This window comes from Schistocerca cancellata, chromosome 9 (assembly GCF_023864275.1).
Source record: "Schistocerca cancellata isolate TAMUIC-IGC-003103 chromosome 9, iqSchCanc2.1, whole genome shotgun sequence".
Taxonomy (NCBI): Eukaryota; Metazoa; Arthropoda; class Insecta; order Orthoptera; family Acrididae; genus Schistocerca; species Schistocerca cancellata.
This window is the reverse complement of record NC_064634.1, coordinates 478871709-479415559: the sequence shown is the minus strand read 5'-3', so window position 1 is coordinate 479415559 and position 543851 is coordinate 478871709. Positions and strand designations below refer to the sequence as shown.

General features: G+C 43.9%; 2 protein-coding genes and 1 non-coding gene across 4 annotated transcripts; 2 read left to right on the top strand and 1 right to left on the bottom strand.

The window, feature by feature from the left end:
* Nucleotides 1–80809: 80809 nt before the first annotated feature.
* LOC126100173 (ruvB-like 2) lies at nt 80810–163741 on the top strand. Of its 2 annotated transcripts, none has more exons than XM_049910722.1 (11): nt 80810–80911; nt 81389–81502; nt 102832–102952; nt 103516–103666; nt 103740–103902; nt 113150–113378; nt 123136–123248; nt 130166–130386; nt 141203–141341; nt 141687–141792; nt 163611–163741. In XM_049910722.1, the coding sequence occupies exons 3-11, from the start codon at nt 102844–102846 to the stop codon at nt 163640–163642; spliced, it is 1263 nt and encodes a 420-aa protein (XP_049766679.1). In that variant the 5' UTR covers nt 80810–80911; nt 81389–81502; nt 102832–102843; the 3' UTR covers nt 163643–163741. The 2 variants fall into 2 exon arrangements, with proteins under 2 accessions (XP_049766679.1, XP_049766678.1); XM_049910721.1 differs by lacking the exon at nt 80810–80911 and adding an exon at nt 81138–81213.
* Nucleotides 163742–202472: 38731 nt separating this feature from the next.
* Nucleotides 202473–543535, bottom strand: LOC126101508 (uncharacterized). The gene is made up of 5 exons (XM_049912152.1): nt 543443–543535; nt 537776–537961; nt 406795–407131; nt 206293–206415; nt 202473–202822 (listed from the first exon to the last, which is right to left on the bottom strand). Exons 1-5 carry the CDS (start codon nt 543533–543535, stop codon nt 202770–202772), a joined length of 792 nt encoding a protein of 263 aa, XP_049768109.1. The 3' UTR covers nt 202473–202769.
* Trnat-ugu (transfer RNA threonine (anticodon UGU)) lies at nt 347661–347734 on the top strand. The gene has a single exon. It is a non-coding gene; the product is annotated as a tRNA-Thr (tRNA).
* Nucleotides 543536–543851: the final 316 nt, after the last annotated feature.

Sequence of the window (543851 nt, the reverse complement as noted above, 5' to 3'; positions counted from 1 at the left end):
AGCTGAGACTTTCCTTGGCGATCGCCACCCTGCACAGGCGCCTCCTCAACGGTTTCGGAGAGGCTTTCCTCTGACCCAACCTGGCGTGCCCCAGCGCCCTCCCGATCGAACCGCGGGCAGCGCATTTGGGAGAAATTTCCGTCGTCTATTTTCGGCCGGCAAGGGCGCAAGACCTGGCGGTGCATAGTTCCTGCACGCCAGCGTTCTCGGATTAAATCCCACACGTATGTCATGCACTGAGGATTGGCTAGCACTGTCGGAGAGGAACCGTACATTCGACACTAACCAACCACTACACGAACTTTTAAGAAATTATGAATGCCAGAAGATATTAGAAATTGTCACTAATACCACGTCCTGACTTGAAAGAGACAAACTTCCCTGGGTACGACAGGTACAAAATCACTGCCACTACGCACAGCGTGAATGTAAACAATGAAGAGTTGCGTTACACAACGTGCGTGTGGAGGCACGGGGGTTTCAGGGGGTTTCTTTTAGGGCGCAAACACAACAGAGGTCATAAGCGCCCATGTCAGAGCCTTATAACAATAATAAGTAAAATATGTTAAAATTATTGCAGCCAAATAGCCACATACAGCTACTTTGCTTAACACTTTACATTTTTGCATATTCATATACAGATTTCACTCTTTAACTGCACAGTTCTGTGTGATATCGTTCACAGGCTTCGTTACAAAGTTCACACACACATGTTGTGGTAGGGTCGTGATATTTTTTGCTTTTGCAGATTAGATGATGAAAGCCGTGAATAGGTAATCTAGTTACGACATGTCGCAGTTCGAAGTTTGGTGCTCTCCATGAGCAGTTCGTCATTGCTTCGGTGCCATAGAACTCCGGCCATACTTTTTCTCGTTTATCCTCCATGATCTTCACTTGATTTCTGGAAGCCTTGGTGTGTGGCATCATATATCGAAGTTTGATGTCTTCAGTTAGGAATGTCCCTCTCGCTAGCAGGTTCGCTAGTCTAGATCTTGTTGTCTTTGAGAGACCTAGTGCTCTTTTTAGATAAGCCGATTTTACCTTTTCTAGTGTTTGTAGATTTTTTTCTGTCATTTGGTCCCATATAACCTCCATCCCGTATGCCAGGATTGGCAAGATTAATTTCACGGCCGTTTCTAGACTGACTAGGCGGATGTTTTTGAGGTCTGCATTGCTATCATTGCTTGGGCTGCACGTTCTGTTGTATGTTTTGTGAAGCATTTGGCTGTTGGTTGCAATGTCACCCCTAGGTATTTAAGGTATGATGAGATTTTTATTTTTTGTCCTCTGATGTAGAATTCCGCATTCTTGTGTGTTTTACCTCCTTTCCTGAAAAATCACTATTTCGGTCTTTGTTATGCTTATGTGTAGTTTGTGTTCACTGCACCATTTATCTATTTTCTCAATGATTTTCTGCAGCTTCTGTATATCTGCTGAACCTACGGCTATATCGTCAGCCTATGCATATATGTGAACATCATTTTCTCCAATTCGCGGTACTTCTTCAGTGGCAAGAATGTACAGCAAAGGGCTCACAGGGTCACCCTGTAAGACTCCGTTCGATTGAAAAATGAGGTTGGAAAAAGAGAGGGTGTCTGATATTGTGATTAAGTTGTATTCGAGGATTGACTTGATCAATCTTGCCCATACGCTACCTTCTCCCATTGTGTTCCAGAGTTTCCGGACTATGAGATCTCTTTCCAGTAGATCAAAGGCTTTGACAAAGTCTTTGAACACTGTGTAGAACATCTGTTTCTTTTGTAGCGCTTCATCGATGTTGTTTAGAAGAAGCCTGACAGCCGTAAGTGTGATCTGAAGCCAATTTGTGGTCCTGGGAGGTGACTGTTCACACAGGCTTTGATTTTTTGTGTAATTATCTTTGAAAAGATCTTGAACCGAGTATTTTATAGGGCTATGCCTCTATACTTGTTTGTGTCCGGAGGCATAGTCCTAGAAAACAGATGTTAAAAGCAACTATACATTACGCCAAATCGGCGGAATGAAAGAGAGCTAAATACAAGGACTTTCCCTTGGAAAAAGGCCCACGAAATAACCCATAGAGAACGCGGAGGCCCTGAACCGAAGATTAAATGTCGTTCGCCATACTGCTAGGACGGATAAAATGTAAAACGCGGTAGGGAGCCCACGCATCATTCGCTAAAACGGCCGATAAATCAATCAAAAAACATACACGGGATCGTAAGCGGTTACATCCAAATCTATATGAATACTCTGCAAATCACACTTACGTGCCTGACAGAGGGTTTCATCGAACCACTTTCACTATAATTCTCTATTATTCTAATCTCGAACTGCGCGCGGAAGAAACAAACACCTCCTACATCTTTCCGTGCGGCTCTGATTTCGCTTACTTTATCATGATGATCGTTTCTGCCTATGTAGGTCGGCGTCAACAAAATATTTTCGCATTTGCAGGAGCAAGTTGGTGATTGAAACTTCGTGAGAAGATTCCGCCGCAACGAAAAACGACTTCGTTTTAACGATGTCAACTCCAAATCTGGTATCATTCCAGTTACTCTCTCTCCTCTATTTCGCGATAATACAAAACGTGCTACTCTTCTTTGAACTTTCTCGATATACTCCGTTAATCCTATCTGGTAAGGATCCCATACCGCACAGCAGTGCTCCAAAAGAGGGCAACAAGCGTAATGCTGGCAGTCTCTTTAGTGGATTTGTTACATTTTCAAAGTGTTCTGCCAGTAAAACAATCCCTTTGGTTTTCCTTCCCCACATTTTCTGTGTGTTCTTTTTAATTTCAGTTGTTCGTAATTTTAATTCCTAGGTGTTTAGCTGAATTTACGCCCTTTAGATTTAACTGATTTATCGTGTAACCGAAGTTTAGCACTCATGTGGATGACCTCACACTTTCCATTATTTATGGTCGGTTGCCAATTTTCGCATTAGACATCTTTTCTAAATCGCTTAGCAATTTGTTTTGATCTTCTAATGACTTTACAAGGCGATAAACGACAGCGTAATCTGCAGACAACCTATGACTGCTGCTCAGGTTATCTCCTAAATCGTTTATAAAGATTAGGAACTGCAGAGGCCCTATAACAACACCTTGAGCATTACCAGAAATCACTTGCGTTTAACTCGATGATCTTCCGTCAATTACTACGAACTTCGACTTCTCTGACAGGAAATCACGAATCCAGCCACATAACGGAGACGATATTCCATAAGCACCCAATTTCCCAACAAGCCGCTGGTGTGGTACAGTGTCACAAGTGTTTTGGAAATCTAGAAATACAGAATCAATTTAAAATCCCTTGTCAGTAGCACTTAACACTTCGTATGAGTAAAGAGCTAGTTGTGTTTCACAAGAACGATGTTTTCTAAATCCGTGCTGACTGTGTGTCAATAGACCGTTCTCTTAGAGGTAATTCATAATTTTCGAATACAATATTATATGTTCAAAATCATGCTGCATGTCTACATTAATGATATCGGCCTGCAATTGTTTGAATTTCTCCTTCTACCTTTCCTGAACATTGGTGTGACCTGTGCAACTTTCCTCTCTTTGGGTACGGATCTTTCGTCGAACGAGGGATTGTACATGATTGTTAAGTAAGGAGCTATTGCATCGCCATACTCTGAAAGGAACCTAATTGGTATACAATCCCGACCGGAAGACTTACTTTTATTAAGTGATTTACGTTGCTTAACTACTGCGATGATATCTACCTCTAAGTTACTTATGTTGGCCGCTGTTCTTGATTCCAATTCTGGAGTATTCACTTCGTCTTCGGATGGCTGTATTTAGTAATTCTGCTTTCGCAGCACTGTCGTCGATAGTATTTACATTTCTATCGCGCAGAGAAGGCGTAGATTGTCTTGTAGGTACAATACTTTACATACGACCAGAATATCTTTGGATTTTCTGCAGGTTTTGAAACAAAGTTTCGTCTCGTAACTATTACAAGTATCTTGCATTGAAGTCCGTGCTAAATCCCGAGGTTCTGTAAAAGATTGCCAGGTGGAGATTTTGCGTTCGTTTACATTTGGCATTTGCGTTTTGACCCTTTTTGTCTACCTAGGGGGACCAGCTCCGTCGTTTTTTTAATTTATTTGGTGTAAATCTCTCAATTGCTGTCGATACTGTTTCTTTGAATTCAAGCCGCATCTGGTCTACACTTCCATTGTTAATTTGGAAGCAGGAAGCAATGGAGATTGTCCTTCAGGAAGGTGTTACGTGAATTTTTATCTGCATTTTTGAACAGGTATATTTTTCGTTTATTTTTGGAGAATTTGGGAGTTACAATATTCAATCTCGCTACGACAACCCTGTGTTCACTAATCCCTGTATCCGTTTTGATACGCCATATTAGCTCAGGATTATTTGTTACTAAGAGGTCAAGTGTGTTTTCACAACCAGTTACTATTATGATGGTTCATGAACTGCTCAAAGTATTTTTTTTAAAAAAAGGGCTTTCGGTCAGGAAACCGGATTAGTGTAAAAGACGGCAGTGTCCACTTAACAAATGGCAATGACCAAAAAGACAGTGTCCAATACGCACCCTTGCTAAAATGATCTCCTAGTGACGAGAGGGCCGAGAGGAGGTTGACCAAGACGTTGGAAGAAGTTTCATTCCCTGGAGCTCGTACCTGTGAAGAAAGGACAAGTGGTCCAAAGTGACACCGTCTGCCGACAGACGGCAACACAGAGGTCATCTGAAGGAGTGAAGAGCGAACAGGCTGAGCTACGAGAACAGCAGCCTTGACAATAGCGTCAGCAGCCTTACTTCCTGTCAGATCGAAATGATCAGGAACCCACATGAACATCACAGAGGCTCCCTCAACAGTGAGGAAGTGGAATCGTTCTTGGACCCATTGCACTAATGGATGGACTGTGTATAGCACATAGAGGCTCTGAAGGGCACTGAGATAATAGGAGCATATGAAACAATTAAAAAGCCTATGGTGCCAGGTGTACTGGGTGGCCTGATGAGAGAGCGAAGGCCTCTGCTGTAAAAATCGAGCAGTGTTCTGGAAGACGATACCGAAAAAGGTCCGTGCCAATGACGAAGTTACACCAAACACCACAGTCAGCCTTAGAGGCATCGGTGTACACGAAGGTGCTATCATTTAGAATCTTGCAAGAATAGATCGAATCGGGAGTGGTTTCCTTAGGAAGTGAATGAAGTCCAAGATGAACATGGACCATCGCACGAAGCCAAGGTGGTGAAGGATTCACATCCATCACGAACGTGGCAGGTAGTGTGAAGATGCTGGAGCAGCAGCCGAAAGCGAACTGCGGCAGGTAAGAGAGAAGAAGGGTGCGTCCCACACTGGCGGTCAAGCGAGTCATCGAAAAAGAGGGCCTAGGATGGGTGGCTGGGCATGGCAGACAAATGGCATGCATACTCGCTGAGAAGATGAACGCCGGTACGACAGTTATAGTTTGGCAGCTTCTGTGTAGAGACTCTCAACTAAGCTACTTAAAAGGCGCCAATGGCCAAACATTTTCCACGATGGTGGATTGTGTGAAGACGGCATAAGATGGCATAAGATAAGATGCACGGACGAGCAGAGAAATAAATAAAACACCAATAGTCTAATTTTGAATGGACAATGGATCGGTACCAATGGAGGAGGATGGTCCAATCCATTGCCCAGGAACTACCACGTAGGACACTGAGAGACGAGGCACAGTGGGTGGCCAGGTAAGACATGCGGGAGGCCCAAGAAAGTTTCCTATCAAGCATGAGCCCCCGGAATTTCATAGTTTCAACGGACGGACGAGCAACAGGCCCAATATGTAAAAACGATGGAAGAAACTCATAGCGCCGCCAAAAATTCATACCAACGGTTCTGTCAGTGGAAAAACGATAGCCATTGTCGATGCTCCATGAGTAAAGACGATAGAGACATCGCTGAAGACGCCGATCAAGGAGACAAGTCGTTGACGAAAAGGGAGCTGGTGTTGGCTGGTGGGAGGCAACCCATAATACGGTTAATGGCTATAGGAAAGAGGACGACGCTCAGGATGGAGATTTGAGGCACCCTGTTCTCCTGGATAAAGGTGTCCAACAAGACCGAACACACGTACCTTGTAACCTGTCTTTTAGAAATTCTTGAAGGAAATGGGGCAGGTGGCCTCGCACGCTCCACATGTATAGAGCACAGAGGATATCAGTCCTGCAGCAAGTGTCTTACGCCTTCTCCAAATCAAGAAACACGGCCGCAGTAAGTAATTTCCGCAGAAAACCGTCCATGACGTAGTTAATAGGGTGTGAGATTCGAGCCACCATACCAGCCGGCCATTAATCATATGTTCCGTCATCTTGTAAACATAGTTGGTGAGAGAAACGAGGCAGTAGCTAGAAGGAAGGTGTTTGCCCTTGCCAGGGTTATGTATGGGTATGACAGTGGCTTCACGTCAGCGTCTGGGAAACATGCCATCTGCCCAAATGCGACTGTACGTACCAAAGAGAAAATACTTGCCCACAATTGGAAGGTGCTGCAAAATATAAATGAATATGCCCGTAGCTCGTGCTCTAGTGGCTAGCGTCGCTACCTCTGGATCACAGGGTCCCAGGTTCGGTTTCCGGCAGCATTGGGGATTTTCTCCGCCCGGGGACTGGGTGTTTGTGTTGACCTCATCATATCGTCTTCATCATTATGAAATTGGTGAGATTGGACTGAGTAAAGATTGGGAATTTGTACGGGCGCTGATAAACGCGCAGTTGAGCGCCCCACAAACCAAACATCACCATCATCAAAATGTGAATGAGAACATCATCTGGCCCTGGGGGCAGAAGATCGGGTTGAGGTGAGAGCTGGTCTAGCTCGTAGTAAGGGCGGCATCATAGCATTCACGATTCTGAGAGAAGGATGTCACCTGAACCTCCTCTATTCGTTTCCAAGGGACGAAGGCGAGGTGACAGTGGATGGAGCTCGAAATCTCCGCTAAATAGTGCCCCAAATTGTCGGATATAGGAACAGGGTCCTCAATGACTTCATCTGCGATCGTCAGGACGGAAATAGGAGAACGGATCTTGTTCTCAGAGAGCCGACGGAGGTTGCCCCCACGCGACAGAAGCGGGAGTGAAACTGTCAAAAGAATTAGTAAATGAAATTCAGCTATCTTCACTATTCTGAAGAATGCACAACGACATTGCACACGCAACTGTTTATAATAACGAATACAGTTCGCCATCGTAGGATGACGGTTAAAAACGCAGAGAGCACGTCTCTGCGCTTGAATCGCTTTGCCGCATGCCTCAGCCCACCAAGGGACCGGACACACAGTAAAGATAAAGTACGAGGTACAGACGTTCTGTGGCGGTAAGGATAACGCTTTTGAGATACTCTACCTGGTCATCACAGCTGGGGAAATATTGTTCGTCGGTCACCAGCGAGGAGTACAGCCTCCTGTCAGCTCAGAAATTTGGTTTACACGCTGGTGAATAGGAGTCGGCAAACGGACAGCACACAGGGAATGATCGCTCGAGTACGCGTCAGAGAGAACGGAACACTCGAGCCAATGGACAAGCTTAGCAGTGCAGAATGAGAGGTCCAAATGGGAATTGATGGAACGGAACGGAACACAAGTGCTTCAGTGTTAAGACAGATGGCGTTGAGTTGATTGAGGTCAGCCAAGAGCTCTTGGACAGGTTCTCGAAGAGTGCCAAAGGGGATGGTGGGCGGTAAGCAGCAAAAAGGTGAGGGAACTACCGCGCGACCGCTACGGTCGCAGGTTCGAATCCTGCCTCGGACATGGATGTGTGTGATGTCCTTAGGTTAGTTAGGTTTAAGTAGTTCTAAGTTCTAGGGGACTGATGACCTCAGATGTTAAGTCCCATAGTGCTCAGAGCCATTTGAACCTTTTTTTGTGAGGGAACTGACCTATAAGCTGGAGTAAGTCTGACCTGGTGACAGTGAATGACGGAGGGATGTACAGATTACTAAGAGAAAAGGTGAAATGAGGATAAGAAATGCGGACTGTAACAGCTTACAGCCATGTGTTCAATGAGATGGTTTAGCTATGAACATCAGCCCAGACGAGCAGCATGACATGAGTTGGATGCCGTCCTCGGGGAAGAAAGCGGACTGGAAGGAAAAGTGAGAAGTCAAAGCAGTCGCGAGGACTCAATTTTGTTTCTTGGAAGCACAAAAAAAGCGGACGCTGCAACCTCCTCCTTGGATCTACTGCCACGAATGTTCCATTGGAGAAGTGTCATAACTGGAATGGGAAAGAGGCAGTAAATGGAGGTTAGTCACTCGGTGCCTGTTGAGTGCCACTCTTCAAACACTCACTACTACAGGAAGCAGGATTCTGTTCCATGAGATCCACAGAGGCGTTGGCATTCTCCCAGAGTCGGCCTGCGGATTCAAAGTCAGAAAAACGGTAGGCAGTGCGCACGGGTGAAATGGAGATCAGTCGGCTGAGGGTATCACTTGGCGACACCGCTGAAGAGAATCTCCAAGTCGGGGAGGGAGAAGACTCTTTGCCTTTGTTTGATTTCTCTGAGCCTTTATGGTTGGCAGGCGAAACCTCAATAGTTTGTTGGCTGAAGGGACGGAGAAAATCTTCATGGCATCTTTCTGGCGTGCCAGTTGCGTAGCACGTGATTTCGCTGGTGGTGGGCAAAGATCTGGTGGTTTGTTGTGCACCTGTACAAGACTGGGATGGCACCGTGATATTGGGCGATTTCAAAACTGCAGTACTGAACTGGAAGTGGCAAGTCTACCTGGCCATGTCCTTCATAGAGCAAGGCATAGCAAGAACAGTACTATAAGTGACGGATGATAAAATGGAAAGCTATCCAATAGCCAACAATTCGCGAACGGCACGATAGTATACTTTTTCTTTCACCCGGATCTCCTGGACAGTCTGCTCTTCGAGGTACACGGGACACTCATGGGATGCGGCGGCAAGGTCGCCATTTCAAATTGATACAGCAGGGAGAAGGAGGCGGGCAATTACCCCCGTGAGCATCACTACCACAAGTAACAAATTTGACCGTGTTTGGTGGGACACACGAGTGTCGTTATAATGTTGACACTGGCAGCAACGCATCGGATTTGGAATGTAAGGTTGGAACATGATGATTTCAAAGCCTGCCTTAATCTTCGATGGAAGCACCACTCAATCAAATGTGAGAGAAAGAGTGTATGTCAGCACTAAGTTTGAATCAACGTTTTTCATTACCCAATGGGCCGCAATGACGCCCTAATCAGAGATTTCTCCCTAAATCAGACCATGAAGCAGCTGAGTGTAAATAATACCACACAAAGAATTCAGAATTCGATGGGCCTCGACACAAATGGGATAGCTGTCGAGGAGAGAAGCTGCAAGCAGTTTTTGGGCTTGAAAATCACAATTGGTCTCCAGAAGGCACATTCCATTACGTAAGCAAGAGCAGGATTACACAAGGCAGCGACACCTTTCTGAATAATAAACGGATTAATTGTAGCAAAGGACTGACCTCCTTCGTTACACGATAAAATGAGGAACCGAGGTGCTGCAGGGAGAGTCTCTGATTCTTTGGCCTCATTCCATTTACGTTTAGTAGACGCACACTGAGATGGTGATGGGCTCATTGCGAAAAAATCCCAAATGACTTCCAGGGTCTCCAATGGCGCTCTCCTTCCAACTGGGGACCATGACTCAGATGGTGGCTCATCTACCTTATGTGACCGTTCACACCTCAAGTCACACCACCTTAATTCCTGGTAGAAGAGCCAATTGGCATTTGGGAGAGGTAACATCTCAGGCAGTCACCCCTCCTGGGCCTGGCCTGTACCAAAGGTATGTGCGAACACTAACTGTCGACCCAGGACTGGGAATTATGCATTACCCAGTCACCTGAACGCATGGGACGGTCTTCTGGACCACATAGGGAGGAAGAGAAAACGAACAGGAACGTCAAACGCCGAAGCAGAGGAAGGGGAAAACGTGAAGAATGAAGAAAGGAAAAACAGATGAGGGACTGTTCCGATACTGGGCTATCAAAACTTCGAAACGCATTCCCGGAACTATCCAAGACGTGTTCCCCAGGCGGGAAAACAAATAGGAGGAGGATAGATATGCAGCACGGAAAGGGAAGAGATGCAGCAAAGACTGGGTCGCAAGCACCAATCCACCAAAGGGTGGTGAGCCCCTTGTGGGAGTGTGGACCTAAGATCGCAAAGCTGCACGACGCAGAATACCAGTATCGCATCAGCTCCGCCTCAACACAGTATGCAGGTCCTGCCTCGGCGAAGGTGACGAGCTGCATGTTGGAAGATGGTGCGTAACTCATCAAGTGTAATCTAATCTTCTTTCTTCTACTTCCTCTTTCTCCTGGAGATTACACTGTCTAGTCCGGGGTCAGTTTCTTCAGGATTTGGGAAAACATATTTTACGATTTAAATTTGTGGCTGGTTCCCCTTACTTAGTCTAAGCGAGGGAAACTCTTTGCCATCTGTCTACTATCGTGTTAACTTTGTTCTGTGTATCATTGTTCCGTACCTCTCATAACAAATCAAGTGTAATACAGGGCGGTAAACAGACCCGAATGCACCATCGGCGGATATGTAAATGTATACAGAGTTGCAATTCTCTGAGAGAGGCAGAATGGTCACCAGAGCGTATTAGCGTTGATCGTGTAGAATCGCGCAGCATAAAGATTAGCGAGGCATTCGGACGTGAAAGTGCCTACATGCTGGAAGGCAGGGGATCATTAGGGCAGCCATATTCGTCGTCAAGGTTCCCGTCGAAGGAGTGCAGTATTGTGCACCGAGAGCAACATAACGCCGTGATGTCTGCGCCTGCCATCCGAGGACAAGTAGTGCATTTCTTGCAACTTCATCGGTCGGAGTCTAGCAGCAGCCAGAGTATCGAGTGTGTAGGCCACCGTCTGGACTTTGCTGTAACTGGGGAACACGGGCCGCCGATCACTGGCGCCGTACTCTGCCAGAGATGAATCGCGGTTCTCTATCGTCGACGAGCGTGGCGGCGAACTGGGGACTCCCCAGGCACAGCGGTGTTACTCTTGACGTCGTGGCTGGTAGTGACTGAGCGAACTACGACGGCACAGCTGTACGTCGCACACATGCTCCGTTCCAGGGTGTTATCTCTCAAGTGACAGTATAGTTGTGCCATTCTTCAACAGGGCAGGACTTGTTCACGCACGGCACCTGTTTTTATGAAGTGTCTGCATGATGTTTATGTACACCAGTGGTCCGCATATCGTGCTGGCTCATATTGCAGCGTTCTTCGTACACTTGACTCTACTTTGTGATCACCGAAGTAACATCACACGCCTACCTTCTCAACTCCTGCAGTTCCATTTTGTTTTCTCCTCTGCTCCTAGGTGGATCTTCAGACAGTATACATATACTAAAAGAAGGTACTCCTCTCTATCCTTAGTCTTCTTATAAAGAACCAAATGTAAAATGTCTCAAGTCTTGTCTGTATAATATTAATTCTTCTTTATAAACTTCAATTTTTACTCAATAGATATGCAGATATTCTCTCAACTAACACTGCTACTGATAGACAGAATTTGTCACCGTTGGATAACCATTACACTGCTACTACTACTACTACTACTACTATCATCATCCTCCTCAGACAACTTTTTAATCATTTACAACATGTGATTATTGATTGGCGACTCCATGTTGTCTTGTGCACTACGACCAGATAACAGGTATACTTGAAAAAAGAGACAGCATTGGTCGTATATTTTTCACTATCGATAGTAAAAAGTATACGACCAATGCTGTCTCTTTTTTCAAGTAAACATGTGATTACTTCGAGCAAATGCTAAAACCACCATCTATTATGCAAATTAGCGTTACGCAATTAGTTTTTTGTTTGTTTGCAGGTGGGCGTTTGTTGTTATCTCCACATTGCAAAGTGAGCACCACAGTACTGCAGTACGCCGCCAAAAGAACCGGTCAAAATGGTACAATAGATTTATTAAGTGGAGCACCGTACGATAATTACTTTCCTGCCGCCAAAAGGTAACGACGCTGCAATTGTGTAGAAGTAAAGTAACGGTGCATCATCTCGAGCTCGTTCAGTAGCCTTTATTGTTATCATCATCAGCATTTATCTTGTTTTGTACAAAATGTGGCAAAACCAGAGAATGAATAAAGCTATGCTCAAATGAAAGACACCATTTTTTTTTCTCCTGTAATTCTGTGTCTACTTGATATGTCACCTGATCCCCTTCCCATCTGAAAATTACAAATTACATGCTTGATGGTGGTTTCCAAACCGCCATGCTGATAATAGAGCCGCGCACGGGGAACGACCTACATAAACGACACAGACCACAGACATACATTATTAGACAACACTTCGCTCTCGCAGCCACATAACGATTCAAAAGGACGTGTAGAAAACAGTTTGCGTGCTACGAAAACAGTCATAAACCATGCGGAGAAGCGGATATAACTAGGACAACTTTAGAGTTTTGACGTAATAGTTAATACAAGCGTCATGTTTGGCTGCTAATTCTTCGTACAGGAGATGGATGGTACAAGGAACGGAACGTGTCTCAAATCCATGCTGAAGCAGGAACATCTTATGTATATTTGCTTTTGTACCATATGAAAGCACAAATAATGTCCGCCCCCGGTAGCTGAGTCGTGCCGGTACGGTAGCTCAGCGTGTTCGGACAGAGTGTTTAGCTACCCTCTGTAACAAAGAAACTGAGTGAACGAATCAACGAAGAACCTGAACAGGCGTCATCGGACGTCCGCCACGAACAAATTCAACGAACAATCTAGAACAAAATGAGATCAACCTTTAAAAAAAGTGTGGTTAGCGCGACAGGTTGTCAATCCTAAGGGCCCAGGTTCGATCCCCGGCTGGGTCGGAGATTTTCTCCGCTCTGGGACTGCGTCTCGTGTTGTCCTAATTATCATCATTTCATCCCCATCGGCGTGCAAGTCGCCGAAGTGGCGTCAAATCGAAGGACTTGCACCCGGCGAACGGTCTACCCCATGGGAGGCCCTAGTCACACTACATTTTATTAGCACAAATAATTGCATTACAGTATGTCTTACTTGAAGTACCACCGGGATTTAAATAATTTATGTACACATGGCATTAAAATTGCTGCACCACGAAGATGACGTGCAACAAACGCGAAATTTAACCGCCAGGAAGAAGTTTGCTGTAATATGCAAATGATTAGCTTTTCAGAGCATTCACACAAGGTTGGCGCCGGTGGCGACACCTATAACGTGCTGACACGAGGAAAGTTTCCAACCGATTTCTCATACACTAACAGCACTTGACCGGCGTTGCCTGGTGAAACGTTGTTGTGATGCCTCGTGTAAGGAGGAGAAATGCCTTCCATCACATTTCCGACTTTGATAAAGGTCGGATTGTAGTCTATCGCGATTGCGGTTTATCCTACCACGACATTGCTGCTCGCATTGGTCGAGATCCAATACCTGTTAGCAGAATATGGAATCGGTGGGTTCAGTAGGGTAATACGGAACGCCGTGTTGGATCCCAATGGCCTCGTATCACTAGCGGTCGAGATGACAGGCATCTTATCTGCATGGCTGTAACGGGTCGTGCAGCCACGTCTCGATCCCTGAGCTAACAGATGGGGTCGTTTGCAAGACAACAACCATCTGCACGAACAGTTCGACGACGTTTGCAGCAGCATGTACCATCAGCTCGGAGACCATGGCTGCGGTTACCCTTGACGCTGCATCATAGACAGAAGCCTGCGATGGTGTACTCAACGACGAACCTGGGTGCACGAATGGCAAAACGTCATTTTTTCGGATGAACCCAGATTCTGTTTAAAGCCTCATGATGGTCGCATCCGTGTTTGGCGACATCGCGGTGGACGCACATTGGAAGCGATATTCTTCATCGCCATACTGGCATATCACCCGGCGTGATGTTTTGATGGTAAGGGGTACCATTGGTTACACGTCTCGGTCACCTCTTGTTCGCACTGACGGCACTTTGAACAGTGGACGTTACATTTCAGATGTGTTACGACCCGTGGCTCTACCCTTCATTCGATCGCTGCGAAACCCTACATGTCAGCAGGATAATGCACGACCGCATCTTGCAGGTCCTGTACGGGCCTTTCTGGAACAGAAAATGTTCGACTGCTGCCCTGGCCAGCACATTCTCCAGATCTCTCACCAATTGAAAACGTCCGGTCAATAGTGGCCGAGCAACTAGCTCGTCACAATACGCCAGTCACTACTCTTGATGAACTGTGGTATCGTGTTGAAGCTGCATGGGCAGTTTTACCTGTACACGCCATCCAAGCTCTGTTTGACTCAATGGCCAGGTGTATCAAGGCCGTTACTACGGCCACACGTGGTTGTTCTGGGTACTGATTTCTCAGGATCCATGCACCAAAATTGCGTGAAAATGTAATCACATGTCAGTTCTAGTATAATATATTTGTCCAATGAATACTCGTTTATCATCTACATTTCTTCTTGGTGTAGCAATTTTAATGGCAAGTAGCGCATATTTTTACGGGTTTTAACAAACTGATGTGGTTTTATCTAATGAGGCAGTCACCTTGCTCTTAGTTATTATTGTTTCTCATCTCATAATTATTACGAAATTTGTGATTCCCGAAAGAAAAAAATCTAAGGGAAGGCTAAGCACTTCGCGTGTAGAACTGGGCACCTAGAAATGCTTCAGGCGTTTGTGCCCGGCACTTTCGTGGAGAAGACGTGGATTTAGCTTTAGACTCGATAAGGTGCTATTCCGTTTGTATTTTCTTCGTATCCACCGTATTTTCAGAAACGGTCAGCTCATGGAAGCCTCCTGTTTGTGTAGTCGCTGGTGATGCAGCTGCAAGGTTGTTATTAAAGTTCATCGTCAAGTCGTGATGAGCCTCCCATTAGATCCGTCACCACACAAAAGGAAACTAACGAAAGAGTTGAGGGAAAAACACACAGAGTTAGCGAGCGCAAAGAGAACAATAAAAGTGCTACAGCGGAAGGTTAGGCGAAATGAGATGAGAATGCAGACGTGCAGGGAAATTATTGAGTGGTGTACTTCTCAAAGATAAAGAGCTGAAATTAAAAAAAAAAAATTCGCCTAAACTTTCACTTTTCTTGGCATAGTATGCTCGTTACAGAAGTGCACGTGTAAGTGGAACGGGCTATTTGTCGTTGATAGCAAGTGTCCTTATTCATTTGAGTGTTCTTCAGAGAATTACAGTCTGCTTCAAACGTGTGTATATGTATCTTTCCATAATACAATTCTACAATGTACACGTTAAACAACACTTGCTTAAACCACCTCCTAAGGCTTACAACGTCATTTCGTTTCAGAAAATCGTAGTTGTACCACACACGAAGTTCTTGGCGTTTGCTGAGGGAAGGTGACTGCGTCAGGTTTCAATAACAGATGCGCCTTTGAAGTATGTTAATGTATGAATGTATGTATGTGACAGACTGGCCATGTCGTCTCCATATTTCAAATCACTTGGACACTCGGCCGCCATGTATTGCAACATCAACGGCCTGTTACGGAATCATATGTTTAACATTTCTGCCGCCAGTCACGATTTTTCTGTATATCCTACACGATGCGTTTAGGGAAATAATTCCCATTATGAAGCGCATTTGTCATCTTAGTTGCTGCGTTATTCTGGTGAATTTACTACAGTGTAAACAAGCTTATTTTTGTAATCAGCGATGTGTCTTTCTTCACAGATTCAAGCGAATTTGTTTATAACTTTTACTTACGGTTATCCTACCTTCGACTGAAATGACGTTTCACGCTTGGAAATACTGCCTTACATTTGTATCAGAGGTACATTTCTGCAGGTCTTTGGTATTTATTGGGAAATCAAACATTTTAAAAAGTGAATCAAAGGCTTAATTATCGTAGCCATTGAGAAGAATTAAAAACATGTACGCTAGACGTATATTGTTCTGGCATTATGTTGCTTGTGTCATACTGCGCTAGAATAATAAATAATTTAGAAAAAACGATTACCAGATTTTTTAACATCAATACATTTAAATTGAACACTGATACAGTTGTGTAGCCGGCTGCATGATTCACCATCTTACAAGACACAGCAAATCTGATGCAAACCAGCTGCTGTCGCTGTATAAAAAAATGGTTCAAATGCCTTTAAGCACTATGGGACTTAACATCTGAGGTCATCTGTCCCCTAGACTTAGAACTACTTACACCTAAGTAACCTAAGGACATCACACACATCCATGCCCGAGACAGGATTCGAACCTGTGACCGTAGCAGCAGCGCGGTTCCGGACTGAAGCGCAAAGAACCGTTCGGCCACAGCGGCCGGCCACTGTATAAAACCAAATGTTACTGTTAACAAGCAAAAGCATTGTTTTACAGTCGCAGGCTGTCAAGAATCATCTGATGATGGATTAAACTGAGTCGTATTATTTTAACACTGTACACTGAGCTAGAAAAACAAATCTCTACGGACAACCTAATATTTCCGTTGTAAAACGTAAAGGAATAAAGAATAAATGAAATAAAAGATGTTTGCGGTACACACAAATTGACATCTTTAACAATAAAAAGTGTTCAGTTATCTAGAAGTGCTGTTATTAGATACTAAAACGTAGCTGAAACTATTTCTGTATGAAACAGGCCAATTTGCAAAGAAGGTTCATCATTGTCCTTCAAACAAAATTAACTTTGTGTACATTTGTTTAACCTGTTTCCCCACGTCTTCCATTGATTTAGTTTTGCACAAATGATGTAACCTACAAGTGAATTAATATTTTAGCCTTGTCAGAATACGGCAACAAGATTCCTCCCGACATTAAAAGACAACCAGTAAATAACCTCTACGTCCCAACATTCTGAGTATATTAAGATGTAATCTTTAGAGAAAATTCTGCTTCCCCATTAAGATTATACAATCCCTAAATACCATTTATGGCCCTCAGAATAATTTTATTATATATTATTATTTTAGAGGCAGTCTTACTGTGGTTAATCCGACACCCCCTGGATAACAAGGCCGCCCAGCAGTGTTAGTGACATCACACTAAGCGGCCCATAGCCGACGCAGCAGTCCACGGACACCTCCGTACAGACGAGCCTGATGCTAACGATCTTCTGTCCGTCATACAGAAAGGAGCGAACTATAATTCGAACCAAAGACCAAATTATATATATTCTTGTAAACAGCATAAAGGTTCATAACGAAATACCGATTACATATACGGGCAGGAATAGGTTCTAGAACTCCTCTGAAAAGTGTTTATCGTAGTACCAGAATCAACATCAAATTGTCAGGTTTTCTAAATAGAAAAGCACTTTGTTAGTAACAGACAGCAATAATGAGACTTGCAGTTGGTGATTTCTACGTGGAAAAGGAAATGGTAAGTAAAGAGAGCCTCAGCCTTTTGCTCACATTCTTACACGTAATGCACTTAGTTGTTTTTCATTTCCTTACCTTTCATAACATTTTTAATATTGTTTCAAGAAGTGTATCTTCAATAGCAGAGTGAACTTCAAACTGTAGGCTTTTCTTAAAGGAAAGAGCAGTCCCTCAGTATCACAGTGCAAGACAGAATCTTGTGTTCAGTGATGTCTATGTTAAAAGGAGAATATTTGATATCTATCTTTTGTTTCCATTCTTTATTACTGGGGATACACTTGTGAAAATTCTTGAAAAGAGCTGTCGCCATGAACATATGAGTAAATTCACAATAGCCATGTGTTTTATGAGATAAAGCGAACTCTTGTTACCTTATTGTAAACGAAAGTTGTGAGGGTTTTGCTATGTGTTTACGATAATTTACTTTCAGTGTAATAGCTTGAAAATGTTAAGTCCTGCTGTCAGTTGGCATTTGTCACCACCTGTATGCGAGTTTTAAAGCTAAATAGTGTTCTGACAATTATAAAATAGTGGCAAAGTTCCTCAATCGATTAAACTTATTCCTGCCCGTATATGCAATCGGTATTTCGTTATGAACCTTTATGCTGTTTACAAGAATATATATAATTTGGTCTTTGGTTCGCTCCTTTCTGTATGACGGACAGAAGATCGTTAGCATCAGGCGCGTCTGTACGGAGGTGTCCGTGGACTGCTGCGTCGGCTATGGGCCGCTTAATGTGACGTCACTAACACTGCTGGGCGGCCTTGTTATCCCGGGGGTGTCGGTTAATCCCGGTTTTCTAAGTGCCTTGAATCATTCTTCTCGTTCATATAAATCTGCGTACAGGAGAATAATTCATTACATGCAGTTCAGCCAGTTCATTAAGAGATTCAAAACAATGCCACATACAAGCATTTTCCTCACTGACAGTAAACTAGATTATCATCACGTAGCTTTAAATTCATAAAACGCTGTGTCCATTTTTTATGGTGGTATAAATTGTTCTTTTATTACTCTAAACACTACACATTGCCACAACTGTATGCTGAAGTAACACTGGGCATGCATTATGACTAAGAAAAATTATTATACCTTAGATCTCAACCACAAAGCAAAGTGTCATTTACGTCTACACAACACATGTTAACTCAGACTGCTTGAACTTACAAAATATTGCGGCCAGTGTGCTTGCCGCTGCCACGCAGAGCCCTATATTTCATAGATAGCGTCTCTATGTCGATTACTCACTTCTTTGCTCACAAGTTTTCTCCTTCTCCTGTCTCATATTACTGAACTTTAACCCTAGAAGTCACACGAACTGCATACAACGGTCACAGTGATCCTCAACTGTTTGCTGGTGAAACCGCCTGTATATAGAACATCTTATAATGAAATTGGACTACATATAATAAAAGCATTTTACTTCGCCTCTGTCATGTACTTTTTCACCTAATATTAGTCTTAATGCATACAAAATTCCTGACTACGTAAAAAATGTCGTTGGAGGTTTTCAATTTTTACACTTGAAAGTGATGCGGATTTAAAAACTTTACTTGCAGTTTAATTACAAGATGATGCTATTAATTTAATGAAATGTAAACATTACACGAATGTTTTGAGGTGTTCTCAATTATTCATAAATCCATTCACTCATCATTTTCACACTCTTGGAATATGGACAACAATGTTGCTGGCTACTAGTCGGCCTTCTCTATTAGGGATAGCTATATTCCAACAACGCCCATTCTTATCATGAACGACTGTTTTCTTCATCGCATCTGAAGATTCGGCAGACTGATCAGTTGCGCCGTTGTCCATAACTGCTGCACGAGAATCAGCTTCACAACCACTTTCATAAGGGAAGTTACTTACGTCACTTTCAAGACTGAGCTCTTCTGACAATGTTTACCGTGCAGCATCTTCAATTAGTAAAATTTCATTTCTATGTGCCATTTTCACATAAATATACGTCACTCACAGCAACAGAACAGTTGCGTAATACATACCCCTGGGTCACAGTGACCCTTCAAAAAATATTCACGTCACATTAATTATGAAACAATGTCCCTCAATTTTTTACGTCCGTCCTCTACTAGGTCTTACCAAACGCTGATTTTATTACAAGATGCCAAAATACGTAAATTAGTTGCAAACTATGGCGTGCACACACCTTACTCAACGCGTAAACGTCACTATAGGTATTCGGATTTTGGTTACGACATGTTCGATATGCCTGCCATTATTCGAGGATGTGCCGCAGACGAATAGCGAAATTCTGCACGACCCCCTGAAGTGTCGGAACATCGATGACCTTCTGAATCACTACTTTCAGCTCATCAATGGTTTTTGGGTTATTTCTGTATACTTTGTCTTTAATACAGCCCCACAAAAAGGAGTCGCATGTGTTTAGATCCGGAGAGTATGGCGGCCAATCGAGGCCCATGCCAGTGGCCTCTGGATACCCCAGAGCCACAATGCGGTCCCCAAAGTGCTCCTCCAGGACATGAAATACTCTCCTGCTTCGATGGAGTCGAGCTCCGTTTTGCATGAACCACATCTTACGGAAATCAGGGTGGATAATGTAGATGATATCATCTTCCAAAACCTTCACGTAGCGTTCGATAGTCACCGTGACATCAAGGAATATCACACCGATTATTCCGTGACTGGACACTGCACACCACACAGTCACCCGTTGAGGATGGAGAGCCGCGCGGGGTGGCCGGGCGGTTTGAGGTGCAATGTCACGGATTGCGCGGCCCCTCCCGCTGGAGGTTCAAGTCCTCCCTCGGGCATGCGTGGGTGTGTTCTTCTTAGCATAAGTTAGTTAAAGTACTGTGTAAGTCTAGGGACCGATGACCGTATCAGTTTTGTCCCTTTTGAAATCACCCCCCCCCCCCCCCCACACACACACACACAAAAAAACGCGCGCGAGAGGGTGAAGAGACTTCTCTATCGCGAAATGCGGATTCTCCGTCCCTCAAATGCGCCAATTTTTATTATTGACGAACCCAGCCAAATTAAAGTGGGCTTCGTCGCTGAACCAAACCATGCACACGCATACTAATTCCCCCGTCATGTCCCGCAGCCAACAGTGCAGTTTGAATGTCCTAACGCAAACCGTTCAGAAGTTGTAACGATTTTATTTCTTATAATTCAATAATTGTCACCCTGTACATTGTGGCAGCAGGCATGTGTATGTGCCGTGGCGCATGCGCAGTAACAAACAATGAACTCCAGGGTAACACTGACCATTGTGTCCATTTCTAGGGTTAAATTGCTTTTTATCCACATGATTTTATTTTAGAAGGGTTATTCAGCACCTACGTCTTTTGTAGAAGACACTTCGTAAAAGCTTTGTCGGTGTACTGGGGTGTCTTGGTGATATCTTTGATCAAAGTTGGGAGAGTGGTCACAGACTTTGTACGAGATGTGTGAAAGATGTTTGACAAGTAACGCGGGTCTGAGCACGGAAGTGGAAACACGGCAAGCCGCGAACGCAACGGAGACACGTGCTGTGCAGCACAGACTGGTCCTGCTGAAAACTGTCTTCCACTAACCTGCTGCAATGTTGCACAGCCCCTGGAAACTGCGCTACACGCCTTGTGTGGAAATCCCAGTCAGCCTCCATCTTTCGCAACGTCTCTCATTTCCTCGCAGCACGCCACTTATCAGTTTCTAGAAACTCTCTAAATGGTCTCGCAACTTTCTTTGCCAACACCGTCACGTGGCACAGATTCACCTTCTCAAGATATTAGCTGCACAAACTCTTACATGGGGGACGGTACGAATTTCCCCACACCGATTTTATTCATATTGACACTGTGCGCAGAGCACGATTAGTACTGTAAAGTACATAAACAGCAACGCGTAACTCTGAAACGTTTCTGAGAAAATCGAGATAGAAAATTTTAGGCGTACTTATACACACTTTGCACTGTCACTAATAATCAGGGAGTCCACAACCTAGCGAGTACGCACTCAAGTTACATAAACTCGATGTCTCGGGATCGAATTTCGCTGCTGGAACGTTTTTTCATTCACACATAAATCTTAATTCAAAGAACTGATTTATTATGACTGTGCAACAATCCATATCTGATGGAATCTTGTGTGATGATTCATTATTATTTTATAATCTGTACCGTGAAATACGCATATTTTTTTTTGATAATGAGATTGGAAATAAAAAAAAGCACGAAAACTTCCAATCATATCAGTAAAGATATTTAATTTACTGGTACATTGTTATATCTGCATTTGTGATACGTATAATGTCATCTGTGGATCACTGCACGAAACACGATGACGCTGATTGCAGAAATATGGAAAACAATAATTACTGCGCCATACCGAGCGAGGTGGCGCAGCGGTTAGCACACTGGATTCGCATTCATGAGAACGACGTTTCAAACCCTCGTCCGGCCATCCAGCTTTAGGTTTTCCGTGATTTCCCTAAATCACTTAAGGCAAATACCGGGATGGTTCCTTTGAAAGGGCACGGTCGGTTTCCTTCCCTATTCCTATCGGACTGATGATCTCGCTGTTTGGTCCCTTCCCCCAAATCAATCAAGCACTCAATCAATTGCGCCATACAGCACATGTAATGAATGCCGAATTTTTGCATGTGCACGGTTTTCTCAATGTGTCTATTGCGAAACATACTTTGTTAACATACATAAACGGTGGTTTGGGGTCAGTGAAATACACGCTACAGGGCCTCTAGCTGAAGTGATCGATTTGCAACAGTTCGCTGTGTCACTGCGTTGCCAAATGCTGCCCAAATTGCTGCTGCAGATGCAGTGCGATGCGCCAGAGCCGTACGCCGAACACGACGGTCTTCCCCCTCGGGGTAGTACCACGGCGTGTCCGCCCGGAGCCCGGGCTCCTTCAAACCGTACATTCCCGTAACCACCGCTACCAGCAATCATGCACGGTGAGGCGTCCTTATCGCCTTAAATACATTCTTGACTAACAAAAAGTCACCACGTCCAATCTCAAAGGTAACTAATGCTCACAACCGTTATAGCGTGTATTTAAAGAAAATTTGAATTGCATCCTCATAGTGGTATTTACAGGGTGTTTCAAAAATGACCGGTATATTTGAAACGGCAATAAAAACTAAACGAGCAGCGATAGAAATACACCGTTTGTTGCAATATGCTTGGGACAACAGTACATTTTCAGGCGGACAAACTTTCGAAATTACAATAGTTACAATTTTCAACAACAGATGGCGCTGCAAGTGATGTGAAAGATATAGAAGACAACGCAGTCCGTGGGTGCGCCATTCTGTACGTCGTCTTTCTGCTGTAAGCGTGTGCTGTTCACAACGTGCAAGTGTGCTGTGGACAACATGGTTTATTCCTTAGAACAGAGGATTTTTCTGGTGTTGGAATTCCACCGCCTAGAACACAGTGTTGTTGCAACAAGACGAAGTTTTCAACGGAGGTTTAATGTAACCAAAGGACCGAAAAGCGATACAATAAAGGATCTGTTTGAAAAATTTCAGCGGACTGGGAACGTGACGGATGAACGTGCCGGAAAGGTAGGGCGACCGTGTACGGCAACCCCAGAGGGCAACGCGCAGCTAGTGCAGCAGGTGATCCGACAGCGGCCTCGTGTTTCCGTTCGCCGTGTTGCAGCTGCGGTCCAAATGACGCCAACGTCCACGTATCGTCTCATGCGCCAGAGTTTACACCTCTATCCGTACAAAATTCAAACGCGGCAACCCCTCAGCGCCGCTACCATTACTGCACGAGAGACATTCGCTAACGATATAGTGCACAGGATTGATCACGGCGATATGCATGTGGGCAGCATTTGGTTTACTGACGAAGCTTATTTTTACCTGGACGGCTTCGTCAATAAACAGAACTGGCGCATATGGGGAACCGAAAAGCCCCATGTTGCAGTCCCATCGTCCCTGCATCCTCAAAAAGTACTGGTCTGGGCCGCCATTTCTTCCAAAGGAATCATTGGCCCATTTTTCAGATCCGAAACGATTACTGCATCACGCTATCTCGACATTCTTCGTGAATTTGTGGCGGTACAAACTACCTTAGACGACACTGCGAACACCTCGTGGTTTATGCAATATGGTGCCCGGCCACATCGCACGGCCGACGTCTTTAATTTCCTGAATGAATATTTCGATCATCGTGTGATTGCTTTGGGCTATCCGAAACATACAGGAGGCGGCGTGGATTGTCCTCCCTATTCGCCAGACATGAACCCCTGTGACTTCTTTCTGTGGGGACACGTGAAAGACCAGGAGTACCGCCAGAATCCAGAAACAATTGAACAGCTGAAGCAGTACATTTCATCTGCATGTGAAGCCATTCCGCCAGACACGTTGTCAAAGGTTTCGGGTAATTTCATTCAGAGACTACGCCATATTATTGCTACGCATGGTGGATATGTGGAAAATATCGTACTATAGAGTTTCCCAGACCGCAGCGCCATCTGTTGTTGAAAATTGTAACTACTGTAATTTCGAAAGTTTGTCTGCCTGAAAATGTACTGTTGTCCCAAGCATATTGCAACAAACGGTGTATTTCTATCGCTGCTCGTTTAGTTTTTATTGCCGTTTCAAATATACCGGTCATTTTTGAAACACCCTGTATCTCCTCCTGCGATTTTGTTCCCGTCCGTATACACATCCCACCATTTCACCCCCATCGCAGCACAAGGCGACTTGCCACTGACTGACATCAATGTGGAGACTGGACGGTCAGTGTTACTGCACGTGCTATATTTTGTCTGGCCCGAAATTCTGAGCTATCAAGACGCTGCTATTTCTTCTGCTACTGTGGGAATTTTTCTACCAAAACGAAGAAAGGTGGATGAACTCCCGATATAATTTTCCATCCATCTGGTTGGAGATTTGAGGGACTTAGAGCGTTCACTTACGTAATAAAATGGAACACTTGCTCCTTGAGCCTTCCCTGCGATGTCATTTATTATATGGCTAATAGTTTCCGTGGTCCAGTACACCATCAGACCTTAACTGACGCTGAGAAGTTTAACTCAAATCGCATGCACGATTCCATCAGTGGCCAACATATAAGAAATGGTTTTCGCGGACTACCTATAACAACGATGTGTCTCCAACCTTCAACTACCAACAAAGTGTATACGAGTTGAATTACCCTCTCAGCGTCAGTTAACGCCTGAAGACATCTACATCTACGTGGAAGCTCTGCAAAATCACATTTAAGTGTCTGGCAGACGGTTCATCGAACCACCTTAAAAATTCTCTATTGTTAAACAAAATGGTTCAAATGCTTTCAGCACTATGGGACTTAACATCTTAGGTCATCAGTCCCCAAGAACTTAGAACTACTTAAACCTAACTAACCTAAGGACAGCACACACATCCATGCCCGAGGCAGGATTCGAACCTGCGACCGTAGCGGTCTCGCGGTTCCAGACTGTAGCGCCTAGAACCGCTCGGCCACAACGGCCGGCTCTATTGTTCAAATCTCGTGCAGCGCGCGGAAAGAACGAAAACCATTATCTTCCTTTACATGCTCTGATTTCCCTTATTTTATCGTGGTGATCGTTTCTCCCTATGTAGGTCGGTGTCAACAAATTATTTTCGCATTCAGAGGAGAAAATTGTTGCTTGAAATTTCGTGAGAGATTCCACCGCAACGAAAACCGCCTTTGTTTTAATGACGTCCACCCCAGTCCTGCATCATTTCATCGACATTCTCCCCCCTATTTCGCGATAATATAAAACGTGCTGCCCTTCTTGGAACATTTTCGATGTACTCCGTCAATGCTATCCGATAAGGATCCCACACCGCGCAGCAGTATTCTATAAGAGAACGGACGAGCGTAGTGTAGGCAGTCTCCTTAGTATAACTGTTACATTTTCCAAGTGACCTGCCAATAAAACGCAGTCTATGGTTAGCCTTCCCCACATTTTCTATGTGTTCTTTCCAATTTAAGTAGTTCGTAATTGTAATTCCTAGATATTTAGTTGAATTTACGGCCTTTAGATTTGACTGATTTGTCGTGTAACCGAAGTTTAACGGATTCCTTTTGGCACTCATGTGGATGACTAGGGTCGGTTGCCAACTTTCGTACCACTTGTTTTGATCTTCTGATGACTTTATTAGTCGATAAACGACAGCGTCATCTGCAAACAACCTAAAACGGCTGCTCAGATTGTCTCCCAAATCGTTTATATAAATAAGGAACAGCAAAGGGCCTATAAAACTACCTTGGAGAACGCCAGAAATCACTTCTGTTTTACTCGATGACTTTCCGTCAATTACTACAAACTGTGTAAAAATTTCTCGGTGTACATGCCGCGTCAAATCAGGATAAATCTCCGAGCTTTCGACCACTGCCTCCATGGTCTTCGTCAGGGCTAAAACTGACTGTCGTGAACTAGCGAGGTTCCCACTTTTATATGCCAATGACGGCTTCTTATTGGCTGGAATACGTCAGCGATATGGCGCGTAGCGAGGTGGTGCCCCCTACTTCCATAGATGTAGTTGCTATCCCGCGTTGCTTGCAGCGCCATCCCTTAAATCAGGAGGTAAAGTGCGAGAAGTTTTTCTCTGCGATTTTTCTTTATCCAGTGCACTCTTCCAAGTGTTGCTGAGTGCATAGCCGTTGTCTCTGTTAAAGTTATTATCGCTAAGTCTAATTTCGACTGCTTCTCGGATCACAGAGTCCCAGTAATTCGATGTGTGGGCTATTACTCTGGTTTCTTCAAATAAAATCTTATGCTTGTTAAGCAGGCTATGTTCAGCCACCGCTGATTTTTCCAAATACCTGTATTTCAGGTGGCGTTGGTGCTCGATGCAGCGGTCGGCAACGGTTCTTACAGACTGGCCCACGTAATTCTTGCCGCATTCGCAAGGAATAGTATAAATTCCCGGCACTCTTAAGCCGAGACTGTCTTTGACTGGTCTCAACATTTCCTTAATTTTCATAGGTGGTCGGAAAACTGGTTTTATTCCTTGCCTCTTCAGGACTCTGGCTACCTTGCTCGTTGTAGCACCGCAAAAAGGAAGCCGCGCTATGTGTTGGTCCTCTTCTTGTATGTGGCCGGCATCGTGTCTTACTTTCTTGGACAATACTGATTTAATTTCACCGGCAGAATAACCATTCCTCTTGAAAACAGTCGTCAAATGGTTGATCTCGGGACCGAGGTGGTCCTTGTCGGAAATAGTCCTGGCTCTGTGTACTAAAGTATTCAGCATAGCTCTCTTCTGAGACGGATGATGGAAGCTATGGCTATGCAGATATAAGTCTGTATGGGTTGGCTTCCTGTACACAGAATGGCCCAGTCGTCCATCCGGCTTTCGCTCTACCAACACATCTAAAAAAGGTAACTTCCCTTCCTTCTCTAACTCCAATGTGAATTTTATGTTTGGATGTACACCATTCAAATGTTCGACGAACTGCTGCAGCGTGTCACTGCCGTGTGGCCAGATTAAAAAAGTATCGTCGACGTATCTGTAGAAGCATGATGGGCGGAGGTGAGCACTGCTCAGGGCTCGTTCTTCAAAGTCCTCCATGAAAAAATTCGCTATTGCTGGTGACAGTGGCGAACCCATGGCTGTTCCATCCGTCATTTCATAATAATTTCCACTGTATAAAAAATAAGTGGTCGTCAAGGTATGCCGGAACAACTTCAAAATTTCTGAGGAGAAATGAGCAGACAACAGTTGTAATGTGTCATCCACAGGTACTTTGGTGAACAGAGAAACCACGTCGAGGCTGACCATGATATCACTTGGGCCTATCTTCATCTGTTTTATGATATCAACAAACATTTTTGAATTTTTAATATGATGTGGGCAGTGACCAACTATAGGCGCCAACAATTTAGTTAAGTGCTTTGCAAGCTTGTACGTAGGAGAGCCAATAGCGCTAACAATCGGTCTCAACGGGACGTTCTCCTTATGAACCTTTGGCAAACCGTACAGTCTTGGTGGCCTAGGTGCTCTCGGCCGTAAGTTCTTCACCAGTTCGTCGGAGAGGCCAGAGTTTTTTAGTAGCTCCCTTGTCTTCCTGCTGAGCGCCGATGAGGGATCCCGTCTGAGAACCCGGTATGTGCTGTCCTCCAGTAATAATCCAACTTTCTTATGGTAATCTGTAGCATTGAGGATTACCGTGGCGTTCCCCTTGTCAGCAGGTAAAACAACTAGATCTTCATCCTTCTGCAACAATTTCAGTCCTTGTCTCTCCTCTCTGCTGATGTTTGACTTAGGCGGCTTGGATGTCGCTAAAATCCGGCTAGTAGCAAGCCTTACGTCATCCGCTGCTTCTTGAGGAAGATGACGAACTGCTTGTTCCACTCCACTAATGATCTCAACTACCGGTAACTTACGTGGAGCTGGGGCAAAGTTCAATCCTTTACTGAGAGCCGAGATGGTAGCTTCATCAAGTTCCTTGTCAGAGAAGTTGATAACAGTGCGGTGAATGCCGTTGGACCCAGTAGTTCCTTGATCGCGGTTAAGCCGCTCAAATTTATCGGCCTGTTTCGCCGTAGTCCTGCTTAAATTGGCTCGTTGGTGTGCCGCCAAAGTCATATCCACCCATTCCCAGTCCAATGGTGAGAGGACTTCGGCCAGAAATAAATGGCAACTAAATAACAGGCGAGCGTTCATGTCTAGTTCATACCTAGTATGACGTATCCTCTCCTTCACAATAGCATGGCTGGTCTTTCGTAAAATTCTGTATACTGCAGCGCTTCTGATGTGGTGTTTGACGACTGCAAACTTCGGTACTACCTCCTTGTCACGACAGCGTTGTAAAAAAGCCAGATTGCTCAGCAACTGAGACTGTTTCAGGCGCAGCTTCTCCAGGTGACGAACGCTGCGCGCTATGTCCTCCCCGTAGAGGAAACTAATGTGGCTACGAAGTCTTTCGCGACGTATTTCCTGAGTAAAAATTTTTTCGGTGTACATGCCGCGTCAAATCAGGATAAATCTCCGAGCTTTCGACCACTGCCTCCATGGTCTTCGTCAGGGCTAAAACTGACTGTCGTGAACTAGCGAGGTTCCCACTTTTATATGCCAATGACGGCTTCTTATTGGCTGGAATACGTCAGCGATATGGCGCGTAGCGAGGTGGTGCCCCCTACTTCCATAGATGTAGTTGCTATCCCGCGTTGCTTGCAGCGCCATCCCTTAAATCAGGAGGTAAAGTGCGAGAAGTTTTTCTCTGCGATTTTTCTTTATCCAGTGCACTCTTCCAAGTGTTGCTGAGTGCATAGCCGTTGTCTCTGTTAAAGTTATTATCGCTAAGTCTAATTTCGACTGCTTCTCGGATCACAGAGTCCCAGTAATTCGATGTGTGGGCTATTACTCTGGTTTCTTCAAATAAAATCTTATGCTTGTTAAGCAGGCTATGTTCAGCCACCGCTGATTTTTCCAAATACCTGTATTTCAGGTGGCGTTGGTGCTCGATGCAGCGGTCGGCAACGGTTCTTACAGACTGGCCCACGTAATTCTTGCCGCATTCGCAAGGAATAGTATAAATTCCCGGCACTCTTAAGCCGAGACTGTCTTTGACTGGTCTCAACATTTCCTTAATTTTCATAGGTGGTCGGAAAACTGGTTTTATTCCTTGCCTCTTCAGGACTCTGGCTACCTTGCTCGTTGTAGCACCGCAAAAAGGAAGCCGCGCTATGTGTTGGTCCTCTTCTTGTATGTGGCCGGCATCGTGTCTTACTTTCTTGGACAATACTGATTTAATTTCACCGGCAGAATAACCATTCCTCTTGAAAACAGTCGTCAAATGGTTGATCTCGGGACCGAGGTGGTCCTTGTCGGAAATAGTCCTGGCTCTGTGTACTAAAGTATTCAGCATAGCTCTCTTCTGAGACGGATGATGGAAGCTATGGCTATGCAGATATAAGTCTGTATGGGTTGGCTTCCTGTACACAGAATGGCCCAGTCGTCCATCCGGCTTTCGCTCTACCAACACATCTAAAAAAGGTAACTTCCCTTCCTTCTCTAACTCCAATGTGAATTTTATGTTTGGATGTACACCATTCAAATGTTCGACGAACTGCTGCAGCGTGTCACTGCCGTGTGGCCAGATTAAAAAAGTATCGTCGACGTATCTGTAGAAGCATGATGGGCGGAGGTGAGCACTGCTCAGGGCTCGTTCTTCAAAGTCCTCCATGAAAAAATTCGCTATTGCTGGTGACAGTGGCGAACCCATGGCTGTTCCATCCGTCATTTCATAATAATTTCCACTGTATAAAAAATAAGTGGTCGTCAAGGTATGCCGGAACAACTTCAAAATTTCTGAGGAGAAATGAGCAGACAACAGTTGTAATGTGTCATCCACAGGTACTTTGGTGAACAGAGAAACCACGTCGAGGCTGACCATGATATCACTTGGGCCTATCTTCATCTGTTTTATGATATCAACAAACATTTTTGAATTTTTAATATGATGTGGGCAGTGACCAACTATAGGCGCCAACAATTTAGTTAAGTGCTTTGCAAGCTTGTACGTAGGAGAGCCAATAGCGCTAACAATCGGTCTCAACGGGACGTTCTCCTTATGAACCTTTGGCAAACCGTACAGTCTTGGTGGCCTAGGTGCTCTCGGCCGTAAGTTCTTCACCAGTTCGTCGGAGAGGCCAGAGTTTTTTAGTAGCTCCCTTGTCTTCCTGCTGAGCGCCGATGAGGGATCCCGTCTGAGAACCCGGTATGTGCTGTCCTCCAGTAATAATCCAACTTTCTTATGGTAATCTGTAGCATTGAGGATTACCGTGGCGTTCCCCTTGTCAGCAGGTAAAACAACTAGATCTTCATCCTTCTGCAACAATTTCAGTCCTTGTCTCTCCTCTCTGCTGATGTTTGACTTAGGCGGCTTGGATGTCGCTAAAATCCGGCTAGTAGCAAGCCTTACGTCATCCGCTGCTTCTTGAGGAAGATGACGAACTGCTTGTTCCACTCCACTAATGATCTCAACTACCGGTAACTTACGTGGAGCTGGGGCAAAGTTCAATCCTTTACTGAGAGCCGAGATGGTAGCTTCATCAAGTTCCTTGTCAGAGAAGTTGATAACAGTGCGGTGAATGCCGTTGGACCCAGTAGTTCCTTGATCGCGGTTAAGCCGCTCAAATTTATCGGCCTGTTTCGCCGTAGTCCTGCTTAAATTGGCTCGTTGGTGTGCCGCCAAAGTCATATCCACCCATTCCCAGTCCAATGGTGAGAGGACTTCGGCCAGAAATAAATGGCAACTAAATAACAGGCGAGCGTTCATGTCTAGTTCATACCTAGTATGACGTATCCTCTCCTTCACAATAGCATGGCTGGTCTTTCGTAAAATTCTGTATACTGCAGCGCTTCTGATGTGGTGTTTGACGACTGCAAACTTCGGTACTACCTCCTTGTCACGACAGCGTTGTAAAAAAGCCAGATTGCTCAGCAACTGAGACTGTTTCAGGCGCAGCTTCTCCAGGTGACGAACGCTGCGCGCTATGTCCTCCCCGTAGAGGAAACTAATGTGGCTACGAAGTCTTTCGCGACGTATTTCCTGAGTAAAAATTTCTCGGTGTACATGCCGCGTCAAATCAGGATAAATCTCCGAGCTTTCGACCACTGCCTCCATGGTCTTCGTCAGGGCTAAAACTGACTGTCGTGAACTAGCGAGGTTCCCACTTTTATATGCCAATGACGGCTTCTTATTGGCTGGAATACGTCAGCGATATGGCGCGTAGCGAGGTGGTGCCCCCTACTTCCATAGATGTAGTTGCTATCCCGCGTTGCTTGCAGCGCCATCCCTTAAATCAGGAGGTAAAGTGCGAGAAGTTTTTCTTCTCACAAACTGTGACCTCTCTGACAGTAAATCACGGCATTCACTGAGAAGATATTCTATAAGCAAGCAATTTCAATACAAGTCGCTTGTGTGATACGGTGTCAAAAGCCGTCCGGGCACCCAGCACCGAAACTGGTAGCCATATAATAAATATCATCGCAAGGACGGCTGTAGATGTTCCATTTTATTACACTCGATATAATAGGCGTAAAAGTTCACTTACGAAAACTGAGAAAAGTAAGGCTGGATGAGATACATGTTTATCAGATTTCTTTACCTTTTCATAGCCCAAATTTGATAAATCACTGGAATTAGTTGCCCTATTATGTTGATAATTAGTACTTTGAATCCGTCTCATTACAACTGAATAAAACCTTTTTCTCGTGCTGTATGCCCTTCTTCTTTATTGTTTACGTGGCATCTGCAGTGGCCAAAAACATATAGATATTTGTATTTATATAAACTTTTGTTTTATTGGGCATCATACACTGAGGTTATAAATACTTCTGGCAGTTTCTGCTTTCGTAATGATCGTTTAAATTTCTGCTTGCAAATATCGTAAATGCTGCTCCTCTGCTTACTTTCACACAAAACTTCGTTTGCACAGCTCTGAAAAATGAACACTCATTTACTTGATGTTCTTGGCAACTGCTGAATGTTGTTGCTTGCTATTCAATGTGTGTCTGTGATATCAGTGATTTGTCTCCGTGTGCCAGAACTGTTTATAACCTAAATGTATAATGTCGAATATGCAAAACAATGTAGTATAAATACGAGTACGTACATATTTTAGGCCTCTGGTATATATTTTAGGCCACTGAAGGAGTCTTGCAAACAATAAAAACAAAACGCGTAAGGCACGAAATGAAAATTGTTTTGTTCAGTTGTAGTTGAGACGGATCTAAACTAACAATTATCAGCACATTATACGGAACAGAGGACGACAGGGGAAGCAAAGTAAAAGAGGTTGCCCCTATGTTCGTTCTCTGTATTTGTTGACTAACAACTCAAATAAGAACCTTTTTTAATTTTCCAGATGGCTATAAAAATAGTCATCTGCCCTAACATCCCATAATGACGAAAACGATTTGTACATTTCGAAGCATTCTAATACGAGTGTTCTTTCTTTCTGTTTTGAACTCATTGTAGTACATACACACGACAGTGAACACTAAGAAGCCTAGAGCTTCATGCCCACTGACGGCACAACACTTCTCCGGTAGCGCAGGCCATGTCAGAAGTTTCTGTTCTCTTCAATACTACAGCGCAACCTCACAATTTAATCCTCACGCTTCAATATTACTGCACAACCAGACATACTGAGTAACGCCAATGATGCCTGGAATCAGCTTAAACTGCTTTGTCGCGAACTACAGAGCGGGGACGAGACATTACACGACTTTTGAACTTTGAAACAAACGTTGCGGTAGAAGTCAAGCGGAACACGTGGCCATCTCGAATACTGTTCAGTTCATCGTAATTGTATTTTCAGTAAAGGTATCTTTATACCGAGCTGCAGCGTTTGTTTGCCCCGAAAGATGTACGGAAGGAAGCAGTACTGTATTTCGCAATTAAGGTAGTTTCAAATAAAAAAAAAATGCGAACACGTTTTTTCAGTGAATTTACAAGCTAACGCTAGAGACTGATATCCTTAAAAAATGTTACCGCGTATACGAGATTATTTATTTTTGAATTAATATCATGTTTGCCACGAGTTTCCTCAAGTGAAATTCTCTGATTTCCAGACAAGTTTTAGTATTTTTCCCGGACAAACTTTTGAGATCTCAAGGGTAAATAAAGACATAATTTGCAAAAAAAGGTAAGAACTTCTGTATTTCTCCCCTGTGGTGGCAAAAATCTCAAGTACTAACATCAACATCTTTTGTAATAAACCGGTTTTAGATGGATGATGATAATGTTTGGTTTGGGGGGCGCTCAACTGCGCGGTTATCAGCGACCGTACAAATTCCCAACATTTGCTCAGCCCAATTTCGCCACTTTCATGAATGAGGATGAAATGATGAGGGCAACATAAACACCTAGTCATCTCGAGGCAGGTGAAAAATCCCTGACCCCGCCGTGGATCGAACCCGGGACCCCGTGCTCGGGAAGCGAGAACGCGACCGAGAGTCCACGAGCTGCGGACGTTTTAGATGGAGAAAGCAAGCCAAATGGTATGTGTGTTTCATTAAGACCGGTATTGTTATTTTATTTCAATACAACGAAACACATTTGCATTTCCTTCGAGTCGCAAAGATTTAAAATCCCTTCACTGATTTCAGAAATAACCTCAGAAAAATGTAGGCTTCTTGAAATAAGTGTACAAGGCAGGGAAGAGTTGTGAAAACCAACACTGTATGTGACCGCCAATAAAATGTTGGTTCTGCTATGTTCGTTATTGTCGATTATTACCCAATGTTTTTTGTCTATTATTTTAAAGGAATTGAGTGATTTTTCTTTCGTGTAATATAGACACATCAAAAAGTGTTTTGCATCACCCCGGTTCGCAGAACTCCTGAAGACAGACGTTGACTGTGGATATTGTGTCACAGACATAGTCCCTTTGACTGTTCAGAGATGGCACTAAACCGCATGAAAACGTAAACAATCATGGATGAGCAGTGCCTATTAGACGGAGCGGGTCCGACAGCCGATCAGTTCCAGTCATTCCACCAGGAAGGAGGTAGACGGTTCGTGTTGTGTAGTTCAACCATGCCTAGAAGGTCAATACCGCGGTCCGATCGCGTCCGCATTATTACTTTGCGACAGGAAGGGCTCTCAACAAGGGAAGTGTCCAGGCGCCTCGTAGTGAACCAAAGCGATGTTGTTCGGACATGGAGGGGATACAGATAGACAAGAACTGTCGATGACCTGCCTCGCTCAGGTCGCCCATGGCTACTACTGCAGTGGATGACCGCTACCTACGGATTATGGCTCGGAGGAACCCTGACAGCCACGCCACCATGTGGAATAATGCTTTTTGTGCAGCCACAGGACGTCGTGTTACGACTCAAAATGTAAGCAATAGGCTGCATGATGCGCAACTTCACTCCCGACGTCTATCGCGACACCGTGCTGCGCGATACAGATGGGCCCAACAACATGCCGAATGGACCGCTCAGGATTTGCATCCCGTTCTCTTCACCAATGGGTGTCGCATATGCCTTCAACCGGACAATTGTCGGAGACGTGTTTAGAGGCAGCCCGGTCAGACTGAACGCTTTAGACACACTGCCCAGCGAGTGCAGCAAGGTGGAGGTTCCCTGCTGTTTCGGAGCGGCATTATGTGGGGCTGAAGTACGCCGCTGGTGGTCATGGAAGGCGCCGAAACGTCTGTACGATAAGTGAATGCCATCCTCCGACAGACAGTACAACCATATCGACAGCATGTTGGCGAGACATTCGTCCTCATGGACGACAATTCGCGTCCCCATCCTGCACATTTTTGTGAATGACTTGTTTCAGCGACATCCTCCGACTAGAGTGGCCAGGATGCTCTCCAGACATGAACCCTATCGAACGTGCCTGGGATAGATTGAAAAGGGCTGTTTATGGACGACGTGGCCCACCAACCACTATGAGGGATCTAGGCCAAATCGCCGTTGAGGAGTGGAACAATCTAGACCAACAGTGCCTTGATGAACTTGTGGATACTATGTCACGACGAATACAGGCATGCAGCAGTGCACGAGGACGTGCTACTGGGTATTAGAGGTAACGGTGTGTACAGCAAACTGGACAACCACCTCTAAAGGTATCGCTGTATGGTGGTCCAACATGCAATGTGTGGTTTTCATGAGCAATAACAAGGGCGGAAATGATGTTTTATGTTGGTCTCTATTCCAATTTTCTGTAGAGGTTCCGGAACTCTCGGAACCGATGTGATGCAAAACTTTTTTTTTATGTGTGTATGAGTACACAGTGTATAAAACGCCAGCGACAGCCACAAATTTCCTTTTTCTTATCGTCCATACTATATACTTTTTGAGGTGACAAAATGTGCTAGAGTAAATCAAATGCCTATAAAATGTCGCCCTGTACAATGTACTTTCTAGCCTCTGTTCTGCCGAGGAGCACTGCAGGCCTAGGTCCACAGGTAAAGCACAAAAATCCGCCCTATTATGCCACACACGAACACACTCTGCCTGCCGGTAGATCAGTGAGACCAGATAGGATGGGCACGCCCTACACATTAGAGGGAAACGATGGGCTTCAGATCGGCAGGCCCGATCCATTAGAGATACTCACAGAAATGACTTGCGATTTTGGTCCGTCGTGGAAGTCCACTCATGTGGCCAGCTATTCACATGTCACAAATGAGATCGCAGTGATCAATCCATGCAACAGATAACTTGCGCAAGCACTCAGTACTAACGACGACAGGTAGCAGCTCACTGTGAAGATGATCGCCGAGCCACAGGCACGCATACAGAAAACACAACCACACCCTCACAACCAAATTTTCGGTCGCAGCCTTTGTCAGAAAAATCACTCGAGACACAACTCGTGCACACATGGCCCGCCATCTCCGGTCGCTGCATCAACACTCTTGAGAATCATATCCAAACAAGCCACTCCTCACGGATCGCTGCCTCTCATCGGCAGCTGCTAGGCTAGCGGCAAGAAGTGGTGGCAGCACTGACTTGCAAGCTTGGGGGGGGGGGGGGGGGGGCGGTTGGAAGGGGATGAGGCGCACGAACTCAGCTGCACCCAGCCAGCGACGATGCACCACAAACCATTGCATCTACTGAGACAAAAACGGGATTTTTCCAGTTTTTTTTTTTTAATTTCCCTGACACGTTTATAATTACCTGATTTCCAGAACTTGCGGCAGCCCTTAACCCTAGGACGCCCAAGCCTTTTTCTATAACTTGGATCCGTAAGGGGGAGGGGTTCGGCGAGCCCACAGGTATTAAATATGTTTACTGACGAAAAATTACAACTTTCAAAATGATTTATTATTTTAATTAAGGCATCTGTTTATAAATGTTGTTAATTGTTATAAATATTGGATTGAATGAATAAAAAATTGACATATTTCAATGCAAAATACAGATGTGTTCATATAAAATAGACTACTCTGAGTCTCAACTTCCAGGCAAGAGACACACTTCACAATTTTTTCTGAATGTGTGTTACACACATGTTTATGACACTGTCCACAATACTGTTTTGGTTTACTTAGATTTTTGTACTTCTGCTTCTTTGTTTTAGCTTCTTTTACACAAATATGGCACCGACCTTTCCCTGCAGGAAGCTGACGTGCTTCTGTTGTCACTTCTTTGATTTTATTTTGTAGAATAGTCTCCATTGATTGAACAATTTGGTGAGATAACCCTCTTGCTTTGGCACTTCTATCTGCAATTTCACTAGTTCCATCCCTGCTTGCAGAAGATAAAGTTTCCGTTTGTTGTGTTTCTTCTCATTCCATCTTGGATGTTGCTGGATGAATATGGTGGTTGCATTGATAGCACAAATGTCGATGAGAGAGTAAAATACACATAGAGGCCATCACTCTGTTCCCCTCTTGCAGGTGTACATATGCGCCATTTGATCAATAATATCAATTCCACCTTTAGTTGAATTATAATATGCATTTATCTCGGTTTTGTTCTTCTCTCCTCCAACAGTGCCTTTATCTTGGTGCATTGTTGACAACATCAGTAAGTTCTTACTTGGTTTCGATTCTGCTATGTAGGACATCAAAGTTACTGGAGGCCTAGCTGTTGATGGGTCTGTGAACAAGAACATTGATGAATATACCTCTCGATTTGACGTGCTCTTCATGATGTCTGGAATATGCTTCCTGTTTGACTGGAGAGTTCCTACTGTAGTAACTTTGTAGTTTTGGTATAACTCTTCCGCCAAATACACCGGTGTGTAGTATCGGTCTGTAGTAATGTTTCGACCAGTACTTTTCACAGGTGCTACCAGACGTTTGACGACAGCTCCTTAACCCCGTTCTTCTTTCGACAAATTCTGAACATTACCTGCATAGGGTTCCATATTCAAGACGTATCTGTCAACCGCATCGGACATCATATCATGCTTATGAGGATGCCATACTTGCCCGGTTTATCCTTCATAAATACTTTGAAGGGGCAGCGCCCTCTAAATAAACTGAGCATCTCATCAATGGTGAGGTGGACCCCTGGTTTATACAGTAGTGGAAACCTATCATTCACTTTGTTGAAAACATCACGGATTGCTGTGAACTTGTGTGCTTCCCTTCTTAGCTGGCGGGTACTTTTGTCATCAAACCTTATGATTGCAATAAGCTCCTTGAAACGTTCTCTTGCTATGACCCATTAGGTCTGACCAAAGATTGTGTACACTGACAGAATTCTCCTTATTTGTCCCCATAAGTATCACGATTCCTATAAAGGCATACAATTCTTTCTCATTAGTCAAAGTAACATTTCGACTATCTGTCTCTTCATTTGAATGTTTTACTATAACATGATGTCAGGCGTAAGAAGTAGCTTCAAGGCTTCTCCACGTGAATGACAAACACCAGCTGGAGTTACTCCTGCCTGCTCTCTTACTATATTAGCAACAGACCTCTGAGGAATTCTAGGCTGTGTGGTTACGTACCTTCTTCCAGACTTGGCCACAATAACATCCTGATGGTCACTGCCTGAAGCTGCGCTATCTTCATCTTCTCTAACATCCACATCACTTTCCCGATCTGAATCACACTCCATAACACCATATTCATATTCACTTTCACTCCCCGAGTCAGAATCTTCATCTAAAATTTCATTCAGAACTCTTTCTAAAGACGAGTCATGTATTCTTTTAGTCATTTCTAAGTCTGGGTGTGAACAGTAGGGAACTGCACTAACTCACTGCAAGTTTACAAGATAAATAACAGCTGACTGACATCAACAATCACTTCCTCTGAAAGTAAACCGATTGTTGCCAATATCAAGAATACCAACCAACATAAAACTAACTTGCATTGTTGTAGAGATGAGAAATACGAAATCCTACTAAGGGAAATTTTCTATAGCATGGAAGCCTAAAGGGGGGGGGGGGGGGGGCGTTGCTGGACCCATAATAAGTTTATTTAATTTTTCTTACAAAGCAGGAATTTTCTATAAAATATATTGACACTAACGTGTCATAAAATAGCCAATAACTCAAAGGGAATGTGTAGTATGAAAGTTACTCGGGCAAAAGCAGGGGACATAAAAAAATTGTGGGTTCAACGAACCGCCCCCCTTAGGTGTCCTAGGGGCAGGCGAGCCTGCTCAGAGAAGTGCAGCAAACATTTTTCGTTTGAATGTTTTGACACTGAGGCGTTTGGTATCGGAAGGAAACTTAAGTCAGACGTGCCATCAATTTTTGATTTTCCTCCGCACTAAGCGCCTAAAGAGAAAACCACAAAACTAGATTCTTCCCGCCAGACAGACAGTTTGTCTTCTACTCCTGTGGGAGCGGTGAACTACCCAGATTCGTTCATAGTGCAACGAGGGCGTGTATTCACTGAGGAACTGTGGTTCTGCAGTTTGTAAAAGAAAGAAGCACGTTTTGAACTGTTTATTACCCTTTAGCCTGGTCAAATCTAAAAACGATAATTAAACATCCTATTTGGAACTTCGGCGTAATACGTTTAACAGTAATAGTACTTTCCGCACTTCGTCATGTGACTTAGATGTTTGCTTCAAACCTTAACAACGGCCCGCATCTCGTGGTCGTGCGGTAGCGTTCTCGCTTCCCACGCCCGGGTTCCCGGGTTCGATTCCCGGCGGGGTCAGGGATTTTCTCTGTCCTTAGGTTAGTTAGGTTTAAGTAGTTCTAAGTTCTAGGGGACTTATGACCACAGCAGTTGAGTCCCATAGTGCTCAGAGCCATTTGAACCTTAACAACGGCAGAGAGAGGTCCGTAGCGCGGTCGATATGGTTTAACCGTAGGCGCCATTCGACCTGTTGACGTCATCGTCCTTGTCGCCCCGTTGCGGAAAACGTGCATTTCTTCAGTACCGGAAGCCAGATAACCGCTGAGCTCGACTCCTTCCTTACGATTAAAGCTACCGGCGTGCTTTCCAATCTCCGCCGCCGCTCTATCAACCTACCGTAGTTAACTGGTCGCAGCTGCCAGGACTCAAATAAATTATGTCCTCCTGGATGCAAAGCGTGTTCCACCGCAGCTGATTTATGTTTCCCCTCTGCGATAACTGCCTTTATATGCTCCATTCTTTTCTCTACCGTTCTCTTCGTGGCACACACGTGCACATCGACGAGCCGTGTGCTCTGGACCGTTGTCGCAGCAACCCGCCCCTATGGAAACGCTGTGCTATTTAACAGATCCCAGAACATCACGGCATAATGCTCCGGGCAGGTTTAATAATTTTAAATTACTTTTATATACAGGGTTTACATTAAGTCTGGAAACACTTTCAATTATTTGCACAAGAACTAAACATTGTACAGATGTCATACATACTGCATTTTGAAGAGAAACCTCTTTTTTTTTATATACAAACATTCGATATGCGAGCCATGAGTGATCCGGAAGACGTCAATACGGTAATCGAATTCTAGCCATAACCGTCCCAGCATGGCATCGTCGACTGTGGCAGTCACTTCCCGTATTCTCTCTCGGAGCTCTGCCACATCACGTAGTAGAGGCGGTACATACACCAGACCAGATCTTTAATCGTCCCCACAGAAAAAAAGTCACACGGAGAGAGATCTGGTGATCGGGGAGGCCATTTCATGAAACACCTGTTCCCTTCTGTAGCACGGCCGATCCATCGATGCGGTAGCTCCGTGTTCAGGTACCCACGAACTTCACGGTGAAAGATAAACGGAGATTCCGACTGCATTTGAGGCATCAGCCATTGCTGCAACATGTCCCAGTAGGAATATCCAGTGACAGTGCTCTCGGTGAAGAAGAATGGCCCGTACAGTTTTCGACGTCCCCTTTTCTTACCGGGCACAAGCAACCGGTCGTAACGAATTTGTTGTGCTAGTGGTAAATGGCATTCCTTGTTGGTGGCTTCTCACCGTACTTAGTTCTAAACATCCGTTGAACAGCTGTAGCACACTTGTTTTTGTCGATCTCCCAACACAGAGAACGCTCGCTCCGCACATGAATTTGCCATGTTTCCGACTAGCGCTGACTACCGGCAAATTACCAAACTACGCTGTGGCGGTAAAAAAACACTAACTTTCAGGGTTCCTCTTCAAAATGACATATTATGATATCTACACAATGTTTGTTTCTTGTGCAATAAATATTTGAAAGTGTTCCCGGAAGCTAACGAATGTGCACATCAAAACACGATTGTGGTTACACATTGATGTGTAGTGTAGTCCGAGGTCTACGTTCGCCATTTCAATCACCTACGTACTTAAGAGTTTCACTTGAGTTTCTCATTTCCTAATTTGCCGCAGTTTCCGAGTATGTCGTTAACTTGGGACAATAGCACAAGATAGTGGCTATCTTCATTTACGGAGGAAAGGAAACTATGAAAAAGCTGTGTAGTTAGTTACCCACGTCCGATTCATGTTTCGCCACGTTCACTTCCCAAGATCCATCGCGCGAACCGTCCGCCTACATAGCTGAGCTGTCAGCGTCATCGACTGCCACACAGGGGGCCCGGTTCGATTACCGGCCCGCAGAGAAATTTTATGCACTCGGGGACTGGGTGTCGTGTTGTCCTCCTCATTACTTCATCATTATCCACGCGCATGTCGGCCAAGTGGCACCAAATAAAAGACTTGTACTGGGTGACCGAACAACTCCAGATGGGGGTCTCCCCGACAATAACGCCATGCGATCATTTCATTTCATTACGCGAACCGTTTCCGGCATTAGCACACAACGGAAGACCTGCGGTCACAAAGCTCTTTCGCCGGAATCTCTGTATACGAAACATCACATTTGAACGAATCGTTTTCTTAAATTTGAACAGTACAGTTCGCGGTAGCGGCGTTACGTCTAATGCCGGAGAAATGTGGGTACCGCATGTGGCAGGAATTTTCACTCGGGCCTCTCTCGAGCTGGCGATACACGCAAATCTCCGTTTTCAAGACCGCGCATCCACATCTTTCCCGACACTACCAGTACATAAGGGGCCTCCATGCTTGTATTTATTAACAATACTGTATTATTAGTCGTTTAATATACTGAGACCACCATCTATAGTTATGTCAGATTTTTATTTGGAAACGCAAGAAGCCAAGATCTCTAAGAACGATCGAGAATTTGTTGCTACTTCGTTAACTATGACTGTCAAAAACAATAACAAAAGAAAAAAATAGATCACGGGAATGGTCGAGAAAAAAGAACGACATGCTTCCTCAATGTTAAATTGCTCTTTGATATCCGATGTCTCTCGCGGCTCCTGAAAGATCATCATTGATGAGGTCATGGGACATAACAAAGAAAGAAGACACAGTAATTACAGAGGGAACTGTAGTCCGAAAAAAAAGGAAGAGGTTTGGAGTAACTGAAATTTCCGGTGACAGGAACGTCATTTGTGTGACGCTTAGTGTTGCAATATCATAATTATTATTTCATCTGGCATGAATGTACAATAATATGCAAATATAAAAAAGGATAACAGTGTTAAACATATACTGATTCAGATTTTTATAAGCACGTAATTAAGTGTTGCTACTGCTAGATATCCAGATTGCTTAATCATCTGTGATAATTTCGGAAGACTACGAGTTATTGTATGAATGTTCGAAGCGGAAGAAGTTTCCCGAAGCCGCTATGTGAAATACTACTGTGATTTAAGTCCACAAGCTAAAATTTGTGTTTTAATATTTAAAATGAAAACAGTGTCACAGAGGATAATTTATAAACCGCGTTTCGAAGAGCTGAATATAATTATTATTACCAAAACTTATGCTACCTAAGGATTTTTTTTAAAAATACTATTTTCTTTTTTTTAAATCAGACTGAGGAACATAGTCTTCGTTTCGGTTTAAATGTGTAGTACGAAGACACGCATGGATGCATATACTGCTATTTCAGTCTATTCTGAGAAACAGGGATTTGTTTTTGTACTAGCGCCAAGTTCAAGCAGCTCACCGCAAGAGAAGGGAGGGGGGGGGGGGGGGCAAAGCAGGGCGCCTATCCTTTCGGACCAGGTACACCCTTCCATAAACCGGTTATTTCCGCAGACCATCTTATCAGCATATCTCCGGACATCCGTTAGGCCATGCCTTCCAAATCAACCGTTCCCTGGATTGTGCTATTCCAACTTACTGGAAAACTGGGCGTCCGCGCGGAGAAATTGGAGACGAACAAATGGTAGCTGAGGCTATTAAGTCTGTGCGAAAGTTCAGGTATCCGTATTTATAAAGGCGGTGGATGGCTCGCGAAAAGGGGCAGACCGTGTTCGAATTATCTGGCATAAATTTCCAATGATCACACTAAAATCGTCACAACGCATTTTCAGCGTTAAGGAACTCCTATTTGAATAGTACACTATTTCCAATATAGTTTTAGACTTGGAGATGAATATACGCAGAATCTCGTGTGCCTTACTCTTGCAGATTTTTTTTCATCCAAAATTCCTACTCCATTTCACCAATATAGTTAAAAAGTCAGTACAACATGTTCCTGTCCGACGTCTCTGATGTTACTGGACATGTCGCTTATGTTTAGACTGAATAATGTGTCTACTTGTGTTTTGTTGTCGATTTATTTCTACCACCGGTCGTCAAACTGCGTCTGGAATCAAATATTCGTGTGGTCCAAAGCGCTCAACCGTATTTTATTACATACTGAATCACCAAAGATTTTGTTATAGGCATGCACAGTCAAAACAGAGATATGTAAACAGAATACGGCGCTGCGGTCGCCAACGTCTATATAAGACTAGTGCCCGGCGCAGTTGTTAGATCGCTTTTTGCTTCTACAATGACATGTTATCAAGATTTAAGTGAGTTTGAACGTGGTGTTATAGTCGGCGCACGAGCGATGAGACACGGCATCTTCGAGGTAGTTATGCAGTGGGGATTTTCCCGTACGACCATTTTACGAGTGTACCGCGAATATCAGGGATCGGGTAAAACATCAAATCACCGACATCGCTGTGGCCAGAAAAAGATCCTGCAAGAACGGGACCTACGATGACTGAAGAGAATCGCTCTATGTGACGGAAGTGCAACACTTCCGCAAATTGCTGCACGTTTCAATGCTGGGCCATCAATGTCAGCTTGCGAACCATTCAACGAAACATCATAGATATGCGCTTTCGGAGCCGAAGGCCCACTCGTGTATCCTCGATGACTTCACGACACAAAGCTTTACGCCTCGCCTGGGGTCGTCAATACATACATTGGACTGTCGATGACTGGAAGCATGTTGCCTGATCGAACGAGTGTAGTTTCAAATTGTATCGAGCGGATGGATGTGTACGGGTATGGAATCAACCTCATCAATCCATGGACCCTGCATGTCAGCAGGGCACTGTTCAAGGTGATGGAAACTATGTAATCGTGCGGGGGGTGTGCAGGTGGAGTGATATGAGATCCCTGATACGTCTAGATACGACTCTGGCAGTTGACACGTGCGTAACATTCATGCATGTCCATTGTGCATTCCGGAGGACTTCGGAAATTCACAACGACCATGCGACATCTTGCATGTCCAGAATTGCTAAGGATTGGTTCCAGAAACACAATTCTCAGTCTTAACAATTCCGCTGGCCACCAGACTCCCCAGACCTGAACATCATTGAGCATTATCTGTGATACCTTGCAACGTGCTGTTCAGAAGAGATCTCCACCCGCGTGTCCTAACGGATTTATGGGCAGCCCTGCAGGATTCATGGTGTCAGTTCCCTCCAGCACTAATTCAGATATTAGTCGAGTCCATGCCACGTCGTGTTGCGGCACTTCTGCGTGCTAGCGAGGACCCTACACGACATCAGGCAGGCGTACCAGTTTCTTTGGCTCTTCAGTGTAATACGCGTTTAGGAACTAACAGTCGAATCCCAAGATACCTAACGTTAAGAGCTTCTCAAGAGTGTCGTTCTACTGTTTGGTCACAAACAAAAATACTTACTGAGACTGATACACTCCTGGAAATGGAAAAAAGAACACATTGACACCGGTGTGTCAGACCCACCATACTTGCTCCGGACACTGCGAGAGGGCTGTACAAGCAATGATCACACGCACGGCACAGCGGACACACCAGGAACCGCGGTGTTGGCCGTCGAATGGCGCTAGCTGCGCAGCATTTCTGCACCGCCGCCGTCAGTGTCAGCCAGTTTGCCGTGGCATACGGAGCTCCATCGCAGTCTTTAACACTGGTAGCATGCCGCGACAGCGTGGACGTGAACCGTATGTGCAGTTGACGGACTTTGAGCGAGGGCGTATAGTGGGCATGCGGGAGGCCGGGTGGACGTACCGCCGAATTGCTCAACACGTGGGGCGTGAGGTCTCCACAGTACACCGATGCTGTCGCCAGTGGTCGGCGGAAGGTGCACGTGCCCGTCGACCTGGGACCGGACCGCAGCGACGCACGGATGCACGCCAAGACCGTAGGATCCTACGCAGTGCCGTAGGGGACCGCACCGCCACTTCCCAGCAAATTAGGCACACTGTTGCTCCTGGGGTATCGGCGAGGACCATTCGCAACCGTCTCCATGAAGCTGGGCTACGGTCCCGCACACCGTTAGGCCGTCTTCCGCTCACGCCCCAACATCGTGCAGCCCGCCTCCAGTGGTGTCGCGACAGGCGTGAATGGAGGGACGAATGGAGACGTGTCGTCTTCAGCGATGAGAGTCGCTTCTGCCTTGGTGCCAATGATGGTCGTATGCGTGTTTGGCGCCGCGCAGGTGAGCGCCACAATCAGGACTGCATACGACCGAGGCACACAGGGCCAACACCCGGCATCATGGTGTGGGGAGCGATCTCCTACACTGGCCGTACACCACTGGTGATCGTCGAGGGGACACTGAATAGTGCACGGTACATCCAAACCGTCATCGAACCCATCGTTCTACCATTCCTAGACCGGCAAGGGAACTTGCTGTTCTAACAGGACAATGCACGTCCGCATGTATCCCGTGCCACCCAACGTGCTCTAGAAGGTGTAAGTCAACTACCCTGGCCAGCAAGATCTCCGGATCTGTCCCCCATTGAGCATTTTTGGGATTGGATGAAGCGTCGTCTCACGCGGTCTGCACGTCCACAGGACTACATCCAGCATCTCTACTATCGTCTCCATGAGAGAATAGGAGCCTGCATTGCTGCGAAAGGTAGATATACACTGTACTAATGCCGACATTGTGCATGCTCTGTTGCCTGTGTCTATGTGCCTGTGGTTCTGTCAGTGTGATCATGTGATGTATCTGACCCCAGGAATGTGTCAATAAAGTTTCCCCTTCCTGGGACAATGAATTCACTGTGTTCTTATTTCAATTTCCAGGAGTGTATTTTAAGGTGCGCTTAATTTTAAGTGACTTTGGTGAATTCTGCCTGACAGCTTACCTCAGCGCAGAGTGGTAAATTAGCGAGGGCGCTGCGGGATTGGTGGGTGTGAAATGGACAATGTTATACTGGTGTCTCCCAGTGCTGACACTCACGGGCGTGCACGACTCGTACCGATCAGCTGCTATGGTACCAATTTTGACAAGGAAGTAATACAGATTCCTGAAACTCATTACAAAGGTGGTTGTCTTCAAAGGTGGTACTTACACCGTTCTCTAAAACTTCAGGACCGATAATAAAGTGGGCAGCTGTACGAACGCGAAACGACAAGTGTGGGTCTATCAGCGGGCTGTTACGATGCGCTGTGGTGGTGATCTTCATTACAAGACAGCCCGCAGGCAATATCTGGATGACTTCACACAGGGAAGACTCATCGGGAAACTGGAAGGAGGACGAAGTGTGACGACTGTAACCTCGGAGCCGGCCGTGGTAGCCAAGCGGTTAAAGGCGCTACAGTCTGGAACCGCGCGGCCGCTACGGTCGCAGGTTCGAATCCTGCCTCGGGCATGGATGTGTGTGATGTCCTTAGGTTAGTTAGGTTTAAGTAGTTCTAAGTTCTAGGGGACTGATGACCTTCGAAGTTAAGTCCCATAGTGCTCAGAGCCATTTGAACCATTTTGTAACCTCGGAGTTTGGTATTGCTCACAGCCGTGCATGGGGAGCGTTCCGAACCACTGGCACTGCTGCTCGAAGGGAAGGAGGTGATCGACCGAGGTCAACAGCAGCACGAGATGGCCTCTACATTGTGCAACAGGCAAGAAGACATCCACGTCAAACAGCTGGTGCACCTGCGACCACATTCGACAGGACTGCAAGCCACGCAACCTGACGCGAATGCAAGGGGCGGTGTCTTTGCCTGACGAGCAGCGAGTCGTGTTCCGTGACACGCGAACATCGGCGGCAGCGTTTGCGACGGTGCCAAGAACATAGGGGCTGAACGATCGAGAAGTGGCACCGCGTGCTCTTTTCGGATGAGAGCAGTTTCAGTCTGAGGAGTGATTCTGGACGTATCCTCACATATGGTGGGAGATGGGAACACGTAATGCACGCAGCAACATTTTCCAACATGATCGTTTCGGTAGTCCACGTGTTATGGTGGGAGAAGGCGTAATGTTCGATGGGCGTATTGACCTCAGAATCTTCGAACAAGGCACACTCGTCGGTCAGTGTTATTGTGACGCTGTACTCCTTCGTCACGTGCCTCTTTTCTGGGGTGCAATCGGCCTTGACTTCATTCTTATGAATGTCAGTGCGCTACCGCATAGATCAGCGAATTGGGAGGAGATCTTGGAATGAAAAGAGTATTCGGCGAGGAACTAGGCTGCCCGCTCCCCCATACTTAAATCCCCTCAAGAATGCGTGGGTTGCGTTGGGGAGAGAAGCTGCTACCGTGCTATGCACTGACAACCATCCGGCAGTCGTCGCCTTAGGAAACCCTTACCAGCCTTGTAGTGAACACAAGAGCACGTTGCAGATGACGCAGTCCCGTCTGAGGTGATCGCACACTCTTCTAACAATTCCTATGTTTCTCCTTTTGTAATGTCCAGGGTGTCCGCCCCGATAGCTGAGTGGTCAGCGCGATGGAATGCCGTGCAAAGAGGTCCGGTTTCGATTCCCGGCTGGGCCGGAGATTTCCTCCGGTCAGGGACTGGGTGTTGTGTTGTCTTCATCATCTCATCCCCATCGACGCGCAAGTCGCCGAAATGGCGTCAACACAAAAGACCTGCACCAGGCGACCAGTCTACCCGACGGGCGGTCCTAGCCACACATTTCATTTCATGTCCAGGGTGTCATCATATTTGCTGTGACATCAGTGTAATTATTGTCTTTGAATAAAAACGTAATCTCTGTTCGTGTCATCGCACATTTTTTTTTTCAATTAGCTTCTGGGCTATACTGTAGCAGTACTCTCTATGCATGGTGGAAGTTCTATCGAGTTACGTCGATCAGAAGTGACACGTCATTTGAAAGTTGTAGTATTACTCTTAATATATCGACAACTGCCGCTGTGGTCTTCAGGCCAAAAACTGCTGGTCTGAAAAATTTACACTATAGCTCTGCACTTTTTCTATTCTGTACAAGTTTCTTCATAACTACTACATACATTTGAACCTGCTTACTGTATTGGACACTTCGCCTACCTGTAAAATTATTATTCCCTACATTTGCTTCCATTACCAGATTGACGATTCCTTGATGCAACAGAAAAAGTCCTATCAACCGATACCTTTCATTTAGTCACATTGTGCCACAAATTCCTTTTTACCTAATTCGATTCGGTGCCTCCTCATTAGTTATTCCCTTTTGCGCCTAATTTTCAGCATTCTCCGTTTCACTTCCGTAAAAGGCTACAAAAAAACTTCCAAACATTTAAATTTACAGTCGATATTAACAAATATCGCTCAGAAACTCTCTTCTTGCGATTACCAACCTGCATTAATAAACTGTCGTCAATGGAAAATGATGTGAACCACTGAAGTGCGAGTACTGACTGCAGCTTATCGCTTTTCCGGTTCGGAAGTGCTAACTATCGTAAAAGGCGAGTTTTTATGACTTTCAAAATCCACAGTCTTTACTGGATTTTTACACTGCTTTTTAATCTTGCTCAGTAAATTTGAATCCAACCGAAAGTTCGAGGAAGTACGCTCACATTCTCTTCACATACAGGGTTTCCAGGAGGAGTGGTCAGTATCCAGATATATGACAGGGCCAATCATTCGAAGCAAAGAAGTATAGTAGACATGGGCTCTAAACTACATACCGCAAGAGTTACGAGCACTTCATCTTCGACACTAATGCAGTCTCTTTGCTCTCCATATTTTGGGAGGAGGCAGTGTGGACCAAAACAAGAAAGAAATATCTAGCAAACGTGGGCTCTAAAGTGCATACCTTAAGAGTTATCGGTGCAAGTCTTTTTAGTCGACGCAACTTGGGCGACTTGAATGTCGATGAGGATGAAATGATGATGAAGACAACACCCAGTCCCCTCGCATGACATTTCGCCGCGCTCGACAATTAGCTATCGAGGCAGACAGTACAACAGATGATTTTTAGAGTAGCGAAGATTAATGGATGCTCACAGCTGTTAGGATATGCATTTTAGAGCCCGTGCTTACTACACCTTTTTTATTTTTTTTTTTCGAATGATCGTTCCTGTCATGTCCCCGAATACTGGCCAGTCCTCTTCGGACACACTGTATAATACCCCACTCTGAGCTCATGTCCTTTCCTTCACTGTCTGTGCAATGTTTCTCTACCGATCAGTTGCTTAATCCTTGAAATGGCAGAGGTCAACAGCAGCTGGGCTACGACACTTCGTACTATCCGTTTCGCTCGGACATATCGTGGCGAGTTGCAATCACAGGTATATTTTGATGATTTTCCTTTACGTTGTTGGCTGCACAGCCGGAGCGACGTGAAATTTACTCGTCACACAACGGGGGATTTTGACCTGAAAGCTGGCCAGAAGTCCACTTTTCAAACGCGAGTAATTCCAGGAATAAGTGTTTTCCTACGTCAGCCTGATAGATGGGGCATTGCCAGTGTGCGATTTGCAGGGGGGGATGGGGGGGGGATTTCCCCCCCTCTGCAGCAGACCATCCCCTCCTCTGGTTTTAGTTTATGCATCCCAACCTGGGATGTTTATTTTCCACGCACTGGAGTAAAACTTGAGATATAATGTAAATTTGTGGAGCCGAACACAAAGTTTTTAATAAGTATTACTATTAACACTATTAATATGTTTCAGTTTTCTATCATCAGAATAAGTACAACTTTTCACAAATGTGCCTCTAAATGCCACGGTCCAAGCTAGTAACATATATAATTCTACTAACCCCTTAAGACATCCCCCCCCCCCCCCCCCACTGGTAGAAGCACAAATAGCACCCTGGGCATTGCTGAGGTAGTGAGTGGTATGCTAATGATGCATTAATAAGCGGTAGATGTAGTATTTATTCACGTCTCGCTTGCAGGGCACCTGAAGCTTCTCTACTGGCTTGATATCACTCTGCACCTGTCAATGTATTGAAGTGTGTTTTTACTTGAAGTGTGGTGAAAAGTAATATAGGCTCCAAGGATTCGGGTATGTGCCATGATTTATAATAAATTTCATTCGTATTACTTGCTACTTTTATTAGTATACCTTCTTTTTCTTGTCGTTCAGGGCGCTTCCCTGCGTGTTTGTTAATACAACGTGAAAGAAAAATTATTCCTCTACTGAAAATTTAAAAAAAGTAGCTGCTGAATAACGCAATTTGTTTTTATCCTAGGACCTTCGAAAGTCAAAATTATGAGAAGAAATGGTTGCTACGACCTTATTAAGAGATGTTCTGAAAAAGTTTGTAAAAAGATTGGGTTTTATGGAATATATTGGGGGTGAAGCTGACTCCTGCACGTGGTGCCCCTGCATAGGTACTGGACTAGATTCTCCAGTACTGAACTGAACGTCAGCATTCCAAAAGCATTGCATTATAGGTTTCACTATGAATGGAAACCAAAGGTCTTTATCAAGACCTCACCTTGTGATCGTATCAATCAACATAGAAGGATTGTCTGTTGCCAAAGAAGAACTCCTGCAACATATTGCCAAGGAACCTAGGTGTGATATTTTATGTATACAAGAAACCCATCGAGATGACACCATGAGAAGACCAAAAATCCTTGGGATGAAACTGGCAGTTGAGCGACCCCATAGACAATATGGCAGTGCTATCTTTGTGAGGAACGATATAGCTGTTCTCTCTACCTCACTTACAGAATTCAACAATATTGAAATACTGTCTGTAGAACTGAATGGTTGTATTGTGTCGTCAATTTACAAACCCCCAGGAGCAGATTTCCAATTTTCACCTACAGACAACTACACCAATCAACAAGCTCACTTTATTGTTGGAGATTTCAATAGTCATAGCAGTGTTTGGGGTTATGTTGAGGACGACAGTAATGGTGAAGCAGTTTTGACTTGGGCTGATACCAACCATCTTAATCTTGTCCATGATAATAAACTCCCACCATCTTTTAACAGTGGGCGTTGGAAACGTGGGTATAACCCCGACTTAATTTTTGTTAGCGAGAACATAGCTCACCAATGCAGAAAAACTGTTCTAAATCCGATACCAAATACTCAACACCGCCCCATAGGCTGCCAAGTGTTTGCAGCCATTACTCCTAGAATCACATCATTCCGAAGGCGATACAATTTCAAGAAAGCAGACTGGCAGAAGTTTGCTGACCTCCTTGACTCAGAAGTTTCACGCATAGAACCCTCAGTTTCCAACTATGATGAGTTTGTAGAAGCCGTGAAAAGATGCTCAAGACTCTCAACTCCCAGAGGCTGTCGAGTTAACTACATACCTGGCTTGACAGAAGAATCCGTGAAGCATCTACATAACTATATCCAACTTTTCAATGATAATCCTTACAGCATTGAAACCTTAACTGCTGGCCAAAATTTATCCTCAGCCTTAGCCAAATCCAAAAAAGAACGATGGATAGAGTTACTCGAGAACCTTGATATGTCTAAAAGCAGTCAGAAAGCCTGGCAGTTGCTGCGACGCCTGAACAACGACCCTGTCCACAATCATGGCCATGCAAACATTGCACCAGATCAAATTGCTCATCATCTAGTTCAGAATGGAAGGGTCAATTGTTCTAAAGATAGAACAAAACTCAAAAGAGAACCTGAACGTGAAAACAACCATCTATCAAATGACTTCATCTTACAAGAACTCAGAACCGCAATTCAGAAATGCAAAAATGGTAAAGCGCCTGGTCTAGACGACCTAATGATTGAGCAAATTAAACATTTTGGTCCCATCACGGAAAGATGGCTTCTGCAATTCTATAATGGTTGTCTGAAGCGGAAACAGATCCCTGCCATCTGGAGGAAAACTAAAGTTATTCCCTTACTAAAACCTGGAAAGGGTGCAGCTGATCCCAAGAACTACCGACCGATTTCGCTCCTTTGCCATTTGTATAAAATCTATGAAAGAATGTTGCTAAATAGACTCACTCCCATTGTTGAAAAACAACTCATACCTCAACAAGCAGGTTTCCGACCTGGAAAGAATTGTACAGCACAAGTCCTTAATCTGACTGAACATATTGAAGAGGGATATGAAAAAGGATACATTTCCGGGGCTGTCTTCGTGGATCTCACAGCAGCATATGACACCATTCAACATCGACAATTATTGCACAAAGTCTACTACATCACTAGAGACATTAATTTCACCAGAACTGTGCAGACACTTTTGGAAAACCGGCGATTCTATGTGGAGTTCCAAGGAAGAAAGAGTAGATGGAGAAGTCAAAGGAATGGCTTGCCTCAGGGTAGTGTCCTTTCCCCCATATTGTTCAACATATTTACAAATGACCAGCCTCAACCTTCTCTTACAAAGAGTTTCATCTATGCAGATGATCTTGCCTTAGTCACACAAGCCAGAGATTTTGACACAGTAGAAAACCAGCTTACTGTTGCTCTCAAGGACCTATCTGAGTACTACAGAGTCAATAACTTAAGACCGAACCCTGCTAAAACTCAAGTTTGTGCTTTCCACCTACGCAATCGAGAGGCCTATAGAAAACTTACAGTGGTTTGGGAAGATCAAGAGCTTGAACATTGTTTCTACCCCAAATATCTGGGTGTCACCTTAGATCGAACGTTGACCTACAGAAAACACTGCACTAACACTAAGCAGAAAGTTGCTGCTCGTAACAACATCCTGCGGAAGCTCACTGGCAGCGTTTGGGGTGCAGATCCCAAACTACTAAGAACATCAGCCTTGGCCTTGTGCTATTCCGCAGCTGAATACGCATGTCCTGTATGGTACAAGTCATCTCATGCAAAGCAGGTTGATGTGGCCCTGAACGAAACCTGCAGGACAGTAACGGGATGCCTCAAAGCTACACCTATTGATAAACTCCATAAACTAGCAGGTATTGCTCCTCCAGACATAAGGCGTGAAGTCGCAGCCAAACTTGAGAGACATAAAGCAGATCATAACACCGATCACCTGCTACATGGATACCAGCCACCAATTAGTAGACTCAAATCTAGGAGGAGCTTCATGAGAACTACTACACCCCTCACCGGTCGGACTGGAGCAGCCAGACTATCTCAGTGGACAGCAAAATCTGACAGTAATGACTGGATGACTCCTTCTGAGACCCTTCCTCCTGGTGGAAATCAAGTCTGGACAGTGTGGAAGTCTCTAAATCGGCTCAGGAGTGGCGTCGGACGAACTAAGGACAATCTGTTTAAATGGGGCTTCATGAAGGAATCTTCCACCTTGTGTGACTGCGGAGAAGAACAGACAACCAAACATTTAATTAACTGTCCTAGATGTCCTGTATCATGTTCCACACAAGAGCTTGTTGATGTTTCAGACAATGCTGCTGCCGTTGCACAATTTTGGGCTAATACCGTTTAGTTTGTTCTTTTATGATTTGACCTGATTTGTTATATTGTATATATTGTAAATATTGTTGTAATGTTTTTGACTCGAAATAAATAAATGGAATATATTTTCAGATCTTACATTCCCTGATGAAGAAAAGAAATATTTTAAACATATACTGTCACAGTTAAAGAAACGATGGATTGCTTCACACAAAGTCGAAAATATCTTCCTAAAAAAAATAACCATAATTGGCTGCAAAGTACCGTTAAAATTCTATGTTGCAAAACTCGAGTTGGTAGGCCAGAAAGTCATTCGTAGAGTTAAGAGAACGCAAGAAAAGGCGTAAGACACAGCTACTGACGAACAATTTTGGAACCACAGAATTAACGTACGCCAGCCCATGAAGCGCCGGAAAAAAAGTTTCCACATTTCCAGCTCTTGTTAACCTTTGTGGAAGCGTCGCTGACAAGGAAACAATAAGAAATAATCCGAACAGCTGATAACATCTACCTGTGTTACAGTATCCTTCAAGAGGCTAAAAAGCTATCCTGTGACTGAATCATATCAGATGACTGCCACATCTACGGAGATTCAGCTTAACGCCTTGCTTAATCGTACATGTCAGCTATTAACATTATACAGGGTGATTCAAAAAGAATACCACAACTTTAGGAATTTAAAACTCTGCAACGACAAAAGGCAGAGCTAAGCACTATCTGTCGGCGAATTAAGGGAGCTATAAAGTTTCATTTAGTTGTACATTTGTTCGCTTGAGGCGCTGTCCGTAACTACCTGAACGTCAACTACCCGAGGCGATGGATCGGCCGCCAGGCAGCCCGTGACAGAGCACTTCATCACTGGTCTCCAAGAAGCCCTGATCTTACCCCCTGATATTTTTTCTTATGGGGGTATGTTAAGGATATGGTGTTTCGGCCACCTCTCCCAGCCACCATTGATGATTTGAAACGAGAAATAACAGAAGCTATCCAAACTGTTACGCCTGATATGCTACAGAGAGTGTGGAACGAGTTGGAGTTTCGGGTTGATATTGCTCGAGTGTCTGGAGGGGGCCATATTGAACATCTCTGAACTTGTTTTTGAGTGAAAAAAACCTTTTTAAATACTCTTTGTAATGATGTATAACAGAAGGTTATATTATGTTTCTTTCATTAAATACACATTTTTACAGTTGTGGTATTCTTTTTGAATCACCCTGTATTACGAACGTATCTATAAATGGGGTGGTGGTGACTCGCACAAAATTCTGTTTAAACAAAAACTTGAAAACACCTATGATTCTGATACGAACATATTTCAGTAATCTTTACTGCCTCTCCAACTTATTAGTCGTAAGAATAAAGATGAGGCCGGCCGGAGTGGCCGAGCGGATCTTGGCGCTACAGTCTGGAATCGCGCGACTGCTACGGTCGCAGGTTCGAATCCTGCCTCGGGCATGGATGTGTGTGATGTCCTTAGGTTAGTCAGGTTTAAGTAGTTCTAAGTTCTAGGGGACTGATGACCACAGCAGGAAAGTCCCGTAGTGCTCAGAGCCATTTGAATAAAGATCTAATTGTTTGACAAAATCCTACACCGACATCTCCTCGCTACTGCATACCGATACGAATCAGATTTATTCATGAAACGGCTATTAGTTACTAATGAAAAAAATTGGTTAAATCAACCGGAAAATTGAGACATTACAAGAAACAAAAATTGTAAGAACAGCCGCTGATTTATGCATACAATACACACTGCTGATGACTACGGTAGCATGCCTGCAGTTAAGCAACACAGACAGCATCGACAACGAGATGCTACATTTGCAAGGCCACCTCGGAAGACTTCAATGACTTGCCAAAAACCGAATACAGAAGCTTTTCAGTTTGGGCTGACTACACTCCTAGCCCGAATTACATTTTTCGAATTTTTGTTGCATTTGTCATATAAAATAAACAACAAGATGTTCAGATCTGTTCAAAAGAGGAAAAGAAACTGGTTCAACGGAGTAATAAAGTCACACAAGAAATTTTTATAAATCCATTGGGATTAATTGTGTACGTTCCCAACCAAGGCTACGATACCAATGATGAAAACAACAGTAGAATATTTTTTGCAGATGCTGAAGCACCAGCAGAATTAACAGGTGTAGATGCAACACATCTATCGACTTAGGGTTATTCTAGAAGCTATTTTCAGTCAACATAAAATACACAGACAAATTGTCTGCCTGTACTGTTGAAACAGCAAGACTGTATGCTGATTTATACCGATGGCATCGTAAGTCTCCCATAGTACACAAGAATTAGGTGCGTGGCCATCTGTCATTGAAAATACCCTCTTACCCACAGGCAATTTCTGAGAAGAAGTAGCCGAGGACCGCAATAGGCGCTTTCGTCTTTAAAGACAAACATTTGCCAGGAAACTCTCCCGGAAAGAATGGAATCTGGACATACTAAACATGTTGTTACTGACATCTGATCCCTTAATAACAGGTACGAGATTGAAAACTAGCAAACTTTTCTTAAAAGAAACATTACGTTTACTACTCACAAGCACAGGATCCTCAAGCTGGAAATGACGATGAAGAAGAGTCCCCAATAGCAACAGGCAGACGAACAAGACTTGGAGGCATCATCTGAATAATACATAATATTGTGGCTAAGAAGTAAAAAATCTAACAAAAATATCATTATTTTGTATTATTTCATGTTATGAAGTATGTAAATGTAAATAAATTATTATCCTACAAATGTGTTCAGTGGGGTCTCACAATACAAAAAATTCCGAATACTAATTTTGGCCAACTTTTTGCATGAAATACCCCTATGTTCGCCATACTTCCCACGTGGCTCTCTGCTTTCCCTGCTTCGTCCAGCGGCAACAGTCCGCTTATCGCGAGGGTACAGCACTTAGCAACGCTGCTGACTCTCCAAATTCCAACACCGTGGAGTGTCCGCCTAGGTAACTGCGTGGTCAGCGCAGCAGTTTGCTAGCCGAAAGGGACCAGGTTCGATTCCCGGTCGGGTCGACGATTTTCTCAGCTCGGAGACTGTCCTTACGTTCGTATCATCGTATCTGACGAGATAAACATCTCCAATACGCTGTCGTTTCGTCTTTCCATTAGTGAGACGGCTGAATGGCTCGAGCCGAAAACCAATGAAGTGAAACTTAAGGAGTCATGAAACAAACGTCAAAGTGCCACTAAGTGCCCTACATGAGTGGAATTGCTGTGGATGAGCATTTCAGCGCTACCGCACAAAGTACCAGTAGGGAGGAGTGACGCCATCTTATGTCTGCACGCGAGGGAAGACTGCGAAGTGACTTTCTCGTCCAGAAAAAAACATAGGAACGTTTTTTGTTTGCGAGAAGATCGTGTAAAAAGCATAAACGTCTGCCACCACGTGTCGACATTTGACAGGGACCGCCTACCTAGCGTGGACAACCGAGGTTTATCGTTCCGCCTCTCGCATTAGTCTGAATCCTACTCCATCTACATAACTACTCTGCGATTCGTAATGAAATAACTCGCAGAGGGTTCATCGAACCACTGTCACACTATTTCTCTACCATTCCACTCTAGAAATGCGCGTGTGAAAAACGAACACTTAAATCTTTCCGCGCGAGTTCTGATTTCGCTTGTTTTATTACGATGATCAGCTGTCCCAACATAAGTGGACTGAACACAACATTTTTGCATTCGGCGGGCAAAATTGGTGAGTCAAATTTCGTGAAAGATCTCGCCACAACGAAAAGCGCCTTTGTTTTAATGTTTGCCACACCAATTCGCTTATCGTATCCGTGGCACTCTCTCCCATAGTTAGCGATGACACAAAACGCGCTACCCTTCTCTACTCTTTTCGATGTCCTCCTGAGGATGCCAGTACACCTCAGCAGTGATCTAGCAGAGGATGGACACGCGAGTCTGCGCCGTCTTTAGTAGCCCGTTGCATCTTGTAAGTGCTCTGCTAATTAAACGCACTCTTTGGTTCGCTTTCCCAAGAACATGATCGTTCCAAATTTCGTTATTCGTAACTGTAATCTCTAGGTATTTAGTTGAACTGACAGCCTTTAGATTTGTGATTTATCGCGTAATCGCAATTTAACGTTTTTTAGTATTCATGAGGAGACCCTAACACTTTTTGTTAATGACCATCAATCGCCCCTTTTCTCATCATGCATATACACTGAAGAGCCAAAGAAACTGGTACACCTGCATAATATCGTGAAGGGCCCCAGTGAGCACGTACAAGTGCCGCAATACGACGTGGCATGGACACGACTAATGTCTGGAGGGAACTGACACCATGAATCCTGCAGGGTGTCCATAAATCCGGAAGAGTACGAAGGGGTGGAACTCAGCACGTTGCAAGGCGTCCCCGATATGCTCACTAATGATCATGTCTGGCGAATTTGGTGGCCAGCCGAAATGTTTAACCCAGATAACCCTGACGTCCTTCTGGAAGGACGACGTCACTCACTGTTGAAATTACTTATTATTGCGAATAACGCATTGTTGTAACGGACTGTGACACATTGTTATATGAAGTACGCAGAGTCAGTTGCGCGCTGCGAGAGTCAATTTGACGCTGTCGTTCATAGTGAGTGAGAAACTGTGTCTTGAAAATAGGGCCGATTTTACCATGGACAAACTGACTGACCTTGTCATCGATGGGTGTGTATATTTTATTCCATATTGCGTCAATAATTCTGAAACTTGTCATATAATATCTTAAAGAATTAACTTATATTATTTATGGATTCATATTACGACTGAAAGTTTTCGTCAGTTGTAATTCAATAATGTTTTCAACCGTCCTTCCAGAAGGACGTCAGGGTAATATGTTGTCATTTCGTATTCACAGAAAACGATGTACACTTATGGAACTTTAGGACATGCTAGAATCAAAAGATGAGGAAATACCTAATACGGGTGTGAATGTAACATTACACCTCCTCTAAATTAAACTGATGACGTAGCAGGTGAAGATTTGGGTGCTGAAGAAAATCCAAGTGTAGATAAATTACCAGCAAGTCAGCTCAATGCTACTGCGCTACATGACCTAAAAGAGAGGGGTGTGGAAGCAACAGGAACAATAAGAGGAAACAGAGTTAAGAATTGTACTCTATCATCTGTAGATAAAATGATAAAAGAAAATAGAGGATCATATGAAATTTGTTCTGACTCAGCATCTGGGATTTCCATTATACGTTGGAATAACAACAATGTTGTTACTGTAGCCACCAACTTTGACTGAGTGCAACCACTACGCTCTGTAGCAAGATTTTCCAGGGAACGAAAGAAAAGGAATAGCGTGCTTCCACCTAACTTATTACACTCCTACAATACTCATATGGGAGGCATAGATCGAGCTGACGCTGATGCTCCATAAGAGGGAAAAAGTGGTATTTCCCGATCATTGCACATTTTATAGACATTGCAGAGCAAAATGCCTGGGATCTTTACAAGCAAAACGAAGAACCCATAGATCTGACATTTCGTCGTCGAATTGTCACTGCAAATCTTGAAAGTAACAAAAGAGTCACTACCAGCAGAGGACGTCCTAGTACGAGGGCAAAACTAGATTCTAGATTTGATGGAAGAAAACATTACGTTGCTGAATTACCAACGGATGAGATAACAAAAAAGAAGAAGCAGCTGAAATGTCGAAGTTGCCACAAAAAAACTACTACTATGTGCGTAAAATGTGACAACCACTTCACGTTTGTTGCTTTTTGTCTTATCATACTAGTGCATAAAATATGTGTATAGGTTATTTTCTTTGTTTTTTGTATTTATTAGCTGTTTTAGCCCATAATTCAAATTAATTATGTTTATTTGAAAGTATAAAAACCAAAACAAGTTAATTGTGCAATGTCATATACTTTAAAAAAATGTTCCCTTATTGTCCTGACGTCCTTCTGGAAGGACGCCCATTTTTGGAAATACTAAATAAAAATAAATATTCAAAAATGTTTTTACGTTCTTCCTTACAACCTTGTGAACGACTGTAGATAAGATATAAATCAATTTTGAAAAACAAGTAATTCAGGACTATCTGAGTTAAACTCAGAAGATTGTTCCTGGAGCCACTTTGTAGCAATTCTGGACATGTGGGGTGTCGCATTGTCCTGCTGGAATTTCCGAAGTCCGTCGGAATGCACAATGGACATGAATGGATGAAGGTGATCAGACAAGATGCTTACGCAGGTGTCACCTGTCAAGAGTCGTATCTAGCGGTATCAGGGGTCCCATATCACTCCAACAGCACACGCCCCACATCATTGCCTCCACCAGCTTGAACAGTCCCCCCCCCCCCCCCCTGCTGACATGCAGGGTCCATGAATTCATGACGTTGTCTCCATACCCGTACAAGTCCATCCGCTCGATACAATTTGAAACGAGAATGGTCTGAACAGGCTGCATGTTTCCAGTCATCAACAGTCTAATGTCGGTGTTGATCGGCCCAGGCGAGGCATAAAGCATTGTGTTGTGCAGTCATCAAGGATACACGAGTGGGCCTTCGGCTCCGAAAGCCCATATCGATGACGTTTCGTTGAATGGTTCGCACGCTGACACTTGTTGATGGCCCAGCACTGAAATCTGCAGGAATCTGCGGTAGGATTGCACTCCCGTCACGCTCTTCAGGTCGTCGTCGGTCCCGTTCTTGCAGGATCTTTTTCCGGATGCAGCGATGTCGGAGATTTGATGTTTTATCGAATTCATTATATTTACGGTACACTCGTGAAATGGTCGTACGGGAAAATCCCTACTTCATTGCTACCTCGGAGATGCTATGCTCCATCGCTCGTTGCCGACTGAAACACCACGTTCAAACTCGCTTAAATCTTGATAACCTGCCACTATAGCAGCAGTAACCGATCTAACAACTGCGACAGACACTTGTCTTGTATAGGCGATGCCAATCGCTGCGCCGTACTCTGCCAGTTCACGTATCTCTGTATTTGAATACGCATGGCTATACCAGTTTGTTTGGCGCTTCAGTGTATCTTGTGTACACATTTCATAATTCGTATTTATCAACTGAAGATTTTACAAGAGGGTGAACGTCAGCACCGGTCGAAAAAAAAAATCTATGTTTTAGTCGCTGCTTTCCATCAATTACCACAAACTGTAGCCTTTCTGACAGGGACCCACGAATCTAGTCGCACAACTGAGACAGTAGCACATAGGCACGCAATTTGATTAGAAGGCGCGTAATGGGGCCCCTTAGGGATATGGCAGCAAGGGAGGGGAAGAAAACCAAAGTGCACTCCGTGTGCATACCGGGGGGAGTCATTCCAGATGTGGAAAGGGTCCTTCCGGATGCCATGAAGGGTACAGGGTGTACCCATCTGCAGGTGGTCGCTCATGTCGGCACCAATGATGTGTGTCGCTATGGATCGGAGGAAATCCTCTCTGGCTTCCGGCGGCTATCTGATTTGGTGAAGACTGCCAGTCTCGCTAGCGGGATGAAAGCAGAGCTCACCATCTGCAGCATCGTCGACAGGACTGACTGCGGACCTTTGGTACAGAGCCGAGTGGAGGGTCTGAATCAGAGGCTGAGACGGTTCTGCGACCGTGTGGGCTGCAGATTCCTCGACTTGCGCCACAGGGTGGTGGGGTTTCGGGTTCCGCTGGATAGGTCAGGAGTCCACTACACGCAACAAGCGGCTACACGGGTAGCAGGGGTTGTGTGGCGTGGGCTGGGCGGTTTTTTAGGTTAGATGGCCTCGGGCAAGTGCAGAAAGGGCAACAGCCTCAACGGGTGCGGGGCAAAGTCAGGACATGCGGGGACCAAGCAGCAATCGGTATTGTAATTGTAAACTGTCGAAGCTGCGTTGGTAAAGTACCGGAACTTCAAGCGCTGATAGAAAGCACCAAAGCTGAAATCGTTATAGGTACAGAAAGCTGGCTGAAGCCAGAGATAAATTCTGCCGAAATTTTTACAAAGGCACAGACGGTGTTTAGAAAGGATAGATTGCATGCAACCGGTGGTGGAGTGTTCGTCGCTGTTAGTAGTAGTTTATCCTGTAGTGAAGTAGAAGTGGATAGTTCCTGTGAATTATTATGGGTGGAGGTTAAACTCAACAACCGAGCTAGGTTAATAATTGGCTCCTTTTACCGACCCCCCGACTCAGCAGCATTAATGGCAGAACAACTGAGAGAAAATTTGGAATACATTTCACATAAATTTTCTCAGCATGTTATGGTCTTAGGTGGAGATTTCAGTTTACCAGATATAGACTGGGACACTCAGATGTTTAGGACGGGTGGTAGGGACAGAGCAACGAGTGACATTATACTGAGTGCACTATCCGAAAATTACCTCGAGCAATTAAACAGAGAACCGACTCGTGGAGATAACATCTTGGACCTACTGATAACAAACAGACCCGAACTTTTCGACTCTGTAAGTGCAGAACAGGGAATCAGTGATCATAAGGCCGTTGCAGCATCCCTGAATATGGAAGTTAATAGGAATATAAAAAAAGGGAGGAAGGTTTATCTGTTTAGCAAGAGTAATAGAAGGCAGATTTCAGACTACCTAACAGATCAAAACGAAAATTTCTGTTCCGACACTGACAATGTTGAGTGTTTATGGAAAAAGTTCAAGGCAATCGTAAAATGCGTTTTAGACAGGTACGTGCCGAGTAAAACTGTGAGGGATGGGAAAAACCCACCGTGGTACAACAACAAAGTTAGGAAACTATTGCGAAAGCAAAGAGAGCTTCACTCCAAGTTTAAACGCAGCCAAAACCTCTCAGACAAACAGAAGCTAAACGATGTCAAAGTTAGCGTAAGGAGGGCTATGCGTGAAGCGTTTAGTGAATTCGAAAGTAAAATACTAGGTACCGACTTGACAGAAAATCCTAGGAAGTTCTGGTCTTACGTTAAATCAGTAAGTGGCTCGAAACATCATGTCCAGACACTCCGGGATGATGATGGCATTGAAACAGAGGATGACAAGCGTAAAGCTGAAATACTAAACACCTTTTTCCAAAGCTGTTTCACAGAGGAAGACCGCACTACAGTTCCTTCTCTAAATCCTAGCACCAACGTAAAAATGGCTGACATCGAAATAAGTGTCCAAGGAATAGAAAAGCAACTGGAATCACTCAACAGAGGAAAGTCCACTGGACCTGACGGGATACACAGAGTACGCGAAAGAACTTGCCCCCCTTCTAACAGCCGTGTACCGCAAGTCTCTAGAGGAACAGAAGGTTCCAAATGATTGGAAAAGAGCACAGGTAGTCCCAGTCTTCAAGAAGGGTCGTCGAGCAGATGCGCAAAACTATAGACCTATATCTCTGACGTCGATCTGTTGTAGAATTTTAGAACATGTGTTTTGCTCGAGTATCATGTCGTTTTTGGAAACTCAGAATCTACTATGTAGGAATCAACATGGATTCCGGAAACAGCGATCATGTGAAACCCAACTCGCTTTATTTGTTCATGAGACCCAGAAAATATTAGATACAGGCTCCCAGGTAGATGCTATTTTTCTTGACTTCCGGAAGGCGTTCGATACAGTTCCGCACTGTCGCCTGATAAACAAAGTAAGAGCCTACGGAATATCAGACCAGCTGTGTGGCTGGATTGAAGAGTTTTTAGCAAACAGAACACAGCATGTTGTTATCAACGGAGAGGCGTCTACAGACATTAAAGTAACCTCTGGCGTGCCACAGGGGAGTGTTATGGGACCATTGCTTTTCACAATATATATAAATGACCTAGTAGATAGTGTCGGAAGTGCCATGCGGCTTTTCGCGGATGATGCTGTAGTATACAGAGAATTTGCAGCATTAGAAAATTGTAGCGAAATGCAGGAAGATCTGCAGCGGATAGGCACTTGGTGCAGGGAGTGGCAACTGACTCTTAACATAGACAAATGTAATGTATTGCGAATACATAGAAAGAAGGATCCTTTATTGTATGATTATATGATAGCGGAACAAACACTGGTAGCAGTTACTTCTGTAAAATATCTGGGAGTATGCGTGCGGAACGATTTGAAGTGGAATGATCATATAAAATTAATTGTTGGTAAGGCGGGTACCAGGTTGAGATTCATTGGGAGAGTCCTTAGAAAATGTAGTGCATCAACAAAGGAGCTGGCTTACAAAACAGTCGTTCGACCTATACTTGAGTATTGCTCATCAGTGTGGGATCCGTACCAGAACGGGTTGACGGAGGAGATAGAGAAGATCCAAAGAAGAGCGGCGCGTTTCGTCACAGGGTTATTTGGTAAGCGTGATAGCGTTACGGAGATGTTTAACAAACTCAAGTGGCAGACTCTGCAAGAGAGGCGCTCTGCATCGCGGTGTAGCTTGCTCGCCAGGTTTCGAGAGGGTGCGTTTCTGGATGAGGTATCGAATATATTGCTTCCCCCTACTTATACCTCCCGAGGAGATCACAAATGTAAAATTAGAGAGATTAGAGCGCGCACAGAGGCTTTCAGACAGTCGTTCTTCCCGCGAACCATACGCGACTGGAACAGGAAAGGGAGATAATGACAGTGGCACGTAAAGTGCCCTCCGCCACACACCGTTGGGTGGCTTGCGGAGTATAAATGTAGATGTAGATGTAGAAGTCGCTTGCGATTAGCCGCATCATAAGCCTTCTGGAAATCTCAAAAGCTGTTCTAGGCGCTTCAGTCCAAAATCGCGCTGCTGCTACGGTCGCAGGTTCGAATTCTGCCTCGGGCATGAATGTGTGTGATGTCCTTAGGTTAGTTGGGTTTAAGTAGTTCTAAGTCTAGGGGACTGATGACCTCAGATAGTGCTTAGAGCCGTTTGACATCTCAAAATACTGAATCAACTAGACATCCTCTGTCTATACCACTCATTGCTCCCTGCGAATAAAGAGCTACTTGTTTTGCACAATAACAATGACTACTGTTATCCGAATGCGGAATCGGTGGTTTCGGAAGGCAGCATTCAGTGCAATGCAGGACTCCAGAGGCCTTGCGCGACATGCGCTCGACATGACGGATTTTGATCGTTCGCGCAGGATTGCTCAGTCACGTCACAAACCTTGGGTCCCGAAGTGGGCTGGCTGTTAGCAGCAAGAGAAGTATCAACACCAACAGTGCGGCGACGCCTGCTACATCACGGACTGTGAGGCCAGTGGGGGGACCGTTGTTATGGCTTCCGTTAACGTTACAGCAGAGAGAGGCGCTGCACACAGATCACAGCATGCTGTAACAGTCGGGTCCCAATTCCGCGCACATCATCACGATGAATGTATCAACGAGTAGAGGGTGCGCATCGTCATACGCTCCAAGCACTTGACGTCATGGGCTGTGGCGTCTTTGGTTATAGGCCTACAACACGTTCACCCTCGTTTCGCATAGCCGGTAAATTGGGCACCAGCCGTTACATTTCCGACGTTTTAAACCCGGTGGCTGCGCCCTACCTACGAGGTCTCCGTGACGTTATCATTCAACAAGATAACGCCAAGACCGCACGTTGTCCGCGCTGTGTCTTGTCATACGATCTCAGACTCTATTCGTAACGGGCCTGGAGTCTGCTGCGAACGGTGCAACCTGTGTGTGCTAAATTTCGCCCCCTGTACACCGCTAAATCACCAAAGCATTTAATCGTGTTTTCTTTCTACTATCCTGTATACAGACGACCAAGTAGAATTTTCTCGTGACCTACAGTTGCAAACTAACCTCACGACTGAGCACGAAACTTCCTGTTGTTGCAGTTCAAATTGGCCAACAGTCCATAGTGGTACATACCTCGCCTCGAAATTGTCAGTAGGTCTTTTAATGACTCTGCTCGTTCTGGGATCGTTTGGGTGGAGCTCGTAGCAAGGAATCACTATGCTCTTATACCTGCATTACACAGTAAAAAAATGAGCCAAGTGCGAATAAGACTCGCGCACTGAATATTCCGTACGAACTTAATCACGTATATACATAGTTCATTCACCCTGGGAATCGAGAATCTCAGAGATTTTTGCTGACAAGATATAGGTCCCGGGAATTCGGATTGTATCAAAATCTCTACAATAGTTCCTCAGAGTAGCACTGACATACGGAAAGAAGTGAGCAGGGGACTTCAGTTTATATATGAAGATGTAAAAGATTTAATAAAATATTTTTCATTTACTTACTGAAACATTTATGTCTTATGTTTGTATGCAGCAATGTTCGTCTATTATGCTTTTGACAGATGATGAATGTAATATATGATCTAATGGCAAAAAGATTTTTTGTGTGATATAATTTAACAATTTTCAGATCTTTTTACTTCATTTGTACTCCACAACCTCGCTTCTTCCAAAACTTCATGATCCTACATCCACGGGAAGCCCTATGAGTGCGTTTGCGTGTATCGAAATATGTGACATAACATAAATGGCCAAATATTTTGATTGCGCTGACATAGAAGCATAAAATTTCTAAACCGCCAAGGAACCATCGACGTTGATATTTGAACTTGATATGTCTACTCATTTCTGTGAAAAACTGTTCTTAAGAGTCGGACTGTCAGACAAACGAACAAAACGATCCTTACTGGTTCTGCTTTTACGAAACACGAGCAGGGAACCTGAAAACGTGTGTTGATTACCATATCACAACGATGTGAGAAAAACTTATCTTTCTCTATCCCTGAGCGACTTTCCTGAACAAGATATGAAACTGTCTTGTATGCCTGGATTGTCAGCTGTTTCAGTTTTTTGTGTTCAGTTGTATCCATTTTTCTCTCCCCATGCACGTAATTTTAACCTGATGACAACATTGCACTAACATAAAAGAGAAAAGAAAACAATTAAAGAAATAAGTAGTTTTGTTGTACAAAACACAAAAGTTGAATAATTTTTTTCTCAATAAGATTCATTAGTGCGCCTGAAATTGAATGTAGATCTGCAGTTACTGCCGAAGGTATCTCAAACTGACAAAGACTCCTGACAATAAAAAGCTAACCATTACGACTAATAACCCAGAAAACATAAAATTATTAGCATGTGTTAATGCAGAGCAGAAAGGTCTAAGTGATTTCGGAAAGAATAGATAACGGTTTTCATCCGATATAACAGGACTGGCATTCAAAATTAGATGGAAATACAATGGCATTCTTTTTCAATAAGAAAACATTGCTGTCAAAACAGCATCTGTGTATTCACTTCTTCCTGAAGGTATTGCTACTCATGAACTGAAAGTCATCTCATTTGTTTTCTTTGAAAAATTTTGGGTCTTGAAGGCCTTTTCTTAAAAAAAATCAACCACTGGAAAAATGGCAGAATACTAGTCAAAATCAGAGTGAAGACAGTACAATACACTGCGGAAGAACGGTGAGTGCATCGATTCTGCATTTTGTCAAAGAGGTCCAATAGAAGAACAATACTGGTGAAAAATATCTGAGCATTTAAAAGGAGTTATTAAGCTCTTATCAGTATGTGGACTAATGTCAGGAGGAAACTTCTGATTCTCTGTGAAATGGTAATTACCTGGACTTCCACAACTAAATACCAAATCCAACTTTCCTTATCACAACATATCAGCACTTATGTAAATGAAGGAAAAATATCACATCCAAAGTAGTAATATAAATATACTGAATGAAATAAGATTAAAATTTTAGAGAATGTGTAAATATTTTTCAACCCCATTACATTAAACACTGTATTTAGCAAACACTGACCAACTCATTTTAATTACACAATATCTTTTTACATTCTAGCCTGCTGAAAGATTTATCTTATTTCTAGACACGGGTGGGGGCAATTTTTTACAATCTGCTCAGAGTAATCAAGAGTTTTAAAAATAAATATATAGATATCGACATAAAAGATTGTAGAGGTTAAAGTTACAATAAAATTATACCAGTAACACGGGTCCATTACCAAATAAGAGTGCCACTATACTGGATACAGAAAGTATTTGCACAATCTTTGACTGTGCAGGATAATGAGCAGTCGAATGTTGTTTAGAACCTGTCGGTATGCGAAAACAAAAGAACATAGCATCTATGACGGCTCAGATAAGTGAACAAAATTTTCTTAAACACTGCCTTCACACGTAGTACAGAAGTAAAGTAATATTTTTAGTAAATATATGAGAAAATATTGGTGAACAGTGACCCCCACAGTTCATCAACCCTACAGGCCCAGTGCGACTTTAACCAAGGGGCAGAAGTTTTATAGAAGAGAGACAGTTGGAAGAAACTCAGCACAGTTTCTTACATATTATTTTCAAACTATGAAAGGCTCTTTATTGGTCACTGAACACATTACTGCGACTACTTCACAATACCTACCTGCCTACCACCTTCAATGTATGTAACAGAGTAAAGGTTGAATAGAATTTGTACATACTGTTCTGCTGCTAGGAAGGAAAAGTTAAGATAAAAGTGACACTTCCTGTATTCATGTATTTATTACATTACCTGGTAACCTGAGAAGAAACACTGTCAACTGATGATACAAGGATACTGGAAGTTCTCAGAAATTTTCAGTTAAAACTAGAAGTGGATTGATGCCTGCAGGCAGAATATTTTTATGATCCCCTCAGCCTGCTTCCAATACATGATATGCTATAAATTATAGAAACATTTATTTTATTAAGTAAAAAGACATATTCAATCTCTCTCTCTCTCTCTCTCTCTCACACACACACACACACACACACACACACACACACACACACACACACACACACACATAATTAAATCATAATGTAAAAAGAAAGTTATATATATATATTTGTACAAACATATCATTCAATATAAGTGACGTCTTTATTTTGGTGGAAATTTGTTGTCCATGAAGCTATGTAGTAAACCGATTGTCATGTGAAATCGCAGTGCACAGCTGAAAATGGCACCGTCAGTGTCATTTGCACCACAAAGCGGAACTGTCTATGGTGAAAGTGGCGGCAGAACAGGGTGACCAGAAATTTTCTATGGTACATACCAAGGGAATACCAGGCAATACCATCAATCTGTGTAGAGATGGTGTGTGTGTATTTCCATCCACTTGAAAAGTACTGTGATCTTGAAGCCACATTAGGTTCCATGTATGGTGTATCTGGTGAATGTCTAAGTATAATTTTGTATTTCTGTAATCCATCAAGTAACAGTGATGGTGCAAAACTTTTGTAATTCGGTGACAGAGAGATGAAATATCATAAAAGATATATGCTAGTGGTGGAGTTTCTTTATAAACAGACAGGATGTGTGTTTGGTTTGTGAAGCTCATTTTCTTTTTTCTTCTGGGCAGCAAGGGAGGGGTTTGCTGCCCTCCCATGCTCCTCATTTTGTTTCTTACTCTCTTTCAAATACCTTCTGTTGTGTCATCCTTTCGCCCCTCTCCCCACTAACCTTTTGGAATACAGCACTGTGATTCCCATGTCCATATATAATAAATTCACCAGCTATACACAGGGCTCACCTCAGTTTAATTTTTATTTCTAACCTGTTCAGGCTCTTTGTTCCCTAAAAACTGATGATTCTTATCATTATCTTCCCAGCAGACAAAGAATCTACCACTGGTGTACTTGACCACAAGCCTTCAGCCTCTGGTTCGGTTTTAGATACATTCCTCTGTTATGGTTCCATTTTCGTTAGTCACAATTACATCACTTCCTTAACCAATGTGTTTGCTTTCCTCTGTCTACTAATAATTCATGACACAGAGCTCTCCACTGATTACTGAACAACCCACACTTTTTATGACTTTTTTTACATATAAAGTCAATTACATACTGCCATTTGTTGTAACTGACTATACACACAGACTGCAGACTTCTCTTTTCAGACAAATCAGAAGCATAGTTTTGTAAACCCTATTTAATTTAATGAACAGAACAGCACACCATTTTCACTCTTCTGTTAATTTCTTTTCCTGTTCATCCAGTTAAACAGAAGCTAGAACAAGTAGCATAGATGAAGCAGGCTTGGTTGATGAAAGATATGAATCATCATCCCCAGGATTTTACTCTGTTAAGGAAGAAACTGGTATTTCTTTCGTGTCATTTGGAGCAACCATGAAAAATCTAAATCAAAATAGAAAGACCGGAATTTTAACCCTGACCCTGAGGGATGCCAGCCCAGTTTCCTAACCATTGCCATCCCACACTTTCATAACATACTACTACTACTACTAAACACTGCTACAAAATTTGAAACATTGCATTAAATACTACATGTAAATTAATCACCAACCAAACCACTGATTTTTATGAAATTCTTTCTTCGGCATGCTACTATCGGAAGTGATATATGCCCTTGTTTTCCTTCAATATGTGGACCAATTCGCCCAAACTTATGGGAAAAAGGGGGCAGAGTCAAGTATTGAATTCAAACAACAGCCATCATTGGCATTTTTCATACGCACAAAACATTACTAGCAGTGGCAATTTGATAAACTACCACAAATATCCTAACTCCCATAGATTAGAATTTGTAGTCTGATGTTTATTTACTAAAACACTGAGACAGATGGCATGATGCATAAATGTAACAAAAATGTAAATAGGACAACAGTTCCAATATGATTATGCACATTTATCATCATGACAGTGAGAGAGGTGTAATGGACAGAGAAATCCATGGCAAGTTTTCACTCTGCTGTTGATGTCAAATGGACCACTCACCCTTTCATGAATGTTTAAATCATTACAGATTAAGCACTAACCCAGCTGAACCAAAATTAGGATTGGCATTTAAACGTCTTTATTGAAGGAATAACCTTCAATGAACCTGGACTGACCTGAAGAAGATTTGAAAGCAATCGCTTCTGAATCTTGTATAGTTGTTATGCAATATTATTACTATTACAGAAATGTAAACGCAACCCATTTGTAGAAACTACATTTAAAAAGAAAAAAATCCAGTCCGTCTTTATAAGATTAGAACTGTCCCTTGTTATTCTCCTACAGCCCATTAAAACTCCTCATTATGGCACAGTTCACAGAGACAACATTTCAAAGCCCACACACCTGACGAAAGGTAAGTCACGCGTTCCTCTAAAATATAGTAGAACAAAAAGAGAAACAAATTCACATGTTAGACTGAAAATGTGACAAACTAAATGCACACTAAGACTAAGTATTTTGGTAATTTCTACATCAACATCTACATGATTACTCTGCAATTCACATGTAAGTGCTTAGCAGAGGGTTCATCGAACCACAATCATACTACCTCTCTACCATTCCACTCCCGAACAGCACGCGGGAAGAACGAACACCTAAATCTTTCTGTTCGAGCTCTGATTTCTATTTTATTTTGATGATCATTCCTACCTATGTAGGTTGGGCTCAACAAAATATTTTCGCATTCAGAAGAGAAAGTTGGTGACTGAAATTTCGTAAATAGGTCTCATCGCGACAAAAAAGTCTTTGTTTTAATGACTTCCATCCCAACTCGCATATCATATCTGACACACTCTCTCCCCTATTACGTGATAATACAAAACGAACTGCCCTTCTTCGCACCCTTTTGATGTCCTCCGTCAATCTCACCTGGTAAGGATCCCACACTGTGCAGCAATATTCTAACAGAGGACGAACGAGTGCAGTGTAAGCTGTCTCTTTAGTGGACTTGTTGCATCTTCTAAGTGTCCTGCCAATGAAACGCAACCTTTGGCTCGCCTTCCCCACAATATTATCAACGTGGTCTTTCCAACTGAAGTTGTTCGTAATTTTAACACCCAGGTATTTAGTTGAATTGACAGCCTTGAGAATTGTACTATTTATCGAGTAATTGAATTCCAACGGATTTCTTTTGGAACTCATGTGGATCACTCACACTTTTCGTTATTTAGTGTCAACTGCCACCCGCTACACCATACAGCAATCTTTTCTAAATCACTTTGCAACTGATACTGGTCTTCAGACGACCTTACTAGACGGTAAATTACAGCACCATCTGCGAACAACCTAAGAGAACCCAGGTCATTTATATAGATCAGGAACAGCAGAGGTTCCAGGACGCTTCTCTGGGGAACACCTGATATCACGTCAGTTTTACTTGATGATTTGCCGTCTATTACTACGAACTGTGACCTTCCTGACAGGAAATCATGAATCCAGTCGCACAACTGAGACGATACCCCACAGGCCGCAGCTTGATTAGAAGTCGCTTGTGAGGAATGGTGCCAATTTATAACATATTTTCTTCAAATTCTTAAAACTTCTTCCAAACTTCCATTAGCTTACTTTAGAAATATGTATTTCCTTTTTTATAGATTTCTTCTTTGATTCTCTCTCAGACTGAATCTGTGGCTGGCTCAATACATCACTTCAAAACTTCGAGAATGAGAGAACACACCATACTGGGAGAGGAGACAGGAGCAAGGGGCAGTGCACACCACTTCTGGCTTTCCAATTAGCTGGTATTGTGTCCTTCTAGTAGTTTAAAAATAAAGAAGTGAGTAAAATTAGTAAAAAAGGGAAAAAAAGGAAGTTCTGGGCCTCTGTGAAATTTATACATGTGGAATAATTTTTGTGAGATAATCATAAACAAAAGCAAAGCAGGAGAATGGAATGTAGTTAAACTGAAGCAGGTTATGTTGAAGGATGTAGAATAGGAGATAAGATGCTAACAATGCTACATGAGTTTTGTCTTTGGGCAGCAAAATCACCTATGATGACCAGAGGAGAGGGGATATAAAATGCAGACTGATAATACTAAAGATGCTTTCCATATGCTAAGCTTGAATTTCACAGGTGCAATTGAGGTACTGGTTACTTGTACTGCTTCAAAAAATGCAAAGCCCTTGGCTCATATTCCTAATTTATCATTCACTGAGGGAGTGTTCCCCTACAGATCAGGAATTTCAAAGTGAAGGGAGTTTAAAATTACTTAACTGTATCACTCCTCTCCAAATTCTCTAAAATATTTGAGACATTAATGAAAGATCAACTCAGCAAGTACTTAAAACAACCACAAGCTGCTGAATAGCGATCAACATGGCTTTTTAACAGGTGAAAGTATAGGAACAACAATAATGGTTTACACAGATGAATTATTTAGAAACCTAGAAAACAACAAAAGTGTTGTAGGAGATGTATTTGATTGTTTAAAAACTTTTGATACTGTCACATTTTTTAGATAAATTGTAAAGAAGGAGGATAAATGGTATAGAAAACAAATAGAAGATTTCATGGCTGAAATATGCTGAGAAAACCTGTAATCACATATGGCTTCAATCATATTTGCAAAGCAATACACTATACATAATTTATAGGAATGTGTGTTGATCCAGATCTAAACTGGAAAGACCATGTAATAAAACTCTCATAGAGATTCACGTCAACATGTTACTCTAGTACCCAACTCAGAAGGAAATAGAATGTATTGCTTTGGTTACCTTCAGTCCCTTGCAGCTTATGGAGTAGCTTTTTGGGATAGAGCTAATGGTCATTTACATGAAAAGGCAAATCACCATGGATCATTCTTTAGCCATTTTCACTGAATACACATTCGAGCTAATCCTTATTGTGAAAGTTATGGAATAACAGTAGGGGGTGTCACTTACATTTTTGCATAATGTAAACTGAAGGCAAACCAGCAAATAGATTTCACAAAACCATTAATCAGACCTCATCATCATTACCAACTAACATAACAATGCTCCTTCATCAAATTAGTACATTAATTTTAAAACTAATGAGGACATTTTTAGATAAATGTAACTTTAATCTGATATTGAGAGATGGCTGCACGATCTCAAGGGCCAAAAGTAGCAAATAATAATAATAATAATAATAATAAAGGAAACAAAAGTAAATTTTGGAGTAGGAATTAAAATTCAGGGAGAAGAAATAAAAACTCTGAGCTTTGGTGATGGCAATGTAATTCTGTCAGTGACAGAAGAGCAGTTGAATGGAAGGAGTGTACTGTGTAAGACAAACATCAACAAAAGCAGAACAAGGACAATGGATTGTAGACGAATTAAATTAAGTGATGCTGAGAGAATCACATTAGGAAAATTGACACTTGAAGTAGTAGATAAGTTTTGTTATTTGGGCAGCAAAATAATTGATGATGGCCGAAGTAGAGAGGATATAAAAAGTAGACTGGGAATGGCATGAAAAAGCATTTCCAAAGAAAAGACGTTTGTTAACATTGAATACTGATTTAAGCATAACAAAGTCTTTTCTGAAAGTATTTGTATGGAGTGTAGCATGTGCGGAAGCAAAATATGGACGATTAAGAGTTCAGACAAGATGACAATTGAAGCTTTTGAAATGTGGTGCAACAGAAGACTGCTGAAGATTAGGTGGTAATCACAGGCACTGAATAGAATTGGGATACTTCACAACTGTGAAGGTTATGACTTGTCCTCTAAGACATGTGAGCTCTCTGGTGTAATTCTTTACAATGCATTACTAACATACATCAAGAGGTTGGACAAAGAAATGGCTTTTAAAGAGTTAAAAACATTGTTGAGGAGCGTTTCTACAATGTAAGTGAACATGTTACCTTTCAGAAATACTAGTCCCTCATTTATTGTTGAGTGCTTTTTAATTTGTTAACAGATGTAAGATATATGCAGTCTTTTTCTCTGTGCAAGAATGTTGCTGCAGTTGGTTTCCTGTTTTACCTGTTTCTAATGTGATTCTATAAACTTCCTCACAGAAGGGAATGTGTTACAATAAATCTGGGATGGATGTAGAGTTGGCAGGCTTTTTCTGCTTATATTTTTCAGGCATTTTAAACAATGTGTTCATGTGTTTACATGTTTTTTCAGAAGTGTAACAGAACAAAGCTTCATGTTCTAATTATACTTCTTGTGCATGATAACCTGTTTGCAGAGTAGGTACATGTGGTTTTCTTTCAAAGTCATGCACAGAGCGAGGTGGCTAAGCCAGTATTCATTTGAGCAGAACAAAAATTAGTACACCAACCGGTCATCCTGACTCGAGTTTTTGATGGTTACCTTGAATTGCTACAATAAATGTTGCAATGGTTCCACTGATAAAGCCCTGGCCAATTTGCTGCCCAATCCTTGTCTAATCCTATCCTACTGTGGATGATGATGATTATAATGTCCCATACTCCGAAAAGTGTAGGGGATGATGCGGCAAGGTCCTAGCGGAGGTGGTTTGCCATTGCCTTCCTCCGATCGTAATGGGGATGAATGATGATGATGATGATGATGATGATGATGATGATGATGAAGATGACACAACACCTAGTCTCGAGGTAGGGAAAAGCCCTGACCCTGCCGGGAATCGAACCCAGGAATCCGTGCGCGGGAAGCGAGAACGCTCTGCAAGACCACGAGCTGCGGACCCTACTATGTACACATTCCCTATAACCATAGATTACTTCTGTAATGTATCTGACACATCTATACTGTTGTGTCAAATGCTCAATGATGAACAAATAAATAAATACTCATGAAAAGTAATTCTGAAAAAAAAAAGAGATAAACTGCTAACATCTGATGTAAATTTAAATATTAGGAAGTCTTTTCTGAAGGCATCTGTAGGGTGTGTAACCTTGCATGGAAGTGAAATGCGGACAAGAAGCAGTTTAGCCAAAAAGAGAACAGAATCTTTTGAAATGTGGTGCTAAATCTTTTGAAACGTGGTGCTACAAACTAATGCTGAAAATTAGATGGGTAGAGCGAATAACTAATGAAGAGATACTTAAGTGAATTGGAGGTAAAAAAATTATTGCATAGCTTGACTAACATAAGTGGTTGATAGAACATATTGTGAGGTACCAATGAATCAAAAATTTTATAACAGAGGAAAGTAAAACCTGTAGAGGGAGACCAAGGAATGGATACACTAAACGGGTTTAAAAAGACGTGTGTTGCAGAAGTTATTCAGAAATGAAGGAACTTGTACAGAATAGATTTGTGTGGGGAGCTGCATCAAACTAGCAACAACAAGAACAGAATTTACATTCGGTAGTTTTGCTCGATGTTATAATTCCTAAATTGTGAGGGCATTTGTCTTCAATACAGAGTTTACCACCAGGACATTTAAAACATCTAACAATTTATGGAAACATGATACGGCATATAACTGTGCCTCTAGCCATGTAATGGATAAAACCAATCTACAGTGAATCGAAAACAATGTTGACAACAGAACGGCTTAATATTTTAAAGTCTGAAATGAGGAACTGTGTGATAAAGTCTATTGTTTGTAAAAGATAATGTTCACCAAGAGTGCAACAAAAGCAGTATTAAGAAAAAGTAAATTAACACAGAATAAAATGTAGTGCAGGGACAAACACGATACTGGCAGAAAGAAAGAGAGAGGGGAGAACAGAAAAATAAAATCGGGAGTCAAAGATTTGAATTTCAGAGAAAGCTGAAAGTTCTTAGTAACTATGCAGCAGTAAAACCTAAGCTTCTTCCACACTGTACTGTACTTGCATTGAAAGAACACACCAGTGACAGATAAATGAAAACATCTGCAAGTGAAACTTTCAGGCAGACAAACTAGATGCTGCACCTAAACTCTAACCCAAGTTTAGTCTCAATCTATAAGACAGTTTTAAATCTGTTAGTTAGTTTCAGAACAGCACATACTATGCTGTTGAGTGACACATTCACTCTGCAATCCCACGAGTATTAAGTAACATGAAGAGAGTATAAATTGGAATGCAGTGTGACACAAACAGATGTTACTGATCGTGACTATTAAAAACGAAGTAGTTCAACAATAAATTCAAAAAACGATAAAAAATGACTGGTTGTGCCAAATAAAACTGTACCAGCACAGGTCATAGAAAGTGGAGACAAAAAACAGAGTCCTGGGAGCACACCTGAAGGAAACATATTACTGCAGGAGCAGTTAAGTGATGAAGCACATTTTCTCTGACACAGCTGCAGCTGGCTAATGGATGCCAATGATGACAACTCCAGAGGAGAAGCCATATTGCGCCGTTCTTCCAGAATTCTAGGAATGATATAAAGTTCTCTTAATTAGGTATGTTGTTGATCTGGTGTACACTATTCTTATAAAGATGGAACATTACAAGGTTGTGTTTTGCATCTTACCAACCAGCCTCAGGTGTCCAAGATTATGTGACAAAGATGTCTCAGTACTCTAGCTGGAAATGTTTTGTGAGTATGTGTTGTTATTAGTTGAAATTAATCATGTATTCCCTTAACAGTTAATATGCTGTCAGCACATCAGACAGATCCCTACGTAATACAACATTTGTTTAGAAAAACGAAGATTAAGGTTTAATGTCACGTTTGCATAGAGACAGCGCAAAATACAAAATTATTCAAATGAAACCTGACTTCAAAGACTTTTTCAGAGGCACAATGAGCATTCACGGGCTGTCTAACAAATAGTGCCAAGAAGTTTAAATTGCACGTTGCTGTTCTGTGAAATGAAAATTATTCAGCCATCAACATTCCAACCTGCTTTGTTGTATCTCAATTAAAACAGTTTGTTTTACCAAGCACAATACAATGCCATTAACAGCTGATATTGATTACTCAACATTAACAATTTATTCTCTTCATGCAATGGAAAAACCATTACTGTACATGATACATTACTAACATTTAATTTCTGTTTTAATTCTATGCTCTGACTTTTCCACAAATTTGTCTGGAAAATCCACATCAACATCTCATATACTGCCATTTCATTGACAACCACTAAGACAGAAAGGCATGGATGTGACTGGCAGAATCTTAAAAACTAATGCAAATGCTCAGTGCAATATTTATGTGACCAAGGAATACAAAGAAGAGGACATAAAACCATAAAGTGTTCAAATGAGTGTTTGGCACTTCAAAAATAAAAATGTTGCTTTATACTGCATAAACATACAACTACGGGGTCTCTTACATGTCTGAGTGATTTGTATTGTAGAAATTCTCAACTTGATTGTTATAGTAACCCCCCCCCCCCCTCCAATCTAGACTAGACACTGGTGACAAAATTGTAGTGCAGCCTGTATCACAAAGAATCTATCATTCCCAATATTAACTCGATATTTAACAAGATTTTTGGATTAACAGAAGCACTCAGTACTGCCAACCTAACACAGAACTCGGGCTATCACTACTCAGTGTGGCACCACATCATAAATTCCATATTTGATTCACTTGGTTTGCCAACTTGCAACCAAACTGCCATCTTCAAACCCATCCTTAACCTTGGGTTGTGCTATGGATTGGTCTGTTACCACAACCTAAAAACCAAAAACAAATACAGATTCAAAAGAAATATTATCAGTGTTCTTTTCTCCTTCTATTTCTATGACGTCATGAATAAATTATGCACTGAAGGTTGAAGCCGCATCCGGTATTGATACATTCAGTTATCACTATTTGTTTTTTTTCTTTTTTCATTTATGTTTATTCATTCATACAGTTTCTTGGACCACATGAAGATGGACAACCTTCAGGGACGACCAAGAAGTCAATTTAACCTTTTTAAAAAAAAAAAAAAAAAAAAAAAAAAAAAAAAAAAAAAAAAAAAAAAAGAGAGAGAGAGAGAGAGAGAGAGAGAGAGAGAGAGAGAGAGAGAGAGAGAGAGAAAGGGGAAAAGCAACTTAGCCTGTATACTATATTAACACTGAACTGTTACTATAGGTTCTACTGCTTCATGCTTCTTGTCCTTATACAAGCCAAACATAACTAGCTATACTAAAAGAAAGCTGCTAGCCTCGAAAAAGGGTACAAGAATAATTTAACAATGTGGAATAACTCAAATGTGATGAGAGGTGAGGTTACTGTCAGTTATTTTTCCTGACCACAATTACGTACAAACAGTAATATTTACCTGTCCATTTCTATCCTTCCATTGGGGAGAAAAACTGGGGAATATTGCATACCTTGAATCTAAATTAAAAAATAAAATAAAAAAAAGCTTGTAGTACAACAAAACAGCGTACAGTTTTTAATAAATTAGAAACACTGTTAATTCCATAGACTCATAATTTACAGCTAGACTGCTCATGATTCTACTGACAGCTGCTCTTCTGTACTGCCTTATGAATCAACCACACAACACTGAGGCTGTGCCATTATAGAATTATGATTTACTTAGTACGACTACTGCTGGAAGGAATGTTGATGATCATCACATATCCAGTGTTCATAGATTTCTCTTCATATTGCCTCATAGGCAACAGTCAGCCAGTCAGAACAGACCCAAGGCTAAGAACGTGTTTTGATTTGAATACAAGAGTTGTACTGTAAAAACAGAGAATGACTTTTGTCGAGCAAATTACAATAACAATGAGTACAGCAATGTGAGTAAAAACGAAATCACCTGACACATCCTGATAGTGTGCATCATTTAATGTACATATATGTTAAGGCATTCTTTGCCGAATAGTATAATATAGTAGTAGGATTATTTTTAGAAGGATGTGATACTTATCATAATGACGGAGACTGTCAGAGAATTGAACACAGACAGTAGGAGATAACATTGTTTGTGTTTACAAGTTCTGAAATACACATTGGTGCATTATACTGCATATGATACAAGACAAGACAGTACATCTTATATGTGCATATGCCTTGGTATAATTTATTTTTTTGGTTGCATCACAGTATTTGCCATAAACATAATGTCATTGCATGACTTCACGGAAATACTAAAAACTTATTATATATCAGTGTACAACAATGCTTGCTATTACTGGAACGAGTGATGCTGGGGGAAAAAAAAAGGTAGCGTTGTTTTAGGAAATACATTAGGTTCTATGTTAATAAAGTATTTAACACAGAAAATTTAAGACGCAAGTATACTTCGATAAGAATTAATGTAGTGTCACCTTACACGGCAATAAAAGTAATCATGGCATCGTATTCAAAAACCGTGAATATGGTTCAGGCCTGTATGACACTACTGCGGTTTGGGTACTAGCGTAATCATTCATTTCCGAAAATCCTTCTGTTTATTACGCCCTTACAGAGTCCATGACAATCCAACTACCATGCTTTTTCTTTATGAAATATACATAATGTTTACTCACTGTAAACCAAATTCTTAATTAACATTTGAATGTATTTAATATACGACGGAACATAGAAACAGAAATAGCTTCTACCTACTATATCATCTATACTTAAAATATCCAGACTGCCATGAACTCCAACAAAAGTAAGTTCATCATAAGTGACAAGTAACACAATTAATTACTTTGTGTCAAAATAGAAATAATAAACGCGTTAATAGTTTTCATGGTGACATGAAACGTAAAGACATTTAAAATTAATCCGCTAAAATGGCAAAAGCTTGCAACAAAACTAAAATAACGTTTTCGTTGACGTGGGAAACCCTATCATAACAACGACAATTTTCCACCATGTGGTGCGACTGTTCAGATACATGTAAACAGTAACCCATGACAACACACACACAAAAAATTGTAAACAACTGTAATTCGAATGCCGAAACACACTTGAAAAAACACCAAATATTCAACAAACTGACGTTGATTGACCCGATCATTTAAATAACAATCGCTATAACTCACCTACATAAAGTAGTTCTCTGGCGGTGAAATCTTTTCTTGGTCTCCTGTTCTTTCATCGAATTCAGGTACTTCCCCACCTAAAATTTCAAACTAGTACATTCGGGTATTCACCGCCATGCGCATGCGCGCTGGCTAGGTCAAAAACAAGCGCTCGAAGTATACGTCAGACAGCGAAATCTGCATGCAGTGGCTTCCCGACGAAACAATCTCGCTTGTAGAGTTTAGAGGATCACTGAGGTCAAAAATAAAACACAAGAATGTCGCAAATCTTAACCTTTAAGGCTCCTGGAGCAGACGTTCTTTCAACAGTCCAGTACTAAACTTTCACACTGTGTGGGTAATGACGTCAGTCAGTACTACCAAAAGTGAAATACGTAAACATGTGGAGTGATGTCTACCAAACAATTCAACGTCTTGCAAGTTCCTATCGAACTGCTTGTTACATTCTCTTTCAATGACAAAATATCACTCTAGTACGTTTTTTGTGTTTAATAATAGAAACAAGTTTATACGGTACATTAAAGACACTGCTGCTGTGATTGGAAATAACTACAAAGTAGAATTATTACGTTTTAAAAATGTTGATGGCACAAATCTATGTTTTCTTTGAAAAATATGCACTGAAGGTCAATTAAATGGCTTCTGCAAATCAGCTGTTCTGCTCTTGCCAGTATCACTCTCTACCGTCATACCTTTATCAAGGTATTTAAAGCTTTAGTCTTATCATTTCTACTAAGTAAGCATCAGCCATTTCTTAGGAACAAATTTAGTTTTCTGATAAGTTGCTTTTTATCTTCGCTATGCTTCAAGGCACTGATAAGAAATAAGAAAGTGCTACCAATATACTCTCAATCGATACATTTTATCTGCCGAAGCGCCAATGTAAATTTTCGGTACGGCATTGAACTAATCGTATTATGAATATAAGAAAGAAAAACGAAGAAGCAAATGCATTTAGGATTTGGCATGGTTTCGTCGTAATTTGGGTTGGGTATTCTTCATTTGCGAGTTTAAGTCTTGCTGACCCTAACCAAAGCTATGCATTTATGTTTAATATTTTACATTTCGCAAGTGAGTGTCAACATATATAGTTTACCTTCCAATTTCACTTAATATAAAGAAATCAGAATATAAGAAAAATATTATAAAATTGCCGAATCTAATAATTGCAACCATGTGTCCATTAATGAATGAAATTCAGAATCGCACTACGAAAAGGGTAAGGTAATTCTTGCTTAATGGTTCCTCCTTGTTCCCTTTTTTTTGTTATTTTTAGCTGCATTTTAAACCTCTGGCAAACATGTCATGAACATGCTGTTACAATTTGGGTTGGTATGACTGACACTCGCATCCTACCTTGCTTGGAAGTTCTTCGGAATGGCTGTGCTTAAATTACACATTATCACGTCATAATGAGAAATAAAATTTGTTACAAGATTGAGTGAAATTTCCATCGCTTCTGTGCTGAAGTATTTATACCTCCGATTTATCACGGTTTTAATGTGATAATATGAATATTATATTATTCTGTGTTTTTTTTACATGTATAACGAAGAATAGATTTAATTATGACAATTGAAAATAATATTGTTGCTATTAATATTTTTGCTACAACGACGAAACTAACACTTATGATTTTATTAAATTTTTTCATTCACTCAATTTTATCTCTGAGAAACGCTTGTCATGTTGCATATAATCTCAGGTTGTTACTAGGTAAACAGCGGTAAATACTGTTTGAAGCACGTTGAGATTTCTGTAGGAAATGGCGGTATGTATTTTATAATATGTAGGGAAAATGTCGGTCTGGCCTTGTTTTACCAGTTGAGTTATAGTACTGAGATATAGTCATTTCAGATTTATAGAGGTAGCTTAATAATACATTTTACGTGTGCTACGATTCAGTGTGGCTGTTTGTAAGATATTGTTTTTGTTTGACAATATAGGCAGTAGCAGCAGCCAAAGTACAAGAAGTTAGAGAAATCACTAGGATTGAGAGAATTGGAGCTCATTCACACATACGAGGATTGGGACTCGATGACACCCTCGAACCAAGACATGTAAGTCATTCGTGAACCTAAGTCATTCGTAAGGGCGCAAAACGGTGGAGAAATAATGAAACAGAAGTAATTGAAATGTGAGGTATTATGGGTGATTTCCGACCTATGTTGTAGCACAGATCTCAACGGAAATCCCATAGCCATACCTACCAAGACCATAATTGACTTTCATTGGTCCTGTGTAACTATTCATACCTACAGTTAAGGGACAGTTATGTCCAAGTTGTTTGAATTAGTTAATGAAATATCTGCCTCTGTACTGGTACCTGTAATTACAAACAGTTCGTTTCCAAAGACAGTTGCTTAAATGGTTTTAATTTATCTTCAGAAATTAAATTTTGCTTCATCAAGAAAGTCACTGTCTGAATGCCTTTCAAAATATTGATGACCATTGCTGTGCCACACTATTCCCTCTTCTCACAGATTCACATGGGGTAAACCCTCATTGAATGTAATGTGTTCTGTACTCCATTGATTCAGGATATACATTTAAGTCAAGTCTTGTTTAGTACTCTTGACTCCATTAGGCATATGTAGCAAATTATTTTTCTTGTCTTGTCAACACTAGGATGCCTAATTTTTGTGTGTGTGTGTGTGTGTGTGTGTGTGTGTGTGTGTGGACATTTTCCCTTTATTGTTTCTTGAATATGGCGTGAAACTTAAGTGTCGAAAATTTTATAGGAAAAAAAAAAAATGAAACTTTCAACGAACTGTCCCTTAGCTTTGTGCTTTACAAAATATTATTGTATGTAAAATTTATTTCCCAACTTTGCAACAATACATGGCTGTATTTCTTGTTGGAGACGTTTTGTTGTTCTCAACAGCCAGTTTATTTTTAAAGCAAGTAGGCCTAGTAGTTGACGACACTTGGTTATTATTTGTGTACTTCCTGTGAGTTAGTTCAGTTCCCTGCTGTTCACATTGAGACTCAGAAATGGCTAAAAGAACGCACCAATCATTTTTAGAAAGAGTTCTTAATAAAATTGTAGGTGTAGATTCTAATTTAGGCAGTGAAAGTAAATATGAGGATGGTATTATGGATTACGATTCAGTCGGAAAAGTGATTTTATTTCGACGATAATGTAGCTTCAGATAATGATGATCAGGATGTGAATGTGCTTCATGAAAGTGATACGTGATCACACAGCCTAGAATACCTAGGAGCTCTCTTGCAAATATAATAAGGGACCAAGCTGGTGTAATTCCAGCCATGTTTCACCTTGAGAAACCGTGATGTTGCTTTTTACACATGACATGGATGTAACAGTAAAACATTCAAATGAAGAGGTATTTAGCCTAAATGTTACTTCTTGTAATGAGAAAGAATTATATGCCTTTGTAGGAATACTGATACTTGTGGGTGCAAATAAGGACATTTCTGTCAGTGTACACAATCTCTGCGCAGACCTAATGGGTTGGTCTGTTTACAACAGCATTATGGCAAGAAAATGTTTCAAGAAACTTTCTAGAATTGTTAGATTTGATTACAAAACTATTCGCCAGTGAAGAAGAAGAACAACACCTGTGAAAAACACTGCTCAAAATATTACTACAGACCAATACTACAAATTGGTGAGTTTGGTGGAACAGGCATACCAAGACTACAGAGTTCCTACAGTAGGAACTCTCCAGTCAAACAGGAAGCATATTCCAGGCATAATGAAGATCATGACAGACTGAGAGCTATATTTAAGTGTGCTTGCTCACACGCTCTTTAACAACCCTACCACAACAAAGGTCAAAATTTAATGATTGTGGTGTTGCTCACGCTGCTAAATACTGCATTTTCGGGCAACAACAAAGTTATTATGTGGCAGGTGTCATTAGAGCACAGTTAATAAAGTCATTTCATGTAATAGTGAATAAACTAGGCACTCGTCTTTTCGTGTTTCCCACGCTGGTCTCGTTGTAAAATCATGGCTCAGTCGCCGAAAATCTAGGTGGTGATAATTCCAAGCTCGGATTCAAAAAGGCCTAGGTTTTATTCTGCTATATTCAAGTTTTGTAGATGCGCTTCACAAACCATTCTTGAAGATTAAACCTTTCAAAGTTAGCACAATGGTGATGTAAAAAAAATAATCAGCACTCCGAATTTAAGTTACACTTCTTTTTTATTGCTTTTGTTGCAATGGCATGTAACACACAAAACATCACTTCACAATACAAAACATACTTGAAAACATCTTCCTCGCTGTTGAAGTTCACATTTTATGAGCTGGCTACAATATGCGTCTTTCCAACATGACGTCCAGCACTTGACTTTTTCAAGGTCCGACTCTCTAACAACTAACTAATAATCGCTTGCGTTCCCAAAAATCAAGAGTTAAAAGTACGTCAAAGATCATATTGACAAAAGAAGGAATACACATAAGAATAATATCATTGCAACATATCGATGCATCAAAGTATCTCTACATTAGTGAATCAAATCTGAATGTTGTCTCGGAAATATGTCAACTACTTTACAGAAACACAATAGAATATTGCTGGTATTGAGAGGTTGAGTTGAGGTGCCATAATGGTTGCGTAATTGAAGTACCATTACAACACACACACACACACACACACACACACACACACACTCATGTAGGCTGCCAGTTACTATGATATCCCCTGTATTAAAAACAAAACCAAATATAAATTGATTTTATCAGCATTGCATCAAGATGAAGACACTGAAGGGGTGTGAGAACAAGAAATTCCACATAAATACATAGGCCCCTATTATAATTTCGCTAAAGGTGAAATTGATACCATTGATCATATGATACCCCTGCAAGAGGGAAACAGAGAGATGGCCTCTGTCAGTATTTTATTCTTTGTGGTATCTGTGCTGTCAGTACAACCACCATATTATGCAGCAACATCCGAGATGGAATGAGAAGAAACACAATTATAGCAAGAGGGTTAGCTTATAAAAAAGTTCAATCAATGGAAAGTGTTCTAGAAAAAAAAATCAAAGAAATGATAAAATTTGCAGGTCAGCCTCCTGTTAGGAAAAGTCAGGGCTGTGTTTGAGTAAAAGCTAAAACAAAGAAGCAGAAGTACAATACTGTAAGTAAACCAAAACACTATTGCGTACAGTGTCATAATCCTGCAATAACACACACTCGGAAAGAATTGTGAAGTTTGTCTCCAGCCTTGAAGTAGTTTGTGTGATGTATCAACAGGTGTTGTATGTAATATGTCTACTTGTATGTTTTTGAAACTTGTAATTTTCAATTGGTAGACAGTTTTAATACCAGTGGCGAACACCCTCTCCTGTGCCCCTTCGGCTTCCATGTTCTTTTAAAAAAAAACCTTAGATGTCCTCACGTTTAGAGGAACTAGGTTTGCACATTGAGACCCAGTAAAAGTGCACTTATAATGGCGGCAGCTTTTGTGTTGGCCGCTGCAGCTGTCAGTTCTTTGCACTCTGAATGATTAGATAGGTTGGCTGAACCATTGAGAAAAATAGTGCTTGATAAACTTTGTCATGATGTGGAGTGCAAGCATTTATGTTATGATATAATGGACTGTGTTGTACAACATGTTCTCACTTGCAACAAAATATTTCATAAAATTTTAACTGTACTTGTAGGTTCATGTGTAACAACCACCTTGGAAATCAGGACATTTGAATCTACCACAGAAAAGTTTGGAAATGATCATTGGGCTGTACTACAGATCAGTCTGTCCTCACAGCCAATTTTCCTCCAGTCACATGTCTTTGCGAACTTGTAAGCAAATTATATCATTGGACTATAAAATACAAGAAATGCTGCCGTATTATTGGAAACATACAGTACAAGAAATACATATAGAAATGAGTAACCAAGTTTGTAATGCATAATAGTCGTATCAGTAATCATCAAAAACAAATATAATAAATTCGTATCTTCTACTAAAACAAGTCATTAGCAGTGATTGTCATTGGAAGTAAAAGTGTGGTTAGGGTGTACTTGGCTCTTCTGTTTTGTGCTGCAGTTGGTAAGTGCATTATGAACAATGGGAAGCAAACACGATACTAATCGTCAGAACATGGGCTGCACTACCGACTTTTTTACCTGGAACAAATATTTATGACCGTTAAATTTATTGCACCTGGTATATTAACTTACTTTAAAAAATAACAGTTACAAGTAAGACAGAAAATGATTCCAGTTTGCTTATTTATTCATTCACCCTTCCAGATATCATCTTATGATTCAGGATTTCTTGTCGAAATACAATGAAAATAAATAGCTCAGAAACATACGTACACATTGAATATATAGGAGCTGTGGCCTTGAAGTATTTTCATGAATAAAGACTAGATATTATTACAATTTGGCCACCAATGCACCCAGTCTTCTCTCCTTTTCCACTACCTGCTCCCCCTCTTCCCCCCCCCCCCTCCCTTTGTAACCTCTGGACTCCATTTAGCTGCCTCACCCTCTCTTCACCTCTTCCCCCACTCCATCCCTACTGTGCTATCCCTCCCACTCCTCACCTCGGTCCCTCCTTACCCTCCACCCGGTTGTCTTTCCCGTCATGCACTGCTGATGCTGCTGCTGCTTGTATTCTGGCTTCAGTTGCCAGAGATTGTGGTGTGTGTGCGTGTGCACACGCGTGTGCGTGTGCATGCTTTCTATTTCTAACAAAGGCCTTGTTGGCCGAAAGCTTATTTTATGACAATCTTTTTTAGTTATGTCTATCTGCGACTCAGCATCTCCCCTATATGGTGAGTAGCAACTATCCTTTTCATAATATTGTTACATGCATTCTGGGTTTTCCATCTAATTGAGATTAAAGTAATATAAAAGTGAGAGATTTTAAGCAATCTAAATAAAAAGCTAAAATGTTCATAGGGCAATTGAGAGACTATATTTCATTTTTTAACTTTTGTATTTACTGTTTTATTCAATGTGAGACCTTTTGGTGCAAAAGTGACATGTCAGACACATTACAGAAAGAATATATTCACATACATAAAACATATGCAAAGGAAGATAGGAATAGGCGAGTATAAGGCAGGAAGTTGGCCATGGCCTTATCAATAGAACCATTTACGTTAAAAAGTTTGGAAAACCATTAAAAAACCAAGTGAAGATGGCTCAATGGGGTGGACCCTGTTATTTCTGAATGAGACTGCAGAGCATGAACAATGGCTTAGCCACCTTCCTCTGTAAGTGATTAGGAAAGGATACCACCTGCACCTAGACTACAAGCAACTCACATCGTGCACTAGAAGTATGATCAGTGATACAACTAGAACATTAAACTTTGTTGTATTACACTTCTGAAAAATGTACACACATGAACATATGAGATAACACACACACTTGCCACTACTGTCATACCTGTACTTGTGACACATTCCCTTCTCTGAGCAGGTGTATTGCACTGAGTCAGAAAGAGAGATAATTGGAAACAGACAGCAGAAACATTCTTGTGCAAAGACAAAACATAGCCTGGATGGTGCACCTGTTAACAGAGTACTCAACAATAATTGAGGGGCTAATATTTGTGTAAGCTAACAGATTCATTTACATATAAAAACAAATGGTTCTGATTTCGTGTAGAGGCCATTACCTTCTCCAACCTGATTGTCTGATAGCAGGGCATTATAAAGAACTATTGAATCTGGCAATGCTTTGCAGTTGCTAAAACTGTATGAGAATTGTCAGTCAGTCCTAATTTCCTCTTCTCCCTTATCTCTGTCGATCATCTCCTTACCCCTCTTCTTGTCCATCTTCTTCTCACCACTCTCTTGTCATCTTCCCCTGCCCCCCCCCTCTCCCTCTGTCCATCCCCTCCTCCACCACTCTGTCCTTTTCCTCCCCACCTCTGAGTCTGTCCTGTGCCAAGATTTGAACAGCTCTTTTCTGTAATATAGAAATTTTATTTAACACATTAACTGCCAGGAGCCCAGCAGTGGACACAGCAGAGGTTCATGCGTAATGCCGTGTGCACACTGGTAGCCACATGCTCCACTATGTTTATTACAGTATACAGTGCTGTACGTATTTCGGGACTGAGCTGAGTACGGTGTACAGAAAATAAGGTAAAATGCTGCACTAAACAGAGTGAAGCATGTGGGCACCGACATTCATGTGGCATCAGTTGTGAACCTTTGCTGTGTCCCGTGGTGACTTCATGACAGTCAATATGTTAACCTACTATTAGTTATCCAGGGACATGAAAAAATCTTTACATCTTAGGTCGAAATTTGGTGTTATCTTTTGCCAACTTTGGCATTATTTTTTCTAATTCAATGTTATTTTGCTACTGTTTTTTCCAGTTTTGATGTTAAGTTTTCCTCTTTTCGGTGTTAATTTTTTTTCCAAATTCAGTGTTATTTTGTTGCCAAATTCGATATCATTTTTTGCCAAATTTAGTATCAGTTTCTGCCAGATTTGGTGCTGTTTCTTGCCAAATTTTGTGCTGCTCTTTTTTTTTAATTCAGGTTTTTAAAAATGTGTGAAGTGAACTTACACGTGAACCTTAGTATGGATGAAAAAGAAGGCCGAGTGCAGTTTCAGCATTCAATAATTACTAGTTACAAATGTTGGTAAACTGTTGTCCTTGGATTTATGACATTTTTTCCAGGGAACACGACAAATTGCACAATATGTTGCAAAAAATCATTGATTTCATTACGAACTGCCAGTTTCACCTTTTTTTCCCCAAATTTTCCCAAAAAGTCATTCTAGTACACCATTGTGAAATTTATACTGGAAAAAAGATTCTCAGAGCAAAACATGCGGAACTGAGTCACTGGGAGAGGTTTGTTTACATGGTCTTTACAGTTTGTCAACATGGTTTCCTGAGAGTTTTGTGCATCAAACCCTCCTAAGTCATTTTTACCCAGTACCAATTGGAGATCTAAGTACTGATACATTTTTCCAAGTTGAATGTAATTTTTCTTAACATTAAGGCTCAAAATTTTGGCATGGAACTGTGATTGCGACTTGATGACGTGATCTGTTGTTATAGACAGAAATTCCTCAACATCACTTGCTATCGGTCTAGTGTTATCTGCAAACAACATGATTTTAGCTGTAGTTTCTGAGGACTGTATGTCATTTGTATAAATAAGTGCTGAAGTGCACTTACAGTATGGCGGCTCTTCCGTTACATGCTACTATTGGTACTTCATTACCCAATTGGGTGACATGTTTTGCTGGAGGATACGAATTGACTAATTTTGTTTTTGACATGGAGAGTTCAAGATTCATGGTTATTGATCTGGCTGCTATGGATTATAAGGTTGGTTACTGGTTTTCATATTTATGTCTTGTACTGTATGTGCCTCAGAATAAGACTGGATGTCTTGTGATATTTTTTGTATTCCAATGTTATATGCTTATGGGTTGGCAAAGACAATGAATGTGGTGACATACAGATGTATAGCATAACCCGATGATTGTTTCAAAACTTTGTGCTTTATTTTCGGAATGACCTGATTTCCAAGGTGGTGGTTAGGCAGGAATCTAAGCTTGCAGTTTAAATTTTACAGAATATTCTCTTTTATATCACAGCATTTGTGCAATAAATACCATCTTGTCGAATCATGTGACTCGTAATTTGTCATGTTTACTCCCCAGTGTTCATTTTGCAAATAGTTACCAACTGCAGCATGCAGCAGAAATTGATTTTATGATTAAGAATGTGCTGAAGCGACTGTAAGTCAAATTCTTCACGATGTGTGACCACATTGTCAATATGTAAAATTCTTAGATATTTCAGCCGCTGTTGTTGCAAACAGCCTTCCCCTGTGTGTTTTGCTTGCTGATGACTGAGAAAAGCATAAGTTCTTAAATATTTGTGGAAGAAGCTGTTTTTATGATCTGTTAGACTATTCTGGATGTGGAGTAGGGATGTTGGACATCCTTGATTGGTGATTTCTTTATTTATTGCCATTGGTGAAAATAAGCAAGTGAGAAATGGGCGACAGTTGTGACAGTGTTGTTTACTTGGTGCCTAGTGGTGGCTGGGATGTGCCAGTACTCTGTGTACCTGTGGCCGGTGTGGTCTGCCACGTGCCTCTGTGGGCTTCTTTGCGAGAGGTGTCGTTCTGCAGTGCTGTTATTTCTGGTAACCAAGATGCTGGAAGTCTATACCTGTCATCTCTATTCATGTTGGCAGGTAGATTTGCTATTTCTATCACCTCTGTAACCTTCCTCATCAGGTAAATGGCTGTTTGGCTAGGAAGCCATCTTCTCAAAATATTATCAGTTTGCCGCACTCTTCTTGGCGTTCTGCCACTGCTTAACTGCTTACTTTGTTGTCTTAAATGTTCAGATACTCTTATGCTAATTAGTCACCCCATCGTGTCTGCATACACTGATCCACACTTGCAGCTGATTTTGTAGACTCCTGTGGTATTAGGTTATTGACTGTATCTTTCATTGAGCCCAGAACATCTAATACTTCGGCCTGATACCTGCTCGGCAAGAATTTTCCCTACACGTTCAGTGACCACTTTTACATGTGGTAACAGGATGATGTGTTGTGTTGCCTTCTGCTCTTCCTTATTGCTTTCATTCTTTATTGCCACTGTTTTGTCAATCATCTTCATTCCATAATCATTGGCTCCAAATATAGATGAAGGGTTTTGGAGTTATGCTTTCACATGTCCACCTGTGGGTGCTCTTGGGTACAATGTGTAGGGTGGATTTCTTATGTGTAGTGTGATGGTGTGTGAAGGCACATACGTGCCTATCTGTGCTGGTTGGTTTTCTATATAGCATGCTCTCTGACCAAGCTTACCATCATGCTTTCAGTAAGCTTCCACATTCTTTTCTATTTCTGTTGTATATTGGCTTTTGCTGTGCTGCTGATTGAGGTGTCGGTGGAAGTTCTGTAGCTCCTCTTTTCCATATGGCTGGATAATAAAGCTTTTGTCAACATACCAGAACCATTATTCTGGATGTAATGGGGTGGACTGGAAAGCAGTTTCTTCAATTGCTTCTGCGAAGATGTCTGCTGCTGCTGTAGGCAAGAGAGAGGAACTTGTAGATACATCATGTGACTATTCATAGTGTTCCCCTTTCTAACTGAAGTAGGGGGTCATTACATGGTGACGTACTACCTTGCACACAACAGGTGTCACACATTGCTGTAAGATGTTCGTGTGTCTGACACTGATATATTTGTAAATAACCAGAGGAAGACCATTTGCGACAGGAGCTGAAAAGTTGGAGAATTTTATATATTGACAGTGCAGCCACTTTCCCTGACAAATTTTGTTGATAGAGACAATGTGATGATATTTAGCAAATATGATTGAAACAAGTTGTTTCCTATCCCATTTATCCATATTCTTTCCAAGCTGCCTAAAAGGATTCCATTATTAATAGTATCAAAAGCTTTAGAAAGTAGACCTATAATCATTTCATGTGTGTAATCCGTTATTGCTGTTTCTGTACTTCTGCTTGCTCAAAAAAAGAGTTGATTGCTGTTCAGTAGCTTGGCGTTGTTCAAGTACTTGTCGACTTATTGTTTCATTAATATCTGAGATACATCAGAGAATACTGAGAGACGTGATGGGGCCAATAATTGTCAAATTTACGTCTGCTACCACTCTTGAATAAAGATATAGCTTTTCAAATTTTTAATCAATGAGGGAACACTCTATTAGTCAAGATAAATTAGCAATGTGCATAAAGGTCTTTAAATTTTTTGAATCAGTAAGAGTTGTAAGTGACACTGATACTTCATCTACACTTGCATTTGAAGCTTTTAATCACCTTTACTTACACCTACATAAGTTTATCCTGATCTATGAAATTTAAGCTTAGTGTTTGGGAAGAAAATAGTGGCATTTGATGATATGGAGGACAACTTGGCTGCGTATGGCACATTTGACAAACCATTGACACAGCACCACCACCACCACCACCACCACCACCACCACCACCACCACCACCACCACATTCTGCCCAAAAATGGACCCGCAAAATTGTGTACCCTGTCCCAAAGGTGCTTCAGGATTGGCCAAGAACAAAATTGGTGTGGTGGCACAAACTGGTTCTGCACACAGGTGCCACAGGCCTGCACCAGATGTTCACTGGCACAGTTGTTTGCCAGCCAGTAGAGGTGACATTGTGCCAATGCCTTCATATGAGTCACATCCCAGTGCAATGCATACAATAGCTGGAGTATGCGGCGATGCAACACTGAGAGACGACCATTTGACAGTGTTGCTCCTCCTGTGGCAAACATGAGGACCTCCTGGACAACGATGAGTCGATCGTCTGGGAGAAAAAAACGTGCCACACCGAATGCTCACCCAAAGAAACGCTCTCCAGCCAAGCCATCTGGACAGCTGAAACAATTTTCCAGAAGAGTGGATTGGCAGTAATGGTGGTTGCAACCTTTTGTGCTGTCAATACAAAATACGGAAACTTTTCCTGAAGGTATCATCCAGCACAAAACGAGAGTCTCCTGCCGATCAAACTCCAGATCGGGCCCCTCTGGTAGCTGCGATAGTGTGTCAGCATTGGTATGCTGGGCAGTGGAGTGGTGGCGAATGCCATAGCAATAATTACTGAGAAAGTGGGCCCACTTCTGCAATTGGTGGGCAATCCTATATGTAGCTCGGAACGAGGACTAAGTAAGGAAGCCACAGATATGTGGTCAGTGAAGAGGAGGAATTGTGCCCTATACAAGAAATCATGAAACTTTGTAATTTTGAAAACAATAGCCAATGCTCCTTTTTAACATGTGAATAATTATGCTGCCCTGAAGAGAGTGTCTTTGATGCTGACACAGTGGGCGGTATGCTGCCATCTGAGCTAGGGAGCTCTTTCAGTTTCTTGGACTCTGGCAAATTGGTGGTGGCTTTGATGTGTTTGTCCTTAGGAATGAAGTCATGTTTGCTAAACACGTGTCCCAAAAAGTACACGTTTTGGGAGGAAAAAGATGCACTTTTTCAGCTTGCAGTGAAGGCCATTCTTCAGAAGGTGTTCAAAAAAACCATCTGTATGTCACATGCATGTACCTCTTGTCTGGAGCCCATAACCCTGATGTCATCGAGATAGTTTTCACCACAGAGAATGTCATGAATCAACTGTTCCAAATATCATTGACGGATTCCTGACCTAATGAGATTCCAAAAGGCAAGTGATTAAACTGGTGAAGCCCAAAGGGGGTTGTGAGGGCTAAGAAAGCCTGAGAAGCTGCATCCAATGGAAACTGCTGTTATGTATCACACAAGTTGATGCATGAAAAATACTGTGCCTCGTCCCACAACTACTTCACCAACAACTCATCCTGCTGCAGAATTAGATATGAATCAGCGACACATTGTGCGTCGACTGGCTGTTTAAAATTGTCGCTAAGACGCATCTTGCTGTCAGGCTTCTAAATCACCACCAAGGGGGGTGGTCCACTGAATTGATGAAATGGGAGAAAGGACACCCTGACCCTGCCAACACTGTTGCTCAGCCTTTACCTTGTCGTGCATGGAGAAGGGAATAGGGCAGGGGCAACAAAGTTTAGTGACCACCGACGGCTAAACAGAAACACTTGCCTCGAAATTTTTTGCCTGCCTCAAAGTCGACTTGAACAGCTTGTTGTATAACTGTAGTAGGGAGCCCAAATCCTGAAAAGGAATCAGCTGAGACACCATCTGTCAACTATCTGGAAGCCAAAAACAGAAAAACATTAAACTCAAAAGTATTTTGCAGCAGTGGGGAATTGACCGCTAACATTGTAAGTCGCCGTTCTACTGTTTTATAATATGCAGGGATGGAGAATTGCCTCTCTCAAAGAAGTATACTGTTTACTATAAGACGGAATTTGATGTAATGGCTGTTGCAATACCGGGGAGCCCAAGAGCCTGTATATATCTAAGAGACTGACCATCGCTCCCGAGTCTACTTGAAATTCAACCGTCACCTGTCCACAATCAATGTGAGCAACATATGTGGGAGATAGCTGCTGAGACCATTGAAAACACGAGTGTGTCGGCTCACTGACTGTTGGGCCATTCCGCGTCAAATAGTCTAGTTTCGGGAAAGGCTCTGGTTGACAATCACGGATTTTGTGTGAACATTTGCACATGTTCCCAAAGAACATTGGTAAAGTTTTACTTTTGCCAGTATAATACTTTGAGATATACAGGATGTTTGTAATTAAATTTCCAATTTCAAAACACTGTAGAAAGAGAACCACTGCTCAGGATGACATCAAATCTGAATAGCATGAATCACAAGATGAAGGCTGTGGTTTCAGTTGCAAATTACCCATCAGTAATGTTCAATGTATGTGACAGCACAGGCTCAGCAATCAACAGCTGTGGCCTGTTAGTTGGGTAAGTGCATCCATCAGGCAAGGTTGTACCATATCAGATGGAAAAGTCGGTTTGTAATTGCCCTGAGGCCAAAAGTTGCATAGAAAGCAAAATTACACCAGTTTCTAATCATTATGAGACTGGTGCAAGACATGTTTAATATGGTGTCCTTTGTTTTGTGCACAAGCTCAAATGGAGAAACAGCATGTTTCACAGCAGATAGGAGTATCAGGCGTCCTGTTCGGAAAGCGTTGTGCAATGTGTGTTCCTTCAATTTAGCTAAGTTCGTAATTGGAGCACTGAACACATTTTTCATTTAAATCCACAGCCAGAAGTCGCACAAGTTAATATTGGGTGATCTTGGACAATCATGCTGTAGGAAAATGGCAACTGATAATTCTAGTATGTCCAGAACACCTCTGCAGCAGCCACTTCACTGGCTTTTCAATGTGCGGAGACACCTCATCTTGGATAAAAATAACTGTTGCCACACATCCATGCTGTTGAAGAATTGAAATGACATTGCTGCACAAAAGACCCATAGTGTTTACCAATGACACTACAAGTAGCAGGACTCGCAGAGCTCATCTCTGCGAAAAAAATATGGTCCTGTGATAAACAATGCCATCAACCTGCACCACACTGCCACCTTTGGAGAATGAAGTGGTACCAGTTGATGTGATTGCGGATTTTTCATTGCCCATATTCTGCCATTCCATGCGTTGACATGTCCTTGGAGATGGAATTGAGCTTTATCTCCCACAGAATGTTCTATTACCATTCATTGTCCCTTTCCACGCAAGCAAGAAATTTCACAACTGACATTTGTCATATTGTTAGGTCAGCAGGAAGCAACTCCAAAACATGGGTGATTTTATATGGATTGCAATGTGAGTTGTTTGTAAGATTTTATGCACCATGCTCACAGTGACGTCCAATGTTTCGGGAAATTCAACAACATTCTATTCAAATTTGGCATCGTTCTGAGTAGTGTTTCTCTTTCCACAATGTTTTGAAATGAGAACTTCAATTATAGACACACAGTGGTAATACATTATATCCTGTAGCACAACTATTGAATGTGCGGTCCTGAGTTTTCGGCAAGTCTAAGATCTGGCAATATTTTCTTGAAAGAAACAAAACTGTCGTCTTGTGCAACTTCCTGTGCTCTCTTAAGCAAAATAAAAAATTCTTGAAAATTTTTCGCAAGGTTAATTTGAATCAGTCAGGAGAAAAAATACACGCTTGAACAAATGTGATGTTTTCTCCAAAGGTGGCTGTGTGGTGCAGGTTGATGGCATTGTTTATCATAGGACCATATTTTTTCGAAGAGATGAGTTCTGCGAGTCCTGCTACTTATAGTGTCATAGGTAAACACTATGGAAAGATAGAATATAAAAATTTCATGTTATTACTGCCTTTTAATAGGTTACAAAGTGAGGGCAAGGTTGACAATATTTGTAGAAATGCCGAAATTGGTATTTTTAGCCCACTTTTCCAAAAACAAGTCTTCTGCAAACTATCTTTGACTATTTTCATTAGAAATATCATAATTTAAATCACCCATAAAACTAGATTTGATTTTGCAATGTGAACATGTAAGGCCCTAAAAAGTGGTGATAAGGTGGAGATGCATTAAAAAATAAGCCCATATTCCATTGGTAATGAAATTAAATGTGACATCTTGTACTACATTCTACAGTTGTTTAGTACTCTGTGGGGTAGGTAATACTGAATGTCCTGATGACTAGGAAGTAAGATGGAGCCAAAACAACTTGAAAAACTGTTTAAAAGAAAGGGATGTCACTTGTCATGACTCGGCTGTGAAATATTTCAGCCCGATTTTTAATATGAAGCATGTTTTTTAAGTAAGTACCATTTTGAAATTAAAAAAAGATGTGCTAAGATATCTCAATAATTTTATTTTTTTCTGCGAAAGCCTATACCTTAATCTACTTTTCTGCATAATTTCCGTCAATATTGAGGCACTTGTCGTAACGTTGTTCCAGTTTTTGGATACCCTCCTCATAGAAGTCTGCCGCCTGACTTGTTAACCACTGCATCACCACTGTTTTGACTTCATCATCATCTTGAAGACGCTGACCGTCCAGGTGTTTCTTCAAGTGCAGGAACAGATGGTAGTCACTGAGTGAAAGATTGGGGCTGTATGGAGGATGATCTAGAGTTTCCCATCGAAAAGATGTGAAGAGATCTTTGGTCAAATTCGCTACATGCGGACGGGCATTGTCTTGCAGCAAAACGATGCCCTTGCTCAACTTTCATGGACTGTTGCTTTGATTCTGGTGTGACGTAGGCCACCCATGTTTCATCGCCCGTAACAAATTGGCTTAAGAAATCATCACCGTCATTGTGGTAGCACTCAAGGGAATTCAATGCACTGTCTAAACATTTGGTTTTGTGCACATCCGTCAACATTTTCGGTACCCAACGTGCACACAATTTTCGGTAATTCAAGTGCTCAGTCACAGTGCGATACAAAACACTACGAGAAACATTAGGAAAGTCATCCCGCAAGGATGAAATCGTAAAGCGTTTGTTTCGTCTCACCTTATTGTCCTCATCCTGCACCAAACTTTCATTAACGACCGATTGACGCCCACTCCATTGTTCACCATGCACATTTGCGCGGCCATCTTTAAATGCTCTTACCATTCCATCACTCATAATGTTTCCTCCATAAACTGAACAGATCTCAAGACGAATATCGATCGCTTTTAGGCCATTAGCACTAAGAAATCTTATAACAGCCCATACTTCACAGTCGGTGGGACTCACGATTATCGGAGGCATCTTAAACACTCAGTACACAATGTAAAACAAGGAAGAATCAGACTGTAATGGCGTCAGTGCGTAGATTAAGGTACAGGCTTTCATGTAAAAATTAAATTATTGAGATATCTTAGCATGTCTTTTTTAAATTTCAAAACGGTACTTACTTAAAAAAACGTGCCTCGTATGATAACTACAGAATCAAACTGGCAATAAACTTAATATTATGAAAATGATAGATTGCCACTCACCACATAGCAGAGATGCTGATTTGGAGATTGGCACTACAAAAGAGCTATCAGACAAGTAAGCTTTTAGTGAAAAAGGTGTTGAGCAGAAATAAGACAGAGTGCAAGTACACGCACACACATAACCACAGTCTCTGGCTGCCGAGGCCAGACTGTGACCAGCAGCACCTAATGGGAGAAGCAATTTGGGTATTGGGGATAAGGAGGCGTAGGTGAGGTGATGAGAGTGAGAGATAGCAGGGTAGGGGTGGAGGACAGAAAAGTGCTGCTTGTGGGAGCATAGAGGGATGAGATGGGAGAGAGGTTAGGTCAGCTGGGCCATTCGGAAAGTTAGATGGTGGGCACAATGGAGGCGAGGTGGGCAGTGGAAAAGGAGAATAGTAAGAAGACTGTGGGTCCATTAGGGGAATAGAGCTCTGTGTAGTGCTGAGGTGGGAACAAGAGAGTGGGTACTTGGGTGTAGAAAGTAACTAATGAACGTTGAGGCCAGGAGGGTTACGGGAACATAGGATGTATTGCAGGGAGACTTCCCAGCTGCGCAATTCAGAAAAGCTGATGTTGGTAGGAAGGATCCAGATGGCACTGTGAAGCAGCCATTGATGGGTAGCCCACACAGCAGTTGGGTGCTCCAGCTTTTTCTTGGCCACAGTTTGTTGGTGGCCATTCATGCGGACAGACAGCTCGTTGATTGTCACACCCACATAGAACACAGCAAAGAGGTTGCAGCATAGCGTGTAAATGATGACTGGTTTCACATGTAGTTTTGCCTTTGATGGGTTAGGTGGTGATTGTGATCAGCCTGGAGTAGATGATGGTAGGGGAGGATGTATGGGATAGGTCTTGCTTCTAGGTCTGTTAAGAGATATGAGCCTAAAGGCAAGGGGTTGGGAGCAGGGGTGGAGTAGAGATGTATGAGCATTTTGTTTAAGTTCGCTGAGTGACAGAATACCTGCCCACTAGCCTTCCCACCCATCCCATAGTGGTATTCTGCTGCCTACAGAATGTACACAATACCCTCATCCATTCCTACTCCATCGCTGCTCCCAGCCCCTTGCCTCATGGCTCATATCCCTTTAATAGACCTATAGTCTATTCACCGAGAGCTGGGACAAAACATAAACAGAGTCACGTGAACGACTACGCTCGTTTGTCAGAGAAAGCATTTGGTGTCCACGTGATACGTAGGGGTGTGGAAAATCCTTGGCGCACTCTTTGCAGCTGGCGGCGTTCGGCTGGCTGCCGAGCTGTCACAGCGAACTGTTAGAAACCTGGGCAAAAATTGTATCAAATAAATTTAACAATAATGTTAAACTGAGTTCATTCTGTCGAAGCAGATTTATTTTCATTCAGGTTGCTAACAAAACACTCCATTCAAACACAATTAATTGTTAATTTTAATAACAATACCAGTAATGATAATGATAAAGGACAAAACAAGGTTCACTCTGTCGAACTTAGTCCGCAGCTCGTGGTCATGCGGTAGCATTCTCGCTTCTCGCGCCCGGGTTCCTGGGTTTGATTCCCGGCGGGATCAGGGATTTTCTCTACCTCGTGATGACTGGGTGTTGTGTGCTGTCCTTAGGTTAGTTAGGTTTAAGTAGTTCTAAGTTCTAGGGGACTGATGACCATAGATGTTAAGTCCCATAGTGCTCAGAGCCATTTGAACCAATCTGTCGAACTTGAACTGTTTTCATTGAGGTTTATAACAAACCGCTCCTCTCTCTCCTCTATAATGCAGTCTGATTTCCACATTTGAGCTTCCACTTTTTCTACATGGAGGACACACTTGTTCCAATCCTCTGCAGTCACTTCTTACTGCTTCTTCTAGCAGTACTTTAACTTCCAGCATTTTGTATGTTTTGTTTTTCGCTGCAGCATAGCCTTTGATTCTGGCCCACTCTATCTCGATGACGTTTAATTCACAGTGGTTCGGAGGAATTCTGAGAACAGTTTTCCCTGCATTCTTCGCCATTTCATCTATTACGTATTCGTTGTGCGCTATTCTATGATTTTTAACTATATCAAAAAGTTCTTTCTTCAACATACCGTCTTCGAAATCGATGTTTTTAGATTTTAGCCACTCTGATATTTTGTGCTTATTGGAATTCTCATTGGGAACTTTTTCTTTTCTCCGAGAATGGTATGGTGCGTTATCAAGAACAATAACTGCATTTTCCTGAAGCCGAGGAAGAACATCTTGAAACCACTTCTTGGAGGTTTCGGCGCACATCTCCTCATGATAATCTCCACTTTTCTTGGATTCGAAAGTCCACAAACATCCTTCAACGAACCCTGCTTTGCTGCCAATGTGTGCGATAATCAGACGTTTCCCTTTACCTGATGGTCCCTTGCTTCCGGTGGATAATCCGGACAGAAATGCTTGGTGCATGATAGTGACCTACAACATTATGCACATCAAATTGTATGTGACATAGATCACAGTTATTTCAAGTGAAGTAGTGGATGGTGGTGTAACTTCAAACAATGCTACAGAATTGGAAGACTTGAGGTAACGAAATTTCCAACAAAGCGTCAAGTGGACAATGCACCACAAACTGCGAACTCTGCCAGGAAATTTGTAAAGGAGATAAACAAACTTATCTCGTCATTCAGTAAGGAATTGTTTTTAACTCTGACCAGTCAGGATTTGAAGAGGTAACACACATCAAATGAACCCTGGAAATTAAAGTACCAAGAGAGTTATATTAAGGTCAACAAACATCAATGCCTTAACTCATTTGTACACAATTAGGCCAGCTGTTAACCTGGATGCTAAATTGGCTGGAAAGTTATTTGTTGTGCTGCATGAAGTTGGAGGTCCTCTGCCCCCTATGATTTTCTCATGAGCATGATCTTGCAAGGACAGTAGGGAATATTTATTCACAACAAGCAAGAGTGGGGAAAATGGACATAAGATAACGACAACTATGAGATGAGCACTGCTTTTGACCAATAGTTGGTCAGAATAACTTGCTTTCGCTTGATTCCTGGTTTACATATAAAAATCATACTCCTTTAGAGCAAACTACTACTGAAAAGTACGTAACATTGCAACTCATACCACCTGGAATCACTGGACTAAAGACTAGTTTCAGTGTTTTGTTTCAATTAATTTCAGATGCCCCCCCATGAACAATGGACCTTGCCGTTGTTGGGGAGGCTTGCGTGCCTCAGCGATACAGATAGCCATACCGTAGGTACAACCACAACGGAGGGGTATCTGTTGGGAGGCCAGACAAACGTGTGGTTCCTGAAGAGGGGCAGCAGCCTTTTCAGTAGTTGCAGGGGGAACAGTCTGGATGATTGACTGATCTGGCCTTGTAACAATAACCAAAATGGCCTTGCTGTGCTGGTACTGCGAACGGCTGAAAGCAAGGGGAAACTACAGCCGTAATTTTTCCCGAGGGCATGCAGCTTTACTGTATGATTAGATGATGATGGCGTCCTCTTGGGTAAAATATTCCGGAGGTAAAATAGTCCCCCATTCGGATCTCCGGGCGGGGACTACTCAAGAGGATGTCGTTATCAGGAGAAAGAAAACTGGCATTCTACGGATCGGAGCGTGGAATGTCAGATACCTTAATCGGGCAGGTAGGTTAGAAAATTTAAAAAGGGAAATGGATAGGTTAAAGTTAGATATAGTGGGAATTAGTGAAGTTCGGTGGCAGGAGGAACAAGACTTCTGGTCAGGTGACTACAGGGTTATAAACACAAAGTCAAATAGGGGTAATGCAGGAGTAGGTTTAATAATGAATAGGAAAATAGGAATGCGGGTAAGCTACTACAAACAGCATAGTGAACGCATTATTGTGGCCAAGATAGATACGAAGCCCACACCTACTACAGTAGTACAAGTTTATATGCCAACTAGCTCTGCAGATGACGAAGAAATTGAAGAAATGTATGATGAAATAAAAGAAATTATTCAGATAGTGAAGGGAGATGAAAATTTAATAGTCATGGGTGATTGGAATTCGAGTGTAGGAAAAGGGAGAGAAGGAAACATAGTAGGTGAATATGGATTGGGGCTAAGAAATGAAAGAATTTTGCACAGAGCACAACATAATCATAGCTAACACTTGGTTTAAGAATCATGAAAGAAGGTTGTATACATGGAAGAACCCTGGAGATACTAAAAGGTATCACATAGATTATATAATAGTAAGACACAGATTTAGGAACCAGGTTTTAAATTGTAAGACATTTCCAGGGGCAGATGTGGACTCTGACCACAATCTATTGGTTATGACCTGTAGATTAAAACTGAAGAAACAGCAAAAAGGTGGGAATTTAAGGAGACGGGACCTGGATAAACTGAAAGAACCAGAGGTTGTACAGAGTTTCAGGGAGAGCATAAGGGAACAATTGACAGGAATGGGGGAAAGAAATACAGTAGAAGAAGAATGGGTAGCTTTGAGGGATGAAGTAGTGAAGGCAGCAGAGGATCAAGTAGGTAAAAAGACGAGGGCTAGTAGAAATCCTTGGGTAACAGAAGAAATATTGAATTTAATTGATGAAAAGAGAAAATATAAAATGAGACACTTAAAGTAGTAAAGGAGTTTTGCTATTTGGGGAGCAAAATAACTGATGATGGTCGAAGTAGAGAGGATATAAAATGTAGACTGGCAATGGCAAGGAAAGCATTTCTGAAGAAGAGAAATTTGTTAACATCGAGTATAGATTTAAGTGTCAGGAAGTCATTTCTGAAAGTATTTGTATGGAGTGTAGCCATGTATGGAAGTGAAACATGGACGATAAATAGTTTGGACAAGAAGAGAATAGAAGCTTTTGAAATGTGGTGCTACAGAAGAATGTTGAAGATTAGGTGGGTAGATCACATAACTAATGAGGAAGTATTGAATAGGATTGGGGAGAAGAGAAGTTTGTGGCACAACTTGACCAGAAGAAGGGATCGGTTGGTAGGACATGTTCTGAGGCATCAAGGGATCACCAATTTAGTATTGGAGGGCAGCGTGGAGGGTAAAAATCGTAGAGGGAGACCAAGAGATGAATACACTAAGCAGATTCAGAAGGATGTTGGGTGCAGTAGGTACTGGGAGATGAAGAAGCTTGCACATGATAGAGTAGCATAGAGAGCTGCATCAAACCAGTCTCAGGACTGAAGACCACAACAACAACAACAATTTCAGATGATCATTTTCATTACCTTGTATATACAGCATTAACAAAAATGTAATGCCACAATAAAGAAACAATAGGGAGAGAACACTTCGAGAATATTAGCATCTCAAAAACCATAGAAAAGTGTAATTTAAGTTGCTTTGTTTTGAATCCGGACATTCATATGCATCCTATAATGCATACTATGCTGTTTACTATGATTTATGAATTTCTGGTTTTCTTCCAATATTCTCTTACGTTCCATTTTTGTATTACATAATGTACAATCTGTGAAATGAAATGCTATAGTTGTATGAACGTTAGTATGTGTCTATTTGAAACTAACTAAGCAGGTGAAATTAGCCAATATTTTGGAATTAAACATTTCTTTCACAAGATATTTCAATGTCTGTGCAATTACTTCTGTAGCACTCACATTATTTCTCTATTAGTGTCAGTTTTTTGTTAAATTTACAGAATGTCATTGTTTGGAAACTATGGATTGGTAATATATACTGTTTTATCATAATACATTTTCTATGTATGTTGTGTAAGATTTATGATGCAGGACATTTACTATATAATTACCTACTTCATGTTTATCTAGTCATTAATACTCACTAGCAAAAGAATGACAAAACTTTCGAAGACAGCTCTACAAAATAGACTGACATCCTGTAGGAATGGCGAAAATTTAGCAAGGTAGCCGGTTACTTCAACATGCGTGCAAATCTCAAACCCACTTTTTTTACATGTAGAATCACTACTCAGATCATTATATCTTGCGAAAAGTATTTCATGGCATATTTTCACATTTCAGTTTCATGACTAGAAAGCAATCACAACTGTGGAAGCACAGATATTAGTCATCCCTTTGAACCACCAATTCAAGATTTTACATTGTATTTCAGGTCTCTCAGGGAATGGTGGGACAGCTATCAGCTCGGCGAGCTGCTGGTGTTGTCCTTGAGATGATAAAAGAGGGCAAGATTGCAGGGAGAGCTGTCCTGTTTGCAGGACAACCAGGAACAGGTAAAATCAGGTTCAGTGAAAGATACCCAATGTGTATAGCTACATACGTCTGTAGTAATAATGTAATAATCAGTATGAATGAGTCTTTCATGTATTTTATTCTGCCAGTGCTTGGTGTATAGATATTTTACCTGTCCATGTTATATTTAGTAGTAATGTGTACCTATCCATATTACATTTAGTGACAGTGTGTTATACATCTTGTGAAGAGGAAGTAATGTAGGATGGATCATGGGTGACAGCAGTGAAAAGATAATAGTGCCATTGACCTTCAGATTATCTAGTTCATTTTTCAGAGTTTGGGACTTCAGGAACAGAGTAGCCATATGCGTAGTTAAGGAAGATTTTTTTTTTCCTGGTGTTTCACCTTGTAGTAATGGTTGGTATATAGACATTTAATGTAGCTGCCAAGTATTTACCGTCTTTTCTCCTTACATGTCTCTTTGTGTAGTAGTTTAATGATGTAAATAGTGGCATAAAATTGTCAGTCAGTTAAGAGTACTGTAAAATTTCATTTATATTGGGCATTGTTGCATATTATAAATGTGTAATTAATTTTATAGGTAAAACTGCAATTGCCATGGGACTGGCACAAGCGTTAGGTCAAGACACACCTTTCACAAGTATGGCTGGTTCTGAAATATACAGTTTGGAGATGAGTAAGACAGAAGCTTTGACACAGGCTATCAGAAAGTCCATTGGAGTGCGGATCAAGTAAGTTTGAAAATCCCTGAGCCTATAATCAGTTGTTTGCAATAGTTTCTTATATTATAATTTAATCTTGCAGAGAGGAAACTGAAATTATTGAGGGAGAAGTGGTTGAAGTACAAGTTGACAGGCCTGCAACTGGCGTTGGTACAAAAGTCGGGAAGCTTACTCTGAAGACAACTGAAATGGAAACTATTTATGATTTGGGTAGCAAGATGATTGAATCACTCATGAAAGAAAAGGTAAGTTCATTTTAAGTAGATTTAAAACAAATGTTAAACGGAGTTTCTTTGAAACTACCTGGCAGATTAAAACTGTGTGCTGGACCAAGACTCGAACTCGGGACTGGCAGAATTAAAGCTGTGAGGATGGGGCGTGAGTTGTGCTTGGGTAGCTCAGTTGGTAGAGCTCTTGCCCACGAAAGGCAAAGGTGCCGAGTTCGAGTCTCGGACTGGCACACAGTTTTAATATGCCAGGAAGTTTCATATCGGCGCACACTCCGCTGCAGAGTGAAAATTTCATTCTGGAGTTTCTTTGGTTTCTGGCATCCACACACATTCCCAATTGTGACCGTACAGGCTCTTCTAAAGTGGCATAAGGCCATTGCATTGAATGGAGATTATGTTGAAAATAGTTTTGTACTCAAAAGAATGGGCAATAATAGGGTGTAAAGGAGTTTTGAATAAAAGCAACCTGTTTTCAGAAAAAAAGTTGCATTATTTGAGTGCCCCTCATATGATCATTACCAACTTTTCTACTCTGTTCAAAATGACTATCATTTGAATAATGAGCAAACAAATGTTTCTGACTTAATAGCGCAGGGTGGCGATTCTTCTGGAAAACCTGGAATTCTCAGGGAATTACATTTTACTTAGAAAAATCAGAGAAATCTTGGTGAATTTCATCTCAGGGAATTCTTTGTTTTTAACTTAAACTCAATAAAATGAAATTTAAATATTAATGGATCACAAATTTTAAAATACTTAATATTTCAGAGTGTGTTAATTACATGAGTGTTATTCGATATGAAGCACCGATGTTTTAAAAACTGCAGTTAAACTACTGCTTATGACTAATATATCTCAGCTGAGAGCAAAAAGTCATTATTATGGTATGCCATCCCCCACCCTCACCCCCTCCTCTCACCATTAATTTACCAGCAGCTTCTTGACACAGTATTCCTCCTCACACCTGGAATTCTCAATTTTTTTATCGCCCTACAGGTTTGAGTAGCCGCTTTGTATAGTCAGCAACAACGGAGGGAAAATGTTTTTTAGATGTGCCTGGAGGCACTGGCAAGACTTTTTAATTAATCTAATACTGTAAACGTTAGATCTGATGAAACCTTGCTGTGACATCATCTGACATTGCTGCCGCACTATTAGTAGGCAGTTGAACTGATCATTTTACTTTCCAAGTTTCCTCTGAAATGTTATGGTCACACCACCTACAGCACCTGTAATGTTTCTAAGCGAAGTAATAGTGATACATTTGAAAAGGTTCAGCTGGATAAAATTATGTCTTCTAGTCCTGCAGTACACTCTGCCACTTTATTCTTCTGAGTGCAAATGTTATTTTGCCACTAAAGCTTACTTCAGTGAGTAGCTGAGGACTTCAATATTACAAGCAGATTTATTGTCATATTGAGATACATAGACCTTTTCAGTGTAAAGGATCTCCAACAACTGAGTTTCTCTCCAAACCAAAAACAATTCATTTTTCTGCTGTTTTGTCAAAAACTGACATTTTGAGCCCGTGGCTGTGTACAAAATATAGTTTGACTCTTACACAGGTAATAGCAACCAGCCATGTTTTATAATGCTATTTGTTTATTTAAACAGCACCATTACCGGTTTGAAACTGACCAGTTTATCCTCAGACAGCTAGTTCATGTTATACATTAGATTTCGCCTTTTATTTACCCACCTGACAAAACTTCCTTGGGCTGGTGCTGCCCTGCAACCAAAAGATGATGTGAGACAATGTCTTTTTAACTGTAATTGTGCCTCATAACGATTTTAAGTGATTTAAACAAATTATTGTTATGAAAGGGAGGATGTTTTTGGTACTTACAATGAAGAATCTGCACCATTATGTTCCAGTGTGGGTTGCTCATCAATCTTGGAGCAGCGAAAACTGTATAATGCACTTTTTTGTGTATATATTTGCACATAATGTAAAGCACCACTCACACACTCAGAAATTTCATCGCGTGGCGGTATGTATACAAAGATGACGGCATTACAACCATAACAATACCAAAAACATCAACGCTGAGAGATATTTCGTTAAATACATGTATGTGACAGTAGAAATTTACAAATTGCTAATGTTACATTATTTATTATTTATATTGACAGAAATCTGATTAAAATTAAGATAAACAAATAAAGCAGTCGGTTATAAAGCATTACTGCAATTATATTAACGTAATTATAATGGTATACATTGGGACAAGAGTAAATGACAAGGGCCAGATGTACATAAATAAATATTACAACTATGGATGTGTTATGGCATACATCGAGAGCACAGTAAATGGTTTGGGATGGATGTGCATATATAAATATTGCAACAGAGGATTTTTTTTTAAGTTGGAAAGCAGGTGAATGAAATTTTGGAGAAAGGATGCATTGGTTAACTTGGTTTGTTCATTGAGGAGATTTTGTGGTGATTTGCTTTTATGTACATTTATTTCAATCTCCTTGTGCAAATTGATAAGGCTACATTTCTCAGCATGGTGCAATACTTTATACATGGTCTTCAGTGGAAGACTCATGCCTGTTTTAAATAATCTGTCATGAACTAAGGGATCTGTTCACCTATCACTGCGATTGAAACTGTGTATCAAACCCAGAGAGTGGAAAATTCAGCATAATGACCCCTAAGCTGTTTACGTTATTTAGTAGCTTAGGCTGATTGCAGCTCTCCCCCTGCATCAGTGCATCCCAACAAAGTGAAGAAGTCTGAGAGAATGGTCATTTGGCACTGCACAGCAGGGCCACGGAGGTAATTAACTCAGAGAATGGTGAGGAGGAATTATTTAAGAGGTAAATTGACATACATGTGTTGTAGGTGACAGATCGTGCGTGTGAAGTACACAACAGTACGAAATAACACCACAAAATACTTAAAAATCAGTAAAATAAATAATAATGTCTCCGCTTTAGTGCCATACATCTCAGAATTAATTGGCAAAATTATATCCTGATATCCACAGCGTGTTAACTAAGGCACTTGATCGATTTTAGAAAAATGCTATATTGTCACCTTCAGATGAACCCATCAGTAAAGTAAATAACTTCATTCTGTCCAAGTTTGAGGACCCATCACAAATTTGTTATTCTTTTGACATGGTATTAGTGAGAGAGAAAGCAATGCATTACCTTACTGGTTTTCTTTCTTTCTTTCTTTCCTCCAATTCATTAAATGTCACCTTTCCCTCACAGGAGACTCATAACTCTTTTTTGAGTATGTGCAGGCTATCCTTCCACTATCCCTTTCTCTGTTGGCCTCTCCATTGTGAGGTTTTCTTGGTGCCGACCCTGCTTGGACCTGGTTTATGAATGGGCCTCAAGTTTCCACTCCCGGCATATTTACAACTTTTCATTAAATAAACACATGGTCCCCACATTGGGTTTGACCTGCCACCAATTTTCAAAACACTACAGAAGTGTGGATAGTGCAGGGAAGAACACCCAATGCAGTGTGTGCTCCACTTTTGTGCCTTCCTATCTGTGCACCTTTCCCTTGAATCCAAAACCTTGCACAGTAGCCATGCCATTGTGCAGGTGGGGGGGTCAAAGGTGGTAGCCCCCAGACCATGCAGGGATCGTACTGTCGGTGCCCAAGCTGAAAACTCGCCACTCGTGCTAAGGAGTTTGTACTCTTCGTGTCTGGGGAATGGGGCGTTGAGCAATATATTACTGGTCAGGTGGTGCCCGTGGGGAGAGCCCCCATTCAGAGTGGGTTCTACCATGGCAGATAAATGGCAAATGAAGCAGATGAATTTATCTCTTGCTGGTGGCCATATGGCCCCTAGAGTGTCTGTGAAAGAATAGCCCTCTTTCAATGCTGAGAGATATGACCCTAAAGTGTTTCCCTGGCTACACCTTGGGAGGAACATCGGATTAAGTGGCAATCAGAGCAGTGTTCGCCACAATACTTGGTCTGTTCAAGGACTGATGGTGATTTGTTCTTAGCCACAAAGCCATTATTCAGGCCATCTCTAAAACGAAAAGTGGGTCAGTTCTGAACAAAATTACATCTGCCCAGTCACATACACTGCTCGCTGGGTGACATACCAGTGACTGTCACTCCCCGTAAAGTCTAAATTTAGTTTCGAGCATCATTTTCTACAGATACCTGCTCTTATAATGTGATGATGAGATGTGTGCCAACTTGGAGCAAAGAGGTGTACACTTTGCCCACTTTGTCTATAGGGGGCCAGAGAACAATAGGGTTGCTACCAGTGCCTTCATTTTGCCTTTAAGAGGCGATTCATTGACTGAGAAGGTCAAGGTGATGGTATACCGATGAGATGTCGAACTATGCTCAGACATCGCAGAGGCCATTAGAGATCATAGGTTGACTCTCCAATGCCATAAGTGGCACCCATCAGTGGAGCACATCATTGCTTTTAAGTGGCTCCGTGCCTGGGTGTGTCACCTAATAAAAAGACGGTAGCAAGAATGCTGGGAATGGTGTATTTCAACCATCAGGCTGTGTTCCTCTCCTTCGGAGGTTTCGGCTAAGATCAGATGTATCTATGGATACCAGACACCTGTAGGTGTACCTGGTGTCACCTTGAATAAATGGCGCTGTCTGAGCTTTATCAACCTGTCTTTCATGTCCTAAAACAGCAGTTGGAGCAAAAGCAATTATCTTTTACTACACACCCCCTAGAACCATATAATGACCCATTCAATGATTGGGAATTCGTCAGTGTCCTTGCCCACTCTTCTGTTACAGCCCTAGGGCCAAACCACATCCACAACCAAATGTTCAAGCACCTACGAGTGGATTGATTGTCAGCATCATATCATTGCCATCTGTAACCGCACCTGGAGCAGGGGCCAGTTCCCATTGCAATAGTGAGAAAGCATCATTGCCGCAGTACTGAAACCAGTTAAGCACCTTCCAGAGATGGACAGTTATCGCCCAATAAATCTCGCTGGTGTTCTCTGAATGCCTGGTGAGCTGGTGGCTGTGTTGGCTCCACGAGTCTGTGTCTTCTGGCTCTGTTCCAGGGTGGTTTTCACAAAGGTTGTTCCACTACTGAGAATCTGGTTTACCTGGAGTCTGCCATCCAAACAGCTTTTGCCCGATGTCAGCATATTATTTGTAGCTGTCTTCTTTGACCTCCAAAAGGCTTATAACATCACGTGGCGACACCACATCCTTGTTGCCTTACATGAATGGGGTCTCTGGAGCCTGCTCCCAATTTTCACCCACAACTTCCTGTTGTCAGCACTGTACATTCCGGGTTCAAGTGGATGCTGCAGCTGTGCAGTTCTCAGTATCGCCCTCCTAGTATACGAACAACTTTTGCCTCTACTTTTCCTCATCTCGTAAGAGTGTCACTGAACGTTGACTGCAAGCTGCCACGGGAAAGATGCTGGCATGGGCCCCCATCCATGGCTTTCAATTTTCCGCCACCAAGATTTGAGTTGTGCTCTTCTGTCGACGTCATATTGTTCATCCACAACCAGAAATTAACCTTACAACCAATTACACAATGTAGCGGAGATTTAACGCTTTTTAGGACTGGTCTTCGAATCTTGGTTGACATGGATTCCCCATCTTCACCAGATTAAGGGAAAGTGCTGGCTGCACCTTAATACACTTCATTGCCTTAGTAACACCAGCTGGTGTGCAGATTGCACTGTTCTTCTGCAGCAGCTTTGTCTTGACGTATCACGCGGTCCAGAAGACTCAGTTCATCCAAGGGCCCTCTGCTACCAATTTTTCTCCATCCTCGGTGCATCCCAGGGTTCAGAAGTCATCTACACTGTGGCTCAATTGTTACTGGTCGTGTATGCTTTGCTTATACTCATGCAAGACATACTAAACTGCTCTCCTTGGTGGATGGCTGTAGTGTTTTCACTGCAGAGTTGGTAGCCATCTCTCCTGCTCCTGAGCGGATCCATTCCTGCATTGGTGGGTCTTTCCTCATCTGCAGTGACTCCTTGAGCAGTTTGCCAGCTCTCGACCATTGCTACTCTCGCCATCCTGTGGAAATTGCTGCTATGCAGGGTTCCCTGTACATCCTTGAACAGTGTGGCCACTCAGTGACCTTGATCTGGATTGTGGACCTCATCAGGATCCTGCGGAAGGAACTTGCTTAGAGTCTGGGCAAACAGGCTACCAGTAAACTGACTCTTGAGATTGGTATTCCTTATACAAGCCTCCAATCAGTATTACACTCTCAGGTTTGAGGTGTCTGGAATACGGAATGGCTCACTCTGACTTTACCGAACAAACTGTGAGTGATAAAGGAACCTACAAATCTGAGGTGGACCTCCATGCTGGCTTTGCATTGGCAATACTTGGCTGAGTCTTGGTCATCTGCTCCATAGTGAGGACATGCCCCACTGCATTGTGGAGCCTGTTTGACAGTGATCCACATTTTGCTGGATTGTCCCAACCTAGCCGTCCTGTGGTGGACTCTTAAATTTCCCTGACTTGCTGTCCCTGGTGTTAAGAGACGATGCCCCAGCAGCTGACTTAGTTTTACATTTTATTTGTGAAGCGGGCTTTTACCACTCTCTTCAAGTGAGGACCACTGAACCTTATTGGCCTATTGAGAGGCTGGCAGTACACACTGTTGACTCTTCAGCCCAGACCAAACTGCAGTTGTCTGGGTGTGGTGGTCCAGCCCAGTCATCTCCTATTTGCTCTTTTACTCTTCTTCTCCCCCTCTCGTGTAGTCTGTTAGACTTGTTCGTCTTTTGTCTCTCTGCACTTCTCTCGCCCTGTCTGTGTTTGTAGTCTTTCCAAAGCAACTCGGAATAGAGTACCTCTGGTAAGCGGTGGAGGCTGCTTTCAGGGACTTCCAGCTGCTCCCTAGATGGGGCAGCTTTCTTGCCTTTCTTCCTCTGTCCCCCTGTCTTCTTTTGTCCCTTTGCTCAGCTTCTCTGGCAGTGGTAGACCTTGAGGTTTCCTTCCTCTGGGTTTTGCACAGTAGGGTCTATCTGATCTACAGTCAGATAGACCTGTCTGTTCGAGGGTGAAGGGATTGATGACCTAGTAGTTTGGTTCCTTTAAACATCCAGCCAATTCCACTTTTAACTCCACCGCATAAATTTTTATTAAAAGTAGATGTACTTATTATTTTATTGAGGAATTCAGACACACACCAATTTTGCAATGGAACAAGACAATGAGTACCCAATCTCAAAAAGATTTTGGTCAGGTGTACAATTGTAACTGGCTGTAGAACTGGAATAACTGTTTTGATAACGTGAGTACCAATGATACTCAAGGACTTACCTTCCCAGTTCAAATGGCTCCAGCTACGCATTAAAATCGCCTTTGGTACGACAGTTAATAAACACATGGTCAGACACTTTGAACTTTGCTGGAACTGAACTAAGCATGCAGTGTCTTTTACTTGTTCAGTTGCATAGAGCCCTGGCAATTGTGGCATCAAAATATAATATGTTGATCTCGACACCTAATCCTGAAGAGCTTATTGATGTAGAAGGTAAAGAAATATTTCGAATACATAGAAAATATCTGATGGTCTACAGTTAAAACATAAACATTAATCTTTTAAGGGCTTCTTCTGGAAGCTAAATGCAACAAATTTTGTTCCACTTTCTATGCAAATAGGACCATTACCAGAATTTGGAGGTTACCCAACATTGTTCTCTGATTTTAATCATTACTCTACAAAGTGGCCCATAAATAAAATTGTAGCATCAGACAAATCCTTCGTGCTAACCATGCGAAGCTAGGCTGGGTCACTAGGAAGAATCTAATTTTATTATCTGAATAATTAATTTTGATGTGTAGAGTTTCTTTTATGTTTTAATGATTTTCCTTAAGATAGCACAGGATTTATTGTAATAGTATTTACTCGCTTCTGTAATTTAGGCTTTTTAAATGTCTTATTAATGCCATACTTTGTTCTTTTGTTGCTTGGGGAAGCACATTTTAAATATTGATTGAGATCAATCTATGAATGCAAGATAATTCTGTGATGATGATATGAACTTTCAGGGATGATGGAGAAGGGTAAATGTGCCAATTTGAGGTAAGGGACCCCAGTCCGCAAATGACCAGATTTGAATGTTACAAGCAGAAAATCATTCTGATACTCTGTCAGTGCACCTCTTCTACTGCAGACTATTTGTTTACCATGTTTTGAGAGGAAGTAGTATGCCAAGGAAAGAGCTTGCAGTAGTAGTAGTCCACTGATAAGAGTTATCAGAATGATTTTCGCTTATAAGTTTCAACTCGGTCATTTCTGGACCAGGATCCCTTACCTCAAATTGATGGATGAACAGTAACTTTCTGACAGCCTTTTCATTGTGCCTTTCTGCAACTTGGCATCTCTGCTATGTGGTGAGTAGCAACAACTCTTTTCGTTGTATTGTTACCCCAGATGGATACATTTATTCTTCTCCATCAGCCCTGAAACATTTTAACATCATCACAAAGTCACCCTGCATATAAATTTGGAAGTGTGTGAATGGAAGGGGGGGAGTGGGGTTCATTTAGCTCTGAAGGAAGCTTAGCAATTTTTCAGTATAGTTTATGTGCAGATTGGTGACTGAATGCTTCACTATATGATGAGTTGTTACCATTAGTCCTTCCATTATTCGTATTCCACCAAGGACTTCTCTATCATTTCTTTGTCTTACACTATTGAATGCTGCCTGAACAGAAACAGGTGTTAGGTGACTTAGTGACAGGAAACAGTGTATTGAAGTTATCAGTCTGACAAAAGCATGATTTGGAAGTCAGCTATGTCATCAATAATAAAGAAAGCTATATCTGGTCAGCTGCAATGTTAAGTTTGGAGTAATTTACATTAATAGCCTGTTCCAAGGTTATCAACATGGTTCTACTGTGTCCATTGCATAAAAACCAGTTTTGTATCAGTTTGGAGATCTGAGCTGAACAGACATTGTGAAAATGCCTGTGCTTTGTGTGAACATCCTAATAATATATGGCCACATGTTCCCAATAGTATTATCCAGTATTTCACGAAAAAATTGTGTTGTGGTTTTGGCATACCATACTAGTAGGATCTTGGTCGTCTTTCATCCACAGTCATTTTCGTAGATAGCATCCTGAATCATCACAGGCCAATCTGAGAAAAGTAGTTCTCTAACCAGACAGCTGCTGTTACGTGGACATTTTCACAGTAATGGGTTAAGTGTTGTGGTAAACTTCAGTTCCATTTGACATTAAGCAGAAACTCTTAACTATTACAGCTGTTAAAGACTGACATTAAGGTACATCAAAGACTTCTTATTCTAGGTCCAAGCTGGTGATGTGGTGACCATTGACAAAGCTACTGGTAAGATAAGCAGGCTGGGCCGCTCTTTCACACGGGCACGTGACTATGACGCCACAGGACCTCAGACGAGATTTGTGCAGTGTCCAGAGGGAGAGCTGCAGAAACGGAAGGAGGTTGTCCACACTGTGACCTTGCACGAAGTGGATGTCATAAACAGTCGCACACACGGCTTCCTCGCACTGTTCTCAGGTAAACTGTGCTTAATTTTCCATATGCTGTAACTTCCGTGTACATGTGCTTCATAGAATGAGAGGATTTTGAAATGAGATGAATGTAGGTAGGTCCAGTTGTGAAGAAGTAAATAAACGTATGCAGTGTTAAACATGTAAGGTCAGTGTGTTCTTCTGTGACTGCCATTCTCTCAGAAAACATATTAATTACAATAGTTGTGGGAAAGAGTGAATATTTGCTTGAGCTGATTTGACAGCATCACATTTAGTTACATAGTTGGTTACACTGTTGGTGTTGGTCAAAATCAACTGTACCATGGAAGTAGGAAGCAGATTTCACTTAATCCCGCATCCGGCCATCTTGATTTAGGTTTTCCGTGATTTCCCTAAATCGCTCCAGGCAAATGCCGGGATGGTTCCTTCCAAAGGGCACGGCCGACTTCCTTCCCCGTCCTTCCCTAATCCGATGAGACCGATGACCTCGCTGTCTGGTCTCCTTCCCCAAACAACCAACCAACCAGATTTCACTTCTGTTGGGAACTCGGGTGATCTGTTATAAGAATTGGAGGTGAGGGGAGGGGGAAGCACGTTGAAATTAGAGAAGAGTTTTGACTGCTGATGTAACAGAGTGCGTGCGCACACACGCACGCGCACACGCGCGCGCACACACACACACACACACACACACACACACCAGTAAAAATAACAAGTGTAGGTTTAAAAACTGTAGATTCCTTACTGTGGGAGTAGGTGCGTGCAGAACTGTAGATTCCTTACTATGGGGGAAAGAGGTACACGTTGAGCCAAGATTACAAACAAGGGGCAGTTCCCACTGCAGGTTGTGAGGAACTCATCTCTTGTGAGTACAAAGGGAGATGAAGACGGAAGGGGAGAAGTCACAGAGTTGATGTCAAAGGTAGTATACCAGTAAGCACAGTCAGCATCAGTCAAGGGATGATTGAAGTACAGAATGAGAAGGAAAAAAGAATCAAGAGGAAGAGAAATGGGAAGGCAAATGAGCAGTTAATTAAGAAGCAGGAAGAAAATGGAAAATCCAAGGTGATAGGTGCGGGAGTGGGGGAAGTGAGGCATGGAGATAAATTACTAAAATAAATAATTAGGTAATTGTTGGGGGTTTGTAACTGAATATTAAAAATTTAGTGTAGCTAAACATCTGCAGTAACAGGAAGCTACCTCCCTACTATAGTTTCCAAAGAGATGATAGTGCACACACACGCACACACATACACACAATTAGCTTTCACATTGTGGATCTAGGACATAAATGTGACAACCTGATGTAAACCTCGAACATCCCCACCAGTGGACATGGAGGTGGAGGCAGATGAGCTGGCCTCTGTTGCACTATGGGGTACTGTGGAAACCTGCCATGGAGGGCACATGCAGCACTTAGCAAGAGGACAGACCTGCTGATGGAGGTGTTTATTTGTGGGCGGCATTAAGCCAAGCAGGCCAGTGCTTATGCTGAGTGTAACTACTGTGTACCTCACCTTGTGCATTGTGCCAAGTGTGGTTGCTGGGGGCTCAGTCTACAGCTGCCTGCCCGCAACATCCGCATGCTAAGTTATCACTGTACATGTCTCTGTGAGGGTTCAGACTTTCTGCTTCCTGTAGATTCACTCGCATGGCGAGTTTTGTTCTCACAGCATTCAGTTCCCCAGTTATTGTGAGTCCTCCATCGGCCTGCGAAGTACTGACAGTCTAGCGTAGCTGTATTGTCATGCCAATGCAGATACTAAAAAACAATAAGTATGATTTATTTACACAGAATGTACAGTGTATATACTTAACTTTTGTGATAGCTTGATGTGTGGCACTTAGAGTTCTATACTTAACATAACTGATAAGAACTATCTGAAACATTTTGTAGTCTTTGCTGCCTCTGACAGTTTGTAATTAAGTCGCAATAATGGTTTTTAACTGGGATTAACATTTGGCATCAGTTCATTCCACTATCACTCCATACCTAGCAGCTGTTAAGATGTTAATTGTTCATGTCCATTGGCAGCTGGTGCAGGCAATGGCTACACGAATGTAGACGAACTGCACAGAGCTTGTGGAACTAGCTGGCAGGTTGGCAAAGGATACCGCTGTATGCGTGGTATGCTTGCCACTATAGTCTCATATTTGTCCAAAAATAGATGTCTTGTGCTTTATCTCTATAATCAACAAGCACTTCTTGCACATACAAGTCACAGTTGAGGCACTATTGTCAGTCAGGACATCTACGATTGGGACAACTGAAAACTTTCTTCCTAGGATTTTAACCCTCTCTCACCATGAACTGCAGTGGAAAAATGATAAACAGTATTGTTGGATGGATATGATGCATCGACTGTCTTGTGGCAGAAGCAGAATTTGGATGTGTAATATGACTGTTATCTCGAGGTGACTGGTCAGAACTGGGAGGCACCTGGTGTGTAGTAGAGATCAGACGTGCAGCAAGCATTAATCTAATGTTAGCGTTCCGTGCTTCACAAATCAACGTGCCATTGTTACATCAGTGCTAATAGGCTTCCATTGTTCCCACTGCAGTTTCACTGGTATGACGAGTCTGAGAACTGTGGCACTGCAATCGCTTCATACGCGTTCACTTGTTCCCATATACTCAAGCATGCAGGAGTGTAAGGCTAGTAGTGGCTTAGTACGGACAATGAGTACACAATCTTGCTACTGTAAAGTACTGACAAGGTGAAATGACTGACTGTAGGGGTCAGATGGCCTTTAATCAAACTGTGTTTTGTGAGACAGTGAGTGTGTAAGACAAAAATTAGTTGATGGCAAGTATACAATTACAAATCTGTTTCATTAGAGGATGAGTGATATCTGGAATGAGTTTCATGCTATTGTCCGTGCTTCAGAAAAAACATACAAATTTTGTCCAATGCAAACAAAATGTCTTTATTCTTGTTTGCTCCACCTCTACTACAAGAAAGTGTGTGCTGGCTCATAAAAAATAACTTGGCATAGAGCAATGTATCTGTTATATCCCAGCTGCAAAAGAGCACACCTGGCTATAGCAGCTTGTGTTTATGGGCTAACAGTGAATTGTCTAGCTTATCATTCATCATTCATTTCTGTAATTTATTATAGTAATTAATCACCATTTGAAGCTTGCACTTCAGCTTTGTCATAGTTTCTATTACTATCGTTCCACACTTGGTAACACCTCGTGTGTGTGTGTGTGTGTGTGTGTGTGTGTGTGTGTGTGTGTGAACGTAATTGTTAGACAGTCTCTGAATATACATTAAATATTAGAATAAATTTAGAGCAGCCTTCAGAAAAGTTTTACCTACATAACTCCACGTATAAACAGAACAATATTCATAGCCAACTGATCAGTCATTATATTGGTAAATAACTTATTCCTTTCGTTAAGTCAGGCTGGACATTTAGTGGTGTTTCAGCTTGCATTTGAGAATCACTATAAAGCCAAAATCATGATCATGTGTAATAAATGAATTTTTCAAAATGGTCATCATGTGTGTAGTGGGAATCACGAGAGTCTGCGGCTATACTTGCGAACTTGTGTACTCACTCTCCTTTTCTGAGTGAGCCAAGTTCAGTTGTACCTGACAACAGATGCAAGTGACTAGCGGGCTATGGGGGAGACTCAAAAGAGTCAAATATACGGGCACACAGAGACATTGAGTTTTAAGATGACATCATAGGACTCTCTGGGGAATTGAAAGCGAGTATACGGAGCTCATTTCTGATTTGTAGCATGTAGTGTGCTTGGATGGTGGTGTCCTCTTGTTGTATGGCTGTGTACCATCTGGCTATGTACAATACAGTAAATAAACAAATATCAGCCCTCAAAATAAAATGGATATGCTATTTATGGAAGGTGGCATAATGCGAGGATAATTTTTTTCTACTTTTGTGTATCTATTGGCAGTACTTAGAATTTCATCTCCTGGAAATGTGTGTGTTCTGGGTAGCCATTCTGCCTCCTTCCAGTTTATACATATTTTAAAGTGAATTTTCCTTTTGAAACAGTTAAATTATTAGAAATGTGGGGGCAAGTGCAAAAAAACAGGGCTTTGTGGGAATGGATGGTATCGTGCAAGAAGAGTTGGTAAGTGTTGGATGGGGCAGAAGGGGGTAAGAGGTTCTGCAGGTGGCACTGGATGTGAAGCACTTGTTGAGGACAACATGTTGAGTGGCACTTCACACAACTGGGTGATCAAAGTTGGCTCTTAGCCAAAGTTGTGCAGTTGTGTTCATCTGAGTGGACTGTTTGTGCAAGTTCATACTCATGTAGAATACTGTGCAGTGTGTGCAGCAGAGTTGGGGTGTGATATGGCTGTTTTCATAATGCAATGCCTTTTGAGATTTCGGAAATGACAGATTGTGGACAAAAAATGTCTTAGGCAGAGGAATTGCACGATTATTGCTTCTTGCATGGGAATTTGGTGGAAAGGGAAATACCACTTTAGAATAATGGTAGCAAAGATATTTGTCACTACAGGATGGGATGGAGCTAGTTAAAACCCTTGTGCACATCCAAATGCAGGTGATTGTGTCAAAGGAGTAGAAATCATAGGTGGGATTATAATTAGCCACAGAAACCAGGTAGGCTGCTATGGTGCCAGGAGTTGGGAGAATTAGTGTTGATTAGTGACGAAACGATGTGCATTTGGGATGTCGGTGTAGAGGGAGGTGGCATTAATAGTGGCAGAGTGTTTGTTGCTAAAGGAATAGAAACTTCTGAGAGCCAGGTATTCAGTTGGAACACAGTAACCAGCCACAGTGGTACACTCCAGATATTTTGGCTTGTGGATCTTAGAAAACATGTAGGAAGTAAGTGTTCGGTGAGTCGTGGCAGTGAGAAAGGGACAAAGGAAATATATTTTAGGTTGGGCATGTATGTTTGAGAAATGGTGGAGATCACACCAAACTCCTCGAGAATGGGATGATTACAGCAGAACCTGTATATACGTGATGGCAGGCAGAGGCCATCAAGCAGGTAGTTAATCTATCCTTCGTCTGCTTTGAGAACGATAAGATCAGGATCTGCTTTATGATGGTGTATGGAAGTTCCTTCCGCATAGAGGTTTTGCTGTGGTGATTGATGTTGTAATCTATTTGCCCTACATAACTATAAGAGAGTGAATTTTGAGGAGGATTAACTGCCACTGTAAAACAAAAAAATTGAGAGTTACACGCCATAAAATGAAATTGATGTCATAAACATGTATTAACAAAGCTAAAGTGCCTTGTAACATGTAATAGGTGTGTCACAAGAACTCAGCACAGACTATTAAGACTTCTGTTTAGCATACTTGTCACCAACTGTATGTAACTTCCATACTGTAATTAAAATAAATTTGTGATAGAACTTTCAGTGAATCGACCAGTGGGGGTTGGGGTCAGCTGAACACTGCCCTTTCTCAAGCTTCACATGCTCGCTGTGTCGCATATTCTTTAGATGCATACAGAGCTTTGGAAGGCAAGACTTATTGCTTGGAGAATCAAACCCTGAGTGATTCATATTGATTGTATCAGAACATGTGTGTGCCCATACTAACTGATAATACTGGCTCCTCTCCCACTGTTGGTGACAACTATCAATCACGAAGTTGTTTTGTTAGAGCAGTAAACAGTTACTCACCAAGTTGAGGCATAATGGCTAACATAAATGGCTTTAATGCATTTTTCAGTTGAAAGAATTTCTTAACACCAAATAGGACTTTTTGCACAGTTTCTGTTACTTAGCTTTCAATAGCTTTAGAATTTGGGAACTACAACTGAAAGGCAACATACATTGTGGATCTGAGACACAGGAACAGTTTACATGTTGCCGTCATAAATTATCATCTGTTCAACATCTTTGATGCAGTGCTTAGCACATTGGACTCGCATTCGGGAGGACAACGGTTCAAACTTGCGTCCAGCCATCCTGATTTAGGTTTTCCGTGATTTCCCTAAACCGCTTCAGTCAAATTCTGGGATGCGTCCTTTGAAAGGGCACGGCCGACATCCTTCGGTATTCCGATGGGACTGATGACCCTGTTTGATCCACTCCCCCCCCCCCCCCCCCCAAACCAAACAACAACTATCAACATGTTTACATAGACACAATTCATTATCAGTTTGCTCAGACTAGTTGATGGTGTGGTTGAGTGGGGAAACATATAGTTGTGAAGATGTATCTCAATTTGGGATGCTGTTAATTCAGGCCATTTGCAACTACCGTATTTACTCAAATCTAAGCTGCACTCGAATCTAAGCCGCACCTGAAAAATGAGACTCGAAATAAAGGAAAAAAAAAATTCCCGAATCTAAGCCGCACGTGAAATTTGAGACTCGAAATTCAAGGGGGGAGAGAAGCTTTAGGCCGCACCTCCAAATCGAAACAAAGTTGGTCCATTGTAATACGAGACACAATTAGGTCGAATGAATGACGATGCAGCTACAGTAGTTTGGTTCGAGTCGTAAGCTTAGCAGTTAAGCTTTACCAGGTAGCTATTGCTATGCGTCAGGCGCTCCGTCCATATTTATACGGGTACCCTTCCTTTCTCACATGCTTCGTCTGGTTTGAATCAATTTCTTATTTTGCTTTGATCTGATAAGTGCCGTTTTCTTTGTTATAGGTGTTTACGTCACTCTAAGCTGAAAATGCATTACTGTACTGTGTCATACATTGTTTGTCGCATTCTGATAGTGCGTGTTTACGGCCTGTCGCCGCTCGCGGCATGGCTTGCTTTTGTGCGCGCTATCGCCGCTTACAATTTAAAAAAAAGGAAGAAGAAGAGAGGAATCGTCTCATAGCGAAACAATGGCAAGAGACTGCTATTTGTTGTTACTTACACTGCTGCTTTCTTTGATAATGATTAACAAGAACCAAATAATAGACTGCGTATGATAGAACATGTTCTGAACGAGAGTTAGGCGAAAATTATTCTCCGTTTGAAAATCTATGCGGCCGCTTCTTTAGTGCATCAAATTCTGCACAGAAATTAAGAGTCATCTTAGATTTAAAAATCTAGTCAGTTGCCGTGCTTCATTTCTGACTGTATCACTATTAGGCATAAGAATAATACAAATATAAACATGACACGATATGTATATTCTTCCGCGTTTGCTGTTGTCTCACTCTAGTTTCGTAGTTTATTAGGCAGACAGGATTTAAATGAGATAGCAGCAAACACGGAAGAATACATGGCAAAATGTTTATATCCGTATTCTTTCTGATGGGGAAGAGAATACTGCATGTGATTCACATTTCGTCAGGTTCCTATTAGCAACCATCTCTTCTCACAGCTAGGAAAAAATTCAGACCGTAGAGTTGGCCATATTGACAAACATCCCAAACAGTCTTGCCTGTCTGATTTTCGTAGTACATTAAAATTCTGCTACATTCGAAGATGAACAATACGGAATTTGTATTTACTTCGTTGGATAATGTATGAAAATGCAGTGGTCAAAACTCAGGGCGGAGAAAAAAAAGCACGTCTTCCACCCTTTTTTTATATATATATATATATATATATATATATATATATATATATATATATATATATATATATATATATATTTAAAAAGAAAGATGATGAGACTTACCAAACAAAAGCGCTGGCAGGTCGATAGACACACAGACAAACACAAACATACACACAAAATCTAGCTTTCGCAACCAATGGTTGCCTCGTCAGGAAAGAGGGAAGGAGAGGGAAAGACAAAAGGATTTGGGTTTTAAGGGAGAGGGTAAGGAGTCATTCCAATCCCGGGAGCGGAAAGACTTACCTTAGGGGGAAAAAAGGAGGGAAAAAAGGACAGGTATACACTCGCGCACACACACACATATCCATCCTCATATACACAGACACAAGCAGACATTTGTAAAGGCAAAGAGTTTGGGCAGAGATGTCAGTCGGGGCGGATGTACAAAGGCAAAGATGATGTTGAAAGACAGGTGAGGTACGAGCGGCGGCAAATTGAAATTAGAAATTAGCGGAGATTGAGGCCTGGCGGATAGCGAGAAGAGAGGATATGCTGAAGGGCAAGTTCCCATCTCCGGAGTTCTGACAGGTTGGTGTTAGTGGGAAGTATCCAGATAACCCGGACGGTGTAACACTGTGCCAAGATGTGCTGGCCGTGCACCAAGGCATGTTTAGCCACAGGGTGATCCTCATTACCAACAAACACTGTCTGCCTGTGTCCATTCATGCGAATGGACAGTTTGTTGCTGGTCATTCCCACATAGAACGCTTCACAGTGTAGGCAGGTCAGTTGGTAAATCACGTGGGTGCTTTCACACGTGGCTCTGCCTTTGATCGTGTACACCTTCCGGGTTACAGGACTGGAGTAGGTGGTGGTGGGAGGGTGCATGGGACAGGTTTTACACCGGGGGCGGTTACAGGGGTAGGAGCCAGAGGGTAGGGAAGACTTACCTTCTATGTGGGAATGACCAGCAACAAACTGTCCATTCGCATGAATGGACACAGGCAGACAGTGTTTGTTGGTAATGAGGATCACCCTGTGGCTAAACATGCCTTGGTGCACGGCCAGCACATCTTGGCACAGTGTTACACCGTCCGGGTTATCTGGATACTTCCCACTAACACCAACCTGTCAGAACTCCGGAGATGGGAACTTGCCCTTCAGCATATCCTCTCTTCTCGCTATCCGCCAGGCCTCAATCTCCGCTAATTTCTAATTTCAATTTGCCGCCGCTCGTACCTCACCTGTCTTTCAACATCATCTTTGCCTTTGTACATCCGCCCCGACTGACATCTCTGCCCAAACTCTTTGCCTTTACAAATGTCTGCTTGTGTCTGTGTATATGAGGATGGATATGTGTGTGTGTGCGAGTGTATACCTGTCCTTTTTTCCCTCCTTTTTTCCCCCTAAGGTAAGTCTTTCCGCTCCCGGGATTGGAATGACTCCTTACCCTCTCCCTTAAAACCCAAATCCTTTTGTCTTTCCCTCTCCTTCCCTCTTTCCTGACGAGGCAACCATTGGTTGCGAAAGCTAGATTTTGTGTGTATGTTTGTGTTTGTCTGTGTGTCTATCGACCTGCCAGCGCTTTTGTTTGGTAAGTCTCATCATCTTTCTTTTTAAATATATTTTTTTCCCACGTGGAACGTTTCCCTCTATTATATTCATATATATATATATATATACACTGACGCAGAGGTTTTGGCGCCAGTATTTATCTTTGTGCCTACAAAGCATGCCTGTGTAGCGCTACATATATTCGACGACAGAAGTTAGTTGCGGCGGCACCTACCAACATTTTTTTAGAACTTCCGCTTGCTTTGTACTCGATTCTAAGCCGCAGGCGGTTTTTTGGATTACAAAAACCGGAAAAAAGTGCGGCTTAGATTCGAGTAAATACGGTATTTACCCTTTAAATATTTGTAACATTCTTAGATGTCTGGCTGCCAACCTACCCTAATTGTACGTCATGCTACTTATGTACTAAACTGTATTTGCTGTGAATTTATGGAATAAAATGGAACTATTGACTGTTGGTAACCTTCAAAAGTTAGATTGGGCCCCAATAGTGATAAACAGTGAGAGACTGACAGCAACTTGGGTACTGGGGCTTAAATTTTGTTAGAATCTCATTAAGGGTGTAGGTTAGTGGTTTATTTTGCCATAAGACTTTCTTTTAGGTAGCCTTATACAAAGAGATCTCCATTGTTTTTTATTCTCTGAAAAGCACCACATGGTATCTCTGTTGATATTATGTATACTTTGACATTATTCAAATTACTAATATTGGCACTGGCTTCTTCATATTTTAGGTGATACTGGTGAAATAAAGTTTGAAGTGCGAGAACAAATTGATATGAAAGTTGCTGAATGGAGAGAAGAAGGCAAAGCAGAAATTGTTCCTGGTGTATTATTTATTGATGAGGTAACACTTTACATACATGTGTGTTTTAACTAAAGCCATTTTTCATATACTTCCTGTCTTTAATTGTTCTGTTCTAATGTATTTAATGGATTCTTGAGTTCATGTCTTGGGGCGTTTGTCTTGTAGTACTTGTTGTTAATGGTACATAAAATCAGTGTGAACTGCTTGCATATGTAACTTGAGGAAGCTGGGATAATAGGAACAGTAGACAGAATGCTTTTGAAGAGTATTCTCACAAATTATTTTTTATGGCCGTATAGACAAGTGTCGAAATGATACCAATGTTCTACTAGGTTTTTATAGCTCTAAAATACACTATCTGATCAAAAGTATCCCGACATGTGTCATGTGGAAATAAAATGATTGTACGGTTGGTCAGTTGCCTGGTGCAAGTCTTTCTATTTGACTCCACTTTGGGGACTTGAGCATTGATGAAGATGAGATGAAATGATCAGAAGAACACAAACATCCAGTCCCCAAGTGAAGAACATCTCTGACTTGTTCGGGGATCAAACCTCAGACATCATGATGTAAAGCCAGCAACACTAACCACTATACCTTGAGCTGTGGACTATGACCGATAGATGTCACAAGAGGCAGTGAGTATTATGTTGCCGGCAACAGCAGCAGCGGGTCAATTAGGAAAGGTCAGTTACTTCGAACGTGACCTAGTCATTGGATGTCATTAATCAGGGACATTTCAGCCCTTGTAAAGTTATCAAAGTCAGCTGTTAGTGTCGTAATTGTGACGTGGAAATGTGAAGGCACAGTCACAGCTAAACAAAGTGCAGGCAGATCTCGTGTACTGACGGAGAGGGATTATCGAGCATTGCAAAAAGTGGCTGTAAGTAATCGTGTAAAATCAATGGAAGAAAGGGATTTGGCCTGACTAATCTCTGCATACCTTGTGGTGATGCGGTGGAATGGTTTCGGTTTAGTGAATGACTGGAGAACGTCATCTGCTCTCATGTAGTGTTAACAGTGAAGTATAGAGGAGATGGTGTTGTGATACAGGGGTGTTTCTTTTGTGTTTAGAGTATGGTCCCCTTATCACACTAAATGTGGAATGGTATGCACACATTTTACAGCATTGTGTGTCATGTACAGTAGAGTTAAGATATGACACTTGGTCGTATCAGCACGACAATGCACAATGTCATAAAGCAGCGTCTGTGAGAAAATGGTTTGTGGAGAACAGCATTCCGGAAATTGACTTGCTTGTCCAGAGTCCTAACCTAAACAGAGTGCAACCCCTTTGGGTTGAGTAACTGAATTCATTCCAGGCATCTTGTGTGCAGCATCACTGTCTTCTTCGGTTTTGGCCCTGGAGAAAGAAGGGCTGCCATTCCTCCTCAGGCGTTCAGATACCTCATTGTAAGTGACCCCAGAAGAATTCAAATTATCATAGATGCGAATGTGGACACACCCTCGTTAATGTCCACTAACAGGTGTCTGGGTACTTTTGTTCAAATACTGTGTTAATATGTCAGCATTTCATAGTTGCTTCTTATCAGACAACAGCTATTAGTCAAATGTAGTTATTCATAACTACGGTGCTGACTTTATCTTGAGCCTCCACTTTGTTGCAGTTTTTGAGTCCCTATAGCTGTTGCATATGTTCCTGACTCAAAAATGATATTGAATTTAAGGTGACATTCCTTCCTCTTCTTCTTTTTCTTTTCTTCTTTTAAAAAAAGCTTAAGAAATTTTTATTTTTAACGTGTTCTGACTAATTTACAGACATTTTTATCAATATAAGTATCTTAAAGGTGCCTCAAAAATTTAACACTGTCAACTGTAAACAGTTGTTGAGTTATGTGAGATAGAGAACATGATGCTGATGCACAAGTAGTTCTTTTTTTGTCAGTTGCCACAGGATGTCACTAAACTAGTGTTGTTCTGAATCATAACATGAGCTGGACCCTCTTCGTCATTGTCCCACGCTAGCTTGTACTTGCTTTGAATTCCGTGATGTGGGCAATTGGAAAATTCGTGTTTATCTTCGGCACCTTCATTTGGATAATTTTTCGAGTAATTTGAAAGCATTAATTGCATTTCTTATACACATACTGAACACCTGCTGCTCCAGTTTGTAAAACCTTCTGTGCCTTGGTCCCTCACAAGTTTTTTTTGTGTAGATCTGGCAATCTGTAATTTATTCTTTTCCCGATGCCACCTAGGAACATTCAGTTTTGTGACATCAAATTTTCTTTCTTCCGTGCTGCTGTTTGTGGTGTTTGCTTCATGAATAAGCATTAACTTAAATTTAGTGTCTTATTGTCTGCGTGATCCAATTTTGATCTGCAAACTCTTAGATCCATGTTACTTGATAGTCACAGCTGTGCTTTGTATCCATCATCATCCACTACAGGTGACTGTTCTTACAGCATTTAGCAAACTGAATATCGACACTATGTCATCCTCTCAGCTCCTAGTGCTGATTTGGCAGAAGTCGGACAACTTCAGGTTAACAACATACACCTTGAAAATAAACAGTTCTGTCAAGCAGTAGACATGCCATTACGTATGTATACACCACAAGAGGTACTGTGGCTGTGATCCTTTCAAAGATATTCTTTTGCTTTCTTGAAGGCATTGATACATGTCTGTGTTGACAATTTATTGTCGTGACTGTGGTAGCCATTCTAGGAAACAAATTAAAGCAGAAGCTCGTTATATATGTTCAACTGGTTCATTCATTGCAAATTTTGGAAACTATTTCTGTCTTCTTTCTTTGTAAGTGAGAACCTATCCACTTTATACTCGTTATTTACATAGCAAAATGTAGTATGAAAATTGCTTAAGAAGCTCCCCCAATGTTAAATAAATGTGGTGGTTGTGTGAAGCGTGTTTTGACTTGTGCAATAAATTATGGTTCACTGCCAGGAAAGTAAACATCCTCCTTTGCTCTTGACAGTAACTGAAACAAAGCCTGCTACTGCAGAATTGTCTGCAGCAATAAAACACAAACGAGAGAAAAAAATGCCGTAATAAAACTTAAGATGCAAAGAAAATGAACCATTTACAACAGCAAAACAATGTGTGCACAGTAGCCTCTGCTGAGAACAAAATGTGTCAAAGACTGAAGGATGAAGATTGTGCAATAATTCGTAAGAAGAAACTGCTTTCGATGAGAATGACATTACAGCTGTTTAAATTTGGTTCATTTGAGCACTTGCCAATAGGCTCGTGTGCGCACAGAACTGAAGTCACATATGAACAGTCTTCTCCTGCTGGTTACTTGGGAGTATGGAGTAGCATCAAGCAGCCAGATGATACCCAGAAAAACTTTCCTGGCACACGAAGCTGCCAGATTCACTCAGGCGCAGAACAATTGGAATTGGAATGGGGGTTGGTAGTTTCCACATGATCCATATTTCGTGATTTTGCTATTTTCGTTCACAGCTCTTGTTTCAAATGAAAACAAAACAGGTTTCTGTGGCTGGCAGCCATCAAGTGAAGTAAGATACATTCACATAATTATGAAAGATTAAAACATGTTATTAGTTCCGGTTTTTATTTCCATGTTATTGACAATCAAGCCTTAATTGCTTTACAGAACAGGAAGTTATTTTTACCAGTTTGCTGAAGACATTTGGCTTTCATTAATCTTTTCCGCAGAGACAGTCAATTTATTTAAAACAAAGTTGTTCATTCCACACTGTTAGCTAATTTCAGCTGTTTCCTGAAAACCTCACTCAAACGCTTAATGCCAGGTAGGTACCTACTTTATTGTAAATCTTGACATACACATGTGCAATTATGCATTAGAGTAAGATTTATGAAATTCCGATGCTCATGGAGTGTTTTCTGGTCTCTGGTGTTCTGTTTATTTTATGACATAATGTAAGATCTCTTAATGCTGTATACATATGTAAATCTTCACTTCAGTATAAATAAGCAGGCAAATTTCATCAGTGGTATTGAATAAAATGTTTTGTTTAAAATATATTGACAGCTTTAGCTGAGTTGTATGTGTCTGCCTTCCATGAAAGACAAGATTTTTTTATCACAAGACATGTTTCAGCAATTGCCTGGTACCTTCTCTAGGCTTTACATTGTTTCTTAATTTGTGTTGTTTACCTCTTAAATTTACAGAATGCTATCCTTCAACAAATTACACACTGGCAGTGCACCTTGATTTTATCATTGTGACTCCCCACAAGGCTTTATATTTACTCCTGGAGTAGGGCATAACCTGCCAATTATACACTTTCTTGGCTACACAAATAACCTTGTAATATTTTATACAGTTTGAAAAAGTAATGAAAAACTTAAGTGTTCGTAGTTCTGGAGGATACAAAAAAATTTTATTTTCGCAAGAATTTGTATTCCTTCTTACTAGCTTTATGGAGTGCTGTGTGTTGTAAACCTGATTGGAAATGCTATGTAACAGTATTGCAGAGCAAGAATAAGAAAAACCTGTTAAAATTACCACATAGTAATATGAGAGTACTTTGAGCTGTAGAGACTAGTTTGAAAATGAGTATTATGCTATGGACTGCTTTCTTATTTTGTGTTCCTTATGTGGATAGGATCTGATACAACTTTTGCCCTAAGTGCAATAACTCCATGTGTCTCCTCAGAACAACATGCCGTAGTGCTAAACATAGTCCAAACAGAAATGCAGTGAAAGGCATATGAGCGTAGCAAACACAAAGCATAAGCTTCTCACATGCTCGTAGGTGTGCATGTGCAGTAACGGTAGTTTCCTGGCTCTATCTGGCAAATGTTCAAATGAACCTAACAGATTGTGAATGATGGTGTGAGAAGTGTTACTTTCGATGTAAATTTATTTTTATGCAAGATATCATTGAAAACTTATCACTTTTGAGGACCAGCCAGTTAGAAAAATTTTAGGTCCAGAACATCAGACATTCATGACATTATTTGAAATTTTACTGGCACGTTTCTGTTTGATATATCTTAAAGGGTAACACATGCACAAAAGGCATATATTATATGTGAAAGCTTAACTTCTCTTATAGCTACACCCTTTGTGTTAGTTTAAACAATTGACTTTCCCTATTTGTGTGATCTTACTACAATTTTGTGATGTTGCTATTGGCTGACTACATCAGGTGTCCCATACTCTGAATATTTGCTGTCATTGGTTGGCGAGATCACGTGACATGAACTATGATTGGTTGACAAAAACGCATCACAATATCTATACCAATGCTTTGGATAATAATGTGCTGTGTTTATTGGAATTTGTATTTATACTTTCATAATACAAAGATATGCAATGTACATGTTTTTCTGCACCAAAGATTTTTCCAAAACGTATTGTTTTATTTGCTGGGTTTTGTTTGCTAAAGTGCTGGGAAGCTCTACGTTGGTGTATAAAACCTTTACAATTCAAAGGATTGATAAGTTTTATGATCCCAAGGAAAAGTATACTGTCATTTAACACAGAAACATGTATTTTCAATCGGGAAAAAATGTATTAACCGGAAAATCTGGGAAAATCCAGGAACTGTTTTTCCTTTTCCACGTATACAACTTGAATGTGCGTTTTTTATGGGTATTTTTACATTTGTAAAGTCAGTTCAGTTTAGATTCAGGGCAGCTGTACTCATCAAACTCTGACTGCAGTTACTGCCAAATTTACTATTGCAACTCCACATAAGGTATATTAAGTGTAACTTTTCAAAATTATAAAATATTGCTTTGTGGTGACACTAAAATTTTCTGAAAATTGCATTTGATTTTACATGTTGAATAGTCTTGTTTGTCTCGCTGAAACATGTGGCAACAAAAATTGTCTTTGTGCAGCTTACTTTACGTGTAGAACTTGGGAATCCTTGTATACATAGATTTTCCTAATTTATCATTTCCCTGAAATTGTAAGTTTAATATCCAATTTGATTTTTCTCTTTGTAAACTAAATTTAGAAGTTCGTGTCCAGTATGTTACAGAAAAAATATGAAATTCATACACACCTGAAAAAAAGTTTTGCATCACCTCGGTTCCGGAACCTACAGTGTTGTTGGTAAGGCATTTAGCCTGACCGGGTTGTCTCCAAACATGTCTCCGACGATTGTCTGGTTGAAGGCATATGTGATACTCATCGGTGAAGAGAACATGATGCCAATCCTGAGTGGTCGATTCGGCATTGTTGGGCCCATCTGTACTGCGCTCCATGGTGTCGTGGTTGCAAAGATGGACCTCGCCTTGGATGTCAGGTGTGAAGTTGCGCATCATGCAGCCTATTGTGCACAGTTTGAGTTGTAACACAACATCCTGTGGCTGCACGAAAAGCATTATTCAGCATGGTGGCATTACTGTCAGGGTTGCTCCGAGCCGTAATCCGTAGGTAAAAATCACCCACTGCAATAGTAGCCCTTGAGCAGCCTGGGCGAGGCATGTCATCGACAGTTCCTGTATCTCCTCCATGTCCGAACATCACTTTGGTTCACTCAGAGATGCCTGTACACTTCTCTTGTTGAGAGCCCTTCCTGGCACAAAGTAACAATGCGGACACGATCAAACCGCGGTATTGACCGTGTAGGCATGGTTGAACTACAAAGAACATGAGCCGTGAACCTCCTTCCTGGTGGAATGGCTGGAACTGATTGGCTTTCGGCTGTCTAATAGGCGCTGCTCATGCAGTTCTGGGAATAGGAATGATACAAAACTTTTTTTGATGTGTATATTTGAACTGTATAAATTTGTAATGAAACAATAGAAATGTCCACTGTTGAATTTGTAATGAGTAAGATGTATGTCTGATTATGAGAGAGTGCTGCCCATAATCTAGTTTGAGTCTTGCATGATTCTTATTTACAGAATTATTAGGGTTAAGTACATAATGTAGTCCACAATTTCTCAGAAATTAGCTGTAGCACCGTTTATGCTTCAATTTTAAGATTGCCTGTCTTTATTGACTAATATATTGTCATTGTCTACACTAGGTCCATATGTTAGACATTGAGTGCTTTTCATTCCTGAATCGTGCTTTAGAGAATGAGATGGCTCCAGTTGTTATTATGGCCACCAATCGTGGCATAACTCGGATAAGAGGCACCAATTACCGATCACCTCATGGAATTCCTCTTGACCTTCTGGACCGTATGATAATTGTGTCTACGTCACCATACCAGGAAAAGGAGTTGAAAGAGATTTTAAAAATTAGGTGGAGTATTCATTTATCTAAATATTTAGATGAAAGATTGTTTGAAGAGTGCATGCTACCATTAAAACAATTAAGTTTCGAATGTGTAGTGTCTCTCTCTCTCTCTCTCTCTCTCTCTCTCTCTCTCTCTCTCTCTCTCACACACACACACACACACACACACACACACCTAACTGGCAGCACAGAGACACTTTTCTCTTCTGCTTTACCCCTTCTCCTTACTTACTCCTACATCACGTTTCTTATTCTTTAGTCGGTCTTTATCGAGTTTACATTATATGAATTTATCCATACGGAAAGGGCCAGAGTCAAAATTTTTAGGATCTCCGACCAGTATTAATGTTTCATCACCCACTCTAGGCTAATGTTTGAACATCAGCTCGTATTACACATACTTAAGACACATTATAATGGATTACACTCTTTCTTACTTTTTTTAATTGTTCAAAAGCCATTGAACTGGATATAGGCCCTTCCAGTACAGACCAATTCATATATGGATATCTTACTTTGCAGAGCTAGTTTGTAAACAAACTGCTTTCACTCTTGGCAACATTAATCCCAAAGAATACATTTTCGTTGATATAGCAAGATGTTACACAAAAATTGGGAAAGTTTAATATGAAATATCAGAAAACTTACTTTTACACAGCAATTTCTGCATTTATCAAAAAATACTCACACTGGCTTGTATGTTACAATTTAAGTATAGACACTTCCTCTCCTCCCTTTTCCTTCTTGGAAGCAGTAAGGAAGTTTGTGGTGGCTTTACCGTGATGTGATTGCTTCTTGCTCTCTGTGTTGGAGTTAAAATGACGTGCAAAGGTAAAAGATACATATATCTGCTCGGGCAAGTGATGTGCTCGTGTCTGTTCGTTCAGTAAATGTAACCAACAGAATATCATATCCATCTTATTCTTCCATGTCCCCAAATCTAAGGAAGGATATGTCATTCTGTGAGGAAAATATTATATTAGAAGACGTGGGAGAGAGTACACGTGGTTGCCAGGAAATGTGCAGCATCAGCATGAGAAAGAGTTGTCTTTATGAATTCTGTGAGAGTAGATTGTCATCTGTTAGTGGGGGATGAGCAGTGGCGCATAAGAGAAAAGAACAATCTGCAGAATAAACTGCTTGCTTGTTGGACTTCCTGCTGCTTCTGACAGAAATTTCAAGCCCCAGTATACCATGGATTTTCAATTGTCACTACATATTTAGAATAAGTTACTTTGTAACCCACCTCTGTATGGGGTATTGCCCTGTGACACAACTATCTTGAAGACCAAGTGGTGCTTTTTTTGTTTACTGTGTTCTGTGTACAGCAGTTTGCCACAGGCATTACTTTCTCAGACAAGAAAACTTATATTGCGTTGTGTGTTAACCTACAGTGGGCTATCCACTTGCATCAATGACTATTTTGGAATAACACGTATTGCTAATAAAGCGAACTGTAGATCTGTCTGTTGCAGGAGCTAGCACAGTAGAGTGGCTAGGCACAGCCATGTTCTAGTTTACTGTAGTGTATACTTTCACCTCAGAAAATGCCTCCATGGGCAGGTGTGATCGGGTAGCGTTAATATGAAATGTGTTCAAATTGCGAATATGGACATCCGTCAGCTGTATAATGGAATGACGACATTGAAAATATTTGTCAATAAGTGGGAAGTCTGTGTTTGAGCCCCAGTCCAGCACACATTTTCATTGTCGTCATTTCATTACACAAGTGATAGTGTTCCTATTCACAATTACGAATACGTTTAATGTATTTCATGAAGGCTGTAATCGCCGCAGTTCCCTCCAAACACGGCAATATCGCATTTACTGTTAACGTCGTTAAGCAATATTATGAACAACCAAAAAAGTACCAACACTGCAATAACTTCAAAGCCTTTATCACACAGGACTGATAGTTAGGAGACTGAGTAAAAACTGTTCTGTCCGTAGCATTCAATTTAAGTTCGCTAGAATGAACAAGGACTTACGTGAGAATGAAACTTCATTGTTTTAAAAAAGGCACACTACATTACATTTTTAAGAAAAAATTAAACATTGGGACTAAAGTGGCCAGTGGTCTATTGCGACCAAATGCTTATTTGTACATATTACTCTGTGAGTGAATTAAACTTCTTGTTGAAGCATCTGGCCATGTGTGCTTTCAAATATACAGGGTGTCTCAAACCTTTTGGGTCAAATTGAAACAGGTGACGGTGGATCCACAACTGATTCTATAGAGACCGGGAACCAATAGTCAGAAATGCATATTTAGTATATTCGGGGCACATACAGTGTATGCCGCATAACAACAATGTAGCACATAGTAATTGCTCGAAGCAATGACTGCCATTCTGAATGCGTGTATTTCAATGGTGCATGCAGTTCTGCCACACTCGCACAAAAATCCTGGGTGTCTGTTCTACACCTGAACAGGCAGCAGGTGATAAACAGCTTACACCCATGACCACGAAACAGACATATTGTACAAGACTTAACTTACAGCACATGTGTCATGCGATGGCCCCATGAACTGCACCAGTGTATTAAACTGCGCTGTATACATAACACTACCCCTGGTGTCAGGTGTCCTTTGCTTCAAACGGCTCCTGATGTGTCCATGTGTTGGGTATTACTGTGTACAGTACATGATGCACAGATCGAACATTATTCGGCATGAGAGTTGACACATGCATTTAACGTACGGGGCAGCAGGATGTAATTTCTGTAAAACATACAGAGAAAGCTTTACCAACAGATGTCGTTCTAATTGGAAGAAGTTTATCTCTAGGGATACCAACTTATGAAAGATGGAGTCATTCATGAAAGATGGAGTCATTCATGCCACAGTATGTCATCCTAGTTTCCCACCAAAGACATGTCCGAACACCACACTTTGAGTAGGTGGTGTTGGATCACGTGGCCAACTACCCACCAATAAGCATCCATCAACTTGCAGTGAAATGCAGACTTTGAACAATACAGAGTGGCAAGTTCTGTTGGAACAGGTATTACATCCCTATCATAAAGAATGTGTGCAAGCTCTGTAACCAACAGTGTTTGAGCCCTGCCTTTACTTCTATCAATTGATTATTCACCACAGTCCTGTAGTGCTGAATTTTGTACAGTTCACAGATGAGGCCTCATTCACCTGTGATCGTGTTTTCAACAGCTGCAACGGCCATGTCTGGAGTGAGGACAATGCCTATACCACCAACATTGGTGGCCATCAGGAACTATTTTCTGACAGTGTATGGTCATGCATTGTCCAATGTCACCTAATAGGACTGTATTTGCTGCCTCCTCATTTGACCCCCCCCCCCTCATTTCGTCCGGCGAGTCCAGCGTGGCCCCAAAGACCGTTGCATCGACAGCGGGGCCTTTATCCTCGCCTTCGAGGGGGACGTTCTCCCAGAGAAGGTAAAGGTGATGTGCTACCGGTGCGACGTGCGACCTTATGCCCGCCTCCTATGCGCTGCTTTCGGTGTTTGCGCTTTGGGCACATGTCGTCATGGTGTGGGGCTGAGCCCCTTTGTGGCGATTGTGGACGTCCTCTTCGTGAAGAACATACATGCACCCCACCACCTCGGTGCGTCAATTGTCCTGGCATCCACTCGCCTAGATCTTTAGACTGCCCCGCGTATCAGATGGAGAAGAAGATTCAAGAATTAAAAACTTTGGATCGTCTCTCTTATTCTGAGGCCAGGAAGAAGTATTACCGCCTCCATCCCGTGACGTTGACAACTTCGTTTGCCTCAGTCGTGTCCACTCCTTCCACAGTATCCTCACCCCTATCCTGTCCCCACTCCACCTCCTCCCCCCATCCGGGGTCTATGCCTCCGCCTCCCAAATCCCTCCCTTCCGAATCCTCCTCCCTCGCAGCCCCTGCCCCTCTGCCCCAGAGGCCACCCTTCCTCCTCCTCCTCCTCCTCCTCCTCCGCCACCTGAGAAGCGATCCTCTTCTCAGGCGTCCATCGGGGAAACGTTCCGAACCCCGGCTTCCGAGGTCCGGCGTTCCAAAACGGACCCTGCGCGTGAGGACCTTCTTCGGGTCCAGCCCACCATCCCCGTGCCTCATCGGACTTCCAAGGCCTCCAAGAAGAAGTCTTTATCCCCCTCTCCACGCCGGCGCGTTTCGTCTGACGCTCCATCTGTGAGTTGCTGCTCCTGGCCGTCCTCAGTTTCGCCGGGACGCTCTGCTGCCAGGCGTTCAGCCGGCCTCTCGTCGGCGAATGATGCTGCCCCTCCTACGCAACCCGGGAAAGCAGCCGCAGCTGGCGACGACTCGATGGAACAAGATCCGCCTCCCACCGGTTGTAGCGTTGTTCCCTCGAAACCTGGCCCTCCGCGGCCGTCGAGGTGACCAGCCCTTCACTCGTTTCGTTCCCCCTTTTTTCTGACTAGCGATGGCTTTGTTACATTGGAACATAAGAGGTATTCGATCTAATCGGGAGGAATTACAACTGCTCCTCTGCCTGCACCGTCTGCTCGTCCTTGGTCTCCAGGAAACCAAGTTGCGCACAACTGACCGTATTGCCTTTACCCTCTATACCTCGGAGCGGTCTGAGCTCACCCCTGTGGACGGTATTCCAGCTCATGGTGGGGTCATGTTGCTCGTTCGGGACGATGTCTATTACCATCCCATCCCATCCCATTGACCACCCCACTCCAAGCAATAGCTGTCCATATTACTCTTTCTGCCTTTACTTTTTCTGTTTGTACCGTCTACACTCCATCGTCATCCCCAGTTAGTCGGGCTGACATGACGCACCTGATTGTTCAGCTTCCTCTGCCGTTTTTATTGTTTGGCGACTTCAGTGCCCATCATCCCCTTTGGGGCTCGCCTGCATCCTGTCAGAGAGGCTTCCTCTTGGCGGATGTCTTCAACCATCTCAATCTTGTCTGCCTCAATACTGGCGCCCCGACTTTCCTCTCGGACTCTACTCATACCTACTCCCACTTGGACCTCTCGATCTGTTCTACCACTCTTGCCCATCGGTTCGAGTGGTATGTCCTTTCTGACACCTATTCGAGCGACCACTTCCCCTGTGTCGTTCGTCTCCTGCACCACACCCCATCCCCACGTCCTTCGATCTGAAACATACCAGAAGCTGACTGTGGACTTTACTCCTCCCTGGTGACCTTTCCGGACCACAATTTTCTCAGTTGTGACAGTCAGGTCGAATACCTCACGGCTGTTATCATCAATGCTGCCGAACGTTCCATTCCTCGTACTACCTCTTCTTCACGTCGCGTTTCCGTCCCCTGGTGGAATGAGGCTTGTAGAGACGCTATCCGTGCTCGACGACGTGCTTTACGCACCTTTCGCTGTCCTCCTACGTTGGCGAATTGTATTGGATACAAACGACTCAGAGCGCAATGCCGTAGAGTCATCAAAGACAGCAAAAAAGCTTGTTGGGCCTCTTTCACCAGCTCCTTTAACAGTTTTACTCCCTCTTCTGTCGTCTGGGGTGGCCTGTGCCGGCTGTCGGGCATTAAGGCCCACTCCTCGGTACCTGGCCTAACTTCGGGTAATGGGGTCCTTGTTGATCCTGTGGATGTCACCAATGCCTTCGGCCGCTTTTTTGCGGAGGTTTCCAGCTCCGCCCATTACCATCCTGCCTTCCTTCCCAGGAAAGAGGCAGAAGAGGCTCGGCGACCTTCCTTCCACTCGCTGAATCTGGAAACCTATAATGCCCCCTTTACTATGCGGGAACTCGAACGTGCGCTTGCACTGTCCCGGTCCTCTGCTCCGGGGCCGGATGACATTCACGTTCAGATGCTGGCACACCTTTCTCCGGCGGGCAAAAGCTTCCTTCTCCGTACCTACAATCGCGTCTGGACCGAAGGTCAAGTCCCCATGCGTTGGCGTGACGCCGTCATTGTTCCTATACCCAAACCCGGGAAGGATAGACACCTTCCTTCTAGTTACCACCCCATTTCTCTTACAAGCTGTGTCTGTAAGGTGATGGAGCGCATAGTTAACGCTCGGTTAGTTTGGATTCTTGAATCTCGACGGCTACTTACCAAGTTCAATGCGGCTTTCGTCGCCGCCGCTCCGCTGTTGACCACCTTGTGACCTTGTCGACATTCATCATGGAAAACTTTTTGCGAAAGCACCAAACGGTAGCCATGTTCTTCGATTTGGAGAAGGCTTATGATACCTGTTGGGGAGGAGGTATCCTCCGCACTATGCACAGGTGGGGTCTACGCGGTCGCCTGCCCCTTTTTATTGATTCCTTTTTAACAGATCGAAAGTTTAGGGTACGTGTGGGTTCCGTATTGTCCGACGTCTTCCTCCAGGAGAACGGAGTGCCTCAGGGCTCCGTCTTGAGCGTAGCCCTTTTTGCCATAGCGATCAATCCAATTGTGGATTGCATTCCACCTAATGTCTCAGGCTCTCTTTTTGTCGATGACTTCGCGATCTACTGCAGTGCCCAGAGAACATGCCTCCTGGAGCGCTGCCTTCAGCGTTGTCTCGACAGCCTATACTCATGGAGTGTGGAAAATGGCTTCCGGTTCTCTGAAGAGAAGACGGTTTGTATCAACTTTTGGCGATATAAAGCGTTCCTTCCGCCATCCTTACATCTCGGTCCCGTTGTTCTCCCATTCGTGGAAACAACTAAGTTTCTAGGGCTCACACTGGACAGGAAACTTTGTTGGTCTCCGCACGTCTCTTATTTGGCTGCCTGTTGTACACGTTCCCTTAATGTCCTCCGAGTTCTTAGTGGTTCATCTTGGGGAGCGGATCGCACTGTCCTGCTTCACTTGTATTGGTCCATAGTCCGATCAAAGCTGGATTATGGGAGCCTCGTCTACTCGTCTGCTCAGCCATCCCTCTTACGCCGTCTCAACTCCATCCACCATCGGGGGTTATGTCTTGCGACCGGAGCATTCTACACTAGTCCCGTCGAGAGTCTTTATGCTGAAGCTGTCGAATTACCATTGACCTACCGGCGCGACATGCTGCTTTGTCGGTATGCATGCCGGCTGTTGTCAATGCCCGACCACCCCTCTTATCAGTCCTTCTTCGCCGATTCTCTCGACCGTCAGTATGGGTTGTATGTGTCTGCCCTGCTGCCCCCTGGCGTCCGCTTTCGTCACCTGCTTCGACAATTGGATTTTGCCCTCCCTACCACCTTCAGAGAGGGTGCGAGCCCGACACCACCTTGGCTCCAGGCTCCGGTTCATATTTATCTTGACCTCAGCTCGCTCCTGAAGGAGAGTACTCCGGCTGCAGTGTATCGCTCACAGTTTGTCGAACTTCGTGCGCGACTTGCCAGTCACACCTTTATTTACACTGATGGCTCCAAAACTGACGATGGTGTCGGCTGTGCCTTTGTCGTCGGAGCCGTCACCTTTAAATACCGGCTCCTCGACCAGTGTTCCAGCTTTATGGCCGAGCTTTTTGCTCTCCCATCAGGCCGTTCAGTATGCCCGCCGCCACCGCCATTCATCGTATGTACGCTGCTCTGATTCACTCAGTGCTCTTCAGAGCCTTGGAGCTCCATATCTGGTCCATCCCTTGGTGCAACGGATCCAGCAGTCCCTCCATTCTTTTGCAAATGATGGCTCTCCTGTCAGCTTTCTGTTGGTTCCCGGCCATGTAGGAGTGCCTGGGAATGAGGCTGCAGCCAAGGCTGCAGTCCTCCTGCCTCGGCCAGCCTCCCATTGTGTCCCGTCATCTGACGTTAGTGGGGTTGTTTGTAAGAGGCTTGTTTCCTTGTGGTGGGATACTTGGTCATCACTTCAAGGAAACAAGCTCCGGGCAGTAAAAGTGTTCCCAACTGCTTGGACAACCTCCTCCCGACCATCTCGGCAAGAAGAGGTCCTTCTGACCGGGTTGCGGATTGGGCATTGCCGGTTTAGCCACCGCTACCTGCTCTCCGGTGACCCAGCCCCGCAGTGCCCTTGTGGTCATGCATTAACAGTGCGCCATGTTTTATTGTCGTGTCCCCCGTTTTAGTCAACCTCGTTTTGTACTGTCTCTGCCATCTACTTTACAGGATATTTTAGCTGATGACGCTCGAGCAGCTGCCGCCGCCCCCCCCCCCCCCCCCCCTCCCCCCCCCCCGCCTCCGAGTTTTACTAGCTTCTTTGTGCTCTAACAATTGTGACTGGGCGCTAATGACCTCAGTAGTTGAGCGCCCTTAAACCCCAAACAAAAAAAAAAAAAAATCCTCATTTGACTGGTAAAGTGTTCCTGTCAGATGTGCTGCTACAGTTCTTGGAGATGTAATACTTGTTCTATGTGAAAGGATGTGGTTACAACATGATGGTGCACAAGTGTACTTCAATGTTAATGTCTGTGAGCGCCAGAACAACACACGCACTCATCGTTGAACTGGAAAGGAGGACTCACCCGTGGCCAGCATGATCGCAGAATCCCGCACCTCTGGTGTTTTTCCTCTGGGATTAGGTGAAGACATTGTTGTATGAAACCCCCATTGGAACGGACGAAGATCTGCTTGCTAGCATCCAAGCTGCGTGTCTCCTAGTACAACAGAGAGTGCTGGAGAACTTCATGTGTCATTCTCATTGAAACTGCATCATCACTTTGAGCAGTTACCATGAGCTACATTGCTGTTATGCAGTGTATGCTGTGTGTGTCTATAACATAGTAAGTATGCATTTCCGACCACTGGTTTCCTATCGCAGCGTAATCTCGTATCTCACTATCACCTATTTCATTTCTGTTATGCAGTACAAGGTTAATTAGAAAGTAGGGTCCGAGGCTCCTTAGCAAATCAAATGTCCCGCAGGCATTGAAATGGGCATGTGCACCAACTGCTGGCATGCCTTGCTCTTCAAATGGCTTGATTTGCATTGATATTGTCGCAGTGTGCTGTTTACAGTGAGTTTGAAATATTTAAAACAATTGATTAACTTACTGACTGTGAAATAAGGTCAGTGATTTGGTTTTTCATGGCAAGGAATGTTGCAGCAGCTTAAATTCATAGACAGATAAGCGAGTTGTAGGAGTGACAGCCAAGTGTGTGAGTGAGTGATAGCTTTCAAGGAAATGCAGGAAAATCTCCATGATGAACTGCATTTGGGCCGACGGTCAGTGATCTCAGATGATATGGTCAAAGCCTTGGACAAAAAGGTTTATAGACTGGTGATTCATAGCTTCAGCTTTAGCTTTGGCATGAATTTCCGAATGTGGGTAGAACAACTTTGCACCAAATTCTCTCTGAAAAGTAGCAATTTTGCAAATTGTGTGCACATTGTGTTCCCAGGACGGTTACTGAGAAACGCAAAATGGAAAGAATGGCTTGTGTTATTGATTTTTTACCAATATCATGAGGAAGATGATCAATTTTAGAGAACATTGTCACAGGGGACGAGATGTAGGTTTCTCACAGGACCCCAGAGTTTAAATGTTGGTTAATGGAATGATGTCACATGATTTCACCAGTCAAAGTAGAGGCCAAGCAGACAGTCTCGATACGTAGGGTTATGGTAACCGTGTTTTGGGATAGACTTGGAGTATTGTTAGGTAAGTTTATGCAGCAAGGGACAACAATAAATGCAGCCGTTTATTGCGCTACACTGACTCAACTTCGACATGCAATACAGAATAAGCATAATAGATTCCTGACGTCTGGAGTTCTGTTGCTGCATGACAATGCTAGACCACGTTCTGCCATCCACATTCAAAATCTGATCAGATGTTTTGGATGGGAACAGATAGTTCACCTACCATACAATCCAGGCTTGGCGGCGAGAAATTTTCTGTGTTTTTCACTACCTGAAGGAGTTTCTCAGCAGCAAGTGCTTTGCAACTGATGATGTGAGAGATGCAGTTAAGGTCTGGTTATTCTCACAGGTGGCAGACATCTGTGACTTAAGGGGTGCAAAAGCTTGTAGATTTTTATGACATGTGTAAACAGGTAGGGAAACTATGTAGAAAAATAGAGAAACATGTAAAGTTTTAAATAAAACAGTTTAATAAGAAATCGGACCTTGCTCCCCGAATAACCTTCATACCTACAAAATTAGAAGATATTGTATTCATTAAAAATTCTGAGAATGTGCAAGTGTGCTTTAAATATTCAACAGGGCATTGAAAAAGCCCAAAAAGTGAGATTCGACATTCTCAGAACTGTATGGACGGTAGCTCTGCTTTTCTTAATATGACACCTGTGTATGGAATTACAAGGTTACTTTACTGTACAGCACTCATTCAGACATCAGTCTTGCAGCTCTCTTACATAGTTCCAGTCCCAGGAGACCTCATTATCCACACCTGTTAATCAATAATTTATTGATCGTTTTGTAGACCTATGATTTTTCCTATTCCTCCTCACTCTTTATTTCGCTTATAAATCCTCCTGCAGAGCTCTCAGGTTTACTCTCAATTTTCATTTATAATATCATTTATTTCATTTTCCTTGTACTGCTATAGCATGCTAGAAAAATCCCCTGGTAATTTCATATCTTTGTGTGTAGGATTGTTACTATGCTGAATTTTATGTTACTTGCTGCTCATGCTGTTAGCACTTAGATGAAGACCTCACTTCAAAAATCTTTTTAACAGTCTCTGCTTTTCAGCTTCCTTCATGTTTGGTGCATTGGTGACTATTGTCAAATGTTTATCTTAATTGTTAATTGCAGTTTTCAGTTTCTAAATTCCTGTGTGACTTTGTTACATTTAATAAGTACGATGAAATTTCGCTTAAGTTGGTTACTACAATAATTCAATATGTGAGCTTCATCAGATGTTTCCTTTTGTTTCTGTAGAGCACAAAATTTGGTATTTAGTTCTCTTATAATACTTTGTGAAGTTTCTAGATGAATGACATTTTCTCATCACTAATTTAAGGTGTGAAGAAGAGGACTGTGAAATGACAGATGATGCTCTGACAGTTTTGACGAGAATTGCACTGGAGACATCATTGCGATATGCGATTCAGCTCATCACTACTGCCAGCCTTGTTGCTCGTCGTCGGAAGAGCACTGAGGTATGTGTCTGAAGTACAGTAACTCCCTATTTTATGTTAAACTAAAATGTGTTAATAATTTTATGTGCTAAATAATAGCAAAGGTGCTCTTTCAGAACAGCCCAAGTAGTTGATTGTACTGGTTGTCAGGCCAGGAACCATTTGTGGCAATAATGGTCAATGTAAAAGTGGCAGAGCTTATTTTAGTCAGTCTCTCTCTCTCTCTCTCTCTCTCTCTCTCTCTCTCTCTCTGATGTGTGTGTGTTGCCCACACACAAAAATTGGTAAGAGAGAGGGTTATGCAAATTGCAAAGCTTAAAGCTTATTTTTATTTATTTATTTATTTACTTACTTACTTTAATACAGGTTGGCATTGAAGATGTGAAAAAAGTGTACTCCCTCTTCTTTGATGAAAATAGATCTGCACAGTTCCTAAAGGAATATCAGGATGAATTTATGTTTAATGAGATGGGTAAGTGTCTGTTTGTAATATTTATTTTTGCATCCAGAATTTTGAAAAGCTTATTCTTTTCATTATTCTTTGTTTAATAGTAAACAGTAGAAATATTCTTAAGTGACTCTTCCTAAAATCTCATTTATCCAGATGAGGTGAGACTGTAGCTCATCCAGGTTATCAAAAATCTGGGTAAGCTGAAAAGTCAGGGAAAATATAATGACTTTGGTTATACACATTATATTTATTTTCACGTGACACAAATTATGCATTTTTTACATGCATTTTAGGCTTTGAAATAATCAGTAAATTTGTTTTGATCCAGATTTGCATGCAGTTTATGTGCTGCAAAATCGTGCGGGTATTTCACTTTTATCAGTTCAGTAGATGATGTTGCTGCCTAATGTTTCAAGTAATTATTTTGTATAACTGTGTTGTTGCCTGTTAATATGTTATAATGTCTTCAGATTTAACTCTATCTTCATCAGCTAAGCCATCGTTGCTGTTGTTACTGTAGGTGAATAAATAATAATTGTCATTAGAAGTAAAACCATTTCAAATATTATCATTTTGCAGCCAGTTGTTACATCATGAACTCCTGTATCTGAGCATGTCTCTATAAACTTCAGCTAGATGACATTTTTGCAAGTTTCAGTGTGTAAATCCTATCAGTGGTCTCATAAATGACTGGACATACACCTATTCTTTGAGTCTGAAATTGTTGAATGGGATATTGATTTTCTGGAAACTGTCTTAAATGGTTAATTATGTCACTTTGTGCTCCTAACATGCTGTTTTCCTCTTGAATTTAAATATTTGTTTATAATAAGTGAGAAGAATTTCAAATACTTTGAGAGCCCGCTGATACACTCTATTTGAGTCATGTGATGCCTATGATGTCATTAGCTAAGCTCGCTGGTCCTACTGTCATAATGCTAATTCACAGTGCTGTCTTGTTTTGGAATTAGTTTTGGAAAACGAGTTCCATATGGTGTGTAGTACTATGCTGTACAGCTACATCTGTCAAAACTCCTGAAAAGTCGTTTTTGAGTGTTCCAGAGAATGACCAGCAAATTGCCACCACATCAATGCACAAGTTCACTAATTTGATTAAAAATGTTTTGCACTGTGAAGTTAATATTAATTTACCTCCGAAATATGCTTTCCCACTGTTGCCATGAAGGATAGCGTCATTCAACGAAACTAAACAGTTAATGAAAATTGTTGTTTTACCCAATTGTACATAAATTATTCAATAGCTTAGTTGTTAGTGTGGTAGACTGTCAAATTTTATATTATGATATCCACAGATTGGTGATTTGAATGTAACCCAAAAATATACTTTAACTCATTTTTAAAACGACTCGACATCTGCTCATATGAAAACCAAATTACAATTACAAACTACACCACACTGATCAGGAACAGAATGTTACTGTGTTTTCCTTGCTGTTTACACGTGCTTACATTTGCAATCGCTCTTCACACACGTCACATTCAGAAAGATATTTTCTGGTTAATGTGAACACACACTTTTTGCTTTTATTAGAGACAATGTTGTTCTATTTATTTATTTTTTATCTTCCTTATTGTTTAAACTTGAAGTTTCATTGTCTTGTACGAGGTGCATTCAAGTTCTAAGGCCTCCGATTTTTTTTCTTCGGATTGGAAAGAGGTAGAAACATGCGCATTGTTTTAAGATGAGGCCGCGTTCATTATCAATACGTCCCAGAGATGGCAGCACCGTACGGCAGATGGAATTTTACTGCCAGCGGCGAGAATGAGAATGTTTTAAATACTTAAAATGGCGACGTTTTACTTACTTGAACAGTGTCCAGTCATTCGTTTTCTGAATTTGCGTCATGTGAAACCAATTGAAATTCATCGACAGTTAAAGGAGACATGTGGTGATGGAGTTATGGATGTGTCGAAAGTGCGTTTGTGGGTGCGACAGTTTAATGAAGGCAGAACATCGTGTGACAACAAACCGAAACAACCTCAGGCTCGCACAAGCCGGTCTGACGACATGATCGAGAAAGTGGAGAGAATTGTTTTGGGGGATCGCCGAATGACTGTTGAACAGATCGCCTCCAGAGTTGACATTTCTGTGGGTTCTGTGCACACAATCCTGCATGATGACCTGAAAATACGAGAAGTGTCATCCAGGTGGGTGCCACGAATGCTGACGGACGACCACATGGCTGCCCGTGTGGCATGTTGCCAAGCAATGTTGACGCACAACGACAGCATGAATGGGACTTTCTTTTTGTTGGTTGTGACAATGGATGAGACGTGGATGCCATTTTTCAATCCAGAAACAAAGCGCCAGTCAGCTCAATGGAAGCACGCAGATTCACCGCCACCAAAAAAATTTCGGGTAACCGCCAGTGCTGAAAAAATGATGGTGTCCATGTTCTGGGACAGCGAGGGCGTAATCCTTACCCATTGCGTTCCAAAGGGCACTACGGTAACAGGTGCATCCTACGAAAATGTTTTGAAGAACAAATTCCTTCCTGCACTGCAACAAAAACGTCCGGGAAGGGCTGCGCGTGTGCTGTTTCACCAAGACAACGCACCCGCACATCGAGCTAAGGTTACGCAACAGTTTCTTCGTGATAACAACTTTGAAGTGATTCCTCATGCTCCCTACTCACCTGACCTGGCTCCTAGTGACTTTTGGCTTTTTCCAACAATGAGACACACTCCGTGGCCGCACATTCACCAGCCGTGCTGCTATTGCCTAAGCGATTTTCCAGTGGTCAAAACAGACTCCTAAAGAAGCCTTCGCCGCTGCCATGGAATCATGGCATCAGCGTTGTGAAAAATCGGTACGTCTGAAGGGCGATTACGTTGAGAAGTAATGCCAGTTTCATCGATTTCGGGTGAGTTTGAGTCTCACAAGCGGCCCTTACATTTGTGTTACCTGCATGTTTACCATGCTTTATATTTCTCCATATAGAAAACCACCTCATCCTATACCTCTTCGTACTGCGGGCATATGTTGATAACTTCTTCACTACTAGTAGTGCTTCCCAAAAAAGTGAATTGTTTGTTCGCAAAGTAAATGCATGTATTCTCTGTTATCCATTTCTCAGACTAAGAGTAATGTGAAGTTTTATATAATACATTACACTATCAAAACTACTGCTAGAATTCATATTGTTGAGGAAGAAACCTTGTTTCACAAAGCGCCTAGCATCCAGCACACGTTGGTCTATCGATTATTCGTATGACTTTGAAATGTGTCTGTGTCGGTTTTTGAACATTGTCGAACACATTCTAAGTTGATTTCTGAATGAATCATAAGTTGATTTGTGAATGCGTGCATGGTGTACGTGATGTCTCTTCTGTCTGTGGAATCCTCGTCACATCTAGAAATAAACTTTCCTGCAGACAAAAGGGGCTATACGAGCTGAGCAGAGTATAGCCGAATGAAAGAAAGACAACCACTGTCTGATTATGTGGTTGATTGGGTTTGCGAATGATGAGTGTTGTTATGATTACCAGTGAAATCCGTAGACTCAGGCTACCAGAGCGCGAATAAATGACTAACAGGAATAACAGGTAAGAAAGATTACGTATTATCTTCTTGGCGTATCTAAGAAAATGAAATTTTGACAGAAAAGTTTTGGCCAGATCGCTACACCAGCAAGGGCCAGTTGTACAGTCTCCAGCTAGCAGCCGCTTTAAGGTCTATTCTGGAAGTAGCACGGAAAACGGGTTGTACGAACACGTAACAGTGCCTAACTGGAGAATAATTGCGGGATAACTAAGCTGGTGATTCTGGCAGAGTTAGTGAAGTTAACGGGGAATAAGCTTTGACATTGGCAGGAGTAGATACAGAATTAGTGAAGACAACATTGTTTGTTTGAACGAGGAAGGAGAAGAAACGGTGACATCACTTAAATTATCGAAGAATATGACGATTCCAAATTTATATCAAAATTTCGCACTACTACTTTTTGATCTTATGCTTGAGAAACTGGAGCGTATGAATGAACTGTAAAACTACTTCCTAATATTAAGCTTTTTGCTTGTTGTAGACCTAATTTGATATTGGTACTTTATGAATTATATTCTGCTGTGTTATAAAAATGACCATTTCTGCCAAAACAGTCTCGTTTATTTGGCGTGTGTTACAATTGCTGCAGTATTATAAAGGCCTATTTTGTTTTATCTCGCAGACAGTGACAAAATACCGGTAATCAGGTCGAGAAGCCACACCAGTCTTGGGCCTATTTGTAATTACAGCTTTCTCAGTATTAGACAACATCATTTCGATTTTTCATGTAGCAAAATGTTGACCAACTTTGATGAGGTAACAGATCCTTTCGCAGAAAGGAAAGCAAGATAGAGAGAAAAAAATTATAGGAGCTAGGATTGAAGGAATGTGCACTGTCTTGCTCGTCTCTTCTCTTTGCTTGTTTTATGTATCCTATATTTAATTTTATGTCACACAAAGCAGCAAGTTGTTAGCTAATCGGGAATAAAGAGCGAAAATTTACTGATTTTTTTTTTAAAAAAAAAAATGAGGGGCAGGATGTCAACATGGCTGACTAGAAGCAGGAGAGGCACCATAGGACATTTTAATTTCCATTGTCCTGAATATAGTGTGATGGCATCCAGTACAAAATATACACCTTTCAATTCCACAGACCGAAATACAGTGACGTGCTGTGTGAAGAGGTGTGGCGCTGCACTTTGCCACACTTAAGATCAAATAACATGTCTTACAATTCCTCGGACACATATGTCTTATGTATTGGACTCTTCAGAAAGATGTGCGCTACAAAATGAACATATTTTTGAATATATATATATTTAAAAGAAAGATGATGAGACTTACCAAACAAAAGCGCTGGCAGGTCGATAGACACACAAACAAACACAAACATACACACAAAATTCAAGCTTTCGTAACAAACTGTTGCCTCATCAGGAAAGAGGGAAGGAGAGGGAAAGACGAAAGGATGTGGGTTTTAAGGGAGAGGGCAAGGAGTCATTCCAGTCCCGGGAGCGGAAAGACTTCCTTTGGGGGAAAAAAGGACGGGTATACACTCGCGCGCGCACACACACACACACACACATATCCATCCGCATATACACAGACACAAGCAGACATTTTTGCCTTTACAAATGTCTGCTTGTGTCTGTGTATATGCGGATGGATATATGTGTGTGTGTGCGAGTGTATACCTGTCCTTTTTTCCTCCTAAGGTAAGTCTTTCCGCTCCCGGGATTGGAATGACTCCTTACCCTCTCCCTTAAAACCCATATCCTTTTGTCTTTCCCTCTCCTTCCCTCTTTCCTGACGAGGCAACCGTTGGTTGCGAAAGCTAGAATTTTGTGTGTGTGTTTGTGTTTGTTTGTGTGTCTATCGACCTGCCAGCGCTTTTGTTTGGTAAGTCTCATCATCTTTCTTTTTACATATATTTTTCCCACGTGGAATGTTTCCCTCTATTATATCCATATATATATAAACGAAGATGATGTGACTTACCAAATGAAAGTGCTGGCAGGTCCTTAGACACACACAAACGAACACAAACATACACACAAAATTCAAGCTTTCGCAACAAACTGTTGCCTCATCAGGAAAGAGGGAAGGAGAGGGAAAGACAAAAGGATTTGGGTTTTAAGGGAGAGGGTAAGGAGTCATTTCAGTTCCGGGAGCGGAAAGACTTACCTTAGGGGGAAAAAAGGACGGGTATACACTCGCGCGCGCGCGCACACACACACACACATATACAGACACAAGCAGACATATTTAAAGACAAAGAGTTTGGGCAGAGATGTCAATCGAGGCAGAAGTGCAGAGGCAAAGATGTTGTTGAATGACAGGTGAGGTATGAGTGGCGGCAACTTGAAATTAGCGGAGATTGAGGCCTGGTGGATAACGGGAAGAGAGGATATATTGAAGAGCAAGTTCCCATCTCCGGAGTTCGGATAGGTTGGTGTTAGTAGGAAGTATCCAGATAACCCGGACGGTGTAACACTGCGCCAAGATGTGCTGGTCGTGCACCAAGGCATGTTTAGCCACAGGGTGATCCTCATTACCAACAAACACTGTCTGCCTGTGTCCATTCATGCGAATGGACAGTTTGTTGCTGGTCATTCCCACATAGAATGCCTCACAGTGTAGGCAGGTCAGTTGGTAGATCACGTGGGTGCTTTCACACGTGGCTCTGCCTTTGATTGTGTACCCCTTCCGGGTTACAGGACTGGAATAGGTGGTGGTGGGAGGGTGCATGGGACAGGTTTTACACCGGGGGCGGTTACAAGGGTAGGAGCCAGAGGGTAGGGAAGGTGGTTTGGGGATTTCATAGGGATGAACTAAGAGGTTACGAAGCGTAGGTGGACGGCGGAAAGACACTCTTGGTGGAGTGGGGAGGATTTCATGAAGGATGGATCTCATTTGAGGGCAGGATTTGAGGAAGTCGTATCCCTGCTGGAGAGCCACATTCAGAATCTGATCCAGTCCCGGAAAGTATCCTGTCACAAGTGGGGGCACTTTTGGGGTTCTTCTGTGGAAGCTTCCGGGTTTGAGGAGATGAGGAAGTGGCTCTGGTTATTTGCTTCTGTACCAGGTCGGGAGGGTAGTTACGGGATGCAAAAGCTGTTTTCAGGTTGTTGGTGTAATGGTTCAAGGATTCCGGACTGGGGCAGATTCGTTTGCCACGAAGACCTAGGCTGTAGGGAAGGGACCGTTTGATGTGGAATGGGTGGCAGCTGTCATAATGGAGGTACTGTTGCTTGTTGGTGGGTTTGATGTGGACGGACGTGTAAAGCTGGCCATTGGACAGGTGGAGGTCAACGTCAAGGAAAGTGGCATGGGATTTAGAGTAGGACCAGGTGAATCTGATGGAACCAAAGGAGTTGAGGTTGGAGAGGAAATTGTGGAGTTCTTCTTCACTGTGAGTCCAGATCATGAAAATGTCATCAATAAATCTGTACCAAACTTTGGGTTGGCAGGCTTGGGTAACCAAGAAGGCTTCCTCTAAGCGACCCATGAATAGGTTGGCGTATGAGTAGGCCATCCTGGTACCCATGGCTGTTCCCTTTAATTGTTGGTATGTCTGGCCTTCAAAAGTGAAGAAGTTGTGGGTCAGGATGAAGCTGGCTAAGGTAATGAGGAAAGAGGTTTTAGGTGGAGCGGCAGGTGATCGGCGTGAATGGAAGTGCTCCATCGCAGCGAGGCCCTGGACATGCGGAATATTTGTGTATAAGGAAGTGGCATCAATGGTTACAAGGATGGTTTCCGGGGGTAACAGACTGGGTAGGGATTCCAGGCGTTCGAGAAAGTGGTTGGTGTCTCTGATGAAGGATGGGAGACTGCATGTAATGGGTTGAAGGTGTTGATCTACGTAGGCGGAGGTGCGTTCTGTGGGGGCTTGGTAACCAGCTACAAGGGGACGGCCGGGATGATTGGGTTTGTGAATTTTGGGAAGAAGGTAGAAGGTAGGGGTGCGGGGTGTTGGTGGGGTCAGTAGGTTGATGGAGTCAGGTGAAAGGTTTTGTAGGGGGCCTAAGGTTCTGAGGATTCCTTGAAGCTCCGCCTGGACATCAGGAATGGGATTACCTTGGCAAACTTTGTAAGTAGTGTTGTCTGAAAGCTGACGCAGTCCCTCAGCCACATACTCCCGACGATCAAGTACCACAGTCGTGGAACCCTTGTCCGCTGGAAGAAAGACGATGGATTGGTCAGCCTTCAGATCACGGATGGCCTGGGCTTCAGTGGTGGTGATGTTGGGAGTAGGATTAAGGTTTTTTAAGAAGGATTGAGAGGCAAGGCTGGAAGTCAGAAATTCCTGGAAGGTTAGGAGAGGGTGATTTTGAGGAAGAGGAGGTGGGTCCCGCTGTGACGGAGGACGGAACTGTTCCAGGCATGGTTCAATTTGGATAGTGTCTTGGGGAGTTGGATCATTAGGGGTAGGATTAGGATCATTTTTCCTCATGGCAAAGTGATATTTCCAGCAGAGAGTACGGGTGTAGGACAGTAAATCTTTGACGAGGGCTGTTTAGTTAAATCTGGGAGTGGGGCTGAAGGTGAGGCCTTTGGATAGGACAGAGGTTTCGGATTGGGAGAGAGGTTTGGAGGAAAGATTAACTACTGAATTGGGGTGTTGTGGTTCCAGATTGTGTTGGTCGGAATTTTGAGGTTTTGGAGGGAGTGGAGCTGGAAGTGGGAGATTGAGTAGATGGGAGAGACTGGGTTTGTGTGCAATGAGAGGAGGTTGAGGTTTGCTGGAAAGGTTGTGAAGGGTGAGTGAGTTGCCTTTCCGGAGGTGGGAAACCAAGAGATTGGATAGTTTTTTAAGGTGGAGGGTGGCATGCTGTTCTAATTTGCGGTTGGCCTGTAGGAGGATGCTCTGAACAACCGGTGTGGATGTGGGAGAGGAAAGATTGAGGACTTTTATTAAGGATAGGAGTTGATGGGTGTGTTGATTGGCTGAGTGGATGTGTAGGTGAAGGATTAGGTGGGTGAGGGCAATGGATTGTTCGGTTTGGAACTGGTATAGGGACTGATGGAAAGAAGGGTTGCAGCCAGAGATGGGAACTTTAAGTGTGAGGCCTTTGGGGGTGATGCCAAATGTCAGACAAGCCTGAGAAAATAAAATATGGGAGTGTAATCTGGCTAGGGCGAAGGCATGCTTGCGGAGGGAATGTAAATAAAACTTAATGGGGTCGTTGTGGAGGTGTTGAGCATGACATGGTACTAGAAGGTGGAAAGTGGAACACGAGGCTGAAATGAAAATAAATATAAAAATATATGGGGAGAGATAAAGGTAAAACTAGAAAGCAAATGGAGGTCTGGTGTGAAAAAAGGTGAAAAAGGGTTGGTTAGAGCTGGGCTATGTTGATCCTGTGGTGAACTTGTGTAGGTAGATAATGATGTGCATAAAGGTTAGGTGGTTGTGTTGCCGCCAAAACACGTTAAAGGGTGGAGAAATACGGGAAAATTTCGAAAAAACTACATGAGGATGCACTCGCTGGTGCATCACATTGTAACCACACAAGGACCACCAGTTCACACACGGCCTTGTAGTCTACCTTCAGGCTAACTAGAGATGGCAAAGAAAGAGTTCCATTACATGTTGCCCTTCAAATAATAACTGGGCCTCCATATTGTCCATAAGAAGAGAAACAATTGGAGTCCTTATGGCAACTATTATCAGCTTAATGCGAGAACGATATGTGCTCACTACCCTGTGCCATATATTGAAGCATTGGCTATGCACATTCATGGAAAGACATTTTCTGCCTGATAGACATTGTCTGTGCTTTTAATTGTATACCCGCTGTGTCAGCAGATATACCCAAAACAGCTGTTTGCTTTCCATTTGGACTCCAGAATTTCTGCAGACGCCATTTGGACTGTGCAATGCCTCCCAGACTTCCAGTACATTGTCAGTGAAGTAACTACAGACTTAGTTCTGTTGTGTCTAATGTTGTCAAACAAGGCAAAGCAGTTATAGTCTGTTCACCATAAGAATAAACCTGATGTAAAGAAACACAAACACGGTGAGGTTCTGCAGCAATAGCACACGTACACTGGTGATGTTATACTCTTGGAGGTAGGTCCGACTTTGATACATCAGATATTGTATTAATAAGTTATGTTCAATGAAACTTTAAGATATTCTAATGTATTAACAGCGATTAACATTTTTCTGAATCATGCTTTAGCTATGTAGTTTTTATTTAAAAAATCATGTACAGTCACAGTCTCTGTTGCATTCTGATTGTCACACTGTTAACACGCAGTATGTAAATGGTTGAGCTGTTTCTTGCTACGTAGTGAAACGCGTGTGAAACACGGTTAAAAACTGCTGAGAAATAGGCTGTGCTTAATGATTTCACAAATTTACAGAAAAAAATCGACTTTTACGTTTTCTATGGACTATATTTGATTCATTTAAGATACAAGCACCCACAGGATGTATAGTGGACTTGGTAGCATAGTAGGTTGATAATCTGGTGCAGTTCATGAATTGCTGATTCAAGTTCCCCCTCAGTCTTCTTTTTTCTTTTTTTGAAATACCTACATGTCATATTTGTAAAATTCATCATTTTTTATGAATAATGCATGTCTTCTTGTTTCTAATTACGTGTACATGTGAAATTCCTGTTTCCATTTCACATATAAATTCTTAGTTATTGATATTTTATGCAAGAGTGCTTAAATTAAGAAAACATAAAAGTTCAATTTTTAGGACAAAAAGGAAAAATCCAATACTCTTTACTTGGACTAGGTTCATTGTTTTATACCACACATGTAGTCTCTGATGAACCAGAGTGATAGGTGGTGTAGAAACGTGAAAAACAATCTGGAACTAATGCACACATTTTTATCACATGTCACTGCCAAACACTGGTGGGATATAGAATGGCATATTGTAAAAGATGATAACGCAGTGCCTGGGTGGCTTTGTATATTCTGTTGTTGATCGACTCATTATAAACGTAGCAGATGACAGTTCCAGAGCTTAGCAGATTACAATTCCAGAACGGAAATGTAGTTCTCATATTTGGATAAGGAAGGATTTAAGAGATTGCCAGATGACTCACTATAATTAATACCTTCAGTGGCTACAGTATTCAACCATATGGTGAGATCCCTGCAGTATGCTTCTGCATCACGCAGCTTGCTCAGAAAAATCATACAGTTTATGTTAAGAATTTTCATCACTCTTCTTTGTAATTAAAAATCTATATTAGGTGAGAACGAGAGCATTTTATGCTTTCTGTCTGGTCACCTAAGAAGTGTGCGATAGTGCTGGTGTTTTGCCAGACTTTTCATTCTCATTAAAAATTAAATGACATTCAAAATTTTTTTCACGTTTCAACTGCAACTTCTCACATCGTTGCAGGTGATTTGGACCAGCTGGCTGGCCAGTGCTGTTCAAGTTAAATGTGCTGGTAGAGCTGTTGTCCCGTATTATCGCTCAGTCTGTGTGCGTATAACGCAGTGTAGAACATGTCCTTATGATCGTACTTGACTGTACTGGACACAGCTTGGCTTCTGCTCCATGTGAAACGAAATCCAATGTGATTCAAGCAGACGTGAAAGAATATATGGTGTAACGTTTACATCAGGTTTATTCTTATGATGAACACAGTATATCACATCTACAGCAATTGTCCTCTAGAACATAGCTTAGTGATTAACGTAAAAAATAGTGTCTTTGGAATGACTGAAGTAAAATTCTTAGTGTACCTTACCAGTTCAGAATGAATCCTACCATCTCAAGAGAAAGCGGAAACTCTTTCTCAGTTTCCACAGCCCACTGAAATACTGGGTGGTTATAATTAAACTTTTCCTATTTGACACATTATAACAAGGAAACTAATTATGGTACAAGAACCAAACTTGGTAGCATTAATGTCAAGGACATGAGGAAGAGAAACAATGCAGAAGCAATTCAAGTGAAACACTTTTAATGTGTTGCTACGGTACATCATATGATTACATACCGGTACCATTATTGCTGAAAAAGAGGGGGTCAATATGGTGCCCATCAGTGTTCAGAAGAGTCTGAAAGCACAGGATAGCATTCTGCACAGCAGAACGAAGCATGTCCTTAGGTATGCTGGCTACCATTTCATGATGTGCTGCACTTCAGATCAGCACATTTGAATGTTCCCGTGGGAAACCCTGACCTTCAGGTAGCCCCACAACCAGAAATCACAGGGAGTGAGGTCAGGTGATCATGCCGGCCAAGCATTTGGAAACGATCGGCTGATAATTCAATCGTTTCCAAATGTGTTTCAGTGAAGCAGGTGAACTTCACGAGCGATGTGCGATGGTCCCCCATCTTGATTGAAAACTGTAGAGTTCAATTTCTCTCTCTCTCATGTAGAGCGGGTATGACATGCTGGCGAAGCACATTGCAGTAACGCTGGCCAGTCACACTGCACGTCTTTGGTCCTGGAGTGCCAGCCTGTTCAGAAAAGAATGGGCCAGTGATGAATGCAGCCCTGAAGGTGACATGTTGACCATACAGAGGAGCTTCATGCATAGTGACAGGAGGTGAAGATCCCTGCACTTGACAATTCACCTCACCCATCAGAGTAAAATGAGCTTCACCTGTCCATAGGATGGTCCAGGGTCAGCCCTTGTCAACTTCAATCCTTGCGGGGAAAGTGTAGAGCGAAGTCAACATGTCATGCGTCCTGTGGTGCAAACTACTGGATCTTTCATGGATATCATTTCAGAATGGTTTGAAGGACCTTCCGTACAGTGGACCACGGGATGTTCAACAGTCGTGACACAGCAAGTGCACTGCCTGACGATTGGGAATTGCACGCAGCGTTGTCCGCCACAGCAACAGCGATTTCATCCACTGCCTGTGGTGCAACTAGTCATCGGCCTCATTCCGGAGCGACACCCAGTTCTCCAATTGATTCGAACTTCTTCATGCTCGGCATAACAGGTGGACAAAGAAAACCCTTCCATAGTCCTTTCAGCCCGTAATATTCTTGAAGTGCAGCTGCAGCATTACTATTGTTTAGATAAGAGTTTCACCAATAATGCCTTGCTCCTTTCGTCCAAGCTCACGTTGACATGTCCACAAGTGCACTGTGACTGCTCCGGTGTGTTAGCCTATGAATGACAGTGACTGATACAGCACCTGGTGGCCATAGTTGGAACTGGTTGTTGCTGCTGCGACGCATGGAAATCTTGCACCATTACTCTTGGACATTAATGCTACCAAGTTTGGTATTTGTACAGTAATTATAACCACCTGGTACATGAATTACACCATTTCTTGGGCTCCACAAATTTTTGTCAACTTTTTGGGAGCAGTTGTGCATTATTGGCAGAGCCTTTCAATGTAATGCTAAAAGGCTTGCTTAAACCTGGAGACATGCTGCAGTGGACTGACAAAAAGAAATATACTTTGCCAGAGTGAAAGTTGCTAATTCAGAAGCCACATTGTTAGCTCATCCTTTTCCTGATGGTCCTCTCACAATTATGGTGAATGCATCAAATATCATCAGAGCTGTATCACATCATCATTTACAACATGACTGGCACCTATGATCGTCAACTTGATGCAGCGTATGCCTCAGTCAAAAAGTTTAGGCACAACCTTGAATTCAGATATTTGCCATTCAGACTATAAGCCACTTGTCTTTGTCTTCTGTCAGAAGCCAGGCAAGGCATCACAGTGTGAGGTGTGGCACTTAGACTAGACTACATTGCACAGTTTACAGTGGATATTCGACAAGTTGATGGTGAGCAGAATGGGCCTTCAAATGCGCTACCTCACACGAACTCTATTGCAAAAGAACTCTACATCATAGCACTTGCCGATACTCAGGGGTCAATGAACTGAAGGCATTCCTCTAAACTCCAACAGGCTTCCAAGTCTTACGAATTCGTATATCGTGCTGGAGTGCAGTACTATTCTGCAATGTATCAATGCCGCAAGCGCAACTGTTACAGCCAATTTCTGCCGTAGGCAATGTCCTCTCAACGCTACCCCTTCTCTTCCAGGAGTACAAGCTACTGTAAGACTAGTGAAAAAGTGATTTCTTTGATCAAATATCGAGAAGGATTGCAAGGCATTTGTCTGCCAGTGCAATGCTTGGCTATGCAATAAAATAACTTGACACATTACAGTCCCATTGGAACCTTCAGCCTATCGAGGCAACGATTTGAGCGTATCCGCATTGACATTATTGGACCCTCACTGCTGTCAAAAAGATGTCAGTACTGCCCAATAGTGATTGACTGTTTCTCTTGTTGGCTTGAAGGGTACCCAATGAAAGATGCTACTGTAGCCATGACCTCCTTTTGTGAGTGGATTCCATGTTTTGGTGTTCCCCACCACATCACTACCGATCAGGGCCAATAGTTAGTCACACCTCTTTAAAGCACTTTCCACATTGCGTGGCACCTGTGAATTGAAACCTGTGCCTACCACACTTGTGTCAGTACTCGGATGCCATAGAGTATTGGACTAGTAGCCTACCTGTTGTCCTGCTAGACCTTCCTACAACTTTCAGAGAAGACCTTAATGCAACTGTGGTTGAATTAGTGTATGGACAAACACACTTTCACTAATGTATCAATGTTGTTGAATGGTAGATGGAGCTAGATGCAAGGGACATTCCATTTCGGAAGTTATAAGGGAATTCAGTATTCAGAGAGCCACAGTGTCAAGAGTTTACAGAGAATATCATATTTCAGACATTTCCTCTCACCATAAACAACGCAGTGGCCACTGTCAGATAAGCAATAATGCATGAAATAACCGCAGAAATCAATGTGGGACATGCAATGGATGTATCGGTTACAACAGCGTGGTAAAATTTTGCATTAATGGGCTATGGTAGCAGATGACCGACGTGAATGCCTTTGCTAATAGCAAATCATCGGCTGCTGTGCCACTCATAGGCTCGTGACTATATCAGTTGGACCCTAGACGATTGGACAACTGTGGCCTGGTCAGACGAGTCGTGATTTCACTTGGTAAGGGCAGATGGGTTCGAGTGTGGTGCAGACACCACAGAGTACCCAAGTTGTCAACAAAGGACTGTGCAAGCTAGTGGTGGCTCCATAATGGTGTAGGCTTTGTTTACTTGAAGTGGACTGGGTCGAGCCGGCCGGAGTGGCCGTGCGGTTCTGGGCGCTACAGTCTGGAGCCGAGCGACTGCTCCGGTCGCAGGTTCGAATTCTGCCTCGAGCATGGATGTGTGTGATGTCCTTAGGTTAGTTAGGTTTAATTAGTTCTAAGTTCTAGGTGACTGATGACCTCAGCAGTTAAGTCACATAGTGCTCAGAGCCATTTGGACTGGGTCGTCTGGTCCAACTGAATCAGTCATTGATGGGAAATGGTTATGCTCAGGTACTTGGAGATATTTTCAGCCATTCGTGGACTTAATGTTCCCATACAAATGTGGATTTAATTTTTATAAATGACAGTGCGCCATGTCACTGAACCACAATTGTTCACAATTGGCTTGCAGAACATTCTGGACATTCAGGCAAATAATTTGGCTTATCCAGATAGCCCAACATGAATCAAATTGAACATTTATGGTACATAATTGAGAGGTCAGTTAGTGCACAAAATTGTGTACCGACAACACTTTCACAATTATGGACAGCTATAGAAGAATGATGGCTCAGTATTTCTGCAGATGTCTTCCAACCACTTGTCTAGTTGCTGTACCTGTATTATGCTGGGCAAAAGGTGGTTTTACAGGGTGCTACCTGGTGCTACTGATAGAAGATTTTTAACGTACTGCCGTTATCATCCTATCTGCTAACAAAAGCTCCCCCTCTGTTGTTGCAAGGATTACCCTGCAGAAGCACTCAGTCATCTGTCAGATTCATCCCCCTATAAATCATGCCACAATGATTCCATTCCAGCAGGATCTCCAGCCTCTTCTCAAATCCTTATTCCCATCCCAGAACTCTCCCCAGAGTCCATTTCTCTCCTCACCCCTTCCACTCCCTGAACTCTTAACTTCATCATGCTTCCTGAAGTCCATAAACCAAACCATCCAAGATGTCCCATTGCAACCAGTTACTGTGCCCGTACTGAGAGAATCTCTGCTGTCGTGGGACCAACACCTTTAGTCTATTACCTACAATCTCCCTTCCTGTATTAAAGATGCCAACCCATTCCTTTCACTAATTCTCCATAGTTCCTGTTCCTTTACCACATGCTGCCCTGCTCGTTACTATTGACGCCACCTCCCTTCACACCAACATCCCCTAATGCCCATGGCCTAGCTGCTATTGAACACTACCTTTCCCAATGCCCAACAAGTTCCAAACCTAAAACCTCGTTCCTGGCCACCGGGACCAACTACATCATAACCCACAGTTACTTCTCCTTTAAAGGCATCACCTACAGACAAATACGGGGCATGACAGTGGGCATGGCACCATCCTATGCCATCCCATTCGTGGGTCATCTAGAGGAATTCTTCCTAACTACCCGGGATATCAAAGCTCTCAAATGGTTCAGATTCATTGATGACATCTTCGTGATTTGGATTTAGGGTGAGGATACCCTACCCACACTCCTCCAGAGCCTCAACATCTTCTCCTCCATTTGCTTCACCTGGTGCTCCTCAATCCAACAAGCCACTTTCCTCAAAGTTGACCTCCACCTCAAAGATGGCTATAACAGTACCTCCATCCATACGAAACCTAATGACTGCCACCAGTATCCCAACTCAGACAGCAGCCACCCATTCCATACCAAGAAGTCCCTTCTGTACAGCTTAGCCACCCATGGCCATCACATCTGTAGTGACAAGCAGTCCTTTTTGAGATATACCATGGGTCTCACAGACCGAGGCCTTCAGAGACCGTAATTACTCTCCCAACATTGTACAGAAACAATCTCCCACTCCTTACCTCCCCATCACTGTCAACCTCCCACAATCCCACCGTCTGTCCACGGAGGAGCATTCCCCTCATGACTCAGTACCACTGGGGACTGGAGCAGCTGACTTGCATTCTCTGCCAGTGTTTAGACTACCTCTCGTCGTACACTGAAATGAGGAATGTCCTACCCACTATCCTCCACATCCTCCCATAGTGGTAGTCTACCACCCACTGAATGTACACAGTATCCTCATTCATCCCTACACAACTCCTGCTCCCAATTGCTTGCCTCATGGCTCATATCCCTTTAATAGACATTGCAAGACATGCCCCATACATCCTCCCGTGATTACATAATCCACTCCAGTCACAAGCATGACCTGTTCTATCAAAGGCAGGGCTAGCTACAAAATCAGTCATGTGATCTAAAAGCTAAGCAGCAACCACTGTGCTTTGATCTACGTGAGCTTGACTACCAGCAAACTGTCTGTCCACATGAATGGCCACTGACGAAATGTGGCCAAGAAACAGTAGGACCACTCAGTTGCTGAGCAGTATCCAACACAACATCCTCCATTTCAGTGACTGCTTCACAGCCTGTGCCATCTGGATTCTTTCTAACACCACCAGCTTTTTGGAACTGTGCAGGTGGGAACTCTCTCTGCAATGTATACTATGTTCCCATAACCCTCTTAGCCTCAACTTTCGTTTGTCATTGTTCTTCACTCACCTATCCCGTTCCCTGTTCTCACTCCACAGCCTTCTATTCCATAAGTGCAACCCACAGTCTGTTTACTTTTCTCCTTTTCTGCTCCTCCCCCCTCCAATTCCTCACCCCACTCCCTCAGTCTAACTTCCCAACTGCATCTAGCTGCCCGACCTTCTCTCCACCTCATTTTGTACACTCCCACAAACAGCACTTTACTATCCCCCACAGGTACCCTGCTCTTTCTCTCCCTCCCTATCTCAGCCTTCTCTTTAACCCACCCATACTGCTTCTTCCATCATGCACAGTTGATTACAGTCTGGTGTCAGCAGACAGACAGCGGTGGTGTAAGAGATCTGTGTGTGTGCGTGTGGGTATTTTGTCTATTGCAGAAGGTAGTCTTCTTGCTGAAAGCTTACATGTGTAGTAGTCTTTTTGTTGTGTCTGTGTGTGACTCAACCTCTCTGTTGCAATCTATCCTTTCCGTAACCTTTGTTAGTATTCCATCCTGAATTTTCCATTGTTTGATTTTGCCTGACAGCTTTCCTTCCACTGTGTAACCCAGTGCTGTTTTCCTTTGTTATTATTTTCTAACCCTACTGTACTCTGTACCCATCCTTTTGTTTCTCTTTCCTATTTTCTACGGTTACCTTCCAAACTGCACCACACACCTCGCTGATTGATATTAGTGCATCATCTCAAGTCCCACATTACACTCACTGATGTAATTAATCCCATACTATCAGATTGATCTCTCTTCTCATATCACTGTCGCGTATTTTCATATGTTGTTTTCAATTTCTTCCTGTGCCCCACAAACTTGTACACCCCCCCCCACCCCCACCCCCTTCTTTCTGCTCTCACTAATCTCATTTCATCTAGACACATCTGCTGTCCCCCTTCTTCATACCAATCCACCCACTGAACTTCAATCCACATTATAATCTTTTTATTTATTTTCATCCTTGATCTCATTGTGTTTTCTCATTAATTTTAGTTTATTATTGCCTTTTCCTATCGGCCTTCTCCTTTAGGTTTCATCAAGTTTCCCCATACTTCATCCATTCTGTCCTCTTTGTGATTTTTCCCATATATTTTGGCGTATTTTGCAAATTTTTTTTGCTCATATTTCCACATTATTTACAATTTTTTATGCATTTTTGTCCTCCACTGTGAATCCTTGCTCCTTCCACCTGTGCCAATACAGAAGAGTTTCCTTATCCCTAGCCAGAATCCAGTCCCAAATGTTGTTTGTGTATTGTTTCTTGGCTCATGGCATCCCCACAAATGAACTTACCATCAAATTACCCATCTCCGGCTGCAACCCCTCCTTCTACGATGACCTCCACCTGTTAAAATTCCACCATTCCTTAACCATCATAAACGTAATCCAGTAAAACCACGAGATTCCACCAGTCCTTAACCCTCATCAACATAATCCAGCAAAACCACGTGTATCTGGCCAAAGCCACCTTGCAGTACCTGCTCTCCATCTTTAAAATTCGCTTGTTGCGCCATCTGCAATTCCTGGATCCCATCTCACACATAGAAACTCTTGCCCTCCAGTAACTAGAGCAGCATGCACATCATCACCTCAAAAAGCTCTCCACAACCTGTTAACATCCTGCTCTCACCTTGGACTACCACTATCCACCACCTCTGCAACAGCCTCCAAACCTCCCCCACATCTCCTCATAGCTGACAAACCCTTCATTGTGGATCTACTACATTTACTGCACCCTCAAAAACTTCCTCCCACTCCCACACAGAATCCAGAGCCTAAACAGACCTGAAACATGATTATGAACCTTTGCTTCAAAAGTCTTAGCCCCACAGAAGTATCAGTCCTCTCCAAAGGTCTTACCTTTTGCCCCACTCCCAAATTAGTCCATACTGGACTTGTTAAACACCTTCTCTCTCTCTTGGCGGGTCCCTACAGTGGAAACACTTTTTTGCCACAAACTCCACCTTAGTCCATCTGAGACAAACATTGAATCCTGCTGGATTCAGTTCAGTCCTTCCACCTATTATCCACACCCAAATCATCCCCGGTTAACTTTCCAAAATTTGTAACTTCAAACCTTGCTTAATTAACATTCCCCAAATCCATGAGCAGGCAAGTTAACCTTACAACTGCAGAAAGAACCGCAGTCCACCACCTAAAATCTAATCCCGACATCATCATCCTACTTGCTGACAAAGGTTCAACCACTGTTTTGAACTGCTCGAAGTGTGGCAGGAGTCCACCAGCTGTCAGATTCATCCAACTACAAACCTTGCTTCAGTGGCCCTATTCCAGAAATCTAGCAGAATCCCCAGTATCTCCTCAAATGCTTTAGGCATTCTTTCTTTGCACTCCTACCTTCTACACACCTCCTCAAGTCCATAAACACAACCACCAAGGACACGCCATTATGACCAGTTACTATGCTTCCACATGAGAATCTCTGCTCTAGTAGACCAGCACCTTCAGTCTATTACCAGCAACATACCATCCTGCCCATCATAACATTCTTCACTTTAATGAGTGTTTCACAGCCTGTGCCATCTGGATCCTTCCTACTAACATGAGCTTTTCTGAATTGCACAGGTGGGAACCCTCCCTGCAATATATCCTACGTTCCCGTAACCCTCCTGGCCTCATTTTCATTACTCATTGTCCTTCTCTGTTACCATTCCACAGCCCTCTACTCCAAAAGTACAACCCAGTTTTTTTACCTCGAGAAACTACCTAAAATCTGACACAAATGTGGGCATGTAAAGCTATGATTGATAATGAAAAGGAATATTGGCTTGTTACATGTGGCTCAGCTGTCTGTGCCCAGACTTTCCTAAACTGCTGTGAGGCAAGTTTATGACATCTTTTGAAAGTAAAATCGCGTCAACAGTGCCATTTCATCCCTAAGGTGCTGCTAGTGGCACTGTTCCATCATTGCAGATTTCAAATCACTGTGACTCCAAATGTTAGAAGAAATTATTTGTGTTCTGCTGATCGTTTCTTACTATTCTTGTAACTTCCCTTGCACACTTTTTGGTTTTTTAGTGGATACTGGAGCGAGGAACAGATGTGGTCAGAGAATTCAGATATTTAATTATTCTAATTAATATATAATAAGATATTAATATATAATAAGATATTTAATTATTCTACGTCTAATATCAAATAGTAAAAGTAAACATAACTTTGTTTTGTATAGTTGAAGTGTGAGTTGCTAACAGTAGATTTGAATGTTGAAATGCATACAGGTGCAAAGGTGTAGAATTAAGTCAGTCTTCAGTGTGATGACTATTCCATAGATGACGAGCCCCGACAGCTACGAAAGTCTGTAAGTGAATGCAAACAATGGAAAATCCAGGATGGAATGTAACAATACCAGAGAAGGAAAGTTCCTATTCACCAAATAGTGGAGATGCTGAGTAGCGATAGGCACAACAAAAAGATTCACACAATTATAGCTTTTGGCCATTAAGGCCTTTGTCAGCAGTACACACACACACACACACACACACACACACACACACACACACACACACACGTAAATGCAACTTGCACACATGTCTGCAGTCGTAGAGAACTGAAACCACACTGACAAAGGTTTTAATGGCCGAAAGCTATAATTGTGTGAATCTTTTTGTTGTGCCTATCGCGACTCAGCATCTTCGCTATATGGTGAGTAGCAACTTTCCTTCCCTGGTATTGTTAAAGTCTGTAAATGTTATGAAATAGCAAACACAGAAAATGGGGCTCCCTGCATCAATGTTTGAACTAATTATTTAATTGGATAGATAAAGAATCTACTCACCAAGTGGCGCCAGAACACACACGTAAAAGACTTATGTGACTGGCAAGCTTTCAGAACGAGTGGCTCCTTCTTCAGGCAGAAGGGTTGAAGGGGAAGGAAGAAGGGTAAAGGAAAAGGACTTGGAGAGGTCTAGGAAAAGGGATAGGTTTTGGGTAAGTCACCCAGAACTGCAAGTCAAAGGAGACTTAGCGTACGGGATGAGGAGGAATCTCTCTCATCCGGTATGGTAAGTCTCCCATGACCTGTGGTTCGTGGTGATCTTCCCGAAATCGACCCCTTTTCCTAGATCTCTCCAGTCCTTTTCCTTCACCCTTCTTTCTTCCCCTTCAATCCTTCTGCTTGAAAAGGAGGAGCCAGGGGCTCCAAATGCTTGTAAATCACAACAGTCGTTTATGTGTGTGTTCTGCGACTGCTTGGTGAATAGGTTTTTTATCTATCCAATTAAATAATTTTATCAGTGATTGAATGTTTGAACTAAAGTAGATCTGCTGCTGGAGCTGTGGAGAGGGGATGCTTGCATATCACTGGCAGCGACGTAAGTGTTCGTGGTAGCACACTTGTGCTAAGGTGGTGCCTTTAGGAAACATGGCAGCGTGACTGCCAGCACGTGTGTTTTAAAGTGCAGCCAACCGGGTGGCAGCCTATACAGCAACTATGGTCTTTTAGGCATAGTTTTTTTCCATGTGATAATCACTGGTTTTGAGAGTTTCGTGTGGAATTCACATGTTGAATTTCTTGTACAATGTGTTATTGCAGAGAGGTGTCTTCATGTATATCCAGGAGTTTAAATTATAACTTCTCCATACATTATTGTAAAAGTAAGCGTTCCTCTTATTACAATCTCATATACACTGTTGATGAATAACTCTGTGACTGACACCTGGTGTAAGTAATTTTGGTCTTTGCTAAACATGTATATTCTCTATAGTGCTTTTTTCTCATACAAGTAGTTACGTATCTCCTTTTTTTGTTACAGAAGAAGAAAAAATGGATGTCTCCTCAGCATAACCAGAGAATGACCCACCAGTATGCTTGAAGCTGTAAATTGTTTGTTGATGTGAATTGCATCTTTTACTGTATATATGACAATAAAAATAATTATAAGTAGTGTGTTTCTTTCTTATTTTCTGTAGTCACGTTTTGTTCTCACGGAGTCAGGTAATGTTCTCAGGCTAGCAATCATTGTTGCTAATAGTCTGTGAACATGGCTTGTCTCTTTTGCTGTTCTCTTGTCCGAGTCTCATCAGTTCAGAATATTATAATATTAGCTGGGATATAATTAAGTAAAGCAGTAGTGCCATCATGTTATTGTAAATTATATTCTGATAGTAGTGTTCACATTACTTCCTTTCAGCTTTTCCATTCGTGTTTGGACTCGTCTGGGCTAAGTCAGCAATTTGAAACATAATCTTTTGAATTATGATGATTTTGTTTGCAGCATTCATTTACTATGCAAGTTCAATACATACTCTTCAGTTCAGAAATTATGCAGGTGACTTGTAACATGTCTCTTGTTATGAAACTAATATTTAAATTAAATAATAAATTAATGAATTTGAAAGAGAGCAAACAATATGGGAAATTAACGACAGTATTTTCTACTGTGACTGTGCTGAAATTACGTTAAAAGTAGAATGACTTCTTAGCTCACCCTCCTGATACACAGTTCAAAGGTAATCAGTGGCTAAAGTATTAATTATTTTTTATTATTATAAGGTAACAATGACAGTCACAGGGCCATTAACCTTTATTTTTAATTCTGATTCATCTAACAAATACTCAGTGGCTACTCCATTACTACATGCATAATTCCTTTTGCTGACAATACTGCTTGCAGTCAGTTTTTAGTTTGGCGGAATGTTAGTTTACTATCGTATTGATTATCTATGGCAACATTCCAAGGATCTTGATATGGATTTTTATAAACTGTTGATATGGAATAATTCCAAAGGTGTAGGGTGCGTGGAGCAAGTGCCAAAGGCCCAAAAGAGCAGAATAATGCTCTCAGCATTTGTAGCATTTCTAATCGACATGTGGATCCCATTCTCGGCATATTGATTGATGTGAAATAGCGACGTCAGAAAATGTAGTCAGCTATTGCCAGATTTTGGTTTGACAGGGTTTCTAAACCTGAGAACTGTAAGTGCCACAAGCCTCCTTTTACAGTAAACCAACTTCGTACAGGTTGAGTCTAAAAAAGAATAAAAAAAACCACAAGCCACTGTTGATAATGTTGTTTATTTATGCAAATAGCATCGTTACTAGTTTTAGACAGGTACATTCATCTTCAGACAGCGGCTACAGCCAAACCTCGATACAACGAATCTCTAGAGGAGACAACATTCGTGTGATATGTCTAGCTTTCTGGGGAAAGGAATGTAGTTTACAACCCACAATTTTTTTATTACTGCACTGTGATTTTTTGTGTTATGTAGGGCTATGTTTAGTTTCGGGTATATAAGAAAAGAAGCGAAACAATGGAAACTCTAGGTAGGAATATCAACTATGTAGGAAAAGATAAATTCCTACTTACTGTAGAGATGACTCGCTAAGGTGCAGACACACACAATTAAGACACATTGAAAAAAAGATAGATACACAAACTATTCATTCACAGAAGCAAGCACACCTCACACACACGACTGCCAACTCTGGCAGCTTGGGCTAGAATCCAGCCATCATGTGGGATTAAGTAGCAATCCAGAGGGGGTGGGGAAGGGGAAGGGATAGCAGTGTATGGATGGGGGAAGAGAGGAGCGTGGTCTGGCAGTGTGTGCAGGAACTAGAATGCTAACAGGTGCAGCATCAGGAGGTTTTGGGGCAGGGAGATGTTGAAAACAGAGTGAAAAAGGAGAGGAGGGGGAAAGATGGGTGGTGCGTTGGCAAAGGGTGGGAGACGAGAATGATGGGGAGGAAGTGATAGGACAGAGGAGTTGGAAACTGTTTGGTGGAGTGTATGGAGACAGTATATTACCGTAGGTTGAGGCTGGTATAATTGTGGGAGTGGAGAATATTTTTTACGGATAACTCGCATCTGTGCAGTTCAGAAGCACTGCTGCTGGAGGAGGGGATCCGTACGGCTCGGGTAGTGAAGCAGCCATCGATGACGAGCATGTTACGTTCAGCTGCAAGTGGATCCTCAGGCTGGTCTACTTTGTTCTTGGCCACAGTTTGGCAGTGGCTGTTCATCCTGGTGGACAGCTAAAGGTGTTAAGGTGACGCCTTTGGATAGAACTGAAACTTGTGAGTTCGATAGTCGTCGTGTCGTCATCTTCAGTGTTGTGGACTGGCATTTGGACCACTTCATACCTGTATTTTTCTTTAGTGTTCTTCAGTATTCTTTGATCTAAGAGCTGCAATTTTGTTGTGGTGTTAGATGAGAAAAATGGTACCGTCACAGATTTTTATGTAGGGATAGCATTGTGCGCACTGCCCTTGTCCACAAACACCACTACTTTTCGATTTGTAACGGAACTGAAATGATGGTGGGCTGACAGTAATTTGGAGCCTGCGCGTTGGAAACGGGCGCGCTTGTGTGAGACTGCCAGGGAGTGCACCCTGATGCCATCTATTGGCGAAACTGGGAATTAGCGCTGCCTGTCAGACAATGCACTAAGCTCTCGGAGTCAAATGTATTCTTTTTCTTGGTAATTATAAGTTATTACTGTATAATTTAATGTTGTAAAGCGCTAGTAGTAAATTATTATGACTGGTATGAACTCCAGGGTAGTAAATATAAATATTCTTAAATACTAAATGATTTCGGTAAAAAGGTGGTAGGGGAACGCCCCCACTCTTGGTGATACGAGCGTAGCTAGGGGTAGCTGGAGACACAGGGACTGAACAATGGAATGGCCTGGGGAGTGTTGACGTGATCGGACGTGCGTAACTGTGCTCATGCAAAAGTGATTGTGCAACAGCGAAGAGGCGAATATCGTCGCCGTTTTTGGAGTAAAACGCGACGAATGGTTGTTGAAGCCGCCTTTATGCCACTGGGGCTGATTGTAAGAGTTCCTGTGCCCAGATTTTATGGCAGACGTGCAGTAGCTTATACGAGTGCTACAGCTCATAGTTCCAGCCGCCATTAAGGGCATGAGGCGTGAAGAGCTGCGTTAGCCACATGCATCTCACCACCAGCACCGACACGTCTACCCAAGGCAAGACTGCTTGCAATTGTTAAGTCGAACTTTGTATACATGTAAAAGGAGAATACCAGTTTTCTTTTATGCAAGTGCAGAGGACAGAATATAGTAATGAGTAAAATTACGACGCATGTTGTTCATTGTAAAGTGTAGTAACCTCAAACATAGTATAGTGAAATCAGACTGAGGCCACCATCGCCTCTTTCATTTACAATTCTTTTGGTTGTAGAATACTTTAGCGTATAAGAATGTTGAAAAGAGCAATGGTCACACCAGAATGAGTCGCCTATTTACAGTTACTTAAATTTTTCTGAGCAACCTTTCAAGTAAAGTCACTTAACTAATTCTGTACCAATGGTCCAAAGAGTAATATCCAAAATCATTAAATAAGTTGAAGGATAGAATTTTGTTAACCGAAGTTGCATAAACTGTCTTGGTAGTAATTACCAAGCCAACTCACAGAAATTGAGAGAGTATTTGCTTTGTAGAATCATCTAGAATGATCAGAAATAGTAATATTCAGAATTAAGTTTAAATTCAACTCAAGCCATTTCACTTTGAAACGAGCCCAAAAATTGATTTATTCTTTTGCCCCTTCAGAGCTGGCGACCGTAGTTATAAGTATTTTCAGGAGGATTCGACGGTAAGTCTGCTGCTCTCGTCGTGCTGATAGGATTATCCACTGCTGCTAGCAGTGGTGATTGGATACATAAGCTCACTACCAAGTTAAGTGGGTCAGGTAGGCAGTGCTACCGTGTGAACTGTAGGCCGTGGATCGAACCCGTTCAATCATCACAGCTCTTAGGGAAATAGTCCGGTTAGGAGTGTACTAATCATTAGGTAAATACTGGCGAGTAACGGTCAAAAATGTATACACAAGTGAATTTAGCAAGGTCCACGTAGCACCTAGTTAATGTGGTGCAATGGCGAGGGTAGGAGTGGAGTAAAAGTGAGCTGAGCTTGTGGCAGCTGTGCTGGATTCAAATATTAACTACGTGAATTCACTACTGCCTCTTACCATTGGGACTGAGCTATTTACAGTTAAAATACGTAGCAGTAAGCGCAAAGGCGTGACAGCTACAAGTCCGTATTGGTTTTATACATACGGAATTGGGAAGTGGGTCATTCCGTCAGTGGAGGGGGTTAAAACAACAGAGTCAGTGGAGAACATACCCCATTTACTGATGGAAAGATTCAGCGGTTCGGTCGCAGATTTTCATCAGTCAGTTTCCTATCAAAGTACTTTAACAGTTGGAAAACTCTTCTGAAGTTATCCATGCTTTCTTGCTTGCTGTGTACTCCACAGGAAACGACTTACACCTGGAAAAACATTGTGGTTTCTTTGGTTTTCCAATCATAAGTGGCTTAAATTTTTGTGTGTCTGTCATATTTCCTGCTAACAGAACGGTAGCACAATTTTTGCTTAGCTTGCTGCTGCGACATTTTTCTTCTCAGAAAGTGAGACATTTATAAAAAAGTCAAAGTTCGTTTGTGTTAAAAACCTGATCCGATTTGTAATCTTAAAGGATCCTTCGCAATTCCAACTTCACTCATCACAGATTTTGTTGTCTACACTGGCACTTTTCCCACTTTTCGGAAAACAATACTGTATCTTTTCCTAAAAGTTTCTAACCACCTGTTACTAGCATGAAATGTATTGTATCCCAATACTGTTGCAAGATAATCTGGCTTTTCTTTCCAAACAAGTTCCCCATTGTTCACATTATTGTTCCTCTGTTGTCGGAACACTCTTCCTACATCTAGGAAATCAGTCTTTTGTTGTCATTTCTGACGTGTCCCTTCATCTGTGGTAATCACGTGGTCTTCATTCTTGATTATTGTCAACAGTGTGTTTGCCAAAATCCCAAACACTTTCTTTTTCTTCACTCCTGCTTTCACTTCGTCATTTAACTTTTGCTTTTCAGTGGTTATCAGTCATTTCCGCTTAGAGCCAATAGGTGAGATGGGCGGCTCACATCTGATCAAAACAAACACTGTCTCAGATTGCACCTGCATGTAAAGCGTGGGAACTGCAACTCGACACAGATCTCACTGACACATTGATGCAGGGAGACAAGGGAATGGGATTCCCATATTTGCATGCACTTTGATATGTGAGGCACCATACAAAAAGACTTTGTCATATAGAGGTGACTTTGATATAGTGTGTTTTTGTCCACCGAACCTTGATATACAGGGGTAAAAATCTGCCATTCTCGAGCCTTCGAAAAACTTCAATATAATGGGTTTTCTTCGAAATGTCAAGATTGATATAGACAGGTCTTCGATATATCGAGGTTTGAGTACACACACTTGCTTACATTTACATTATTTTCCTGGTTCTTATGATGAAAGCTCCGTGGGGCAGTGGTGCCCTATAGCTAGAAAATACCTATTTAAATGTAAGTATCCCAAATAACAATTGAACACAATGTAAACAAATCTTTAAGGTCGAGTGGTTGGAGTTAGTTCACTTGCGTCGAAAATCTCATGTTTTTCTGTCGCGTTGTTGTTTGCTCGTGTTAATGAAATGCTGAAGAGTATATGAAGCACTTTATTTGATGTATATATATTCACCTAGTGTAAAGTATTAGACCTGTGCATGTACACACCGGAAAGTTTTTGTCACGTGAGAAAATGTATACAAAGACGATGATATCACAAATATGTCAATGCCGAAGAATTTTTGAGTATGAACTTTGATATGGCAGTAGAAAATTTACAAAGTATAACATGTCTTTACAAGCAATTTACGTTCAGTGAGCACTAATTACAAATAAAGTAAACAAATGTAGAAACCAGTTTGTTAGAAAATGCTACATAAATATTATTATTTTGTAAATTTTGTGGTGTACACAGGGAAGAAAACAAATTGAGAGAGATAAGCGTATATAATCAGACAGACATTAAGACAGTGGATTTTATATTAACATATGATGACTAGTTGAAAGTAAGTAAAGTAAATTATTTTATTAATGTGTGACAGAGTAGTCTTTTATATGTTAGTGTAGTGTTTCATGTTCTTATTGTCAAAGGGAGCAGTGTTTGTTCATTTGTGTTTCAAATTGGGAATTAAATGAATGGAATTTTGTAGAAAGACTGCATTGACTAACTGTTCATTAAGGTCGTCTTCATCAAAATAGCAATAAGAATACCTCACCAGGTACTGATAAATGTTCACGCTTTTAAAAGGAGCGAAAGAAACGTAACAAACACTAATCTCAACATCGATTCTGATAAGCAATGCCTATCAGCCCATGTAACTCCAAACTATATAAAAGTTAATATCAAAGTTCGTTATGGCACCACTACAATAGTTAAAGCAAAATGTGAAGTCATGCGGATTAAGACAGAGATAAAAATGCAGTACAAAAGGAAAGACCAACTTAACAAACAGCTGTACAGTTTACATATACAACAAGCAAATTGCCTTTCCAACTTAGTTATATATAAGGCCTACAATGCATTGAGGACATCATTCAGAAAACCATCATAACAAATAACTTGGACTTACCAAACAAAAGCGCTGGCAGGTTGATAGACACACAAACAAACACACACATGCACGCAAGATTCAAGCTTTCGCAACCAACCATTATGACAGCTGCCACCCATTCCACATCAAACGGTCCCTTCCCTACAGCCTAGGTCTTCGTGGCAAACGAATCTGCTCCAGTCCGGAACCTACCTACCTGCCAACCAACCAACCAACAAACCACTGGTCCAACCGCCCACTCGCCCAACGATAGACATTCGATTATTAAAACTATATTAGAAGAAGATATGAATATAATGGAGGGAAAAATTCCACGTGGGAAAAAAATATATATAAAAAACAAAGATACACACACACACATTCAAGCTTCATCAGGAAAGAGGGAAGGAGAGGGAAAGACGAAAGGATGTGGGTTTTAAGGGAGAGGGTAAGGATCATTCCAATCCTGGGAGCAGAAAGACTTACCTTAGGGGGGAAAACAGGACAGGCACGCGCACGCGCTTGTTGAATGACAGGTGAGGTACGAGGGGTGGCAAATTAGCGGTAGTTGAGGCCTGGTGGGTAACAAGAAGAGAGAATATAATGAAGTGCAAGTTCCCATCTCTGGAGTTCTGATAGTTTGGTGTCAGTGGGAAGTATCCAGATAACCTGGACGGTGTAACACTGTGCCAAGATGTGCTGGCCGTGCAACAAGTCATGTTTACCCACAGGGTGACCCTCATTACCAACAAACACTGTCTGCCTGTGTCCGTTCGTGCGAATGGACAGTTTGTTGCTGGTCATTCCCACATGGAAGGCTTCACAGTGTAGGCATGTCAGTTGGTAAATCACGTGGGTGCTTTTGCATGTGGCTCTGCCTTTGACCGTGTACACCTTCTGGGTTACAGGACTGGAGTAGGTGGTGGTGAGAGGGTGCATGGGACAGGTTTTACACCAGGGGCGGTTACAAGGGTAGGAGCCAGAGGGTAGGGAAGGTGGTTTGGGGATTTCATAGGGATGAACCAAGAGGTTACGAAGGATAGGTGGACGGCGGAAAGACACTCTTGGTGGAGTGGGGAGGATTTCATGAAGGATGGATCTCATTTGAGGGCAGGATCTGAGGAAGTTGTATCCCTGCTGGAGAGCCACATTCAGAATCTGATCCAGTCCCGGAAAGTTCCTGTCACAAGTGGGGCACTTTTGGGGTTCTTCTGTGGGAGGTTCTGCGTTTGAGGGGATGAGGAAGTAGCTCTAGCTATTTGCTTCTGTAGCAGGTCGGGAGGGTAGTTGCGGGATGCGAAAGCTGTTTTCAGGTTATTGGTGTAATGGTTCAGGGATTCCGGACTGGAGCAGATTTGTTTGCCACGAAGACCTAAGCTATAGGGAAGGGACCGTTTGATATGGAGGGGGTGGCAGCTGTCATAATGGAGGTACTGTTGCTTGTTAGTGGGTTTGATGTGGACGGATGTGTGAAGCTGGCCATTGGACAGATGGAGCTGAACATCGAGGAAAGTGGCATGAGATTTGGAGTAGGACCAGGTGAACCTGATGGAACCAAAGGAGTTGAGGTTGGAGGGGAAATTCTGGAGTTTTTCTTCACTGTGAGTCCAGATCATGAAGATATCATCAATAAATCTGTACCAAACTTTGGGTTGGCAGGCTTGGGTAACCAAGAAGGCTTCCTCTAAGTGACCCATAAATAGGTTGGCGTATGAGGAGGCCATCCTGGTACCCATGGTTGTTCCCTTTAATTGTTGGTATGTCTGGCCTTAAAAAGTGAAGAAGTTGTGGGTTAGGATGAAGCTGGCTAAGGTAATGAGGAAGGAGGTTTTAGGTAGGGTAGTAGGTGATCGGCGTGAAAGGAAGTGCTCCATCGCAGCAAGGCCCTGGACGTGCGGGATATTTGTGTATAAGGAAGTGGCATCAATGGTTTCAAGGATGGTTTCCGGGGGTAACAGATTGGGTAAGGATTCCAGGCGTTCGAGAAAGTGGTTGGTGTCTTTGATGAAGGATGGGAGACTGCATGTAATGGGTTGAAGGTGTTGATCTATGTAGACAGAGATACATTCTGTGGGGCCTTGGTAACCAGCTACAATGGGGCAGTCGGGATGTTTGGGTTTGTGAATTGTAGGAAGTAGGTAGAAGGTAGGGGTGCGGGGTGTTGGTGGGGTCAGGACGTTGATGGAGTCAGGTGAAAGGTTTTGTAGGGGGCCTAAGGTTCTGAGGATTCCTTGAAGCTCTGCCTGGACATCAGGAATGGGATTACCTTGGCAAACTTTGTATGTTGTCTGAAAGCTGACGCAGTCCCTCAGCCACATACTCCCGACGATCAAGTGCCACGGTCATGGAACCTTTGTCAGCCAGAAGAATGACGATGGATCGGTCACCCTTTCAATCTTTCTTGAAAAACCGTAATCCTCCTCCCAACATCATCACAGCTGAAGCCCAGGCTATCCGTGATCTGAAGGCTGACCAATTCATTGTCATTCTTCCGGCTGACAAGGGTGTGGGAATGACCAGCAACAAACTATCCATTCGCATGAACGGACACAGGCAGACAGTGTTTGTTGGTAATGAGGATCACCCTGTGGGTGAACATGCCTTGGTGCATGGCCAGCACATCTTGGCACAGTGTTACACCGTCCGGGTTATCTGGATACTTCCCACTGACACCAACCTATCAGAACTCCGGAGATGGGAACTTGCCCTTAATTATATTCTCTCTTCCCGTTACCCACCGGGCCTCAACCTCCACTAATTTCAAGTTGTCGCCCCTCGTACCTCACCTGTCATTCAACAACTGTGTGTGTGTGTGTGTGTGTGTGTGTGTGTGTGTGTGTGTGCGTGCGCGCGCGCCCCCCTTTTTTTCCCCCTAAGGTAAGTCTTTCCGCTCCCAAGATAAAACCCACATCCTTTCGTCTTTCCCTCTCCTTCCCTCTTTCCTGATGAAGCAACCTTGGGTTGCGAAAGCTTGAATATTTGCGTGTGTGTGTTTGTGTGTTTTTTATTGTATCATCAAGATACCAGCGCTTTCTTGTTTGGTAAGTTACAGCACCTTTGTTTTTTACATATACCGGGTGATCAAAAAGTCAGTATAAATTTGAAATCTGAATAAATCATGGAATAATGTGGATAGGTACAAATTGACACACATGCTTGGAATGACATGGGGTTTTATTAGAACCCAAAAAATACAAAAGTTCAAAAAATGTCCGACAGATTGCACTTCATCTGATCAGAATAGCAATAATTAGCATAACAAAGTAAGACAAAGCAAAGATGATGTTCTTTACAGGAAATGCTCAATATGTCCACCATCATTCCTCAACAATAGCTGTAGTCGAGGAATAATGTTGTGAACAACACTGTAAAGCATGTCCGGAGTTATGGTGAGGCATTGGTGTCGGATGTTGTCTTTCAGCATCCCTAGAGATGTCGGTCGATCACGATACACTTGCGACTTCAGGTAACCCCAAAGCCAATAATTGCACGGACTGAGGTCTGGGGACCTGGGAGGGCAAGCATGACGATTGTCATGCAGTCACTGACGTTTTGCTGTCCAGTGCCATCTGTCAGACATTTTGTGAACTTTTTTTTTTTTTTTCTTTTCTCCTAATAAAGCTCCATGTCAATCCAAGCATGTGTGCCAATTTTTACCTCTCTATCTACATTATTCCGTGGTTTATTAAGTTTTCAAATTTATACTGACTTTTTGATCACCCGTTATATTAGAAGAAGAGTTTTATACATCGAAATATACATTACTGAGTCTGGCTGTGTCACATCTTATTGTGGTTTGGATGATAAGATGAACTGTAAGTGCATACGTCAATCGCTGCTTTCTATAAATGATTTTAATGTTTCTTGCTGGAGATTTTTACATTTAAGAAGTTGATGATGTTATTGGTATCATGTTCAACAGAATTTAATATTTTTGTACATGCTGCTCGGGTTTGTTGCTAATGTGTAAAGATACTCATTGGTGTCATCATAAAGATAAGTGTATCACTCAAATACATTTTATAGTAGACAATTTTGCTGCTGATGTGACTGGTAGCTACGAAAAGTGTTTGCTGTAAATTGTTTAGGATTTATCTGCTAACATCCTGGCTAGGTAGCCAATCAATCTTTCTGTTTGTATACTCTGTTATTACAAATAAAGTTATTGTATGGCTGTACCAATGTAACAGTATTATGAAAAGGGAAGTTGCTACTCACCAAGTAGCAGAGATGCTGTGTCGCTTATTTGTTGTGACTATCTGCAACTCAGCATCTCTGCTCTAGGGTGAGTAGCAACTTTCTTTTTCCTAATATTGTTGCATTCCATCGCGAATTTTCCATTGTTTGTACCAATGTAAGTAGCTCAATGGGCTCATAGATCTCTGCCATGCTTAGTACCTTATGTTTAACCATAAAAGTTGATTAATGAGCCTGTCTACGTCACACACCCCGATGATCCCCCCTGCGGGTCCGGGGATTAGAATAGGCCCGAGGTATTCCTGCCTGTCGTAAGAGGCGACTAAAAGGAGTCCATCCCCCTCACGGGGGTAGTTAGCGCCTGCGTCCGGAGACGGACGATTTCACGACCTATAATCGTGGTCTTTTTGGTTTTAAACTTCTCGTTTCTTCCTTCCTTTTGTTGGTCCCTTTCTTTGCTCTTCTCCACCTCACTGTCTTCCTTACTCTTTCCCTTGACTTCTCCTTGCCTTCTCATTGCCTTTTTCTCCTTGCCTTCTCATTGCCTTTTTCTCCTTGCCTTCTCATTGCCTTTTTCTCCTTGCCTTCTCATTGCCTTTTTCTCCTTGCCTTCTCATTGCCTTTTTCTCCTTGCCTTCTCATTGCCTTTTTCTCCTTGCCTTCTCATTGCCTTTTTCTCCTTGCCTTCTCATTGCCTTTTTCTCCTTGCCTTTTTCTCCTTGCCTTCTCATTGCCTTCTTCTCCTTGCCTTCTCTGGTCTCCGCCTCGGCGTTTGAGACAGTCTGTCCTCTTTCTCCCTCTCTTTCTCCCTCTCTCTCTTCTTTTTCCTCTTCTTCCTTCCTCCCTGTGCGTGTCTGAAGGCCGACCCACGCATTCGCACGCGTAGCCGGTGACGGGGTAACGCGTAAGTCCCCGCCCTGGGTAGACATGTAAGGCACGCGCGTACCCCCTGGTAAAGGCCAGGCCCGGGGAGGGGTGATTGCCTGAGCTGATACCTTCTGACCATGCCGATTGGTCCCTCCGTCTGTTTCTCGGGAGGTGTGACCTGAGGTGTAAACATTCACCTAAGGCGGGAGTGCCCTCTGAGAGGGTCCCCACAAGGAAGGAGCGCGCCATCGGAGACGCTGGCAATCATGGGGGATTCCTCCGCAATGGATTCTACTCCATCGCTTTCGACTTCGACCCAAAAACGGAAACGTGACCAGCCAACAGTGACAAAAGTACTACCGCCTGCCCCACAGTTCCTCGTAGTTTCTCGCACTGAGGACGGAAAGGATTTTTCCTCTGTCAACCCTTTTGTTATTCAGAAGGGCGTTGATGCCATAGCCGCATCTGTCAAATCTTGTACCAGGTTGCGTAACGGCACCTTATTACTAGAAACTGAGAATGCCTTTCAGGCACAAAAACTGCTTCGGGCCACCCTCCTGTACACGTTCCCTGTCCGGGTGGAGGCCCACCGAACTTTGAATTCGTCTCGTGGTGTAGTGTATACTAGCTCCCTCGACGGATTGACTGACGAGGAGCTTCAATCTTTCCTCGCTGAGCAGGGCGTGACGGCTGTCCATCGGGTCATGAAAAAGGTCAACAACGACCTTGTACCGACCCGGACACTCTTCTTGACCTTCGATAGTGTTAAGCTGCCATCACGCATCAAGGCGGGCTACGAGGTTATTTCTGTTCGCCCCTATGTCCCGACACCTACGCGCTGCTACCAGTGTCAGCGTTTCAATCACACTCGACAGTCTTGTTCCAATGCGGCTAAATGTGTCACTTGTGGCAGGGATGCCCATGAGGGTGACTGTCCACCTCCGTCTCCTCATTGTGTGAACTGTCAGGGTGACCATGCCGCATCCTCCCGCGACTGTCCTGTCTATAAGGACGAACGTTGCATCCAAGAAATTCGTGTCAAAGAGAAAGTGTCCACCTTGGCTGCTCGCAAGCTATTGGCAAGTAGGAAGCCCACGCTGCTCCCAGCGGGGAAATATAGTACTGTCCTCGCCTCTCCTCGGACTACCCGGGAGGTCGCAACCCAGACATGCGATCTGGCCTTCAGCACCACGGTCGTCCGTTCGGCCAGTGCTAAGATCGCGCGGTCGACGTCTCCTCTTCCTCCCATCACACCGCAGACACCAGCCACTTCCTCAGCTTCTGCTAAGTCGAAGACACCGAAGTCAGATGCACGGTCCTTCAAGAAGGAACCATCCCGTGCAGACTTCCTCCGTCCCTCGACCTCCCAGCCTTCGACCGATACTTCCACCAAACGTCCTTCCAAAAAGGCGCATAGGAAGCACAGTTCTCCTTCTCCGCCACGGCGCATCTCTTCTCCTGCGCCACCCAGCGGTTGCCGCCCCAGGCCGTCATCCGTTTCGCCTGGCCGCACCGCCGGTAGCCGTACATCTGGCCGTTCACCGGCGGAGGAAGCTCCCCCTCCCGGCCATCCTCCCGAGATGGCCGATGACCCTATAGACCCCATGGACGATGACTGTCCGCCTACTGATAGCGGCGGCAGTGCTCGCTCGAAGCCAGGCCCTAAGCGGCCTTCGAGGTGACCCCTTCTCTCATTTTCCTTTTCTTACGATGGCACTTATTCACTGGAATATTCGCAGCATTCGCTCCAACCGAGAGGACTTGAAGTTGCTGCTCCGCTTGCATCGTCCGCTCGTCGTAGCCCTCCAGGAAACGAAGCTACGCCCATGCGATCACATTGCCTTGGCACGCTACACCTCTGTGCGTTTTGACCTACCCCCTATGGTAGGAATCCCAGCTCATGGAGGGGTTATGTTGCTGGTCCGGGATGATATTTACTACGATCCCATCACATTGCACACCGGCCTGCAGGCAGTCGCCATCCGCATTACTCTCCCCACTTTTACGTTTTCCTTTTGTACCGTTTACACTCCCTCGTCATCTGCCGTTACCAGGGCAGACATGATGCAACTTATTGTTCAGCTACCTGCACCGTTTTTGTTAACTGGCGACTTCAATGCCCACCATCCCCTTTGGGGTTCTCCAGCCTCCTGCCCGAGGGGTTCCTTGTTAGCAGACCTTTTCAACCAGCTCAATCTTGTCTGCCTTAATACTGGCGCCCCTACTTTTCTTTCGGACACATCTCATACCTATTCCCATTTAGACCTCTCTATCTGTACTCCCCAACTTGCACGCCGGTTTGAGTGGTATGCACTTGCTGATACATATTCGAGCGACCACTTCCTGTGTGTTATCCATCTCCTGCAGCATACTCCCTCTCCGTGCTCCTCTAGTTGGACCATCTCCAAGGCAGACTGGGGGCTCTTTTCTTCCAGGGCGACCTTTCAGGATCAAACCTTCACAAGCTGCGATCGTCAGGTCGCACACCTCACGGAAGTCATTCTCGCTGCTGCTGAATATTCCATCCCTCACCCTACTTCTTCTCCACGTCGCGTACCGGTCCCCTGGTGGACCGCAGCATGTAGAGACGCTTTATGTGCTCGTCGACGTGCTTTACGCACCTTTAAACGCCACCCTACAGTGGCGAATTGTATTAATTATAAACGATTACGTGCTCAGTGTCGTCGTATTATTAACGAAAGCAAGAAAGCCAGCTGGGCTGCTTTCACAAGCACCTTCAACAGTTTTACTCCTTCTTCTGTTGTCTGGGGTAGCCTGCGCCGGCTATCTGGCACTAAGGTCCACTCCCCAGTTTCTGGCTTGAAGGTCGCGAATGAAGTCCTTGTGGCCCCTGAGGCTGTCTCCAATGCCTTCGGCCGCTTTTTCGCCGAGGTTTCGAGCTCCGCTCATTACCACCCTGCCTTCCTCCCCCGCAAACAGGCAGAGGAGGCTAGGCCACCTGACTTTTGCTCCTCGAATTGTGAAAGTTATAATGCCCCATTCACCATGCGGGAACTCGAAACCGCACTTGGCCGATCACGGTCCTCCGCTCCAGGGCCTGATTCTATTCATATTCAGATGCTGAAGAACCTTTCTCCTGCGGGTAAAGGTTTTCTTCTTCGTACATACAATCGCATCTGGATTGAGGGACATGTTCCCGCATGCTGGCGCGAGTCTATTGTTGTCCCGATTCCTAAGCCGGGGAAGGACAAGCACTTGCCTTCCAGTTATCGACCTATCTCACTTACCAGCTGTGTCTGTAAAGTGATGGAGCGAATGGTTAACTCTCGATTGGTTTGGCTGCTTGAGTCTCGACGCCTACTTACAAATGTACAATGTGGATTTCGTAGGCGCCGCTCTGCTGTTGACCATCTGGTTACCTTGTCGACCTTCATTATGAATAACTTCTTGCGGAAGCGCCCGACCGCGGCTGTGTTCTTTGATTTGGAGAAGGCTTACGACACCTGTTGGAGGGCGGGCATTCTCCGCACCATGCATACATGGGGCCTTCGCGGTCACCTCCCTCTTTTTATTCGTTCCTTTTTAATGGATCGACAGTTCAGGGTACGTGTGGGTTCTGTCCTGTCCGACACCTTTCGCCAGGAGAATGGGGTGCCACAGGGCTCAGTTTTGAGCGTCGCTCTCTTCGCCATCGCGATCAATCCAATAATGGATTGCCTCCCAGCTGATGTATCAGGCTCCCTTTTCGTGGACGATTTTACCATCTATTGCAGCGCGCAGTGTACACGTGTCCTGGAGCGCTGTCTTCAGCGTTCTCTTGACCGTCTTTACTCCTGGAGTGTCGCCAATGGCTTCCGTTTTTCTGCCGAGAAGACGGTCTGTATTAACTTCTTGCGCTACAAAGAGTTTCTCCCACCGTCCTTACGACTCGGTCCCGTTGCTCTCCCAATCGTGGAGACAACCAAATTTTTAGGCCTTACCTTTGACAGGAAACTTAGCTGGTCTCCACATGTGTCATATTTGGCCGCCCGTTGTACCCGTTCTTTAAATGTCCTCCGTGTTCTCAGTGGTATGTCGTGGGGAGCGGATCGAACCGTCCTACTTCGTCTATATCGGTCGATCGTCCGCTCCAAGCTGGATTATGGGAGCTTCGTATACTCCTCTGCACGGCCATCCATCTTACGCCGCCTCAACTCCATACAACATCGGGGTTTACGACTTGCGATCGGAGCATTTTATACCAGTCCCGTAGAGAGTCTTCATGCTGACGCTGGCGAATTGCCGCTCCCTTACCGGCGCGATATACTGCTTTGTCGGTATGCCTGTCGGCTACTGTCAATGCCCGACCATCCGTCTTATCGTTCCTTTTTTGACGACTCTCTCGACCGTCAATACGGGTTGTATGTCTCTGCCCTGCTACCCCCTGGAGTTCGCTTTCGTCGCCTCCTTCAACACCTTAATTTTTCACTCCCTGCAACCTTTCGAGTGGGCGAGAGCCACACGCCACCTTGGCTCCAGGCTCAGGTCCTCGTTCACCTTGACCTCAGCTCGCTCCCAAAAGAGGTCACCCCCAGTTCGGTCTACCACTCCCGTTTTTTGGAACTTCGTTCGAAGTTCATCAACATGACTTTCATTTATACAGATGGCTCTAAGACCAATGACGGGGTCGGGTGTTCCTTTATAGTCGGGGCACAAAGTTTCCAATACCGGCTCCATGATCATTGTTCGGTCTTCACAGCTGAGCTCTTTGCCCTCTACCAGGCTGTTCTTTACATCTGCCGCCACCGACATTCTGCTTATATCATCTGCTCAGATTCCCTGAGCGCCATCCAGAGCCTCAGTGATCCGTACCCGGTTCACCCTTTCGTACACCGGATCCAACGCTCTCTTCAGCGGCTGGTGGACGTCAGTCCGCCAGTTAGCTTTATGTGGGTTCCTGGCCATGTCGGTATCCCTGGGAACGAAGCTGCAGATGCCGCGGCCAAGGCTGCGGTCCTCCAGCCTCGGACAGCTTCTTGTTGTGTCCCTTCGTCCGATTTTAGCAGGGTCATTTGTCGGCGCGTTGTGTCGCTGTGGCATGCCGATTGGGCTGCACTTACCGACAACAAGCTTCGGGCCTTAAAACCTCTTCCCGTGGCTTGGACGTCGTCCTCACGCCCTTCTCGGCGGGAGGAGGTCGTTTTAGCAAGGTTAAGGATTGGACACTGCCGGTTCAGCCATCGCCATCTGCTGACGGCTGCGCCGGCGCCGTTCTGCCCATGTGGGCACTTGCTGACGGTTAGACACATTTTAATGTCCTGTCCCGATCTTAACCAACTGCGCCTCGATCTTAACCTGCCTAATACTTTCGATGCCGTTTTAGCGGATGACCCACGAGCAGCTGCTCGTGTTCTTTGTTTTATCAATTTGACAAACCTCGCTAAGGACATTTGATGTTGTTTTTTAATCCTATGCCTGTCAGTCTCTTTTAGCGTGTTTCCCCTTTTAGTTGTTGTCAACTTGTGCCTCGCGGTGCATTTTTAGAGTAGTCAGGGCGCTAATGACCATTGAAGTTGTGCGCCCTAAAACCACAAAAAAAAAAAAAATAAAAAAAAAAAAAAAACACCCCATGATCCGTGGACCTTGCTGTCGGTGCAGGGCTTGCATGCCTCAGCGACACAAATAGCTGTACCATAGGTGCAATCACAATGGAGGGGTATCTGTTGAGATGCCAGATAAATGTGCGGTTCGTGAAGAGGGGCAGCAGCCTTAGATGCAGAGACCTGAAGACGTTGGAAAATTCAGATTGATTTCATAATTGTAAGTCGGAGATTTCAGAACCAGATTTTTAATTGAAAGACATTTCTAGGGACAGATATGGACTCTGATCACAATTTGTTCGTTATGAACTTTAGATTAGAAACTAAAGAAATCACAGAAATATAGCAAATAAGATGATGGAACTTGGATAAGATGAAAGAACCAGAGTGTTCCAGAGGGAGGATTAGGCAACAGTTCACTAGAACAAGGAAAAGGAATACAGGAGAAGCTGAATGGATAGCTTAAAGAGATGAAATATGGAAGGCAGCAAAGGATTAAATAGGTAGAAAGACAAGGCGCAATATAAATCCTTGGATAACACAGAAGATATCGAATTTCTTTGGAGAAAGGAGAAAAGATAAAAATGCAGCAAATGAAGAAGGTGAAAGAGAATACAAATGTCTAAAATATGAGACTGACAGAAAGTGCAAAATGGCTAAGCAGGAATGGTTAGAAGGCAAATGTGAGGATTTAAAATTATGTTTCGCTACGGGAAATATAGATAACGCCTACAGGAAAATTAAGGAGGCCTTTGGAAAAAAGAGAAGCAGCTGTATAAATATCACAAGCTTAGAAGGAAAACCAGCCCTTGTAATGAAAGGAATGGTGAAAGGTGGAAGGAGTCTATGGAGGTCCATATAACAGAGATGAACTTGAAGACAGTGTGATAAATATGGAAGAGGATGTAGATGAAGATGAGATGGGAGGTACAATACTGCAAGAAGAATTTGACAGGGCACTGAAAGATCTAACTCAAAACATGGCCCCAAGAGTAGATGAAATTCTGTTAGAACCACTGGTAGCCTTGGGAGAGCAAGATATATGAAACGTGAAATATTCACAGACTTGTAAAAGAATATAACAGTTCCAGTTCCAAAGGAAGCAGGTGCTGACACGTGTGATTATTACTGAACTATTACCTTAATAAGTTCTGGCTGCAAAATACTAATATGAATTCTTTACAGAAGAATGAAAAATCTGGCAGAAGCCAACCTCAGGGAAGATCAGTATGGACCCTAGAAAAATGTAGGAACATGCGAGGCAATATTGACCTAGGGACTTATCTTAGAAGATATGTTAAGGAAAGGCAAACTTACATTTATAGCATTTACAGACTTGGAGAAAGTTTCTGGCAGTGTTTTCTGGAACAGTCTCGTTGAAATTCTGGAGGTATCAGGGGTAAAATACATGGAGTGAAAGACTTATCTACACCTTTTACAGAAACCAGATGGTAGCTATAAAGACTCAAGGGGCGTGAAAGGAAGGTAGTGGTTGAGGAGGGAGTGAGACAGGGTTGTAGCCATTCCCCGATGTTATTCAATGTGTTCATTGAGCAAGCAGTAAAAATTTGGAGTAGGAAGAAGAAGGCAGAAAAGCTTCTGTAGATGACTAATTAATTTTTCAAAACCAGTAAAGGATAATGAAATTTATTTTGCAACTGGTGATTGAAATTTATTGTAAAAAAATAATACTAAGTTGCTGAAAATCACAGCCATGAATAAAATAAGAAATAGAAACATTGAGGTTGCTGACAACATTGTAATTCTGTTAGAAACAGCAAAGAACTTGAAAGAGCAGTTGAACGGAATGGACACGATCTTGAAAGGAAAATGTAAGATAAACATCAACAAAAGCAAATCAAGGATAATGGAATGTAGTTGAATTTAATCAGGTGATGCTGAGGGAATTGGATTAGGAAGTGATACACTTAAATTAGTACATCGGTTTTGCTATTTGGGCAAAGTAGAGAGCATATAAAATGTGACTGGCAAGGGCAAGAAGAGCATTTTCTAAAGAAGAGAAATTTGTTAACATTGATGCGTTAAGTGTTAGGAAAGTCTTTTCTGAAAGCATTTGTCTGGAGTGTAGCCATGTGTGGAAGTGAGAGATGGATGATAAAGAGTTTAGACAAGAAGAGAATATAAACTTTCGAAATTTGGTGTGACAGAAGAATGCTGAATATCACATAACTAATGAAGAGTTACTGAATAGAATTGGAGAGACAAGAAATTTGGGGCACAACTTTACTAAAAGAAGGGATCATTTGACAGGACATATCTGTGACATCCAGGGCTCACCTATTTAGTGCTTGCTGCTTGCTACAGGGAAGTGGGGGAGGGGGGGGGGGGGGTGGAGGTAAAAATCACAAGGGGAGACAAGAAATGAATAAAGTAGATGGATTCAGAAGGATGTAGATTGCAAAAATCATCCGGAGATGAAGAGGCTTACATGTGAATGAGTAGCATGGAGATGTGCATAAGACCAGTCTTTGGACTGAAGACCACAACATAACACACTGCATCATTTAGTTAAGCAGTTAGCTCTCCATCCACATTCTAAACACTGAGGTCTAAGATAATGCTCTGCAAGATGTATTTAAATGCTCAACAATGAATTTAGTTGAGTAACTGCCTGCCTGCCTGCCTGCCTACCTACCTACCTACCTACCAACCAACCACAAACCCACCCACCCTCCCAGTGATATATATTCAGTTACCATATCTGGATTAGAACCAGAGCTATAGTGACTTATCTTGAAATGCGATTTTAAATTTTACACGTTTTAGACTTTATATTCCACAGACTTCTCATAGACACCTGCAGACCGATGGTATTTCACATCTTACCAGGACTGTCAAATGTGGAAAATATGAAAGAAATCAGAAATGATAAAATAGCAAATGTTTAAAAATTGTACAGTCCAGGTGAGTTTTGAACTCACGACCCTCCATGCAACAGTTTATTATCATAACCACTACACCACAGTGCTACTGAGCTGCTTCTGCGACATTGCTCCCTCCTTAAGAGAACAGCGTCTTGGTGTTACGTCCTCCTAGTCCGGGAACAAGTCATCGGTCCCACATACTCCGACTCCTGATGACTGATTCTCGCCCTGGCAGTGATCTTCTTAGAAATTCTTTTGCCGCTACGCTCTTCGTCACCTTTCCACTTGTTGCCTATTGCTGCAGCTTTGAATGTACCCCGGGTTGCAGGATCCTTATAGGGCTTCATTCGAAGGACGTGGACCGTATCTCTGATCTTTTGTCATCTTGTGTCGGTGGCGAAATCTTCAACTTCATAAGTAACATCAGATAACAACCTTATAATGTCCAAAGTAGCATCTGAGGAGCTTCTCAGAGAGACCAACCTTCTGAACAGGAGTGAAGATCCAGATCACCAGGCTGGTAGACAACAGGGTGGTGGCTCGCGTCATTCCTTTGGCGATCATTTTCTTGAACCTGCAGTGTGTGGAGTCAAACTAACTGCCGAGCTTCCTCAGCTCTGGTTAACACCTGGCTGATGTAGTCGTCGTCCATGTCATCAGAATGTAACGGAAACACAATGTCCATCGTCGTCGTCGCCTCGTGCCCATATACCAGAAAAAATGGCGTAAATCCCGTGATGTCTTGTTTGGCGGTGTTGTAGGCAAACGTCATGAAAGGTAGCACCTCATCCCAGTTGCTGTGCTCAACATTGACTAACATTGACAGCATGCTGGCCAAGGTCTTATTAAGGCGTTCAGTAAGCCCATTAGTTTGCGGATGGTAGGCAGTCATGTAATGACGAGTAATGTTGCACTGAAGGTTTCTCTCTGTCACAAGATTTGATTGAAAAACTTTCCCTCGATCCGTAATTAACGAGCATGGGGCACCATGTTTTTCCATGATGAATTTGGCTACTTGGGATGCTTCAGGTGTTTTCACACCTTTTGTAATGGTATAGCATAGCATAGCATGTCAGATAATCAGTGCAAACAACAAACCATCTATTGCTACTAGCAGACGTTGGTATTGGTCCAATTAGGTCAATTCCAACATGATGGAATTGGTATGAGTCGGCCAGGTGGTTTCTGAAGAACTGCATTTCTCCTCTGGCACTCTCGACAGTGCGACACATAGTGACGGAGACTCCTAAATAAACCTGGCCGGAAAAATCTGTTGCGGATTGTATCATATGTCTTAATAAATCCTAAATGTCCGACCTCAGGTGTGTCAGGAATTTCTGTAGGACATCTAAGCGATTGTGTTTAGGAATAACTGGTAGCCACCTCTTTCCAAACGAATCAAAGTTTTTCTTGTGAAGTAATCCATTAACTACCTTAAATTGTCCTTTCACAGCCTCTGACTGATTTTAGGCAAGCATAATTTGAGATATCTTGGCGTCCTCCTTCTGCTCAGCAGAGAGATCCTGGAGTGCAGCGAGACAGTCACTATCTTCATCAAAGTTTTGATGGTATTGCACAGGGTTTCTTGAGAGACAGTCAGCATCTTGGTGTTTTCTTCCATTTTTGTGTACTATGGTAATATCATACTCTTGAAGATCTAGTGCCCACCGGGCGAGTCATCCTGTTAGATCCTTAAGACCTGTCAACTAACAAAGTGAATGATGGTCTGTAACAACTGTGAATGGGCATCCATACTGTCAAAATTTGCACATGGCCCAAGTCACAGCAAGACATTATCTTTCTGTAGTTGAGTAGTTTCTCTCGGCTTTTGTGTCTTAGAAGCATAGGCTATAATCTTCTCTTTTCCATTCGAAATTTGCACCAGAACAGCACCAATCACATATCCGCTTGCATCTGTGTATAGTTCTGTAGGTGCTTTCTCATCATACAGACCAAGGACAGGGTCAGTTGTCAGTTTTTCGCAGCACGTCGAAAGAATCTTGTTGAGCACCACCGCAGATAAATTTAGCATCGGCTTTTAACAACTCTTGGAGTGGCCTGGCTTTGATACAAAAGTCTTTGATAAAATGATGGTAATAAGAACATAATCCGAGGAAGCTTCTCACATTTCTAATACTTTTAGGAACAGGATATTCCGTTATAGATCACACCTTTTCTGGGTCTAACCACACACCTTCGTTTGACACAAGGTTTCCAAGTATTTTGATTTATTTTGCTCCAAAGAGACACTTTCTTGGATTAAGTTTCAGTCCGCCTTGTTGGAGACACTTAAGAATGGCTCTCAGTCTTTTTATATGTTCATCAGATGTCTCTGAAAACACTATAATGTCATATAAATAACAAAGGCACATAGTCCACTTCAGGTGCCTTAGAAGATTATCCATCATCAGTTCAAAAGTTGCTGGTGCATTAGACAAACCAAACAGCATTACCTTAAACTCATACAGGCCCTCACGGGTGATAAATGCAGTTTTCTCACAATCAGCCTCATCTACTTCGATTTGCCAGTATCCCAAATACATGTCCATGGTTGAGAAAAACTTAGCCCCCTTCAGACAATCAAGTGTATTGTCAATTCGTGGAAGAGGGTAAATGTCCTGTTTTGTTATCTTATTAAGCTTTACGTAAACAACACAAAAGCGCCACCTGCCATCCTCCTTCCTGACGACCATGGGCTCTGTGAATGCTGAATGATGTCATTCTTCATCATTTTCTCTACCTCGTCGCAAATTATTTGACGTTCCTTTGCTGACACACGGTATGCTCTCTGGCTTATTGGTTGATGGCCTCCAGTGCTAATCTGGTGCTTCACTGTCTGTTTGTCTAATTTGCTCTTCACCTGTGGACTGAAGAATGGCAAGTAGCATCTTCTGTTGTTCCTTGGTGAGATCTGGTTATAGTCGTGCTAGAAGATCTTGTCTCATAGTGGTAGCACTAATTTCGCCTACAGACTCAGCATGGGAGGTTTCTATGATTCTCAGCTGTTCTTCAATTAATGGCTCAGTGTTTGCTATGCACATGCGTCTTGGAAGGATCTGCGGTTCTCGGCGACAGTTAACTATCCACAATTCATCGAATCTGTTCTTAAACGAGACAACAGAGGCTGGGATGACCAATTTATTCTTCAGTGGTATGCTTCTCTTACATTCCACTACAAGATCCATGGGTTGATGCCTGGCATGACACTTGACAGTTACCTTTCTAGTGCTGACTGCAGGCATGATCACTTCATCCAGCACACATAGTCTCCTCACACTCGAATGCGCATCACAGTATCTCATCTCATCTAGCTCAATCTTCGAGTGACCACAATCTATAATTGCCTGTGAAGCTTCCAAAAAGTCCCATCCGAGAACGATGTCATGACTACACTCTTGTAAGGTGATGAATTCTAAGGGCTGTGAATGGCCACTTACACCCACACGAACGGTACATCTTCTTGTAGGTTTTACATATTTCCCATCAGTCACCATCAGCAGAGATGTTTTGTTGTCAACAAATATGGTTTTCTGCAAATGGTGACGGTACTTCTCCTAAATGACTGACTATGATGCTCCAGAGTCCACAAGAGCTTGGGCTGGTCGGCCGTCCATGAGGATATCGACATAGTTTCCCATCATTTTTGTAGTGGTCGATGGTGGAGGATTTTTCTCTTCTGCGGCCTCACCTCCAAGGAAGGTCGCACCCTTTAGGTTTCCAGGTTGTGGCGACTAGGTGGTGGGCTGGAGCTTCTTAACAGCGATGGAGACCTCGATTGGCATGTTGGAGCATTCTCTCCGGCAGCTAGCTTGCGGTGATGGTGACCTGCGTCGTCCTGCACCCACATCTTCTTGTTCATCTTCATCCTCCTGGAGTTGGCATTGGCTAAGATCAGTCTGCTGTCCTTTGGCGCAGGCATCATTAAATATCCACTGCCTTTCTTGACAATAGTGCACCACATGTCCCAGTCGTCCACAGTGGAAACATACCGGTTGGTTATCCTGAGTCCTCCAGATGTCAGTCTTCCTTGGTGCCCAAACAGGTTCCACATGCAGCATTGTAGGAACATAACTCCACCTTGGTCTCGACTTTTTCACTGTTTTAAAGGGAAATGAAGGACAAAAGATTGGGTTCAATGTCTGTTCCACTTCCTCCCTTATGACCTCTCTCACTATCTGATGAAGAACACTTTTGAAATCAGTTGCTTCCTCCATCACAGACATCGATACAACATTTGGAAGCCGTTCAAACTTGTTGCGTGTTATTCTTTTTTGATGCATTGTCTCGATATACTGGCACCATTTTATGAAGGTGTCTGCTGTTGAAACCTCCTTCAGGAGTAGGGCTTGATACATGTCCTCAGCAACAGAGATGTGCAACCTTATCTTCCTCCTTCATTCTAGGACCCACTAGTTTGCACAGCTCCAAGACATCTTGAATGTAGGATGCTGTAGTTTCTCATTTACGCTGTGCCCTGCACCTTAATTTATCTTCAGCCTTGCACTTCTGTCGTCGTGTGTTGCCAAAATACTTGTGCAGTTCCACCTGGAATACTTCCCAGCTTGTAAACTTCTCCTCGTTGTTCTCGTACCATTGCTTGGTAGTGCCCTCCAAGTAGAAAAATACATTAGGCAAACACACGGTGTCATCCCATTTGTCAAATTTGGCTATACGCTCTCATATCTTCAGCCACTTGTTTGGATCTTGGCCATCATCACTAGAGGAACCGGAAGGATGTCTCATGTGGTGGCACACAGTTGCTGTCATCGTAACCTCCTCCTCTTCTTCTTTCTCTGATAGATTGCGATCTGTTGAATATGGCTCGAACCGGTTTTCTCGCCACGTAAAAGGCGGCTCTGTTGTGGCCTGATGGGAGCCACTGTGTCATCGAAAAAGTGCGCTATCACAAGTTCCAATACCCAGCATCTCCACCAGAATAATGTCACGTAGATGAAGCTGTAATTAGATGAATGACGAACACTAACTTCACTTGAAGGTTTATTCAGCACTTGCACATACAAGAGCACGGAGCGAACTGCCTCTGCTACGGAACATTCCATTACGTGATTCTTGACATTTGTGGATACTTCTAGAATGTACTCGAACTGAATAGAAAAATTAAAATTGTACAGTCCAGGTGAGTTTTGAACTCATAACCCTCCATGCAACAGTTTAGTATCATAACCACTACTCCGAGGTGCTACTCAGCTTCTTCTGCAACAATTTAGCAAAGAAATCTTATGTTGATATATATATCAAAAAATTCATCTCCTATTGAGTAGAAGAATTTGTCATTCAGAAATTCTTTTAATTTGTTTTTAAATGCCAGTTGGCTATCTGTCAGACTTTTAATGCTTTTTGGTAAATAACCAAAGATTTTTGTGGCAGCACAACTCACTCTGTTCAGAGTTAATCCAGAATATTGAAGAGCATTCTTTCTTCTAGTGTCATAGCTATGCCCTTTGCTGTTATTTTTGAATTGGGATGATAGCAAAATGCATAGCTACAACACTAGAAGAAAGGATGATCTACACTACTCATGGATAAATCTGACTTTGGCACAGAAAGGTGTGTATTATGCTGTCACAAAAATCTTTGGTCATTTACTAAATTAATGTATTTTTGTTCATCAGAAAATTTAGCATTCATCCCCCCCCCCCCCCAATCTAAGTCTCTGGCCTATGATAATTCTCTACATGCTTTATAAAAATGCATAACCAATGAAGCAAGCAACCAACCAACCAACCAAGTGATAGACATTTCATTACCTGGACCGAGCGAGGTGGCGCAGTGGTTAGACACTGGACTCGCATTCGGGAGGACAACGGTTCAATCCTGCGTCCGGCCATCCCGATTTAGGTTTTCCGTGATTTCCCTAAATCACTCCAGGCCAATGCTGGGATGGTTCCTTTCAAAGGGCACGGCCGACTTCCTTCCCCGTCCTTCCCTAATCCGATGAGACCAATGACCTCGCTGTCTGGTCTCTTTCCCCAAACAAACAAACAAACCAACCAACCAACCAACCATTACCTGGATTAGAACAATAGGAATAGTAATTTATCTTGAAATGCGTGGTTAAATTTAATAGTAGTCACACTTGGTAGGCCAATAATTTCCTATAGACATGTCATAAACATCTGCAGACTGGTGGCTACATATCTTAACAGGATTTTTGAATGCAGAAAATAAGAAATAAATCTAAGATGATTCAGGTGAAAATGTTAAGTTTTGTATGGCTTACTTAGAAAAATACAATAATGGGTTTGTGTTCACCACATAATTAAGAAATTAGCCCTTTCTCCTCTCTTCTAAACCCTCAAGCCTACAACATGCTTTAACATGCTGCATGCTTTAAAAAATGCATAACCAAACAATCAACCAGAAAACAAGCCAGTGACAGACTATCCATTACTCATTTACCTTGAAATGTGTGGTTAAATTTCACAATATTCGGGCTTTGTAGAACAGTAATTTCTCATAAACATGTCACGTATATCTGCAGACTGATGATCTTTCATATCCTGCTAGCATTGTCAAACATAAAAAATGTGAAAGGAATCAAAGATGATTAAGTTTTAAATGTTTATCTTTTGTATAGAAAACAAAATAATTTGTGTTACCAACTGATACACAGCATTGCAGTACATGGTTTAGAACAAGTATTATAGTTATTTATCTTGAAATGTATGTTTATGTTTAACAGTTTTCAACTTTTGAGAGCGAGTAATCCCCCATGGACTTATCACATTCATCTACATACTGATGGTCATTTGTATCTTACAGGATTGAAATATGAAGGAAGTCAGAGTTTCTCAAGTTGAAAAAATTTATCATTTGTAATGTTTACATAGCTACATAACTACCTACGTACCATCCAGACAGCCAACAAACCAACCAAATAATAGACGTTCCAAGGTGCAAACTGAATTAGAACTGGACCTACAGTCATTTATCTTTAAATATGATTTTATATCTCACAGATTTCAAAGTTTGCAACTCAGGAATTTCCCACAGACTTGTCATATTCACATGCAGAACAGTGGTCATTTTTATCTTACCAGGAATGTCGAATGTAGAGAATCTGATACAAATGAGAGTTGCTGCAGTTAAAAATGTTCATATTTTGTATTGTTTACCTGCTGACCAGTTTGGATTCCGTAGAAATATTGGAACACGTGAGGCAATACTGACCCTACGACTTATCTTAGAAGCTAGATTAAGGAAAGGCAAACCTACGTTTCTAGCATTTGTAGACTTAGAGAAAGCTTTTGACAATGTTGACTTGAATACTCTCTTTCAAATTCTGAAGGTGGCGGGGGTAAAATACAGGGAGCGAAAGGCTATTTACAATTTGTATAGAAACAAGATGGCAGTTATAAGAGTTGAGGGGCATGCAAGGGATGCAGTGGTTGGGAAGGGAATGAGACAGGGTTGTATCCTATCCCCGATGTTATTCAATCTGTATATTGAGCAAGCAGTAAAGGAAACAAAAGAAAAATTCGGAGTAGGTATTAAAATCCATGGAGAACAAATAAAAACTTTGAGGTTCGCCGATGACATTGTAATTCTGTCAGAGACAGCAAAGGACTTCGAAGAGCAGTTGAACGGAATGGATAGTGTCTTGAAAGGAGGATATAAGATGAACATCAACAAAAGCAAAACGAGGATAATGGAATGTAGTCGAATTAAGTCGGGTGATGCTGAGGGTATTAGATTAGGAAATGAGACACTTAAAGTAGTAAAGGAGTTTTGCTATTTAGGGAGCAAAATAACTGATGATGGTCAAAGTAGAGAGGATATAAAATTTTGACTGGCATTGGCAAGGAAAGCATTTCTGAAGAAGAGAAATTTGTTAACATCGAGTATAGATTTAAGTGTCAGGAAGTCGTTTCTGAAAGTATTTGTATGGAGTGTAGCCATGTATGGAATTGAAACATGGACAATGAATAGTTTAGACAAGAAGAGAATAGAAGCTTTCGAAATGTGGTGCTACAGAAGAATGCTGAAGATTAGATGGGTAGATCACATAACTAATGAGGAGGTATTGAATAGAATTAGGGAGAAGAGAAATTTGTGGCACAACTTGACTAGAAGAAGGGATCAATTGGTAGGACATGTTCTGAGGCATCAAGGGATCACCAATTTAGCGTGGAGGGTAAAGAGAGATGAATACACTAAGCAGATTCAGAAGGATGTAGGTTGCAGTAGGTACTGGGAGATGAAGAAGCTTGCACAGGATAGAGTAGCATGGAGAGCTGCATCAAACCAGTCTCAGGACTGAAGACAACAACAACAACAACAACAACAACAACCTGCTTACCTACCTACCTACCAACCAAACAACGTGACATCCAGCCAACCAACCGAGTGACAAACATACCATTGCAGTACCTGAATTAGAACCAGAAATGTAGTCATTTATCTTGAAATCTGTGTTGAGAATTCACAGTCTTCAAACTATGCAGGTGAGTAATTTCCTACAGACTTGTCATATTCACCTGCAGATTGGTGGTCATTCTCATCTTACCACAATAGTCAAATGAAGAAGATTTGAAAGGAAAGTTGAAAATGTTCATCTGTTTTATCATTTACATACCTATTTACCTACCCACTGAAATGTTTCCTCCTTTGGGCAAGCATCAAATACTGAATGTGAATTATCTGCTTTGTAGAGCTGATTTGTTGCTGTTGCTGTAGAAAAGAAGTAAGTTGAACTCCTGGTATAACCAAGACTGGCCAGGTGGGTAGTAATGCCCACATTAATTTGTGCCACACCTGATCTTGAGCTTAAATGTAGTTTATTTCTGTGATGAAGTCATTCGAGCAACAATAAAAGCCATGGTACAAATGTACAAAGTTGGCACTGTGTGTGCCTTTTCAGAGTTGATTGTTGTTTTCAGTATGAAGACTGGTTTGGTGCAGCTCACTGTGCTACTCTATCCTGTGCAAGCCTTTTCATCTCCCAGTAACTACTGCAAACTACATCCTTCTGAATCTGCTTACTGTATTCATCTCTCGTCTCCCTCTACTATTTTTACACCCCTCCTCACCACCCACTTCCCTCCAATAGTAAACTGATGATCCCCTGATGTCTCAGAATATGTCCTAACAGCTGATCCCTTCTTCTAGTCAGGTTGTGCCACATATTTCTTTGCTCCCCAGTTCTGTTCAGTACATCCTTATTAGTTATGTGATCTACCCATATGATCTTCAGCATTGTTCTGCAGCACACATTTCAAAACTTCTATTTTCTTCTTGTGTAAGCTGTTTATCTTCCGTTTTTCCTTCCGTACATGGCTACACTCCATTAGATACTTTCAGAAAAGACTTCCTGACACTTAAATCAATACTTGATGTCAACAAATTTTCGTTTTTCAGAAACACTTTTCTTACCATTGCCAATCTACATTTTGTATCCACTTTACTTTGGCCATCAGTTTTTTGCATAAAGAACGAAACTCATCTACTGTAAGTGTCTTGTTTCCTAATCCACATTCCATTATCCATATTTTGTTTTTGTTGATGTTCACCTTATATCCTCCTTTTAGAAACCTGTCCATTCCATTTGACTGCACTTTCAAGTCCTTTTGGATGTTAATTCCTACTCCAATTTTTTGTTTTGTTCCCTTCACTGCTTGCTCAATGTACAGATTGAATAACATCGGTGATTGGCTACAACCCTGTCTCACTTCCTTTTCAACCACTGCCTCCCTTTTATGCCTCTTGACTCTTTATAACCACCATCTGGTTTCAGTACAAGTTGTAGTTAGCCTTTTGCTCCCTTCAGAATTTCACAGAAAGTGTTACAGTCAGTGCTGTCAAAAGCTTTCATGAAGTCCAAAAATACAGATTTGTCTTTCATTAACCTATCTTCTAAGATAAGTCGTAGGGTCAGTATTGTCTCATGTATTCCTACATTTCTCTGGAATCCAAACTGATCTTCCTCAAGGTCAGCTTCTGTCAGTTTTTCCAATCTTCTATAAAGAATTCATGTTAGTATTTCACAACCATGACTTATTAAGGTATTAGTTCATTAATATTCACACGTGTCAGCACCTGCTTCCTTTGGAACTGGGATTGTTATATTCTTTTAGAAGTCTGTGAGTACTTCACCTATTTCATATATCTTGCTCTCCCAAGGCTACCAGTAGTTCTAATAGAATGTAGTCTACTCTTGGGGCTATGTTTTGAGTTAGATCTTTCAGTTCCCTGTCAAATTCTTCTCGCAGTATTGTATCTCCCATCTCATCTTCATCTACATCCTGTTCCATATCTATCACATTGCCGTCAAGTTCATCTCCTTTATGTGAACCTCTATGTACTTCTTCCACCTTTCATCTTTCATTTCTTTACTTAGGATTGGTTTTCCTTCTGAGCTTGTGATATTTATACAGCTGCTTCTCTTTCCTCCAAAGGCCTCCTTAATTTTCCTGTAGGCCGTGTCTATCTTTCCAGTGGTGGAACATGCTTTTAAATCCTTACATTTGCCCCCTAACCATTCCTGCTTAGCCATTTTGCTCTTTCTGTCAATCTTATTTTTTAGATGTTTGTATTCCCTTTTGCCTGCTTCATTTGCTGCATTTTTATATTTTATCCTTTCATCGTTTAAATTCAGTATCTCTTACGGTATCCAAGGGTTTCTATTATGCCTTGTCTTTTTACCTATTTAATCCTCTGCTGTCTTCACTGTTTCACCTCTTAAAGTTACTCATTAATCTGCTATTGTATTCCTTTCCCCTGTCCTAGTAAACTGTTGCCTCTTGCTCCCTCTGAAATTCTCATCAACTTCTGGTTCTTTCAGCTTATCCAGGCCCCACCTCTTCAGTTTCCTACTTTTTTTGCAATTTCTTTAGTATATAATCTACAGTTCATAACTAATAAATTGTGGTCAGAGTCCATGTCTGCCCCTGGAGATATCTTGCAATTTAAATTCTGGTTCTGAAATCTCTGACTTACAATTATATGATCTATCTGAAATTTTCCAGTGTCTCCAGGCCTCTTCTATGTATACAACCTTCTTTCATGATATGTCTTGTATTTTTCCTTCTCTTCCTTTTCCTATTACCAAATTCCAGTCCTCCATCATTATTACAGTTTCATCTCCCTTAACTATCTGAATAATTCTTTTATCTCATTGTACATTTCTTCAATCTCTTCATCATGTGCAGAGCTAGATGGCATATAAACTTGTACTACTGTGGCGGGTGTGGGAGTTGTTTCTTATCTTTTGTACAATAAAGCATTCACTATGCTGTTCACAGTAGCTTACCCACTTTCCTATTTTCTCATACATTATTAAAGGTATGTCTGTATTACCCCTATTTGGTTTTGTATTTACAACCCAGTATTCACCTGATCAGTAGTCCTGCTGCTCCTGCCACCGAACTTTACTAATTCACACTATATCCAACTTCAATCTATCCATTTCCCTTTTTAAATTTTCCAACTCATCTGCTCAATTGAGGGATCTAACATTCCACACTCAGATTCATAGGATGTCAGTTTTGTTTCTCCTTATAATGACATTCTCCTGAACAGCCCTTGTCTGGAGATCCGAATGAGGTACTATTTCAACTGTGGAATGTTTTACCCAAGAGGATGCCATCATCATTCAGCCATATAGTAGAGCTGCACACCCTTGGGAAAAATTACAACTGTAGTTTCCCTCACTGTTAGCTATTTGTAGTACCAGCACAGAAGGCCATTTTGGCTGATGTTACAAGGCAAGATTGGTCAATCATCCAGACTGTTGCCCTTACAACTGCCGTAAAGGCTGCTGCCCCCTTCAGGAGCAACAAACTTGTCTGGCATCTCAACAAATACCCCTCTGTTGTGGTTGCACCTATGGTACAGCTATCTGTATAGCCAAAGCATGCAAGTCGCTCCACCAATGGCGATGTCCATGGTTCATGGGGGCAGAATAGTTTACATATTTACAAAGGAGACTGGCACAGAAACTTCGAGAAAAATGCCCTCCCCCCCCCCCCCCCCCTCCCCCCAACAGTGGTTTCTCATGGGCCTTATATACATTTTTCTGCAATGACATGACTGTTAAGAACAGAAAATTAAAGAAATACCATGAATTTTGATGGATATCAGAACAGTAAATGATGATATATGAAGTGTAAAATAAAATAGTGTTACTCAATATATGAGTCTTGCTTCAGATCAGTCTCATTCACAATGCAAGTAGCAAGAGATACAAATATACAACACAAATTACATTTTAGTGGATTGTTCGTAAAATATCAAATATAATTTCTGCCTGGTTGGTTTCCTAGTTTTAACAAAATATATTTTATTTCAGTGGTAACAGTCTTTTGAAAATGGCCTTGGCAGACACGATAATGCTTTGCAGTTACATACTAAGACTCATATTTTAATATAATTCTGTTTTTTTACTTTCAAATAATATCGGACTAAAAATATGTTATGTTTCACATCTCCCCCCCCCCCCCCTTTTTCCCCAAAAAGTTTGTTCAACCAAAGGCTGGACAATACTTTTGAAGCCTGTTGAAGTAATAGCAAGTAGGTACAGTTTTACATTTTTGTAAAATACAGGTGAAAATGACAATATAAGTCTTCTGCTGTGTATGAGTGATACAAATGTACATAATCAGAATACCACTGGCATGAAACTTAACTGTTTGAACAAAAGATGGATCGCATATTTCTAACTTGGCACAAAATTACAGGACTTACAGGTGTATAAAACATTAAGTATCACATCAGTGGAATCATTCTTAACTGATTCTGGTGATTAGGTATGAGTCTTAATACTTCAAGACAAAATTAAATAAACTGTTACATTTTCAATATACTAATATGATACAAAATTGTAAGAAATAATGACAACATTTAACTCAAAGTAAATACTTAAATATGATTACCAGTGCTGCTGTGTGTATACAGGTTTATTGTTAATAATTCAATATATCTATAAGTAACAAGTCATGGATTTTACAAAATAATATTACACATGCAGTTCCTTCATTGCTAATTAGATTTCAGGCAACACATGCCACTGTAGTTCAGGTGACAAGACATTTTAATATGCCAATAAGCACAAATGTTAAGTGTAAAATAAATAATCCACAGTAAATCAGTTTACACAATATGACACAGGTAATAACTCTTTACATATAAATGTCAGAGGCAGCTGAATTCCTGCAGCAATAAGTCTTTTTCTTTTTGCTTGCTCAAGAGGCAGGTTCAGCAATCCCCCTTACAAGTATTTTACTCTCCGTATACATTTTACCAAAATTCACAACACAGTGCATGGTAATAGAAACCTACCTTTCACTATCTCAAGGAAGATCCAATTTCAAGAATCATTTACCTTCTTTTTACATCACAATAATGAAGTATCTGGCAATAAAGTGTCTAAATCATTAGTCTAATTACAATGAAGTGTTAATGAAACTGGTGGAGCCATGAAATTTCTGGTGCAGTTGTTAGATTGGTTACTGCTGCTACAATGACAGGTTATCAAGATTTAAGTGAGTTTGAACATGGTATTATAGTCTCCGAGGTAATGATGAAGTGGAAATTTTCCCATGCAACCATTTCACAAGTATACCATGAATATCAGGAATCCAGTAAAACACAAAATCTCCGACATCACTGTGGCCAAAAAAAAGATCGTGCAAGAATGGGACCAACAATGACTGAAGAGAATTATTCAATGTGACAGAAGTGCAACATTCTGCAAATTGTTGCATATTTCAGTGCTGGGCCATAAACAAGTGTCAGTGTGCAAACCATTCAACGAAACTTCATCAATATGGGCTTTCGGAGCCAAAGCCCACTCGTGTACCCTTGATGACTGCACGACACGAAACTTTATGCCTCGCCTGGGCCTGTCAACACCAACATTGGACTATTGATGACTCAAAACATGTCTGTTAACTCCTGTCTATACATTAGGTCAATGCAATGTGTAAAGCATAATTTCCAGTGTATGTACTGGTGCAATAAGATGAGAAACTGCCTGAACACAATATGTAAAAGTAAAAGCAAAATGCAAATGTTCATAAATTCTTATACGTAATGGGGAAGCAAAAGTTCATTCATATATTCATATAGGTAATTAAAATTCCACATAAGCACAAGTTTATATAATTTAAGTAAATTTTAATGCATCGTGACAAATGTACGTTTATGTAACTAAGTTTTAATTAACAGACTGATACTAAGCAAAGCCACAAGTGTAATTCATAATTATAATCCAAGTGACAAAAGTAGGTCTAACCAATCGCGTATGTTATTAACTAAGGGACAAGAGCAAGTTTTTATAAGCATAAGAATAATAAGGCAATTGCTATTGAATTCATATAATCGTGTGTGTGTGGGGAAAAAAAAGTGCCAAATGTTGGTTTAAATAGACACATGTGAGCAATAAGCATGGTAGTATAGAATCCATTCAATCATCTGTGTAATAAATTGATAAGCAAAGTAACAAGTGTTGGTTTATACAGACAAGTGTGAACAATAAGCAATGTAGTACACAATTCAATCGTTTGTATGTAATAAATTGAGTGGCAATAAGCAAGGTGACAGGTGTAAATTTATATAAGCATGTGAGCAATAAATGTGCATATACCTTACCAGATATTCAGATAGATGAGTATAGATGATTGATTATCAGTTTTCTCTTGTTTAAAAGAATGGTTGTTAGGAATTGTTTTCATCCTCGACACAAGAAGCGTACAGGCAGTTTATGTCCAAAAGGAATAAGTATTTTGGTGTAATAAACAGGTTGATAGCATGTGTGCAAAATGAATGGTAGGAGTTTCAAATGGGTATATGCATGATAAAATTGTACTTATATGCGAATCATATATTGCAAGTTTTCTGTGAGTATGTGTTCTGTTGAGTGTGCATAGAAAGATTATAAGAAAAGGAAAAGACTGGAATATGACATAAGAAACTGTGTTTGATGTTGGAGAAATGTCACATGGCTAGGACCCTGTGCTTGTCACACACAAAATGCATAAAGAGTGTGCATTCCCCGGAGGGTTGTAATGATCATATGTGTCTGAAGAAGATTCCAAATTGGTATAAAAATTTCTGAATAAACAAACTGGTGTGTAAAATGTGTTAGCTTAGTCAGAATGCATGTGTGGTTTCAATTGAGTTACATTTCGGAGTCCATAAAGTTTCTTGGATTTTGGATAAATGAGCCTGTAAGCAGGAGAGTGTGGGTTTTGATAAATTTCAAAAGATTGTATGTAAATATCAAAAAAATTTTAATTTCCCTATTTACTGCTTTAGATTTTGTATAAATTTTTGCTAGAACTGAACCTCAAATTTTAAATTGTTTGCGTCTTACTTTCCTATCGTGTCTCAGCATTCTCTTGTTGTAATGCTGTTTCATAGTTTGTCTAAAAACATCCTCTCTCTCAGTGACAGATATGCTTTTGGAAGCTGGTAATTCAGCAAGTTCGCTAATGAGATAAGTGGGTTTCTTGTTATACAAAATTTCATGGAGTCAGAATCCTGTTGTGGTGTGTTGTAACCTATTTACTACATCTTCAAGACTACTTGTATATTCTAACCAATCTGAATGATATTTAATCCAATAGGTTCTACATAAACAGTTTATCTTTCTTGTGTATTGTTTAGTCATGTTACAGCTTTGTGAGATAGTGGAAATAAGTATATATATCTTATGTTGTAGATTTTGTTAAATTGTTTCCATACTTTTGATGTGAACTGACTTTCACTATGAGATAAAATTGCTTTTAGTATGCCTACTCTGTGAAAATAGTCCTTTGTGATTTTAGTAATGACTTTCTTGTGGATTGCTTTCTTCAAAGCGTATAGTTTTACATATTTTCAGAACAAATCTACCATGACAAATATGTACTGAAAGCCACTTTTTGCTGTTGGCAATTTGCCAAACAGGTATAACTCTTTGTAAATAGCCTCTACTCTTTTTGTTACGCTTTGACATCTGTCACAACTAGCAACAAACCTTCTGACTCTTCTGGCAGCGTTGTGAAAACATTTTTTCCTGAATTTTTTGAATACACTTCAGTGTCCAAAACTTACTTGAGTATTTCTTATAAAGCGTGTCAACATATTGGTTTGGCCAACTAACTTTCTCGAATCACTGTCAGAACTGTGTCTATAAAATAAAATATCTTTGTACATTTGATTGTAAAGTTGTTCTTTTTTATATCCCATCTTTCCTGTATAGCTTTTTACAAGTTTCCAATTATCATCATTGTTTTGATTTCTACTGAACTGATTACAAATTGCCCTAATTTCCTTTCATACCTTACTGCTTTCAGCTACATAGGCTGCTTTTGAAATTTTCCCCTACAGTTTCAGTCTCATATCCATCTTCACCCCAGCTGGTAACCTAGATAATGCATGTGCAATTAAATTTTCCTTTCCTTTAGTATACTGAACTGCATAGTCAACTGGTTGTAAGTGAATTCCATGGTAATTCTTCCATGATATATAGCTGAAACTCTTGAATATAGAATGTAATTGGATAGGTAAAATACCTACTTACCAAGTGGCAGCAGAACATTGTTGTTGTTGTTCTGGTCTTCAGTCCAGAGACTGGTTTGATGCAGCTCTCCGTGCTACTCTATCCTGTGCAAGGCTCTTCATCTCTAAATAACTATTGCAACCTACATCTTTCTGAATCTGCTTAGCGTGTTCATCTCTTGGTCTTCCTCTACGATTTTTACCCTCCATGCTTCCCTCCTACTAAATTGGTAATCCCTTGATGCCTCAGAACATGTCCTACCAACCGAGCCCCTATTCTAATCAAGTTGTGCCACAAATTTCTCTTCTCCCCAGTTCTGTTCAGTATCTCCTCACTAGTTACATGATATACCCATCTAATCTTCAGCTTTCTTCTGTGGCACCACATTTCAAAATCTTCTATTCTCTTCTTGTCGTCCCTGTTTCACTTCCCTACATGGCTACACTCCATACAAATACTTTCAGAAAAACTTCCTGCCACTTTACTCTATACTCGATGTTAACAAATTTCTCTTCTTCAGAAACACTTTTCTTGCCATAGCCAGTCTACATTTTGTATCCTCTCTACTTTGACCATCATCAGTTATTTTGGTCCCCAAATAACAAAATTCATTTACTGCTTTAATTGTCTAATTTCCTGACCGAATTCCATTTTATTCCATTATCCTTATTTTGCTTTTTTTGATGTTCATCTTATATACTTTTTTCAAGACACAGTCCATTCTGTTCAGCTCCTCTTTCAGGTTCTTTGTTGTCTTCAACAGAATTACAATGTCATCGGCAAACCTCAAAGTTTTTATTTCTTCTCTATGGATTTTTAATTCCTACTCCAAATTTTTCTTTTGTTTCCTTTACTGCTTGCTCGATAAACAGACTGAATAATGCCAAGGATAGGCTGCAACACTGTCTCAGTCCCTTCTCAACCACTGATTCCCTTTCATGTCCTTTGACTCTTATTACTGCCATCTGGTTTCTGTACAAACTGTAAATAGCCTTTCACTCCCTGTATTTTACCCCTACCACTGTAATATCCATGAATTTCGAGGGAATATCTCCCTGCAAGCAACAACTCTTGCAAGACATGTGCCACACACTAAGCACTGTGATGTTCTACGTGTTCAAGAAATACATAGGGATACCCAGCAGAGTCGTCCTTCTGTTTCTGTAATGAAACTGGTTGCTGAAAGACCACATGCACAGTATGGAAGCGCCATCTTTATAAGACCCGACCTTGAAGTCTGTAGTCTTTTTCAGTCAGACAATAACAATACTGAAATTATTACTGTTGAGTTAAGTAACTGTACAGTCACATCAGTATATAAACCTCCAGCAACAGATTTTTCCTTCACTCCACCTGAAAATTTTATTCACCTCTAGGTTATTTCAACAGTCAGAGCCATGTTTGGGGGTACACTCAAGAGGATCAAAATGGTGTGGATGTGCGGACTGTGACAAGATGCCTCAGACTGCGCGACTACCCCACGCGGCTGTTAGTAGTATACACACCACTGCCAGCAGAATTTGTCTCGAAATTAATATATTATCTTTGTTCTATATAGCAAGAGTGCTCTTCCAGCTAAGTATTTTGGTAATACTGTGAGAATTTGATAGACTAAGAGACTTTGCCCAATAGTAAATAAGAAAATGATATTTTTTGGAGAAACCGTTATATTGTTACTTTCTAGCAACAAATAATAGCAGTTGTATTTCTGAAGGTTAAGAGGAAGGAGCTCAAGGTATGTAAAAATGAAATACCAAAGAATTCTTGCATTATGTTTATTTCACATTATTTACAAAAATATATTCAAATGTTTTTGATACCGATAGAATTATGTTTAAGTTCCACTTGTATAACCTAACGAAATACATATTAAGTAGCATTGTACATACAGTAATTTTTTTATACATGACATATACTTCCTTTTTGCTTCCAACTGATAATGTTCATTAAAATATATTTACATGAAACACCTTGTAGTTTGAAAAACAACATTAGAATTTTTATTGCACAACACTTATCAATTTGTATATATGTCTGTACAACCTTAAAACTGTATTCTGTTTTGAAATTTTGTGTCAAACAGAGTAACTAAATAAAATTAACTTGTGTATATAAGCCTGGGCTTTCTTAATATTTACATTAGTTTTTACATTATTTGTAATATATTAAGCAAAGCATTTTATTTTCCTAACACATTAATTTCACTTATCAATATTATTATCATCTAGATAGGGTGATATATTGACTTATTACACATTCTTGTTAATACTGTTACAAAATGGGGGTTACAGTAAGAGAACATTTAAGTTATAATTGTTTGCAGTTATAGATGTACTTGGATGCCATTCTTACATTAGTTTAGCATTAACATGAGTTCAGCCTGGTAACAGTTACATGAAAGTCTTCATATTTAGTGCTGAGTGGTTGCTGACTACTTCTGGTTCACTGGTGAAGAAAATATACCACAAAATATTCCCCAGAGAAAGGTTTTTAATGCTGTGTGGGAAAATTAAATGATGTTACTTGCTTTATTCACCAGTGTTGCCCTCAACTTTTTTGACACTTGTCTTCTTTTTTGTAGCTGAAACAGATATTTCAGACATTTTCAAAGTACAATAATGAACCATGTATGTGCAAACTTTTTGGAAGTCAGTATGTATCATCTATTCTGTCCATTAAGTCTATTTTTGTGGTGACATTCATAATTAAACTGGATAATGTGTCACACTCATTTTTAGTTCAAAACCTGATGCACAACTTTAGTATGTATATAAAGTGATAGACATATGTCACATGTACAATGCTCAAAATCAAAATCTCACTGCTTGTTATAAGCAGATAATTTTTATTGAGTACACATATCCCTAAGTCTATAAGGGTTTTGAGAACTGTGCCTGCATACAAATAATGCCTTTTTGCCAGAATTTTGCATGTTTTCTCTGTTATTTATGTATTTCATTGTTTATATCTCACTTAGATTATGAACTATTGTTGTTTGAGTGAATGCTACTGTACTGATTATGATGATTTTATGCAATATTTGATTTACATGAGTAATAATACGATGTTAAATTTCATAGTACTGTGAGAAAAATGGAAACTTTTGAAGTTGGCTCATGGAATCAAGTGCAGTTTTAAGAATGGTTCCTCCAATTCAAAAATAGTCATTTGTCCACTAAAGATGGTCATCAATGACAGATGCTTTTGACTTTAGCTGGTACTGCTCACATTCAGAAACTCAATGGTTTGGCGCAAATTAATTGTTGCTAAACTGTCAGGGAACTTCCAGAAGGGGTTGGAATCTCAGCTGGATTTGTCACGAGATTTTAACTGAAAAATTGTATGTGCATTGGATTGTGACAAACTGTGATTCTTGTCTGATGATGACCAAAGAATAGAAGGAACATCAGTTGAATGTTCTGAAGATTCACCCCTTATTTCTGTCCAAGTAGCCATATTTGGTCGCTAATCTGCTGCAAATTCAGATATCATCCTGCCAGATCATGTCTAATCTGATTGATCCATCTCTTCTTTGGGCATTCTCTTGGTCTCTTGAAATAAGTTCTTTCCCAAACCATGCTCTACCTAGTTTTTGTGGGCCCATTTTTTTGAGACGATCAAACACTGTGAGATTTTTAGCTCAAAATCACTGCTGAAAGGCTGCTGTTTTTATACAATTAATGAAATTAAAGAGAATTTGTCATGTGAACTGGACATAACCAGGTATAGCACTTGGTTTCCACACTGGGAAAGGCTGCAGCATTTGTTGGGCTATACTACACATCACTCTGTCACAACAACCAATATTTCAGAGGGAGGGAGGGGAGGGGGTGGGCATTCACACTTTATCCAGAACTTTACATATTCTATCTTCTTTCTGTTTCATAATCAGATAATAAACAATACCAAAATGTAATTTCAAGACAAAATCTAGAGGTAGCATATTTATCTACTGAAGTCACATTTCCCGACACTTTACTGCAACAAACTGTACTAAAAGACATGATTTGGAAAGACATTTATGTATGTTAGCTTCACTGCTGCTTAATAGTTTTCATGTTTTCAGTTCTAAACAGGAGATGTTTAATGTTCGTTTGTTCAATCCACGGCATTAATGAGTTTGTGCGAAATCCACGGAATTTATGAGTTTGTGTGATGAAAGAGTGATGCTTCTGGTACATCACAGGTCTTGTGCTGTGTTTGTGATTTTTGGATGACAAAATAAATGCTGAACTGTGATCAAATCAGGCAGTGACATAGAAAATAGTCTTTGTTGGCTCATATTGTCTAGCATGTTTGCATAATGTAATGAAGACCCCCCTGAGAAATAAAGCTCTTATGCATAAATGAATCTAATATTACAGAACACACTTCTATTAAATTAATGAGAAAGTTTTAAGATCTTTTGCCAATGGCCTTGCCGCAATGGATACACAGGTTCCCGTCAGATCACCGAAGTTAAGCGCTTTCGGGCGTGGCCGGCACTTGGATGGGTGACCATTTGGGCTGCCATGTGCTGTTGCCTTTTTTCGGGGTGCACTCAGCCTTGTGATGCCAATTGAGGAGCTACTCGACTGAACAGTAGCGGCTCCAGTCAAAGAAAACCATCATAACGACCAGGAGAGAGTTGTGTTGACCACACGCCCCTCCTATCCGCATCCTCACCTGAGGATGACAAGGTGGTTGGTTGGTCCTACTTGGCCACTTGTGGCCTGAAGACAGAGTACTTAAGATCTTTTAGAAAACACAGAGGTGAATGAAAAGACTTCTGGAATTTTAACTGCTACACTACCATGATCTTGCAAGTTTTGGTATCTCACATTGTCTGATACCCTAATTGCCAATATGTCATTAACTGCCATTTAATTATATTAAATTGTGCCAAGAATTGCCATTGCTTTGAAGCAGAACCCTTTCCTAACACTTGAGTTGTAATATCAAAACAACAAAAATTCTTTAACCACAAATAGGACATTTCCCACATTTTCTTAATACAAATTGTACCAATAACAATGCGTTTTTGAGAGATCCTCAGTGTGGTAGTGCTTTGAAACACCATTTGTTCATTGGATGTAAGCTATAATATAGAACCATGCATTAAACCCACTAGATATTTGCTCAACCAAACCTAATGTGGCATCTTCCTAGTTCTGCTTGTGACATGTACGTGATGGAGGAGAGCTAAGATAAAGCAACTTATCCTTCAGGAGGTCCATGAGAGCCTTACTCAGTAGCAACCTTGCTACACAGAGTTGACCAGTATTTCAAGACACAGCCTAGACTGCTGTCTGTTCGAAAAATGCCATTCAGTGTTAACAGTTCAAAAAATTTTGACTGTCATTACGTGAATTCATGTGGTATATATTTGAAATGTGTTCTGATAATTCATGTTCTGTAATCCGTTACTGAGAAATGTATTTTAATATACATTTTGTGTGGCTCTGCCTCAGAGTGTTTAACTATGAGCCACAACTACACAAGCCAAAAGAAAATTTTAAGAATGGAAAGTGGAGTGGAAACATCACTGGGGCAAGTGCGCATTTATATCCTTACTTTCAGCTGCTACTGCTTCTAAGATATTACATGAAGGCTACTTTACAATGGAAAAGAGAACAAGTTTAAATAGTTTGATAGTGTGAAGAAATGTTACACCACTAAAGAAGGTGTGCTGTTCCTTCTGTAGTTCCTTCTGCTGCCATATTTACTCAAAGATGTAAAGAGCAGAATAGTGAGATCAGTGATTCACTGTGTAATTTATTATAATTATTTAAAGAAATTTAACTGTATCTTTAAACTGTGTTTCATTTTCTCAGAGAGGTCATTGTAAATTATGCAGTAGGCTGTCTGAGCTGCTTGAAATTTTACATATCAAACAGAGAGCAAACAAATAAAGTATATTTTGTTTATTTTCTTAGTTCTCTTTTTTCTTTATGTAATACAACAAGTAAGTATTAACTGATTACATCTTTAATGTAATTATTTCTGTTGTACAGTCTAAAAAAATTAATTGTGCTGATTTTGATAATTGTAGGGAACCACAAAAACTCTTACCTGTAATTAGCTTTATAGGCTCATCAGGCTTGTGGTTCTTGTAGTCTTTTCCTCCAAACTCCACTCCTGAACTAACTTGGTAGATTGGCAAGGGAATCACTGTTGAAGATACTGGAACCATTACTGTGAACAGAAAAAAAGTATTCATTCAGTACATATGTGGAAATCTTAATTAATTAAGGAAAAGAACAGTCTCTGTAAATAATTAAATGATGCGTGTGACTGACAGCTCTTAAAAATAACTGAATTTTTAGTTCTATAAAGACAATTCCTTTTTCCAGAAAGTAAAAAGTGTCCATAAAAAAAGAAAGCAACAGAAGGATTTGGTTTGTTGAAAGCAAAAGAGGGATCATGAGAGATCTGTGAAGTAAGTGAGATGCATTACTTAGTATCAGTACCGTACACAGAATGAATCTTTTTCTCTAATGTGAAGTATGTGGTCTTTTGAAATATTCTGACAGATTAAGATTGTGTGCTGGACCAGGTCTCAAACCCAGTTTCTTGCCTCTTATGTTCAATAATCATATGAACTAAGCTATTCAGGGATGATCCTTTATCCACTTTTCTGAATATACTACTGCTGTGGGTAGTAAATCAAATGTCATGTGCAGTGTAGACTCTTTGATTATCCATGTTATCTCTGAATTTCGAGAAAATGAATGATATTTAGATTTTCTTTGTAGTTTATCATTACAAGATGTAAATATCCATTGTATGTTGAGTCAGATAAATTGTATTCTCACTTGACACTGGTCTTGAAGTCCTAGAGGACAGTACTTCCAGGTCTGAACACGTTCCAGCTCATAGTTTTAATCTGTCAGGAACTTCCACACAATGGGTACTGCACAGCACTGTACATGCAAACTAAGTTGACACTCAGTGTGATGGCTGATGGGAGTGACTGTAAATGGGAAATGCCTTTACGGTCGCTCCTACCAAATATCGAGCTGAGTGTCAGCTCCGTATCTACATATAGCAGTGGTTCCCAACATGGGGGTAGTTACCAGCTGAGGGGTAGAATGAAATTTTCTGAGGGGTGAAAACTAAATGATTTGATTCTGTTTCAATCACAAAACTAAATTGTTTTTAAAAAAGCATTACTATTATCACAGTTTTGTAAGACTCTAATAATTTTTATATATATATATATATATATATATACCTAAAAACAAAGATGATGTGACTTACCAAATGAAAGTGCTGGCAGGTCGACAGACACACAAACGAACACAAACATACACACAAAATTCAAGCTTTCGCAACAAACTGTTGCCTCATCAGGAAAGAGGGAAGGAGAGGGAAAGACGAAAGGATGTGGGTTTTAAGGGAGAGGGTAAGGAGTCATTCCAGTCCCGGGAGCGGAAAGACTTACCTTAGGGGGAAAAAAGGACGGGTATACACTCGCACACACACACATATCCATCCACACATATACAGACACAAGCAGACATATTTAAAGACAAAGAGTTTGGGCAGAGATGTCAGTCGAGGCAGAAGTGCAGAGGCAAAGATGTTGATGAATGACAGGTGAGGTATGAGTGGCGGAAATTTGAAATTAGCGGAGATTGAGGCCTGGTGGATAACGGGAAGAGAGGATATATTGAAGAACAAGTCTGATGTCCAGGCAGAGCTTCAAGGAATCCTCAGAACCTTAGGCCCCCTACAAAACCTTTCACCTGACTCCATCAACCTCCTGACCCCACCGACACCCCGCACCCCTACCTTCTACCTTCTTCCTAAAATTCACAAACCCAATCATCCCGGCCGCCCCATTGTAGCTGGTTACCAAGCCCCCACAGAACGTATCTCTGCCTACGTAGATCAACACCTTCAACCCATTACATGCAGTCTCCCATCCTTCATCAAAGACACCAACCACTTTCTCGAACGCCTGGAATCCCTACCCAGTCTGTTACCCCCGGAAACCATCCTTGTAACCATTGATGCCACTTCCTTATACACAAATATTCCGCATGTCCAGGGCCTCGCTGCGATGGAGCACTTCCTTTCACGCCGATCACCTGCCGCCCCACCTAAAACCTCTTTCCTCATTACCTTAGCCAGCTTCATCCTGACCCACAACTTCTTCACTTTTGAAAACCAGACATACCAACAATTAAAGGGAACAGCCATGGGTACCAGGATGGCCCCCTCGTACGCCAACCTATTCATGGGTCACTTAGAGGAAGCCTTCTTGGTTACCCAGGCCTGCCAACCCAAAGTTTGGTACAGATTTATTGATGACATCTTCATGATCTGGACTCACAGTGAAGAAGAACTCCAGAATTTCCTCTCCAACCTCAACTCCTTTGGTTCCATCAGATTCACCTGGTCCTACTCCAAGTCCCATGCCACTTTCCTTGATGTTGACCTTCACCTGTCCAATGGCCAGCTTCACACGTCCATCCACATCAAACCCACCAACAAGCAACAGTACCTCCATTACGACAGCTGCCACCCATTCCACATCAAACGGTCCCTTCCCTACAGCCTAGGTCTTCGTGGCAAACGAATCTGCTCCAGTCTGGAATCCCTGAAGCATTACACCAACAACCTGACAACAGCTTTCGCATCCCCCAACCACCCTCCCGACCTGGTACAGAAGCAAATAACCAGAGCCACTTCCTCATCCTCTCAAACCCAGAACCTCTCACAGAAGAACCACAAAAGTGCCCCACTTGTGACAGGATACTTTCCGGGACTGGATCAGATTCTGAATGTGGCTCTCCAGCAGGGATACGACTTCCTCAAATCCTGCCCTCAAATGAGATCCATCCTTCATGAAATCCTCCCCACTCCACCAAGAGTGTCTTTCCGCCGTCCACCTAACCTTCGTAACCTCTTAGTTCATCCCTATGAAATCCCCAAACCACCTTCCCTACCCTCTGGCTCCTACCCTTGTAACCGCCCCCGGTGTAAAACCTGTCCCATGCACCCTCCCACCACCACCTACTCCAGTTCTGTAACCTGGAAGGTGTACACAATCAAAGGCAGAGCCACGTGTGAAAGCACCCACGTGATCTACCAACTGACCTGCCTACACTGTGATGCATTCTATGTGAGAATGACCAGCAACAAACTGTCCATTCGCATGAATGGACACAGGCAGACAGTGTTTGTTGGTAATGAGGATCACCCTGTGGCTAAACATGCCTTGGTGCACGACCAGCACATCTTGGCGCAGTGTTACACCGTCCGGGTTATCTGGATACTTCCTACTAACACCAACCTATCCGAACTCCGGAGATGGGAACTTGCTCTTCAATATATCCTCTCTTCCCGTTATCCACCAGGCCTCAATCTCCGCTAATTTCAAATTTCCGCCACTCATACCTCACCTGTCATTCATCAACATCTTTGCCTCTGCACTTCTGCCTCGACTGACATCTCTGCCCAAACTCTTTGTCTTTAAATATGTCTGCTTGTGTCTGTATATGTGTGGATGGATATGTGTGTGTGTGCGAGTGTATACCCGTCCTTTTTTCCCCCTAAGGTAAGTCTTTCCGCTCCCGGGACTGGAATGACTCCTTACCCTCTCCCTTAAAACCCACATCCTTTCGTCTTTCCCTCTCCTTCCCTCTTTCCTGATGAGGCAACAGTTTGTTGCGAAAGCTTGAATTTTGTGTGTATGTTTGTGTTCGTTTGTGTGTCTGTCGACCTGCCAGCACTTTCATTTGGTAAGTCACATCATCTTTGTTTTTAGGTATATTTTTCCTTCGTGGAATGTTTCCTTGTATTATATATATATATATATATATATTATATATATATATATATATGTTTGTGTTTTGCTAAAGGTGGACCCAATCCAAAAACATATGTATTGTTAAATTAAACACAGACAACAGAGCTTCAACCTCAAGATGAATATTTATATAATTACATTTCAATTATTACCATTACCATTAATGTGGCAGAGGTTAAAGGTTTTTCACAACGGCCACACACATGTTGTGCTTTGTCCCATACATTGCTAATGATAAAAGTAGGGTATATATGTAACAAATGCTAAATATCTCAAGAAAATGTCTTCTCCAAGTTGTGGATAGTACTTACAAAAGTCCAGAAAATTCTCATTACTCGCTTTGAAACAGGAAAATGAATTAATTTACAGCATGACACAAGAGTAACTACATAAGACCAACTGTAGTGCTGTACACAGTAATTATTATCATTTTATTACTATTGGTATTAGTGGCTGTTGTCAAATACAAAACATTAACAGCCTGAAGTTTACCAGTTTCACCAGTTCAGAAGAACGGAGGGCGGCAATCAAGTGATTTATGAACAGTAAGTATAGTGCACACATTTTAACTTGGTTGATTTTAAATGGGGGTGCAGTCTGCAGGTCAAGCAAGTGCCCCAATGGAGAGGAGTAATGCAGGGGAAGTATGTTTTGTAACAAGTGTCTACCCTTTCCACTTTCTTATCGGAAAAGGAGTTATGGGTAGCACTTGCAATGCACCATGAATACCTTTGTTGTTCATTCTAAAACACACACACACACACACACACACACACACACACACACACACACACAAATATCATTCATCTTTCATAATTTTAAAAATAAAAGTGTTCCATGAAAAGTCTTTCATTCTACAGTTTAGATAGGTGCTAAAGTTGGTGATAATGTGGGGGAGGTGTGACAGATGTTTTTTTTTTTTTGGGGGGGGGGGGGGAGGGGGGTACTAGCTTATGTCCAATTGCTCTCAGGAGTAATGATCTAAGAAAGGTTGGGAACCACTGACATATCGTAAGCAATCAACTGTGAACCGAGGAGAAGAAAAATACACATTTCAGTGATAGCTGTTGTTCAAAAACGTACATAATAAATAAATAAATAAAGTTATTAATCAGTGCTTCACACTCAGTTTTGTGTAATATGTGCTATTTTGTCATAAAATGATTTTCATTTTTCCAAGGGTTCAGTGGCTGAAAAATAAAATCTTTTGCTGAAAACGTCATGTGTTCAGTTATATTGAATAACATCAAAAGGGTTTTAATTACTCAGCTATTGTAAGTTAATTATTTTATCTTGCGCATGAGTTTCCATGGATGTGTGACCAGGAGCATTAAATAGATAAAAGAACTCTCTCATCAAATTTGCATCAATAATTGTCAAGCCCATGAGGTTTTGAATATGTGAAATGTCTTTTCCTGTAGCCAGAACACAGGATGTTAACATGCATTATATAAATTCTGTCAACAACAGCCATTTCTGATGAAAATAATATGAATTATAGCTGTGAATAATTTTAAACTTATGGGACAGAAAATTTGTGCATTTGGTGGAATCTACCAATAAAATTTATCATATTATTGATGCAATAAACAAACCCACAGAAGAAAATATTGAAAAATACTGGAAAAACAAATTTAATTACAGAATGGAAGATTTTGTAAAGGAGAAAAAGTAGCAGATATTAAGAGCTCTCTCTCTGTGTGTGTGTGTGTGTGTGTGTGTGTGTGTGTGTGTGTGTGTGAGCTTTTAATAATATTTAAAATTATGGAAGCAATCATGGAAAATACTTGAAAAGAGAATGTTATAACAGTGTGGAAGTATTTAAGAAACAGGAAGAAATGTAACATTTACTTGTCTTTTTATTTTATAGTGCACATGCATGTGCTTTTTTTTAATGTATGTGTTTGTTGTTTTCATATACACCCATACAATTTATTCATTGATGAGTCACCAGTATTTCAGTCATATGATTGTATAGCAGATGCCATGTGACAGTAAAGATTGCATTGTATTCCATTCTGTTTAACAGGAGGTAGCTTGACGAAAACCATAAGTATCCAAATATGCAGAGAGAGAGAGAGAGAGAGAGAGAGAGAGAGAGAGAGAGAGAGAGAGACAGAAAGAGGCCACAAAATTGCTGTTGAATTGTAATTTATTTGTTGCAGGATGATAAAGGATTTATATGTTATTTTTTAAAATCTTGTCTTTGATTCATACTACAAGTAATCACCAGAAATAATATACGCAAAATATTTGACAGTAGCAATTTCTCCTTGAAGCAGATGTACCAGATTGTTTCTGACATATTAGTCCAAAATCTACGAAAACCTTTAACATTCTATATTTGACAGTTTTATTTAAATGTGTACCAGCATTTTTTATTAGTTTTGTGTCATGACATTATGCCAATATCCTAATATATGGATTTATAACCTGTTCCATTTTGACAATAACAGAAGTTCCTGGATGGAGCATTTCTTAAAATAAGAGAAATTCTTGCCATGGCCATGGGAGTGTACATTTGGATGTCTGTATGGTTGTGAGTGTGAATGTGTGTACTTTTGATAGAAAAAGAGCTAGTGCTCAAAAGTTAGTGTGAATGCTTTTTCCTGTTACATGTCTCTGTGCTCCATCTGTCTATCCCTTATTGTACATATGGTTCCATTTTGAGAATTTCTGAAAAGTGATAGGCAGCAGTTATGAAGCAATAACTGATTTTACATCATGCCCAACTTGCACTGTTGTTTTCTTCATGTCATTAATAAAGCACTCTGACCAATTACAGTTTTGATCACAAGGGACTGAAAGCAGAATATATTGTCTTTTCCTCATTGGTAGCAGCTGCCATTCTGAATTTCAGTTTTGAATTTGTTCCTCTTACTGGGTTAAGGTTAGCAGTAGCATAACAGTGTGGAACATAACACGGCAATGAGTGATGTGATGAACATTTCTCCGATTAAATGAAAAGAAAAGGAAGGAGGATTAGATTTTAATGTCTCATCAACGGGAATTCATTAGAGATAGTTAAATAAAAGTCTTGTGATAAGGTGAGACACTTCTTGTACTGTTCCTAGTCTCTCCTCACAGTTGATAGGAGCTCACAGTTGTGAAGATACACAGTGTTAACACTAAGTAAATGGAGGAATGCAGTGAGTATGAACATAATACAAATAATGTTCTCGCACATGCAAAGTTGATAGGAAATTACAGTTGGTAAGTAAAAGATGTCAGGGAAATAGCTCTATTAGCTGCAGAAAACAATACCATAAGCCCCTAAGAGCAGAAACTAATCCATGGACTGTAACTGAGTAATTGTTGCCATATCCTATTTTTATTTCCATCAAGTAATTTGTTCAACTGATGAAGGAGCAAATGGGCAGGCTAGTATAAGGAGCAGCCAATAAGCAATGCAACACATGTTCTTCTGAAAGTAGCTGGGTTTTATTTAGGATTCCACTGCACCATATTATTCCCCACCGTTCTGGCGACAGAACCCTGTTTTTCAATGTAATCTCCGTTCAATTTGACAGCCTTACACTCCTTACAAGAAGGGCCTGTATGCCCTCATGGCACCACACTACTGGTTGACATCAGAGCCAACATCTTGCTGCATCAATGACCTCCCCATCATGAATGTACTGCTTCACACAGAGTGCATCCTTCATTGGGCCAAACAGACAGAAGTCAGGAGATGCAAAATCTGTGCTGTAGTGAGGATGACGAAGAACAGCCCAGTGAAGTTTTTTCTCTCAGGTGCACAGACTTCTACATCTACATGAATACTCTGCAAATCAGAAGTACCTGGCAGAGCATTCATAGAACCACTAGTGTTAGGTCTTTTGTTGTCATGGAGAAAGAGAAGTTCGTTTGCATTTTTGTGGTAATGAACACACTGAAGTCATTTCTTCAGTTTCCTGAGGATACCACAATACACTTTAGAGTTGATCATTGGACATGAGGGATGACATCAAACAGAAAAACCCTTCAGAATCCCAGAATACTGTCACAGTGACTTTACTGCCTGAGGGTACACCTTTGAACATTTTTTTCAGAGGAGGGGTGGTGTAACACCACTTCACGTACTGCCATTTTGTTTCCGGTTCAAAGTGATGAAGCCATGTTGCAACTGTTTGACCAAAAATTGTCTCAATCAGCTTAGTAATGCACTAACAATTCCACACAGATACCCCCTTGTTGCTCTCTATGGTCTTATGTTAGGCGATAAGGAACCCAGCAGTCCAACTGGTTGACATGTGTCAGCACTACCAACAGAAGCATCCAGTTATGTAGTGAAGCATTTGATTGTGACATGTTGATAACCTCAAATGAGAATGTCCACATGTTGCAACATTGCAGGAATCAAAGCTGTGGGCAGCTGGCTGCCATGTGGGAGATGGGACAGGTTTGCTCATCTTTGCTGTGATGATGAGAGACCCCTTGCTCAACGGCTCACTGTATTTTTGTTCACTGCCATGTCTCTGTAGACAATCTACTAGTGCCAATGAATATTTGCAATGCTGTGGTTTCTGCCAAAAGAAACTCAATCACAGCTCTCTACTTGGAACACACATCCATCACCGAGCCGCCATTTTGAAGGCTATGTACAATATTGCCACATATTGGTACGTTGTGAAACTATAAGGGCTGAATTGGGAGTATTCCATGATGTCCCACAACAATTTCCACATTTCTCAGCTGAAATTGGCTGAGAGAGGAAAAAAATATGTCACATTATTTATGGAACTTTTCTTGTACTTACATAGAGGATATGCAACTTTCAGTAAAGCTGTACTCCTAGTCTTCAGGATGGATTGTTTCTTCATTACAGGATAAAAGGGAAATACACAGCTGCAGATGAAGGAGGTCTGTAGCTGACACAGAGGTCAAAACAGTCACCTAGTCTCACTGCAGGTTGTCTACCTAACGAATTCCAGGGGCAACAAAAATTTGACTTTCTGAAATTCATATTAGGGCTGTTGATAAAATATTGATATGTCGATATCAAAATGGCAATATCAATTGCCTATATTTTTATTTTATACCATACTTTTTCACAATTTTCGATAAATATTTGAAGTTGGTCTTTTGAAATTTTAGCGGAACATAATTTTACTTTCACTGTGTGAAGGAGTCTTAGTACTTTTCGAGGTTTCATCGCATCCAGTATTTCTCTTTGACCATGTGAAGCAAGTAGGGATGGCACAAGGAGGAAGTCCAATTGACTTGGGGGACGGCAGCGTGAATGGAATAACAAGATATCTGCTGTGAAGAAATAGCACACCAGTTGCGCTAAAGAAACAATTTTTAACGCAACTACTGAGCTATTTCTTCACATCAGCATTCTTCCAAAACAATTGCTGAAATTGATAAACAAAAATCTAAATGACAAAATTGGCCTTGGCGATAGGTGGAGATGTGTGAGGGGAAATGCTACTACAACTATCAGCCGTGTGGGGTAGCCGCGCGGTCTGAGGCACCTTGTCACAGTCCGCACGGTTCCCCCTGTCGGAGGTTCGGGTCCTCCCTCAGGCGTGGGTGTGTGTGTGTGTGTTGTCCATAGCATAAGTTAGGTTAAGTAGTGTGTAGGCTTAGGGACTGATGACCTAAGTAGTTTGGTCCCATAAGACCTTACCACAAGTTTCCAAATTTTCCAACTGTTACGTCAGTGGCATTGGCAGGAATGAATAAACAGGGAAGTCAACATGAAGTGTTCCAGAAAAATCCAATACATGACGAAACTGAATGACAGATCCATGGGACACCTCTTATTGTGCCACTTACCTGCAGTTACCATTGTTAGCAAAACGATTATGGTGAAGAGTGAACATGCATCATTTTCCTTTCAATTCTTGCTCTAAGGGGATAGACAGACTGCTAGCTTGTTAATGTACAGAATATCTAATAATAAGTCAACACTTAAATATATAGAACTAAAAATGGCAGTACATTTACAATTTGCAGCTGATATTTCTATAGACTGGTACGTCGATATTTTTTCTGTCGATATGTCGACAATTTTTTTCGATATATTGAGAGCCGATAATGGCATATTTTTAAATATTGATATATCGCATTCTACCCCCCCCCCCCCCCCCCCCCCTCCCCGCCCGTGAACTATGGGCCTTGTCGTTGATGGGGAGGCTTGTGTGCCTCAGCAATACAGATAGCCGTACCACGTACCGTAGGTGCAACCACACAACGGAGGGGTATCTGTTGAGAGGCCAGACAAATGTGTGGTTCCTGAAGAGGAGCAGCAGCCTTTTCAGTAGTTGCAGGGGCAACAGCCTGGATGATTGACTGATCTGGTCATGTAACACTAACCAAAACGGCCTTGCTGTGCTGGAACTGCAAACGGATGAAAGCAAGGGGCACTACAGCTGTAATTTTTCCCAAGGGCATGCAGCTTTACTGTATGGTTAAATGATGATGGCGTCCTCTTGGGTAAAATATTCCAGAGGTAAAATAGTCCCCCATTCAGATCTCCAGGAATGGACTACTGAGGAGGAAGTCGTTATCAGGAGAAAGAAAACTGGCATTCTACGGATCGCAGTGTGGAATGTCAGGTCCCTTAATCAGGCAGTTAGGTTAGAAAATTCAAAAAGGGAAATGGACAGGTTAAAGTTAGATGTACTGGGAATTAGTGAAGTTCAGTGGCAGGAGCAACAAGACTTCTGGTCAGGTGACTACAGGGTTATAAACACAAAATCAAATAGAGGTAATGCAGGAGTAGGTATAATAATGAATAAAAAAATATGGGTGCAGGTAAGCCACTACAAACAGCATAGAGAACACATTATTGTGGCCAAGATAGACACAAAGCCCACACCTACCACAGTAGTACAAGTTTATATGCCAACTAGCTCCACAGATGATGAAGGGGTCGATGAAATGTATGATGAGATAAAAGAAATTATTCAGATAGTGAAGGGAGAGAAAATTTAATAGTCATGGGTGACTGGAATTTGATAGTAGAAAAAGGGAGACAAGGAAAAGTAGTAGTGGATTATGGCCTGGAAGAAAGGAATTAAAGAGGAAGCCGCCAGGTAGAATTTTGCCCAGAGCCTAACTTAATCATAGCTAACACTTGGTTGAAGAATCATGAAAGAAGGTTGTATACATGGTAGAACCCTGGAGATACTGGAAGGTGCAGATAGATTATATAATGGTAAGACAGAGATTTAGGAACCAGGTTTTAAATTGTAAGACATTTCCAGGGGCAGATGTGGACTCTGACCACAATCTATTGCTTATGAACTGTAGATTAAAACTGAGGAAACTGCAAAAAGGTGGGAATTTAAGGAGATGGGAGCTAGATAAACTGACAGAACCAGAGGTTGCAGAGAGTTTCAGGGAGAGCATTAGGGAACGATTGACAAGAATGAGGGAAAGAAATACAGTAGATGAAGAATGGATAGCTTTGAGAGATGAAATAGTAAGGGCAGCAGAGGATTGAGTGGGTAAAAAGATGAGGGTTAGTCAAAATCGTTGGGTAACAGAAGAAATACTGAATTTGATTGATGAAAGGAGAAAATATAAAACTGCAGTAAATGAAGCAGGCAAAAATAATATACTAACATCTCAAAAATGAGATCGACAGGAAGTGCAAAATGGCGAAGCAGGTATGGCTAAAAGACAAATGGAACGATGTAGATCCATATATCACTAGGGGTAATGTAGGTACTGCCTACAGCAAAATTAAAGAGAGCTTTGGAGAAAAGAGGACCACTTGTATGAATCTCAAGAGCTCAGATGTAAACCCAGTTCCAAGCAAAGAAGGGAAAGGAGAAAGGTGGAAGGGCTATATAGAGGGTCTATACAAGGGCGATGTACTTGAGGACGATATTATGGTAATGGAAGAGCATGTCGATGAAGATGAAATGGAAGATATGATACTGTGTGAAGAGTTTGACAGAGCACTGAAAGATCTAAGTTGAAACAAGTCCTCGGGAGTAGACAACATTCCATTAGAACTACTGACAGCCTTGGGAGAGCCAACCCTGACAAAGAGCAAGATGTATGAGACTGGTGAAATACCCTCAGACTTCAAGAAGAATATAATAATTCCAATCCCAAAGAAAATTACTGAACTATCAGTTTAATAAGTCACGGCTGCAAAATACTAACACAAATTCTTTACAGATGAATGGAAAAACTGGTAGAAGCCAACCTCGGGGAAGATAAGTTTGGATTCCGTAGAAATGTTGGAACACGTGAGGCAATACTGACTCTACGACTTATCTTAGAAGATAGATTAAGGAAAGGCAAACCAATGTTTCTAGCTTTTGACAGTGTTGACTGGAATAATCTCTTTCAAATTCTGAAGGTGGCAGGGGTAAAATACATGGATCGAAAGGCTATTTACAATCTGTACAGAAACCAGATGGCAGTTATAAGAGTCGAGGGTCATGAAAGGGAAGCAGTGGTTGGGCAGGGAGTGAGACAGGGTTGTATCCTATCCCCGATGTTATTCAATCTGTATACTGAGCAAGCAGTAAAGGAAACAAAAGAAAAATTCAGAGTAGGAATTGAAATCCATGGAGAAGAAATAAAAACTTTGAGGTTCGCCGATGACATTGTAATTCTGTCAGAGACAGCAAAGGACTTGGAAGAGCAGTTGAACGGAATGGATGGTGTCTTGAAGGGAGGATATAAGATGAACATCAACAAAAGCAAAATGAGGATAATGGAATGTAGTCGAATTAAGTCGGGTGATGCTGAGGGTATTAGATTAGGAAATGAGACACTTAAAGTAGTAAAGGAGTTTTGCTATTTGGGGAGCAAAATAACTGATGATGGTCGAAGTAGAGAGGATATAAAATGTACTGGCAATTGCAAGGAAAGTGTTTCTGAAGAAGAGAAATTAGATAACATCAAGTATAGATTTAAATGTCAGGAAGTCATTTCTGAAAGTATTTGTGTGGAGTGTAGCCATGCATGGAAGTGAAACATGGACAATGAATAGTTTGGACAAGAAGAGAATAGAATCTTTCAAAATGTGGTGCTATAGAAGAATGCTGAAGATTAGACGGGTAAACCACATAACTAATGAGGAGGTATTGAATAGAATTGGGGAGAAGAGAAATTTGTGGCACAACTTGACTAGAAGAAGGGATCGGTTGGTAGGACATGTTCTGAGGCATCAAGGGATCACTGATTTAGTACTGGAGGGCAGCGTGGAATGTAAAAATCGTAGAGGGGGACCAAGAGATGAATACACTAAGCAGATTCTGAAGGATGTAGGTTGCAGTAGTTACTTGGAGATGAAGAGGCCTGCACAGGATATTATAGCATGGAGAGCTGCATCAAACCAGTCTCTGGACTGAAGACCACAACAATAACATATCACATTCCCGGTGTTTTTAAAAATATCAGCAGTCCTAATTCATATAATTAATGATTGGCTATAAAAATTTAAAATGCTCTCGCAATCTTTCATTAAGAGATGTACTCTTATTTTAAAACTTGATGACAATACGTCAAGTGTTTAAGTTAGAAATTGTGTATACGTCTAGACACAACATAACTCAGGGTGTGTAAATTACCCAGGCTATATTCTTCCAATGTTTGAGAATGACAGCATATAACGGCTTCCAACAAAGTTTAACCTACTCATAATTTCAAACCCTTTAAAAATCTTGTCTTGCTGACTTCTTTACAAAGTAATTAAAGGAAAAATGTCTATAGTTTACTACATTTTCACTGTTCATAAGATAAAACTTCAGCCGAGCAAGATGGTCCAATTTTTTACTTTTCTGCTACTTACTGTATTCCCAATGTATTTTGTGAGCAGTATCCACAAATACCACTGTGTGCACCTACAAAGTTATATATTGTAGGACACACAGTTTAGGAGATAAGACCCTGAAAAATGTGAAAAACTAGCTTCACTTAAAACGGAGCCAGAATTACCCAGACTATACTCATTTAATTTGGTTTTACTTTTTCATTAGTCTATGAGTGACTAATCCAAAACTAATAAAACTGATGTAATTAGGGCCTTGAGTCTTCAAAACATAAAGACTTAGCATGATTAATGTCATCAGGTTGTAACAAAAAGCTTTCAGACCACATTCCTCACACATAGAGGAATAAAATATGTTATGTGGACACTAGTCCAGAAACACTTTCGTTTTTGTGTTGGAGCTCATTTTCTGCTTCTCTTCACAATAACATTAATCACGGGAAATGTACAGAAGCAAAATGTACTAGCCTTACAAGTAACGTTTCTTGTTTATGTTTGGCTGGAATGTACAGTAAGCTTTAATTCTTTGGTTCACTGTCAGTGTTCGTAATTTCACTCGAACAAAGGTAATGTTGACATGTGACTCAGTTCATTTCTATGCTAGCATCGACCACGTAGGATGAGCTGTTTAATGTTCTCATGGACTTTGTCTCCGGTACAGTGCAATGGAACCGTACTCAAATGCAGAGCTGGCAGATGCCCATTTGTTGCCCTGGCACGAATTAGCAGCCCGTACTGGCTGTGGCACTCAACGTTTGTGTTGGGAGAGATTTACAGGACGACGGTACCCACACATGAGGATGTTTGGAGCAACTGATCACGGTCTTAGGGAGCACGGAACGTTTTGAGGCTACTACTCGCAACTAGGACATCTCAACTGGAGGAGCAACTTGGTGCAGTTGATGACAACCCTGGCGTCAGCGTGAGACAATTAGCTGCAACAAGTAATGTTGACTACATTACTGTCTAGGGAGTGCTACACGAGAAATGCCTGTGTGTGTACACAGTAGAGGGTCGAAATCGTGTTTGAAACTTGGCATGAGGGGTACAGAGAAGCAACATTAGCACCCACTGGCTTTCATACCAAATATTGCCAGGTCAACGGCTCACAATCGCCATTACTTTGAACAGAGACGTAACCAGGGCTTTGTCAAAGGGAGGGAGGTGGGGTACGGTTTCTTAATGAGGACCTTAAAAAAGACTGATTTTCGAAAATGATCTATAAATTTTCAGCAAGCAGAGACATAATTTTGTTAGTTAGGAGTGCTATATGTTGGCAAACTACTAAGAAACAGTCATGCTCCAATCTTCCTTCATCCTCCAAGGACATTTTACAATGCTCTTTTTTTTTTCAGTCTTGATGTGAGCTGAGGAAGTGGTCAGGAATGCATAAGCACTAATGTTTTGAGAGACCGTGATTATTACCGACAGGGTTTTTGAATAAAGAGATCATTGTTCGACAGAGAAGCTAGAAAAATTTTTGGTAAGGAAAATGGAAAGTATTTGGAATTATTCAACCTTACACGTTCCCAAATTTCCTCACTTAAGTACGCACCTTTCACATCTTGCAGTGTAAAAAAGATCATTTCTGCATAAAGAATGTCCCAACAGACAAATCCATGAGCTTAAATGACCAAAATTTGGATTACTATTGATTTATCATATGGCATTTAGTGCCTGGAGTCTCCAGAGAGATGCTGGGCTCGCCTTTGATGCAGCTCTTTTCGTTTAAGCAGAGGGGCTGTATCTGTAAGGGAATTCGAATCTTTCTGGAAAGGAAGGTATTCGGAAGGAAATGGCTGCGGCCTATAGAAAGGTAGCAACCTCGGCATTTGTCTAACTTGAAAAAGGGAAAGGATAGAAAACCATTTTAAAGGTTGCCGGTGGGCGGATTCAAACCAACTGGCCTCCCGAGTCCAGGGACTGCTGGCTTAGCGGTTCAGCACACAGAGCTACGCAAAGTCGGTGGAGTATTTGGGAAAACTGGTTTATGCACGTTGTTTTAAAATAAAATAAAATGCGTCACAAGAAAAGATGGACTTCTCGTACTGCAAGTTTTTCCTCTAATTGTGTAGTCATTTGATACTGCATGAATACAAGCGTATGTTAAGATTTAATCGTGCATGGAATTTCTGGATTCAGTTATTATAGTATTACAAGAGCGTGAATAGATGTTGGACGAAAGGGGGTGAGAGGCATGCAGGGCGCAGACGGCTTGAAGTCAAGCATCCCCCTGAAAAAAATCTTTCAGAAGAGAACGAACTATACAGTGTGCTGTCTGTCATCACTTACGCCTTCCTATTTTCACAAACCTTCCCCATCGTTCTGTATCAGAACTGGTTTTCATAAATGGGCACTGCCCGGGTGACCAGATTGGGCGATATTTTTCCATTTGGGCTTCTAATGATACAATTTTTTTTAAAGAAATGCAACCATCGCCACTTGAGCGATATTTTTGTTGATCAACGCGACTTTTGGGCAACACAAACAAATCCAAGTTTTTTTTTATTTATGCACTGATTTTAACTTAATGTTTTTTGTAATGATGTTTACCGCTCCGCTGCCTTTTGAAATACTGAAATATTGTGACCCCAAAGTTCTACCAGCCTCCAAATAACGACTCTAGTGCTAACATTAAACTGTTATACATAGGTATTTTTACTTGCCATAACGCTAGTGGATGAACCAAAATAGTTTTTCCTCTTCCTTCTTGTAGCAAACTTATCCATAATCAGAAACTGTTGGAACAGCACACAGCGCAAAAAACAATAAACGGTACCACTCACATTAAATTCAACTACAAGTAAGAACTGAAATCATTAACAAAACACCAACTGAGCTCAAGCAAGACCAAAGTTTGGTCTTCGGTAAAACAGGCATGGGTGATAGCCGACGGTGCTATGAATGCATAGGTAGTTTAAATCTGTCGTGGGCACTGCTGACAATCGAGAGTACGTACACTATGTGATCAAAAGTATCCGGACACCTGGCTGAAAATGACTTACAAGTTCGTGGCGCCCTTCATCGGTAATGCTGGAATTCAGTATGGTGTTGGCCCACCCTTAGCCTTGATGACAACTTCCATTCTTGCAGGCATCCGCTCAATCAGGTGCTGGAAGGTTTCTTGGGGAATGGCAACCCATTCTTCACGGAGTGCTGCACCGAGGAGAGATTTCGATGTTGGTCGGTGAGGCCTGGCACGAAGTCGCCGTTCCAAAACATCTTAGAGTTGTTCTATAGGATTCAGATCAGGACTATGTGCAGGCCAGGCCACAGGCCGTGTATTATGAACAGGTGCTTGATCTTGCTGAAAGATGCAATCGCTATCCTCGAATTTCTCTTCAACAGTGAGAAGCAAGAAGGTGCTTAAAACATCAATGTAGGCCTGTGCTGTGATAGTGCCACGCAAAACAACTAGGGGTACAAGCCTCCTTCATGAAAAACACGACCACATCATAACAGCACCGCCTCCAAATTTTACTGTTGGCACTACACACGCTGGCAGATGACGTTCACCGGGCATTCGTCATACACACATCCTGCCATCGGATAGCAACATTGTGTACCGTGATTCGTCACTCCAAACAACGTTTCCCCACTGTTCAATCGCCCAATGTTTACGCTCCTTACACCAAGCGAGGCGTCGTTTGGCATTTGCCGCCGTGATGTGTGGCATATGAACAGCCTCTCGACCATAAAATCCAAGTTTTCTCACCTCCCGCCTAACTGCCATGGTACCTGCAATGGATTCTGATGCAGTTTGCAATTCCTCCGTGATGGTCTGGATATATGTCTGCCTATTACACATTACGATCCTCTTCAACTGTCGGCGGTCTCTGTCAATCAACAGACGAGGTCGGTCAACAGGCGAGGTCGGCCTGTACGCTTTTGTGCTGTACGTGTCCCTTCACGTTTCCACTTCACTATTACTTCGGAAACAGTGGACCTAGGGATGTTTAAGAGTGTGGAAATCTCACGCACAGATGTATGACGCAAGAGACACCCAAACACCTGACTACGTACGAAGTCCGTGAGTTACGCGGAGTGCCCCATTTTGCTCTCTCACGATGTCTAATGACTACTGAGGTCGCTGATATGGAGTACCTGGCAGTAGGTGGCAGCACAGTGTACCTAATATGAAAAACGTATGTTTTTGGGTGTGTCCGGGTAGTTTTGATCACTTAGTGTATATCTTTCAGTTTCACTACACGGCATCTAAATCGTGTGTATTTTCATTCACAGTAGGTGATAGGGAGGTCCGCACCCAATGGATCCGCATCCCCTTTGGCTGAGTCTTTGTCCCTCCCCCAGTAATTTTTACTTGTGGGGCAAATTGAAGGGTCAGGTGTATTAACATAACCCTCACTGGAAGAGCTACAGCAGCACAATGAAAGCACATCGGAGGTGGTCATTTTCATCATGTTCTGTGATGCGCATTAACACGGGACTAACGCGCCAGTCGTATTGCGAACATTTTCAGGGACAGTTTTATTTTGATCGCCCTGCGGGCTTTCCATGGTTTTGCTAAATCGGAATCGTTCCTTTGGAAGAGGCACAACCAGTTTCCTTCCCTGATCTTCCTGTTTGTTCGCGTGCAAACTCCATGGAGTGCTGTGTGCACAACGACCATATATGTTAAATTAAAAGGAAGGTCAGCGTTGATAAATCGATAGCAGTGTCTGAGTTTAATGTGTACAACACCGAAGATGATCACTATGTGATCGAAAATCGATTCTGCTATCAATAAAACACCAATTACGACCAACGCTGACCTTCCTTTTAATTTGACAGTAGGAATGTTAAAATGTGTATTGGCTATGACTTTTTGTGGTGTTAATTTTGTGTGCGGTATCAGGTTTTTACACCTCACAAGCAACCATAGTTGACACTGCTACAGCTTGGTGCCAGCAGTGAAGGGAGAGAGAACCAAACACGAGGACGCAGCCAAAGAGGGCAGGAGGATGGGGGGTCCAGCAGAGGTCCAAGCTCCCGTCCCCTACCAAATAAACGAAATTATACACAACCTAGTTACTCTGTAGTGAAATTGAAAGATATTTTGATTCCCAATCATACGACGTAAAGGGGATACGCAGTTGCGACTGCACCTTGCATCCCTCCCTCCTCCCTTTGTCCAAAATCTATTTTCGCTCGTGATACTGTAATAACTGAAGCTAGAAATTCCGTGCACAATTCAGTCTTAAAATAAGCGTGCATTCATACACTATCAGGTGACTAAACATGCACAATTGAAGGAAAAGCATGTATTGTCAGAAATCAGTCGTTTGCATTTTGTTATAAAACAACGCACGACAACCAGTTTCTCCAAATACTCTACCGACTTCGGGTAGCCCTGTGTGCTGAGCTAGCAGTCCCTGGACTTGGGAGTCGAGTTGGTTTTAAACCATCCGCCGGCAACCTTGAAAATGTTGTTCTGTGCTTTCCCATTTTCAGTTAAGGCAACTGCCGGGTTTGGTCCCATACTAAAAGCCTCAAACAATTCCTTCCGACCACCTTTGTTTCCTGAAGGATTCCAATTCCCTTAAAAATGCAGTCCTTCTGCTTAAATGAAAAGAGCTGCATCGGAGCCGAGCCGAGCTTCTTTTCTGAGAATTCCGGCACTAAAAGTCATATCATAAATAAATAATAATCCAAATTCTTCTTATTTAGGCTCATGCATTTGTCCTCCGGGACATTCTTAAATGTGGAAAATGACCTTTGTTTCACAGCAAGAAGTGACATGCTTACTTAAATGAAGAAATCTGGGAAAGTGTAAGGTTAAATAATTCCAGACCCTTTGCACTTTCGCCACCACAAATTGTTCTAGCTTCTCTGTCGAACAGAGATTTCTTTATTCCAACAACCCTGATGGTAATAATCAGGGTGTGCCAAAAAAATTTGAAACTGTCCATTCCTGATCATTTCCTCAGCTCAAATCTAGATTGAAAGAAGATGAGCGTAAAATGAGCTTGGAGGGTGAAGGGAGGTGGGAACACGGCTGTTTCTGGGTGGTTTGCCAAAATACAGCACTCCGAAGTAACTTGGTGAAAACTCCGAAATCATTGTCGAATAAAATGGGTTGTCCTTCTTATGGAAACTTTCAGAATGAATGAAAAACACGAGGTAATTTGAGCTCGATTTTAACCAAATGCTAGATTTTCACTCAGCTAAATGTTGCACAACGTCTACATCCACATCTACATGGTTACTCCGCAAGTAACTAGTCACTCAAGTAGACCTGTTAAATTTTCTACACGTTCAGCCAACAAATCGCAGTTTTTGGTCTGCTTCCCCCACAACATTATCTATGTGATCGTTCCCGTTAAAGTCATTCGTACTTAATCGTTCCAATTTAAGTTATTTGTAACTGTAATCGCTAAGGGTTTAGTTGTGTTTACAGTCTTTAGATTTGTGTGATTTATCGTGTAACTGAAATTTAGCGGATGCCTTTCAGTACTCACGTAAATGACTTCACACTTTTCATTATCTAGAGTCAATTGCTACTTATTACTCCGTACAGATATCTTGTCTAAATCATTTTTCAATTCGTTTCGATCATCTGATGACTTAGCAAGACGATAAACGACGGCATCATCTACACTCCTGGAAATGGAAAAAAGAACACATTGACACCGGTGTGTCAGACCCACCATACTTGCTCCGGACACTGCGAGAGGGCTGTACAAGCAATGATCACACGCACGGCACAGCGGACACACCAAGAACCGCGGTGTTGGCCGTCGAATGGCGCTAGCTGCGCAGCATTTGTGCACCGCCGCCGTCAGTGTCAGCCAGTTTGCCGTGGCATACGGAGCTCCATCGCAGTCTTTAACACTGGTAGCATGCCGCGACAGCGTGGACGTGAACCGTATGTGCAGTTGACGGACTTTGAGCGAGGGCATATAGTGGGCATGCGGGAGGCCGGGTGGACGTGCCGCCGAATTGCTCAACACGTGGGGCGTGAGGTCTCCACAGTACATCGATGTTGTCGCCAGTGGTCGGCGGAAGGTGCACGTGCCCGTCGACCTGGGACCGGACCGCAGCGACGCACGGATGCACGCCAAGACCGCAGGATCCTACGCAGTGCCGTAGGGGACCGCACCGCCACTTCCCAGCAAATTAGGGACACTGTTGCTCCTGGGGTATCGGCGAGGACCATTCGCAACCGTCTCCATGAAGCTGGGCTACGGTCCCGCACACCGTTAGGCCGTCTTCCGCTCACGCCCCAACATCGTGCAGCCCGCCTCCAGTGGTGTCGCGACAGGCGTGAATGGAGGGACGAATGGAGACGTGTCGTCTTCAGCGACGAGAGTCGCTTCTGCCTTGGTGCCAATGATGGTCGTATGCGTGTTTGGCGCCGTGCAGGTGAGCGCCACAATCAGGACTGCATACGACCGAGGCACACAGGGCCAACACCCGGCATCATGGTGTGGGGAGCGATCTCCTACACTGGCCGTACACCACTGGTGATCGTCGAGGGGACACTGAATAGTGCACGGTACATCCAAACCGTCATCGAACCCATCGTTCTACCATTCCTAGACCGGCAAGGGAACTTGCTGTTCCAACAGGACAATGCACGTCCGCATGTATCCCGTGCCACCCAACGTGCTCTAGAAGGTGTAAGTCAACTACCCTGGCCAGCAAGATCTCCGGATCTGTCCCCCATTGAGCATGTTTGGGACTGGATGAAGCGTCGTCTCACGCGGTCTGCACGTCCAGCACGAACGCTGGTCCAACTGAGGCGCCAGGTGGAAATGGCATGGCAAGCCGTTCCACTGGACTACATCCAGCATCTCTACGATCGTCTCCATGGGAGAATAGCAGCCTGCATTGCTGCGAAAGGTGGATATACACTGTACTAGTGCCGACATTGTGCATGCTCTGTTGCCTGTGTCTATGTGCCTGTGGTTCTGTCAGTGTGATCATCTGATGTATCTGATCCCAGGAATGTGTCAATAAAGTTTCCCCTTCCTGGGACAATGAATTCACGGTGTTCTTATTTCAATTTCCAGGAGTGTACAAGCAAACTGAGAGGCCTGCTCAGATTGTCTCCTAAATCTTTTATGTAGATAGGAAACAACAGAGAATCTATAACACTTTCTTCGGGAACGCCAGATACTGTTCTGTTTCACTTGATGAGTATCCGTCAGTTTTTATGACGGGAAATCACGATTCCAGTCACACCTTTTTGACAAAATCGCGATTCCAGTCACAAAACTGAGACGATACTCCACAGGCACGCAATTTGATTAGAAGCCGCTTGTGAGGGACGGTGTCAAAGGTCTTCCGGAAATCTAGATACGTGTAATCAGCTTGAGATTCCCTGTCGATAGCACACATTTGCTGAATAATCCGCGTTGCCTGTCTGACAATAAATCGTCTCCTTCGAGGTATTCATAATGTTCGAACAGAATATGTGCTCCAAAATCCCACCGCAAATCGACGTTAGCGATATGGTCTCTAATTCAGCGGATTACTCCTACTTCCTTTCTTGGATATTGGAGTGACTTGTGCAGCTTTCCATCTTTGGGTACGGTTCTTTCTCTGACGGAACGATTGTACCGGGTGATCAAAAAGTCAGTATATATTTGAAAACTGAATAAATCACGGAATAATGTAGATAGAGAGGTACAAATTGATACACATGCTTGGAATGACATGGGGTTTTATTAGAACTAAAAAAATACAAAAGTTCAAAAAATGTCCGACAGATGGCGCTTCATCTGATCAGAATAGCAATAATTAGCATAACATAGTAAGACAAAGCAAAGATGATGTTCTTTACAGGAAATGCTCAATATGTCCACCATCATTCCTCAACAATAATAATGTTGTGAACAGCACTGTAAAGCATGTCCGGAGTTATGGTGACGAATTGGCGTCGGATGTTCTCTTTCAGCATCCCTAGAGATGTCGCTCGATCACGATGCACTTGCGACTTCAGGTAACCCCAAAGCCAATAATTGCACGGAATGAGATCTGGGGACCTGGGAGGCCAAGCATGATGAAAGTGGCGGCTGAGCACACGATCATCACCAAACGACGCGCTCAAGAGATCTTTCACGCGTCTAGCAATTTGGGGTGGAGCGCCATCCTGCATACACATCGTACGTTCCAGCAGGTGTTTATCAGCCAGGCTGGGGATGATGCGATTCTGTGACATATCGGCGTACCTCTCACCCGTCACGGTAGCAGTTACAAAACCAGAATCACGCATTTCCTCGAAGAAAAAAGGCCCGATAACGGTAGATGTGGTAAATCGAACCCATACGGTGACTTTCTCGTCGTGCAATGGAGTTTCCACGACAGTTCTAGGATTTTTGGTAGCCCAAACTCTGCAATTATGGGCGCTGACATCCCCTCGGTTCGTGAAATGAGCTTCGTCGGTCCACAACACGTTACTCAACCAATCGTCATCTTCCGCCATCTTTTGAAACGACCACACCGCAAATGCCCTCCGCTTCACTAAATCGCCAGATAACAGTTCATGATGCCGATGGATTTTGTACGGATAGCATCGGAGGGTACGTCTAAGTGCCAACCAAACAGTAGTGTATGGAATGCCGGCGCGACGTGCGACTGCACGAGCGCTGACTTCGCCGTGCATAGACGAACCCACTACAGTCTCCATTTCTTCATGAACTGTCTCAGCAGCATTACGCCTTGTGCGCGGTCGGCCACTACGGGGTCTACCGTCTAAACAACCCGTGGCTTCGAACTTAGAAATCATTCTCGCCACAGCTGCATTTGTCAACGGACCTTTACCCGTTCGAATCCCCTTCCTATAGCGATAGGATCGTAACGCTGAACTAGCACATTCCCCATTCTGATAATACAGCTTCACTAAAAGCGCCTTTTCAGGTAACAACTACATGCTGCGACTGCTGGCGCATCTGATTCTCTCTCTCATTACAGCTCCTTTAATACACGAGTGGCATGCACAGTCACTGACGTTTTACTGTCCAGCGCCATATGCCGGACATTTTGTGAACTTTGTTTTTTTTTTTTTTTGTTCTAGTAAAACCCCATGTCATTCCAGGCATGTATGTCAATTTTTGCCCCTCTATCACCATTTATTAAGTTTTCAAATTTATACTGACTTTTTGATCACCCGGTAAATCGTACGGTTAGCTGGTTCAGCTTTTCAGCCCTTTCCCTCAGCATTCAGTTTAATGGAGCAGATCCACTTTCGCTCCGTGCGTCGGTAGAAGCGCTGAAGAGGCCGAGCCTGTGCGCTTGGCGCGGCTCCAGGAGGGCTGGGCTGTCCTCCGGAGTTGCGGCCTTACTTTCACCTGCCGTGCTGACCCGGCGTGGCTTACGTTCCCACAGCACAGCCGCCTGCCGACTGCCCGTACGCTCGCTGCAGGCTCGCGTCGCCTAGCCTCGCACACACCACCCTAGCCCAGGCAGCATTCGCGGGCTCCTCCTCGCCTTGCAGTCTCTCTATTTGGTGTTGCTACTACACACATCAAAAAAAAGTTCTGCATCACCTCAGTTCCGAGAGTTACGGAACCTGTACAGAAAACTGAAATAGAGATAAACGTAAACATCATTTCCGCCCTATTTATTGCTCATGAAGACCACACATTGCATGTTGTACCACCATACAGCGAGACCTTCAGAGATGGTGGTCCACCCAGTAGCACGTCCTCTTGCATTGATACATGCCTCTATTCGCCGTGGCATACTATCCACAAGTTCATCAAGGCACTGTTGATCCAGATTGTCCAACTCCTCAAAGCCGATTCGGCGTAGATCCCTTCATGTCTCGACAACACGCAGGCCACTCTAGTCGAGCGATGTTGTTATCGCCCGCATCTCGTGGTCGTGCGGTCGCGTTCTCGCTTCCCACGCCCGGGTTCCCGGGTTCGATTCCCGGCGGGGTCAGGGATTTTCTCTGCCTCGTGATGGCTGGGTGTTGTGTGATGTCCTTAGGTTAGTTAGGTTTAAGTAGTTCTAAGTTCTAGGGGACTGATGACCATAGATGTTAAGTCCCATAGTGCTCAGAGCCATTTGATGTTGTTATCCTGAAGGAAGTCATTCACAAGATGTGCACGATGGGGGCGCGAATTGTCGTCCATGAAGATTCCCTCCTTAATATGCTGCCGATATGGTTGCAGTAGCCGGCCAGTGTGGCCGTGCGGTTCTAGGCGCTTCAGTGTGGAACCGCGTGACCGCTACGGTGGCAGGTTCGAATCCTGCCTCGGGCATGGATGTGTGTGATGTCCTTAGGTTAGTTAGGTTTAAGTAGTTCTAAGTTCTAGGGGACTGATGACCACAAATGTTAAGTCCCATAGTGCTCAGAGCCATTTGAACCATTTTTTGGTTGCAGTATCGTACAGCCGTTACGGCGCCTTCCATGACAACCAGCGGCGTACGTCGGTTCCACATTACGCCACCCCAAAGCATCAGGGAACTTTCACCTTCCTGCACTCGCTGGACAGTATGTCAAAGGCGTTCAGCCTGACCGGGTTGCCTCCAAATACGTCTCCGACGATTGTCTGGTTGAAAGCATATGCGACACTGATCGGTGAAGAGAACGTGATGCCAATCCTGTGTGGTTCATTCGGCACGTTGTTGGGCCCATCTATACCGCGCTGCATGGTGTTGTGGTTTGAAAGATGGACCTCGGCATGAACTTCGGAAGTGAAGTTGCGCATCAAGCTGCCTATTGCGCACAGTTTGAGTCGTAACACGACGTCCTGTGGCTGCACGAAAAGCATTATTCAACATGGTGGCGTTGCTGTTAGGGTTCCTCCTATCCGTAGATAGCGGTCATCCACTGCAGGAGTAGCCCTTGGGAGGCCTGACCGAGGCATGTCATCGACAGTTCCTGTCTCTCTGTATCTCCTCCACGTCCGAACAACATCGCTTTGGTTCATTCCGAGACTCTTGGACACTTCTCTTGTTGAGAGCCCTTCCTGGCACAAAGTAACAATGCGGACGCGATCGAACCGCGTTATTGACTGTCTAGTCATGGAACTACAGACAACGCGAGCCGTGTACATCCTTCCTTGTGGAATGACTGGAACTGATCGGCTGTCCGACCCCCTCCGTCTAGTAGGCGCTGCTCATGGATGGCTGTTTACATCTTTGGGCGGGTTTAGTGACATCTCTGAACAGTCAAAGGGACTGTGTCTGTAATACAATACCCACAGTGAACGTCTGTCTTCAGGAGCACTGGAAACCGGGATGACGCAAAACTATTTTTGAAATGCGTATTTTCCGTCAGTGTAACATGCGTGCAATACTTATTGGTTGCAGAGATTTAGCCAGGGTCAGGTTAAGAGCCAAGCGACCCAAGCCGCCGCCTGCGGATGCCAAGCTGAGATGGGAGCCAGGTGCGCCACAACTGTGGCTTTCTGTGCAGGACGCAGGTCTGCTTTAACAACTTTTTTGTCGACACAAGTGACTTATCTTTTCCGCCCCCATCTCCCCACCCCCCTCCTCCTCTTCCCTCGCTAATAATTGCGATTCGTGCAGTATACAAACGTTGCATTTGTGCGGCAGGGGCGCACCACTGACTGTGCTAACGTCCCGTATATTACGATATTGCGATCGTGTCGCCTCTGGCACCCCTCTCCTCTCAGCTTTGCGCCCCAGGCGGTGGCTTGTACCGCTTGGCACTAAAACCGGCAGCGCTGGCAGGACGTATCACAATTTAAGTCCAGTACAGTGCGTATCACAGTAAGTAGTGACAACTGACACGGGCGTAAGTGTACAAGGGAGGGCGGCGGTGGCGACAAACGCTGAGTCGCTTGTGTGGAAAAATGTTCTCGAGCCGGACCTGGGTAACGCTGTCCATTCTGATCCAGATGCAAGAGACGTTAAGCAGATGCAAATGAGACAGTTCAAAGACGATTTTAAAATGGCTCTGAGCACTATGGGACTCAACTGCTGTGGTCATAAGTTCCCTAGAACTTAGAACTACTTAAACCTAACTAACCTAAGGACATCACACACATCCATGCCCGAGGCAGGATTCGAACCTGCGACCGTAGCGGTCGTGCGGTTCCAGACTGTAGCGCCTTTAACCGCTCGGCCACTCCGGCCGGCCAAAGACGATTTTCATAAATTTCACCTCCGACTTCAACGCACATTCGATTTATCATGACATCATCGCGTGTAGCTCTTTAGAGGTCTTCTCGGCGTTCTCTTGGGGAGAGGGGGGGGGGGAGGGGAGCACTGTTCACAGTCTAATCGATCTGTTGTGTTTACTTGATCCTTGCAGACTCTGCCTCTGAATGACCTCCCACAGGAAAAATGTAAAGGAATACGTTCCTACGACTGTCCTGGCCAAGAAACGTGGTCATTTCTGCTGACGCATCTTCTACGGAAGGTTGGTTTAGAAGATGCGTCACCAGAGAATCAGAACGTGCGTCACGCCGGAAAAACGTACTTATCCTTGTATCCAAACGAACCTCATCCAATAATGCTGGACGCTCGTTTACAAAAACTTAAAGATACCTGGACCCTGTGAGACGATGCGGCAACACAACAGTCAAAAGATCGTCCATTACACTACACCACAATTTACCGAGAAGCGTTCTTGAAAACGTTTCTCCACAAACGCATGTGGCTTTTAGTAGGACCACCGATGTGAGTTACGGGTGCTATTGGTGGTATCACCACGGCTGAATGCAAGTTCGTCAGTAAACTGAATCAGCGGGATTACTTGGCGATTTGCCATTAGCCGACTTCAAAGTCGAATCGTCTGCCTTCATCTCATTATTTGACCTCTCGAATCCTCTGTCAATGATAAGGCCAGATGTCGCGTGTGCGTCATTTCCGCAATATTGTTGTATGTAAAACACCGATACGTGCAGAAATTCTGCATGTGCTTGTTGAATGACTACGTTCCACCAACTGAATCGTGTTTTCTGCTTCATCCACGCCGTTCATTTGCACGTTCACGTGAGATCTGACTGCTGAGCACTCCACCAATCTCTTTCCGTTTAGTGAAAACGCGCGTAAACACGCTCGAAACTGGTACTCTGCGTTTAGGAGACCGTCTACCGTATTTTCTAGAAATATCAGCACTGTCCCAGTTGCAAAAGCCGTACACAAATACTACGAGGTGCATTCAAGTTCTAAGGCCTCCGATTTTTTTCTCCCGACTGGAAAGAGATAGAAACATGCACATTGTTTTAAAATGAGGCCGTGTTCATTGTCAATACGTCCCAGAGATGGCGGCACCGTACGGCAGATGGAATTTTACTGCCAGTAGCGAGAATGAGAACTGTTTTAAATACTTAAAATGGCGACGTTTTACTTACTTGAACAGCGTGCAATCATTCGTTTTCTGAATTTACGTGGTGTGAAACCAATTGAAATTCATCGACAGTTGAAGGAGACATGTGGTGATGGAGTTATGGATGTGTCGAAAGTGCGTTCGTGGGTGCGACAGTTTAATGAAGGCAGAACATCGTGTGACAACAAACCGAAACAACCTCGGGCTCGCACGAGCCGGTCTGACGACATGATCGAGAAAGTGGAGAGAATTGATTTCGGGGATCGCCGAATGACTGTTGAACAGATCGCCTCCAGAGTTGACATTTCTGTGGGTTCTGTGCACACAATACTGCATGACGACCTGAAAATGCGAAAAGTGTCATCCAGGTGGGTGCCACGAATGCTGACGGACGACCACATTGCTGCCCGTGTGGCATGTTGCCGAGCAATGTTGACGCGCAACGACAGCACGAATGGGACTTTCTTTTCGTCGGTTGTGACAATGGATGAGACGTGGATGCCATTTTCCAATCCAGAAACAAAGCGCCAGTCAGCTCAATGGAAGCACACAGATTCACCGCCACCAAAAAAAATTCGGGTAACCGCCAGTGCTGACAAAATGATGGTGTCCATGTTCTGGGACAGCGAGCGCGTAATCCTTACCCATTGCGTTCCAAAGGGCACTACGGTAACAGGTGCATCCTACGAAAATGTTTTGAAGAGCAAATTCCTTCCTGCACTGCAACAAAAACGTCCGGGAAGGGCTGCGCGTGTGCTGTTTCACCAAGACAACGCACCCGCACATCGAGCTAACGTTACGCAACAGTTTCTTCGTGATAACAACTTTGAAGTGATTCCTCATGCTCCCTACTCACCTGACCTGGCTCCTAGTGACTTTTGGCTTTTCCCATCAATGAAAGACACTCTCCGTGGCCGCACATTCACCAGCCGTGCTGCTATTGCCTCAGCGATTTTCCAGTGGTCAAAACAGACTCCTAAAGAGGCCTTCGCCTCTGCCATGGAATCATGGCGTCAGCATTGTGAAAAATGTGTACGTCTGCAGGGCGATTACGTCGAGAAGTAACGCCAGTTTCCTCGATTTCGGGTGAGTAGTTAATTAGAAAAAAAATCGGAGGCCTTAGAACTTGAATGCACCTCGTATATCGGCTTACTAAGGAGATTCGGGGATCTTGAAATTTGGAAACAGTTGAAAGAAGAATTCTAAGGAAAGTACTGGGAACTAGAAGTGATAGTACTGTCGAATACAAGTTAAGGTCAAACACAGTATTCTGCTTGAAAATGGAGTAGGTAACTTATGTAACGAAAGAAGAAGACTAGAGTTTTATACACATGTGCCGAATAGATAAGAACAGACTAACCAAGCAGATCTCCGAGTTACTAAACAAATTGGCAACCGGAATAAAATAATAATTGGAATCTTTTACCACCCAACTCAGATGTTACAACTGTTGGAAGGTCCAAAGAAAACTTGAGCCCAACTTCAAACACGTACCCGACGCATACAATTATAGTTGGTGGTGACTTCAATTTCCCCGAGATATGTTGGCGAAAATACGTATTTAAATACGGAGATATGCATAAAACATCATTCGAAATTGTGCTAAATACATTCTCTGAAAATTATCCCAAGCAGTTAGTTCACGAGCCCAAGTAAATAGTAAACGTTTGTGAAAACACATTTTGACCTCTTAGCATCATGTAATCCTGAGCTGGCAGCGAGCATCAAAACGAATACAGAGATTAGTGAACATAAGATTGTAGTAACGAGACTGAATATCGTAACCCCGAAATTCACCAAAAATAAATGAAAAATATATCTGTTAAACAAAGGATAAAAATCCACTTGACGGCTTCCTGAGAGACAATCTCCACTCCTTCCTAATTAAGAATACAAGTATAGATCACACGTGACTTGAATTCAAAGAAATAGTATCAACAGCAATTGAGATTTATACCAAATAAATTAACAAACGACGGTGTTGATACCTCGTGGCACACAAAACAGGTCAGAACATTGTTGGAGAAACAACGAAAAAACCACGCCACATTTAAACAAACGGAAAACCCACAAGATTGACCATCTTTTACACAAGTTCGAAATCTGGCGAGGACTTAAATGCGAGCTGCTTATAATACTCGTACATAGTTCTCATAACGAAACTTTGTCTCGAAACTGGCAGAAAATCCAAACAGATACTGGTCGTACGTACAGTATGCTAGCGCCAAGACAGTCAGTGCCTTCCCAGCACGACAGCAATAGAAATATTAACGCTGACAGTGCTGCTAAAGTAGAGTACGAAACACAGCCTTGCGAAGTTCTTTTACCCAAGAATACGAAGTAAATATTTCAGAATTCGCATCAAGAACAGCTGCCAACATGACTAACTTAGAAGTGGATATCCTCGGATTAGTGCAGCAACTAAAATCACTTAATAAAAGCAAGTCTTCCGGTTCAGACGGTACACCATTTATCTTCTTTTCAGAGTATGTTGATACAATAGCTCCATACTTAACAGTCATACACAACCGCTCGATTGACGAAAGATACCTGCCCAAAGAGTGGTAAGTTGCACAGGTCACACCCGTATTCAAGAATTCACTGAATTTCAGTCCCATATCATTAACGTCGATATATAGCAGGATTTTGGAACATATATTGTGCTCGAAAATTATGAGTTACCTCGAAGAAAACGGTGTATTGATACACAGTCAATAGGTATTTAGAAAACATCGTTCTTGTGAAACACAACTAAATCTTTACTCACACAAATTGTTGAGTGCTATTTCTGGATTTCCAGAAGGCTTTTGAAACTGACTCTTATAACCAGCTTGTAATCAAATTCCGTGCTTATGGAATATCGTCTCAGTAATGCGATTGGATTCGCAATTTCCTGTCAATGAGGTCACAGTTCGTAGTAACTGAGGGAAAGTTATCGAGTAAAACGGAAGTGATTTTTGGCGTTCTCCCAGGTAGTATTATAGATCCTCTGCTGTGTGTCGTGTCGTCGTGTGACTAGGGCCTCCCGTCGGGTAGACCGTTCGCCGGGTGCAAGTCTTTCTATCTGACGCCACTTCGGCGACTTGCGCGTCGATGGGGATGAAATGATGATGATTAGGACAACACAACACCCAGTCCCTGAGCAGGGAAAGGATGATGCTACCTTTTATTCTCTAAGGAAGGTATTAGAAGATCAGAACTAATTACAAAACGTTTTACAAAAGATATCTGTATGGTACGAAAATTGGCGGTTGATCCCAATTAATGAAAAATGTGAGGTCATCCACGTGTGTGCTAAAAGGAATCCGTTAAACTTCGGTTATACTTTAAATCAGTCAAATCTGAAGGCCGTAAATTCAGCTAAATACGTAAGAATACAGTTGCTAATAAATACTTAAATTGGGAAGAACACACAGAAAATGTTGTGGTGAAGGCAAACCAAAGACTGCGTTTTATTGGCAGAAGACTTAGAAAATGTATCAGATCTACTAAAGAGACTGCCTACACTACGCTTGTCGGTCCTCGTTTGGAGTAATGCTGCGCGTTCTGGGATCCTTACCACATAGAATTAACGGAGTACATCGAGAAAGTTCAAAGAAGAGCAGCACGTTTTGTCTATGGAGAAGTTGTGGAGAGAGTGTCACGGACACGGTACAGGATTCGGGGAGGACATCATTAAAACAAAGACGTTTTTCGTTGCGGCGGGATTTTCTCACGAAATATCGATCACCAACCTTCTCCTCGGAATGACAAAACATTTTGTTGACACCGACCTACATAGGGAGAAACTACCATTAAAATAAGGGATATCAGAGCTCGCACGGAAAGAGATACGCGTTCTTTTTTTCCACGCGCTGTTCGACAGTGGGATAACAGAGAATTATTGTGAAGGTGGGTCGACGAACGCTGTGCCAGGCACTTAAGTACAATTTGTAGAGTATCCATGTAGATGTCGACGTAGAAGCGAAACTGAAAAAGAGAAACACTGGAGTTAGAGTGGACATAACAGACAACAGAATATTTTTTAGAGAAACAACAGAAAAGGCAGGATTTCAGGAAAGAAAGATGGCTGCGAAAGAAAAACTGAATCCAGAAAGAAAAGAAACGACACTTTATAAGGATGAAGGAAGTCTGTAGGCAACGAAAACTAAATACAAAGAAGCAAAACAAAAGTTGATTCCTCTGTATTTCCATATTTTTAAAAATGGATGCGGGACTCGGCTGTTCGGTAGAGGATGTCAAATTAACTACCAGTTAGCCGTCAGTTTTCAACATTGTTTTATTTAGCAACCAGTTTCAGAGTTTTACTACGCCATCATTGATTTATTGTTGCTTCCAAAAGGGTTATTCGAATAAATGAATAAATAAATAAATAAATGTCGGCGTACTCAGCATTTGTAAGTAGATCCAACATTGTTAAACGATACAGTAGAATTGACCAACATATCACAATCACGGTTCAAAATTGTGTTATGTAAATTAAAAACAACTTCGCAACTTGAACTTCAAGACAAACATGGCACGGCAACCAACTATATCCCTGTAACAAATGCAAGCTGGACGTGCGTTCTGTGGAATGTTTTATTCGAATTAGTGTGAGTTATCGGTTTTAATTCCTATTCCATTCGCGAATTGAGCGAGGCGAAGGAATGACTGCTTGTGTACGTATGTGTAGGGGCCCTATCCTCTTTTATTATTCTCAAGAGCCCTGCGCGAAATACGCGTTGCTGACAGCATAATGATCGCGATGTCTTTTTCGAATACAGACTCTCTAAGTTTATTCAACACGGCTACGCAAGAGCTATGGCACCTCTCTTCCAAATAATCCCTGTTAAAGTCTTCCCAGCATTTCTGTTACACTTTCGTGTGGCAGTACTGACCTATTGCCGTCCCAGCAGCGCTTCTATCAGTTCGTCAGATATGTTCAGCCATGTCTGCTTGCAGGGTTCCCAAACACTGAAACATTACTCTAGAATTCGTGGCTCTGTTGTTTTGTACGCGATTTTAAGTGGCACTGATCTTTCCCAGTCTTTGTAACTGGTACAAAGACCGGCAGCCTATACCGAACGTAAATAAACTTACCGTACAGCGCGTAAATGCAGGGGTGTCATAAGCCTCGATACTTACGTTGGAAATGGTGAGCAATTTCTTTTTCTTTTCAGTAAAACGATCCTACTGAAAATAAACTTCACTAACAAAGGAACAGCAGACTGATATTTCAGTATCGGATTCTCCACCCACCCTGAGCGGAGGCTTACAAATTGGAGGAAATGTCCGAGTTAACTGAGGCTTCACAGTACAGCCTAACAGCTCGCTCCACTGTAGGGCACCGCCGCGGAGGGCGGGCTGTTCCATTTCAAATCTGACGAAAAACGAGAAACTTGACTCTGTATTTTTTAAAATCATTAACACATTTTACATGTAACAGCCACTGTAAAATAAAACAACTTTCATAAAGTTATTTCTTAAACGTGCACTAGTCTCCAAGTTAAAATTTGGTAAAATAAATTTGTGTTATTTTCCGAATGTGACCATTCGTCTGCCGTGTAAGTCAAGAACCTTATGTCGAATTTGAAATGAAAATTACGATTCATTTTTAAACCGAATGTCTATTCTTGATGGTGGTACTGTCTATAACAACAGCATAACAACAGTTAATAAGTTTTTGGTAACCTTTTATTCGTGTATTGAGCATAAACAGTTTTCGTAACGATCAAACTTCATAAAGGCTCATTTCAGTTTTATGGATCCACTTGTCTGAAACGTGAAAAGCCGGTCGTTGTTGCCGAGCGGTTCTAGGCGCTTCAGTCGGGAACCGCGCTGCTGCTACGGTCGCAGGTTCGAATCCTGCCTAGGGCATGGATGTGTGTGATATCCTTGGCTAGTTAGGTTTAAGGGGCTCCGGAAAGGCTCAAAATCATGAAAAGTTCAATTTTGACTTTTTTGCGTTTTCTGAATCTGCAGACTATTACCTTTTAATAGATATATAATTTATTCAATTCCGAAGACTACAACTATTTTTAATTTTTTTTTGAAATGTGTTCTACATGGGCGTGACCCACTGTGGCGCTGTTAAACTGCTATCAAATGGTGTTATTATTAACGTCCGTGTTCATCAGGTACATTTTAGTGATGTGAGATAAAGTATGTGTTGTGGCTAACCTATTTTCAGAGACTTAGCAGCACCTGAACTGTTGAAAAAGTGTATTCACGGAAAAACTCAAAACCCCAATGAAAGTGTAAACAGTGTTATATGGTCGAGAATCCCCAAGACTGTATTTGTTGGAATAGAAACACTTCACTTTGGTGTGTATGATGCTGTTGTGACTTTCAATTATGGCAACATTGTAAGGTGCAAGGTATTTAGAAATATGGGAATGAAGATAGGTTCTAACATGGTCCGAGCGATGCTTGCTTTAGACAAGGAACGCCTTCGGGCTGCAGACAGGGCTGTAAAGAGTCTAGAAATACAAGCAAGAGTAAACAGGAGGAGGAACAAGAGGAAGCTGGAGGAGGAGTTTGCAGAGGATGAAGATAATCCATCCTATGGACCTGGAATGCACTAAAAAGTTAATCCAATCTTTGTCGCTCGATTCCCAAAACTTTTATTTTCTCATACTAATGACATGTTTTCTAAGGAACTTCCAAACATATTTGTTTCAAACTTTCAGTAAATGTTACACAGTACCTTCTGCATAATTTAACACAGCCTTTTTCGAAAAAACTGTATATTTTTGAATATATAAATAAAAAATTGCAAAAAATGTTGTGAATTTTCATTACAATTGAAAAAAAATCATCTTTAATAACTGAACTAAAATTTTGTAAAATCCCTGTGTTAAGTTGTAGCCCATATTCCAATAAATAACCTGTAAAATGTTCAACTTCCTACCTCAAATACTTTGTGAGGAAAGATGTAATTTATAAGCGTTATTTTAACATTGCAAGTATAGGGCGTTCCGGAGCCCCTTAAGTAGTTCTAAGTCTAGGGGACTGATGACCTCAGATGTTAAGTCCAATAGTGCTTATAGGCATTTGAACCATTTGAAACGTGAAAAACTTATTAAATAAATAATATTTAAGCTGGCGCCGTACTCAGATCTTGGTGGGCTGCCGTTCAAGTTAAATTATGTTAACGTCTATTTTACAAAAAAATGGCTCTGAGCACTATGGGACTTAACTGCTGTGGTCATTAGTCCCCTAGAACTTAGAACTACTTAAACCCAACCAACCCAAAGACACCACACACGTCCATGCCCGAGGCAGGATTCGAACCTGCGACCGTAGCGGTCGCGCGGTTCCGGACTGTAGCGCCTAGAACCGCTCGGCTACTACGGCCGGCGTCTATTTTACACTGAAGAGCCAAAGAAACTGGTACACCTGCAGCATGTTGCAAGACATCCCAGATATGGTCAATAATGTTCATGTCTGGGGAGTCTGGTGCCCAGCGGAAGTGTTTAAACTCAGAAGAGTGTTCCTGGAGCCACTCTGTAGCAATTCCGGACGTGTGGGTTTCTGATTGTCCTGCTGGAACTGCCCAAGTATGTCGGAATGCACAGTGGGCATGAATGGACGCAGGTGATCAGACAGGATGCTTACATACGTGTCACCTGTCACAGTCGTATCTAGACTCATCAGGGGTCCCATATCACTCCAAATGCACACGCTCCAAACCACTACACAGTCTCCACCAGCTTGAACAGTCCCCTGTTGACATGTAGGGTCCATGGATTCATGAGGTTGTTGCGTTCATATCCGTAGTCGTCCGTCCGGTCGATACAATTTGAAACGAGACTCATCCGACCAGGCAATATGTTTCCAGTCATTAACAGTCAAATGTCGGTGTTCATGGGCCCAGGCGAGGCGTATAAAGCTTTGTGTCGTGCAGTCATCAAGGGTACACGAGTGGGTCTTCGACTCCGAAAGCCCCTTATCGATGATGTTTCGTCGAATGGTTCGCACACTGACATTTGTTGATAGCCCAGCATTAAAATCTGCAGCAGTTTTCGGAAGGGTTGCGCTTCTGTCACATTGAACGATTCTCTTCAGTCGTCGTTGGTCCCGTTCTTGCAGGACCTTCTTCGAGCCACAGCGATGTCGGAGATTTGATGTTTTACCGGATTCCTGATATTCACGGTATACGCGTGAAATCGTCGTACGGGAAAATTCCCACTTCATCGCTACCTCGGAGATGCTGTGTCTAGTTGTCTTGTATAGGTGTTGCCGACCACAGCGCCGTATTCTGCCTGTTTACGTATCTCTGTATTTGAATACGCATGCCTATGCCAGCTTCTTTGGGCTTCAGTGTATTTCTGCAATTTTCTAGTAATACGCACCACATAAACGTCTTTGTTAGTAATCTTCGGGCTCTTGGTCATTAGTTCCCAATGAGCCACTAAACCTTGTTAGCATCCAACTATGTTTCAACATACAGTCCTGGAAATGGAAAAAAGAACACATTGACACCGGTGTGTCAGACCCACCATACTTGCTCCGGACACTGCGAGAGGGCTGTACAAGCAATCATCACACGCACGGCACAGCGGACACACCAGGAACCGCGGTGTTGGCCGTCGAATGGCGCTAGCTGCGCAGCATTTGTGCACCGCCGCCGTCAGTGTCAGCCAGTTTGCCGTGGCATACGGAGCTCCATCGCAGTCTTTAACACTGGTAGCATGCCGCGACAGCGTGGACGTGAACCGCATGTGCAGTTGACGGACTTTGAGCGAGGGCGTATAGTGGGCATGCGGGAGGCCGGGTGGACGTACCGCCGAATTGCTCAACACGTGGGGCGTGAGGTCTCCACAGTACATCGATGTTGTCGCCAGTGGTCGGCGGAAGGTGCACGTGCCCGTCGACCTGGGACCGGACCGCAGCGACGCACGGATGCACGCCAAGACCGTAGGATCCTACGCAGTGCCGTAGGGGACCGCACCGCCACTTCCCAGCAAATTAGGGACACTGTTGCTCCTGGGGTATCGGCGAGGACCATTCGCAACCGTCTCCATGAAGCTGGGCTACGGTCCCGCACACCGTTAGGCCGTCTTCCGCTCACGCCCCAACATCGTGCAGCCCGCCTCCAGTGGTGTCGCGACAGGCGTGAATGGAGGGACGAATGGAGACGTGTCGTCTTCAGCGACGAGAGTCGCTTCTGCCTTGGTGCCAATGATGGTCGTATGCGTGTTTGGCGCCGTGCAGGTGAGCGCCACAATCAGGACTGCATACGATCGAGGCACACAGGGCCAACACCCGGCATCATGGTGTGTGGAGCGATCTCCTACACTGGCCGTACACCACTGGTGATCGTCGAGGGGACACTGAATAGTGCACGGTACATCCAAACCGTCATCGAACCCATCGTTCTACCATTCCTAGACCGGCAAGGGAACTTGCTGTTCCAACAGGACAATGCACGTCCGCATGTATCCCGTGCCACCCAACGTGCTCTAGAAGGTGTAAGTCAACTACCCTGGCCAGCAAGATCTCCGGATCCGTCCCCCATTGAGCATGTTTGGGACTGGATGAAGCGTCGTCTCACGCGGTCTGCACGTCCAGCACGAACGCTGGTCCAACTGAGGCGCCAGGTGGAAATGGCATGGCAAGCCGTTCCACAGGACTACATCCAGCATCTCTACGATCGTCTCCATGGGAGAATAGCAGCCTGCATTGCTGCGAAAGGTGGATATACGCTGTACTAGTGCCGACGTTGTGCATGCTCTGTTGCCTGTGTCTATGTTCTGTGGTTCTGTCAGTGTGATCATGTGATGTATCTGACCCCAGGAATGTGGCAATAAAGTTTCCCCTTCCTGGGACAATGAATTCACGGTGTTCTTATTTCAATTTCCAGGAGTGTAGAAGCTACTGTATGTGTTCGTCAACAGTGCCAACATCAAGTTATAGCTCCCTGCGCTGCTAACTGATGCCCCTGGTACTTATAATGCCAGGGGAGTATCAAAGCTCAATTAAGTGACTGTATCGATACGTGCTTTCTGGAGAATAAGGAACACTCAGGTTTTAAATGTATGTCATTATGTATTTCCTATGTGTACGAGTCTGAATACTGGTGTTTCTACACGTGTGGCTGTAATACACAATTCTGGTACTTGTAAACTATTCTCCTGCTCTGTCTAGATGGCACTTATAGACCTCCACAAGTGCTCAGTTCTCCATCAACTACCTTTCAAACAATTCTCACAAGACGTATAAAGAACATTTTACTGTTAATTTAAATACATAGTCATTAATGTGGACTGAACTGGGAGTATCCCACATGTGTACCAGCGGAGATTTATCATTTCTTATTGCGTTAACAGTAGGACTTTGTATCCTGTGTTCGGTGTTCGTCTTGTTTAGAAGTTTTCGCTAACTCTGAGTGTAATTCTTATTTGATGTCGAATCAGTTCATTATTCCTCCTAAGTTACAGGCTGGCTCTGAGCACTATGGGACTTAACATCTATGGTCATCAGTCCCCTAGAACTTAGAACTACTTAAACGTAACTAACCTAAGGACAGCACACAACACCCAGCCATCACGAGGCATCCTAAGTTACATTGTACGAGGCTACGACTATGTAATGTCTACCTCATGAATTGTCAAAACCAATTGTAATATGATATTTCCTGTGATTAACTGACTGTATGGACAAGTTATGAACGCCAATAAATTAAAAAAGATTGGTACCGGCACATGCTTCGTACTACCACACGACAGACAAACTTGTACCTCGTGGACAAGGGAGCAATACCATGTAAACTTAGGAGCTAATGCAGTAAATTAAAATCCAGTGACTGCTTACGTTAACTTAGTTAAGCTAAGATGCGCGTATGCCACCTTCAACCCTAACCAAAAACTCTTTCCTAAGCGAATGTGAAGAAAGATCAGAGGGGCAACAATAAACATCCAGACTTTGTCTCCACGTCCTGCTACAGCGGAAAAAATTTGCAGCCGACACAGAAAACCTTATAGTGCGTATTCTTGAACGAAATTCCCTTACACATCTACATCTTCACCTACACTCTGCGAATTGCCGTAAACCGAGCGGAAGATGATACTTCTTACTAAAACAAACATTAAATCTGTAAGTGTACCATTTACGGATGGAGCATGTGAAGAACGATTGTTCGGCCGTCTGTGCGAACTGTTGTTACAGTCTATCAACGGGAATTCTACTGGATGGTTACACAGAAGACAGGCGAAGACTTTTTATCTTATTTGGAGCGAAATATAAAAATAAAAAGTCTTCTCTGTAATGCGGGCGACAATCTATGCCTTCGAAAGCCTGGTGTGTAGCGCATTCTGTGCGAATGTGGCGTGTCTTATTTGGCGCTGACTATCACAACAGTTGAGGTCAGATGATGCGAGGTACATCAGCGCCAGACCCGAGTAAAACAACAGAGCAAACCAGCTGTCGCCGAGCTCTGTCTCGAAGATAATCAGGGTGGTGGTGAGTTCCGATGGGACCAAACTCCTGAGGCCATCGATCCTTAGGCTTACTTACTAACTTAAACTGACGGCAACACACACACCCATGCCCGAGGGAGGACTCGAACCTCGGACAGCGGGAGCCGCGTGAACCGTGGCAAGGCGCCAGAGACCGCGCGGCTGCCCCGCGCGTTAAGATAATCATGAAGAGACCAGTATTGTGGGGAAAACGCCAAGTATTTGTGACTGTGTAATAAAAAATTCTATCGAAATAAAGACGTCGGAAAACCTAATGAACAGGGGGGAGGGGGCGGGGGAGTTCAGTTCGAAACTTGCGCCCCGACACTGGATGTTTTAAGATCTCGCTGACCATCACATCCACCAGAGCTGGATAACGCTGAGAGAATTTGCGATCATGGAGTATCAGCGCAGTATCTGAAAAATGAAGCCATTAAATGGCGTAGTAGATGTCGGGAATCAAACTCAGCTATAATTTGCGGCACGAGACCAGCGGTGGTTCACAGTGATTGGATTCCAGGCACGGAGGGCAAAAGTAGCAGCGACTGAACAAGACTGCTGTGTCGGTCGTCGAAATATTAAGCAGAAAATGGAACCAAAAACTCGGTGGGATATCCGGAAGCTCAATAATAATCAACCACGCCCAGAAAATTTGAGGTGACATGTTTTTGAAAGACGTACAGTGTCCATCTTCTAGTTACGACTTTTCAGCATTTATGTTACATTGTCTCTCTAGCGCCTTTTCATCCGTGGCACCTTTCTGTTATTTATTGGTAGTACATCTAAACCGCATGACCATTCCTGACGCGCTGTAGAACAGGAGTGTCCAACCCGCGGCCCACATGCCGCATGCGGCCCAAACCAAGTATCAATGCGGCCCAAGAAATCAGCATCTATCACACGAAGGGTAAAAAAATCCATACAATTCCGTTTATGTTAAGTTATGATTAACTAAGTATCATAATGTGAAGATCCTGCCATACATTCCTATTCTCTCATTGATCCATACCGTTCTTTATTCTCTCGGCAATTGTTATTAGTGTTTAAGTTTATTACGTGCGTCCAAAAAGTACTCGTCTTCTTCCAACGTCGCCCAGGTAAGCTAAAAGGCAGGACGTCCCTGCTGTACGACGTAAGTGTTTTTATTTTTCATTGTAAGTAGCATGTAAAGAGAACACTTAGCTTTTGCAACAGCCGTAGGTTCTGTTAGATACATCAGGACGATTATACATACGTCAGGATGGTTCGACATCAGTCTTGTACACGAGATATTTTTTATATTTGTACTTGGCAGGTAAGTCTTATCAACATCCGCTAATCTGGAAAGGAGAGGGTTATGTCATGAGGAAATGTCATAGAAAAACCTGAGTGTTTGATTCTGAGGACCTTCGTCGTAGACGGTAGATACGAAAAAAAGTTTTTTCGCTTCGTATGCGTCGATAACATATTTCATACCTTGAAACAATGTATTTAGTTGCCAATAAATGCTGTTAATCAGTGGGTAAATAAGGCGCCATTCTGACTCAAGCAACCTCTGGTCCTCGCAAAGTCCATCGAAATGTTTTTTTTTTTTACTTGTTTGTTATACAACTTACACTCGATGACGCATCTTTCACAGATGTTGTGACCAATCGAAAGTACCTTCGTCCGGCCTTAACTATGGGCTCTTTGACTGCTCTGGCAGAAGGCTCATCGGGCTAGAACATATGGAATATTAGTTAACTTTATTATACAGGGTGTTTCAAAAATGACCGGTATATTTGAAACGGCAATCAAAACTAAACGAGCAGCGATAGAAATACACCGTTTGTTGCAATATGCTTGGGACAACAGTACATTTTCAGGCGGACAAACTTTCGAAATTACAGTAGTTACAATTTTCAACAACAGATGGCGCTGCAAGTGATGTGAACGATATAGAAGACAACGCAGTCTGTGGGCGCGCCATTCTGTACGTCGTCTTTCTGCTGTAAGCGTGTGCTGTTCACAACGCGCAAGTGTGCTGTAGACAACATGGTTTATTCCTTAGAACAGGGGATTTTTCTGGTGTTGGAATTCCACCGCCTAGAACACAGTGTTGTTGCAACAAGACGAAGTTTTCAACGGAGGTTTAATGTAACCAAAGGACCGAAAAGCGATACAATAAAGGATCTGTTTGAAAAATTTCAACGGACTGGGAACGTGACGGATGAACGTGCTGGAAAGGTAGGGCGACCGCGTACGGCAACCACAGAGGGCAACGCGCAGCTAGTGCAGCAGGTGATCCGACGGCGGCCTCGGGTTTCTATTCGCCGTGTTGCAGCTGCTGTCCAAATGACGCCAACGTCCACGTATCGTCTCATGCGCCAGAGTTTACACCTCTATCCACACAAAATTCAAACGCGGCAACCCCTCAGCGCAGCTACCATTGCTGCACGAGAGACATTCGCTAACGATATAGTGCACAGGATTGATGACGGCGATATGCATGTGGGCAGCATTTGGTTTACTGACGAAGCTTATTTTTACCTGGACGGCTTCGTCAATAAGCAGAACTGGCGCATATGGGGAACCGAAAAGCCCCATGTTGCAGTCCCATCGTCCCTGCATCCTCAAAAAGTACTGGTCTGGGCCGCCATTTCTTCCAAAGGAATCATTGGCCCATTTTTCAGATCCGAAACGATTACTGCATCACGCTATCTGGACATTCTTCGTGAATTTGTGGCGGTACAAACTGCCTTAGACGACACTGCGAACACCTCGTGGTTTATGCAAGATGGTGCCCGGCCACATCGCACGGCCGACGTCTTTAATTTCCTGAATGAATATTTCGATGATTGTGTGATTGCTTTGGGCTATCCGAAACATACCGGAGGCAGCGTGGATTGGCCTCCCTATTCGCCAGACATGAACCCCTGTGACTTCTTTCTGTGGGGACACTTGAAAGACCAGGTGTACCGCCAGAATCCAGAAACAATTGAACAGCTGAAGCAGTACATCTCATCTGCATGTGAAGCCATTCCGCCAGACACGTTGTCAAAGGTTTCGGGTAATTTCATTCAGAGACTACGCCATATTATTGCTACGCATGGTGGATATGTGGAAAATATCGTACTATAGAGTTTCCCAGTCCGCAGCGCGATCTGTTGTTGAAAATTATAACTACTGTAATTTCGAGAGTTTGTCTGCCTGAAAATGTACTGTTGTCCCAAGCATATTGCAACAAACAGTGTATTTCTATCGCTGCTCGTTTAGTTTTTATTGCCGTTTCAAATATACCGGTCATTTTTGAAACACCCTGTATTAATGAATGAAAGATTTACTTAACTTTGAAACACTTCTTTACAACAGCAGTACTTGATAGTTTACAACTTTCACTTGATGCACTAATTAACAAAACGTTGTCTTGAGGTACTATGGTCAACATTTACTAAGGGTCAAGTTCATCAGGAACTTTACCAACTCGTTGGTCCTACACTACGACGTTGACTCCGTCAGATGAGGTCACGAACTGGAGCTGACTTCTTGCACGCTCGACACTACACTGCTCGGCGTGAGGACTCTGCTATGCCGAACGAGAGGCAGGGCCTGCAGGGGCGCCTTCCATTGGTTGTTGCGCACTGCAGCGAACCTCTGCGAATCTCTGCGAACCTGCAGCGAATCTCTGGAAGATATCACGTTGGAAGTGCCTTGTGTCTTATGATCCTCTGACGCTGGCTGTTTCTGGCAACAACCGAGCGATATGTCACAGTGGCAAGACACTGACTCGCATTGGGGGTAGGAGGAAGTGATTCAAATTCCAGTCCACCCATGCAGACTGAGATTTTATGTAATTTTACTCTCCCCCTCCGAAAATGCTTGTGGAAATTGCCAGGTTGGTTCATTTGAAAAGTATACAGCCAATATCCTTACCGTATCCGAGTTTGCGCTCTGTCTCTTAACGAACCTCGTCGTCGACAGGATGTTGAACTCTCTGATCTTCCTTCCTTTGTTTCTAATAGCGCTGTTCATAACACGTCATTTGCAGCTGCACGTCCATATTCTCAGATTGCAGGGCCTTAGCTGCCGATTGATTCTCTCTACTACTTTACATTCAACGTTAAAATTATATCCAAGCTGTAAGATTCAATCACGTACGGGAGAGCTATTGCTACACTTCGTTCGTTACATTTCATAATCATTCGAATGACGTTTATCAGATGCTCAAGAAGATCAGTGAACCTAAGTTTGAGTGTATAGATAGTGTCGTATCTGCTAGCCTCAACGCGATAAAATTAGTTTCTCTAGCGTTACGATAGAAATATTCACGGAACAAGTTTTTAACTGCCACAGCCGTAGTATTTTGTGGCCAAAAAGTTTGTATATAGCCTCTACTAGTTCGAAGAGGGTGGCTGTTTCTTGATTAGTCTCGTAGTCTACGACGCTCTTAAAGACCAAATTTAAATGGTAGCTTGATTCATTTTTGTACACCATTGTATTCAACATTCCGACGGATGCTGCGTCATAGCCTTCCCGAAACATTTGCTAATATCTAGTTCCCTTCTTTCTACACTCCTGGAAATTGAAATAAGAACACCGTGAATTCATTGTCCCAGGAAGGGGAAACATTATTGACACATTCTTCGGGTCAGATACATCACATGATCACACTGACAGAACCACAGCCACATAGACACAGGCAACAGAGCATGCACAATGTCGGCACTAGTACAGTGTATATCCACCTTTCGCAGCAATGCAGGCTGCTATTCTCCCATGGAGACGATCGTAGAGATGCTGGATGTAGTCCTGTGGAACGGCTTGCCATGCCATTTCCACCTGGCGCCTCAGTTGGACCAGCGTTCGTGCTGGACGTGCAGACCGCGTGAGACGACGCTTCATCCAGTCCCAAACATGCTCAATGGGGGACAGATACGGAGATCTTGTTGGTCAGGGTAGTTGACTTACACCTTCTAGAGCACGTTGGGTGGCACGGGATACATGCGGACGTGCATTGTCCTGTTGGAACAGCAAGTTCCCTTGCCGGTCTAGGAATGGTAGAACGATGGATTCGATGACGGTTTGGATGTACCGTGCACTATTCAGTGTCCCCTCGACGATCACCAGTGGTGTACGGCCAGTGTAGGAGATCGCTCCCCACACCATGATGCCGGGTGTTGGCCCTGTGTGCCTCGGTCGTATGCAGTCCTGATTATGGCGCTCACCTGCACGGCGCCAAACACGCATACGACCAACATTGGCACCAAGGCAGAAGCGACTCTCATCGCTGAAGATGACACGTCTCCATTCGTCCCTCCATTCACGCCTGTCGCGACACCACTGGAGGCGGGCTGCACGATGTTGGGGCGTGAGCGGAAGACGGCCTAACGGTATGCGGGACCGTAGCCCAGCTTCATGGAGACGGTTGCGAATGGTCCTCGCCGATACCCCAGGAGCAACAGTGTCCCTAATTTGCTGGGAAGTGGCGGTGCGGTCCCCTACGGCACTGCGTAGGATCCTACGGTCTTGGCGTGCATCCGTGCGTCGCTGCGGTCCGGTCCCAGGTCGACGGGCACGTGCACCTTCCGCCAACCACTGGCGACAACATCGATGTACTGTGGAGACCTCACGCCCCACGTGTTGAGCAATTCGGCGGTACGTCCACCCGGCCTCCCGCGTGCCCACTATACGCCCTCGCTCAAAGTCCGTCAACTGCACATACGGTTCACGTCCACGCTGTCGCGGCATGCTACCAGTGTTAAAGACTGCGATGGAGCTCCGTATGCCACGGCAAACTGGCTGACACTGACGGCGGCGGTGCACAAATGCTGCGCAGCTAGCGCCATTCGACGGCCAACACCGCGGTTCCTGGTGTGTCCGCTGTGCCGTGCGTGTGATCATTGCTTGTACAGCCCTCTCGCAGTGTCCGGAGCAAGTATGGTGGGTCTGACACACCGGTGTCAATGTGTTCTTTTTTCCATTTCCAGGAGTGTATATATTCAGTTAACTTATGGTCGTACCATAATACATACTGATCTGAGCAAGAGGTATATGATTCACGTACGTTCACGTCAGAATGATTTCCAAAAGAACCTTTGATTATATTAACATAAGTAATTGCTTCTCTTGACTGGTTTTACAAATCGTTCCATTTTCCGTCCCATTTTAATTTTTCTTTATGTTTTCTATTTTTTTTCTTTCCAGGGACACTTTATCCTCGCGGGCATTACCCCTGTTATCCCAGCGTGTTTACCCCTCCGCTCTTATCGCTGGGTAATCTCCTCAATTGCGTGGCGGCCATTTTCCGCATATCCTCATAGTGCGAACAGAAAACAAATGACTCCTTGACGCAGTTCTCAACAATACCGAGGTCTCTGCGGCTGCCCACACCGTTGCTTAGCATCAGTCTGTGGCGAATCCAACTGCGAGTTACGCAACGGTTTCCGTCGTCAGCAAAGTCTCAAGAAAACCGTGAAACGAAGTCAGAGCACGGCGCAACGTTACCAGTCACAAGGTAAGCCATCGGCCGATACAATTATGAGGGAGCAGGCGCCAGGTCGACTGCATCTTTCTGCTCGCTCACGACAAATTCTCACAGGCACGAGTGTGTAGTGAATATACAGATCTTCGACAGCAACTATTTGCAGAGTAATCTGATTTTGCATATTAATCATCTGGATTGCTTACCACGGTGTATCTAAGACAGTCTGTGTTCTAGAAGCATGAATTTTATAACTGCTAATTCTCCTACAAAGTTTCTACACCAAATGCTCTCTGCATTCCCCCGTATAGATAATATTCTACAAGTCGAATACATTACTATAGAGTCTTTGAAACACACATTTGTTATGCGTGTCTCATAAGAAGAAACATATTTATGTAATACCTTTATAATTCATTACAGCAGCATTTCATGCATTAGGCTGTATGTGTCACGAAAGTGATTTTTCTTTTAAAAAACGGAATAAATCTTGATTTGAAATTGTTGTTTCTTCTTCTTCTGCCTCTCCATTGGCCGATGATGGGGACCAAATGACGTATGTTTATTGTCTGAACTGCAGTATGTAATACTGGTCATGGTGATCTTGTCCACTGCTTTATATTATTAAGATATTCTTCTTCGCTCATTTCTTCTTTTACACTCTGTCTCCCCCTCTATTACGAAATGTAGAAGTGCATATCTGTATTCCGTAAGAAATGTCCCAGGTGCGTAGTTTTTCTTCGTTTAAACGTTGTTAACTTTCTATAGTCGTCGCATTACTTCGGTCTTATTTATTCTTCTTATGCACTGTATTTTGAGCATACTACCGTAAATCCACATTTCAAAGGCCTCGACAGTCTTTGTTGTTGGCCTGTTTGTGCTCGTCCTTCAGAATCGTACACACGTACAGACCGTATGTCTCCATTTTCCATGCAAAAATGGATTTTCTTGAATTACAGCGCCAACTACCAAGAATCAAAACAAACGTTTAAGACAAAAGGTACGTGGTTTTTTATGTAGAATCTGATTCTGCAATAAAAAATGGGGGTTTGAATTTGAAATTTTAAAGTTACCTCCCGCCCCACCCCCAGGCTGCTGGGGTGGCGGGCTAATTTTAGCACCAGCAGATGTCCCCCTCGAAAATAATCAACTTTGGATTCTACACATTTTTTCGTGTGAAGCTTATTTTTCGAGTTATTCTGGTTTGTCAACTTTATATATACACTCCTGGAAATGGAAAAAAGAACACATTGACACCGGTGTGTCAGACCCACCATACTTGCTCCGGACACTGCGAGAGGGCTGTACAAGCAATGATCACACGCACGGCACAGCGGACACACCAGGAACCGCGCTGTTGGCCGTCGAATGGCGCTAGCTGCGCAGCATTTGTGCACCGCCGCCGTCAGTGTCAGCCAGTTTGCCGTGGCATACGGAGCTCCATCGCAGTCTTTAACACTGGTAGCATGCCGCGACAGCGTGGACGTGAACCGTATGTGCAGTTGACGGACTTTGAGCGAGGGCGTATAGTGGGCATGCGGGAGGCCGGGTGGACGTACCGCCGAATTGCTCAACACGTGGGGCGTGAGGTCTCCACAGTACATCGATGTTGTCGCCAGTGGTCGGCGGAAGGTGCACGTGCCCGTCGACCTGGGACCGGACCGCAGCGACGCACGGATGCACGCCAAGACCGTAGGATCCTACGCAGTGCCGTAGGGGACCGCACCGCCACTTCCCAGCAAATTAGGGACACTGTTGCTCCTGGGGTATCGGCGAGGACCATTCGCAACCGTCTCCATGAAGCTGGGCTACGGTCCGGCACACCGTTAGGCCGTCTTCCGCTCACGCCCCAACATCGTGCAGCCCGCCTCCAGTGGTGTCGCGACAGGCGTGAATGGAGGGACGAATGGAGACGTGTCGTCTTCAGCGATGACAGTCGCTTCTGCCTTGGTGCCAATGATGGTCGTATGCGTGTTTGGCACCGTGCAGGTGAGCGCCACAATCAGGACTGCATACGACCGAGGCACACAGGGCCAACACCCGGCATCATGGTGTGGGGAGCGATCTCCTACACTGGCCGTACACCACTGGTGATCGTCGAGGGGACACTGAATAGTGCACGGTACATCCAAACCGTCATCGAACCCATCGTTCTACCATTCCTAGACCGGCAAGGGAACTTGCTGTTCCAACAGGACAATGCACGTCCGCATGTATCCCGTGCCACCCAACGTGCTCTAGAAGGTGTAAGTCAACTACGCTGGCCAGCAAGATCTCCGGATCTGTCCCCCATTGAGCATGTTTGGGACTGGATGAAGCGTCGTCTCACGCGGTCTGCACGTCCAGCACGAACGCTGGTCCAACTGAGGCGCCAGGTGGAAATGGCATGGCAAGCCGTTCCACAGGACTACATCCAGCATCTCTACGATCGTCTCCATGGGAGAATAGCAGCCTGCATTGCTGCGAAAGGTGGATATACACTGTACTAGTGCCGACATTGTGCATGCTCTGTTGCCTGTGTCTATGTGCCTGTGGTTCTGTCAGTGTGATCATGTGATGTATCTGACCCCAGGAATGTGTCAATAAAGTTTCCCCTTCCTGGGACAATGAATTCACGGTGTTCTTATTTCAATTTCCAGGAGTGTATATATTTCTTTCGTAGGCAACTTTGTCGACCAAATGATACTATACGCAATAGCCTGACGCTAGTCTGTAGGAATCATTGTCTGACGGTGCTTCATTTTGATAAATGGAAATGTCGTGTGGCTAGGGCCTCCCGTCGGGTAGACCGTTCGCCTGGTGCAGGTCTTTCAGTTTGACGCCACTTCGGCGACCTGCGCGTCGATGGGGATGAAATGATGATGATTAGGACAACACAACACCCAGTCCCTGAGCGGAGAAAATTTCCGACCCAGCCGGGAATCGAACCCGGGCCCTTAGGATTGACAGTCTGTCACGCTGACCACTCAGCTACCGGGGCGGACTTCATTTCGATTATAGGTAGTTTAATGCGTTGAGTATCAACTGTCGTAAGTAGGTGCATGAGTTCGTAGCGTTCTTGTTTTTCATGTTGCTATTCCTATTGCTATGGGTTTCTTCATCGAGTGTAGTTTTTTTATTTGGAGTTCACTGTCTCTATTTGTGTTTAAATGCTGCCATTTTGTCATTTGGAGATAGTGAGGGGAACAGTGGACGCTAAAAAATCAAGTGCCAAGTGGAGAACATTTCCGACATATTTTCCTGTTTTGAGTTCAGTGGAGGGGTGAAAGCAGCAGAGGCAGCCAGAAATATTTGCGCCGTGTATGAGGTTACTGTCATTGGACAGAACACGGCAGGAAAATGGTTTTTTCGTTTTAAAGTGGATAATTTTAACGTTACTAATTACCCTCCGTGTTCAAGAAGACCTTCGGGGATCCATGAAGGTCTTGAGAATCCATTAATCCACAATGAACGGCGCCAGCGTACTCGAGAACTGGCAAATGTGTTGAACTGAGATCATTTCACCATCGTGCGACATTTACATACATCGGGGACGGTTCAACTATCGTGTGTATAGTTAACGCATGATCTAAGCCAAAATCACAAAACTCAGTGGGTGGCCATATGTGCCATATGTGCATCTCTGCCAAATCGTCATAAATTGGCTCCCGACCATCCCTGTCTTGTATCGTTACTGGTGGCAAGAAATGGTGTCTTTATGCAAATGTAAGGAAAAGAAAGGAATGGTTGAGCCCAAACAAAGCAGCAACTCCCAGTATAAAGACCTGCACGCATCCACAGAAAATAATGTCATGCATCTGGTGGAACAGTGACGGTATGGTGTCTTCGAATATTGCTTCCTCATCACTGCTGAGATTTATTTTCAATAACTGAGACGTCTTACAGATACAATCCTAGAATAACGACCAGGAAGACTGCGTGAAGTGATGCTATTCCACAATAACGTCAGCCCGCATTCTGCTACACTGACAAAAACGCTATACGGGAGTTGGGTTAGGATGCCATTCCGCAACCCACCTTATTCACCAGATCTTGAGCCCCCAGTTTTTCACCTTTTCCGCTCTCTGTTGAACAACCTTCAAGGAACGTCCTTTCCGGATGAAAATGCGCTCCGAACATGGCTCGAATTATTCGCCTCAAAACTATGTGATTTCTACAGTCGCGGAATCGGAAAGTTACCCCAGCGTTGGCGGAATGTTGTACATCCTGAAAGAGAATATTCTGTTGATGACTAAATTCCGCCGTGTTTATTTAACTCATGGAGAAACGCTAAGAACTTATGCACCAACAGAATACGTGACCTCTTACGTCATTTTGTAGCTCCTGACTTGACCATGACAGATTCGAGAACATATCTCCACACCAGCGACACATTATTTGGTCTCATCCCCCAACCTCTCCCTCAGTTACCTCTTCTTGGGTTATTGGTAAGACCATTTGAAGATAAATGCTACAATGTATAACCTAGTCGGACGAAACGAATTAATGCACACGGTACAGAAGGAAATTCGCATTTTTCGTGATACAACAGAAAATTTGCGCACTGTACTTAGGGGGATCGAGGCAGACGCAAATTTGGAATGCTGCGTTTTTGCGGTGGCTGTACAGTGTTGACGGCTTGATAGTCGGGAGCCGGACATTCGAGACTGCAGAGTGTTCTTCATTTTTTAAAGATAATATCACATTTAGGTTTTTGATAACGAATCAATCCGCAGATTATAATAATGGAGAATTACACCGTTAAAATTAGTTTTTTATATAAAACGTGTAATTTTTTAGCAACAACTAAATAAAATAAGGTCTCACCTGACTCAGCAATGGCTGAACTCTAGAAGAGGCAGTGATAGCTACAGGAAGGTCATCAGCTACGGTCACAGTGCTGCTGTTTTTCGCTGTGCGTAGAGGGCTATCGTAGCTTAAGTTTGTTTTTCATTTTGCTTCCTTTCCTGTGCTTTACGTTTTGGGTAATATGCACCAGATAGTATCTTGTTTTCTTCATGCCACAATCACGGCATTTTGAAATGCTCGTGTCATTATGTCGAAAAAATGTTAAGCTGTGAAAGGGCGGCTAAAGTCTAGAGTTGGGCTACGACACAAACTGGATGAGGTTCAACGTAGTAAATAAGAAAATACTTGTTGGAAAAATGTATTGAAAAATACGTGATGCCGGATTTTGCTTTGAGACGTACACGTGTTGGTGTTTTCATCATAAGGGATAAGGTGAACAAGGCAGTGCTCGGTGTGTCTAAGTTTCTCTCGCTTTGACGACGCCTGTAGCTGTTGCTTCGCATCGTAGTGGCTTCATAGGGCAGAAGGCAGGAAGGCGCCTAGATAGGTGCATCGACGGTCGATTCCCGCTCGAGTCATCTGCTGGGAATACACTCCACTAGACTGGTCTGCTCGCTTCCTCACTACTTCATCGCCTTGCCTGCCTCCCACTACTACGTATTCTCTCCCCATCTCTGTTCATTTCTTTTCTTTTTTTTTTTTTGTTCGAGTATGACAGCGAAATGCACTGCCTCTCAAAAGAGTGAAGAACCGAGAAAGGTCAGGAGGAGGGGGGTTGGGGGTGGGGGGAAAGGGGGGAACGAAATGCAAATTCAAGGGCTGATAGGAAATGTGACATCATTTGAGTAACTACAATATCATCCGCCCCCGATAGCTGAGTGGGCGACATTCAGAGGTAGGGAGAAGACTAGTTGCAAAACGAAGTACAATCGAGTTGGACTTCTTGTGGCGTGAAGGAAGTTGCGTTTCTCGAGGGATACCCCTGAAAACAGGTTGCTCACACAAGCAACTGTGTCACTTTAATTACGTTTGTGAACCCGGCTAATTGAGGTCTGCAGAATCCTGGTTTAAAAGCACTAGAGTTTTGAAATTTTTGCTTGCGCAATGTTTATTCAGATATCTGTGGAAAAAGTTCTTTGCATGAGATCTGGTTTTGCAATCGCAGTGGCATGTCTTTGCTGCACAGACTACAGAGTTCTCTGGTAATGTGTTCTAAAGGGCTGGGGAATGAGTGGAACATGTGGTGAAGTGTAATGTGGTGGAATCTGTAGATAAAAAATAAACTTTCGGAAGTTATCGGAACTGTTGTCCAAAAATCTTTAAACATGGCGATGTATAATTTTAAAAAGATTGCTGTCGTATCGCCAACAAAGGATTTTATAGATATTACCCTCTCAAAAACACAACGGAGGACGCCAACTGTTATTCACAAGAACTACAAAATAGCAAGAATAAGGCAGTTTTATATGCGCAAGGTGAAATTCACACAACAGAATTTCCACGATAGGCTCTCTGAGATTATACAGGACTTTCCGAAACTTGACGATATTCATCCTTTTTATCTTTTTATGCTGATCTTATGAATGTTCTCTATGACAAAGATCATTACAAATTGGCACTGGGTCAGCTGAATATGGCGCGTCATCTTATTGACAATGTTGCAAAGGATTATGTACGCCTGCTAAAATTTGATGACTCGCTATACAGATGTAAGCAACTGAAACGTGCAGCATTGGGACGTATGGCAACCATTATGAAACGACAAGGTCCAAATCTGCAATACTTGGAACAAGTGAGACAACACTTGGCAAGGTTATCTTCTATTGATCCGTTTACAAGAACAATCATAATTTGTGGTTTTACAAACGTTGGAAAATCCAGCTTTATTAACAAGATTACAAGAGCCGATGTGGAGGTTCAGCCATATGCTTTCACAACTAAATCACTGTATGTTGGTCACACTGACTACAAGTATCTGAGGTGGCAAGTTATTGATACTCCTGGAATTCTGGATCATCCTCTTGAAGAACGTAATGTTATAGAAATGCAGGCGGTTACTGCACTTGCCCACCTCCGTGCAGCTGTGCTTTACATTATGGATTTGTCTGAGCAATGTGGACACACTATAGAAGAGCAAGTTAAACTCTTTGAAACTATTAAACCGCTGTTCGCCAACAAGCCACTGATGGTAGTCCTGAATAAAGCACATGTTAGATTAGAAGAACTTCCTCCAGAGAAACAAGCACTCTTGAAGCCATTGGAAGATGAAAGTGTACCAATAAAGCAAATGAGCACAATGACAGATGAAGGTGTGATAGAAGTTAAAACAGAGGCCTGTGAGAAGCTTCTTCCATACAGGCTTGAAATGAAGGTCCGTACGAAGAAAGTAGATGGCATTCTCAACAGGATACATGTTGCCATGCCATCACAGAGAGATTCAAACAGAGTGCCTTTTATACCAGAAAATGTGTTAAAGCGACGACAAGAGAATGCATCTCGTAAACGAAAACTTGAGAGAGAAATTGAAGAGGAGGAAGGTGATGATTATGTATTGGATCTGAAGAAGAATTATGACCTTCCTGAGGAATACAAGTATGATATTATTCCTGAAATCTGGGAAGGGCATAATATTGCTGACTATATTGATCCTGAAATATTTAAGAAACTGGAAGAATTGGAGAAGGAAGAAGCTCTACGAGAAGAGGCTGGCATGTATGTGGTTCCAAAGATTGAGCTAGATGAAACTATGAGAGAGATCAAGGCACTAGCAAAACAGATTCGTGATAAGAAGGCCATCATGAAACGAGAGGCAGCAATTCTGAAGAACTCTACCAAGCCAGTAATGCCACGCACTACAGCTGCTCGAGCACGTGATCGTAGTGTTTCCCGTTTGAGAGCTGAAATGTCAGAATTAGCAGTTGACATGAGTGGCACAGAGGAGGCACACTTCACAAAGACACGTAGTCGGTCACGATCTACGTCTCGTCCAGCGAAAAGAATGAGACTGAGCTCTGAAGGTTTATCTAGAAGCAGTGCTTCTGCAATAAAAGTTGTTCTATTTTGAAAAAAAAAAGTGGTCAGCGCGACAGACTGTCAATCCTAAGGGCTCGGGTTCGATTCCATGCTGGGTCGGAGATTTTCTCCGCTCAGTGACTGGGTGTGGTGTTGTCCTAATCATCATAATTTCATCCCCATCGACGCGCAAGTCGCCGAAGTGGCGTCAAATCGAAAGACTTGCACCTGGCGAACGGCATACCTGACGGGAGGCCCCAGTCACACGACATTTAGATTTTACTACAATATCGAATCAAATATGTAAAGAAGTTGCCAGTATGTGCTCTGTTATCAGTGAGATATTTCATCCCTTCTGGTTTGGATGCATGCAGTGATTCGTTTGCGAAGGATATCAACTGTTCTAACTGATCCCTGATATCCCAGATACTGGCATGGTGCCCCAGCTGGTCCCACACATTTCTCTTGGGGGAGATCTTGCTGGCCACGGGAGTATTTCATCACCACGCACACAGTTCACTGGGGCAAGTGCCATGTGTGACAAACATTGTGCTGTTGAAAAAATGGCAACATCATATGTCACATGAGAGGTAATACAAGAGGACACAGGCCGTCCGTGACGCTCCGTTGTTCAGTTAGAGTTCCCTCAGCCATCATCAGCAGTGACCTGAAGTCATGCCTGATGGCTTCCGATTAAGGCTGTTGATTACATATCGATATATATAGGCAGTACTTTTTCATCGATATATCAGTACGTTGACATCGACATGGAAATATCGACTGCTGCCATTTTTATTTTATATTACGTCTTCTTCGCAATTTTCGATAAGTATTTAAAGTTGTTCTTTTGAAATTGTAGTACAACATAATTTTACTTTCACTGTGTAACGAGTCTTACTACTTCTGGAACTTTCATCACGTACAGTCTTCCACTTTGATTGTGTAAGGCAAGTATGGGCGGCACAAAGAAGTTCGATTGCGCCTGGGGGAGGCGGCGTGAACAGAGTAACAAGACATCCGATGTGAAGAAATAGCACACCACTTGCGCTAATAAAACAAATTTAACGCAGCTAATGTGCTATTTGTTCACATCGGTATTCTTCAAAAACAGTTGCTGAAACTGATGAACAAAAATCTAAACGACAAGAAAATGTCTTTTAGGGTGGGCGCAGACGTATGAGGGGAAATATTGACGTAATCGGCGGTGCCAACATAAACTACAGCGTTTATTTTCGCCACGGAATTTTGACGCTACAACTGCTAGTTCCCTTGCGTTTGCAGAAATGAAAAAACAGCGAAGTCGGCATAAGATATGCCAGTGACGAAACCGAACGACAGTCCCATCGGACACATTTCATAGTGCCAGTTTCCTGCGGTGTTCATTTTTAGCAAAGTGGTTATCGTCAAGTACGGACGTGCATCATTTTTCTTTCAATTCTTGTTCTCAGGCTACTAGCTTGTTGATGTACATAATATCTAATAACAGACCAATAGTTAAATATACTTCTCGAAAACTGCCAGTATATTTTTTTTCTTGGCTGGTGTGTCGATATCCTCCCGACAATATATCTGTTGGTGATGTCTAACTAAGGTAAACACACACAAATAAGGTTGGTTGGTTGGTTTTGGGGAAGGAGACCAGACAACGTGGTCATCGGTCTCATCGGATTAGGGAAGGATTGGGAAGGAAGTCGGCCGTGCCCTTTCAGAGGAACCATCCCGGCATTTGCCTGGAGTGATTTAGGGAAATCACGGAAAACCTAAATCAGGATGGCCGGACGCGGGATTGAACCGTCGTCCTCCCGAATGCGAGTCCAGTGTCTAACCACTGCGCCACTCCGCTCGGTCACACAAATAAGAACTTATAACTTCATTATTAGATAACGTTATAAGACATGAATCGGGGGGTTACTTAGGCAACGATACATTTACAGCTCTCTAAAACAAGACACTCTTCTTTTATGTCTTGTCCGCAGGTCGTGGTCGTGCGGTAGCGTTCTCGCTTTCCACGCCCGGGTTCCCGGGTTCGATTCCCGGTGGGGTCAGGGATTTTCTCTGCCTCGTGATGACTGGGTGTTGTGTGATGTCCTTAGGTTAGTTAGGTTTAAGTAGTTCTAAGTTCTAGGGGACTGATGACCATAGCTGTTAAGTCCCATAGTGCTCAGAGCCATTTGAACCACTTTTTTTATGTCTTGTGACGTCACAAAACACATATCTGAAGCCAACCTTATCGGTGTCAAAACAATCACTAACACACCATATAGCAGTGCAACCTCCTCACACATATTGATATACGTACACTACAGGCCAGCCGGCCGCGGTGGTCTATGGGTTCTAGACGCTCAGTCCGGAACCGCGCGACTGCTTCGGTCGCAGGTTCGAATGCTGCCTCGGGCGTGGATGTGTGTGATGTCCTTAGGTTAGTTAGGTTTAAGTAATTCTACGTTCTAGGGGACTGATGACCGCAGATGTTAAGTCCCATAGTGCTCAGAGCCATTTGAACGAACTACTGGCCATTAAAATTGCTGCACAACGAAGATGACGTGCTACAGACGCGAATTTTAACCGACAGGAAGAAGATGCTGTGATATGCAAATGATTAGCTTTTCAGAGCATTCACACAAGGTTGGTGCCGGTGGAGACACCTACAACGTGCTGACATGAGGAAAGTTGCAACCGATTTCTCATATACAAACAGCAGTTGACCGACGTTGCCTGGTGAAACGTTGTTGTGATGCCTCGTGTATGGAGGAGAAATGCGTACCATCACCTTTACGACTTTGATAAAGGTGGGATTGTAGCCTATCGCGATTGCCGTTTATCGTATCGCGACATTGCTGCTCGCGTTGGTCGAGATCCAATGACTGTTTGCAGAATATGGAATCGGTGGGTTCAACGGCCTCGTATCACTAGTAGCCGAGATGACAGGTATCTTATCCGCATGGCTGTAACGGATCGTGAAGCCACGTCTCGATCCCCGAGTCAACAGATGGGGACGTTTGCAAGACAACAACCATCTGCACGAACAGTTCGACGACGTTTGCAGCAGCATGGACAATCAGCTCGGAGAACGTGGCTGCGGTTGCCCTTGACGCTGCATCACAGACAGGAGCGGCTGCGATGGTGTACTCAACGACGAACCTGGGTGCACGAATAGCAAAACGTCATTTTTTCGGATGAATCCAGGTTCTGTTTACAGCATCATGATGATCACATCCGTGTTTGGCGACATCGCGGTGAACGCACATTGGAAGTGTGTATTCGTCATGGTCATACTGGCGTATCACCCGGCGTGATGGAATGAGGTGCCATTGGTTACACGTCTCGGTCACCTCTTGTTCGCAATGACGGCACTTTGAACAGTGGACGTTACATTTCAGATGTGTTACGACCCGTCGCTCTACCCTTCATGCGATCCCTGCGTAATCCTACATTTCAGCAGGATAATGCACGACCGCATGTTGCAGGTCCTGTACGGGCCTTTCTGGATACAGAAAATGTTCGACTGCTGCCCTGGCCAGCACATTCTCCAGATCTCTCACCAATTGCAAACGTCTGGTCAATGGTGGCCGAGCAACTGGCTCGTCACAATACGCCAGTCACCGCTCTTGATGAACTGTAGTATCGTGTTGAAGCTGCATGGGCAGCTGTTCCTGTACACGCCATCCAAGCTCTGCCTGACTCAATGCCCAGGCGTATGAAGGCCGTTATTACCGCCAGAGGTGGTTGTTCTGGGTACTGATTTCTCAGGATCTATGCACCCAAATTGCGTGAAAATGTAATCACATGTCAGTTCTAGTATAATATATTTGTCCAATGAATAGCCGTTTATCATCTGCATTTGTTATTGGTGTAGCAATTTGAATGGCCAGTAGTGTGTAATTATTTCGATATAGCGAACGCTGATAACGGTATTTTCTTAAATATCGTTATATCGGAGTCCCGATAATTTTAGAAATATCAACTGTCCTACGTTCCTTACACGCAATGACGTCCCACACCCGCCCGCCAGGAGTGACAGTCCCCATGTCTGACCAGGTCGCGCTGTACTCCTCGGTGACGGTCTTCTGGGGCAGTACAGGACCGGTATTCATCGACTGAACACGATACAACGCTGGCCTACACGTCTATAAGGGGCCTGAAGATGGCGTATCAATACGCCGAAACTGGTTGCCCAATAAAATATGGTTGAGAATTGACGGCTGTAAGGTGTTTAGTTTGACACCGAACCTGCCTCGCTGTGGTCAGCCGCGCCCTACTGGAACCTTGACGACGAGTTTGCGTGTCCTCACGTTCCCACACAGTCCAGTGTTTCGGCGCTGCGACATCCGAATGCGCGACAAGTCTGGATATTCCACGGTTCGACCATCCGACCGAACGGAGATGCACAAAGAGCCGCCTTTCAGACTCCTCACGTGCTTGTATCGCTGTCTCACAAGAGTGCGAGGCACCTCCGTTCCCTCCACAGCAATGCCTCAGTATCTGAGAGTGCTCACGCCCCTTATATCCCCTGCCGAACCAGGTAACAACAGCAATGCATTCTGATGGCCATCTTACCTGTCAGACAGAACTGCAGCTTTACGCTGTTCTCCAGGCTGTCCAATACATCCTTCGCCATCAGCGGATACAGTATACTATGTGCTCAGGTTCGCTCAGCTCTCTCCTCAGTCTCCAAGCTCTCTACCCTGTCCACCCTCTGGTCCACCTGATTCATGACTGCCTCCACTTGCTCCACTTGGGGGGCGTCTCTGTGCCGTTCCTCTGGATCCCAGGGCATGTTGGTATCTGTGGAAATGAGGCGACCGATATAGCGGCCAAGGCTGCAGTCTCTCTTCTTCAGCCCGCTGTTCGCACGATTCCCTTCGCCGATCAGCGGAGTGTTTTATGTCGTCGTGTTGCTCTTTTACGGTACGCACATTGGTCTACATTCCCGATAATAAATTGCGGGACGTGAAAGCTCTTCCCTGTGCTTGGACCTGTTCCTCCCGAACTCGTCGTCGGGAGGAGTTAATTTTAACTGGACTCCGGATAGGGCACTGTCTTTTTAGCCATCGACATCTTTTAAGTGGCGATCCTCCCCCGCTTTGTCCCCACTGCTCTCAACTGTCGACGGTGATACACCTTTTACTCGAGTGCCCCTATTTTACTCCGCTACGCGCCCGTCTACAGCTGTCGCCTGATATGTCTTCCATTTTAGCACGTGCTCAGCCGATCACGTCATCGAGTTTTTCAGTGTCAGTGAGATGACGTCGGTCATTTGAAGCTCTTTTTGGGGAAAACAATCCCCCCTTCTATAGTGGTTTTCTAAGCTTTCCTTCTGTTTTTTACTTTCTCCACTTTTTAAGTTTCGCTCCCATTGTTACTGATTTACAATTTTTTTTACCTTTCCCTAAGCGACAGCAAGGGTGCTAATGACCGTAGCACTTTTGCTCCCTAAAACAATAACAAAAAAACTCTACTCATTTACATACCCATGGGTGGTATTTACGTGCACGAATTTACGATGACGTTTAACCTTGTCTTCTGGGTGCTTCACTTTTTCTGTCTGACAGTGGAATTATAGACAGTGGGACGATGATTAAAAGTGTTCCTTCAGAAAAAAATCGCCCCGGTGTTCGCATGCTGTACCTTACCGAAGAAAGTGTCTTATTTAGCATGGCGCACCACATCTGTACAGAATCATAGTTTTAACGTTTCCATATCGCCAACATCCCCCCCCCCCCCCCCCCCCCCCTCAGAAGGAGCATTTCTAAATCACCTCCTACTTGACTGTTGCTGCTACGCCAGCCAGCAGAACAAACTCTGTGAGGCAACCGGCAGACTGAAGATTCCCCTAGCCACAAGCGTCAAGAAACCTCGCCCAACAGCCAACAAACACTCATCGTTCAAGTCGCGAGAGTCTTTCAAAAGACAGCGATTCACCTCTAAATTTGAAGACACGGAGCGACAGCGGCTCCAACAAATCATTGAATCCACAGGTGCACACCAGCAACTGATGCCAGAAGTAGAATGCTTCTGCATTTATTTTATAATCGGTTATTCGAGTACTGTGTGAATATCTTGTCGGATTAGTTACTTAATTGCAATGATACAATGAGAAACCGCATAAAACTTAATGCAGAGAAAAATGATTGCCTTTTAGTATCATCAGAACAAGAATATTATTTGTAGCGATGATGTGTCATTAAGAAATGGTGAGATGTATCGAAAATTCGATATTAACATAGCGAATTATATGGGACGGTGACATTAATGTAAGCACACCTATGTTCGTCATCAATGTTTAATAACCACTCACAGATGGCAGGTGGCAGCACTAGCAGAGGGGGGTTGGGGGGTGGGGGTGGGAGTAACATAAAGAGTGTCGGGAGGACGCGGAGAACAGTGCAGGTGTTGTGGTAATGCGCAAATCGAGTGATTTATCTGACATCCAAAAGGGCCTGATCATTCGCTTTCCGGCCAATGGTGGCAGTATCTCCGAAGAGATAGGTTTCTAAACTGTTCGCGTGCTGCCGTGGTTGAAGGATGTGTATAGCAAAATGGCGCTATCTAATACCAGCACAGAGGAAACTGTGGTACACCACAGAGTATAGATGATAGGGGTGGACGACGGCTGTGGAAATTTGTACGGGCTACTGGACGTGCAACTGACCGGCCAGGTGAACTAAGGGACTGCCTCAACAACCATTCTGCGAACGTCGCTGCGTGCAGACCTCCACAGGGCGAGTCTGGTCCGTGCACCCACGCTGACTACTCTTCATCGGGGACGAAGACTGGAATTTTCACGCCAGTACGGGAACTGTACAAACAAGAAGAGACAAACTTGTAGGTTACATCCTACGACACAACAACGTCATTGGAACAATAGCAGAAGGAGCTATCGAGGGAAGGATATCATACATGCAACAGATCATGAGTGACGTTGGATGTAACAGATACGTGGAAATGAAGAGGAAGGCAGACAAAAGAGAGGAACGGCGCTGTGCTGCAAATCAACCTCAGGTTTGAACACTGAAAGAAGAAGAAGACCGTAACTGTGCGTTCACTGAGTGCCGACAGGTGGTATTCTCAGACAAGTGGCATTTTTAGCTCCATCAGACATGCGGCCTTTTGCGTGTACGGCATGAAAAGTCTGATAGAAAACACCCTGCAACAGTCGTCGGAAGGGTGCAAGCGGGAACAGGTCGCCTTACCGCCTGGGGAATGTTTTCGTGACATTCGTTGGGTGATTTCGTCATTCTGGAAGGCTCACTAGACCAACACAAGTATGCTTCTATCCCTAGGGATCATGTCCACCCCTGCATGCAGTTTGGTTTCCCTCAGTACGATGGCATCTGCCAGCAGGACAATGCGACGTGTCACACAGGTCGCAGTGTACGCGTGTGGTTCGAAGACTGTCAGGATGAGTTTACAGTACTGTCGTGGCCGCCGAACCGCTGGACTGAAACTCAGTCGAGAATCTGCGGGACCTGGTGATACGGGCTGTTCCCTCCCTGGATGCTCTACCCAGCACAGCTGGGCGTGGCAATGGAGTTGGCATGGCTCCACGTCCCTGTCAGTGCCTTCCACAACCTCACTGCATGTGTCACAGTAGCCCGCCTTGCAAAACGTCGTTATTCAGGCTTTTGACGGGTGGTCTCGTTAATGTGACTGCACAGCGTATTAAACAACGATCCAGTTGCCTAAATACACTCCTGGAAATTGAAATAAGAACACCGTGAATTCATTGTCCCAGGAAGGGGAAACTTTATTGACACATTCCTGGGGTCAGATACATCACATGATCACACTGACAGAACCACAGGCACATAGACACAGGCAACAGAGCATGCACAATGTCGGCACTAGTACAGTGTATATCCACCTTTCGCAGCAATGCAGGCTGCTATTCTCCCATGGAGACGATCGTAGAGATGCTGGATGTAGTCCTGTGGAACGGCTTGCCATGCCATTTCCACCTGGCGCCTCAGTTGGACCAGCGTTCGTGCTGGACGTGCAGACCGCGTGAGACGACGCTTCATCCAGTCCCAAACATGCTCAATGGGGGACAGATCCGGAGATCTTGCTGGCCAGGGTAGTTGACTTACACCTTCTAGAGCACGTTGGGTGGCACGGGATACATGCAGACGTGCATTGTCCTGTCGGAACAGCAAGTTCCCTTGCCGGTCTAGGAATGGTAGAACGATGGGTTCGATGACGGTTTGGATGTACCGTGCACTATTCAGTGTCCCCTCGACGATCACCAGTGGTGTACGGCCAGTGTAGGAGATCGCTCCCCACACCATGATGCCGGGTGTTGGCCCTGTGTGCCTCGGTCGTATGCAGTCCTGATTGTGGCGCTCACCTGCACGGCGCCAAACACGCATACGACCATCATTGGCACCGAGGCAGAAGCGACTCTCATCGCTGAAGACGACACGTCTCCATTCGTCCCTCCATTCACGCCTGTCGCGACACCACTGGAGGCGGGCTGCACGATGTTGGGGCGTGAGCGGAAGACGGCCTAACGGTGTGCGGGACCGTAGCCCAGCTTCATGGAGACGGTTGCGAATGGTCCTCGCCGATACCCCAGGAGCAACAGTGTCCCTAATTTGCTGGGAAGTGGCGGTGCGGTCCCCTACGGCACTGCGTAGGCTCCTACGGTCTTGGCGTGCATCCGTGCGTCGCTGCGGTCCGGGCACGTGCACCTTCCGCCGACCACTGGCGACAACATCGATGTACTGTGGAGACCTCACGCCCCACGTGTTGAGCAATTCGGCGGTACGTCCACCCGGCCTCCCGCATGCCCACTATACGCCCTCGCTCAAAGTCCGTCAACTGCACATACGGTTCACGTCCACGCTGTCGCGGCATGCTACCAGTGTTAAAGACTGCGATGGAGCTCCGTATGCCACGGCAAACTGGCTGACACTGACGGCGGCGGTGCACAAATGCTGCGCAGCTAGCGCCATTCGACGGCCAACACCGCGGTTCCTGGTGTGTCCGCTGTGCCGTGCGTGTGATCATTGCTTGTACAGCCCTCTCGCAGTGTCCGGAGCAAGTATGGTGGGTCTGACACACCGGTGTCAATGTGTTCTTTTTTCCATTTCCAGGAGTGTAGATGGGCTGTTAAAGTCCAAATACATACAATAAAATAATAATAAAAGTCAGCACGGGGCAAAATTTCCAAGACTAATTGATCTATGTAAGATTTAAAACTTTCCCGGCGTACATATTGTTCCACAAAATTTCGGGCGAACTGCCGGATGTTTGCAACTTCTTGTTACAATATTTCGGCGCAGACTCTTCTGGCCATCTTCAGGTGATACTGGCGAAAACTCCCTAAGCTCTGGTATTTAAGGCCCCTCCGGCACATGAATGGTGGGTTCACTTGGAATCCAAGTGAATCCACAACGGATGTGCCGGAGGGGCCTTAAATCCAAGTGAATCCACCACGGATTCGCCGAAGGGGCCTTAAATCCAAGTGAATCCACCTCACATGTGCCGGAGGGTCCTTAAATAGCAGAGCTCAGGGAGTTTTCGCCAGAATCACCTGAAGATGGCCAGAAGACTCTGCGCCGAAATATTGTGGCAATAAGTGGCAAACATCCGGCAGTTCGCCCGAAATTTTGTGGAATAATTGATCTGTATCTACATCTGTATTCTGCAAACCCTCCGAATTCATCTCATGGCTACTTCCCACTGCACCACTTACTAGGGTTGCTTCTCGTGCCATTCGCGTTGGGTTTCGGAAAGAGCGTCTGCTCATACGCAGACAGTCTACCCTTGTCTTCGCGTTTCCTACTGGAGCGTTACGTGGCTGGCTGTGGTCTGTTCCTAGATTCCTTCTTAGTCCTGTCTGATACCGGTCCTACACATTTCAGCAATATCCTGAGATGGGACGCCCGAGTGTTTTATGAATCTCCTTTGAAGAGATATTGCATTTCCCAGATTTCTACAAATCAGCTGAAGTCTGCTGCCAGCATGTTGATATAGGCCTGTTGATGTATCACCACAAATTAGTGTCGCCAGGTGTTTGTATGATGTGACCCATTACAACAATGACTCCAACTGTGGTATTGTAGTCACAACTGAAGTAACCTCTACTCATAATGCACTAAACTTTTGCGGTTCTCGAAGTTCTTTGTTTCACATATCTAAATATTTAAAGTTGTTGCCAGTACCTGGACTACTCTGACACGCTATTAACGTTTGATAGATTATCTGTGCAGCTTTTTCAGACAGTATTTCATCAGAGATACATGTATCATCTGCAAAAAGTCTGAAGCTATTACTAAAGTTGTATTCCAGACAGTTGTATTCCAGACTGTTAATATACAACGTGAACACTGACGCTTGATTCTACTTTTGTCTGTCGCCGACTCTCCGTCAAGGCAACATGCTGTGTCATCTGCGCCAGGAAATCCTCACTCCGTTCAAAACTCTTGTCTGACACTCCATCCGATCGTTCTTTCGACAATAAGCGTCGATAAGGGACTGGGGCAATCGGTTTTCTGAAGTCGAGAAATACTGCACGTACCTGATAAACTACGAGGTGCATTCAAGTTCTAAGGCCTCCGATTTTTTTTTCTAATTAACTACTCACCCGAAATCGATGAAACTGGCGTTACTTCTCGACGTAATCGCCCTGCAGACGTACACATTTTTCACAATGCTGACGCCATGATTCCATGGCAGCGGCGAAGGCCTCTTTAGCAGTCTGTTTTGACCACTGGAAAATCGCTGAAGCAATAGCACCACGGCTGGTGAATGTGCGGCCACGGAGAGTGTCTTTCATTGTTGGGAAAAGCCAAAAGTCACTAGGAGCCAGGTCAGGTGAGTAGGGAGCATGAGGAATCACTTCAAAGTTGTTATCACGAAGAAACTGTTGCGTAACGTTAGCTCGATGTGCGGGTGCGTTGTCTTGGTGAAACAGCACGCGCGCAGCCCTTCCCGGACGTTTTTGTTGCAGTGCAGGAAGGAATTTGTTCTTCAAAACACTTTCGTAGGATGCACCTGTTACCGTAGTGCCCTTTGGAACGCAATGGGTAAGGATTACGCCCTCGCTGTCCCAGAACATGGACACCATCATTTTTTCAGCACTGGCAGTTACCCGAAATTTTTTTGGTGGCGGTGAATCTGTGTGCTTCCATTGAGCTGACTGGCGCTTTGTTTCTGGATTGAAAAATGGCATCCACGTCTCATCCGAGAAGAAAGTCCTATTCATGCTGTCGTTGCGCGTCAACATTGCTTGGCGACGTGCCACACGGGCAGCCATGTGGTCGTCCGTCAGCATTCGTGGCACCCACCTGGATGACACTTTTCGCATTTTCAGGTTGTCATGCAGAATTGCGTGCACAGAACCCACAGAAATGCCAACTCTGGAGGCGATCTGTTCAACAGTCATTCGGCGATCCCCCAAAACAATTCTCTCCACTTTCTCGATCATGTCGTCAGACCGGCTTGTGTGAGCCCGAGGTTGTTTCGGTTTGTTGTCACACGATGTTCTGCCTTCATTAAACTGTCGCACCCACGAACGCACTTTCGACACATCCATAACTCCAGCACCACATGTCTCCTTCAACTGTCGATGAATTTCAATTGGTTTCACACCACGCAAATTCAGAAAACGAATGATTGCACGCTGTTCAAGTAAGGAAAACGTCGCCATTTTAAGTATTTAAAACAGTTCTCATTCTCGCCGCTGGCGGTAAAATTCCATATGCCGTACAGTGCTGCCATCTCTGGGACGTATTGACAATGAACGCGGCCTCATTTTAAAACAATGCGCATGTTTCTATCTCTTTCCAGCCCGGAGAAAAAAAATCGGAGGCCTTAGAACTTGAATGCACCTTGTAGATTCATGGCTTTCACAATGTCATACGACTAAATTGCAAGTCACGTTTCGCATGAGCGATGTGTCTGGAGTCCATGCTGTTTGGCAAGAAGGCCATCCAGTTCAGGCATCTCGTCATGCGTGAACTCAGGATATCATCTAAGAATCTTCGTTTCCTTCGTTTGCTAAACGATATCTGCTTGAACTTTGGCCCTTTTCTCGCAAAGATTCGTCCATCACAACCACGACTTACACGTAATAAGGTCGCACGTGCAGAAATGAGGGTATTGACGTCAGATTCTAATTCCTGTTTCATGTGGCTACTGTGCGCTGGCTGAAAGTGTTGTCAACTGTGGGAAGTAAAGCGAGGATCGGGACAGCAAACTGGGACATTATTTTTGAGGAGCAGGTCGTCCTGACTGTCTCTGTGATCGGTCGCTTTCGTATCAAAGTGCTTCCACACAGTAACATAGGGGAGACTCCTACAGTACCGGCCACCTTAACCTTTACACATGTAAAATGTGAAGTATCTAAAAATTAGGGAATTTACTAGAATAGTCCAGTACGTAAACTAATGGCTTACGCATGTACATGTACGATTTCCCTGAAAGTTTACAAAAGTTACAGATCGTGTAGAAGTAAAATCAGGTGGTTTTTCAGTCACTGCAAAAATTGTCTTCCAGTACCGGCCACTGCCTCTGAGGGAAGATTGACAGGCTTTATTGATTAATAACATTACACAAGTAAAGAAAAGCATTAAACGCATTATTATATGAACAAAATTCACTAATTTCGAAGACCACTGGTCACTTATTGGAATGTTCATATATAAAATACAGTATATTTTCTCGGACTACACAACCAACATGTGCCCACTCTTTACGTCTAGCGAACTGCACCCGACCTTCTTCAAACGATTTACAGCATATTACACATAATGTGCTCTCGTCCGTTGCTGTAGTATCTCCACCAAACTCCACCTTCTTTTGACGCTTTTTATTTGTTGCATCACTATTTGAACTGTTTACTTGTTTCCTTCTGTTAAACGCATCTGACGTGTCTCTATTGAGCGCTTGACCTCTTTCTGACTTCCTTTTCTTTGCTCTTTGTCTTTCATTCAATCACCTGAAGTGCTCCTCAGGACGTGAAAAGACTCAGCAGCCTGCCTTGCTATCATAGTCCCAGATATTCTCTTTGGCCCATTTTTCTGATTCCCCCCCCCCCCTTAATCTCAGCCATTTCACACTGAAGAGTGAAGAGTTATTATTATGTTGGCCCTAACACTGTGACTAGTCAGTACTGAATGACAACTCGTCAGCCGCTAGTGTACGACAATCACTCAGTAGAAATGACACCGACTGGGTATTGCTTAGTCTTACGGCTACAGTATCATGGCGTCTTCCAGCCCATCTCTTGTATAGCTCGCGCAGGATACTGTGGAGAATCCGCAGTGACCAGTTTTCGTCCAAAGCGCTGGGCACGTTCATTCGATCGTTCAGAAGGGAAGGCCGGTAAGTGTTTTTGACCTTTCGGCCGGCCAGAGATGACAGAATCGAGCAACGCGTCCCTCAATCTTTCTCAAACGACTTTACTCAAACTGTTCGACAAAAATTTCATTTTTGCTTTACTTATAGCTTTGTATCTCAGGTTCTTAATGATGTGCCCATCATTTCGTTAATGGTCATAGTTCTTGTGATGTTCACGTGAAAGTAAATTCGGGAAAGTGTGCAATGAAAAACAGAGGTTTGGTGCATATTACATAAAATGTTGTTGCGTATGAAATTAAGCTAACACACTGAATCTTTCTTTTAGACTTGGGCAGAGTATCAATCTGTCACCAGTCTTGAGAAAATTGATCTGATGTAGCACACTCATTTGCGATCGCGCCACGCCACCGATAAAGCCAGAGTGAAGTATCCAAAACATTCCTAATATTTCATAAACGGTTTGAGATATCGAAATGAAATGTTGGCAAACGATAGCATGCGAAGAGGAGAGTATTGTTGTGTCACCGCCAGACACCACACTTGCTAGGTGGTAGCCTTTAAATCGGCCGCGGTCCGTTAGTATACGTCGGACCCGCGTGTCGCCACTATCAGTGATTGCAGACCGAGCGCCGCCACACGGCAGGTCTAGAGACACTTCCTAGCACTCGCCCCAGTTGTACAGCCGACTTTGCTAGCGATGGTTCACTGACAAATTACGCACTCATTTGCCGAGACGATAGTTAGCATAGCCTTCAGCTACGTCATTTGCTACGACCTAGCAAGGCGCCATTACCAGTTACTATTGATGCTGTAAAACATGTACCGTCAAGAGCGATGTTCACCAATTATGGATTAAAGTTAAGTATTCCAGCAGCTACGTACTATTTTTGCTACTATAAATTCCTTGTCCTGTTCCAGACCTCACGCCAGCCTGCGTGAGCTTGAACGCGTGTCTTTCCGCTTCCTGTCCTAGTGGATTGGCTGTCTTGCCAATCCACAACAAGTATTTTACCCTATTTTTTTATGTAAAACTTCATTTTCTACCGTGCTACTCCAATAACTACATATGTCGTTGTTGTTGTAGTCTTCAGTCCTGAGACTGGTTTGATGCAGCTCTCCATGCTACTCTATCCTGTGCAAGCTTCTTCATCTCCCAGTACCTACTGCAACCTACATCCTTCTGAATCTGCTTAGTGTATTCATCTCTTGGTCTCCCCCTACCATTTTTACCCTCCACGCTGCCCTCCAATACTAAATTGGTGATCCCTTGATGCCTCAGAACATGTCCTACCAACCGATCCCTTCTTCTGGTCAAGTTGTGCGACAAACTTCTCTTCTCCCCAATCCTATTCAATACTTTCTCATTAGTTATGTGACCTACCCATCTAATCCTAAGCATTCTTCTGTAGCACCACAATTCGAAAGCTTCTATTCTCTTCTTGTCCAAACTATTTACCGTCCATGTTTCACTTCCATACATGGCTACACTCCATACAAATACTTTCAGAAATGACTTCCTGACACTTAAATCTACATACACTCCTGGAAATGGAAAAAAGAACACATTGACACCGGTGTGTCAGACCCACCATACTTGCTCCGGACACTGCGAGAGGGCTGTACAAGCAATGATCACACGCACGGCACAGCGGACACACCAGGAACCGCGGTGTTGGCCGTCGAATGGCGCTAGCTGCGGAGCATTTGTGCACCGCCGCCGTCAGTGTCAGCCAGTTTGCCGTGGCATACGGAGCTCCATCGCAGTCTTTAACACTGGTAGCATGCCGCGACAGCGTGGACGTGAACCTTATGTGCAGTTGACGGACTTTGAGCGAGGGCGTATAGTGGGCATGCGGGAGGCCGGGTGGACGTACCGCCGAATTGCTCAACACGTGGGGCGTGAGATCTCCACAGTACATCGATGTTGTCGCCAGTGGTCGGCGGAAGGTGCACGTGCCCGTCGACCTGGGACCGGACCGCAGCGACGCACGGATGCACGCCAAGACCGTAGGATCCTACGCAGTGCCGTAGGGGACCGTACCGCCACTTCCCAGCAAATTAGGGACACTGTTGCTCCTGGGGTATCGGCGAGGACCATTCGCAACCGTCTCCATGAAGCTGGGCTACGGTCCCGCACACCGTTAGGCCGTCTTTCGCTCACGCCCCAACATCGTGCAGCCCGCCTCCAGTGGTGTCGCGACAGGCGTGAATGGAGGGACGAATGGAGACGTGTCGTCTTCAGCGATGAGAGTCGCTTCTGCCTTGGTGCCAATGATGGTCGTATGCGTGTTTGGCGCCGTGCAGGAGAGCGCCACAATCAGGACTGCATACGACCGAGGCACACAGGGCCAACACCCGGCATCATGGTGTGGGGAGGGATCTCCTACACTGGCCGTACACCACTGGTGATCGTGGAGGGGACACTGAATAGTGCACGGTACATCCAAACCGTCATCGAACCCATCGTTCTACCATTCCTAGACCGGCAAGGGAACTTGCTGTTCCAACAGGACAATGCACGTCCGCATGTATCCCGTGCCACCCAACGTGCTCTAGAAGGTGTAAGACAACTACCCTGGCCAGCAAGATCTCCGGATCTGTCCCCCATTGAGCATGTTTGGGACTGGATGAAGCGTCGTCTCACGCGGTCTGCACGTCCAGCACGAACGCTGGTCCAACTGAGGCGCCAGGTGGAAATGGCATGGCAAGCCGTTCCACAGGACTACATCCAGCATCTCTACGATCGTCTCCATGGGAGAATAGCAGCCTGCATTGCTGTACTAGTGCCGACATTGTGCATGCTCTGTTGCCTGTGTCTATGTGCCTGTGGTTTTGTCAGTGTGATCATGTGATGTATCTGACCCCAGGAATGTGTCAATAAAGTTCCCCCTTCCTGGGACAATGAATTCACGGTGTTCTTATTTCAATTTCCAGGAGTGTATATTAATTACAAAGTGTCTTGTATTATTGTATTTTTGATAAGTAACGACCAGTGAACCAACAATGTTGGAAGACCTCACCCTGTTACTTACCCGTCCTATGGCGGTTTGGGGCAGTTTTGTTGGAATACGGAACAAGTATTTTCTCCAGAGCGACGTGTCTCTGTGAAAACGTCGTTTGCATTAGTCACCACCGGGCAAATATCGCGCGTGTTGAGCAAACAATTACGGCACTCCGGCCGAGTCAGCTCTCGGGACTGTGCCTTTGCACAAGTGATGTTGCGCACAGTGCGTTCGGCCATTGACTCCCAAATGCGTATTTACATAGCGACCACTTTGCGCCTGGCCTGCGTCCGTGATCGAGGATTTCTTCCCTCGATGGGCAGTTCTTCATGTCAAACGCGCGCAGCTCGGTCGGGTTCACTGTCCACCGAGAAAAGTGGACTGATTCAAATGGCTCTGAGCACTATGGGACTCAACATCGTAGGTCATCAGTCCCCTAGCACTTAGAATTACTTAAACCTAACTAACCTAAGGACATCACACACACCCATGCCCGAGGCAGGATTCGAACCTGCGACCGTAGCAGTCCCGCGGTTCCCGACTGCAGTGCCAGAACCGCTAGACCACCGCGGCCGGCAAAGTGGACTGAAACCTACTGGGCTGATGGAGGGCTACGTCACTCGGAGGCCGGATGCGAGATGGCGCTCATTCCGCGGTTATCTGCAGTCACCTGCAAAACTGTAGCCTCACGCCAAAGTTGCTCCACTCCAGCTTGTTCGTGACTGTATACACGGTAAACCCGACATCCACCGATAAAATTTCCGATATTGTTCAGGGATACTTTCTTAGTGTTTTCGTGTGTATTCTTCGGTGAGTCATTACAGAGCAATTGGTTTAATCTCGTATCCCCCTTTATCTTTCTCTCTGCACTGAACACAAAATACACAATGCGGGACAACAAACTGAAGCACCCAGACCTGTAAGAGGAAACGAATAGTTGTAGAATTTTGGAACACGTATTGTGTTCGAGTATAATGACTTTTCTGGAGACTAGAAATCTACTCTGTAGGAATCAGCATGGGTTTCGAAAAAGACGATCATGTGAAACCCAGCTCGCGCTATTCGTCCACGAGACTCAGAGGGCCATAGACACGGGTTCACCGGTAGATGCCGTGTTTCTTGACTTCCGCAAGGCGTTCGATACAGTTCCCCACAGTCGTTTAATGGACAAAGTAAGAGCATATGGACTATCAGACCAATTGTGAGATTGGATTGAGGAGTTCCTAGATAACAGGACGCAGTATGTCATTCTAAATGGAGAGAAGTCTTCCGAAGTAAGAGTGATTTCAGGTGTGCCGCAGTGGAGTGTCATAGGACCGTTGCTATTCACAATATACATAAATGACCTGGTGGATGACATCGGAAGTTCACTGAGGCTTTTTGCAGATGATGCTGTGGTGTATCGAGAGGTTGTAACAATGGAAAATTGTACTGAAATGCTGGAGGATCTGCAGCGAATTGACGCATGGTGCAGGGAATGGCAATTGAATCTCAATGTAGACAAGTGTAATGTGCTGCGAATACACAGAAAGATAGATCCTTTATCATTTAGCTACAAAATAGCAGGTCAGCAACTGGAAGCAGTTAATACCATAAATTATCTGGGAGTACGCATTAGGAGTGATTTAAAATGGAATGATCATATAAAGTTGATCGTCGGTAAAGCAGATGCCAGACTGAGATTCATTGGAAGAATCCTAAGCAAATGCAATCCGAAAACAAAGGAAGTAGGTTACAGTACGCTTGTTCGCCCACTGCTTGAATACTGCTCAGCAGTGTGGGATCCGTACCAGATGGGGTTGATAGAAGATATAGAGAAGATCCAACGGAGAGCAGCGCGCTTCGTTACAGGATCATTTAGTAATCGCGAAAGCGTTAAGGAGATGATAGATAAACTCCAGTGGAAGACTCTGCAGCAGAGACGGTCAGTAGCTCGGTACGGGCTTTTGTCAAAGTTTCGAGAACATACCTTCACCGAAGAGTCAAGCAGTATATTGCTCCCTCCTACGTATATCTCGCGAAGAGACCATGAGGATAAAATCAGAGAGATTAGAGCCCACACAGACGCATACCGACAATCCTTCTTTCCACGAACAATACGAGACTGGAGTAGAAGGGAGAACCGATAGAGGTACTCAAGGTACCCTCCGCCACACACCGTCAGGTGGCTTGCGGAGTATGGATGTAGATGTAGATGTAGATGTAGAAATGAACTACAAGGGCAGAGAGAGTATGTGTCGTTATTTCAGTGATTACAAGATCGAGTCAAATTTACGGGCAGTACGAGTCCTGTTATCAGTAAGGCGTTGCACCTCCTCTGCACTGGATGTATGCGCTCATTCGATTGGGAAGGGTATCAGGCAGCACTCGTATCCTCTCCTAATGCAAACTGGTCCACAACAGTTTTAACTGGTCGTCGATATCCTGAATCTAGCACGGGAATGAATTTCATGTCCGAGCTGTTCCCTCTGTCGGGGACGGATCTGGTGATATTGTTCTCTACGGCAGTACCTCAACAATACTGCGACACCTCGTATAGACGCGTGCCATGTCTGAGTGAGCGTTGTCCTGTTGGAAAATGGTATTACGATACTGTCGCGTGGGAGGTAACACATGACGAGAAGGGCGTCAGTGACATCCGTTGTATCATTAGAATTCCCTCAGTTACTACGAGCTGTGACCTGAAGCCATACACGGCGGCCCTCCACGCCTTGACAAACTCCGCTGCTCCTCTGTGCCCCTCCATAATGCTGGGACACTGAGACACCTCCGCGGATGGTCGCCATACTCGCCGAATACAATTGCCAGCGGTGGCACAGAACCGCGATTCGTTGCTGACAAGGGAACATCCCCATCGCATCCCCCTCAGATTTAGTTATAAGTTGGCACAGTGGATAGGCCTTGAAAAACTGAACACAGATAGATCGAGAAAACAGGAAGAAGTTGTGTGGAACTATGAAAAAATAAGCAAAATATACAAACTGGGTCGTCCATGTGTAAGATAGGCAACATCTAGGACAGTCTGAGGCGAGGAGCGCCGTGGTCTCGTGGTTAGCGTGAACAACTGCAGAACAAGAGGTCTTCAGTTCAAGTCTTCCCTCGACCGAAAATTTTAACTTTTTATTTTCAGTTTATGTGAAAAACTCTTATGTTTTCATCACTTTTTTTGGAATGATTATTACATCCACAAGAAAACCTAAATCGGGCAAGGTAGAAGAATCTTTTCACCCATTCGCCAAGTGTACAAGTTAGGTGGGTCGACAACATATTCCTACCATGTGACGCACATGCTGTCACCAGTGTCGTATACAAAATATCAGACGTGTTTTCCTGTGGAGGAATCGGTTGACCTATGACCTTGCGATCAAATGTTTTCGGTTCCCATTGGAGAGGCACGTCCTTTCGTCAACTAATCACACGATTTTGCGGTGCGGTCGCAAAACACAGACACTATACTTATTACAGTGAACAGAGACATCAATGAACGAACGGACAGATCATAACTTTGCGAAAATAAAGAAAGCAAAATTTTCAGTCGAGGGCGGATTTGAACCAAGGACCTCTCGTTCCGCAGCTGTTCACGCTAACAACGGGACCACAGCGCTCCTCGCCTCACATTGCCCTTAATGTTGCCTATCTTGCGCATGGACGACCCAGTTTGTATATTTTGCTTATTTTTTCATAGTTCCACACAACTTCTTCCTGTTTTCTCGATCTATCTGTGTTCAGTTTTTCAAGGCCGTCCACTGTGCCAACTTATAACTAAATCTGAGGGGGGTGCGATGGAGATGTTCCCTTGTGAGCACTATGCGATGCCATTCATCAGTAGTCTACGCTTCATTTCACTGCTGCAAACACAGCCATTTGCGTTGTGGTGTAATGACAGCCTACGCATAGGATGATAATTTTCTAGTCCAGCAGCTGCTAATGTCCGATCGATGAGGCAGGATGACACAGCGTGTTGCAAAGAGCCCATAGAGCCCATCACTTGATCTCGTTAGATAGCGTCAGGTGTGAAGGGGCTACGACCTGCATGGTGCACAATACGTCGATCGTCCCTTGGGGTCAGACGTGGTCCATCGGAACCTTGACGACGAGTATGTGTGCCCTCAAGTTGCCATGCAGTACAACATGGGGCGACTGTCAGATCCGAATTCCCCACAAATCGGGATATCCCACGATTCGACCACCTGCGGAAGTGGAGATCCACAATTAGGGTCCTTTCAAACTATGTCAGGTGCTGATAACGCTGTCTCAAACGAGTGCGCGGTATCTCTGCGTCCTTCACAGTGGTTAGTCAACACCCCTAATACACTGAAGCGCCAAAGAAACTGGTGTAGTGGTGCGTATTCAAATACAGAGTGAAACGTCCCCTTAGAAAAATTATTCAAGACTGTGCTTAACCTGACACACAATATTTTTAGCGCAACGCAATCTGACTTCCAATAATCCCTACAAAAGAATGGCCCTGACTAACATTAACCTATACCTTTCACAAATCACTTACCTCACAAAAATCTTCGTTACTGGAACTACTGCAATACAGCGAGCGCCACTACTGCCAGCTAAATAAAAGATTCAAACTACGGAAGGCACTAACTACTGATAGGCATAGTTAGCAAATGAAAGATTTTAATAGAGAACAAACAATGTATTTACCTTAATAGTCATAATATATATTGTGGTGTCACCGCCAGACACCACACTTGCTAGGTGCTAGCTTTAAATCGGCCGCGGTCCATTACTACATGTCGGACCCGCGTGTCGCCACTGTCAGTAATCGCAGACCGAGCGCCACCACACGGCAGGTCTGGAGAGACTTACTAGCACTCGCCCCAGTTGTACGACGACTTTGCTAGCGACTACACTGACGAAGCCTTTCTCTCATTTGCCGAGAGACAGTTAGAATAGCCTTCAGCTAAGTCCATGGCTACGACCTAGCAAGGCGCCATTAACCATATCTGGAGAGAGTCTCACTTGTATTATCAAGAGCGCTGCACCACAAGGATGAATTAAAGTTAAGTAAACAGAAGCTCCGTACTTTTCTTTATAGCATTCATTAATTATCCAGTTTCAGACCTCACGCCAGCCGGCGTGTGTGTACGCGTGCATTTCGGTTACCCGTCACTGTGGACTGGCTGTCTTGTCAGTCCACAACATATATAGCAGTTCATGACAAATTTCAAAACTCCGCCATCTCTCTCCCCACATCCACCACTGCTGGCGGCTCACCTCCAACTGCGCAACGCTACGCGCTGTTCACATCCAGCTGCCGCTGCCCAACACTACAATGGCAGACAACAATGCAAACTAGCCACAGACTGCACACAGCACAGCCAGTGATTTTCATATAGAGCGCTACGTAACGTTGCCAATAAGAAAACATAAACAGCCTACTTACATAAAGAAAACATAAACAGCCTACTTACAAGAGGTACGTAAACAGGCAGAATACGGACCTGTGGTCGGCAACGCCTTTATAAGGCATTACGTGTCTGGCGCGGTTGTTAGGTCGGTTATTGCTGCTATAACGACAAGTAATAAAGGTTTAAGTGAGTTTAAACTTCTTGTTATATTCGGTGCACGAGTATACAGTGAATAACAGGAATCCGGTAAAACATCGGATCTCCGACATCGCTGCGGCCGGAAAAATATCCTGCAAGAACTGGACCAACGACGACTGAAGAGAATCGTTCAACGTGACAGAAGTGCAACCCTTCCGCAAACTGCTGCAGATTTCAATGCTGGGCCATCAATAAGTGTAAGCGTGCGATCCATTCAACGAAACATCATCGACGGCCCATTAGTGTACCCTTGATGTCTGCATGTCACAAAGCTTTATGCCTCACATGGGCCCGACAACACCGACATTGGCTTGTTGATGATTGGAAACATGTTGCCTGGTCGGAAGGGCCTCATTTCAAATTGTATCGAGCGGTTGGACGTATGGAGACAACCTCATCAATCCATGGACCTCGCATGCCAGCAGGGAACTGTTCGAGCTGGTAGAGGCTCTCTAATGGTGTGGGGTCTGTGCAGTTGGAGTGATATGGGACCCCAGATACGTCTAGATACGAGTCTGGCAGGTGACATGTACATAAGCATCCTGTCTGATCACCTGCGTCCATTCATGTCCATTGTGCATTCTGACGGACTTTTGCAATTCCAGCAGGACAACGCGACACCCCACACGTCCAGAATAGCTACAGAGTGGCTCCAGGGAAACTACAATTCCGCTGGCCACCAAATTCCCTGGACATGAACATTATTGACCATATCTTGGGTGGCTTGCAACATGCTGTTCAAAAGAGATCTCTACCCTCTCGTACTCTTAAGATTTACGGTCAGCCGTGCAGGATTCATGGTGTCAATTCCATCCAGCACTACCTCAGACATTAGTGGTAACCATGCCACGTCGTATTGCGGCACTTCTGCGTACTCGCGGAGGCGGTAAACATATCAGGCAGGTATACCAGTTTCTTTGGCTCTTCAGCGTATATTCTATGAGGCCGAGTAACATCACTAAACACGAACAGCACTTGATGTACGCTGATGGTCCCTCTACCTGTCCCACAGAACTGCAGCTCAAATCATTCACATACACGCCGGCCGTGTGTATGCGTACGAAGACACGTTGACATTTGGGCAGGATGCTTCAGTTTTTTGTCAGGCAATGTATTTGCGAGCAATGCAAACGTCGACAGTATGCACTGTGTTTCTGTATGCCGTGTAGATTACAATTGTTTGTTGAAATGTTGACTTCCGCTTACAAAATATTACGAACAGCTCAACTGCTTACGAGCAATGTCCGCAGGACGCTCCCTGTTCAAGAACCAGCTCGGCATGCAGTTTTAAGCCGTCGCATAGTTTCATTACAGATTATCCCCCACTATAAAGTGGACATTTAAATCGGGTACAGCATCTACATCTACATCTACGTGATTGCTCTGCTATTCACAGTAAAGTGCCTGGCAGAGGGTTCAATGAACCACCTTCAAGCTGTCTCTCTACCGTTCTGCTCTCGAACGGTGCGCGGGAAAAACGAGCACTTACAATTTTCTGTGCGAATTTCATCGTGATGATGATTTCTCCCTATGTAGGTGGGTACCAACAGAATGTTTTCCAATCGGAGTAGAAAACTGGTGACTGAAATTTCATGACAAGATCCCGACACAACGAAAAGCGCGTTTGTTTTACTGAGTGCCACTCCAATTCACATATCATGTCTGTGGTACTGTATCCCCTATTTCGTGATAATACGAGGGTGAGTCAAATGAAAACCTTAAATATTTTTCAAAATATTATTTATTGTGCAGAAGTGGTACAAAGCTGTATCACCTTTCAATATAATCTCCCCCACGCTCAATGCAAGTCCTCCAGCGCTTACAAAGTGCATAAATTCCTTTAGAAAAAATTTCTTTTGGTAATCCGCGCAACCACTCATGCACCGCGTGGCGTACCTCTTCATCAGAACGGAACTTCTTCCCTACCATTGCGTCTTTGAGTGGTCCAAACATATGGAAATCCCTTGGGGCAAGGTCTGGTGAGTATGGTGGATGAGGAAGACACTCAAAATGCAGGTCTGTCATTGTTGCAACTGTTGTACGGGCAGTGTGGGGCCTTGCATTGTCATGTTGCAAAAGGACATCTGCTAACAGCAATGCACCTCGCTTTGATTTGATTGCCGGCCGCAGATGATTATTTAGGAGATCTGTGTATGATGCACTGGTGACAGTGGTCCCTCTAGGCATGTAATGCTCGAAAATGACGCCTTTTTCGTCCCAAAAGAGAGTCAGCATAACCTTCCCTGCTGATGGTTCTTTGGTTTTGGTGATGATGAACGGCGCCATTCCTTGCTCGCTCTCTTCGTTTCCGGTTGGTGGAAGTGAACCCAGGTTTCGTCCCCTACAACGATTCTTGCAAGGAAGCCATCAGCTTCTCGTTCAAAGCGCCGAAAAAGTTCTTCACAAGCATCAACACGTGGTTCTCTCATTTCAGGAGCCAGCTGCCGTGGCACCCATCTTGCAGACACATTGTGAAACTGGAGCACATCATGCACGATGTGGTGTGCTGACCCATGACTAATCTGTAAACATGCTGCAATGCCATGCAGTGTCACTCGGCGGTTTTCCTTCACAATGGCGTCAACTGCTGCAATCTTCTGCGGAGTCACAACTCGTTGTGCCTGACCTGGACGAAGTCACACCATTTGCGAACTTCCTACTCCATTCGTAGACTTGCTGCTGTGACAAACATGCATCACCGTACTGAACCTTCATTCGTCGATGAATTTCAATAGGTTTCACACCTTCACTACGCAAAAACCGCATAACAGAACGCTGTTCTTCCCTGGTGCAAGTCGCAAGTAGGGCGGCCATCTTTATACTAATACTGCGACGGTATGTGTGCATCTGCACCATGTTGCCACCTACAGGCCATTATGCACGCTGTATGTAGCACGCTTATCAACTTACAGGATAACGGCGCGAAATTTCGATTTGTTATTACAAATTTAAGGTTTTCATTTGACTCACCCTCGTACAAAATTAGCTGCCCTTCTTTGAACTTTTTCGATGTCACCCGTCAGTCCCACCTGATTCGGATCCCACACCACATAGCAATACTCGAGAATAGGGCGGACAAGCGTGGTGTAAGCAGTCTCTTTAGTACACCTGTTGCACCTTCTAAGTGTTCTGCCAATGAATTGCAGTCTTTGTTTTGCTCTATCCGGATCATTATCTATGTTCCAATTTAGGGTATATGTAATTGTAATCCCCAAGGTATTTAGTTGAATTTACGCTCTTCAGATTTCTTTAATCAGGGTCAATTGCCACTTTTAGCGCCATACAGATATTTTATCTAAATCATTTTGCAATTCTTTTTGGTCATCTGATGACTTTAGAAGACGGTAAATGACAGCATCATCTGCAAACATTCTAAGAGAGCTACTCAGATTGTCTCCTATGTCGTTAATATAGATCAGGAACAATAGAGGGCCTATAACACTTCCTTGGGGAACGCCCTATATTACTTCTGTTTTGCTCGATGACTTTCCGTCTGTTATTACGATCTGTGACCTTTATGACAGGAAATCGCGAATTCGGTCGCACAACTAAGGCGATACTCCATAGGCACATAGCTTGGTTAGACAACGCTTGTGAGGTACGGTGTCGAAAGCCTTCCGGAAATCTAAAAATATGGAATCAATTTGGCATCCCCTGTCGATAGCACTCATTACTTTATGAGTATGAAGAGCTAGTTGTGTTTCGTAATAACGATATTTTCTGAATCCGTGCTGGCTATGTGTCAATAAATCGTTTTCTTGGAGGAAATTCATAACGTTCGAACACAGTACACGTTCCAAAACCCTACTCCAAATCGACGTTAGCGATATGGGCCTGTAATTCAGTGGATTACTCCTACTTCCCTTTTTGGGTATTGGTGTGACTTGAGCAATTTTCCAGTCTTTAGGTACGGATCTTTCTATTAACGAGCGGTTGTATATAACTGCTAAATATGGAGCTATTGAATCAGCATACTCTCAAAGGAACCTGACTGGTATACAATCTGGACCGGAGGCCTCGCCTTTATTAAGTGATTTAAGCTGCTTCGTTACTCCGAGGATCCCTACTTCTATGTTTCTCATCTTGGCAGTTGTTCTCGATTGGAATTCAGGAATATTTACTTCGCCCTCTTTGGTGAAGGAGTTTCGGAAAACCGTGTTTAATAACTCTGCTTTAGTGGCACTGTCATCAGTGACTTCACCGTTGTTATCGCCCAGTGAAGGTATTGATTGCGTCTTGCCACTGGTGTGCTTTCTGTATGACCAGAATCTCTTTGGTTTTTCTGCCAGTTTCCGAGACAGAGTTTCCTTGTGGAAATTATTAAAAGCATCTCGCATTGGAGCACGCGCCATGTTTCGAACTTCTGCAGAACTTTGCCAATCTTGGAGATTTTGTGTTCTTTTAAACTTGGCGTGCTTTTTTCGTTACTTCTGCAACACTGATCTGACCCGTTTTGTGTACGATGTGGGATCACTACGATCACTTATTAATTTATGTGGTATATATCTCTCAATTGTCGTCGATACTATCTCTTTGAAATCGTTCTACGTCTTTCTACGCCTACTTGGTCAGCTCCGAAGGAGTGGAGAGTGTCTCTTAAAAAGAACTCACTTTAGTACTCTACCCGACTTGTGCAACAGCCTTCCATTATGGATACTGCACGTTATAACTGAGACATCAGTGGACTGGTGGCATTTACATCCTACAACCACTAAAAAAGAAATAAGTGTCGTAATATTATAAGATGTGACAACAACAAACAGCGTTATCGATGCAATGGTTAAAAGTAATATCGCCCGCTGTGTGTGCCAATTGTAGCCCGTACCAATAGCTGAGCAGCAGTTGGCACGATACCTGAGGTGAGATGAAGGGCAAGCGTGTCACATACACGGCAGGGGCGTGACTCGACGCCAAGACAAGTGATTCAGCGTTTCTACCTTCGAACGACGAACGTGTTATGGGTTAATTAATGGTAATCAACGAAAGTCTAAGACTTTCGTATGTGTATCCTCACTGGTATGCTAATGTGAACAAACGTGGTGCTTTTAAGATTATTTAAGCAGATCATATGTGTCCAGCTTTGCTTTTATTTCTTTCCGTGAACATACTACCGTCCCAGAACTGTGTCTGGCACGTCAGTGGCAATACGGGAACTTCTGCAGCCTGCATATTTACCACCATCAACCCAACGAATCTGATAGAAAACAGCTGATCTCCACTGGGAACTGTGTAATGTACCGAACTGTATTTGTAGCATCGACAGAAAGCACATCAGAGCTAAAGCTCCTGCTAAAACTGGATCAAGATTTCATAATTCCAATTCACAAGCTTGTTAGCTGTTTTCAGAATGGATTATTTTTATGACTTAACGTTGGTAGGTATGGCTGCAACAGTGATGGGTAATTACTAAAGTGAAGTTCTTTAGGCAAAGCATTGTTTGGAGGCGCACTCCCCCTTCCCTGAACCTACACCTTTATCGAGAGAAGACTCCATATTTTCTTATTGTTTTGCTGTGAAAGAACATTTTCCTTTCACAAAATACATAATGAAACCATAACCTCGTGGATGAGTAGTCAGTTGTAGAATATGTACGGGAAGAAGGCTCATAGGCTTGTAGAATGTTCCTTTGATATGCTAGTGTCTAAGATCAGGCTGTTGATACTTCAGTAAACAGCGATTTGAATAAAATCTATGTGGTAGTTCACTCTATTTGTGTGATACAAAAACTTTATACGGGTTCGCGACAGTGTTTACTGCATAACTAATGGATTTGATATTACATTAGAGCCGGCAATTTAGCAAAAAAGATTTAGAGATATGTTATGTAGAAGACCACGTTACATATTTCTGTTTACTTCCCTACTAGCAAACTCTCCACTCGACTCCGTTCCGATGTATAAAAGAGATTCAAACGCCTGATGCCTTTACAAACGAGATAATGTGTTAAATATATGGCCTTAAGCACGTGAGAAAAAGTTTAGAAGACATTTGAAATTACGTTTAAAGTTTGTAGGAAGCCGCTAAGTGCCGGCCAGGGGTGGCCGAGCGGTTCTAGGCGCTGCAGTCTGGAACCGCGCGACCGCTACGGTCGCAGGTTCGAATCCTGCCTCGGGCATGGATGTGTGTGATGTCCTTAGGTTAGTTAGGTTTAAGTAGTTCTAGGGGACTGATGACCACAGCGGTCAGAGCCATTTGAACCAAGTCGCTAAGAGCTCTCATTATGAAATACTGAATGAGCATAGTCTAGGTAATTTACTGTCCGTTTTAAGCGAAAGTTAGTCTTTCACTCATCTGAGTGTTTAAGACGCCATATCTCCTGAACTATGTGCTGTATAATTTTGCAAGTACATCCAGTTGTACATGTACATACTGTCAAGAAAATCTGTTGCGGATGGAGATACTAGTAAAGAAGTATTAAGCTATAACGCAATCCTTGATACTGAAATATTACTGCTTGAAGAGCGAAAATATAGTAAGCGATAAAATATTACCTTTCAGTATTTTGTGGGTGTGTCAGTGAGAAGGAGTTTCGTAAATGTTTGAAATTATGTGTAAAGTGTGCTGGAAGTCGGTAAGTGCTGTCACTCTCAAATGGCAGATTAATGAAGTCTGGGTAATTTATGCGCCGTCAGTTATATGCTGCTTAAAGGCATGCACACAGTTTCTACCTGTTGCACTTGACGTACTGTGATACAAACTTTAACCTAAGATTATACCTTTTAATCAAAAGATTACGACAGAATTTTAAATTTTTTATTTGAAGGAATGACTATGTGAAATACTGTAAATCAAATTTTGCACCGTGGACCGTACACCGGGTTTGGTCGTTTATTTAATATAGAGTTTCTTTGTTTTCCACAAATAAATTTAATGAATTCGAATTACCGTACCTGTCTATGGTATGCCACTTCCGCTCGCTACCCAACCTTTATTCTGAGCGTCCCTGTTGCTGTAGTCATCATTGCTGTGACAGTAAATACATGGCTATTTCTCCTCAGAACTAACAAAATTATTATTGTAGTCGGGATCGTTTCTCATTTTCCAGATTCGGAGAAAACCCCACAACGAAAGGAGAAACGTTCGTGAAATGTCGCTAGCAGAGAGGTGGCGCCTGGCAAAAAGAGGTGCTCGCCGCATTCACCACCTGGTTGGTTGGTTGGTTTGGGGAAGGAGACCAGACAGCGTGGTCATCGGTCTCATCGGATTAGGGAAGGACGGGGAAGGAAGTCGGCCGTGCCCTTTCAGAGGAACCATCCCGGCATTGGCCTGGAGTGATTTAGGGAAATCACGGAAAACCTAGATCAGGATGGCCGGTCACGGGATTGAACCGTCGAATGCGAGTCCAGTGTCTAACCACTGCGCCACCTCGCTCGGTCACCACCTGGCAGTGGCGTGATGTAGCAGACGCCGCGGTTCGTACCGTCAGCCCAGGAGGCGCTGCAGCGTTAGATGAGTGTGTGTCTTCCGTCTGAAGTCGCGTGCCTTGTGGCCGTGCGGTTCTAGGCGCTACAGTCTGGAACCGGGCGACTGCTACGGTCGCAGGTTCGACTCCTGCCTCGGGCATGGATGTGTGTGATGTCCTTAGGTTAGTTAGGTTTAATTAGTTCTAAGTTCTACGGGACTGATGACCTCTGAAGTTAAGTCGCATAGTGCTCAGAGCCATTTGAACCTTGCACAGTTCTCGTGTCACAGTGTGGTATGGAGTTGCTTCCTTTGGGATTATTGGCCCTTACTTCTTTGAGGATGACAGCGGTGTGGCTGTAACAGTCACCAGTGAACGCTACCTAAAGAAACTGCAATACTTCTTTCTTCCCCAATTAGGTATGGTCGATGTGTAAGTAGGCTGTTTAGGTTTTCTTAACGCTCTGTATGAAAATCACTGGCTGTGCTGTGTGCAGTCTGTGGCTGGTTTGCATTGTTGTCTGCCATTGTAGTGTTGGGCAGCGGCAGCTGGATGTGAACAGCACGTAGCGTTGCGCAGTTGGAGGTGAGCCGCCAGCAGTGGTGGATGTGGGGAGAGAGATGGCGGAGTTTTGAAATTTGTTATACTGGATATTATGAACTGCTATATATATTATGACTATTAAGGTTGCAACAGATGGCTGCTGGCCGTCTCTACAAGGACTGCAGTGGGTCTCCATCTTTGATTACCATTATTTCTACAAGGACTGCAGTGGGTCTGCATCTTTGATGGCCCACCAATACCATACTCTCTACCAGGACTACAGTGGGTCTACTCTTTGATGACCTACCTACAAATATTCATCAACTTCGACTGACTCTGCTGTGGGTTGCATTGTTGTGGCCCATTACCTGTCTGCAAGTCAAGAGTCAGCACTGTCTTTCCGTTGGAAAGACAACACTACTTCTTCAAGACTGCATGGAAATCCACTACTTCTGTGTGCAATTTCTTTTACTAATGAGACTTTGTGAAAAAAAACTGGAATTACTATTATGATAAATGATCAGGACTATCTTTATGGACTGTGAGAAAATTTTAGCTTTTGACCAACATTGTATCAATAAGTGTGTGCATTTGATTTCTTTGTTATTGTAATTATGAAAAATTTTTTCACATCATTATTGGCCACTGCCCAAAACAATTTGTAAAATTTTTTGTGGGGAGCATGGGGGCTATGTAAGTAGGCTGTTTAGGTTTTCTTAAAGCTCTGCATGAAAATCACTGGCTGTGCTGTGTGCAGTCTGTGGCTAGTTTGCATTGTTGTCTGCCATTGTAGTGTTGGGCAGCGGCAGCGTTGCGCAGTTGGAGGTGAGCCGCCAGCAGTGGTGGATGTGGGGAGAGAAATGGCGGAGTTTTGATATTTCTAAGAATGGATGTTATGAACTGCTATATATATTATGACTATTAAGGTAAATACATTGTTTGTTCTCTATTAAAATCTTTCATTTGCTAACTATGCCTACTAGTAGTTAGTGCCTTCCGTAGTTTGAATCTGTTATTTAGCTGGCAGTAGTGACGCTCGCTGTATTGCAGTAGTTCGAGTAACGGAGATTTTTGGTGAGGTAAGTGATTTGTGAAAGGTATAGATTAATGTTAGTCAGGGCCAGTCTTTTGTAGGGATTTTTGGAAGTCAGATTGCGTTGCGCTAAAAAATATTGTGTCAGTTTAAGCACAGTCATGTATAATTGTTCAAAGGGGACTTTTCAGATGTGGATGTGGAACAATTATGGTTTCAACAAGACGGAGCGACCTCGCATACAACCAGAATTTGCATGCGACAGACATTTCCCGGTAGAGTAATTTCCCGTTTTGGTGACATATTTCCTGGCCGCTTCGCTCACCTCACCTTTCATGTGCAGACTTTTTCCTTTGGGTCTGCCTGAAGCAAGAAGTGTTCCGAACACGTTGTGCCACCATTCCTGAGTTGAAGGACCGCATCAGAACTGCCGTCGCCAATGTCCCAGGGAATACGTTAGGCCGAGTTACGGAAAGCTTCCAACGCCGCCTAGATGAATGTGTTGTGCAGAGGGGACATCGTTTGACAGGAGTCGTATTCAAAAAGTTATCCACGCAATGGACAATGACTTACATATTAGTAAATGGCATATCTTTAACTGTTAATTGACATAAGAGGTGTGGTGTCGCCGCCAGACACCACACTTGCTAGGTGGTAGCCTTTAAATCGGCCGCGGTCCGTTAGTATACGTCGGACCAGCGTGTCGCCACTATCCGTGATTGCAGACCGAGCGCCGCCATACGGCAGGTCTAGAGAGACTTCCTAGCACTCGCCCCAGTTGTACAGCCGACTTTCCTAGCGATGGTTCACTGACAAAATACGCTCTCATTTGCCGAGACGATAGTTAGCATAGCCTTCAGCTACGTCATTTGCTACGACCTAGCAAGGCGCCATTACCAGTTACTATTGATACTGAATCATGTACAGTCAAGAGCGACGCTCATCATTAATGGATTAAAGTTAAGTATTCCACCAGCTACGTCCGTTTTTCTAAATTCTAATTTCCTTGTCCTGTTCCAGACCTCACGCCAGCCTGCGCGAGCTAAAACGCGTGCATTTCGGCCTCCTCTAGTAACACGGTGTTGGCTCTCCTGCCAACCACAACAAGAGGTAATAAATAAATTACAGTTACTGCCTGCTAGTGTGTTTTTAATATCCTACTATGAACGCTGCCGCACTCTGTACAAGTGTAAATGTTCAGATATTCAAAGAATTTGCACCTGTACAATTCGTTCTTGCTCATCGCTAAGGAGGTTAAGTACCAAATGCGGGTATCTTACCAGGTTGCACGTATAAGGGATTTCGCAAATCACGACAGGCATATACTTTCAGCCGGAAAACTCCATGCGTTTATTCGTTTTTCTGTCGGTACCTCTAAATACATTTGTTCTAATAATTAAATTTATATAAAAATAGTAAGTAGTCAAATAACATGAAATTCTCTAAAACTTAATGCAAATACACGTGTATTTTTTAATTATATTACATCACAAATTAATAAAAAATAACCAATATGACCAGTGATGAAAAAAATACAGATTAAAAATTAAGTTTGTGTAGGAGTACAACTGTCGCTTCATACACCTTCGTCTTACGAACGCTAAGCACTTGACCACGAGGAAGTCTAACGTCTGGCACCTACGTCACTTACATAAAAGGCACGTAAAACTACTCCTTGCTATTTTCTCGGAATTATTACTTGCTACTTGTACACTATGTTGTTTTAATGGCTTACTAAAGGCGTACAAAGTCTAAAGTAAATCTGTGATCCCAACGTCCTGGTCTCCCCTTGTTAAGTGACGTGAGCGGAGTGCAAAGAGGCGGCTTTGTCATTACGCACTGTGTGAAATGGAGCCGGTAGTTAGCGTACAGGTTTTTTTTTTTTTTGGTTGCTGAAATTAAGCACTGATTTTAACAACTGAACGACTAGTTGTATTAGTATTACACGTGCACTAATACAGTTAACCTAATTTTTACGCAGTTCCCAGTATCAGTACGATGGCTATTGTTTTTGCATCTCGACAGGTGAAAGGGTTACAAGCCCTTCCAAACATGTTTTTCCTTCTACAAGCGACAGAACTACAGCCCTTCAGCGAATACACACGGCCGTATTCGAGTATGAGTGTTCTAGTTCACCGCTCCCAAAGGAGTAGAAGACAAAATATCAGTTTGGCAGCAAGCATTCAATTTTCTGGTTCCTCTTTTTTTTTTAGGCGGTTAGTGCGGAGAAAAATTGAAAATTGATGACACAGCATCTGACTTTAGTTTTTATTCCGATATCAAAGACCTCAGTGCCAAAATATTGAGGTGAAAATTGTTTGCTGCGTAGCTTCGAGTAGTCATCTGATTTGAAATTCTCCCTTTTCTTAGGAAGGGTACAAACATTGCTTCGTACTTCAGGAGTGGGAAAACTATAACCAGATTCGAAATGAAGTAAAACAAGCTCTGAGCTTCCTCGCCTCAGACTTTGCAGTTAATGTTTCGTAAATATCCTGAAGTATTTTTAGGACTTGAGGTATAATGACCCTTGCCATTCAATGCGTAACATTCATACGCAAATACGTTCACTCAAACAGGCGGTAACTGCTTGGTAATGATACCACTTATTAGTTTCAACTTGTAAATTGACTGCAGTATCTCGAGAAATGTGATCGCAAATTATTCCGTTTTCGAAAATAACATTAACTGTGAAACGAAATGTCACTTGGTGCAAACAAACGTGGTAGGAGATTTAAGCAGGGTACTGAAGGAAGCTTTATCGCAAATACTGCAGTTGAGATAAACTTAAATGGAACAAGTAAACTGGCAGTCGCCTGCAAATGGATGTCACAGCTAACCGGCTGATTGATATAAAATGACGTCATGTCATCTGTGGTCTAAGCCACAGCAGTGCAATAATTGGACAAAAACACCGCGACAGATGCATTCTTCAACATGAAGGCGGATGCTAACCGAGGCTGCAGGTTGCGATGTTGCATCTGCCCGCGAACGACCCCTGCAGTGTCCTCAACACGTTGCAAGTGCGAGTCCTGGTCAGAACTGTGTTCCGTTCAGTTGTGAGTGTATTATGTCGGAGCTAAGGCAACGTGGGCAGATTCCTGGTGCTTGTGTAGTGGGTGCTTCCGTAACCAAGGAAGCCGAAGCGTTTGGTGTTTCAAGAGGCACCGAATCGAAGATTTATACCGCAGAGAGGGAAAGCGGAGAACCATCATCAGCTAAGTCACGACGCGGGCGAAAGCGTTATGAAACGTCCCCTTTTGAAGAATTGTATACGAGACTGTGCTTAAACTGACACACAATATTTTTAGCGCAACGCAATCTGACTTTCAAAAATCCCTACAAAAGAATAGCCCTGACTAACCTTAACCTATACCTTTCACAAATCACTTACCTCACCAAAAATCTTCGTTACTCGAACTACTGCAAAACAGCGAGCGCCACTACTGCCAGCTAAATAAAAGATTCAAACTACGGAAGGCACTAACTACTGATAGGCATAGTTAGCAAATGAAAGATTTTAATAGAGAACAAACAATGTATTTACCTTAGTAGTGTTGAAAAACCATAATATACATGTTCATGACATCCAGTCTTACAAATTTCCAAACTCCGCCATCTCTCTCCCCGCATCCACCACTGCTGGCGGCTCACCTCCAACTGCGCAATGGTACGCGTTGTTCACATCCAGCTGCCGCTGCCCAACACTACAATGGCAGACAACAGTGCAAACTAGCCACAGACTGCACACAGCACAGCCAGTGATTTTCATACAGAGCGCTATGTAACGTTGCCAATAAGAAAACATAAACAGCCTACTTACAGCGTGTCTTGAGTCATTGTGGCAGACGCGTTCAAAAGGACTCTGACTAAAAATTCGAGGTCGTGAGCTCTGTCACTGCAGAACTGAAATTCGCTCTCGCGAACCGGCTGAGCGCCAAAACAACACGGAACGAGCTCCAAAAGCTGCGAATTGCAGGGCGAGCTAGAATTCCAAAACTGCGCATCAGTGTTGGAAACGGTAGTAACTGGAAAACGTGTTGCCGGTGCCATAAAACTATTCTATGGAGCAATGGAGGAAAGCTATTTGGCCACACGAGTCTTTTTTCACGCAGTTTCCAACAGCTGGCCGAGTTTACGTCCCAAGAGTGAAATACGGCGGTGGTTCGGTGACGGTTTGGGCAGCCATGTCGTGGTATTCCATGGGCCTCGTGGGTACCGCGCGGGGTCGCTTTATTGCCAAGGATCACGTGCCATCCCACGGAACAATGTTTGGTGCCCAACGGTTGTGACGCGTTCCAAGTTTGCTACTCAATGTTAGGCATTGTAATGTGTAGTGTTCTCAGTGTTCCTACGCTTCTGTCTACAGCCTGAGTGCACAAAACGATTGCCCGGGCCTAATAATTTAGAGTCCAAAAACAGAGCATTCCGCATGCCCTAGTTTAGAAGTGTCAGTATTCACAGCTCTAGCGGTCGTGGATCTTCAGCTTGGTGTTTATATGATCAAATGGAAGCAGTGTAATAGTTAGGATACAGTACATGTCGTGATTCATTGCAATTTAACACATCATATCTTTTCAAAGTACAGGGCTATTACAAATGATTGAAGCGATTTCATAAATTCACCGTAGCTCTATTCATTGACATATGGTCACGGCACCCTACAGATATGTAGAAATAAAGTTTTGTTCGGCTGAAGCCGCACTTCAGGTTTCTGCCGTCAGAGCGCTCGAGAGCGCAGTGAGACAAAATGGCGACAGGAGCCGAAAAATCGTATGTCGTGCTTGAAATGCACTCACATCAGTCAGTCATAACAGTGCAACGACACTTCAGGACGAAGTTCAACAATGATCCACCAACTGCTAACTCCATTCGGCGATGGTATGCGCAGTTTAAAGCTTCTGGATGCCTCTGTAAGGGGAAATCAACGGGTCGGCCTGCAGTGAGCGAAGAAACGGAAGAAACGGTTGAACGCGTGCGGGCAAGTTTCACGCGTAGCCCGCGGAAAATTGGCTCATGCCAGAACTGGAGACCGACAGCGCCGACTTCATCTTTCAACAGGATGGTGCTCCACCGCACTTCCATCATGATGTTCGGCATTTCTTAAACAGGAGATTGGAATACCGATGGATCGGTCGTGGTGGAGATCATGATCAGCAATTCATGTCATGGCCTCCACGCTCTCCCGACTTAACCCCATGCGATTTCTTTCTGTGGGGTTATTTGAAACATTCAGTGTTTAAACCTCCTCTACCACGAAACGTGCCAGAACTGCGAGCTCGCATCAACGATGCTTTCGAACTCATTGATGGGGACATGCTGCGCCGAGTGTGGGAGGAACTTGATTATCGGCTTGATGTCTGCCGAATCACTAAAGGGGCACATATTGAACATTTGTGAATGCCTAAAAAAACTTTTTGAGTTTTTGTATGTGTATGCAAAGCATTGTGAAAATATCTAAAATAATAAAGTTACTGTAGAGCTGTGAAATCGCTTCAATCATTTGTAATAACCCTGTAATTATTCGAACACTTAGAAACGGTTGAAATATAAGAACTCCACGTCGATAGAATTTCTGCAACGAGGGCGTTTCACATCTGTTTCAGTGGATAGGCTGAGGGTTTACGAACGTGAAGAACGAGCGTTCGCATCTACCTGGGTTCAGTTGTCATTTCTTTATTTAGACCTGTGCAGGTAATATTTTAAAACCCAATTCGCTACAAATTGTGCAGTTGTAGGCTTTTCTAAGTTCCACATTCATTCAAAAGACCCCATTTTATAACAGTCCAATCTTTAAACAAACAGAAAATGGTCGTAGTAAAAACATTGAAAATAAATGTGTTTATGTGTAATTACTTCGGCCGCCATCTGGTGTCTCCATAGTTTTAAGCTAAGACGAACGAGTGCACCGACTGGCATATTTTTCTAACTTGCTTCCAGTTTAATATTCGTTCTTCAACTACGGTAGGCCTAAGAAGACATTGGTTTACCCTAGGCAGCGTGCCACCTTACTGGACTGGTACCTGTAATATGTATGGGAACGGATTTCACCGCAGCTTTTTTTAATCGCATGTTTCGTGCTTTATTTACTTTTTGCTATTAAATTATATTTTCTTTATTTCAGTATTCTCTTCAGTAAATAACCAATTGCGGTTTGTGAATTTGATGTCTAAAACTAATTGAGCCGTGTATCGACTCGTGCTACACCTTGTGTTTAGATTTCATTGGTTTTCCTTTTCTTCCCCTGACATGTTCGCTTGATATGTTGTCTGTCATTAAGTGGCTGCTTGGTTGTCTTTTCCCTCTGCTATCGATATCTGCGTGTTTGCTTCCGGGAAACTCTTCGCCCATAAATATAATAGACTTGCCCTGACGTCATTTTCGTGGCTCCAACATCTCTGGGCTGAAGTCACGTGAATGTTGGCAAAACATGGTTGTTTCGTGTTGCACTTATGGCTGTAATCAGCGTTTTGTCGGGGAAATGGCATTACAATTCACGTGTAAGTGTGTCTAAGATAGTGCAGATGCGTTTATTGAAATCTGCTGAAGTGACTTTTATATGTTTTTTTACACTTGAAAAAGAGTATCACGTAAATTAAAGTGTTGAAAGTGATGCCTGTAAACTCAGACTCATATTACATTTTGGAAAGTATCTGTGATGATTCGGTTACAGAAGTAAGTATAACTGTTTCTCGTTCCTACTCATAGGTTCTGTAAGGATGAAAACCGAAGGCACCTTTGGATACAGGCCTTGAAACGGAAAAACTTTAAGCCGTTTGCACATACGCGCCTTTGCTCGAAGCACTTCGAGGAGAAGTGTTTTGATAGGTTAGTTATTATTTACAATGTATATCTATAATTTGTATTTACAGTGTCTGTCATTTTTAAACCTAGCTCCAAAATTATTTTCTGAAACTGCAAAGTCTCACCTTTCATCTAAAACATCATTTTTTTAAACTAATAGTTTAAACTTTTGTAAAAATAGTGGGAACTGAACCTTTGAAGTGCACCTAAAATTGATACTCTAAAATGGACCTGCTCCTAAAGTAAACAATTTTGACACCTATAATTGACATAATTCCCATAGCCCATTTTCTTTTATAAGGGACTAAAGCTCGAAACGTGGCGAATACAATGTTTAAAGTTTTGACACGAGCCCACTGTTACTGTTTAAAAGAATTTTAACGACATTTTACTATAACTGATAGTTTATAGTAATTTCGTCCCACTGCCCACCAGAGTGGCGTTCGATGTATTTGTTAGATTTTATAAATGGTACTTTGAACAAATCCAGGTCAAATGTAGTTCTTGCATAATTTTTCACAAATAAGAAAGTAGTTTTTGTTGGAAGTGTTTGGCAGTCAATTGAGAAATGTGGGGAAAATCCGACACAAACATAGGATGGCAGACCGCTGATTTGAAATCCCGTCACGTTTTGCCAACAGTCACGTGGTTTATGTTGGAGCCACACCAGCCGTATAGCTTCTGCACAGCAAGGCCAGTCTACTAGTATCTATGGTCGAAGGGGAAACTGCTACGGAGGAAGTGAGATCTTTGAGCGGTTGTAACCTCGTGTGGTGGCGCGGAAGTAGGGGCGTTGCGCGCAGAGGGAGTGTGGTGGACATGGGAGGGCAGTGTGGCTCGCCAGCGCGAAGCAGGCGTGGTCGGTTGTACCGAGTCGCCACGTGATGTATGTCGGTTGTGTGTAACGAGCGGGTCGAGTTGGCGGAAGAGCTCGCCGCGTGTTGGTTGTATACAGAATCGCCCCACGAGTAGTTGCTGTTCATTTCGCCTTGGTGCGACGTTAACAAGCCTCTTTAAATCCTCCATTTCAACACTGGAGTTTAAAAGGAGACACCTAACATGAAGGAGCGGTCACTACCCGCCAACGTTGCAGAGAAGACGTGAACTCCGGTGACAGAGCGTGTTGTCGCGTGACCGTGGCGTGTTGGGTACGCTGGCGACGCGTGCGCGGTCGGATGTGTGGATCCTTGCCATCGGAGGTCGTGTACCGCCTGTTCGAGCATAATTGCAAGTTAAGTTCGTGGAAGGTTTGATCGTTAAGTAATAATTTTGTGTAACCAGCGTTTCTTCTGCCCTGTGGCCTCCGGCGACCGCGTTTCCTGTCCCCGGCACCGGTGTAATTGAAGACAGTGATCTTTTATCCTCCTCTCGTTACTGTCCGATGGGAGGTGTAGTTTTGGACAGTTTAATTGTTTCGCTATTCTTTCGTGCGTTATGAATAAATTCAAGCTTCTTGGTGGTTGATCATGTGGTCGCTGATTCAGGATTGTGTGGTGTAATGTTTCCTGGCACGAGGTTATCTCTAATTCTGTCAGCAAGTGAAGCCATCTTATAACAAGTTTTCGCTGGCTAAAGGTCGGTGCAGTGACCAGCCTGAGAGTGGCAATTGTGTTTACGGGCGTATTTAAATTGGTCAGTATTCTGTCTAGCCTGAGCATCCCTGAGTGGGGGATTTGTGGCCGCCTTACACGGGTCCGTCATATCTGTTATGTTCTAATGATCTCCCAGGACACTTTTGTATAATATTTTTTAAATTCCCGCAAGTTTGTAAATTCCTTTTATTGCCATTAATCGTGTGTTTGCTGAGACCTGTTTAATTTTTTTAATGACGGTGTTGGTAGCTTCACTGCCTCGCCGTACCTTATTAACAAAGTTCTGTATTTACTTTAGTAGCCTGTTTACTAATGTTCTTTAAATTTTTTTAAATTGTTGTATTTCTGTAAGTTACTTTGATTGGCGTTAGCGACGTGCTTTAAAAGGTAGTTTATTGCCGTACTGCTAGCTTTTTTGTTTTTTTTAATTTTTAACTGTTGTTTTGCTATAAATTACTTGATTGCCGTTAGCGGCGTGTTTTGAAAGGTTGTTTATTGCCGTACTGCTAGCTTCTGTGTTGTAAAATTTTTTTTAAATTGTTGTATTGCTATAAATTACTTGATTGCCGTTAGTGGCGTGTTTAAAAGGCTGTTTATTGCCGTACTGCTAGTTTCTGTAAGATACGAATAAAACATTTGTGAAAATCTCAACTCGACAGTAAACTACTGGAAATTTGGCCCCGTTTCCCAACTTGTGGTGTGGCCTGTAGTAACCGTAACCACTGTGTGTGTCACTAATCTTCCTTGTAGGGTGATATTCATCTGACTTCCCATAAAAATACAAATAATCTTCCTTGCAGGGTGATATTCATATGACCTCCCATAAAAATACAAATAATATGGTAGCAAGTTGATTTGTATTCTGAAATTAATATTGTTGGCCTTGCAACTGAACTCGGGCTCGTTTACTACCTATTTTTTTCACGTGGCTCATCTGAAACGGGTGTTGGTAGTAAACGGTCGCATTTGCGCCCCTATTATTGAAGTCAGATGTTGGCTGGCTTTTGAAGAGCAGTGAATTGAACTATACACGCTCAGATTGAAACTTATTTATTGAAAAGAAACACTTGAACGTTGTGGCCATGCATTTTTAACTTCACAAATTTTAATCGGTGCAATTCGTACACTGTTTGTCTCACACCCACACACTTTCACTTTGTTCCTTCGCATACCCTGGCGTCCATGGTTGCACTCGCAGCACTTTGCCGTTCCCAACTCGCCACCACAACGGACAACCACAAAAGACCCCGATTTTCCCGCTCATATCCACAGTCCTGAGTCGGGACACGTGACACCACAGTAGTCAAAATAATCGCTAAACATGGCCACAATTTGTTTACAATATTTTATAATATATAAATACTTAAATCTAAATACGTTATATAATGTTACAAATTATCACCACACTTATATAATTCGTTGCTATTAAAAGAAAACCAAAACACTATGCAACGGAACTACAACGCCCATAAAAACACAAAACAAGTATTTTCCGGTCTATTTTGCCCAGCATATTATCTATGCTGCTGTGCTTTCAATTTTAAATTACTTGAAAGAGTTCCACATTATCCCCTGTTACCTTACAGCCTAATAGCTGTGTAGTCCTTTCATAGAGAAATGAAATAAAATGAAATGAAGAGTAAGCTACGTATAGCTTCAGTATTTTGTCCACATGCCATTGGCATCAAGAACAGCTCGGATCCTTCGAGACATAGAATTTACAAGTGTATCGAAAAAGTTCTCATCCATGGCAGTTCGCTCCCATGAAGAATGAACCAAATCCCATAGCGCAGGTCCAGGAGGAGGGTCTGGTCAATTTTATCGTAGAGTCTTCTTTAGTTGAACCCGTACGCGCTCTCTGGGATTGAGATTAGGTGACTTTGGAGGCCATGGAACGCAATGAATAGGCCGGCCAGTGTGGCCGAGCGGTTCAAGGCGCTTCAGTCTGGAACCGCGCGACCACTACGGTCGCGGGTTCGAATCCTGCCTCGGGCATGGATGTGTGATGTCCTTAGGTTAGTTAGGTTTAAGTAGTTCTAAGTTCTAGGGGACTGATGACCTAAGATGTTAAGTCCCATAGTGCTCTCAGCCATTTGAACCATTTTTTGAAGGCAATGAATAACATTGTCCCTCCTTTGAAATCAGCTCTGATTCCTACTGCTAGTGTCTGATGGATGATTATCATGTCGGTAAGTAAGACGTCCTTCGGGGTGTAATGGTACTTGAATTACGTAACCATTACGGCAGCTCACCTCAACCTATCGATACCAGCAATATTCTACTGTGTTTCTGTAGAATAGTTAACATATTTCTGTGACAACATTCAGATTTGATTTCATTAATGTAGAGGTACTTCGATACATCAATATGTATATATTGCAATGATATTATTCTTATGTGTATTCTTTCCTTTGTCACTATGATCTTTGACGTAGTTGTAACTCTGATTTTTGGGCGCGTAAGCGGTTATTAGAGAGTCAAGCTTTGCTCGTCATGTTAAAAAGACGCAAATTGTAGTCAGTTTATGAAATGTGAACTTTAACAGTGAGGAAGATATTTTCAAGTATGTTTTATATTGTGAAGTGATGTTTTGGAACGAGTTACGTGATATTGCAACAAAAGTAATAAAAAAGAAGTGTAACTTAAATTCGGAGTGCTGATTAATTTTTTACATCACCATTGTCCTAACTTGCAAAAGTTTGATCTTCAAGAATGGTTTATGAAACACATCTATAAAACTTTTGAATATCGCAGAACAACACCTAGGCCTCTTTGCATCCGAGCTTGGAATCATCGCTACCTAGATTTTCGACGATTGAGCCACGAGTTCACAACGAGACCAGCGTGGGAAACACGAAAAGATGAGTGCCTAGTTTATCTATTATTTCAAGAAATGACTTTATTAACTGTGCTCTAATGACACCTGCCACATCATATAACTTCGTTGTTGCCCTAAAATGCAATATTCAGCAGCGTGAGCAGTACTACAATCATAATTAATTTTTGACCTTTGTTGTGGTAGGGTTGTTAGAGGGGTACCAAAGTCGAGTTCGAGGAATCATTACATTTTCAAGGAAATGTTCATAGAATACTGAACTGAACTTGTCTTGGATACGTTGTAAGGTTCCTGCGCCCATGTAGGACCGCCAGCCCCAACATTTCACACTTGCGCGTCCGCTTCTAGCGCCTGTGGCCACGAAGCGCGCGTCATATCGTTACCCATCTGTACTGTAAACAAGAGCGGCCCCTCTGCTCGTGGCCTCAGTAGTGCACCGGTCGGAGGAAATGACTTTCCTCCAACGACATCTTCCCAGAAACTCCACAGCTTGCTCTTCAGACAACGGTTATTTGATAACAGCACGACGGGACCTCATTCCACGGTCCTTTAGTCTTTTGAGTGTTGTTCTCGACGAGCCCGGGAAACGTGAAACTCCCCTCAGTTCCTATATGAGTGACAAAGGTGCATTCTGGGGCGCCCTGACCTATTCTTGGTCTTGTCTCCGAGTAGAGACTCGTGGTCTTCCAGGTATTGGACGCCTCGCTACCTCCCCATTATTTCTAAATAGTCTACTCCATCTCCTTGCTGTGGAAGCATCAACACCATAACGACGTCCTGCCTCAGATTCACAAACACCGTTTGCAAAGAGAGCAGTTATTCACTAGCGATTATTCACATCAGCCATTTTAAAGCAGACCTATGACGTATGCCAATCAGCAGATACGTTTCTCTTGCTGGCCGATGTGGTCGAGCGGTTCTAGGCGCTACAGTCTGGAACCGCGCGACCGCTACGGTCGCAGGTTCGAATCCTGCCTCAGGCATGGATGTGTGTGATGTCCTTAGGTTAGTTAGGTTTAAGTAGTTCCAAGTTCTAGGGGACTGAGCCCGCATCTCGTGGTCGTGCGGTAGCGTTCTCGCTTCCCACGCCCGGGTTCCCGGGTTCGATTCCCGGCGGGGTCAGGGATTTTCTCTGCCTCGTGATGGCTGGGTGTTGTGTGCTGTCCTTAGGTTAGTTAGGTTTAAGTAGTTCTAAGTTCTAGGGGACTTATGACCACAGCAGTTGAGTCCCATAGTGCTCAGAACCATTTGAACAATTTTTTTTTCTAGGGGACTGATGTCCTCAGAAGTTAAGTCCGATAGTGCTCAGAGCCATTTGAACCATTTTTTGAACGTTTCTCTTAGCTGAAAACTGTAGACACCAGGAGGTGGTCGAAGTAATTACAAATAAATACAACCATATTCAATATTTTTACTACGAACATTTATCTGTCTATTTAAAGATTAGACTATTATAAAATGGAGTCTCTTGAAAGAATATGGAACCTAGAAAAGCCAACAACTGCACAATTTGTAGCGAACTAAGATGTAAAGCTTTACCTGCACAGGTCTAAATTAAAAAAAAAAAAAAGGAGAATTGACTCCAGTTAAATTTGAGCGCTCGTCTTTTACGTTCGGAAACCGGCAGCCTACCCAGTCAGACACTGAAACACAAATGAAATGATCCTGGGGTGTAGTAATTCTATAGACGCGGAGTTCTTATATTTCAACCGTTTAGAAAAGAAATGATACGATTAGTTAAACTGCAGCGAATCTCGACATGTACCGTATGCTAACTATTATATTGCTTCTATTTGACGATGTAAACAGCAAGCTGAAGCTCCGCAAACCGATAGAGATGTGAACACTGGCACTTTGGTTTATTTATTCATTTACCAAGTGAAGACCTGCTGCCTGTTATTATGTAGCAGGTGACTTAACCATGTTATATCATACAAATTAAGTCCTATTACTAGTACATATGATTTTTTTGTTTAAACTTATTGCTAACTTAGATAATGATAATAATAATAAATCAGATGTATAATAGGTTGTGGATGTATTTTAAATTTAATTAAAAAATGTATTTAACGGAAGAAACAAAAGATGGGAGTTTGACTTCGATAAGATGTGACAGTTCTTCCCTTTATACCTTCTGCGTGTATGGTTACATCTGTTACATATGTTGTCCTGACAATCATAATACTCTATTTGATGTATTGTGTGGTGTCACCGCCAGACACCACACTTGCTAGGGCGTAGCAAATGACGTAGCTGAAGGCTATGCTAACTATCGTCTCGGCAAATGAGAGCGTATGTAGACAGTGAACAATTGCTCGCTAAGTCGGCTATACAACTGGGACGAGTGCTAGTACGTCTCTCTAGACCTGCCGTGTGGCGGCGCTCGGTCTGCAATTACTGACAGTGGCGACACGCGGGTCCGACGTATACTACCGGACCGCGGCCGATTTAAAAGCTACCACCTAGCAAGTGTGGTGTCTGGCGGTGACACCACAGATTTCAGTTTCAATAACACTTGGTCACAACAGTCAATATTAGGTATTTTGTGTATGATACATTTATTGAAAGTGCGTGGCTACGTTTCATTCTGGCAGTATATTAATTCTGTAAATATTAGCAGTTCTTGTTTCCTGTCATGTGTTCACATATTTTGACAGTCTCCTGATAAATGATCGGGGAAATGAGCATTACATTCGAATGTTTTATGTTTTTTATGTTACACTTTCTGACTTGTTCCACATCCACGAGTCATCTCATTTTTTTAGTCTAGGGATCGAAAACTGAATCTAAATCAATCGCACGTTTGAAGTCAGTTTTGGATCAACTTCACATTTGAAAATTACTTTTTCCATTGCTGTTTTTGATAGCAAGAGATAAGCACATTCTTAGGATGGCATCAGTATCAAGAAAACCGTTACTGACGTTTTATGCATAATGGTCAGGATGAAGTGAGCTGTGAAGCAAATCAGCTTTCTGCTAAACCAGGCTAACTCCAGACTTTCAGAATTCCTTTAATTTTTGCTTTCAGTCTCAGCTGTGTTGCCACATGTTTGGCCAGGCGCTGCTGGAAATTTGATACGAGGGTGTGCGTGCTTAGATAGGCGAATGCTGATTTGATTCACGTCAGACGTCCATTGCGAAATTCAGCTAGATAAGTCCATACAAAATACTCACGTCTACGTCTTTTACTATCATAAGGGGACTCGCGCTTCAGTTTTACAAGAAAGAAGTTTATCTATAAAATTTTTGTGATGTGAGCATCTTTGTGCTGCCTCGTCTTACTTCGTGTATCTTCTTAGCTTAAGACTGCGTTGAAATGTAATTAGTGTATGTAAAGTCAGTCAAAGTTTTGTTTTATATGCTTACAATTGACGTCGAAAATATCATGACTTAAGGGTGCACTTACATTGTGGGAGTGATTCCGCGTTTGTACGCTGAAACTTCCATTCATGTTCAGACCGTTGATCGAACCCAGACCTTTGCTTTTCGCTGGCAGTGTTTACCCACGGACCTTTTTTATTACTCATGTCGAGTTCTGCTTATCCTATGCGCGGATTACTTAAGTAGGAAATGTAACTAGTGAACAAAAACTATACAGCAACATTGCACACTGTGCCCTACAGCCTTCCACTCGAAAAGAGTTAACATTTCTGATAAGATATTCTAGTAATGAACAGTCTGATATCAAAATAACATTATGTACCAGCAATGCCGTGGCGTTCCTAGGATCTGAGCTGGAAAAGAAGGCGTGGGGGTAACTCACGTTAGGTTCATGAAAGTTGAAACTCTTAAAACCTGTAGAGGAAATCGGGAAGACCCTCAAGCAATCGACGCTTGGTGTGGAAACTGGCAGTTAGCTCTCAACATGTACAAATGTAACATACGGCGCATAAGTATGCTGAAACCTTTTGTATTATTATACAGGTTTTCCATAAAAATATGGAAACACCACGAAAAATTCAGGCGTGAACATAAATACAGATGTGAGCCAAGCTTGTAGGTTGCGCTGTTATATTTCGTCAGGAACGGCAGCAGTCCTACGTCCGCAGTACGTTGCAAGTGTCAATCGTGCTCGTAACAGCGTTATGTGTAGTTGTGAGAGCTTTACGTCGGATCTACGTTAATGCGAACGTAGGTACATTGTCGGTGCGTGTACGGTGGCTGTTCCGTAACCAAGTGAAGTGTCCGGTGTTTCAAGAGGCACCGTGTCGAAGACTTACACTCCCCACAGGGAAAACGGTAATACATCATCCTCTGAGTCACAACACGGATGACACTGTGTCGAGTGATCGTGACGGACGATCATTGAACAGAATTGTGCCGGAAAATAAGAGGACGACAGGTGCAAAAGTCACTCCAGAACTGAATATTCCACTCGTGAAATAACACGAAGGGAGGTCCACAAGCAGGGAGTTGCAGGGAGAGATTGTGCCGGGAATACCAAATCTCAGGCATCACCTCTCACCCCGGAAACGCAATCGCCGATGGCCTTCACCTAATGACCTGGAGGAGCAGCGCTTCGCCTGGCTCAATTCGAGCGCATGATTTGGGCACCCTTCGAACATCTATGATGCATAATCAAGAGCCCGGCTTGTGCATAGAATCCTGCACCGGCAACACCTTCTCAATTATGGACGTCTGTAGAGGCAGCGTGGCTCAACATTTCTGCGAGGAACTTCCAACGACTTGTTGAGTCCCTGCGGAGTCGAGCTGCTGCATTATGCCGGGCAAAAGTACAGGGTGTCCAGAAAACCACTCCCCGATTTCAAAATTAAATATCTCGAAAACAAAGATCGATAGAGGAATGCAGTAAACGGTGTGTTTATTGTGAAAGCTGTAAGACGTTTATACAGCAGTTTGAAATAATAGTTACAAAAGCTGCTAACAGATGGCGCTGTACGCTGTACAGCTCATATCAGCATACATAAATGAAATAATCGTATGAAAACAATCTTTGCAAACAATCACATCACAATGTTTTCAAAATGTCTACCATTGGCACTACAGAGGTGGCGCAAACGAAGAACGAAATTCCAATCACATCACAATGTTTTCAAAATGTCTACCATTGGCACTACAGAGGTGGCGCAAACGAAGAATGAAATTCGCCATCACGTTTCGTAGTGTCTCAACCGAAATGGATTCACATGCCACAGAGATCGCCGATTCAAGCTCGTCCAGCGTGGCGGGATGCTTCGGGTAGACCATGTCTTTCACTGTGCCTCTCAAAAAAAGTCACAGGGAGTCAAATCCGGCGAATATGGAGGCCAATCCATGCCTGCACCAGTAAATTTGGGATATTCCAAAGCAATGACTCGATTCCCGAAGTATTCCTCAAGAAAGCGAAACACTTGTTCGGTCCGATGTGGTCGGGCTCCATCTTGCATAAACCATTCAGTACCTGGTCGATCCTCTAACGCTTGCTGTGTGGCGGCAAATTGTTCCAAAATTGCAACGTAACGTGCACCAGTGACCGTTTCTCGAATGAAAAAAGGGCCAGTAATGCCTCTGCTGCATACTGCAGCCCACACAGTAACTTTAGGAGAATACAGGGGTTTCGTTTCACGCCAATATGGCTTTTCGGAAACCCAAAATCGCCAGTTCTGCTTATTCACGTATCCATTCAGGTGGAAGTGTGCTTCATCTGTAAACCAGATGCAGCCAACATCAAATGCTTCACTATCAATCATTGTGAGCATCTGATTAGCAAAGGCAACCCTCCGTTGCACAGCTCGTACGGGTATGGCCTGGTGCGTTAGAATTTTGAATGGAAACATGTGTAGGCTCTTTCTTAGTATTTTCTGCGTGCTGGAACGCTTCAAACCAGTCTCAGATGCAATTCTACGGACGGATGACATTGGATTTCGCTGAATAATTCCAGAAACTGTGGCGATATTTTCAGGCGTAACTGCGGTTTGCTTGCGGCCAACATGCCTCACTAGATCATCAGTTACGCTGCCTGTTCGTTGAAATTTTGCGAAGAGCGTACGAATGGTTTTCGCATCGGGTCCTTTTGGAACATTAAATCGTGCTTGAAAACTTCGCCTTGTTGCCGTAGGACTCTCTTCTAACCTGTGGTACTGTAGCACCAGAAAAACGCGTTGTTCAGTGGAGTACATGGTTTTAATCTCTTCCTTCGGTACGCTAACCTCCTTTCACGTTTCAACAGTGGAACTGATCGCTCTGGGCTTCGCATTACGTATGGCGATTACAGCGCCACCTCTTAGCAGCTTTTGTAACTATTATTTCAAACTGCTGTATAAACTTCTTACAGCTTTCACAATAAACATACCGTTTACTGCATTCATCTATCGATCTTTGTTTTCGAGATATTTAATTTTGAAATCAGGGCGTCCTTTTCTGGACACCCTGTAGGTTCGATATGATAGTAGGAGGCATCCCATGACTTTTGTCACCTCAGTAGGTATACACTGCTGTTCAAGACTAAAGAAACAAACCGAAATTTTGCAAGGTTGAGTTTGTTTTGCCACAAAACAGTATATTCAGGTGATAGTAAAGTAGAAACAACTTAAAGAATACAGAAAGTAAACAACTGCATGGTGCACAGTGGTAGACAAAAATTGTTCTTAGTTCTTTCGGACTTCACAGATTTACACACACATTCCGACAACTGGTTAACGCGCCCATTATCGGACGTGACCGCCTGTGGCAGCAATACAGCCTGACAAACGATGCGACACGCTGTGAAGGATGTATCAGTCTCATGTTGAGGCAATAACGCCCACGCTAGCTGCAGCGCTGCTCAAAGAATGGCTGGTGGATGCAACCCGCCTCCCCAGTGCATCCTAGACGTGCCCTATTGGATTAAAATCGGGAGAGTGGGCAGGCCACGCCATGAGCGCAATATCTTCCGTTTCTATGAAAACATCAACCACGCGTGCTCCATAAGGTCGAGTATTATCGTCCAGCAATATGAAGGCTGGGCCAACAGCATGTCGCAACAACCGCACATGACGTCCCAAGATTCTTCACGATACCTCACAGCAGTTAAACCTTTCCGATGCAACCGTACAATTTCAAAGAAAGTTGTTCGAGTGGTCAATATAATTCCTGCCCACACCATTAGAGACTATCCCCCACCAGATGGCAATCCGTCGAGAATTGCTGTCCAGACCAAAACGTGACGCATCTGTGAAAACAACATTGTTCACTGTCCGACCGTCCAGGTGCCATGTTGGCGGCTCCCCTCAAGGCGTTCCCTTCGGTGAGGACGCGCCAGAGGTAGACATGCAGCAGGTCTCCGACAATAAGGGCCACTCTGTCGAAGCACGAGTAGTGGATGCTGCGAGGTCAGACGCCAGTTACCGTGCAGTACTAAGGCGGTACCGTCATGCCCTTACAGCCCAATAACAGTTCTCTCTTTCTGATGTTACACGTGGTCGACCCCGCTCTGGTCTTCGGGATACTGTTTCGATCTCTATAAACTGTCGCCACATCCGAAAAACATTAAACACATCAGTTTGCGACTGTCCTGCTTCCATACTTGCCATCGCTCTCCCTCGCTAAGAGCTGATAGGCGCCTTGTCTTTGCCATACTGCACCGTCTGTGACTGTGTACACCGCGATTGTGGATGTGGGACTACTCGGCAAACACTGTCCCGTTTGACAGGTACCCCGACGCCATCGCTGACGTAGTTTTCCGTCGTCGAGAATGCCATCTTCCGTGCAGAGCACGATCATACTGACATCTGTTGACAGTTTGTCTGATTACATCGTGAATTAGACACAGGACGGGGAAATAGTGGTTTGCTGCTTTACTTTTGGACAGCAGTGCATATTTAATCACCTTTACTCATATCAGCAATTGCTACGTTTTCAGAGGAGGAGGAAATGTTGAAAAAAAAAGCGTTACTTAAGCAGATATTAAAAGTTGTCCCTTTTTTGGCCAAGAAAAGTACACTACTTGCCATTACAAATGCTACACCACGAAGCTGACGTGCTACAAACGTGAAATTTAACCGACAGGAAGAAGATGCTGTGATATGCAAATGATTAGTTTTTCAGAGCATTCACACAAGGTTGGCGCCGGTGGCGACACCTACAACGTGCTGACATGAGGAAAGTTTCAACCGATTTCTTATACACAAACAGCAGTTGATCGGCGGTGCCTGGTGAAACGTTGTTGTGATGCCTCGTGTAAGGAGGAGAAATGCGTACCATCATGTTTCCGACTTTGATAAACGTCGGATTGTAGCCTATCGCGATTGTGGTTTATCGTATCGCGACATTGCTGCTCGCGTTGGTCGAGATCCAATGACTGTTAGCAGGATATGGAATCGGTGGGTACATGAGGGTAATATGGAACGCCGTGCTGGAGCCCTACGGCCTCGTATCACTAGCAGTCGAGATGACAGGCATCTTATCGGCACGGCTGTAACGGATCGTGCAGTCACGTCTCGGTCCCTGAGTCAACAGATGGGGACGTTTGCAAGACAACATCCATCTGTACAAACAGTTCGACGACGTTTGCAGCAGCTTGGACTATCAGCTCTGAGACCATGGCTGCAGTTACCCTTGACGCTGCATCAGAGACAGGAGCACCTGCGATGGTGTACTCAACGATGAACCTGGGTGCACGAATGGCAAAACGTCATTTTTTCCGATGAACCCAGGTTCTGTTTACAGCATCATGATGGTCGCATCCGTGTTTGGCGACATCGCGGTGAACGCACATTGGAAGCGTATATTCGTCATGACCATACTGGCGTACCACCCGGCGTGATGGTATGGGGTGCTGTTGGTAAGTTGGTTACACGTCTCGGACACCTCTTCTTCGCATTGACGGCACTTTGAACAGTGGACGTTGCATTTCAGATGTGTTACGACCCGTGGCTCTACCCTTCATTCGGTCCCTGCGAAACCCTACATTTCAACAGGATAATGCACGACCGCATGTTGCAGGTTCTGTACGGGCCTTTCTGGATACAGAAAATGTTCGACTGCTGCCCTGGCCAGCACATTCTCCAGATCTCTCACCAACTGGAAACTTCTGGTCAACGGAGGCCGAGCAGCTGGCTCGTCACAATACGCCAGTCACTACTCTTGATGAACTGTGGTATCGTGTTGAAGCTGCATGGGCAGCTGTACCTGTACACGCCATCCAAGCTCTGTTTGACTCAATGCCGAGGCGTATCAAGGCCGTTATTACGGCCAGAGGTGGTTGTTCTTCTTACAGATTTCTCAGGATCTATGCATCCAAATTGCGTGAAAATGTAATCACATGTCAGTTCCAGTATAATATATTTGTCCAGTGAATGCTCGTTTATCATCTGCATTTGTTCTTGGTGTAGCAATTTTAATGGCCAGTAATGTATGAAATTTACACATTTGTCATATGAAGTTGTCCCCCTATCGGATAGTGTACACCAAGCAAATAAAAAATAATAAATGGTGACGTTAGAAATACTGGATGTCATTCGGAAATTTACAGGCAATCGCCCTTATCGCGCAGCATTCGCGACTGGAACAGGTGAGATGCGAAGTGAAAGTGGTACATAAAGCACGTTGCGTAGTATAGACGTAGAGGCAGGTGTTGGCGCTCCGCCTGCTACGACCTCTCTCTTTCTAGGCGCCGTGGGCGTCTCTCTAGTAGTGTTGGCTTGGAATAAAAAGAAAGAAGAAAAGAAGGTGGTGAAGGGTGTGTGACGCTGCCACTCGGGAGCGGAATGCGGACTGGGAGAGTACCGTAAATACTACTGCCGCGGCGCCGCCCTAGCCCGGCTGTACCTGGCGCGGTGTGTCCAGCGAGGCAAGGTCCTGGAGGCAGCGAGCCAAGGCCGGGCCGCATTTCACCGCCGCGCCGCTCCAGCTGCTTCCAGCTCCGCCGGAAACTGGGCCACCACTTTCGCCCGTTCCAGCGCTGCTGTCAAACCGTGTTCCTGTCTCTCTCCACTCCAACCGTGACTAGCGGCTTACAAGGAGGGGCAAAAATATCGCCCGACCCGAATAGTGCAGAGTCCAAGAAGAGAGCACAGCGGATGCCCAAGTTCAGAAGTGCTATCTCCAATACCCTGTGACACATAAGACTGTGTTTAGGAAACCAGGACATAGGACAAGATGACTGGAACTCTATTAAGAACATCGCAGACGAAGTATCTCGAGCACTATCCAAGGAATAGAAAAGCAACTGGATTCACTCAGCAGAGAAAAGTCCACTGGACCTGACGGGATACCAATTCGATTCTACACAGAGTACGCGAAAGAACTTAACCCCCTTCTAACAGCCGTGTACCGCAAGTCTCTAGAGGAACTGAAGGTGCCAAATGATTGGAAAAGAGCACAGGTAGTCCCAGTCTTCAAGAAGGGTCGTCGAGCAGATGCGCAAAACTATAGACCTATATCTCTGACGTCGATCTGTTGTAGAATTTTAGAACATGTTTTTTGCTCGAGTATCATGTCGTTTTTGGAAACCCAGAATCTACTATGTAGGAATCAACATGGATTCCGGAAACAGCGATCGTGTGAGACCCAATTCGCTCTATTTGTTCATGAGACCCAGAAAATATTAGATACAGGCTCCCAGGTAGATGCTATTTTTCTTGACTTCCGGAAGGCGTTCGGTACAGGTCCGCACTGTCGCCTGATAAACAAAGTAAGAGCCTACGGAATATCAGACCAGCTGTGTGGCTGGATTGAAGAGTTTTTAGCAAACAGAACACAGCATGTTGTTATCAATGGAGAGACGTCTACAGACGTTAAAGTAACCTCTGGCGTGCCACAGGGGAGTATTATGGGACCATTGCTTTTCACAATATATATATAAATGACCTAGTAGATAGTGTCGGAAGTTCCATGCGGCTTTTCGCGGATGATGCTGTAGTATACAGAGAAGTTGCAGCATTAGAAAATTGTAGCGAAATGCAGGAGGATCTGCAGCGGATGGGCACTTGGTGCAGGGAGTGGCGGCTGACCCTTAACATGGACAAATGTAATGTATTGCGAATACATAGAAAGAACGATCCCTTATTGTATGATTATATGATAGCGGAACAAACGCTGGTAGCAGTTACTTCTGTAAAATATCTGGGAGTATGCGTGCGGAACGATTTGAAGTGGAATGATCATATAAAATTAATTGTTGGTAAGGCGGGTACCAGGTTGAGATTTATTGGGAGAGTCCTTAGAAAATGTAGTCCATCAACAAAGGAGGTGGCTTACAAAACACTCGTTCGACCTATACTTGAGTATTGCTCATCAGTGTGGGATCCGTACCAGATCGGGTTGACGGAGGAGATAGAGAAGATCCAAAGAAGAGCGGCGCGTTTCGTCACAGGGTTATTTGGTAACCGTGACAGCGTTACGGAGATGTTTAGCAAACTCAAGTGACAGACTCTGCAAGAGAGGCGCTCTGCATCGCGGTGTAGCTTGCTGTCCAGGTTTCGAGAGTGTGCGTTTCTGGATGAGGTATCGAATATATTGCTTCCCCCTACTTATGTAAAATTAGAGAGATTTGAGCGCGCACGGAGGCTTTCAGACAGTCGTTCTTCCCGCGTACCATACGCGACTGGAACAGAAAAGGGAGGTAATGACAGTGGCACGTAAAGTGCCCTCCGCCACACACCGTTGAGTGGCTTGCGGAGTATGAATGTAGATGTAGATGTAGATAGTAACAGGAGAGACCATACGCTAGAATAAGACAGGCTCCACATCGGACAGATCAGCGGTACATAGTAAACGATACAGACACAAGCACAGTCACGGAATGGGATGCTTTATCACACACAGGAAGTGAAGACGAGATAAACATACAAACATCCTCAAAGTAACCGAAGGTTCTACAGTAGTAAATCCAATCAATCTGAAAACGTAACTCAATATGTAACTGTTTGTTATACCATTTCATAGCAAGTAGCAAAGATGTGACATTTCTTCTTCTTTCGCTGCATCGAAGTTTTACGGAGCCCTCGTACCAGATGCAGCTGACTATGACGTTTCAAATCAGCTCCCAATCTCCACTGTCACCTTAAGTTCGGAAACACATTATACTCAACTAATCAATATGTGGTGTCACCGCCAGACACCACACTTGCTAGGTGGTAGCTTTTAAATCGGCCGCGGTCCGGTAGTATACGTCGGACCCGCGTGTCGCCACTGTCAGTAATTGCAGACCGAGCGCCGCCACACGGGAGGTCTAGAGAGACGTACTAGCACTCGCCCCAGTTGTATAGCCGACTTAGCGAGCAATGGTTCACTGACAAATACGCTCTCATTTGCCGAGACGATAGTTAGCATAGCCTTCAGCTACGTCATTTGCTACTACCTAGCAAGGCGCCGTATTCAAGTGATATTGAGATTCTATTAATGTATCATCAAGAGCAATGTTCTACAAATGTGGATTAAAGTTAAGTATTCCAGAAGCTACGTACTTTTCTTTATAGCATTCATTACGTATCCTGTTTCAGACCTCACGCCATCCTGCGTGAACTTAGGGTGCATTTCGGCCTCCTGTAAATACAAGGTGTTGGCACTTCTGCCAACACATCAAAATCTAATAGACATTTTTACTTGAGTTGGTCTAGCAGGTTCTGGTAAGATATTCATCTACATTGTAGGAGGAGTTGCCTATCAAAAAAGTCTTTCAAATTATGCTTTATCAAATCAAGTTTTTAATGGTTGTTGGCAATTTATTGAAAATGTGTGTTCCTGAATACTGGACCCCTTTTTTTTACCAAGGTAAGTGATTTTAGGCCTTTATGTAGATTGTTCTTATTCCTAATATTGATACAATGTATTGAGCTATTGGTTGGCAATAAAGATATATCACTCGTAAGAAATTTCATGAAAGAATAAATGTACTGAGAAGCAGCGGTTAGAACACCTAGTTCCTTGAACAGGTTTCTACATGAAGTTCTTGAATTTACACCACAAACGAGTCTTATTACACTCTTTTACACTTTTAAAAACTTTTCATCGGATTGGCGAATTACACTACAATATGATCCCATATGACATGATAGAAAGAAAGTAAGCAAAATATGCAAGTTTTTTTATATTTATATCTCCTACATTTGAAATCTTTCACTCTACAGACCTGTTTACGCGCTTCAGCAATTCTGTAGTAAGCCCTTCCCAACTGAAGTTATTATCGAGTTGCAATCCCAATAATTTTATTCTGTTAACCTTTTTGATCTCCATATTTTTGTATGTTATACACGTACTGAAAGGAAATCTCTTAAAGATTCTGAACTGCATGCATATATTAGGTGTTTTCAAAGTTTAATGACAGTGAATTAACTTTAAACCATTAATAATATCAGTGAAAATATGATTAGCAGCCATTTCTAAATCTGCCCTTGACTTGCTTTTTGTTGCAAATGTTTGCATCATCTGCAAACAAATAAAACTATGACAATGTAACAGACTTAGGTAAGACACGAAGCATTTCACAGCACTTTCTGTGACGCAATGATATTCTAATTTACTTAAGTAAATACTGTGGTTCGCACAATCAAAGGCTTTTGACAGGTCACAGAAAATGCCAGTAGCTTCTGATTTATTATCGAATCAATTACAGACATTCTAACTGTGCATGTAAATAGCCTTTTTTATATCAGATCCCTTAATGAACCCAAACTGTCACTCAGAAAATATATTATTTACAGTCAGATGCTTAAGAAGGCTCTTGAACTCAACCTTTTCAAATACCTGTGAAACTGGTCGATAGTTTGAACCTCCTTGTCAGAGGTCAGGCTCAATGTTTCCACTTCAGTCAGTACTGAAAATGATATTTTAAGACAACTAAGCTAAAAGGTACTAGCTGTTGTTCATGGCTACGCTCGGATATCAGTAGTTTTGTTATGGTGAGTATTGTGTGAGCAAGTAAGCTGCTGTGTGTGCAATAACCTTAGCTGCCCTCACATGCCTCCCTCAACTGCCCCAGTACAGGTCGCTGGTGAGCGGTACGTGCAGAGGGGGTGGGAATCTATATATTACATAAAGTGTACGTTATGCAACAAATTTAATAATGTTTAAACTTCATTTCGATTTAGTTGTGAAGAAGTAACTAACAGAATTACTTTCGTATTTAATAATATTAGAATGGAAGAATGGATTAAACACAGTCGGAATTGTATAAGCATAGTATACCAGCTGTTACATGCGGCTGCGCTGGTATAACAGTGAAATGAAACGAAATGTGTGTATGTATAGCTTTATTGATCAAGGAGTCCTTGGTAGCGATGTTCGGCCACTTGGTGAAAGCCTTTTTATTTGACGCTAACTCGGCGACTTTGGGAGCCATGATGGTAAAATGATGAGGAGGAAAACACATGTCCAGTCCTGAGGGGACAAAATTTGACCAGGATGGGAATCGAGTCCACGACCCTGTGATCCAGGGTCAGCAACACTTACCGCAAAACTACCAGCTCTTGACACCTATCAGTTGTTTTGTTATGACTATTGATGCTGAAGGTACTGAAATAAAATACGGACTTTCTAAAATTATTAAATAGCATTAAATCGACGAAGAAAGAAATAATTTCTAGTTCTGTGCAGCACATGTTTTATAATATTTGTACGTGTAATGACATCAGCTACCATCACGTGTCTGCCTGTTAACCCGTGGCTGCTGTCACATATCATAATCAAATGCAGCCTCACTGAAAGCCTGCCACATTGTGTTTGTAGTACAGCGATTAACTGACAACGTCATCGTGAGTCATCAAGCGTCTCAGAAGCTGTAAGAGAAGCGTGGCTAAAATGCGAAGGGTTGTGACTGATATTGGCATGGAAGTATGGGTCAAACACGTTGAAGATTGTATGAACATTGTATTTCATTACGTTGAATCGTATTGGGTGGAACATATCAAACAATAAAACCGCTTTCACAAATACGATAAAGTTCAAAACTCAAAGAATAAATAGCTTTTTCAAACTGTAATTATTGTTCCATATTTCATGTTATATTTTTCGTGTCAATAAATATATTGTACTGCACCCTTCATAAAGCAGCCTATGTTCTTCCTTAGCGTTCGTACTAAATTTCATCAAAATCGTTTCGGCGGTTTACCCATGAAAGCGTTACACACAGAGTTACTTTCGCATTTGTAACAGTGGTATTTATTACACGTAGTTTCGTTAGCATGAAGTGTAGACGTAAATCAATTAACCAATAAGGTTATTTAAAATATTCGTCTTAAAAGCTGGTTATTAGTGAATTAAATATATGTAAAATTTGCTTGAGTGATACATTCCTTTTCTTACATTGCCTTTGCTAACAAAAATGTCCTCTTATTTCCATCATTTCTTATTTTTAAAATGGAAATACTGATTTGTGCACGAATACAGATCTCAACTCTTTTACATCTAGTATTATTCATAAACACTTCTGTATAGCCGCGCGCGTTAGCACGCTGTTTCTGGGAACCCACGCAGAAGATTAAGTACTAGGGCCAAGGTGACGGCCAGCTTGGATATCGTTTTTGTGTCGTTTCCCACATCCGACTAGGTGACTGCTGGGCTGGTACCCACATCCCCCTTAAGTTACACGATTCGCAAACATTTCGAAAACGTTTCGAAAACGTCCTCACACTTTCACACGGGGCAGACTGTTCGGGTGTACAAATTTCGTCTCGGCGGGGAAGGGGCGGCGGCACGAATGTCATCCGACCACCCTCTACCACTGACATTGCCAAATCCAGATTAACACGCCGATCCCGTGAAGATGCGGGATAAGGACAGAAACTAAAGAAAGATAATTGTTGTTCTCATCGTTATCAATAAATCCTGCTGAATAACTAGATGATTTCAATCATTTTCATTTTAATATCGTAAATTTATTAGATAATAAATTGTATAATCAAATGTCATGCAATTAAATGAAACATTTCCTGCTATAGGTTTTTAATTCGAGATTTACTCTAAAATTGTGTTTTATTGTTTATCACATAATTTCTGCTGGTGGCTTGAGCCTGAGGTTCCTTTCATCTGCACAGGTATCAAAGAAGCAGACGACGATGTGACGTCAGCAACCCATGCACGAAAAGTATATACCACGAGGCTATCCTGCCACACGGATTCAAACGCCATGGAGACGGAGACGTCTAAGAGCACTGCCCAAAGTATTCGCGGTGCTCCAGGGCACGTAACACCTGTTCTACCAGCTGCAACAACAGCTGATGGGATGTGAAACGTCCCCTCTGGTCGACGAACTGTTCGTCTGGGATGAGGTCTTCTGCTGCATCATTTTGGAGGAGATGCCTAGCATACAATCTCTCAGATACTTTCGAGAGGGAGGGAAGCAGACTTATTGAGCAATAATTCTCTGTCACCCGGAAATCCTTGCCGCTCTTCAGGATAGCTGCTACTTCCACATGGGAGGGTATCTGCTGGACTGCGTCATGCTGACAGCATTTGGCGAACCTCAAGAGGCAGTTGCTTCAGTAGGCCATTGTTAATCCCCTTGGTACTGCCTGCCTTCTTCGAATTGAGGCACTGAAGCTGTTGCCCACCTCCTCCTCAATGACTGATTCGGCCACAGGCGTAAAATTGGCCGTAATCGTGTCAGCCAAGGTACTGTTTTTGTATCCAGCTTGCCCACTTTGCAGTGGCAAAATCTGTTGCTTACAACACAGGAACCGTTCGGCGCTTTGCCAGGCGCTGTCATCCTCTGGATTGAGTGTGGCTGTGGGGCCGTTCCAATCACAGTTATGTTTATTACAGTCACTTTCATGTTACTATGCAGGCAGTGGAGAAACCATTTGTTTGCCAAGTGGTGGATGAGCTGCCATTCGTGGAAGAACTGGTTGTCCCATGTCATGGCCTCTAGGTCGCTGGGTATGAACTGCTGCAAGAAGACCTGCAGCCTCTGCAGCTGCTTGGGCATGGATGTGTCTTGCAGTGTCTGGTGTGTGAGATGAACCAGTGTCTCGTGTACCGCCACAACGGCTGCAATCGACGCTTTCGTGCATCTCGAGCAACTGGCCTCAGAAATGCTCGCAATCAAGTCCACGGAAGTGGCAGTGTTGCTAGACTGTGCTGCAGTGTCAACATCTGTGTCGAACACCACCGGGAGGTTGTCAGACTATGAGTCACAGTGCTTCAACGGGAACTTGATCTGGCCGATACCCCTGAGAATGACAACGTCCAGGATGTCTGACTGGCAGTGACAGCACTAAATTTTGGGGTTGTATGGCCTCTGGACGATCGGAACACGCCTCCGAGCAACATGCGGAAGGCGAGACAGCCACTGGTGTTGGTGATACACGAGATCTGCTCTTCATGTTTCACGCTGAAGTCGCCAGTAACAAAAGACTTTCCTTCCATCGACGGCAGCGCATCGAAGTCTCCTATCTCCACGTTCCCTCCCAGCATCTGGTAGGGTGCGATGGAATTAATGGTGATGGCTGTAGAGTTGATAGCAACACCCATTGTTTCCACACTCTACTGGCTGCTGATCTGCTGTGGGTGGGCGTGCTGGTGTCATCCTCGGTTGGTTGGTTGATTTTGGGGGAGGGAACCAAACAGTGAGGTTATCGGTCCCATCGGATTAGGGACAGATGGGGAGAGAAGTCAGCCATGCCATTTCACAGGAATCGTCCCAGCATTTAGCTGAAGCGATTTAGGGAAGTAATGGAAAACCTAAATCAGGATGGCCAGACGCGGGTTTGAGCCGTCGTCGTCCCGAATATGAGGCTAGGGTGCTAACCACTGCACCTCCTTGTTCGGTGGTGCCATCTTATGAATAGAACAGGCGGTGTGACATCAGACTGCACATGCTTGGCATCTGTCTGCAAGTAAGCCACGGTAACTCGCAATTTGCAGGTCACCGTCGTTACAGCACTGCGGTTATTTTTCTCTTGCCTCGGTGTTGTTCTTGCTCTGGTGCAGTCCAGTACACACGATGGATTGGACCAGCGGGGCACACGAACGAGGTCGTGGTACGGCAAGGACTGTTCTCATTGACCCTCGGCTCGCAGCAGCTCCATTGCGCTGGAAGCTTTTGCGGTTCTTTACGATGGAACAATAACACTAGGAAGAGTAACATGTTCTTTGGATCTCAGGCGACTTTATGCAAGAGGGAGAATTCACGCCAAAGCCGAGGTTTGGTGAGCAGACATCTTAATGGGGAGATGATGGAAGACCACCTACAGAAGCTCCAGTGATTCCACTGAATAAGCGCAGCAGTGGAGTCCTACCCTGCCGATGAGTTTCGTGACCTTTCGGTAGTCGTTTTTCTGAAGTGTAACATTGCGGTGGTCACATCCTGAGACACAGATCGAGAACGGCACGGTCTGGGACAACTTGAAGTCCTCTGTCCAGTAGATGGTAATGTTGGTGTGGTATGACTTGATGTCCTTCGTCCACTAGATGACAATGGGCTGTAGAGGAGGAGTTTTCTTCACGTGTGGTGCGGCTTCGCACTGGCCGGCTGAGTCGAGAATGTGGCCGAAGCTAGCGGCAGTACTGGTTCAAGCACACCAGCCTCGGTAGTGTGTTTGAGCTTTCGGGTACCAAGTCTGTCCTGACCCTGCTGCTCGGACGCTGGAGACGCCTCGACGCCTAACCTCGATGCCTTCTTCACGGTATGCAATCTGGGCGCACCAGCAGACGATGTGTTGTGGAGTCGTCCTCATCTGCAGTGGCAGGGGGCTTCCGTGAGGTCTTGACCACCTCTATCCTTGTGTCCCACCCTCAGTGACAAGACAGACGAGGAAAGCCGAGGCAGCTCTGTTGGGCCCCACATCAGGTGTGGAGACGGTGGCTGGGCCGTCAGTAAGCTGAGTAAACTGGAGCGGAAAAGGGCTCTTCGTCGATAGGCTTCGCTGCGTTTGGATCAGTCCCGCCTGTGTGGCGTCGGCGCTGTTGTCCACCGGTGGTACGGCAGTGAGCAGTAACTTGTTATTGAAGTAGACACGCGCGCATCGCTTCCTACTGACTGCGTAACATTACGCTGACGCCGAGCGCTCGCGAAGGCGCGTCTGAATTCTCGTGACCATCTCAGAACGCCAATTAGTCGCAAGCATGGCCGCCGACTGATCGCACCCTGCAGGACGGGGATACGTCACCCCCCTCCCCCCTCCACTTCCACTTCCTTTTTGCTCATACACTGTCTGGTTCGTACAGAAGCTTAACGTACCAGAGCCCATTAAAGAGGTACATTGAACTTCTGTACTAATCACCAGTGGTTAAAAACCGAAAGGTGACCGTTAGCCCGGTTCTGACTGCTGTACATTCTCACATATTAATTGTATCAGTTTTAGCAATTCGTAACCAATAACTTGTGCGATATATTCGAAATCGTGTTTCGACATTCTGGTAACATTTTGTAAAAAGTATCTATCCACCACCAGTTAAATTTTCTGATGCATTTCACTTACTCAAAAACGGACGCATTCACGATGCCTGATTTCTCTTGCTTTTTCTAACTTTATTCCGAATGTACTGTAATAGCAGTAGAACTGCACTCAGTTCCACTCTAACTCCCGTTCGTCCATTGTGTAGCAATAGTTTAGATCCGTGTAAACACTTCAGGATTGGAAATTTATTGCTAAAAACATTGCCGGGCCGGTAAAGTAGTGGCACATACGGCTGCATTCGTGTGGTCGCAGTGCTGCCGGACAAGATTGTCTAGATGTATTGTTGGCAGTGTGCAGTTTACACTCATAAGCCAAAACATTGTGACCACCGCCCGCCGCGAGGTTGGACGCCACCTGGTGGTGTTGCAGGAACGTGACACGATAAGGAAAGTATGTAAGTGAGTCAAGGACGGATAGGGAATAATTCTATCTGCGATATGGACCGCAAATCGGGAAATCTACTGACATGAGCGTCTTTGACAAAGGTGATACACTACTGGCCATTAAAATTGCTACACCACCAAGATGACATGCTACAGACGCGAAATTTAACCAACAGGAAGAAGATGCTGTGATATGCAAATGATTAGCTTTTCAGAGCATTCGCACAAGGTTTGCGCCGGTGACGACACCTACAACGTGCTGACATGAGGAAAGTTTCCAACCAATTCCTCATATACAATAAGCAGCTGACCGGCGTTGCCTAGTGAAACGGTGTTGTGATGCCTCGTGAAAGGAGAGAAATGCTTACCATCACGTTTCCGACTTTGATAAAGGTCGGATTGTAGCCTATCGCGATTGAGGTTTATCGTATCGCGACATTGCTGCTCGCGTTGGTCGAGATCCAATGACTGTTAGCAGAATATGGAATCGGCGGGTTCAGGAGGGTAATACGGAACGCCGTGCTGGATCCCAACGGCCTCGTATCACTAGCAGTCGAGATGACAGGCATCTTATCCACATGGCTGGAACGGATCGTGCAGCCACGTCTCGATCCCTGAGTCAACAGATGGGGACGTTTGCAAGACAACATCCATCTGCACGAACAGTTCGACGACGTTTGCAGCAGCACGGACTATCAGCTCGGAGACCGTGGCTGCGGTTCCCTTGACGCTGCATCACAGACAGGAGCGCCTGCGATGGTGTACTCAACGACGAACCTGGGTGCACGAACGGCAGAACGTCATTTTTTCGGATGAGTCCAGGTTCTGTTTACAGCATCATGATGGTTGCATCCGTGTTTGGCGACATCGCGGTGAACGCACATTGGAAGCGTGTATTCGTCATCGCCATACTGGCTTATCACCCGGCGTGATGGTATGGGGTGCCATTGGTTACACGTCTCGGTCACCTCTTGTTCGCATTGACGGCACTTTGAACAGTGGACGTTACATTTCAGATGTGTTACGACCCGTGGCTCTACCCTTCATTCGATCCCTGCGAAACCGTACATTTCAGCAGGATGATGCACGACGGCATGTTGCAGGTCCTGTACGGGCCTTTCTGGATACAGGAAATGTTCGACTGGTGCCCTGGCCAGCACATTCTCCAGATCTCTCAACAATTGAAAACGTCTGGTCAATGGTAGCCGAGCAACTGGCTCATCACAATACGCCAGTCACTAGTCTTAATGAACTGTGGTATCGTGTTGAAGCTGCATGGGCAGCTGTACCTGTAAACGCCATCCAAGTTCCGTTTGACTCAATGCCCAGGCGTATCACAGCTGTTATTACGGCCAGAGGTGGTTGTTCTGTGTACTGATTTGTCAGGATCTATGGAACCAAATTGCGTGAAAATGTAATCACATGTCAGTTCTAGTATAATATATTTGTCCAATGAATACCCGTTTATCATCTGCATTTCTTGCTTATGTAGCAATTTTAATGGCCAGTAGTGTATTATTATTACCCGCATCGAAAACTGCGTAGCTGGTCGAATGTTCACGTGCTGCTGTAGTGAGCATTTACGGAAAGAGGTAGAAAGGCAGTGAAACTACAACTGAGACATAAGTGGTGACAGAACGTGAGATTCGGAAGGCTTGTCTGTTCTGTAAAGCAGGGTAAGTGGCGGTCCGTCGCATCTCTGCCAACAGAGCACAACGCTGGTGCACGCACAAGCGTTTTTGAGCACACAGTTCATCGTATATTGTTGAACAGGGAGCTCCGCAGCAGACCACCTCTACGTGTTCACATGCTGGCCCAACGACATCGTCAATTACGATTGCAGAGGCCACTGGATCGTCGAGATTGGACCGTGGATCAATGGAAACGTCACACCGTCGGATGAATCAAGTTTTAGCTGCACCAGATCGAGGGCCGTCTCCATAAACGCCGCCATCCGCGCGAACGGCGTTGGGAGCGTGCACTACACCAAGGACGCAAGCTGGTGGGAGCGGTATTATGCTGTGGGAGACATTCCGCTGCGCTGACTGCTGTGCACCACCTGCATCCCTTCATGCTTCATGTCTTACCCGCCGGCAGTGTCATATTCCAGCAAGACAGTATTGTCCGTGTCTCAAAGCCAGAACGACGCTACGGTGGTTTGAGGAGCATGATAGTATACTCAGGTTGAAGTCTTGGCCACGAAATTCGCTTGTTGTGAATCCAATGGATCCCATTTGGATCGCTGTCGGGTGCCACCACCGCGTACACAACTCAGCGGCCCGCTCTGTAACGAAATTACACGTCAGTTGTGCGTGTACTCTGGTGCTACGTACTTCCACAAACCTACCGACATGCTGTCGAATCCATGATATGCAGAATCGGTGACGTATCACGCTCCGAAGGCGGACCTCAAGTTATTAACCAGGTGGTCGTAATGTTTTGGCTCGTCACTGTATATGGCCGGTGAAAACCGTACTTCTGCATCAAGACGTAATGTCCGTAAAACAAAAGTGACAATAGTGCGATCCACGAATGATGGCGGTTCGCGCACTTGGAGGCACGGACGGGGATTGCACTGTTGCAGATTCCAAGCGATTCCCGTACGCACATGCGTGCGCTTTGCGCTTAAGGGGCTCCGGAAAGGCTCAAAATCATGAAAAGTTCAATTTTTACTTTTTGCGTTTTCTGAATCTGCAGACTATTACCTTTTAATAGATATATAATTTATTCAATTCCGAAGACTACAACTACTTTTAATTTTTTTTTACATGTGTTCTACATGGGCGTGACCCACTGTGGCGCTGTTAAACTGCTGTCAAATGGTGTTATTATTAACGTCCGTGTTCATCAGGTACATTTTAGTGATGTGAGATAAAGTATGTGTTGTGGCTAAACCTATTTTCAGAGACTTAGCAGCACCTGAACTGTTGGAAAAGTGTATTCACGGAAAAACTCAAAACCCCAATGAAAGTGTAAATAGTGTTATATGGTCGAGAATCCCCAAGACTGTATTTGTTGGAATAGAAACACTTCACTTTGGTGTGTATGATGCTGTTGCGAGTTTCAATGATGGCAACATTGTAAGGTGCAAGGTATTTAGAAATATGGGAATGAAGATAGGTTCTAACATGGTACGAGCGATGCTTGCATTAGACAAGGAACGCCTTCGGGCTGCAGACAGGGCTGTAAAGAGTCTAGAAATACAAGCAAGAGTAAACAGGAGGAGGAACAAGAGGAAGCTGGAGGAGGAGTTTGCAGAGGATGAAGATAATCCATCCTATGGACCTGGAATGCACTAAAAAGTTAATCCAATCTTTGTCGCTCGATTCCCAAAACTTTTATTTTCTCATACTAATTACATATTTTCTAAAGATCTTCCAAACATATTTGTTTCAAACTTTCAGTAAATGTTACACAGTACCGTCTGCATAATTTAACACAGCCTTTTTCCAAAAAACTGTATATTTTTGAATATATAAATAAAAAATTGCAAAAAAATGTTGTGAATTTTCATTACAATTGAAAAAAAATCATCTTTAATAACTGAACTAAAATTTTGTAAAATCCCTGTGTTAAGTTGTAGCCCATATTCCAATAAATAATCTGTAAAAAGTTCAACTTCCTACCTCAAATACTTTGTGAGGAAAGATGTAATTTATAAGCGTTATTTTAACGTTGCAAGTATAGGGCGTTCCAGAGCCCCTTAAAGGATGTCCAGAAAACTATATCTCTCGCTTCCTTATGCAGAATTTGTCACTTACCACACCACCAGCGATGACAACTGGCAGCAAATGGAATATAAATCCACCAAATAACCCGCTTCTGTCACATTTAGTGCTCGCATTGGCTACAGAATTCGCAGTAAAGCGCTCAGAGCCCTACTGACCGCTCGTTGGCTGTCGGAGAATCCGTGACGTAAAGTGCGCATAACATGCCTATACGCGACTGCCATCGATCGTGACTCCAACTATAACAATATAAAACCGAGCGACGTGGTGTTGTGGTTAGCGCACTTGACTAGCATTCGGGAGGTCGACGGTTCAAACACGCGTCCGGCCGTCCTGATTTAGGTTTTCCGTGTTTTCCCTAAATCACTTCAGGCAAGAGCCGGGATGGTTCCTTTGAAAGGGTACGGCTGATTTCCCTCCCCATCCTTCCCTAATCCGACGGGACCGATGACCTCGCTGTTTGGTCCCCTCCCCCGAGTCAACCAACCAACCAACACTATAACCACCTTAAAAGCAAATCTTGAAAGAGTACAATATAGGATTTCGAATAAGTTTTCAAATGTTTTAAAAAGCATTTATGTCGTTAATTGTTAAGATTAAATAGATGAATTTTTTACTGTTGTCAGGTCATTCATCTACATCCATGCGATTGAGATAACGCCAGATGTGGGGGTAGAGGGAGCAATTTGAATTCGTGAGATTGAAATGAAAGCGTCCTTCGGTGTGCGGCCAAGCTTCAACGCTTCTGACTTCTGCACTGCTGGGAAAAGTCTTTGGGAGAACAGCAACAAGCAGGACAGCGCAGCATTGAGGAAGGTCACCTCCTGCCGCTTGCGAAACACGCTCGTTAACTCGGCCGGGCTGTTGTTCCGTGCTACACACACGGCTCACTCCACGCGTACTGCGACTGCGGCTGCAAGTGTACCACAGGCGGCTTGTCTCGTATGGGGAGCCTTTGTATGTAGGCTCTAGTCTTACAGTGCTGTTTATTATGTGGCTACCAAGTTGGTAGTTGATGGCTGGAGCCACAACGTCGCTGTTACAAATGGTTCTGAGCACTATGGGACTTAACTTCTCAACTCATCAGTCCCCTAGAACTTACAACTATTTAAACCTAACTAACCTAAGGAAATCACACACATCCATGGCCGAGGCAGGATTCGAACCTCCGACCGTAGCGTGTTACAAGTAGTGTGCGAAAACCAGTTCTACATCTACATCTACATCCATACTCCGCAAGCCACCTGACGGTGTGTGGCGGAGGGTACCTTCAGTACCTCTATCGGTTCTCCCTTCTATTCCAGTCTCGTATTGTTCGTGGAAAGAAGGATTGTCGGTATGCGTCTGTGTGGGCTCTAATCTCTCTGATTTTATCCTCATGGTCTCTTCGCGAGATATACGTAGGAGGGAGCAATATACTGCTTGACTCTTCGGTGAAGGTATGTTCTCGAAACTTTGACAAAAGCCCGTACCGAGCTACTGAGCGTCTCTCCTGCAGAGTCTTCCACTGGAGTTTATCTATCATCTCCGTAACGCTTTCGCGATTACTAAATGATCCTGTAACGAAGCGCGCTGCTCTCCGTTGGATCTTCTCTATATCTTGTATCAACCCTATCTGGTACGGATCCCACACTGCTGAGCAGTATTCAAGCAGTGGGCGAACAAGCGTACTGTAACCTACTTCCTTTGTTTTCGGATTGCATTTCCTTAGGATTCTTCCAATGAATCTCAGTCTGGCATCTGCTTTACCGACAATCAACATTATATGATCATTCCATTTTAAATCACTCCTAATGCGTACTCCCAGATAATTTATGGTATTAACTGCTTCCAGTTGCTGACCTGCTATTTTGTAGCTAAATGATAAAGGATCTATCTTTCTGTGTATTCGCAGCACATTACACTTGTCTACATTGAGATTCAGTTGCCATTCCCTGCACCATGCGTCAATTCGCTGCAGATCCTCCTGCATTTCAGTACAATTTTCCATTGTTACAACCTCTCGATACACCACAGCATCATCTGCAAAAAGCCTCAGTGAACCTCCGATGTCATCCACCAGGTCATTTATGTATATTGCGAACAGCAACGGTCCTATGACACTCCCCTGCGGCACACCTGAAATTACTCTTACTTCGGAAGACTTCTCTCCATTGAGAATAACATGCTGCGTCCTGTTATCTAGGAACTCCTCAATCCAATCACACAATAGGTCTGATAGTCCATATGCTCTTACTTTGTTCAATAAACGACTGTGGGGAACTGTATCGAACGCCTTGCGGAAGTCAAGAAACACGGCATCTACCTGTGAACCCGTGTCTATGGCCCTCTGAGTCTCGTGGACGAATAGCGCGAGCTGGGTTTCACATGACCGTCTTTTTCGAAACCCATGCTGATTCCTACAGAGTAGATTTCTAGTCTCCAGAAAAGTCATTATACTCGAACACAATACGTGTTCCAAAATTCTACAACTGATCGACGTTAGAGATATAGGTCTATAGTTCTGCACATCTGTTCGACGTCCCTTCTTGAAAACGGGGATGACCTGTGCCCTTTTCCAATCCTTTGGAACGCTACGCTCTTCTAGAGACCTACGGAACACCGCTGCAAGAAGGGGGGCAAGTTCCTTCGCGTACTCTGTGTAAAATTGAACTGGTATCCCATCAGGTCCAGAGGCCTTTCCTCTTTTGAGCGATTTTAATTGTTTCTCTATCCCTCTGTCGTCTATTTCGATATCTACCATTTTGTCATCTGTGCGACAATCTAGAGAAGGAACTACAGTGCAATCTTCCTCTGTGAAACAACTTTGGAAAAAGACATTTAGTATCTCGGCCTTTAGTCTGTCATCCTCTGTTTCAGTACCATTTTGGTCACAGAGTGTCTGGACATTTTGTTTTGATCCACCTACCGCTTTGACATAAGACCAAAATTTCTTAGGATTTTCTGCCAAGTCAGTACATAGAATTTTACTTTCGAATTCATTGAACGCCTCTCGCATAGCTCTCTTCACACTACATTTCGCTTCGCGTAATTTTTGTTTGTCTGCAAGGCTTTGGCTATGTTTATGTTTGCTGTGAAGTTCCCTTTGCTTCCGCAGCAGTTTTCTAACTCGGTTGTTGAACCACGGTGGCTCTTTTCCATCTCTTACGATCTTGCTTGGCACATACTCATCTAACGCATATTGTACGATGGTTTTGAACTTTGTCCACTGATCCTCAACACTATCAGTACTTGAGACAAAACTTTTGTGTTGAGCCAACAGGTACTCTGAAATCTGCTTTTTGTCACTTTTTCTAAACAGAAAAATCTTCCTACCCTTTTTAATATTCCTATTTACGGCTGAAATCATCGATGCCGTAACCGCTTTATGATCACTGATTCCCTGTTCTGCGTTAACTTTTTCAAATAGTTCGGGTCTGTTTGTCACCAGAAGGTCTAATATGTTATCGCCACGAGTCGGTTCTCTGTTTAACTGCTCAAGGTAGTTTTCAGATAAAGCACTTAAAAAAATTTCACTGGATTCTTTGTCCCTGCCACCCGTTATGAACGTCTGAGTCTCCCAGTCTATATCGGGCAAATTAAAATCTCCACCCAGAACTATAACATGGTGGGGAAATCTACTCGAAATATTTTCCAAATTATCCTTCAGGTGCTCAGCCACAACAGCTGCTGAGCCAGGGGGCCTATAGAGACATCCAATTACCATGTCTGAGCCTGCTTTAACCGCGACCTTCACCCAAATCATTTCACATTTCGGATCTCCGTCAATTTCCTTCGATACTATTGCACTTCTTACCGCTATAAACACGCCTCCCCCTTCACTGTTCAGCCTGTCTCTGCGGTATACATTCCAATCTGAGTTTAGGATTTCGTTACTGTTTACGTCTGGTTTCAGCCAACTTTCTGTCCCTAGTGCTATATGGGCGTTGTGATCGTTTATTAATGAGAGCAGTTCTGGGACCTTTCTATAGACGCTCCTGCAGTTTACTATTAGCACATTAATATTGTTATTCCCTGTTGCATTGTGCCTACTCCTATCTTGCCGCGTCTCAGAAGGCGTCTTGTCGGGCCTAGGGAGGGGATTCTCTAACCTAAAAAACCCCCATGTGCACTCCACACGTACTCCGCTACCCTTGTAGCCGCTTCCGGCGTGTAGTGCACGCCTGACCTATTCAGGGGGACCCTACATTTCTCCACCCGATAGCGGAGGTCGAGAAATTTGCACCCCAGATCTCCGCAGAATCGTCTGAGCCTCTGGTTTAAGCCTTCCACTCGGCTCCAAACCAGAGGACCGCGATCGGTTCTGGGAACGATACTACAAATAGTTAGCTCTGATTCCACCCCGCGAGCGAGGCTTTCCACCTTCACCAATTCCGCCAACCGCCTGTACGAACTGAGGATGACCTCTGAACCCAGACGGCAGGAGTCATTGGTGCCGACATGAGCAACAATTTGCAGTCGGGTGCACCCAGTGCTCTCTATCGCCGCCGGTAGGGCCTCCTCCACATCTCGGATGAGACCCCCCGGCAAGCAGACAGAGTGAACACTGGCCTTCTTCCCCGACCTTCTCGCTATTTCCCTAAGGGGCTCCATCACCCGCCTAACGTTGGAGCTCCCAATAACTAATAAACCCCTCCCCCCGTGTGCCTGCTCGGACCTTGCTGAAGGAGCAGCCACATGTCCCCTCACAGGCAGAGCGGGCGATGCCACACGGCCAGCCTCCACATTGACCTTCCGCCTCGTGCGCCGCGAACGCCGCTGAACCCGCCACTTCCCTTGGGGAGAGGGTGGCCCAACCGCGCCCGGTACCCGCGAAGATGTCTCGACAGCAGGGACAGTGGGTGAAGCATGTAACACCTGGAGTGTACCTTGCGACGCACCAGACTCCCCACTGCCGCTACACTCCGAGGCAGCAGCCTGAAGACGGCTGACCGCGGCCATCAACACGCTCAGCTGTTCGCGAACAGTGGCCAGCTCCTCCTGCGTCCGTACACAGCAGTCACACATCCTATCCATCCTAAGGAAACAATTTACTGAAGGGAGTTAATCAACTTTTAACTAGACTGCTAATTCACTAAAGTTCCTAGATGATGGCCACTGATGAATCGTCTATACGACTGGAGTTAACCCCCTCAGCGTCGGTTAAGGACGGCTGTAGGTGTTCCATTTTATTGCGTAAGCGAACGACCGAAGTCCCTCAAACCTCCAATCAGAAGGATGTTATTGCACCTGGGAGCTTCTGTCGGCATATCGCGAGTCAGGGCTACTCGGCACGATAGTATAGGCAGAACTGAGCTGATAGCATCGACATTGCGACGCGTTCTCCTCAGTCACCGCTGTGCTTGTGTACTGTAACGCCAACGTGTGTTTCCGATAACGGCCAAGTGCACTAATATCGTGGTTGGGCAGCAACAAACTGGTTCAAATGGCTCTGAGCACTATGGGACTTAACATCTACGGTCATCAGTCCCCTAGAACTTAGAACTACTTAAACCTAACTAACCTATGGACAGCACACAACACCCAGCCATCACGAGGCAGAGAGAAAATCCCTGACCCCGCCGGGAATCGAACCCGGGAACCCGGGCATGGGAAACGAGAACGCTACCGCACGACCACGAGATGCGGGCTGGGCAGCAACACGCGACCTTCCAACACACTACGTCGTGAATTACTGGCAAGGCAACAGTACCCCCAACAATTTTGCTCATCTTTCCCACGATCGTACCACAAACTTGGATGTAACAAAGGCTGTACTTACACAATATACGACTCGAGCGTTTTCCAGAAATCAACATGCAAATCTTTGTGAGCCCGTTTATTAGCACGTGAAATCGCTAGCTTTCTGTCAACGGAGTTAGCACAGCTGGCTGAGGGGACATACTAGAGATCTGACGCTGATGCGCTCTAGTCTCATCATTTTTTTTTTACTTATTTTTGTCGTAATCTTCCAACAAATGTGCTACAACGAATCGAGTTTTTTTCGATAAAGAACAGTGACAACAACAACAACAACGATAATCACTGTGGTACGTCCTGATCTCTGCATCTAATGAGCAATTGCGCCTTAACAAACATTTATTTATCGTTGAATTCGTGCGCTTGTCGTAGTGTTGTCATACTGAGGTATACCTCCTTTGGATGGCACAGCGTATGTACGTTACCTTTCAATAAAGTAATTATTCTTTTCCGACTGAGCTGCATATGAAAATTTTACCTTTTCCTCGTAGTTGTACCAGTCAGCTGTTCGAAAACACGCAAGCTCATGATGTGGTCCGTCGTAATTTAGAATATACACTCCTGGAAATGGAAAAAATAACACATTGACACCGGAGTGTCAGGCCCACCATACTTGTTCCGGACACTGCGAGAGGGCTGTACAAGCAATGATCACACGCACGGCACAGCGGACACACCAGGAACCGCGGTGTTGGCCGTCGAATGGCGCTAGCTGCGCAGCATTTGTGCACCGCCGCCGTCAGTGTGAGCCAGTTTGCCGTGGCATACGGAGCTCCATCCCAGTCTTTAACACTGGTAGCATGCCGCGACAGCGTGGACGTGAACTGTATGTGCAGTTGACAGACTTTGAGCGAGGGCGTATAGTGGGCATGCGGGAGGCCGGATGGACGTACCGCCGAATTGCTCAACACGTGGGGCGTGAGGTCTCCACAGTACATCGATGTTGTCGCCAGTGGTCGGCGGAAGGTGCACGTGCCCGTCGACCTGGGACCGGACCGCAGCGACGCACGGATGCACGCCAAGACCGTAGGATCCTACGCAGTGCCGTAGGGGACCGGACCGCCACTTCCCAGCAAATTAGGGACACTGTTGCTCCTGGGGTATCGGCGAGGACCATTCGCAACCGTCTCCATGAAGCTGGGCTACGGTCCCGCACACCGTTAGGCCGTCTTCCGCTCACGCCCCAACATCGTGCAGCCCGCCTCCAGTGGTGTCGCGACAGGCGTGAATGGAGGGACGAATGGAGACGTGTCGTCTTCAGCGATGAGAGTCGCTTCTGCCTTGGTGCCAATGATGGTCGTATGCGTGTTTGGCGCCGTGCAGGTGAGCGCCACAATCAGGACTGCATACGACCGGGGCATACAGGGCCAACACCCGGCATCATGGTGTGGGGAGCGATCTCCTACACTGGCCGTACACCACTGGTGATCGTCGAGGGGACACTGAATAGTGCACGGTACATCCAAACCGTCATCGAACCCATCGTTCTACCATTCCTAGACCGGCAAGGGAACTTGCTGTTCCAACAGGACAATGCACGTCCGCATGTATCCCGTGCCACCCAACGTGCTCTAGAAGGTGTAAGTCAACTACCCTGGCCAGCAAGATCTCCGGATCTGTCCCCCATTGAGCATGTTTGGGACTGGATGAAGCGTCGTCTCACGCGGTCTGCACGTCCAGCACGAACGCTGGTCCAACTGAGGCGCCAGGTGGAAATGGCATGGCAAGCCGTTCCACAGGACTACATACAGCATCTCTACGATTGTCTCCATGGGAGAATAGCAGCCTGCATTGCTGCGAAAGGTGGATATACACTGTACTAGTGCCGACATTGTGCATGCTCTGTTGCCTGTGTCTATGTGCCTGTGGTTCTGTCAGTGTGATCATGTGATGTATCTGACCCCAGGAATGTGTCAATAAAGTTTCCCCTTCCTGGGACAATGAATTCACGGTGTTCTTATTTCAATTTCCAGGAGTGTAGTTAGTGGAAATAGCAGATCCCAACGTAATAATCTTTTATTGTTGCAATAATCGTGATGCGTGTTCGAAATTCGTCACTAAACATGCAGGTTGAACTGAAGAATGAATATAGAATTTTATGAAAGTTAACAAATCTCGCCAATGGCGGATCGGAAGCCTCACCAGTCCCTTGCGTATTCTCCACAACTGATCTGAAGAATATTGTGAAATGACAAGTTAATATATCAAAATTAAAAGAGAGAATGATTGGATCGGTAAGGTAATAAGAACAGTAAAAATTTTCTTTAAATCTCGAAGTCGCAGCTGTACAAGAAAAGAGATGCTTGCACATGGCTGATCAGTTGCAGAAGAGCGAAAAGTACAGCAAACAGTTGTTTTGCTGCGTCCCAAAACACGTACAAGCTGAGCCATCTTTTACAAATTAAATCCTTGACATTCATTTTACAACCATTTTAAATTAAAACATAAAAGAAAAGTTCTTTTTTAAAGCGTGTTCCAAACGTAGTAGCTGGACGACTATGTACCCATGAACACACATAATGTTTCCCGTCTGGTGTTCCGGTTTAGTGACTACTTTTAGAATTACACGAAGGAATGCACACTAGAAACCGTTACAAGCAGATTTCGGCGTGTCCTACGGTTTTTGTTCCTGTGAGATGTCAGGCTGTGGTTTGTTCAGCATTTTTATGTATTACTAACAACCTCTCTTTCTTCATGATTGGGACTGCAGTGAAACATATTTCTTGAAAGGACATTGTAAGTAAGGTTCCAGTATCAGTACATGTACTGAGTATTGTTGTGTCTAGACAAGACAGTCTAGACACAAGGCGGAGATACCGAAAGGGCACGCGTCAACTCACGCCGACTGGCGTGAATTCTGGAACAGAATACGTAATTAATGCTATAAAGAAAAGTACGTAGCTGATGTTATGCTTAACTTTATTCCATCATTGTGGTACATCGCTCTTGGTTATACAAGTGAGACTCTCTCCAGATATGGTTAATGGCGCCTTGCTAGGTCGTAGCCATGGACTTAGCTGAAGGCTATTCTAACTGTGTCTCGGCAAATGAGAGAAAGGCTTCGTCAGTGTAGTCGCTAGCAAAGTCGTCGTACAACTGGGGACGAGTGCTAGTACGTCTCTCTAGACCTGCCGTGTGGTGGCGCTCGGTCTGCAAATACTGACTGTGGCGACACGCGGGTCCGACATGTACTAATGGACCGCGGCCGATTTAAAGCTACCACCTAGCAAGTGTGGTGTCTGGCGGTGACACCACAAGTATTACGACAGCTGCTCCGGAAGAGTTTCATTTGCAAGTACGTCTACGTTGTCCTGATGTATGCAAGGTGATCCATTGATCGTGACGGGGCCAAATATCTCACGAAATAAGCGTCAAACGAAAAAACTGCAAAGAACGAAACTTGTCTAGCTTGAAGGGGGAAACCAGATGGCGGCATGGTTGGCCCGCTAGATGGCGCTGCCATAGGTCAAACGGATGTCAACTGCGTTTTTTTTAAATAGGAACCCCCATTTTTTGTTACATATTCGTGTAGTACGTAAAGAAATATGAATGTTTTAGTTGGACCACTTTTTTCGCTTTGTGATATATGGCGCTGTAATAGTCACAAACGTATAAGTACGTGGAATCACGTAACATTCCGCCAGTGCGGACGGTATTTGCTTCGTGATACATTACCCTTGTTAAAATGGACCGATTACCAATTGCGGAAAAGGTCGATATCGTGTTGATGTATGGCTATTGTGATCAAAATGCCCAACGGGCGTGTGCTACGTATGCTGCTCGGTATCCTGGACGACATCATCCGAGTGTGTGGACCGTTCGCCGGATAGTTACGTTATTTAAGGAAACAGGAAGTGTTCAGCCACATGTGAAACGTCAACCACGACCTGCAACAAATGATGATGCACAAGTAGGTGTTTTAGCTGCTGTCGCGGCTAATCCGCACATCAGTAGCAGACAAATTCCGCGAGAATCGGGAATCTCAAAAACGTCGGTGTTGAGAATGCTACATCAGCATCGATTGCACTCGTACCATATTCCTATGCACCAGGAATTGCATGGCGACGACTTTGAACGTCGTGTGCAGTTCTGCCACTGGGCACAAGAGAAATGACGGGACGATGACAGATTTTTTGCACTTGTTCTATTTAGCGACGAAGCGTCATTCACCAACAGCGGTAACGTAAACCGGCATAATATGCACTATTGGGCAACGGAAAATCCACCCTGGCTGCGATAAGTGGAACATCAGCGACGTGGGCGGGTTAATAATGTATGGTGCGGCATTATGGGAGGAAGGATAATTGGCCCCATTTTATCGATGTCAATCTAAATGGAGCAATGTATGCTGATTTCCTACGTAATGTTCTAGCGATGTTACTACAAGATGTTTCACTGCATGACGGAATGGCGATATACTTCCAACATGATGGATGTCCGGCACATAGCTCGCGTGTGGTTGAACAGGTATTGAATAGGACATAGCTCGCGTGCGGTTGAACCGGTATTGAATAGTATAGTTCATGACAGGTGGATTGGTCGTCGAAGCACCATACCGTGACCCGCACGTTCACCGGATCTGACGTCCCCGGATTTCTTTCTGTGGGGAAAGTTGAAGGATTTTTGCTATCGTAATCCACCGACAACGCCTGACAACATGCGTCAGGGCATTTTCGATGCATGTGCGAACATTACGGAAGGTGAACTACTCGATGTTGAGAGGAATGTCGTTACACGTATTGCCAAATGCATTGAGGTTGACGGACATCATTTTGAACATTTATTGCATTAATGCGGTATTTGCAGGTAATCACGCAGTAACAGCACGCGTTCTCAGAAATGTTAAGTTCACAAAGGTACAAGTATCACATTGAAACAACCGAAATAAAATGTTCAAACGTACCTATGTTCTGTATTTTAATTTAAAAAACCTACCTGTTACCAACTGTTCGTCTAAAATTGTGAGCCATATGTTTGTGACTATTACAGAGCCATCTATCACAAAGCGAAAAAAGTGGTCCATCTAGTGGGCCAGCCATAGCGCCATCTGGTTTCTCCCTTCAAGCTAGACATTTTCGTTCTTCGTAGTTTTTTCGTTTGATGCTTATTTCGTGAGATATTTGGCCCGTCACGATCAATGGACCACCCTGAATACTGTGTAAGAGAGAAAATACTGTGCATTTTATAAATAAATGTTGGGGAGTATGTAGACCCAGAATCTGTTTGGAACAGCGTTTACAATGATCTCTGATCGGTATATCGTTTTGTGTGGAATACACCATCATTGGATTTGAGCTCACTTCTCATACAGTAGAAATTACTGTACGTACGTACGGTGTTAAATATCTGGGTAATGGTACGTGTTTTTTTTGCTTAGTACTTGTACTGTGCAAGACACTTTAAAGGTAACAGTTTTAAGTGTGGGGCGTTTTGAATTAAGGTTACGTCAGCTTCGCTAATGGGTCGTGCCTGAACCCGCGGTGTCGCCTTTACCGAATGCTTTGTATTGCTTCGCCCGTTGTTTTCTTATTTTGAAACGCGTGCAGAGACTGAGGCTGGCCAATGACAGGGTTGGAGTGCGACCGTCACAACGCCAGAAGGGATGGGCGATCTCTGTGACCATTACGTCAGATGTGCTTTCGCACAAGCTCGGAGCACGTCCACAGTCTGTGACGCGACAGGTGTGGCCGGGGGGGGGGGGGCTGGCTTCTTGTGTACTCCCTCAGCCCCTCTCCCATCGGGCGGCGCAAGTTCTCCCTTGTTTACAGTCGCGGCAGGCTACTACGTTATACCGACCACACTCTACCATGACGTCTGCATGTAAACACTGGTAATTTGCACGTTTTTAAGAGTCACTGTTGATACAGGGTTTGTCCGGAAACGCGTCCAGGTGTTTATAAATAAAATATCGCACGGTGTTTGTGAAGATAATGTTTTAACAAGTACTGTCTCTTCTTGTTTTTAGTTTTTTAAAAAATGGCTCTGAGCACTATGGGACTTAACATCTTAGGTCATCAGTCCCCTAGAATTTAGAACTACTTGAACCTAACTAACCTAAGGACATCACACACATCCATGCCCGAAGCTGGATTCGAACCTGCGACCGTAGCGGTCGCGCGGTTCCAGACTGAAGCGCCTAGAACCGCTCGGCCACTTCGGCCGGCTTAGTTTTTTTCAGTCTGAAATTACCGCACGAGGTGGCGCAATGGTTAGCTGACTGCGTTGTGGGCTGACTGCGTCCACTTTGATGAAAAAGCCTGATAAGGGTGTATTGCTGGTACGGACGCGTAGTTCTAGGCCAGCGCACACAGAATCATAGTAGCACAGAATAGTGAATAGTAATGCATATGCTCAACTTTGGTAACGCTGGTTACAGCAATTGTAGAATACAGGTTAGGCCTATGTGACCTGCGTTGACTTCAGTAACATGAACGCAAACCAAATAATGTTCTCTGAATTACAGTTGGAAGAAAACTAATTTTCAATCTTGACGCTCTATTGGCAGAACAATTCCGCAGCTCGTCGTCGTGCGGTAGCGTTCTCGCTTCCCGCGCTCGGGTTCCCGGGTTCGATTCCCGGCGGGGTCAGGGATTTTCTCTGCCTCGTGATGACTGGGTGTTGTGTGATGTCCTTAGGTTAGTTAGATTTAAGTAGTTCTAAGTTCTAGGGGACTGATGACCATAGCTGTTAAGTCCCATAGTGCTCAGAGCCATTTGAACCATTTTTTTACTAAAAAAGAGAGGACACGGCGTTGCAAACACGAACTTGCTTAAAACTTTGTACACCTTTAGTAGGCCATTAAAACAAGATAATGTGCAAGTAATACCGAGAAAATCGCAAGAGAAGTTTTACGTGTGTATTATGTAACAGCCCGCATCTCGTGGTCGTGCGGTAGCGTTCTCACTTCCCACGCCCGGGTTCCCGGGTTCGATTCCCGGCGGGGTCAGGGATTTTCTCTGCCTCGTGATGGCTGGGTGTTGTGTGCTGTCCTTAGGTTAGTTAGGTTTAAGTAGTTCTAGGTTCTAGGGGACTTATGACCTAAGATGTTGAGTCCCATAGTGCTCAGAGCCATTTGAACCATTTATTATGTAACTGATGTGACTGTGCGTAGGGGCCGGATGTTGGAGTTCCTGGTGGTCAAGTGGTTAGCGACCGAGCTACATAAGACAAATGCATATGCGGTGACGGCTGGATCCCCGCTCAAACCTTCATTTTTGTAGTGTAAGTGTAAATTCTGTGATATTCAAAGAATTTGCACTTGCACTATTCATTCTAGCTACATTATCAACGTCACACGGCTAACAGCCAAATGAGACCTGCATGTGTGTCTTTCTGCAGCTCGAAGCGTCGAGCTGCAAAGTAGTTCCGGGTACCCGACGAGATTGCATGTATCAAGGATTTCTCAAATCAGGGCAGTCATGTATTTTCAGGAAAACTGTTGTATCCGCGAACGCAACCGAATAGCGCGCGCGCCCTGCCGTCGCATCGCCTGCCACAGTTTCCCGTCGCGACCGAAGACGTCGCGCCATTGCTGAGCTGGGGCCTACAGCGGCCTCTGGCTACACCATGTAACAGGAGCGCCGGCCCCGAGTCGGGGAGTCTGGCAGACAGCTCGTTGCAGTCGTCAGTGCCGTCGTTCGTTGTCTGCTTGGCTAGCTCGCTGTGTGATTCAGTATGGTACAAAGACTTAGGCCACGAATCAGGAATATTCTTTGGACACTAATTGGATGATGATGATGATGATGATGTTTGGTTTGTGGGGCGCTCAACTGCGTGGTTATCAGCGCCCGTACAAGTACCCAATCTTTGCCCAGTCCAATTTCGCCACTTTCCTGGATGATGATGAAATGATGAGGACAACACAAACACTCAGTCATCTCGAGGCAGGTGAAAATCCCTGACCCCGCCGGGAATCGAACCCGGGACCCCGTGCTCGGGAAGCGAGAACGCTACCGCGAGACCACGAGCGGCGGACACACTAATTGGAACTGTATCTACGAATTTAATCACAACCTGGTCTTGTCGATAGATGTACAGATGTTAGTTCTAATAAATAAATTTATTTAGAACTAGTAAGCAGTCAGATAACATGAAATTCACTAAAACCTCATGGAAATACACACGGTTCTTCATATTACCTCTCAGATGTCATATAAATTAAATAGGATGAGTGAGGAAAAAATAGATTATATGTTAAGTACGAGCAGTAGTCGAACTATCGCTTCATATACGCTCGTCTTAAGTAGCTCGACCGCTGTCGACTTGACCATCACAGATACATCAGTTACATCACGGACGGGTAAAACTTCTACAGCGATTTTCTCGCAATTGCCAGAGTAGGGCACCTTACTACTTTTTCATTATGTTGTTTTAATGGACTACTAAAGGTGTACAAAGTTTGAAGTAAATCAGTGATCCCATCATCGTGGTCTTCCCTTGTCAGTTAAATGACTAGGCAGGAATTCTCTGTTCATACACGACAATCCTATTGACTGCTCTCTTTCTGCTGGAGACTAACACCTGCCTGTCTCACTCGACGACTTGAAGAGTTCACGAACGTTCTGCAGAACTGCCTAGCAAGTCTCAGACTGACTGTTGACTGACCACTCCTGCTCGTGGACTTTTACTTAAGCGCGCGTCTCTCTTGCTGGTGGCGCAGCGATTCTCTCGGGCACCGTCACTTGGTCTGCGCGCAGCGGTCTTCCTGCTGCGGACGTCCACAGTGCTCCTGGTACCAACTGTCACAAACTCATCTCAGTGCACCACTGACCTCGCATTCGGAAAGGTAGAGATCCAGCTTCCAGTCCAGCCGTCCACATTCAAGTTTTCCGGGGTCCATAAATAGCTCAAGACAAATACTGGGATGGTTCCTTCGAAACGGACGCGGCCGGTTTCCCTGCCCATCCTCCCAGCTTGACCTTGCGCTCAGTCCGCAATGCTCCTGTCGTCGACGGCGCGTTACACCTCAATCTCCCTTCCTCCTTTTCACACTGAAACTAAACAACGTCGGGCAGCATCGCGTTGTCGACAGTAGAGATGGGCAAACTGAAACACGTAACTGTTTCGAAACAAATGAAACAGTACATTGTAATGTTTCGATACGCTGTTTCGAAACAGTGAAACAGTTTGTATTTTGTAATCTAATAAACCTACACATTTTATCATCTTGAATGTTTACTGTATAAGTATGTTCATATAAACACAAATGATGTGCGAGAGCGCTAACCATGTCGCAGAAAGTATGAAACTATCACTTAGGCGTCTTGGCAGTTTCGTATTTCCTGCAGCAAATGCGCTGCTTTCGTGTCGTGTGACTTTCGTACTTTTCAATTGGCTGACGACAGCCATAGCTGAAGACAGACGAACCACCACGAACGGAAATGGAGGTGGGAGCAAACTGCAGAAACAACGGATATGCTACTGGGACTCCCACATTCCGTTAGTATGAGTAATATACCCATCCTGCTAATTTCCATGCACACAAAGGAAATCATTGTGGATAATAGACACAGTGACTATAGACTCACAGATAACGCCAAATAATTCGAATAAATAATAAAATATAACAGAAAAAAATTTTGTCTTTCAAGGTGTTTCGAATCGTTACTATAAATTCACCATGCTTCCCAGCGCTTCCTGTTCACCATTACACTATCAGTGATATGTCAAACAGATTGCATGCAGTTATACCTAATCAAATTTATCTATATGTCTAATAACTGTCACTCTACGCCTTTTTTTATTCAAAATGTTGTAGGCTTACTTGCGTTTCTTAATATGAGTACTGCACATGAACAGAGAGGCGTGTGTTAAAAAAAAAGTGTAATTTAATTGAATGATTTTCACATATTTATTATTTTGAATGTGAATAGTATGCGTTGTTTTGTTGTTCGGTTAGTGATTATAAAGCAGATGTTACGCCATTTCGGAATAGGACAGTCAACTAGAAACGAAGCTTTATTTTCGGATATCTTAAGCTTCATGCTATTGCTTGTCAAAATGACTTCGACACTCTTGGAAGTGTCTCATGAAGTGGTATGTCGTGTTTCAGTACCTGTGCCGAGCCCGAATCTTCGACCGACACAGAGCGGAGTGAAACATCACTGTTTCGATACAATTAGTCCGTTCCAAGCGCAGGTGGACTGAAACAGCCTTATTTTGAAACAACGATACAGTTTCTGTGTCTGGCTCGAGATCGAATCTGGTCCGGTTATCCGAAACAGGGTCGGAATGAAACACCACTGTTTCGAAACAGTGAACCACAGCCGTTCCGAAACACTGAAACAGTTCCACGTATCGATACACTGTATCGAAACATAGAAACAGTGGCCAAGTCTAGTCGACAGCGCCGGATGCCCGCCGGTGGCTGCAAAGTGGCGCAACAGCGGCGGCCGGAGGCAGGCATCCGCGGCGGCAGGTAACAGCTGGCTCCCACCTTGTAATGGGGACGCGGCGCGCTGCCGTTCTGACCTCACGCCGCCGACCGCGCGCCCGCTGCGAACGTGGGTGAGCCACAGGGGCTGCTTCTTCTTCGTACACTATGACGAAAACAAAAATTGCGACACCAGGAAGGAGTTTCGCGACATAAACGAAATGTGGTAGGCGTTTTTGTACACCTGAAATACTACGTCCATTCAAATTTCGCGCCAGTCGCATAAGGGTGGCGCTACTGGCGCCACTATGAGGGTGCAAATCAGGTTCGGTTTAAATACGCGCAGTACATCTACATCTACATGTACATTATTACTCTGCAATTCACATTTAAGTGCTTGGCAGACGGTTCATCGAACCACAATCATACTATCTCTCTACCATTCCACTCCCGAACAGCGCGCGGGAAAAACGAACACCTAAACCTTTCTGTTCGAGCTCTGATTTCTCTTATTGTATTTTGATGATCACTCCCACCTATGAAGGTTGGGCTCAACAAAATATTTTCGCATTCGGAAGAGAAAGCTGGTGACTGAAATTTCGTAAATAGATCTCGCCGCGACGAAAAACGTCTTTGCTTTAATGACTTCCGTCCCAACTCGCGTATCATATCTGCCACACTCTCTCCCCTATTACGTGATAATACAAAACGAGCTGCCCTTCTTCGCACCCTTTCGATGTCCTCCGTCAATCCCACCTGGTAAGGATCCCACACCGCGCAGCAATATTCTAACAGAGGACGAACGAGTGTCGTGTAAGCTGTCTCTTTAGTGGACTTGTTGCATCTTCTAAGTGTCCTGCCAATGAAACGCAACCTTTGGCTCGCCTTCTTAGTTGAACTGACACCCTTCAGAATTGTACTATTTATCGAGTAATCGAATTCCAACGGATTTCTTTTGGAACTCGTATGGATCACCTCACACTTTTCGTTATTTAGCGTCAACTGCCACCTGCCACACCATACAGCAATCTTTTCTAAATCGCTTTGCAACTGATACTGGTCTTCGGATGACCTTACTAGACGGTAAAATACAGCATCATCTGCGAACAACCTAAGAGAACTGCTCAGATTCTCACCCAGGTCATTTATATAGATCAGAAACAGCAGAGGTCCCAGGACGCTTCCCTGGGGAACACCTGATATCACTTCAGTTTTACTCGATGATTTCTCGTCTATTACTGCGACCTTCCTGACAGGAAATTACGAATCCAGTCGCACAACTGAGACGATACCCCACAGGCCCGCAGCTTGATTAGAAGTCGCTTGTGAGGAACTGCGTCAAAATCTTTCCGAAAATCTAGAAATACGGAATCAACTTGAGATCCCCTGTCGATAGCGGCCATTACTTCGTGCGAATAAAGAGCTAGCTGTGTTGCACAAGAACGATGTTTTCTGAAACCGTGCTGATTACGTATCAATAGATCGTTCTCTTCGAGGTGATTCATGATGTTTGAATACAGTATATGCTCCAAAACACTACTGCAAACTGACGGTCGCGAGCGTTAGTTATTTTTGAGATTGGACGTGGTGAGTTGATGTTAGTCAAGAATACCTTTAAGCCGACAAAGATACCATTATCAACACGTCACTGGGTTTGAACGACGTCGTCTAACTGTGCTACGAGAAGCTGCATGTTCCTCCTTCGACACGGCAGAAAGACTCGGCACGTAGCCAATGTACATGACTGTTGGCAGCGGAGGTTACGAGAATACAAGGTAGCTAGAAGACCGGGCTCCGGGCGGTCACGCAGCGTTATCGAGAGGGACGACCATCGTGTTCGTGGTGGGTCTCTGGCGCATCGTCCTGCACGTGCAGCAGCAACTGAGCAGCAGTTGGCATCACAGGATACAGCGAACTGTTGCAAATGGGTTACTTCAGGGACAGCTCCGGGCCAGTAGCCCTGCAGTGTGCATCCCACTCACCCCAAACCATCTCCGTTTGCGGTTTCGGTTGAGTCAAACAACAGCTCATTGGAGAGCAGGATGGAAGTCTGTTGTGTTGTCTCATGAAAGCGGATTCTCCCGCGATGCCAGTGATGGCCGTGTGTTGGTTAGGGCGAGGCGAGTTGAGGGACTGTAAACAATCTGCGTGTTTCCAGAATGAGATTTTCACTCTGCAGCGGAGTGTGCGCTGATATGAAACTTCCTGGCAGATTAAAACTGTGTGCCCGACCGAGACTCGAACTCGGGGCCTTTGCATTTCGCGGGCAAGTGCTCTACCAAGTTCGAGTCTCGGTCGGGCACACAGTTTTAATCTGCCAGGAAGTTTCATATCAGCGCACACTCCGCTGCAGAGTGAAAATCTCATTCTGGAAACATCCCCCAGGCTGTGGCTAAGCCATGTCTCCGCAATATCCTTTCTTTCAGGAGTGCTAGTTCTGCAAGGTTTGCAGGAGAGCTTCTGTAAAGTTTGGAAGGTAGGAGAGGAGGTACTGGCAGAAGTAAAGCTGTGAGGACGGGGCGTGAGTCTTGCTTGGGTAGCTCAGTTGGTAGAGCACTTGCCCGCGAAAGGCAAAGGTCCCGAGTTCGAGTCTCGGTCGGGCACACAGTTTTAATCTGCCAGGAAGTGTCTTAGGTTAGTTAGGCTTAAGTAGTTCTAAGTTCTAGCGGACTGATGACCTCAGAAGTTAAGTCCCATAGTGCTCAGAGCCATTTGAACCATTTGTTGCCTTCAAACATATTTTTATGAAGTCGACCATTTTTATCTTCACCGTTTCTGATGCTGTTGTTCAAGTAACATGAATAGACAACGTTTACGTGATAACTCTATGGAAAGAGTGCTTGAAGAAAACTTGAACGAATCAGATTTCGATGAAAGTGAAGCGGACGACGATATGCGAGAAACTGGTTGACTTCGGCGACTTGCGCATCGATGGGGATGAAATGAGGATCATTAGGACAACACAACACCCAGTCCCTGAGCGGAGAAAATCTCCGACCCAGCCGAGAATCGAACCCGGACCCCTAGGATTGACAACCTGTCACACTGACCACGCTGCTACCGGGGGCTGATACCAGGTGCTAATGATATTATCTGTGATAAATTCATTGTCAAAAGTGGACTGACAATAACGGCCTTCTGTACAAAATATGGCGGTGGAAACAACGAGACTAAGACAACAAGGGAAACTCAGTCTCCAAAACAGGCTATAGACCTTCAAGAAAACTACACTCAAATGAAGAGGCCTCTCGACTACGATTTCAACACACCGATGAAGATGAGTTATTTTGTTATATAGGACTTCTACTAATCGTGGGTTCAAATCATGACAATAAGGTACCTGTCTAGCACTTATGGTCTATGCTTCAGGGTCAACAAGTGTACTATGGACAGGGACCCAGTTTTTCGAACTGAGTATAATATTGAGGTTTGATGATAAGAATACAAGAGAAATTCGTCGTGAGTCTGATAAGTTTGCTCCAGCGAGGGAAATTTTTGAAAACTTGAATTCATTGCTTCCATTGTATTTCATTCCAGGTCCACACACCACAGTGGATGAGATTTTCCCTTTGTTCTGTGGCACCTGCCCCTTCAAGGTGTTCCTAATAGAAAATCATGAAAAATACGGCATTCGTATCAGAATGCTGTCTGAATCTGAGATTACATGTGTGATCAGCATGGAAGTCTACACAGGAAACGTGTTGCCGAGAAGCTGCTTCTACAAAGATCAACTACAACAAATTGGGAAAGGCAACTGTTACCTTCTCCCAGTGTCGCAAAAACGCCTGTGGAAAACACAGCAAGGAGACTGTGCCGTGTCAAAAAATGTGTTTCACAACGAGACAGTAAATTCTCTTTGCTTCATGGAGTGGGCTGAAATTAAACTGTTGTTCTTTTATAATACAGCACAATTATGAACGAAGTGAATGTTATGATTTGTTGATTTTGTTCCGATTATCATTTAATTTTTTATTAGTCAATATACAAACATAATGTCTAAGCAGTTCTAAACGTTCTCAACGATATCGGAAGTACATAAACTTGAATTATGACAACTTAAATTGCCACTTTCTTTCTGGGCCTCAGAGGCCTCCCGTTGATAATACACACATCCAAGAAAAGTTTTGCATCAGATCGGTTCCGAGAGTTCCGGAACCTGTAGAGAAAATTGGAATAGAGATCAACATAAACATCATTTCCGCCCTTTTTATGGCTCATGAAAACAACACATTGCATGTTGTACCACCATACAGCGAGACCGTCAGAGGTGGTGGTCCAGACTGCTGTACACACCGGTATCTCTAATACCCAGTAGCACGTCCCTTGCACTGACGCATGCCCGTATTCGTCATCAAGGCACTGTTGGTCCAGATTGTCCCACTCTGGAACGGATTTCGGCGTGGATCCCTCAGAGTGGTTGGTGGGTCACGTCGTCCGTAAACAGCCCTTTACAATCCATCCCAGGCATGTTCGATAGGGTCCATGTCTGGAGAACATGCTGACCACTCTAGTCGAGCAATGTCGCTATCCGGTTCTAGACGCTTCCGTCCGGAACCGCGCTGCTGCTACGGTCACAGGTTCGAATCCTGCCTCGAGCATGGATGTCTGTGATGTCCTTAGGTTAGTTAGGTTTCAGTAGTTCTAAGTCTAGAGGACTGAAGACCTCAGATGTTAAGTCCCATAGTTCTTAGAGCCATTTGAACAATTTTTTGATTTCACTGTCCTGAAGGAAGTCATTGACAAAAATGTGCACGATGGGGGCGCGAATTGTCATCCATGAAGACGAATGCCTCGTCAATATGTTGCCGATGTGGCTGCACTAACGGTCGGAGGATGGCATTCACGTATCGTACAGCCGTTACGGAGCCTTCCATAACAACCAGCGGCGTACGTCGGCCCCACATAACGCCACCCCAAAACACCAGGGAACCTCCACCTCGCTGCACTCGCTGGACAGTGTGTCTAAAGCGTTCAACCTGACCGGGTTGCGTCCAAACACGTCTCCGACAATTGTCTGGTTGAAGACATATGCGAGACTTACTGGTGAAGAGAACGTGATGCCAATTGTGTGCGGTCCATTCGGCATATTGTTGGGCCCATCTGCACCGCGCTGCATGGTGTCGTGGTTGCAAAGATGGACCTTGCCATAGACGTCGGGAATGAAGTTGCGCATCATGCAGCCTATTGCGCACAGGTTGAATCGTAACACGACTTCCGGTGGCTGCACGAAAAGCATTATTCAACATGGTAGCGTTGCTGTCAGGGTTCCTCCGAGCCATAATTCGTAGGTAGCGGTCATCCACTGCAGTGGTAGCCCCTGGGAGGCCTGAGCGAGGCATGTCGTCGACAGTTCCTGCCTCTCTGTATCTCCTCCATGTCCGAATAACATCGCTTTGGTTCACTCCGCCGGCCGGTGTGGCCGTGCGGTTCTAGGCGCTACAGTCTGGAACCGCGTGACCGCTACGGTCGCAGGTTCGAATCCTGCCTTGGGCATGGATGTGTGTGTTCTCCTTAGGTTAGTTAGGTTTAAGTAGTTCTAAGTTCTAGGGGACTGATGACCACAGATATTAAGTCCCATAGTGCTCAGAGCCATTTGAACCATTTTGGTTCACTCCGAGACGCCTGGTCACTTCCCTTGTTGAGTGCCCATCCTGGCACAAGGTAACAATGCTGACGCGATCGGACCGAGGTACTGACCGTCTAGGCATGGTTGAACTACAGAGAACACGAGCCGTGTACCTCCTTCCTGGTGGAATGACTGGAACTGATCGGTTGTCGGATCCACTTCGTCTAATAGGCGCTGCTCATGTATGGTTGTTTACATCTTTGAGTGGGTTTAGTGACGTCTCTGAACCGTGAAAGGGACTGTGTCTGTAATAGAATATTCACAGTCAAAGTCTATCTTCAGGAGTTCTGGGAACCGGGGTGATGCAGAACTTTTTTTGATGTGTGTACATGTAAGAAAAATCACCTTTGCAATGCTAGGGTTAACACTGTTTCAGATGCTATTAGCAAGTTATTTCTGTGAAGCGCTGTGTCTCTATTATGATTCAAAGAAATACATATTGAGATTTTAATTCAGTAAACTATTGTTTAATTTTACATAGTGAAGGGAAATTAAACTGTTTTCATTTACTTGTCAGTAATGTATTGCAGTGTGCAGTTTTATTAATTGCTGCGCGAGACTGAGATGAAGTTCTACTCTTTGATTTATACTTATATGGATATAAGGGACACTACGACATTACGAATGTAGTGTGTTGACATACAAGGTGAGAATGTGGGTCTCGCGGGAGTCGTGCGTGAGATAGTCCCTGCAGTCGCGCTATCCTCTGTGGCCTCGGTGGCTCAAGTGGATAGAGTGTCTGCCATGTAAGCAGGAGATCCCGGTTTCGAGTCCCGGTCGGGGCACACATTTTCACCTGTCCCCGTTGATATATATCAAGGCCTGCTAGCAGCTGAAGGTATTTATATAATTCTAATACCTTTGAATTAGCACTTAGTGCTCTTTGCTTTCGTTATCCGCCCGGATAGCCGTGCGCGATAAAGCACCGCTTCTGAGACGGGGAGGTGGGCCGCCCCGAATGGAAGCCGCGCGGCAGATTGACAACGTGCGCCGGTGTGCCGGCGGTCGGCCTGAATGCGCTTACTTGGCGCCTTCGCACGTCCCACTGTGTGAACAGCGGGCTGGTACCCAAATCCCGCCTCAGTTACACGATTCGGAAACACGTAGAAAATGTTCGCAAACTTTCACACGGGTAAAATTACTCGCAGGTAGTTGGGGTACACACATTTCGTTGCGGCATGGACAGGAAGGGCATTCGGTCACCCTTTAAACCAGTATTTCCAAACTTGGGGCTAATCTCCCCCTGGGGAGTGAAACGTACGACAGTCGTTCCGAAAATAATGCCTTTTATTTCTCTGTGGTGACTTTGGATGTCCGCGCGAGATGTCGCTGCTGTAGTGGTAATGTTTATACCTGCCCCTTTCATTTGCAGGTGGTTCCGCTGTTCTGCGACAGGTGGCGCAAGCAGAGGAATGTTCCAATATGGAGTCTGATATGGACACGCATATACAGGGTGAAAAATATTTAAACCGACAAACACTGGGAGGTTGTAGGGGACATCAAAACAAATATTTTTCCCTAATGTCATTTTTTCCTATGAGGAGTATTTAAACCGGTAGAGGAAGATTTCTCTGGCGGCAAATTAATTAAACCAACAAACACTTTTCCATTTTTTTTAATGAGCAAGAGGTAACACATTAACACAACCCAATTTCAATTACAGTAGATTTTCAAAAATGCCTCCATCGACACGTAAACAAAGGTTACACCGTCGGATCATGTTCTGTCTGACATGGCCAAAAATCCCAGGCGTATCCTGAATTTTTCCTGCTGCTGCTTCTATCCGCACAATCAGATCCTCTTCTGATGCAACAGGAGTTGAGTAAACAAGGTTGCGCATCTCTCCCCACACAAAAAAGTCCAGAAGGGACATACCTGGGGATCGAGCAGGACGTGGTACAGGATCATCTCTGCCAATCCACGTTTCTGGGAACCGTCGGTCCAGGAATCGACGCACACTACGACTGAAATGTGACGGCGCCCTGTCATGATGGAACCACATGCTTTATCTTGTAGGTAGCGGGATGTCTTCCAGCATTTCTGGCAATGCCCTGGCGAGAAAATTGTAATAGTACCTGCCCATTTAATGACCTAGGTAGCAGACACGGCCGAATTAAATAGTCCCCAACAACACCGACCCATACCTTAACGAAGAACCGCACTTGATGAGCGCTAGTCACTGTGGCATATGGGTTATCCTCACTCCAAACATGCGAATTGTGCATGTTGAAGACTCCATCACGCCCGAACGTTGCTTCATCGGTAAACAACACAGAGGATGGAAATGTAGGATGCATTTCACACTGTTCCAGGTACCACTGCGAAAACTGTGCTCTGGGTGGATAATCAACTGGTTCCAGGTTGTGGACACGCTGTAAGTGAAATGGACGTAACAATTGCTCTCGAAGGACTGTTCTTACATTCGTCTGATTCGTCTCTATGTTACGTGCAATTGCAAGAGTGCTGATGGAAGGATCCCGCTCCACATGCTGCAAGAGAGCTTCCTCAAATTGCAGCGTTCTTACCGTGCGACGGCGTCCCTGTCCAGATAATCTGCTAATGACCCGGTCTCACGCAGACGTTGGTACACAGCAGCAAAGGTCGTATGATGCGGGATACGGCGATTAGGATATTGTTGTTGATAAACCCGCTGTGCAGCTCGTCCGTTGTGGTGCGCTACGTAGTACGCACCAACCATATCAGTGTACTCACTCCAGGTGTATCGCTCCATTAGTAAACAGAGACAATGCACTACTACACTGGTGGACAGCAGTTGCCTACAACTGAAGATCGTAATACGCCCTCTAACAACTGAAGATGGTAATACGGCCTCTGACAACTGAAAGCATAATACGGCCTCCACCGGTTTAAATAATCCTCGTAGGAAAAAATGACATTAGGGAAAAATATTTGTTTTGATGTCCCCTACAACCTCCCGGAGTTTGTCGGTTTAAATACACTCCTGGAAATTGAAATAAGAACACCGTGAATTCATTGTCCCAGGAAGGGGAAACTTTATTGACACATTCCTGGCGTCAGATACATCACATGATCACACTGACAGAACCACAGGCACATAGACACAGGCAACAGAGCATGCACAATGTCGGCACTAGTACAGTGTATATCCACCTTTCGCAGCAATGCAGGCTGCTATTCTCCCATGGAGACGATCGTAGAGATGCTGGATGTAGTCCTGTGGAACGGCTTGCCATGCCATTTCCACCTGGCGCCTCAGTTGGACCAGCGTTCGTGCTGGACGTGCAGACCGCGTGAGACGACGCTTCATCCAGTCCCAAACATGCTCAATGGGGGACAGATCCGGAGATCTTGCTGGCCAGGGTAGTTGACTTACACCTTCTAGAGCACGTTGGGTGGCACGGGATACATGCGGACGTGCATTGTCCTGTTGGAACAGCAAGTTCCCTTGCCGGTCTAGGAATGGTAGAACGATGGGTTCGATGACGGTTTGGATGTACCGTGCACTATTCAGTGTCCCCTCGACGATCACCAGTGGTGTACGGCCAGTGTAGGAGATCGCTCCCCACACCATGATGCCGGGTGTTGGCCCTGTGTGCCTCGGTCGTATGCAGTCCTGATTGTGGCGCTCACCTGCACGGCGCCAAACACGCATACGACCATCATTGGCACCAAGGCAGAAGCGACTCTCATCGCTGAAGACGACACGTCTCCATTCGTCCCTCCATTCACGCCTGTCGCGACACCACTGGAGGCGGGCTGCACGATGTTGGGGCGTGAGCGGAAGACGGCCTAACGGTGTGCGGGACGGTAGCCCAGCTTCATGGAGACGGTTGCGAACGGTCCTCGCCGATACCCCAGGAGCAACAGTGTCCCTAATTTGCTGGGAAGTGGCGGTGCGGTCCCCTACGGCACTGCGTAGGATCCTACGGTCTTGGCGTGCATCCGTGCGTCGCTTCGGTCCGGTCCCAGGTCGACGGGCACGTGCACCTTCCGCCGACCACTGGCGACAACATCGATGTACTGTGGAGACCTCACGCCCCACGTGTTGAGCAATTTGGCGGTACGTCCACCCGGCCTCTCGCATGCCCACTATACGCCCTCGCTCAAAGTCCGTCAACTGCACATACGGTTCACGTCCACGCTGTCGCGGCATGCTACCAGTGTTAAAGACTGCGATGGAGCTCCGTATGCCACGGCAAACTAGCTGACACTGACGGCGGCGGTGCACAAATGCTGCGCAGCTAGCGCCATTCGACGGCCAACACCGCGGTTCCTGGTGTATCCGCTGTGCCGTGCGTGTGATCATTGCTTGTACAGCCCTCTCGCAGTGTCCGGAGCAAGTATGGTGGGTCTGACACACCGGTGTCAATGTGTTCTTTTTTCCATTTCCAGGAGTGTACTTTTCACCCTGTAGAACAGCGATAAGCGATGTGAGATTGAATTCCTCACTGCTGAAGAAATTGCGCCGATTGAAATGCTCGACGCTTGCTAGAGGTCTATGGAGACGATGCAGTAGGCGTGAGCTATGTGCGTCGGTGGGTGCGGCATTTTCGATGCGGTGAAAAGGGTGCGCATGACAAGCCATGGCCCGGTCGATCCTGCACAGCTATCATGCCTCGCAGCGATGAGCGTCTTGATTAACTCATCCGTGCTGATCGGCGCATAACGACCAGAGAACTGTGTGCACAGCTGAAAGTCGGCTGCAATGCCTTGGAAACAACGTTGGGCCACCTTGGTTATCGCATAGTCTGTGCGATATGGGCGCCGCGGAAGCTTCCAGCAGAACAAAAAACTCATAGAATGGAAATTTGTCGGGACCTGCTGGACCAATATGAGGCTCAAGGTGACAACTTTCTGAACACCACCGTCACCGAAGATGAGACGTGGTGTCCCCACTACGAGCTGGAATCCAAAAGACAGTCCATGGAATGGCGACATGCGAATTCTCCGCCAAGAAGAAATTCAAGACACAGCTGTCTGCTGGCAAAGTGATGTGCACAGTCTTTCGGATGTCCTGGAGTCTGGAGAATCCGTCAATTCAGCAAGCTACAAGACGACACTGACTAAAGCTGAAAGCCAGAATTTCCAGGGTAGGACCAGAGAAGATGACGAGCTTTCACCTGCGACATGATAACGACCGGCCCAACACCAGTTTTCCGACCACGCAGCTCATTGCACAGTTCGGCTGCACTGCCTTACCACATCCACCGTACAGTTTCGATTTAGCGCCTTCAGACTTCCACATCTTGGGGCCTCTGGAAGATGGACTACGTGGTGAACATTTTCAAGACGCGGATGCTGTTGCCAAAGCAGTAAGTAAGTGGTCAGCCTCAGCTGGCTCCGATTTTTACAAGCGCGGCATGCAAGCTCTGCTTCATCGTTGGCAAAAGTGCGTAACGAATGGTGGTGGCTAGGTGGAAAAATGACAGTATGTAGGCGGAGTACTGCTCTATTTAGCTGTGCTATTGTGAATTATGTATCTCCTGTAGTTTGCATGAATAAAAATAGGAGTCATTACTTTCGCAACGACCCTCGTAATTTCCTGAGTGGCAAAAACAATAGCGCTGAATTGTGTTTTGGTAAAGACGCTTCTTGCATTTGTAGACTTAGAGAAAGCTTTTGACAACGTTAACTGGAATACTCTCTTTCAAATTCTGAAGGTGGCAGGGGTGAAATACAGGGAGCGAAAGGCTATTTACAGTTTGTACAGAAACCAGATGGCAGTTATAAGAGTCGAGGGGCATGAACGGGAAGCAGTGGTTGGGAAAGGAGTAAGGCAGGGTTGTAGCCTCTCCCCGAAGTTATTCAATCTGTATATTGAGCAAGCAGTAAAGGAAACAAAAGAAAAATTCGCAGTAGGTATTAATATTCATGGAGAAGAAGTAAAAACGTTGAGGTTCGCCGATGACATTGTAATTCTGTCAGAGACAGCAAAGGACTTGGAAGAGCAGTTGAATGGAATGGACAATGTCTTGAAAGGAGGATATAAGATGAACATCAACAAAAGCAAAACGAGGATAATGGAATGTAGTCAAATTAAGTCGGGTGATGCTGAGGGAATTAGATTAGGAAATGAGACACTTAAAGTAGTAAAGGAGTTTTGCTATTTAGGGAGTAAAATAACCGATGATGGTCGATGTAGAGAGGATATAAAATGTAGACTGGCAATGGCAAGGAAAGCGTTTCTCAAGAAGAGGAACTTGTTAACATCGAGTATAGATTTAAGTGTCAGGAAGTCGTTTCTGAAAGTATTTGTATGGAGTGTAGCCATGTATGGAAGTGAAACATGGACGATAACTAGTTTGGACAAGAAGAGAATAGAAGCTTTCGAAATGTGGTGCTACAGAAGAATGTTGAAGATAAAGTGGGTAGATCACGTAACTAATGAGGAGGTATTGAATAGGATTGGGGAGAAGAGAAGTTTGTGGCACAACTTGACTAGAAGAAGGGATCGGTTGGTAGGACATGTTTTGAGGCATCAAGGGATCACAAATCTAGCATTGGAGGGCAGTGTGGAGGGTAAAAATCGTAGAGGGAGACCAAGAGATGAATACACTAAGCAGATTCAGAAGGATGTAGGTTGCAGTAGATACTGGGAGATGAAGAAGCTTGCACAGGATAGAGTAGCATGGAGAGCTGCATCAAACCAGTCTCAGGACTGAAGACCACAACAACAAAGACGCTAAATTATTTTTAAAATCAATATTATCATTATTTCCTTAGACTGTAATACTAATTACATGCAGAATGAGATTTTCACTCTGCAGCGGAGTGTGCGCTGATATGAAACTTCCTGGCAGATTAACCTGGTAGAGAACTTGCCCGCGAAAGGCAAAGGTCCCGAGTTCGAGTCTAGGTCCGGCACACAGTTTTAATCTGCCAGGAAGTTTCACTAATTACATGAATTGCCAATAATTGCATTTTTTGTTTCAAAATCGAACGTTAATGTGTGACACAGTGTGATACGTATTAGAGCTTGTGAAATGAAAGTACAAACAACACCCTCTTCACATAGCCCCCCCCCCCCAATTACATACATACTCTGTGCGTTGCATCTATGACCGTATAATTGAGACGTGGAAGTCACATATGCTTAGAAATCTGATGAAAATACATTGTCTGACTTGCAGGTGGTTGCCACAATAGACCATAAATTGCTACCTTATTCCCTTCGTAAAAATAAATGAACCAATCGACAGCACAACACACTAGTAACTAGGCAATGGCTACTAAGCTGTTGTAGGACATACACTGTATTACCATTAATAATAACAATAATAATAATAATAATAATAATAGTAATAATAATAATAGTGGCGGTGGTGGGGCACAAAACATGACAGCTTGACGTCTTCCAGTTTCGGCCAGTTGGGTTAGGTTAGTGTTGTTTAACGTCCCGTCGACAACGAGGTCATTAGAGACGGAGCGGAAGCTCAGGTTAGGGAAGGATGGGGAAGGAAATCGGCCGTGCCCTTTCAAGGGAACCATCCCGGCATTTTCCTGAAACGATTTAGGGAAATCACGGAAAATCGGCCAGTTGGGAAGTAAAGGGTCCAGCAGTCAGGTGACGTACAAACAGCAGGCCTATGAATAGTTCACACGTTTCACTTTGGTTGATTTTAAATGGGTGTGCAGGTAATGGGTGAGGGAGGTGTCGCTAGGAAGAGGAATGGTGCAGAGGGAGACTGTTCTGTAACGAGTGTCAATCCACAATGTAGATAGTCAGTTTTCTTTTCTGTGAAGAAGTTACAGGTAACACTCGTCATGAACTGAACATTGCTTCATTATTATTCAAAAATGTTCTTAGAAATAAACAGCAACAATTGTCTCGCTGAAACATTAGTCCTTGGTGTAATAAAGCCCTGTAAAAAGTAAATGTAATTTATCTGCTGTCATCTTAAAAATGAAAGCGTCCAAAGAAAATTATTTTTTATTCTAAAATTAAGTTAGGCGATAATGTTCATAATCTACATCTACATCTACATCCATACCGCTCAAGCCACCTGACGGTGTGTGGCGGAGGGTACACTGAGTACCTCTATCGGTTCTCCCTTCTATTCCAGTCACGTATTGTTCGTGGAAAGAAGGATTGTCGGTATGCTTCTGTGTGGGCTCTAATCTCTCTGATTTTATCCTCATGGTCTCTTCGCGAGATATACGTAGGAGGGAGTAATATACTGCTTGACTCTTCGGTGAAGGTATGTTCTCGAAACTTTAACAAAAGCCCGTACCGAGCTACTGAGCGTCTCTCCTGCAGAGTCTTCCACAATGGTGGGAGGAGTGCAGGATTACTAGCTTATATCTGGTTGCAGTGATGGATAATGGTCTCCGAAAGATTGGGAACCACTGCTGTAAACGATCGACGCCAATTAAAGCCGCGCCGACTCTGCGCCGATGAGGGACAAAGGCACGACGAAAAGAACAGGCACAAGTCCTCTATTTCTGCTAGCGGCACTCGTAACGGCAGAGCATTTTATGACAAGCACGTGCGAACGCCAGGCCGCAGCTATGACTTCTCATATTGGTAACTTCCATCTTCCCGGGGATTTCTTATTTTCAGCTCATTACAGCGGTAGTTCACCCGAGACAAACTGTGTCTGTTCACTGAACTTTAGCGCTCAGGATCTGAGGGCAGCAATTAACTTTTAAACAAGTTCGAGCTTCATTTTTAAGATTCCGAATCTCAATCGGTACAGACGGAACCGTTACCGGATCAGTCTGTTAATCTTCTGTCTGGCTGCTAAGAACCCTTTTTCTCATAGACGGATGGAGGTATCAGTTTCGAATTTATGTCAGATACTATGCTCTACAGTCCCTTGACGGTGTGGAAAACGTAAGCTTCAAAGTCATTGCAGTCAAAATATACAGCTACGTATGTCACGTATTCTGATGTAAATGCACTCTCCAAAACCTATAACTGAACTGTCTACACACATGTTGGGCCTGGTAGTGCGGTGGTGAAGGAGTTGCCTGGAAACCGAGAGGTCGCGGAATCGAACCCCTGGCGGACCTGAGATTTTTCAGTCATTATTTTAATCTGGTCTCCACCTCTCAACCATGTGAGGTTTCGCCAGAAACGACACGTGGTTCGGGTTCCACGTCTAACTGTACATCTCCTTTCCCCAGTTGGATAACTATGGCAGGTTAGGGGCCAACACGTCTCCAAAGAGGCTTCCGGTAGATACACTTGCACCAGGCCATTGAGCCACACTAAATTATTACTATTTATTTATTCATTCGCTGGGGCAATCTAAGACCACGTTAAGTTTTGTTGCACTTAGCACTGAGCTCAGACTTCCCTCATTCGTTGTGAACGGGCTTGCTTCCGCACTTCTGTACAGAGGGCACCGTGTCTTCTTTTCGGTTGGTCGTCTCGGGTCATTCCGTTTGTAACTATCTCCTTTCGGAAAAATACTCTGTCAAAAGCATCTTCGGGTTTGGTATGTACCATATGGAGGTCTTCTTAGGTGTTTTTAAACCATGGCATCGTAGTTTTTGGTTTTGAATCAAAAAAGAGAAATCTATTTTTGATTAAGCTATTTCCGTCCATTCGTTTGAGATGGCCATAAAATCGTGCCCGTCTTTTACAGATGATGCCTGTAATTCTTTCTATTTTACTGTAGACTTCCTTGTTGGGTCCGTTTTGATGGATACGATTCTTCTACTTGGAACCTAGGATTTTTCTAATGATTTTGCACTTTTTTTCTCCAGTTCTTCGAGGAGTCTTTTATCAGCGTTTAGGGATGAGGTTTGGGCTGCATACAAAACTACTGGCTTCAAAACTGTTTCGTAGTGACATATCTTAGTGTCCTGGAAATGCGGGATGTTTGGTAAGCTATTTCTAGTTTGTGTATCCGTTCCATAAGCGCTTTCTTGTCCAGTCAATTTTTCATGACGATCTCACCCAGGTACTTGAATTTGTCTACTCGGGCGATGACGCCATATTTCGTATGGAGTTTTGGTGGGACGTCTTTAATGTTAGTCATGACTTCTGTTTTCTCAAATGATATTTGCAGACCAGTTTGTTCAGCAATTTCTTTTAACAGTTCGAATTGAATTCCAGTGCTGTCTACGTTGTTTGACAGAATGGCAATGTCATCGGCAAAAGCCAAGCAGTCTACCTCGATCCCCTTCGATTTGGTTCCAATTCGCAACGGGCAATAGTTTGCTTCCATTAATCTTTTGCACCAGGTTCTGATGATCTTTCCAAGCACGCAGCTGAATAGCATTGGAGACAGGCTATCACCTTGCGTGACCCCTGTTTTAACATCAAAGGAATCCGAGAGACACCCGAGAAGTTTAACTTTGGATTTTGTATCTGTTAGGGTAGCTGTAATTAATGCCTACAGTTTAAGGTCAACTCCGAATTCGTTTAGGATGTTCAGCAAGACCTCCCTGTCTATGGAAACGTATGTCTTCTTGAAGTCCACAAAGATGACACGTAGTGTTTGGACCTTAAAGAATAATATCTCATTGTTGTTTTGAGGTTGTAGATCTGTTCGGCTGTTGAGCGACTTTGAATTCACGTATTTGATGTGCGAGTTGGGCTTCTAAAGGCTTCAGAATGGCGTGTGAGAGAATTTCATAGGGGCAGGGATATTATTATTATTATTATTATTATTATTATTATTGTTATTATTAATACACGTAATTAAGTTGGCACGGAAAGCTCAGAGGGCGAGTTCTACTCCCACTTGTTCGATTTTCTAAATAGGTGGGTGTTATGCGGGAGCCAAGGTAGCCCCTGAGGGCCGGCAACCCATATTACATCACAGAGAATGGGGTTGCCTATGTCGAAGGCGTACTAAAAGCACCATGGTAAACATCCGCTATTTACATACAAGATAATGGAAACAGGCATTCCGATCACTACTTCCCGCAGGGGGATCTCGAGCCACCTGGAGGATCTGCAGCGAATTGACGCATGGTGCAGGGAATGGCAATTGAATCTCAATGTAGACAAGTGTAATGTGCTGCGAATACACAGAAAGATAGATCCTTTATCATTTAGCTACAAAATAGCAGGTCAGCAACTGGAAGCAGTTAATACCACAAATTATCTGGGAGTACGCATTAGGAGTGATTTAAAATGGAATGATCATATAATGTTGATCGTCGGTAAAGCAGATGCCAGACTGAGATTCATTGGAAGAATCCTAAGGAAATGCAATCCTAAAACAAAGGAAGTAGGTTACAGTACGCTTGTTCGCCCACTGCTTGAATACTGCTCAGCAGTGTGGGATCCGTACCAGATGGGGTTGATAGAAGATATAGAGAGGATCCAGCGGAAAGCGGCGCGCTTCGTTACGGGATCGTTTGGTAATCGCGAGAGCGTTACGGAGATGATAGATAAGCTCCAGTGAGGGACTCTGCAGGAGAGACGCTCAGTAGCTCGGTACGGGCTTTTGTCAAAGTTTCGAGAACATACCTTCACCGAAGAGTCAAGCAGTATATTGCTCCCTCCTACGTATATCTCGCGAAGAGACCATGAGGATAAAATCAGAGAGATTAGAGCCCACACAGAGGCATACCGACAATCCTTCTTTCCACGAACAATACGAGACTGGAATAGAAGGGAGGACCGATAGAGGTACTCAAGATACCCTCCGCCACACACCGTCAGGTGGCTTGCGGAGTATGGATGTAGATGTAGATGTAGATGTAGATGAAGTATCACTACGCCAAAACCTGATTGGCTGGAGACAGCTATTTAGGGGCTAGAACCAGCCCCGAAGTTCAGTTCACTCAGGTTGCCGACCTCGTGGACTTCGACCGCTGAAGATTACGCCTTCGTCTCTGAATTGGACTTTTACTAGTGTGTGTGTGTTACCACGAACCTTTGTGGAAAATTAGAAATGAACTTTTGTTTATCTCAATTAGGAGACTTTCACTGGCATAGTTATTGTTACCTTTCTTTTGTGGTTCAAATGGCTCTGAATACTATGTCATTTAACATCTGAGGTCATCAGTCCTCTAGAACTTAGAACTACTTAAACCTAACTAACCTAAAGACATCACACACATCCATGCCCGAGGCAGGATTCTAGCCTGCGACCGTAGCAGTCGCGTGGTTCCGGACTGAAGCGCCTAGAACCGCTCGGCCACACCGGCCGGCTCTTTTGTGGTTCAGTCATCAACCTTGTAAACGTACATAAATAAAAGTTGTGTTCGTGAACAATTGCGAATTGTCAGTCACTACAGTGGTCGCTATAGCTATGAGCTTAGGTTACCAACACGGCGGTGAATGAAGAAGACGCTATCTTGGATGCAAACTGTAATTTTCGAATCTAGTGGGTCTCTTGCGAAACATCTAACAGGCTGCGAGTTACAAGACAAGAACAGTGGTGACTTACATGCGAGTTTCATCGCATTTCGTACATAACGTGGCAAATGCTGGTGATGTGCTAAGTTTTGTCCAGCACGTTGTAAGGTTCTTGTTATGGGATTCATCTACTCCTCATGGACTTTCACTATCACGTGTACCGGAATGCGAGCACAATCATCAAGAAGGCGCTCTCTGAGGCATGTTACTTTTTGAGCTTCGCCGCATTTATATTGCCTCCACACGTCTCCACAGAAAGAAATCTGATGGATTTACATCCGGGAAAAATGGTAGCCAACAGATGTCTAAGACACAGCCATCTTCGGCGAAACTGGACACCGAGGCATCGTGCTGAAAGAAAGGCGGAAATGTCGCGTGCTCAGACAGCAGCTGACAAATGCACCTAGTGGGCTGCTCTTACTGTACCCTGAACTGAGAAGGACCCATCATTACGACAGTCTCGTATTCCACCCAAAACATCACTTCAGATGTGCCAACGATCTTCTATGTACCTACCGAGTGAGGGCTGTGATCATTTTCCGTTCAGACAGAAATTAGATTCGCCCATAACAAATAGGTCACACAGGAAAGGACGGTTAACGTCCAGATTTCGTGTTAACCATTCTGCAAACTGAACCCGACGATATGGTTCATCCATCCCCATTTTAGACTGAAGAGCCAAAGAAACTGGTATACCTGTTTAACATCGTGTAGGGACCCTGCGAGCACGCAGAAGTGCCGCAACAGGATCTGGCATGGACTCGACTAATGTCTGAAGTAGTGCTGGAGGGAACTGACACCATGGATCCTGCAGGGCTGTCCATAAATCCGTAAGAGTAGGAGGGGGTGGAGATCTCTTCTGAATAGCACGTTGCAAGGCATCCCTGATTGCTCTAAAAGTGTTTAAACTCAGAAGAGTGTTCCTGGACCGTCTCAGTAGCAATTCTGGACGTTTGGGGTGTCACATTTGAAACGTCCCCTTAGAACAATTGTACATATGAAATGTCCACTTAGAACAATTGTACACGACTTTGCTTAACCTGGCACACAATAATTTTAGCGCAACGCGATCTGACTATCAAAAAATCCCTGCAAAAGAATGGCCCTGACAAACATTAAACTATACCTTTCACAAATCACTTACCTCACAAAAATCTTCGTTGCTCGAACTACTGCAATACAGCGAGTGCCACTACTGCCAGCTAAATAAAAGATACAAACTACGGAAGGCACTAACTACTGATAGTCTTAGCAAATGAAAGATTCTAATAGAGAACAAACAATGTATTTACCTCAAGATTCATAATATATACAGCAGTTCATGACATTTTTCAAAACTCCGCCATCTCTCTCCTCACATCCACCACTGCTGGCGGCTCACCTCCAACTGCCCAGCGCTACGCGCTGTTCGCATCCAGCTATAGCAGTTCATGACAACAATGGCAGACAACAATGCAAACTAGCCACATACTGCACACAGCACAGCCAGTGATTTTTCATACAGAGTGCTATGTAACGTTGCCAATAAAAAACATAAACAGCAAACTTACATAAAGAAAACATAAACAGCCTACTTACATAGCCCCCATGCTCCCCACAAAAAATTTTACAAATGGTGTTGGGCACTGGCCAATACAGATTTGAAAAAATTTTTCATAATTACAGTAAGAAAGATATCAAATGCACACACTTATTAATACAATGTTGGTCAACAGCTAAAATTTTCTCACAGTCAATAAAGACAGTCCTGATCATTCACCACAGTAAAACTGCCATTTCTTTTATCAAAGTCTGAGCAATAAAAGGCAATGCACACGGAAGTAGTGGATGTCCATGCAGTCTTGAAGAAGTAGTGTTGTCCTTCCAACGGAAAGACAGTGCTGACTCTTGAAATGCTGACAGGTAATGGGCCACAATGGAGCAAACCCACAGCAGAGTCATTCGAAGTTCTGACGAATATTGGTAGATAGGTCATCACAGAGCAGACCAACTGCAGTCCTGGTAGAGAGTATGGTATTGGTGGGCCACCAGAGGTGCAGACCCACTGCAGTCCTTGTAGAAACTGTGGTACTGGTGAGTCAGCAAAGGTGTAGACCCACTGTAGTCCTGGTAGAGAGTATTGGTATTGGCGGGCCACCAGAGGTGCAGACCCACTGTAGTCCTTGTAGAGATTGTGGTATTGGTGAGTCAGCAAAGGTGTAGACCCACTGTAGTCCTGGTAGAGATGGCCAGCAGCCATCTGTTGCGACTGTGCAGGTGCACAATCACCATTGAAGAGTCTTGCGGATAATAGAGCAAGTCCATAACCACCACTTGTGCACTCACAAAGTTTTTGGGAATTGTCCTTAGAACCAGCAATGCTGTTATCCAGTCCCTTGCTGAATTAGTAACACACGTGCAAACACTAACAGTCCCTACTTCTCACATATTGTCCATATACTATGACCAACAGAATGTGTGCAGTGAAATGAATGCTTACAAGTTAATAATATGATGAACTGGTGTCAATTACAATTTTATAACATAAGAATACAATGACAAAGGTACAAAATACATAATTAAAAAACATAACAATACAGATAACATTTGTAGTACAGGCTTTACAAAAGATTAGAAATAAACATATACATCAGTGTTACTGAAATTATGACATGAGTACAAAAATAAAAGATCAGAATCACTTTTAAAAATTCAACTTCACACATGAGCATTAAAACAGAATAAATAATGTCTAAACATCTTTACAAGGTAAATAACAGAGTATTAGAAAAATTCTACAACATAGCTGTCATCAGCTAAACACATAAAGACAGGAAAAACACAAATACACAAGGGTACCCAAACACATAGTGGGATAACACAAAAGGAAAGGACAGGGTTTGTTTTACTGCAGTATTTTCAAAACTTTCTTTACTTCTCGGAGATCTCCCTTCATTCATCATTATTCCCAAAAGGTCCTATCTATACCTCCTTCCTGTATTCTATTCATATTATTTCTGATTGTACAATACTCATTTGGGCCCAATCTTTTTCATATCACTTCGCATTGCATTCTTTACCTATTCTCCATAGTCAGTTTCTTATATAGTCTACCCCCTCTTAAGCTAACTTAAATCTACTGAGCTCAGATATATACCAAGGGACGAGGCAATGCAGCATCACAAAACACAGTTAATATAAACAGCAATGAAAAAAAACGCAGATTTGCAAAGCAAGCAGCATTAAGAAATTAGCAAAAGTCAAATTCAATAACACTATGCCTGGCAAACAGCAGCAACTTATACCTAAACATGACATAGCGCAAGCAGAAAAAATATTACACTAAAATGGCCATGTCTAATACCTATGTCACATCTTAACATTAGAGTGATGCATCACAAAAACTTACGCTAGTAGATAAGTTACCAAATCATAAAAAATAATTTATGCAATTCCTGTGAAGGGAAATGTCTTTTTGTGCTCCCTCATTTTTTTTGGATAGATCATAAAATTATTTACTGGATCTGTAGGCATAAAATATTTATATTAGTACATATATTAAATTTTATTTTAACCAATGCTGCAGTGCAGCTAGAAACTTGATATTAAACAAAATATGTAAATAAATACATAAAGCAAGCCATATGGCATTTTTCTCAACTAGCAAGACAATAGCTGTGAAATGTTTCGCATCGTTTCATTAGGCATTTCAATAAATATCATAAATTACGAGCTCCACAGTATGCTTTCAGTAGCGCGTACAATGGCCTTCCCTTTCTGTTTTTTTTCTACCTGTGCTTCTAACGAGGCACTCAAACTAATGGCTTGTTCTCCAGGTGTCTGACACAGCTGTGTGCCCACGACGCACATGCAGGTGGTCACTTAACATTCTTATGGAAATATTTACGACAGCAGTTTCCACTACAGTGACAGTCTCATATAAAAACATTTCACAGGTCAAGAATTTTATTGACATAAACATACCTCAACAGCATAATACACATCGTCGTCGTAAAAATAACATCATAACACCTCAGTCAAATGTCAAAAACGTCATAGCTTCCTCCAATGATTTCAAAACCTAAAGAAAATTCTCTGCTCATTTCGGTAGTGTCATCTACCTCAAACGTACTTTAAAAATTATGATCTCATACCAAAATACATCATTCAAAGCTCTCATAGTATCACAATGGTACCAAAAAAATATGAACAGTGCAAAAGGTACAGACAAAGTACAATTTCTTAAGTGTGAAGTAATCCAACTCTGTAATTGCGTAAACATGTGTCACTGACGTAGAAAAAAAATGTTTGTTTCTCTGTTAAATGATCAGATAGCTGTGTAATTTATGTGTTAGAGAAATATGGTACCGATGTGTTAAATTGTATAAGCAAATACCATATTAGCTAGGGCTCCTTGTGCTTGCCAAACACATGGTACACAAAGTAGGCGTGTACCCCCCTGAGGTTTATTGTAATTGTATCCTCAGGTATTACAGCTTACAGCAATGAAATGAAATGTGTCACGAAAAACTTTCTTTGTAATTCAAAAATCTCTAAAAATAAATGTCTTAAGTACAAAATTAATCACTCAAATACGTGTCCAGTAGCGCTAAATGTGCGTCTTGCTCTAAGATAATCTCTGGGAAGTGTCGTAGTTATTGTCCTCCGAAAGCTAAGTTCTGCAGAAGTCAATGTACTTACCTCATGATACACAAAAGTGAAATGCTTTGCGTATAGATTTCTTAGTTATTACGCTTATTGTCGTGGTGAAGAACGTACTGTGCTGTAACGTATTGTTGTCCTACGAAAAGGCTGTCTCCTTGTAGCAATAGCACAAAGGTCACCACTAAAACATGTCTCACTTTATAGAAGAATTCAGAAAAAACTGTGCAGATATAAAACAGATACACCGCAAAAGCGACATTGTAAATTGTCACTCATTAGTAACATCGTGATATAATCGTGTAGCTGTCACATAAACTAACCACTGTGTCATCTGGCATTTCACATAAAGCACCTCAAATCCAGAATCCACTCGTAAGCAAACCAAAATGTTGCATGTTAACAGTTTCTCAGTGTGACAAATTGTACAAGTAGCGTGAAGTGAAAATTGCAAAGACTAAGTTAAAAAGCAGATTATCTGTCAATAAATGGTTTTACATGAGAAATGTGGTGTAAACCTTTACTCTTCCTAGTACGCAGAGTTTCAACTTCAACGCAATTATCATGTGGTATACGTCGGATTCTGTAAGGTCCATTGTAAACTAGAAAGAATTTGTGACTCAAGTGTTTCTTCTTATGTGACAATGAATGAGCTTTAATGAGAACTTTCTGACCAATATATAATTTCTTTGCATTTGCTTTACCGTGTAGTTTTCTCCTTTTGTCTGCTGCAGATTTTATATTTTTAAGAGCCAAATCAATTATGTCTTTGTGGCGAAGTTTACGTGTATTCGGGAAAGGTACAAGCTCTCTGATTCTGTTCGGAGGTTCTACATTCTTCAGTACAAGAGTAGGTGGTAAAGCAGTGGAATCATGAGGCATTTCATTCAGCACATTTTGAAATAAGTGTAAATATCTGTCCCAATGCTGATGCTTTCTGTGACAATAAAGTCTGCAAAGCTTATTGATTTCTTTCATAATCCGTTCAGACGGGTTACAATGTGGTGAATACAATGAAATAAAAACAGGTTTGATTTTATGGTTCCGAAGCATGCGTGACCAAACAGCAGATCTGAATTGTGGTCCGTTATCTGAAATGACTTTACTAACGTGTCCAACTTCACGTAAGAAATTTTTAACAAAGGCGTTGGATACAGACCGTCCAGTGGCTTTACGTAACGGAGTGAAAGAAACAAATTTTGAAGTAAGTTCAACAGCGACTAGAACGTACGAAAATCCATTCGATGTTCTGACAAGGGGTCCCAAAAGATCAACAGCAGCAAATTCTTTTAATTTAGAAGGAATGATAGGAAACAGCGGAGCACGATGCGAGACAGTAGATGGTTTCGCCTTTTGACAAAGTTTACAAATAGACAAGACTCTTCGAATTCTCTTTTCCATATTGTTAAAATAACAAGTCGTTCGAAGAATATGATAACATTTTCGTGGGCCAAAATGTGCGTAGCTGAAATGAATGTACCAAATGAGCTTATTAACAAAATCGTCTGGAATGCAAAGTACCCATAGCTTGTCATCAACAGTGCAGCGTTTGAAGAGTATGTTGTTTCTAACCAGGTAATAATGCCGAATCTGATTGTGTGTCTTTTCATGCCATTTACTTTTGATATCTTTCCAAATCGGATCTTTATCTTGTTCATGAGCAATGTCCTTTAAAGATGTGGTGATGAAGTTTTCAAAGGCGACTTTCTGAATGTAAAGAATACTGAAATTTTTCTCGAGGTTGCCTTCTGTGTTACTTTTCTCAAGCCCAGCCGGTGCGCGTGACAGCGCGTCCGCAACAATGTTCTCCTTGCCGGGAATGTAGACTATTGTGAAGCGGAATTCTTGCAGAAACAATGCCCAACGTTTTAACCTATCATGATTTAATTTTGAAGACATAAGAAATTGTAATGCACGATGATCACTGTATACTTTTACGTGCTTACCAGAAAGAAAGAAACGGAATTTGTTAAATGCCCAAACGATAGCTAAAGCTTCTAATTCAGTAACGGAATAATTTTTTTCAGATTTTGTTAGCACTCGGCTAGCAAAAGCAATGGTTTTCTGAACAGTAGTGTCATTTTCTATGGCTTCTTGAAATAAGTGGGCACCAAGACCGACTTTAGAAGAATCCGTGCTAAGGCAGAAATCTTGTGACAGATCTGGATGAGCTAGTATTGGCGCGTGAAGTAACGCTTCTTTCAAAGAATTGAATTCCAACTGTGCTTGTTCGTCCCAGTTCCAACTAGTATTTTTTCCAGTGAGAGAACAAAGTTTTGGTGTAACTAGAATTTGCATATTCAGAAAACGACGGTAAAAATTTACGAGACCTAGAAAACTGCGGACTTGTCTTTTTGTGGATGGAACTGGAATGGCTCTGATTGCTTCTAACTTTTCTGGATCCGGCTGAATGCCTTCAGAAGAAATAATATGTCCCAAAAACTTCACCTTTGACCTACCGAATTCTGACTTTTCCAAGTTAACTGTAATTCCAGATTCTGCAAAAATACGTAACAAACTGTTGAGGATGCGGTTATGTTGTTCCCATGAAGCTTCTGCTATTAGAATATCGTCCACATATAAAGTGATGTGACGTTTTAAGAACTCAGGTAATATGGAATTTAGCCCCCGAATGAATGCCGCTGAAGAAATGTTCAAACCAAAAGGAAGTTTCCGAAACTGATAACAAACGCCGAAACAAAGGAAAGCTGTGTATTTTCTGCATTCTGGATGAAGTTCGATCTGATAAAAGCTGGATCTGAGATCAATGGAAGATAACACTTTTACACCATTAAAATTTTGAAGAAGTTCTTCCATCGTCTGCGGCCTGTCTGTTTCAGGAATAATGATAGTATTGATTTGTCTCGAATCTAAGACAAGTCTGATCGATCCATTTTTCTTCTCAACAACATGTAACGGATTGTTGTATGAGCTTACTGCAGGCTCAATAATGCCCTCGACAAGCATAGATTGTATTTCTGTTCTAACACGGTCCCTATAATGCGCCGGAATTACGTAAGGTCTAACACAAAATTTAGTATGCTCACGAACACGAAATTGGTATTGAAATCCCTTGATTGTTCCTGTTTTGTGAGTAAAAACTGTGGAATGTGCTTGTAAAATCTCAAAAAGGTCCTGCCTATCAGTGTCATTACAATTCTCAATTGTTTGAATTTTATTCTGAATTAACTCATTAATTTCAAATATGCCGTCGATGTCATCCCTGTCAGTACTTGCAGAGTGATTGTTGGTGTCTAGTTCCGTAGAAAATTCCGAACTGTTGTCTAACAGAACGTAAAGCCGATTAATTTCCTCATCATGGTTTGAGAGCCAGTCTTCAAATTTCAAAGCTATTGACTTACCTTCTTTCTCTAAACTTATTTCAGCATCGTGAAAGCTTAAGATTGCTTTGTATTCATTCAAAAAGTCTACTCCCAGTATAATTTCCGTCGACAATAATGGAACAATAAGGAAGTTCATAGAGAAGCTGTGGCTTTGACAAAAGAATTCTAAATTGGTTTGTTGGCGTACATCTACACTTTTTCCAAAGATTGCACCTTGTAATTTAATCTTACGTAACGGAAGTGTGGGGCAATCGTTCGCTTTGTTGCATTTGCTAAAAGCTGTTTCGCTAATTACTGAAATGGGACTGCCAGAGTCAAGTACTGCCGTAAATTTTACGTCATTTACAGTAATGTGAATCACAGGATATGCAATGGTGTTACGTGTTACGTCGTGTTCCTGGAGTAAGATGTCCCTAATGTCTTCCATTTTTACGTAATTACTAGCTACGGCAGCTCCGTCGTCAGTTTCATAAGTACATATTGTGGCTGCCAGCGGTGTGAGTCATTGCCTATTGTCTCTTTGTTGGCGCGCGTCGTTATTAGGATTTGGAGACCTAACTTCTACAAATTCACGTTGCCCAGAGGGCCCAGCTCTGTTAGAAACCCGCCAGTTCTGATGAAATTCACGTCTGTCGTTTTGTCGGTAGTTTACATAGTTTCTTTCTTGTCTGTCACGTGGTGGAGAATTTCTCTCTGAGTCGTACCTGCGTGCTGGACCGTTGCGTCTAAAGTTATTCTGTCTCCCTTGATAATAGTTATATTAGTTCCCATATTGTCTGTTTCTCTGATTGTCTCTGTGATAGTCATTACCGCGGAAAGGTGATCTTTCCCTGTAACTATTACTCTGCCAGTGGTTGTCATATGGGTGGTGTCTGTTTTGGTCACGATTTACGTTTGAAGAATAGGTTTGTCGTGGCCATTTATTGTTTCTGTCGTCACGGAATTGTGACGGATGTGACCTGTAATGATTGTTTTCCTGTTTTCGCATCCCGCGACTGTCTGTGTCAATTTCCAGTTCTTGTAACAGTCCCTGAAAAGCTTCAATGTCGTCTTTGCAACGTCCTGCTAAAATAATATGTCTCAAATGTTCAGGCAGTTTGATTAAGCAAATGCGGATGAGTTCTGAGGGGCTGTATGGGTTTGACAGGTATTGATTCTTGTGCAACATGTCTTCAAAATATTTGACAAGACTGGAAAATTCAGATTGTTCAAAGTGTTTCATCATCATGATGCTATGTTTTACGCGGTCTTGTGTGGCCTGAGACCAATATGCTGAGAGGAAGGCATGGTAAAATTCTCCTTCACTGTGGCAATCGTGAATGACCGATCGCATTCTTACAGCTGGTTCATTCTCCAAGTAGCCACACATAAATTCTAATCTGTGCTCCAATGACCAGTTGGGAGGAAAACAATGAGAGAATTGATGGAGCCACGCTTGTGGATGAATGTCGTTGGCAGAATTCTTGAATGTTTTGAATTTACGTGTAGTAATGAACAGCTTATAGTCAAAGTCATCATGTCGGCGAGTCACATATCGCTCATTGTTACGTCGTGTCGGCGGTTCCATCTCAAAATTCGGTGCACCTTGCCAATTCCTTTCATAATTACCGAAATGCCCTGTGTTATTATTTTGTGGCTTTTCCGTATTTATATGTCCCTCTTCCCTTATTGGGGCGCGAGTGTCCTCTGAAATACGTAATTCTTGTATTACCTGTGTCAGCTGATCTTGTACTTCCCGCATTTCTCTTTTGTATTGCGTATTAATTTGATTCTGATTTTGTTTGAATTTTCTTATTTGTTCATACTCTTCTGTGTCAGTGAAGGCTACGGGTCTTGTGTCATTCAGATCATCATCTACCTTTGTAGATAAGTTAGTGACCTGATCCGAAAGTTCGGCTACTTTCTCCGATAGTGAACACATTTCCTCAGTGTGTTTTTCTGAACCAAGTTTCAGAGTGTCCATTTGTGTTGAAATCGAATCTACTGTGTTCTTTAAGTTGTCCTGAGTTTTTGCCAGTTGCGTAACCGAATCGGTAGATGCAACTGAGTCAATTTTAGCCCACAAGGTCTCATGATTTTCATGAACAATGGTTTGCAGCTCTTTTATGGCTGCTTCGTGATTCTGTAATGCATTTTCATGCCGCGAAAAAATAGGCTGAAAATGCTCACAAATTTGTGTTTTTACGTCATTATAGACTTTTTGACATTTCGATTCAATGTTATGTAACTCAGTAGTTAAATCTTCACGTGTTTGTTCAAGTGTGGTGTCTAACTTCCGAAGATTTTGTTCCATTGTTTCTAACTTTTGCTGTGTTTGTCTCTGGTGTTGTTCCATTGTGTCTAACTTTTGAAGATTTTGTTCCACTGTGTCTAACTTTTTAAGATTTTGTTCCACTGCGTCTAACTGTTGCTGTGTTTGTCTCTGGTGTTGTTCCATTGTGTCTAACTTTTGAAGATTTTGTTCCATTGTGTCTAACTTTTGAAGATTTTGTCCCATTTGTTGCATTAATTGCAATAATAATGTATTAGTGTCTGGAATCTGTTTCTCTATGCTTTTTGGCAGTGGATTTTCACCGGCAACATTCACATTTTGACAAGCAGAAAATGTGTCTTGACTCATTTGAGAAAACGGTGAGGACGCAAAACCTGAATCTACAGTATTTGCAAAATTGTGTCCTATCATTTCGGATTCCTGAGGCGAGCTGTTGCCGACCGATCGATCGATAATGCTTCCCTGTTCACTACCTGTTTGACTGTCTACGCCATTGTTTGACGCCCGCTCCATTTCCCTATGCACAGTTACCAAATTACTACTTTGAACATTAGTTAACTCATTACACAGTGGCGCTAACACATTGCTTTCGTCTTCACTGTCGTTTCTTAGTTTACTTTGGAGCCGAGTGTTACGTTTTTCACACGCCATTATTGAGACAATATTTCACACGATAACACACGAAAACACAATTTGAAGAGCAAAAATAAGAGAACACATTAACATAGCACTGAAAATAATATGTAGTTAATTACAAGCGCAGCTGCGAAATACTTGTTGCAAATCTACATGCATGCCACAACTGTTTTACATTACAACAATGAAAGACTGCAACTACAAAAGAGATTATCTCTACAATTACGCGCTAGCAATAAACAAAAGCTACACTAAATACACAAACTACAAGAAAAAATCAGAAGATTCCAGTGAGGTATCCTAGGCTAAGGGTCGACATATGAAACGTCCCCTTAGAACAATTGTACATATGAAATGTCCACTTAGAACAATTGTACACGACTTTGCTTAACCTGGCACACAATAATTTTAGCGCAACGCGATCTGACTATCAAAAAATCCCTGCAAAAGAATGGCCCTGACAAACATTAAACTATACCTTTCACAAATCACTTACCTCACAAAAATCTTCGTTGCTCGAACTACTGCAATACAGCGAGTGCCACTACTGCCAGCTAAATAAAAGATACAAACTACGGAAGGCACTAACTACTGATAGTCTTAGCAAATGAAAGATTCTAATAGAGAACAAACAATGTATTTACCTCAAGATTCATAATATATACAGCAGTTCATGACATTTTTCAAAACTCCGCCATCTCTCTCCTCACATCCACCACTGCTGGCGGCTCACCTCCAACTGCCCAGCGCTACGCGCTGTTCGCATCCAGCTATAGCAGTTCATGACAACAATGGCAGACAACAATGCAAACTAGCCACATACTGCACACAGCACAGCCAGTGATTTTTCATACAGAGTGCTATGTAACGTTGCCAATAAAAAACATAAACAGCAAACTTACATAAAGAAAACATAAACAGCCTACTTACACATTGTAGCGTGTTGCATTGTCGTGCTGGAACTGCCCAAGTCCGTTGGAATGCACAGTGGACATGAATGGATGCAGCTGATCAGGCAGGATTCTTACGTACGTGTCACCTTTCAGAGTCGTATCTAGACGTAGCATGGGTCCATATCACTCCTAATGCACACGCTCCACACCATTACACAGTCTCCACCAACTTGAACGGTCCTCTGCTGACATGCAGGGTCCATGGATTCGTGAGGCTGTCTCCATACCCCTACACGTCCATCCACTTGATAGAATTTGAAACGGGAGTCATCCGACCAGGCAACATGTTTCCAGTCATCAACAGTCCAATGTCGGAGTTGACGGGTCCAGGCGAGGCTCAGTAAGCCCACATCGATGATGTTTCGTTGAATGGTTCGCACGCTGACACTTGTTGATAGCCCAGCATTGAAATCTGCATCGATTTCCGAAAGAGTTGCACTTGTGTCACGTTGAACGACTCGTCGTTGGTCCCGTTCTTGCAGGATCTTTTTCCAGCCGCAGCGATGTCGGAGATTTGATGTTTTACCGGATGCCTGATATTTACGGTACACTCGTGAAATGGTCGTACGGCGAAATCCCCATTTCATCGCTACCTCGCAGGTGCTGTGTCCATCTCTCATGGGCCGACTATAACACGACGTTCAAACTGACTTAAATCTTGATAACCTGCCATTGTAACAGCGGTAACCGATCTAACAACTGGCCAGACACTTCTTGTCTTATATAGGCGTTTCTGAACGCATCGCCGTATTCTGCCTGTTTACCTATTTATATATCAGAACACGCATCCATATACCAATTTTCATCATTTGGAATTGCAGCTCCTTGTATTGATCGTGTTTTGCAGTTAAAATTGTAGGATGTGATGTCCGCCACTTATGGAAAACACCGTTTATTTCAAGTACCCAAACATGTTTCAGCACCACTGTGCCATCACCAGTGCGTTTCCGTTTCATTTATTCTGTAATGTGAACATTTCTATTAAATGATTACAAAACTATGTGGATATTTAGTTCAAACAATAGTTCGTTTCTTTTTGTTAATACCTTTACACTTGGTGTGCATTATTTTTACGGATCACTGTTGGATTATTTACTTCAGGTAGCTTGTCATCTGCAAGCCAACGATGTTGATGAGAAATTTTGCTGGGAGTTAAATCTATCATCTAGAATGTAATTTAGTTTGTCGCGATATTTCGCGCCTATATTCGTTTTTACTTACGTTTTCGTGTGGTAAGCCCTTTTATTCTCCGCATCGGGGTGAGGTGTCGTGATGCGCACGTAAATATAACACATATTTTCCACAAATGAGGTCTTAAAGCACTTTTCACTTCACCAAACCACAGTGTGATGGTGGTTGTTGTGTGTGGCAGCTCAGTCAGTGTTCAGTTTGCTGTATAGGCTGTGGCAGGGTTTTAATATTCTTAAGTCTGTTTGTATTATAGTTGGGTTGGTTGGTTGGTTGGTTGGTTGGTTTGAGGAAGGAGACCAGACAGCGTGGTCATCGGTCTCATCGGATTAGGGAAGGATAGGGAAGGAAGTCGGCCGTGCCCTTTCAGAGGAACCATCCCGGCATTTGCCTGGAGTGATTTAGGGAAATCACGGAAAACCTAAATCAGGATGGCCGGACGCGGGATTGAACCGTCGTCCTCCCGAATGCGAGTCCAGTGTCTAACCACTGCGCCACCCCGCTCGGTTTATAGTTGGGTGGTGATTGTGGGCTACAAGGTGGTCAGCAAATGTGCTATGGGAGTTGTTGCTTGTTAAAGCTCTGAGATGTTCTGAATATCTGGTTTTGAAGTTTCTGCATGTTTGTCCTATGTACACTGACTGGCAAGTGTTGCATGTGAGTTCATATATTCCTGATCTGTTAAATTTATGCCGACCGGAGTGGCCGAGCGGTTCTGGGCGCTACAGTGTGGAACCGCGCGACCGCTACGGTCGCAGGTTCGAATCCTGCTTCGGGCATGGATATGTGTGATGTCGTTAGGTTGGTTAGGTTTAAGTAGTTCTAAGTTGTAGGGGACTGATGACCACAGCAGTTAAGTCCCATAGTGCTCAGAGCCATCTGAACCCGCCATTTGTTAAATTTATACGTGGGTGTTTCTTGTATTCTGATCTTTTTCTGTGTGGTATTCTCTGTCCTGTATCCTATTTGGAGTCCCTGTTTCCTTAATATGTTGCCTATTCTGTGAACTTGGAATTCCGTGAACTTGGAATAAACGGTGTTTTGCAAAAAATAACTCTGAGCACTATGGGACTCAACTGCTGTGGTCATCAGTCCCCTAGAACTGAGAACTAATTAAACCTAACTAACCTAAGGACATCACACACATCCATGACCGAAGCAGGATTCGAACCTGCGACCGTAGCAGCAGCGTGGCTCCGGACTGGAGCGCCTAGAACCGCACGACCACCGCGGCCGGCGGTGTTTTGCACACCTGGCGGACCTCACACCCTGCAAATATACCAGTTTGTTTGGTGCCTGAGTGCATAAGGGTGACATTTATGTTAGGTCAAAATTATTTTTATTGACGTGGGGCTGACCTCAGTTTTCTGGGAGGCACAGCGAGTATTGTGCTCTGGGCCGTTATTTAACAGTGTCAGGACAGTGGCTGAGATTACTTCATCTGCAGCTGTTTCCGATAATACAGCTCTCGGTTTCTCTGCAACACAGACAGTTAGACGGAATGTCGCGAGAAATTTCTCCACCTAACTGTGGGCATTGAGTGGTCCGTCTGGGTGCCGTCGTTCGAAATCGTCTGTGCTAACGCTGCCACACTTCTCTCCCCATATCAAGACAATCCCGACGGAAAGGTTCCAGCTCGGACGTTGTCTACAAGTGTTTGCTTTATTTAATTACGCACTTTCGGCTTTAAAGGCCATTCTCGACATATTGACACCTACAGCACTCGAGAATGACCTATGAGGCAGAATTTGGCCAATTTTGCCTAAGTAAATAAAGCAAACCCACGTAAACAACTGCCGAGGCGGACTTTTACAATCTGTTTCTACAAATATACGGCTATGGTGCCCCACACGGGGAATCTGTTAGGCTTGTGTTAACACCATCATCTATCACGTCAACTATAAGGAAGAGACATCAGTCATAACTTCAGAATTACTAAAACTATGCTGAAGTGAATTTTCCTCGTATAATCTGTTCGGTATGACGCATGACCCCGTTCCCTTTTGAGAATTACGGACGTATCGAAACTGGCAATCGTACTGGTAAGATCGTCTCAGTGGTTCCCCCCACCGCCCCCCCCCCCCCCCCCCCCCTCCCGTCTGGAAGTGAGAACTAGGAGCGACGACTGGATGTGCCGCTGCCCTGCCACTTCACGATAGCACTGCCACCAGCAGGGGACAAGACTTGGGTGATTCTTGCGTCATCTCCGGAACGTCCGACGCCGAAGCCTCCCACACTCGTGTCCACACCCGCTTCCCTCCGCTGAATCACTCCGGCACGTCTCCCGTACTGACGTAAGGCTTCTCGGGCGCGCAGCTTGACGTCACGCCGCGGGAATACGAGCTCTATTCGGCAGCAGTACGGAGTATCCCGCAGCAGCCGAGCAGCGAGTAAGTAGCTACTAACGAGATCGACAGACTGGCGGAGAGAGAAAGCGAAGCACCCGCAAAGGGAGAAGGAAACGAAATGAAACTACGCGTGTTGGGATGGATGATGTTGATGATGTCTGGTTTGTGGGGCGCTCAACTGCGCGGTCATCAGCGCTCGTGCCAAATCCCAACTTTTACACAGTCAAATCTAAGAACTGTCACGAATGATGATGACAATAGTGAAATAATGACAACATCCAGTCCCCAGGTAGAGAAAATACCTACCCCAGCCGGGAATCGGACACGAGACCCCATGATCCAGCGGCAGCAACGCTAGCAACGTGTTCGAATGGTGTGTGATGTTATTTCAGTGATTACAAAACCGAGACAAATTTTCTAAAACAGGTTACAGAATGAACACGGATATGAGTATGAAACCGCCCATCCTCTGGCCTGAATGCACGTTCCTGTTCGGTTGGGAATGCTGTCATAAAGCCGCCGTAACTGTCCCACAGCTGTTGTAACTGGCCCTCCATACCCTCGATGCCGGCACTGGGATGGTGTTGACTTTCGAGCTAGTTCCACACGTGTTTTATCGAAGACAGAAGCGGGGATGGACTGGCCTGCATCACGCAGACGCTTCATAGAGACAGGTGCCATGTGTGAACTGTGGTGTCACCGCCAGACACCACACTTGCTAGGTGGTAGCCTTTAAATCGGCCGCGGTCCGTTAGTATACGACGGACCCGCGTGTCGCCACTGTCAGTGATTGCAGACCGAGCGCCACCACACGGCAGGTCTAGAGAGACGCCCTAGCACTCGCCCCAGTTGTACAGCCGACTTTGCTAGCGATGCTACACTGACAACTACGCTCTCATTTGCCGAGACGATAGTTAGCATAGCCTTCAGCTACGTCATTTGCTACGACCTACCAAGGCGCCATTTATCCTTTGCTATGTATCTAATGAAGCATGTACAGTAACGAGAGATCTACACCAATTATGGATTAAAGTTAAGTATTCCAGAAGCTATGTACTATTTTTGGCTACTATAATTCCTTGTCATTTTCCAGACCTCACGCCAGCCTGCGTGAGCTTTAACGCGTGCATTTCGGCCTCCTCTAGCTATACGGTGTTGGCTCTTCTGCCAACACATCATGAACGACCATTGGACCGCTGAAAAATGGTTTCACGAGACTGCCGGTTGACAGGTATCACTTGACGGCGGAGGATCTCATTCACGTACTGTTGTGCCTCAGAATTCCCTCAGTCACCACCAGCTGTGACCTAAACCAAATGGCTCGCTACACCGTGACGCCACGAATAATACCACTGTGCCTCTCCAACATGTTGGAAGAATGTGACTTGTTCCCATACTCACGAACGATGGAAGTCCGGGTGTAATATTTCCGGTTTTGCATTCGTCATATTTAGCTACAAGAAGCTCTTTTTAGATCAGTTGACAAGACATCAGTGGCATGATAACGTAATGTGGTGTGAGGCACCGATGACAGATGGATTGTTCGTTTCGGGTATCGCGAGAAAGACCGCCTAAATTATGGTCCTTCTCCACGATTGGGTGCTGCATTCTGGGGTAGTGCGCCAAAATGGTAAATTTCTGTTATTGATACAAAAAAAACTAAACGCTGTATTTACTTGCATTTCATGTAGAAGCACCTCTTAATAGTTAAACTATACCTTTCAGAAATCACTTACCTCACAAAAATCTTCGTTACTCGAACTACTGCAATACAGCGAGCGCCACTACTGCCAGCTAAATAAAAGATTCAAACTACGGAAGGCACTAACTACTGATAGGGATAGTTAGCAAATGAAAGATATTAATAGAGAACAAACAATGTATTTACCTTAATAGTCATAATATATATATCAGTTCATGACAAATTACAAAACTCCGCCATCTCTCTCCTCACATCCACCACTGCTGGCGGCTCACCTCTAACTGCGCAACGCTACGCGCTGTTCACATCCAGCTGCCGCTGCCCAACACTACAATGGCAGACAACAATGCAAACTAGCCACAGACTGCACACAGCACAGCCAGTGATTTTCATATAGAACGCTACGTAACGTTGCCAATAAGAAAACATAAACAGCCTACTTACATACAGAAAACATAAACAGCCTACTTACATAAAGAAAACAAACAGACTACTTACATAGCCCCCATGCTCCCCAAAAAAAATTTACAAATTTTTTTGGGCAGTGGCCAATAATGATTTGATAAAATTTTTTATAATTACACTAACAAAGATATCCAATGCACACACTTATTGATCTATGTAAGTAGGCTGTTTATGTTTTCTTTATGTAAGTAGGCTGTTTATGTTTTCTTATTGGCAACGTTACGTAGCGCTCTGTACGAAAATCACTGGCTGTGCTGTGTGCAGCCTGTGGCTAGTTTGCATTGTTGTCTGCCATTGTAGTGTTGGGCAGCGGCAGCTGGATGTGAACAGCGCGTAGCGTTGCGCAGTTAGAGGTGAGCCGCCAGCAGTGGTGGATGTGAGGAGAGAGATGGCGGAGTTTTGTAATTTGTCATGAACTGATATATATATTATGGCTATTAAGGTAAATACATTGTTTGTTCTCTATTAATATCTTTCATTTCCTAACTATCCCTATCAGTAGTTAGTGCCTTCCGTAGTTTGAATCTTTTATTTAGCTGGCAGTAGTGGCGCTCGCTGTATTGCAGTAGTTCGAGTAACGAAGATTTTTGTGAGGTAAGTGATTTCTGAAAGGTATAGTTTAATGTTACCCAGGGCCATTCTTTTGCAGGGATTTTTGATAGTGAGATTGCGTTGCGCTAAAATTATTGTATGTCAGGTTAAGCACAGTCGTGTATAAATTGTTCTAAGGGGACGTTTCAATAGGAAGCTCTCATCCCATCACTTGAAAAGTGTTAATTACCAGCGGAATAGAAAAACAGTTTCTAAACGAAAAGGCAGACGAAGCACTTCGGAGGTCTTCGGATGAGCAGTAACTTGCATGCCGGGCGAAGCGGTTCGGCTGTAAGAGCAAAGGTGGCTCGGAGGACAGACATGTCTGCCCCGTCGGTATACACTGAAGCGCCAAAGAAACTGATGTAAGCAGGCGTACACAAATACGGAGATACGTTAGCAGGCAGAATACGGCGCTGCTGTGGCAACGTCAAGAGAAGTGTCTGGCGCAGTTGTTAGATCGGTTACTGCTGCTACAGTGGCAGACTATCAAGGTTTAAGTGAATTCGAACGTGTGGCTATATCGGCTCATGGGAAACAGCATCTACAAGGTAGCGATGAAGTGGGGATTTTCCCGTACGACCATTTCACGAGTGTACCGAGAATATCAGGAAGGCGGTAAAACATCTAATCTCCGACATTGCTGCGGCCGGGAAAAGATCTTGCAAGAGCAGCACGAAAGAATCGTTCGACGTGACAGAAGTGTAATCCCTCCGCAGATTGCTGCAGATTACAATGCTGGCCCATCAACAAGCGTCAGCGTGCGAAGAATTCAACGAAACATCATTGATGTGGGCTTTCGATGACGGCACGATACAAAGCTTTACACCTGGGCCCGTCGACATCGCATCGTCCCGCATCGTCCGCAACGCTCCTCGGAATATGGGACATCATCATCATAGGAAAATCCGTACCTAAAGACTGGAAAATTGCTCAAGTCACAGCAATACCCAAAAAGAGAAATAGGAATAATGCGATGAATTACGAGTACAAGCCCATATCACTAACGTCGATTTGCAGTAAGGTTTTAGAACATAATTATACTGTGTTCAAACATTATGAATTACCTCGAAGAAAATGATTTATTGACACGTAGTCATCACGGATAAAAAAAATTCATTCTTGTGAAACACAACTAGCTCTTTACACTCATGAAGTAAAGAGTGATATCGACAGGGTATGTCAAATTGAGCCCATATTTTTAGATTTCCAGAAGGTTTTCGACACCGTTTCTGACAAGCGTCTACTAACCAAACTGCGTGTCTATGGAATTTCGCCTCAGTTGTGCGACTGGATTCGTGATTTCCTGTCAGGAAGGTCACATATCGTAGTAACAGACGGAAAGTCATGGAGTAAAACATAAGAAATATCCGGCGTTCCCCAGGGAACTGGTTTAGGCTCTCTATTGTTCCTGATCTAAATTAACGACATAGGAGACAATCTGAGTAGCCGTCTTAGATTGTTTGCAAAATGGTTCAAATGGCTCTGAGCACTATGGGACTTAACATCTGAGGTCATGAGTCCCCTAGAACTTAGAACTAATTAAACCTAACCAACCTAAGGACATCACACACACCCATGCCCGAGGCAGGATTCGAACCTGCGACCGTAGCGGTCGCGCGGAGATTGTTTGCAGATGAAGCTGTCATTTACCGTCTTGTAAAGTCATCAGGTGACCAAAACGAATTGCAAAATGATTTAGATAAGATATCTGTACAGTGCAAAAAGTGGCAATTGACTCAGAATAAAGAAAAGTGTGAGCCGGCCGATGTGGCCGAGCGGTTCTTGGCGCTTCTGCCGCACTCCCGCTACGGTTGCAGGTTCGAATCGTGCCTCGGGCATAGATGTGTGTGATGTCCTTAGGCAAGTTAGGTGTAAGTAGTTCTAAGTTCTAGGGGACCGATGACCTCAGAAGTTAAGTCCCACAGTGCTCAGAGCCATTTGAACCATTTGAAAGAAAAGTGTGAAGTTATTCAGATGAGTACTAAATGAAATCCGCTAAATTTCGATTATGCGATAAGTCACACAAGTCTGAAGGCCGTAAATTCAACTGAATACTTAGGGATTACAAATAGAAATAACCTAATGTTACTTAAAATCCGTCTTGATTGCAAAAAAAAATATTTTTTTTTTATTATTATTCATATGACCGGTTTCGGTTCATTCAGAACCATCTTCAGATCTGATATTGTGACATGTGACGTATCATGTGAAAGTTGCTGGATTTGGACGGGTCACTCCTGTAACTGAAATATCAGATCTGAAGATGGTTCTGAATGAACCGAAACCGGATATATGAATAATAATAATAAAAAAATTTTTTTTTTGCAATCAAGACTGATTTTAAGTAACATTATAAAATCACTGATTGCTGTTATCCCATAAGACATTATGTCTGTTTTTGCAAAGAAATAACCTAAATTGGAACCATACAATGTAGGCTTTCACGGCCGGTGTTGTCTTCAGTTAAAACTTCCGGGCTGAGAGGCCGTGGTCGATGTATAAAATTTCCACCTGACGTTTCGTCTCCATCTGCGGGAGACATCTTCTGAGGTCGTCCGGCTACTGGAAATTTTATACATCGACCACGGCCTCTCAGCCCGGAAGTTTTAACTAAATTGGAACGATCACATAGATAATATTGTGGGTAGAGGCGGGCCGCACCGTGGCGTGTTGGCGACTGCAGACAGAGCAGAGGCGAGCTCGGGCGGCGAGAGGTGGGTTTCGCCGCCGCCCGGTGGGTGGGCGACCCGGCCGCGCACCCACGCCCTCGCCTCTGCGGGACGCGACGGCGCCTGTCTTCCACGCCGAGACTCTGCAGCGAAGCCCCCATCACACGGGGCGAGACCGCTGGCGTGGACGTGGACGCGGACGCCACATCCGACCTCGCGAGAGACAGAGCGTCGCCCTCACACGGGACGAGCAGCCGCTTATCGCCATCTCCGCTCTCAGTTCTCTCCAGAGGCCGTTGTCCGCTTCAATTGGCTCGAGAACCACACGGTTTATTCAAGGAAACAGACCCGCGTGAAACAGCTGCGTTAACTCTGTTACAGAGTGTTTCAAAAATGACCGGTACATTTGAAACGGCAATAAAAACTAAACGAGCAGCGATAGAAATACACCGTTTGTTGCAATACGCTTGGGACAACAGTACATTTTCAGGCGGACAAACTTTCGAAATTACAGTAGTTACAATTTTCAACAACAGATGGCGCTGCAAGTGATGTGAAAGATATAGAAGACAACGCAGTCTGTGGGTGCGCCATTCTGTACGTCGTCTTTCTGCTGTCAGCGTGTGCTGTTCACAACGTGCAAGTGTGCTGTAGACAACATGGTTTATTCCTTAGAACAGAGGATTTTTCTGGTGTTGGAATTCCACCGCCTAGAACACAGTGTTGTTGCAACAAGACGAAGTTGTCAACGGAGGTTTAATGTAACCAAAGGACCGAAAAGCGATAGAATAAAGGATCTGTTTGAAAAATTTCAACGGACTGGGAACGTGACGGACGAACGTGCCGGAAAGGTAGGGCGACCGCGTACGGCAACTGCAGAGGGCAACGCGCAGCTAGTGCAGCAGGTGATCCGACAGCGGCCTCGGGTTTCCGTTCGCCGTGTTGCAGCTGCAGTCCAAATGACGCCAACGTCCACGTATCGTCTCGTGCGCCAGAGTTTACACCTCTATCCGTATAAAATTCAAACGCGGCAACCCCTCAGCGCCGCTACCATTGCTGCACGAGAGACATTCGCTAACGATATAGTGCACAGGATTGATGACGGCGATATGCATGTGGGCAGCATTTGTTTTACTGACGAAGCTTAGTTTTACCTGGACGGCTTCGTCAATAAACAGAACTGGCACATATGGGGAACCGAAAAGCCCCATGTTGCAGTCCCATCGTCCCTGCATCCTCAAAAAGTACTGGTCTGGGCCGCCATTTCTTCCAAAGGAATCATTGGCCCATTTTTGAGATCCGAAACGATTACTGCATCACGTTATCTGGACATTCTTCGTGAATTTGTGGCGGTACAAACTGCCTTAGACGACACTGCGAACACCTCGTGGTTTATGCAAGATGGTGCCCGGCCACATCGCACGGCCGACGTCTTTAATTTCCTGAATGAATATTTCGATGATCGTGTGATTGCTTTGGGCTATCCGAAACATACAGGAGGCGGCGTGGATTGGCCTCCCTATTCGCCAGACATGAACCCCTGTGACTTCTTTCTGTGGGGACACTTGAAAGACCAGGTGTACCGCCAGAATCCAGAAACAATTGAACAGCTGAAGCAGTACATCTCATCTGCATGTGAAGCCATTCCGCCAGACACGTTGTCAAAGGTTTCGCGTAATTTCATTCAGAGACTACGCCATATTATTGCTACGCATGGTGGATATGTGGAAAATATCGTACTATAGAGTTTCCCAGACCGCAGCGCCATCTGTTGTTGACAATTGTAACTACTGTAATTTCGAAAGTTTGTCCGCCTGAAAATGTACTGTTGTCCCAAGCATATTGCAACAAACGGTGTATTTCTATCGCTGCTCGTTTAGTTTGTATTGCCGTTTCAAATATACCGGTCATTTTTGAAACACCCTGTAGCTAGTACCTAAGAACGGCGCAGAAAACCGTGAGTCCCTTTGACTGTTCAGAGATGTCACTAAACTCGCTCAAAGATGTAAACAACCATCCATGAGCAGTGTCTATCAGACGGAGGGGTTCCGACAACCGATCAGTTCCAGTCATTCCACCAGGAAGGAGGTACACGGCTCGTGTTGTCTGTAGTTCAGCCATGCCTAGACGGTCAATACCTCGGTTCGATCGCGTCCGCATTGTTACCTTGTGCCAGGATGGGCTCTCAACAAGGGAAGTGACCAGGCGTCTCGGAGTGAACCGAAGCGATGTTGTTCGGACATGGAGGAGATATAGAGACACAGGAACTGTCGACGACATGCCTCGCTCTGGCCTCCAAAGGGCTACTACTGCAGTGGATGACCGCTACGTACGGATTATGGCTCGCAGGAACCCTCACAGCAACAGCACGATGTTGAATAATGCCTTTCGTGCAGCCACAGGACGCCTTGATACGACTCATACTGCGCGTAATAGGCTGCATGATGCGCAACTTCATTCTCGACGTGCATGGCGAGGTCCATCTTTGCAATCACGACACACTGCAGCGCGGTATAGACGGGCCCAGCAACATGCTGAATGGACCGTTCGGGATTGGCATCATGTTCTCTTCACCGATGAGTGTTGTATATGCCTCCAACCAGACACTCGTCGGAGACGTATTTGGAGGCAACCTGAAAGTTAGGCTGAACGCCTTAGTCACACTGTTCAGCGAGTGCAGTAAGGTGAAGGTTACCTGCTGTTTTGGGGTCGACGTACGCCGCTGGTGGTCATGGAAAGCGCCGTAACGGCTGTACGATACGTGAATGCCATCCTCCGACCGATAGTGCAACCATATCGCCAGCACATTGGCGACACATTCGTGTTGATGGACGACAATTCGCGCCCCCATCGTGCACGTCTCGTGAATGACTTCCTTCAGGATATCGACATCGCTCGACTAAGTGGCCGGCATGTTCTCCAGACATGAACCCTATCGGACATGCCTGGGATAGAATGATACGAGGTTTATGGACGACGTGACCCAGCAACCACTCTGAGGAATCTACTACGAATCGCCGTTGAGGAGAGGTACATCTGGACCAACAGTGCCTTGCCTTGATGAACTTGTGGATAGTATGGCTCCACGAATACAGGCAGGCATCAATGCAAGAGGACGTGCTACTGGTGTGTATAGCCGTCTGGACTACCACCTCTGAAGGTCTCGCTTTATGGTGGTACAACATGCAGTGTGTGGTTTTCATGAGCAATAAAAACGGTGGAAATGATGTTTATGTTGATCTCTATTCCAATTTTCTGTACATGTTCCGGAACTCTCGGATGCTAAACTTTTTTTTGATGTGTGTATTTGTCTAGCTAACATATTTAAGTAATAAACATTTCAAGATCACAGAATAATGTAAGCGCAAGATAACCCATTGGAAATGTGCCTGCATTTCATTATACTGGTGCCGGGTGTCAGTTTGTGCGAAGGAATTCCACGGCCGATGCACTTGGTCGGTTAGTAGAGGCACGGTTAAAATGGTTCAAATGGCTCTGAGCACTATGCGACTTAACTTCTGAGCTCATCAGTCGCCTAGAACTTAGAACTACTTAAACTTAACTAACCTAAGGACATCACACACATCCATGCCCGAGGCAGGATTCGAACCTGGACCGTAGCGGACGCGCGGTTCCAGACTGTAGCGCCTAGAACCGCTCGGCCACTCCGGCCGGCGACACCCTTAATGCTGGTTGTGGATGACACTGGAGTTGTTGTCTCATGATGTACCACATGTGCTCGATTTGAGACAGATCTAGTGATGGAGCAGGCGGAGGCAACATTTAAACACTCTGTAGAGCATGTTGGGTTACAACAGTAGTATGTGGGCGAGCGCTATCCTGTTGGAAAACACTCTGGAGAACGGCAGCACAACAGGCTGTCACCAGACCGACGTAGAGATTTGCAGTCAAGGTGTGTGGGTTACCCACGAGAGGGCTTCTGCTGTCATACCGAATCGCATCCCTAACCTCAAGGTGTCGGTCCAGTGTGTCTACCACGCAGAGACATTGCTTGCGGTCCCTCAGACTGACTTCATCTAACTAACACACGGCCATCACTGGCGCCGAAACGCAACCAGCTTTCACCGGAAAGCATAACAGACCACCACCCTGCCCCCAATGACTTCTCGCTTGACATCGAAGTCGTAACGGCGGTGGTTTGGGGACTCTGAAATGCTCACTACACGGCGTCTGGGTCAAAGCTGTCCCCGAAGTAATCGTTTTGCAACAGTTCGTTGTGCCACTGTGGTGTCACCTACTGCTCAAATCGCTGCTACGCCAGAGCCAGACGCAGAATACTATGGTGTTCCCTCTCGGTAGTGCCATGTAGCCGTCAGGTTCCTGGTCTTCTTGCGGCCGTACATTCTGGCAACCACCGCTTCCTGCACTCATGTAAAGCGGCAACATTCCTGCCAAGTATTTATGCAGCATAGAAGAAGGAATATCAGCTTCTCGTGCCCTATTACATGACATGGTTTTGATAATGGCATTCCTGACTAATATCAACTCACCACGGCCAATATCAAATGTAACTAACGCGCATGACCGTTACAGCGTGTATTTAAAGCAAACCTGATCTGCATCCTCGTAGTGGCGCTACTGACGCTGCTCTTATGCGACTGACGCGAACCTTGAATAGACGCCATCTTTCAGGTGTAGAAACATGCCTACCAACTTTCACTTATGTCGCACAACTCCTTCTCGGTGTTGAGTTTTTTTTTTCTCGTCAGTGTAGTTTACCGACAGTTTCGTAACAGCAAAAACTTCCGGTTTAATTTGTGTTCATCTCTTTGCACAGACTGACACACACGTTAAGAATTCTGGTGACAGGGCTAACATTCCAGTCGTTGGTATTTGCTGCAATAATTTCAGCAATTACTGTACATTTATAATAAATAACATCGACTTTCGAGATAATACTTCTATTAAATGAATAAGGAAGAACCAGAAACTTTTGGAAAACAAAGGTGAAAAAAGATGAGTAGGAGGTAGACGCGAACTGGCTAAATAGCATACAGTTTCAACACAACACCTTCGTCTGTAAATATGGTATACACTGTAAAGACTGTATCTACAACGGTCATTATTCGATATTTAACTATGACAACTTGCATCGAAGCGATTTTTTGATAGATCATCATTGTGCCGTAGCACTGTACTTTCACATCGCACAAGCTGTAACATTAAAAACACCAAATACAGGAACTATCTACCGATGTGTAGTTACTGTCATTGTACTATAAAAAATGGCAGCTAAAACGACGCGTTTTCGACAGATTCTCAATTTGCCGATGCTTTGAAACAGCTTACATTCACTCCACGTCCACTGTGATAAGGAAAACCCACCAAACACGTAGTTTAATTCAACTCCAGTTCTGCTTGTGAGGTGGGATCTTGTTGGCCAAGTCCCTCTGCCGCAGCATAGGCAGATCTAACAGCTTCCATAGCACAGGACAACACACTGTTGCGAACTGGTTATTAGCACTGGGATTAGAGGCACGCACACCTCTAGCCTGGCTTCCAGTCACGCCACGGCTCGGCTACTGCAGTCAGAGGACCACTTGGAAGGTGGAACGGCGCGCCGTGGTCTTCATCAATGAAAGCAGATGGTGCCTGCACGCAAGTGGTGGTTACTTGTGTGTACGACTAGACGTGGTGAGTACTGTCTCATAGAGTGCTTTCATCCAAGAGACATTGGCCCCACCCTAGGCCTTATGGTCTCGTGTCGGGTAAACTACAACTCTCGGTCACTTTTGGTGTTTCTGGAGGGGAAACTAACCAACATTCTGTACGCTGTAAGACCCGTTCTTTTGCCAGTCTTGCAACGCGATGTGTTGTTCTAAAAGAATAACTCGCCCACACACTGTCCGTGAAACTTAATGTGCTCTGCAAGACGTGCAGTACCTTCCTTGGCCAGCACGATTCCAGACTTGTGTCCAATCCATCACGTGCGGGATATGATTGGGTAAGAAGTGACTCGTGCTACTGCTCCCCCCACAACTCTCAATGAACCACGTGAACAGGTCGAGCAGCCGTGGAATAACGTATCCCAGTACAGCATTCCCCATCTGTACGACCGACTGGATGCCGTCCGTGGTGGCTACACCACATACAGGGTTATTACAAATGATTGAAGCGATTTCACAGCTCTACAATAACTTTATTATTTCAGATATTTTCACAATGCTTTGCACACACATACAAAAACTCAAAAAGTTTTTTTAGGCATTCACAAATGTTCGATATGTGCCCCTTTAGTGATTCGGCAGACATCAAGCCGATAATCAAGTTCCTCCCACACTCGGCGCGACATGTCCCCGTCAATGAGTTCGAAAGCATCGTTGATGCGAGCTCGCAGTTCTTGCACGTTTCTTGGTAGAGGAGGTTTAAACACTGAATCTTTCACATAACCCCACAGAAAGAAATCGCATGGGGTTAAGTCGGGAGAGCGTGGAGGCCATGACATGAATTGCTGATCACGATCTCCACCACGACCGATCCATCGGTTTTCCAATCTCCTGTTTAAGAAATGCCGAACATCATGAAGTGCGGTGGAGCACCATCCTGTTGAAAGATGAAGTCGGCGCTGTCGGTCTCCAGTTGTGGCATGAGCCAATTTTCCGCGGGCTACGCGTGAAACTTGCTCGCACGCGTTCAACCGTTTCTTCACTCACTGCAGGCCGACCCGTTGATTTCCCCTTACAGAGGCATCCAGAAGCTTTAAACTGCGCATACCATCGCCGAATGGAGTTAGCAGTTGGTGGATCTTTGTTGAACTTCGTCCTCACTGCGCTCTCGAGCGCTCTGGCGGCAGAAACCTGAAGTGCGGCTTCAGCCGAACAAAACTTTATGAGTTTTTCTACGTATCTGTAGTGTGTCGTGACCATACGTCAATGAATGGAGCTATAGTGAATTTATGAAATCGCTTCAATCATTTGTAATAGCCCTGTAGTTACATGGAAGTTTCACCGTGGGTCTAAACCTGTTACCTCACAAGTGCTTGTGCTATTTATCTGAAAACGTAATCAATTCGTGTACTCCATATGCACTGTTGCAACAACAAATCGTGAGCGATATGGAAACCTCTAAAAGGATGTACTAATTTTTTTCCGTAGTGTATGTTCACCGCTAGCTGTTCATATAGCGTCTTCAACAAGCTACTGGCAACTACCGCCGATAATAACTCACAAGAGATTAGTAATATTATTCGAAGACAAACAGGAAAAAGTCACAAAAAACTACTACATTTCATGGAAAAAGGGCTTCAGTCAAACCTCAGGATATCCGCCGCTGTTAACAAACATCACTTCTCGCTGATGAGTCCTCTCTCTGTTACGCCGTCTGTTTGTAAAGAGCACGTCCACACTCAGTAAACCACAACACCCGTCTAGAAAAACCTGAGAACGGCTAAACATAATTCCAAGACCACGCAAGGGAGCGCACCTCCGTTTCCTGCAGACTCTCCACTCGCTTAATCACGAAAGAAACTCCACGTTCTGCAGCTCACACTGACTGGTGGTCGGCCAGTCGATTTCACGTGCTCCAGTCCGTTCTACGAAATTATTGAACGTTTAGCACCTTCCACCAGTCAGCCTCAGCAACAGAATTCGTCGCTTCCTGCTCCCACTAGCGGCAGTCTTCAGTAAAGTACTAATCCCCGGCTGGCCTTTTCAAAGTTCACTTCAAACAGTTCCTGGAAAACACTCACCATCTTCGGGAAACGACTCGCCTTGAAACAGCTCAGGCCGCAACCCGTTCAGAAGGACTAAGGGCAGACCAGCCCAGTCTCTTGAGACAGGACAAAAGCGTTTGATAACAGAAACCTGCATTCACAACACGAGATCGGTTTAATAAGTCTGGGAAATTGCCACGAAAGAGTTGAAATTTTTTTTTGCGTTTTCATAGTTCGTAAGCTTGATTATTCCAAGGATAACATAAAGAATTTCAACAATATATAGCGTACAGTTCATTGTTGACAGCCGTTTGTTGGTCAGTGTGTCGACTGCGACTGAAAATGGAAAAAACTAAGTGTCGTGCTGTTATTAAACATTTTCATTACAAGGGCTGAGTTGCCGCACAGATCGAAACATAACTGGATGAAGCTCAGAGGACTGTGCACCATCATTTACTGCTGTATTAATGAATTCAAACGTGGTCCGACAATCACCGAAGTGGAAGTGCGCTCCTGCCGACCAGTTGAGGCCACTATGAAGCTCATGATACGCTGATGCATTGTCGCCAAATAAAAATTTGTGAGACTGGTGATATTTTAGGCATCTCAGCTGAGCGAGTGCGTAATATCCTGCGCAGAGAATTGTCTACGGAGGAGCTGCGTGCAAGGTGGATGCTGTGATTGCTCACAGTCGATCAAAAGCGCCCCCGGCACTACATTTCAACACAATGTCTGGCGACATTTAATCGGAATCTGCACGACTTTTTGAGCCGATTTGTGATTGTTGACGAAAGCTGTATCCTTCGTTACGCACCAGGGTCAAACGGCAGTCAAAACAATGGACAACGGCTGGTGAAAGTGCACCAGAAGAGGCAAAGACAATTTTGCCAGCTGGTAAGGTGATGTCCACTGTTTTCTTTCTTTTTTTTTTTTTTTTTGACATTCACAAAGAATAATCCTCAGAAATTACTTGAAAAATGCGGAACCATAACTGTATCCTACTATGCTTAATTTTTGGGTCGTTTGAAACTTGCGTTGGCTGGAAAAAGACCAGGGTTGGCACACACACACCAGCATAATACACCATCCCACTCATCAGCGATAACAATACCGAAACTGCATGAACTGGGCTTTTAATTGATTCCACAGCCATCAAACTTAGCCCAAAGTCACTTCTTCCTGTTTCATAACTTGAAACTTTGCTAGCTGGGAAGAAATTTTCATCAAAGGAGGTAGTAATAGTTGCAGTCAACGATTATTTTTTTTGCGATGGGATAAAAAAGATAGAGGATAGCTGGACCAAGCGTATATCCTTCAAAGCCAACTATATCGAGAAATAAGGTGAGCTGTTTACGAAAGAAACAAACATTTTTATTCCTTTTTTACTAAACATATCGAACCACACTCGCAGCGGCAATGCGCTCACACACACGCGCCTAGGATGTGGTGTGTTGCGCTGTCTTTCGAATGAATTCCGTGGAGGTGCGCCCTCTGTCCAACATCACATCACCTGAAGAGTACACACGGATGGAAGTACGTTCTTCGGCCACTCTCTTGGTGTTCACATCATCAGCAGACCCGCTCGCCTTGGTGCTTTCGTGCGGTGTCACGTGAAGAGCTACGTTTACCGGACCTTGACGCAGTTGCATCGAGACGCGTTTGCTCGGAATTTGTCCGCAGCAGAAGAGAATCGAGTGTTGTGTGCGCATCTCTCGGATACCCTACTGCAAGCGCAGAAAAAAGTGACAACTTTTCCACGGTGTTGTGTGGATCACAGGGCCAGTGAATGATAGACTACGAATTGTTTCTCCTGACTCAAAATACACAAAGAATGTAACAAGCAACTACAGCATGTTTTATTTGTTATTATGTCCTATATAAGTAAACAATCTAATAAGTCACTTTTATCACATTTGCTTTTGTGTAACCGTATATAAATTTGTTAAAAGACATCTGTACACCATGAGGTGCACTAGAAACGTTTCATTTGCCAAAACCGGTTTTCCGGTTTATAACCCATCATCAGTAGCGTCTGATACAAAGAGACAAACAACTGGATGAGCATCGATTTCTACAAAATGAGAACTGTACGCATATAGCAGTAATGTAAGTGTACTTATATTATGAACTTGTACAGCAATGACATGCTTGTCAGTTAATACGACAGGATCTGAAATATGTATTATAACATAGTACAAAGTTTGGCGTGTACGTTATTACTGTCAAAGTTTTAGGTACCGACAATTCTTGATAATGTTTGACGTAACTGTCACATAGAGTAAACATGGAACTGAAAGGTCAAGGCGTTTACATTATTCCGAAAACCTAATACATCCGACTACAAGATTCACAGCAATTCTTGCCATCCACGATTCCATAAAGAGACATATTTCCGCTCAGCAATTGACAGGTTAATCAAATACCTTTAAACGAGGCGAGTACTAAACTGGAGGAGGCAGCATTTCACAATGGCAATGGCCCAAAACTAGTTATGACATTATACACACAAAAAACACGAAGAACAGAGTAAGAGCAGATATCAGCTTACATTAGAAAAGAGCAAGGAAACAGAAAAAGATTATAGCCTTACCATACTGGGGTCACATTTATGTTAAAGTAAGTCATTTGTTTCGAAACACTAGACTGCAATGCAAAATCACGCCTTATACACAATATCGATATGATTCAGATATATAACAGGTATCATACAGTGATTGTGATAAATTTTGTGTTGGCAAACGGAGAAATTTCCAAGCCAGATTTAGAGGAATACTAACGTTAGTGGACCCAAACCCTCAGCACTCAGCGGTAATACAAGCATTCTGGTAATGGCATTCTCCACTAAGCAGAAAAAGACAGGTTATTAAATATTCTAGAAGAAACTGAAATATACACACTTATGGCAAAACAGTCAGAGTATACACTTAATGAATAAACAGACTTACAGAATAGGATGTATACACAAAATTTCTACAGTGTTTTAAGCGAAAATTTGGGTTTGGAGTTTGTGTCCTGCACGTAAAAATTGTTTAATTTGACGTGATACGTTGGATTATTTTGCATTCTTATACCTTTCTTATATTCCATCTTCACACGTCAATCGTAAAAACACTGTAATTTACATAATTATAAGAATACATGTCACAGACATTCATGATCTTAGAAACAACAAGACAGGAAATAGAGACTCCTTGACCAGTCCGTTCCATGTTTACTCTATGTGACAGTTATGTCAAACACAATCAAGAATTGTGGCTGCCCAAAACTTTGACGGCAATAACGTACATGACAAACTGTGTATTACATTATAGGACACATTTCAGATGCTGTCGTATTAACTGACAAGCACGTCAGTGCTATAGAACTACATAATGTAAGTACACTTACACTAATGCCATATACGTACACTTATCATTTTGTAGAAATCGATGGACATGCAGCTGTTTGTCCCCCAGTATGATATGCCACTGCTGATGGGCTATAAACCCGAAAACCGTTGTGTTGCTCATGGTCTACAGAATATGTGTTTTAATAAATATCTGAAAGCTGCGGACCACCAAGCATTCAAGATTTTTACGTGTATAGTTCACAAAACCTAGCTATCTGGTACAGTGCTTATGGCTATGTGTAAACCAATTCAAGTGTTTTGATATACAAAACTTTCTCTATGCCTAAATTATTTATTTCATATTTCAACTCACAAGATTTTATCTGTCTGTACAATACTTAAAAGGGTCAAGTACAACGTATATCTTGTACTGTTAGTCATTTATCGTTACGTATTATTTTCACTAGTAAAGCAGTGAATAAAACTAACAGTGATTTCCATAATGATGGTATCTGTTGAGCAGAATTAATACTGAGATCTAATAGTCTCGTTTTGCTTGCTGACGTAAAACTGCATTTTAATTCATGAATTTGGTTGTGTATATTGCAAAGATACTACCAAGCACTAACGAGAGCACTAAACCTCTAAATTTCCTACAATGAACACTAAATGAAATTGCGAAAATGCTGCACGTCGTTAAATGTACACAGGGTGTTTCAAAGTCTTTGCTTCAATGCCTATGGGTGACAGATCACGTCATGGGGACACGCCACAGACAAAGTGTTCGCTAATGTTTCCGCGGGACGCTAAGTGGTGTTCTGTTTTGGTTGTGCCCCTGAGGGGTGGCGGGGTATAGGCGCTCTGCGGTGTGCTTATATCGCAGCTATCTGCTCCGCATGTGTTGGACAAGACCCACCAACTTCCTGCTTCTCTTCTAAAATGTCTTTTCTCGAAACACTCATTTCTAACTTTTTGCTATTGAAAGTCGCTCTATGAGCTTATGGAATAGGTAGTATGCAGCATAATTGGTTACTAGACCCTGCGAAGCCGGCCGGTGAGGCCGTGCGCTTCAGTCTGGAACCGCGTGACCGCTACGGTCGCAGGCTCGAATCCTGTCTCGGGCATGGATGTGTGTGATGTCCATAGGTTAGTTAGGTTTACTTAGTTCTAAGTTCTAGGCGACTGATGACCTCAGCAGTTAAGTCGCATAGTGCTCATGAGCCATTTGAACCATTAGACCCTGCGAGTTGGGTGAAATCTCGTCGTCGCATGGCTGTCAGCAAATATTATGTCTCAAACAAGAGTTGTTCATCTCGACGTGATCTGTCACATCTATATGTTTCAAGCAAACGCTATGAAACTCTTACGAAACGGATTCGCATTCTTGGAATCCAGACTGATGCCATCCGTTTGTGACAGATGAAAATTTGTGCCAGACTGGGACTGGATCCAGTTTTCCCCCTTATCGGTTGCCTTAATGATTTCGACTATCCGAGCACGTTTCCAGGATTGACCCAAACTTCCGTATGCCACGCACGTTTCGTGATACCCGGACAGGGAGAGACAAAAATGGTTCAAATGGCTCTGAGCACTATGGGACTCAACTTCTGAGGTCATTAGTCCCCTAGAACTTAGAACTAGTTAAACCTAACTAACCTAAGGACATCACACACATCCATGCCCCAGGCAGGATTCGAACCTGCGACCGTAGCGGTCTCGCGGTTCCAGACTGCAGCGCCTAGAAACGCACGGCCACTTCGGCCGGCAGGGAGAGACAAATATTTCATCGTCATTTTAGACCGACAACGCAAGGATACATCATTGACGGTTAGAATGTCTGTGTTTATACAGCGTCATTATCTTCACATTATAATGTTGTTGGGACATGCGTGTACCTCTGAAAGAATAGTCACAGTTCTTACGATTAGAGCAGTATAAACACATATATTGCAGCCATCAATGATGTACTAAAAGCACGATAAAATATTTGTCTCGCCCTGTGCGGGAATCATGAAACGTGAGAGCGTAATGTTTGTAGACTCGGTGACATATGGAAGTTTGGGGCGGTCCTGGAAGCGTGCTCGGATAGCCGCAGCCTCGCGATAAGCAGGAACTCCGAGTTCGAGTTCTGCTGTGGTACAAATCTTCGTAGTCACAAAAGCTGACGTCAATCCAGTTCGCAAAACGCGAATCTATTTCGTAATACATTGAGATGACACATGTCGTGGGATAGGTCCTAATAACATGCCGGACCTCCTTCTACCCGGCGTAGTGTAGCAGTTCGACGTGGCATGGACTCAACAAGTGGTCGGAAATTCCTTGCAGAAATATTGAGCCACCCTGCCCCTACATCCGTCCATAATTGCTGCTGCAGGCTTTTGGCACGAACTGACCTGTCGATTATGTCCCATATATGTTCGATGCGATTCACGTCGGGGGATGTCTGTAGCCAAATCATTCGCTCGAATTATTCACAATGTTCCTCAAACGACTCACGAGCAATTGTAGCCCGGTGACATGGCCCATTTTCACCAACAAACTTCCCATCGTTGTTTCGAAACATGAAGTCCATGAATGGCTGCAAGTGTTCTCCAAGTGGCTGAACATAACCATTTCTGGGTGTTGTGGATGTAGTTGCAGCCTTTCATTGTTGTACAGTAAAACAGTTGTGGCATGCATGTAGATTTGCACCAAGTATTTCGCAGCTGCGCTTGCAATTAACGAGATATTATTTTCAGTGTTATGTTAATGTGTTCTCTTATTGTTGCTCTTCAAATTGTGTTTTTCTGTGTTATCGTGTGAAATATTGTGACAATAATGGCGTGTGAAAAACGTAATACTAGGCTCCAAAGTAAACTGAGAAATGACAGTGAAGACGAAAGCAGTGTGTTAGCGCCACCGAGTAATGAATTAACTAATGTTCAAAGTAGAAATTTGGTAATTGTACATAGGGAAATGGAGCGGGCTGCAAACAATGGTGTAGACAGTGAAACAATTAGTGAACAGGGAAGCATTATCGATCGATCGGTCGGCAACAGCTTGCCTCAGGAATCCGAAATGACAGGACACAATCTTGCAAATACTGTAGATTCAGGTTTTGCATCCTCACCCTTTTCTCAAATAAGTCAAGACACATTTTCTGCTTTTCAAACTGCGAATATTGCCGATTCAAATGCATTGCCGAATAGCACTGAGGAACATGTTTCAGACACCAGTGCATTGTTATTACAATTAACACAACAAATGGGACAAAAGGTTCAAAAGTTAGACACAATGGAACAAAATCAGAGACAAACACAGCAAAAGCTTCAAAAGTTAGACACAATGGAACAAAATCACAGAATAACACAGCAAAAGCTTCAAAAGTTAGACACAATGGAACAAAATCTTCAAAAGTTAGACACAATGGAACAAAATCAGAGACAAACACAGCAAAAGCTTCAAAAGTTAGACACCACACTTGAACAAACACGTGAAGATTTAACTACTGAGTTCCATAACATTGAATCGAAATGTCAAAAAGTCTGTAATGACGTAAAAACACAAATTTGTGAGCATTTTCAACCTATTTTTTCGCGGCATGAAAATGCATTACAGAATCACGAAGCAGCCATAAAAGAACTGTAAACTATTGTTCATGAAAATCATGAGACCCTGCAAGCTAAAATTGACTTAGTTGCATCTACCGATTCCTATGAAACGTCCCCTTTGAACAATTATATAAGAGTGTGCTTAAACTGACAGACAATATTTTTAGCGCAACGCAATCTGACTTTCAGAAATCCCTACAAAAGAATGGCCCTGACTAACATTAACGTATACCTTTCACAAATCACTTACCTCACAAAAATCTTCATTACTCTAACTACTGCAATACAGCGAGCGCCACTACTGCCAGCTAAATAAAAGATTCAGACTACGGAAGGCACTAACTACTGATAGGCATAGTTAGCAAATGAAAGATTTTAATAGAGAACAAACAATGTATTTACCTTAACAGTCATAATATATATAGTAGTTCATGACATCCAGTGTTACAAATTTCAAAACTCCGCCATCTCTCTCCCCACATCCACCACTGCTGGCGGCTCACCTCCAACTGCGCAACGCTACGCGCTGTTCACATCCAGCTGCCGCTGCCCAACACCACAATGGCAGACAACAATGCAAACTAGCCACAGACTGCACACAGCACAGCCAGCATACAGAGCGCTACGTAACGTTGCCAATAAGAAAACATAAACAGCCTACTTACATAGCCCCCATGCTCCCCACAAAAAATTTTACAAATCCAAAACTTCGACTGACTCTGTTGTGGGTTTGCTCTGTTGTGACCCATTACCTGTCTGCATGTCGAGAGTCAGCACTGTCTTTCTGTTGGAAGGACAACACTACTTCTTCAAGACTGCATGGAAATCCACTACTTCTTCAAGACTGCATGGAAATCCACTACTTCCGTGTGCATTTTCTTTTACTGCTCAGACGTTGAGAAAAACACTTTTACTGTGATGGATGATCAGGACTGTCTTTATGGACTGTGAGAAAATTTTAGCTTTTGACCAACATTGTATCAATAAGTGTGTGCATTTGATTTCTTTGTTATTGTAATTACGATTGTCAAAAATTTTATCAAATCATTATTGGCCACTGCCCAAAACAATTTGTAAAATTTTTTGTGGGGAGCATGGGGGCTATGTAAGTAGGCGGTTTATATTTTCTTATTGGCAACGTTACATAGCGCTCTGTATGAAAATCACTGGCTGTGCTGTGTGCAGTCTGTGGCTAGTTTGCATTGTTGTCTGCCATTGTAGTGTTGGGCAGCGGCAGCTGGATGTGAACAGCGCGTAGCGTTGCGCAGTTGGAGGTGAGCCGCCAGCAGTGGTGGATGTGGGGAGAGAGATGGCGGAGTTTTGAAATTTGTAATACTGGATATTATGAACTGCTATGTATATTATGATTTTTGAACACTATTAAGGTAAATACATTGTTTGTTCTCTATCAAAATCTTTCAATTTGCTAACTATGCCTATCAGTAGTTAGTGCCTTCCGTAGTTTGAATCTTTTATTTAGCTGGCAGTAGTGGCGCTCGCTGTATTGCAGTAGTTCGAGTAACCAAGATCTTTGTGATGTAAGCGATTTGTGAAACGCATAGGTTAATGTTAGTCAGGGCCATTCTTTTGTAGGGATATCTGAAAGTCAGATTGCGTTGCGCTAAAAATATTGTGTGTCAGTTTAAGCACAGTCTTGTACAATTGTTCTAAGGGGACGTTTCATGTCCTTAGGTTAGTTAGGTTTAAGTAGTTCTAAGTTCTAGGGGACTGATGACCATAGATGTTAAGTCCCATAGTGCTAAGAGCCATTTGAACCCATAACCATTTCCAGTCAATGATCGGTTCAGTTGGACCACAGGACCGAGTCCATTCCATGTAAACACATCCCGCACCATTATGGATCCGCCATCTGCTTGACAACTTGGTTCCACGGCTTCGTGGGGTCCGCGCCACATTCGTGCCATACCAACTGAAATCGAGACTCATCTGCCCAGTCCACGTGTTCCCAGTCGTCCAGGCAGTCGTCCAGGGTCCAACCGATACCGTCACGAGCCCAGCAGAGGCGCTGCAGGCCATGTCCTGCTGTTAGCAAAGGCGCTCCCGTCGGTCGTCTGCTGCCAGAGCCCAGAAATGCCAAATTTCGCCACGCTGACCTAAAAGATACGTTAGTTGTACGTCCGACGGCGATTTATGCAGTTACTTCACACAGTGTTGCTTGTCTGTTAGCACTGACAACACTACGCAAACGCCGCTGCTCTCGGTCGTTAAATGAAGGCCGTCGGCCGCTGTGTTGTCTGTGGTGAGAGGTGATGCATGAAATGTGGTATTCTCGGTACACTCTCGACATTGTGGATCGCGGAATTTTGAATTTCCTAACGATTTCCGAAAAGGAATGTCTCACGCACCTAGCACTATCATCCGCGTTCAAAGTCCGTCAATTCCCGTCGTGTGGCCATAGTCACCTTTTCGCATTAATCACCTGAGTACAAATGACAGCTTCGCCCTTATATACCAAGTGTACGCGATAGTAGTCCCGTCTATACAGGGTGTTACAAGAAGGTACGGGCAAACTTTCAGGAAACATTCCTCACACACAAATAAAGAAAAGATCTTACAGGGTGTTTCAAAAATGACCGGTATATTTGAAACGGCAATAAAAACTAAACGAGCAGCGATAGAAATACACCGTTTGTTGCAATATGCTTGGGACAACAGTACATTTTCAGGCGGACAAACTTTCGAAATTACAGTAGTTACAATTTTCAACAACAGATGGCGCTGCAAGTGATGTGAAAGATATAGAAGACAACGCAGTCTGTGGGTGCGCCATTCTGTACGTCGTCTTTCTGCTGTAAGCGTGTGCTGTTCACAACGTGCAAGTGTGCTGTGGACAACATGGTTTATTACTTAGAACAGAGGATTTTTCTGGTGTTGGAATTCCACCGCCTAGAACACAGTGTTGTTGCAACAAGACGAAGTTTTCAACGGAGGTTTAATGTAACCAAAGGACCGAAAAGCGATACAATAAAGGATCTGTTTGAAAAATTTCAACGGACTGGGAATGTAACGGATGAACGTGCTGGAAAGGTAGGGCGACCGCGTACGGCAACCCCAGAGGGCAACGCGCAGCTAGTGCAGCAGGTGATCCGACAGTGGCCTCGGGTTTCCGTTCGCCGTGTTGCAGCTGCGGTCCAAATGACGCCAACGTCCACGTATCGTCTCCTGCGCCAGAGTTTACACCTCTATCCGTACAAAATTCAAACGCGGCAACCCCTCAGCGCCGCTACCATTGCTGCACAAGAGACATTCGCTAACGATATAGTGCACAGGATTGGTGACGGCGATATGCATGTGGGCAGCATTTGGTTTACTGACGAAGCTTATTTTTACCTGGACGGCTTCGTCAATAAACAGAACTGGCGCATACGGGGAACCGAAAAGCCCCATGTTGCAGTCCCATCGTCCCTGCATCCTCAAAAAGTACTGGTCTGGGCCGCCATTTCTTCCGAAGGAATCATTGGCCCATTTTTCAGATCGGAAACGAATACTGCATCACGCTATCTGGACATTCTTCGTGAATTTGTGGCGGTACAAACTGCCTTAGACGACACTGCGAACACCTTGTGGTTTATGCAAGATGGTGCCCGGTCACATCGCACGGCCGACGTCTTTAATTTCCTGAATGAATATTTCGATGATCGTGTGATTGCTTTGGGCTATCCGAAACATACCGGAGGCGGCGTGGATTGGCCTCCCTATTCGCCAAACATGAACCCCTGTGACTTCTTTCTGTGGGGACACTTGAAAGACCAGGTGTACCGCCAGAATCCAGAAACAATTGAACAGCTGAAGCAGTACATCTCATCTGCATGTGAAGCCATTCCGCCAGACACGTTGTCAAAGGTTTCGGGTAATTTCATTCAGAGACTACGCCATATTATTGCTACGCATGGTGGATATGTGGAAAATATCGTACTATAGAGTTTCCCAGACCGCAGCGCCATCTGTTGTTGACAATTGTAAGTACTGTAATTTCGAAAGTTTGTCTGCCTGAAAATGTACTAATGTCCCAAGCATATTGCAACAAACGGTGTATTTCTATCGCTGCTCGTTTAGTTTGTATTACCGTTTCAAATATACCGGTCATTTTTGAAACACCCTGTATGTGGTCATGTGTCCGGAAACGCTTAATTTCCATGTTAGAGCTCATTTTAGTTTCGTCAGTATGTACTGTACATCCTCGATTCACCGCCATGATTTCGTACGGGATACTCTACCTGTGCTGCTAGAACATGTGCCTTTACAAGTACCACACAACATGTGGTTCATGCACGATGGAGCTCCGGCACATTTCAGTCGAAGTGTTCGTACGCTTCTCAACAACAGATTCGGTGACCGATGGATTGGTAGAGGCGGATCAATTCCATGGCCTCCACACTCTCCTGACCTCAACCCTCTTGACTTTCATTTATGGAGGCATTTGAAAGCTCTTGTCTACGCAGCCCCGGTACCAAATGTAGAGACTCTTCGTGCTCGTATTGTGGACGGCTGTGATACAATACGCCATTCTCCAGGCCTGCATCAGCCCATCAGGGATTCCATGCGACGGAGGGTGGATCAATGTATCCTCGCTAACGGAGGGCATTTTGAACATTTCCTGTAACAGTTTGAAGTCACGCTGGTACGTTCTGTTGCTGTTTGTTTCCATTCCACGATTAATGTGATTTGAAGAGAACTAATAAAGTGAGCTCTAACATGGAAAGTAAGCGTTTCCCGACACATGTCCACATAACATATTTTCTTTCTTTGTGTGTGAGGAATGTTTCCTGAAAGTTTGGCCGTACCTTTTTGTAACACCCTGTATATGCGCACATCGCTAACCCGTGACTTTTCTCACAGCAATGTATTTATCACAGGCTGCAACCGTCATAACTGTCTGTTCCTTCAGACAAGCATGCGTTCACTTCGCACGTGTCAGTTCACACTATAAATTATGATCCACCGTACAACGTATACTGCAGCAACAAAATTTTTACTGTAATGTCTATAGAGAAATAAAACGATAAACCTGCACTGCTCAGAAAACGGCGTAAATATGTTTCATGCGACATTATTTCTTGCATATTTGTCTGAAAGAAAAGATACGGTTGACGAAGCTTAGCTGCACGAAATATTTTCGACATTAATTCGCTGTCTGCGAATTCTTTGACATCAGCTGTATTGGGTTCAGATCTACTACCCATTAGTGATAAATGAAAATCAGTGCTAGAGTGGCACTCGATCACGGACTGCCCGCTTATCGAAAGCAGTCGTCGTAACCGCTTCGGCTATGCGTGCCTCCCAGACCGACCAATATCCACACGTCACACCGCCTACATCCTTCTATCGTAATCCACTACATTCATCACCTGATTTTAGCAACACGACTAGAATTCTCGCAACAGGAAGAAGGACACAGCGAGGAATCGAGACGAAGGTTCTTATTGTCGTATGGCCACCTAGGCTTCTCATGTGTACAAGACGGGTAGGATGCTGATGTCAAACAATTTCAAATGACGTGTCGCTACCGAGGAAAAATATATTCGAATCTGAACAGCAGAGAAATTCGGATGCCGTCTGTAGCATTACGTTCTGGCCTGACACAGCTGCAACTTTGCCCCCGTTGCCGAGAAACAGTTACGACACAACGCACCACTCTGTCAACGACCTGAGTAGTCTTGTCTTTTCTCCTCTAGTGGCGCTCTGCGCTACTGAGAAGGGAAAGTCCCCATCGCATCCCCCTCTGATTTAGTGGCAAGATGCCCCAGTGGAGAGCCCGTCAAAAACTCAACACAGATCACGCATCAAAATAGGAAGGTGTACTGAACAGTGACAAAAGAAGAAAATAGAAGCAGTTAATAGTCCAAGCTCAAGACGTATAAGATCGAGCGCCTTTGTGTAGCCAAGGCGTCGTGGTTGTGTGGTCACGACGTTGTACTGCGAAGAATAAGATCCATCCAGAATGAGATTTTCACTCTGCAGCGGAGTGTGCGCTGATATGAAACTTCCTGGCAGATTAAAACTGTGTGCCGCACCGAGACTCGAACTCGGGACCTTTGCCTTTCGTGGGCAACTGCTCTACCAACTTTTTTGTTTTATTTGTTTTTTTTTTGTTTTAATCTCATTTTGCTCTCTTTCGTTCATTGTATCTGCTCGGGGCGGACATGGTAAGACACCCGTTTTCGTTCGTTGTTGATCGGTGAACTCAGTTTTTTTTATTACAGAGGGCTGCTAACCCTCTCACCGAACACGCTGAGCTACCGTGCCGGCAGCAACTGAGCTACCCAAGCACGACTTACGCCCCGAGCTCACAGCTCTACTTCTGCCAGTACCTCGTCTCCTACTTTTCCAAACTTCACAGAAGCGAGAGCCAGGAGTGCTTCTGTGAAGTTTATTGTATTCGAACTCATAATGTGTTCTAGGATTAGGAACCTTAAGTTCACGAATCAGCATTGTTTTAGAAAGCATCGGTCCTGTGAAACTCAGCACGCCCTATTCTCAGACTATATACTGCGGACTATGGAAGAAGGGCAACAGGCAAACTCCATATTTCTAGAATTCCGGAAAGCGTTTGACACGGTGCCCCACTGCAGGCTGTTGACGAAGGTACGAGCGTATGGAATAAGTTCAAAGATATGTCAGTGGCTCGGCGAGTGTTCATCAGGGAAAATTTCTTCAGAGTCTGGAGTGCCGCAGGGAAGTGTGATAGGACAGCTGTCGTGATTTGGCGGACGGTTGGCAGAAATCTGCAGCCAGCTCTAAATGACGAAAAATGTAAGTTAATGAGGGTGAGTAAGAAAAACAAGGCTTTAATTTTCGGATACAGCTTTAGTAGTGCGCTGCATCACACAGTCACGTCGTTTAAATACACTCCTGGAAATGGAAAAAAGAACACATTGACACCGGTGTGTCAGACCCACCATACTTGCTCCGGACACTGCGAGAGGGCTGTACAAGCAATGATCACACGCACGGCACAGCGGACACACCAGGAACCGCGGTGTTGGCCGTCGAATGGCGCTAGCTGCGCAGCATTTGTGCACCGCCGCCGTCAGTGTCAGCCAATTTTCTGTGGCATACGGAGCTCCATCGCAGTCTTTAACACTGGTAGCATGCCGCGACAGCGTGGACGTGAACCGTATGTGCAGTTGACGGACTTTGAGCGAGGGCGTATAGTGGGCATGCGGGAGGCCGGGTGGACGTACCGCCGAATTGCTCAACACGTGGGGCGTGAGGTCTCCACAGTACATCGATGTTGTCGCCAGTGGTCGGCGGAAGGTGCACGTGCCCGTCGACCTGGGACCGGACCGCAGCGACGCACGGATGCACGCCAAGACCGTAGGATCCTACGCAGTGCCGTAGGGGACCGCACCGCCACTTCCCAGCAAATTAGGGACACTGTTGCTCCTGGGGTATCGGCGAGGACCATTCGCAACCGTCTCCATGAAGCTGGGCTACGGTCCCGCACACCGTTAGGCCGTCTTCCGCTCACGCCCCAACATCGTGCAGCCCGCCTCCAGTGGTGTCGCGACAGGCGTGAATGGAGGGACGAATGGAGACGTGTCGTCTTCAGCGATGAGAGTCGCTTCTGCCTTGGTGCCAATGATGGTCGTATGCGTGTTTGGCGCCGTGCAGGTGAGCGCCACAATCAGGACTGCATACGACCGAGGCACACAGGGCCAACACCCGGCATCGTGGTGTGGGGAGCGATCTCCTACACTGGCCGTACACCACTGGTGATCGTCGAGGGGACACTGAATAGTGCACGGTACATCCAAACCGTCATCGAACCCATCGTTCTACCATTCCTAGACCGGCAAGGGAACTTGCTGTTCCAACAGGACAATGCACGTCCGCATGTATCCCGTGCCACCCAACGTGCTCTAGAAGGTGTAAGTCAACTACCCTGGCCAGCAAGATCTCCGGATCTGTCCCCCATTGAGCATGTTTGGGACTGGATGAAGCGTCGTCTCACGCGGTCTGCACGTCCAGCACGAACGCTGGTCCAACTGAGGCGCCAGGTGGAAATGGCATGGCAAGCCGTTCCACAGGACTACATCCAGCATCTCTACGATCGTCTCCATGGGAGAATAGCAGCCTGCATTGCTGCGAAAGGTGGATATACACTGTACTAGTGCCGACATTGTGCATGCTCTGTTGCCTGTGTCTATGTGCCTGTGGTTCTGTCAGTGTGATCATGTGATGTATCTGACCCCAGGAATGTGTCAATAAAGTTTCCCCTTCCTGGGACAATGAATTCACGGTGTTCTTATTTCAATTACCAGGAGTGTATCTGGGCGTAACATTGCAAAGCGATATGAAATGGAACGAGCATGCGAGGATTGTGGCAGGGAAGGCTAATAGTCGACTTTAGTTTATTTGGAGAATTTTAGGAATGTGTGGTTCATCTGTGAAGGAGAACGCATATAGGACGCTGGTGCGACCTATTCTTGCATACTGCTTTAGAGTTTGAGAGGTCGGATTCAATGACATCGAAGCAATTCAGAGATGGGCTGCTAGATTTGTTACCGGTGGGTTCGAACAACACCCAAGTGTCGCGAAGATGCTTCGGGAAGTGACATGGGAATCCCTGGAGGAAAGACGAACTTCTTTCCGAGGAACACTACTGAGAAAATTTAGAGAACCTGGGTCTGAAGCTGACTGCCGAATAATTCTACATGTATCGTGCATGAGGACCACGAAGATACGATACGAGAAGTCAGGGCTCACACGGAGACATGTAGATCGTCGCTGTCCCTCGCTCTATTCGCGAATGGAACGGGGAAGGGAAACGACTAACAGTGGCACTGGGTACCCTCCGCCACGCAGATGTACGAGGGCAGTTCAATAAGTAATGCAACACATTTTTTTTCTCGGTCAATTTTGGTTGAAAAAACCGGAAATTTCTTGTGGAATATTTTCAAACATTCCGGCTTCGTCTCGTATAGTTTCATTGACTTCCGACAGGTGGCAGCGCTGAACGGAGCTGTTAAAATGGCGTCTGTAACGGATGTGCGTTGCAAACAACGGGCAGTGATCGAGTTTCTTTTGGCGGAAAACCAGGGCATCTCAGATATTCATAGGCGCTTGCAGAATGTCTACGGTGATCTGGCAGTGGACAAAAGCACGGTGAGTCGTTGGGCAAAGCGTGTGTCATCATCGCCGCAAGGTCAAGCAAGACTGTCTGATCTCCCGCGTGCGGGCTCGGCCGTGCACAGCTGTGACTCCTGCAATGGCGGAGCGTGCGAACACACTCGTTCGAGATGACCGACGGATCACCATCAAACAACTCAGTGCTCAACTTGACATCTCTGTTGGTAGTGCTGACACAATTGTTCACAAAAATCTGAACGAACTTCTCCTTCTTCGTGACAACGCAAGCCCTCACACAAGTCTTCGCACCCGAGAGGAGCTCACAAAACTTCAGTGGACTGTTCTTCCTCATGCACCCTACAGCCCCGATCTCGCACCGTCGGATTTCCATATGTTTGGCCCAATGAAGGACGCAATCCGTGGGAGGCACTACGCGGATGATGAAGAAGTTATTGATGCAGTACGACGTTGGCTCCGACATCGACCAGTGGAATGGTACCGTGCAGGCATACAGGCCCTCATTTCAAGTTGGCGTAAGGCCGTAGCATTGAATGGAGATTACGTTGAAAAATAGTGTTGTGTAGCTAAAAGATTGGGGAATAACCTGGTGTATTTCAATGCTGAATAAAACAACCCCTGTTTCAGAAAAAAAATGTGTTGCATTACTTATTGAACTGCCCTCGTAGAAGTGATAATTGGAGTCAACGAGTATTTCGCAGAATTTGACAGGACGTATTTTTCCGATGGAATGAAGAAACTGCAGGATCACTGGACCAAGCGTATATCGCTCAAAGGAAGCTATGTCGAGAAGTAAGGTGAGCTGTTTACAAACATTTTTCTTGCTTTTTCACCACACATATGAAACCACCCTCGTACCAACAGCACCTTAAGGCAGCATCAGGACCGCGTCTACAGTGAACACCAGTGAGAGCCACGCTGATATTCTACAAATGATCGAGTTATCATTCATTGGATTGAGCACTAGATCAGCGTTAAACACGGTTCAGTGCAAGTGAAGCTTGAATAATGCCACGCACTATCGTCACACTAAAACCGAGTAATGTTATATTTCTATCAATGGATTACTATAAATTCTTGCTAATCAATGTTGTCATCATTTTTGCCACAATGTTTGCTAACCCTATTTGGTCCTTTGATGAGGCTATGCAGCTACTGCGCGCAAGCAAACCATCTCATAACAGAAACTACGAGGGACATTTAATAAATAATGCACAGGGTGGTATTGCTGTGGATTGTCTGATGCAAGAAAGATTTTAAAAAAACGGTTCAAATGGCTCTGAGCACTATGGGACTTAACTGCTGAGGTCATGAGTCCCCTAGAACTTATAACTACTTAAATCTAACTAACCTAAGGAAATGACACACATCCATGCCCGAGGCAGGATTGCAACCTTTCCAACCTGCGACCGTAGAAGTCGCGCGGTTCCAGACTGTAGCGCCTAGAACCGCTCGGCCACTCCGGCCGGCAAGAAAAATTAAGATTACGTCAGACGTAGTTGGGCGGTTGCGGAAGAAGCACATGTTTTTGTTTCTTCACTGTGTACACTAGCATGGCGAGAGGCAGAAATGGATCCTGCAGGGGTCTTGGGTACTGTGACTGTTAAAGACCAGAAGTCGTACATTAAGATCGAAACCTTATGCAGCAAAAACCTGACAGTGTGTTAAGTGAGGTTTGTGGCGAGTTTACAGTGGTCCATAGTGCGGTTTCACATTCGGTTAATAGCTTTCGTGGTGGTCGTACGAGCATTGACGATAATCCAAGAGCCAGAAGGCCGAGAACAGACGAACGAAGTGTAAAACTTGTGGCAGCTGCTCTTGAAGAAGATCGTAGTACGACTTGCAAAAAACTCTCTGCAGCCACAGGAATCCCGACAATGTCAGTATTGCGTATTCTGACAAATGATTTGAAGCACAGCAAAATTACTGCGTGATGAGCCCCACACAGTTTGACAGCTGAAAACGCCGGGACATTGTAACCTTGCTCAAACAACGATTCGACCGTGAAGGGCAAGGATTCTTGTCTCGAATTATCGCTGTTGATGAAACGAGGATTAGAGACTTTGAACCGTTGTTGGAACCACAGTCCAATGAATGGAGGTCAGATTATCCACATCCAAAAAAATTTCGACGCGCTCAATGAAAGATCAAGGAAACGATGATTTTTGCTCATGATCACCAAGGAATCATCATGACAGTCCGGCCGCTGTGGTCGAGCGGTTCTGGGCGCTTCAGTCACGAAGCACGCGGCTGCTACGGTCGCAGGTTCGAATCCTGCTACGAGCATGGATGTCTGTGATGTCCTTAGGTTACTTAGGTTTAAGCAGTTCTCTGATGTGCTCCATAGTGCTTAGTGCCATTTGAACCATCATGACAGATAGAGTCCCATGTGGAACGAGTATCACAGCAGTGTGCTATCGTAACTTCACGTAAAACGTTACGCAGAAAAATGTGCAAAACTCGACCTTCAGTGTCTCGAGGCTGGGCCATTCGTTCTCCACGACAAAGCTCATCCGCATATCGGCAATGTTGTAGACCGAAACTGCGCGAATACGGATTGGAAGTGTTGTCACATCCTCCTGACAGCCTGGACATGAGTCCACCAGACTTCGACTTGTTCCCAAAGTTGAAAAAAATCTGTACATGGACGTTGTTATCCTTCTCTGAAGCAGCTTCTACCACATTACCTGCGCCATTCGACGTACTAAGAGAAGTGGTGACACGGATGGAATAATATGAGCTTCCGAGACGTTGGGGCTCAGCCATAGAGAAGCAGGTAGACTACACTGGACTGTAAAGAGACACTGAAGAAAATAAAATAAAAAGTGTAAGCAAAAAAAAAAACTATTAGCGTGCGTTATTTATGAAATGTCCCTCGTACTTGCTGCCCCAGATTTATGTCTGACACCAAGTTGGTGATCACACGAGGACCAAAACGAAATGATGGATGAAGGACGCAGTGCATGTGTAACTCTCTGAAGGTGTGAGAGATGTGGCGGAGGGATGGCGAGATGCGGTGGCGAGTTACCTGGCTCTAGCTTGTCGTTGTCGTTGACGTGGTAGAGCGTGGGCCTGCCCAGAGCGGCGGACAGCATCGAAGCCGCCACCAGCAGCAGCAGCGACTGCATCGCGGGAGACATGGGGAAGAGCAGCGGCAGCTGGCGGGACGGGACCACGACTGGCAGAACTCTAGGTGTACGCTCGCCGGCGGCTCGGCGCGAACTGGCGGGTGCGGCGAAAGTCGGCCGCAGCAAAGCACAGCACAGCACAGCACAGCGTGCTGCCCACGCGCACCTGTTGCCCCCGCACAACAGCAGCACAGCCCAGCCTCCAGCCGCCTGTCCTTGCGTCAGCTGACGGGGCACCTGCGACGGAACCGCACAGGGAGCGACGTCTCGGGAAGACGCCCGCTGCCTAGCTGCGTTCTCGCTCTAGCTTCCGTTGCCACGCCCGCGCGGTCTCCGTCAAAGTACAGTAGCGCATCGGTTGTTGACTGAGTGTATACCAAACGGCCAAAATTCTCAGGACAGCTGGAAAACATTTTATGTAGTACAGTCCGCGCAGAATAACGTGCCCGGTGGACGCGCAGTCGTCAGGGCACGCGTGAGGTGAGCGGTAGTGGTGGGGGTTGCAGGCAGGCGCTTCGGGGGGAAACGCCGAGCGCTGGAGGGGAAGTTTTGTAAATGTTTTGTTCAGTCCCTCCATACCCAGACTTCCATAGCGACCATTCAGACAGATGTGTCACCTCCGCTTTGCTTAGTAGAATATTGGCTGTTGACTGAACGTACACCAAACGGCCAAAAATGGACAACAGTTTGTGTAGTTGAGCACGTGCAGAATGCGTGCCCTGTAGATATGCAGTCCTCAGGGCACGCGTGAGGAAACTGTTAGTGGTGGGGGTTGCAGGCAGGCGCTGTAGGGGAAATGCCGAGTGATGGAGGCGAAGTGCCATTCCAAACGGAAGCCTACACTCATAGTTTTGTAAATGTCGAGTATAGCCCACCACGCTAGAGCTGTTGATAATATATCGATCTGCTGACAATTTTTACAAAGAAATATTGATATATATCAGCAACATTTTCTCAACAATATATCGATGTCGAGTGCTGATATTTTTATTTTATATTTTTTCGCAATTTTCGATAAATATTTCAAATTGTTCTTTTGAAGCTGTAGTTGAACATAATTTTACTTTCACTGTGTGAAGGAGTCTTACAACTTTTGAACAGTCTGTCTCTTTGACTCTGTGAAACAAACAAAGAAGTCTGATTGCAATGGGTGTGAATGCGATAACAAGATATCCAATGCGGGGAAATAGCACACTAGTTGCGTTAAAAAAAATTAATGCAGCTAGTATGCTATTTCTTCACATCAGCATCCTTCAAAAGCAGCTGCTCATACCGATGAACAAAAAACCAAATGACAAGATTGGTCTTGTAGTGGGTGCAGATATGTGAGGGGAAATGCTGACGTAATTGGCGCTTGGCGCTACCAACAGAAAGTGCAACTTTGACATGATAACTGCTAGCTCACTGCCGCTTGCAGAAAGAAAAAAAACACGAAAGCCGACATGAAATGTTCTGGATAGATCCGATATGTGACGAAACCTAACGACGAACCCATCTGACACCTTTTACTGTGCCACCTACATGCAGCTACCATTGTCAGCAATGTGGTTATCACCAAGCATGAATGTGCATCGTTTTCCTTTCAATTCTTGATCTGAGGGGGATAAGCAGGCTGCTAGCTTGTTGATGTACAGAATATCTAATAATAAATCAATAATTAAATATGCAGCTCTACAACTGCCAGTCTGGAACCGCGAGGCTGCTACGGTCGCAGGTTCGAGTGGTGGTGGTGGTGGTTAGTGTTTAACGTCCCGTCGACAACGAGGTCATTAGAGACGGAGCGCAAGCTTGGGTGAGGGAAGGATTGGGAAGGAAATCGGCCGTGCCCTTTCAAAGGAACCATCCCGGCATTTACCTGAAACGATTTAGGGAAATTACGGAAAACCTAAATCAGGATGGCCGGAGACGGGATTGAACCGTCGTCCTCCCGAATGCGAGTCCAGTGTGCTAACCACTGCGTCGCAGGTTCGAATCCTGCCTCGGGGATGGATGTGTGTGATGTCTTTAGGTTAGTTAGGTTTAAGTAGTTCTAAGTTCTAGGGGACTGATGACCACAGATGTTAAGTCCCATAGTGCTCAGAGCCATTTGAACGATTTGAACCATATAACTGGCAGAATATTTACAATGCGCAGCCGATATTTTTTTGGTCAGTACGTCGATATCTTTTCTGTCGATATATCAATAGTACTTTTATATATTGAGGGCCGATATGATATTTTTTTATATCCATGTACCGGTTTCCAAATATTTTTAAAAATACCAAAAGTCGTACTCCACCACTGAACTTGCATGCGGCGCGGCATTAGCCGATCGGCCTAGGGCGCTGCAGTCATGGACTGTGAGGCTGGTCCCGGCGGGGGTTCGAGTCCTCCCTCGGGCATGGGTGTGTGTGTGCTTGTCCTTTGGATAATTTAGGTTAAGTAGTGTGTACGCTTAGGGACTGATGACCTTAGTAGTTAAGTCCCATAAGATTTCACACACATTTGAACATTTTTTAACTTGCGTACTGACCATCAAACATGTCTGTAACCTCTGCTTTGCTCAGTATATAAAAAGAATTCCGCTGATAATGCCACAGACGCATAAACCACAGATGCTTTGTAAGCATCCCAGATATGCTCAATAATGCTCATGTATGGGGAGTCTGGTGGACAGCGGAAGTGTTTAAGCTCAGAAGAGAGTTCCTGGTGCCTCTGTAGCAATTCTGGACGTTTGGGGTGTCGCATAGTTCTGCTGGAATTCCCCAAGTTCGTCGGAATGTACAATGTACATGAATGGGCGCAGGTGATCAGGCACGATGCTTATCTACTGTAACCTGTCACAGTCGTATCTAGACGTATCAGGGGTCCTATATCACTCCAATTGCACACGTCCCACACCATTACAGAGCCTCCTGCAGCTTGAATAGTCACCTGTTGACATGTACGGTTCATGAATTCATGAGGTTGTCTCCATACCCGTACACCTCCATGTTTCCGTCATCAACAGTCCAGTGTCGGTGTTGACGGGCCAGATTAGGCCGTGCTTTGTGTCATGCAGTCATCAAGGGTACATGAGGGGGTCTTCAGCTTCGAAAGCCGATATCAATGATGTTTTGTTGAATGATTCGCACGCTGACACTTGATGATGGCCTAGCCTTGAAATCTACAGCAATTTGCGGAAGGGTTGCACTTCTGTCACTTTGAACGATTCTCTTCAGCAGTCGTTGGTCCCGTTCTTGCAGGATCTTTTACGTGCCGCAGCGATTTGATGTTTATTCGATTCCTGATATTCACGTACACTCGTGAAATGGTCATACGGGAAAACCTCACATCATCGCTACCTAATACACTCCTGGAAATGGAAAAAAGAACACATTGACACCGGTGTGTCAGACCCACCATACTTGCTCCGGACACTGCGAGAGGGCTGTACAAGCAATGATCACACGCACGGCACAGCGGACACACCAGGAACCGCGGTGTTGGCCGTCGAATGGCGCTAGCTGCGCAGCATTTGTGCACCGCCGCCGTCAGTGTAAGCCAGTTTGCCGTGGCATACGGAGCTCCATCGCAGTCTTTAACACTGGTAGCATGCCGCGACAGCGTGGACGTGAACCGTATGTGCAGTTGACGGACTTTGAGCGAGGGCGTATAGTGGGCATGCGGGAGGCCGGGTGGACGTACCGCCGAATTGCTCAACACGTGGGGCGTGAGGTCTCCACAGTACATCGATGTTGTCGCCAGTGGTCGGCGGAAGGTGCACGTGCCCGTCGACCTGGGACCGGACCGCAGCGACGCACGGATGCACGCCAAGACCGTAGGATCCTACGCAGTGCCGTAGGGGTCCGCACCGCCACTTCCCAGCAAATTAGGGACACTGTTGCTCCTGGGGTATCGGCGAGGACCATTCGCAACCGTCTCCATGAAGCTGGGCTACGGTCCCGCACACCGTTAGGCCGTCTTCCGCTCACGCCCCAACATCGTGTAGCCCGCCTCCAGTGGTGTCGCGACAGGCGTGAATGGAGGGACGAATGGAGACGTGTCGTCTTCAGCGATGAGAGTCGCTTCTGCCTTGGTGCCAATGATGGTCGTATGCGTGTTTGGCGCCGTGCAGGTGAGCGCCACAATCAGGACTGCATACGACCGAGGCACACAGGGCCAACACCCGGCATCACGGTGTGGGGAGCGATCTCCTACACTGGCCGTACACCACTGGTGATCGTCGAGGGGATACTGAATAGTGCACGGTACATCCAAACCGTCATCGAACCCATCGCTCTACCATTCCTAGACCGGCAAGGGAACTTGCTGTTCCAACAGGACAATGCACGTCCGCATGTATCCCGTGCCACCCAACGTGCTCTAGAAGGTGTAAGTCAACTACCCTGGCCAGCAAGATCTCCGGATCTGTCCCCCATTGAGCATGTTTGGGACTGGATGAAGCGTCGTCTCACGCGGTCTGCACTTCCAGCACGAACGCTGGTCCAACTGAGGCGCCAGGTGGAAAAGGCATGGCAAGCCGTTCCACAGGACTACATCCAGCATCTCTACGATCGTCTCCATGGGAGAATAGCAGCCTGCATTGCTGCGAAAGGTGGATATACACTGTACTAGTGCCGACATTGTGCATGCTCTGTTGTCTGTGTCTATGTGCCTGTGGTTCTGTCAGTGTGATCATGTGATGTATCTGACCCCAGGAATGTGTCAATAAAGTTTCCCCTTCCTGGGACTATGAATTCGCGGTGTTCTTATTTCAATTTCCAGGAGTGTAGATGCTGTGTCCCATCGTTCGTGCGCCGACTGTAACACCACGTTCAAACTCACTTAAGTCTTGATAAGCTGCCATTGTAGCAGCGGTAACCGATCTAACAAATACGCCAGATACTTGCTGTCTTATACAGGCATTGCCGACCGCAGTCCAGTCAACGAAGACAAAAAAATGGCGATCAGGGGAAAAATTTCGTGTAGTCGCAAATTTTTGTGTAGTGGTAGGGTGGAATGTCATGAATAACATACTAAAAGTCCTGACCTGTAGGGTGTGAGCGTTGTGGCTGGGGGGGAGGGGGGGGAGGGGATTCGTTTAAAGGTCACTTTTTTACGTTTTCCTTGAATAACTCGGAAACTGTGGCTTCTAGCGACAATGTTCTCCAGTACAAAATTAAAGTACTCCGAATTTTCTAGAAAAAAGGTCCTATTCATTTCTTCTCTAGGACAAATAATTTTCGCGTTACAAGGAGTGGAAATATAGCAAATTTATGAAAACAATGTTTTAATGGTATAAAATTAATGTTTACTGTTAAATAAAGTTGATTAAGACCAAATATTACATGGCTGTAGCCCATTTACGTACAGTAGAAAAGTACTGAGAAATAAATTTTGTTCTGAGGATGTTTGTTACAGGTGGCAGCAGGTGAGGGTGGAGTTTGGGGGGAGGGAGCGGTGGACGGTAGAAGATGATGGAACGCATGAGACGGGATGACGTCATGCACTTCCCTTGTTTGTGCGTCTGCAAAACGAACAGCGAGTTAGTGAGTCCTCACTCCACCTACCCCATTACGTCGCAAGAAGCAACTACAGGATGTTTCAGCAAGTTATACCGACCCTTCCACAGCGCACCGCGCAAATCACTGGCGACGCAAGGCGCAGACACACCTGGAGATTTTCGATATTTCACAAAATGCGTTGTACGAGGACACATGTTAGAAGTGTTTATTTTCCACGTGTGCATTAAGGGGAGAAACCACAGTAAGAGGTTCAAAAAATTCGATTTTTTTTAAATGTATAAATCGTTAACTGAACTATCCAAGAATACGCTGCCAAAATTTCAAAGCGAAATTCACATTCGTTAAGATTTTATGAGCACAGAACCGAGTGCACATCGAGTACAGGCTGGAGTGCACATTTATTAGGGGATTAATTACTGGAGAGATATTTAGGTGGCTGCACACAAAATGCGAATGAACGTCTTAATTCCACTATTTGGCGATTAGCTCCTAAATGCTTGCGCTTCGGATGAAAATGTATTTAGCAGCGGGCGTATTCAGTTAAGCAAACTCATCCCTTGCGATGGTCATGAACGAGGAAGGAATTGTACAAGGCACGCAAAGTTTCAACTATGCCAAACAAATGGATAACCACCGCATGAGACGGCAAAATCGACGTAGTTCATTGGAGTGGAAGGAAGGTCGGAAAGCTCGGAAAGCACTGCTGCTAACGCAAAACGAAGCCTATGAGGAAGAAGGATTACTATATGGTGCTGGACTCGCAGATTAATCGGTAAGCATTTTACATTATTGTTAACTTCCTTGAATTTCTAGTTTCCGAGAATTTATTTTTCAAACGCGTTTATCTCGAAATGATTTTCTTTCACATTTGCGTGCAGTCTAACTCAAAAAGTACAGAACCGATCACTATGAAAATTGACAGTATGATTCTTTATAAAGTTACGAATTATATGAACCAACTTGTGAGATGATATCATGATTTTGAGTGTATTTTTCTTTGCATAATTAGAGACAAATCGTGAAAATCGAAGTAAATTGTTCCAACGCCTGCAAAATTTTTAATTTTCATTATTTTCGCCTGAATTGAGGTTAATATTCTTAGAAAATAAGTTATTAATGTAAAATCAAAAACTTTTTGATTTCAGATGAAATTCGGAATGGCTACAGTGTACGGAATTGGAGAACTGTGCTTACGACCTTCAGCGGACACCACAGCGTAACTTTGTTATTTTTGGCTGAAATGATTTTAAAAAATTCACAAAAACTGTTTGAAATATGACTGAAATGAGGCCAAAATTAATTTAAATTCTAATTAACTCTTCCTGCCAAAAAAATTCCAAAAGATGAGTGACAAACAGCCTTCTAATATGGTTTCCCTCTTTCACACTAAATGGAATATGGATATCAGTTATTAATAGAACTACACATACAATCAGAATGTACGTATATCTCTGCACACCATCGGGCACGGGTAGGCGGGAAACTGATTGCTGGGCAACCTGTACGTTTGTTTGGCTTTTTTCTGGGAAAGGCGCCTTCCCCCACCATGAGGACTGCCCGCTCTTCTATTTACACATCGCATTTCCTGCGCACCAGTATTTCTGCACTTTGCAATCAGTACATAGCCTATGTGCTCAAACATTATTGTAGAAATTGTAGCCGGCCGGTGGGGCCGAGCGGTTCTAGGCGCTTCAGTCTGGAACCGCGCGACCGCTACGGTCGCAGGTTCGAATCCTGCCTCGGGCATGGATGGTGTGATGTCCTTAGGTTAGTTAGGTTTAAGTAGTTCTAAGTTCTAGGGGACTGATGCCCTCAGATGTTAAGTCCCATAGTACTTAGAGCTATTTGAGCCATTTGAACCATTTTTAGAAATTGTATTGTGGTATTTGATTGTTGTGGTGATGTGAACAGTACAAAACGAGCAGAGCAGAAGAGAAGGGTCTTCACAAAAACTTAATTTGATATCAAATTTAATGAAAGCACGATTGTCACTGTTGAACAGGAGCATTTTCACGCGAACGAAAAGAACAAAACTAGGCTTATAGCACCACTTAGTAATAAAACGACAGCAAAGAGAATGGAAACAGTAGTTACTACAGGTGATACTGACGGTACGATAGCGAGATGTGCCTGCACCGAAATATCACGATAACTGTGGGAGACGTCGACTTAATTGTTTTACTGATTGCTTTTTCACAGCGCGGCACTAACATATACTTCATGAAGCCTGGTAAGGGTAAGGCTGAATCCAAACTATTTTCAACAGATAAACTTCAGCAACTTCCTTTTGCTGAAACCATCCTCCTACTCCATGCCTTTAGCATAGTGTGACGTAACCTCCGCCATTTACAATAACAACAGAGGAGGAATGGTTAAGTTTTCAGTAGATCTCGAGGCAAACAAAGACAACATCCGACATCTTCAATAACCTCGCGACACGAGCAGAGGAGATGACACAGGCTGGTGAGAAGATATCTCTATAAATGTATCAATCGAATGAACATCAGCAAGATAAAAGTAAGCTCTGATATGATGCATTCTCGAAGGCATCAACGAAGCCAAAACCAGACCTTGTGTCACTACCGTCAATCGTAGGAGCTACACACCAGCACTCTTTTATACTTTATTTACAGGTAAATTAATTTTATTAAGTGTGTCTGTTTGTATATAATTATTGTTACAATACCATTTCTTGTTACTTACTGATGTTTGGTTACTTACTTACAGATACAACAGTGGCTCAACAACCCCATACTGCCAACTGACTGTGTATGGAATCGAGGGAGGACGGATCGCTCCATCCACTGACTACCAATGACCCAGTACCACCTGAAGCTATACTGAACAACATCTTTTGCCGATGTTCTACTGGATGTGGGGAACGATGTGGTCGCCGAAAAGCAGTAATCATTTCTTCAATGCTTTGCGGCCCGTGCCATGGCGCACCGTTGCTTGATACGCTTACGATGATTCTTGAAATATAAAAATCGACGATAATATGTTGTTTTATATAACCAATGCATGTTTTCTCTTACTTCCAAGTTCACTGGACATTAAACATTAATTTTACACCATTAAAACATTGTTTTTTTTTTAAATTGTGGCTTTTCCACCACTTGTAACATAGGAACAAGTAGTACTAGAGAAAAAATTAATAGGAGCTTTTTCGTAGGAAATATAACGTACTTTAATTTTGTACTGGGAAACAGTTTCGCTAGAAGCCTTGGTTTTCGAGTTATTCAAGAAAAACGTGAAAAAGTGCGCATTAAACCCCACCCCCACCCCAACGCTCACACCCTATAGGTTAGGATTTTTAGTATGTTGTTCATTTGTCCATGACACTTCACCCTACCATTGTACAAAAATTTGCAACTACACGAATTTTTTCCCTAATTTTTCTGCCTGTTTACATATCTGTGTATTTGAATATGCCTGCCTATACAATTGTCTTTGGCGCGTCAGTGTATTTCCGCCTTGTATTGCATTGTATTAAACCGGGGACCTAGAAACGACAGAGAGGCTTCGTCCCGCTGTAGCCTTCAGTGGTTCACAACCCCACAACATACCATAGCAGTCCACCCACGCCACAGCCGCCCAACACCGAGCCCAGGGTTATTGTGCGGTTCGGCCCCCAGTGGAACCCCAGGGAACGTCTCATACCTACGAGTGTAACCCCAAATGTTTGCGTGGTAGAATAATGGTGGTGTGTGTGTGTGTGTGCACGTAGAAACGGTGTTTGCGCACAATCGCCGACACTATGCAAATGAGGCGGAATAAGGGGAACCAGCCTGCATTCGCCGAGGTAGATGGAAAACCGCCTTAAGGGGCTCCGGAAAGGCTCAAAATCATGAAAAGTTCAATTTTTACTTTTTTGCGTTTTCTGAATCTGCAGACTATTACCTTTTAATAGATATATAATTTATTCAATTCCGAAGACTACAACTATTTTTAAATTTTTTTTGAAATGTGTTCTACATGGGCGTGACCCACTGTGGCGCTGTTAAACTGCTGTCAAATGGTGTTATTATTAACTTCCGTGTTCATCAGGTACATATTGGAGGTGATAAAACCTATTTTCAGAGACTTAGCAGCACCTGAACTGTTGAAAAAGTGTATTCACGGAAAAACTCAAAACCCCAATGAAAGTGTAAATAGTGTTATATGGTCGAGAATCCCCAAGACTATATTTGTTGGAATAGAAACACTTCACTTTGGTGTGTATGATGCTGTTGCGACTTTCAATGATGGCAACATTGTAAGGTGCAAGGTATTTAGAAATATGCGAATGAAGATAGGTTCTAACATGGTACGAGCGATGCTTGATTTAGACAAGGAACGCCTTCGGGCTGCAGACAGGGCTGTAAAGAGTCTAGAAATACAAGCAAGAGTAAACAGGAGGAGGAACAAGAGGAAGCTGGAGGAGGAGTTTGCAGAGGATGAAAATAATCCATCCTATGGACCTGGAATGCACTAAAAAGTTAATCCAATCTTTGTCGCTCGATTCCCAAAACTTTTATTTTCTCATACTAATTACATGTTTTCTAAGGATCTTCCAAACATATTTGTTTCAAACTTTCAGTAAATGTTACACAGTACCTTCTGCATAATTTAACACAGCCTTTTTCCAAAAAACTGTATATTTTTGAATATATAAATAAAAAATTGCAAAAAAAATGTTGTGAATTTTCATTACAATTGAAAAAAAAAACATCTTTAATAACTGAACTAAAATTTTGTAAAATCCTTGTGTTATGTTGTAGCCCATAGTCCAATAAATAATCTGTAAAAAGTTCAACTTCCTACCTCAAATACTTTGTGAGGAAAGATGTAATTTATAAGCGTTATTTTAACATTGCAAGTATAGGGTGTTCCGGAGCCCCTTAAAAGCTATCCAAAGGCTGGCCGGCACACGGGCCCACGACACAGATCCGCCAGGCGAATCCGTGCTGGGGACCGGCACGCCTTCCCACTCGGGAAGCAGCGCGTTGGACCGCGCGGCTAGCCCTGTGGGCTGATTTTCGCCTTGGTTGTTAACCATTCTTCTACATCTACATCTATATCTACATCTACATCTACATCCATACTCCGCAAGCCACCTGACGGTGTGTGGCGGAGGGTACCCTGAGTACCTCTATCGGTTCTCCCTTATATACCAGTCTCGTATTGTTCGTGGAAAGAAGGATAGTCGGTATGCCTCTGTGTGGGCTCCAATCTCTCTGATTTTATCCTCATGGTCTCTTCGCGAGATATACGTAGGAGGGAGCAATATACTGCTTGACTCTTCGGTGAAGGTATGTTCTCGAAACTTCGACAAAAGCCCGTACCGAGCTACTGAGCGTCTCTCCTGCAGAGTCTTCCACTGGAGTTTATCTATCATATCCGTAACGCTTTCGCGATTAGTAAATGATCCTGTAACGAAGCGCGCTGCTCTCCGTTGGATCTTTTCTATCGCTTCTATCAACCCTAACTGGTACGGATCCCACACTGCTGAGCAATATTCAAGCAATGGGCGAACAAGCGTACTGTAACCTACTTCCTTTGTCTTCGGATTGCATTTGCTTAGGATTGTTCCAATGAATCTCAGTCTGGCATCTGCTTTACCGACGATCAACTTTATATGATCATTCCATTTTAAATCACTCCTAATATGTACTCCCAGATAATTTGTGGAATTAACTGTTTCCAGTTGCTGACCTGCTATTTTGTAGCTAAATGATAAAGGATCTATCTGAACTCTCAGAGAAGCGCCATGAGCAGCGAATTTTGAGTAAAACCTACACATTTCTCTTGCTTTCATGTTAAAATGTGCTTCTTTTACCAAAACAGTCTCGCCCTACTAAGATGTTGTGCAGACACAATTGCGAGAGAGTTCTGAAACAGTGGTTCATTAAGTTTATTGAATGAGGAACTGAGGAAAACCACAGTCAGTATCATATGAAATAGCGGATCATCGGTACAAAAATAAACGTGTAATGTCTTCAAATGGTTCAAATGGCTCTGAGCACTATGGGACTCAACATCTGAGCTCATCAGTCCCCTAGACTTAGAACTACTTAAACCTAACTAACCTAAGGACATCACATACATCCATGCCCGAGGAAAGAATCGAACCTGCGACCGTAGCGGTCGCGCGGTTCCAGACGGAAGCGCCTAGAATCGCCACTTACGTTGTTCCAAAGCCCATAGCAGTTTTCGTTTCACCAGCTATCGATGGCCCTTAAAAATTACACTCTTTCGTCGAAAAACTCTGTAGTTAGTCGATTAATACGGCAGGTAAAGGAGTTTTGCATAGTAACAATATGGCAAAATACTCTCCTCTTTGATCCGGCCGCGGTGGTCTCGCGGTTCTAGGCGCTCAGTCCGGAACCGCGCGATTGCTACGGTCGCAGGTTCGAATCCCGCCTCGGGCGTGGATGTGTGTGATGTCCTTAGGTTAGTTAGGTTTAAGTAGTTCTAAGTTCTAGGGGACTGATGACCACAGATGTTAAGTCCCATAGTGCTCAGAGCCATTTGAACCATTTGAACTCTCCTCTTTGTGTGTTATCATCTGCCAAAGTCTCACTTCAATATCTCAAATCTTTTATGAAATATGAAGAATGCTATGGAGATTTCACCCTGCCTTTATTGCTGTCGCACAGGATCACAAATGAGTGTGCTATATCTGACCAATTTTCTTCACATTGGTGACTGATAGAGACCTCCACCAAAGTCTAAATAAAAAATTCAATATGTTAGCTAAATTTCATCCGCAGCAACGTATTATGTAATATGCTCCACATGTAATGTCATAGCGATCCTTATTTTTCATTGCAAACTTTTTCGAATTTGGTGCTCTTACTTCCATACAAATACGACCATTAACGAAATAATGGGTACGTCATCGTGAAGCCGAAGTAACGCAAATATGAAATTTATTACCGAGTAGTTTCTGTAGAATAGCGTGGCGTGCGCCTCGATTCTGTTGTCGCCGACCGGCCGAAGGAGGGCAAACACTGTCGGCCTTCCCTTCCGAACGAACGAATGAGCTCGCACAGCGCTTTGGACGATAACTGGTCACTGGACGTTGGCCTCTAATAGTCGGGTTTCGAACACGGGACGCAAAATTAAAAATCCGCGATACTAACCACTGAGCCACCATTTCGCCTGAGGACATCGCGCGGTCAAAGGCAGATAAAGTACCTGGAAACAGTCGAGTACGTACGGATAATGCGAGACACGTGTTCTCTTATTTCGACTGCTCATCCCGAGAAAAAAGTTCCAAGAAAATCAGGTGGTGGCGCTTGCAGTGTTCTCCTCCTAGGTGATAATAAACAGCATGAAATCATCCATGGGAGGACAAGGAGCAAAACGGTCGTACAGACATATGGCTGGAAAGACGTTCCATGGGACATACAGACACTTGGAGGAGATAACAGATTTTTATTATTTTGAAAATACAGCAACCAGACACTTTTTCACGTATTTTTATTTATGCCAATACACCGTTCAGGGTTTTGTTATGTGTCCCTTTACACGACGTGTGGTTTTCTAGCCAGTGGCGGAAACAGAAAAACCTCAAGGAGGGGGCGCTAAAGATATCTTGAGCGACCTTTTACCGTAATAAAAAATAATCAAGCCACATGCAAACTTTAAGAAGGTTTTATTTAAACTGATTATACTCATATACACTCCTGGAAATGGAAAAAAGAACACATTGACACCGGTGTGTCAGACCCACCATACTTGCTCCGGACACTGCGAGAGGGCTGTACAAGCAATGATCACACGCACGGCACAGCGGACACACCAGGAACCGCGGTGTTGGCCGTCGAATGGCGCTAGCTGCGCAGCATTTGTTCACCGCCGCCGTCAGTGTCAGCCAGTTTGCCGTGGCATACGGAGCTCCATCGCAGTCTTTAACACTGGTAGCATGCCGCGACAGCGTGGACGTGAACCGTATGTGCAGTTGACGGACTTTGAGCGAGGGCGTATAGTGGGCATGCGGGAGGCCGGGTGGACGTACCGCCGAATTGCTCAACACGTGGGGCGTGAGGTCTCCACAGTACATCGATGTTGTCGCCAGTGGTCGGCGGAAGGTGCACGTGCCCGTCGACCTGGGACCGGACCGCAGCGACGCACGGATGCACGCCAAGACCGTAGGATCCTACGCAGTGCCGTAGGGGACCGCACCGCCACTTCCCAGCAAATTAGGGACACTGTTGCTCCTGGGGTATCGGCGAGGACCATTCGCAACCGTCTCCATGAAGCTGGGCTACGGTCCCGCACACCGTTAGGCCGTCTTCCGCTCACGCCCCAACATCGTGCAGCCCGCCTCCAGTGGTGTCGCGACAGGCGTGAATGGAGGGACGAATGGAGACGTGTCGTCTTCAGCGATGAGAGTCGCTTCTGCCTTGGTGCCAATGATGGTCGTATGCGTGTTTGGCGCCGTGCAGGTGAGCGCCACAACCAGGACTGCATACGACCGAGGCACACAGGGCCAACACCCGGCATCATGGTGTGGGGAGCGATCTCCTACACTGGCCGTACACCACTGGTGATCGTCGAGGGGACACTGAATAGTGCACGGTACATCCAAACCGTCATCGAACCCATCGTTCTACCATTCCTAGACCGGCAAGGGAACTTGCTGTTCCAACAGGATAATGCACGTCCGCATGTATCCCGTGCCACCCAACGTGCTCTAGAAGGTGTAAGTCAACTACCTTGGCCAGCAAGATCTCCGGATCTGTCCCCCATTGAGCATGTTTGGGACTGGATGAAGCGTCGTCTCACGCGGTCTGCACGTCCAGCACGAACGCTGGTCCAACTGAGGCGCCAGGTGGAAATGGCATGGCAAGCCGTTCCACAGGACTACATCCAGCATTTCTACGATCGTCTCCATGGGAGAATAGCAGCCTGCATTGCTGCGAAAGGTGGATATACACTGTACTAGTGCCGACATTGTGCATGCTCTGTTGCCTGTGTCTATGTGCCTGTGGTTCTGTCAGTGTGATCATGTGATGTATCTGACCCCAGGAATGTGTCAATAAAGTTTCCCCTTCCTGGGACAATGAATTCACGGTGTTCTTATTTCAATTTCCAGGAGTGTATAATACAATGCCATCTTGTGATATGAAAAAGGTACAACTGTGGTTAACTTCCTTAAATGATGGGCTGCGCAAGGTAGCCGCGCGGTCAGAGGGGCCTTGTCACGGTCCGTGCGCCTCCCCCCGTCCGAGGTTCGAGTCCTCCCTCGGGCAGGGGTGTGTGTGTTGTCCATACTGTAAGTTAGTTTATGTTAGATTAAATAGTGTGTAAGCTTAGGGACCGATGACCTCTGCAATTTGGTCCCATTAAGACCTTACCACAAATTACCAATTTCTTTCCCTTAAATGATGAAATCTACGCCCCTATTCTTCCTGGCAAATTAGTTAATTACATCGTCAATAGGACAATCAATATCAGGATGAGTGTTCAACAGAGCTAAGGCATTAAGTCAATCCTCCTTCATTCTCGACATCAGCCATGTGTTTGTACGCCGAATTTGTAGAAAAACTTCTTTCTGCTTTATAGTTATTCACGCTTCAGTCTTAATATTTCTGCTTCTGAATGTAAACTAGCTTCCTATTCGGCGAATAGTCCGTATTTATAACACTACATATCAAAGGTTCTCTACACAAGAAAACAATAGAATATTCGTGACTTTTCTCGAACAAATGACAGAATAAAGTACTGAGATCACTAGAATGGCCGCGACTTTTATCGTAGGTATGTGTTAGCTATCTATGTGCCAGACAGAAATGTATAAAATACGATGACGCGGTCGCGGGTACTACGTACGGAAGTACAACTACTCGATAACTCGATTCAGTCGAGTCGACTGACGAAAGAAACAAACGAATAGCGTGCGGGCTGACTGGCGGGGGCGGCGGGGGTGGCAATGCGGGCGGTCCGGCAAGTACTGAGACCGGTTTGATGCAGCTCCCCATGCTACTCTATGGTGTGCAAGCTCCTTCATCTCCCAGTACCTACTGCAACCTACATCCTTCTGAATCTGCTTAGTGTATTCATCTCTTGGTCTCCCTCTACGATTTTTACCCTCCACGCTGCCCTCCAATACTAAATTGGTGATTCCTTGATGCCTCAGAACATGTCCTACCAACCGAACCCTTCTTCTAGTTAAGTTGTGCCACAAACTCCTCTTCTCCCCAATTCTATTCAGTACCTCCTCATTAGTTATGTTATCTACCCATCTAACCTTCAGCATTCTTCTCTAGCACCACATTTCCAAAACTTCTATCCTTTTCTTGTCTAAAGTGTTTATCGTCCATATTTCACTTCCGTACATCGCTACCCTCCATATACTTTCATAAAAGACTTCTCTGACACTTATATCTATACTCAATATTAACAAATTTTTCTTCTTCAGAAACGCTTTCCTTGCCATTGCCAGTCTACATTTTATATCCTCTCTACTTCGAGCTTTATCAGTTATTTTGCTTCCCAAATAGCAAAACTCCTTTACTACTTTAAGTGTCTCATTTCCTAATCTAATTCCCTCAGCATCACCTGATTGAATTAGACACATTCCATTATCCTCGTTTTGCTTTTGTTAATGTTCATCTTATATCCTCCTTTCAAGACCCTGTTCATTCCGTTCAACTGTTCTTCCAGGTCCTTTGCTCTTTCTGACAGAATTTCAATGTCATCGGCAAATCTCAAAGTTTTTATTTCTTCTCCATACATTTCAATTCCTGTTCCTAATTTCCTTTACTGCTTGCTCAATGTACAGATTGAATTACATCCGGGATAGGCTACAACCCTGTCCCACTCCCTTCCCAACCACTGCTTCCCTTTCATGCCATTGGTTTCTGTACAAATTGTAAATGGCCTTTTGCTCCCTGTATTTTACCTCTGCCACTTCCAGAATTTGAAAGAGAGTAATCCAGTCAACATTGTCAAAATCTTTCTCTAAGTCTACAAATGCTAGAAACGTAGGTTTGCCTATCTTTAAACTGTCTTCTAAGATAAGTCGTAGGGTCAGTATTGCCTCGCGTGTACCAACATTTCTACGGAATCCAAACTGATCTTCCCCGAGGTCGGGTTATACCAGTTTTTCCATTCGTGTGTAAGGAATTCGTGATAGTATTTTGCAGCCGTCACTTATTAATTTTCACACCTCTCAACACCTGCTAACTTTGCGATTTTAATTATTATATTCTTCTTGAAGTCTGAGGGTATTTCACCTGACTTATATATCTTGCTCATCAGATGGTAGTTTTGTTAGTGCTGGCTCTCCCAAGGCTTTAAGTAGTTCTAATCGAATGTTGTCTTCTCCCGGGGCCTTGTTTCGACTTAGCTCTTTCAGTGCTCTGTCAAATTCTTCATGCAGTATCATATCTCCCATTTCACCTTCATCTACGCCCTCTTCCATTTCCATAACAGTGCCCTCAAGTATATCGCACTTGTATAGACCCTCTATATACTCCTTCCACCTTTCTGCTTTCCCTTCTTTGCTTAGAACTAGTTGCTCATCTGAGCTCTAGATATTCATACAAATGGTTCTCGTTTCTCCAAACTTCTCTTTAATTTTCCTGTAGGCAGTATCTATCTTACCGCTAGCGATATACGCTTCTAGGTCCTTACATTTGTCCTCCAGCCATCCCAGCTTAGGCAGTTTGCATTTCCTGTCGATCTCATTTTTGAGACGTTTGTATTCCTTTTTGCCTGCTTCATTTACTGCATTTTTATATTTTCTCCTTTCATCAGTGAAATTCAATATCTCTTCTGTTACCCAAGGATTTTTACTAGCCCTCGTCTTTTTCCTGCTTGATCCTCTGCTGCCTTCATTACTTCATCTCTCAAAACTACTCATTCTTCTTCTACTGTATATATTTCCCCCGTTCTTGTCAATCGTTCCCTAATGCTCTCCCTGAAACTCTCTATAACATCTGGCTCTTTCAGTTTATCGAGGACCCATCTCCTTAAATTCCTACCTTTTTGCAGTTTCTTCAGATTTAATCTACAATTCATAACGAATAGATTGTGTTCAGAGTCCATATCTGCCCCTGGAAATGTCTTACAATTTAGAACCTGGTTCCTAAATCTCTGTCTTACCATTATACAATCAATCTGAAAGCTTCCACTGTCTTCAGGCGTCTTCCACGTATACAACCTTCTTTCATAATTCTTAAACAAAGTGTTAGCTATGAGTATGTTATTCTCTGTGCAAAATCCTACCAGGCGGCTTCCTCTTTCATTCCTTACCCGCATTGCATATTCACCTACTACTTCTCCTTCTCTTCGTTTTCCTAGTATCGAATTACAGTCCCCTTCACTATCTGAATTAATTCTTTTAGGTCATCATACATTCCTTCAATCTCTTCGTCATCTGCGAAGCTAGTTGGCATATAATCTTGTACAACTGTGGTAGGTGTGGGCTTCGTGTCTATCTTAGCTAAAATAATGCTTTCGCTATGCTGTTCGTAGTATCTTATCCGCGCTCCTATTTTGTATTTGTTATTAAACCTACTCCTCCATTACCACTATCTGATTTTGTATTTATAACCCTGTATTCACCTGAGCGGAAGTCTTGTTCCTCCTGCCATCGAACTTCACTGATTCCCAACAGTATGCAACTTTAACCTACCCGTTTCCTTTTTTAAGATTTCTAGCCTACCTACCCGATTAAGGGATCTGACAGCCCACGTTCCAATCCGTAGAAGGCCAGTTTCTCCTGATAACGATGTCCTCCCGAGTATTCTCCGCCTGGAGATCCAAATAGGGGACTATTTTACCTCCGGAATATTTTACCAAGAGGACGCCATCATCTTTTAACCATACAGTAAAGCTGCATGCCCTTGCATGTTCCTCTTGATTTCAGCCGTTAACAGTACCAGCACAGCAAGGCCATTTTGGTTAATGTTACAAAGCCATATCAGTCAATAATTTTGACTGTTGCCCCTGCAACTACTGAAAAGGCTGCTGCCCCTCTTCAGAAACCACACGTTTGCCTGGCCTCTCTACAGATACCCTTCCACCACAGTAAGGCCGTTTTGGTTAATGCTGCAAGGCCAGATCAGTCAATAATTCTGACTATTGCCCCTGCAACTACTGAAAAGGCTGCTGCTCCTCTTCAGGAACCACACGTTTGCCTGGCCTCTCAACAGATACCCTTCCAGCACAACAAGGCTGTTTTGGTTAATGTTGCAAGGCCAGATCAGTCAATAATTCTGACTATTGCCCCTGCAACTACTGAAAAGGCTGCTGCCCCTCTTCAGGAACCACACGTTTGCCTGGCCTCTCAACAGATACCCTTCCAGCACAGCAAGGCTGTTTTGGTTAATGTTGCAAGGCCAGATCAGTCAATAATTCTATTGCCCCTGCAACTACTGAAAAGGCTGCTGCTCCTCTTCAGGAACCACACATTTGCCTGGCCTCTCTACAGATACCCTTCCAGCACAGCAAGGCTGTTTTGGTTAATGTTGCAAGGCCAGATCAGTCAATAATTCTGACTATTGCCCCTGCAACTACTGAAAAGGCAGCTGCCCCTCTTCAGGAACCACACGTTTGCCTGGCCTCTCAACAGATACCCTTCCAGCACAGCACGGCTGTTTTGGTTAATGTTGCAAGGCCAGATCAGTCAATAATTCTGACTATTGCCCCTGCAACTACTGAAAAGGCTGCTGCTCCTATTCAGGAACCACACGTTTGCTGGCCTCTCAACAGATACCCTTCCAGCACAGCAAGGCTGTTTTGGTTAATGTTGCAAGGCCAGATCAGTCAATAATTCTGACTATTGCCCCTGCAACTACTGAAAAGGCTGCTGCTCCTCTTCAGGAACCACACGTTTGCCTGGCCTCTCAACAGATACCCTTCCAGCACAGCAAGGCTGTTTTGGTTAATGTTGCAAGGCCAGATCAGTCAATAATTCTGACTATTGCCCCTGCAACTACTGAAAAGGCTGCTGCTCCTCTTCAGGAACCACACGTTTGCCTGGCCTCTCAACAGATACCCTTCCAGCACAGCAAGGCTGTTTTGGTTAATGTTGCAAGGCCAGATCAGTCAATAATTCTGACTATTGCCCCTGCAACTACTGAAAAGGCTGCTGCTCCTCTTCAGGAACCACACGTTTGCCTGGCCTCTCAACAGATACCCTTCCAGCACAGCAAGGCTGTTTTGGTTAATGTTGCAAGGCCAGATCAGTCAATAATTCTGACTATTGCCCCTGCAACTACTGAAAAGGCTGCTGCCCCTCTTCAGAAACCTCACGTTTGCCTGGCCTCTCTACAGATACCCTTCCAGCACAGCAAGGCTGTTTTGGTTAATGTTGCAAGGCCAGATCAGTCAATAATTCTGACTATTGCCCCTGCAACTACTGAAAAGGCTGCTGCCCCTCTTCAGGAACCACACGTTTGCCTGGACTCTCAACAGATACCCTTCCAGCACAGCAAGGCTGTTTTGGTTAATGTTGCAAGGCCAGATCAGTCAATAATTCTGACTATTGCCCCTGCAACTACTGAAAAGGCTGCTGCTCCTCTTCAGGAACCACACGTTTGCCTGGCCTCTCAACAGATACCCTTCCAGCACAGCAAGGCTGTTTTGGTTAATGTTGCAAGGCCAGATCAGTCAATAATTCTGACTATTGCCCCTGCAACTACTGAAAAGGCTGCTGCTCCTCTTCAGGAACCACACGTTTGCCTGGCCTCTCTACAGATACCCTTCCAGCACAGCAAGGCTGTTTTGGTTAATGTTGCAAGGCCAGATCAGTCAATAATTCTGACTATTGCCCCTGCAACTACTGAAAAGGCTGCTGCCCCTCTTCAGGAACCACACGTTTGCCTGGCCTCTCAACAGATACCCTTCCAGCACAGCAAGGCTGTTTTGGTTAATGTTGCAAGGCCAGATCAGTCAATAATTCTGACTATTGCCCCTGCAACTACTGAAAAGGCTGCTGCCCCTCTTCAGAAACCTCACGTTTGCCTGGACTCTCTACAGATACCCTTCCAGCACAGCAAGGCTGTTTTGGTTAATGTTGCAAGGCCAGATCAGTCAATAATTCTGACTATTGCCCCTGCAACTACTGAAAAGGCTGCTGCTCCTCTTCAGGAACCACACGTTTGCCTGGCCTCTCAACAGATACCCTTCCAGCACAGCAAGGCTGTTTTGGTTAATGTTGCAAGGCCAGATCAGTCAATAATTCTGACTATTGCCCCTGCAACTACTGAAAAGGCTGCTGCTCCTATTCAGGAACCACACGTTTGCCTGGCCTCTCAACAGATACCCTTCCAGCACAGCAAGGCTGTTTTGGTTAATGTTGCAAGGCCAGATCAGTCAATAATTCTGACTATTGCCCCTGCAACTACTGAAAAGGTTGCTGCTCCTCTCCAGGAACCACACGTTTGCCTGGCCTCTCAACAGATACCCTTCCAGCACAGCAAGGCTGTTTTGGTTAATGTTGCAAGGCCAGATCAGTCAATAATTCTGACTATTGCCCCTGCAACTACTGAAAAGGCTGCTGCCCCTCTTCAGAAACCTCACGTTTGCCTGGCCTCTCTACAGATACCCTTCCAGCACAGCAAGGCTGTTTTGGTTAATGTTGCAAGGCCAGATCAGTCAATAATTCTGACTATTGCCCCTGCAACTACTGAAAAGGCTGCTGCCCCTCTTCAGGAACCACACGTTTGCCTGGCCTCTCTACAGATACCCTTCCACCACAGCAAGGCCGTTTTGGTTAATGTTGCAAGGCCAGATCAGTCAATAATTCTGACTATTGCCCCTGCAACTACTGAAAAGGCTGCTGCCCCTCTTCAGGAACCACACGTTTGCCTGGCCTCTCAACAGATACCCTTCCAGCACAGCACGGCTGTTTTGGTTAATGTTGCAAGGCCAGATCAGTCAATAATTCTGACTATTGCCCCTGCAACTACTGAAAAGGCTGCTGCTCCTATTCAGGAACCACACGTTTGCCTGGCCTCTCAACAGATACCCTTCCAGCACAGCAAGGATGTTTTGGTTAATGTTGCAAGGCCAGATCAGTCAATAATTCTGACTATTGCCCCTGCAACTACTGAAAAGGCTGCTGCTCCTCTTCAGGAACCACACGTTTGCCTGGCCTCTCAACAGATACCCTTCCAGCACAGCAAGGCTGTTTTGGTTAATGTTGCAAGGCCAGATCAGTCAATAATTCTGACTATTGCCCCTGCAACTACTGAAAAGGCTGCTGCCCCTCTTCAGAAACCTCACGTTTGCCTGGACTCTCTACAGATACCCTTCCAGCACAGCAAGGCTGTTTTGGTTAATGTTGCAAGGCCAGATCAGTCAATAATTCTGACTATTGCCCCTGCAACTACTGAAAAGGCTGCTGCTCCTCTTCAGGAACCACACGTTTGCCTGGCCTCTCTACAGATACCCTTCCAGCACAGCAAGGCTGTTTTGGTTAATGTTGCAAGGCCAGATCAGTCAATAATTCTGACTATTGCCCCTGCAACTACTGAAAAGGCTGCTGCCCCTCTTCAGAAACCTCACGTTTGCCTGGCCTCTCTACAGATACCCTTCCAGCACAGCAAGGCTGTTTTGGTTAATGTTGCAAGGCCAGATCAGTCAATAATTCTGACTATTGCCCCTGCAACTACTGAAAAGGCTGCTGCCCCTCTTCAGGAACCACACGTTTGCCTGGCCTCTCAACAGATACCCTTCCAGCAGAGCACGGCTGTTTTGGTTAATGTTGCAAGGCCAGATCAGTCAATAATTCTGACTATTGCCCCTGCAACTACTGAAAAGGCTGCTGCCCCTCTTCAGGAACCACACGTTTGCCTGGCCTCTCTACAGATACCCTTCCAGCACAACAAGGCTGTTTTGGTTAATGTTGCAAGGCCAGATCAGTCAATAATTCTGACTATTGCCCCTGCAACTACTGAAAAGGCTGCTGCTCCTCTTCAGGAACCACACGTTTACCTGGCCTCTCAACAGATACCCTTCCAGCACAGCAAGGCGGTTTTGGTTAATGTTGCAAGGCCAGATCAGTCAATAATTCTGACTATTGCCCCTGCAACTACTGAAAAGGCTGCTGCCCCTCTTCAGAAACCTCACGTTTGCCTGGACTCTCTACAGATACCCTTCCAGCACAGCAAGGCTGTTTTGGTTAATGTTGCAAGGCCAGATCAGTCAATAATTCTGACTATTGCCCCTGCAACTACTGAAAAGGCTGCTGCTCCTCTTCAGGAACCACACGTTTGCCTGGCCTCTCAACAGATACCCTTCCAGCACAGCAAGGCTGTTTTGGTTAATGTTGCAAGGCCAGATCAGTCAATAATTCTGACTATTGCCCCTGCAACTACTGAAAAGGCTGCTGCCCCTCTTCAGAAACCTCACGTTTGCCTGGACTCTCTACAGATACCCTTCCAGCACAGCAAGGCTGTTTTGGTTAATGTTGCAAGGCCAGATCAGTCAATAATTCTGACTATTGCCCCTGCAACTACTGAAAAGGCTGCTGCTCCTCTTCAGGAACCACACGTTTGCCTGGCCTCTCAACAGATACCCTTCCAGCACAGCAAGGCTGTTTTGGTTAATGTTGCAAGGCCAGATCAGTCAATAATTCTGACTATTGCCCCTGCAACTACTGAAAAGGCTGCTGCCCCTCTTCAGAAACCTCACGTTTGCCTGGCCTCTCTACAGATACCCTTCCAGCACAGCAAGGCTGTTTTGGTTAATGTTGCAAGGCCAGATCAGTCAATAATTCTGACTATTGCCCCTGCAACTACTGAAAAGGCTGCTGCCCCTCTTCAGGAACCACACGTTTGCCTGGCCTCTCAACAGATACCCTTCCAGCACAGCACAGCTGTTTTGGTTAATGTTGCAAGGCCAGATCAGTCAATAATTCTGACTATTGCCCCTGCAACTACTGAAAAGGCTGCTGCCCCTCTTCAGGAACCACACGTTTGCCTGGCCTCTCAACAGATACCCTTCCAGCACAGCAAGGATGTTTTGGTTAATGTTGCAAGGCCAGATCAGTCAATAATTCTGACTATTGCCCCTGCAACTACTGAAAAGGCTGCTGCTCCTCTTCAGGAACCACACGTTTACCTGGCCTCTCAACAGATACCCTTCCAGCACAGGAAGGCGGTTTTGGTTAATGTTGCAAGGCCAGATCAGTCAATAATTCTGACTATTGCCCCTGCAACTACTGAAAAGGCTGCTGCCCCTCTTCAGAAACCTCACGTTTGCCTGGACTCTCTACAGATACCCTTCCAGCACAGCAAGGCTGTTTTGGTTAATGTTGCAAGGCCAGATCAGTCAATAATTCTGACTATTGCCCCTGCAACTACTGAAAAGGCTGCTGCTCCTCTTCAGGAACCACACGTTTGCCTGGCCTCTCAACAGATACCCTTCCAGCACAGCAAGGCTGTTTTGGTTAATGTTGCAAGGCCAGATCAGTCAATAATTCTGACTATTGCCCCTGCAACTACTGAAAAGGCTGCTGCCCCTCTTCAGAAACCTCACGTTTGCCTGGCCTCTCTACAGATACCCTTCCAGCACAGCAAGGCTGTTTTGGTTAATGTTGCAAGGCCAGATCAGTCAATAATTCTGACTATTGCCCCTGCAACTACTGAAAAGGCTGCTGCTCCTCTTCAGGAACCACACGTTTGCCTGGCCTCTCAACAGATACCCTTCCAGCACAGCAAGGCTGTGTTGGTTAATGTTGCAAGGCCAGATCAGTCAATAATTCTGACTATTGCCCCTGCAACTACTGAAAAGGCTGCTGCTCCTCTTCAGGAACCACACGTTTGCCTGGCCTCTCAACAGATACCCTTCCAGCACAGCAAGGCTGTTTTGGTTAATGTTGCAAGGCCAGATCAGTCAATAATTCTGACTATTGCCCCTGCAACTACTGAAAAGGCTGCTGCTCCTCTTCAGGAACCACACGTTTGCCTGGCCTCTCAACAGATACCCTTCCAGCACAGCAAGGCTGTTTTGGTTAATGTTGCAAGGGCAGATCAGTCAATAATTCTGACTATTGCCCCTGCAACTACTGAAAAGGCTGCTGCCCCTCTTCAGAAACCTCACGTTTGCCTGGCCTCTCTACAGATACCCTTCCAGCACAGCAAGGCTGTTTTGGTTAATGTTGCAAGGCCAGATCAGTCAATAATTCTGACTATTGCCCCTGCAACTACTGAAAAGGCTGCTGCCCCTCTTCAGGAACCACACGTTTGCCTGGCCTCTCAACAGATACCCTTCCAGCACAGCAAGGCTGTTTTGGTTAATGTTGCAAGGCCAGATCAGTCAATAATTCTGACTATTGCCCCTGCAACTACTGAAAAGGCTGCTGCGCCTCTTCAGGAACCACACGTTTGCCTGGCCTCTCAACAGATACCCTTCCAGCACAGCAAGGCTGTTTTTGTTAATGTTGCAAGGCCAGATCAGTCAATAATTCTGACTATTGCCCCTGCAACTACTGAAAAGGCTGCTGCTCCTCTTCAGGAACCACACGTTTGCCTGGCCTCTCTACAGATACCCTTCCAGCACAGCAAGGCTGTTTTGGTTAATGTTGCAAGGCCAGATCAGTCAATAATTCTGACTATTGCCCCTGCAACTACTGAAAAGGCTGCTGCCCCTCTTCAGGAACCACACGTTTGCCTGGCCTCTCAACAGATACCCTTCCAGCACAGCAAGGCTGTTTTGGTTAATGTTGCAAGGCCAGATCAGTCAATAATTCTGACTATTGCCCCTGCAACTACTGAAAAGGCTGCTGCTCCTCTTCAGGAACCACACGTTAGCCTGGCCTCTCAACAGATACCCTTCCAGCACAGCAAGGCTGTTTTGGTTAATGTTGCAAGGCCAGATCAGTCAATAATTCTGACTATTGCCCCTGCAACTACTGAAAAGGCTGCTGCTCCTCTTCAGGAACCACACGTTTGCCTGGCCTCTCAACAGATACCCTTCCAGCACAGCAAGGCTGTTTTGGTTAATGTTGCAAGGCCAGATCAGTCAATAATTCTGACTATTGCCCCTGCAACTACTGAAAAGGCTGCTGCTCCTATTCAGGAACCACACGTTTGCCTGGCCTCTCAACAGATACCCTTCCAGCACAGCAAGGCTGTTTTGGTTAATGTTGCAAGGCCAGATCAGTCAATAATTCTGACTATTGCCCCTGCAACTACTGAAAAGGCTGCTGCTCCTCTTCAGGAACCACACGTTTGCCTGGCCTCTCAACAGATACCCTTCCAGCACAGCAAGGCTGTTTTGGTTAATGTTGCAAGGCCAGATCAGTCAATAATTCTGACTATTGCCCCTGCAACTACTGAAAAGGCTGCTGCCCCTCTTCAGAAACCTCACGTTTGCCTGGCCTCTCTACAGATACCCTTCCAGCACAGCAAGGCTGTTTTGGTTAATGTTGCAAACCCAGATCAGTCAATAATTCTGACTATTGCCCCTGCAACTACTGAAAAGGCTGCTGCCCCTCTTCAGGAACCACACGTTTGCCTGGCCTCTCTACAGATACCCTTCCACCACAGCAAGGCCGTTTTGGTTAATGTTGCAAGGCCAGATCAGTCAATAATTCTGACTATTGCCCCTGCAACTACTGAAAAGGCTGCTGCCCCTCTTCAGGAACCACACGTTTGCCTGGCCTCTCTACAGATACCCTTCCAGCACAGCAAGGCTGTTTTGGTTAATGTTGCAAGGCCAGATCAGTCATTAATTCTGACTATTGCCCCTGCAACTACTGAAAAGGCTGCTGCTCCTCTCCAGGAACCACACGTTTGCCTGGCCTCTCAACAGATACCCTTCCAGCACAACAAGGCTATTTTGGTTAATGTTGCAAGGCCAGATCAGTCAATAATTCTGACTATTGCCCCTGCAACTACTGAAAAGGCTGCTGCCCCTCTTCAGAAACCTCACGTTTGCCTGGCCTCTCTACAGATACCCTTCCAGCACAGCAAGGCTGTTTTGGTTAATGTTGCAAGGCCAGATCAGTCAATAATTCTGACTATTGCCCCTGCAACTACTGAAAAGGCTGCTGCCCCTCTTCAGGAACCACACGTTTGCCTGGCCTCTCTACAGATACCCTTCCACCACAGCAAGGCCGTTTTGGTTAATGTTGCAAGGCCAGATCAGTCAATAATTCTGACTATTGCCCCTGCAACTACTGAAAAGGCTGCTGCCCCTCTTCAGAAACCTCACGTTTGCCTGGCCTCTCAACAGATACCCTTCCAGCACAGCAAGGCTGTTTTGGTTAATGTTGCAAGGCCAGATCAGTCAATAATTCTGACTATTGCCCCTGCAACTACTGAAAAGGCTGCTGCTCCTCTTCAGGAACCACACGTTTGCCTGGCCTCTCAACAGATACCCTTTCAGCACAGCAAGGCTGTTTTGGTTAATGTTGCAAGGCCAGATCAGTCAATAATTCTGACTATTGCCCCTGCAACTACTGAAAAGGCTGCTGCTCCTCTTCAGGAACCACACGTTTGCCTGGCCTCTCAACAGATACCCTTCCAGCACAGCAAGGCTGTTTTGGTTAATGTTGCAAGGCCAGATCAGTCAATAATTCTGACTATTGCCCCTGCAACTACTGAAAAGGCTGCTGCCCCTCTTCAGAAACCTCACGTTTGCCTGGCCTCTCTACAGATACCCTTCCACCACAGCAAGGCCGTTTTGGTTAATGTTGCAAGGCCAGATCAGTCAATAATTCTGACTATTGCCCCTGCAACTACTGAAAAGGCTGCTGCTCCTCTTCAGGAACCACACGTTTGCCTGGCCTCTCAACAGATACCCTTCCAGCACAGCAAGGCTGTTTTGGTTAATGTTGCAAGGCCAGATCAGTCAATAATTCTGACTATTGCCCCTGCAACTACTGAAAAGGCTGCTGCCCCTCTTCAGGAACCACACGTTTGCCTGGCCTCTCAACAGATACCCTTCCAGCACAGCAAGGCTGTTTTGGTTAATGTTGCAAGGCCAGATCAGTCAATAATTCTGACTATTGCCCCTGCAACTACTGAAAAGGCTGCTGCTCCTCTTCAGGAACCACACGTTTGCCTGGCCTCTCAACAGATACCCTTCCAGCACAGCAAGGCTGTTTTGGTTAATGTTGCAAGGCCAGATCAGTCAATAATTCTGACTATTGCCTCTGCAACTACTGAAAAGGCTGCTGCCCCTCTTCAGGAACCACACGTTTGCCTGGCCTCTCAACAGATACCCTTCCAGCACAGCAAGGCTGTTTTGGTTAATGTTGCAAGGCCAGATCAGTCAATAATTCTGACTATTGCCCCTGCAATTACTGAAAAGGCTGCTGCCCCTCTTCAGAAACCTCACGTTTGCCTGGACTCTCTACAGATACCCTTCCAGCACAGCAAGGCTGTTTTGGTTAATGTTGCAAGGCCAGATCAGTCAATAATTCTGACTATTGCCCCTGCAACTACTGAAAAGGCTGCTGCTCCTCTTCAGGAACCACACGTTTGCCTGGCCTCTCAACAGATACCCTTCCAGCACAGCAAGGCTGTTTTGGTTAATGTTGCAAGGCCAGATCAGTCAATAATTCTGACTATTGCCCCTGCAACTACTGAAAAGGCTGCTGCTCCTATTCAGGAACCACACGTTTGCCTGGCCTCTCAACAGATACCCTTCCAGCACAGCAAGGCTGTTTTGGTTAATGTTGCAAGGCCAGATCAGTCAATAATTCTGACTATTGCCCCTGCAACTACTGAAAAGGCTGCTGCTCCTCTTCAGGAACCACACGTTTGCCTGGCCTCTCAACAGATACCCTTCCAGCACAGCAAGGCTGTTTTGGTTAATGTTGCAAGGCCAGATCAGTCAATAATTCTGACTATTGCCCCTGCAACTACTGAAAAGGCTGCTGCCCCTCTTCAGAAACCTCACGTTTGCCTGGCCTCTCTACAGATACCCTTCCAGCACAGCAAGGCTGTTTTGGTTAATGTTGCAAGGCCAGATCAGTCAATAATTCTGACTATTGCCCCTGCAACTACTGAAAAGGCTGCTGCCCCTCTTCAGGAACCACACGTTTGCCTGGCCTCTCTACAGATACCCTTCCACCACAGCAAGGCCGTTTTGGTTAATGTTGCAAGGCCAGATCAGTCAATAATTCTGACTATTGCCCCTGCAACTACTGAAAAGGCTGCTGCCCCTCTTCAGGAACCACACGTTTGCCTGGCCTCTCTACAGATACCCTTCCAGCACAGCAAGGCTGTTTTGGTTAATGTTGCAAGGCCAGATCAGTCATTAATTCTGACTATTGCCCCTGCAACTACTGAAAAGGCTGCTGCTCCTCTCCAGGAACCACACGTTTGCCTGGCCTCTCAACAGATACCCTTCCAGCACAACAAGGCTATTTTGGTTAATGTTGCAAGGCCAGATCAGTCAATAATTCTGACTATTGCCCCTGCAACTACTGAAAAGGCTGCTGCCCCTCTTCAGAAACCTCACGTTTGCCTGGCCTCTCTACAGATACCCTTCCAGCACAGCAAGGCTGTTTTGGTTAATGTTGCAAGGCCAGATCAGTCAATAATTCTGACTATTGCCCCTGCAACTACTGAAAAGGCTGCTGCCCCTCTTCAGGAACCACACGTTTGCCTGGCCTCTCTACAGATACCCTTCCACCACAGCAAGGCCGTTTTGGTTAATGTTGCAAGGCCAGATCAGTCAATAATTCTGACTATTGCCCCTGCAACTACTGAAAAGGCTGCTGCCCCTCTTCAGAAACCTCACGTTTGCCTGGCCTCTCAACAGATACCCTTCCACCACAGCAAGGCCGTTTTGGTTAATGTTGCAAGGCCAGATCAGTCAATAATTCTGACTATTGCCCCTGCAACTACTGAAAAGGCTGCTGCTCCTCTTCAGGAACCACACGTTTGCCTGGCCTCTCAACAGATACCCTTTCAGCACAGCAAGGCTGTTTTGGTTAATGTTGCAAGGCCAGATCAGTCAATAATTCTGACTATTGCCCCTGCAACTACTGAAAAGGCTGCTGCTCAGCTTCAGGAACCACACGTTTGCCTGGCCTCTCAACAGATACCCTTCCAGCACAGCAAGGCTGTTTTGGTTAATGTTGCAAGGCCAGATCAGTCAATAATTCTGACTATTGCCCCTGCAACTACTGAAAAGGCTGCTGCCCCTCTTCAGAAACCTCACGTTTGCCTGGCCTCTCTACAGATACCCTTCCACCACAGCAAGGCCGTTTTGGTTAATGTTGCAAGGCCAGATCAGTCAATAATTCTGACTATTGCCCCTGCAACTACTGAAAAGGCTGCTGCTCCTCTTCAGGAACCACACGTTTGCCTGGCCTCTCAACAGATACCCTTCCAGCACAGCAAGGCTGTTTTGGTTAATGTTGCAAGGCCAGATCAGTCAATAATTCTGACTATTGCCCCTGCAACTACTGAAAAGGCTGCTGCCCCTCTTCAGGAACCACACGTTTGCCTGGCCTCTCAACAGATACCCTTCCAGCACAGCAAGGCTGTTTTGGTTAATGTTGCAAGGCCAGATCAGTCAATAATTCTGACTATTGCCCCTGCAACTACTGAAAAGGCTGCTGCTCCTCTTCAGGAACCACACGTTTGCCTGGCCTCTCAACAGATACCCTTCCAGCACAGCAAGGCTGTTTTGGTTAATGTTGCAAGGCCAGATCAGTCAATAATTCTGACTATTGCCCCTGCAACTACTGAAAAGGCTGCTGCCCCTCTTCAGGAACCACACGTTTGCCTGGCCTCTCAACAGATACCCTTCCAGCACAGCAAGGCTGTTTTGGTTAATGTTGCAAGGCCAGATCAGTCAATAATTCTGACTATTGCCACTGCAACTACTGAAAAGGCTGCTGCTCCTCTTCAGGAACCACACGTTTGCCTGGCCTCTCAACAGATACCCTTCCAGCACAACAAGGCTGTTTTGGTTAATGTTGCAAGGCCAGATCAGTCAATAATTCTGACTATTGCCCCTGCAACTACTGAAAAGGCTGCTGCCCCTCTTCAGGAACCACACGTTTGCCTGGCCTCTCAACAGATACCCTTCCAGCACAGCAAGGCTGTTTTGGTTAATGTTGCAAGGCCAGATCAGTCAATAATTCTGACAATTGCCCCTGCAACTACTGAAAAGGCTGCTGCCCCTCTTCAGGAACCACACGTTTGCCTGGCCTCTCTACAGATACCCTTCCAGCACAGCAAGGCTGTTTTGGTTAATGTTGCAAGGCCAGATCAGTCAATAATTCTGACTATTGCCCCTGCAACTACTGAAAAGGCTGCTGCCCCTCTTCAGGAACCACACATTTGCCTGGCCTCTCAACAGATACCCTTCCAGCACAGCAAGGCGGTTTTGGTTAATGTTGCAAGGCCAGATCAGTCAATAATTCTGACTATTGCCCCTGCAACTACTGAAAAGGCTGCTGCTCCTCTTCAGGAACCACACGTTTGCCTGGCCTCTCAACAGATACCCTTCCAGCACAGCAAGGCTGTTTTGGTTAATGTTGCAAGGCCAGATCAGTCAATAATTCTGACTATTGCCCCTGCAACTACTGAAAAGGCTGCTGCTCCTCTTCAGGAACCACACGTTTGCCTGGCCTCTCAACAGATACCCTTCCAGCACAGCAAGGCTGTTTTGGTTAATGTTGCAAGGCCAGATCAGTCAATAATTCTGACTATTGCCCCTGCAACAACTGAAAAGGCAGCTGCCCCTCTTCAGGAACCACACGTTTGCCTGGCCTCTCAACAGATACCCTTCCAGCACAGCAAGGCTGTTTTGGTTAATGTTGCAAGGCCAGATCAGTCAATAATTCTTACTATTGCCCCTGCAACTACTGAAAAGGCTGCTGCCCCTCTTCAGGAACCACACGTTTGCCTGGCCTCTCAACAGATACCCTTCCAGCACAGCAAGGCTGTTTTGGTTAATGTTGCAAGGCCAGATCAGTCAATAATTCTGACTATTGCCCCTGCAACTACTGAAAAGGCTGCTGCTCCTCTTCAGGAACCACACGTTTGCCTGGCCTCTCGACAGATACCCTTCCAGCACAGCAAGGCTGTTTTGGTTAATGTTGCAAGGCCAGATCAGTCAATAATTCTGACTATTGCCCCTGCAACTACTGAAAAGGCTGCTGCCCCTCTTCAGGAACCACACGTTTGCCTGGCCTCTCAACAGATACCCTCCCAGCACAGCAAGGCTGTTTTGGTTAATGTTGCAAGGCCAGATCAGTCAATAATTCTGACTATTGCCCCTGCAACTACTGAAAAGGCTGCTGCTCCTCTTCAGGAACCACACGTTTGCCTGGCCTCTCAACAGATACCCTTCCAGCACAGCAAGGCTGTTTTGGTTAATGTTGCAAGGCCAGATCAGTCAATAATTCTGACTATTGCCCCTGCAACTACTGAAAGGCTGCTGCCCCTCTTCAGGAACCACACGTTTGCCTGGCCTCTCAACAGATACCCTTCCAGCACAGCAAGGCTGTTTTGGTTAATGTTGCAAGGCCAGATCAGTCAATAATTCTGACTATTGCCCCTGCAACTACTGAAAAGGCTGCTGCCCCTCATCAGGAACCACACGTTTGCCTGGCCTCTCAACAGATACCCTTCCAGCACAGCAAGGCTGTTTTGGTTAATGTTGCAAGGCCAGATCAGTCAATAATTCTGACTATTGCCCCTGCAACTACTGAAAAGGCTGCTGTTCCTCTTCAGGAACCACACGTTTGCCTGGCCTCTCAACAGATACCCTTCCAGCACAGCAAGGCTGTTTTGGTTAATGTTACAAGGCCAGATCAGTCAATAATTCTGACTATTGCCCCTGCAACTACTGAAAAGGCTGCTGCTCCTCTTCAGGAACCACACGTTTGCCTGGCCTCTCAACAGATACCCTTCCAGCACAGCAAGGCTGTTTTTGTTAATGTTGCAAGGCCAGATCAGTCAATAATTCTGACTATTGCCCCTGCAACTACTGAAAAGGCTGCTGCTCCTCTTCAGGAACCACACGTTTGCCTGGCCTCTCAACAGATACCCTTCCAGCACAGCAAGGCTGTTTTGGTTAATGTTGCAAGGCCAGATCAGTCAATAATTCTGACTATTGCCCCTGCAACTACTGAAAAGGCTGCTGCCCCTCTTCAGGAACAACACGTTTGCCTGGCCTCTCAACAGATACCCTTCCAGCACAGCAAGGCTGTTTTGGTTAATGTTGCAAGGCCAGATCAGTCAATAATTCTGACTTTTGCCCCTGCAACTACTGAAAAGGCTGCTGCTCCTCTTCAGGAACCACACGTTTGCCTGGCCTCTCAACAGATACCCTTCCAGCACAGCAAGGCTGTTTTGGTTAATGTTGCAAGGCCAGATCAGTCAATAATTCTGACTATTGCCCCTGCAACTACTGAAAAGGCTGCTGCTCCTCTTCAGGAACCACACGTTTGCCTGGCCTCTCAACAGATACCCTTCCAGCACAGCAAGGCTGTTTTGGTTAATGTTGCAAGGCCAGATCAGTCAATAATTCTGACTATTGCCCCTGCAACTACTGAAAAGGCTGCTGCCCCTCTTCAGGAACCACACGTTTGCCTGGCCTCTCAACAGATACCCTTCCAGCACAGCAAGGCTGTTTTGGTTAATGTTGCAAGGCCAGATCAGTCAATAATTCTTACTATTGCCCCTGCAACTACTGAAAAGGCTGCTGCCCCTCTTCAGGAACCACACGTTTGCCTGGCCTCTCAACAGATACCCTTCCAGCACAACAAGGCTGTTTTGGTTAATGTTGCAAGGCCAGATCAGTCAATAATTCTGACTATTGCCCCTGCAACTACTGAAAAGGCTGCTGCTCCTCTTCAGGAACCACACGTTTGCCTGGCCTCTCAACAGATACCCTTCCAGCACAGCAAGGCTGTTTTGGTTAATGTTGCAAGGCCAGATCAGTCAATAATTCTGACTATCGCCCCTGCAACTACTGAAAAGGCTGCTGCCCCTCTTCAGGAACCACACGTTTGCCTGGCCTCTCAACAGATACCCTTCCAGCACAGCAAGGCGGTTTTGGTTAATGTTGCAAGGCCAGATCAGTCAATAATTCTGACTATTGCCCCTGCAACTACTGAAAAGGCTGCTGCTCCTCTTCAGGAACCACACGTTTGCCTGGCCTCTCAACAGATACCCTTCCAGCACAGCAAGGCTGTTTTGGTTAATGTTGCAAACCCAGATCAGTCAATAATTCTGACTATTGCCCCTGCAACTACTGAAAAGGCTGCTGCTCCTCTTCAAGAACCACACGTTTGCCTGGCCTCTCAACAGATACCCTTCCAGCACAGCAAGGCTGTTTTGGTTAATGTTGCAAGGCCAGATCAGTCAATAATTCTGACTATTGCCCCTGCAACTACTGAAAAGGCTGCTGCCCATCTTCAGGAACCACACGTTTGCCTGGCCTCTCAACAGATACCCTTCCAGCACAGCAAGGCTGTTTTGGTTAATGTTGCAAGGCCAGATCAGTCAATAATTCTGACTATTGCCCCTGCAACTACTGAAAAGGCTGCTGCCCCTCTTCAGGAACCACACGTTTGCCTGGCCTCTCAACAGATACCCTTCCAGCACAGCAAGGCTGTTTTGGTTAATGTTGCAAGGCCAGATCAGTCAATAATTCTGACTATTGCCCCTGCAACTACTGAAAAGGCTGCTGCTCCTCTTCAGGAACCACACGTTTGCCTGGCTTCTCAACATATACCCCTCCATTGTGGTTGCACCTATGGTACAGCTTATCTATATCGCTCAGGCACGCAAGCCTCCCCACCAAGGGCAAGGTCCATGGTTCATGGAGGGTCATGTATACCCGGACGGTAATTTTTACATATATATCTATCCTGTAAAAATTACGGCCCGGTTTCCTCAGCACATGGCATACAGAAATGTCCGAGGTCTCTACATCATCAAAGTCACCCCCCCCCCCCCCCAGTGAGCTTCTTTCAGTGAGCAAGAAAGATGAAATTCTGGTGGTACAAGTGTGTACTAATCTCAGTGTAGTGCAGTTTTTCAAAGAAAATTTATTTATTTATTTATTTATTGTTCCGTGGGACCAAATTAAGGAGAAGTCTCCATGGCTATGGAACATGTCAATACATGAAATTATAACACAATAGTAGAAACAGATAAAATGAAATATAAGAAACGTATTCAGGCGACAATTCGTAAGTTTAAATAAAGAAAATCAACAATGATACACTGGAATTTGCTTAATTTTTCAGCTCTTCCAGCAGCTCCTCGACAGAATAGGAGTGAGCCATGAGGAAACTCTTCAGTTTAGACTTAAAAGTGTTTGGGCTACTGCTAAGATTTTTGAGTTCTTGTGGTAGCTTATTGAAAATGGATGCAGCAGAATAGTGCACTCCTTTCTGCACAAGAGTCAAGGAAGTGCATTCCACATGCAGATTTGATTTCTGCCTAGTATTAACTGAGTGAAAGCTGCTACCTCTTGGGAATAGGCTAATATTGCTAACAACAAACGACATTAAAGAAAATATATACTGTGGGGGCAATGTCAGAATTCCCAGACTATTGAATAGGGATCGACAAGAGGTTCTCGAACTTACACCACATATAGCCCGAACAGCCCGTTTTTGAGCCAAAAATACCCTTTTTCAATCAGAAGAATTACCCCAAAAAATAATACCATATGACATAAGCGTATGAAAATATGCGAAGTAGACTACTTTTCATGTTGAACTGCCATTTATTTCAGATACTGTTCTAATGGTAAATAAAGCAGCATTTAGTTTCTGAACAAGATCCTGAACATGGGCTTTCCACAACAGCTTACTATCTATCCGAACTCCTAGGAACTTGAACTGTTCCGTCTCGCTTATAATATGCCCATTCTGTCTGATAAAAATATCGGTTCTTATTGAATTGTGAGTTAGAAACTGGAAAAACTGAATCTTACTGTGATTTAGCATCAAATTATTTTCCACAAGCCACGAACTGATTTCATGAACTACATTATTTGATAATGTTTCAATATTACACACAAGATCCTTCACTACGAAGCTGATGTCATCAGCAAACAGAAATATTTTTGAATCACCTGTAATACTAGAAGGCATATCATTTATATAAATAAGAAACAGCAGTGGCCCCAGCACCGACCCTTGGGGAATGCCCCACTTAACAGTGCCCCACTGGGACTGAACATCACTACCACTCTCAATATTGCGGAGAATTACCCTCTGCTTTCTGTTCTTAAGGTAAGAGACGAACCAATTGTAAGCTACTCCCCTTACTCCATAATGGTCCAATTTCTGCAGTAATATTATGTGGTCAACACAGTCAAAAGCCTTCGTTAAATCAAAGTAAACACCTAGCGTTCGCAACCTTTTATTTAATCCGTCCAAAACCTCACAGAGAAAAGAGAATATAGCATTTTCAGTTGTTAAACCATTTCTAAAGACAAACTGTACATTTGACAGCAAATTATGTGAATTTAAATGCTCCAGGAACCTTGTATATACAACCTTCTCGATAACTTTAGCAAATACCGATGGCATAGAAATAGATTAATAATTGTCAACATTATCCCTGTCTCCCTTTGTATAAAGTGGCTTCACTACAGAGTACTTTAACCGGTCAGGAAACCGACCACTCCTAAAGGAAAAGTTACAGATATGGCTAAGTACTGGGCTAACATACATAGAACAATACTTCAGTATTCTGCTAGATACCCCGTCATATCCATGAAAGTTCTTGGTCTTCAGTGATTTAATTATTAACTCACTCTTCCTCTTGTCAGTATCATGGAAGAGCATTTCAGGTGTCTCGGAACACTTTTTTCTACAAGCGCTATATGATTCCCTGTTGGGACTAGGTTTCTATTTAGTTCACCTGCTACATTCAGAAAGTGATTATTAAATACTGTACATATATGCGACTTATCAGTAACACGGACATTCCCACTACGCACTGATTCTATATCCTCGACCTGTCTCTGCAGACCAGCCACTTCCTTTACGACTGACTATATGGTTTTAATTTTATCCTGAGACTTAGCTATTCTATCTGCATACCACATACTTTTTGCCTTCCTAATAACTTTTTAAGCACCTTACAATACTGTTTGTAATGGGCTGCTGCATTTAAATTTTAACTGTTTCTAACGTTTTGATATAATTGCCACTTTGTTCTACAGGATATTCTTATCCCTCTAGTCCGCCACCAAGGCTGCCTGTTTGTGCTAATACCCTGTTCTGAACGCTCTAACGGAAAGCAACTTTCAAAGAGCACGAGAAAAGTCTTGAGGAAAGCATTATATTTATCGTCTACTGTATCAGCACTATAAACATCTTGCCACTCTTGTTCCTTGATAATGTTTACAAAGGTCTCTACAGCAACAGGATCGGCTTTCCTAAAAAGTTGATAACTATATTTAACATGTGTTGCAGCACAAAAATCTTTTAGAGTTAAAATTTGTACATCATGATCTGAAAGGCCATTCATCTTTTTGCAAAGAGAATGCCCTTCTAGTAATGAGGAATGAACAAAAATGTTGTCTATGGTTGTTCTACTGTTCCCTTGCACTCTCGTTGGAAAGAATACGGTTTGCATAAGATTATATGAATTAAGGAGGTCTACCAGCATCCTTTTCCTTGCACAATCACTTATACAATTAATATTGAAGTCACCACATATAACTAACTTTTTGTATTTCCTATAAAGTGAACCAAGAACCCCCTCTAGCTTTAGCAAAAATATTGTGAAATCGGAGTCTGGGGATCTATAAATAACAGTTAGAAGTTTAGCTCCACTAAATTTAACCACACCTGCACAACATTCAAACACCTTTTCAGTGCAGTACTTTGAAACATCAATTGACTCACATGGGATACCGTTTTTCACATACATGGCTACTCCCTCACACCGCAAAGAGCTCCTAGAAAAGCTGCCAGCCAACCTGTATCCTGCTAAAGGAAGCCTCTGAATTATCTCCTTATTTAAGAAGTGTTCAGATATACCAATAATTTCAGAGTCAACATCTATAAGCAGTTAACTAACTTTATCTCTAATACCTTGTATATTTTGATGAAATATACTAATTCCCTCATTACTCGGATACCCAAGCTTTGTCGAAAGTGGTTTCTTTGTTAGAGAGACTTCCCTTAAGCAGTAGTACCTATCAGCTGACTTCAATCTAAAAATGGTGAACACCCACTACTGCAGGAATTTTCCCGTGATTGATCCCACCACCCCCACCTACGCTGTCACCTATAAGCTTTGCTAACCTCCCCTTCCATACCTGTTGAGGTGCAGGCCATGTCTAGTGAAACCCGTCCTGCTGATAGACTCCACCGACACCACTGAAATGTGACCCATGCCTTCTGTCATCAGCGCACCCCCAAGTCTCATGTTATTACGCCTGATGGCTGTATTAAGATGACGCTGAAACAGTTCCACGAAATGCACATTCGTGTTGCCAGTCTGAGTGGCTATCTTTTCCAGGTCACCGTCTATGTCATACTCCCCATCCCTATCGATACTATTACCAGCCCCACCCATACTCACTATCTGATCCTCTTTAGTAAAATCCCTACATAACCCCCCTATGTTAACAGTCACCTGAACCAATCCTGCATTAGGCTTCACAATGCTGGTGACCTGGTACTCAGTCCCCAACACTTCCTGCAACTGCTGGCCTACACCTCTACCATGAGAATTACCTAACAGCAGAACCTTCTTCTTTCTCTTAGACTTTGCAACTGTCCTAGCCACCGTAACTGTTGAGGTCTGCTGCATACTTCCTACATCTACAGCTACTAGAGATTCCTCTCCACTAGACTCTGACAGTTGGTCATATCTGTTGCAAACACCAATAGTAAAACTATCTGAAAATCTTCTTCTCCTAGCAGATCTCTTGCCAACAGCCAGCTCCCATTCCCCAACCCCCTTCTTCCTCCTCATCCTATCTAGCTCCTCCTGTGCGTTTTTCAACTGCACCTGAAGGGCACAGATCTTACTCTCCTGCTCCTCTATCAACTTACTCTTGCTACATAACCTGCAGTTCCAGGAGAGGATCTCACCAGAATGTCCACTGGCTTCCTCGCTGCATTCCACCTAGTGAAAATACTTCGAACAAGTCTCACATCGCAGTCCAACTACTCACGAACTTACGGCAAAGCCCACACTTCTCACTCATGGTAAAATTTTACAGTTATTGAAACAAGAAAACTACTTTATCTAAGTTCCGCTACTACAATAAGATGATGTCAAAAAACTGACTACAATAATCACAAACTTACTCTACAAGGGAAGTAACTACTATTATTAACAGTATTAATCAACAGCAAATGAGAATATAACAAAAGACTAACACAGAAAGAAAATCAAACGTCTAATGACACAGTAACGGAACTGAAAACAGTTTCCAAAAATTTCTTCTGAAATTATTTCACCAGAAAACACCAAGAACACCGGTTGAAAACTACTAAAGTTCCTAAATAAACCATTATACACGAACAATTAATTAGTACTTAGCTTTTGATGCGCCGCTACAGCTGCAACTGGTCGGCGCGGAATGTAAACACAGGTAAGAGGTTAAGTTGCTGGATACGAAACACTCACAAATATCAGGTCACAACACAAAGGCAGAGGTGAATGAAGAAACCACTAATAAGTCACTTATGTAGTAAATATTATCAGAAAAACCGTTAAAATATGTATCTGAAACCTAAAAATATATGAAAACTTAGAGAGCCATCACACTCCAAAGAAGAGCGGCGCGTTTCGTCACAGGGTTATTTGGTAACCGTGATAGCGTTACGGAGATGTTTAACAAACTCAAGTGGCAGACCCTGCAAGAGAGGCGCTCTGCATCGCGGTGTAGCTTGCTCGCCAGGTTTCGAGAGGGTGCGTTTCTGGATGAGGTATCGAATATATTGCTTCCCCCTACTTATACCTCCCGAGGAGATCACGAATGTAAAATTAGAGAGATTAGAGCGCGCACAGAGGCTTTCAGACAGTCGTTCTTCCCGCGAACCATACGCGACTGGAACAGGAAAGGGAGATAATGACAGTGGCACGTAAAGTGCCCTCCGCCACACACCGTTGGGTGGCTTGCGGAGTATAAATGTAGATGTAGACTGGCGACCGTCACGGATGATTCGGCCGACACGCCGAATGTTGTGTGACGCCACTGCATTCGATGGCCGCCCCTTCGTGTCGCATCAGCCAACTGTGTCAGGATTTCACCTTCTCTACAGCGGGGGTTACCAGACTTTTCCCTGGTGGAACACAGAGAATCCTGCTACTCTGATGTGATTCCTTGTTTATTTTTAAGCTCAATAAAATTATTTTAAAAAATGAGACAAAATTGTTTTATTCGGTGATTATTTCAATTTTATATCGTAAATAATAACACAGAAATCATAGTACTTTAAAAAAAATAGTATCGTCAAAATGTCGACAAAAACCACCATGTTATTATTGCCAGGGGGGTCCAGTAAATAATGGAACACTTTTTTCTCGGTCAGTTTCGATTGAAAAAATGCGGAATTTCTTGTGAGACACCGTGGAAGATTCCTGCTTCGGCCTCTGTAGTTTCATGAAGTTCCTATTGGTGGCGGCGCTGTACGTAGCTTGCAAAATGACGTCTGTAACGGAGGTACGGTCCAAGCAGAGAGCTGTCATTGAGTTTCTTTTGGTGGAAAACCAGAGCATCGCAGATATTCATAGGCGCTTGCAGAATATCTACGGACCTGGCAGTGACAAAAGCGCGGTGATTCGGTCGGCGAGGCGTCTGTCATCATCATAACAAGTTTGCGCAAACCTGTCCGAACTCCCAAGGTCACAACTGTGACTCCTGCAGTGTTGGAACGTGCGGACACTCTCATTCGATATCACCGACGGGTCACAATCAAATAACTCGCTGTAGGCTACGTGCTGACACACTGGTACTCCTGTAGGACCATCTGTGCAGGACCGCTTGCGGGCTAATAGGCTGATACTTGTAGTGTAACGACGTAAGTTTCTTATAAATGATTTTCTTTCGACATATGACCATGTGTAGACTTCGTCACCTACGTCAGTTACAACCCACTTCAAAATTATTTATATTCTTTTTAAATTGTCTCAGAATGGTTCTTGAACGAAACTGTAAAACATCATTTGAGTCGTATGCGCAGAATTACGTCACTCGGGCCAATTGGTTTGCGTAAACTTTTTCAATTTTAGATGTCGTTTGTTTTTCCTCAGAAATTATATTGATACACGTTATCTGATTTAATCGATATTAGAACCACATTGAATAAACTTTTGAGATTCAAAGTCGCGATGAACGCTGTCAAAATTCAATAATCTTGTCAAATATATTATTAATTCATTCACATAATTCTTCATAAATAAATCCTCAGAACACGTATTTCAACTTTAGTAGCATCCACTAGTTTATTATCTTCCTACATACAGACGTGAACCTGAGCCTTGACAAGATAGGACTAACATTTTCAATAAGATTAAACTTCCTATGATATCACTGTTGTACAAAACATTACAAATTATTCATTTTCAATTTTTAGAAGCACGACGCAACAAATCGGTTCCAGGATCTTCTGTTGCTCTTTGGCTGTCGACCCGCGACGTATAGTGGCCAGCAATTTTCTCTCTGGTCCCGGCAGCGAAGATGCTGTCTCCGTTCGTTGCGCCGCCCTCTCCGTACATGAAACATAAAAAATAAATACAAAAACTTTAGACAATTCACAACCATTACAAATATAAAAAAATACATAAACAAAACTAAATTAAACTGATATTCACCTGCAAACTGGGCTGACACTGGTGGATGGGTGACGCTTCAATTTCGCGTCCCCCTACATAGTGACAATTTTTTGTCGAACATCGTCACAGGCGAGGAATAACGGTTTCATCACTGTGAACGCGAAGCAAATTAGCAATCCGTGGAGTAGCGCCACATCACCTGTCCTGCCAAACGAAATCATGGCAACCGTCTTCTAGGACTCTGAAGGGATTATAACGTTCGATGTCCTCTCTCATGGTGCAACCGAAAGCGCCACCGCAAACACTCAACGCGAGGCGAAAGCACTCCGCCTGCCGCGCTTTTCGAAGAGCCGGACACAACTACGGCTCACACTGTTTGGGAAACCTTGCTGTACAGAGACAAACCCATCGTTTTACGGTGTTAAAAGTCCAGCGTAACATCTCCATGAACCTTTTCCAACCTTTCATGAATGCGAGAGGGCTTTTCACCTCGTGCAGTGAGGAATTCAACCAGAGGACGCTGCCTTATACGTACGTCAACGTCGGCCATTTTCTAAACTTGTACAGTGGTCCCTTTTTATTAATGCAGGACACAGTTACTACAGCAGGCTGTGTAAGATTTGGGAAAGTGCGTCTAATTCATGATTACTACATTACTAAACTGGTACTGGTAGAAGTAAAGCTGTGAGTACCGGGCGTGAGTCGTGCTTCGGTAGCTCAGATGGTAGAGCACTTGCCCGCGAAAGGCAAAGGTCCCGAGTTCGAGTCTCGGTCGGGCACACAGTTTTAATCTGCCAGGAAGTTTCATATCAGCGCACACTCCGCTGCAGAGTGAAAATCTCATTCTGACTACATTACTAGCTTAATGAAGGAGCAGAAAAACAGATGTTATACATTCTCGTCTTCGCAGTATTGATGAACACATGAGTTTATTTTGTCAACTGAAATTGGGTAAGCTGAAGCAGCTCTTACCAGAAATAAAACGGTATAAAAAATCGGCTGTTTGATGCACTTCTTCGAGTAATCGGATGCACAGCCACGGAACTGAGTCAGCATTGTCATGGATAGACTAAAGATTTTGGGATGTGACGGAACTCCTGAACACGGACAACTGGACAGGGATTTACGTTCACATCCTCCCAAACACCGGTCCAGCGTCCGACTATTGCGCCACCTGCTCGGGGAGTGAACGGGGTCTGGCACGCCGTGGGCGTTGCCCGGTCTCGAAGTGGAGAGCGCGTTCCAGAGCCGCGTGCGGAACCACTGACCGCGATCTGCGGCTGCGGCTGCGTGCTCTAGTCCCGCACTATATCGCTTCCATCACTGGCAATCGCCGGCACCGCTCTACTGATCCAGCGAGCTACAGTAAAGGTCAGCCGCGACAGGTACCACTCACTCACTTCTGTGCTGAGCGGTCAGTCTGGAACCGAACACGGGACATAGCCTGTCCGGCCACCTTGCCGTCGGATTTTCTCCTGAGAAAATGCTTTTCTCTGTATCCTGCGCTCTGACACCGACTTGTGGGGCAAATTAACAGCGTGCCCCACAGTGCGTAGGGAATCGGAAATAAATATTCTGGTCTTCATGTCAATGTCAGTTGCTGATCTGTTATATCTTACGACAAGAGATACCACGCGAACAAACAGATTTACGACAAAATCGCTAACAGTTCTCGTAAGATAGGTGTGAATTTCTTGCCAGGAAATAGCTGACGAAAAACCAAGTATTAAAAGTAAAAACCAGAAACTGCTACGCGAATATTTACCACTTTTTTATAAGTGAAGTTGAAGTAAATATCCACATAATAAGTTGCGTGTGAGTTTTTTGTAACCTACAAGTATCACACGTAAGGAGAAGAGTGTTGTTGCAGAAAAAGTCCACTGAAAATGCCTTCAATGTAAAAAGCGAAACGCTTCTGGAGCGCAAATAAATACGATATTGAGCAAGAAAAAGTCTTTCGTGGTTGTAAAACAAATTATACTTCATGCATTATAAATGGTTGGTGAAAGCGTGAGACTGTAAAAACAAAGGTTTGTTTAGAAAATAACTATTTTGCCGCCGGTCGTCATTGTTTTTTTCATCTCTTTCTTACACGACGCGATTCGGAAATTGTTCCCACTCAGAAATCCGTTTTTCGTCTATTATGAAATTTGTGCGTGGATTTCTACGTGTGACGAGCTGTTGTTTTCTGTTGCCTTTTCTGTAATATACTAGACTAAACTGAACTCCATCCGAACAGGCCTTGGCACCGACCGGCCGCCGTGTCATCCTCAGCCCACAGGCGTCACTGGACTAGAGATGGGCAAAACTGTTCTTTTCAGAGATCGGATCAGAACTGTTCACTCCCTGAAATGAATTAGCTCTTTTTCATGACTCACCACTCATTTACAATAGAAAATAAATGGAAGGCACATTGCCCTTTAAACTTGGTTTATTCCAGTACTATACGTGTATTTTGATCTTATTTGATCCTATTTTGAAGTAACACAGATAATGAGTAAGAATTTTGTATTGTTTATTGAAATTTCCACGATATGACAAAGTTTTTGATTATTGATTTATTTTGCACTATAGTGGTTTTTTGGGTGATCGGAAAATGTTGTAACTTGAGATTTACATTAACAATATATTTGGCTATAATGTATTAAAATTTCATTAACCTCATACAAATACATCGCAAGCCATATATTTTTAAAGTGAACGTTTCCTTCCGAAGACGCCTAAAATCGCAAAATCCGTACCAGAATAAGAAAAAAATATATAAATTTGACTGTAAAACGAAAGTGCTGCATATAGCCTTACGCAGAATAAAACAAGGAAAATATTGGTGTATCACATTTTGCGATACGTTTATCGGTTCACTCGTTATTAAAGCGTAAATTCGAGTGTCCATAATAAAAATCCTATAGTAAGAGGAGTCGACAGGAACCTAATCTGATCAGTTCAAACAAATAAAAATAAAATAAAAACAAATGATATATACATAACATAATAATGTAATATACGTAGCGGTATTACTACGAAGAACAATATCCAGTAGAGACGAACTTCGATGCAGAAGCACTGAGTCGAGCAGGTCGAGCCGCGAGCTGTATTACTGCGTGAGCTAAGACCGCAGAGGCCAGAGTGACACCTGAGTTGCTTTGATCAACGCTCTGGCTAGAGTCGAGAATTGTGGGGTGAGCGTTGAGCGGGCAAGTTCCGAGGGTGGGGTGAGCGGTGAACTCACCCGCTCCGAGACAAATCGTCCGTTCCCTTGCGAGCAGGTTGTTGCAAGTAGTTCCTATGTTATCCGCTAGGTGGCTCTCTGTCCTGTTGCTCACATCAACTGCCCAGAGGGCAGGACGTGCGACTGAAACGATCGCCGACAGTGTGTGATGCGAAGTTAAGCTGCGCCAGACACTGCACGCGGCAGACGACGCACAGAGACGGCACGGCATATGTGAAACACAAAATCCAATGGGGCACTGCACAATGCAGGCAGCCAAGGTAGAAGCAGGGCAGAGTCCGCCGCTGGCTGTGTTGTGTGGCGTGCACTGTGCTCTGACCAGCAGAGGCGCCAGTGATATGCTCCGTCTCTCTCTCTCTCTCTCTCTCTCTCTCTCTCTCTCTCTGCCGTGGGAAACGTTTGGAGCTACCGTTCTTTTTTTCTGAATCACTGATTGTTCACTCCTTTGAAAGATTCAACTCTATGAATCAGTTCAAGAGCGGATCCCCCATCTCTACACTGGACGTGGATATGGAGGGGCATGTGGTCAGCACGCCGCTCTCCCGGCCGTATCTCAGTTTACGAGACCGGAGCCGCTACTTCTCAGTTAAGTAGCTCCACATTTCGCCTCGCAAGTGCTGAGTGCACCCCGCTTGCCAACAGCGCTCGGCAGACCGGATGGTCACCCATCCAAGTGCTCGCCCAGCCCGCCAGCGCTTAACTTCGGTCATCTGACGCGAACCGGTCTTACCACTGCGGCGAGGCTGTTGGCACTGTAATTTACTGGCTGTTCAAAAAAAAATGTGTCGAATACTTTGAGAGGTGGTAGTACTCTCCGAAACAAGAAAAATAGGTCCAAAAAACATGGATTCCGAAATGCATACTTTCTGCGATAAGAGAATGTGTTTACAGGAGGTGTTCAAAGTGGCGGCCATTCATGACAATGCACCTCTCTGCCCTCCGGCGTAAGGAATGACGCACCGTTTTAAGTACACCTGGTTGCTGTTGTACCTGTTGGCACACATTGAGAACGCGTGCCTTTAGTGTCCTCACACCGTTGATTGTGGTGGTGTAGAGCGTTTCTTTAAGTGCCCCATAACCAAAACTCTACGAGATTGAGGTCTGGGATACGAGTAGGCCAATATGTGCATCTCAACTCACCTCTTCCCCCCCCCCCCCCCCCGCCCCCCAAATGTCTCCAGCTGCCTGAAATGTCTGGGCCAGAATACAGGGTGATTAAAAAAGAATACCACAACTTTAGGAATTTAAAACTCTGCAACGACAAAAGGCAGAGCTAAGCACTATCTGTCGGCGAATTAAGAGAGCTATAAAGTTTCATTTAGTAGTACATTTGTTCGCTTGAGGCGCTGTTGACTAGGCGTCAGCGTCAGTTGATGCTAAGATGGCGACAGCTCAACAGAAAGCTTTTTGTGTTATTGAGTACGGCAGAAGTGAATCGACGACAGTTGTTCAGCGTGCATTTCGAACGAAGTATGGTGTTAAACCTCCTGATAGGTGGTGTATTAAACGTTGGTATAAACAGTTTACAGAGAATGGGTGTTTGTGCAAAGGGAAAAGTTCTGGACGGCCGAGAACGAGTGATGAAAATGTAGCACGCATCCAGCAAGCATTTGTTCGCAGCCCTGGAAAATCGACTCGCAGAGCTAGCAGAGAGCTGCAAATTCCACAATCAACTGTATGGAGAGTCCTACGAAAAAGGTTAGTTATGAAACCTTATCGTCTGAAATTGGTTCAAGCACTGTCTGTAGCTGATAAGATTAAAAGAATCGATTTCTGTGCTTTTATCCTTGCTCAAATGGAAACAGATGAATCTTTCGTTTCAAAGATTGTGTTTAGTGATGAAGCAACTTTCCACACTAACGGGAAAGTCAACCGTCACAATGTCTGTATATGGGGCACTACCCGAGGCGATGGATCGGCCGCCAGGCAGCCCGTGACAGAGCACTTCATCACTGGCCTCCAAGAAGCCCTGATCTTACCCCCTGCGATTTTTTCTTATGGGGGTATGTTAAGGATATGGTGTTTTGGCCACCTCTCCCAGCCACCATTGATGATTTGAAACGAGAAATAACAGCAGCTATCCAAACTGTTACGCCTGATATGCTACAGAGAGTGTGGAACGAGTTGGAGTATCGGGTTGATATTGCTCGAGTGTCTGGAGGGGGCCATATTGAACAACTCTGAACTTGTTTTTGAGTGAAAAAAAAACCTTTTTAAATACTCTTTGTAATGATGTATAACAGAAGGTTATATTATGTTTCTTTCATTAAATACACATTTTTAAAGTTGTGGTATTCTTTTTGAATCACCCTGTATATTCGCGAACATGCTGGAGCGCCATCATCCACGATCCACATTTGTATTCGTTGCTTGCTTCCAGCAAGGTACGCAATACATTAACGCGCCCCAATTTATCTTTGTGGTAGCACAGGTGGCCTTATTAAACCTAGTAAACCTTCCCATACACTGATTGAGAATCTGTGTTGATGTGCTCTTTCCTGAATTGCTTGGGGATTTACATCTGGCCATATACGCTGGTTATAGAAATTCACAATAGCATCCCTTGTCAACCCTGCCTCACCGGTAAATAAAATCTTGGATATGAATAGCTGATCTGCGTCACACTTCTGCAACAACCACTGACGGAACCGCCGTCTGGCACAATGGTCCTGTGCCCTTAGGGTCTGGACGCGCTGCAGATGATATGGGTACAGCAATTATTCATGAAGTACCCCGCAGATATTTCAAACAGAGGGTTCGGTGAGAATTAGATACGTGCTCCGAAAAACCATTAATTTCGTGGCGTTTTTACCGACATTTCAGCGACACTACTTTTTTTAAAAAATTTTGTTATGATTTCTCTGTTATGATTTAAAATTAACGTAATAGCTGAATAAAATAACTATTTCTCATTTTTTAAAAAAATTTTGCTAACCTTAAAATAAACAAAATGTTCTATATCTACATCTACATATATATTCCACTAGCCACCAAGCGGTGTGTGGCGGGAGCCACTATTCGCGCTAAAGTCATATCCCTCCCCCCCCCCCCCCCTTTCCATCCTGTTCCACTTGTGGATCGCGCGAGGGAAAAACGACTGTCTGAACACCTCAGTACGAGCTCTAATTTCCCTTATCTTTGAATGGTGATCATTGCGCGATTTGTAAGTTGGTGGTAATAATATATGCTCTACATCCTAGGCGAAGATCGGATTCTGGAATTTAGTGAGCAGCCTCTTCCGTGTAGCGCCTCGTCTATCTGCAAGTGTCCCACTTCAAACTTTCTATGAGATTTGTAGCGCTCTCGCGATAGCTAAATGTACCAGTCACGAATCTTCCCGCTCTTCTTTGGAACTTCTCAATCTCTTGAAACAGACCCAACTGGCAAGGGTCCCATACAGACGAACAACACTCTAAGACTGGACGAACTAAAGTATTGTAAGCAGTTTCCTTTGTTGAAGGACTCCAGCGCTTCAGGATTCTACCAATAATCCGTAATCTAGAGTTTGCCTTACCCGTTACTTGTGTAGTCTGATCGTTCCATTTGAGATCATTTCGAATAGTCATACCCAGATAATTGATGGATGTTACCGCTTCCAAAGACTGGGCATATATTTTGTACTCGTACATTAATAGGGATTTTCGCTTTGTTATACGCAATAGGTTACTAATATTGAGAGATAACTGCCAGTCATTAGACCACGCATTTATCTTCTGAAAATATTCATTGATTTGTTCACAACTTTCGTGTGATACTACTTTCCTGTAGACTACAGCATCATCGGCAGACAGTCTAATGCCACTGTCAATACCATCAACCAGATTGTTTATGTAAATTGTAAAAAGCAGCGGACCTATTAGACTGCCCTGGGCACACTTGATGTTACGCTTGTTTCTGTTGACGTTTTCCCATTCAGGACGACATACTGCTCCCTGTCTGTTAGAAAACTTTCTATCCAAGCGCATATGTCATCGGATAGACGGAAAACGCGCACTTTTTGTAGCAAGCGACAGTGAGGAACTGAGTCGAACGCCTTTAGAAAGTCGAGAAATATGGCATCAACCTGAGAGCCGGTATCTAGAGCCTCTTGTATATCATGCACAAAGAAGGCCAGCTGTGTCTCGCATGACTGCTGATTCCTAAAACCGTGCTGGTTTCTGCAGATAAGCTTCTCAGAGTCTAGAGAGATCATTATGTCATGAACACAAAATATGTTCCATGATTCTACAACAAATCGGTCAGTGAAATTGGCCGCTAATTGTGAGCATACCATTTTCTACCCTTTTTATAGATTGCTATGACCTGGGCCTTCATTCAGTCCCGTGGAACTTTCCGCTGTTCCAGTGATCTCTGATAGATGATGGATAATAATGGCGCTATATTTGTTGCATAGTCAACACAAAATCTTACGGGGATACCGTCTGGACCAGATGCCTTCCTGGCGTCTAAGGATCTTAACTGTATTACAGTCCCAGATACGCTAACACTATGCCAGCCATCCTTGCATTTGTTCGATAATTGAAAGGGGGAATGGTGCTGCAGTCCTCTACGGTAAACGAGCTTTTGAAAGCTAGATTTAGAATTTCGGCCTTCTGTTTATCATCATCCGTTACATTACCCGTACTGTCAGCAAGAGAAGGTATTGAATTATTTGTAGCGTTCATAGATTTTACGTACGACCGTTAAAGTACTAAAATTCTCGAAGTCTTTCCTCTAAGTTTGGAAATTCCTGCACTGGATCACCACGGCCAAACTGATAACTATAATATACTTTGTAATGTTGTAGCTTTAATTTGGTATGCTGATGTGTAAGGTTGTAACTTGAATTTGCTATGCTGATAGCGTACTGATGGTCAATAAAAGCGGTTTAAAACTGTGATCTGTCTGGGGACGTTAACCGTGGATTACTGGGCAACTGTTTCATCAGATATTTAGCAGACTAACATTAATGATAATCTTTTAATAGTCATACAAAACCGGTAAAATATATATATGTTTGTTGTTGTGGTCTTCAGTCCTGAGACTGGTTCGATGCAGCTCTCCATGCTACTCTATCCTGTGCAAGCTTCTTCATCTCCCAGTACCTACTGCAACCTACATCCTTCTGAATCTGCTTAGTGTATTCATCTCTTGGTCTCCCTCTACGATTTTTACCCTCCACGCTGCCCTCCAATGCTAAATTTGTGATCCCTCGATGCCTCAGAACATGTCCTACCAACCGATCCCTTCTTCTAGTCAAGTTGTGCCACAAACTTCTCTTCTCCCCAATCCTATTCAATACCTCCTCATTAGTTACGTGATCTACCCACCTTATCTTCAACATTCTTCTGTAGCACCACATTTCGAAAGCTTCTATTCTCTTCTTGTCCAAACTAGTTATCGTCCATGTCTCACTTCCATACATGGCTACACTCCATACAAATACTTTCAGAAACGACTTCCTGACACCTAAATCTATATTCGATGTTAACAAATTTCTCTTCTTGAGAAACGCTTTCCTTGCCATTGCCAGTCTACATTTTATATCCTCTCTACTTCGACCATCATCGGTTATTTTACTCCCTAAATAGCAAAACTCCTTTACTACTTTAAGTGTCTCATTTCCTAATCTAATTCCCTCAGCATCACCCAACTTAATTTGACTACATTCCATTATCCAATATATATATAAAAAGGAGAATTTAAATAAAAAGAAAGAAATCAGTTTATACTTGGAAATTTATTTTAAGATTGTTCATTGAAATTTCAGCATATTATACGTGAGTTATAACTGAGCTGGTGCCTTATTTACGATTGAAAAGAATGTGAGATTGTAATCTTACGGAACACATAAAATATGGAGCCAAGATTTGGGAAACTGCATACAACACTCTATTCATAAAATAACACACGAAGAACATTGAAACATAAGCAAGAAGAAATTAACCACAACCAACAGATTCAGTTTTTACCCAAAGAAATTACGTTCATACCACAATCCTGTCCGTCATGTAATTACCACACACTGGTATACTAAATTCATATTAACTCTTTGTGAAGTCTTCGCAAAAAGAATAGCTGAGGGCTACTTTGATGATTACACCACATGCTCCACGTGGTCAACTTGGTTTACACAAAGCATACAACTCCACAATAATTTTGATAATTAAAATACATTAGATCGAAAAGCAATTGACAAAAGAAAAACCTTGAACTGGTTACTAACGTCTTACTATTAACCTGATGGGTCAAACAGTTATATAAGCACGTGGTACTGGTCTCGCAAAGTACACCCCACGTGGGTTGAACATAAAGAAAAGCATAAAGAAAAGTTGCTATATTAAAAAAATATTCTCAAGACGAGACGTTATAATCTCACGCACATTCGGATTTAAGATTGATGAACTTAGTTAGAGTTACTGATCAACACGTGGTTCCACTTTACTCACAAAGTAGTAACAAAGCAACTACCGCAAAATAATCTGAATTTAACCCGAGAATTACACTCCGCTGCACTTTAAGATAGCATTAGATATTTTAGAGCTAAACCTGAAATCAAGGTGATTAAATTTTCAGTTAGGCTGAACTTAAGAAATCCATTGTCCTACGGACTTAACAGACACGCGCTTAGCCGGAGATCTTACCACTTCAGACGCTCGCCACGGCCACACTGCAACTGCCCTACTGCCGAGCATGCTTCCTGACGGTGGCTCACAAAGACCAACGGAAGTGGCCAGAGGGGCAGCTTCCTATACCAACATGACAACGGACGGACAGGACCATACTAAGGATGGAAACCTCTTTGCTTTTAGGAAGCGTAGCTACCTGTTCCGACGTTGGTCCTACTGTTCTCTAGCAGACAGCCTTGTCTGCTACCCTCAAGCATGCAACTAGAAATACATATGCTCATTCATCCTCTCACACAAAAGGGAAGGGGGATGACAGTATCTTATCATATACAGTATATAAAAGAAAGCGGATGTAGGTTCCGTATGAGACTGTGTGACATGAATTACATATAAGAATTACATATAAACTGTGCTTTAAAGTGTAGTAGTGTGACAGATCGTTCTTGTTTATGTGTAAAAGTAACACGTTCCACTGCTCAGTCTCCTCCCAGATAATCAGAAACGCCACAGTACATTTAGAAGAGGAATTTATTCCATAAATGGCAACAGATTTAAGAAATTAAACATGAAAGGAATCCAACAGAGACCTTTCAACTTCATTTATTATTTGATCGTATTCCACAACTGGCGTATTTAATCATTTTATTTATTATAGTTTGCAGTTGCTGCTATCAAGTGCTATTTTTTGCATAAATGACCACAGTTAACATAAATTGGAGTCTTAAGGTGAATAGTCTCATAAACCCATCCTTACCAGAGCCACATTTAGACTGCAGGCTGTCTATAATGGTGTGCAGCCTAGGGGGCTCACAACGCAAACGTTTAGAACAGGAAAAAATTTTCTGAAAAAAAAATCGCTGAGACTTTTAACATGCAGGTTAACAGAATAAGGGCCGTCTAAAGTGAGTACAATTTCGTGGAAAGCTGGCAGGACCCACAACACTTTTTACGTACCGCCGGCGGACGCTTTGTCCTTTTTTTTTTTTTTTTTTTAGCTAGGGAGGCGGATTGTCGAAGCTCTGGTAAACCATTTTCAGGCTATTTTATTCACGTTCTGCAGGAAATTTACACTATGCCTTAAAATCCATAGCCTCTGACTGACAGCTTATTGACTCGTGACGTCATAGCAAGTTCACGTGACCACGGACGTTTTCGCGGAAAACCCATAAGTTACTCAAAAAAACACGTTTCGAAAAAATACGAATGTTGTAACACGGAGTCTTTTTGAAGACGTACAATGCATGTGGCCCGACCACAAGGTCTGTTCAGACCAGTCCCTATCACAATGAAAGAGAGCCGAATAAAATTATATGGGCGATCAAAAAGTTTCCGCTTGAAACTGTTTCTGTGACGTATATGCGACGTAGCGCCACTCCGATGCGGATATTCAGGCCACTGATCAGTGTGCCTTCCCGACGTGCGTGCGGTAAATGCGAAAATGTGAACTGTGGCGACGCTGTTACTAAATGCGACCAAACAGGACCGCCGCGCTGTTGTTCTTTTCTTGGCTGCCGAAAGACAAACGCCGGTGGACATCCACCGGAGAACGAAGAATGTGTACGCGGCAGCGTATCTGTCGAAAACCACCTTTGTGGGATCGTGGCCAATGGCTGCTGCTGCTTGATGATGACGCGGGTTCTCATATCGCAAATGTCGTAAAGCAGAAGTAACTCAAGTGGGAGACAACAGAGCGCACGCCCTTTAGTCCTGGTCTCTCGCTATGCGATTATCACGTCATCGTTCCCGTGAGAAAGGCCTTGAAGCGTCGATATGCAGCAGGCGGTTACAGACTCCTTCGGGCAGCAGGACACGGTGTGTTACCAAATGGGTATCTTCAACACGGTGCGTCGGTGGGATCATTGCCCCAACGCTCACGACGATTTTGCCTCATTGGCCTACCTGTTCTGGACTGTACGACCTTCTAACTGAAACCTTCTGACCGTCCCTTATAATTCAGTAATTTCAATCACAGATTGCGATTCCCTACAAAATTACAGTGTCATCGATAGCAATTTTAGACTGGACAGATCATTAATTAAAAAGTCAGAAAGTAACATGAATGAGTTCATGTGACTGGATGGATTACTTTTCCCCGGTCAACAGATACTACAAATGGTCCACCTGCATGGAGGATCGTTGGTTGAGGAAACCAAATCAATTTCTGCATTCGGCATTTAATTAATTTAGAAAGTACACAAACGAGGATAATGGAATGTAGTCTAATTAAGTCGGGTGATGCTGAGAGAATTAGATTAGGAAATGAGACACTTAAAGTAGTAAAGGAGTTTTGCTATTTAGGGAGTAAAATAACCGATGATGGTCGAAGTAGAGAGGATATATAATGTAGACTGGCAATGGCAAGGAAAGCGTTTCTCAAGAAGAGGAATTTGTTAACATCGAGTATAGATTTAAGTGTCAGGAAGTCGTTTCTGAAAGTATTTGTATGGAGTGTAGCCATGTATGGAAGTGAAACATGGACGATAACTAGTTTGGACAAGAAGAGAATAGAAGCTTTCGAAATGTGGTGCTACAGAAGAATGCTGAAGATAAGGTGGGTAGATCACGTAACTAATGAGGTGGTATTGAATAGGATTGGGGAGAAGAGAAGTTTGTGGCACAACTTGACTAGAAGAAGGGATCGGTTGGTAGGACATGTTCTGAGGTATCAAGGGATCACAAATTTAGCATTGGAGGGCAGTGTGGAGGGTAAAAATCGTAGAGGGAGACCAAGAGATGAATACACTAAGCAGATTCAGAAGGATGTAGGTTGCAGTAGATACTGGGAGATGAAGAAGCTTGCACAGGATAGAGTAGCATGGAGAGCTGCATCAAACCAGTCTCAGGACTGAAGACCACAACAACAACAACAACAAGACGACGAAATTCCGAAAGGTTCCAGGATTTTTGCGCTTAAAATTTTTTAGTCGAAAACACTCCTGTGCGGTGGCACACTGACTTCCTGTCTCGCAGACGGATGTCCCAACTTGGAAGCCAAAACACTGTGCCACCCAGCTGTGCCTGTTTCACCTCGGGCTCATGTCATGCTGGCTAGTAGACCATGTTTGGTAACAGCGGATGCAAACTCTGGTGGATGGGATGACCGAGTTTACAAATAGAACGAAGAGTCAATGTCCAGTCCATCCTGTTGCTAATCCTGGGCGCCTTTACTTGTGCAGATAGGAGAGTTGAAGTTATCGCCATTCTCATATGTAAGCATTGTCTTCCACTATCGCCGGCCTCCGTGGCCGTGCGGTTCTAGACGTTTCAGTCCGGAACCGCGTGACTGCTACGGTCGCAGGTTCGAATCCTGCCTCGAGCATGGATGTGTGTGATGTGCTTAGGTTAGTTAGGTTTAAGTAGTTCTAGGGGACTGATGACCTCAGATGTTAAGCCCCATAGTGCTCAAAGCCATTTGAACCATCTTCCACTATCTTCGGAGCAACTTTTGACTAAGACCATCGGTATTCGTCAGCACGATTTAAGATAGGAAGCTTACAGCAAGACGTCAGCCGCTGCAGTGCAGTCACACCGTTTCAACCACCATTATCTCACATCGCGACTGCACCCATCGTAAGGTAGTAAGCCCTGGCGTGCAGCCCCAGCCTCTGTACTGGTGATACGCAGCTCATGACTAGCATCTCCCGTCTTCATTCCTTAGTCTATCTATGGAACTGACGTATTCTCGTTTACTTTGGATTGTGTTGTGATGTAAGCTCGATGGACAAAAAATTAATCAGCCCAGTGCGCATGCGCCGATGAATTGTTAAGCCTTTGCACGCGGTGCAGAGACCGAGTCACGTGCTTCAACCGCTGCATGAGCATAAAGGCCGTCGTAAACGATCATTTTGTCAAACATATCTACGCTTGCCAAATACTTGACTGTGTACGGTGCTGTTTGACGTGGTTGCCAAGCATAAATTGTGTCTCGGCAAATGAGAGCGTATGTAGACAGTGAACCATCGCTAGCAAAGTCGGCTGTACAACTGGGCCGAGTGCTAGGGAGTCTCTCTAGACTAGACCTGCCGTGTGGCGGCGGTCGGTCTGCAATCACTGATAGTAGCGACACGCGGGTCCCACGTATACTAACGGACCGCGGCCGATTAGAAGGCTACCACCTAGCAAGTGTGATGTCTGGCGGTGACACCACATTCCTCCCCCGCAAATCGGCGGACGGTTGTGGAATAAGGCCTCCACCCGCTGTGGTGAGGACCGCATGTTGACGTATGCGACGAGGTGGGGAACCCACTGCTGCTCTCATCTTTTACTTTCCCCTCTTTGGGGAAGTGTGAGGGGGAGTTTGTAGCCTTTCGGCTTTTACTCCCCTGTGGACGTGTGTGTGTGATTTTTCTATAGTTTTTAAGGTGTCTGTGATAATGTGATGATTGTTGTGTGTGTGTGTCTGGTACTTGCCTAGGGTAGGCGAGAATTTTGATGTTGTGGGGGAAGGAACAGGATTAGGGATTGTGTGTTGGGATTTTCTCTTCGACTTAGTCGTCGAAGATCGTCATAGGGCGCTTGTGTTTATCGCGGGACATGTCATGCTGACCTAGGGAGTGGATGAGTGCGTTTCCGGATCTGGAAGAACCCTCATAGAAGGCCCTTGCGAGATCCTGGAAACGCTCTCTCAGGAGTGGGATTTCGGCTGCGGCGTGCAAGTCGTCTGTGGGGAATCCAAGGGCTAGACGCAGTGCCCTTCTGAGGGCGCGGTTCTGCAGCCTCTGGAGTTTGTCCAGGTGCTGCTTCGCCGCGTATCCCCAGACAGGGCACGCATACTCCATTACTGGCCTGATCAGAGCCTGATTTACATTTACTGCTACGGGGCAGGGAAGGGAGCTGGTTGTGTTCAGGATAGGGTATAGGATGGACATTCTGGCGCAGGCCTTCCTGTGGACCTCGTCTATGTGGGGTTTCCACGTAAGACGAGAGTCCAAGGTTACGCCAAGGTACTTGGCGGTTCTGCGCCAGGGGAGTTGGTTTCCGTTTAGGTAAAGGTGGAGGGGGGGGGGGGGGCGTTGAGGAGGTTCGCGCCTTCCGAGCCTGCGGGTAATCAGCATTGCCTGCGTCTTCTCAGAGTTGATGGTGATGCGCCAGCGACGGGCCCAAGTTTCTGTGTCATCTAAAACCTTTTGTAGCCTGCGGATGACCAGGTCCTTGTTCGCGTTTCTCGTGTAGAAGGCTGTATCGTCAGCGTACTGTGCGGTGTGCCCCAGGGGGGCCGTTGGAGTGTCCGCAGTGTACAAACTGTACAATACGGGCCCCAGGACCGATCCCTGTGGCACCCCACCACGAATACGCCTTCTGGTGGAGGTGGCAGTTTCTACTTTGACGGTGAAAGTCCTATTCGTGAGATAGCTCTTGATCAGCTGAACTATGCTCCCGGGAAACCCTTGTGTGTACAACTTGTAGAGTAGCCCTCTATGCCATACCGAATCGAAGGCTTTGGCTACATCTAGTAGCACTATCCCGCAGTAGCCTCTGTGGTTGAAGCCCTCTGTGGCTGCTTCAACCATTCTCATGACCTGTTGTGGGGCAGAGTGGTGCTGCCGAAACCCAAATTGGAAATCTGGCAGAATTTGCTCTCTGGTAATATGTTCTTGTATGGGTCTTAGCAGGAGGCGCTCATAGATCTTGCTGAGGGTTGGCAAGAGGCTAATCGGCCTGTAGTGCTGCGGGAATAGAGGGTCTTTCCCTGGTTTGTGTATCGCGACCACTTCCGCATGTTTCCAGCAAGCTGGGAAAACACGGGATCGAGTAATCTCGTTGAGGACGTTCGCGAGGTGTGTGATTGCTGTGGGTGGGAGTTTTTTGACTAACTGATTGGTGACACTATCGTGCCCTGGTGCCTTTTTTGTAGGGAGGGACCTGATTACTCTTGCCACGTCCTCGGGGGCAAAAAGTATGGGTTCGTCCTCTGGGTCTTCCTCGGCATTGAGGAAGACAGCCAGCTGACGACGGACCACTCTTTCGTGCTCGTCATCCTGAGGTTCTGCCGCTTGGAACTGCTTCTCGAAGGAGTCGGCGAGGGCGTTGGCCTTTCCAGCATGGCTGTAGACCAACCCCTGCTCGCCGTGCAGTGGCGGCATCCTAGCGCGTCTTTTTATAAACTGTTTGGTCGCTTGCCAGAGTGTATGATCGTCTACTTTGAGAGCTGTGAGGCGGTTTTGCCATTGCTGGTTTCTGTGCTCATTGAGCGCTACCTTCAGTTCTCTCTGTAGACGGTTGAGCAGCCTCCTGGTGGCCTGATTTCTGGTGATCTTCCACTGTTTTGCCACTCTGTTCTTATGTCGAATTTGAGCTAGCAAGTGTTCCGGGAGCTGTATTTGCGGCGGTGGGCCATCCCTTTGTGGAGTGGTGGCTTCTTCCGCTGCCTGCAAGATGGTGCCTGTTAGGTATTGTAGCGCTTGTTCAACTGTTTCGGCAGTAGGTGGCGGAGCGCGAGCGATATCAGAGGCGACAGTTTCTTGGTATCACTCCCAGTCTGTACGTTTGTACGACGTCTGGTACCGTGGGAGTGCTACCCATTCTCCCACATTGACCTCCAGAATCACTGGGTTGTGGTCGGAGGACATTCTGTTGATAGCCCCTGCGGTCACAAACCCTGCGATCCTCCTAGTAAGAGCTATATCTATCACGTCGGGCCTGCCTGGGGAACCCAACAACAGGCGAGGCTGTGCCACGAGCACCCTGCCATTCGGACCGCGGGGAGCTAGGGAACGCCTGAAAACCTACTCCAGGGTGCACGCCAACATGCGGTGTATGCGCCCGTAGAGAGACAGGAGGGGCCGAAGGGTCGACCTCCATCGGGCCGGGGCACCCGACGGGCGAAGACTACATCTGGTCCGGAGCGGGCGAGAGTTCCATGTCGGAGACAACTGGTCACGGGGAGCGATCGGCGGCGCGTGACCCAGGGGGGCGCCCGGCGGCTGCAGCAACGCGTCCACTGCAGGCGTCGCCGGCGGGAGAACAGGCGGCGGCGGCGGCGCGTCGCCATGGGGCGAAATGGAAGGCAGCGTCGGTAACACCTGGGGCTGAGGTGAGCCAGTAGATGGGTCCCCGGGGCGCTGACTGGACGGCACCGTCGCTGAAAGCAGATCCCGTGCGACGACAGAGGCGCAGCTGATTGGGATGCCGACGCACCTCACCAGAGGCCCCCAAAACCAGATACATAGCGCGTCCGAGGCAACGAAGAATGCTCCCTTCGAGCCAACGCCGTGAACCTCGATAGTGGCCGTAGCAGACAACGTCGCCTGGGGCAAAAGCAGGTATCTGCCGCTGCACAGGAACCTGATGCGGCGGATGTAGCAAAGACATCAAGGTTCGATGAGGGCGACCGTGAAGCAACTCAGCCGGCGAGCAACCATCTCGGGCTGAGAGCGATACGAGGACAAAAAGAGCAATAACGCGTCCTCCCGAGAATGCGACTCTTTCAACTTCAACATCTGTGACTTGAAAGTCCTGACCAATCGTTCAGCGGCACCGTTAGACTGTGGCGAAAACGGCGCGGACGTCAGATGTTGAATACCATTGGCCTTGCAGAATGACTGAAATTCTTCGGACATGAATTGTGGGCCATTGTCGGAAACAATTGTCTGTGGAAGACCTTCAATGCAAAAGATAGCAGATAACGCTTGGATGGTGGCAGATGATGTCGTGGAAGATATCCGGACAACAAAAGGAAAATTACTGAAAAATCTATCACAACCAACCATTTAGCATTCCAGAATGGATCAGCAAAATCGATGTGTAAGCGTTGCCAAGGCAAAGTGGCTTTTGGCCAAGCAAAGAATTTCCGCGGTGGTGCTGATTGTTGTTCGGCACACACCATGCAAGAAGAGCACATATTCGTAATGGCGGCATCGATTCCGAACCAAGTACAGTGCTGACGAGCAAGTTGTTTCGTTCTCATTATACCCCAATGTCCTTGGTGGAGAAGCTTTAAGACAGAGGACTGTAACGAACGTGGGACCACGACCCGGGACTGATCATTATCAGAACGCAACAGCAAAACACCACGTCGAACAAAAAGTCTTTCCTTGTGAGCAAAAAATCGGCGAACCAACGGGTTCCCGATCCGTGACTTTGACAAGGGCCACTGCGTAGCAACAAAACGCAGAACGGTAGCAAGGACAGGGTCGGCAGTTGTGGCTGTAGCTACACGACGAAAATCAATCGGAAACGAATCGACCACATCGGTTTCCGAATCAATGAACATGCAAGCAAGTTCAGAGGAATCGAATGCCCTATCCTCAGCAACAGGCAAACGGTACAACGCATCGGCGTTTCCGTGCTTAGCAGTGGACGGATACAAGATATCGTAGCGGTACTGCGAGAGGAAAATAGACCAGCGAATGAATTTCTGCGCTGTACGTGGAGGTACAGGCTTGTTCGGATGAAAAGGCGATGTCAAAGCTTTGTGGTCTGTGATTATGGTAAAGTGACGACCATACAAGAAGTCATGAAACTTTGTAACACCAAACACGAGAGCCAATGCTTCCTTCTCGATCTGTGAATAATTTCTTTGCGCAGACGAGAGCAATTTGGACGCAAAGGCAATAGGGCGATCGTGCGAGCCATCTTTGTGGGCAAGCACAGCACCGATCCCGAAAGGCGATGCATCCACCATCAACAAAAGGGGCTTCCGGGGATCGAATGGCGTAAGGCAAGTATTGGAAAGCAACGCTGATTTCAATCGGCGAAAGGCGCGTCCGCATTCCGTCGTCCAGACGAACGGAACACCTTTACGGCGTAAGCGATGAAGCGGAGCTGAAATGGAAGAGGCATGTCGATGATAATAGTTGTTTTTTCCCAGCACACTCTGTACCTGCTTCAAATTCTGCGGCGAAGGCAAGTCTTGTATGGCACGGAGGTGCGTGTGACTGGGATGTATGCTTTCGGCACTGAGTACATGTCCCAGGTAGGGCAAGTCACTAGCCAGAAACACGTATTTGTCCTTCCGTAATCGAAGACCATTTTGTCGCAAGACCTGAAATAATGTTCTGAGATTGACTAAATGTTCTTCTTCCGTCTTTCCGGAGATCATAATATCGTCCAGATAGTTTGCTGAAGTAGGGCCGATGCACAAACAGTTTGTAGATATTGCTGAAACAATGCAGGGGTGGATGCACACCCGAATGGCAGTCATTTGAATCGATACAAACCAAGATGCATGTTAACCACCAAAATGCACTGGGATTCTTCGTCCACCGGTATTTGCAAGAACGCATCTGCTAGGTCCAACTTCGAAAAATATTTGCCTGGGCACAGTTTGTCAAAAAGATCTTCCTGGCGGGGTAAAGGAAAAGGTGCAATCACTAGTTTGAGATTCACTGTTGCCTTGAAGTCCACACAAAGTCTCAATTTTCCCGAAGGTTTTGGCAAAATTACTAAGGGGGATGCCCAGAGAGAAGCCTGCACACGTTCAATTACACCTTGTGATTCCAAATCGTGTAATGTTTTTGCAACCTCATCACGCAATGCGTGGGGAACATTGCGCGCGGTGAAAAATGTCGGTCGTGTGTTTACTTTCAGTTCCAAATGTGCTTTATAGTTCTTAGCACAACCGAGGCCTGGTGCAATAATGTCTGCAAATTCTTCTCATAGACGAGAAACACTGTCTGAAGACACAGTCCGGTTCACTGATAGGACCTGATTTACTATAAACAAGTTAAACAACTTAAATAAATCGAAACCAAACAAGCTCACTGCAGAAGAAGAATGAAGGACATAAAATGACACAAGTTTTATTTGTCCTTTGTATGTTGCAAGAGGGCTGCACTGTCCTAACACAGGGATCTCTTGACCTGAATAGCTAGTTAACTGAACATTTGCGGCACACAACGGAGGTGTGCCCAGCTGTTTGTAAGTGTCTTGATTGATCAGTGGATTGCCCGCATCTCGTGGTCGTGTGGTAGTGTTCTCGCTTCCCACGCCCGGGTTCCCGGGTTCGATTCCCGGCGGGGTCAGGGATTTTCTCTGCCTCGTGATGGCTGGGTGTTGTGTGCTGTCCTTAGGTTAGTTAGGTTTAAGTAGTTCTAAGTTCTAGGGGACTGATGACCATAGATGTTAAGTCCCATAGTGCTCAGAGCCATGATCAGTGGAACTGCAGCTCCGGTATCGAGCTGGAATGGTATCACTTTGCCGTTAATGTCCAAGTCCACAAAAAGTTTATTGTCCTGCTGACAACAAGAGCGACTGTCCCGTGCAAGGTGAACTGACACTGGTACAAAATCACTTGCGACTTGACGGGAGTTCCGGCGATGTCGACGCACATTATTTGTGGGACGAACACAGTCACCGTTAGAGAGAGTGGCACTGGGCGGAGTGGAATGAACGACATGAATTTCCATGGGTGAAGCTTCGCGAGCCTGAATAACCTTGGTTCTATTCCGATTCCGGCGCGAAGCAAAGGGCCTGGAATGGTTGTGAGTGTCCGATCGGAGCTTTTTCTGGCAAACACTTTTAACATGTCCTTTTTTATGACAGAAAAAGCAAATAGCCTGGCGTGACGGGCAATTCTCACGCAAATGTTTAGTAGTGCACCGCGGGCATGATTTGAGCACTGCATTGGCTTGCTGGCGTGGCACACTTGGCTGAGAGCCTGGCGGCAGCAGTGCGGACGTGCGCGAGGGCTGTTTACTGCTCCGTGCAGCTCGCCCGGCGGGCTGGTGAACCTGACACACGGGTGGCGAAATTTCAAATGATTCCTGAGCAAAGTCAAGTGTGTCATGCCGATCCAATATGTCCATCACTTGTTGAAGAGAGGGATTGACTAGTTTCAAAATCTGTTCCCGTATACGAACATCAGAAACGTTCTGCGCAATTGCATCACGCACCATAGTATCTGAATAAGGGAGTCCACACTGACACTCAAAAGCACAATCCCTAGTAAGGCCTTGCAAGGTTGCAACCCACTCCCTATTAGTCTGACCTGCTGTACCTTTTGTATGAAAGAACATATACCGTTTGGCAACTACATTGACTGATTCTTTGAAATATGCATCTAACGCAGACAAAATTTCTTCATAGGACAGAGCTGCTACGTCGCGTCGGGGAAACAATTTGACTATCACACGGTACGTGGACAGAACATAATAAGAAAGGCTGCCGCTCGTTACCTTGAATTTTGTAGGCGGCGAGATGGAATCCAAATTGGTGTGACCACTCCGTCCAGCTTTCCAGTGCAGCATCAAAAGGTCTGAAGGTCGGTGCAACTGCGTGTTGTGGCTGCGTAGTGGTGGAGCGGCGGCCGCCGCATCGTTTTGCATTGCATGTTGACCCTGGACGAGCTGTCCAAAGGCATCCAGTAATGCCTGCGTCTGCTGATTCTGTAAGCGATAAAATTCGGACAGTGTCACATACGCCTCCAACCAGACACTCGTCGGAGACGTATTTGGAGGCAACCTGGTTAGGCTGAGCGCCTTACTCACACTGTTCAGCGAGTGCAGTAAGGTGAAGGTTCCCTGCTGTTTTGGGGTCGACGTACGCCGCTGGTGGTCATGGAAAGCGCCGTAACGGCTGTACGATACGTGAATGCCATCCTCCGACCGATAGTGCAACCCTATCGCCAGCACATTGGCGACACATTCGTGTTGATGGACGACAATTCGCGCCCCCATCGTGCACGTCTTGTGAATGACTTCTTTCTGGATAATGACATCGCTCGACTAAGTGGCCGGATGTTCTCCAGACATGAACCCTATCGAACATGCCTGGGATAGACTGAAACGAGGTTTATGGACGACGTGACCCAGCAATCACTCTGAGGAATCTACTACGAATCGCCGTTGAGGAGAGTTACATCTGGACCAACAGTGCCTTGCCTTGATGAACTTCTGGATAGTATGGCTCCACGAACACAGGCAGGCATCAATGCAAGAGGACGTGCTACTGGTGTGTATAGCAGTCTGGACCACCACCTCTGAAGGTCTCGCTTCATCAGCAATAAAAACGGCGGAAATGATGTTTATGTTGATCTCTATTCCAATTTTCTGTACATGTTCCGGAACTCTCGGATGCAAAACTTCTTTTTGATGTGTGTATTTGTCTAGCTAACATATTTAAGTAATAAACATTTCAAGATCACAGAATAATGTAAGCGCAAGATAACCCATTGGAAATGTGCCTGCATTTCATTATACTGGTGCCGGGTGTCAGTTTGTGCGAAGGAATTCCACAGCCGATGCACTTGGTCGGTTAGTAGAGGCACGGTTAAAATGGTTCAAATGGCTCTGAGCACAATGCGCCTTAACTTCTGAGGTCATCAGTCGCCTAGAACTACTTAAACTTAACTAACCCAAGGATATCACACACATCCATGCCCGAGGCAGGATTCGAACCTGCGACCGTAGCGGTCGTGCGGTTCCAGACTGTAGCGCCTAGAACCGCTCGGCCACTTCGGCCGGCTATGTTTATTCTGCTGGGTTATTTTGTTTGTGTTAGGCGCTTCAGTCCGGAACCGCGCGACTGCTACGGTCGCTGGTTCGAATCCTGCCTCGGGCATGGATGTGTGTTATGTCCTTAGGTTAGTTAGGTTTAAGTAGTTCTAAGTTCTAGGGGACTCATGACCTCAGATGTTAAGTCCCATAGTGCTCAGAGCCATTTGAACCATTTGTTTGTGTTATAGCTTGTTTCTTTGTTGTCACCTTGATAGTGAAGAATGTTAAAGAAGACAGATAAAGTTCTGAATTAAAGAAGGCAAGAATGAACAGCAGGAAAACAAAATGAAGTACGCTGTCACTTAACTTGGGCATCTGGTAATCGTCAGTTACCTAGCAATTCAAAGAACGTTATTGCCCCAGAGGTTAGTATTCATAACGTGTTTTCAAAAATGGCTCAAATGGCTCTGAGCACTATGGGACTTAACTACTGAGGTCATCAGTCCCCCAGAACGTAGAAATACTTAAACCTAAGTAACCTAAGGACATCACACACGTCCATGCCCGAGGCAGGATTCGAACCTGCGACCGTAGCGGTCGCGCGGTTCCAGACTGTAGCGCCTAGAAACGCTCGGCCACTCTGGCCGGCCATAACGTGTTTTCATGTCACTGTTTCATCTAATAATTGTTGTGGCGTTATTTCCATGGTAGAAGGAGGTACTTCACTCAAAACCTTCCTAATGAAGACTACTGGGTATGTAGTTGCCTTACTAGAGAAATGATCGAATTTACAGGCATTAGCGTAATTTCCTACGTCACTAACGTGGAATACATCTTTCTTTCTTGTTCACTACAAATTTAGACAATTTGTTTAACTTGAATTTCTACTTTGTATTGCACCTCCGGAAGTCCTTTTTGATCTATTTCTCTTAATTTGCCATGAATCGCACTTGTGTTGCCTTTTCAAGAGGTTGCTGCATTTGAAATGTTACAACAAACTGTTTAATGGCCATTTTTTATATCTGACTTACAAACTTCAAATTTATAACCGCGTTCTTTTTTGTAATAATCTATTTTCTTCCAACATCCCTCAGTTTTACCTTCAAGATTTTTAACCTTCTGTCCTAAAACACTGAACTCACCATTAATTTGTGCTGTTCGTACATCGAATTCTTTTAACCCCCTATCCATTTTCCCTATTTTATTTCGTGTTACTTTTTGTTCTTGCAAGATTAATTTTAGCAGAGACGTCAGATCCCGATCCTTCTCAGTTGGCAAAGCGTCAGCTGATGCTGACTTTCTTCCTTTACCCCAGACATTTTACTAATGCTAATGTTCCAATTACAAATCCTGGACTGCTACATGTAACGGCAACGCTTACGCTACATTTCTTTCTCGCCGTACTGCCGCTGATACTCGTAGCCGCGGGCCGCGCCGCTGGCCGAGACTCCGCCGTCGTGTCGTGCTGAAGCCCCAACTGCCGCTCGCTGCTGCCGCACCTACCTGTTGTTCTGTGGCTGCTTCACGCTGCTCCGTCTCGTAGCACGGACAATCTCGAAGTGATGATTAACAACGTAATCCCATGGAGCGCGCACATAACTTTAACTTTTATTCTTGTTGCACTTCCGCACTTTCCATTCCAGCTTTACACCGATACTAGTTTCACTGTAACGGAAAAATTGATTATGCGGCATCAATTATTACACTGAATTAAAGTTCAAAAACAGTTCAACCACAATTCCAGGCCTAAGCATGACAGTTCTTATGCAGTTCTGTGCTCATTTACAGTTCACAACAATCCCAGTCCTTACATAGTTCACTGGTCTTCTACAGTTCAGTTCTCGCGAATAAAATCTAGCCTCATAAAGCACTTCGACTCCAACGATTTTCCCCGTAAAGGAAGCCGTGTATGGCGAGTAGAAAAAGAGAGAGAGAGTGAGGGAGTGAGAGATATTTACGTGCATGTGATAAACCCCTTCCCTCGAAAATATTTCAAATGGCTCCAAGCACTACGGGACTTATCATCTGAGCTCATCAGTCCCCTAGACTCAGAACTACTTAAACCTACCTAACCTAAGGACATCACACACATCCATGCTCGAGGCAGGATTCGAACCTGCGGCCGCAGCAGCAGCGCGGGACTGAAGCGCCTAGAACCGCTCGGTCACAGAGGCCGGCCCCTCGAAAATATCTCTCCTTCATGCGTCCTCTGTGTTACCACGGATGACGCGTCACTCATCTCATATGTACTAAGATTGCTGTACACGTGAGATGCCTATTTGCTTCCACCGCACTGAGTGGAATGTATAAGTTCTAATTAATGTTGACCAACCTGCAGACTTTTGTAGTTGTTGCACCTGCGTAGAAAACAGCACGTAGGTCGTAAATCGAATATCTTGAGGCTGTAAGAAACTCTTGGCGAGAAACTGATATTATGTGAATAATTAAATTTTGCATTATCTTGTTTAGACGGGATGCCAATCGCTTTTTATTAGCAGAACACGAAGAACTGTACAATTACGAGGGCAGTTCAATAAGTAATGCAACACATTTTTTTTCTCGGCCATTTTTGGTTGAAAAAACCGGAAATTTCTTGTGGAATATTTTCAAACATTCCCGCTTCGTCTCGTATAGTTTCATTGACTTCCGACAGGTGGCAGCGTTGTACGGAGCTGTTAAAATGGCGTCTGTAACGGATGTGCGTTGCAAACAACGGGCAGTGATCGAGTTTCTTTTGGCGGAAAACCAGGGCATCTCAGATATTCATAGGCGCTTGCAGAATGTCTACGGTGATTTGGCAGTGGACAAAAGCACGGTGAGTCGTTGGGCAAAGCGTGTGTCATCATCGCCGCAAGGTCAAGCAAGACTGTCTGATCTCCCGCGTGCGGGCCGGCCGTGCACAGCTGTGACTCCTGCAATGGCGGAGCGTGCGAACACATTCGTTCGAGATGATCGACGGATCACCATCAAACAACTCAGTGCTCAACTTGACATCTCTGTTGGTAGTGCTGTCACAATTGTTCACCAGTTGGGATATTCAAAGGTTTGTTCCCGCAGGGTCCCTCGTTGTCTAACCGAACACCATAAAGAGCAAAGGAGAACCATCTGTGCGGAATTGCTTGCTCGTCTTGTGGCTGAGGGTGACAATTTCTTGTCAAAGATTGTTACAGGCGATGAAACATGGGTTCATCACTTCGAACCTGAAACAAAACGGCAATCAATGGAGTGACGCCACACCCACTCCCCTACCAAGAAAAAGTTTAAAGCCATACCCTCAGCCGGTAAAGTCACGGTTACAGTCTTCTGGGAAGCTGAAGGGGTTATTCTGTTCGATGTCATTCCCCATGGTCAAACGATCAACTCTGAAGTGTATTGTGCTACTCTTCAGAAATTGAAGAAACGACTTCAGCGTGTTCGTAGGCACAAAAATTTGAACGAACTTCTCCTTCTTTATGACAACGCAAGACCTCACACAAGTCTTCGCACCCGAGAGGAGCTCAAAAAACTTCAGTGGACTGTTCTTCCTCATGCACCCTACAGCCCCGATCTCGCACCGTCGGATTTCCATATGTTTGGCCCAATGAAGCACGCAATCCGTGGGAGGCACTACGCGGATGATGAAGAAGTTATTGATGCAGTGCGACGTTGGCTCCGACATCGACCAGTGGAATGGTACCGTGCAGGCATACAGGCCCTCATTTCAAGGTGGCGTACGGCCGTAGCATTGAATGGAGATTACGTTGAAAAATAGTGTTGTGTAGCTAAAAGATTGGGGAATAACCTGGTGTATTTCAATGCTGAATAAAACAACCCCTGTTTCAGAAAAAAAATGTGTTGCATTACTTATTGAACTGCCCTCGTATATTCCACAGATCACCGAAGTGCTTCGCCTGTCTTTTCGTTTAGCACTTGTTTATTATTCTGTTGGTTATTAATACTTACGAAATAATGGAATTATAGCACGCTATTGAGACACGCTTTAATATGAAACGCAAGTAAAATACGCTGTTTGTTTATCTGATATTAATAACAGAAGATTATCATTTTGACGCTCAACTTCCTAATAAACCACACACACACACACACACACACACACACACACACATATATATATATATATATATATATACACCATTCCGCCACCAGGAACGGCAGTATAGTGCATATCTAAAAGGCTACTTTCACTGGTGCCGAGATACTCGATGTTGTTTTGGTTTCATGAAGTAAAAAACTCGGAATCCACGCAGCATACTAAAAAAAATGTTATAGTTAAAATTTTAATATTAGAAAAAGGGGGGGGACGACGACGACGACATCTGTATGTACTATAACTGATAACCTCCTAACGACCCCTCCCACTTGTATCAATTTTGTATTTTGGGATGGGACACCCCCTCCCTCCCCCCATTGTTATTACTTACTTGGATTCCACTACGACCATTGCTTTCATTCATGGTAGGTGTCTCTGTAATCGACAATTATCGAGTGTGCCTGTTTTCACAATTAAGAACCAACAGATTTGATTCTACATTTCATTTGCGATGTAAATGCAAACGTTTGTGTTCTGATGATTGATATTAATGTTCTACACTTACTTTAGTGTTGTAAATTTGTTTGTACAGTACAGTATGGTTAGCAGTTTCAATGGCCGGTTGGACACTCCGTTTAGCGTGGTCCAGCAACAACGACGAGCGTGGTATAGCTTTCTGTACCCATCGCGATGCTTGACATCGGTGACTCCCCTTGCTTTTCCCCATTGGGATGCTTAATTTTGGTCAGTCCCCTTACCCTTCAACGTCGGTGTGAGTAAATAAAATAGTGAGGCGGCCAGCTGTGTGTAGGGATAGGGAAACGACGATGACAAACTTTTGCGTATTGTACGGACTGTTGCGAGGAACAAATTGACGATACAAACCCGCCACACAGCGGGCGCCTGCTGTTAGGCCATCGCCTCGGCAGCAAACGTGACTCTGCATACTGCCCGCCAGTAGACGGGAGGTCTCGCAGTGTTGTTTGATGTCTAGTGATCGCCACTGATGGCCACTACTGGCACTGGAAAAGACGGCTGTACATGGCTGTCTGCTTCTTAGAGGTACACAGAAGAGGAATGCATATTCAAATGCAGATACGTAAACAGGCAGAATACGGCGCTGCGGTCGGCAACGCCTACATAAGACGTGTCTCGCGAAGTTGTTAGATCGTTTACTGCTTCTACAATGGCAGGTTATCAAATTTTGAGTGAGTTTTAACGTGGTGTTATAGTCGGCGCACGAGCGATAGGCCACGTCATCTCCGAGGCAGCGATGAAATGTCGACTTCCCCGTACGACCAATTCGAGAGCGTACCCTGAATATCAGGAATATGGTAAAACATCAAACTCCGACATCGCTGCTGCCGGGAAAAGATCCTGCAAGAACGGGACCAACTACGTCTGAAGAGAATCGTTCAACGTGACAGAAGAGGAACCCTTCCGCAAACTGCTGTAGATTTCATTGCTGGGCCATCAACCGTTCAACGAAACATCGTCCATACGGGCTTTCAGTGCTGATGGCCCACACGTGTACTCTTTTGTTGTGTCTAGACAAGACAGTCTAGACACAGGGTGAGGTTACCGATAGGGCACGCGTCAACTCACACCGACTGGCGTGAAGTCTGGAACAGGATAAGTATGAATGCACTAAAGAAAAGGACGTATATAAATTAATACTCAACTTTTACTTTATCCTTGTGGTACATCACTATTGGTTATACAAGCACTGTAAGGCTAATGGCGCCTTGCTAGGTCGTAGTCATGGACTTAGCTGAAGGCTATTCTAACGGTCTCTCGGCAAATGAGAGAAAGGCTTCGTCAGTGTAGTCGCTAGCAAAGTCATCGTACAACTGGGGCGAGTGCTAGTCCGTCTTTCTAGACCTGCCATGTGGTGGCGCTCGGTCTGCAAGTACTGACAGTGGCGACACGCGGGTCCGACATGTACTAATGGACCGCGGCCGATTTAAAGCTACCACCTAGCAAGTGTGGTGTCTGGCGGTGACACCACATGCACCCTAAATGACTGCACGACACAAAGCTTTACGCCTCGCCTGGGCCCTTCAACATCGACATTGGATGACTGATCGGACGAGTCTCGTTTCAAATTGTATCGAGCGGGTGGACGTGTACGGGTATGGAGGCAACCTCATGAACCCATGGACCCTGCATGTCAGCAGGGGACTGTTCAAGCAGGTGGAGGCTCTCTAATGGTGTGGGGTGTGTGCAGATGGAGTGATGAGGGACGCCTAATACGTCTAAATACGACTATGACAGGTAACATATACGTCCTGTCTGATCAACTGCATGCATTAATGTCCATTGTGCACTCCGGCGGATTTGGGCAATTCCAGCAGGACAGTGCGACACTCCACGCGTCCAGAATTGCTACAGAGTGGCTCTAGGAACACTCTTCTCAGTTTAAACAGCTCCGCTGGCCACCAGTCTCCCCAGACATGAACATTATTGAGCATATCTGGGATACGTTGCAACGTGTTGTTCAAAGAGATCTCCACCGCCCTCATACTGTTACGGATTTATGGACAGCCCTGCAGCATTCATGGTGTCAGTTCTCTCCAGCACTACTTCAGACATTAGTCGAGTCCATGCCACTTGCGGCACTTCTGCGTCCTCGCGGGGACCCTACACGATGTTAGGTACCTGTAACTGTTTCTTTGGTTCTTCAGTGTGAAACACATACTGTCGGAGAAGAGTCTACCTACACTGCTCTAAATTATGTTATATGTGATACATTAGTTAAACTAAACATTTTACTAAAAATTCTTCAATGACCACCTGTACACCACAAATTAAATATTCTTCTTAACGAAACGTCGTTTCATGCTGAACGTAAGCGCGTAATGACAGTTCAAAAGGCTCTGAGCACTATGGGACTGAACATCTGAGGTCATCAGTCCCCTAGACTTAGAACTACATAACCCTAACTAACATAAGAACATCACACACATCCATGTCCGAGGCAGGATTCGAACCTGCGACCATAGCAGCAGCGCGGTTCCGGACTGAAGTGCCTGGAACCGCTCGGCCACAGCAGCCGGCGTAATGACAGTGTTACTAGCTACGTGCAATACACGCTGTCAACTTATTTGAGGGGCAGCAGCCTTTTCAGTAGTTGCAGGGGCAACAGCCTGGGTGATTGACTGATCTGGCCTTGTAACACTAACAAAAATGGCCTTGCTGTTCTGCTACTGCGGACGGCTGAAAGCAAGGGGAAACTACAGCCGTAATTTTTCCCGAGGGCATGCAGCTACTGTATGATTATATGATGATGGCATCCTCTTGGGTAAAATATTCCGGAGGTAAAACAGTCCGCCATTCGGATCTCCGGGCGGGGACTACTCAAGAGGACATCGTTATCAGGAGAAAGGAAACTGGCATTTCACGGATCGGAGCGTGGAATGTCAATCCCTTAATCGGGCAAGTAGGATAGAAAATTTAAAAAGGGAAATGGATAGGTTAAAGTTAGATATAGTGGGAATCAGTGAAGTTCGTTGGCAGGAGGAACAAGACTTTTGGTCAGGTGAATACAGGGTTATAAATACAAAATAAAATAGGGGTAATGCAGGATTAGGTTTAATAATAAATAAAAAATAGGAGTGCTGGTAAGCTACTGCAAACAGCATAGTGTAGCAAAGATATACTTGAAGCCTACCCCCACCACAATAGTACAAGTTTATATGCCAACTAGCTCCGCAGATGACGAAGAGATTGATGAAATGTTAACGAAATAAAAGAAACTATTCAGATAGTGAGGGGAGACTAAAATTTAATAGTCATGGGTGAAATTCGGTAGCCCGCATCTCGTGGTCGTGCGGTAGCTTCCCACGCCCGGGTTCCCGGGTTCGATTCCCGGCGGGGTCAGGGATTTTCTCTGCCTCGTGATGGCTGGGTGTTGTGTGCTGTCCTTAGGTTAGTTAGGTTTAAGTAGTTCTAAGTTCTAGGGGACTGATGACCATAGATGTTAAGTCCCATAGTGCTCAGAGCCATTTGAACCATTTTTGAAATTCGGTAGTAGGGAAAGGAAGAGAAGGAAAAGTAGTAGGTGAATGTGGAATGGGGTTAAGGAATGAAAGAGAAAGCCGCCTGCACAGAGCATAACGTATTCATAGCTAACACTTGGTTCAAGAATTATGAAAGAAAATAGAATATAAGGAAGAGGCCTGCATACACTGGAAGGTTTCAGATAGATTATATGATGGTAATACAGAGATTTAGGAACCAGGCTTTAAATTGTAAGACATTTCCAGGGGCAGATGTTGCTCCTGACCACAATCTATTGGTTATGAACTGTAGATTAAAACTGAAGAAACTGCAAAAAGGTGGGAATTTAAGGAGATGTGACCTGGATGAACTCAACGAACCAGAAGTTGTCGAGAGTTTCAGAGAGAGCATTAGGGAACGACTGACAAGAACGGGGGAAAGGAATACAATAGAAGATGAATGGGGAGTTTTGAGAGATGAAATAGTGAAGGCAGCCGAGGATCAAGTAGGTAAAAAGACGTGGGCTAGTAGAAATCTTTGGGTAACAGAAGAAATATTGGATGAAAGGAGAAAATATAGATGTGCAGTAAATGAAGCAGGCAAAAAGGAATACAAACATCTCAAAAATGAGATCGACAGCAAGTGCAAAATGGATACGAAGGGATGGCTAGAGGACAATGTAAGGATGTAGTGGCATACATCACTAGGGGTAAGATAGATACTGCATACAGGAAAATTAGAGACCTTTGGCGAAAAGAGAACCACTTACATGAATATCAAGAGCTTAGATGGAAACCCAGTTCTAAGCAAAGAAGGGAAAGCAGAAAGGTGGAAGGAGTATATAGAGTGTCTATACAATGCCAATGTACTTGAGGACAACATGGAAATGGAAGAGGACGTAGATGAAGATGAAATTGGAGATATGATACTGCGTGAAGAGTTTGACAGAGCACTGAAAGATACAAGTCGAAACAAGGCCCTGGGAGTAGACAACAACCCATTGGAACTACTGATAGCCTTGGGAGAGCCAGTCCTGACAAAACTCTACCATCTGGTGAGCAAGATGTATGAGACAGGCGAAGTGCCCTCAGACCTTGAGAAGAATATAATAATTCCAATCCCAAAGGAAGCAGGTGTTGACAGATGTGAAAAATTACCGAACTATCAGTTTAATAAGTCACGGCTGCAAAATACTAACACGAATTCTTTACAGACGAATGGAAAAACTGGTAGAAGCCGACCTAGGGGAAGATCAGTTTGGATTCCGTAGAAATGTTGGAACACGTGAGGCAATACTGAACCTACGGCTTACCTCAGAAGATAGGTTAAGGAAAGGCAAACCTACCTTTCTAGCATATGTAGACTTAGAGAAAGCTTTTGACAATGTTGACTGGAATACTCTCTTTCAAATTCTGAAGGTGGCAGAGGTAAAATGCAGGAAACGAAAGGCTATTTACAATTTATACACAAACCAGATGGCAGTTATAAGAGTCGAGGGACGTGAAAGGGAAGCAGTGCTTGGGAAGGGAGTGAGACAGGGTTGTAGCCTATCCCCGATGTTATTCAATCTGTATATTGAGCAAGCAGTAAAGGAAACAACAGGAAAATGTGGAGTAGGAATTAAAATCCATGGAGAAGAAATGAAAACTTTGAGGTTCGCCAGTGACGTTGTAATTCTGTCAGAGACAGCAAAGGACCTGAAAGAGCAGTTGACCAGAATGGACAGGGTCTTGAAAGGAGGTTATAAGATGAACATCAACAAAAACATCGGGTGATGCTGAGGGAATTAGATACGGAAATGAGACACTTAAAGTCATAGATGAGTTTTGCTATGTGGGGAGCAAAATAACTGATGATGGTCGAAGCAGAAAGGATATAAAATGTAGACTGGCAATGGCAAGGAAAGCGTTTCTGAAGAAGAGAAATTTGTTAACAACGACTATAGATTTATGTGCCAGGAAGTCGTTTCTGGAAGTATTTGTATGGAGTGTAGCCATGTATGAAAGTGAAACGTGGACGATAAATAGTTTGGACAAGAAGAGAATAGAAGCTTTCGAAATGTGGTGGTACAGAAGAATGCTGAAGATTAGATGTGTAGATCACATAATTAACGAGAAGGTACTGAACAGAATTGGGAAGAAGAGAAATTTGTGGCACAACTTCTCCTCAGTGGTGTAAAAAAAGTTATTTGATTCAATATCTCCGTTGATACCAGCGCTAAAAACATTAACCAAACAAACTCATAAGTGCCCCTCGACGCTCTAACATTAGCCGGAAACCGCGCTTCGATATGTGTAGCCGTTCACGAAATGAAAGGGATGTACCACTAAACACTCAGCCTGTATATATATATATATATATATATATATATATATATATATATATATATATATAGTGTTAGGTATAAGCGCGAATATTTTTGTTGGTGACTGAGGACAGTGTATTGAACAACATTACATCGTATTTACTTCATCTGCAGACTAATAATTATAGCTATTAGGAGTAGTATGTTTTTAGGTTGGTTGGTACCTGCAAGTACATGTGGCAAGAGCAAACCATTAATGCTTGTTTCCCCCACGGTAGAAGGTCAGTTGCGAAACGAGTAGTCTGTACTGACTGGCCTAGTCCACTTAGTGCTGCAGTTACGACCGTGCAGGAAACGTCAGGTAGTAAATTATGTGACGTGTTTGTGGTGACACAGTGCAGAGAGAAAGTAGCTAACGCACTGAAGTGGGTACATATTAAGGTAGCAGTAATCATAACACACACACACACACACACACACACACACACACACACACACACATATATATATATATATATATATATATATATATATATATATATATATCCCTTGTGTTGATATTCGAGGCAAGGCATCCCGCGCTTACATGACAGCAAGATAATGCCCACCTGCACACGGAGAGAGTTTCTACTGCATATCTTCAGGCTTGCAAAGTCCTACCTTGCCCAACAAGGACGCCGGATCTCTCCCCAAATGAGAATGTTTGGAGTATTATGGGCAGGGTCCTCCATCCAGCTGGGAATTGGAGAGAATTTTGCACGATATCCCGTAGGAGGACATCCAGCAGCTCTCCCAATCAGTGCCGAGGTGAATGACTGCTTGCGTAAAGGCCAGAAGTGGACCAACATGTTATTTATCTGCTCATTTTGCGAAGCTCTTTCTCTTGAATAATTCATTCAATTTTTGTGACATTGCAATTATTTATCTGTCTGTACATACGTTCCGTAGTAAAATGAAGCACCTACAGGCGACGTTTTGATGTTACTTTATCATATTGCAACAAATTTCAGTGACTCAATGTACCATTTTCATCCCTTAACTGACGCTAAGAGGGTAAGCTGCAATCGTATACACGAACCCATCAGTGGCCTACGTTTATGAACTGGCTTCCGCGGAATACTGTAAAAGCGACGATGTGACTGCGACCATCAACTGCAACCCCTCTGCGTCAGTTACGACCTGAACATTGTGTATTGGGTCAGTGAAACTGGTGGGAGTATAATAAAATAACATCAAAATTACGTCTTTAGGTGTTTCATTTCATTACGTAAGTGAAAGGCCGAAGTCCCGCAGACCATCAGCCACAAGAATAGACATACAAAAACTAGACTACGATATCCGTCGCGTTTGGGTAATTCTTTCGTGGTGCGTCGTTTCTTTCATTATTTCTTTTTTTTTTCTTAGAGTTTCTTAACTTGTCTGTTTCTCGCGTGTGCTACATTTCATTTTTAGATGCTTTGAAATGGTGATTGCCAATACGCGAAAGGTGTTATTATAAGCATAGAAATGTTTCACTTTCTCTGATTATCAGACAGCAGCTCGTTGCATAATGGAGTTAATGGCGTCTGCGGGAAATGGAGCAAGGCCGATTATGCCCCGCTACTGACTCTACGCTGTTTTGCACACAACGTCAGGCAAGCGTGAATGGAAGAAAGCTGACGCTTTCGTACCAGAAGCAAGAAGGCCTACCTGTTGGTTTTATTCTCTGTACGACCAGGTCCGACAAATTTGTGGAGGTGAAAAGGTAAAGCTCTCATCAGTGTGGTTGGTGTGAACACCGCAGTGGTTACTAGGCATGGCCCTGTTATAAATGGTGTGCCATTGCCTTGCTTCGAACATAGGCAGTTATAGTTTAACGTGGTCTCCGAACTAGGGTGCAGCTTGACAGGTCGAGGATGAAACACATGGCATTTGAAAATGGTTCAAATGGCTCTAAGCACGATGGGACTTAACATCTGAGGTCATCAGTCCCCTAGACTTAGAATTACTTAAACCTAACCTAAGGCCATCACACACATCCATGCCCGAGACAGGATTCGAAGCTGCGACCGCAGCAGCAGCGCAGTTCCGGACCGAAGCGTCTAGAGCTGCTCGGCCACAGCGGCCGGCCCATGTCATTTGAATCGAGAATCTGGCACTTACCGCCGTTAACTGTTCTGTTAATCGAGGCTGGAGCACTCGGTCGTTGGTGTGTGTGTGTGGGGGTGGGGGCTTGATTGCGTGACTTCTACATCTGCAGTGACAGACCATAATGTTTCCGCCTTGTAAAGTTAATGGCACGTTACGTGCTAAGAGAAGAATTAGGTTGGTGCAAAAGTTGGTAGCGTTTTTGTTTTGCTTGTCGGTATTTCGTTCGCTATGAGCTTTTTTATCGCTTGTCATTTCTTGCTCGTAGTTCACTGTTGGTAGGGTTCCTGCACTTAACTTAGGATCCACTTAGCAACTAATATATACACGAAACCCTCCGTTGCCAAATTTACCTTTATTGTAATTTTAATTAACGTGAAAGCCATAAAAATATCAAACATGAAAGCAAAATATACGCATCTAAAGGCTACTTAAAAAAGGAATAATATCACTTAAATTGTTTCCAAAAGAAGTGAATACAACGTCCCAATTCGGACCTCGCTAACACTTACACTTTACTGACATTAAATACACTCCTGGAAATGGAAAAAAGAACATATTGACACCGGTGTGTCAGACCCACCATACTTGCTCCGGACACTGCGAGAGGGCTGTACAAGCAATGATCACACGCACGGCACAGCGGACACACCAGGAACCGCGGTGTTGGCCGTCGAATGGCGGTAGCTGCGCAGCATTTGTGCACCGCCGCCGTCAGTGTGAGCCAGTTTGCCGTGGCATACGGAGCTCCATCGCAGTCTTTAACATTGGTAGCATGCCGCGACAGCGTGGACGTGAACCGTATGTGCAGTTGACGGACTTTGAGCGAGGGCGTATAGTGAGCATGCGGGAGGCCGGGTGGACGTACCGCCGAATTGCTCAACACGTGGGGCGTGAGGTCTCCACAGTACATCGATGTTGTCGCCAGTGGTCGGCGGAAGGTGCACGTGCCCGTCGACCTGGGACCGGACCGCAGCGACGCACGGATGCACGCCAAGACCGTAGGATCCTACGCAGTGCCGTAGGGGACCGCACCGCCACTTCCCAGCAAATTAGGGACACTGTTGCTCCTGGGGTATCGGCGAGGACCATTCGCAACCGTCTCCATGAAGCTGGGCTACGGTCCCGCACACCGTTAGGCCGTCTTCCGCTCACGCCTCAACATCGTGCAGCCCGCCTCCAGTGGTGTCGCGACAGGCGTGAATGGAGGGACGAATGGAGACGTGTCGTCTTCAGCGATGAGAGTCGTTTCTGCCTTGGTGCCAATGATGGTCGTATGCGTGTTTGGTGCCGTGCAGGTGAGCGCCACAAACAGGTCTGCATACGACCGAGGCACACAGGGCCAACACCCGGCATCATGGTGTGGGGAGCGATCTCCTACACTGGCCGTACACCACTGGTGATCGTCGAGGGGACACTGAATAGTGCACGGTACATCCAAACCGTCATCGAACCCATCGTTCTACCATTCCTAGACCGGCAAGGGAACTTGCTGTTCCAACAGGACAATGCACGTCCGCATGTATCCCGTGCCACCCAACGTGCTCTAGAAGGTGTAAGTCAACTACCCTGGCCAGCAAGATCTGTCCCCCATTGAGCATGTTTGGGACTGGATGAAGCGTCGTCTCACGCGGTCTGCACGTCCAGCACGAACGCTGGTCCAACTGAGGCGCCAGGTGGAAATGGCATGGCAAGCCGTTCCACAGGACTACATCCAGCATCTCTACGATCGTCTCCATGGGAGAATAGCAGCCTGCATTGCTGCGAAAGGTGGATATACACTGTACTAGTGCCGACATTGTGCATGCTCTGTTGCCTGTGTCTATGTGCCTGTGGTTCTGTCAGTGTGATCATGTGATGTATCTGACCCCAGAAATGTGTCAATAAAGTTTCCCCTTCCTGGGACAATGAATTCACGGTGTTCTTACTTCAATTTCCAGGAGTGTATAACAAGATAAATAATCATACATGTGACGAGAACAAATGAATAACACTATCAATCTTTACAGATGAGAATACGACTATATCCACGAAGGTTTCAACATATAAGGTGATTACAGTAAGCCCTAATTCCACTCGACAAACGTAGTAACGATATAAGCGAGACAAATGTACTGAAGGAGGATAGCCGCATGTGCCGTAGTAAAAAGGGCCACTATCAACCCCGTCAGGACGCGACCCCCGTCAACACGTCAGTTTCAGCTACCTGCAAGATACACAGAGTCATTTGTAGCTTCCTAAAAACAATTAACATGAAAAGGCACAGCGCGTAACACACTAATAAAATATAAACGACTACTTCACAGAACTAGCTCCTCTTTAGACAAAGCAAACATCAGAATATTAATAACACGCAAAATACTTCTAACGTATAACAAACTAAGGTACCACGTAATAGAATATCATCTTGAGCTCATAGAATACTCAGTTTCAGCTTAAGCAACCCCGCGAATACAAAACTCGAGATATGACAGGACTAATGAATGATTGAAGCCACTGACAATGCTAGGCTGCCGGTCAGAGGAGACAATAGTAATTTACAGCGGCACACAACCGACCTTACATCTCCAATTTAGTGTAATCAGAATAAACAATTTTGTGTATAATAATTACTTACAGTACCATGACAACCTCCGAATAACAATTATTACCCAAGGTATGTGCTGGTATCGAAAGGCACCTTTAGTAATACAGAGTTCGAGTGTATTCACTTATTGGAAGGGTTTCAACTTTACATCCCTTTCCACATAGCACTCTGTTTACACACTTCTATAACTTCTGCAACTAAACAAGAGCATATAAATGCACATATAACTGACACAGATTTAAGCAGAATAAAACAGTACCTTTGTATGGCCCAAATGGCTTCATTTGCTTTACACGTGGGGTATCTTCACCATTCAGTAATTCCGAAATATATTCAACAACGCGTGAGAGCAAGACGTCGCCGTGGTATCAGTTATTTACTTCACATAATTTCCTGCACAGATACGAGGCAGACGAAGCGTTTTCACATGCAACGGCGGAGAGCATCACACATTTCCTCCGTCACGTCATAGACACATCTGAATTTCAAAGGCCAGTAACAAGAACCTATACATGCCATAGCAGCAGAAAAGCCCCAAAACACAACAGTGCACCACCGCGATACCAAACCCGAGGTCCCATCAAGTCATTGCCGTGATCTCTCGCTGACCCTGCCCATAGCGTACAGGCGTCGTACAACAGGCCTCACGGAAAACGTCAACAAACCACCTCCGACGCTGCGAATATCCACTCCCCTATCTCTTTTCTCTCCTCCTTTAACCACCCGACCACCGGGCTGAATCGCGGAAGGTAAAGATGGTGACCCTATAATATCGATGGCAGCAATTCCATTCTAAGTGCGAGAACACTGGCGCCAGCCGCGTCACGGCTCAACTATTTGAGATTACGTGTTGTTATTTTGTCATTTGGAGATAGTGAGGGGAGCTGTGGACGCTACAAAATGGAGTGCCAAGTGGAGAAATCAGAACATTTCCAACATGTTGTTGTTGTTGTGGTCTTCAGTCCTGAGACTGGTTTGATGCAGCTCTCCATGCTACTCTATCCTGTGCAAGCTTCTTCATCTCCCAGTACCTACTGCAACCTACATCCTTCTGAATCTGCTTAGTGTATTCATCTCTTGGTCTCCCTCTACGATTTTTACCCTCCACGCTGCCCTCCAATACTAAATTGGTGATCCCTTGTTGCCTCAGAACATGTCCTACCAACCGATCCCTTCTTCTGGTCAAGTTGTGCCACAAACTTCTCTTCTCCCCAATCCTAATCAATACTTCCTCATTAGTTATGTGATCTACCCATCTAATCTTCAGCATTCTTCTGTAGCACCACATTTCGAAAGCTTCTATTCTCTTCTTGACCAAACTATTTATCGTCCATGTTTCACTTCCATACAAGGCTACACTCCATACAAATACTTTCAGAAACGACTTCCTGACACTTAAATCTATACTCGATATTAACAAATTTCTCTTCTTCAGAAACGCTTTCCTTGCCATTGCCAGTCTATATTTTATATCCTCTCTACTTCGACCATCATCAGTTACTTTGCTCCCCAAATACCAAAACTCCTTTACTACTTTAAGTGTCTCATTTCCTCATCTAATACCCTCAGCATCACCCGACTTAATTCGACTACATTCCATTATCCTTGTTTTGCTTTTGTTGATGTTCATCTTATATCCTCCTTTCAAGACACTGTCCATTCCATTCAACTGCTCTTCCAAGTCCTTTGCTGTCTCTGACAGAATTACAATGTCATCGGCGAACCTCAAAGTTTTTATTTCTTCTCTCCAACATATTCTTCTGTTTATATTCAATAGAGGGGTGGCAGCAGCGGAGGCAGCGAGAGACGTTGGCGTCCTGTTGGACAGAGCACGACAAGAAAATGGTTTCCTCGTTTTAAGGAGGATCGTTTTGACATTTTTGACTCTCCACACTCAGGAAGACCTTAGGTGTTTGACGGAGATCGTTTCAACCCATTAATTCACGATGGTCCACTTCAGTGTAGTTGAGAATTGGCAAATGTGATGAAGTGTCATCATTCGAACCTCGTGTGACATGTGCATGCAATGAGAAAGGTTCAGAAATCAGGTGTATGGGTACCGAATGCTGTAAGCCAAAATCACAAAGTTCAGCTGTGCATCTCTGCTCGCTCGTCATCAGTTGGCTCGTGAACAACGACGATCATTCCTCTGTACTGCATCGTTACTGGTGACGACGAATCGTGTTTTCATGCTAATATAATAAAAGGAAGGAATGGTCGAGCCTGGACAAAGCAGAAACTCCCTGTACTAAGACCTGCGCACATACGCAAAAGATAATGTTATGCATCTGGTGAATCAGCGATAGTGTGGTTTTCTACGAATTGATTCCCTGAAGTGTAACCATCACTGCTGATGTTTATTGTGAACAACTGAGACGTCTTGCAGACGCAGTCCAAGAACGAGCAAGAGGACAACGCGAAGTGACGCTGCTCCATGATAACACCCGCCTTCTGCTAGATTGACAGGGAACACTGCACAGAAGTTGGATTGGGAAGTCATTCCGCACTCACCTTATTCACCTGATGTTGAGCCCTCACTTTTTTCTCTCTCTATCGAACAACCTTCAAGGAACTTCCGATGAGAACGCGCTTCCAACATGGCTCGAAGAGTTCTTTGTCTTAAAACCACGCCGGCCGCGGTGGTCTCGCGGTTCTAGGCGCGCAGTCCGGAGCCGCGCGACTGCTACGGTCGCAGGTTCGAATCCTGCCTCGGGCGAGGATGTGTGTGATGTCCTTAGGTTAGTTAGGTTTAAGTAGTTCTAAGTTCTAGGGGACTGATGACCACAGCTGTTAAGTCCCATAGTGCTCAGAGCCATTTCTTAAAACCACGCTATTTCTACAGTCGCGGAGTCGAAAAGTTACTCCAGCGTTGGCAGACTTGTAAATAGTGCAAGGGAATACATTACTGATGACTCAAGTATTCGTTATGAGTAAGTATTGTGTTTATTAAACTTCTAGGAAACGCTAAATTTTGGAAAATTTGTGGTAAGGTCTTATGGGACCAAACGGCTGAGGTCATTGGTCCCTAAGATTACACACTACTTAATCTACCTTAAAGTAACTTACACTAAGGACGACACACACACACCCATGCCCGAGGGAGAACTCGAACCTTCGACAGGGGGGGGGGGGGGCGAACCGTGCAAGGCGCCTTACACCGCTCAGCTAGCCCGCGCGGCGGGGAAACGCTACAAACTTATGCACCAGCCCAACATATATGCGGAGCAAAGACGAATGGGCGATCTTTATAGTGACGATAAACACCGAAAACGCACAAATCCACTGACAAACGACCTTCACAAGGGCCATAATGTTGTACCCAGCGATTGCTATGAGCATCTCAGAAACGGTGAGGCTGGTCGACTGTGCGCAGGCTGCACACGTGGAGTGGCAGATGTGGAGTAGCTGAAGGGCAGTCAGGCCACGAGTAGGCGACAAGGTGTTGCACGTACGGAGTCTGTTCAAAAAATTCTGGGACATTCGTAATTTCGCGCCAATGATGTGTTGGAGCGAATGTGGTTGGCATCCCTGCACACACCTGTGTTTAATGTGTAACTGCCGGAAGTTCCATTGTTGTATACCTGCTAGTTATTGTTCAGTGCTGTATTGAGTGAATGATGTGTTGGAGCGAATGTGGTTGGCATCCCTGCACACACCTGTGTTTAATGTGTAACTGCCGGAAGTTCCATTGTTGTATACCTGCTAGTTATTGTTCAGTGCTGTATTGAGTGAATGATGTGTTGGAGCCAATGTGGTTGGCATCCCTGCACACACCTGTGTTTAATGTGTAACTGCCGGAAGTTCCATTGTTGTATACCTGCTAGTTATTGTTCAGTGCTATAATGAGTGAAACGTTGTGTTGCACAGTTGTCGAATTTCGAGATGGCAAGAGTTAGAGGAGTAACGCGTTTGCATTAAATTTTGCGCGAAACTCAAGAACATCTTTACAGAGACACACCAAATGATGCAGGAAGCCTACGGTGATGAATGTTTAAGCCGTGCTCCGTGTTGCAAATGGTTCACTCGGTTTAAAAATGACCGGACGGGAGTTAAAGATAATCCTCGTTCAAAACGCCCTTCGACGTCTACCGACGACGCTCCTGTCGGGAATGTCAAATTGTGCATGCCGATCGAAGACTGACTGTCCAAGAGATTCCAGTGGAATGTAACATTTCACTTGGATCATGTTATGACATCCTGACACAGCATCTTGGAATGCATTGTCTTGCCGCCGAGTTCGGCCCACGGCTCATGAGCCTAGACCAGAAAGGCATTCGCCTCTGTGAACCGTTTTGGATCAAACAAATGAGAACGAGATGTTTCTTAAGAGAATCATAACTGGTGATGAGACTTGGGTCTACGGTTGTGATGTCGAGCCCGAGGGTCATTACTCACAGTGGATCAGGAAGGTTATCCAAGACCAAAAACATTCAGGTCAGGTCAAATGTGAAAGCCATGTTGATAGTTTTCTTTGAAGGATTAATTCATCATGAATTCGATCCACAGGGACTAACTGTTAATCGATGGAGCTAGCGAGACGTGTTGCGACGCCTGCGAGAAAATATGAGAAAGAAACGGCCTGGAATGCGTCGATACCATTTCTGGCTCTTGCATCGCGATAACACACCCGCACACTCACCCCTCTTGGTGGGTCACTATTGCACAAGAAAACGAAATCACTGTGCTGCCTCATCCTGCGTATTCTCCAGACCTGGCACTGCGGATTTTTTTTTTAATTTCCGAAGTTGAAAGGGCGAAGCCTTGCAGCGATAGATGAGATAAAAGAAAATTCGCAGACGGCGCTTATACGATCCAGCAAGAGGCGTACCAAGACTCCTTCTGGAAGTGGAAACAGCATTAGGAACGGTGCATCAGTTGTGGAGCAGAGCATTTCGAAGGAAACCACCCACAACAAGTAAAAAAAAAGCGTAGAAAAATGTTGTGGCCAGAGTTCCGGAATTTTTTGAACGGACCTCGTATACAGCTCATGGCAGAACTTGTAAGTCGGAGGCTACTCCGCTCTGTAAAGAAGAATAGGCGCAGATCTGTGTCAGATCTGACGACAGAGTACAGTGCTGGAGCAGGCACAAGCGTTTTGGAGCACACCGTTCATCTCATATTGCTGAACATGGAGCTTCACAGTAGACGACCGCTATGTGTTCCCATGTTGATCCAGTGACAGCATCAGTTACAATTGCAAGGATAGCTTCAGCGAGACTGAACCACGTATCAGTGTATACGTGTCACCTTGTCGGATGGATGTCGTTGCTTGTTACACCAGGTTACAATTGCAAGGATAGCTTCACCGAGACTGGACCATGTATCAGTTGATATGTGTCACCTCGTCAGATGAATGTCGTTTCTTGTTACACCACGTCGATAGTCGAGTCCAGATACAGTGTCATGCATGGCAATGGTTATTTGAGACATGCGCCGTGACGCGGGCGTAGTCAGTAGAGATGGGCAAAACTGTTCTTTTCAGAGATCGGATCAGAACTGTTCACTCTCTGAAATGAATTAGCTCTTTTTCATGACTCACCACTCATTTACAATAGAAAATAAATGGAAGGCACATTGCCCTTTAAACTTGGTTTATTCCAGTAATATACCTGTATTTTGATCTTATTTGATCCTATTTTGAAGTAACACAGATAATGAGTAAGAATTTTGTATTGTTTATTGAAATTTCCACGATATGACAAAGTTTTTGATTATTGATTTATTTTGCACTATTGTGGTTTTTTGGGTGATCGGAAAATGTTGTAACTTGAGATTTACATTAACAATATATTTGGCTATAATGTATTAAAATTTCATTAAACTCATACAAATACATCGCAAGCCATATATTTTTAAAGTGAACGTTTCCTTCCAAAGACGCCTAAAATCGCAAAATCCGTACCAGAATAAGAAAAAAATATATAAATTTGACTGTAAAACGAAAGTGCTGCATATAGCCTTATGCAGAATAAAACAAGGAAAATATTGGTGTATCACATTTTGCGATACGTTTATCGGTTCGCTCGTAATTAAAGCGTAAATTCGAGTGTCCATAATAAAAATCCTATAGTAAGAGGAGTCATCAGGAACCTAATCTGATCAGTTTAAACAAATAAAAATAAAATAAAAACAGATGATGTATACATAACATAATAATGTAATATACATAGCGGTATTACTACGAAGAACAATATCCAGTAGAGACGAACTCCGATGCAGAAGCACTGAGTCGAGCAGGTCGAGCCGCGAGCTGTATTACTGCGTGAGCTAAGACCGCAGAGACCAGAGTGACACCTGAGTTGCTTTGCTCAACGCTCTGGCTAGAGTCGAGAACGGTGGGGTGAGCATTGAGCGGGCGAGTTCCGAGGGTGGGGGGAGCGGTGAACTCACCCGCACCGAGACAAATCGTCCGTTCCCTTGCGAGCAGTTTGTTGCAAGTAGTTCCTATGTTATCCGCTAGGTGGCTCTCTGTCCTGTTGCTCGCATCAACTGCCCAGAGGGCAGGACGTGCGACTGAAACGATCGCCGACAGAGTGCGATGCGAAGTTAAGCTGCGCCAGACACTGCAAGCAGCAGACGACGCACAGAGACGGCACGGCATATGTGAAACACAAAATCCAATGGGGCACTGCACAATGCAGGCAGCCAAGGTAGAAGCAGGGCAGAGGCCGGCGCTGGCTGTGTTGTGTGGCGTGCACTGTGCTGTGACCAGCAGAGGCGCTGCTGATATGCTCTGTCTCTCTCTCTCTCTCACTCTCTCTCTCTCTCTCTCTCTGCCGTGGGAAACGTTTGGAGCTACCGTTCTTTTTTTCTGAATCACTGATTATTCACTCCTTTGAAAGATTCAACTCTATGAATCAGTTCAAGAGCGGATCCCCCATCTCTAGTAGTCAGAAGGCGGGGGGAATAGTATTATACTATGGGGTGCACTCATCTATGATTACATCGGACCTGTGATAGTAATCGAAGGTGCCATGACAACCATGGATAAAGTCATTTCGGACCACTGCATACCTTTATGCTTCATGTCTTCACGGATGTCGATGGGATCTTCCAGCAGAAATGTGTGAATTCCTAAGAGACCAAACTGCTGAGGTCATCGGTCCCTAGACTTACACACTACTTAAACTAAGTTATGTTAAGAACAACACACACACCCATGGCCGAGAGAGGACTCGAGCCTCCGTCAGGAGGGGCCACGTAATCCGTGACATGGCACCTCAAACTGCGCGGCATTCCACGCGGCTGCCAGTTGTGTCGTGGCGACGGAGGAAGTATTTTGCACATTGAGGTCTGCGGGTCTCACGGTTAGACCATCCAAAATCACCTTATGTCGCCCTAGTATTTCTTTTCTGTTGTCTCGGCTCGTGGGGTTGGTATTGATCATGAGAGAGCCAAAGCTATTAGGGACTCCCCCCCCCCCCCCCCCCCATGATCGTCGTGGTGTGGCCAGATTTATTGGCGTGGTAAATTTTTTCGTCAGCACATTCCTAACTTTGCTCAACTCGCCGCCCCTGTTAACCGTCTTCGTAAAAAGAACTCAGCCTCTGTGTGGGGAGAGCAACAGCAGCAGGTCTTTCAGGCTCTAAAGTCTGCCTCGGCTAATCCTCCTGTTCTGGCTATTCCTGATTCTAACCACACCTTTATCGTGCAGATGGATGCCCCCCATGCTGGGTCGGCTGCCGTCCTATTGCAGGAGCAGGAGGGGGAAAGACGCCCTATCGCTTATGCCTCTCGGCGCCTAACTGAAGCGTAAAGTAATTATTCCGTCTACGAGTGTGAAGCCTTGGCTGTGTTGTTTGCGGTGGAGAAATTTCTTTTCTTTTTGGAGCACCGCGAGTTTATTTTAGAAACCGACAATCAAGCTCTGAGTTGGGTGTTGGCCCGCCCCCGCATGACTGGTCGTATTGCCGGATGGGCGGTGTGGCTGTCGGCTTTCCGCTTCCAAGTCCGACATATTAGGGGTGCTGATAATGAGATTGCGGACGCTTTGAGTCACATGTTTACTGAGCAAGAGTTCGGTCTGTGTCAACCTAGTTACGGGGTTTGTGCTGTCCTTGCTGAAATGCCCGGTCTGTTTGGTGATTTGGACGGCGAACAGAGGAGAGATCCGCATTGGGATGGCACTTATGAGCAACTTCAGCAAGGTCAGGTTGTTCCTAGTTTTACTCTGCGTGACCGCATGCTTTGTAAGCAGGACCGTGATGGTCGCAATTTAAAGATCTGTCTTCCTGGAGCCTTGGTTCCCGTGGTGGTTAAATTTTTTCACGATTCTCTGTTGGGAGGGCATCTGGGTATATACAAAACTCTGGCCGAGGTATGCAAGAAGTTTTATTGGCCTCGCTTGTATCGTGATGTTCGTGCTTACGTCAGCAATTGTTATGAGTGTAAGAGGGCTAAACCTGATTCGGGTCCGCGTAGGGGTTTGTTGCATTCTGTGCGTGAAGAATATCCCCTGGATCGAGTCATTGTGGATTATATCGGCCCCCTGCCACGCACCAGGAGGGGTAATAAGTATGTATTTGTTGCCGTCGATGCCTTTTCCCGCTCTGTGTCGTTGTTGCCCACTCGCGGAGTTACCGCTTCGATTACCATACAGCAGCTTACTCAGGTCATGTCGTGGTTTGGTCCGCCCAAGAGTTTGGTCACGGATAATGCTCCGGCGTTCGTATCCCGTAATTTTAAGTCATTTTGCTTTAATCAGGGGATCAGAGATATTACTACCACCCCTTATCACCCGCTGCCTTCCTTTGGCGAAAGAGTGAATCGTAATCTCAAGTCTGCTTTGTGTATTTACCATGCGCGTGCTCCCTCCAAGTGGGACAAGATCTTGCGGTGAATTAATCAGGCGTTTAATTCAGCGAATCATGAATCTACCGGCACTACGCCTAATAGCTTGATGTTTGCTTATCGAGTGAATTCCCCATTGTCCAACTTGTGGAGAATAAATAATTTATTGCCTGACCAGGTAACTCCGGCCGTTCTCTGGGAAAACTGGCAGGGAGCCAAGGATAATATTCTCGCTGCTCATCACAGGGAGGCCTCTAAATACAGGGTGATTCAAAAAGAATACCACAACTTTAGGAATTTAAAACTCTGCAACGACAAAAGGCAGAGCTAAGCACTATCTGTCGGCGAATTAAGGGAGCTATAAAGTTTCATTTAGTTGTACATTTGTTCGCTTGAGGCGCTGTTGACTAGGCGTCAGCTTCAGTTGATGCTAAGATGGCGACCGCTCAACAGAAAGCTTTTTGTGTTATTGAGTACGGCAGAAGTGAATCGACGAGAATCCGCGGGAAACAACTCAGTATGAACGTGACTCGCCTAAGGTGAACGTTTTCTGTGCCATTTCAGCCAATAAAGTTTTTGGTCCATTTTTCTTCGAAGGTGCTACTGTAACTGGACTACAGTATCTGGAGATTTTAGAGAATTGGCTGTTCCCTCAGCTCGAACAAGAAGCATATTTCAGCAGGATGGAGCGCCACCACATTGGCACTTATCTGTCCGTAACTACCTGAACGTCAACTACCCGAGGCGATGGATCGGCCGCCAGGCAGCCCGTGACAGAGCACTTCATCACTGGCCTCCAAGAAGCCCTGATCTTACCCCCTGCGATTTTTTCTTATGGGGGTATGTTAAGGATATGGTGTTTCGGCCACCTCTCCCAGCCACCATTGATGATTTGAAACGAGAAATAACAGCAGCTATCCAAACTGTTACGCCTGATATGCTACAGAGAGTGTGGAACGAGTTGGAGTATCGAGTTGATATTGCTCGAGTGTCTGGAGGGGGCCATATTGAACATCTCTGAACTTGTTTTTGAGTGAAAAAAAAACTTTTTTAAATACTCTTCCGAATGATGTATAACAGAAGGTTATATTATGTTTCTTTCATTAAATACACATTTTTAAAGTTGTGGTATTCTTTTTGAATCACCCTGTATATCCGGGAGCAGCACAGCCACGAGCTCCTGCGAAGCCGCGGTCCAGGGAAATCGCCGCGAGTAAGATGATCCAGCACGAGCATCGTCACCCAGACCGCAGCGAGGCGCAGTCAGACAGGGCACGAAGGCTGGTAATCAGGCGACGACTCCAACCACCGACCCGGGGAGCAGCGAGTAACGCCAGCCCCGGCCAGCGACAGCGCGGAGGGACCCACCGTCCGACACAAAAGGCAGTGCTCGCCCCACTCGCGCCCAAACTTGACCGCCCGCGCAGACACCACCGGGCAGAGACGGCGCCACCCGCCGCCAGGAGGCGCCCCGCAACGGAGAAAGAAACACGACTCAGAGGCCCAACGATCGAGCATCGATCGGGAATACCGCCGCCACATCACAATCTCCCCTCCCTCAAGCTAAACACCGGGGGGTGGGGGGTGTAGAAGGGGGGCTACCTCGTTCAGAAAGACATTTGAGCTGGGAAAGATGAACACGGGAGAGTCTTCCAGATGACACATCCTTAACCTGAAAGGTAACCGGACCTAGTATCTTAATGATATGACAGGGCCCACTAAAACGCGGGTGGAACTTCCCCTTTCCTTGCGACGACGCGGATTGGGGCTGGGTATGGACAAAAACCAGGTCACCTATCTTAGCGTAGTAGGGGCACCTGCCTCGATTCAAAAGAATACCACAACTTTAGGAATTTAAAACTCTGCAACGACAAAAGGCAGAGCTAAGCACTATCTGTCGGCGAATTAAGGGAGCTATAAAGTTTCATTTAGTTGTACATTTGTTCGCTTGAGGCGCTGTTGACTAGGCGTCAGCGTCAGTTGATGCTAAGATGGCGACCACTCAACAGAAAGCTTTTTGTGTTATTGAGTACGGCAGAAGTGAATCGACGACAGTTGTTCAGCGTGCATTTCGAACAAAGTATGGTTTTGAACCTCCTGATAGGTGGTGTATTAAACGTTGGTATAAACAGTTTACAGAGAATGGGTGTTTGTGCAAAGGGAAAAGTTCTGGACGGCAGAGCACTTAATCACTGGCCTCCAAGAAGCCCTGATCTTACCCCCTGCGATTTTTTCTTATGGGGGTATGTTAAGGATATGGTGTTTCGGCCACCTCTCCCAACCACCACTGATGATTTGAAACGAGAAATAACAGCAGCTATCCAAACTGTTACGCCTGATATGCTACAGAGAGTGTGGAACGAGTTGGAGTATCGGGTTGATATTGTTCGAGTGTCTGGAGGAGGCCATATTGAACATCTCTGAACTTGTTTTTGAGTGAAAAAAACCTTTTTAAATACTCTTTGTAATGATGTAAAACAGAAGGTTATATTATGTTTCTTTCATTAAATACACATTTTTAAAGTTGTGGTATTCTTTTTGAACCACCCTGTAGTTACAGGGGAGTACTTTTCCGTCCTCGGAAATTTGGTGCTGTTTGTGTGTTTCAGTGTGCTATGCCTAAGAAGATTATCTTCGTTGTTACGATTGTGTCGGAATCGTGGGCAAACCCCAGTGGTCGTCTTTCTCGGCATTCTGTGGGGTGATGTACCTTACTTAGTGTGTTTTTCTTGGCGTCTTATTGTGGCGTTGCAGAACTTGGTTTAACCTTTTCCCTCCTTACTCTTCTGCCGAGTGCCTTTGGATCCTGTGGCCTGTAATTTCGCTTGTGCCAAGTTCCGGGATTTTGGGGGATAATTGATTAAATTATGTTTTGGAATTCATGGGATTCTGTGCGTTTGTCTGAGGTTTTTGCTGGCCTGTGGCCGTACTATTTCCCGTTTCCTCGCCCGGGCGTCGTACGTAAAGTTTAGGTGAGTGAATTTTGGTACTTCCTGTCCAGTGGTTCGGTGGGCCCCGTGACGAATTGTTGTTTTGCACCCTGCCTGTCCTATTTCCCTGGCTTAAGGTTGGCTTCTCTGTGCCCATGCGCGAGTGTGTATGTGGGCGACGGTGATCGTTTCCTGACTTGTTTACTGTTTATTGCCGACTTCTCTGCATAGACTGCCAAATCTGTAATTTGGTCTACGCCATGTTATAGTTGCTTCAAGTTGGTTTGCACACTTCCCTTGGTAATGACATCTGTGCACCTATGAGATTGAATAATGTTTTGAACTATCATAAGCTGGCGGTTGTCGCCTTGTGTGTTAAATTTTAACTTGTATTTGAGTTTTGGTGTAATTGTATTTTGTTAACTGAGTTAATTTTATCTTGCCTGCTACTGCGATATCAGAAATGTTAAAATCTAGCCTTGGGCTCCTTGTGAATTTTTGTGTTGATAACTGGTGCAGCATTTTAGTGTAATGATTTATCTTTTACGTTTTGGGGAAATTTTATCTTGGCAAATCCTTGGGGTTAAATTGTGCAACTTGTGTCTATGATCTATGGAAATGTTGGGGTGGATTGCACTTTCTCGTTAGGTCTATCACTTATTGTACTACTAAAGGCATTAAGGGATGCTTGTGGTATGTTTTTTTTAAATTATCATAAATTTAATCTTACCTGTGAAGTCATATTTGTGGAGAGTTGTTATTTAAATTTCATTGTCTACTGTTCACTCCAATAAAGCCACCCTGTTAAAGAAAAAATTTTAGTGCTACTGTAACACCACAGCTCTTATGCTGTATGGATTTATTTTTGCTTTGTTTTATTTAATGTTATAACATTGAGTATCTGTAAATGTGTTTGATTGAACAGATAACACAAAATTGTATACTCTTTTCTTTGTCAAACCTTTGATGTCGTGATTTGATTCTATGCAAAGTAGTGTATCTGCAATTTATATTCTTTCTCCCATTTGGAGGGAACAAAACTTACTGTATATGATTGTAATTTTGTGTGAATAATTTTTTGTAGAGATGTCAATATGTGTAAATGTTTTGTTTTATTTAATGCATTTGGTTGCTGTTATGTAAATTGCTGATTCTCACTTAGGGTTCTTAGTTAGTTTGTATGTAAATGGTGTAGTGGTTCCCCTCGGGAACGGAACTGTGTAGCGCGTGCAAATTGTGGTTGGCCTAGGTGGAAAAGATGGAACTGATAGTCAGTCGGGGACAAGCTACGAGTCGGGGACGAGCTACGAGTCCGTGACCTGCCATGTAAAAGATGCATATTGTGCTCATTCCGAGAGAGGCTTTTCCTGCTTCTTTCCAAGGCCTCGGATGGATGGATAAACAGCTGGAACTATTCTGGAGTTTGTATCTATCGTCGCCACCAAGAAATGACAGAGTCCAGCAATTCTGCCTACAATTCCACCTACCAACATGCAGTTGCCACCACATTGCGCAATCATTGCAACGGTATACTATAATGATGTACAGTGAAGGATCAGCTTAATGGACGTGCTAATGTGCTGAAATATAAGGTAATTTGTATCTGAATTTATGTACCTACCTTGATTTTTCTCCTCATCATAACACCTCTCAGGTTCCTCTCCGTTTGAGCTAAAGTGATATCCGAGTGTCCTTACTAAAAGAAATTAAAGCCTAGAGTTTTGCTAATTAATGCCTCTTGAACTTCGTATAAAGAAAGTTAAAGTTAATGTGGCAATAGAGTGAGTTAAAGTAAATGTTATTTGCTCAAAATAATTTTCCTATTAAAACTGCTATTTAAAGTGCTGTTGCTAACTTCAATATTAAAAGTTCTTAAGACTGAGGCTTATAAGGCAAATGATCACATTATTGTCTGTAGTAAATTCTAAAACGTGAGTCAGTTTCTTGCAATTTGGTCAGTATTGTGTTTCGCTGTAGTGAAAGTGAGAAAACTGCAATAGTAGAAAACCATATGTTCATATTTTTGCTAAGTGTTTGTCTCTCATGTGTATTAGAAGTGCATATTAATAGTAATGTTGTAAAGACCATTCACTTTGTGTAAGCCCTGAAAGTAATAGTGTGTTTCGCTATCTCTTATAATTTTGCAAATAGTTTGTGCTGCTCTAACTGTTAGCTTCAATCTTAAAACGTATGTGTGTGTCAGAGTTCATTGCACTCGCGTGTGGCTAAGTCTAGGTTGTGTTTGTCCATTATAGTTACTTATACCTACTTTCTTAAACGAGAATGTTAATCTTTCTCTTGCCTAATTAGGCTGGCGACCGTTTCCCTTATTCTATAAACAGTATACCTAGGCAAAATTTTGTTTGTTACTATTCAAATATTTACGTAATTCTGACTTTCATTTCCGATAAGCCACCTCCGTTAGGAACAACACGGTCAACATAACAAAATTCCTCTCAGAGGTTAACACTGCTCAGTTGCTTTATACCATAATTACTCCAACAAAATAATTCTGTTTTGCAAATTGCCTTCAGTTTTGAGGTTATGGTATAGCAGTAGCAGACGGTAGTGTTATACTACCATTTGTTTCCCCCCTTGTTCCCCTACCACAGCCCACCAGTAGAATAATTTCCCGTGTCAGAATGCAGACTTGTACTACAGCGCTTCAGGGAGCACGACAGGAGACTCAGGCTAATGTCTTGGAGATCAAATTATGCTGCTGTGGACGCGTTGCAATACATGTGGGACGGCACTGGGCGTCAGATCCGCACTCACAAACCACCGGCCCATAAATGGCGTTCAGAACACTGGGGATTTTAACTACACGCTGCCAATACATTTACCAATCAGTTTTGCGCATTAAAAATCACACAGGTAACGACTGCACAAACATCTCTGTCTAGGGGACTTATGACCTAAGATGTTGAGTTACATAGTGCTCAGAGCCATTTTTGTATAGTACAAACACCATATTGTCTTTGTCTTGTCAACATCTCACTCGCTGTTGAGGGATGCGTACTCAGTTTTTGAGGCTAGGAAACGGCTATTTGCGGTGCGGAGCACATCAGCTGATAGTATGTGTAGAGTTATGAAACAACGTGTGTGTACTGTGTGCAGTGACTGGAAGTGAGAAACAAATGGACAATATGGCATCAGCCTTCTATCATCACTAAATTATTCGTAAAACAGTATTGTATGAGGATGGTTTGATAAGACCGGTGAAGTTGCGGGAAAGAAAGGAACACTTTTGTTGCTCCTTCGTCTTTAATTAACTTGATTTTTCCAACGATCGTATAAAGAATTTCAATAATTTAAAGTGTGCATTTAATTTGTTGTCAGCCGTCTGAATTGGTCAGTGCGTCGACTGCGACTGAAAATGGAGAAAACTTAGTTCAGTGCTATTAAACATTTCCATCGAAGGATTGGACTGCCGCACAAATCATTACAGAATTGGATAAAGTTCATGTGGACTCTGCACCACATTGAGATCCATTTACCTCTGGATTTCCAGGATGAAATTTTTACTCAGCAGCGGAGTGTACGGCGATATGAAACTTCCTGTGCCGGACCGAGACTCGAACTCGGGACCTCTGGATTAATGAATTTAAACACGTTCGGATAAGCACCGGACACGAATCGCGCTACTGCCGTCCGACTGTGGTCACCACATAGTAAACAATTGACAAAATCCATAATACGGTAATGCAAGACCGCCAAATAAAAATTCGTGAGATTTCTGAGACTGTAGGCATCTCAACTGAGCGAGTGCACAATATCCTGCACGGAGAGGTGTCTGTGAAGAAGCTGTGTGCGAGATGGGTGCCGCGATTGCTGATTATCAACCGAAAGTGCATCTGGCACAACATTTCAACACCATGTCTGGCGACGTCTAAGGACAATCCGCAAGACTTTTTCGGCCGATTTGTGACTGTGGATGCAATCGGCATCCATCATTGCACACCAGAGCCAAAACGGCGGTCACAAAATAGGTCAAAGGCTGATGAAAGTGTAACGAAGATGGCAAAGACCGCATTTTGTCAGCTGGTAAGGTGAGGGCCACTGTTTTTTGGGTTTCCCAAGGAATAATCCTTATCGATTACTTGGAAAAAGGCAGAACTCTAATTGGGCCCTATTATGCTTCATTGTTGGATCGTTTGATACTTACGTAGGCTAAAAAAAGACAAATGTTAACACGCAAAAAGGTTCTCCTTTATCAGGATAATGCACCATACCAAACGTCAGCGATAACAACGGCGAAACTGGATGAATTTGGTTTTGAATTGGTTACTCGTCCACCCTGTTCACCAGACTTAGCCCCAAGTGACTTCATGCTGTTCGCCAACTTGGAACTTTGGCTTGCTGGGAGGGAATTTTCATCAAATTCTTCTTCTTCCGTGTCCGAATGCACCAATTATATCTTCCCTTCCCAGTAATTAGCAACGTAGATTGCTTTGTCATTGACTTTCATAATATCATCTTTAGTGCATGTTATAGACATATCTGGGCAGATCAGTAGGTGGTCCAAGTCCTGTATTGCTCCGCATTCACACCTGTCGCCATCACTGTAACCCCATTTAAATAAGTTTGATTTGCACCCAGTTACTCCAGTGCGCAGCCGGTTTAATGACCTCCAAGTTGTAAAAGGTAGTTGAAATCCTGCAGATCCCTCCTCAAGTAGTTCCATTGTGGAGTGTGACACCATTTCTTCCCAAAGAGATAGCCGCCTTGCGGCGGGCTTGGTTGGTGGCGAGCTCTTCAGTAGTTTCAATGAAACTCCTGCGGGATTTCAGCCGGACACGTTGTTTTCGGTGCATATGCATCGGGTGTCGAGGATCATTCTTTTGTTTTGATCTTTCGATCTCGGCGGCTACCTGTCTGCGGATAGTGGGTGGTGCTATGCCTATGATGGGGTAAATGATGTCTGTGGGAGTTGGTTTGAGGCATCCTGTGGCAATACGTACAGTTTCGTTTACGGCGACGTCAACTTGCTTAGTGTGAGCAGAGTTCCTCCAAACTGGCGCCGCATTTTCATCAAATGAGGAAGTGATAGTTGCAGTCAACGTGTTTTTGCAGAGTTTGACAGAACCTACTTTTCCGATGGGATGAAAAAGCTTCTGGATCGCTGGACCAATCTACATCCCTCAAAGGAGACTACGTCGAGAAGTAAGGTCTGTTGTTTACGAAACAAACATTTTGTCTTGCTTCATTCACCAGACTTATCAAACCACCCTCATACAACTGAGGTAAACTTAATGAGGCAGCAATGTTTTAAACAGAATGGCCTTTTAATTCGGGAGAGTGAAGGCTCCAGTCTTCATCCAGCCATCCTGATTTAGATTACCCGTGGTTTCCCTAAATTACATCAGGCAAATGCTGGGATGGTTCCTACTTGTCGTTGTCGACCTGTAACTCTGTAAACATCTGTGTAGCTGAATTACTTTATTTTTGTTTTTCTTAAATTGTACTACCAAGATATGTCCAATATCATTGTACAAGAGATCTACAGGTAAATAAAACTAGTACTAGTATTACTACAACAGTGTGACTTACATAAACCTGAACTACTTTAATGAGTCACAACATTTGAAACAATAACGGGCCACATTTGGGAAATGATAATACACACCTGGAAAATTACATACATACAAAGTCCCCACAGCAAGTGTTGAAAGTGCCCCCCATCAGCATCGACGCACAACTGTTCTTCTTTCACCAGGTTCCGTGCCGTTCTGTGAGGTGTGTCCCCACCCACATTGCTTATTTCATGTGTGACGGCCTCACGGATATCTGTAGTTTTCCGTATACGATTCTTGCACACTCGGCTATTAAGACTAGGATGTGGATATTTTTAAAAATATCAGGAGTCAGATATATCTATATTAAAAAAATACCATTATCAGGCCCCAATATACCGCAAAATAATATCAACGTATAAATGGAAACAATATCGACGTACTGGCGACATAAATATCGGCTGCACTTTGTAAATATATTTCTAGTATATGTAAGTAACCTAGCAGCCTGCTTGTCATCCTCAGAGCAAGAACTGAAAGGAAAACGATGCACATTCATGTTTGGCGATAACCACTTTGCTAACAATGGTAACTGTATATTGTAATGTGGCTATAATTCCGCACCTCACACGCACTCATCCACATACTTTGCCATGAACTACAACCACAATCAGGTATCATCTGATAGGTTGTACATCGTATATATGAATATATAAAGGAGACTGAGACTGTCACGTATGCCTTGTAAATAATTGTTAATGCTTATTGCGTGAAAGGTGACGGAATGTGTTCATTAACAGAACGGCGTAACAAATGATTGCCTATAGTAGTAGAGGTTGGAACGCCAGTGGAGATGAAACGGCAGGCCGAACTCAAGCTCTGGGTGGAAGGCCTGCACAGGTGTTGGTCCTGCTCAAAAACAGGAAGTAACTAGACGGACGGCGTGGCACCTCAGCTCTAGAGCACAATAGAGTGACGGCCGCAAGCCACCTGACGGTGTGTGACGGAGGGTAGCTTCAGTACCTCTATCGGTTCTCCCTTGTATTCCAGTCTCGTATTGTTCGTGGAAAGAAGGACTGTCGGTATGCCTCTGTGTGGGCTCTAATCTCTCTGATTTTATCCTCATGGTCTCTTCGCGAGATATACGTAGGAGGGAGCAATATACTGCTTGACTCTTCGGTGAAGGTATGTTCTCGAAACTTTGACAAAAGCCCGTACCGAGCTACTGAGCGTCTCTCCTGCAGAGTCTTCCACTGGAGTTTATCTATCATCTCCGTAACGCTTTCGCGATTACTAAATGATCCTGTAACGAAGCGCGCTGCTCTCCGTTGGATCTTCTCTATGTCTTGTATCAACCCTATCTGGTACGGATCACACACTGCTGAGCAGTATTCAAGCAGTGGGCGAACAAGCGTACTGTAACCTACTTCCTTTGTTTTCGGATTGCATTTCCTTAGGATTCTTCCAATGAATCTCAGTCTGGGATCTGCTTTACCGACAATCAACATTATATGATCATTCCATTTTAAATCACTCCTAATGCGTACTCCCAGATAATTTATGGTATTAACTGCTTCCAGTTGCTGACCTGCTATTTTGTAGCTAAATGATAAAGGATCTATCTTTCTGAGTATTCGCAGCACATTACACTTGTCTACATTGAGATTCAATTGCCATTCCCTGCACCATGCGTCAATTCGCTGCAGATCCTCCTGCATTTCAGTACAATTTTCCATTGTTACAACCTCTCGATACACCACAGCATCATCTGCAAAAAGCCTCAGTGAACTTCGGATGTCATCCACCAGGTCATTTATGTATATTGTGAATAGCAACGGTCCTATGACACTCCCCTGCGGCACACCTGAAATCACTCTTACTTCGGAAGACTTCTCTCCGAAGACGCAAGTGAGAGGAACGAAGAAGCGGCACCTCAGAAACCACGCAGGCTGGGTTATTTCCAAGGATTTTTAGTCGGAAGTGTACCATTGTACAAGTATAAGTTTTTCCTCGCAAACTTTCCGCGCTGAACGACAAAAGACTAAAATAAGGTTGGTCGGCGTTCGGAAGAATCTGTAGAGAGGGAGAATATTCCGTGGTTTCAGGAATATGGTTCGTTTTCGGAAGTACGAGGGTGGGGAGCCGAGCCTTGCTGGGAAGCCAGCGGTGGAGAGACGAGCTCTTCCGTTGTGAGCGCCCGTGTGTGCCGTCGCTTTGTACCAGCTTTGTTGGACAAGACGGACTTGCTGTCTTTGCTCTCAGGAGAGTTTATGGTTAGAACAGTTAGGCACTGTACTGTTGCGAACCTATACGATTCTGGACTTCACCTCCCGGTTGGAAGTCGTCGTTGAGCATGCAGTGTTCAGTAATTGAGAGCACATCTTCTGCCTATACTTACGTTGAGACATCAGAACTCTGTTCTTGTTGCTGAGAGTTGGCGTTTCTCGTCTGTAGAACACAGAGAGGAGAAGACAGTATTAGAGTACATTAGTCAGAGGACCGCCTTTTGCCGTCCTAGTGTTTGAAAGAGTTTATTTGTGGCTGGAGTTCTTCCATCGTCGCAGACGAGTAAGAGAACCATCACTTCGACGCAGCTGACGCAGTATACACGGTGATATCGCAAATTGCTTCGGCTTATCAGGGCTATAAAAGCTAAACAGCTGTGATCACGTTAGTTTATTTCCACTGAGGTTCCACACCACCGGAGATCATCTTTGAAAGTAGTGTCTTCCAGTGTTTGGTACGTAAATGATGTCTGTCGTTTCGCGTTATTGATATTACATCGCGCAGTCATAATAAGGGACAGAGTTAGGCAACTGATTAATAATTTTAGTTAGAAAATAAAGACAATTGTACTTAAAGGTTGATTTTAATCTATAATAAATACGAATTGAACAACAACGTTTATCATTTAGTAGTATTAGTTGCCTTCATCATACATTTATGTTTAGATTGTAATTTATATATAAAAAGAAAATGAAAAAATCCTAAGATCTGCTTCAGGGAGCAGTCGGACAGGACCAAATCATCATTCTAGCGTTTATTGTTTTCCGTTCCGCACATTCATTTACGCCCGCCTGGAATAGCGTAATGGAATATAAGTGGCACAAAAAAATGTGTCTGATGTGTCCGTCGTTCGGTTTCGTCACATATCGGCTTTGTCCGGAACACTTGATGACGACTTCCTTATTTTTTTCATTTCTACAAATGCCAACAACCTAGTGTAGTGTCAAAATTGCGAGGTGAAGCTAAACGTTACAATGTCTATTGGTGGCGGCGAGCGCTGATTACGTCAGCATACCCCCTCACACGTCTCGTCCACTGCAAAGACCAGTCTTGTCATTTAGATCTTTGTTCATCAGTTTCAGCAACTGTTTTTGAAGGATGCCAATGTGAAGAGCTAGCACAATAGTTGCGTTAAAAAATTGTATTTTAACGCAACTGGTGTGGTATTCCTTCACATCGGATATCTTGTTATTCCATTCACACCGCCAGCCCCCATTGCAGTCGGACTTCTTCTGTGTGCCACCTATACTTGCTTCGCATGGTCAAACCGAAACACTGTACGTGGTGAAAGCTCAAAAAGTAGTAATACTTCTTCAAACGGTGAAAGTAAAATTACGTTCTACTACAATTTCAAAAGAACATCTTCAATTACGTATGGAAAACAGTGACAAAATATGATATAAAATAAAAATATCGGCACTCGATACAGTCATTTGGATATCGATGTATCGGTGAGAAATTATCGCATCTGTATATCGATGTTTCTTGAAAATATGTCGATGTATTGATATTCTATCAACAGTCCTAAGTAACTGTTGTGTACATAGTTCCACGTAGTCAGCACGTATACAACTTTCCCACTAGAGCGCGCCCCGCTAAGCACAACAGCGCAGGCGCAGCGCTCGTTCGTCTCCGCACTATGAGATGGCGCTGCCTTAGAGACAGACCAAATTCTGCTTCCGCCGATCCGCGTATTAATATGCAATGCAGCCAATGAGATTGCTGCTAATGTAGAACCTTTTCTCCTCGAGGATCACACTCGCGCAGTGATACCTGAACGCGCGTGGTATTATAATAAGTGTACAGACCTCCGATTAGTCAGTCTGCTTTTGTCTGCGTCAATCTGTACCAGTCTGCATTAGTCTGTACCAGTCTATAGCCAAGTTTCACTCTGCACCTAAGAAGATTATCATATTCCTGTACATAGCCATGAAGATAAATGTATAGACACTTTGTCAAGTATCAGAGATATGTGAGAATAAGATTAATGTACCAAGACCAAAGGAACTTCAGATTGTCAATTGTAAACAGCACCCAGAATCAAGTTACATAAGGTTTATGCTTGTTACTATTTTAATAAATGTGTGTGACAATTAATCAAGTTCTGTTTAAAGTTGGGCACCGTTAATCTGCTACTCTAAGCGTGCAAGTGCCATTTCTATCATCTGACCTAACTGCAGAAGATAAACACGTCACGATAAGACCACGAGACATATTGCTGACACTCGCCTACTTCGTTAGAGCAACAAGTCAAATTGAAAAGGTACAGTACCGCCCGACATTGAAAATAGGTACAACATACTTCATTATTTTTGTCAGAACAACACTTTTTTTTTGTAAAATAACTCAATTTCAATTAATACAGCGAAGCCGGATACCAGTGTGGGAAAGAATGACAATTTATTTATTTAATTGATCACATGTGCACTCCCTCAAAATAAATCCCTACATCCAGTTTGGTGAGATCTGTGAAATGAATGAATGTATGGTCGTCTGCTAACTGCAGATAGTGAATGTGAATACATGATCATCTTTCAGACGATCCTTTGGCCACCTTTGGTGGGACCAAAGAGATGAAATTTACCTGAGCTTTGAGAGCCTGAAATGTGGCTGACCAATACGGTAGCATGGTCTTCCCCCACCTCGACAGAGGTGCGAGATGACCTGAAGAACGGCCATGCCAGCACACTGCCGCTGGATCTTGTGCTGTTAAGACCTGTCTTAGTTGTGCTCCGTAAAGACAAAAGAGTGGAGACATGGTATGCATGTGGAATATTTAAGAGTAGTTTGAAATAATAATTTCTCTATTTCAGGAACTTTTGTGGGGAGAATTAAATGTCAGGCAGGTAATATTAATGGGATCGTAGTAATCTTCGGAAGTGACCAACGGTCACAATGAAACCACGTGTAGCAATAAGTTGAAATACTTCTGTGTGCTTAAGTTAAGCTGAATTACTAGCGTGTGTACTATAAGTTGAAATATTTAAGAAATAGCGTGTGCAGGACTTGAAATTAGAGGCGAGTACTTCCACGTGGTGAGTACTGTGTGAGTCTCAATCTGTGTATGAGACAAAGGATAAAGAGAGGTACTCGTCCATGGTATCAGTAGAGGACTCGCGTGTGTTGTGAATATGTTCTTAATATTACTGGCTGGCTGGCTCTGAGCACTATGGGACTTAACATCTATGGTCATCAGTCCCCTAGAACTTAGAACTACTTAAACCTAACTAACCTAAGGACATCACACAACACCCAGTCATCACGAGGCAGAGAAAATCCCTGACCCCGCCGGGAATCGAACCCGGGAACCCGGGCGTGCGAAGCGAGAACGCTACCGCACGACCACGAGCTGCGGACTTAATATTACTCATCGAGATATGTTTCCGTGTGACGCTTGATTCAAACTATAACACTCTGAGAGAGAAACAAGGTGAGTCAGCCGTCTATCCAGCAACGTCACTTGGTTTGCATTGCACAGGAAGACGTGCATCTCCAGAGTTCATAGTAGGAAAGTAGAATTACGAAGTGGGGCAGTGTCGTGTGAAACTGGAATAAATATTAATTGAAGTGGGAAAGCGGAAAGTTATAATGTTGTGTCTATTCCCTGTCTTGTATTTCATGTTGCAGTGTGGTGTATGTCATGTAATTTAAGTATGTGTGGTTTGCATGGGAGAGTAGCAAGGTAGTTTCAGAGGTAGTGGGTATGCATGTTCCTTTTGTATCGCTCGGTCTGGAGGAAAGTTTCGTGATGATGGTTGTGAGAGTCGAAGTGTGAGATATAGCAAAAGATCCACCATCCTATCCAGAAAGTGCACTGTAGCGTTAAATAATTACGAGACCATAAGATAGAGATTCACCAATGTAAAGCCATGCCCACTGGGCGGAATTTCTCACGTGCTATTGCTGTAGGATATGGAATTTGTGTCTTTAGGTTATAGAATTTATCGGAATAAATAAGATAGTGAAAAGAAAAAGATTGGTGGCCTTTTCCTTCGAATTGTATGTTGTCATGATATCCAGAATTTATAATGTGTGCGCCACTCATATTCAGTGCGATGGCCACGTGCTGATAAAAGCCGTTAAATAAAAAAAAAAAAAAAGGAAAGAAAATGTGGTACTGCCAGTGCGTAGTGAACAGTCAGAGTTCTGTAAATTACTGATAGTAAGATGTGCGTTTCCGTTGCGTATTATTCATATAGGAGGATAATTTGTAACTTAGTTGTGAGTACGAGAGTTCATGTTAGTCGATAAATAAGAATGAATCCACTCGCTTGGCAGACCACTCATCTTGCAGGCCTGACTGCTTGATGCCACAGTATGAGCAAGGCATGTGGGTGCCTCTCAAAATAATCTGATGGTGTGTGTACCGAAGATCTTACAGTACGCACACCACAGTAACACACCCCCACAAGAATAAATCTAGGGGTTGAGGGGTTAGGTAAGTTGATCGCGAGCGGGGGGGGGGGGGGGGGAGGGGGTCACAAATTTTTTGAGACTATTCGGTCACCAAAGAAACTGGTTACAAGTTGTATGGAAGCGTTAAATGTGTGACAAATTGCTCCACATTGTTGGAAATAACCCTCTATAACTTCGATATTATACAGCTGCTCCACAAATCGAAGATGCCCGTATAAACTGTAGTGTCTGAGTTCCTATCAAAGACAATGGTACCAAGAAGCCTGGAAGCTGACACCGCGCACCGTATCAAGCAATGGTGTTTCGTGGATGACACGGGGGATTACACCAGGCTAATATCTGCTGTTTTCTGTGCTGACGTAACCTGACAGTTGGAACCGTACCTCTTCTGTAAACAGAGATTTGGAGAGAATGTCTCGATGCTGAATTAAGAAACCCCTGAAGGCTTGGACAGTAACGTATTCTTTCTCATGATCTGTTTCTTGCAATGCCGATTTCATCGTAGTGCTCTGACATGTGCCATATGATATGCCAGTCTCTTGGCCCAATCCATTCAAAGATTTCCTTGGAGTGTTCTCCAAGCGTCTTTGAACATTACCAATAACCTCACCCAGTGATCGTCTAGGGGTGTTTGCCACTGCTTAGAACACCAGTTGTGTCCAGCTTCCTAACAATCGATATAAATACTTGTCTTCGTTGGAACATCGCGCACGTTGGATTCTATCCGGAACGCTCGTTCTTGTCACGCCGACCGAAACACACACACACACACACACACACACACACACACGGACCTCACAAACCGCAACCGCCGAAGTATACAGGGCTATTACAAATGATTGAAGCGATTTCATAAATTCACTGTAGCCCCATTCACTGACATATGGTCACGACACACTACACATACGTAGAAAAACTCATAAAGTTTTGTTCGGCTGAAGCCGCACTCCAGGTTTCTGCCGCCAGAGCGCTCGAGAGCGCAGTGAGACAAAATGGCGACAGGAACCGAGAAAGCGTATGTCGTGCTTGAAATGCACTCACATCAGTCAGTCATAACAGTGCAACGACACTTCAGGACGAAGTTCAACAAAGATCCACCAACTGCTAACTCCATTCGGCGATGGTATGCGCAGTTTAAAGCTTCTGGATGCCTCTGTAAGGGGAAATCAACGGGTCGGCCTGCAGTGAGCGAAGAAACGGTTGAACGCGTGCGGGCAAGTTTCACGTGTAGCCCGCAGAAGTCGACGAATAAAGCAAGCAGGGAGCTAAACGTACCACAGCCGACGGTTTGGAAAATATTACGGAAAAGGCTAAAGCAGAATGCCAGTTCGGCATTTCTTAAAGAGGAGATTGGAAAACCGATAGATCGGTCGTGGTGGAGATCATGATCAGCAATTCATGTCATGGCCTCCACGCTCTCCTGACTTAACCCCATGCGATTTCTTTCTGTGGGGTTATGTGAAAGATTCAGTGTTTAAACCTCCTTTACCAAGAAACGTGCCAGAACTGCGAGCTCGCATCAACGATGCTTTCGAACTCAATGATGGGGACATGCTGCGCCGAGCGTGGGAGGAACTTGATTATCGGCTTGATGTCTGCCGAATCACTAAAGGGGCACATATCGAACATTTGTGAATGCCTAAAAAAGCTTTTTGAGTTTTTGTATGTGTGTGCAAAGCATTGTGAAAATATCTCAAATAATGAAGTTATTGTAGAGCTGTGAAATCGCTTCAATCATTTGTAATAACCCTGTATAACGGGCCCAGCAAGCGCGGCATTGTACCGGACAAAGGACCTCATACGCGGAAACAACAACGCGCTTGCTGGCAGCTGGCGCTACTTCTGATTCTCCCAGAGCTGTTGAGATCATTAAAACAACTTTCCTATTTCCACGATCTGTCGGAGGGCAATTATGACAAACTGAAGTAGTTCAGGTTTATATCCTCCGCCATCCATTACTTTCATGGGTTTTGCGTGGCCGGTGCGTAGACATTTGGTGTAACATACCTGGACCCCTGCCACACAGAATGGCTGCTGTATTGCGTTCCAGAGGTGGACCAACACGATATTAAACATGTGATCGTTATGTTTTGGCTGACATACAAATGTGTACACATACTCATGTTTACGTGAACAGCTTCATAGGAAGAAGTAAACAGTCGCAGTTCTCGGAGCGTGGCACAAAAGGTCAGCTTGGTGGCGTTTAAGGCCAGTTCACGGTGGCCGTCACTGCACTGTCACGCCAAGGTGTATTCGCAAGTCCGTCACGTCACAGCGAAGTCAAATCAATTCACGTCACGTGACCTCAACTCGCATAGCTGTCTTCAACTGTTCTTTCGCGGGAATTTCGATCTTAGCAAGATAATTTTCAGTCGTTTTTACGCCCCAAGTGCACACCCAGCTAGCGCTCAAGCTTATTTCAAGGTGGATATTGAGTTTACGTTCAGTTGAAAATTCAAGATTGAAAAATCAACCTGTTACACAGCTTGTTTCAAGGTGGGTATTGAGTTTAGGTTCAGTTGAAAATTCAAGATTGAAAAATCAACCTGTTACACAGCTTGTTTCAAGGTGGGTATTGAGTTTAGGTTCAGTTGAAAATTCAAGATTGAAAAATCAACCTGTTACACAGTTTACATCAAGCTGTAAAAATTCAGCTTGAATTAAAATAATTTTCCCAAGCTTGAAATAAACTGTAATTTCCCTGGAAGGCTGTACAGCAGATGCGCGCGCAGCATAGCTTCCATAGACGTCCACGGGAAGCGCCACAAGCGTTTATAAGCCGTGACGTAAGGGTGTTGTCGTGTGTGACATCATGGCGGCGCGGAGTTTGGTTTGAGTGTAGCTGTCTCCAGTTCTGTTTTATCTTATTTTATTTACTTTTCTGAGCCTTGCTATGTTTACGGCCATTTTACCTTTGTGACGTGCGTTAATGGTTGTGGTTTGTTGACAAGTTTGTTTTATACTAGAAAACAGTTCGGTACGTTAATGTTACAAATGTTAAATATTATGTAACGTAATTAATTAGGTTCAATAAATTCAGATTAATATTTATATAGCTTAAAACAAGCTGTAAATACCAGGCTGTGTTCCACGTGTGTAGATACAGCTGGAGCCAAGCTTGATAAGTCAAGCTTGAAATATAGCTTGAACTCTGCCAACTTTGATGTTTATTTCAAGCTAGAATCCAGCTAACAGGCTTGAATATTCCAGCTTTGATCAAGCTTATATACTTGAACTTTACAGCTGGAAACAAGTTTGAAACCGGCTTACTGTGCTATCTGGGCATACACAACGCAGTAGAATATGCACGAGATTGCTAGTGTCCGCATTTGTACGAAAATTTATTGGACTCAAATGGTTTGCAGCTCGCAAGGATAGCTTGTATATTAGAGAAGGAAGAGAGGTGGGCAAAACAACGGAAAAAAGACTGTGGTCTGAAAAATGTAATTACATGATACGTAAGAGGAATTTCTCTCACTATACAAGGAGTCGATGAAGAGGAATCTGCATTTTGTAAATACTTTAGAAAGTCGAACACCAGTTTTTATCTCTTTTTACGTCAAATTGCACCCAGGATTACTAAAAGGGACACAACGTTATGAGCTACTATCAAATTCGTTTGTTTGTGGTTAAATTTATATGCCAGTGCAATGCAAATTTTTGTGCATTGGTCGTATCTCCCTCAAGCTTTTCCCTTTGAATCTTCTATTTGGCTTTTAATAGTTCAAGTGCCTTATTTGTAGTTGGGTTTTGGAAACCACATAAATACTGACCACTGATGCTTGCAAAACTGTTCCGCACACGACCAAGGGAGCAACTTAACAATAAATAAATACATATTTCAACAAATAACTCTAATACATCACTTGATGTATATTCACAAGAAAAGCATTTTACTACTTTTGCAATGACTGAAGGTTTCAGTCCACAAAAAAAAAAAACTTTTTATCCACTGTCGCATTTCTTAATGAACCACTACTGATGCTTGACAACGTACAAATGAAGTCCACTTACTGACTGATTTTACCCACAGTAGTTTTTTCCCTACAAGTTGCAGCCATTTTGCAATCCATTTCATTGTAAACTATTTAATACTGTACTGTAAGTATAAAAATCCACTTTACAAATGTAATAAGGGGCAAGTAATCTAATACACTCATGTCATGCAATTCCGACTACCGCCTCGCTGCTTCAATTAACCTACTACATGCCTGCTTCCATTAATCTTCCTTCATTTATTGCAAAATTTTAACAAAAATATAAGGAAATGAAACAATTTATAACAAAGAATGAACGACAAACAACTAACATCAACCACGAAAACCATGACATAACGAAATGTGGAGATCTGCGCGTGGCCGTGTTATCAGGAGGAAATGAGCTTGAGGGTCACGTGATCAACAACGGACGGATGACGTTAGCTGTCAAAACTTTCTTCCCGAGAAATCTTGACGGCGACGTAACGTGACGTGATGACACGTGACGTGACATGACGTGACGGGATGGAACAGCCAGTGTGGCTGCCGTCATTTGAAATGCATTGCAGAAGGTTTTGACGTCACGTGACGTGACGGTGAGTGTGAACTGGCCTTTATTCTGCAATAGCCGACTGCGGCTGTCTTGTGTTTCAGCCTTAGCACATTTCTTGGACACTATAGCGAACAGTGGCAACACTAAATAGTGTTATACGACAGAAGAAGTGTTTTTAAAAGGTTTCGGATTTCGTCAACTAGGTATTGTCCCAGTGAAAAGAATCTGTACCTAGTTCAACATGTCGACTGATACGAGAGCCAGGAATACTAGCCATACAATGGAGTTGTTTGTCCTTCAGTCTACTATAATCTGCAGAAAAGAGCGATTCGATATCTCGAGCCGTTCACGAAATAAACGATGCGCAAAGTTTTTGGTGATTCCCATTGCATTGTTTTGGAAGCCTCTTGGCATGTTTCGGAACTGCCGCAGAACAGGATTTCCCGCGCCGCAGCGGCGAACGCCTATTATAGAGGCAGGATAACTGCTGCGGTGACAGGGCGCTGCCGATACTCCGGCTCGCAGCTGGAGAGTAACGGGACCGTCACGTGCCACAACAAACAGCCTCAGCCGTGGAGCGCTGGTGAGGGGTGGGGTAGTTAGCTACACGTACACAGCGCGGCGGCCTTGAGGTGCTGCCAGCGCTGCGCCGCTGTAGGCCACGGCGCTTCCGGCATCCACGCGCGATTGCAGGCGCCGGGGAACTGTTACGCTACTTCTGGCCGGTATGCGAAGGCCGCCTCTGACCTTTTTACAAAAACAATGTAGCGCAAACAGTTTGTAGTTCAATATCGATTAACGGTCGATTCACGCTTGATGACATAATTCCGCAGTGTCGTCCAGTACGACGTACACCACAGTCTAACCAATGCAGTAGAGTTGTGGCGATTCGTGAATGAGTCGTTCATTTGAACGACTCTAAATAAAGAATCGTAAGAATCGAATCGTGATACGGACGAATCGTCGTTCAAAAGAATCGTAACAACGATTGCGTGTTTCCGAGTCGTGACGATTCCAAGTTCCAACGATTCATCGATTCTTAGTACGCTATGCTTCGAATGCAACTTCTGAATCATGACGAGTCGTGCCGAATGATTACGACCGCCAGATGGCAGTCAAGTGGAGGATGCGTGTGAACAAAGGAAGCTCGGAACGAACAAACGAAGTTCGTGGGCCGTAATATTACTCGTGAAAACCAAGCTGACATTTGGTGGTGGCTGACGGGAACGAGTGTAAAGGCATTTCCCATTTACTATCCCTATATAGTGCACATGCGCGGATTCGTGTCATCCTACCTTTTTTTCTGTGCTCTTGCCAATTCCACAGCACCTTATATTTCACAATAAAGCAACTGTCAGCCCTCACACACTGCAAATTTCGCTTTTGTTTCGTCGAAATACAAAGCATAGGTATTTTGCTTTTAATTTGTCTGAGAACTTGCTTCTGCCACTACTATTTATGTGAGAAGACGACATACTTCTAAAGTGTAGGATACATTCGTATACAGCGACATTACTTCACTGCTAATTTGCTAATTCTGTTAGTTCCACCAGTGCCGCCACTAAATGGCTGTCGCACTAGACCAATATTACAGAGCCTATATAGAGAGAATGAAGGCTCTCTAACCAATACCTTTCTTGGCGGATCGCCGTGTAATACCGTCTTTAAACAAAAGCTTTTTAATTAATAATTTCAAGTTTGAGTTTTCGAATGTTATCGTATTCAGATTTATATTAAATTTTAGTGAAGTAATGTCGCTGTATACGATTGAATCCTATTGTTTAGAAGTATGTCGTCTTCTCACGTAAATAGTAGTGACAGCGGCAAGTTCTCAACAAATTAAAAGCAAAATACCTATGCTTTGTATTTAGAAGAAATGAAAGTTAAGCTAAATTTGCTGTGTTCGAGGGCTGTCAGCTGCGTTATGAGTTACAAGGGTGATGTGGACTTGGAAAGACATCTTAGCTCAGAAAAACTTAGGATGATATGAGCCTAACCACGTCTGCCTCACTGCTAGATTTTGTTACTATAAAACAGACGTCTGTAGTTAGATACGTTCAAGTCACACAACCAAACTGGCATACCACGTAATTTTGCACCACCTTCCGCACAAATCGTCTCCTCTTTCCTAGCATACTGAAATAAAACAATAGATGCAATCAAATCAAACGTGACCTTTCAACAATTAAGGCACTACACGTATAAATCGAGAATCACACTTGTACCGTCATATGCACCTCATAAATAAACTATTTCTGACAGTTCGATTCTAACCCCAGTGACAATTTTAGAAATGTGCTGCCATCTGTGAGTACGATGTAGAACTTTTTGCATTCCGTAAGAATCGTGCCATCGCAGACTAAAATGAATCGTGAAAGAATCGTGAACGTATCGTAGGAATCGATTCGCAATGTGAGATTGAATCGTAGGAATCGAATGGGGAAAAATAATCGTGTCGCTCAACTCTACAATATAGTGTCACAACTGGAGCGACACTAGCGCTCCAATCGGTGAGAAAGCAGACAGTCACTTGCGTCATAAGGATAATGTTTGTTTTTAATTATTTTCTACTTAATTAACGAAATAGTTGCTATATTTTTGCTTTCCATGCGTTAGTAAATTACCAAGTGACATGAATTAATGTTGAATACACGCTGACAGTTACTGGACTGTATGAAATAAAATCGTCATAAATTCGGAACGGTTTGCGTTAGGACGTTTAAACTGCCCAGTTGCCCGCACGGCATGACGGGAATCAGTATAGTGATTTAGCGATGAAGACCACTTTAGTTTGGATGCGTTAATAAGAAAAATTGGCGCATCGGGGGACTGAGAATCAGCACTTCGCGATCGAGCAGTCTCTTCACCGTCTATGGGTGACTGTGTGGTGTGCAATGTCCAGTCACGGAATAGTCGGTGCGATATTCCTTGATGCCACAGTGACTACCGATCGGTACGTGAAGGTTTTGGAAGATGATTTCATCCCCATTATGCAAAGTGACCCTGATTTAGACAATATGTGGTATATGCAAGACGGAGCTCGACCCCATCGAAGTAGGAGGGTGTTTGATGTACCGGAGGAGCACTTTGGGGGCCGTATTCTGGCTCTGGGGTATCCAGAGGCCACTGGCGTGGGCCTCGATTGGCTGCCATATTCTCCGGCTCTGAACACCTGCGAATTCTTTTTATGGGGCTATTTTAAAGGCAAGGTGTACAGCAATAAACCCGAAACCATCGCTGAGCTGAAAACAACCATTCAGGAGGTCATCGACAGCACCGATGTTCCGACACTCCAGCGGGTCATGCAGAATTTCCCTATTTGTCTGCGCCACGTCATCGCCAAGGGTGGCAGGCATGTCGAACACGTCATAACCTAAATGCGAATATTTTTAGTGACATCTACATGTTGAATAAAGTGCGTGTACGCCGTAATTTGTAACTAATTTACGTTTTTTTCGTGTGGTTCAAGAACTGTCACTCTGTACAAAAACAGCCCAATCAGATTGATTCAGCGACATAAGGTAAAAAAAAAAAAAAAATGGTTCAAATGGCTCTGAGCACTATGGGACTTAACTGCTGTCGTCATCAGTCCCCTAGAACTTAGAACTACTTAAACCCAACTAACCTAAGGACATCACACACATTCATGCCCGAGGCTGGCTTCGAACCTGCGACCGTAGCGGTCGCGCGGTTCCGGACTGTAGCGCCTAGAGCCGCTCGGCCACTCCGGCCGGCTACATGAGCTACAGCTCATGAAGAAATACTTATGTGTACGTTCCCATCTTATTCCGTTAACAGCAAGAGAATATGAACGCTTTTTTCATGCACAAGAAGCGTAAATTTGCGTTGTTATCTGTTGTTGTTATGATAGGCACTTCCTCTGGCATTTAATGTTTATGGAGTCTAATGATTCGACCATTCTCACACTGTACTTGACATTCTAACACACGAATATTTTTTGTAAACGTAATTACTTTTGCTGCAAAAACGAATATGTTGAAGATTATTGCCGTTTGAGGCACAGATACAACAACAACTGTGGAATTGGTTTCGTCTGGAACGGACTAGGTCCTCTGGTCCAACCGAACCGATCATTGACAGTAAATGGTTACACCCGCTACTTGGAGACCATCTGCAGCTATTCATGGACTTCATGTTCCCATGCAACGATGAACCATGTCACGGGAAAACAAATGTTCGCAATATGCTTGAAGAACATTCTGGACATTACGAGCGAATGATTTGGCCATCAACATAACTCAGGATGAGTCCCATCGAGCATTTATGGGGTATAATTCACAGATCACTTCGTGCATACAGTCATACACCCGGAACAATTTCGCAGTTATGGACGGCTGTAGAGGCAGCGTGTTTCAGTATTTCTGCACAGGACTTCCAACGACTTATTTAGTCTACGTCATCTCGACTTGCACTACGCCGGGCACAAAGAGGTCTGACACGATATTAGGTGGTGTCCCGTGACTTCTGTCGCCTCGGTCCACGGAAGTTCGCCTTGGTCCGGGGAGCGTGCTCGGATAGCTGAAGTGGTTAGGGTAAGTACTCGCGAAAAGCAGGAAATCCAGTTTCGAATCCCGGTGTGGCAAAAAATTTTTTGTGTCACCAATAGGTAATATCGTCATATGCAATGCAGCTAATGTCAGGAATACCCCCATGATGCGAGTAAATTTCGCAAATTTAGTACAGCTTCAATATCGTCAGCTTTGTTTCTTCCGGCGTTGTTAAAAAGTACGTAAAGTAATAATAAAATTATACAAATTACCTAGAAGACTGAAGATACTAGCAATGCAATGAGGAGTTTGATCAGCTGATCAAACCTTTTGAAAACTCACATGGGGAACTTTGCTTTTATCCATAATGAGGAAATTAAGAATCAATAAACTGAAATTTACTCTGATTTGATGAATATGAAAAGTATGATAAATTCCTGTATAATAAATACTGAAAAGGACCAAATAAACGAAACAGTTGTAAAAATACTGAAAAGAAGACTTTAGGGAAGATTATTCGTAATGAAAGCAAAATACAGGAATGTGATGATAATCTGGGGAATAGAGAGGATCAGACAAATGAAGATGTCATAGACGAAAGAAACGGAATAAAGATTAACATAGGAGGCACAGAAGATAAATGTATGAAAGATGTGACTATAAGAGGTGAACAAAGCAATATTAGTGTGGAAGTAATGCAAGATGAATTTAACTGTTGACAATAACAATGCCTGTTGCTAGGTCAGAAGCCTTCTGTTGTGTCAATGATGGTTTCAGTGGGTCTTTAGCAGTACATTTTCTCTGACAGAGAACTGATTAACACTACACAGATACTCTTCTACTGAACTTTCGCACCTTGACCTTTGTGTTAAAGATATTAATACTTGCATTACCTTTCCTTCAAAGGATACTTCCTTCCTAGGCATACGTGGAATCGGTGTAACCCACACGTTATTTACCTTGTTATTGTGTATTAGATCTGATGGTGTATTATACAACGGAATGTTGTTAAAGATCTCAAACACACCAATTTTGATGTATTCGTAGTCACCGAATGTGGATTATCGGTGATATCGACAACATTGACTGTTGGATTTGAATTTCCCCATTGCAGCTCCCCATTCGGATTCAGAGCACGATTCGATTGTTGGTAAGTACACTACTGGCCATTAAAACTGCTACACCAAGAAGAAATGCAGATGATACACGGGTATTCATTGGACAAATATATTATACTAGAACTGACATGTGATTACATTTTCACGCAATTTGGGTGCATAGATCCTCAGAAATCAGTACCCAGAACAACCACCTCTGGCAGTAATAACGGCCTTGATACGCCTGGGCATTGCGTCAAACAGAGCTTGGATGGCGTGCACAGGTATAGCTGCCCATGCAGCTTCAACACGATAGCACAGTTCATCAAGAGTAGTGACTGGCGTATTACGCTGAGCCAGTTGCTCGGCCACCATTGACCAGACGTTTTCAATTGGTGAGAGATCTGGAGAATGTGCTGGCCAGGGCAGCAGTCGAACATTTTCCGTATCCAGAAACGCCCGTACAGGACCTGCAACACGCGGCCGTGCATTATCCTGCTGAAATGTAGGGTTTCACAGGGATCGAATGAAGGGTAGAGCCACGGGTCGTAACACGTCTGAAATGTAACGTCCACTGTTCAAAGTTCCGTCAATGCGAACAAGAGGTGACTGAGACGTGTAACCGATGGCACCCCATACCGTCACGCCGGGTCATACGTCAGTATGGCGATGTCGAATACACGCTTCCAATGTGCGTTCACCGCGATGTCGCCAAACACGGATGCAACCATCATGATGCTGTAAACAGAACCTGGATTCATCCGTGCTGACATGAGGAAAGTTTCCAATCGATTTCTCATGCACAAACAGCAGTTGACCGGCGTTGCCTGGTGAAACGTTGTTGCGATGCCTCGTGTAAGTAGGAGATATGTGTACCATCACGTTTCCGACTTTGATAAAGGTCGAATTGTAGCCCATCGCGATTGCGGTTTATCGTATGGCGACATTGCTGCTCGCGTTGCTCGAGATCCAATGACTGTTAGCAGAATATGGAATCGGTCGGTTCAGGAGGCTAATACGGAACGCCGTGCTGGATCCCAACGGCCTCGTATCACTAGCAGTCGAGATGACAGGCGTCTTATCCGCATGGCTGTAACGGATCGTGCAGCCACGTCTCGATCCCTGAGTCAACAGATGGGGACGTTTGCAAGACAACATCCATCTGCACGAACAGTTCGACGACGTTTGCAGCAGCATGGACTATCAGCTCGGAGACTGTGGCTGCGGTTACCCTTGACGCTACATCACAGACAGGAGCCTGCGATGGTGTACTCAACGACGGGTGCACGAATGGCAAAACGCCATTTTTTCGGATGAATCCAGGTTCTGTTTACAGCATCACGATGGTCGCATCCGTGTTTGACGACATCGCGGTGAACGGACATTGGAAGCGTGTGTTCATCGCCATACTGGCGTATCACCCGGCGTAATGGTATGGGGTGGCATTGGTTACACGTCTCGGTCACCTCTTGTTCGCACTGACGGCACTCTGAACAATGGACGTTACATTTCAGACGTGTTACGACCCGTGGCTCTGCCCTTCATTCGATCCCAGCGATAATGGACCAGGATAATGGATGACCGCATGTTGCAGGTCCTGTACGGGCCTTTCTGGATACGGAAAATGTTCGACTGCTGCCCTGGCCAGCACATTCTCCAGATCTCTCACCAATTGAAAACATCTGGTCAATGGTGGTCGAGCAACTGGCTCATCATAATACGCCAGTCACTACTCTTGATTAACTGTGGTATCGTGTTGAAGCTGCATGGGCAGCTATACCTGTACACGCCATTCGAGCTCTGTTTGACTCAATGCCCAGGCGTATCAAGGCCGTTATTACGGCCAGAGGTGGTTGTTCTGGGTACTGATTTGTCAGGATGTATGCACCGAAATTGCGTGAAAACGTAATCACATGTCAGTTCTAGTGTAATACAGGGTGATTCAAAAAGAATACCACAACTTTAGGAATTTAAAACTCTGCAACGACAAAAGGCAGAGCTAAGCACTATCTGTCGGCGAATTAAGGGAGCTATAAAGTTTCATTTAGTTGTACATTTGTTCGCTTGAGGCGCTGTTGACTAGGCGTCAGCGTCAGTTGATGCTAAGATGGCGACCGCTCAACAGAAAGCTTTTTGTGTTATTGAGTACGGCAGAAGTGAATCGACGACAGTTGTTCAGCATGCATTTCGAAAGAAGTATGGTGTTAAACCTCCTGATAGGTGGTGTATTAAACGTTGGTATAAACAGTTTACAGAGAATGGGTGTTTGTGCAAAGGGAAAAGTTCTGGACGGCCGAGAACGAGTGATAAAAATGTAGCACGCATCCAGTAAGCATTTGTTCGCAGCCCAGGAAAATCGACTCGCAGAGCTAGCAGAGAGCTGCAAATTCCACCATCGAGTGTATGGAGAGTCCTACGAAAAAGGTTAGTTATGAAACCTTATCGTCAACTACCCGAGGCGATGGATCGGCCGCCAGGCAGCCCGTGACAGAGCACTTCATCACTGGCCTCCAAGAAGCCCTGATCTTACCCCCTGCGATTTTTTCTTATGGGGGTATGTTAAAGATATGGTGTTTCGGTCACCTCTCCCAGCACCATTGATGATTTGAAACGAGAAATAACAGCAGCTATCCAAACTGTTACGCCTGATATGCTACAGAGAGTGTGGAACAAGTTGGAGTATCGGGTTGATATTGATCGAGTGTCTGGAGGGGCCATATTGAACATCTCTGAACTTGTTTTTGAGTAAAAGAAAACCTTTTTAAATACTCTTTGTAATGATGTATAACAGAAGGTTATATTATGTTTCTTTCATTAAATACACATTTTTAAAGTTGTGGTATTCTTTTTGAATCACCCTGTATGTTTTTCCAATGAATACCCGTTTATCATTTGCATTCCTTCTTGGTGTAGCAATTTTAATGGCCAGTAGTGTAGTTCGATCCGGAATCAAAACGGCAATCGATGTCATGGTGTTCACCGTCTTCCCCTCGACAAAAAAAAGAAGCCGTCCGCAAAAAGGTGAAAACACCGTTGATCGCCTTCTTCGACAACAACGGCATCATCCACAAGGAATTTGTATCTGCAGATCAAATCATTAATGCTGTATTTTACCAGTCCGTTTTGAACCGATTGCTACGGAATATCCGGCGGGTTCGGTGAGAGTTGCACAGGACTGGAAAATGAACGCTGCTTCGTGCCAGTGCCCCTGCACACTGCGCAATCCGTGTGCGCCAATGCCTAGCGCAGAAGATGGCAGCTGTTCTCCAGCACCCTCCTACTCCCCTGATCTGGCTCCTACGGACTTCTTCCTGTTTCACCGCTTGAAGGCGGCCAGGAAAGGTGAACATCGTGCGGTCGTGAATGCCATCAAAGATGGTGTGACAGCCGTTCTGCGATCGATTCCACAGGAGCCCTTTGCTGTTAGTTTCCAGAAGCTGTACGAACGTTGTCAAAACTGGGTTGTAGTGGGTGGCGACTATTTTGAAGAGCAATAAAGAACATTCTTTAGTATCTTTTGTTTTGTTTGTTGTCCGATAGCAATACCACAACCACGCAGAATCGAGGACCGACAAAAAGACTCTAGGTTAGATTTCGGGGCCTGTACCAGTTTTTCTCTGATGTGAAATAGAAGTTTTCCTTTCAAAATGTGTAGAATATCACTGAGAGCCACGGGTTCATTCCAGAAACCAGTCTTACTTATCTACTTCTCGAAATATTTTCTTAACGATCCCTCCCTGATTTTGTATGGCTTTCGAATAAATACTTGTTTTCTTAATCTTTCCTGCCCACAACGTGACCAACATTGCACAAGAAATGCATTTTCAAATTGTACTAATGTGTGACAGCTTTCTGCCGTCTCGGACGCCCAAAGGAAACAAGCTATGAAATTAACTGAATTAACAGATTTCTTTTCTTGGATGACCACCTGTAACTGTCGACTTTTAGAAGACTTTCGTCTAGTATAACTGATGAAAGTGGGGTGCCTGCACTCACATTTCCTATAATAGAGTTTTGTGGTATTATGTTTGTGCTAGCTGCTACTCCTTGTGCACATTCGTTTGCATGAGAAACTGGACAATGGCGTTCATCATTACTACACTCAAGCGCCAAAGAAACTGGTATAGGCATGCTTATTCAAATACAGAGATATGTAGACAGGCAGAATACGGTACTGCGGGCAGCAACGCCATATAAAACACCGAATTTGTGTGTGTATGTGAATTCCTAAGGGACCAAACTGCTGAGGTCATCGGTCCCTAGACTTGCTCATTACTTAAACTAACTTATGCTAAGAACAATACAAACATCAATGCCCGAGGGAGGATTCGAACCTCCAGCAGGAGGGGCCACGCAATCTGTGACATGGCGCCTCGAACCACGCGGCCAACAAATGTTTGGCGCAGATGTTAAATCGGTTACTGCTACTACAATGGCAGGTTATCAAATTTAAGTGAGTTTGAACGTGGTGTTATATTCGGCGCACTAGTGATGGGACACTGCATCCCCTAGGCAGCGATGAAGTGGGGATTTTCCCGTACGACCATTTGACGAGTGTACTGTGAATATCAAGAATCTGATAAAATATCAAATTCCAATATCGCTGCATCTGGAAAAAGATCCTGCAAGAACGGAACCAATGACGACTGAATAGAATCTTTCAACTTCACAGAAGTGCAACCCTTCTGCAAATTGCTGCAGATTTCAATGCTGGGCCATCAACAAGTGTCAGCGTGCGAACCATTCAACGGAACATCGATATGGGCTTTTGGAATGAAAGACCCAATCGTGTACCCTTGGTGACTGCACGACACAAAGCTTTACGCCTCGCCCGAGCCTGTCAACACAAGACATTGGACTGTTGATGACTGGAAACATGTTGTCTGGTCGGACGAGTCTCGTTTCGAATTGTATCGAGCGGATGGACGTGTACGGGTATGGAGACAACCTCATGAATCCATGGAGCATGCATGTCAGCAGGGGCTGTTGAAGCTCATGGAGGCTCTGTAATGGTGCGGGACGTGTGCAATTGTAGAGATATGGGACCCCTGATACATCTAGATACGGCTCTGACAGGTCACACCTACGGAAGCATTTTGTCAGATCACCTGCATCCATTCATGTCCAATGTGCATTCCGACGGACTTTGGCAATTCCAGCAGGACAATGCGACACTCCACACTTCCAGAATTGCTACAGAGTGGCTCCAGGAACACACTTCAGAGTTTAAACACTTCAGCTGGCCATCAAACTTTCCAGACATAAACAGTGATGAGCATATCTGGGCTGGCTTGCATCGTGCTGTTCAGAAGAGACCTCCACCCCCTCGTACTCTTATGTATTTATGGACAGCCCTGCAGGATTCATTGTGCCAATTCCCTCCAGCACTACTTCAGACATTCGAGTCCATGCCACGTCGTGTTGCGGCACTTCTGCGTGTTCGCGGGGACCCTACACGATATTAGGATGGTGTACCAGTTTCTTTGGCTTTTCAGTGTATTGCTTGTGTAGCTACTATCATTCCTTGCTTCCTTATTAATGTTATTTCACTCTTCTTCTAATTTTTCCAGTCGTGTTCCTATTTGTGTTTTCAGGTGATCTTTCCATTTCGATAAAGCCTATAAGTATTCTTTGTGTCTGACCTAACTCAGAGAGTATCTTTAATACTGACGTATTTTTCTCTGTGTACACATCGGTAATGGTTTGCTCAACAGCCTTCTGTAGCTCTGCCTCTAACCTGTTATCAAGTGAAACCTATTTCCCTCGTAAAAATCTTCAACTTCTCTCTCATGTTTTGTTGCTATTTTATCTACTTGTTTGGCTACCTGTTGAATAGTGGACTGTTCTGTTGCATGTTCTAACCACATTGCATCAAATCATTTGTCGGTTTTTTAATCTGTTCTGGCTTCTTTTACTCTGCTTTTCCGTGTTGAAATGCTGTTAGTTATTCCTTCTGAGTTGCTGCGTGTCACTTTAGTGACTTGATTTCCAACCTCTGTTTTCAATGTATTCTGCATTTGAGTACAATTACTATCATCGTTAGTCAAAACCGCTAATCTTGCTGGAGTCTTGTCAAGTCTTTGATTGTTTTGGTCATATTTTTTATCAGGTTTTTGATTGTTTTCATCAAGTTTTTTATTGAGTAAATCTTCTATCCTTTGACATAGTTGTACAAAAGTGTCAGAAGTAGAGTTTGCTACTTCAAAACTAGTACTGCTCACCGGCTGTGACATTGCGTCATTTGGTGATGCGACGAAATCGCTACTGTTACCATGAACATTTTCAACAATAGCCTCGTTTATAGTATGTCGAGTGTTCTCTTCCTCTGAACTTTCCATGGCTGTTATTTCAAACTTAGTTTCAACAATAATAACGTGTAGGTCCTATGAATTTCCGAAATTAAGTACCCTTCTCTTTCTTATTCGTCTATGTTGACTACGTAAACAGTTCACAGATGAAGGTTAGTTGTTGCTTACCTATGCTACGGAAAAATATTTCTTTTCAAAACAATTGCATCACGCTAACCATGTTTGTGCGCCATTACAAGAATGTTTCCGCCATCTTGTTGAACATTTACATAATGACATATTACTAAAAAAGCAATAAATATTGAAACCACTTAGGAAAAAAACAAATTATATGCTTAGCACACACTGGGTCTCGTAAAAAATCAGTTCTACTCCCACATTTAAGCTCAAGAAGCACTAGGAATGCGTAGTGATGTTCTTCACCTGACGTGCTGTTTCGTTGCCATCGCGAAAATATTTTGGGATTGACTTTTTTCCAGATTTTTCTGTTCTAGTTTTACTGTCTCAGAACTATGGAAAATATTTACTTATCATTGTATTTTGCTCGGCGTCATGCACTCAGTTGCGTATGACGTGAAACAAACAAATATTTATGTAACAACAATACTGTTTCCTTGTACATTTTTATATAATAAATATGATAAATCTGTATATATTTAAGTTGTGCGAACGGTCGCCAGTGTAAAATCTCCGCTGTGTGACTTGCGTTCATTGACAGCGATAGAAAAATTTTTGACTGCTTAGTGAGAGGAAAAGATTTAATAATTTTGAAAATCAGATGTGAGGCTGATTCTCGGTGGAATCGTTGGTCGCACCACATAAGAAGGATTTACATTAGAGAGAGAGGTACGAACCGGTTATTTCCTAGTGCCAAATTTCATGATTGTGGTTATTTTTACGTTGTAGGGAGGAAAAAACTGTCTCGCTTTAGATCGATATGCAGGAGGCAAGGACTTCTCTGATGAGCTGACCCGGAGAAAATTATCACACCTTTTGAGTTTTGACCCTGGAATCGAAAAATTAAAGACTGCAAGCTCTTGAAAAGGATGAGAATTGCTCTCTTAATTTTTATGTACCGCGCAAGCGGTCATTTTGACACAGTCCAAGTCAGTCAGAAATTATTCCGTTTTTACTTACCTCCATTTACAGCCTCGCAGAAGCTCTAAACTCCTTCGTCTTCTCAGCTGTAAAAGATGCCACAATAATTATGTGCAACGATTTCCTCACTTGAATGATTATTGTTAAATAATGAACGGACATGCTCCCCTTTGCCCAAGCTGTATTCCACGCTTGAAAAATTAAAGATACCAGAATGTGACAAAACAAGATCAACCTTATCAAATGCAGGCTACTGTTTTTCTACAGAGATCATATTATTCCATCTGGCACTGAAATTATTTACTGTAACGTTTCAACAGGTAGCGAATCCTCTGCGAATGCTCGCCCCTTGCTTTCCATTCGCTCCGGTGAAAAGGAGCGTAGCATATGGTGTGTAACTTCGCAATGAGGAGCACATTAAAATGAATGTGTGGATGTATTTTTCTGCGATCTCTGGCAGGCTTGGTCAGTATTAAGCAGACTACAAAATTACTATGAGGATAATATTGTCCTAGAAAACTTCTTTGTAGGTGAGATAGCAGTGTGCTTGGGCAGTATGAAAGAGTTTACATGTATCGAAAACGACCAGTTTTACTATCAGTTTCACAATTTTCAGAATCTCTAGCCTGATTAATAAATAACATGCGTTACTTAAGTCGAATAGAACATTCTGAACATACACACATTAAGTACCGGTATTGCATCACCTTGCTTCCGAGAGTTCCGGAACCTGTACAGAAAACTGGAATAGAGATCAACATAAATATCATTTCCGCTCTTTTTATTGCTCATGAAAACCACACATTGCATGCTGTACCACCATACAGCGAGACCTTCGGAGGTGGTGAACACACCGGTACCTCTAATACCCAGTAGCACGTCCTGTTGCATGGATGCATGCCTGTGTTCTTCGTGACATACTATCCACAAGTTCGTCAAGGCGCTGTTGGTCCAGACTGTCCCACTCCTCAACGGCGATACGGCGTAGATCCCTCAGTGCGGGTGGTGGGTCATGTCGTCCATAAACAGCTATTTTCAATCTATCCCAGGCATGTTCGATAGGGTTCATGTCATGCTAGCCACTCTAGTCGAGCGATGTCGTTGTCCTGAAGGAAGTCATTCACAAGATATGCTCGATGGGGGCGGGTTAAAGTGGCCGAGCGGTTCTAGGCGCTACAGTTTGGAACCGCGCGACCGCTACGGTCGCAGGTTCGAATCCTGCTTCGGGCATGGATGTGTGTGATGTCCTTAGGTTAGTTAGGTTTAAGTAGTTCTAAGTTCTAGGTGACTGATGACCTGAGATGTTAAGTCCCATAGTACTCAGAGCCATTTGAACCATTTTTTGGGGCGGGAATTGTTGTCCATGAAGACGAATCCCTCGCGAATATGCTGGCGATATGGTTGCACTATCGGTTGGAAGATGGCATTCACGTATCGTACAGCCATTATGGCGCCTTCCATGACCACCAGCGGCGTACGTCGCCCCACATAATGCCACCCCAAAACAGCAGGGAACCTTCATCTTGCCGCACTCGCTGGACAGTGTGTCTAAGGCATTCAGCCTGACCCGGTTGATTCCAAATACGTCTCAGACAATTGTCCGGTTGAAGGCATATGCGACACTCATCGGTGAAGAGAACGTGATGCCAATCCTGAGGGGTCCATTTGGCATGTTGTTGGGTCCATCTGCACCATGGTGCACAGTGTTGTGGTTGCAAAGATGGACCTCGCCATGGACGTCAGGGGTGAAGTTCTGCATCGTGCAGCCTATTGTGCACAGTTTGAGTAATAACACGACGTCCTGTGGCTGCACAAAAAGCATTATTCAACATGGTGGCGTTGCTGTCAGGGTTCCTCCGAGCCATAATCCATAGGTAGTGGTCATCCACTGCAGTAGTAGCCCTCGGGCGGCCTGAGCGAGGCATGTCATCGACAGTTCCTGTCTCTCTGTGTCTCCTCCATGTCCGAACAATATCACCTTGGTTCACTCTGAGAAGCCTGGACACTTCCCTTGTTGAGAGTCGTTCCTGGCACAAAGTAACAATGTTGATGAGATCAAACCGCAGTATTGACCCTCTAGGCATGGCTGAACTACAGACAACAAGAGCCATGTACATCCTTCCTGATGGAATGACTAAAACTGATCGGCTGTCGGACTCCCTCCGTCTAATAGGCGCTGCTCATGCATGGTTGCTTACTTCTTTTGGCGGGTTTAGTGACTCTCTGAACAGTCAAAGGGATTGTGTCTGTGATACAATGTCCACAGTCAACGTCTGTCTTCAGGAGTTCTGGGATCCAGGGTGATGCAAAACGTTTTTGATGTGTGTAGTTTAGAAGCGAACAGAATTCTTTAGAGTCGTCTAAAAGGAACTGAAATGGAAGATATGTTTTACTGCATTATGTCGTGAAACAGCAGTCATCTTTTATTACATACACAAACACTGATGAATATAGCTTTTACTAACTAGAAACTAGTTCCATCATAATTCCTCAGGTATTGTCTTCAACTTGTTTAGGAGTACCTCAGGTGTTGTCTGCAATTTCTTGAGTGAGAGTAAATGCAGAAAATTAGTTGCAATTTACTACATATAATTGACTCTGCACTTTACAGCTGTGTTGGTGCAATCGAAGCATGCAGTCAACCACTGCATCTCGAAGGTGTTCTTCCTTCTTTCTTTCTTTGAGCTCTGTAAAGGGGCTGTAAGGGCACAGGCTGAGATCCTTCCAGTTGCAGGATGACAAGGCAAGAAATATTATGGTGCAGGCCAGCTGGTGCTCTGTGCTGTGATGAAATAGTATTAGCAAGACACACATTTATTTGGTTAAAGCATTACAATACTGAATCATCATCTCTGTTGTGGGCATGCCAAGGGCAGTGGAAGGACAAAATGCTGATACATCCACCTTAGCAGATTCTCAAGGCCACTATCTCTCTTGCAGCCACTCGCGTAACACCGTGGTGCCGTGCAGGATGGAGGGCGGCAGGCGTAGCCCGTACAGTGAAGTCGACCACCGGATCGCCTATTGCTTGTTACAAGAACACTCTCATGAACATTGGTGGCCTGGTGCAAGGGGGGAGGGATGTGCCTGAGTAAACTCCAGCAGCTCTGCAGAGGATGTAGGTGGCGGTGCCTCTCCACCGGATGTACGTGTGGCCACTTTTGTCGGCTCACTGATGCAAGTCAGGGGTAGCAGGATTTAGCACATCTCTCTGAACAGTGACAGGTTGACAGTGTGCCAAACACTATCACTTAATCTCTCAGCAAGCCGGAGGTAGAAGGCCCCAAGACTTCACACCAGCAGACGAGATGTCAGCAGCTCGCAGCGATCAGGTTCGGCAGACCAGACGAGTGACAATCTCCGAGGTAGAAGTCGTCTCTCAGATGGTAGGCTGCATATCACAGAGGTTGCCACATAGCTGGCTCAGTGCAACTGAATCACATGTGGGAATAAGATCCTCGTTATTTATTGCTGTCCATCTGAGGTAATGACGTTATGTCTTGCCAAAGATGAGCATGTGTGTGTCATCCTTTTCACGGCTCATCAGCATTCTTCACCACACCTCACTGCTATAACAGTGGCCTTCAGGGATTCAGTTTGGTGCTTTATCGACATGCCAGTGAGCCGATAGGTGTTCTTGTGGAACTTTTATTCATTCTTGTAGCATTGTGTGGCTTTGTCAGAATGATGTTATAACCACACCTCATTGAGGCCGTGTTGCTGAATTATTGATTCAGACTTTTCACTTGAGTGACATGAAGCAATAGCTTCTGGGGTGTGCCATATTATCTGCAGTATCAGCTCCCTGCTGTTTGTCATTCTGGCCAGGTCTGACTTGGCTTAGTGCTGGCTGGAAAAAAAACTTCAAGAATATTTCGCATTTTACTCTTGATATCTTTCTGCAGCACAACTTATCCTCTCCTCTAAAAAAATTAGTTCTGAATTTTTCCTTTGTTTGCCTGTGGCACAATCTCAAGACATATATGTTACTTGGATGATTACATACTGTAAAATTTCTTGTTATTTGAATGTTTGTAAAAGGTTATTCAGAAGGTCTTTGTTTTTCTTTCTTAATCATATATTGCCTCTGTTGAATCCTTATGCTCTAATAAAAGTTTACAACTTTGTTCCTTTTTGTTGCTATTTAATCACTCAACATGTATTTGATGTATTGGTGATTCTGGAGGATGAGTGGCTTCATGTCTCAAGCAAAAGTAGACTACACAAACTGGTAATAGGATTATGCCAGAAACTGCTGCTGGAAATACTTGTTGTCATGATGCTATACCATTGTCTGTCTCTATAGCACTGAATATGCTGAAACATTTTTTAAGTAGAATTCCATCCTTTTTGTGATGCTATTAGTTTGTCCAGTGATTACAATTGGTCAGGGCATAATGTGTTGTTGAGGAATGTTAGGTTTTGGGCTGGTAACACTTTTAACGGTTTTTATGACCAATATAATATTGGTTGTGATATCTTGGTTAGGGTCGTACTGGTGATGGTAGCTGATAGGCGAAATTGTACTCCTGCTATATCAAAAGTTATATCATTTACCAGTATACCACTGTTCCATGGTTCTACTTTGGTGATGGCAGTGGGTTTTCCATTTTTGTAACAGTTTACAATGACGAATTACAGCAAGAAAACTGAATAAATCCAGTGTGCTGTCACTCTCTGTAAATGTGGTCATGGAGCGAACACTTCTCTCACTCAGCTATTTCTGCTTTCCTTAAGAACAACTGTACCTCACATATCATGTGTTAGGCTGTATCACTCTAGCTGAACAAATTATGATGCTTTCTTTCAGTCAGTCTTGTAACTCTGCTAGTGACGTGAGAATGGATACTTCCCTCTGTTCTAACATAAATAGTGCTTCCTCCATTTATATATGTATCCTCATGCCTATAGTTTCCCACTTTTTGAATAAGGCTCAACAGTAAAAAACTAGCATTGTGCTGAATGGATACCAGCAGTTTTGCTCTATTTGATCTGACTCAAATGGCTGGTAAGATGTTCTAGTTAAGTTCATTATGTGTTGCAATTCCATAGGAAATTCTTTTTGTGTGTAGTGTAATACTGCTAGCAGGTGTTTTGAAGGAAACAGTGCAGAACTCATTTGTCCTGGTAAACTGCTTCTTGCTTTGTTGATACCAATAGTCTCATGTCATTCAACCTATCTGCCAATGCTTGCAACAGCCCATCTACAGTCATTTTCCCATCTGATATGCCTTTCTAAGTTGTTATTTATTGTCTGCATAGTACTTTTGCTTCACTGTGCCAATTCTGTAGTCTGTTCTCATACCAGTCTCGAATTATTTAATATACCATGTTCCATGTTTTTATAGCTGTGTAGTATGTCTTTCCCCTGTGGTTTTTGTAATATACACTATTACTTATATTTACTCTACCGTACTATCCCAATTCAGCATACGTGCACTGTCTGCCATGGTGAATATGGTCTTTCAGTAATTTTGATCCAGCATCTAACTATCCCCTTTTTCTTTGTATTGCCATCTGTGGAACTACTTCCATTAACTGAGTCAGCTGCACTCTCAGTTTTTTAATACAAGAGCATCAGCTCTTGATATTCATTTTGTATTTCTCCTAAGACTTTCTTTTTCTGCACTTCTTCATGTAGTACTGTGGATACCTCCTGTAATCTGTGCACCACAATTTCGTACTTTCAATGTGTTGACGATTAACCTCAGCATCCATTGATGGCTAGTTAGTAGCACATCTGGCTCTCTGGGGAACAATATCCCCAAATTTTGAGACTAGTTCTGAACTGTGTATGATACCCCCTTGACAAAATGAAGTGTTAACAGGAATATGACAGTCTTCCTGGATATCCATGTCAGCATGCCACCTAAGAGAAAGGAACCTTTTAACAGTTCTCTCCCTGTTCAGACAAAGTACATGCACGTAAAAAAATATAAAGAAAATAAACTCTACCCTGTTTATTGACCAGTAATACCCATTACAAACTTCTGAACTTTATTGTACATGATGCATCAGTAAATTCATAGCAGGACTTCAAGGTAACAAATGTACAGCAAACTATAAAAACTATGAAAAAATCTGTTCATAGTGTATTTTGCAGCCTGAGTGTGTAGGCATTTTTCATATCTCTTGATCATCGTTAGAAGCCCATTTTACATTTCTTTGCATGCTTTTTTCGATACTGGTGAAGCGGATGGGACATTGACAGTTTCTTTGAACAGTTTACTCTACTCACAAGAACAACAGATATTCTTATGGACAACTGCAATTTCACATTTACTGGCAAAGTCATTTCAGTGGCTTGGTATGGACTGTGGTACCTGTTTAAAAACTTCTGGATTTTACCTTTAGGTGTATATGGGTTTGTTAACAATACCCACTGGCCAACTCTATCTTGTGACTTTCCCTATACATTGCTTGTCTGTTGCTGATGTTCTAAGGCTTTAGTGTTGGTGCATTTTATTCTTTACCAAATCTTCTGTAAACATTTTGCGAATTCTTTTATTGGCTCACTATCAGCTCCACACTTGGATTTTATCATGTTAGAAGTAGGTGGCATCTTTCAGCCACAAACCACCTCATATGCCAAAAGACTGATACTGGTGTGGACTGTAGAACTGTACGCAGAAATTTTGAATACTAGGTACATGTCCCAATCATTGTGTTGGCTATTCACATAGTATCTTATGGTTTTGGAAACAGCCGTTTGCACTCTTTCTCTACATTCATTTAAAAAGGGCTTGTTCATATGTGAAGGAAATAACACAGCTGCTTCATTAGATCTGATATGAAATTTGTAACCTGATCTGTTATTATACTATCTGGTAATCCAGAGTTAAGGATCCAATTATTTGCCATGGCTTGTGCTAATGTGTTAGCATATTGGTTTGAAATTGCTAACATTTCAGTGTATCAAGAAAAATGGTCCATTAATGTTCATATTTACACTTATTCCTGCTGGGATTCTACTAAATGGTCCTAAAATATCCTGTCTATACGTGGTTTTTTTCACTTCTGGCTATCTTTGCAGTAGGTCTAAGGTCAGCCCTCTCTGCACAAGATATACAGTTGTCTTTTTTTCTTTCTTTTTTCATACAGCTTCACATCATGTCTCCTACTTTTCTATGAGTATAAAAATTCTCATGTAAGAGTAGGAGATGTCTCTTCTGTCTGTAGTTCTATGATGCTATGACCTGCTAATATGTTATCATGTACTTGTTTACAAAACTTTGACCAGAACGCTGCTGGAACTACCAAGCACAGCCTGCATTTTATCTGTCTGCAGAGTAAGCCATCATGCATCACAAACTGTGACTGTAATCTGAATGCCTGGCAATCTGTCATTTTCTTGTGCCTTCTGGCACTGAGCCACACTTCTACCTAGTATTTGCAGTAATCTGAGTTTTCAGCTCAATATATCCACATTTGTTTTCTTCTTCCCTGATTTATGGACTAGCTTATAATGAAATTCACTCAGTCTTTTCAGAGTAATAGAAGGATTCCTTAATGGCCACAACCATTTTATCAATGCATTGTCTGTTAGTACTTTAAATTTCTGACCATACAAATAAGTGATGCCATAAAAGACCATTAGCATCTCCTTTTCTGTTGTGGATTAATTCTGTTACACATTATTGAGCTGTCTAGAGGCATAATCCACTAGATTTTATTCACAATCTAAATTTTGACTGAGCACTATTGCTGGGAGCACAAGAAAGGATTAATTATTATTTGAAATCTGAAAATATCAATAATGAATCTGATATAAATATTTTTTTCAATGCTTCAAATGCTGTTTGGAATTCTGCTGTCCCTTCACCTTTTATATCTTTTCTTAATCAATGCTTTAATGTTTCAGCAATTTTCAGAAAATCCTTGATGAATTTTCTATAATAATTGCAGAAGCCAAGGAATGACTGAAGTTGCTTGGTAGTTTTCCATGTTTTGAACTCATGGACTACCAATATTAATTGAGTATTGGTTTTCACACCTTCTCCACTAATTACACAGGGCTTCAAAACTAAAATTTTGTTAAAGGATTTTAATCTTGATGGGTGGTTTTTATTAACTGCTGGCTTCTACTGAAAAACAGTGTATCAGATTTTGGCTATCACATATGAGAAAACTGTAATAATGCTATAAAGAACTGACAAATATATACAATATCAATTAATTGGATAGATAAAAAACCTACTCACCAAATGGTGGTAGAACACACACATAAAAGACTGTTGTGATTGCCAAGCTTTTCATTGTTATATACAATATTAAGACATTTTAATACATTAATAAAGACACTTACAGCTATACTACTAATCAGTAACTGTTTACATATGTATGCACTAAATAAAATCAAACAGCATGCGTTTGGTCATGGAACCTAATTACAGTTTAAGTTCAACATACACTCCTGGAAATTGAAATAAGAACACCGTGAATTCATTGTCCCAGGAAGGGGAAACTTTATTGACACATTCCTGGGGTCAGATACATCACATGATCACACTGACAGAACCACAGGCACATAGACACAGGCAACAGAGCATGCACAATGTCGGCACTAGTACAGTGTATATCCACCTTTCGCAGCAATGCAGGCTGCTATTCTCCCATGGAGACGATCGTAGAGATGCTGGATGTAGTCCTGTGGAACGGCTTGCCATGCCATTTCCACCTGGCGCCTCAGTTGGACCAGCGTTCGTGCTGGACGTGCAGACCGCGTGAGACGACGCTTCATCCAGTCCCAAACATGCTCAATGGGGGACAGATCCGGAGATCTTGCTGGCCAGGGTAGTTGACTTACACCTTCTAGAGCACGTTGGGTGGCACGGGATACATGCAGATGTGCATTGTCCTGTTGGAACAGCAAGTTCCCTTGCTGGTCTAGGAATGGTAGAACGATGGGTTCGATGACGGTTTGGATGTACCGTGCACTATTCAGTGTCCCCTCGACGATCACCAGTGGTGTACGGCCAGTGTAGGAGATCGCTCCCCACACCATGATGCCGGGTGTTGGCCCTGTGTGCCTCGGTCGTATGCAGTCCTGATTGTGGCGCTCACCTGCACAGCGCCAAACACGCATACGACCATCATTGGCACCAAGGCAGAAGCGACTCTCATCGCTGAAGATGACACGTCTCCATTCGTCCCTCCATTCACGCCTGTCGCGACACCACTGGAGGCGGGCTGCACGATGTTGGGGCGTGAGCGGAAGACGGCCTAACGGTGTGCGGGACCGTAGCCCAGCTTCATGGAGACGGTTGCGAATGGTCCTCGCCGATACCCCAGGAGCAACAGTGTCCCTAATTTGCTGGGAAGTGGCAGTGCGGTCCCCTACGGCACTGCGTAGGATCCTACGGTCTTGGCGTGCATCCGTGCGTCGCTGCGCTCCGGTCCCAGGTTGACGGGCACGTGCACCTTCCGCCGACGACTGGCGACAACATCGATGTACTGTGGAGACCTTACGCCCCACGTGTTGAGCAATTCGGCGGTACGTCCACCCGGCCTCCCGCATGCCCACTATATGCCCTCGCTCAAAGTCCGTCAACTGCACATACGGTTCACGTCCACGCTGTCGCGGCATGCTACCAGTGTTAAAGACTGCGATGGAGCTCCGTATGCCACGGTAAACTGGCTGACACTAACGGCGGCGGTGCACAAATGCTGCGCAGCTAGCGCCATTCGACGGCCAACACCGCGGTTCCTGGTGTGTCCGCTGTGCCGTGCGTGTGATCATTGCTTGTACAGCCCTCTCGCAGTGTCCGGAGCAAGTATGGTGGGTCTGACACACCGGTGTCAATGTGTTCTTTTTTCCATTTCCGGGAGTGTATTTCAAGTCTTACAGATACACTGCACTTTTTCAGTACCACTTCCTCTTCATACAGAAATTTTGTCTTCAAGATTTTCTTCTGTGCTGTAACTCCACATTATCTCTTTTTAGAGACCAACAGTGGTTAACCATCATCCCATTACTCCACCTGCCATGACAACATGCTTCTATGTCTTTCATGTCTTGATGAGATCTTTGTCCAGGTTCTTCGCTAATGTGTCCAAGATTGCCAGGGAAGAAGTCAAGATAGCTACGAAGAATATTCTATCCTAAATTTTTCAGATCTATCAACATATTCTCCTCCATGGCTTTAAAGTCTGGGTGTTTCCTATTCGCTAAGAAATTGTCAACCACATTCTTAAATTCTGTCCAAATCAGTTGTTCTTCTAGCGTTAGTTCATTTTCAAATACTTCATCTTTCATCAAACTTTTAATATTTGGTTCCAGAAATATTTCTTCTTTTGAGTGTAGCCCCAGACAGAAAAGAAATTTTGGAACCTGTTTACTTAAAATAATCACCATCTTTAGACAATGCTTTGATGAACTGTTTCATGATTCCCAATGTAATACAACAAGGTAGCAGAATGATTTTCTCTCATTTCAGCAGAGATTCTCTTATCACACTTTTCTTCCCAGTATTCATTGTTGTTCTAGCTGGCTGTTCTATTCTACTCCAATGCAGTGCATGGGCACCGCTATCCCAGAGGCACAGGAAACAAGGAAACTTTGTAAAGCTTGACTGACTGGTGTCCTATTACTTTCAGGTCTCCACATACAACCCATTGGTGTTTTGAATAGTTTAATGCCTTCATCAGCAGCTACATATTTTCATAGCTTTCTTTCAAGTGCATAGAATATGCTGCTGGCACTGAGCCATACTTATTTTCAATGTGTAGAAGTATGGCCTTGAGGCTTCTTTTGTGGGAATCTATAAATAGCCTGCATTCATTCATGTTGTATGTAACATCACATCTTCAATGTTCCTACAATATACAAGAGAACCTTCTGTAGTGGAATATTCATGAAGTTCTTATTCTCTTGATGGAAACCAGTAGAATGTTGTGCCCGGGATAAGCAAATGTTTTTCCTTTAATCAAGACCTGGAAACTTGTGCTGGTTCTTTTGAAAGAACCAAATCTCTTACCAAGTCTTCTTGTGTAAACAGCTCTGGTTGTCCTGTGGGTGTAGAGTCATAATCAGAATCTGAAGTTTCTCTTGATGATGATGATGATGATGATGATGATGATGATGAAGATTCTAAAGTAGTAGGTGGTTCAGGCACAGGAATGTGAGGACTGTTGTAACTGAGACAATTCTGGTCACAGGGTGGCTGTGAACGAAAGTGCAGCGTGACAAAACAAGAGTGGCCCACAAACAAACAAGATGGATGAACAGAAAAGGATGGACATGCACAATGACAGACAACCAAGAAAGACACCAAGAACAACACATGCAAGAAGCAATGGGGCAACAAGTGAAAAGCTCATGAAATCAACAATGTCCACTCGTACACAGAAATGAGCAAAGTAAACACGATGTCTGTAAGCTAGATATCGAGAGACACACGCAAATATCAGACTGCCTCACTGAGTGAGAGGCAGGTGCTTAAATACATGACAGGGTATGACGCTATTGGCTGCTGGAACCACGTGCTCCACAGTGGTGCCCTCACATTACACGTGTGCCAGGAGTGTGCACAGCCACGGCTTACAGTGCGATGGCTGCAGGTACCTCTAGTGGTAATCAAGGTACATTCCATCTGGCGAAACCCACGATGCTCGGTACCAGATCCCTCCCCCCGGAAACTTGTGTATAGGGGCGGATACACCCGGCCGGTGCCGCGGCAGTCAGCAGATGGGAGAAGATCTGGGCTCCTCAACCGCAGTTGGCGGGGAGGAAGGGATGTCTGAGGTGTCCATGATGGCTGACCCAGAGGCCAGGGCAGTGGAGGGAGCTGCTGATCAATCTGGGGGCAAGGAGGGCCAGCGGCAGACTCATGGGAGGCAGCAACTGGGGGCAGTGGCGGCAACTCGAGGACCACATCTGTACCTGAAGGACGCAGTGGAGGAGGAGGCAGCAACGGCAGTCCTGCGTGGATATGCAGGTGGAGCTGGTTATGATGGTGGCGTTCCAACCCTTTTGACATCTGCACTGACGGCACACGTTGCCCATAGGCCGCGACGTCGGTGGCAGACGTCCAACCCATGTTGCTCCTGTATATGCGGGCCCACCTGGCCGTGCCGGAGGCGTAATGCTGAGGGGGCACAAATGGAGCAGGGTCCACAGCTGTTGCCCATGAAAGAACTCTGCTGGACTATATCCGTCAATTGGCATGGTGCGATAGGTGCTCAAGAACAGGGTGAGGGCTGACGTGAATGGAGATGTTTCGACCACCTTTGTCAACTGTTGTTTGAATGTGCAGACAAGCCCCTCCACCGCTCCGTTTGAGGAAAGATAGGATACAGACATGTTTGATACCATTGGCCTGACAGAAGTCATGGAAAGAGGATGCTGTGAATTGGGGGCCATTATCAGAGACCAAAGTGTGAGGCAGGCCATCAATGGTGAGAACTTGGATCAGGGCCATGAGTGTGGCCTCCATGGTGGTGGACGCCATGCGGACGACATATGTGTATTTGGAGTAGGCATCAGTGATAAGTAACCACATGGACCCCAAAAACGGACCAGCAAAATCGAGATGGATGCGATCCCAGGACCGGAGAGGCATATGCCAGGGTGCGAACGACTGAGGGGGGGCTTGCCTGGTGATGCACACACACACAGTGCATCTGTGGACCAGGCAGTCAATATCGCCACCTGTATCAGGCCAATACAGGTGCCGGCAAGCCGGAACTTTCATGCGGTACATACCACAGTGCCCTCGTGGTAACAAACTGAGTACCTGATGCCACAAATCCGGAGGGATGACCACCCGATGGGCATCTGACTCTGTGACCAACAGAAGGACATCATCAACCATTGAGAGCCTGTGGGACAGGTGGCACCAGAGGCAGAAGTCAGTTTGCATCAGACGAGTAATATAGCAGGGCCACCCATGGGCCACGCAGCAGAGAACTTGCCGCAAGATAGGGTCTCGGCGTGTAGCTGTGACAATGTGAGCAGCCATAAGAGGCAGACTGTCCAGTGCATCAATATGAAAGCAGAGGACTTCCTGTTGGTCAAACACAGAATCGGGGCCTGTGGGGAGACGTGACAAAGTGCCCGCATTAGCATGGTGGGCGGTGGGCTTATGGCGTAAGCTTAATTCCGTAAAAACAATGCCCAGTGCTGGAGACGTTGAGCCGTCCACTCTGAAAGGTGAGAGTGGGCTCCAAAAGGCGTAACTAAGGGTTAATGGTCCAACAGGTGGGTGAACTTTGCCCGAAAGAGATAAGTGTGAAATTTTTGGATGGCGAACACTATTGCCAGGGCCTCCTTTTCAATCTGGGAGTAGTTCCATTGTGCTGGGGTCAACGTCTTAGATGCATAAGCGATGGGCTGTTCTGAGCCATCGGCATTCCAATGCGTGAGGACGGCCCCAAGCCGTATGCCAACGCATCAGCCGCCACAACCAAGGGGTGGTCCGGAGAGAAGGGAGTAAGGCAAGGGGTGGACTTCAGCATTGCCTTTAAATGGAGAAAAGCTTAGTCACAGGCAGGAGTCCAATAAAAAGGTACCCCTTTGTGACGCAAGTGATTGAGTGGTTGAGCAATGAAGGCAGCCTGGGGTAAGAACTTTAAGGAATGAGTAACCTTGCCTAAAAACACCTGGAGTTCAGGAAAGTCCTTGGGACGAGGAAGGGCCTCAATGGCCGTGACATTATGACCCAAAAGGCGAATGCCATCTTTGCTAAGCCAGTGGCCTAAGTATTCCACTACCGGTTGAAAAAAAAAACAACACTTGTCCAGCCGACAGCTTAAACCTGCAGAGTACAGAGCGTGAAATAAGGCGCTGAGGTTTTGCAAATGTTCCTGGCAGGAACACCCGGTAATCAAGATGTCATCCACATAATTCACACAGGCAGGGATAGGCTGTGTAAGCTGCTCCAGGAAGAGCTAGAAAATGGCTGGCGCCAAAGAGACACCAAACAGAAGGCGCTTGCACTTGTATAGTCCAAAAGCTGTGTTGATAACCAAGATGTTCTGGGATTCGGCATCCAAGGGTAACTGGTGGTATGCATCAGCCAGGTCATTCTTCTTTGAAAAGTACTCTCCCCTGTCAAGCTTGGTGAGAAGGTCTTTCTGTTGGAGAATGAGGTAAGTGTCTACGAGGGACTGAGCATTGACAGTAGTGCCAAAGTCCCGACATAGCCGAAGGGACCCATTGGGTTTCCATATGACAACCAATGGTGTCGCCCAGGCATTGTATTCACAGGCTCCGGAACACCAGCAGCCTGGAGCTGATCAAGTTCCTGCTTGATATCTGGCCATAAGGCCACAGGAAGGGGTCAGGCCCAGAAAAAGAGAGGCTGCACGTACGGCTGAAGTCTGATGTGTGTCTGAAAATCTGAAGCACATCCAATATCCATTGCAAACATTGATGCAAAAGCTGAGCACAGATCATTCCTGAAAAGGAACAGCCGTGGAAACGAAGGAAATTGAAAAGCCAAACAGTTGAAATGCATCCAGGCCAAAAACATTCGAAGCCGATGGATGGTCGGCAACAAACAGGGTAAGGAGCCAGGGAACACGTTTGTACGTCGCCTGGACGGCGAACTGCCCACGAAGGGGAATGCGACAGTCTCCATAGGCGACCAAACACCGAAAGGTTGGTTGGTTGGTTTGGGGAAGGAGACCAGACAGTGTGGTCATCGGTCTCATCGGATTAGGGAAGGATTGGGAAGTAAGTTGGCTGAGCCCTTTCAGAGGAACCATCCCGGCATTTGCCTGGAGTGATTTAGGGTAATCACGGAAAACCTAAATCAGGATGGCCGGACGTGGGATTGAACCGTCGTCCTCCCGAACACCGAAAGGGAGGTGATAACTCAGGAGAGCCCAGTCAGGTATATGTCGCCATATTAATCAGGGAGACAGTGGCCCCAGTGTTGACCTGAAAACTGACATCCTCAGTGAAAAGGTGGAGCGTGAGGAAAAGCTTTCACACTGACGGGTCATCCAGTTGGATGACCTATTGCAGAGCATGTACGGTATCTTGACACCCAGGAGGGGCAGGTCTGGAGCGAGTCAAGCGACTACAACAACCAATCGGATGTGGCCCTCCTTGTCACACAGAGTGCACGTTTCCCTGTGGTGGGGACAATCAGCTCGAGAGAGTGCAGTATAGCACTGCGGGCAAGATGGAAGTGAGCCGCACAACTGGCGATGAAGGGCAATCGGAGGCACTGATGCCATAGAGGTGTCAGACAATGAGGAGTCCCGATGGCACTGGCCTCTGTCAGCAGGGCCATGTCAACGTCGCGAGGGCGGAACCCGCTGTGATGCCTCTATCGCCGCCACCTGCAGCTGTGCCATAAGACGCTCGTTAGCCGCTTGAGCAATTTCAAAGGAGTAGGCAATATGGAGAATCTCTTCTCAAGTTTCAATGCCACAGTACGGACCTCAGGATCGGGAGCCAGGTGAACCACCACATCCCAGATCAGGGAGTCCACATACGGAGCATTACACTGCTGATTGGTGCACGTAAAATCGCATCGACGGCTGAGACCCTACAAGTCCGAGACCCAGGAATGATACGATTGGCCAGGATGTTTACGGTACTAGTGAAACTCCAGCCGAGAGGCGACCACATGGTAGCGTTGGGAATAATAGTTTGTCAGCAAAAGGCAGATCTCCTGGAAAGAGAGAGCCACAGGATCACACAACGGTGCCAACTTGTGGAGAAGAAATAACATGTCTGGGGAGGCCCCAGACAAAAACAACGACGGCTGCAAGGAGTCGCCCATGACTTCAAAAGTCGTGAAATGTTGTTTCAGCCAATGTAAGTAGGTTTCCCAGTCCTCTTTAGCATCATTAAAGGGTGGAAACGACGGCAGACGTGGGAAAGCATCAGACACCCGAGGCCTTGGAAGCTGTTGTGGTAAAACGTCCTGGGCCTTGACTTTGTCCATTAGCAACTGCAGCGACTGTTGTAAGATGTCTGACTGGAGCTGCTGCTGCTGCATGAGCTGCTGGTGTTGCTCCAGAAGACAGACCAACTTTGCCTCCGTGCCAGCAACTACTACCATTTACCTCATCGCCAATGATGTTATAACCTGTTGTAACCGTGACCGGAATGGTCGTGGGGTTGCCAAGAAAGTGGGGAAGGACCAAACGGAGAGTGGCTCATGAACAAAGAAATGAACGGAGAGGACAGACATAAAACAATGACAGACGATGGAGAGAGACCTAACGACAACACGCAAGAAGCAATGGTGTGGCAGAGACAATCATATGAATCCAAGACGTCCACTACTAATGAAAACAAGAACGATAACACGCTGTCTGTTGACGAGGCGATGTGTCAAAACTCACACAATGATTAGACTCACTGGTTGGGTGAGAGGCAGGCGCTTAAATACTCTATAGGGGACACCGCTATTGGCTGCTGGAACCCTGTGTTCCACTGTGGCGCCCTCACACTAAATGCGGGCCAGGACGCGCGTGCTGCCACAGCTTACAGCACGATGGTGCAGAGCCCTCTAGGGGTCTTCAACGTCCATGACGTCTCTCGGGGATTCAAATAGCGCATGGTACCCGATTATATACAATAAACTGCCTATTGTTTCACGATATGGAAAGTCTGACTCTGCTGTACTGATTTTCTCAATTTCTCCTTTTAGTGAAATTAAAGTTGTTTTAGTTGTTTATTTTACCATTGTGTATGTTTTCACCACTCCTTTAGCATATTTTTCTGTGTAACTATAGATACCTTCTGTTGTTCTTTTGAGTTCCAGTCCAAGATACATTATTGGTTCTTCATCAGTTGTAATGTTAATATTTTTCCTCAGTTTTTGTAGGAGATTTTCTGTTTGACAGGTGTGATCTCCAAATAGAATCCCGTCATCAACCTGACGCATTGTCTTATCAATATCTGATTTGGTCAGATTTCAGTCTTGATTTCAGCTTTCCTAATGTTTTCCCCTTCTTTTTAGTAGAGTCTCAAGCACTTCCAAAATGTTTATATTCTTCGGACAACTGCTCCAGACAGTTCAGTCTGAATGACAGGGTTTTCACTTCAGCAATATTGGTCATATCTACATTCCTGTCACATATGAAACTGTA

Coding starts and splice junctions, on each gene's coding strand:
- LOC126100173 (XM_049910721.1), top strand. Junction 102,953..103,515: donor TGCAGGACAACCAGGAACAG/GTAAAATCAGGT, acceptor TTAATTTTATAG/GTAAAACTGCAATTGCCATG. Junction 130,387..141,202: donor AAAGAGATTTTAAAAATTAG/GTGGAGTATTCA, acceptor CACTAATTTAAG/GTGTGAAGAAGAGGACTGTG.
- LOC126101508 (XM_049912152.1), bottom strand. CDS start 543,535: ATGTATCTTGGACTGGAACTCAAAAGAACAACAGAAGGTATCTATAGT. Junction 537,962..543,442: donor TGGTGAAAACATACACAATG/GTAAAATAAACA, acceptor TTTCGTTCACAG/CCACCCTGTGACCAGAATTG. Junction 206,416..406,794: donor CAACGACAAGCTAGAGCCAG/GTAACTCGCCAC, acceptor TTCTGTTCACAG/TAATGGTTCCAGTATCTTCA.